Genomic DNA, 564851 nt, shown 5'->3' with positions numbered 1-564851 from the left:
ATATTCACAATTCCTTGACCCACGCGTGTATACTACGTTTACAAATGTTTTACCAGCACTCTGACATGTACTTTGCATCAAGTGTTCATTTCTCTTGCTTTCTTAATTGCACCTGCCCAATCAAGTCCAATCTCACTCAAGTCGTTCATAATGAATGGTTATCTTTAATCAGGAATTCTATTAAGATAATTACTTTATATATAATGGACTTTTAAATCGTATACAATGATGTATAGAACGTAGAAAAAAAAAACACTAAGAAACCTAGACTGTGAATGGGTTATCGTTTCATTTTTATTAATGATTCTTGCTGGAATTATTTAGGGACTTGCTTGATCTTATTTTTCTTCTTGATTCTTGTCTGCTTCTTCGCTGATTTTCATTTAGATGAAAAATGAACAACATCTATGACATTTTATTTGTACTGAGCTGTCAGGCAAAAAATCCGTATAAAATTGGGTAAAATCCATATAAACATCAAAATGATATAATTAGACAATCCTGGAATAGAAACGGTAGCGTGTAAGAAAATGTTTAATGCATTGCCCATTAAACGGGTTTCTAATAAGGATTCTTTTATTTCGATATTATCAGCGATCTATCAAAAGATTCGCTGGCGGTAAAGACACGGTCCCGTGACCGGAAACCGGATGTGGCAGTGCAGAAACGCCCTTCATCCATTTCCCTATGTCGCAGCAGTAACATTCGACGCTGTTCAATGTTTTCATGAACACAGTGGTTACTCCCCCTATTATCAACAATTGGTCACCTGAAAGAAAATGTTACTAATGAATCTTCTGTTTCATGTTTTCATACAAAGATCACCGCGTGCATTTAGAGTAATATCATCGTTGGCATATTTCGAGTACAGTAGAACATCCATCATTCAATTAAAATAACACAAACGTCACCAGCCGAGGTAGACAAATATTGTGCCGATGCATTCTTCTAAAAACTCCACGAGTCCCATACTCGTTTACCCGTTGAACTTAATTTGCAGTAATACACTTCCGTCGTGCCTCAGACAGTCTAACATAAAACTTTTCTCCAACGCTATAAATACTTGCAAGATTCTCAATAAAAATACTCTTTATGCCAGTAGTCGTAAGCTTTTCATGGTAGATTTTTATGATCAAAAGGCGTTGTGATATTCTGAAGGTACACGCCCCGTTCCCGTAAGAGGGCATCTCAGGAATAGAGAGAGCGTTTCACCGTATAATGAAATATCTACTGTACTCAGGAATTATTTCTCTCTGGCCAAATGGTGGTTTTGACGAGAACAAGTTAGGAAAATCGTCCGCGTTTCTGGGTATCTTTTTTTTTAACAGAAAAAACCGACCTATCGAGCCGGTAGAGTGTCCGTGCCTCGCGATCGACATGTTCGCTTGTTCCTTCCAAACGGATTCGTTCCCATCCCAGATGTCGATGCTGTTGGTGCTTTGAGTGCCGTTTTCCGTGGTCGATGCTCCCCCGATCACGTAGAGGCAGTCGGATACGACGTAAAAGGAGGCGAAGCACCTCGGTGACCTCAAAGATACCGCTTTTAGCCATCTGAAAGCGCATCGATAATAGCCGTCGCATCGATAACGGCCGTACGCGACAAATCAGGCATATAATCTAGATAATGCGACGGATCGTAAGGGACGCGACAGAATCGAGCTAACAAATTTTTGATCGGGTCGTAGCACTCGACGTCCCTCGAGAATAGCTCCTTTTTCGATTTTGTCATCCCGCCAGCGACCCAGATAAGATCCCGATATTTCACGCTGGCGGGTCCCACCCTTGCAGTCTGCATCGGCTGCATCTCTCTCCACGTGCATTCGGATGGATCGAAAGCTTCTGTCGTCTTCAAAGCTCTGCAACAGAGGGGACGGGCTTGTCCGTTTTCGTGCCACCGAGTGCTATAAAGCCTCACCCTCTCGCGGTAGCTTTCTTATCGGCCTCGAAGCGGTAATTAAATTTTGAACCATGACGGTGGCGATGACAATCACAAAACGAAAAGCGGCTGTAATTAGCCGCGGTCAGCGTGGAAATAAATAGCGGGGAAAATGAAGGGAAACGCTGGCAGCAGCGCAATTACGCTCTCTTTAACAACTCACATCCCGTTCCTGTCTTGCCCTCCCATAGCGTACATTTTCCCGTGACTGACCACCAATCCGAAGTCCTTTCTGGCTGTCAGCATGCTAGGTTCATTGAACCAAGTCCTGGTAGTCGGGTCGTAGCTCCAAACGCTTCCAACCGCGGTGCTCTTCCTGTGGAGTTTGTCTTCCACCGGATCGGCTCCCCCTGGCAATAGTTTTTTCCCTTTAGAATTTAAAATCTCCGCGGGAGATACATATCTTTCTGTGCAACGAGTCTTCTTTCACGCCGGTATGAAGGAGAGGCCTAATGAAGTTTATTCTTCGCGAGCCTCGCGTCGAGTGTAACGCTGATGAAATATGGACCTCGTGCATACCTCGTGTGTACCGTTCATTCGATATTGATATAAAAAAATGCGACTCAATGCTCGCTCCACCATTGCTCGACTCACCCACTACGTAAATACGGCCTCTCAGGTAAGCGATGGAGTGGTGATGTCGCGCTTGCGGAATTTCTCCCACAAATTCCCAAATGTTCTCGTCAGGCTTAAACCTGTACATATCCTTGCCCGTGTTCCCGGCGCGACCGTACTCTTCGTGAGGATCCACGCCGCCGAATACCAGGACCGCCTCTCGATCGGGGAAGAACAGCGAGTTGTCAAAAAAGTAGCCGTTAATGTTCGAATCCAACATACTGCTGCTGATCCTCTGTGGTCTGTCAATGAATCATTCCAATTACGCCATTCAGTCTCCTGGAAATTCTTTGAAATTATTGAGGGTCGTGGCACTCACAGTGGTCGTTTGTCACCCGATGCTCGAATCTGGACACTCTTGGCGTCTGATTTCACTCGCTGTACATTATCCACGTCCGGATAATTCGTTTCTTTGGTCCATTTCTGGTTCAGCCTCGGCGAGAAAGTATCATCAGTGTCTGTGTTCTCTGACGGGGAACTAGTCCTCTCGTTGTAATTCGAGACAAACATGGTCCTGATAGGGTGTAACACGTCTCGCGGATCCGGCTGATTTTGCAAATTCCTTTGCGCTCTCTGGTCTTCTGTCGCGGGGCGCGGTCGGTTAAACTAAAATTTCAGACGCACGACTTATGAGAATCTGCAATTCGATTAAAGATTAAAGCGCGGTAAATGCTGACGGGTGTTTGCGCTCGGTCCAATTGATCCTCGGTGCATCGTGGATTCTGATTTCGCGGGCCCGGCTGCTCCCTGCTCTTTCTCCTCGGACTCAGCGGCCAGGTTTCCTCCTTTTCCTGCCTGATTTGGTTTGCTGAACTGTTTGCAATTCTGATAGGTTCCAGCGGGGGCTTGCGAACCGATTCCCCCATCGGAATGGCCAAAAGTTCCGCCACCTTCTTCATATTCCGTTTCTCCCCCGATGTTGACTTCCTTATCTGCCGTTTGGAAAAGCCACGTGTACGGAACAAGCTCTGTCTCTTTACCATAAGTGCCTTGAAACACCTTTCCCTTTTTAATTTTGCCAATTCGCTCAGTGTCGCGACAAACACACGTCTGCGGTAATTTAACGCAGCTTTTAATGCACGATACAGAGTAAGAAGAGAATTATTTTCACCGCGACACCGAGATCGTATGAAAATCGATAGTTTCACGGCGCATCCACTAACTTCGTGAAATCTTCTTCGAGCCTTGTATCCTCTGTAGACGGCCTGAATGGTGGTGGCCGCCTCCTCCTCGGATTTGCCGGAGTCTGTTCGCTCTTCCCGCTCTCTCGTACATCTCGCGCGTTGCTTCTTCGCGGAAAATATCAGATTCGACTGCCGGCATCGGCAAACATCCGCCGCGTTCTTCTCCTGCTGACTCTCGTAATCTAATTTCCCCGCGTCCTGGAAAACGAGAACGCTCGCGAGCTACGGAGACGAAAGTCTCCCTTTCCGAGGACGAAATCTTTTTCAGCTCTCGACGAGTCGCATTACCGGCAAATTCACACCACGCTGGCAGCGTTCTGGCTGGTGTTTCTCGATGGTCGATGATTTGTAGGAGGTTTTAGGCGACTCTCCACCCCCAGTAAACCTGGCATCAAAGGTGACTGCGTTTACAGGTGTCCCGTTGGTCGTTGATCGATCGTTCTGCGCGACACAATGATTTTTATTGTACCTCACGTTTGCCAATCGGGATTAAAAAACGCATAGGTGGGGAAAAGCTCGCATTTTGTGTTATGAATTGAATTGAATATAGGAGGCTATCTGTGGTGGACTCGAAGGATCACCGAATTCTTTGAATTCGTAATTCTTGCGCGAGCGGAAAACGGAAAAGGGGGTGGAAGACAATTACGAGTGTTTGATGGAATTTGCACAGAAAGTGTATTGTTAGAGGGTCAGTGTAATCTCAAGGTAAGAGCTTATACGCTGTGTAAGTGCAATTTCAATGAATTGCGCGGTGCATAATAGCGCTCGCCACGGCTTCCCGGGTTTCATTAAGCACGGATTTCGAGCTGCATAAACTCTGACCTTTGACTACAGCTCCGTGACATTTCTTGGGCGAAATTTATTATTTCCACTTACAAGCACGCGGCTTACCTCGAGATTCTCTCTGACGATAACCGCGATAATAGTCCCTGAAAGCAAGGAAACTTCTGAAACGGGAAAATCTGGCCAGCCTTTTCCGTCACGAAATTTCATCTCGCAACGACTCACCGCACGTAATATCCGCCGTTATTTCCATCCTCGTCCGTCGATTTACGCTTTGCATACACGCTTCCCTGAATCGCTTTAAGATAGCAACTGTCTTCGAAATGAGCATACACGTGTGCACGAATATTTTCTGATACGATCCGAGGTTTAATGCGTACATGCGACATACGATCTACGTACTACATACAATGACTAAATTCGTATTTCTAAATGGAAGAGAGAAAAAGAAAGCGATTGGTTCGTCGGTGGAAATTCTAAATAAAAAGAAGAAAAAGTAGAAAACGCCAGAAATATCGGTGTGGCGATTCTGCGTTCGTGTGAGCGTCGATCAATGTGTCCGTCCATTTTGCGGTTTTTGCGTGGCTCTTCGATTCGAGCTCGCCCCGGGGTTACTCACCCCTTTGCTTCTTTCCAGATTGCTCAGGTACTCGTTCATAAATTTCGGGGGCATCGCCATGCCCTCTGGCATCTCCATCGACATATAATTCGGGGGTGGAACATTCGGGCGCCTCGAGTGCGTCGCTGCATCATTCTGCACTGCGCCAGTGTCACCTGGTGGATTCATTTTGGTTAAATTACACCTGGAGCCGGGTGGTTTTACGTGATCGTAATTCTGGATCGAGGTCCAGACGTACCCGCGCTCTGGGCATAATTATTGGGCATCCTAGGAGGAACGAACGAGTAATCGTTGGGGGGTGAATCAGGCGGGGTGGGTTTCGCGCGAGTCTTTCCAGCCTTCAGCTCTGAATATTTCGTCCTTTGGTACTCCTCGAGGTACAGCAGGAATTCTCGATACGTCACGTAGTTCTTGAACAGGCAAACACCATTCGGATTGAGTGTAGGTACGGTGTAAATTGTAGATAAGATTCGAAGTTACCTTGTCTTCTCCAGCCCAGTTTCGATTGGTTGGCTCTGAGAGCCCTAGTAAGTCGATCCAGTGATAGTAATCTTCGGTCTGATTACCGTACCAGTATTTGATAATGACAAACCTGAAGGAAGTCGCGATTTAACGATCGGTTGCTCCATTTTCTCAAGGAATCTATATTCAAAGCAACGCTCACGCTAAACCATCGTCGACCATCTTCTGCACCTCGTGAAAGGACATCAGTTCCATGAATTCAGGATTCTCTGGGTTCCTCTTCACATCCACCAATTGCCATGGCGCGATCAGCCCGAATCTGACGCACTTGAGCACCTCTAGCATACGCTGCTTTCTGGTTTCCCAGTCGTGCATCAGCCACCGAACGGCAGACATTAACACTTCCATTTCGCTAATAGAGAGTTTAAGAAGTGAACAGGGGTACAGTAGACTTTAAACTGACGAAGCCAACGGGGTACCTGTTTACGCATATGTAGTTGGACTTTAGCAAAAGACACAGCTCGTCGACGGACAACTCCAGGAAGTCTTTGGTGCTGACCAGCATCAGGAAGAATTTCATGATTCTTGGCACCATCAGCTCCATGACAGCAGTGTTCCTCATCTTCCTCGCCTCTATGTACAGTAGGAACGCAGTGTCTTCTGTGAACAACTCGTCGTTGTCTATGAAAGCCCAGCACTGTTCTTCTAACTCTAATGGGTATCGAGAGAAGGTGAAGATTTTATGTTCCAAATGACTCCAAAGTACAGTACTAGTTTCATTCCGTTGCACTCATGCTTCACTTCCCCCAGACGTGAACTTTGATAACGTTGCACGGTTTCACGAGGAGGAATCTAAATTTCCTAGTTTCCCGCGCCAAGATACGATACACCTCTTATTTCCTTCGAATCTCATGCGGTTTATCGATGTTTCGAGTTGGACAGTGACGTATTCGATGAAACTCGAACGCGGTGCCATCGAAACTTTACCGGAAGCCTATCGCCCCCGAGGAACTTTTCATTCTTTCCCTAGCCGTGGGATTGAACTTTTAAAGTATGCTAGAAAGCATTGGCTATACATTATGCGAGGCAACGGCGTTTTATAAGATTGATGGAAATGGGAAACTGTGGTGGAGGCGCGCTGCAAATAGGATCATTGTTCGTAAATCCCTTACAGATAAACAGACAAACAGCAACATGGATTTGGAGGCTCTATAATGTCACATTGTACTGTTAATTTACTGACAATTTATTTAATTCTTTGTCATAGAAAATTGATGCAGTACATCGTTCTGCGTAATAGTAATAGTAATTTGGGGCATATATATATACACACTTTCATTGCTTACCTTTAATTCCAAGGTATTGAGCAGCCGTGAATACTTCTAGGATGTTGTCCCTCTGTAAAAGACGACAGCTCTCGTTCTGCGAGCTGATCATCCAGTCGTAGATGATGGAGAACGCCCTCGAGTTCACGTCGCTCTAATTCCCAAATTATAGTTATCGCAAAGCGTTACTTCAAATCGCGAATCTCGTTAAACATTGATCTTTGGCTAAAAGTATCAGCTAAGACGTCCCCGGATAGTCGAATACTGCTTTCGAAGCGTCAGTTTTAATTACTCGTTCCCTTGACACGCGGGTGTGCAGAAGAGCATTGTCGAACGGAGGATAAGAATAGACGGTAAAAGTGACGTAGCCCCTCTCAATCTTTAAAGGGCGACGGGCGGCGCATTATTCGAGAGCCGCTATTCACCCTTAAGTAAAAAGAGAGTCATATATAGTCGTGGCAAGGGAAGGCGAAAAGGAGTTCAAGGTCGCTTGGCTTCGAGCCCACGGAGTCACTATTAGAGGGAATAGGGGAGACAGAAGAACCAGGATGCTGACACAAGGGATTGGGGTCGCTTGCAACCCCTCGGTGATGTCTACTCGGCGATTTGCTAACTTCAATATCCAGAGAACATATTCAATTCCCCTCTCCGCTCCAACTATACTGTCCAGTTCCTAGACACGTGCATTCATTCGACCTTCGTTACTCTATTCGAAAGTTACGAATATTGAAACATCCGATGTCCAGGAAGGTGCCTTCTCTGTAACGTCTCGCCATATCTCCCAGTTTCCATCACCAGTGCTGTGTTCCCCAAAACCTCCCGCCACTCGAACGCCGCGAAAATCATCGACTCCCACATGGACAAGTCGACAGCCACGGTGGCAGTGACACGAAGGGTCAAGGAATTTGATCCTGGATCGAACACAATGCTCGCTGGCCAGGGATCTGATCGAATCGCCACCCACTCTATCAGACAAATGGCTCGGGGAGAAAAAGAAAAGTGGAGCGGAAGAACGCCTAGGAATAAGCGGGCGAGAAGTGGAGAGCCCTATGGATGGACGTCGGCGACAGACGATCAAACGTAGATGGCGATAGATACACGTCCGGGGGGAGGGAGATCGAGGGGCGGAAAATCGGGTCGTGCGAACAAAGGGGGATTCCATTTGGGATTCGGTGGACTGTACGTTCCGTATACCGATGACACCTAACACCGCAATAGTTTCCCCGCGAAACTCTAAAGGACGAGAGCAGCGTTTCTGTATAATAAATTGCTCAGGGTTGCCGGATACGCGCGTGCAACTACAGGTTCAGGAGGTCAGAGTCAGAGATCAAGGGGGTTGAACGATTCCTTGCAGTTGCTTTACAGAACTCACGGTAATTGTACGAGGGCAATATCGTTTTGGAAAATTGAATGTTCAAACAGATAGACACAGTGTTTCTAACGTCCTCGTGCCTCCAATAACTCACCCCAGTCAAGTCGATTTCCTTGCAATTCTTCTCGTCGAAAAAGGCGCTGTAGCTCTGCAGCACCAGCAGGTGGCAATGGAACTCGTCCTGATCGATTCGCACGATACAATCAGCGTTCCTCGAGAGATCGATCGTGAAATTTAGCTGGCTGGTCTGTCGTTCGCCCCCCCCCCCCTTAACTTTCGCCTGATCGATCGTACACAGCTATAAGCTTACTTGTAATTTGTGATACGCCTGGCCAGCTCCTGATACAGGTCGGTCTTCTCCGGGAGTATTATGTTATCCCAATCGATCGGTTGCTCGCTCGTAAATCCAAGTCTGCGGCGAAATCACGGCGATCAAACGTTATTGGGAAACATCGCTGGAAATCACTGCGCTCGTGCCGTTTCTCTGGCTCGACGTGCCTCATTTTTTACGACGAACAAGGAATATAGGTGAATGCAATCTTACGGCGAATCGTTTCGCGATCGCGAATGGCATCGCAACGATCCTCCTATAAAATTCCATCGACCTGGTTTCTGTCATGTCCTGTGCCGTAAGTAGTCGCGGCCAGGAGACGACTCTGTCCCAACTTAACAGATGAGTGAAACTCACGCGGAAAGTGGCACCTCCTGCAGCAGGGGCATTTGGTAAGACGTTGAAGGTGTTGCTTGCTGTTTCTGCCCCATCTCCATCTGCTGAAGCTTCGCTTTGAACGGGTGCATCGCGGGTTTATGCTCGTCCTCGTTGTTTGGCCGGCTTCTCCGAGCCTGCGTGCAAATATTCAATCGTTTCTAAGCCGTCCGCGGATGAAACCATAATTGGTTATCCCCGTAAAGGCCAAGATAACACCAGCAATCGACAATAATGCGCTCTATGTCAAAGAAGATACCGGACAGCACTGTCCCTTGGATTCTCTCGAAAAAGGACCACGAATGCCTCGTTTTCTCTGCTGGCATTCCAACACCCCGAAACGGTGCGATGAAAAAGCCTCGGTATAGCAGTCAATCAAGGGGCATTACGAAAGTGAATGACAGCCGTGACACCGGCGTTACCTGCAATTGATTGACCGCCGAGGACGAGAAGCCTGCTGGAAGATCGATCAGCCTGGGTCGCGTGGACGAGTCGGAAGCGCGTCCACCGGGCTCGTTTCCGGGTCTGTTGAGCTCGGCCTTGACGTTAACCTTCGTGTGCCGCGGATCGGCGACCAGCACGCTGACCTTCTTGGATTCGAACACCACCTAGAATCACTACGCGTCTGCCCTGAGGCCAACATTCCCCAAGATTCGATGAACCGTGTCGGCCCAGAGAATCCGACCCGAACATCTACCTGATTCGGCACGATCTTCAGATTACCGCTCGGGGTCGCCTGGAACGGGAATACTCTCCTAGCGTCGTCTCCGTTGTTCACGCTGATAAATGCACGGTCGTCTCCTCGTTCCCTTGGCCGCGAATGCACCTGCTGCATCAGATAGGCCAGATTCGGGCAGACTTCGCTTCTTCGTTGCTTGGAGTCACCGTCTCTTCCAGGACTGCGGAGCACATTTCCAGTATCGTAATTTCTCTAGCAACGCGCGTTTCTCTTGCACTCTTTTATTTAAGCCTGTGGTTTTATATTCTTGACGCGTTAAGCCTGCGTTCGCGAGGAACAACTGCGTTCAGTCATTCGGATTATACGTGCAGGGTTTCATTGTTTCGCATTGCAATTAGGAGAGCTAGGTGTTGGGTAGGTAATAAGATCGTAGGGTCCAGAGTTAGTTTGCTTGAATCTGTATTGACGAATTTGTGGGCGAATCTAAATATCGAGTATACGGAGTGTAATTAACAACCGGTGGGCGTTATAGTCGGGAGCTATTGAGCGCTATATTCAGGGCTCGTTAAGCGCCGTAGGCAATAATTAATTAATGCTAACGTCGGGAACTATCAAACGCCACGGTTGATGACTATCGGGCGCTATAATTAACGATTATCAAGTACTGTAATCGGGGATCATCTCTAATGGTATGGTCAGTAACTCTGTGACGTGATAATCGCGGCATAACTAAATATTACGCGAAGGGGTTTCTAAAAATCAAGCTGGAGAATCATCGAGAATCGTGATCCACCATTATCGATATCTAACCTTCAGAATTCACAAATGTTAATTTGGATTGTTCGTTATTCGTTAAGTTTCGCGGGTCTTCTTACCTGGAACGAGCCATTAGTTTCGAAATGGAATTATTAGAGGGACGACATCGTTCCCTGAAGATGCTGTGGAGTTGCCAGTGCTTGCTCGATCGTTCGCCTCTTTCACGATCATCCGAATCGTCCTCTCGACGAGTAGCAGATCCCTCGGCCGACCTAATCAAATTTTTCGCAGACTTGGCCGAATATCTCGTCGGATCGGATCCTCGTTCCGCCGGTTGCACCTCTTTAGAAGCGACGCGATGATCCTTGGACAAGGAGGCCGCCTGCCGTACACGGCTCTCCTGATAAACGTGCACGTTGAGTGGCCCTTGCCGCTTCGATAAACGTCGACGTCGTCTCAAAGTAGCTTTCCTTCGGGCAATCGGATATACAGGGGAGCGACCCTCCGTATCCCCCACCAGATCCGCCCTGCGAGAAGGGGGTGAAAAGGGGGGAGACTGAGATCTCTTCGTAAATTCGATCACGGGCCTCTGATACGGAACGAAACTTTCGTGCTTTTTCAATCGACTGTAACTTCCCTGGAATACCCAGTAACTTCGGGAAACTTAATTGGATCGGGGAATATGGATTGCCGAAGGGATGAAAAGGGTGTCAAATGCATTTCACCTTTCGCGTTTCCCGCGGAGGAACTTTCCAATCTGTAAATATTGGATTTCTCCAGCAACGCTGTGAATTCGTAGGGAATTAGTTTCGAGTTCGAACAGGGTGGTTGTTAGGGAGTTTCTCAAGAACGATTGAGCACACGAACACCTTGCACGTGCCATTCATATTCACCGAATACATACGTTCGATCTGCATTGGCTGATCGCTAACAAGCTCTTCGCAGATCTTTATTTTACCTTTCGTGACGCAAGGGTTGGTCAGTTTCTGTCAGCAAACGGCCAGTTCCGCGCGCTACCACCCGCTCCGATTGAGTGGCTCTGAGGGGCGGTTCTGGGGATGTTGCTGGGGGCGGTGTGGCCGATTTCTCGTGATACAGAACGACCACGCTGCTCTTGCTGTTCCGCGGCCGTGGTCGTTCAGACGATTCGGATCGATCCTCGTCTGGTTCAACTATGAACGTCCTGGGATTAAATTGCTGGTCTTCGCGAGGATGTTGGCCGCCCGTGTCCCGGCGGGGTGACCGCTGCTCGAGCTGCCCGCCCTGTTTCCGTTCACTCGCAAATTATGCCTCTCCTTGCCGAGGAACACGTAGGCGAAGAGGAACAGCGCGAAGAGGAATAAGTACATCGAGCCAGGGGCAGCGGCTCGAGAGACGTGACCAAGTTTACGGGGTTTCGGGCCTTGGGGATGACCAGAATCATGGGACCGCTATAAAGAACGGGAAAACCACGCTTGAGACGCTTGGAAGCGAGCCGAAGTCCGTGGGCAAGAAAACTCGAGAGCCGAAGGGGAGGAGGGGGGGGGGCGGGTCGATATTTAGAATGCTTGGGGGAAATTTGATTGATCACCGTAGAGGGACTTGCTAATGCGGTTACTTTCGGTGAATCGATGCAGACTTTCTCAGCTACGCGTGTTCCGGGCTGTAGGCTCAGTAGAAGGGAGGCAATTTTGCCGAGGTTTTACTATATACTTAAAATTGTCGATCATGACACTGTATTGCAGAGTATTTCAAGGGGGTGTCAGCTAAGCAATATTTTCGTATTAATTTTGCATTTCGCAGGGAATTTATTGTAAAGGATTTTTATATCGCCAGTTGGCCCGCGATTTCACAGTCGCCCCCAAAACCCGAGGACCCGGATTAAAGGTTATTTATGGGCGATAGCTTACACTTTCTGCTATTCCGACGAATCGCACGGACTATTCGCGGTGTGCTTTTTCCCCTCCTGTCAAGGGAGTGCATTAGGTGTCGTAATAACGATACGAGTTAGAGGTATGCACGATTTAAGGGCGTGCACGTGACCTGGTGAACTTTTCGGATAATTACCAAAGTTTCGCTAGGGATTTGCTGTTAAGATCCTCGCCACCGCTCGAAGACTTCTCTGTGGCGAAAGTTACCTGGGGCTGAGGGATTAGAAGGCAGAAGATGGATGAAATAAGTGATTTACTCAAGTTTGAAAGGAGAAATGGATAATTCATTGTTTTCAATTAGTATGCAATTATTATGTTAGGTTTTTTTTTGGCAATTAAATTTGTATCTTCTGATATCTTTTAATCCGAAGCATTCATTTCTTCGATCAATACCAAAATAATCGATATCCAACTTAAAAAAAGTTTCTTCTTCTTGCAATCCATTGCTTTCGGTTTGGTTGTTACACTCAGTTTTCGTTTTAAGGTATTATTCCGTTCGTTAACGACTACTGTTTCAAAGATTTTTGTTGCAAAATGCCGTTTGAAGCTCAGAGGCAAAGCTGAAAGCTTTTGACGGACATCGTTGGTCGAAGCATTTCCTGGATTACTGATATTTATGTTGCACAAACAAAACAATGACGTATATTGAAGCTTCTACACAGAGTTACATAGCTATTGAGCTTCACATCGTTACTGTCAGGGTATACTGTTTTTTGCGAAAAATTAAATCTGGCATTTCCTGTCTTTGGCGTTGTAAGCTTCTCACAATTTTCATTTCTACATCTCTATACGCTTAAAAAACTACAATTTTATACGATTTACTGCTTTACGCCTATTCTGACTGTCCGGGGAGGGAATATAATTGCAAATGAATTTCTCGAGTTACCTCATATCTCTTCTGACAACTGTAGCCTGGAAAATGTTGAAGACTCGACGAACCCGTATTCTCTTTTCCTACTTCTTCGGTTACTGAAACCCATATCGAAATCAGGTGTAACCGGTTCCGAAAGTGGTGTACCTACTTCTTTCATAAAGTACATAACGCATGGAAGCTGCGAGGTATTTAAAAAAACCACTTACATCACTTACGTAATTTTGTATCGACGTGGTCGCAACTCGCGAAACAGCGACGACGATGAAAATTTCTCGCAGGCGCCAGAAGATTGGGCAAAGTATTCCCCCGACCCTTCGAAGCACGAAACTGATACCGTGCTTTCGGATAGGATCTCGTAACTCTGGCAACAATAATCAATTAATCAAATGTTCGCTGAGCGTGCCAGCAAAGTCTACTATTTCTATTAGAATAAGTCACGAGGCAGTTAGCAGAAGATAAATACCTTGGATTTAACAGATCGAGGTCCGAGGATGGACAAGACTCGTCGTCAGTGGATGCTGGCGTTAAAGATTCCTCCTGGAAATACGATTAAACTATCTAAACCAAACAGAATTCACGATCTTCATTTACCAATGCCAAACTTGTCGAATCAATATCAGTGTGAAAAATACGAAGCTAAGAGTTATTATTTCTAACATCCCGGATCTGATTTCCAAACGTACTCACGTCATAACGCGTTAAACCTCTTTGCATGGTACGAGTCGCATTCGGTCAGCAAAAAGCCACTCTCGGAACCAGCGTCATAGCAGAACGTCACTGTTTCAGTTTCGACGGGTAAGGTGGATTAAAAACCGCTAAAAATATACGATATAGAAACGGGTGGCTTGACGTTTAAAACGACCGGGACATTTGTAAGGCAAAAAAAAAAGAAGGAATGGGGCGTGCGCGTTTCCAGAAAGCTCATAGAAACCAAACACCAGACAGACGAGCACAGCCGCGGAGCGCGCGATCGGGCGACGTTCTCTCTGCTAAAAGCGAATTAGATCTCGGTCAGATCGATGGGTAATCGGACGTGGCGAATTCATTCGGTTCCTTGATTAGATCTAGCGTTGCAGAAGGAAGCATCGCTCTTAAAGTGGAGCATTATCGCCTAAGAGCGTAGCTTCTCTCCCTCGTAAATTCCACCTTTACGGTCTCGCTGAAATTACGGTCGCAAACGGCAGCTGGATTGCACCTCTGCCGCTCGATTTTATGCAAAATTATGCGTCCAGTTTCAAAAGGCGCGCCAAGTGCCCTGAGTGCTCTATCTTTCGTACAATTCAATCAGCTACCTATGAATTCCTACAGAATACACGAGTCCCAGTAAATACCGCTAGACCCGAGTATTCTGTCACTGATAATTCTTCCAAATATTATCCACAGTGGTAGAAACCGTGCATTCGACCATGGTAGGTTTATGAGTCTCCGTATAAACTCAGTCTATATACTATTGTCGTCGGGAAGGAATGGAGAATTTAAACACGCAGAGGGGTAGAAATTCGATTCTTTCTCAAACTTTCACGTACTCAGCGGGCTGAAGGGGGTGGCGCGTGTTCAGATTCGTAGCGTCCGCGTCGTGATCCAGAAGCGTTGACGCCCCGGGGGAAACAGCTGATCGAGGCCTGAATGTGGAACATCCACGTGTTGAACCTCGCCAGTTTTTAACCTCTCCGGGCTGCTTTTAGTTAAACGCAGCGAGACGTAAATAGAGGTATAATGAGCCCGAGGAACGTGGCCAGGGGAGTGGGAGGTGGCAAGAATCGTAGATAGCGACGGTATTTGGGTTCCACGGGGGAGAAGGTCGCTGAAGATGGGTCGGCGGAGGGAGAAACCGGAGGGTTGAAGCAGGGGTGGTGGTGCCTGGCGGGCTGCATCGATCGCTTCGGTGTCCTGGTGACCTCGACCTAATGCCACCCTCTTCTGCTCTTGAGCACAGCCCTCCTTCACCCGATCCACCTCCGCGCTCCCTGAAAGCCACGGGGTCAGTTAGCACCCGCGTCAAAACACACAAAGCCCCGGGGAACCGGGGTGGATGAGGGAGAGCGAGGGGATGGCAGCACGAGCCTGGTGCTCGGCTCGAATGTGTCGGCCATGCTTCTGGTACATCAAATTAAACCGGTCGTTTGTTCCGGTCAACGGTGCGCCATGCGAATCGAGGCTCTTGTAATCTGACCGTGCGCTGTCGCTTCTGTTCTGTGAACATCAAGGGAAGCGTTCTCGATTATTTTAATTTTCCTCTGTCCCTTCCGTCGAGTTGAATCTTTCAGAGTTTCTAAATCAAGTTATGCAGATGCTCGTGCAGACTCTCTCGCAGGGAAAGTTTATCTAAATGTCACCAGTTTTCTCGTTCAACTCCTATACAAGAGACGGTGCAAGGTAGGTCTCTCTTTGCCTACCGTGGACCCAAGTTCCATCGATCACTCCCAATTTGTGCGCTCAGGTCACATCAGCCATTCGACTATCGTGATTGTCCGCGGCACGAATTCATGGCCAGTGCGTGGTCCGAACCTGTGGTAGATAAATGCACACGCGGCATGCACGCGATCCCCCGCCGTGTCAGCGAAACGAGAGGTACAGTGGAAACGAAACGAGTCCAATATTGCGGGTTGGCTTGCAACGGATGATATTAAGTCCCTCGCAAACGGCTAGAGGCCGACGGCGCAATAAGCCCGCGAAACTGACGACATTATTGCACCCGAGCTCATTTGCCTCGTCATCTTGTAGATAGCACGGGCATCTTTATGCAGATGAGCCTCTACAGGCTTCCGCCTGTAGAACTGACCATCGACGTTGCTTAAAGCTAAAACGCTTGGCCCGTCTTCTTGAGAGCAGTGGATTCACTGTCCAGTCCTGTGTATCGCGTTTTTTTAAGGGGTCATGCTCAGTCAGGAGGACGAAAAAAAGGGTGGTCTTTGGAAATTTTTTACCCAAAAGCTATAACACATTTCTCAAAAAATCTTTTTTCCTTTCAAGGATTGCATCTAGTACCGTGCATCGTAATTTTTTCATTTAAAAATATTTATCAATAACTAAGTTATTGTCCATCACTCGAAGGTTCTCTAAAAAAAGGGCTTCTGCGGTGACCACTGCTGCTGGAAAGTCAATCATCTAAAATAAAAAGTTTAAAAAAATTTACTTATTATATTATATTATCTAGTACTTGAACGAAGGATTTTTCGAAATATTGATTTGGGTAAAAATGGCTGATGTTTAAAGTAAAAGTCTCAATTTTTATCATAAATCGTGCCTGATTTTCGTCAATTACAAGAAAACTAAGTATCGGATAAAAATATCCTTCGTTCAAATACTAGATAATATAATATAATAAGTAAATTCTTTTGAATTTTTTATTTTAGATGATCGACTTTCGAGCAGCAGTGGTCACCGCAGAAGCCTTTATTTTTAGAGAACCTTCGAGTGATGGACAATAACTTAGTTATTGATAAATATTTTTAAATAAAAAAAAATTACGATGCACGGTACTAGATGCAATCCTTAAAAGGAAAAAAGATTTTTTGAGAAATGTGTTATAGCTTTTGAGTATAAAATTTCCAAAGACCACCCTTTTTTCAGCCTCCTGACTGAGCATGACCCCTTCAATACCTGCTCCATTCTTGGATCGATGAAATTCTCACTAATTTAGAAGCGGGAATAGTATCGAGCAGTGTTGGATATGCACGACTGGTTTCCTCATCAATAATTGATAAATCTGGGCGATTGAAATTTCGAATTAATCGTAGCCAAGCTACACAATTTATTCCCGCTCATCGAAATCCTCGAATAATCGATGAATGGGAATGCTTGAAACTCCCAGAATAATAAGTACCTATTTTCCTGCGATTGTGGATAAGCCAGCGCTGCCCCTCGGGAGGCACCCGCGACCAAAGATCGACCGCCCATCTCATTGCATTTTAAATCGTTCCGTCGATCACGAGCGCTGGGGAACAACACCTGACAGCGTTCAATTTTTCCTCTGGCCAGCAGGAAGTAAACGTTTCCTACCGCTCATGAATATGTAGCCCGCGGTAAATATGTAACCGCATCCTTAATCAGCCCCGTGTGACGTGATTGATGCCGTTAATGCGAGCCGCGGCGAAATCGTGCGGGGCGAAATGCACGATTTTCATTGCCGCAGTCATACAACGGGACCGATCGCCGGGTTAAAACGTTTTCTTCCTCTTTCACCCTCTATCCCCCGCCTAAGCCCCGCAGTCAGGCTACCGTTACCGAGGATCGCCATGAATATGAATGCCACGCCGATCCGTCTGTCAATAACGATACCGTGTAATGGTAATAATGGTATCCAGGAACAATGGGGCACCGTAATTTCGCGCGGACGACGGCAATTGGCTTGAACGGGACGCACGAGAACCGGAACGTTCGCGGAATATGGAAGGTGTCTTATACCGCAATAATTCCTGCGTGGGCATCGATTTTCCGCTAACGACCGACGAGGAGGAGCATCGACGAGCACGTGAAATTCGTTTAATGGTTGACCACGGAGGGAAGACAGCGATCTCCGTCGAACGATGACGGTTTCGACACGAGCAACGAGCCGCAACACCGATGTCTCGAGCCACGTGGCACGTCGTATTTGCCGTTAACCCTTGGCATGGGAAGAGCTCTATACCTCCTATCGCTGTTGAAAATTTTAGGTACACCGCGTGCACTTGCTACAGCTGATCCCTGGTCAATTATGAAATAGTAGTCGGTGTCGGCTAAAGCAGAAGAAAGTGGACGTGATAACGAACTAACAAGCACGGATGCAAGGGTAAAAGGGAACGAAACTGCGTAGATCGAAGCGCCATAAGGCGTCCCTGCACCGCAACAGCGACAGCCATGGGCGAGAACGTTAACGCGGCTTAAACGAGATTTACATTTCAACGAGATTAAGAGCGCAGCCGGGTTCCCTACGAATGGTGGACCTTCTCCCACTCCCTATTCTCCACCCCTCTCCTCCACGGAGACCATGGATAAAGACGGTGCTCCCTTATAAATTCATTTCGACCATTCGACACTCCGCAGTTCCCGATGGTGGCAGCTAAAAATGAGGGTCTGAAGGGGAGAGGGCGCGGTATGCAGCGAGAGAAAAAGATAAATGAGGTATGAAGGGATAGTGAGATAGCCGGAGGAATTGTCGGAGCAGTTGTGTGCCGGCGGTGGCGGAGGAAGACAGGGGCTGAAGGCGGTGGAAGGGATGAGAAAGTGGAGGTAGTGCGAAACGAGCGTGCATTCGAACAAGAACACGCTCCACTTTTGCTCCATTTGTAGACGTGGGTGGAGTTGCGTGGAGGAGAAGGACAAGGGTGTGCGCCTCCTTTGTCGATGTGTGCGGCCGGGGGCGAGAGAAGGATGGAGGAGGAATTTGCAGCGGAGTAGGCGAATCGAGGAAGGAGGATGAGATAGGAAACCGAAGTGAGAAACGGCTGGGGGTGACTCGGGAGTGAGAAACGGGAAGGAAGAAAAGGCAGGAGTGAAGTGGTGGGAAGGTTAAGGGAGCATAAAGGACGGAGAGAGGAAGAAGAGAAAGAGGGATGCCGAGAATGGTGAAAAAGGGAGAAGAAGGGGGTGAAAGAGACGGAAAGGGCGTAGAGAGGATGCTGTCGGCCACGAGAAAGGGGGATGCAGAGTTGCCAAGGTTACACCCGCGTCATAACCACCCCACTGCCCCTCCAGCGACCACCCTCCTCCTCTCCTGGACCATTTTCTATCTCTCTCTCGTCACGAACCCCACTAACGTAGCTACGATTTCCACCACCCCATCACCAGACCACCGGTTGGCGCACCCTTATCCACGCGTGTCTACTATATAAGCTTTCTTTAAAAGTTCCACAATAAATCCCTCCTACGGCCGCCATACTGATTTATGGTGGCTCGACCTTGTTAAAAAACTACTCAGCTTCCTGCGTTGTCGATAGAACACCGTTCCGCAGATTTTCTTCTTCTCTTTTTATCGGCGAACGGAGCTGCGATGCCGTCGATAAATTTTCGTCCACAAATGGCATGGGTTTCTCAGTGTATCCACTTTTCTTAAAATAAAGAAACGAGGTACAGAACTCGTCCAGCCATTCAAAGACACGTACCTACATGAACTTTTCTTAGCAATTACGTTGGAGAAAAACATAACCAATACACGTGCGCCTGGCCGGTGAGCTTCTGTAACGATTCCACAGCGAAGAAATAGTAATTTACAGTCAAGGCTACCATTCCATTAGCCAAGAATACTGGAAGCTCTGTTTAATCAAGGTGTAGCATGCAACAGTTTACTTTGACATTTCGATTCTGGAATTTATGCGCACCTGGAAACACTATATTACCAGTAAAGTACAAATTCAATTACTGGATATTCTTAAACATAAGTTCCCCTAAGGAACTCTGCGAGTAGGTACTGTTTACCGTCCCAAAGACAATTAATCTCGCCCCCTAAGGGTGACGGCGCTCTACAAGAGACTCTACCATTTTCCAAAGAAATCCCTTTATAATTAAAGGCATTCTTCTTGCCCCTTCGAAAAAGCCTTTCGCTACGTCAAAGCATTGTCTGCGATTAGCTGGACGATTAATTAAGCAGGGGCTACCGCGGAATTATAAGCGTTCTGTATAAAGTTAAACAGTGTCTACATCGTTGGAGAGCAAGGCAAAGCTTCCGTAGAAGTCAAACACCGACATCGAACGGAACTCCAGTTTGTTCAAGTCATTATTGCATTCAAGGCTCGAGTTCTTTCGAAATAGTGGCTGCACCTTGCCCCTTGCGCAGCGGACAGTTTCGGGAATTTGTTAAATCATTTTCATTAGGCTTTATTCCTAAATTCTCCGCACTTTCAAGAATATTCATTCCGCGAATACGCGTACACTCTTCAGCGACTGAAATTCCGGTTTTCGTTCTAACTTCCTCGTGGAAGACACCACTCCCGTTTGCATAGAAGCACCAAACCTCCCTCCTCCCTGCGCGATTGCGAGTTTAATTGCCAGGGAATGCGTCGACGGGCCTGAATCGGCAATTAATTAAGCGGCTCTTCGACGGACGAAGGGAAAGGACGGTTTAATTAATTGATAATCGGAAGAGATCGGTCTACTCGAGATAGGGTAATCCTGGATTAGCCGTTCGTGTCTCAATGGACCCAGCTCGGCGATAGCGTGTACATACTTCTTGCAAGACTCGAACGCAAATATTTGGTTTAATTGGCAGGATTGCTGTGGGGAGGGGAGAGCGGGTGGACTGGAAACGAATCGCGTTGAAGCGGCGGGGGAAATTAAGGGACGGCCCGTGGCCATTTTCGTTAGCGGGAATTCCGCATGAGTTCCCGCTGGCGGGAAACGGGCGAGTGCAGCAACTCGTGCAAAAATTTAACTTCTCCCCTTTCCGCCGGTGAAATTTAAATTATGCACCCTTTACGCCTGTCGCGTTCAAAGAACTTTTCGGGACGTCCTCGCGGCGACACGTCGCGCGGGAATGACATTTGCTCGTCCGGCGAGAATAAAAGTGTCGCTCGTTTATTAAATCATCGCTCGAGGAAGCTGTCGCGAAAGCGACGCCAACTGCAGAAACGAGCTGAGGCCTCACTTTACTTTACCGAACGGGGGTTAATCGAAGATCCATTTGCGGTCCAGTGGAGGCAGGATTAATCCCCGCCATTCCGTAACGGGGGCGAATTTTCCGAGAGAACGTGCCCCTTAACGCGAGTTTCATGCAAGACGGGGGATTTCTAGAGACGTCGCTCGAAACAGTGGAGCGGGAAAAACAGGATGTTTTTCATCGGGTTTGACGGACGAGTGGCGGGATGCGATGCATTTATCACGTGGCTGCTCGCGGAAACTTGAAGTAAACATTTATCGTTCGCAACTCCGGGAGATCCTCCCACTGAGAGAGGTGAAACCAGGGAAAGGTGGGGCTTCGTGGGACTGTAGGGGGGTGATGCAAGAAACGGAGAAAGGGTGCACACGGGCGCAAGACTAAGGGGGTGGCATCCATATTTTCCCTCAAAGCAAACTACCGCTCTCGTTCTCCATCGGCCTAGCCGCATTGTTCATTGCCGTGGTGTGCCACAAAAGCTAGCGATGCTGGAAAGGGGGAGAAGAACGAGAGCTGAGACGGCCTGGGCGAATTTCGTGTTTTTCTCACTTTCGTGCATTCCAGCTGGAATGAAAGGTCCTGACCTACTTTCCCTTGGAGCTACGAGCGTCGAGTCCTCGTGAGGAAGGAGGCTGGAAGCACCCACTTCGGACCTTCCTTGGCAATTCACCGTGATAAATTACAGACCTTAATGGTTGGGTGAAAAGTGTGACGATACAAACTCGACATGTTAAAGAAGAGAATCGGGATCGAAGCAGTAACGAAGCTTCCGTTGGTTGATCGATGAAAGTGGTTTTAGGGGTTGAATAAGTTTCCGAGATACTCGAAAATCGTCTTCCAATTACACCGTCGTGTTTATTTTCTTCCCGTTCAACCCCCGCAGAAGCACTCTCGACTTCTTTCTGGAGAGTTTGTATCATATTACAGGGTTCTTGAAAGCGTTTCGAGAGGGAACCAATATGGAAGGCAAGGAAAGAGTATCGTGCTGGTCGAATAGAGGAAGGGAGAGCTGGGATCAGGGGGAGAAAGGTCCACTTTCGTAAATGACACAAAAATATCGTGCTCGTCGAGGTTGTAGGCTGAATCGTCCTTTCTATATGGAGAATTTCTCATGGGGGGCTGATGGCATGGGAGGGACAGTGGGGTGACGAATTACGGACGGAAAAAGAGAGCAATATCTCCTAAAGTGGTCCAAGGATGTCACTTAAATGACGTGTTTCGGTCACTCGCGTTTCCACTTCTCGCGCAGGGGTTGTGCGACATTAGTTTCTGGTCATTTCGCCGAGGGTCTTCGATATTCGTCCAATGAAGAACAACGCGAAACGGATGTTCAGATGAAAATTTAGACAGCTCGGAGACGAACCTGGCCAACCAACTTTCATCAGACGTAAAAACCTCTACGCGGTTAAAGTTCCCGCCTAAATTTCATTTTCCTGATCCCGCTGGTGCACGGTCCGCCGCGAGGGAAGTTAGGAAGATGGATGACTCGCTGAGATAACGCATTATAAGATAATACTAACGGAGGAGAAACGCTGTCGCTCGTGCTCCTGTTACGCCCTGCAATCACGACACTCTGAATTTAATAAAAAAATTCTGCGTTTCCTTATCTCGAGACGCCCCATCGCAATTATTTGCTGAGGCGTAACACGATACAAGACAGTGGCCGAGGGGTGGTCGACCCTCTTCACGCAGCCTCGTCACGGCAAACAAAGAAAAACTACTCGCCCATTGTTGGTCGTAAGAAGTCGATTTCCAGAGATTGGACCACCAGCCGAGTGAAAGCACGAAAGCGTTTCGAGTCCCGATTATTTTTATTGCGATACCGCTTCGTGGCTTTAGGAGTCCAGCGACGGAGAGTCGTTAGCCTTGAGTTACATCCGCGAATTCCCTTGATGCGTCGATGGAGGAGGAGAATAATCCAAAAATCTATGGCAAGCAAACGAGCAAGAAGGGCGGCGCGATGTCTCTTGACGGCAGCACGCAATCCCGATATGAGGAGCACCCGTAAAACGAAATGAGGAGAACAAAGTGGGGTGGCTGGCCTCGGAGTTGTCGTTGACATGGCCGTGCAATATTCGAAGAACGTCAGCTTCAAAAGAGGCCCGCTCGTCGGAATAGCGTGAACCAGAAGGGGTGCCAGCCACCCCAGGAAATTGCATATTCCGTCTGATGCAACACCCACGTACAACGCCTCCATTTTGTCGTTTCCCTCTATTCTCGGCGGATTTCATCAGTCGCCTGGGGATTCTTCATCACCTGCTAAACGATAAACGTAATCGACGAAACACCCACCCCTGCTGTCACGAACATACAAACGCACAGGGCGCTTCAGGCTGCGAGTGCAAATTTAACTGCTTCGTAGAACTCGTTGAAAGACATAGAAGTATTCTGTCGTTACAAACCCGAGTCCATAAACCGTTGTCTAAATAATATGAAAGCTTCGTACGAACAGCGTATTACTGTATTGGCAGGGATCTGTGCTGCGCGTGATACAGGGCCGATCGAATATGGAAAACACGGGGGTGACGGGAAATCAAACTGATCTCGCATGCGTGAAAATGTTTGTCCCCGTCCGTTCGGCAAGCGGGCTGCGTCCGTGAATAATATTTGCAAGCACAACAAGAATTGGGTCGATGTTATTAGTCAAACAACCGCGCGCTGGGGAAAGATCATGGGAACTGGCTGTAAGTAGTAAATGTAATACGAAACGTGGAAAGCATGGTTTTCCGGCAGCGCGGGTAAATATTTAATGTCGCCGACGTGTCGCGTGCCCGCCCCTTTGATCTCAAAAAAGCTTTTCCTAGAGGCCCAGAAGACATATTATCACGGGAGAAAAATGGACTTTCATTAACCCCTTGTCAAATATTTAATAACCATCGAGCAGCGTGTAGTGACATTTATTTTCTTAGAACATTACGTAAATTAACGTCATTGCCGTTGCAGCAAATTGACGGAGGTTGCAGCTTTCCAAGAATTATTATGAGCAAACACCAATCATGCTAATTACGCCCACGTGTTCATCAATATACCGTCTACACTCTTGCTGGTGCATTAGCATTTCATTTGGAATATCGCGCAGCTCGATGCAGCGGAAAGTGTCCGCGATGCTTTTAGATACAATGGAACACGGTGGAGAAGATTCGGGACAAAGGAACGTGTGCCACCGAGGGAGCATTTTACACTGCGTAATAAATTAAAAAGAATGTAAAACAGACCCCCGGGATTATTATTTCTCCCCCGAGGCCAAGATTTATACGATACTCCGTTTTTCATTTTCTGCCTTCTTCCCGCCGGCGTAATTGCTACCGCGAGCAATTTTTATCTCGCCCGCCGTCATCGCGAAAATCATTAATAAAAGTGTCTGCAGGCGCGAAAATATTCACCGCACTTGGCTGATGAATCCTTCGTAGGATATTAACGATCATATTCGTTGAAAGCGATTTAAGAAGACTTTCTAACACTTTTCAGCTTGATTTCGAATTTGTTGAATTTCCGCTGGGAAGCAATTGAAAACGTCGCGTCCGAAGTATCTCGCGACGAAGTTTTGCATTCTTATGGAAGGAGGATTTAACAAAAGCTCGAAAAAATTTGGCGTATCGCGGAGATTCTTCGAGAAGCTGTGCCCTCAGTCAGTTTCCAGGGCACGTATTCGACACCCCCTTTTATCACGACCAACACCCTCTGAATTATTAATTCGTCAGCTTAGCAGGTAGTATTGGCCATTTTCATTGGCCGCTCGCAGTTACTTCTCCAACTTCCCGACGAAAAATTCGCCAGGGATATTTGCACGGAGTTGAACAAAAAATGCTCGCGGCCGTTCGTCGGAAATTCTCAGTGGATTTTCGCGGCTGTAAAGTCGACCTTTCGCTTTTAACATTCCGCCGCTGAATATTGCGCGACCTTTTCACCGATGTAAATTAACGTTAGCAGACGGATTTCATATCGCGCATATTTCCAGGCGACGCTCGCGTCTCCCATTTCGGCGACCTACTTCGACGATTCTGATAATATTTCCAGAGAGGCAATGGTTCTGATAATGTTTTTTGCTCGCAAGTGCAATGGACACGGGGCGACTCGCAGTGCTGCACGTTCGGCTTGCTCGTAATTGTGCACGAAATTGCGAACGCAGAGTTTTCGTAGATTTATCGGCGCGAGTTAAACGAGTAATAGGGCGATGTCGTGTGCCTTTATGGAAATTCGTTACATCGATTACAGCTGGAAGGTTTAAGGCCCTGTCTCGACTAATTCGAGTAATTTAATTAATTAAAAAAGAAGGAGCAAGAATAGCGTGGCAGGTTGCGTTCCTATTCGAACATCGATAATTCTCGTGGTCCCCCGTGCATCAAACTTTCACGCGACAATATTTCAATCACAACCTTGTATTCTCAGACGCCCCTACAATTTTTCCATTACCCGCTTCGTTAGCGTAAAATAAATAGAGAGCAGAACGAAGTCGACCGCGAAGTATCTTGAATACCTCCACCTACTGATTTTTCTCCAACTTCAACGACTCCTTTGACGATCTTTCAACCACCCCCCCCCCCCAGCGTGTGGAAGCTGATTCGAAGTTCGTCGAAGAGCAAACAGCTGAAATTAAAAGCGCGAGGCCGTTCAGCCCCATGATAGGTTCAATTCCACCAGCGAGGCCAGTTTGCAAACTCGTCGAATGGGTTTAAAGGCCTGCTGGTAGCAGGCGGCGGGGTCGTGCATCCTATTTACCGGGGGCCAAAATAGAAGAGCGTAACTGGATCAGCTCGTAGCCCATTTTCGACGAGCCGCGCCCTAACCGCGGCTTAACCCGATTTATGCGCCGCAGCTTCCGCGTTCGTGCGCCATTAGCATAGAGCTACCGGCCGGGAATACGTAAAGTCCCGACGCAGAAGTCGATGAATTTAGGTATGAAATTGCGTTTTAAACCGTCCCGACGCGAATGCCCCTTCCCACCGATTGGATTATCATCGATCCCTGGACGGGGGCCCGCGTCGCCGATCGCCGACGACCGGAAACTGCACTGGTGCCGCTCGTGTTCCGCTATGTCATTTTCCGTTTCGCGTGCGACAAATTGGCCGAGAACAACGGTGGCTTGACAGTTTTCTCGTAACTGTCGTTTCTTCATCGACGTATCCGTTCCTTGTTTTTCCCTCAGACAGGGAAGCAGAAAGACGTCTGCTACGGTTGGATAGGTTTCAGTTAGACAGTATTGATTTCTTTCTGATTCGAATTAACATTCGGCCAGAATACTCGGTGATCTTTCTTCAATTCTTGCTGCTTTGCCCGAGGGGAGGAAAAATAGATAAAGGAAAGATCGTGGAATATGATTCCCGGTAGTAATACTCGAATGTGGCTGTAACCCGTGCGGTGATCATAGGTTTTGTGGATTGGTTAGAAAATCAAAGGCCACGTTCGATTTCCATTAGGGAAGTCGTCGACAAGGAAATAACATTCGATGTTCGATACCAGTTAATGGTATCCCCTTCGAACTTTTACCCAGTTGCTGCAGAACAATTTCTCATTAAAAGTTTGCACGGGAGTTAGGTCGGCCTCCCCATTGTCACTTATCGCTTCCTCCCAGTTTTCTTTTAAAAAAATAATGGCCAGCGATACTTTGGCCGGGCGAGATGCCCTAACGAGTCCTTAATTTCAGATTTCTTTTGCGCCCAGACTGGCGGACAATAAGCTGCCTCAATTACCGTAATTAAAATATTCATTACGCCTCGCCTCATTACAGATTTCCCATTGGAGTAGCTCTCGACCCTGGGCGAGAACCTTTTACCTTCTTAATCGTCGCCAGACGAGTTTCGAAAAATTACCACCCACTAATGAACTTTCAAGACATTTACAAAGTCCTCGGATTCTCAGTCTGAGAAACTATTTCTCGGCTTTCGTGTGGAGTGCTAGCGAATCTTTCTACATTGAAGCGATTAATTATGTAAATGTGATAACTGTAGGATAAAGCCACACGTTACTTCAAATAATGTTTCGAGCAACGTTATTTCAAAAGAATCCAGGGCCGACGGTGCAGGATTCGCGCGAGCGATTCGCCATACAGAGGGTGGCATAGCTGGTCGTGTCGACCGATCCGTAACAACGATAGGTCTGTCGACTGATTCAGGTTTTGGGCCGGTTAATTAACGGGACACTAATGAAGATAATTACCATTAGCATAGCTAACTGCCTCGATCGGCCTTGCAGATGGGCTGGAAGGGACGAAAGGTGGGGCCGCGAACAAATCACCCCCAGCCCTCATCCCGTGGCCGCCAATGGCCGAGGGGTGAGACAAACGAATCGGTCCAGAAGTGAAACGCGTCCTCGTCCAATCCAATTTGCGAGCACGAAGGGCTACACAGCGGTGAGCGCGGAAAGGAGTCCACACCCCCGAAAGGGGTGAACCCGGTGAACCGAGCAGGCTGATCGAGGGATCGAAGGGAAGAGGCGGACAGACTGGCAGTGTATAGAAAATTATTGCAGCCACGGATTGCAGACGAATTGGATAATTAAATTTGCAGCCTCCTCGTTTACCAACCCCCTCGATCTTCCTGTGTACTTTCATCGGGGTAGTAGACGGCTCCGCAAATTACACACAGCGGCAACTGTCGCCGTTCCAACCATATCGTGACTTTTTCACTTCAAAGCCTCCGAGACAAGTGACGCGTGGAAGCTCGAATGGATATCCAGAAATTTCCTCGACGCTCACACTCCCAGAGTCCTCCGGAGGATTGAGTCCTTGGGGATGATCTAACGCGTTCCCGTATTGTGCAAATCGCACGCGACGCCCGGCTTGCCGCCGCCGTGAACGTGGAATTCCACGGCAGGGGCTAATCGTTAATTCAGCCGCGAGCTAATTAGTCGCCGTGGCGGCGGTGTGACAACAGTCAACGGCAACGGGACGATCCGTCCGCGCTCACGCAACGAGCGTGCACACGCGCGGCGATTAATTTAGTGCCGGCCATTATCGCAGTTGCACATTCGCCGGGGCGTCGCGACGCTGCTAGTCAACGCGGAAGATGAACGACGCAGCTAGCGCTGTTATTACGCCACATCCATTTCGCTCCTATTTCCGCCTGGACGAGCTCGAACTTCCTGACGAGCTCCTCCTCGCGAGACGCCGGGGATCACTTTCGCCAGACGATCGCGTTCTTCGATGGCAGCTGACAAGTGAGAAGATGCTGGCGCAATGGCTGCTGCACCGGCGTGTGCGTTACCGTTGATCGCCGTCATGATTTACGACATGGCCAGGGGATATTCGCTGTCTTTCGACTGGAGGAGTTTCTGTGTCTGCAATGCGAGCAGTGCGTGGTTTATTATAGGTTGTTTCGAGTTTATGATTCTTCCGCTTCTAGGATCCTATTAGCAGTCAAGTTAGAGCCACTCATTACTCGTCATTTTTTCTTTCCGCAGACGCCACGTATATTTCTGTGACATTGGTTGGCGAGTTGTGCAACGGCACCAAATGTTCTAAATTTTAACGAGCAAAATTGGACTGTATTAATAGGATATCGAGACTCGTTAAAATTATTTTTAGCCACTGAGACCCCGCGACACGCGAGCCACGAGCACAATAAAGTATTTTCGCTACGTGGACCACGTTCGCGGGAAACTACAAATTTAAATTTTAATTGCTAGAATCGAATTTCGTTGACGATGTTCGTTTATCAAACCTAGAATTCCGATAATTCGCCGAAATATTGTGTTTTTATACTGCACGAACTGCTTCCAGTATCGAATTACAAGTTCGTAATGAAACGCGCTCACCATTTTTAAATAAACGCGACACACTTCCGTTTCCAATCGTTGTCATTGAAAAAGCCACGAAAATTCTCTAAACCTCAACCAAACTTTATGGTAAAAAAAGCAGCCTCTTTCGCAACAATCTTTTCTACAGTTACATATAAAACAGTAGTCACAATAAATTTCCCGCCACGCACAAAAAGTCACGTCTCCGCGACCCCGTTGCAAATTCTCCAGCAGCACCGTAAAGAGACTATAAAACCGCAATGAACCACGGTATTTTCGCAAGATTGTAATCAACTGACTTCCACTTAAGGATACGAAACGAGCAATCTTCATCCACTGCACTGACTCCCGATCGGCACTGCGAAATGGGTAATCTTCGTTCGCGTTAGCGCTAACGAAGCCCGCCTGCTTTCAGATTTCTAACTCTGGCCGTGGATTGCTATCAAGCCGCTGGCCAGCTTATATTATTATTGCAACAGTTCGACTCGCGTGGCTATCAGACACACGGGGTCCAGCGGAGTCGCGGGTGAAAGCCTTTCAGAGGGAAATTAACCTACGGGTAAACGGCTAACAAAGAAATTAATGCTCGTATCCCATTCGGCCGCTCGAAGGGAACACACAGACAAAGAGGGGATTGGGAAGGGAGGGTGGAAACTAGTGGTAGCGCGGCGTAACCCAATTAACCCCGGGCTAATTTACCCTACGTGTCCTAGGCAGCGCTCTTTTGTGCGAGGCACGGTCATCTTGATTATCCCGAAGCGCCTCTTTTTCCAAGAGGTGTTTCCGCCGCGAGGGAGCAACCGGGAGGAAAACAGAATGCAGGGGAAGAGAAAGAAACACAGGAATTAAAAAAGTGTCAGAGTCAGGGTTTCGCAATTTGCGCGGCTTATCTCGCGTGTCGGGCGATTCGGGTTATCTGGTGACATCGTTTCCCTGGTAGATTTATGGTTCGGCCGCGCTGGAACACTTTAACGCTGCGTGGTCCCTGTCCCTTCGATTTAATTTCGCCACTCGTCGCGAATGGAATCTTTGGACTTCTCGGACAGTTATTCGTTCCATCGCGGCAAGTTGATTTTTCAAGCTTCTATTCTATAAGTTCGATGGAAGGGAAATTGAATTCGATGCCTACAATTTGAAATAATGTCGACGCGAGTGTCTGTGGTATATTTCAGACGAAGTAAACACTCCGCAAGGTGTTTGGTAGAGAAATATAAGTGAGATGGATGACTCGCGTTTAGAGAGCGAAAAACGCTTGCTTTCCCTTTGTTTTCTCGGAGCATCCTATCCAACAAATTTTGAAAGTTTATTCGAACGCTAGGGTACTACGTTTCCGAGCGTTGGACCTCGTCCAGTTGGCAGCCTAATACTTGCTACTGTTACACGATCACTTCTAAAGTTCCAAAAGGAGTTATCTACTGCCTCGATCGTCTTTTATCGCAATTGATTACGTACATATTAAAGCGAACACTTTTCAGCTAAATCAGTATGAGGCAAGCAAGTGAAGGTTGTTTGCTTTCTTGTTTCGAAATGATGGAGCTTTGAAGGCTGTTCGTGCTTCAGTCTTTTAATGTTTTCGATACACGAAGCCTTCCTAGGCTTAGTAGAGTCTTTTACCCTAATTACATAATGCAATCTTCATGAATACATCATTTACATAGTACGATGTCTGTTCTGAAGTCATCCTTCCAGCCAAGTAGATTAAGCCACTTTCTTGTCAGACCTGCCAGTCGCTTACACAACAGCTACAAATCTCAATTTAAGAACATGGATATCGCCTCCTTTTCTCCAGGCACGTTGTAAATTTCAGAATTTCATAAAATTCAGATGAAATATATAACGAAAGTTTCTCCTCTTCCATTGTTTTAATACATCCGCCGTGCAATATTGGAACGGTTGGATAAAAGTAACGCGAGTACTCGGTGTACACGATGTCGCATTACTTCACCAAAATAAGGATACGCTTCTGCGGGAATAATATCGGTTTAAGCCTCAGATGGTATAAAAATGATATATACGATGTTAGCGCGGATATCATCGCTGGATCGGACGCTTTCATATGCAAATGTAAGTGACCACGGTACCAACGGCCAGCACAATTGAGCGCATTGAATTTACTGGCGTTTACCGTAATTTACTTTCAACCAGAACTACACGACACGATTTAAACGTTCCAACTGGCCCGCGGCCGCATTAAATCGCCATAAAATTGTCGTTGCCTCCACGAGTGCTATCGTTACGTCGTCTAGTACGCAATAACTGTTTTCGGGGATTTAGTGTGTCAGCTGCGACATCGACATGTTGGAATCATTTCGCGATGTCACAAATCATATCGTACGACGTCCATAACAATTAGTTTACATTCACAGAAGAAGACGTGGACCGCAATTTAGTACTAGCTTTTGTACCTGTTATTATGATATTCGTGAACCGAGAGTAACCATAAGGGAAAGTATAGGTATCTTCAAGTTTCTTCGGATTCCAACATTCCTCGCGAAGTATCCCAATTATTGCCAATCGAAGAATGGCCACTCTTCTTCACTACTTTTCTTCAGAGATCTCTGACTACCTTCGGCCCACTGTAGGTATGCATTATCGCGGGAGTAATCGAGCAAACAGTATTTTCAATTAGCCCTCGCCCGACCCGAATAAACTGCTGATAATAAAGGCACACGCGACAAAGAAGTAGCAACGTCTGATTTCACTTGGCAAGGTGACCCATATTCAGCAAGAGAACACCTGAGCAAAGGTGCCCTTTCATTCACACGTTCATAAAAAGAATACCAGCGACACGCTTGGATCATAGTAATTACAGAAAGCAGAGGGTTTCGTGAATGGTAAATTCACTGTTTGTCAACGGGTTAGAAGCATCCTGATAATGAAACATCTCTTCGCGTTGCTCGGTTACGTCGCTCGGACGGGTCGTATGACAGACTTTGAGCGAGTTTTTCAACATCCCGAGGATTTGCCAACTCGAGAATATTAATTACTTATTGTTAGGACACGGGAGTTCTACGGCGAGGATTTCCGTTTATGCACAACGACATGTTTGTGACATTCATCTCGCGGCTCTATATAAATACTTCCAAGCAGAGAAGCAAGGGTACTATCTTATTAAATTTTAATATTCAGACGACTTCTCGGTTTTATGAATGGGGCGTGGTAATCCGCTCCTTGGCCCGTTGGAAATGCAATTTTCTTGACGTGGACAAAGAGCCTTGCAACTTCTTATTTCAAAATTGCTACCACTTCACCGTGACGCGAACAAAAGTCATTTCGCTGGCTGGCCGCGAAAAGCTCGTGAAAATAAAATTCCGCGTGGATCTCGCGCAAATTGTTATTTCGATATTGTGCACTGTGGTTCAGTAGCGATTATTACTCTGACCGCCTCCCAGGTTCTGGGTGTTTCCGGTGGATTTATGGAATCGTGCAGCAAAGAGATCTTGATAAATTGATGCGCAGATGGAAAAATGGTGTGGAGTAGAGGATCAAGTATCTAGGGAGCTTCTATTCGTCCATCTTGGCAGCTCCGTAAGAATTTATGTAACAATAAGTCTTTTACAGGCATCACCTTGACTGAATTTATATGACAGCTACAGGAATTCTTCTCTGCAGCTTTTAATTTTCCAAGTTTCCCGCTTGTAGGACGACAGCTCTGGCTTCCTGCAATGTAATTTGAATACGTAACTAAAGAATAGCAAAGAAAGTCATTCAATTTGCGCGGTTCATTCGTTTCAATCCTCACGCAACGACAAGCAATCTCGTCTTCCCATCCGTTTATCACGTCTCCTTAATCGTTGGGTTAAAACTGATCGATTAGCGCACGTAGGACGCGTCCTAATGATATCGCTGCTCCCCGATAAATTAATCTTCCAGGGGACGGTCGATTATCAGCTGCTCCTTCGGGGATTACCTGCGCCCAGGCATACGTGGGAGGAAGATAAATCCTCCACCATCTTTTGCAGCAGCCGATCTCGCATTCCCTGTCCCCCGGTTTGATTAATTAACGCGCGCGAACGACAATGCAGAGTGCGTGAGGCGTAGCTGACTGATAAACGACAGACCGTGGACGCGTTGATCTCGATCGTCCGTTCGAATCTCGAAACGGACACTCGCCTTGTAGGCTTTCCATCCCTCTTCGACCTGTCGTCCACAACGAGGCGAGCTTTCCCTTTTTTCCCCCCCATTGATTAACGAGCCTTTTAGGGACGCCCGTGTCGCTGAAGTGGCTGAGAGTGTCGATCGGCGAATGATCGATGGGAATTTTAATAACACGATCGATTAGATGATTTTTATTCGTGGATAGTTGAATAGATATATCAAGAGACTTAAGAAGCCAAACACTAATAGTCACGCAAGAGTCCGGGATCCTTTCTACTGTTAAGTTTACACCTACAGCGCCGATACGCCCCACGTACACTCCCTCCGAACGAAAAGCAACCCCTCTCCAACACCCATCCCTCCAACTCCTTCAAAGGCACCCATAGAAAATCAACACAGCTACAACCTGGCGATTTTCTAAGCCCGCGGGGCTGTCTTCCCGTTCAACGAATCTCTCTTCCTCAGCTGCCCTGTTAAAGTGGTCAATGTTACCGTGTGTTTCTCGGGAGGGTTGGTCGCCACTTTCAGTCCCGCACAGTTCCTCCACTTTCCGAAGCGACCTGCCAGCATTTGTCTAACCGGTCCATTCATCCGCCGCGTCGGTCTGTTTCGCGTTGCAAAGGGAGTCGAAAAGAGGGAAAGAGAGGGGCGCGGGATCCGCGGGTGGAAAATGGTGGAGAGACCAACGGCGAGAGGGAGAGGTAGGGTGAAAGAGACAGAGAGAGGGAACCGGGAGCTCTATCGACCGACTTCTCTCATCCAGTGTCCCAGCTACGGAGCCGTAGGTAGTAGTTGCAGCTGAAATTCTCCTCCTCCGCCACCCCTTTCGCCCACCTTTCTTCCTCTCTGGCGTTCCCGATCGCGCCCTCTCTTTCTCACTGCCCGTTCCACCCTCTCCCTCTGCTCTGCGCGCGTTCCCTCTCGCTTTCTCTCCGACCATGGCGAACTCTTGACATTTCACCGTGGTGCTGCGCCAGTTCCGTGTTCCAGCGAAAGCCCAGATGTCCTCCGATGCTTGTTAATGCGCGCTGATTGCCACCGACGTCCTATCACGAGTCGAACAGAGGGGGGAGCGCGCGGGGTGGTAAGGAAAAAAGGAGAAACGCTGGTAACTGGCTGGATGAAAGGGATGCGGCCGGGCGGGAGGGGAGTAAGGAAATCGACGAACGGAGAAGCGAAAGGAGAAAGTGTACAGAGGGGTGAAATTGATAGGGTTGGAAGGGAGGCGGTGGAGCGGAGCATGGAAATGAAGGGAATCGAACGGGAGAAAGGGAGAGAGGGGTGTACCTACCGAGGGATAAAAAGGTGGCGAATTAAGGAGAGTGTGAAGGGGAGGGATATTATTGAAACTAAAATTTATAGTTAATGGCAGGTGCGGAGGATTCTACGATGGTCTATCGTTCTTTCACGGGGTGTGCGGAAAATTCTGCGTCGATGAGTACGTGCACTGGAAGCCTGGCCACAGGAATACGGTAGTTCCAGTTTGCGGTGCAAATATTCAAATTGATACGATTCAATAAGCTGCACAGCACGCCATGTCCTCGTAACCGCACGGACAAGTAAAATGGCCATCCATCACCTTAACTGTACCCTCCGCGACACTCAATCAGTGCACACAATGCCGTAGAAAGCACGCACATGCGTTATCCGGTTTATCGCAGGTAAGCGCGGAAAAAATGGACGAAGGGAATTGATGAGGGGGTGTTTGAAGCAGGGGAGGAGAAGAAAGCAATTGGTGGCAAATGGTAGAGAGGGTGTGAAAGGCTGCACGAGGTGTGGATGGGTCACCTTGCTCGATCCTGATGAGATTCTATGCGGCGTTGATTGCTTCTCTCCTCTCGAATCATTCTGCGAGTTGCGTGATTACCGCTGCTGGAGTTTCGCCGACACGGGGGTGCGAGTTGGCAGAAAAAAATTCGGACCGGGTTCGAATATTCGGCGGCGTACGCCGCACGCACGTGGCAGGCCCTCGTACTTCGGAAATGAAGTGCTTTTGGACTGATGGGGCGCGAACGAACCGGGCACGCGTAAACGGAAGCGAAATTTGAAGTATGACGGGGGTTGCAAAAATCGAAAGGCCGAAATTACTTGATCGTCGACGGGGCTTCCTGGTTTTAATCTTTTTACGCTCGTTTAGTTCGGATTGTACCGCTTGTCGGTGGTAGTGATTGATCGCGTTTTAAATAGCCAGCGAGTAGACCGAAGAAACCCCCCTGGGGGTTACGGGAGCACTTGGGACTGTTGGCGTTGAGACATTCTATGAATTTTTATGCCAATGAGTAATGTAGTCCATGATTTCACTCGTAAGAGAAGGATGTATTTGCCCTAATTTCAATTTTTTATTCTCGGTAACCAGTGATTAATCATTCTCTTATGGAACGTTTAACGGAGGGGTGGCGTGGTGCGTTGAAAAGAATAATTATTGCCTCGGTATTTTCATTCTCAAGCTTCCATTAAATTATGTTCAATCATATTATACTATCAGAAGTCGAGTAAATTAATGCACGCTGCGGGAAAGTAACTTTTTAATTAATCGTTCGGTTTACTTTGCTTACATCAAGTCTCTTAAAGTAACTGTATCCGCTTGAAATGTTCTGAATAAAAGAACCTAAGCGTTGAAACGTTCACTCCTTTACGCGAACAAAATTCTCTCTCCGTCAAGCAAATACGGCCTGGCAACTTTCACGGATCGGGCTGCGAGCAAACGTGATAAATAAAAGAATCTCTGAAGCGACTTTGAATATTTTACTGGTACAGTGTCCCCGACGTACTAGAGTATTATTCGACCACACCTGGCGTCGTTTTAAAAAACTTTACGAACCTCCTCCATTGTCCCCTGCATTTCGTGTTCTATTGCGCCAATAGACAGCACTTATTCCGGGGAAAATCTAGTGATGGAAACATTCAACTGAATTACATTAAACAACAGATGCACAAATGCCCACGGCAGAACAATCGGAACATCCTCCTTGGTGCCCAGAATCCCCCAGCCGCTTGAAAAGTTGCAACTCCCCTCGCCCGCCCCGTCCACCGACGGGACTAACGAAATAAAAAGATGACCCTTTTTACACACGAATCACAGATCCTTTTAAGCGTCCACTCGAAAGTTCAGTTCTGGGCGCGTTAACTCTCGTCGCTTAGGGCTCAGAGAGGCGCATTAGGGGTGAACTGTCCCCGTGGAACCGGAAGCCGGCAGGAGCATCCGCCCGCGGGGAGGCAAGTTAGCGGCGCGCTGATGTTTTCGTAGCCGGAAGTTACATTATTTTATTCATGCGGAGGCCAGGTCGGAGCGTTGAAGCCGCGCGACGAACACGATCAATTTCCATATGCAAAGCGTCCTCTGGGCCGTCGTCGGATCGCGTTTCCGCCTCTGGATCCTCGGACGCTTCCGTCGATCGGACGGCACGCCGTGGAAACTCGCGGAGGCTCGAGATCTTGGCGGGATCCCGACGTCCGGGAAGTTCGTCGTAAGTCGACGAAACGACCGCGCATGTAAATGCAATTATCATCTAAATTGCGGGAAGTTACGAGTTTCCTGCGCCTCGAGGCGCGTTCCCGCGGCTTTAGCCGGCCCGCGCGCTCCAGGTGTTTGTTCCCTGGGAGAACAATTAAGCGGGGACGAACGTATATTTAAATTATTATTGCGTTGACTTGTCGCGCGAAATGTTCGGCCCAGACACGGCGAGTTCCCGGGCAGATATTCGGCCTCCCTCGAGCCCTTGGGAGAAGGGAAGCTCGGGAAGACGATTCGAACGTCTTCGACCAGAGACGAGGCAATTTTCCCACGGAATTCTTTCGCGCGCATAATTTCCGTTGCATATTCATCGGTCCAAAGTCTAAACGGTCTGTCGTGGCCAGCAGCGGCGCAAGTTATTGTAACGGCATCGCGCCGTTGGAACGAAGCGGACGGAGGAAAAAAGAGGGAGTGCTGCTGTGGGGGTGGCGAAAGGGAATCCGAGGGATTAATTTTCTCTCACTTTTCCACCGGCGCCGTGAGATTTTGCGGAACTGGATCAATTATTTCTCGTAATATAACGCGAAATTGTATTCCGTAGTAAGAGCCAGTTAAGTGCTGTAATTGAGTTTCAGATTGCAATCAACGCGGGCCAGTGGATTTAGATCGACGTGCAATTTTTACTCCTATCCCGATGCAGGATTTAAAACGCCCATTTACGAGCCCAAGTAATTCCCCACGAACATCCACTGATAATATAATTTCTAGCTTAATAAACACTGAATTCAAGCTTTCTATCAGGCTGTTAATAAACGTGGAGAGAGTTAAGCTTTTAAATCAGAAACGCAGTGATTTTTAAACGTTATTTTAAATATTAATACACCCTAGTTCGTGCTCTACTGAGACAATATCCCCTGATTTTGCTAATTACAGCAATTTATGGCGAATCACCAGATCAAAAGTTTAATTTCAATTATGCCGTAGGGATTCGCGTTACATTGGCGGACAGGCGTCAACAACACCCGCTCCGGTTTCACGATCGTAACATTGCCGTGGTGCGCTCCGTGTAAATGTCTTCGGGAACGTTGGAAATTGAACGAAACGCGACAACGGAACGGGAATACTCGGTCCAGGTGTAATTCCCAGTTCCAGTTGTACGAATTAATAACGGCGACGCCGGTGAATGGTTCGTCGGCCATCGAAATTCGGAATTCCCGTGCAACGCAGTTCCCCGTCCTCTTCGGCACGCTGTTCGTAGCCTGGAATTGCGAAGGTGCTGCAAGTTTCTTGGGGAAACGGTGTCGATGGCATCTGAAGGGCTGTTTGGCGCGTTCATTGCAGGTATATCGACGTTTACGCTCATTCGCGATACGTGTTACCGTCTATCGTTTAACACAAACATTCAGAGGAATCATTCAGGGACTAGGCTCAAATGCGAATACTTCCTCAACAGCGCGAGGACAATTAACCCTTTTGTTACCGGTGCCGATTATAGTCGACACCCATGCGACGACCTGCGAACAACGAAGATTACCGACGTGCACACTTTGCGACGCGGTGCCCCGTTCAGTGGCGTCAAAGGGTTAAAAAGTGATAACTTATAAATCTCCGGAAAATCGGCACTCAAGATTCTATGAACTAGCAGAACACAGCCTATTCGAAGCAAGGCAGTTTGAAATGCCTGTATCAGTAAGATTCCCACGCGAAAGATCGAATACGCCGTCGCGGAATCTTCCTCTGCAGCAGCCCTTCTAATTTCCCTAATGGTACAGCGGAAACGAGCGTCTCCAAATAACGCAATCAACGCGGAAGCGAGCAGCGCGGCTGGTAACGAGGCTGCACATTTATTCTTCCTCTCCCTTTTCAGTCTTTTTGCTGGCGCTCGTGTCGCGGAAGCCAGGGTAATCCGAAGCCGCAGCCAGCACCGATACCCTTGTTATCGCCGCGAAGGACGCGGCGGATAAAAATACAAGCGAGAAATAAAAGCGGGGACCGCCATAAATCCAGGCTTCTCACACGCTCCAGGCTTTTCCGCGTCTGCTCGCGCATTTTTCATCCCCGCGCGCGAGCTTCCAAGCTTTTTGTCCGCGAGCCGTGACACCGCGGCAAAGACAATGCCGCGGTTTCTGCGAGAGCAACTGCATTTATGGGCTGGAACAGGGGAGGCGCGAGGACCGTCTGGGCAAATTGAAAGAGTTACGTTTCGCGGCGAGCGTCGGGTTCCTCTATCACGGTCGAGTCCTCCCGAATCTTCTGTGGGATGATTTCTGAAAATGGACGAATGCAATTGCGTGGAAACCTCGAGGACACCTGAAGCAAGTGCACACGAGAGAGGGGTTGGTTCCAAAGGGGTTGATTAGACGAGACATCGAGGGTATTTCAAGTTCAGCTTGAAAGATGTATGTGTCACGAACAGATACATGGAACGAGATAATACCTCCTTCTGTCAGTGATGACCCTTTCTTCTCGAAATACTGCACGCTTCTTCACAGACTCGTAGTTCATAGAGTAAAGGGAATTCCCAGAATAGATTAGTAACATTAGCACGCATAGAAGAATATCAACTTCAAACTGTTACCGTCATCTGTTCCCTTCGCATAAAATCCGCTGCTCCGAAAATTGCAACCCGGCGCGATGCATTCTTTTAATTAAATTCGGTGTTTACCCACGCGCAGGGTGTAAAAACGGAGTTCAGGGGCGCCAGGAGATAACAATTTCGCCAGTTCGCTGCGCATCCAGAGGATCATATTTGTTTAAATCCATTTCGACGTTCCTGGAAAGGATTTTGCGCGCTATTGCGAGTAACCGCGTTACCGTGCCGTGTTGCAGCCGATAACACCGGGGACAATAGTGCAATAATGAACCTGGGGGTGGCTGCCGATTCGCTCGCATTTCGAGGACGAACGGCTGGGAACGGCGACGTTCTACCTCCGAAACGAAATAAGCACTAACGACGCGTTTAATTCCGTGAATAATGAAACCCGTGACGGTGGAGCGAGGTTAAAGAACAATTCGACTGTTGCAAATTTTTTTCATTTCGCCAGAACGTGACTGGAAATATCATAACCACCGCGTATTTTATTCCTCTGCAATCCCGTTGAGTTGAAGGAAAACGAAGAAATTCAGCCTTCGATCTCGAGCCAATAATTTCTCTCCCCCTAAAATCTATTTAATTCACATGGAATTTAATTACGAGCTCGATGCACCAATGTGCAACGAACACGAGGAAATCTCTGCAACGACTGCCTGAACTTTATTTCACTTTGGCTTCTGCAAAGCGTTAACAAACCCGTCATAACTTCGTTCTTGCCTGTTCACGGTCGAAGCGTCTCCTCCGTCGCTTTTTCCCGCGTCTGGCGCCGCTCGCATTTAACCATCGCGAGCGTTAATTAACATGCACGCGTCGCAAAAACACCCGGGCCCGATAATAAGATCCGCGATATAATTGGTCGCCGAGGCGAAAACTTTTTCCCCACGTAGACAAACTTTTCATCCGGAAGGATCGGTCCTTTAATTCATCGGCTCCTGGGACACACACAAAGCGTCGAACGCCTTCCGCCGTACCCACGCCCCGTTCCAAGCTCCGCGCCGTGCCGCTCCGTTCTGGCAGAGACAAAAGGGAGCAGAATCGAACTACCTGAGCGGCGAATTTATTCCAGCCCCGCCCCGGTTAAGCATCGCCGAGAATGCTAATGAGTCGCCGTCGCTGGGATTCATTTGGAAAAGCAATGCAACGGGGCTTTATAAATCGCGCCACGCGTACCCGCGAAAATCTAAATATCGCGCGCCTCGTCTCTTGCCCTCGAGAGATCGATGTCGCTCGTTTAAAGGGTGCAAGATTCAGAGCCATTCGATGGACGAGCCTTGGGCAATTCGAGCTGTGCATCATCGTTAGATTATCGTTCGCTCTGGAGCAGTTCCTCCCACAAAAGCAGCAGAGCCAGTTGACGCCACCAATTACTCCCTGTTCCCAGTACAAACAGCGAAATCCGCTTTCCGCCGCGCGTCCGTCGCGTGTACCGCTCCCATTCTTTCACCACGTTCGAGCCAGCAAGCGGCGCGAATGTGTGCCGACGATAATTGAAAACAATTCCATCAGCGTTGCGCGAAATTTTAGGTCCGAACAAAGTGCGCCCTCGACAGAGGGGCTGGCGATGAGGGGGCGCGTGGTTCGCGCGCTCGAAAACTTGCCGCGCCCGTGTAAACTGTAATTGTCGCGTCTCATGATTTCACGCGGCGAACAATAGAACACTCTTCGCTGGGGCGATTCCACGGCTGCATTTCGGAGGGCATTCCGGCCGATTCGCGCCCCGTGATTTAGCATTTTTCTGGGTACGGGCACACTGGTCGCGCTAACGTGCTTTTAATTGCGGCGTTTAGATCCTCTTTAATCGCGAGAACAAATCGGGCCCCTTTATCTCTGGAGGAAACAATGCCAGGGGGCGAGTGGTTCGATCCCTTGGCGCCATTACGTAACGAGGCGACGTTTCGGATATCCGAAGGCCCGTGATCGCGCCCGATCTGAAACGAGCCCTCGCATTTTTCATTCGAGCAAATTAAATTCCTTTGTCCGTGTCGCGAGCACCGGGCGCTGATCGATTAGAGACTCGCTTATTATTGACGAAACGCCGCCGTTTCCACTGCCCCTCTCGCTCTCTCTCTCTCTCTCTCTTTTCCCCGTTGCACCGATTTGCATTACGGATCCCGTGAAATTGCGCGCGAATAAATTGCGAGCTGGTCCGCCTCGGATGCGAATCGATCGCGGATGGTGTCGCCGAACCATTGAACAGTTGTCAATTGCTGGGAGGATCTGGCTATTTTACCGAAGGAATTCAATCATTTTTCTGAGTGCCAAATGAATTTAACGTAACTGTGGATTGAATAGTGGATTGATGACTCGTTATGAAAATTTTCGTATATTCGCATTAAAGGGGAGTTCATTTCAAACCATTTGGAACGGTGAAATTTGTGACGTTACTGCCGGCAGTGCTTTTGTAGTAACTTAATTGCAATTTCCCCAGTATTTGGTGCGTGTAAACAATTTTATAAGCCCTCTGCGCTGGAAAATATTACCTGACATCGTTTTGTAAAATTAGTTAATATAATATCCCAGCCAAATATTGAAGTATCGAAGGGTATCAAAGTGAAACATCGATTCTGCTCGAGAATTTGGAGAAGCGAGCTATTTAGCTTATAGCCACCACCGTAATTCCCTGATACCTCTATTCGAATGGAAAACAATCCCCGGTGGAACTATTTTTAAATCGACAATACCCTCCACTCCAGGTGCATTCGCAGCACCTCCACTGTTATTAATCTTCTCGGTGTTTCCATTGTCGAAAGCTTCGTCCGAAGGCTCGCGCCGCCAGTGCGCATCAACAGGGCCTAATTGTCATTACCATTTATCAATTCTCGTGCTTATTCCCCGACCGGGTTGCAGGGCATTCTCTTTGGAGTGGAGACAGGGGTGGCTGCCAGCGTGAGATAGGGTCAACAAGAACCAGCTAGGGCAGGAGGGTGAAGAGGAAAAACGGGGTGCGGGTGGGTGTGCGAGTACTACGAGAGTAGCATCCCGTTTGGTGGGGATGAAAGCCAGCCGAGCTGTTACCTTCCGGTTCGGAATGGGGACCCAGAGAGCTAGGTCAGGGCAAAACAACGTTAAATCCGTGCTACCAACCCCCAGGCGCAATTTCCGCTTACCAGCTCGGTCTTTCTGCCTCCTCTTCCTCCTCCGCGGCTCGACAACGCTGGTATCCGACGATTTCTTTGAAGTATCTATCTTTGCCCGACCAACTAACGCGAGTTAAATGACATCGAGATTCGTGCAACGAGATTATCGATTTTTCGATCGAACCCGCTGGGGATTCGCGACTGAAACGAACGCGAAAAAGGTTGGCCACTTTGGAGAAGTTATTTTTCAAGGAATTGAACGAGCTGAACGAATTTTTCCACACGCACCACCAGGATGCTTGGAGTCCTTCTAACTTTGTTGATCTAAAGCTTTTAGCGATGACAACGAGCTGGACTCTTGCACGAAGCTGGTCAAAGTGTACATAACTGCGCTCTCACCTTTTGTCACCTGTTCCCACCCACCGTAAATCTACCTTGCAATATCGATCTGCTGGTATTTCATGAAATTGCTCGTCGTTACGCACCGGTCACGCGTCACGTCGCGATTTCATCGTGCGATAGAGATCCAAGCAAATGGCAGATCCGAATGAACGGCAACTAAGCAAACGCGTTGTCAATTACCGAATGCCTCTGTGTGGTCCCTTTGCCTTTGTTCGCGCGTGTCCAGCTAGGATCGTAAAGGGAGACAGGCAAGGTGTTGCACATTTCGGTGGGCAAACTGTTTCTGTTCTTTAATCAATGTTTCGCGCAAGCGACACGCCCGTTTGAGGTTACTTCTCGGAAGCAGAGAAACTGCGTAAAGGGAGAGATACCGAATCTCGGCATTTAAGCGACTTCATAAGCCAAGCGTGTAGGATCGATTGAACATCGCGGAAAACACCTGGACGATTCCGATCCGCGTCACCTAACCGTCTCTGTTCGCAACAATTGCTGACGCGGATTGGTAATTGAGACCATCGGCATAATTGCATTTACCACGGTGCCGTGGCGTCGAGCACGTACCACCAGGGGTGTCCTGTGTCCTGGAATACCAATGAACGTGTCCTCGTTACCGTAGGAATATACGCGAACCAGGCGGCGGGTATGTAAGTAAAGAGAACCGGCTGAACGTATTACGCGACGCAGCACTTTTATCCGACCGCAAATGGCATTACGGAAATCTTCTTCCACGGAGAAGAATAAAAATTCCCTCTCGGCTCGCGACGGCTGAATTTCATTCCGAACGGTATGAATATCTCATCTGCTTTCCACCATGGAATATTAAACCGTAACGTTTATTCTGCCAGCGAGTGCTCGATACTTGTTTTCCCTCCTCTCCATTCGTTCAGTGCGTGTTTTATACGAAACTTTGTAGCTCTCTCGTCGGCATTAAACAACTCTGTTCGGAAAACAGATCAATTTTTCCACTCTCTCGATTGGACGTTGTAGCGCGCCGTGTCCCAAAGGAATCCCATGATTTCCCACGTATTTGAGTTACAGTGACGCAAGCCCTGCGCGCTCAGTTTCTCTAAGAAATCGACCGAAATATGTGCAACGTTGGACACTGTGTCAAAGAGTATGCTCGGGCGTGGGTAGGGGCGAAAGATTCTCAGAGGGGATTCACGAAAGGGGTAAACGCGCGTCGATCGAATCGAAATCATAATATACACGACACCCTCTCACCCTCCGATATGTCTGCGCGTGCTTGCACCCGCGTCTCACATCAGCGTGTCGTGCAAATCGAAATTCTGCACGATGCACGCTGGCATAAAAATGCCGAACACGCGTTCCACGGGGGATGGAACCAGGAATCGATTCACGACCGAGTGTGCGTGCATGCGACTCGCCTGGGGAGCAATTAAAATTCCTTTCGCGCCTCGCCCTCTTCTATCAGGCGACATATTTTTCCACTTTTTGCAATAAACTTCGTTGATTGTTTACAGGTATGGGCCGTGCGCGTTTTGGACCGCCTTTCTGCTTCTGTTGCTAACAGGTAGACGACTCTGTTCTTTGTAGAATTAGTAGGAGCAGAAGTATGTATACCTACTTATCAGATATTCATGGAATTGAGCGAACGGATATTTTTTTCTGAAAATATCGTGCATTCTCATCGCCCACCCCTATAACAATTCCGTCGACGAAATTGTGCTAGTTCCTCCCATTGAAACTTTTTGTCGGGATCCCTTCTCGTGGAGAATGCACCAGCATCATTTCGCGTTGCCCTGTTTGCATCCAATAAACACCGAAACAAGGATGACTCCGCGTCGCCGTTAGATAACAACGGTTACAGTCCCCGAGTACATTTACATTCGCCATTAATCGCACGACGGAGTTCCCAGACGGTCGAGTTTCCGGCTGGAGCAGCTTCTCTGCTCCATCTTGGCGCAAGATGCAGTGCCTTGTCACCAGTGGAATAACAATCGTATCGCCGGGACACGAAATGTTTGATCTACTCCCCGCCTTATTTGACAAATACAAGAAATGGCCGGGAGCGAGTTTAAGACAATCGCCCCCGCCTCCTCGGAGTACTCAATTAAGGTCGTAGGGAATTGAGGGACACCTTCGTCTTCCGTCTTCCTGAGTGGTAGAACGACGATAAAAAGGGGCGATTTACTCCTGACGGGTGAGGAACAATCGATCAGTTGTACCCCAAAGCGACGGAAAGAGTGATTGAGATTAGAGGACAGTAGGGTCTCGTTAAGGGATACTGATAATTATCGGAGCGTCATTAAACCCTGGATAAAGCCAAGCGGAATGCTCGCAGTTAGCAAAGTTCCAAGCGGAAAGAAGTGGCGCTCCTCCTTGTCGAATTTTCTGATTGCCACCTTTCCAATACTTTCAAATGTTAATCACTCTATCAATTGATTGCAAAGCCAAAGGATTCCAACTGGAATCATTCGAATCATATTTTCCCTTTTGAATCGAGAAGCGAAGATATCTGGTGCTTTCGTTTCCGGTGTAAAGAGAAACGTAATAATTCAAACCCGTGCTCCATTGACACTCGGTAATAATGGAAGCGCTCCTGTATAAAGAATCCAATTTCCTGGGGCTTGCATAATTGCTGGAGGAAATGCGCAAGTAGCCGGTAATTAGGTAATTCATGCTAATCCAGTCTTCTCCTTTTTTGGTACGGCGAAATTCTCTCGTTCCGAAACTTCGATAAAACAAACTCTGCTTTCCGGTGAAACGAGGTGACGTCTTTGGGGATTTGCGTGATTTCAGTGGAAAATTTGACATTTTGCACTTGATTAAGAATAAAAAATCGTTTTCTGATACTTTCGCAGAAATCCCTTATCAATACTTATCGCATCAGCGTACAAATAACTTTTAGCTAATAGAAGGAACATGCAAAATTCATTCTTCACGAGCAGTTCAACGTTACGAATAGAGTTCAGCTCGATTGGGATTGCATGGATCGAGTTTCTGACAATGAGTGCAGAATGCATTTCACAATGACACTTTAAAAGTTCAGCCGACCCAGTTTTCTTTTTCTACATTTACGTGCTGCTAATATCTTACCGCCCTGAAGAAACTATAATTGCAGCATGCCGAAGTGTCATTCCGTCCGTCGCCTGCAACAAAGCAGCTAAACGATCGATTTCCACCACATTGTCACCCAGCAGCTCGTAAAACCATCCTGGGGATGGTTTCCCCAAAGGGGTAGCCTCCCCAGGATCGCAAACTCCCCGGAACAATAAGAAACAAGGCGGTATTCAGTTAGCAGTCACGAGACGACCATCACCGGTTCGACGAGGTACGTGAGCCGCATTGCGACAATTCGACACGCTCGATAAACAATCGTCTGCGGCCGCTTAAGCGTCCGTTTGATTCCGCGGCGCTCGTTTTCGCCGCTCGGGCTTTAATTGGGCCTTGGTAATTACCGCTGAAGAGGCCCTCCGCCATCCTCTCGTCTCCTCCTGCCGTCTTGTTACGGCACATCGGTAAACGGCGTGTCGTCTCGCGACGATTAACGAGACAATAGCGGTGGCCCCCTCGGGCCACGTCTTGATCCGCGTCTTCCCGTATCCGTCGCCGCTTGTCCATCCACCTGTGCACGCGCGTCGCCTCCCGATAGTCTAATCGGTTCCTCTCGATATCCTTTGGCGATCCCCGGGAGGGTTGTGATCGATCTTCGACGCGACGTGACTAAATTGAAATGCACCGTTCGCCGAGGATTCCACTGCTTCCCCATTTGCAGAGACCGCGGAAAGACGGCCCCCTGGGTATTCGCCTTGATGACGACTCGTCGATACGCGTGTTCTGTTAAAATTTCTTTGCTTTTGTTATAAGGGGCTCTTCTTACGTCTGGGAAACATTGGGAAGAGGAAATCTGTCAGTGGATTTGGGTTCTTGTTCCTTGTCCAACAATGCTATCGATCAATTCTTCTTCTTCTTATCACTACTCGACTCTTTTATCGTGCGTTCAGGGAAGTTTGTGACAGGATTGATGAATGGGAGGAAGAAGTTAGTAATAGTCTAATGGTTGGAGCGTGGTAGCTACAGGGGCTGTTCCGTTTTTTATTTTGCTCTAGAATTGAAATGTATTATTTCATGGAGACATACGTTACTGGCAAAAAGAAAGAAGTGGGATCTTCCATCGTTCCAATGGACCTTCCCAATTTTCATCGAAATATAATTAGCATTAAAGTCCAACATTGGATACATAGCACGCCCGATGCTGATATCAACGAACATTAACGTGCTCCGGCGGATATATTCCAAATTGTAGTTCCAATACCAGAAATTCAATATTAACATTCCCTCCGCGATTAATTGAATCGCGATATTGTATATTTCATTAAATCACGATTCCCCCGATTCTCTCTATGTACCAGCTGGTGGTTAACCCAGCGATAGACGATCCTCTTGTTTTCGTGTAATCGCGTGGGAATTAATCGTAACGAATCGAGGATTCTAGGAAGTCGGCATATCAGACGTCGATGACTTTATTCACAGCAGACACCGTTGTACCCTATATTGGCTGTCGTCGGTGGTGGTGCCACGATTACTGGGTGTCATCCACACTCCCGCACCGTTGGTACCCCTCCCCCCTGGTAACTAGACCAGTTCACCGATACGAGACACAATAATGATGTAACGAGGCGGCGAGTGGCCGAGTAGCCCAATAATTCGCCGTTCTCAGCCACCCGGAATTGTGTCGTCGACACTTAACCTCGTTGCAAGGGTGACATCGATCGATCCTCCTCAACTGGGATCTAAAGTTCTGCTGCACTCTGCGCCATTCTTACTCGAACGTTCTCGTTTCAGGAAGGGTTCAGTCTTTCCGTAGAGTGAATAATATTTTCATAGGGGTTTCGAGACTTCAATTATTTTATCGCCTTCGCGATCAAGTATGCTGTTCACCGTTGTGTCTACTTAGTGTTTTTTAATAGCACATCGTCGCGTGTAGAATCAGTGGAGACATGCAGCCACCCTTCGATGGTAAGCTCATTTACGCTCGTCTCGAGAGAACCGGTGTTCCTGCAACCAGCGAACAAGGAACCATCGAAAGTTGCTCTTTATTCGATGCTTCTATTAGTTTGTTAAGTCCATCGGCCGGATTGCTTCGTAGCGACGTGCGTTCGAACTCGAAGCAACACGGCCAACTGCAATCGGCAGCTTACCAGCTTCGAGCCGCTAACTTTCTTCGGGAAGTAAACGAAACGCAGTTAACTCTGGAAACGTAGGCACCAGCTAACTGAATTAAGTTAGCCCTTTTCCTTGCTCTCCGCCGCCCCCGTTTACCATCCTTCGATTGCCACGTACTGGGTGATCTGGAAAAGAAATTGCGGAGTTTCAGGAGTGTATAGTACCTCTGAATTCTTCGATATTTTTGGTACCCTATGCGGGACCAGACAATGCCTCTGAGAAAATGTTCAATTATGAATAATATGGAATTTGAGAAGACTTGATCTTCGATGATACGAGAATTCCCGGAAAATTCCTTGCTCTTTTTAAGATTAGAGTTTAGAGTTTTCCATTGAAAACTTTCCCCAAATTTTCCGCATTTTCTCAATTTCAATCGGACCAACTTCGCACGCACGGCATATTAGACTCTGTGGATCAGCAGAAGATTGCATTCACCCAAACTGGAATGATTTATACTTCGTAGTTGGTATTTAACGGCCGTCAAACGCGTCTGCGTCTTAAGCCAAGCAAGAATGCGCGGCAGTTTGAAGGGGAGGCTAATTAAGAAAGCCGACAGAGTTCTTTCTCCTTTTGCCCGGTTCGACGGGAGTTCCTTGAAAGACGGGGCCGAGTTTCGTGGCTTTTCTAGCTTCAGGAGCGAGGGAAAACTAGTCGTAATGAGGGACACGAAGCCCGTGGTCGGCGGTAACGTTGCTGCTAATTACGGATTCGCGATGCGCCGGCAACTTCGAGATCTTCATTAAGGGAGAGGGTCGTGCAAGGGCCGTGAAAACGTACTTCGAATCGTCGTCTCTGAGGGAAAAATGCTTGTGTGGGTGTTGAGTGCGAGGCGCGTGTCGTTTGATGCTGTTTTCACCACTTAAGCATCGTCGAGGCGAGATCTGCGGAATAATGCACGAGCGTTTAAGATTTAAGCAGGAGACAAGCGAAATACTGCTGAATATTTAAATATTCCATGAAAAATGGAGAACATTCTCGGAACGGGATGAAAATAAAGTATGAAAGCATGGACCTGATTAGATTTTATTTCTCCAAGCACAACAAGGACACTAACTTGTAATATTTTCTGAAAATTATTTACCAGTCAACGGACTTTTCATTTATTTCGACAGCGTCGATACGTTGATACTATTACTGGAATTCCTCATACTATCATCAATACGTTTCGCTCCGAAACCGAAAATAAATTTCACCGATTTGTATCCTGCTGACTGGTCCATTTGCGTCCTGGAAACGTAAGGTACTCGTGATTTAGCCAGAATTAGAAATAGATGTACCGTTTGCATCTCAGCCAGCGTACGAAACGTAATTCAGTTAGTGGCAACATCTCACGAATGTAAGGGATATTTCAGTACGAGTATACGCGTTGGAATGCTTTTAGGGGTAATGAAGACAGAGCAGGAGTTCTATTGACCAATTTATTACACGTGCAAGCTAAATATTTCACAACGACCTGGCCACCGTCGTTTAAATCCGAGGATCTCGCTCGAACTGGGAAATAACAATGTGGTTATCAATTAAGGGCTAAACTAGTTGTGATGGGAGAGAAGCAGCTCGATGAAAATGATCAAGGCGGGTCACTTTTACGTATTTTTCTACCGGAGCTTTTAAATTGGCGGGGAGTTTCTTGCCGCACCTACTTTATAATAACGATTTTTCATATTTTAATAAGAACAAGTCTTTATATGTGAATAGTTAACGGTGACCAGCAATTATCATTAAGTAATTAAATTGAATTTAATGAATTCATTAGTTAGATTAATGGCAACTAATTATCCACCGGGGATACGAGTAATTAAAGGCGAAATTATTTGGTCAACAGAATTTATGCTCGTTGCACGATTTTACGAGACCTAGTATCGTTAGGGATGCAGCTTCGCAATCTCTGCGCGGAGTATTCGAGCACAAAGCCGCGGCAAACATTCGTGTTGACAACCCTCATGAATTAGGCCTACAATTACACCCGTAATCCCTCCTTGGTGGTTCCACGATATTGACTCGTCCTTTGAGATTCCGTCTGACGGCGCCCACATTGCAGACCAGCGTAATCGGTGATAAGGATCTCGAAAGCAAGCCAGAAATGAAGATCTCTGCGATAAAAGCCACCACGTTGGCACCAACACAAAATATTGAAATATAACCGTTGAAAAACTACCGCTTCTACTTAACACCTAACACAAGTTGACTTCATAGGCACCTAGTTAAATTGATCTATAATTGTGTCACTTAATGGAAAGACAGAAATAAACGGCCAATAAAAGAGACCGGCTCTAACAGAGATATTTATCTCCCCACACTCGCGACGAAAATGATCCGAAACTCGTTGGTTACAACAATGGCAACGCGCAAACAATCGCTCTGCAATCACCATTGTTCATCCCTTTTGCGACGTCACGAAAGCATCGAGTATCTTCGTTCCAGGGACGTGGAGAAGAACGAGGCGAATCTCGATCGAACATCCTGCACAAAGGGTGTCGCGAAAGAGAGGGGGTTGATATCAGTGCTGTTAAGCCCAACATCCAGTGTATTCCTTGAAATAGCAACAGTCCTAAGAGCAAGATCCTAACGAAAGCACCACGATGATGGACCGGCATCAATAATGCCGAAACGAACGGTGTTTCCAGAGAGGTTTCTCGAAACAGGACCATGATCATCCCTCGATTTCTATCCCGTGACGTCACCACCCGCTCCCTGGGAGTTTCCTCGCAGCGAGGTGGAAGAGCGAGTCGGAGAGCAAGCGGAGGATTAGTCGGACGGGGATGGAGTCGCAAACTGGGCCGCGTGGGAGGAAGGGAGAGAGGAACGGCGATGGGTGTCGGCAGAGGAGGATGGAGCGAGAAAGTAGGGGTAGTTTAGCTCGAACGGCCCGGGCATGCATCTCCACATCCCTTCGCACATGTACACGCGATGACTTCTCAACGGTGTTCGTGCCGGGATTCGCGCCGGCGTTGCCACGCGACCGCGCAGTGACGTCACCGACTGACGTCATATGTGCAGCCCCGCTCCTATCAGTAGCCAATCAAGACGCTGCGTCGGGGGGTGGTATATAAACGGCTGGCTCTTGCGCTCCACGCGCAGTCCACGCATGGACGCGCTTGGGGTTACTTTGTCCCTTAGCGGGGCAGGTCATGTGTTTATCCAACTCCTTTAGAAATGATATGCTTGCTGGGTGTTTCGCGAGCCCAGGTACTCGGGGCTTGCCCAAATTGATGATTGTCCCCTTAATCACGAATAAATAATCAAGTCGTCGAGTAGAATGACCGATAGGTGGGGCTTTTATGAAACATAGGAATTTGTAATTTAAACCATCTATTTGAGATCACTCGATGAATCCACCCCCCATGCACCCAACTTGTGCAAAAAATCGAGGCACACTATGAAGTGTCGTATATTTTCATTGCGAAGCTGGAACAGTTTTATCGTCCTCTACCACATTCATTTATCGCCAGGGGAGATGCATTAAAATGTATACGGCTGCCGTGCGAATCTGTGGTATCAGCGTTATATCGGATTACCCCGGTGGTATGAACAGTGAATAGGCACCCTTGTATTTTTAAACACTTTATATATGCTGCGGGAGAGGCGAATTTAGCGTGGGAGGGTAAGATAGCGCACGACCCCCGACCTTTGTACAAGGGCGGCATCGTTCATGCGCTCTGCTCGGAGCGGAGCGGCATCGATCATTAATTCGTACTCGATTTCGTTCCTTCCGAGCATTGTTGCGGTTGGAAACAATGCCTGTATTGAGCGCGATTCAATAACGGAACGTTTGAAGTCTTTGTATTCCGTGCTTGAAGCTGAAACGGGCCAAGGTTGCACCCTTTTGTTATTATTCTGGTGGTGAAAATAACGGAGCCTTGTTTAATCTTCGATCATGTCAGTTCGAGTGGAACCATTCAAGTTGCTGTAAATATCGAGCATTTGAAGGTTGATCTTCGTCAAAGGTGAATCTAGAATAATTCTTATGCTCCCAAGGGTTGATTTTGGTTTAAGTCATCAATTTTAAATTTCTGGTAATTATTAATACCGGTTTTATGCTCGCTGTCAGAGATGGTCAAATTTTATATTTAAATAAAAATTTCGAATAACGAATAAAAATTAAAAAAAAAATTATTCACCATGCGTCGAATAAAATTAATCCGGGCTAGGTGGAATAAAAAAATTAACTTTATTCGTCGAATAATCTAGAGTTAAAGTAACTTTTAGTCGATCCATTATTTAAATAATCTTTTTATATAATTAGTGCCCAACTCTGCTCGCTGTACCTACATTTTAAGTAATGCAAGTTCCAACCCCTTTCGCAATTCCTTTGTACAAACATTGTCAGGCATCCGCCAAATTTTCGTAATATCCTTAACCCCTCGCGACACGTTTTCAGACGCAGCTTATATTTGATGATGTCGCCCTCGAATAGCATCGTATATACGCTCCTACGACAGGAGTCATAAAGACTCTCATTTCCTAATATTAGGAGTTAGTGCCACTTCCAATTTCTTCGCACAATTCCATCACGAGTACCCGGGACGTTAACGTCGAACCATCCGTCGAAGTACCAGAATTTCCAGGGGAATATCTCAAGTCCATCCTTTAGGTCGGAATCCTAAACCAACCCCCTTTAATCGACAGATCGAGTAATTCAAAATCTTTTGATCGACTCACTTTGGGGGTGAACCGTTTACGAGGCATTCCGTGTGAACGAGTATCGCGGTTAATCCAGCTTTGTGGCGTTGCCTCTCAGGATCCTTCAACCCTCTTCGAAGTATTCGAACCCCTTCGTCGAGGCCTTTTCACAGCCGCGACGTTGGAACGCGGAAAGTTATGTGCTGGCTGCTTCTACAGGCTGCTTCAGAGGAGATCCGCCCTTCTGGAGCAATAAACATTAATAGGCATGTAATTACTTGATAATTCATTTATTCATCTAAGAGGCCGCCTCTTAATTATCTCTACTGTAAAACGTACGAAGCACAAATATACATTTAGAATAAAGGCACAGTAGAATAAAGCTAAAATCAGAAAAAACAAAACACCACACATCTATAATTTTCTTTCCAAACTTATATAAGTATGAGTATTATATTATCATCAGCCGAAAGTATGGATCCCTGCTCCTGCATCAACCTCTATATGTGGGTTATCTCATCAGAGCAATCTGGGTTATTGCTGTTGCAATCGGCGCGACTGTTGCGGCTTGCCAATTATCGGTTCCCTCGTTGTTTCTGTCTCCGTTCCACGGGGCTGCATGCACCCCCCTGCCCAGGAACACGGAGATTTTCTCGTCGCTGTGCCGCTTTGAAAGCGAGCCGCGAAGTTGGCTAGCACGGGCTCGAGCAACGTTCAGGACGAAACCGCGAACCAGGCCACATCCGTTTGCAATTACGAGGCTCTGGTTGTATTTAGTTAACGCCCCCGCGCCTCGCGCGCGACCCCTGCGAGCAGGAAAACGGACACCGTGTAGGCGGAAGTGTCCAAAGCGGAGGCTTCTTGTTTCGCGTCGAATTGGACGGCCGCTGGTCCTCTGCTCGCGATGGAACGGAGGATTCTGTAGGATAACGTCGGCTAATGAGCAGGATTTATTAATAACAGGTGGACTTCTGAAGTCGTGACCAATCCTGCGGATTTCTAACAGATCGAGGGTCTCGTAAATAGATAACATTACAACGAATAAAATTGGAAATCTACTTCGTATTGGAACCGAACGTTGCAGAAGAAGAACAATATGCAATCGCAGCATTCCGCGTAATTGGCCAGCTCGATGGAAATTCGGTGGGGTGCAATGCCATTTATGTGTGCCACACGAGCACGCGGCTATATTTCAACTTACAAATCCAGTTTCCGCGCGAGAGAGAGAGGGAGTCAGGAGTACCGCGGCTACCCCCATCCCATTGTTTAAGTTACACAGTGCTTCTACTGGGATCGTGTAATTGGATCCAGGAGCACCTTACCTGGCGAGACACCTGCCGGCATTAATCTCTGAGATCCCTCTACAGAAGGATCGCGTTAAACTGGTGGGAGAATAATCACTTTAAGAGCTTATAAGTATTTCAGCGTAATTACCGATATTTTTCAGCGACCACCCAGAGAACTTCGAGCTGGAAGCTACAAATTTCAGACGGTAGAAATTGGTATCCTAGATATCTGTCGTGTTACTAACAGCTTGCCAGTAGCCGTAAGCCACGAATTATCAGTCATCGTGAAAGCTGTCGAAAGCGGGAATTGAATAAAAAGATTAATTTACATTAACGACGCGCCGCGGGTGCTGCCTAAGGGAAATAGTGAATATCGACACTGGGGGATATTCACATTCTGCGAGCTAATAATTGTTCGCGCTCGGATCGGTACGTCTGCAGCGTCGGTTATTATTTATGATCCATAAATTGTGAAGTATTCAGACGTCTGGAGGAATGATTGAGCGCGCGGTTAGAATTAACCGCGGCCCGGGTAATTGCTTAAACGGCGATTGCAGCATCGAGGAGAGGCTGCAGCGTAAATTCATCAACGACATGACGCGATAAATAAGGTTCGCGCGCGGGCACGATATAAATCATTTTCTCTTTCCCATCTGGCGGACGTGTCTGCCGCAGATGCAAGACGTACCTGCAACTGAGCGAGCCCGCGTGCAGATCAGGCTTTTGGATCTAATTTGCATGCCCCTAGACGTCAGATAAGGGAAGAGACGCGGACGATGCAGTTTCTACGCCGCTGAAGAAACACTGATACCCTGGATATCTGATTCGCGCACGATCAATGTTTGCGCTCGAGCGTGGAAAGGTGTTCCATCCTCGTGCAGGTAACTCCGATACTCCTCCCTGTCGCGGGCAGTGATTGCAGTTCTTTTAAAAATCAAGATTCAGACGGTGTAAACTGATTGTTACGGCAGAAACTATCTGTGAGAAGATTATAGCTTTGGTAGTGTTACATTTCGAGCGGAGATTTAGATATTCCCATTGATTTACATAGTGGCACTGGTGTCTTACAGAATTGTGGTTTGGAGTATAATTTTACTTCATATTGCTTTCGGGCTTCGGTTTTTAATGATACAAAGTGCGTAAAGATGCTAGTAAGGTGGAGACCTTGACGAGGACGAAATCACTGACTAGTACTATTGAACATATGTCGTACGTTCTAAATTTTTCGTATGGAAGACGGTTTCCTACTCTTTCTCTTTGCTAGAATAAAGTATAGCAAGCGAAATAGTTCGCTCAACGAGTATTTATCAATGGAAGAATGAACGGAGGTAAAAGTGGCGTGAATCCTTGACCTGTTCTACTGAAAACTTTCACACCCTCGGCTCTCAGACAGTTTTACAGTACTCTTCCGGAATTCCACGAGGTCTTCTTTAGAATTATAACGAGCAGGGGGTTTGGGCAATATTTGTCAGTTAAACAATTCTAGAAAGAGGCTGGATAAAATGCAAACGACGTTTAAGTCGCCGAGTCGCTGTTTCGTAGCAACGCTTACCAAACATGTTTGCAGTGCTTCGCACAGTGTGCTTATGCAGACAAGAAGAAACCGTTTCTTCCAGCTAACAAACATCCATTTGCATTGATGCAAGGGTACAACTGTAGCTGAGTGCATCCTTGGATGGCTTGGATTTAATTTGCATATCCTCCGCGACGAGCGGCGAGAAGACGTGGTTCAAGTCACTTTTGTCTGCGCGGCTCGGGAAATGCAGCTACGAATGTTTGTTATGTTAAACATCCTCGGTGAACCTTACTTGCAGAATGTGGATTAAGGTCCTCCGCATCCAGCTGCGTCGCTGGAGCGTCTAGGAACAAGAATCGTTCAAATATATCAGAGCAGCTCTGTCAGAAGCTAATGAAAAAGCAGTGGTGGCATAGAAGCAGCGGCAAAGTGAAATTATTAAAATAACCTCGACAATGTAATGCTGTCAGATGAACAGGCTGATAAAATGACAAACCACTGGCCGTGCCGTGAAAGTGACAGTAACATAATACGACTAATACTGGAATAAATGAATAATTCCTGAATTCAGGAGGAATGATACTATATTTTCATTTATTGGAAACGTTACTATTATTATTGGCTTATAATGTCGGGACACACAATCCCTCCAGAGCTACAAATGCATCCTGACTCAAATCTTTAGCGCATTTCCATTCGCAGCAGAAATGCAGCCTGCTCCGTCTAAGCGTGTTTAATCTAATTTGCATGTTTTAGGTGTCGCGTAGAATGGAAATGCAACCGTCGGGGTATCCGTGCGCGCTTAGAGGAACGTGAACAGACACGTGCTCAAATTATTAATTAAAGTTCAACCAAAACCCGTATGCGCGCTTCAGATACGCAGCACAACATTTTATTGGCTCTGCATATGAAGCTACGGAAGAACTTTCTGTTGTTTATCAGCTGGTAGAACAATTTTCCTCCTGAATAATCCATAGCAAAGTGTCAAAAAAAGAATATTAAACATTACTTCCATAAAAACAAATTTAACTTATAATCCAACGTAAGCTATCCACCCCTCAATGCCACTCTGTCACGGAGGAGCAACAAATTGTATAAAATATCACTCACATATTCTATAATATTATATTTTTTTTCTGTCTCACAAACCGCTTCTCGGTAATTCCCACGTCCAACCGACTATCTTATTAGTTCCATCCCCAAGCACCTACTTACTGTCCATTACAAACGATCTTACTAATAGTTTCGTTCACCGCGAACATAATTAACATGCGTTTTAATATCGTCGTCAAGTCTGAGCCGTGGGGGCGGGTTGAGCGTAAAACGTCGCGGCGTCGGAACGCCACGCGGTGCCCTAAACGAGATTATCGCGCAAAGTGCAGCCACGTGCAGCCCTCCGGTCGTTTATCGGCGCTGCCGCTTCTTTCTTCCCAGCTTTCTATACACCGCACTTTAACCTTTTAACCATAAACTGCCGCGCGCCGTCTATTTTTGCTCGTTATATTTAGGCGGACGCAAAGTGGACGGTAATATTATTTGGTGTGCGCGAGTAATTTGCTTACGCGCTGAGAAGCTGCACTGCGATCTTCGGGGATGTACCAGGGAGTTAATAATTCAGCGAATGACGTTGCGAAATCGATTAGTATCCTGGGAACGGGTGGATCTTGCACAGATCAAGGCAGCATTATAATTGAGTCTTGTAATTGGATTTAAAATTTACTGTTATTAAGTACATCAACGATTGATCATTTTGATGGTGTCTACAGAGCAGGTAGCTCTGGCTTTTTGCTCTTGGGAAGGTTTATGGCTTTGCCAGGACGGGGGCAGGCCTTTCGTGTACGCTACGTGTGCTTTTATGAGCAGTTAGCAGGAGTGAAATGATTGTTTAGAGTGAGACAGTTTGTAGGGGATGTCAGACTTATCGAATGATGTATCGCGACAGTTACATGCTCGCAAGAGCACATGCTCCTCTAGATTCTACCTCGTCGTTAAACGAATCTAACACAGAGATTGACTACTTAGTAGTAGTTTCAACGCTCTTTATTTACATTCGCGGAATCGATTCGATACGGCAGCACGGTGTAAGTGACATATTTCATGAGCATCGGGCGAGGGTTGATGGTTCCGCAATAATGTTTCGAAGGCTGCGAAGAGAAGGACGGTTTCCATGGCCATCAGCCGGAGGTGTTCCCTCTACTTTGGAACTGTCACTCGCAGATGGAACTGCATCATATTAATCCGTGAATGGGGGCCAGGAATGATCGATGAGGACAAATATGAGACCATTCTCCGTCGGAAAGCTTAGTTCATTCAGCGCTCTTTGTTTCATCCAGCCTCTCCACCGTGGACGAACGAAGTTGCCGATTCTTGTTACCGGAACGACATACCGTGTAACTTATCATTCTCTTCTATTCCAAATTCTTCGACGTTCATTCCCATGGGTCGTTGAACCTTCGACGTTTCCATCCGCTTTTTGCAACATTCCTCAATATTTTCACCTCGAACGAATCCATCCAACTCCCTCCGCTTTACCGAACCGCTCCAATATCATCGGCAACCCCCCAGCGATCCTTTCCAATATTTCCACTCGATCTTGGGGAGGGGCCCGCCTCCCAGCCGACTTCCACGTCTCATTCGACATCCATTTTCACCGATCCACCGCCGCCTGTTCCCGCAAAAATTCCGTCATTTACTGGTCAGCCCGAGATGAAGCTGTTCCCCGCTGGGGTGGCACCTCGGCTTTATCGCACCCCTCGATCGTCCCACGGATGGCTCAGCTTTTTTTCTATTTCTCCTGGAAATCTCGTGGAAATGGCCAGGTCATCAAGGGCCGCAGGGAGATCAACGTGGACCCTGCCCCCCCCCCCCGGCTACTCTCGCTTATCGCGCGGCAACGCGTGCGTTCCCCTTATTTCTTTTTATTTGCTGCTCGCCCCTTCTGCGTATCTAAGGACGATTTGATGGGGTAGTTTACGTTCTACGACGCGTATAAATTCAGGCCTGGCTCCGATGGGCGTCCGAGGAACGTGGATAACGTCGTAAACGTGTCACGAACCGCCACGCTGCACTCCCTTAAATAACTATTTATTGCCGCCGGTGGCTCGAGGGTGGTTTTCAACGGTTTGCTACGTGCATGATTCCGGAGCGAAGATTTCTTTACACTACCGTCGATGATAATGAATGCTTTCCAGGGATTCTTTAAATAATCAGGACCAGAATGTCCCTTCGTCCCATACTGTCAACGAATTTTCAATTCAGTTTATTTGTTTCGGGTATGTATCGTTATAAATTGCACAAGGGGAGGCACGCAGAGCCAAGGAGAGTCGAAGGGAGCTGGGAAACACCGTGAATACTTTTCCTCCTCATACGTATCGATCCCGTGTATCCAGGCAAGAAGGTCCAGACTCGAGGACGTCCCCATCGAGGTTTTTTACAGTCGCCGGAAGTAACACGCAGAGACAGATGGCCGACGCGTGCCTTCTGCTAGAACAAGCCAGCTAATATCGAACTCTGGAAACTACGCCGCCTCCCCCATGCTCTGTCACCTGGCTCGTGTTTTTCGATCGTCCGCTGCCGCGTTTATCCCCGAACGCCGATGATTAATTTCGCCATCGATTCGGAAAACACCGAGGATCTCCCTGGGTAGGACGATGATCAGGGGTGAACAACATTCGTCGCGACGACGAGTGGGAGAACAGAAATATTTTTGGCCAGAACTCTGCCGGTGCCCCGCGGTATATTTGCTCGATAACGATTTGTTTTTCAGTGGATATTTCGCTGTGTGAACAAAAATGTTTTTTTTTTTTTGGTATTAATGCGCCGAGGGGAACGTGTCAGCAGAGGCAGCGTGTCGAAATTGAACGGGAATTTACGCAAGATCCGGGGGCATTTCGGTGAAAATCGAATACGGATATTTTAGACACGTCGCTTTTGTTTTTGCACGGGATTTATTGCACCGATTCGTCGGACAGTTGCTCGATATATCGGTTGATAAATTCGCTGGGGATTGATGGCTGTGAAAATTCAATCGACTGGCGCGAGTTTTTCGGCGGTAAACAGAATATAACGGCCTCGGTAATTTGGACGTGGGATCGTACAGTTTCATTAGCGCATTATAGGATTTCTCGTTAGGATGCTGCCTTTCTCTCTGTTTCGCTATCGTTAGCGATACGTGGACTGCTCGGTCTCTTAGTGAAACATCTAGATTGAGTTAGATTGATCTTCTCGTAGATCTTGCCCCGCACTGTAGCTTTGATTTCCTCGCTTCAATCTGAAAGATCGACCTTGAATGGGCATCCAGGACCATTGTCTCCGATCGACACAGAATTTTTTACCTCGTGAATCTGCAAGCGGAACGTGTAGCCGTGGTCGGTGGTGGTTACGTCTCCTGCTGGTTATGCAATAGCGGCGCCGAATCGGGGCCCATCTTGTTACCTATGTATGATGCTCGGAGTTTATGCTCGGTTCAACGTGAATATTTACATTGCTAATGCCGACCCTACGCCGCGGTGATTCGCGGTCGTTGACATCCTCAAAAATCAACGCCACGGTGTTCCTCTTCTACTCGAAACCGTCACCGTAGGCGCTAACGTCGTTTCACTTTCCACGACATAAGACTTTTCGTCGAAGAATTTTAATGCAGATTTAGGAAATAAATAGCAAGTAGTTTTCATAGATAAATAGTAAACACAGAATGTAGGTGACACAAAGCAGGGCAATTGTCTTAATTATTTCTCATACACTTACAATAGACAATTTTGTGAAATCCTAAAGTTCAGACCAAACAATTCGTTTTATTTGCGAGTGCATAGAACTCCACGTCGAAAGTTTTCTGTATACAAGAGGTGAATTCATCCATCCCGAGCGATCAACAGTGACGAGACCCAGATTCACGCGTGCAACCTCGAAATTAGGTGTCAAACTGTGAAATGGGTGGCAGGTGAGTGGAGAACGAAAGAACAAGGGGGTAGAATTCCCGGATCGAATCGAAATCTCGTTTCCTTCCCGGGGAAATTCTGCAGGCAGGTCAAACCGTGAACAAGGAAAACTCCATTGAAGTTTTAAAGCAATGGCGTTAGGGGAGGTCGGGCGAAATTCTAGCGAAACGGCTCTTGCTGCATCGATAACGCGATCGCGTGCTTTGCGTACGCATTGTTCACGAGACTTTCTACAAGGGGCAACGTGCCGTTGCTTAACTATCGTTCTTATGCACATTGTCTCCGATGCAGCTTCGTCCCTCGTGTAAAGAAGTCCGTGAAAACTTCCAAGCACAGTAGAATTTGACATACTAAAAGTTGGTATCTTATATCGATCTTTCCCACTCCTCGGTGGCCACCTATTTTGTATACCGACAATCGAGGCCCCTCATTCTCGAAGCAACACATCTTCATGCATGTACCAATAGTTTCGAAATAAAACTGACGTCAGGGTTGGGAAATCCTCGTGATACGAGGCAAGGTTGCTCTCGCATTATGCGTTCTCGAAATGCTCGTTTAACGTCCTTGACACTTTGGAGAGTGATTCCACATTAAGAGTCAGTACTACGGAATAAAATTTGCAGGACACCATCCACGTTGCTTCCCACGAATCTTTGACCATTCATCTTGAAGAATGTCCGATAACCAGGAAACGCGACGATCGGTGAACGAATTCGTTGCCCAGGCGTCCCCGCAGCTGTGTCTCGCGATTTCTTATGAAAATTAAAGTTGTTATCGAGCTCCACGATGGCGTCGTTACCCCGCTCCGAAACGCCTGGGACTCGCCTGTTCCGTCGGGACATTTCGAAACTTTTAAACGTAAAAATGATTCAATGCCTGCTGGGGAGGCTCGCGGTACAGGCAAGTGAATCCGTTCTTTGCAAAACTTTTCGAGTCCATGCGATTGCAGTCCTCTGAGTGCACAGTTAGTGGCTATTATGCCCCTACATTGTTTGCCATTTCTGCGATTATTAGGCGTGAAGGGAGATTGACTGCGATAACGGTAATTTTGAGAATATAAGTTTCATGCAATAGAAGAATGTTTTTAAATACCGACGAGCTATTGCTGTGTTGCATAGAGTGTGGTCGCAGTTATCCAGCCACGATGCAAGGTATTGTCGCCATTCACACGGTCTGTTCGACTTCAAGATTGCTGTAAAAGAAAATTTGAAGAAAAACAGAAGGAAACAGGGAAATGCGTGGAGGGTTGATAGAAGGAGAAATATAAGGAAGGAAAAATAATGGCCCTCGAACGAGCGGTGCCGTGAAACGTTGTGCACCTCGTCGAAACTCGAGAGACCATTGTTCGTTTCAACCTTCAACTTCTTTGCTTCTCGGGGCGGAGAAAGCGAGAGGGAGGAAAGCGTACGCGTGGCTTTTCTTTTAAAGAACGACCTTGCTCGAAGGCGACGACGATCAACTGGGGTTCTATTTCGGGAGAGAGGAAAGCTATTCCGTTTGTGACTTTGTGAGTGCTGTTAGCTCGTTTGAAAGTCGACGTGGAGTTCCTTCCTGCCGCAAAATTTTGGAATATTAAAAACTGGAACAAATTTTAAACCTCTGCACTGATTATTGATCGTGAGATTCGTTTGCTGGTGGTCCTACTTAGGTTGGATGAAATTGGAAAATGGGGATGGCCTTCCATTGCCAACCATGGAGGTCCTGTGCCTTCCGAGACTGTTTCATTCCTTCAGTTCTCTAGAATTCTAATCTCAATTCAACAGTTTGTTCTCTACAATTATTACGAATTTCTGCACTTTATTCTCTACCATCCAACTGTGGATACATGTTTACTTCCCCGTGGCACTGGTATCAATGAACTCCCCGGATTCCCAAATCGCGTGCCATGTGGATGCACAATTCGAATTGAAACGAACAAGCCTACGCGCATTTAGATCGGCGTACGATGAACGGCTGCACCGGCCGTTATCGCGCGATATTAGCGAGATGATACGAAACAGGATGCCCCGTAATTGACGTATTAGCTTTGCGATGGTTGAAGCTAGCTTCTAAGCGGATTTAGGGAACCGACTGAAACCAGAACAAGGCGCTTGATACTCGGTGTTATCAGCGATGTACACGTGTGTGCATATAATCACCCACGCAAGGAGTGTTGGAGAATGAACGCGTCCGTCCTTCGAGTGGATATCTTCCGATGTAACGGCCGACACGTTCGACGTCCCTTCGTGAACGAAAAATCAAAGGAACCCCTTCGAATTACGTCGAAAATTAGCTATCAATTGGAAGCAATTGAAACGCGAATTTTTCATCCATCGAACTTTCATTCCTCCCCCTGTGTGGACATCCAGAGAATCGTACCCGCCCCCGGTTTTCTTCTCGAGAAAGTCTTCGTCAGCTCGAAACGCAAGCAGAAATACGACCCCGATGAAGCTGCGTCCTGGTATCGCCTCTCGTATCATATCACGCGAACGGGGAAGCACACTTACCTCGGAATTGCCCTCCGCGAAACAACGTCACGGATATATAACAGTCCCTTGGTAAAACGGCTGTATCCTTCGGGGAAACCCCTTCGGCGTTTTATCGGCAGACGAGGCGCACGGAAGCCCGTGGAGATCGTGGACGAAGAATAATTCCCTGTCGATAAGATTGCACGGGCCCGAGGAAGCTTTCGGGGACGACGTCGCGAGACCTGCCCCCTCCGCCGTACATCGTGGAATTTTCCGCGCACGGGGCTTGGAATTCGCCCCGAATGGCCGTGCCTCTCGGCAATTTTATCATCTGCTTCGACTATGCACGAGGAATCCTCCCTCGGCGGAAAAATCCGTGCCAGGAATGAACGTAGGTATAAGGCCACGGAAAGCAAGCGACGTTCGTTAGTGAACTCCAGTGAACTGGGATTGAAATTCCTCGCGTAGGGAAGAGAGCCCGGCGGGAAAGTGAATTCGAAAATGACCCACGGAAATCGTTTGACGCGGATCGTACACGAGCCAGGCTCGTTTCGTCCCCGGGGAGGCGGAGCGGCGAGGCCGGAGAACAGGAGTCCCCTGAACCAGTCTCCCTCTTTATTTTCAGGAACACGTCCCTCGAGGTGATCCACGGCTGACAGAGCCGTCATGCAGGATGTACTCCCCGACGGGTACGTCGAGGAACATCGACCCGCTCGATGCAAACGATCGTGTCGAATTGAATTCACCCTCCGAGTCAACCTCGCTGTCTTACGATCGGTTTTTTCGCGCGCGGAGCTGGCTCCAAGGGTGGCGGAAAGCTCTTTCGCGTTGCGCCGGCGGCGATGGTCCGTCGGGCGCGCACGGAAGAAGAAACGTTCGTCCTGCCGTGTTTCCCCGAGGGCTTGTCTATCGGTGGTCACGGAACTCTTCCTTCTCCCGCGGCACGCCTAATGGTTAATGGATCAACTAGGAATCCCCTTAAGACATCCCGCGGGAAGACGAAATCGGTAGCAGCTTCGATGTGTATCGACGGGGAAAATTGCCCGTGGGTCGATTGTTATCGGGAGGGGACACGTGGTCTATAAATTTATGGGGGTTGCAAGATACGTTGGTATAATCGACGGTTGTTGCACCCTTAGTCCGTTCTGGCTAAGACACCGAGATCTCGCTGGGAGAAACAAATCGGTTCCAGAAAGAGAATAGCCCAACCATCAACGTCTACGGAAAGAATAATTTGTCCTGCGTGCGAAGTAGAATACACAGATCCTCCAGAAGTAATGTCATGTGCGATTACTGTTACCTTGATTAACGCAAAATTAATTTTAAACTGTTAGTCGTTTTGCTATATCACCACAACTATTGCACGTTGGAAAAGAAAACACTTTTGTGGAAATTTCTCGTTCTGTTCTTTTACCCCGTAACATGCGAACTTTTGCCCCACATGTCGGGTAAAAGTTCGCATTTGACACTTTTTGGAAATATTTATTTTATATAAGTTGCGACAGGTAAATTTACACGAAGTCTCTGCCTATCGAATAATAAGGGATAGTAGTCATTTCTCACGAAATGATACGTGCTATCAGTGCAATACCAAGGATTTTAGGGAAGTCTAAACTTTAAGCGCGCACTCTTGCCCCACAATACTCTACTCTTGAAATAACGTTTTTGGAAACTACCAGTGACCATCTTTACCAAAGTCATTCGAATGTCAACTCACTGGAATATTGCTCGCTCCCGAATGCTGTAGATATATCCCCCTGTTCTACCAGAGAACTCTGACGATGAGAGAGGGAACCCCGACGAGCGTTTACGCTCCCCGCGGAGAGTTATGAATCCTATCGCGCTCGACCTTCCACGACCATGCAGTTTAATTATAATTGCGGAACTTGGTAAAGTTTCCGGCCGATGGTGGGGCATTCATCAGCTCCTTTATCTTCCGTGGAACTCGTGCCTGGCTGTTGGACGAAAGAAGAATATTCGAACTTTCGAATGCCCCCTGGCAACTTTCGCTCCACCAACCCCTCTCGCTCTCGCCTCCCTCCCCTTCGATTCTCATTGAAATCGACAAAAAAGGATCCCACAGCCTTCGCGAGGGCATGAAAGGGAGGCGAGATGGGAAGGTGACGGAGGATCTTAAAGGTCGCGAGGTGACTTCGAAAGTGGGTAATAAAAGTTGCAAAAGTCGCTGGAAAAAGCCGTGGAACCGAGCCTCGCGGGTTCGGGGGAGGAATCGGTGTGTAAGGGCGATAAATCATACATGACACGGCCTTGTTTTTCCATTCCCTCTGCGACGCTTCCTGGCTGAAATTTTTCTTGGAGGATTCTCGATATCGACAGGATATCGGACGGGGGCTGGGGCTCGTTCGTCGCGAGTACGTGTTTCCACCGTGCAGAACGGTTTATGGGGACGCGTGACGATGTTAAAAGATTGCTCGTGTAAAAAATATGACTTTGATCGTGGGCGGGAGAAGCAATCGAATGCCTCGTATTTTCTATAATATCGCAAGTTTATGGGGTTCGTATAGCTATAGGCATCCGAGATTGACCGAATACAAGCACTCGACCGGGTCACGCGCCTGTGTGCAGTCGTTCCCGAATAAGGGAAGAAACTAGCAATAACTATCCTGAAACTCCTCTGAATCCATTTCGGTTTTGTCCGAGAAAATATAATATTTCACGTCCATGCAACAAATCATTGAAATAATAGACGAATGGCAGCTCTCGAGGGTCGCTGGCGGCTGATCGTGAAATAGGGAGGGATTAAAAAGAATCCACTCAGGAAAAACGTGCGTGGGATGCGCGAAAGTCCGCACGTGTCGTCGCCACGAGGAAAATAACCTTCCTTTCTCCCCTAGATTAACATCTTCCACCCCCCGTTACTCACTTCCACCGACTGCATTCAAGATACAAACCTGCGACACTCTAATTATTCTCTTCGAACCTGACGCTTCACCTTTCCGACGATCGTGCCACGATTCGCGCGACTGTAGCGGCATTTGGATAGCCCCAGTCATCCCGTTGCTCCCAGCGATCGTGGAAATTTAGCGAAACAGTAACTGAAACGCGAATCCGAATTGCAATCGCGTCGAAGTTGAGCTGGAGCGCGCCGGGATTGCCGTTCGAATCGCGATAGCATCGATGCAGATAGCGCACGGCGCCGATACAAATTTCCTTCCCGCTGCACCAAGTTTTCTCATTCGATCTCGAGGATCTCGTAAGATTATCGCCGAAGAACGCCCGAGATGATTGCACGGCGGTGCAGCTGCATCGATGCCACGAAAATAGGGGTTGCAATCGGAACAGTGGGAAGCTGGGAAGCGCGGCGTCGCCTTGGGAACGTTTACGTAATTCGAGCATCCGCCGCCTTCTCCGAGGGAGGGCGAGACACTCGCCCTCCTCGGAAGAAGGTCGCGGCGCGGCGGTCGCGTTTACGAAGAAGCGCTAAATCCGGGGGCGAATAACTGGCGGCTCTGCGCAGGGCGTTGAGCATTCATTTATGCTCTTTTTATGCACGGCTTACCGGTTTTACGAGGGTCGGGAATGCAAACTACCGCCACGCGATACGACCCTCTGTCCCGTTAGCTCGTGTCTTCCTAACGAAAGTAATGCAATCGCGATGCCCTCTCCGCTGCGTAAACGAACCGCGATAAAAGTGAACACCGCCGCGCTGCCGCGGAATGCAAATCTCCCTGATTTAAATCCACGGCAACGGTCCGCCCTCACTTTCGCCCCTCGAATTCTTTCTCCGCGCTCGTGGGATCAATTAAGTCGGAGTCGGAGTCGAGAATCAACCGGGGTTGCGAGTTGCAGAGGGATGTTGATACGACGCTAGAATGTCTGTGTATTTCCAAGCACAGTGGGTCGTATTGGAATTGCGGAAGCTGAACATCGGTGGAATGTGAATTGCTTTCGTAATTATGACGACACGTTGGTGTGCCAGGCTATACGTCATTCATCCCTCTATCTGTACCCGACAATATTTTAATAGATTCTCTTCGGAGACGCTGTACGACTTGGAGGAACCGAGCTCTTTACGAGTTCTCCCGAGGTACCTGGATTTTCCGCGCGGGACTCGTAAAGCTTCTTTGAAAGGTTCCCTCGATTTGGCATGACGCATGACGAAGGACTGGCTCAAAGTGTGGCCTGGTCCCCGAAGAGCCCTGCACCGAGCACTCGCCATTTATCTCGCTTCCTTACGATTTTTCATGGAAATTACGTTCCAAGGGAGGAATGGGTCACCAGGTGGACGACAAAAGGAATGGAGACCAATTCAAACCATCGGTAACTACAGCGGCGACTACACTTGCTCTAGAACTGGCGAGAAACTACACATCCAAATTTTGTCGATGTGTCCGAGGCGTGCTCTCGTGGCCACCAACAGCATTTACAAGATTCCCCTCGTTAACAACATATCCGAGACACATTTCTCGAACCCTAACATAGCTGTCAGCCCAATTACTCCATTTGTCCCAGAAACTCGTGGAATTAAGCCCCTTCCCTGGAGCGCTCCCCAAAACGCTGACGGTCAAGAGGTTAAAACGACCCTGTGCAAGAGCAGACGAGGCGCGTGCTTCCGGTGTTCTCGAGGATGTTTTTCGCAAACGGGACAGCGAGGGGTGGTGAAAGAGGCAGAGCGTGCAGGGAACAGGGCGGAGTCCCGGTCGATATCAACACGAGCTCTCCCTCGCTCGCTCTCTCTTTCTCTCTCTCTCTCTCCCTCTCCCTCTCTTCCTCTCTCTCTCTCTCTCTCCCTCTCTCTGTCCCTCTATCTGCTCCCACGGGAACGGACACGAAAATTATATCGTCGTCTGCCGCTTATGAAAACAGCCTCGTAAAGCAGCACGACCTCGTGCCGCGGTGTCGGCCGATTCAACGGAACCGTGGCGAAACCTGACGGCACATCCTGTTGGTCGAGTGTTTATCTTGCTCCACGCGCCACTCACCATCCCCCGGTATTCTTCAATCCAATTCCCAGCGGCCCGCAAAAAGTGTATTAACTTCCGAAGTGTCGCTTTCGTTCTCCGAGGGTGTCAAGCCGGTGGTTGCATCACGGGAAGACTTTGAGGGAGAGGCGGGAAGTTGACAGGAGATGGGGGATGATTCGTGGTCTCTTACGATTAACTGAAAGAGGATCTTGTGTTGTTTCCAGCTGTGGAAGCTTCGGCGAGTAACGGTAGTAACGCAACGAAATCGATAGGATCGTGCCTCTCCATCGTTATAAGTTTGTGCTTCCGCTGAATTAATTAATGTTACTTCAATTGTGCTCGCGAGCAGGTTAATAAATCAAGTTTCGTTGCAGGTATGGGGAAGGTATGGGGCAGATGGTGGAAGCTAGTTTAAATTTGAAGAAAAGTGGAACGCGAAAGCGCATCCTTAAGACTGGAATAGCAATTATTAAAGGAAACTCAGCGAGGTTCCGCTGAGAAGCTTAGTTTTACCAACTCAATCACGCTGCCACGGGGTTGGTCCAAGAACAGCGATCTGACAAACAAGGAACATTCTTGCTTTCCCAGAGTTGGGGAAGTTTAACAGGAAGGCCATCGTTGTAACTTGATCTTTCGTGGTAGGGCGGAATGCTCGCCATCAAGGTGCATATTTTTAAATCTCCTAGAGGAGCGCAATTACCAGACACAGCTGCGCGGGTAACCGCTGTCTGAACTAGTGATGGGAGCAAGTTTAATGAGTAGCCATTGCACAAGTGGACGCGGTCGAATAAATGTGTAATTTCTTACGTTCGAAGAAACGAAGTTAAGTCAACACCTGTGAGAACATTGGTAGACAGGGAGGGCTAAGAATGGACAGGATGTCACAGACAGAGGAAAGGGCGACAACGAACAGGAAAGCACAGGAAAAGACAGGAAGCTGTAGGAAAAGGTGACGACAGACAAGAAGGGACTGAAATAGATCGGAAGCAGCAGCAAGATACAGACGAGTAAAATTGTTTCCTTTCATTCTTACTCTCTTCAACTCCTCTTCAAGATTCTCCACGTTAATTCATCAGCCGTGAACGTCTGCGCAATATAATCTGTAGGCAATACTCTTTCACATCTCTGCATCGCTAGTCTGAAAAATTGCAAATTTGTTACTTGCTTTTCCCTTCGAACGTTTTTCCCCGAAGAAAACCAGGGAACAGAATAGATGATACTGATTCGGCTCGAAGTCGATTTAACGCGCACTACGGAAGACAGAAACTCGATCTGTTCTAGGACGAAGGGGACCGAAGCACCGTAAGAAATGCAATTTTTCCACGTAGAGAAAGGATCAACAGGCTTCAACGCCGATCATCCCTTAAATGGCCGCCTCGACGCCCTCGAACAATTCGCTCGCGATTGGAGCAGCCAGAGCGCTAGGCAATGAAAAATTCAATCGGCGAAATTATCTCGGTTCAATTCCTCGGAATAATTCCTGCGGGAATCGAGTCGGTGGATAATTCTCTGCGGTGGTGGTTCCTTCGATCGAAGCGGGCTTTTCAGAATGGAAAGGGAATCTCTGGACTCTTAGGTAACCTTATTTCGATTTCATCCGATCATGTTCGTCTGTTTCCTCTTAAATCACTGAATTTTCTCCCGCTGAACGAACAGGAGGCGCAATTCCGTCGATTTTCCGGTTACTTCGCGTATCGAGGATGGTTTTAGTCCCCAAACGTACTGCTTCCCAGAACAATGCAAACGACACTCGAACAGATTGCAAATAAGTTTCTCCGCTTACCTTCTCTACTAAAGTTCTTAGTGAAACTAGGAGTTCAGATAATATATTACGTTGTTCGACTATTTTACTTTCATACTCCGGTTTAGTTCCCTCGAAATTTATACAATTTCTGCGAAAGTTCGTAACGCTCAGGAATTCTTTGCCCCATTTTCTTCTCCCGACAGAGAAAGAATCGCAAACTCGAGCGTTGCCAGTGAAAAGCGGCTCAGCTAATAAATTGCGTTACCCGGCAATGTTGCTTTAACGTTGCGTTGCTCTTTTGTAACAAATGCGATCATTTTTTAACGGTGGTAGAATTCGTAGCGTCGAACAATCTCCTCCTCTCTTTTCTTTTCCGAACGGGGAAGGAAATGCAGACTCGATGGTTGTCGACGAGCAGGGGAATTTGTAGATATTTTCTAATTTTATCACCGGTCAGGATGTTATCGTTATAGTAGATTGATTTGTCCCGTTATTATTTTCCGATACAGACATTGGGGAAACGCCTCTCGCAGCTGAACGAACTTACTTTACCCCAGAATCCTAACTCCCTCTTCTTACCTCTTTTATCGCGCTCGTAAATTTCACGGCCGGTAATTGTTTACTGCCAGACGAAAAGGGAACTCGCGCTTGCCCTGTTATTATACTTTTATTGGACAGATTCAAAGGCAATAAGTATTGTTTCACGGTCACAGGGATTGCTCCGCATTCAATCATGGAAATCGTCGTAACAGCGTATCGTCTCGCGAATAAGCGAGCTTCTTTTTATTTTTCAAAGAAATCGAATCAGAAACAAGTCTCAATTCAGAACAGCTCGATAAATCTGATTCGATCCTCTTTAAATCGATCATCCTCTTGTAACCAATACAAAACTACCATTGCTACCTAGCAGCGAGAGAACACCTTCAGTCACTTAATACAGAAGCGAGCACACGAAGAACAATACCTCGCGCATCTCGACTCGCCCCCAAAAGGAAGAGGAACCCGTAGAATCCTTCAGATTCAACTTGCTCGAGAAGCTTTCAGGCATGGCGCCACGCGCAGGGAGGATCGCAATAATCGTAAACAACGGCGCAAAAACGGGAGAATGGAAGCCATGATCGCGATACGATCGAGCTCGGAGACTTAACTAGGTTAAATCCCGATTGGGGGTGGGGCGGTCGCGGCGGGTGCAAGGAGCCTGGTTCGCTGGCGCGAGAAAGTAATTTCCCTCTGGTCAAGTGAATCGATACACGGCTCCAAGACGGATAGGAACGGATGGGAACGGTTGGGAAGAGGGAGGGTGCATGGAAATTCCTGCGGACGATCGTGCAGGTCGTAGAACGGGCGAGAAGAAAACGGCTTCCCTTGGGAGAGAGAAGGTGGAGCTGCGTAGGGCGCTGGGTCAAAGGGGTGCAACGGCGGGGGTGGGTGGGCCAGTCGGTGGCAAAGGGTGGGTCGGGATTGAATCGAGAGGGTCTGTGCATGTTGTCGGATGTCCCGCTGATCGATAAGCTAACCTATTAACCCAGTGGAGCAGGGCGCGTGCGTCGCCGCCACGTAGGCGTCACGGCTACTCCCGTGACGTCACGGGACTCGTGGCAATATCGATTGAAAAATCCGGGAAATGTCCCAGGACGCCGCGAGGGACGCGTTGTACTGGGATTCTGGGCCGGCCTGAGCACGCCAGCGGGGATTCAGCCTGAGCTCGCTCGCACCAGCTCGATATTCACCCCTCGCCCACTCTCCTCTCTCTCCTCTCTGCTCTCTAGTCTCTACTCTCTAGTCTCTACTCTCTACTCTTTGCTCTCTACGCTTTCCTTCTATTTTTCTTCTTTCCTCGTCCACGTTGCATGTATAGCCTACCGTGGTACGTACGCTTATCCACGGCGGAATTTGTCGGTCTATTCGCGATTAAAGCGGATGTCACCGGGGAAAGTGACGTGACTCCGTTTGGAGGGGTTGTTCCGTCGGAGAATTCTTATTTCGAGCTTTTAGGGAGCAGGCTGGGCAGAGGCTGATTCCTTATCGCGTGTCAATCTTTGGAGAGCATTTGAATTTTGATTGCACGAAGGGTGGAATAGTTTTCCGCCGTTTCAGCTATCAAAGCCAGCAGCGTCCCTTTCTCCGTCGAGATCCCGGTTTCTCTGCAGTTTCTTTCAGTTCCTCGGCAATTTCCTGCGAATTCCGTTCGCGGAACTCTCGATATCCGTTACGATATTGTTTACCCCCGTTCCCAACACGCCGCGCGGGCACCGTTTCAATTTACGTAACCGAGATGGACGTATCATTTCGCGCAGTTTTATGCATCGCGTGACCCCGCCCGATTGGCTGATTATTCGTCGCATAATCGTACCATGAATTATGGATCGGTCCCCTCCATCTGTCCGCGTTTACACGCACTCGAGCACTGAGAATTTTCCACCTTCTACTTGCCCGCGCATTAACACTTTCATCTCCTCTCATCTTTTATATTCCTTCGCTTGGTTTCCCTTTCATCTCTTTCCATTCTATCGCCATTCTATTCCTTCGACGCATCCTCCACTGTTTTATCTCTCCCCTGCCACTCGCCCCTCGCGCGCTTCCTCCGTTTACGACCCCGCTGTCCCCAACGCAGCGTCCTCCAGGACGCGGCGCGTAATTCAATCAATCCGCGCCCCGTCCACGTCCGCAGCCGAATATCCGCGGGGCTGATTTTATTAGCAGCGAGTGCGTATTTTGCCGCGGCCCCGGCGCGGATCGATTTTCATAGTCCATTAAGTAATTGCGGCCGTGATCGCGGCGCTCGCACAGGATCGCTTCCCGTGGAGGGAATAGCAGCTCTTGGACGTGATTTCCGTCCGTCCGCGACAATGTTTGCCCTCTCGATTAATCGGGGACCCGGCCGGCTAATCGATGTCGAAGCTCGACGAATTAAACAGGTTTCGATAACGTCGCTGGTTACGCGATCGTCTAGCGCCAGACGCTTTTCCGCTGGCGGATCGACCGAGTTCGCGGCGCATCGATTTCGATCTCGCCGAAGAACCGCCGACGGCATATCGACGCCGGGCTGATGGAGCGTTACGTGACTGCCCGATGTTGCGCTCATTTGGGGAGGTAACGAAGCACCGATATGCCGCGAGGGTGGAGAAGTGAGAAAATTTGAAAGAATAATGGAACAGTAACCTACGTCCCCTTGCAATTAATGTTTTCCTCGGTCGTACAGCAAGGAATCGTAAGAAAATATGTAGGTCCCGCGACACACAGAGAATCCCGACGATGTTCTGCCACTTGGTCACCGAGTGACCCTCGACTTTCGTTTCGGTAGCGGCAGTCATTGTTCCGTCATGGTAGGCTCTATCTAGACCAGAATAATGGGGACAAGTTCCTTCGGGCAAGCTCGTCCGTCTAAATTGCCAAACCGTGACGTCATTATTGTCTTTGCCCGCATTATCTTATCACCTGGGAACGAGACTGCTTGCTCGACCCCGATAGCGAACGATGATAACGTAATTGCGCTGATTTTAATGATGCAACGAGCTCACTCATTGGGTAACTGCGAGAAGGAGTCTCGAGGTGATTACCGACAGCCTCCGCCATCGCTCATGCATGCTAAATACTCGCAGTTGGAAAATACTTGATCAATAAAATCGGGCCGATCGAACGGACACCCGATCCCATCGAATATTGCGTTCGCGCGGGGCGAAGCACAATGGCGTCCTATCGTTAGCAATGAAATTCATTGAAACATCTTTCCCCTCGTAATTCCGCTTTATGCCGGAGAGAAACACGGAAAGTGGGAAGAGAAAATGCGGTCCTTGGCAATGCAGGACTGGCCGCGGGCCAGAATTGTTTCGCTGCTCGGGCGTTTGCGTTAACTCGGACGAGGTTGGTAGAATTCCGAGCCCGTCCCCCGCTGTTCCGACCACCGAAAGGATTAATTCGATAATATTACGCGATCGGGTCCCCTGGCTAAGCTCCTTACGATACAGAGGCGCGCTCGCCTACGGCGGATACTGGGAGAGCGATCGACACAATTACCGAAGTCGCTCTATCGATTCGCTTCCGCGGCCAGGCTGCACCGTAGTAAATCGCGCCTTAAGCTCGGGGTAAATACACCGTGTACGGGAAATTACAGCGATTCGACGGTTACGTTTCGCGGGAGCCAATCAATGACACTTCCCTCTATTCCTTGCCTTCGTTGAAACTCAACCCTACAGACGCATCCACTCGTAACGAGCTTCGAAGCACAGAGACTTTGAGGCTTCAAAGGATGGCTTGAAATTCTAGGTGGGATACTTTGCCTGGCAACCAAGGAACGCACCGAGAGTTCTCAAAGAATCGTCGGTACAAAAGTGTCTGAACCGTTCGAGGTTCGGAATGAAGAGAGCAAGTCGCAGTCCGCGAACAGGAAATCCGGTAGCCCGAGTATGATCGCTAGCGAAGACGGAGCACGAAAGGCTCCGCAGTCGAGGCTGGAGAATTAATTGAATTAAACGGTAACGGAGATGCATGCCGTCGACGGGTGACCACGGTGCGGCTGTAGACCGGCAATTTTGCATGCTCGAGCGTGGCCGTGCTACGCCACGAGAATGCACACGCTCGCTAATAATTACTATAACGACGGAGGGAGATCGGGATTGCGCGGAAGAGCGCGCGGTTTCGACGATTCTGCCTGCTTAATGGCGCCTCCTCGCGCCTTGTTCACGGCGTAGTATTTCATCGCGGAGTCCGAGAGTCGGGAATATTCCGCGTCTCCACTACAATTGGCGCGCGGGCGGAAACAATTTCTCGCGTGACGGAACCAGCGACGGGAGAAAGAAACTTTGTCTCTTTCAGAGCGGACATTCTTGGGCGTCAGTGCTTCTAGAATCGACGCTGCTGAGTATTGCAATCTCTGATACCTGCGCACCGCTGTGAGAAGAACGGAAGTAACGATATTTTGGTAAATATCTGAGCATCGAAGAAGGTTTGTCGTTTCCCCGCAACTTCTACCGACTACTCTATAGTTTCCACGATTTTGTATCTTTGTAGAAATTTCATGACTCTTGAATGAAAAGTTTCTGGAAGGTTGGATTTCGCGACGTTCTCTGCTTGCTGGAAGGGGTGATTTTCATTTGCCACTATCGGAAGGAGGGTGATTTCTACTTAAAGCCTGTATTCGATGAATGCCTGCCTCGAGACTGAATAGGCCCTCCTCGCTCGCATTCATCGCGGTACAGTACGCGCGAAAATTGATTCCGAAGGCTCCATTAATTCCGAACGCGTCCATTAACGCGGCAATTAATCATTCCGAATCCCGACAGCATCCCACGCATCGTCTAATCGCGTTCAGCGACGCATTCCTCGAAGATCATCCTTCTGCCCTTCCGGAATCCAAGACGTGCTGCGAAACCTTGACTCTCTGGTAAGGAATATTCTCAGAGCTAGTCGTACGATCGTTACCCACGATTCTAAATAACCATCAATGTGGACCACTTACAAAATGACTTTGGCAACTTCAATTAAACTTCTGACGATGATAATGCTGCATCCAATTCTTCTGCTTCTCAATCCATCATTATATCATGAATTACATGCACAAGAGGGCTGCTTGTTATTTAATAGACGTCTGAAGCGGTTCGCTGTTGATCCTGAATCTGCATAGAAATACCGCAAACACAAATAGGTACGCTCTGTGGCGTAACGAAGCCAACAAAGCTCCACGGTTCACCCGACTCTTTCTGACAGTTTCCCTAATAAGCCCACACAGTGTCACGCGGCGAACAGTCCCAGTGTTCCCAAATTTACCCGCGGCAATAAATAGCCCTGTCCAACGTAGTGCCGCGAGCACACACGTTTCCGCGGCTATTTGCGGGAACGAGAGGCGGAAAGGCAAGGGCGCGCTGCCGAACGGCCTTGCCAAAAACTTGACGACGATCGACTTAAGAGGAATTGTCGCCGCGAGGCTGCCAAAGCGCGTTCGGAAGCTCGGAATCGCGAGCCTCCTCGGGAAGGTATACCGGAACGAGGTCTCGCGATCTCGATAAACGTTTCTTGGCATCGACTATTCAGTCATGATCGGTTTGTTCGCCGATTCTACGCGCAGATTGGGGTAGATCGTCGGCTGTGTCGCGAGGTCTGCTTTCACTTCCCGCTGCCAACTGGGATATGGAATAAAGGAGATGGATGAAGGTCGAAATGTGTGAGAGTGGTTCAGATATTGCTACTATCTGAGGTAGAGTTGTAAAGGGAGGAAAATGGGTAAAGAATACCGTGCCATCCTTAAGGGGGTAGGTTACTCTCAACAGACCAAAATCAGGCCCTTCTTCAAATGCATATTCTGAAGTAATAAATCAACGTAGAGATAATTTTTGTTTTAATTTTTAAGCGTCATTTCGTTGACTTTAATGCGCAAAAAGAAAATTTTAAATATATTTATAGGAAAAAAAGTTAAAAATATAAATGCGAGAGCGTGTAGGCGATGCACCGTTTGATGGTGAACACGATTCCGGACAGGTGAATTACCTAAAACACAAAGTAAAGGCATTTTTATAATCTATAAGACTGTATCCATCTTGTGCAGGAAGCAAAATTCTGTTAAAAAAATTAATACAATTTTTATGTTGATGTTTCTAATTTTTTTCTTTTTTTTGTAGGAAAAATAGTTTTTATCTTTTTTTAAGAATTTATATTGAAAATGTGCTCCCAATACATGGAGCGGAATAGTTTCCTGCAACTCCCTGTAAATTTTCATTCAAATCGTTCGAGCGGTTTTCGCGATTTTATGTTCACCGTTTTGGAAAACGTAGTTTCTGGGAAATCGCGTTTAAAGTTGGACATCGTTGTCCAATCTTATGCGAAGGCTCGTACATATTTTACTGTAATTCCTTCATTTTTTAGAATTTCGGGGCCTGGTTGCGCTTAAAATGCGTAGAAAAGTTTTAGCTAGCGGAATATGCATACATCCTAAAAACCAATTTTCGAAAATTTTTAGGGTAATCTACCCCCTTAATCCGACTCGCGTCTACGAAGGTTCTCTAGAACAATCTGGATCTTGAACGATACCGAAACATCATCCCCCAATTTCTCCGACCGGCGCGATTACCTCGGCGAAATAAATCAAACTCGCGCGTCTGGCGAGCACACCGACGGCCCATTAAAATACAATTTGCGGGCATTATAAGGCAGCGGTTGAGACTGTCAAAGGCAATTCCCGTCCACGGAAATGCCACGAAATGATTACGTCCCTGGGGGTTCGCGCGGCGAGCAGAAATTAAAGGGCCGCGACCAGTACACCTGCACACTTTATTTCTTTCCCCGCGAAGGTTTATTAACTGGCGAACAGGCCGCGTGATAAAGTGGCGAATAAAGCAAGATCACGTCGGATTAGCGGCCGAAGGCTGCGTGTAATGGGTTATTCTTTTTCCACCGGGACCGACCGCCAATCGCCGAGTTACGATTCCGAAGAACAATGCACGAGATTGTATAGCGTTTTATGCAGCCGCCAGACGTTTCGCGCCACGTCGTTCCGAGGACGCGTTAATTTTCTATGCGTCCTGGCCGTAACTCTCGGCCCTTTTTTTGCTCCTCCAGCCACTGTTCTGCGTCGCCAACGAATGTCCGTGATAAACATCTATTTGCCAGCGTGAAAAGTTCAGAGTTACGGGAACTACGGTATTTATGAGATTTTTCGGATATTTCTCGCGCGTTTCGCTGCGGGCAGATATACAGCGTGGGTGGAAAAAGATGGAATGGTACCTGATACTTTTGTCGTCCTACAGGGAACATCGTCGTTGTTTGTAAAACCGTTGCCGGTTTGGAATATCGCGTGTCTGGGATCGGTTGTCGTTGCTGGTACCATTTTCAGCATTGATTATTCTAAATCTGGAAATCTGACGATGTTTCACTGAGTAGTTACAGTTTTGCGAGAAACCCTACTTAATTTTCAAACTCACCTTGCACAGTGGAAAGTCGCAACGGGGCAAAACGGCGCGTTGTAATTAACGTAGGGCGCATCTGCGCGCAATAATGTATCTCTGCTCGTGATGCGGAATATTAATAAGCTAGATGGACAGGTCGAAACCATTCGGCCGTTCGTGCGCGAATTACAATGCGCCGATGCGGGCTGGTGTTTGCACGCGCGTTTCGCCAAGTGAATAAGCAAGTAGTCGACGATGGGGCGCTGATATTGCGAAAACTTCGAGCGACTATTTAACCTCCGAAACGATTTCGACCGGCTCGCGCAACCAGCCCTAGAAAACTCCCACGCGCCAGAGTTCCATCGAGGAATCGTACGCGATTAATTCATCTAATCACACTTTGTGGACATTTCATTTTGTACAACGAAACAATCTTACCGTGATCGTTATCCGATGGCACTACTTAGTATTTAGCGGTGGTTGCCAACTTTTCGCGACGGACAGCGTTGGAAACTAGCGCCCACATTGAGTGGCCTCCATGGGAGCAATAGCATCGGTCAAAAACATGGACAAACAATAGTGGCGTCACATCTGTCGCGAATACGGCCAACAGCGTAACGTTATTTACAGCAACAACGACGGCAAACGACGCTCGCGTATTTGTGGACATAGCGTGACGTTATCGACGGGTGCCCGAGGTTAGCAAACAATGCCGATATTGACGAGGCTTCGGGAGAATATTATTAATTTGCCGCGCGGCTGTTGCTTGGAATCCTCCCTGGAAGATGCCCGTCCTCTTCCGCTAGAGAACCATGAATCCGATTATCGCGGACTGCCAGGTGCTCGCCCGTTAAACGATGAACCATGGAAGAGGCATTCATAAAACTCTGCTCGCGGAGGTTCGTTAAATCTCGATGCTAATGAACGCGCATATTCCGCCGCGGAGCCGTCGAGGATCTGCTTTCGTTGACACGGTTCGGTGTGAACCGTTCGTCGGCGATGTCTGCCCATGCGGTTTTGCGACAGGTCAAATAATTTTACGAGCCACGCGTCGCACGTGGAATATCCCTGCTGGCCGCGGTGCCACGCTCGAGTAATTCGTGGCGATTATGCAAACGGCAGTTTCTTATCCAACGCGGCCTGGAAAAACGTGAAATCGTAAATCCTGATTGCACGGGACGGTAGTAACTTTATCAGGTTGCTCCGCCGGCGCGGGATTGTTGCCTACAAATCACCTTCGAGAGGCGAAATTTTGGGGACTCTGGCGACGTTGGGAACTTTGTTCATGGGTAGTTGATCACTTTCATCAGCGTTGGAAGTGGTGTATGCGAAGTCACGAAGGAAACTGTAAAGTTTCTGTAAGGTTGGGTTGAAAAACAGTCCTGACTGAACCCCGCCTATGCATTTGTCGTGTTTCTCTCTGTTTTCTACCTGCTGTGTCTTGTTTGTTTGCAATAAAGACGTTTAATAATAATAATAATGAAGTTAACGCGCAATGGGAGCGGCGCTCCAAAGTCTTTACAAGCTTCTCTCCAAATATCGAAGGGTTAGAAGAATTCGAAGACCTTCGAGTGCTCGCGACAGCATCTTCCAAATGGAAACACCGAAGGCAGTAATACGTTCGTGTTCTCTGGAGTGCGTTTAAAGAATCCAGCGTAGGAACGAGCATTTATCTTTCGGATTGGACGAATGGGGGGCTGACGGATGAAGAGAGAAAGGGGCTGAAGGATGTCGCGTAACAAACAGCGCGTGGCAAATGGATTTGCCGGGGAAGCTCGACGCGCTACGTGACATTGATAATTTGCCATGAAGACCGACGGAGGAGTGTAAGAGAGCAACGGGATTAGATGGTCGACTGCCCTTCCGGTTGGCCCGCGAAAAGCTTCTGTTAGTGGTCGATCGTGACGCTTGGCAGACGCTAGAACGAATGGCTCTGGAAGATCACTGTTATTAGTTATTAACAATGTCGTCGATCGAGTCGTGGAACGTAAAATCAGTAGCTAGATGGATTCGTGCCTCGAATAAATTATCCGTCGCAATTGACATTGAAGGGGGAGTTCAACAACAAGATAGACAAAGAGCATTCTTTTGTACTTTTCGAAAACAGCCAACAAGCAGACTATCCAAATATTTACGCACGCTTTAATGAAAGCGGAAGGCGAAGCGAAGCATTTCTCCCATGCTAATCAGAATTTTCTCGCGAGACACGCTCGTCCAGTCGTTCCCATGGAACGCGCTGACGAATTAACTCGACGCCATAGAACAGACGTCATTGAAACTGCTCCTAAGCGTGGAAAGATGGATGAGGTTTCACGAGCGGCGAGGTATTGCGACAAAGATCAAGCGAGTCGGTCCAATAGTTTCAGCGGCTTTCGCGGAATCAACGCTCTCGCCCAGCGTTACCACAGCTCTAGCCACATTATCGCCGGCACTGCGAGCAACAATCGTTGCAGTTGTCAACGTTGTCGGCGTCGTCGGGCTTCCTCGTTGCTCCGAGCATCGTCAACGATGTCGTCACTTTGTCACGGGCCCGCGAGTCAGTTTTAACCATTCCGCCTCCGACCTGCTGGTTGTGAAATCCGCGTACCCGCTTGTAATCGCGGGGAAAGTCGGCCTGTGCAATTTGTCGATGCCAAACGACGGCGGATCGGGCTGGAACGCGAAGATACGATCATCTTTACAGTGCGATAAGATAGAACGCAGGATACGAAATGAGAAACGACATCGGAAACTCTGCAACCTTCGTATTACGATTCCTCTTTTAAAATCTCTGTGTTCGAATTAAACATGTAGAAAGGGGAGTGATCTACTACACAAAAGCCTTCCTAAATTGAGGAAAGTTGGAATTCAGAAGACACCTATCGATAAAGAGACACGGGAGACTCGATGCGTCCTGATGTGTCATGCTCGAGCCATCGCAGGTAAATCACGTACGAGACGAGGTCGTGCAAATTGATCGCCGCAACAGGGCATCACGTTCCCGTTGCTTGCGTTCAACCCATAAAACGGAGCACAGAGCCTTGACACCGTGTTGACAGTACTCGTTCGGAGTAGAAATGCCCAGACAGAAAAACCGGCCGGCAGATCCCAGGCCTCTTCGCTCTCTGTACTTTACGCGCGGCCATTTCTCGTCGCCTAAACTCTGCCATTAAAATCGTCCAAAGTATAATAGATTTCGCGCCCACGCGGGCTACTATATCTAATATCCGTTCTCGTTGGAAAATCACAGCAGACAGTTGCACGGTTTCCGAGGGAAACCGTCTCTCCTCGCTGATACTGCTTCCTCGTCCCCGTGGCTTTACTTTTTATTCCCTCGCTCGTATCAGCACGAAGTTACGAGCTCTTTTTTTTACGGGCGCATTATCTTCGTGACGCGATGCAGCGCGTTTAATTACGGTGACGTTTGTGTTTTTTACGATTCGTGCGGCGGAGCCGTGATGAGAACGCTGGCGAAAAACGTGTCGCGCAACTGTGGGAACGGCCGAATTATTGATGTTCACGGGGCGCCGCGCGGCTTCGCCTTGAGGGTTCGCCTTCCGCGTTCTCGCTTTCAATTTCCGGCGTCTAGCTTTGGTTAATTGTCCCCGGGGAAAATCGTTTCGTCGTGGATTAAAAGAGCTCCATTCCCAACCAAAGTAACAAAAAAAAAGAAAAAAAATCCTGTTCACTAGTTCCGAGGGGTCGAAGCTTAAAGGAAACTACGTGATATCTAGGTTTTCCATAACGATTCTTCAGCGACCGATAACGCAGCGATTTACGCAGATTCCTTCTCTTTCGCGGCAGCGAGCAATTTGCATGCCAACGATTCGTCGCATTCTGCGGAACGGTTCCATCCACGCGAATGCAGAACAGATAAGGTATTCTGTTTGCGAATCTGCTCTCGTGGACGATCGTGGGATACGCGGAGAAAAATGGTCCAACTGATTTTGCATTGAGCATCGAACGACCATGGAAATGCATATTTTTTTTAGAGAGCAAACGAAGAAAGGGCTCGCATAGAAATTAACGTTTCAGTTTGCTCCCTCCTTTTACATGAATTGCACGCTTGCCCCTCCATTTGGAAGCATCTTGCACATTTCGGTTTACTTCTGCTATCTTGGCACACTTCCATGCTGCGCAATCTTTCACCAAGGATTACAATTCCAGTTCGATGTTAGGGTTTCCTTTTCAGTGACGTTTTTCCACGCGACATCCGACAAACTATTCCCTTCGACAAATTTTACCAATCAAAAATTGCATATCTTCTTCAACATCGTACCAGTATCCCTCAATTTATGGAAATCCCGTGCCCCCAACGATCCGTCCCTTCGTTTTCACGCAACGCTCCTGGTAGCAACCCCTGTCAGCGCGTTTGGCCGATCAATTTTCAATTTTCCGCAGCTAGTTGCGTCCACGTGAACCGTGGAAGCCCTCGAGCACCTGAAATCACGTTCCATTGTCTCGCCGAGGGTCTAGAACGGCGACGGGCAGCACTGGGAGCAAAAATACGAGACGCGGAGGCAGGAATAGGATCCGTCGAAGGGGGAATACCGCAAAACACCAGGCGTTGCATAATATCCACTCAGGGCCGTGTCTTTTATTTATGCGCGACAGCGACGTAATTCCAGAGAAACATCGCGCGAGATTACTCGCAAGATCTCGGTTATTCCTGGGGTGTACAAGACGACCCTGTCGTTTCCACGTTCCTCCCTCTCCACCTTTCCCTCCCCCCGTCTTCCGCTCTTCCTGCTTTAATAACGAGCCGCGAGAAGAATCGTCTCGACAGTGAGGGCACAAGGGACTTCGATTAATTTCATTAATATCATTAATTCCGCACGCACCAGCGGCGCAAAGTTGCCCAAACAGTGGGGGCTTTATCTCGATTCTGCCTCCATTTTGGTTCTCACTCGAGGCTGATTGTGCAAGGTGTTTATTTACGGCCGTGTTAAAAATTGAACGTTACGAGAGCGGAGCGCGAAGTTGCGACAGTTGAGTCGTAAAATCGAGCTCTTCGCGAAGTCCTCGAAGACGTTTATCGCGAGCTTCGGTGATAATTTCGTCGTTTAACCTGCTGGCAACGGAGACCTGCCACGATTTCGACTTCTTTCGCGGATTTCTACAATCCAGAAACTCGGAGAGGGTGCTCTATGTATTCGTTTTGCAGGTTGTCAGACACTTATTTACAGTCAACTTATTTTACAAGTTGCAAACGTCGCGCAGCAAATTCTAATGACAGGGAAAAGAAAGGAGCTCTAAGTGCTATCAATCGTAGCAGAGTATATGGAGTATGCACACTTACTTAGTATACAGAAAAGCCTAATTCTTTACCATATTTGCTAGCATACAAGGGATTAAGATGTTTTTCTACAAATTTTGCAAGCATTGCTAAGTTACCTTAGATTGCTCGTTCGATGGTACGGTAGAGCTTTTGATGTTGTCGAGGCGGTTCAGGAGGGTTCGCGGAATCGTTTCGTAATTTGCAGCATCTGCGAGCGTGTGTGTAACGCAAATGCCGTAATTAGACCAGCTAGCCTCAATTTTTATTATCGGCCGACTGTTGTCTGGAGTCTGGTGCGCGCATGACTGCGCTACAAATCGGAACAGTAGTGTGTCAAGGTGAGTACACACGTCCTGTCGTCGCGCACACCGCCAGCCGCGACGAGTGTCGTGCATAATATTTGCGCGATCGATATAAAACGTCGATCGGTGAACCCGCAACGAAATGCGCGAAACCTCGCACGCCTCAAGGACCGCTCGGCCAAAATCGGTGAAAATCCATCAAAATTACCCCTGCCTACGTTAATCGCGATACTTGGACATCCACCGAAATTAATCACTCCCCAGCAGACCGCGCGTACGCTCTCGCAGACGCAGAAACGCGCAAAGCCACCATGTTTTCTTCGGGCCGAGATGAAAGAAAAAAAGGGAAATTCAGACCACGCTCCCCAAGGCCTGCTAAATCACCCCCACGAACCGAGGGTTCCTCCGTGCGCAAAACCTTGGCGAAATTAACCCTCTCGCGGCGCGATTTGCCGCTATATAAATCAAAGCAGCGAAACCGAACCCTTGCCCAACCCCCGGGGTCGCGTAAAACCCGCCATGAAACTTGGCGCCACGGTTCAAGAGCCGTTACGAAAGTCGTCGCTCCCCCGCAGGTGCAATTGCAATTAACCAAAGACGTCTGGAAATTGAATTCGCGCGAAAGGTAAAGAAACAAGCGTTTCCTCGGCAGCCGGCCCTCTTTGGCCCCTTCCCCTTCGTTTCACCTCTGCGGGTCTCTTATCCTTCAGGGGCTACTCAGGAAGCGAGGGCGTCCTCGAGGAACCAATCTAGCGAGTGTAATGGAAACCTTGCTGCACAAGAAGGTAACCAGAGGGACGGAAGGGTGGGAAGAGGGAAGAGCGAAGGGAGGAGGGCACAGAAGCGAGGTGCTTTCAGATGGCCGGAAAACGCGATATCAAACGGGTCGCGGGGTACGGCCGAGGGATATTTCTGAGGGGAGGAGGGGAGGAGAACAAAATACGGGGCTCTAGAGGGGCGGAAAGCCACCGAGGGCTCCGTGCCGGCTGAGATTTCAATTCAATTTCTGCCCCAGGAGCGTAAACACGCGAGCGGGTCGCGATCGGAGAATGACTCTCGTTTCTGAAATTTTTATGAGCGGAGGGAGGCTCGCGGACGGGGGGTTTAAGTGGTCGGAATGGCGTGAAAGGGGTGCTCGAGCCTAGGTGAGGCGGGGAATTTGAAACCCCGCGTTTCTCGCTGTTCAAATATTTGTTTGTTCCTCGCGGATCGGGGAAACGAGGATGGAGATATCGAGCCGATGCACGATGGTTCGTTTATTTCCTTCGGCTTTATTTCCTCCCGTGATCATTTTCGAGGGATTGCCAGTTTTGCAGCGCACTCGTTGAATAACACTCAGCGATATCAACCAGGAAAGTTTCCAAATAGTTGCGTTTTTTATGGGCCCCTTAAAACGCGAGCCTCGTCGCCAAGTGAACCGCGAGGAACGGCTACCGATTTCTCCTGGGAGAACGAAGGGTAAGGCGTAACGCGACGCCCGATCAGGGGATGTTAACGAGACGCGCCAACAAAGGGCGCTGGAACCGGTGTTCGTAATAATTCTAGACGCACGCGATTCGCGGTCGTGCAAATAAGAAGGCAAGCAGCGACGAGCAAGATCGTGTTGACACTTTTTCCCCTCTTGTCGCTGGTTCTCGTTACGTAGCGCCACGCATTCGCGAATTAGCACGCGGGTATCAGCTTAATTTTTTCACCGGCGTCGCCGGCGTGCAAATATTTGCAAGAGCAACGGGGCTGGGTCGACCGTTCCGTTTCTCCTCTTCCTTTTTGGCAGTCCCCTCCGCTAGGCTCCTCGTTCTCCATTCTCTTTCTACGCGAATCACCTTTCATCTCTCTTTGGGCGTTTTGCTTTCGGAACTGGGCCCATTGTTGGGGGACCCAAGGAACGACTGATCGAGAGGTTTGAAGATCGATTCGCAGGTGTTGTGGAACCTGATCAAAGATCCCTGTGAACTCTGCTTAGTATTGTGTAGATCGCAGTGTGAAATTGAGATGAGAATGGCAGATGTAATTGGGTGTCCTCAAGATGCGAGTGAATATGAAGCTGCCCTGATTTGATGTTTGGTGTGCGTTGATTGTGGAAAGATAAGTGACTGTTGTAGTTCCTTTTATAGCGCGAGTATGCTGGTTACATACTCGTGTGCTATTCCAAGAATCATTCCCTTATCGTATGGCATTTGTTAAGGTGTCAGATAAGAGCGTTTCAGATTTTAGTGTGCCATTTTAACTCTTGTTTCTGGCAATTTCAGGCGCGAGCAGTTTCGTTCCAAAGCGGTTTGATAGAAGAGCTTGCTCGTGGGCAGGAACACCTTTTCGACCAGGAATTTTGGTAGGTGGAATCGTTATCGCGGCATATTTATGTCTCCACTTCCGTGAAAGCATTATGGCCACCTTCAAACCACACTAACAAGTTTCCACCAGGCGCGATAGTTGCCCACCGTTTCGATGTTGCTGCGTGCTCTGGTTTCTTCAAGTTCTAAATTAACCTGCACAGAGTTTATGATCACAAACATGACCCACGATAATCAGTTAAAGCTGATTATCAATCCCACTAAATCTTTCATAGACGCTTCTTCCTCTTCTCCTATGTTCGCTAAAGAACGCCCCTAAGGATTTATTCATCTGAACCATCCATCGTTCAGCGCTGAAACCGCGATCTTCACGCGCCAGCATTAGGCACGTTCATCCGTCTCTTTTATGTATGAATTTCGAGTGGTAGCGCGCGCAAATCGCCTTAACGAGCGGGTCGAGCAACACTTTGATGTCTCCAGCGTGCTGCGAGCAGACTCGCCGAAAATGAAATCGCCCAGAAAGGACAGAGACCTGGAACGCGAAGCTGCGCGAAGATGGAGGGCGATGTAACGAGAGAGACATCACAGAGAGCCACGGAGCCAGTATCCAGCATATTTACAGCCAACGGGCGTATTTATGGTGGCTACGGTTCTCCGATCGTTTACACGGATAATTATGTTTGGCTTGAATTAATGCGCCATTCCTCCTCTGGCCTGCTCGCCGTCGCTGGCCCCCCTACCCTGCAAAAGAAGCTATGGGCCCCCCCGTGCACGCAAGCAGGTTCTTAACCGACCTCACGAGGCGGAAGGCGGTCGGCCACGGTTCGTTAATCTACGTACACATCGGGATATCCTCGTCGTTCCATTCAGTAATCGAGAGTGAACGCTCTGAAAGGACTGGTGGACCATCTGGTCCGCTCGTTCCACGATCCCGTTTCAGTTGGAGGACGATCGACGGTCTTGGGTCAAGACGTGTAACGTAATCAGTGGCGGAAAACGCTTCTGGTAGCTTGTGACCATGGGTAAATCGAGGGAGGATTAGAAAGAGGGTGGAAGCATCTTGGTAATTGTATTTTACTTTTAGAACCTGTTCCCACCTGTTCGCGTCATCGAGTCACTGGAAAATGTCCCTGAAACTTCCTCAGGACTTGATTGAATTGTCTAAACGTTGTCTGACATTCTACTATTCTACTTGAATGGTGCGACGCGTCTAAGATTATCCGCAGACTTTCACGACGTAGGCAATCGCGCGATTTCACCGGCCCGCGGGGCATTAATTTCTCGGTGGTCCACGGACGGACATTAATTATCGAAGGTAATCAGAGACGTCAGTCCGTGGATCGACACACGAGACTTTCACGCGACAATTGCTGAGCGACAGGATAATTGAAAGGGTGGCGCGCGGAGCTTATTAACGCTCGCGATTAGCGTGTCTACTCGAATGGAAACGGTCGCCTCGAAAATTCCGCTTCTCGTTAACGCCCATTATCGGCCAGCAATTACGTGGCCGTGTGACGCGAGATTTATGTAAGGATACTGCTAGTGACGAATACACCCTGGTTCGAACCTGCGATGCTACTAGTAGCTTCTCGGGAATTTTAAAGGATTTTAAGAGCGCAGGCAGTATCTCTTTAGAATCGTCTTAAAGGTTTGAGTTTCGAATCTAAGCTGATTGATTATTCAGATATTCTAGAATTCTCTTCCACCGTATTTCGGGGATTGACAGTTTCAAAGACGCGATCTCTTTGGTACAGACTGTTAGGGCTAATGGACTGCTCGAAGAAGCGCGAAATGAGAAACGGAAACGATGAACTGTATGAAACGTAATCGCCACTCGAATTTATGAAGATTGCGATGATTGTTATGCAACGTGCCAACAGTGATAATAACTTGCGAAGTTGTTTTTGGCACGCATTCGTGTATATTTCAGGAATGCGTGAATTTATATTGGCCGGATGCAAATCCGAGATTCATTCTGTAAAACCTTTAATGCTGATTTCGCGTTGAATTTGTCGGGGATGCCCGTGCCAAGTGCATCGACATTTAACGATTATTAAACGCTCGTTTGCCATTCGAAGTGGAAATGATACGCCAGTTAATCTATTTTTATCAACGTCGAGGGAGGGAAGAATGAGATTTAAAAGGCACGGTTGATCTGTGAATTAATTTTATTAACACGAGGAGCAGATTCCCTTTCCGCCCCTCGGATTTCACAGATACAAGGGAGATATGCACGAAGGGAGGGCCACGAGCAAAACAGAACATCATCCGTGTTCTAATGAGGGTCGACGGCAGCGGGGGCGGCGTTTGTTACTTTTATCGTCAGCCTTCCGACACGGCCCCGAAATAATTAGCATTTTAATGTATGTATCCGCTTATCTAGGCGACGGCCGGTTACTCCGTGTAGTTTTGCATGTTAATCTCTATGGGAAATTACATGCACCATTGCGCCATCCGGGCGCAGCCCCCGAAACAACTTCGACGACGTCCCCGTTTCGTTCACCTGAATTAACGATCATTTCTTCGAACGCACGAACAATCAGGAGACCGAAAGCTTCTTTATGGCAAGGACGACTGTGATACTTTTGCTTGTTAACTGCGATAAAACTATTATACATTCGAGTGGAATAATATTAAACATAAGGTGAATGTCCTAATTTCTGCTCATTTAACAGGTAACTCGTCATAAAGAAGGTGTAAAAAATTTGTTTGTGATGAAAATTTGCAGAGTAATTGATTAATTCTTTAATAGTAAATCAACCAATTCAAAAACTATTTAAGAAAGATATTTCAAGATTGTTAACTATTAGTAATTTCTAATTAAATATATAAATGTCCGTATTTCTGCTCGTGAAAAATACCGATGTATGTATTGACCTAAGCTCGTGCAACAATCGCGTAAATGTTTAAATAGTTTAGAAGTATTTTGTTGCAACTATAGTACAAACGTAACGCATATAATAATAAGAAAAATACGAAATGAGCAGAAATGGGGACATGAGCAGAAATTGGGACATTCACCTTAGGGTGTCCTTTATGAATCCGTGCCCGGCAGCATCGGTTTGCATCCAATAACTTGCGCGAAGCTCATACTTCGCGAAGGATGGACAAGTAGCAAAGTTTCTAAGAAGCTGTCGCAAGTTGCTGTTGGGGTTAGTTTGCAGCTGGCCTTCAAGGAATCCCGCAATTATTAGTTTTGGGCGATGGCCGTCTAATAACAGCCACAGGATGGTGACGTTGATTACAGACTTGGACGAAGTAACGGGGTAACTAACTTGCCGAGGGGTTGATTAGAGGGCCACCCCGATGTGGAGACGCGATAATAACGCGCGAATACTAATACCGACCATCCCTCTTGTCCTGCAGCAGTCGTTGCAACCCTTTCGATCTCTGAAAACAATGCCCAGAAGATCCGAAACCGAGCAGAGATCGTGCCGTAGATCCTGTCTGGTAAGAAATCTTAATGTGGCGTCCGAAAGTACTTAAACGATCGTTACCACAGTTCGGCATAGAGGAAAGCAAATCTGTTCCGTGATAAAGGTAAGAAGTCGAACATGCACATCGCAAATAACGAACTCGTAGGCAGAAAATGGGTACCACGCCTCCGATTCTGCCACCGCGTGCTCACTGCCTCGGCTCTCCGTAGTTACACGATAAATCAACGACGCCTGGGGATAAATCGTCATATAGAAACCAGGTTACGCAAATGTTATCATGTCCGTCTGTTAAAATGTTGCCCGCGGTGTTTGACTTAGCCGGTTGCACGCGATCGCGGCTAATCAGACCGCGAGGCCAAAGGAGAGAGCTTCGGGGGACTGTATTCTATCCCTCTAGGAAACAGTCGAGGGGATCCGTCGATGCGGTGACAGAGAAAGAAATACTACAGGCATAAATATAGTACACATATATGTACATCGGTAACACAGCGATGAATCAACGTCGAAACGGCTATAGATCCTTCTGTCCCCGCGATTATTGGCCACGGTGTGTCGGCGATATTTCATTGTTGCCCGACAACCACTTACCAACCCCCTGATTCTTCGATTTCTAATCCACGGATGGAGGAGACGAAATTCGGAGGCGCGCGGAGCAATTTTTATGCTCGTTGCGGCGATGACGCGGGGGAAGCGGGATGAATTTATCGTCAATGGGCATGATTAGGGATTGCAAACCGGTAAATCGGTAAATCGGTTTGAAGTTTTTTTTCACTGATAAAGTAATAGATATCGACGGAATTATGCGCTATATATATGCGCTACATTGCTATACATACAATTTTTACCGGTAATTCGCAAAATTTTTACCGGGAATTCGATAAATTATGTATTTCTCGATATTTACCGGTAGGTTGCGACAGATACGTAATTTATCGAATTACCGGTAAAAATTTGGCGAATTACCGGTAAAAATATGTAGCGCATAATTCCGTCGATATCTGCTACGTTATCAGTGAAAAAAGCTTCAAACCGATTTACCGATTTACCGGTTTGCAATCCCTAGGCATGATGTACAATTTAGACAACGAAGGAGCCATGAAAGGCTTTCCTTAGGGGAACAATGGATTCTGCGGGGAAGCCGGAGATAGATCTTTATTCCCCGCACGGGGGAATTTCTCCAGCGCAGGCGTAAAAAGCGTCTATCAATCTTGTCCAGTTAAATTGCACGAAATTTACACGGTTAACGCGAAACGACCTATTTTTCCCCGTGGCATCGTCGTTACTCGCAATTATTCCGACGCGGTAACGCGATCATTCTCGGTTGAATGTTTTCGCACAACGGGCTGACGGCACACCGTGCATTTGCGTCACCAGCCGAACATGGCGCGGCCAGGATTAATGACGGAGTGTTGCTAATTATGTCGAACTACATAATACGACGCCGTATGGAGAGACTTTCGCGATAGACCGGGGATACATCCGAACTCTTGAACCCTGGCTGTTGCATCATCCAGTGTCCCTCATTCAGATATCTGTAACAAGTTGAGAAATTCTCTGCTCTCTTGCGATTGCCCACTGGTATTAGAGTTTCATTGGATATCCGTCAATTAAGGGGTCAGTCCACTGTGAAGTCCTGAGAAGTTGTCATTATTTAGGATTTATTTTTTAGTAAACGGAATGTCCAACGTAAATAATATTTTGTCTACTTATTAATACACTTATTGACAGTTAAAAAAAATCTATTTTACATTTTTAACAGTTTTCTTTTAAATATATATCGCACTGATGTGAGCGCCTTGAGAAAGCGACGTAGCGCTGGTGCAGGTGATTCCGGGAGAACGACGCATTTGAAACAAAAACTTCAAAGTGTGCTGCAATCATTATGAGTGTAGTTATCGCCGGAACCAGGATTATTTTTACTGATAAAAAATTAACAAACTGGCGGAGATTTGAATTTGAAGTGTCTAAATACGGTGAATTTTTCAATCATTCTGTCATGTAAAAAGTATGAAATGTTTAATCAAAAAAGGTTTCCGTGATCCCAGCCATAGCCACTGATGTGCTGAATAACGTATAAAAATTTCAGACTGATTGGTCAAATAGTTTTTTTGCTATCACCTGCACCAGTTGAAAAAATGTTTTTTTTTAGATAATCGCGTTTAAAGTTTTAAAACGAATCAAAAAAATTCTTTTAATTTTTTTTTTGTATAATATAAAAGTAGCTTAATAAATACCAAAAAGATTTATTGCGTTATATGTTCTATCAAAGGAGAAAAAAAATCTTTAAAATTAGCTTAATTTTTCAATCCGGCACAGTGGACTGCCCGCTTAAAACAATTTTCTCCTTCTCAAATCTTCAGCTATGATGCTAAATCCTCTGATTTCTAACTTACTGTTAAAAGCTTGAAACATTCCCACAGTCACGTTGCCTTGCACCGCAGTCTTCAATTCTTAAAATCCATTTCATTGGCCACTTGGTCCCCGTTTCGCGACGTCTCTCAGGATCGCCGATCTTTCGGCCGAGAAAACTCGCAATAGCACGCGCAGCGGCGGTTCGGCCTGTTTGGTCGACTCCGAGGGGTCGATCCACAGCGAAACTGGGTTACGGCTTCAGTTCCGCCGCGTGTACTCGCGCGGATACTCATTATCAAGCGCGAGCAGGCCTGTCGTCGCCTGGCGTTGCACAGCTACACGCGCGACTCCGCGCCCGCACACCGCACACCGGAAATGCCCTGCGACTGACACAATGACAGATTATGCAGCCGGCTGTCTCTCCCACGACCGCCACGACTCTGTAATTTATTTAATCGCGCGCGTGGCCCACCGTCGAATTTCAGCTGATTGGAACGTGCGACGCGTTCGCTCACGGCGATAACGAGTTTTCTATGTGTCCCTGTTCATCGGGCAACCAATTTCCGTGGCGGTAATGGCAATAGAACTTTCTCTGCGCCGCCTGAGCTGAAAACTGGCGTGGAAGCAGATTAGCTACCCCAGTGCCAGGGAGTACGCGTGTCCCAATAATTTTTAAGTCATTATAAGAATTGTCCCTTGCGCCGCAACTATTTTCTGATTCCCCAGTTCGTACTTGAACCTCGTAAGGAACCCTTACGCAACGATCCAAGCTCTAGCAATCAGGGAGACTCGAGTCTTAGAGCAGGAAGAACGCTTCGCCTCTTCATAAAGGGGAAACAAGTGAAGTGAAACAGTAAAATGCAGCCACGGAAGTCATAAAAGCTCAAGGCGCGAATATGTTGAGGAATACTCGCCGGAGTAGAGAGTTCTTCTGGTAATTGGTGTTACGTGGATTCGGTTAGAGCTGCCTCTCCCTCTGCTCGATGTTAATGTATCTTTGGTCCTGAGATTCTTTTTTTGTCTGGTAAATAACTACGATTCCATGCGAGGCTCGCAGGCCCGCCGCCGCGACCGAGCTTCCGCTGTTGGCCCGTTTCCAGCTTCTGGGTCAGCAACTTCGGTTTCCGGGATATCCACCCTCCACCCTGATACCTTCCACCCTCCTGCGGTGGTCGCGAACCCTCGTCATCGAACTGGACACTTCGGGGCGGAATATTCGCTCCCGCAGAACTTTCTTTCGCGTTATTTCGTGCCAGAATGCCACACTTCTCTTAATTATTGATCTGCTCGCGAGCTGCGTTCTTTCGGTGCCTTTAATCCTCCGTTAGAGGTACGAGCGTTAAAAACAAATGCAAGATTATTCTGAAGGGGAAGAGAAGTGTTCGGGCGACACTTCGATCTCGTGACTGGAACTTTAGGAATACTAATTTGCAGAGGTCTTTCAACGCTTGGATTTTTATTATTATTATTATTATTATTATTATTATTATTATTATTATTTCGACGGGAGAACCCTTTAGTATTCAAAGCTTGAACAATTCAGTACAATAAATATATATAAAATAACGTAACATAAACAGAAAAAATAAAATAAAACGAAAAATATAAAATAACGAGAAAAACATAACAATATAAAACGACGACATCGCCAAACAACTGAGCGCAAATTAAGGAGATGGTAGTCTCCTAAGTACCAGAGTCCTAAACGTGGCGAAGGAGGTTAAGAAAATATCTAATTCAGCAGGGCACTGGTTTAGCTCCTCCATAGCACGATTAATGGGATCGTCAGAGTAATAATGATAATTTGGGACTCGGGATACAAAAAGGGGTCTCAGACGCAGTGACCGTTGCGGCGCATGAAAACAAATCCTTGCAACAAGCTCTTGACAGTTAATCTGACCGTGGAAAACTTTGTAGATGAATAGTAGGTTCGAACAAACACGACGGTCGCTAAGAGTATGAAGCCTCGTTTTTAGTAAGGCTGGGCCGTGGTCGTAGTCACTAAACCGCATTTAAAGCGGATTTTCGTGTTAGATACGGCAGGGATTGGGAAAGCATGTGCCAGGTAATCGTGGGCTGGCCAAGAATGTTAGTGATTTCCTGAATCCGAACGGGAGGGACAGGGGGTAGCAGGTGAAAAGTAATTTCGCGGCAGAGAATCGACGGAATTATTACTCGAAGAGTAGAAATAGAAGTGCGCGCAGGAAATTCGAGAGATCCGCGCAATATCGAGTCCGCAGACTGGCTGCGAGCGAATTTTTCTCCCGGGCGTATTCGAAATCTCAAAATCCTATCAAACTGGATCATCTCCCTCGCGGAACGTTCGAATTGCAGCCGACCGTATCAGCCTGCGATAAGCCAACGTTGCACCGGGCTGGTTACCATAATTCCAGAAATACCGGCGTCATTTCGCGGCACGTAATATCACCCCACGCTTACGTGGCTGCATCGAAACGTTTCAAACGCTCGAAACCGACGGTTCCGCGGAAAGTGGCGGTTTTAAACAGCGGGGTACCTCAAATAAAACAGTGAATACCGTAGTTTGAAGTGTGGTGCACTGACGATGCAACATCATTTCCAAGCGAGCTCTATTCGAATATGAGAATATCCTCGGAAGGTGCGTCGAAAAGTCTCCGCAACTTATTGTCAGATGAATTTCTGGTTCATTTCGGAAACCTCTATTTACCAGAGAAACATACACTTCCATTGGATTTATGGGTCACAGTCGAGCTGGTCGGGAAAGGCACGTGGCTGCTGATTAAAGTTTCATCGTCAATTGCAGGCTCCCCGTTTCTGATATCGTCACATCTCAGACGTCGAAAGTCTGATAGACGAGAGATATCTCCGCCAATAGACGGCGAGTGCTTCGCACAGCAATTTAGATTCGCCGAAACTGTATTCGATCTCTCCGTGCAGCTAGTAGCCCCTGCACTCCCGATTAAAATCCGAGGAACGTCAGTGTCGCGGGTCGTTCTTCTCCCAAAATTACTTTCGCCTCGAGCAGACTCGTTTGTTCGCGTTTCCAGCCGTATTATGCAAATGTCTATAGCAGGATACCGTGCGTGTACATATGGAAAGACGTCTGGGCGACCAACGGGTGCGCTGGAAGTAGATGACGATGCAGCTGAAACTGCGAGGTATTCGTTGATCGATGTCGCCGGCATGTGATTCGTACGCCCGAAACGAAGATCAAAGGACTCGTCTATTCAGGCACGGAAGAGTGACTGGTATTCGATCCTTCGGTTTCTAGTTCCTCCAATATACAAACGAAAACGAAGACAGAGGACTTTATACAAATAATAAACACTCCATTGCAATACCAGCTTTATACATCATTACCAATTGAAATCGCAGCAGAAGGATGCACCCTTCACAATAAAATTGACGCACGATCGTCACTCGAGCCACGAGTGCCTATTAGCGTCCATCACCCACGAGCAATTTCCCGCGTGCAATTTTGAAAATCAAAACTGCACCAGATGCTCTCCCAGCTGTCCCATAAAACCATCAAGTACAATTACAAACATTTCCACTGTACAGTGTACACCCACCCACTCCCTCCTCTCAGGAGAAAATACCGTGTCTCCTGTCCGACCGATCAGCGTTGAAACAACAATTCACTTGCACCTTGCTGAAAGTGTGTCACGATGCAAATGCATTCGTCGTACAGATCTACGTGGCGGTGTCGCCTGTCTCTCGCCCCTGATCCGCCTGGATAATGAATCGCGAGCACTTCCGCGAGTCATCGCATGCACCCACCCGGCGGGTGCATCCGCGACGCGGCTCGGTCTATCAGAAATCTCCCCGGCCATTTTCCGTAGGCAGCTCGGCGGCGCCTCCGCTCGCGAGATGGGATCCATTCATCGATACCAGAATAGCATCGACAAGAATGGATATTCCGTCGCGTACCGCGGGCGGCGTATCTTATCTCCGGCAGAAGTGGGGGAGATAGAGACGTGGCGAAATCGCGTTTTGGGGACAGGTCGGCCAGAAGCGGGAACTTCTCCATTGGAGTCGCGTGCAACGTTACGTCACGTCGCTCCGCGACCAAATATAAATCAACCGTCACCGCCACGCCATTATCCGTTTCTCTTTTTTCCCCCGCTGGTTCCTCTGGCCACGACGGAGAAAAACGCGGCACCGTCGTGGAAAAATTCGACTCCGAGCGAAGGTTGCTTCGGAGACGATTCTCGGGGAATTGCGCGCCTATAAAGGGATTCAACGAGACTTTCATTTATAGAATGTTGCGTGCACTGTAGGGTAATTGTGGGACAGTTGCCGCACCTTGTGCAAAATTGTCACCGTGTCTAAATTTTGCTATGAAAATCTGTTCCAAGGATACATATTATTAGTTGAACATCTTGCCCTATTAGTAGCGTTAAAGAAAATAAAAATTTTAATATTTGGCACCCTTAAACAATTGAAGCTAAGAACAACCATTTTTTAGGAGAGACGCCGCACGATCGGGAGTGATGCCGCATTTCGAAAAACCTTTAATTTTAAATTTAAACTTGTTAATTTTAACTTGTTACTTAGAAAAATAGTAAAAGCAAAGTAAAATGAAACATCTTTTTAATTTATACAGTTATAAAATACAATAAAATTGGAAAAATAAATAGGTACAGATATTATCTCTGCTTTTCTAAATTTAATTGTCTTTTCTTCTTCCTTCGACATTCATTACACATAAAATAAAAATAAAATGTGAAGAAAAGAGTAAAAGGCCCACAAGTATGTTTGGATTATCAGATTTGTCATTAAAAAATAAATAATTTACCTTGAGATATCGTGGTAACAACTGAAGCACGTTCTCGCTAATTAATCTAACCTAAACGAACAGCCTAAAGCAAATAAAATCAGTGTTGTGTTTTATTACCGATAACCCTGAAATATCGAAGGAGCGGCGTCTCTCCCAGTGCGGCATCTCTCCCACAATTACCCTGTATCATTTTATTCGTTTCTGCTTCTTGCAATTTTAAAAATCACGGCGTTTATAGATTTATCGTCGACTGGCGGAATAAGTAGAACGGATTAACGAGCGAGGGACTACAGCCGCGCTTTCGTTTCAGTGGCGTTTCTTTCGCGAATCCCGAGACAAACGGGAAACGAATCCGTCCTGTCAATTGGCCGCCGCGGAATGCAATTGTCGTCACTTTCGCCGACCGCTTTGAAACGCGGGGTTCCGTTGCACGCCGCACGAAGGGAAACCGCGGGTTTGAACAATTACAGATCATTGTGTTTCCCTTAGGTAATTGGCATTTTAAATCGTTTCCCCCTTTCAACGAGTTTCGACAGATCACTGTTATTTCTCGCAATTCTGAACAGGTAGCCGTGCGCTCTTTCTCCTCGCTCGATTCGCTAACGAATCGAAAGTTCGCTGGTTAAACGTTCGCTTGAAATAGTTAGTTGTTAGGCGTTCGGAGCAGCAGGAGGGCAGCGATTTTATGAAATTCGAGAGATTGAAAATGGGAAATTCAAGTGAAAGCACCTACGTGCTATTCATTCGAGCATCCACGTTCCCTGCCCCTTGTCTTGCCCCTTTTATTGACGATTTATACCGATGCGCATCCGTCAGGGAAATAACTACGAACGATCGCGTGACTCCACCGCGTTTGCATTAGTGATGCTTGATCCGGGATGAGGAAGGCGAGTGTAGTCGCGTTGTACATTTCCCCCCGAACTTCCGTCGGGAAATTGAAGCCGTATTGGGAATTCTCGCGGTGTCTTGTCGCTTTCTTCGCGCTTTCGTGGATTTCCAGGACACCGATGAAGAATCTGGTGGAAAGCTGTGGCGCAGAATTTTGAGGGATTCCGGGATTCCCGTAGAAGTTGCCCGGAGCCTTCTACGTGTTTCTTATTCTCCTTTCTCCTAACGTATGCAATTTTCTGAGGACATTGAAATCCTCCTAAAGTCGTCTGTCAGGCCGCGGGTGTCGGAAGAAGCATTCCAGGGATTTGAACGTGGGTGGAAGTTATTCCAGTCCCGATCTTTCTTAGATCTAAATTGTCACTGCATCGAATTATGCATAGGACTTGTTATAGGTACAGTCGCTATCGATGTCCATCCTCGGTTAACAGACAACCGAATCAACTAACCACGTACACTAGCTGCGTATTAATTTTGCATGTGCCGCTAACTGGCTTCCAATCCACAACTGCATTATAGATACGCTCGGATCGATCGGTTTCGATCGAGCCGAGTACGTTCCGTGCTCCAGTTTCGATGTTAGTTTCGAAGGGGAGGGACGCAAGACTCCCTGACGAAACTTTAATATACACACCTCTTCTCGCGTCTTTATTTCCTTTCAATAAAATCAACCATATTCTAAAACTATTCTCGCTCCTGTAACAAGGGAATCAGGCGACCGGTTCGTCTTTCGAGAATAACACTGTCAATGTAATAAACTGCTATGCGACTCCGACGAAGTTAAAATTGCAAATCGTTCGGACAATTACGAGCGTCACATTCGCGACTGTGCGTCGCGTTTGACGTCGGCGGTGGCCCGCGACGCTATCGAGAACGAAGATGATAATAATCCCGTGGGGGAGGCGTTAAAAGTCCCCAGCAATTAATTGCATTTCGGGCATTGTTCCTTCCGTGGAAATTGATTACGCTCTGACGACTGCGCCCGAACGCAACGGCGAGCCCCGGTGAACACTCTTTGTGAGTCGCGTTAACGATTTCCGCCACCATGGAACATTAATTGTTCCCTGGCGCACAATGGAACCGCAATTGGAACCGACTGCGCGAGTGACCAGCGGGCTGCGCGCAAAATTCAAAGAATTATAAACTGAGCCGTCCATTTTCACGCGATAATCACAATTATGACCAAATTCTTGCGTCCCTGAATCTATCTACGTTATCGGAGCGTAGGTGAATTGCCGGTCTATGTTTTTTATTCAAGATTGTTAATGGTTGCATCGACTGTCCTGCCCTTTTGCGGAATATCTCCCTCTATGCACCATCCAGAAACTTAAGAGGGAGAACACCCTTTTATTGTTCAAGCACCAAATCTAAGTTTGGTGCTCGCGATCCTGTAAATCGGATCGCCGGCATTGCCAATTCCTACTCAGACCACATCAATTTTTTTGGGGGATCATTGCAAACATTCAAAAGCAATCTGCCCAAAATTGTCATAGATTAAGATAGGGGCAGTACTTAACTTTACTTAGTTTTTTTTTCTTCTTTTTATTTTTTCTAGTTCTTGTACGTATGCCACTGTTTTTCTTTATTGTACAAATTGGGCTTGTCCCGTAACAAATAAATAAATAAATAAATAAAAGAAAGGGAGCACGATGGAAAAATGGGGACGGTGAAATGGGGGTGGATCCTCGTCGTTCGCCTAATTAAGTCAGCCTGGTTGCAGAAGCTACGCCTACTATAACATTTTCTTTTGGGGACTCGAATTCTCTGAACATAGAACAACACGCTAAGATAATGTGAGGGAGAATAAGAATTGCAGGTGATGAGTTTGGTGCCATTCCTTTCGATAGCATGCTAAGGAGTTTGTATAGATGGTTGTAAACCATTGAACGAATCGTTTCCTTTGGGTTTCTGGCTTGCAAGCGTCGAACATGAAATAGAAACATCGGGGAAAAGCGAACCACGCCAACGAACCGAGCTCGACACCGAGGTTTCTTTGCTTTCAGACGAAGAAGAGGAACACGAGGGAGCAGCTGACGTTCGGTTTCTCGTAAAAATACACGTCAGAAAATTTAGCTCCGACCCGATCTGTCGTTCAAGCCGCTTTTTGAGTGACGTTCTTTCAGTCGACTGACAACTGCTTGCGAAACGCTCGCCCGTCGATCTTCCGCGCGGTTTCATTTGAATGTCGGACCCGAAGCGTTCGATAATTAGATACTTCAATGGATTCCGAGTAAAATCTGTGCATCTCTGAATGCTCTTCAGTTCCTTAAGCTGGCGACACCAACTGGAACTTCACCCGTTAAATCAAATTAGAAATCTGATCGTTCGATCAGAATGTAATGTACTTTCCATCTTCCTATTTGTGAAAAGATGGGACGTACAATCTGGCAAATAAAATTGCAACAATCAACCGCAGCCTTCCTTCTTCGCCAACCATAATCCGTCGACTCGACACGTGCAGCTGATCCCAACGACAGCCATCTCACGATCCCGAAGATGAACCTTTGAACACCCATCAGCTGTCTCCGTCGATTTCGCCAGAAGGCTGAAACCTTGCCGTTTAAAAGTCTTCGATATTCTAAGAAAACATGCCAGAAAGATTTGTCAGCCGGGTCCAAGAGCAAAGCAGGAGAGGCGATTAATTATTGTCCGTTGGCGCGTGACGACGATCCGAGCGTCGTTACGTAAAACGATTTTTCCTCCCGAGGATCCCTTTGTGCGGACGATTTATTCTCCCGCGAGTGGATTAGCGACGCTCGAGCGTGCGAGCTGGAAGGCTATCGGTCTGGCGCAAAACAAAAATCCCCGTGAAAGGCACTCGACGCTCTTCTCAGGCACCTCAAAGGATCGATTCTTTCGAGCAAATAAATCCTCGTCGAGGATGAAAGCGTCTTTCTGCGGCGCGAGACGTGCGTTTTGCACCGGTGTCGTTGCATTCACCTGTTGGGGAAGCTGGAGGAACAAAGCTCGGCTGGAATAAAAGCTGCGGGGCGCCCATGCGAGGGAAATTTCGCTGTAATATCGGATCCTTCCAAGACGGGTCATCGGTCAGCTTTCGATTCTTCAAGAGGGAATCAAACGAGTTAAGAAGAAGGTCACCAAAGTCTCAGAGAAGTATATCACATCAACATTTCCTAATAGTTCTTTCAAGATAGCCTCCGATGCATCACTTTCCTTTTCTCTCTGCAAATTGTAATAGATCTGAATTTTCGTTCAGACTCACTCGTCCAGCTTCCTCAAAACAGCTGAAGCTTCCCATTCACCCGCGACCCCCGTTCTTCCCTGGAATATTCTTTTAGCCGTGCCAGCATCGGAGGGTTAAAGCGAAACTCTTTTACCGTTCGCACTGCTCCGCCTTTAGAAGAATGAAAAGCGTCTCGTGCCGCGACTCGTTCGGCGTCGTTTCGCGGCGGATCCTCGCAGATCGCGAACAGCCCCGCAGCGTCTTCGTGTTCCAGGCTCATTAAACCGTCACGAAAGGAAACCAGGCAGGAGGAAATGTGCGCAAAGATGAACCCGCGTACAATAGGCAGCGGTCGTAGTACGTGCGACTCCTTTGTCGGTAGACTGGGTTTCCGCGATTGGTGCTTCGCGGATCGAGGAAAAATTCGTTAACGGTTGAGCAACGATCCAGGAAGCACTCCCGGTCCTCCCGTGTAAGAGCGAACGCATTGTCCTCTGGCCTGGCGCTTTCATCTCATAGAGCATCGAGTGACGCTCAAATTTCTTCGGAATGCATATATTCATGAACCCCATTCAACTATTATTATAATGCGGACTTGAATTCCCTCGACCGAGCTGCAAGCTGCGTCACACTGTCCCAAAGAAAGGGGAAGACACGTCGTGGCATTCCAGATGGACACTTGAATCAGAAGTCGGACACCACTCGGAATATTTCGATAACACCAGCGCGGACTAATGAAATTTCTCTCGACGGGGGTGGAATTCACGTGGAGCCTCGGTCGACGTTCTCTATCGGCGCTGGTCGAACAAAAAAAAACCCATTGACTTCCGGTCCCCGTAAGAGCCACCCCCCTTTCACGAGGGCGAAGGCAGGACGACAGGGCCGTCCGTCGTGCGGGCGAGTAATTTTGCCAATATTCGATCGGCTACGGCAAACATCAATCTGCGCGGAGGGTCTCTCCAGCCTGATGGAGTATCCTAGTAGCAATCTCTGCTGTCGCGGTTCCGAACTCCGTTTTCCCGGATAACTCGCCCCATTCCCGGCCAGCCGACGTTACAGACTTGCACGTTCGAGTATGGCCACCTTAGAGGAAAGCCGTGTACGCTAGCAGACAGTTTCGCCAGCTTCTAACAGTCAATTTGATCGTGGCGCGGGTACTCCCAACTGCGATCCCTCGCCGCGAGCCTGGGCAGAGGACCTTTGTGTAATCAGCGTGAAATTTTCCACGGAAATTGTGGCGAATTCGTCGACCAAGGGGACCCAGAGGCGAGAGCTTTCTTTCGTTGGATTTGCCGAATAGAGAGGCGAGCGTGGATCTTTGCCTGCCCGAACTGCAGATTATCTAATCGCAGAATCCAGTTGGAGCTCTTGCGAAACTAGGAGTAAACCTTCTGCTCTCCAACATACGAATATCTGGGCATTTTATTCCGCAAGATGCGGCCTGAAAGTTACGATCAGAGGCGCAGATAGCGTGCACGGGCTGCGGAGTTAGATAAGTTCGCAGGCAGGTCGTCGATCCCGTTGGATAGTTAGAGCAGGCAGGAGCGTCGGTTGCAGCTGCAGCGGTCGCAGTTGCCACTCGCAGTCGAAGATGCGCCGACGCGCTTCCGTGATCCGATTAGGATTTATTATTCGAGCGAGCGCGTGCACACCTGCGCCTTTCCACCGATTGGCCACGTCAGATAAAACGCTAGTCCCACGCGCTTCGACACGCCACGCTGTCTGCTTTCGTCGATCCTCGATCCCTCTGCGGATCCATTTAAGCTCGACCCTTTCCACGCTCTCCTAACGCCTTCGCGTTCCTTCCTTCCCTTGCTCGGAACTGCAATCCCGAGTCGATTCCTCGCCTCTGTCCCCTTTACTTTCGCTGGATACTTTGTGGGTCTCCTGGGCGACTTTCACCGGGTCCCTTGCTTGCCGACGACGAAACCGCGAGGGGCTGCTCTGAAACACCGTCGGCTTCTTTACGCGAAATGGCACGGCAACTGCCACAGTCCATTGGCAACATCGGAACGCTCGCGAAGACTTCATCGAACAACCCTGTCTGTCAGCGAGCAGCCGAGGCGAACGATACAAGTAACGTGAAAGGTACAAATCGCAGCTCGAGATCAAACGAATTCCCGAGGACGCTGCGCGCCGCTCGTTAAACGAGCGATTCGTCTCACGAGCGGAATCGTCGCGTGACACGCTCAAAAATCTCTCCTCTTCCGCGTGCTTTCGCAATCCTTTGTACGTAATAAGAATCAAACTCGCCTTTGTTCCTCCGCGGGGGTCCGCTTTTCCCCGCGTCTGGCCGCGCCGGTGTCGCGTCACGTTCCTCGTATAAATTCGAGCGAGCGAAAAAATACTAGCCAGCTACACGCAACGCCGCGTCGGCAGGGGAATGAGAAATCAGAAGACAGTCGGGACTAGTCACGTCGGAGCATCTGCCCGAGCCTCCGACCAGGAGAAAAGGGAGCTTCCTGGCGAAGGGGCGAAAGGGGAGAGGCCGAGGAGAGAAACGAACGATGCTATCAGGATGACGAAAGCCACGGCGCGGTTTCAGGATAATTGAAAGTTATTATTGCGGCTCCTGGCGCATCAGGAGACCCCGCAGGACGTTCCGCCTGGTCAGGAGGCGATCCCTTATCAATCCTCTTTACGATCGAGAACGAGAGGTCCGCTGCTAATCTGATGCTAATGGGAGACGGACCCGTTCTGCTCCCGTGGTCAGAGGGTATTCCGTTGGCGATCTCCAAAGTGTCTTGCCAAGCAATCTACTTAGCTGTGTAAATGATGAATCGCGCAACGATTCAGGCTTGCCTTCGATGTCAATTCAGAAGAGCTTCGGAAGGTGTGTAAGAATTGTACTCGTGGAAAATTCTTCTCTCCCGAGGAACACTTCCTTCACTTCTTCGCAACTTCCAAACTCTGTCGCGTCTACGTCACGCGCGAAATCGTTGCCAAGAGATCCCTCAATCACGTCAGACGCTTGAAATTTTCTTTCAATTCTTTCTCTAAGAATACGTCGCGCTCCCTGGCTAACCTTAACCGACGCGGCTGAAGCACGCCAGTCGCGAGCAGAAGTAGGACAGAACGTGGCTGGAAACTGGCGCAATTGCGGTGGAATCATCGAAAGAGCTGTGAATTTTTCTCGGTCCCGCGATTCCGGCGCGGATTACGCCGGTAATCGCGTTAACACGGGACGATATTCAACAACGGGACCGTAAATCGCGAATAATATCGACGCTGTCCGCAGAAAATTTATGATTGCGACCGCGGGGCTTGATTCGCGAGAAGCGTAACTATGTTTGCCAGTGTGGGGGGACAATCGAGGAATAAAACATGCGTTCGCCAATCGGCGACAATCAGACGAAAATGATACGTTTAATCGGCACCGAGCGATGCTGGGAGCCCATTGGCTTCAATGAAACGATAATTTGGTCGAGTAACGAGTGAAATTGTTATTTCGAAGACGCGTAGCCTCGCAGCAGCGCTATGTGGAAGCACACTGATCTCTGGATATCCAACTCCCACAGGCATACTATTTAAATATTTCTCGGAAGCCTGTGTCATTGTCCACCTCAGAATGCCCCATTGTTCTCGCGTTACAAAAAAAACCCACGTCACGTTCCTTGAACGCCACGAATCCGCTGCGCATTCCTGAAGAAAGCCGCAGCGGATCGTTCGATAGTGTCGTCACCGTCTTCGTAAGTGGATTAGCGCGAAAAGCCACGCAGCCTGGTGCCGGAGGCGCGTTAATCCGCCGACGATCGGATGACGTTCTTTCCACGGCGACGGCCTCGTAATTTCGCGGGGTTTTAAGTGACAATGGCGCGACGACAAAGGGGATCTCGTGTTTTTCGGCTCCCCGATGACGTTCGAACGCCCACGCCCTGAGAAAAGCATTCGTGGGGTATTTTCATCGGCGCGAGGTGGATGGTTTGGAAGTCCCTGGTGACGATGGGAAGACTGGTGCAGCTGCTGGATGTAACTTCCGTTCAGTGAGGCTGCAACGCGAACGACGATTATTCGACGATTCTTTCCCGCGACGAGATAAATTCGCTGGTCCTTCAGGGGGTGAAGAGAGTTAGTCACGGTTCCTGTTGTTGCGGAACACGGGGTCGATGGCATCGGAGTTCGTTTTAAACTCGACGAGGAAAATGAACTGATGTCTACTGTGAACTGTAGAAAATTTATTTATTTAAGTATATCAACGGGATAAACCCCGTAAATGTAATTGGGGTAAGTAAATGCAACTAGAATTTGACCGATCTTTTAACGAATATGAAAATTCTTTCACGAATGTTCATCGCACGCTCATTTGCCTCGAATTAATCGGAACAGAAGGTCATTATCGCTCGCCGCTCGGATTCGCGGAAGCGACAAGCCGACGTCCGATTCGATTATTCATCAGCGCGATCATCTAGCGATTTATCAGCGTAGCTCCGGACAGATTCCAAGTTAAACGAAGTCAGGGGACGTCGATGTCAATTTCCACGGTGTTTCCACTGCATATTCGATCGGTGATTTGCCGTCACCGTCGCGATAAAACTCGCCGATAAAACCCCCGCGCGAATAGCTCGTCGAGGTATCGTGTTTTATGGGCGACTCCACGAAAAACCGGCGATAGCCCACTGTTTCGTAGTGACCTCGCTCGATTCTACCTGGATGCTCTTCGCCAGTAAAATCTCACCTTGTTTTTCAATAAAGAACGAACGTATCTTTTAAATGTGCTCGCGAAACAGAGATTCTCAGTAGCGCCACACCCTTGGTGGAAGTAGAAAGGAAAAAAGGGAAGGAGGTGCGGCTGGACCGTTTAATCAGGCTACCGCAGCTTACAGAATCCACTCCGAGCACTTCGTCAACGCCATCCTTGCTGCCGCGACCTGGTCTCCAAGAAACGTTTAATTTTTTCATTTTCAGCGAAGGTGAATAATAAATCTTTATACCTGTCGCGTGTCAGGATGCTGGTGGTAGCTGGGAAAGCTGATTGCCCTCCACGGTGATCCGGCAGACTCGCTGTCAGCCACCTGCAAGCTCGTCTGCCCTCGTCACCTCCACGAGGCACCCTTCTATAGGGGTTAACGAGGTCGCCCGCGAAACAACCCAGTCACCCTCGCCTTCCACCCACGCTCTCCTTTCTCCTGCGCGCCCTTTTTTCTCTCCTCGTTTCTCATGCATATTTAAATTGGCCGCCCGTGGAAATTTGTAGCCAGCTACACCGCCGCCTCGTTACATCGACGGCGCGGCGTGTCCGTCGAATCGCGTTCGCTTCGAACGATAGCGAGGCGGGGGTGAATCGATGGCCGTGGAGCTGATTGAAGGGACGACTTTTGTCGTGGACGATAGTTGGTTGGATTCGCTCGTCGATGGGAGGGGCTGAATACTATGAAATCTGAGAATATGTTCTGAGGAGAAGTAGGGATCTGCGGCTTGAAGAATTCTTAAGTAGAAAAGTTAATTTGCGTATGAATGGAACGCCGATGGTCGATGTTGAGTATTGAATTTAGATTGGGGTTCGACGTCCTACATGAGAAAGTATTTAATTCGAGAAGGATCGTATTTTTCTACATATTAATACAGAAAATTCATGTACCGCAAACGTTGCACCTATTGCTTGCGAAAGGAGGCACTATTATGCTCCAATACGTTGTAGATTGGATATTCATATGACAATGGACAATCAAAGCCTCCTTAATCAACGTTTCGTAAACCCGTTGCTTTTTACGCCAGCTGTTTGTCCGGGAAGATAAATTATTCGTGCACGGTGGAAGAGGAAAATCGTACGTCGAACAAATATAACTAGGGATCGCGTTTTCAGAGCTGGCGAAACGCGGCCCTCTCACAAACGGAATCCTTCATTCTGTTGATCGGAAGTTAGCAGACGAGTCTTTGGAGAAAAGCGAAACCGTCGAACGGAAATAATTAGCCAAACACGTGGTCGCTTTGGCTGCAGCTAGATCCTTTATCGATCACTCCGCCACTTGCATATCCCAAGGAACTCACGTGGCTGTTCAGTTAGCGCGTCTTAATTGGTAAAATATTTATTTTACTTAGCGAGACTCGAATGGAATTAAACGCTCTTATTTAAAGATTGAAGAATGGAGAGGAACGGGATGATCAAATGATTCGTTCAATTTTTTTTGAGGAATCAAGAATCAACCTCGTTTTTACGAATATACCTACAAGGAATAGACGCTTGGATTTAAATCGAACTTTTAAAAGTTCGCTTCTGGCCCCGAAATGCGCGTGACGTTCTGACGCCTCTCGTCCAATCGAGTTTCCACGCTTTTCCTCGAAACTTCTCGATCTGAAGAGGAAAACTCTGCTGGTTGGAGCGTGGCGAAGCGAAAACGCTCGACGAGATCACGAATCTGTCGCGAGGTTCGTGAAAACCGACGGCAGAACGAAAGGCGTTGCGATTAGGAGATTGAACAGCCTCTCTGGTTGAAAAACCTGTTAACTCTAGTTTCTTTCGCAATTTTAATCAACGGCCAGTTTCCTTGCGTAATCCTACCAATCCGACTCTGCTTTTGATTGGTGTGTATCCTGGAAAAATCGTGCTGGTAGTTTAAGCTGAAATATTTCCTTCGATTCATCGACTTACTGTTCGACTGGGTCTCAAATTATGAATAGAGAGGGGCGGAAAGGGTCTTTTCTGTTAGCCTTGGAACTTCCAATAAGAACTTTTGGATAAATTTTCTAATTAAGGGAAACTGTTTTGTACCGACTATATACTATTGCTTGTTTCAGGGCAGCACGAAGACTTTTCTTGGACGTTTACCCTGTGAAAAATGCGGAACATACTAGCGTGGATTGCCACATCAAGGCACAGGGTGAGTTTCAGCAGATTCCAGCAAATTGGAGCAAGTTTGCAAACGCTTAGCAATCTGGGCAGATGTGAACAAAAGTTTGCGACTTCGACAAAAAATTGAGAAAGAATTCCTCAGAAAACGAAGATAAAAACGTCGACGCGCTTTGCGAGGAAACTTGCCTAATAAAACTCGAGAGTCCTCCCCCTGGTTTTTTATCTACTGCTCGCCAAGTGCATCGTGAACGCAATTATTCGCAAGTTTCAGTCCACCGCTTAGCATCAAGCCTGATGTATGCTCGCTACGTTCAACTTTTACGAAATGGAGGGCGAACGTGAGCCGAGCAAACTTTATCACAGCTTCTTCCCTTTGGCGGAAAGAAATCTTGTAACCATACTCTACCACGCCCCAGTGGTTAGCAGAATCTCCATAATCGCGGGGAATCCTGTCCGCCGAAGGGGGTGATTTGCAAATCGTCAGGCCTGTCAATTCGAACCCTTAGAGATTTCCCATAATTATCGACGTGTCCGATGCCGGCGGTGCGAAAGCTCGCGGTCAGATTTTCCATGGAAATTCGGGTTACGTCAGAAAGATGCGAAACGCGCGGCGAGACAGATAATTAACGGCGGAATCGAGGGCGCAAAAAAATGGCCTGTCAGTACAGGGAACGTTTTTAGAAATCACGTTGCCCTGCCTCGAATTTGTTTAAACAAAAACACAGATTCCCGGCCGTCCGCTGTTCCGCTGGAAACGCGGTGATTCCCGCGATTCTGTCCGACTGACGGTTCGAATTAAACTCCTGTCGTATAATAGAGTGGATGACGCAACGGCAAATAGAAACACGCAACGTTTTTCGCTTTCCCAATGAAACAACAGAAAGCTTTCCGAAAAACAAGACGCATTTGCGAGTGGATGATCGCGGCAAGATTTATCGAGGGGAAACGAGCCAAATTTCAGCGGTTCGGGGTTCTTGCGAACAGAATTTCCTCCCAGCGGTCATCGACCCCTCTGTCGCGCGGGGGGGTGTACGATCCTTGCACAATGCTCGCGCCTATAAAATCAAATAGCGGGTAGTTAAACGAATAAGTTTACGCCCGCTCGCCGTCGCGCGAGAGCTCGTACACTCGTCGAGTTAGTGGTGACGTGCAAGGGAAATGAGAAAATTCCTTTCTTCTGCGGCCGCGTTCAGCGATTTACCGTGTGTCAGACCAGCCCACCCCACGCGCGTCTATCCAGCCTCCGTTCTTCGAAATCGAGCTAAACAAGATTCATCCCTGCTGACCTCTAAGCGGGGATTCGTTTCGTTCCCCCTCGATGACGAGGGAAATCACTCGGGTGATAATGGTGATTGTGTTTGACGGTGTAACGCGAGTTTTGGGGAAGACGTAGGGGCGAGAGGAGCACAAAAGAATCCCCCGCCGGGATAATCGTAAGCGTAAAACGAGATGATGTCACGGCAGAGGGGGATGCGCGCAGCGTTTCGCAGAAATCTCGGATTACTCGTATCAGGATCTCTCCTTCGTCGCGTGAAATCGATACTTCCCGCGCAGAGTGTTCCGCTAATTTCGTTATAAACTGTCCCCGGCAAATAGATTTTAGGTATCTCCCTGCAAACTTGGAACTTCTGAAGGCAACCCCCTCGGGAGGGGTTGAACAGCAAGGGATTACGTAACGACGGAACTTTTCAAGTGATCCGTGTCGAATCAGCGAAATATCGAATACAAGGCACCGATTGATCGGCGAGTCATTAAACTAATAAGACCAGACGACGCAGGGGCGCCCACCCTCCTCGATAACCCAAATGCGATTGCCAGTGGGGAGAGCTCTGATCGGTGTAATCATGGTGACGCGGATGAATTTAAAATGGGATTTTTTTCCGTATTCAGGCGCACCCCCGCTGCTACATTTGCCTCTTGATCAACAAAAAAGCCAATATCGCGGATTTTATCCCTGATTTGGCTGCGTCATCGTCGCTGTTGCCTCGGCGACGGCGGGACAAAGGACGTACGAAGACTCGGACCGATATTAAAGTACAGGATAATCTGCGTAACTTTGAATGGTCGCTCGTTTGCTGTGCGCGCCTCGGTTGAATTTGTAATTCAAACAATTTCCCATCGCACCACGCGTTTCGCGGTCCCAGTGATCGTCGTGACGTCTCGTTTAGCTGCAATTAACACAGCATCGGGCTTCGTCTATTTTTAAACCGATAACCGTGTTATCGCCTGCGATTTTGCGGCCAGGCACGCTAGCTGTTTCGAATTTCTCGGAGCGAATGGCTGCCGGCAGACCAGTTGGATCTGGTCGATCCACGTTCCACGTCCATCTATTAATTTTCTGTCGCCTATTCCAGGATCGTTCTCCATTGTCCCGCGGATATTCGAACCACGAAGTATTCGAATTTCTCAGCTCCACCCCCCTCGCAAGTTACAGAGCAAAGTAACCGTACATTTTTTTCCACGAATAGCAGCGTGCGTAGTTAAAACGAAAGTGCGCAGCAATTATTGACTCGAACTACTTGGGCAGCCCGAGAATACCACTCGCGGACGTCACTGCAACGAGTTCGTCGAAGACTCTAGGAAACTTTGTGCTCTAAATCTGACGAAAAGCCACTCGCCGGTGTTGGGAACACTTGCGGATAGTTCGCAGATGAAAATCATCGAACAGGCCCGATCGGAATGCGCGTGGGTTCACGCTGTTCCGGGCGTGCCAAAAATACCGAAGGAGGGAACAACGGCGCGTCGTCGACACGCCGAGCGTACCTGCGCGTGAATACGCGCACGCAAACGCGACCGGCCATTCGCGAGAGCGAATTGCGCAATGAACAACCAGGAAGCTATTTCGAGCGGCTCTTCGCTCAGTGACCACTTCAATGGAGACAAAAATTACGCTCGCCTCGCTTTGTCCCACCGTCCAGCCGGGAGAGAAATATTGCGCGCACGTACTTACACGGCGATCTTCGACTTGGAAACTAGCTGCGCGCAGAGCTTCGGTAGAATCTGCAAATCCGCGCATAGTCTTCCGTCGAAGAATATATCGCGACGAAATCGCGACGGGTTCGCCGGTACCAGCTCGTACATTGAAAATCGCTGGACCGTGCGAGCCGAATTCGCGGATTCCGCTTCGGTGGCCGTGCGTAATTGAACGACGCTACGGCCGACCGAGATGGCACACCGAAACTGCTGTGTTCCCGCTTAGAATTCATATCCTGCGCACGGGTAATCCCTCCATTTCAATAAACACGATTCAGCATCCACCCCTCGGTTCCCTTTCAAACGTTCGATTCCTTATCGTCTATCCGTTTTCTCTTCGTTCGGTAAACGAAATATCGAGGCGGGCTGGCCGTCTTCGTGTCCGACGCGAACGTGGCTCGGGGAAAGTGGACAAACAGAAGGAAGAATATTGGAAAATTCTCTGTGATCGTTTTACAGTACAAAGTATTTATTATTTACCCCGGAGAGGGTAAGTAATTACCGAATGGGCGGTATTAGGATGAGCGCAAATAACACGTCACTGCGAGGCCCGGTGATTCATTGTTTTCGCGAGATGCGCACCTGAAACGGCTAGAAGATAATTGCTAGCGTATCTATTCCTGTCAGTCTCGATCCATCTTCTTTACGAGGCCGTTCGTCACTGGTCATTCATTGGCGATGGCTCGTTCCGGTGCGAGTTTCGGTGCACCGAGGGCCGTGCCATCTTTAAACGGCTGTTGCATAACGCGCGATGAACACACGGGACATCAGAGGCAGGCTATTTCTTTCAGATTATGCCTGGTTGTTTACACTTACGCAACTTCGGGTTTTCAGTGACGTGTCCCCGACACAGATCTCAATGTCCCTTTGCATTAATATCTCGGCAGGTCACTCGGTTCGCCAAACTTTCCGAAGCTTTCATCTGTTATTATTTAGTGCATCTGACAGCGTTACTTCAAAGCACACGAATTAAAATTGCAGTGAAACGATTCTACTAAAAGAATTGCGTTCCAATTATTAAAAAATCAGCGTATAAGACGTTCCTCTGAGAGCGAATTAATTCCAAATTCATCCCCATCGAAACGATCAGCGGGACATCAACGATCCCCAGCTCTGAGGCTACAAAACCTCCCCTCGCCAGCTACGCCTCGTTAAACGCGCAATCTCGTTCCTCTCGAAAATTACAAGCAGTAAGGGAGCATCGTTAACGTCTCCCACGACAGGGACACCCCCGAGTCGCGAGGGCAGAATTTCTCAGCTGCCAAAATTCGCTGCACCACCGACACACGGGGATCGGTGAAAAGGAAGTTGGTCCCGAGGAAGAAAACGTAACCAGCAGGCACAGCGAGGGGGGTGAGCGGCTAATGGACCACCGTTCGGTGGTCAAGAGCCGGGCCCAATCAAACGGCCGTGAAAACGGGACGAGAGGGCGGGGTGGAGCTGGCAGCGCGAAAGTTAATCGTCCGCGAGGTGACATTTGAAGAGGAAAACGGAGTGCAAGTGGAGGGAAATGGATGGCGGGGAGGGCGAGTCGCGTAAAATGGAAGTGCTAGCTCGAGGGACGGGGGACGGGCGAGACGAGGAGAGGAATAGGGGAGAAAGGGAGTAGGGTGTCGCGAAGGGTGATGAGCGAGAACGTTGCCAGCGTGGAAAAGAGAGGCGACGAGAGGGTGGAAGCTGCATTGCAGTATCCAACCCTGGCTAACAGAAGCGCCATCCATTGGTCCGTCTGTGTGATTCTGGTGTCGTTCGGCGAGTAATTGGTTCTCCTTTGGGGGACCAAGGAAACGCTGGGACACCCCTTCCTCGATCCATCGGGCATTGTCGCCGGTGGATCAGGCAAATCAGGGCGGGCGATCGCGGTGGCGTGGTTAGTAGCTTCACTGTCATTAGACGGGGGATCGACGCGACGGTTTCGCAATTGCTGCCAAATTGAAAGGAAACACGAGTACATCAAGTATTTTAGAAGCTGGTAATATGACTTGCAAGTGGAAAGATGACATTTCGCTACGTTAAGGGGGTACACCCGTTTGAATCCTCGGAAAATGTGTACATTTTGTGGATTTTTTTACAAGTCAACGGGTTGACGAAGATTTACCGTTTTTTTACTATCTTTACACAGTATTATGAACTACTTAAAAAAAAAGTTTCAGTTAAAAAACTATTGTCCTTTGGAAGTTATGCATACATATCCGAAAATCTCTCGGTTTTAAACGGCTAAACGGTGGGCCTGGAAACAGCTGTATGTCGTGTCTGAAATCAAAAACAATAACATCTTCTTATAAAGTATGTCAATTGCTATCGTCCAACGGGGCCGGTTTTGAAAATTTTGAAGAATAAAGAAATGCTGAGAGATCAAAGGTAAAGTTACATTTTTCTAAGAGAAAAGGCCACCTTTTTTCTTTATAAATAATAAACGGGGAATCGGAATAAAAAAAGCCCTCGTTGGACGATGTGGAATCTTATTACGATCCTGCATGCAAAATTGGAAGTGAATTGGTTGAACGTAGCGTGAGTTTTTAGGCCCACCGTTTAGCCGTCTAAAATCGAGAGACTTTCGGATATGTATGCATAACTTCCGAGAAACAATAGTTTTTTTAACTGAAACTTTTTTTTAAGTATTTCATAATACTATGTAAAGATAGTAGAAAAATGGGAAATCTTCATCAACCCGTTGACTTGTAAAAAAATCCAGAAAATGTACAGATTTTCCGAGGGTTCAAACGGATATACCCCCTTAAGGGTGGTAAACTTAGATAGAATATTTAATTGAGAAGTTATGGTGCTATAGGATACAAATGAGTCAAGCTTTCTGCTTTTTAATCGTACATTTTATCGATCAACACTTTGGTAATGATACAAATGAGAAGAGGAGGCGCGCCGGTCTCGAGTCGCACGTTCGCAGGGGGCTTCGTTACTTTTTCAAGGAAATTTATTCATTGGCAACGAGGACGGGCACCAGGTAACGTTCTCCAGACGGATGGGAGTGATTCCAATTTTCTGGAAGACGCGCCGGGGGCGCCAAGGCCACCGCGAAAAGATTCTTCCAGCTTGATCTTCGTGGCGGAAGTCGCCCCACGCTTTCAATACGAATCTATGAAATATTTCATTGCGAGAACCGAGAACGGGAGGATCTCGCGGAACTCGACTGCGGGAATAATTTGTATTCCCGGCGTTCTTTTCTTCGTCGAATTAGCTAGATGCTTCCGCCATGAAATATTAAATTCCTCCGGGTGGAGCTGCTCCTTTCTTCACCGTGTTATTTTTCCGCGATTCTCCAGCCCTGCTGCCTCCTTCGACCAGCTTCCCGTTTACCGGCGACACTGTAGATTTCTTTCAAATTTAGGGATCCTTGCAGAATGGAATCCACGGGGAAAGCAAATATCGAGCCCCCTTTTCCCTCCGTTCGACGTGATTGCACAATTAACGGGAACGTTCGAGTCCAGAGCAAATGAAACGCTGTTCCAGCGCTGGTTCCAGGAAAACCTATTAAATTCCCCGACGAGTTTCACCGTCCTTGTAACTACGAAGTACGTGTCCTTTGGAGACCCTGCGAAATCTTTGTAAGTTCGCCTTGGCAACCATTCCCTATTAATCGGAAGAATCCATCGTCCTGTGAAATTACTTGGTTCGACGTTTAATTTATACTGGCGCGCGATATCTTGGGGCGCGATATCATTTCGATTCTTGCATAACGTGGTCGATGAAAAGACTGATTTTTTCCATACTTCCACGATAAGATCTATCTGTAAACAAATGCAACGAACGAAAGCTTGCAAAACATACAAGCAAAAAAAAAATACAGCAGTGATGGAAGTTCAAACAGACGGAACGAATCATTCGAAAACAACGACGCGGGTAAATAAAATGCGAATAAAACGAAGGTAAATAGAATGGAATATGAATGCAGAGAAACGCGGTGGAAAAATTGAATCTTTGCAATAACAACGCAAAGGGGGCAGACCGAATTAAATCCACGTACGCGTGAACATTGCAGTTTTGTGCAGTACACGCAGTTATATTAAAGGATACGTGTCATAGATTATTGCTAAAAAGAAAGAAGAATGAGAAAGGGTGAAGGACGAGAGACGATAAGAGGAGGTGTGAAAACCAAAAGGCGGGAAAAGCGATAGCTACGGGGTGGGAAATACGCCACGGGCTTCGATTTAAATTCGCCAGCCTCTGTTCGATTAAATTGCGTGCTCCATTCAGCAGGGTCTCGCGGTGTATTTCGACGATGGTCGATAGGGTGACGCCGACGAGAGGTTCTGCCGATTAAGCGGAAGCCATGGAGCCGCTCGAACCCGCACGTACGTTTCCGGTGTGCAGAAGTTTTCACGGCAGCGGCCGCCGACGGTGCTCGCAAATTAAATTTACGTCCCCGGAATATTGGGGTCGCCTTTTGTCCGCGAAATTTGAATATAAAACCGTGGACGTAATTCAACCGCGGCTGGCCGACGAGGCCGAGCGGAATATTTGCTGTCTTAATAAAATTGAATCAATTCTTGTGGGCTGGGACTAACCGCGACCACCAAAGAAACATTTCTTCTCTTCCTCTTTATCTTCAATCACCAATCGTTTGCTTATTCAATTATTCCCATTTATCGATTGGCAAGATTGACTTTATCCCTCAGCTCCTTTGCCCTCTCTCTCTCTCTCTTCCTTGATTACTGAATAATAGCGCAGAAACAAATTTAATTAAAATTGTAATATATTTCTCGTTCATCTTCCTGCATTTTCTCGATACTTTTAATTTTCCACGGGTCGAATCCATCGAGACCGCACGTGCACAGCCTCTTCTTTGAAATTCCTCTGCCGGTCGATCGATATTTTTATATTTCCCCCCTCTTCGCCGACGCGTTCCATCCCCCTAAAACCGTCTACCTTTTCAGGCCTCCGCCTCTCGTTCCCTCGTTTCCAGAAGTGGCTGCTCGTTAGAGATTCATCTGAAAGTGCCCTTCTCCTCGGGCTTCTAACCAGAGATGAGACCGGGATTCAATTTATTATTCGCGAGGATCATCCCTGGCGAATAAGGTCGAGGAAACTGAGAGTGGAGATTGAGTGTTTGTACACTGCTACGGTGGCTGTTACGGGGGCTGACGAAGGGGATGAAAATAGGCGCGGATAAAGAGTAATAATTGATGAGTGGCACCGACAATTTCGGAGCGAAACGCCCCGTCGAGTTTGGCGATCTTAGCTGTTTCCCTTTAATTAATTAAAGTGGTATCCGACTATTGTCTTCGTCTAGGTGTCGGCCTCTCTTTAGCCTGTGCCAATTTTGTGTCCTAAGGAACTACCTTCCAGCCGTCCTTAATCTCAACGAAGAAACAGCAGCTACTGGCTCCTCTCCTTTCTGTTTCCTCCTCGCAATTTACCCAGTTGGCCGAAAATTTAAAGCGCGCGTAAACACAGCGCTCCATCGATCTCACCCCCGCACCCCTCCGATTCGGGGCAGGGGCATAATTCAACAGAGGCCGGCAGGGAATCCCAGCGGTGCCGAAACTCCGAAATCCGTGCTAGCAGCTCGCGTGCGAAACGCTGGAGAACGTCGACGTTAATCACCGTTGAAACAAGCACGGATTAACAATATCCAGTGCTGACCCAGATTCTTTGTTTCGCCTGGTGATCCGAATATCTTCGTGGCGGGGTTTACACCCTATCGTGCCTACGAATCCTACGAGTTTGCCACGGGTTTGCGGGAATTCCTCGCGGGCCGAGGGTCCGCGAAATCCTTCGCGCGGCTCCGAATTCCTTTATTCTCGTCCTCCGTTAGTTTGTCACCTCACCGTATTTTCCAATTTCCTCGGAATATAAACAGAGGATAGCTCGTAGAATAGAATTCTTCCTTCATCCCTAAATGCAATATATTCTCAGAAAAGTAGCCCTTCTGTGAACGAAGTACAGAATGAAATTGCATTTTTTTTCAAAGGAGAAGACGTTGCAGCGTTGGATTTTAGATACTCTTTGTCAGAATTTCCTTTCTCGGACTCTAAAATTCACCTCCCACACCCCCGAATATTTCCAGTCTCGAGGCTTGAGCCAAATCCAGAAATAATGCCGCTCAATTCCTCATCGATTATTCCCACCGGGCAATCGCGAATGCCAACCGAAGGTATGCTTCCATTAGAATCCCCAGGATCGTTTCAAGAGCGGCGCCCGATTAATCTCCCAGAATTTATTCTTCGATGCTCGCGTCGGGAATGAAGCCTCGTTAATAAAGTACGATTTAATCTCCCGGCGAGGGTGAAGCCCCCAGCTGAGCCTCCGACTCCGGGCCAGCCAATGATTCTGAAAGTTTTATGCCAGCCGCAGCAGGATCGCGTTAACAACGGTCGACTTCTCGAAAGCGGTCGGTTCCGTCGCGATCGCCTCGTAATTCCACGGCGATATCGACGGCCCCCGTAGACGGTCGGCGACGACGTTCCCGCGGCAAGAACTCGGGAGACCCGACGGTACGTCCGCTGCAACCTTTTAGAAAGTCCCGAACAATGCGGCGCGAGCACGCGATCTCGCTCGTGAACACGGCAGAAGTAGTGGCTGTAACGTGGTTTCCAACCCGGGAACACGTCGAAAGCACTGCCTCGAATAGCTGGCGAAGCGATCGTGCTGCTGGAATTGGGAGCGAGCCTGAACACCGTGGCCAACGCCAGGAAGCTTCGGCTGGCTCGCTGGGGAAGAGTTATCGCGCTCGATGCCAAGGAACAACGGGTCGAGTGGTCGATATTGGACACTGTGTTAGCTGATTCCTCCGCTTCCTCTTCTCTCATGCTTCCTCTGCCAAAGATAATAGCACAGGGAGAACTTGCCCAGAGGGAAAAGTTTCCTTGGACCCTGAAAGTGTCACGGAGGGCGTGACTGGCTTGAGGTGGATGTTGCATCTAGATGTTCGAGACCCGTGCATATCTCGCGCAGTTTTGAGAATCGCATGATACGCGATGGGATTGAAAACGAATTTAAAGCTCGCTGCTCGCTGCTGGGCTGAAGATGAACGTCTCCTCAGATCCACCCAGGACACACCGAGCCTACAGACAGGGGTAATTAATTTTTAGCCGCATCCAAAGCCAATCCCGCCACGGCGAAACAGCTTATGCGGCAGGGAAACCGCTTTCCCGGCTGGCTCGTGGAAATTCATCATCGGCAATGCGGAATAGATTAATGTCGCCTCTCGCGCCTCCGCAGGGGCGAGCCGGGGGAGCTTTCATCCTCGTCAATGCTGGAAACTTCCAAGCTCCGCCACTCAGCAAGTTAGGGGCCCCCGGCCGCTAAATTACTTCGAATCGAGTTGCTCTCAAAGGGATCCCCTTCGCCTCCCCACGCACCTGACCCCAACTATCTCGGCTGTGACGCAATTCCGTGGGGCGAGTTACGAATAGCTGGGAATTACGAGTCACGATATTTCCCGATCGGCCTCGGGCGGATCGTGACACGGCCGAAAATACGGATCCGACCGCCGAGAAATCACTGTTACGCGAGGGCGTTAATTTTTAAGCGACCGAGCGGTTGAGTCCAATTCTCTCACGCAACGCTTAACGAATTTAAAAAAAGTCCCTCTCTCTCTCTCTCTGTCTCACGCGATAGTTTGATTAATTGTCAATGTCTCTAATTTTTAGCGGAATGAGTTTAAAAAAAGGTAACCGGCACGTAACATCCACCGATCGGGGAGGATCCTCTCCGGGTAACCGCGAACCCTCCAAACGTCCCCTTTTTCCCCCGCTCCTCTTTTTTTTCTGGGGCGGATAGCATAGTGACCCAGTGATTCGAGATGGAATTCCCTGGCAGCCGCGGCTACTCTCGTTTGCCCTGGACAAACGAGCCCCAGCGGCGGCGATGGTTTTTATGGGCGAGCTTTGGGACCTCGGTTTTTCGGCTGGAAGCTCGCTGGGATTTAATTAGAGCGAGCCGGAGTGTAGACGGGGATTTTACCTTCCACGGGCTTCTGGCGCGGAAGTGGGTATCGTCCGTCCGCTCGGGATTAAAATAATCGGGATGAATGCGTGACGAGAGCGTAATCGTTCGTTCGAGCAACTCCATCGGATAGCAAGTTCATAGCAGAGTCGCGCACGAATGACACCTTCAAGCAGAGCACGCTTCTTGTACACCAGATTGATTCCCATCTCGACCGAGACATCTGGAGTAGTCCGAAAATGTGGAAGGTCTGAGAAGCCTACGAAATGTAAACAGACCTGTGCAAGCAGCGAGCCGCGTAAGAGCACCCGGTGGTCGAGGCTCGATAATCGATTGGATCGTTACACAGTCGCTTATTACGGTAATCGCGGCTACGCCGCAACGACGTGCTGGGTAGACCAGATCCGGAATCGGGCCTGGTGACGGGCGGAGCGCCGCTTAAATGGGACTTGGCTTAAGTTCTCAGACCAGGGATCCGGCCGATCCCTGCCACTGGATATCGGCGAGAGTTCACCTCGAGGTTTCGCCCGAGGCACGCTTGGCAAACGACTCCCGCGCGGCTTAACGCGCGAGGAGCTCTTAATCCGCCGCCGAGATACTGCCGCCCCCTCTGTCTCGCCCCTTTCCGCAGCGTTCGCCGGGATATAATTAAAAGGACTCTTAAATAATCGACGTGGGCTCGATGGGGAAGGGTGAACGCCGCTTTTCAACCCCTCGACTGATCTAAAGCGTCTTTGCTGGGAGCTTTATTGGGTTAGTAAACCGACCCGGGCTGCGGGAGCCTCGGGTGCGCGGAACATTATTTCGGAGATGGATCCATGCATCGATAGAGTTGTAGATATACCACGGTTTTGGAATCGTCGTAGCAGAGTGAGTTTGTTAAGTGTCTGAGATCTTTCTGTTGGGGTAAATCCAACCTGTCGGAGGTTAAAACCCGTCTCAACATTTATTTCTACTTAAACGTGGCAAATTCTATCTGTACCGAAGCTTCCGCAATAATCTATGCAAGAGAATGTCTGCAGGGGTAAGCCTGATAGTCATGGGTGTTCAGATAGCGTTAACCATCCCCTTTCGACCTGACTTTCGCCCTTTCACGGGCCGTATCTCGCGCGGCACCCTGTGTGACACCTCACGGGAAGATATAACGCGTGGCAATCGATGCGACCCACGAGCGAGGAGCACGCGCGTGACGAGTATGAGTGGCCGTTCCGCGCACCAAACCACTTCGGATTTTATTGCACGGCTGACCTTTTGAAACTGAACATTCGGCTTCTCAGCGAAAAACGACGCGCTGGCCACGGACGGTTATCGCGAGCGAGCGTATCGCCGATGCGACACCCTACTCCACGTCCCACGGCATCCGCTTAAATAGAGCGTAACGCGGTGGATAATTCAACGAAGAGGGTAAATATAGCTCGTGTGAGACGGCTCGTTGGGGGAGAAAAGCGGTGGGCTCGGATTTAAATAACGAGAATGACGATCGCCGCTGTCTCTTTTCGTTTTTTTTTTCAGGAGAACGCGCGAGGGATGCTTGCGATTTGTTTAACTGCTTCGGGATTTCGTGGAAATAGGATCCAGGTTTTTAGAGGCAAGGGAGGGTTTATATTTGCCAGATGACGGAGCGTAGATCACTTTTTTCCTCGGGCTTGGTTAGGGTTGATTAAGTTTCATTTCTGTTCCGGGCATGGGGGTTGATTGTTTCTGCATGATCATTTTTTTTTACTCTTTTGGCGAAAATATTGTGGAGGAGCTAGCTACTCTTAATGGGAAGCTTCAAGTAGCAGTTTTCGATAGATGGAATCGTGTATCGGATGCTTTTTATCGAGAGACACTTGGCACAGCATTTTTTGTTGTGTCCCCAAAGCAAACCACTCAGCATACTATCCATCAGAGCGATTAAATTCCACAGTGAAAATTATTGGGTTTAAAGCGGGAGAATGGTGGATCCCTCGACAAAATATTGCCCCATCAGACTTTACACAGCAAATATTTGTCATAACAGGCAGAGCAACTTGAGGAGGGTGGATCGAGGGGAAACTTTTCGCCATTGTACTCGACTGTCGTCAAGAAAATATTCAGAAATTTATTATAGAAGACCCCTATCTCGCTACTTTGCTCTCTGTGTAACTGGCATTTCACTCTAGAATCCCCCTAAATTTCAATAGCGATGTTACAGATCTTGTGAATCATATCTGAAGTAGAGTTTCGGGCAGATTCGCGATGAATTATGGTTAAACATAAATCTATCTCAGCTCCTAGTTCCAGCTGGACTAGTTCCCTGACCAGATCCAAGGCAGAAGTAACTCAGACTTTGTGTCAGATTCGATTCAGATGCACGTCAGGTCTCCCCTGCATTCGCACCAGGTCCAATTCTGCCCCAAACTAGATCTGCATTCGAGATCCAGCAACTCGAACACACCGCACGATCCAAGCATCGAATAAAATGTTCGCAAGAGAATAAATCGAAACAGATGGTGGCTATATAGGGAGGGTGATCGAAAACAGGGCGGGCAGGAGGCGTGCTAGCAAATACTCGGCTCGACAATCCCTCGATAGCGACTTTTCCGTCTTTCCACCCTTCGTTTCTCGTTTTTCTTCGCGCGTGGAACGGCTGCCTTTTAGCAGAGCGACCGGCTCGCTCCTCTATTTTTCCATTTGCATAGCTTAAGCGATTTGCCCCACCATTTTTCCATTTACATAGCTTAAACGGCCTGTCCTTCTATTTTCCAACCACCCCCTACCTCGTTCGCGAACTTTCTACCACGACTTCTGCGACGAAATACGATTCCCTCTCCTCCGTCGCCGTGGCTTTCCCTCGTGACAAGGCCGATCTATCGGGCCGTAGTCGGAATAAAAATGGCAGGGAACGTGCGGGCGCGAGCCGCCGTCGCGAAGAATGCGGCGGAATGGGCTTCGGCACGGGAAAAAGAGGAACAGAAACACGAAAATCAATACGTCTGTGCACCGTACGGAAACTATTTCTGCGAGCTTCCGTGCTCGACAAATAACTCCACTTTCCAGGGGCCCGGCATTGTGACCGGGATATATTGTAACTCCGTCTGCAACTGGGACGATTCAGCCCCTCCCCACCTCGTGCCACGCCACGTGCATAGGCCACCTCCACCGTGAGCCTGGAACTGTTACGCCAGCCGAATGTATCTTGCGGACTGCAATAGAGGGTGGGATCGCGAGACCCTCGATCGTTGGACGATCTTATACAAAGTATTTGTTAGGCGGGAGAGGCGGCCTGCGGGGGAGAGGCGTTAGGGGTTACTGTGTCGACTGCGGGGGTTGATCCCCTGTGGTGTAGATCTTGGCTGCCTGACAGGAATTTCGTAGTGAAAGGGAGAATGAAACGATTCGGTAGATTATCTGCGTGCCATTTATCAGTCGGGACATTCCATGCGAACTCGGTCAGATTTCAGAGTAAGTATATAAAAAACAGTAAGAGTTTTCCTCCTTCAGTTTTCTTCAAAAACCTGCATTTGTTTAAAATAATAGCACAAAAATGGTTCAATTTTTTTTTCAACTGAAATAATTTTTTCTTAAAACTTCAATGACTTCTCTATAAGCACCGCAAAGCTCATCTCCACCCGTTTGCTACTTCCATAGCTATAATGTATTGAAAAAAAGTTAGCACTTAACTTCAAACAGCTGTAAAATCGTCATTTTTCAAAATTTCGAAAAATCCTTTGAGGTACGTTTAAATATCACTAAAGGCTACACCATATTCAAATTTCAGCAATCTACGAAAACTTACTCCGAAATCTGTCCAAGTTCGCATGGAATGTCCCAGTCCCGAGGCGAGTCTTGGGTTCTGAATGGCTGTCTTCTTGGTAGACTAACAATTATCTCAATTACCTTCTTACATCATCAGACTGATACGTGTACAATTTTCTCGCGAACCACGAACGCGTGGCTGCTACGAAAATTCTTTCAACATTTCACTCCCGAGTCAGACCTAACACAGAATCAAGCCTGAGAACTCAGCCGAAGCTTCCTACGAGGTACCGCCCGTCTAAATGCTGCTGCCCTTCATTGAACAACCGAAACTGCCCGAAACAACCCCTCTGGTGGAAGGAAATCGCATCGTCGACCAAGAAAGCTCGCCGGCGAAAACGCCAAAAGCCAGCGCGCGCCTGTAAATCAATAATTCCAAGACCAAGCGGTAACGAGCCATTAAGGTGACGGTACGCGAAAGGAATGGACGTTAACGACCCGTAAATAAATCCGTCTGACCGGTACCGTGGTCGAAGGGGGATGATGACGCGGAGGCGGGTAGACAAAGGGTCTGGGAAAAGGATTGGTCGGTCGCGTGTATCGGGGTCCGGACTGGCTTCTGGAAGCGTGTCAGTGGTTCCATTGTCGTGGCGCGGGGCTCTGTCGTCGCCGGTCGCGTTCCTTAAGGGCTCGCCGAGCTCGGTTGTTGTCGTCGTCGATGGTGCCGCGTCGACGTAGCGCGCCGTTATTGACGAGGCGCTGTGACCTGTATTCGGTAACTGCGCGCTCCAACGCTCCTCGTGGCCGGCGCGTTCGACTCGTCGACGGCGGTTCAGCGGGGACTACGGGCTACGGTTGGCTGGGTATAGAGTATCGCGGAATCTCGAGCGGCGACTCGATCGAGCGCCCTTGAACGTACACACGGCTCCGCGGAGCAAACGGCTCCGTGCTTTACACGAGCCTCGAGTTGATTCTGCAAGGGGAGGAAAAGAGTAGAACGTTGGGGACATGATCAGTCAAGAGGGAGTTGTAAAACGCTGTAGAACAAGAGCCAAATACTGTAGATGTTGGGAAATGGTACTTGGTTAGAGACGCGAAGGTACTCTCATTGCATGGAATTGACTACGTTTGAGACTACTCTAGCTCGAACTACGAGGAATCGGAGCTGAAATAGCATACAAGGATTCAGAGCAATCCACAGTGGGGAAATTTTGCGATTTTATGGCCAAAATTACAGAAATGAAAATTTTGAATTTTGCAAATTTAATACAAACTTACGTACCACCAGGAATTGAATCCATGCCTTGAAATTATTTTCAGATCTTTGGATAATACAATATAAGTGTTTGAAGCAACTTGAAAATCTGGATTAATTCTTTGCGATTGGTCTAACCATACATGAACATAAACATTTGCGAGTCTATACGAGCTTTGTATTAAAACATTTAAGAGTAAAATTGGTGGCATTTGATACTCATATTAGATCTTCAATTGACATTTGCATTTATTTTGTCGAATTCAAAATTTTTTTTGTGGTTTTGGCCATAAAATCGCGAAATTTCTCCACTGTGCAATCGTACCACTGTGGAATATAGAAAGGGAGGAAGTAAATCCTCCTGGAAGTCCCCAAAACGAAACGATGAATCAGTGCCACTGACATCCTCTTCTTAAATCCCACCCTGCCCTTTCTCCGCTGACCACGGTTCCACGAAGGACCCGCGGTTGCGGGCGATACCCCACGCAACGAGCCACCCTCTCGAGCCTATTCATTCACCCTGCGAAGCCTCGATCGGTGGGCGAGAGTCCGCAAGAAGCAGGCCCCTTTGTCCAAAAATTACATCCCCCGTCCCAGGGGCAGCCCCTGGAGTACATCGCTTTCGCATTAAGGGATGCCAGAGGGGCGGAGGGGTGCATCGAGTGAACGGCGCCGGTGTTTTCCCTCTTATGCAAAGCCGGCCACTTCTTGCCCCTCGTTGTCGATCCGTGCAACGAGGCTGACGCAGCCCGTGGCCGCGAGGGGCGCCGGAAAGGGAATGAAAAAGCGGAGTGGTGGCTGCAGGATCACGTGGGCGTGCACCCAACCCCACGTATCGTCAGCCATCTTGGCAGTTTAAAGGCTTCCCCGGGGCTCCTGGGCAAGGATAACCAGAACTGGCCGCCTCGTTTACGCTGCCATCCACCATCGAGGAAAAAGAGGCGTTCAAGCGAGGCGAACAAGCTAGCTGTTGCGCTGGGCTTTTCGATACCTCCGTTGTACGGTCAGGGAGGGGGGAGGTGAATTTGTGTTCCCGAGACGGGAAGAGTGAGGATCGCGTTGAAAAATGTTGGACTCCGAGGGAGGATGCGGATGGAGGACGTTAAGAGCCCGTCAGGGAATCTGTCTGTGGGATTGGAGGGTTGGAAGGAAAGCGTGGAAATTAAAACGACAGTTTCGTTTAAAGGTGCTACCCTAAATATGAGGAGTGAAGGTATTCATCAGTGATGAAGGACAGGTTCAGAAAGTACTTTCTTTACTGATTTATTGTAGCAGACGATTTTGTACAGAGGAATTATATATGAAGCTATAGAACAGATGAACAATTGAAGGGTCGGATGCAATAAGGGGACTAGCGCTCGAAAATGGGAAAAATTATTGTCCAAACGCTAAGAAAGATTGGAAAATTAACATACATTTTACAGCTTCGCTAGAGTTTTCTGAAGTTATGTTTACAGTTTCATAACGATCCGCTAATATTTACTCAAGTTATCGCAATTTATGTTTAGAGAAATAATGATTTTGGACGATGAAAATTTTTTTGTTTATAATTTGTAGCTCGAATAGTAATGATTGGATAAACAAACTGCAAATAGAAAAAAATGTGTGTCGAGACGAGCTTTACAACACTATATTTTTTAAAATTCAGTTTAAAAAATTTAATTTTCTAATCTTTCTCAGCGTTTGGACAATATTTTTCCCATTTTCGAGCGCTAGATCCCTTATTGCATCCGACCCCTCAATTATGGTGTTCATTCCTGGGATACATTCACCTCGACTGTTCTCGTCTCGCCTCGAAGTTACAACCATTCACGTTTTTTTTTCTCAACAAGTCGCGTGTACAGGAGGAAAGGTGAAGGAACAGCGAAGAAAGCGTATAAGAGAAGTAAAACTGTCGTCTAGGTCGAGGGCGCTAACGCGAACCACCCCCGCGTGCTTTTTCCTTGCACGCGAAACAAACGCGCCCACGGGATGCTCAGCGCTCGCAATATTTTCTTTCCCCCTGTTGTCTCCTCGTGTCTTCCTCTTCTCTCGTCTTGCCAGCGCGGAAACGCCCCCCTCGGGCGAGGGGATCGAGGACGATTCGCTGCAACCCCCGAGCGTTCCCCGTCGCAGTCTCATATTTTACGACTGTTTAAGGTGTTCTGCAACCCATAACTTTGCATTTGTCCCCTCTAACTCACGCTGGCCTCTCTCCTGACGTCTGCGAACTTCTTCCCGCTTCCGGTCCGTGATTTCTTCCGCGGTTCTCTGAACCCGCGCCGGGATTCCCTCACGCGACACATGCTCCCGTTGGACTCTCTACCTCGGAACTGTTTCCACTTTCCTTCGCTACTTTCCTGCCTTTCTCCGATCACTTCTTATAGAAATCCGAGATGCTCGCGCTATTGACGACTCTTACGAAGTAAAATTTTTGCCTCCCTTCTTTTCGCGCGTGTACTACTCCCCTCACTGGAAGTCAGAATGGAAAGAGAAATTCCTTGCTCTAGATTCTCCCAGCGAGGAATATTGCACAACTGTCAATATTGCAAGGAACGCTGTCCACGCGAGTAGCACACTCTCATTTCATCGCTCCCCCTGATACTTCTACCCTTTTCGAGCATCCTCTCGCAGCTCCACCCTCCCGCCCTCTCGACGGACCTTCATCGCCCGACAGATTCGAGGCTCGGTCGTGCAGGAAATAGCTCGACCTTGACCTTTAACCGCCATCTCACGTTCCCGCTCTTAAGGGTGCCCCGAGGTGGCGGAAACAGAGGGACGGGGGGTGCAACCCCCGTTTATCGATTCGTCCGCAACGTCAGGCTGGCCTTTCTCTCCTGGAACCGTGGCCGAGTCAATTTTTAAGCGTATTTTAGGGTACCCCAAGGTCGTCGCCAATTTTCAACACTTTAATCAACCCACCCTCGCTGTCGCGACGCGAGGGAATGAAACGGCGGCCTTGGAGCCTGCACTTTTCTGCAACCCCGAGGATATCTAATCGAATTGGATTCACTCGTCGACGAAGAAGCTTCTATCTGGATATTAATCCATGCTCCGTCACAAAGGGGGTTCCGAACCCATCCCCTTGTGCCCGAGCCATTCCATTCTCCACGCGAAACCAGCATTTTTCCTCAATATTCATTTGCAGTGGTGAGCAACGAGCTTCCAGTAACGACCGCAGAGAAGGCGAGAAGCAACCTTTCCTCCTCGACCGCCATCGATTTCATCCCGCTGCAGCCCGAGCGAAAGGGAATTATTATTATTTTCCCAGCGGGGCATCTAGCCAACGCATAATCGATACGACAACTCGCGCGAAGGAATTCCATTCTCTCCACGGTGTACGGTAAACGAACGTCGAATTTTCCATATTTTATTTGGCCCAGCGACCAGCCCTCGCGCGGCGGTGGCTCGTTGAACAGTCAGCATTTAATTTGCACACAGAGACCGTACCGGTGCATCCGTTTCGCGCATAATCGAGCCGGGCTCTGCGCGGGGCAGAAGTGCTATTCCGGAAGTTTGCCAATTAATCCGCGCGGCTCGCACAAACGCGGCCACGGCACGATCACCGATAACACATTATTCGCGTTACACCCCGTTTTGTCGTTCCCCCGTCTATTTACTTTGCATCGAGCCAGATCGATTCGCCAGAGTATCGTTGTCGATTAATTCGATTGCTCTTTGCCGAGGAATCCTTGCAACCTTATTTGCCTGATACAATTTTTCCGCCAGGTATTTGTCGTTGAATCTTCGTTAATTACTTTTTCCTTTCAATGACGCTTTCTCTGTTGCGCGGCATCGTTATCGCTGTTACGTTGTGGGAATATTTTCTGTTTGTTTCAATGTGAATTGTTCCGAATGTTTGATATCTCGCAATGATCTCGTTACTGAAGATTCAATTTGAGGAAGCGCACGTGATTTAGTCTTCTGTACCGTTCTACGCATTTTCATCGCGAATTCGATGCTATTATTAACATTGGCACGCTTCGCGTTCAACATTGTTATGCAAACCGCGTATTGCTTGAAAGCACATGACGTTAAATAATAATCGGCAGAATATTTTAGCTTGTCGTAACGGGTAATATTAGAAAATTTAATATACGCCTATAATGCGTTATTACGACGTGTAATGGCATTTAATAGGCGTTTCGTATTTATGACGTAATGAAGTGGAATTTAATATTCATACGAGCCCACTTTACAGTGTACTCTCTGTCCTATCAAAGGTTCAAATTAATAAACATAAAGCAATTATTTGCGAGAAAAGTATAGGTACAAATTACGTAAGTAAATCACACATAGGAACTACTTAGGGTTTGTCGGTTTTTAAAAACCAGGTTTACAAACCGGTTGCTTTTTATAAATTATAAAATTTAAATTTAAAAAACTGGTTTTATATACTAGAATTTTAATATGTATAATGAATTAACTATTTAATTACAAACGTTAACATTTTGACTGGAAACCGCCTCGGACAAAAGCATATTGTAGTAGGTAATAGTTTACTGTAAAACTAAGTACTTAATCTTCATAAGTTCATATATTCTGAAGAAAAATACTAAATGAAACAAATATTTATAATTTATATTTCGTACGGATTTTAGTTATTTTGTTTTTCATTAGATTTTGTATGCGGTGTATTTTATTGTGTTATATTTATGTTGATTTATTTTTTTTATTTATTTGGTTTTGTATAAATAGTGTAGGTATATTTTATTTTGTTATATTAAAAATAAATATTTAAAAAACTGTAATTTTTCAAAACAAGTACAAATACTTATTTACTATTTTAATTATATTTTTTGTGCAAATTCGAAAACCGGTTGAACCGTTTTTTTGGGAATAGTGGAATTCGTACTCATATAATTGTATTCCTTTGTTTATCTTTTCACCTAAGAAAATACATAGGTCTTCCCATCGAACAATCGTCCCTCTTTCGATCACTTGCTGCGCTCCACTCTTTCAACCCCTCTAGATTCCATCGAGAGCCACGTCAAAGTGAGACAGGGCTGCTTATGGGCTGAATTACTCGAATGGAGAAACCGTGAGTGTGGTGGCAGTGCGTGTACCCATAAAACCAGACGAATCCCGATGTAATTTTTTGCTAGACAGTCCACGTGTCTGCCTCCTCCCGTTGCAAGGCAACATCACGTCGCAGGATCGAAGGTGAGATCTACAAAGACGTCATTCTGGGGTGGCTTTATCTGCAGCGTATACCAGCTCCTGTCAGGGGGGCGGCACAGGGCCATGAATACTAAAGGCACATTATTAATGCCATCCTGCGAAGTCGCCGCGATATTAGGAGACCCGATTATAGCGGCGTTTTAGCGGGAACGGTTTATTACGGGGATTCGAGGGAAGGAAGCGAGAAAACGCAGAAGAAGAGGGCCTAATGGAGGAACGCCAAGAACGCGAGACGGCCATCGTGGTAATGGAGCCCACCGACCGTCATTATAATAATCGTAAATGCGAAACTACGGCAGCGTGTCGCCCTTAGAAGGGAAAACCGCGGCTGCGAGTTTCTTTATGATAATAAGAAGACTGCCTCCAGATGGCGTCTTCCAGGCTCCCTCCCCTGGACCCATGATCTTCTGATCGAAATGCCTTCGATTTCACTGACTTCTGTTCCTCGATATGGCTTGAAAGGTTGTGTGGATTGAATCGGGATCGGGTTGCTAAGCTTCGGCTGCCCGAGGAATTTAAACAATTAAGCTGAAATAGAATCTTGACATTGCACTTTCCACGACTCGGTTGATCGCTCGGGGACTCTTTGCTTCCTGAGATCAAATATCACAGGTTCGTTTTGTATCGATCGGTTTCAGTAAGATCGAAGATTGGTTGGTTGAAGTACGCTTGGGCATTTCGAAAGGAACATTATGAAAATGGATATCCTTCAGGGAAGTTGGAAGTTACGCCGCCAGTTCAGTCGGAGCTCTTCACTGGCAACCGCAGCGAGCACGAAAAATGCTTTTAGTACACCCTCACCCTCGAGGATGCGTTTTCAACGGAGTGTTCAACTAATTTAACTCCGGCTTGAAAACTGCACCGCTGGGAGTGGCGTGAATTTGGCACTCGAAACGGAAAGGTCGTGCCTGTTAAGGACACGAGGGGGATCTAAATGTCCTGAAACGTATAAAAACGTATTAAAAGCAACCCCCGGGCAGCCGGCGCGCAAATGTAATTCATCTACGATTTCCGGATAACTATTCTCGCTCGTGTACCCCTCGTAACGATATACTTTCCGGAACGACGGCCCTAAGAACCATCCCCCCCATTAACAGGCCCGTCATTAACGTATCCAATGGCAGCTGCAAGTAATACTAAACAACAGAAGAAGCGTCACCCACTCCCATTAGCACGCGTGTCCCCGTCGTTGAGCGCGACCGCGACGGCTAGAACAGCAGCCAACAAGGCGGGTGGAAATAATAAAGCGGGAAAAGAAACAGGGGTGAAAAACAAGTTCTTCCCTTTAACAGAGCACCCTCCCCCTCGTACCTCGCTTGTTTACTACCACCCACTCAGAAGCGACCTGGCAAAAGTCGAGCTCGCGGGACAATCCCGATCGATGTACGCTACCTCGCGGCACCCTCATCCCCTTTTCGTCATTCTCGTACCCTGTCGGTATTTTTCTCCGTTTTACTCCCTCCTCCCCCTCCGGGCCGCTCTGCTGCCGGCTCGTGACCCAATTCGCGATAGTAGGCGGCTGGTGCTATCTACATATCCCCCTGCCAGCCTCCCCCCGTCGACGGCTACCAGGGGTGTGCACACGCTGGATTCACGGCGCACAGTGGGGAAATTTTGCGATTTTATGGCCAAAACCACAAAAATAAATTTTTCAATTCGACAAAATAAATGCAAATGTCAATTGAAGAACTAATATGAGCATCAAATGCCTCCAATTTTACTGTTAAATGTTTTAATACAAAACTCGCGTAGACTCTCAAATATTTATGTTCATCTCAGGTTAGACCGATCGCAAAGAATTAATCTAGATTTTCGAGTCACTTCAAACACTTATATTGTATTATCCATAGTTCCGAAAATAATTTGAAGGCATGGATTCAATTCCTGATGGTGCGTAAGATATCTTTTTGTCCTCAAAATAATTATGAGTGAAAAAAAGCGATTCCGGCTGGGAGTACTAGTTTTAAGGGCATATAATTTCATAGGCTTAAGTGTATAAATGTAAATAATAAAAAAATCTTTATCGTTCGTAATTTTTGTATGTGCTATTTCTCGGATGATTTGATTACTAGTGCCGAATTTTATATATTAAAAATAAGTTTTCCGGTTTTGACTACGAAAATGGATATAGTTCTTCAATTGACATCTGCATTAATTTTGTCAAATTCGAAAATTTCATTTTTGTGGTTTTGGCCATAAAATCGCAAAATTTCCCCACTGTGCGGCGGGGCGTTTTCTCGGGGATCTGAAAAGAAAGGAACGACCCTGACGTCCGGGATCAAGGGAGAAAGGGGAACATCGTATTATAAAGGTAATCCCTGCTGCGAAGGGGTTGAAGGGGCCATCGTGATTATCTCCGCGATGGGTTCGAAATTCGTGCGAGGGTTGGTGGAAATGGTAGACGGTGGATGAAAGTGCTTCTGCGGTACGCGTTGCAGTTTTGACATGTGTCGAAGCAATGAAATATACGTCTTTCACAGGGTAGGGTTTGATTTGTAGTTTGGTTACGGGGGTGCGTAATTTGTGGTGGAGATGGACAAAGGGCCGTTTAGCAACAGTTTTTCGGTTGAGCTTTCGTTTTAGGGAGACATGGCTTCTAAAATTGGTGGACGCAGGTGCAATTGGGGCTGTGCGCGATATTTCTGCATTTGCCGTCGCAGAGAGTAGCCGTACTCCACAATTTCGACTCGTTTTCGATGCCACCAACTGCAAGGAGCTTCTATGTCGTTGCGTCGTGAATCCTAGCAAGATCACGAAGCGTTAAACCTTGCTAAACCATTTCCACTCTCGCGAGCCCCATTTTTCTTCCATCCCCGAGTGAAAAAGCGGCGTAATCCGCGTCCCGGTGGCGTGAATCGCCCGGTACAATGGCAGAGGCGCGCGGTGTAAACGCGAAACTCCTCGTGCCCGCTCGAAAGGGAGAAAAGCTGCAGAGATTAAGCCCTTGTTACCGGGGAGGGAGGACAATTCTTTCTCATACTCGCGAATCTGCCGTGTTTCACCGGGCAGAAAGAGTATCGTTTGTTCGTGAATGCTACCCTCTCTTGTGGAAGGGGACGCCGAGGGTGGTGTGGGTGGATAAGCTGAAACGGTCTGGTGCGACGGCTTTCGCGATAAACAAAGCGCCCCTGTCGCGCACCGACGAAGCTTATGTTTATTTTACAGGCGAGGGATAAGGAGCGGTGTGATATTCATTGAAAATTAATAGTTCCTCGGCTCCGCGCCTCGATTCTCTCGATTCTCTACTCTTTGCAAGTGCTTCCCAACCCACGCCAAACGCTCACGCGAAATCGGGGTTAACACTTTTGCGGTAAATATTTGCCCGGAGAAGGCTGCGCTTCACTTTCTTCTCGGAGCAGTGTACTTCTTAAGGTTCTTACACGGATTTACTCAGAGTTTTTTACTAGGGATGTTTAGTTGAAATACTTTCAAGACAGCGAAGTAGAAGTATAAATAATTGCGCAAAGAGATTCACAGTCGTTTTTTATTGCACGTAAGATTCCATGAAAGTGGCGCGGCGAGTGCCCAAAGCCCGGAGATCTAGGAATTTCTCCAGCTCCAACCCAGTGGCCCGGGCTTTTTATTTTTATTTCCCCTTTATTTGAACGTCAGCTCGAAGGATTCTCGCGGCACGATTACAGGGAGGACAGGATTCCTTTATCCGGCGATTTAATAATAGAAAATGCGAGCCGTGGAGTTGGCGAGATATCCCTGGACTGCGAAGAAAGTCGAGCTGGCCGGGTCGTCCACGCTCCGCCGCCGTTTAAACGTTTCAGGACATTAAATTCTACTTTACTTAACTTCCCCGCGGTTCGTCGATCCGTCCTAATACAACCAACTTCCCAGCGACTTCCAGCGATGCGTTTCCGCCTGGTTCCTCCGTCAATTAACGGTTTCCAGGTAATTAGCAGGAAGAATATTGCCTTCGCTGACGGCTCCGAGCCGATTGCACGGTTCATTTGTCGCGTGGCAAGTTTTATGCGCAATTTTTCGCGCAGGGAGCGCAGGCAACGAGCGCAATTAAAATCAATTGTTCCCTAATTAACGATACTCTACCTTTCAAATTTCTTATGTTGTTTTAGGAACCTCAATTGTCTAAACTAACAGATTATATTTTCTTGAAGATCGACACACCCACCAAACTCTTTGAGCGATCTTCAACCCCTAAAGACACAGTTGCTCTCCAATAGGGCAACAAACTACCAAAGCGTATTGTCATGTTACCTAAAACCGCCTCGTTCGATTGGCAACAGTCTTCCATCGTCGGTCCATCGTCGTTCCATCAAACACTATCGGCTTCCGTCAGGCTACCACGAACCATTCGTCAAAGTTATGACACAGTAACAGCGTGAAATCAGTTATTTGTCTCGCCGCTTACGCTCGGCCTCGCATCGTCGACCCGCGCAAAACGAGTTTCAATTTCGTCGGCACAGAGGAGCGAATTATTTTTCCCCGATGGATTTGCATTTCCATCCATCGACATCCTGGAAATTTTACCCAGGCAATGGGTGCCTCGGAACGTCGGCCTTTCACCCCGCTTTGACCCCGATTATCATGCGTACGAACGAAGGGGGAGAGGAGGAGGGGAGAGGGGTGCAGAGAGGAAAAAAAAGGAACGGGCATCCGTGAATCACGATCGAGCAGGAAACGGTTATCGATTCCAAGCCAGCACGAATAAATCCGATTTTTTATTGCCCCTCCGTATCTCCCGCCTCTTCCCCGGCCGTTCAGCCCGGTTCCAGGGTATCCGTGACGAATTTCTGATGAATGTCAAGTCACGGGGCACGAGTAGGATAGTTTAGCGACTGCATAGCAAAAAATAATCAGGGATTCGAGGGGGTGAGAACACCCGAGAAACCGGGGCGGTGAATAGATTCATGTCGGTGATAACTTGCTGGTTACCATGCTGGTAATTGTCAGTCCTCCAGGAAGAAGCAATCCTTTTGTGATTTGTAATTCACCACTCCCGGCGGCAGCAACCTCCACCTGATAAATTATTAACGGATTGTTTTCGGAGTGGTACAGTCGAGTTTGGTAACCGATCGATGCAACATCGTCTCGCCATTGAGTCGCTGTTCAACCTCCTAAGCCGAGTAGTACCATTCCTTTTGCAAACTTTAATGCATCGATGATTTTACCCGAGAATGGTTCGGAGGCATCAGTGGTAGGTAGTATCCTCGAGAAGTTTTCCTCCAGCGTCTGAAATGTGAGCTGCGAAACGCGGAAAGAATACAATCAAAGTACACGTGAATAACTAAAACGGTGATCGGGAGGGGGGGGGCGGGGAATGCAGGAAGGTCAGCCAGAAGATTTCCACAATCCATAAAACGGCGGAGAGGGAAGGAGCTGGGGGCCGAAGTTGACCAGAAACTCGATAAACGCTTACGCGAGAACGTTTATTTTCCATCTGGCGACCGGGCCCCGCATAATCCCGAATGAATTTTATCGATTTCGATGGGGGGCTCGCGGGGGGATGAGTGGAATGGCTGCATCGTCGAACGCCAATACGATTGCTCTCGAATGCGCGCCCGTCGCCATGACGGGGACGAGTTTCGAAACTCCACGGCTGGAGACCGCTTATCGGAGCCCGTAAAGGAGTCCCGGTGAATCCTAACAACGGAGGAAACAACGAGGTAGGAAATCGAGCCGGGATGAGTCCTGGCTCCGGATGCGACCGACTCTGAAGCGCTCCAGAACGGCTTATATCTTCCTGCGGGGGATCGTGTGCCAGGATGCTCGACTATGTCTACGTAAACGTACAGTATCGTCCATAATTATTCGAACGATACCAAACCTCTACTCCTGCCCTAATTAGGCTTCAAACTTTTCGTTCCACTTACCAACTGTGTTTTCGTACTGCGAGGGGGTTCTTTGGTACTTCTATGCTATACTTCTAAATGCTATTCATTGATCTCTTATCTTATTATTCCAAGAGGATATCGGATATAGAAATTTATGCCTTTTGTCGCCCGATATTTTCTAAGTAACTTTCTAAGCGACAGTGCGCCTTGTTCTACGCTCTTCCACGAATGAAACTGCCTCGACAGAGATTCCCTTTTCGGCGTAGCAGTTCGTGGAGGGGTACGAGGCAGAAAATGGGTCAATACGATCCCGGGAAGGCGGTCTTCTACTGCCGCGGAAGGGGCTTTTTATAAAATCGTACCGAGCGAGCATTTTCCCGCGAGTAATCGTGCTAGGAGACGTCCAGCGTCGGGAATCCGTGTCACCGCATATCGATTAAGTTCCCTGGGCGGAAATTTCGGGGCGAGAATTACCTTGGACCTGTCGGGAGCAACGATTTATGCGTCCTGTATGCCGCAGATGGGAATTAAGTACGCGGCACCGTGATAAGGAGTTTATTTACCGTGGCGATTAATATTCGACGGGAGTGACTACGCCAGTCGAGAGTCAGAGTCGACTCAATATCCCATTACGAAAGGAATCGAATTTGGAAGTTGGGGCGTTAATTCCGAGTGAGGTATCTAAACTTCACTTGAGAGTTCGAGTTGCTCGCCATGGCTTGGGGAAGCTTCTTCTTAATATCATTCATTGTATTACTAATACCAATTTGCGTATGGTGTGGTAGAGTCTGTTCTAGAGGTATCCCTTTATATCGCGGCGTTAAACAATTCATGGTGGCCTGCCAGAAGCGGGAGCTCGGCAAATAGTGAGCAACTGCTGGTTAGCATACGATCAGCAAAGTACATCATGAATTTTCACGGGCGTTAGTCCTCTTATTACTCACGCGAGCCTTCGAGCAGCCCCCTGCACGCACGTTAATCGTATGCATATTAAGCGGAGCGTGTTTCAATTAAATCGCACATTCCAGCGGTTGGGCTCGCGGAGCGTGTCCGTGAACAAGCCTACAACCGTGTCACACAAGTGTCGTACGCACCTGCGACACGCGCGGTTTATAACACGCGTGTTCTAACGGGACGCTGCGGACGAGCCACTCCGAACCGCCTAAGAAACTGCATTCGAGCTGCTTACTGGTGTTCCTGAAGCGTCATCGTTCTAGGGGTTCCATAGTAACAAGTGTCTACTGAATCTTTAAGGATCATTAAACTTTGATGGGGACCACCAATCACCTAGGTGGGAAGAGATTAATGAATTCAATTTCATCTGATATTTATTACCGGTAAAAGTGTAGAAATGAATGATCTGATTCCTATTTGTATCGCGCACTCGTAAATGTATTGAATAATCAATGAACAGCTACGAAACTCGAAGGACGTCGATGGTGGGCGTCTGCTCCGATACGAGCCGTCAAGTAACGGATACACCGAAAAAGAAACGTGGTTGAAGCTGCATTCCCACAGGAATGACAAGTGGACGTCCCAGATTCGCTCTTCGTTCCCTAATTAACGCGTGCCTAATTATAGAATTACGGCCAGCGGCTCGATGCTCCCTGTCGATACGTCGGAAGCCAGGAATCAGCCTGATTCAGCTGCGGGGGTCGCCTTGAACAGCGCGGAGAAAGGCGTCGATGCGAGACGGTGTCGAAGCCTTGACCCAGCCGCGTCGAATCGCTGACGACTCGTGTCCGACAATGGCTGGATGGTTACTTGCTCCGAGACTTGGTCGATGGAAACGACCAACTACCCTGGAAATAATCCCCGAGCGAATCTGCAAGCTGTGACTGCCAGCTCCCTGGCAAACGGCTTCCATACCCCGGCTCGTTCCGTGTAATCCTCGAAATGTCAAAGTTCCCTGCTCGGCTGATCAATATTACTCCGCGGCCCATCCCGTGCCCGCTCCAAGGATGCGATCTCTTCCTGGCAAGATGGCACGCGGGCGACCGTTTGACCTTCGGCGAGGATCTTCCAGGTCCTCGCGATCCTCGATCCTCTGTGCGGCATCTTGCCACGCCCAGCGTGGGCAGACCCAGCCGCAGGATGAAAGGGTAGAGGGCACGCGTGGGTGAGGCTCTTCTTACACTCGCGTGTTGGATCACCTGAGAAGCATCGCGATACTCTAGCATTAGCGTCTAAAAGTGTCGACGGAGTACGATAGGAGTGATTGAAGAAAGGAAGATGTTAGAGACTCGTAGGTCGCCGTGCGAGACGGAAGAAAGAAGTGGGAGTCGATTAGTAATGGGACCGTGATGGGCGCTTTTAACGATCGGAATGGTACCATTTGACCGTACTGAAGCGGATCTTTCCAAAGGTGTGCTCGGTACATTCTCTGCTCCAGAAGTTTCCAAAGGATTACGAGGATGGTACCTGACTAAGTTTCCTCTAAGTTTCCTCGCGACAATTCTGATACGTCCCACCATTCAAGAGACTTCACTCTGTGACACAATTTCCCCATCTCACCCTCAGCGAGCACGCTCAACCTACGACCGAGTATCCAACATCAAAGACCGTTTCACAGGTGTCAGGGCTGAGTCCGGACACCGAGTGGTGGTCCCTTCTCGCGCACGGGCTCGTAAAGTCGCGGAGGCGGCCATGCCACAAAGGTTGAACGAGGCGAGGACCGCGAGAGGGTCAACGCATTCCATCCTCCGGTAGTGTACCGGTTTCAAAGAAACCACGGGGAGCACCGGAGCGAGGGAACGGCCCCGATCTTGGCTGTCTGGCAAGGACGAGGTCGCGAGCGCGGCCTAACCGCTCCACAGTGGGAAAATTTTGCGATTTTATGGCCAAAACCACAAAAATGAAATTTCTGATTTTTACAAAATTAATGCAAATGTCAATTGAAGAACTATATCCATTTTCGTGGTCAAAGCCTCAAAACTTATTTTTAATATATAAAATTTGTCACTCTTACGTTCTGATGTACGAGAAAATAAATTATTCAAAAAACAACACTTACAAAAATTACGAACGATAAAGATTTTTTTTATTATTTACATTTATATACTTAAATTAATAATTAATAATTGCATTTATAGAATCAAAATAGTTCAACGTAAAATAGGAATGAAAATCATTGCATGTAATGAAAATTGATTCTTATATGAAAATATTATTTCTAAAACACTACTTTAAAAATTGTATCAATTGCTTATTAAAAACCGAAACATAATTATTTTGAAGCCAAAAGGATATCTTACGCAACAGGAATTGAATCCATGTTTTCAAATTATTTTCGGAACTATGGATAATACAATATAAATGTTTGAAGTAACTCAAAAATCTAGATTAATTCTTTGCGATCGTTCTAACCTCACATGAACATAAATATTAAAACATTTAACAGTAAAACTGGAGGCATTTGATGCTCATATTAGTTCTTCAATTAACATTTGCATTTATTTTGTCAAATTGAAAAATTTATTTTTGTGGTTTTGGCCATAAAATCGCAAAATTTCCTCACTGTGCGCTCGCTTGCTCGCTCACTTGCCGACGCGCTCGTAGCCCAGCGCCGCGAAAGGGATTGTGTGCAGCTGCAGAGTGCAGGCGCAACCCCGGGCCAGCACGCGTTGTATAGAACGCGCACAGCGAGCGAGAGGGCGGGAGTGAGAGAGGTGAGCGTGCAAGCAGGAGAAGAGAGGAGAAACGGAAGAAAGAGGAGGAACGAGAGGGACAGAGGGAGGGAAAATAGAAAAGTGTGGGTGGTTACTGGTGCCGGGTCGCGAAACGGGCCGCAGAGAGGGTCGGGAGGGTAGCGAGGATTCGCTTCCGTGTCCCAGTAGCACTAATGACCGCCATCCTCCCCTCCTTCCGCTCACTTGGCCCCCACCAGCTCCCGCACCCCACCGCCCTTGCACTCTCCCCTCCGTCCAGGCTAAGACCCCACCATTCAAGCTTCCCCTCCGCGGCTCCTCCCCTCTGTCTCCCTTCCACCATTGTAGCCTGGATGACTCGTGTTACGTCACACTGCCTAGAACCAACCCGCCCGCGCCCCACCGCCGCCGCTCCTCCCACCATTCTACCACGGATCTCCCACCTTTACGCGAGGCTATAACCCCTCCACGCCCGCCACGTTGAATCCTGGAGCGGTGTATACACACGCGACGGCCGTGCTATATATCTTTCCACTATAGCGGGCCAGCAATCGGCCAGATCGTGGGGAACCCGGCAGTCTACGCTGGTACACCGAGCTGCGTGTTACCCGTTCGTTCCCTCTCTTCGCTATCACGTTCTCGCCCCGTAATCAGCGTCGACGCGCGTCGTCCCGATCTGACAGACCGAGTCGCGGCGGCACGTCGTCGTTACACGCGAACGCGCGCACACTGGTGACCCAGCAACCCTACACCCAGCCACTTGTACACATACCAGCGCACACGTGCACGTGTTACATATATACACACACACATATACGCACACGCCCCAACACACACACACAGCCCGTAGACGTACTGGCAGCACACGCGCGGCACAGAGGATCAGACTGACACGGGATAAAGGAAGAGACGCGCGTGTTCCATCGAGCAGTGCGAGGAGATCGGCTACGTGAACGCAGGTCGTGGTCGCGGGCTAGTGCCGAGGGAAGCGTGCAGGGACGAGACCCGCGTGTTCCCGTTCGTCGTCCAGTCCCATCCAGGAGTAACACGTGCAGGTGTGTATCCGAACGCGGAGCACGTGTACGGTGCACGCTCGTCACGCTATGTCGTCCGTGTGTATGTGTGTGCTTCTTGGCTGATTTAGGCGAGCACCGGATCCTCGAGGACCCATCGTCTAGGTGGACGGGCAGGACAGGTAGGGTTAGTCGCGTGGGCAGGGTCCTCGCGATCCTGCTCCAACTTGTTTCGTTCGCGAGTGCGCTTTTGGATCGAGTTCTACCCGTCAACGCGACTGCATCGTGCGCCCCAGCTGTCTGTTCCCGTGGGTGGCAGGATAGAGGAATATAGTGAAGCACAGTGAAGTTCTGAAGGCAGTAGAGAGTGGGGATGGTACAGTGCTTGGGTGGAGGGGCAGGAGGGGTTGAAATTCGGGAGCTCGAAGACGCGTTCTTCTCTTGGGTATTAGCAGATTAAAGGCCTGGACACGTCCAAGTGGACTGGCACTTTCGAGCCACGTAGCCCGGGAATGCAAGGGAGCAGAAGGATATTACTCGACTTCTACCCCAAAAGGGATCAGCTTGCATACTAATTGAACGTCTCTCAAATACCCTATATTCCCTCTGCTCGTAATACTCGAGCACATTCAAATGATACGTACAGCCGTACCCTCCAGGGTACGTCTGACCAAACGTGTTTTGCACTACTGGGCACAAGGATCTACGGGCCCATGACGCCTGTCCACTTGCCTGTACTCAAGCCCACGGTCTGCCAGTGTCCAAAATACGGCACAGAATGCAACCTAGGCTCCCGATTCTCTATACCACAGTGCACTATTGTTTCCTTCCTCCTCGTGCTTTCACGACCTTACTATAGTTCTCTTATCCACAATAGAAGCGCGAACCTTTCCCATATGAACGTGTTTAACTGCTAGGGGAGTACGCGTGCCTCTTTAAAGAAGAGAGCAGCACGCTTTTGCCTGTGTTATGACCCAGTCGACGCGAGCACGCTGAAAGAGGCTCGTTGCGTAAGCGCTGGGGGTGAATGCAGGTGAAGGGTCGGTTGAAATGTTGAGTTTGGACCGTGGGGAATTAAGGGTCGTTCGACGAGAACCCCAGTGGAACGCTACTTGCAGTGATAAATAACCAACGTTCGGGGGAATTTCTTTGTTTGACTTCTGGGGTGGCAAACATCGTCTGACACGTCGAGCCAACGGAGGCCTCTTGTTGACGCGTCCATTTGGAACATTATTCAGACGTCTAAATCAGCACGATGTCTCCGTGTACTTTGTACTAATGTATCACATCTTCGCACGAAACTATTGCAAAAACATAGGTGCGCAGATACTGTTCTGCTCTATTGAAAGGGTCGGAAAGATATCTTCTTGTACGACTCAGTCTAGCCTCGCTGTGCGAGGTAAAATTTTCCACGTGGAACGGTGTTTCGTTGACAGAAGCTTCGTTACACGTGAGAAAGAGATTAGTTGGTCCTGCATCGACTGATAAGGACCTCCTTCCTTATCTTCATCGCACTTGCTTGCGAGCTAGTTTAGATTTCGTACTATTTGTCACGTATTGCTCCGATTCGACGCTCGTGGGACAACGCACGTGGGATTCTCCAAGTGGGAAACTCCAAGGAAGTGACGATAAGGGGACGTGTCCTCTCGAGATGGTGTAAAGCTGGGAGGTACACAGATACTACCTGAAATATTCTCGATAAGATGATTTGTACACGATAACACGCTCTATCGACCAAGTGTCGAGGCGAAGCTGATAAGAGATTGATGTCCTCGTAGTTTCGGAGCAGGATATTCAGACCTGCGCGTGGTCCTACCTTGTATCCTTAAGATTACAGAGTTTACATTGGAATCACTGCTGGAAGCGGTACAAAATTTTTCAAACTGTGAGAAGTAGCTATCACAGGAAATCGGAGTTCAATATCATTGATAATAAGGATAACGATCGTATTCCTGGACTTCCGATGCAGCTGGAACTTAACAACTCACGTCCTCCTCGGTGTATATGCTCATTCCACTTTCTACCACTCAGAAGAACGGTACAAACTCAGAAATTCCATCGTCACTGATATGTCCGCATAAACAGCTCGCTTACTCGACAAGGGTGTAACGCACCGTGCTATTCATAACTTGAGAGGATCATTCAGTTACCGAGCAATTAAAATTCCAAGCAGAGGGTGTCCAACGAGAATTCTCCATCTTTGTGGGCACGCGAGCCGCGTTGCAGTCTGCCCTTTCGCATTAAACGCCTCGTAAATATTGACTTACGACCAAGTAGGCGTGAAGATCGGATCGTCATTTGTGCTTTACGAGTGGCTCCGTTGACAGCTGTAATTTGTGTCGCTCACGGTTTACATTGTTCGCGAGAGAACTGTTCCTCGCCGCCTGAATAACCGCGCGGCTTTAAACCAATGCGCGCCGCGTTATTGATAAAAGGAGCACGTACATACGCGTGTCTTTGTTGCATACTCGTGCACGTACCTGAGTGCAGGCGCACCATACTCTCGAGTCAATTTTTCCAGCACGCTGCGAAAGACGAAATTCTATTCATTCCTTGAATTCTACAGAGTGTGAGAATAATGCGAGAAGAATATCGAGTAACTTTCTGCTATAAAATCAGAATAAAAAATCTCCTGTTTTCCAAGAGTAATTCCCCTAAACTCGATTTCACCCCCAACGATCTTTCCCTCTGCTAACTCTTCGCATCTCCAACTACACAAGAGCTAGGATACGTCTGACTCGTGCGACTCACCCTGCGCATTACCGATTTCAATCGAGGAACATGGGTGCATCTCGAGCTTCGGCGAGTTTCAGGCTCGATATTACGTGTCGCGGGATGATTTACGCGTTTCATTAAATGGGAAACTTCGAGGCCGCTGAGGATGGCCCGCGAGCGTTCGACGCGCGAAACGTCGAGCCATAAATCCGCGTGGATGCGGGGTGAATAATTGACGGGAGAAAGGTGATCGCCTAGCTCGATTTCGCGGCGGATACGCGATCGAATCGACCCTATGCCCGTCCTGGATGGAAGCTTTCGCCGGGCCTCCTCTCCCAGCGCGAATCGTCGAAGCCGCGCAACGCTCCGCGAGAGTGGCGTTTTGCAAAGTTAATTGGCCAGCCAGATCGTCGGTGGATTGCATTGTAGGGCCGCGCGTAAACAAAGATCTCGGCTTTCCTCGCGCGTTTCGTAACGGGCGTGGGGGGCCTCGTTTCGGCTATCGACACTGGCGATCGCGGTGCGATATCGATTCGCAGGGATTCCGCGGTTCCACCGGCTTGCGAAATCGGCGCGCACAGCTGCCGCCGCGCGATATATTTAAGCGAGACGACGGTCTATTGGTAAACGTACCGGAATCTGGGCCAGTTACAACACCTGTCGGTGAATAGGAGCCGACCAGAGCCTTCGACGACGCAGAACCTTTCGTCGAATGCCAAATTTCGCGTCGCGAATGCTCGCACGAGAGGAGCGCGCGGCGATCTGTTTGTAGGCTCGCTTTGAATTTCTCTGAAAGTAGCTTCAAGATCAACACTCTATAGAGGCTGCCTTGTATGAGTGAGCCGTGGTCCTGATGTAATTCGGGGCAGACTAAATTATCACGAGGAGAATTTGGTAATCTCTGTGTTTCTCATTCATTCCAGCCGGGTTCTGATTTAAATCGATATCGACTGATATTTTTCGCTATAGAACTCGCGTTCAAAATTTTCGAGTAAGCTCGTAGCTCCATGTAAAAATTTCAAGAAAACTTACGGCTCCAGCTTTGGCGGATTCGACCTGCAATTAAATAACCAGAAAGGAAACTTGTGCAAGGAAAAAGCGGCAAACTAAATCGTGTCAAATTCAGTCGAGCAAACAAAAAACTGAACGTGCTCGTGTATCACTGTTTGTCGTACGATCAAGGATGACACGCGTTTCATGCCTGGAAGTAATAAGCACTTTTAACGTTGTTATGATTGTGAGCGAGCAGGGTTATGCAATATCGCATCCACTACCGATAAATTATCGTCATTACTGCGTTGTTCGTAATCCTCCGCGGTAGTAAACCGAATACCGCCTGCGTCATCTAATAACGCCGTAACACGTGGCTCCTCTTATTGCAATAATTGTCAGCGAGCGTGATAGCCTGTTAGAAAGTTGTTATTCAAAAAAGCTATTCCACAGTAGTCGGCGACTGCTCGACGTTTTTGCCCCACGCGCTTCCCTCACTTTCGTAATGGTTCATTGCCGCGCTAATTGAGGGGATAATGGGTGTCATTGCTGTCACAAGCAATTATGTATAACGCTTGAGCTTGGTCCGAAAATTCACGCAAATCACGATGAAATTACGAAGAAGATCACCTCGACCTTCGCGATCTAATCCACTCGTACCTCTAACCTCGAAGCATTTTGCTCCGATAATCAGTAACACCAGCTACCTTATCTGTTATCAAGGCGACTGGTAAAAGAAATTATCGGATGCAGGTGGAATGTTAAAAAGGAAAATATGCCTCTTCGATTGCGCGATAATTGTAGGTAATTGGAAACGAAACAGGAAAGAAAATGGGAAAGTACTATGGAAAGTTCGTTGTAGGTATAATTTATCGAGGAAGTGTACGCAGAAAAAGTCATATGAAAATCAAGCTGTCCTAGAACATAGCAATTTAATTCCGCGTAATGATAAATAATCTGAAACACGCATTTGCTGGGAAGAGGGCCCCAAATATAAAATCCGCTGCCCACCGTTCGACCATACCTTAATCTCTGCACATCAGTCGAGAGATGATCCCAGCGCACGGGTATTTAACATACTCCCACACGTGGGTAACACGTTGCAACATAATTTTACCGTGCTCAGAATCACTTATATCCCCGCCGTGACCTCGTGACTCCACAACTTTCGGATGTTTCCACAGAAGGACAACGGAAAGGAACGCAGCGTGTCGACGAGGGGAGGCCGTTTCCTCAATTACGTGACTGTTCTTTTCGCGATCGCGAGGAGAACACCCGGTTACGTAACCGCGTTTCCATCATCATCGTCGCTGGCAAGCGGGCACAAGTTCTGCGTGAAATGGGTCGCGATTAACATGTGCCCGCTTTTGCGCGCGTTTCTGGATATGTTTTTCCCTTACATCCACGAGGATAATAACGTCCATTAGCGGCGCTAATTATCGGCCTTATCGCGAAATTTATCTCTTCAAGGCTGCCCGCGCCGGTGTCCATTACCGTGAGATTACCGCGACCGCCGCTGCACGACGCATTAGCCCCTCGTTTCACTCGTTTATGAATTAGGCTTCCGACCAGCAGCGGGTTTGTTCAGCGTGCGGTTTCACGAAGATGCTGCCGCCCGAGTTGCTGTCGAAGGGTGGCTCGGTTAACTGAGTCCCCTTCGTTCGAGGCTTTCCATTAAACGTCAGAGCGAACCCCGATTCGGCGCTGGTATAATCGTCTGTGTCGCTCGCGAAGAATCGCAAGGAGGATTAGGTTGATTGCAGGTGATTCTCGCGGTGTTAGGGAGCCGAAGGAATCACGAGCGCTATCGAAAGTGGAGCAATAGTCGAGGGTTTCCGGGGCGAGACGAGAGCGCTCCGTGCGACAATCGATCGGCGGTCTAATCGATTCGATACTCCCACGCCCGTTCCAATCAGTGGCCGCACGAGTTACACAAGACCCCAGCGATTGGTCGATGGCTCGGTCGTGCGCTCCGTTTTCGTTTCGGCATCATCTATCGGGTTTTCCGGCGAGCCATAATTTTCGAGCACGTTTAGGGCGACCAACACCCCGTCCCAGCTCGCCGATATTCGCGCGAATTTATTGCACGATACTCTTCGCGTCGGCTGCACGAACCTGCCAGCGACGATGGTCTTCCATGCTTGCTAATTCCGCGGCTGGGAATGAACGAAACGCGTGCGTGCAACTTTTATGGGGCACGGAACCTTGCATCGTACACTCAGGATCGTGTGACGTTCATTTTGATCAGAGCGTGGATTATGATTTATAGAATCTTTGGACCCCGATTGCTAATTACGCAGATGCGTGGAATTGAAAAATGATGGCCATCGAGGGAGGCTGAGAGCCCCGGTGGGCTGAGCGCAGAATCCGAAGCATATCAAATGAAACTCTCGCTTAAAAGTCGTCCATCAATCGAATTTCAATATCCTCCAGGAGGAGACGGTTTGTTTTGACGGCGGGGCATATTTTATTGGCTCCCGTTGCTACGTAACACCTGCGGCGCACCTGATCCCGTCCCCTGCTCACGACCCATATCCTCCGCGGGTCGAGCTCGCAGGGTCCCGTTACAGTATCGACTCGGTCGACAGGATAACTCCTGTCGCCGCGATTCGTCGTGTCGCCGGCGCAATTAATAATCGCGCGCATCGTCGCAACCTCTTATTACGCCAGCTGTGTGCCTATAGCCGAGCGCGTGTCATTGGTACCGTTAACTTCTCCCTGGTATCGGCCATTAGCGCCGTTATTACCGTCGACCCGTCCTATTATCGCGAACTGTTCGCATTCCGTTATCCCCCTGTTGTACGGCACGCTTCCTCGGCGAGCGGAATGACAGAAAAATGACAGACTCGAGCTATCGTTGCTTGGAGAGCATTACGGAGCGCTCGTTCTTGCTCGAGGAAGGTGATATCGCTAACATACTCTGGATACCATCTGGTGTCAGCGCCCAGACGAATGACGCGGGGTATACGGTGCCTGGAGAAGTGTGTAATCTTCTAAGAACACCCCAGGATCAGCTGTCACTGATGGAACCACTGGATTTCTCTTATAAGATTGCGAATGATTAACTGGAACGATTGAATGAACCTACTTTCTCGAATGGGGGCTTATTTTTGAAGAAAGAATAGTATCGTACAGCTTCCACGTGTATCTGCTTGCATAGCCAACGAGAATTGTTTGAGGACTGACCCTCGTGTGGCCCTCTATCGCCTTCGATGACGGTTCAGAATAAGGATCCTGATCAGCGGGTAGTTTTACCACTACGGTGGTCGTTCCAATCGATAAGGGACATTTTGAGCATGCCACGCGTGCCCGGCAAAAGGCTGACAGCGTTAAACCACGAGCGAGAAGTTGCTTTCAACCGCGTCATCGATCCCCAACGTGGCGGCGTGCCGTTATTGAAGCCATACTTCTCCGCAGCGCCTCATGCTAATGAGGTTAGTATATCATAACGTCTAGAGAACGAGTGCAGGCCAGAGATAAGTCCTTTATTTATACAAGGAATTAGCATGGCCTCGGTGGTACGCGCGTACGTAAACCGGCTGTGGAGAGAGAATGCGCTATTATTCAATGCAAGTGCGCGTGTACGGGTCGCAATAAATTCTGCAAGCTAATGCGTGTACTTTGCCGTCAGAAGTAAATCTTCCGAGAACCTACGGGCTCCTCCTTTGGCTTCGTCGAACTCTGCTTTCTCGAAACGCGACGCAGCGACTGTTTAGGGGTGGTTTGTTTCAATAGAGAAATAAGGGTGATATTGAAAGCGTCCCATTTAGGTTGTTAATATTCCTCTGGTACCCTACAGTGGAGTGAAATCTTCCTGAAATCTGGATGGAGTCTAATCTAGAACACGTTGGTTTCGCGGAACAGATTTTGCTCCTCATAATTACGCACATGTCGCGTGGCCCCGTGCGAAACTGAGGCAGTAATGCCCGTTAGAAATGCAATAAGGTCGAGAATAGAGTCTGGGAACCTTTAGTGGGCTCAGTAATAACACTAGAGCTAGAGTATCCCTAGAACAATGAAATATACCACCGAAATTTTCGTTCACTTTTTGGAACGTGATAATCGCTTCGTTTTGGATGACGAAAAACAGCAGTGTGTTGAATTATTCGTCGAGCACTGTTGTTTCAGAGTAAAAGGGCATCGAGGTCGACGTTCGCAAGAGTGATGAGAGAAAGGAGGAATAGGTATCGATACCTAAGTAGTTTCTATTCTGACTTCGTCGAACTTCTTTCCTTCTTCCTCGTGCCCTGCGATATTACGACCCCTTCATGTTTCGCTTCGTTGATACTGAGTTTCGAGGAATCGGTACGTTTCCATTGTGCTCGCATCGCGTGGAGTGCGTATGAATGGACTGGCGCAGAAAGTGTGTCAATGTAGCTCTCATTTCGAACAAGTGAACTTGGTGGTACGCGCTGTCTGGCCGTGGCTGTCGTAATCTACTTAGTTTGTATTATTCCCTGCTCTCCGCGTCTCTTGTTATTCCGTCCATCGCAGATTTTCTCAATGAAGTAACCGATGTCACGTTTGTCAAAGTGTTGCTAATTATTCCCCAGATATCTTTATGCCGGTGCCTTCACGGTTTTTAAAAGCAGAAGAAATAGAGTCTCTAACAATTTAACGATCAATTCCAGCTCTTTCAAACGTTCCAGGTGTCCGAGAGATAGCCATCAACGCGTTCCATTACGGTTAATCAAGGTGACACGCCTCTAATCTGCGCGATCATACATCATTACTGTTTTAATTAAAAGCACAACTGGCTTGTCCAGCGTGCTCGGTGTATCAACGAGCCTTTCGATCTCTTCCTGTGTCGTTTATTCGGCGGACAAATTCCATCTCGGGGCTCTTTCGTATTCATCGTGTCGTACACTTTAACGCTCTAACAGGAATAACGTAGTGGATCTTCTTTGTTTATAAACAAACACGCGGCGGTTCAACCATTTAAAAACAAAGAAAGGGACAAAAGTCACGAATTATGGTACTCTGAGAATGAAATGAATTTCTCTGTTGGGAGTCGACATGTATGATGTGCATCGTGTTTATGAACAAGTAGAATGTAAATTGCCCGAGTAGACGACGGAGAATATGCAGCAGGGGGAAACCTACAGAGTGTCCTCCTAATCTACGGCACGCGGAATTAATGTTAGGTCTACTCTAATAGTAATCCTCCGCGGCTTCCCCCGTGTAACACATACGTTAACGTCACGTACACGCGGAACTTTCGTTGTGTAAATAAGTAGCTGGAACACACTGGCCCATTACGGGATAGGTATATAGACACACGGGTCTATCGTTGCAGGTTCCGCGGTGAACTCTCCCCCTTTCGGTCTATGCACGAAAGGAGGTCACTGTTTTGGGGTGGCCCGAGGAAATTGATTAATTCGAGGGGAAACATCAGCAGATGTCCTGTACACTCACTTTTTATGGCCTGGCTAGCAGTTAGGATGTCTTTCATAACTGTTTCCTTTGTTAATTGCATAACAGATCATTCCTCCTCCTTTCACTAAATGGGTTTTGGATGTATTAAGCGGCGGTTTTACTGTAACTGAACTTCATTCGACGTGTTTATATTCCTTGCTTTCTGCCCGGTTTGGAAATAAATTTTTCATACATTTCGCTATTTTAATTATAGTCAGGACGGATTTTTTTAAAATTAATTTGCTCACTTTGGTAAGCACAGGAATTTAGATGTTAATTAATGAAATGTTCAGTAAAATCATACTAAAAACCAGGACAGGGAGCTTGGATTATATTACTCTCCACTCACGTCACATATACATCAGCTCAGTACGCTTTTAAGTTCCTCGGTATACCCATCCAAAGCTCACGCGAAATTATACCACGTCTGACCAAAGACTTGCCCAATCTACTTGCCACGCAGAGGGCCACTCCGGTCTGATCCTACTCTGCTTGAGTTTCGCTGTATTTGTATGGATCCTTTATATTATACATTTTAATCCTTACGAATCACTGGGAGCCAAAAAAGTGCTGATATATAGCTCCTGAAAAAGGTTGTTAAAGTTACCAATTTAGTTCACATAGGGCAGGGAGGACAGATTTAGAAGTCTAATGACCCAGCTGAAATAATCGAACCCTTTCTTAGCAACACATCCTGACCTCTAGCTTGCGAGAGTCGTTCACCACTTTTTCCCCTAAAATCCAAAACCGTTTCCATCGAGTAGCCGTCCGTGACGCCGTGATCTTGCCGGTGCTTAAGGAAATTTTCCCGAATAAGGAAGATTCCGTAAAACGAATGGGGATTCCTTTCCCGCGGGAATTAAAAGCGTCCCAGGAACTCTGTCTGAAAATTTCGCAAATTGCTGCTGCTGCTGGCTGCGTGCGGAGAGGCCGAGGGGCAAGAAGATAGCCGACGGAATTAAGACGCTTGAAACGTGGCGGATTACGTGCCGGTGAGATGACGAAAATTCCGCCGCCACTTTTCAGGCGGGCGACCGCCCGTCTCTGTGCGGGTGGAGATGGGTTTTGTGCGTCTTCTGAACAAGTCTTTCGGATGGCGCCACCGACCGAGAGCGGCACCTACGGGCGGGTCCACACTAGGTCACGGGTCGATTTTCACGACGTAACGTTCCAATTCGCGCTTGATATTGATCTGAGCTTTTCCGCCCACTTTACAAACCGCCTTTCGGTTTGGCTCGCGTCTTCGCGCGGAAGAGTTTGGGAACAGTCTCGTTCCAGGGACTTCCAGGGAATTCGTAGGAGTTGGGAATCGAAATCTGCCGATTCTTAGGTCACGTTTCTGATGCGTAATGCGTTTCTCGAGTATGCAACTAAGCTCCGAGCAGGTATATAGTCTGGTTGTGTTATTACGTGGACCGTTTTCAAGGCCAGTTATTCTTCGTTTAATTACTCAAAGTTTAGTACATTTGTCTAGAAAGTAAGAGGTCCAGCGAAACGTTTATCTACGGCAGAATTTCCGGTTAGCCCTCACCGAAATGGATACAGAATTTTCACAGAGCCTCGCGATTCCCGTTGCTCGCCTATTAATATTAATGAGAAGCTGTGGATTAACAAGGCCACCGCGAGAGGTGTACTCCGCTCGCGGTGTACTCGCCGAGAAATTATGAATTACCGCGAAAAATAAATAACTCCGCGATATTACATAAAATCCCGGGGAAGAGTTGCCTCCCTGGGGAAACAAGCCTCGGCGAATATGGGGACGAACGAAAACAAGGAATATTAATTTGTCGGGACACGTTGTTCCCGTTTCTGGCCCAGTTAAACTAATAACTCTAACTTGAAAATAGAATATAGACGTCTCGATCATTTACGTATTAAAAGTAATTCATAAACTCCTCGCTAACCATACTACATCGAGGATTCGCTAGTCTTCGCAGTTACTTCGTTCACCCAAACACCCTCCGTCTTCGGTTTCATCGCGAAGCCCGCAAGAAAGCTAGACGTCTCCCCGGATTTCAGCTCGAACACCAGGAATCCACGCGTCACGAGTCATTTTTAATCCCCCTGCCGAGAGCATCCCCCCGATTTCCTATCAGGGGGAGATGCTCGTGTCGTATTTAAACAAGAGCGCGCCGCGAGGGGTTGACTTCTCAAGGACACGTCGGTGACGTAAGCGAAAAGAGGGTGGCGGTGCTATTTTAACGGGGCGACCCTGGATGATCGATCGGCGGGAATTAACGTGTCGCAGCCCCGTACACGGCACAGAAATGTTCCGTGCGCCACGGGGCTACGCTTTCCATCGTCGGTAATTTTGGGATCGCGGCACGCGAGGTCGTCGAACCCGGGGCGTGACTGAGGGTAACTTTAACCACCCGGAGAGCTGGAACTTCTACTTCGCGCGCAATTGATCGACCGACCTGTGGGAGGCCGGGCGGTGGCACCCCTTATAGTATATCTCGGGGATATATCTTCCGCGAGAGTTGAAGGGCGGCGGGAGGAACGGGCGAGGGTGGGAGCTGGGACCTGGTTGAAATTTTCCGCGGCCTCGAGCCCGTTTAAACTTCCCAAGTATTCCGCATCCAGGACGTAATCTACGCGGCCGCGATAACGCCGTTTATTCCCCGGTCCGTTTGCAATTTCCGGGCGAAACAGACGCGAGGCGTCTTATGTTCGGCTGTTCCCTCAGCACTCTTCGCGGAATCGGTGAAATATGTGGGGCTTTCGATCGTGGGTAACAGTGGGAAGTGAGAATACAAGGGATAACATTTCTACTACTCTTTTGACAAGAGGAAAAATAGTAACAGCGAGTTTTATCAGTCTTACAAATTTTGTATCGAAGCAATTCAAATTTTCCTAGTCTCTCCCGTTAAATGAACACAGAGGCCAGCATTTTCTGGGGCCGCGTAAATTGTCACTCTTTACGCGCATTACGAAGATATTCTCAAGCGAAGTGATAACTCAGCTTTCCCGTGTAGCAAGATAACGACCCTGCCCACCCCCTTAACGTAGCATTTACATGCAAAAATCTCGACACCGCCGCTCGCCCGTTTTTCCGTTTCCCTACTCTCGTCCCGACGCGGAAAAAAGTCGGTCGTCGAGAGCGAATGTTTTCGGCCGAGCGATCAATACTACCCTCTCGGTTTCTTCTCACCCCCTGGCGAACGTCGTTCGGCGCGCTCGCTCTTACCCCTTTACAAAGAATCGCTCCGACGAATGGAATCTCGGGCTTCTCTCTCTGCCGAGCCGTAAAAACGGACTTTAATTCGGGCCACTCGAGCAGCCGACGATTTAAAACGCCCCGAATCCCTTCGAATGTGCGACAAGAGCATCGAAACGTTTCCCACCACTCGTCGACACCGGAGGACCTCGAAATCGCTGGAAATCTTTCAGTGACCTGTCTTAATAAATAAAACACGAACGAAGAAAGCACAAAGCTAACTTATATTCCTAGATATTATTGATTTCCACGTTAATTTAATCGCTTAAATGAGTCAGCAATGAGTGGATAATGGCACCCCTTGGGGAACAGTGTCTGACCCCAATCGCGATCTCTACTCACACCCTCGCTACAATTATTCTCAACTAAATAGTGCCATCCCCCTCGCGCATGCTGTTAAGAAAATTCGTTTAGCGTAGATTCGTGCGCACGTTTCTGTATAATTGCGAGGTGACCAGTGCTCAGAGGTGCACGCGCAAGAATGAGAAGAATTTATAAAGCAATCAGACGACGTCTAAAAATAATGCACTTGTTGAGTGCTGGAACAAAAGGTGGCAGAGGAAACGAGGGGGAAAGCACGAGATAGACGTCTCAGCCTGATAAGTGTCTTGGTTCATCAGCTTTTAATTACGAAACGACGAGGCTGTTAAGCGGTCGTTGATGCGTATGGCTAGGTTCACGAGAATCGTCGCGTTATTGTGACGATCGTTTTTTTCTTCCACTCGAGGAAGCCTGTGATTTCTCGTTTCTCGATGGATATTCACTCGGAAGTGATGGCTGGCTCGAGAGGCCATTGTGCGATCTACGTCGTTGCCGTCCGACGTCGATTATGCCGAGTCACATTGATAATGGAAACAAGACGCGGCGACGTCATCAACTTTCTCTGTCCTGCCGTGCCTCAACTCTGACTTCTGTTATGTAAAATAATCATTGTACAGCAAGGCGGTTCGAGGAGTCACTTCCTTCGTCGGTGCCCCGCGATCTTCTCACGTGCGAAACGGAGAGGCAGTTTCCGTTCGAATTTGTCGCACCGAGGCGTCGCGTTTTTAATAGAGCCTCGCTTTAATGGCCGTGCATAGTGCACGGCGGGGAAATTAGATGCTACATGCACGAGCACTTGTTACGCGCAAGATTCATAAACAGTTTAAGTTGCTTTCCGGTTGACGCAGCGCGATGGTCGATGGACTTTGGCAGTGGAAACGGAGAGCAGACAACGCAATGTGCGACGATTCTTTGACTTGGAAAAGAATGCTCTGTCTATCCTATTTACAGAAGTCTTGGAATGCTCACAGTTCGGCGTTACCACGGTCTACTGTTTCGCAGAAATTTACTTCAGAGATACTTCTTTGGTACAGAAAGCGAGGCTCCTCATTGCCACATCAATTCCCATCAGATTCTTTCCGTTATATTCTATCAAGTTCGTCAGACATTCTTAATTCAGGGTAGAAAAATTATCAAGCTCCCCCTCGCCTGGAAGTCCAATTTCCTCAAATTCTCAAGTCCATTCAGCCGCCACCCTTTCCTCAGTAACTTCGTAGAAACCACCCCGAGCACCAGACCACGGATCGCCGTCCCGCGTAACACGATCCAGGCAATTACTGCCAATATTTCGGTCCGCGGCATTGCGATCCCATGCAACTCCGTAATTGGTGACAGCCGACGATGTGTTCGTCTTCCGAGAACTTTTATTACCGCGTCCAGGCTATTTCTGATGCTGGGCGTCGCGATTGCGTCTCGGCGTCGATGCACGCCTGCACTCGCGGCCTGCTTTTTTCCCCGTTTCCCTCCCTGCGCCGTGCCATGCCCGAGCGGAGTCGGTTGATTTAAAAATTGAATCGGGTCGCGCGAGGGTGGTTGACTCACTCGCCTCGCTTTTCGCGAAACTCAGTTAACGATATTTACCGAGGGAAAGGAGATACCGGAGCTTGCAAGTGGATGCCGGTTTATTTAGAAGCGGCGAGGCGCAAGGATCGATCTGCGAAATTGTTCCATGTGAGCGCATGGTGTCGCAGAAGGCGGAGAAGGATTGTGCAGAATTGGGTAATATTTTGCATACAAGTGGCGCGCAGAAATTGGGAGAAACTTGTGAAAGGATCGGGGAATGGTTGTGGTAAAGCGTATAAGTATGGTCGGACGATATTCTTGAAAACGGGCCTTCGTAACGGGGTCAATCGTTCCGCGGCTATCCGACATAAACATTCATGACCGACATACGCGAAACTCACGCGTGTTAGTTCGAACTTTGACCCGTGAACTTCGATAATAACGCGTAGCCGTCGGCTCTGTTAGTTCAGGGTTAACGACGCCGCGTGTTCCCGTCAATTTTTCTTCAATTACCGTGACTCGGTGATGAACCACGCTTGCAATGGTCGAAGGGAGTGACCAGGCAATCGATAAACTCTGATCGATATTAGGATTCTCATTTCATGTTCCAACTACGTAACTGCCGCGATACACGCAGCATCGATTCCCTAGCTCTCGGATAAATTATATCCTCGGCATCCAGTGGACTGAGATTCAGGCTCGAGATTACCAAACTTCCGACCCATTCTCAATCGTTTCAAGCAGAACGAACCTTTTTCTCTCCAAGTGAATCGTTACTCTTGTCTATCGTTGCTCAACTGGCGAAAGTGAAGCAGCCATCGTAAGAAGCTATTGTCGTCTCAGTTGACAGGCTGCGCTAATTATTATTTACCGAACGATCGGTGCAAGCCGATCAATGGTTTCGTTAATGCAAAACAAGGGTCGTCGATCCGTAACAACCGCAGCGAAATTCATTTCTCGCTGCTCCGGTCGTTAAATATTTTGGCATCCAGTGAAAGTGTCGCTCGGCTATACTCATTTTACATTGCTCCTCGGAAGCAAGTCAATGAACCGTGACGAATTCGTAACAGAAATTCAGTCATAAGCAGGTAATATCGCTGGTGTTATTGTAAACAGAGCCGAAGACAGGTTGTTTTAAAATAAATAGCAAACCCTCGCAGAGATCTCTTCTTGCGCTACGAAATGAAGGAACAGCTACCTAACGATTTCCTTTTCCATTCTGCTTCCAGATCGGACCTGCACAACTCCAGGCAGCGGACAACCACGACAAAACCACCACGCAAGGTAACTGTCTGCTTTCACCTTATTCGTTGCGCCGTGGCTGCGATCGCGGACTTTTTATCGCGGGGAATATCGAGAAGCACCGTTTCGTTAGATTGTTTAACGGAGCGTTTCTGAATGCGATAAATTGGCGTCGTTAAAGGAGATTCGTAGCAGAGGGACGGTCAGGAAGAAGGGGAGGGATCTGCGCACAAAAGCCTGAAACATGTTTCGGTCCACCCTGTCCGTTACAACGTAATTGCGTAGCGTAATATCGCCGGCGTAACGCTGACTCACTTCCGTCCGCCTTTAATTTAATATTCCGCTCGCGACGGGCAAGACTTTCGGCCATCCATTCGCGTTCTATCGATTGCCGGCTCGGAAATGTCGGGAAGCAGCGTCAGGCACGAATTCATTAATTTATGGGACGTTTGACGTTAATTGGGAGATTATCATAATTTCCGTGCAATTGCAAGAAGGATTCCCGGATAGAATGCAAAGTTGCACAGGACTTTAGCAATAAGTCACGGGATGATTAATGAATCATGAGTTTTTACGCGTTCTGGCTTGCTCCTAGATTCTTTTTTAATTACAACGAGTACGAGTTAATTACCCGTCCACGCTTTACATCTGCTACGCAAGTGTGATGCCTGATCCTTCGAGTGGATAAATCAATCATTTGTCAGCCTCCGTTTGTGTTTCTTCCGCTGTTAAGTGCGAATGTTGCTCTCTCGTTTAAGTAACTGAGCAATATATTAACTTCTACTAGGGAAGATGCAAAGGTCAGCTGTACCGGTAGTAGCCATGTTGGGTCCCGAGGAAGAAGCCTGGGGTTTTGTAAGAAATTACATTACATTTTTATCGGTTTCATATCAACTTCAAGCTGCAGCACACGGTGCATCGATTTATCTATTATTATGCAATGCTTTATAACTACGTTCTATCCATACACAGCAAGAATTTTAACAGGCGTGATATTATAAACAAAGTATACAAATGACCTTAGATTTTCCCATAATTCAACCAGCCTCCGCTCGAATTAATGTCTCCCAACGTTTTGCAACAAATATGCTCGCGCAATAAATAATCGTAATAAAAGTCGTCGACCATATTCAGCGAACGTCAGCCACGTGTTCCCGTCGAATCAGAAGAGCAGATGTAAAAAATCGGATTCCAGGAGAGCTGTGGAAGATTTCAGAATACTCTGCTTTGAAACACAAGCGTCGAGTGACCCTTCGCATTCGAACATGCAGAAGATGAACGAGAGTCGGGGGTTCGAGGCGTTCCGATTCGATTCCTCGCGACAGGTACCATGATTCTTCCTCCCCCGTTTCCGTGGCCATGATTTCGTTCGTTCGTTCGTTCGTTCGCTGCTACTTCCTCCGCGACACCCTGACAATTTTCCAATTTCTTCGCTCTTGTAATAAAGGAGGAGCAACGCGTGCCAGCGGAGATGCCTGGCAGCGTCTCGCGGCTCGCGAGGCCTGATTTATCGTCGCATCGCGAGGACATTAAGGGTCCGTTCGCGGCGTTGTTAAAATTTAAATCAACAGAACGTGTCGTAACAGCCAGCAACCGGCGGGCATTCACGGTACATCGGGAAGAACGGCCTTGCTACATTATTAGACGCAGCGTTAAACGCGCAACAAAACGGCTCGATCGCGACCGTTCTGCCAGATGCTGCTTTATTTGCGTCCGCGGGATGGATCGATCGGTAGCTGGTCGATTCTTAACCCGTTAACTAGGGAGGACGAGCGATTCGGTGAATCACGTTTGGCGAGACGAGCCCATTCGAGGAGCTTTGAAATCTTCCGTATTTACCTCTTACATCCACCCCTAATTTCGTACTTTCCACGCAGCTCTCTGCGGTCTACTGTGTACACAGGGTGAGGCGTTACCTTGTAGTATAATACTCATAATAAATAGGTGAAGCTACGTCTGGCTCGTCCAATTTTAACCCACTACAAGTCACGATAAAAATGTAGTGGTGGTAAAGGTCAACGGCTAAATCGAGATCCATTTTTACTGAAAGAAGCCCGAAGGATATTCCTGTGTTGCAGGTTCTGTTCGAGTGCAATAGATTGTCAATATCACCAGGGTGGTTTCTGTTCTTCCCCCCCCCCCCGATTCTCGACATATTTGCCACTTTTCGCAACGTTGACGACACTTGAGTCATCCCGATCGCCACCAGTTCGTTGTTGTTGGAGTGGACGCGTGCGTACAGCCACGTTCGAGCCGAGCGCGCATTTTTGTTTCGCGGGCTGTGGATGGAGGTGAAAAATACCGTCTGGAGCCAGGCCAATGAAACTATTCCCAGAGCAAGTGGCATAAATAGCGTTGTGTTGTGGCGGACGGGCCTCTCCGCGAAACAGAAAACCACTTTCCGCGGGAAGAAAAAGCAAGATGACCGGGGCCGCGCGAATTTGCGCGTCACTCTGCCAGGTCTCGGTTAGGCGGCCGTTTTCATGGAAATTTGATACGATTCCGTCGCGGGCACCGGATCTTCTCGAGCTCGATGAAAGAAGTCAAGTCTCAGCCAACACTAATCTCAATTATAATTGAACGACACTCGGTGAAGCGATAAAGCCCACTTCAGTGGAAGCATCATTTGCCATCCAGTTATTGAAAAGTAGAGGTACAGATTCTTCGGTGGCGATCGAAGACAAGGGGATGCTACGTAGAACGCTCAAATGCGAACAGCTCCACGGTACCGTAGTAGCGTTCAAACTTCCAGCAGCGAAGAAACATTTAGGATCACAGTAATCACAGAACCTTACCCGAAGCAACTAAACTCCACTATTGACCACAGTCTGAATTCTCGGCAAAGAGACTTGAGAAACCCCAGAAGACAACCATCGTCCAGAACCAACGTCCCAGGCAACTAAAGTCAAACGAATTGCCAGGTCAACTTTCATTCACATTTGAAGCTTAACAGGGACTAAAAGCAAATAGAGCAGAGCTCGTTGACGGTATCGAGCCACGGGCATCGAGCAACCAACTATCGGCATCGTAAAATCTACCCTTGGAAGGCTTTCAGAGTCCCACCCAGCACTCTGGTTACATACATGAAGCGTTTTACGAGCAGTTGCCCGTCCAGGCGGATCGTTTTCCAAAACGGCAGCCCGGTGGGAACGCTTGAAGGCCCGTTCACACCGTGCACGCCTGGCAGGCGTACACTCGGCCGACCTATGGTATTCCTGGGGTGACACACGACGCGCACCTTTGGGCACGATGGAGATGAGGCCTCTCTATTTATAAATGTGGGTCGACGTGGCTGCGCAGCCGGCTCGTTTCGCCGTTATTACGAGTCCGCGCGCGCGGAAACGGCAGTCCTCGGGTTAGCTGCACCGCGGCGGAGTGACAGATTAATTGAGATCCCTGGATCGGTAATTGGCCCGACGCCTGAAATAGGTCGATCGGAGATTGTTTCGCCCTGCCCACGTCCCTGCCTTCGATTTTGACAGGGGATCCGCATTTCAGGCAATTGGATCAGACTTCTGGTTAGTGGAAACGAAGATTCGGATTACAAAGTTCGAAAAATCCACGTCTCCTGGGATATTAGGGTAGACTTTATAAATTTGTTGAACGATGGTTTCAGTTATGATAGCCCTTTAATAGCCTTTTCGTACGTTCCTTCAGGTTTCTCCAGGTTCCTCTTCTTTAGCCGCGTGTAAACATGGAGTGTTTTGGTTTGCAGAAATTTGGGAATGAAGAGGGCGGTGTTTTTTTTAGTTAGAAGCGATCTTAGATAGGGAATTTTCGGCCAGCCTCCGCTAGGTACGTCGTAGCGATAGAAGGTACGTGGACAGGATTCAAAGAGATTGGCACGGGATTCGCGTGGATCGTGCTCGAGGTCGTGGCGATTTCTCAACCCGCGTTACGTTAGCCCCGTCGAGAGTCATCGGTAACCTATTTCGCAGCTTAAGCCTATAAAAGCTTGTTTGGACCCGTCCTGTGTATCAATCGGCGACTATAGCCTCGAGGCCGCTGCGCGGCCTATTATTTTTAGAAAACCACTAGTACACGTTGTAAACAAGAAACCGATACTCTATTTACCTCCCGCGAACATTGTCCATTTTTATCATTGCCTTCTGAAGACGACGGGCCGAGCCGAATCTAAGCTGACGAACCCTGTGTTCTCAAAACGCAAGGAACGTTCCCCCCCATAGAAGCTATTCCAGAGGTAATCCACTGTCGAACAGTTTACGCTAATTCGAGACAGATTAACCGAGATGTTACCCCACAGAAAAGGAGGAACAAGCGGAGGAGCAGAGTACTCTATTTTAAGTGCGTTCCACCTTTGAGAGATGGCCGAGTGTGTTTGCAAACTGGCTTGCATAAGAGCGGCTCCAAATGCTCGAAAAAGTGAGTCACGAGGCGAGATTCCACGAAGGCGAGGAAAACTGGTGGCGTCTCGCAGGGAAGCCGTGTGTTTTCGATCCGACCGCGGCGAGACGGCGCGGAACGGAATGCGTATTCGTGACATTTGAAGGGGTGTCTTAAATTAAAACGATGGCAGAGAAGCCGAGCTGGCAGGGAGCGAGCGAAAGAACGCGGCGTCGATTGCCACATCGACTTTTTGGCAATGGCCGTTCTGGAACGCTCCCTCGTACGCCCCTGTCGCCCTCGCCCCCCTCCCCCCGATCTTCCGCCTCTACCCTCGCGATATGCACAATTAACCAATCGACGGCTAAGCGCGGATTTTCCTGCCCCCTCGGTATAAACACGTGTATTTTTAGCGGGGCTCCATCACGGCTCGCGATCTCGCCGCGACACGAAACTTATGGTCGTTCGCTCGAATTTTTACGACCACGTAATGCCCCGCTCCAAACGCAAAAACATTTCAGAGCGTTCCCCTTATCTCCGGCTGCGAAATTGGGTCCAAGTGGGCCAAGGATATCCCCAGGAAATGTGCTTAAAAATTCTGACGAAGCTTCCGTTCCGAGGAGATCGGTCATCGGTGGAGGAACAACAAATTCATTACAGTTGCATTGAATTTTCCAAGTTCGTTCAATCTTAACACTTCTCGAATTCCCAGCATTCCGATACTCGTCTGGCGTTCTAGATTCTCGTGGATTAATGGGTACGATCGCAGACTAGATGTGCAAAACTGGTCCAAGTGATCGTACCCTTGCCAATACCATCTTCAACGAGCCCGTGCCGCGACCTGGCTCAATGGAATCCACAAGATTTTACTAAAAATAATGTTCGAACTCTACTACCATTTGCAAGTAATAACATGGAATTAGGAATATCATTACAATTTATCATCAAGATGGACTGAGTATTTCTAGAACAACTTAAAAGTTCTATTAATCACTGAAATTCCTGTCCGAAGCTTTAAATTTTCTGTACAACCGAGCACACATTGGCAAGCTGTTAAAAGACTGTACCTATCAATGCAGAAGTTTTCGAATAAAGAGACCGTTTATTGCCGCAGATAAGTCGCGCTGGAATGATTCCTCCGCGCGTCTGTCTGACTACGAGCGGTACTATTCCACTGCGCCTGGCGCCCGTCACATCGTCTGCCGCTTTATTGCATATCGCCTGGGCCTGGTCGGTAATATTCCAAGCGAAACCGAAAGCCGCGCGACAGGTGACGTGCACTCGTGCAACCGAGTGTGATAACCGTAAGAACCTCTCGGAGGTGTCCTCAGCTGCGTTTGGCAATCCTGTTCCAAGGGCAGCGGCAACTTCACCACACGCGGATCTATGAGGCCACCACCTTTGAGGCACAAACGTGGGCATTCTGTACAGCACCCCGTGCCCCGGGGTTCAATGAACTCGAAGGAATGATCAGTCGAAAGAATTGCGTTTGTCTTGAGCTCTTCGGAAGATGTCAGTGAATTCGAACAGTGAATTTCAATCTCTCTTTCTTTCAGCAGCTATTATCGCCTACTTCTGCTTCATAGAAAAAGACCAAGCGTTCAGAGATTGGAGCGCTGATGTCTGTGAAAAGTCAATTGCTCGAGTGGGGCGGCTGATCGTGATCGCGAATGCTTTTATCGCGCTAAACGACCGCCGCCGGATTAATTAAATTGAAAAGATCGAAGCCTGCCCCGTACGATCGAATTTATTGAACGCTCGAAAGCGAAATTCAAGGACGCGCCGAAGCAATCAAAGAAGGGGGAGCTTATAACGTAACGCTATGAAATATGCTGGCGTTACGTCGTCGACGATTATGCGGTTGCGTTAAATAATCATCAGGCAGACACGTTTCGTTCCAAGGTTGCTGGAACACGAGTCTCTGGAACTTCCTATGACGGGGGTGATCGCCAGACGAAGTAATTACACTGTCACAGGTCATAGCACTATCAAATATTCTGCTTTGCTGCACCAACGATCGATATCGTGGGCGACGTTCGATTATGCTTGCTGACGTTGGAACTGGGATCGTTGAGACTGTTAGTTTCCTCCCACCATCGGATATTTCCGTTGCAGTACTGTTTGGGGATAGCTTCCATTATGCTCATAGCAGGAAATAGAAATTGGAAAATTCGATTATGAATTGCTGAGAGAGTAAAGCACCGTCGCGGTTCAATCTGAGAATAGGGATTTCTAAGTTTAGGAAAGAATTTTAATTATTATACCATTGAATAGATTCGCGCAATTGCCAAACAATTCGAAGCGACACAGACGCGTAAACTCCGGCGCAGACGTATGATTTACATTTTGATACGCTTGAGGAATTTATAAAAAGACACTTCTCCAGCTTGGTGGTCTCTGTTTGCTGCTTAACGAGTGACTGTTCTCATTCGAAAAATCATTAAAATTGCCATGCCCCCCAGCGTGTCTGTTCACATTATGGATAATCCTCCGTCGGGATTCACGAAAGCGAATAAGGAGGAGCGTGTCGCCGACAGGTGCAAGAAGTCACGGGAATTTAATCTCGCTGCCAGGCGAAATAAATGGTTCGATCGCGGTGATAACGGCGAGAGGGGGAGGGCCAGGGTCTCAATAAGAATTCGCTAATCAATTCCCGTGGCCAGGAATCGCTGACGTTCAGGCACCGGCGCGAAAAATCGTATCCAGTTAATTTTCGTCGGCTCGTTCCCGTTCCTCCGTTCTCGTTTATCATTCATCGACAGGCGACTGAGATTGACTGTGGAAGTTTCTGCAAGCTGGATATCCCCTCGATTTTATCGGTTATTGTACTGCATGGCCTTCCATATCTAGATCATATTTAAAAAAAAAAAAGAAACATACTATTCACGCATGAAGCCAGAAGAATCCTCTTGTAATTTCGTCTTCAAAAAGTTTTAGAAGCTCTTCCTAAGGATGTACTGAAATTTGAAGGCACACGTTTGCACTGCTCTTAATATTCCCAGCTTTGTTTCGTCACTAATCAAGTTTCACCACGAGTGAACCAAAAACGGGGCCTCCATCGCGGCAAAAACGAGGCAACGAAACGATTGTTCGCACCTGGTCGAACCGGCCAGAAGAGTGTCGCCGGTGCTAACTGACCCACTAATAACGAGATCTTGGTCTGCCACGAGTATGTTGCGCGCAATACTTCATCGGCCCGAAGGCCGATCGATCGTCGATCGATTATGGCCAGGGTTAGGCCGGCAATCGGTGACCGTCGATGAAGGAAAGAGAGAACGTGAAGCAATCATAGTATCGATGAACGAGACAAACACTCCTAGAGAACACTGGCTGCACTGCCAGGAAGTGCACATAAAAATTTATGGTTTCTCCTTATTATCGGAGGAAACAGGCTGAACGATACTTCTGGCAATCGGGTTCTCTCCGTTGTTTCTTTCGCCTTCGATCGTTTGGCGACGATAATTGCGGCGAAACGGTGCCCCCCCACCCTCGAATTTTCCATCACACCGATATTACAGGGTTGATATAGCTCGTGTTCTCGGAACAATTGCATTTCCCCCGTACGGAGCACGAAACCTCTGAAAGATTCAGCGCCCGATGACGGCGACTCGGAATATTTATGAGATCTCAAGATGTCGAGAGCGAAGATTTCGAGATCTCGGCGGTGTTGGTGCTTTGTCATCGAGGCTGTTCGAAATCTATGAATATGCGTGAATTAAAGTTCATTTCGAAAGTTCCTTCGTATTAATTATAATTCCAGTATTAAGATGAATTTCGCGCACATTCGTGCCACTTGCATCGACGATCTCGGGCCTTGACCACTTAAAAATCTCCACTTTCTTCGCACCGTGGAGTTTTAACGATCGTTAACATTTTAGGCGACTGAATATTTATCAGCTGCAGCGTCGAATGTTGTAAATGAAATATAGGTGTCGAATTCGAAGTGATTAAGACGAAGCCTGATTTTAGTTGTATTTATGACGTCTTGTTCGAGTGCAGGTCCGCAAAGTTCAACCGAAATTTACGCGAATGCTTGAAATCGAGGCTGGAAGACTCCGACGTGGGAAGAGCGGTGAATTATTCAAAATGAACGGCTGACATTACGCAAGGATCGGGTAATGGGTTTCGCTGCGATCGTTGTACGACTGTGAAGTGCGTGGGTCGCCTTTTGATAAGTATGTGACGAATCGATAATCGCGTTCGCGCTCCATTGTTCGATCGCGCGTGCAACTGTTCAATCTGGGCTTTCGTTTCACCAGATCGTACAGTTCGAGCATGGAAATTGTAGAAAAGAAACGGCGAGAAGAATGGGAACCTCGCGGAGCACTTTGGGCTATCAGAATTTATTTAAATGTGAAATAATCTCTTCCTTCGAGTGTTCGCTTCTTGGATAGCTCGGCGTTACATAATTGTTCACTCGAATTACTGGGAACTTCGACTGGTTTTCTCGCATAATTGCGTCACGACGAAGGAACCACCAGAATCGGTGCTAAGGACCTTCGCTCTCTTCCGGGCTGGGCAAATCGTTTCTCTTTCATTGTGAAATCACAAGCATCTGTAAATACACTGCCAGGTTTGTAAACACATACCAAATGTGTTTTTCCACACCACTGTCCTCGGTTGCTTTCCACGCGCTCTTTTCCTCTTCTTCTTTTTATCTGATCTAAGTGGGTCAAAACGTTTTCCGAGGGAGACCGGTCGGAAGATTTTATAATGTCGCTGGCCGGATAACATAACCGTTATCAGTGCCGAATTACAGGCGGCACACTTGTCTGTACAGACTTTCTTTCGCAATTCATTAAAACGATAACTCTGTCTCGTGAATGCAATCGCAGAAGGCCCACGACACTGAGATTAAGCGTACGACTGTGAAATGTCAGAAATACGAATACTTCTTTAACTTACGAGAGAGCAACGCGCCCGTGGCTTGAATTAACCGTTTCCGTCATACAAATAATATTTATCGGTTCCTTGACCGCGATTCCGCGCAGATAGGGAGCACATGCTTGAGGTCAACAAAATCCTTATCAAATACGAAATGTCTCCTGAAGCACCGAGCCGCAGATCCGATGGTCACAATTCTTCGTAAGATCTCCAATCAAGTCCCTCGAGGCTGGATGCAGGAGTTCGACACGAATGCACCGATGGATCGCACGTAACTTCTCCTCGATCTTAATTATCATTCGCCTCTGCCGAGCGTTATTCGCACCGTTCTGGATTATTAGCGTTTTGTTACGTAACGACGGTACGACCGGAAGACGAAGGATTGGATTACGCAACGCGACTCAGGAAAGGGAACATGAACCGTGAGCAAATATACCAACATCCAAGGCTCGGTGTAAACAATTACAAAATGCACTGCATTCACCGTGGCGGGGGAACACTTGTTCACGGTGTCTAAAGTAACTCTGCTTCTTTCCGACGAAAATATTTCAACGCTGTCCATTTCGTTCGATCTTTATTTGACAAAATGATCAGCCCTTAAGGAGGCAGGTGTTTATAAAATTGAAAATTGAAGATCCTATACAAATGGAGTGTGCACTAGAGATCTGACATTTGCTCCGCAAAGGCCAGGTGTGATAAAAAGGGAATGCTTATCCACAGAATAGAGGCTGTATCGTGAATTTATGAATGGCAGGAGCGAATCCAGTTCAGCACGCACGTGCGTACTCGTGTGTACGGCCTCCTGGAGAGCGAGGCTGTTATCGAAGCTACACGCGTCGACGGTGCAACGCCGACATTGCATTCAACATCATGGCATTGCGCTGTACTCTTGGCCAGGCCACGCAATCGTTATATTGTGTAACCGCTAGAGATGGGATCGAGAGCGTCGCGAGTAGTAGCACTAGTTTGTGCAATAGTTTCGAATCTTCCACGAATATTCTGCGAGGTAACAGCAGCAGTAGCAATGTTTCACACTTCACGTTCCAGAAATATCATTCTCTGAGATTTAAGCTTCGTGGCCTCCCGAAGCTGCTCCAATTTTTATGAAAAATTAAAGTTAAGAAATTAAAACTTAAAAGATCTACGTTATTTAGGTACCTGAGACTCATAAGATTGAAACACCCTAGGGTAGGTGTCTTATTTACTGTCAGTGTCCCTATTACTGCCACTTTATTTATTTCACTTTAAAAAAACGTAACGTATAAAGAATAGACGTATAAAGAGTGTACTATAATAATAAGAAAAACAGTCCCAATTTTGTGATAAATTCTTCTTTACACTATTCTTCATACGTTGCGTGTTTATTAAGTAAAATAAATGAAGTGGCAGTAATGGAGACGCTGGCAGTAATTGGGACATTTACCCTACTCGTTGCAATTCATATGTGTCGAATTCGAAACGATTCGAACTACCCTTTGCGAGCCTCGGATTTTTCCAAAGAATCCAGCTTTCGATACCACTATTTTGTGATTAATTTTCCTGGACAAGACTCCACTGCCACCGAAATACGAGGAAGTGAAGAGCCGACTGAGATTCGCGGGTACACGACAAGAACTCGAGCCCATCGCTGGCGATCGTTCGATCGGCTACACAACCGGCAACTTCCCCTCCATGGCCGCGCGAAATTGATTGCAGTAACGTTACGTGCAAAACGGTTCCGTTGTTTCTTCTACCGGCATGGAAATCGCGAAAGAGATTATAACGCTGATCGCAATTGGCAGATATTACTAATCCACGCGACCGTGAGACCATCCACGAGCGAAGGTAAACTGGTGCGAATTTCTGGCGCAGCGAATGCAAGTGATATTTCCAGGGGCCCAAGAACACAGGAGTCGTGCGAAAGAATACCCCTTCGAGCAGGGAGTACTCCAGCGACGTTGCAGTGAAATATTGAACGTTGCTGAGCGTAAATCCATTATGCAAATTACGGTTCGCTAATGAGTGGGACTGGCGGAGACTGCAGGAATTCGAGTTTTGCAACATCTCGCAAGATATGGAAATACTTCTCGAGGCACCTCTGTGCCTTTGGAATACCGTTTGGAATGCATCAGATAACGTTATTATGTCTCTTAATAAAGTACCCAGTGGCGCAAACGAGTCCTCCGCGGAGTCGTCGGTGACCCATGCATAGGGACGCGCTAAATTCCTCTATTCGCTTATCGGTTAAACGGGAGGCCCCTTTATCTTCTCTGCTATCTCTATTTCGCCAAGCTAATTGACTGGACAGCGAGCATTTTTCCCTAGACAAGCCTACCAATTAATGGTCCAACACGGAAACGGTGTGGTGGAGGAGAGCGGGTCGATCGTTGCGCGCCTGTGGAAGCATGGAGTCGCGAGACGGTAGGAAATATTAATGAGCAACGAATACAGTTTTCCGGCTGTAATTAGCAGCATAAAGACGCCAACGCGCGACAGAGGCGGGCGGCGGAAAGAATTGAACGAGAGTTTCATTCCACGCGCGTGCAGCTTTGCTAATGGATGCAGCAGGCTCGTTTGTACCGCGAGATTTTCGCGGAAAATTCGCCAGAGAATTTGCAATTTAAAGAGACCGCCAGCCACATCGACCCGCGAGCACTTGGGCGGTCGCGAATCGCCTCGCGCGAAACAAGCTGCAGAAGGGAGAAACAACGATAGGGAACAATGGACATCAACGTCGCGGAATGTACTGACGCGTGTGTACGTGTGCGTGGGCCGCGTAAGAAGGTCCCGCGATGACCGTGGCCGAGCGAACGAACGCGAGAGCACACGTGGCGCGTGTGTGCACGCATTCGATCGACCTGGAAATTCTATGACAGACGTTACGTCAGAGGATGCGTGGCGGTACGTGCACTGAAACCAGGAGAACGTGGACCTTCGCGGCGGAGGCAGTTCTCGAGGTGCTCGCTTGCGTCAAGCGCGAATTAACCCTTTGTATATCGAGCCCGCCTCGCATCTATTCTCATTTGCCCAGCAGACATTCACCGAATTACCTCGAGACTGAATTAGCGAATTCTCCGCTCGATTCACGAGGCGCGCACTCGAATCATCGCGGCGCAGGGAGGTGGGGAATGGCGATGAAAAGAACGCATCAAGGATCCTCCAGTTGCAGACGCAGCGAATACCTCGGGAATACCGATCGAAGGCCATCTTAGGAAACGAACGAAGGGGGAAGGCCCGTGCGTTCATGCGCATTTTTTCCGGCACTGGAAACTATTCTTTTGTCGCATATCCCGTTCACTATTCGCGTGCCGCTTGGAGGGACGCTCGTTACGAAACGCGCGAGAACAAACGAACGAGCCGGACGGCGTCACGTGGCAGGTTTTTGTTGGCCCGAGCGATTTATGCAAAGGATCCTCGGTGGAAGAAAGTCGCTTGCATAAGGAGCAGAAATGTGTATCGTAGGCGGATAGACTTCTCGCGAATTCCTACGTGTCACCGGTTTCTTGCACCTGTTACTTGGCTCGCTGTGACAGCGCCGCGACGACGCGCTCTCCATGGAGCATTCTTTCGCGCGTTTTTAGCCGGCCGACCGTAGAAAGCGGAGAATAGGAAGTACGCCAGCTGTCGCCTTTCTTGATCGATTTATATAAGGCGTGACAGGCCCCCGCCGCGAGGAAAACAGCGTTAGAGGCACGATTTACGTAACAGCAAAGATATCGATTATATCAGCGCGATGGGTTCGCGACGGCCGTGTCAGAGGTGATCTACTGCGCAGCTGACTGCCGGCAGCGACACGCAGCATGCTCCCAGAGAGTCGGTTCATTGTTCCAGTGCCTTTTCCCGCTGTGAATTCGATGTCAATGGAAAGGTTCGCGTCGTGACTACGGTTCCAGGACGCTTCGGCGCTATTTCGTAGGGATCGAGGGCCGCGGAGTCTGGGATACGGTGGAAAGTTGCGAATTTATGTTCCCTGGCCAGGGCATGAATCTTCCCGAGGTGCACAGCGCTGCCAGCTCGTTTGTCGTTAACATATTAACGCGTTGCAAACCGACAAGGTTTCTGCGCGCTGCGCGAATCTCGCTTGAAATATCGACGTAGCTGACAGATATTCGTGTTATTTAGCGGAGGAGAAGGAAAAACAGAGGCGAGAATGATACTCCGAGCGTCCACGAGGCGATTTTTAAATCGCGAGTGAAGGGAATTGTTTTCAGCCGCTCAGGCGAGCAAGCGGGAACTTGATGCATGGCAGATGACACATGACGATAATGATTCTTCTCTTCTACATCTTGAGGCGTAATACTTCCCATTTGTCAGTCGCTCGCCAATGCGAGCTGGCAGTTGTGAAACGGACGTTAACGGATTAACGTGAACATCGGGTTACGGCAGATTACGCTGCCGCGAGTTTCTTAATTAATCTTCCTCCAGTTGTGACGCAAACAGCCACCGTGCACTCCGCGGAAAACGTCCACTGTTATCCAGAAAATTAGCATAAACACTCGGTGAACATTTGCAACCTAAATACACCCGCGTAATCACCAATCTCATGGTTGAAAGATCGACGCGCAACCCGTCGCACGTGGAACGCTACGCGTCTGACTTTCACGCTTCTCATACTACTTTCCGCTGCGACGGGCAAGTAGAATGGTTGAAGGATGGCGCGGGGGTGGAAAGCTGGTCGGGTCAGCTGGCCGCGAAAATTAGCGCCAGGCGCGTGCAACCCGAGACCTTGAGCGCGTGCACTCGGCGTTGGTACGTCCCTGGGCAGCAAACAGGAACACGGCGATTATCCGGCAAATGAATGAAATCGAGTGAACCGGTTCACTCGGCGGCTGGCGTACGTACGTACGCGGAGTTGCCTCCGCTGTGGATCCGCCTTAAACCAGATCCACTTCTTCGTGAATGGCCGCGGCGAGCGGTGGCAACGCTCGTGCCTCGTACCGAATCATGCGATAGAGGCAGAGAGACAGAGAGGGCCTTAACTGACTGTCGTACGATCATTAATCTGGCTGGTCACATGGCGCCGCGAGATTCCTATTAGCCTGATCTGGCGCGTGGCATCAGGATCTCCAGCTGAAACTTGCCGATTCATCGCTGCTACTTGGGGATTCGGAGGTGGCGCGGGTGGAATTTCAGGGTTCAGATTAGACGGGCAATTGTCTCTGCAACGCTAAGGATGGTACGCGTGGGGTCCAGTGGCTTCCTTCTGTCACCACGAGCGGCGCCGGTGTGTTCACGCGCTGCTACTTTCCGCAAGCAACGTCCGAATGCAACAACGGTGCATTGGCGTGGCTTGGATATTTATTCAATGTCTTTCGGCGAATCTGGTCCTGCGTAGAAACGAGGGGAAGCCCCGACGTTCCCCTTTGACAGCAGGGGAAACGAAACTCGCGATAGCCGTGTCGGGGCCTGCTCACGCGCACGCGCCTGTGCCCGCACGTGACGCGCGATTCCGCTATCGTGCTCGACTTGTGTGCCGCCGATAAGAACGGCGCTATCGTCAGCCACTCGCGCTTATCGCCGCGAAAAAAAAATGCCTCAAACGACGAATGAGTCAATTCTGCATTTTTTCTGCTGCTCCACGGTGCTCCTTTCGCCGCGACGCGGTTCCCGCTGTCTTTCGTTTCAGTCAAGTCATCGTGTTTGCACCAGAAACGCGTCTCTGCCTGGTAAACAGACGGAAAGCGCGATCTTCGACCAGGAAACACCGCCGGAGAGCTGACAGCGGTCTCTAGGCTGGCTTCTAATGGGAGATCTCGGTCAGATTTCGGGATCAACTCGAGCTGATAGCGTGAAGCAAGGTTCTGATAAGATACTCGACTCGATTGAAGCTTCTTGATTAGAGGGGCCGGAATTTCGGGGCTCTTTGTGACGTTCTGACGCGATTCGCCAGTAATATTGCGCGTGGGAATTTCATCTAATAAGAACCGAAGCTCGTGGTCAGGGAAATAATAAGATATTACGTGACAACTCAGAATTGGGAGAGAGTATTGCAAAAATTAGGCTGGAACGATCGCAAAGTTCTATCTTCTTCGTTGAGATCGCCTTCCGCTTTTCTGTCAGCGCGATAGCTCTGTATATTTCTCGAGAACGCGCCGATTCGCGCAATTGCATTCGTTCTATCTCGCGCCGGTTCCCGCGCAAATATTTGCCTTCGCACGATCAAGGTCTACGCTCGCTACTCGTCCCTCCTCTCTCAATTTTGGCGAATGTGTTTTTATTTCGAGCTTGCTAAGAGGCGCGACGCGGCGTCGCGCCGTTTCCACCGGTTCTAGGAAGAGGATCGGAGCAATCGTTCCTTTCAGGCGACGATAAACATTGCGATATCGAGGGAATTGCTGTTCTCGAGAAGGTAATCGGTGCTCGAACGGCAAACCTGATATCTATGGGGAGTAGAGATTCCTTCGGGTACGTCGACGTCTTTGTTGAAACGTGGTGGACTCGGTCACGCAACGAGTCTACTTAAAATTCCCTCGCACAAAATAACTACTCACTGTTTACAAAAGCATCGCATAAGAAATTCATAAGAATTTCTCCTTTCCGTTTCGTCAGCTCACTACCTGCCAAATGACTAACTGGAAATTTGCATTTTGTGTTGCAGGTATGCTTTCCTTTCTCGCCCTCCCTGTCATTTCGTGAGGGCATACGAAGATTCGCTAGGTAAGATAGTAACGCTTCTTCCTTTTTACCGTGTCCCGAACAGCTCGAGGGACTATTGCGCCGTTGTTAATAGACGAAGGAACAAGTAGAACGACTCAGCGGAGTTAACGCAGAACAAGAGGCGATAACACAGTCAGAGTTGGGAAGAGTTGAGGAAATTTCGCGACGCGATCGCGATACGCGCGTGTTCCTCGTCGAATTTTTCCCCGTCCGCGTGGCTCGCGCGAGGTCAGCCGTAAAACGGAGCTGGAAGGAACGTTAGCTTGTTACGCAAAATAACGAGCAGGCGAGCGAGCGAATACTAATAAGCGAATGTTTTCAGCCGGCTGGCCGTGACCACGAAGCTCAGGGAAAATAGAAACTCGCCGCGCGACGACGCCTTCGCCAAAGGACAAACACGATTATCTGCCCACCCCCGACCGCTTATCACTGGCTGTTAATCAAGCCCACGATTTATCGGGTCACGCTAAAACGCGCATAAATTTCGTATGGACGGACACGCGCGCCCACGATCAATAACTTCTCTCGTTTTTAATCGTAATTGCAAAGAAACACGGTCCTTCCCAGGTTCTCATTATTATCCCGCAGGGGTGGATCGATTACAATTAACCCCCTGTCTCTCCAAACAGTTTCCCTCTATATTAATCAGTAATTTGCATAAAAGATTCTCGGATAGAAACGTGCACAGACGACTGAGAGGAAGGTTGCTCCAGGCACTTCCTATTCTCCATTTTCATCTTCTTCGTCCCTCCATCCCCAAAATCAACGCCCATCAATGACCAACTCGTCGAACCCTCTCGCAAGTAAACATTCACTTATAGGGAATAGAGTTTCCCGATTTGTAATATATATATATATATATATATATATATTTAAAGTACTCATGGTAACTAAGAAATCCTGAAAATTATATCTGCAATGGATCTATTTTACTCATGTTATCAGTAACATTAAATATAGCCTCAAGGCGTATGGGAAAAACGGCAAAATGTTTTTTTATGGTGCTGAACCCGAATATGACGTTATTGTTTGTGTAAAAAAATCCTAAAGTAGTTCTCTTAATAAAAAATCTTTTTTTTTGGAGATAATTCAAAAAGGAAAGACCGGAGAATTTTTTAAATATTTTTTTCGCTTAAAAACGCTTAATAATAATAACGATTATCTATAAAATTTATAAAAATAATCGGTACTAGTAATCCGAAAAAAATATTTAAAAAATTCTCCGGCCTCTCCTTTTTTAGTTATCTCCAAAAAAGCGATTTTTTTATTAACAGAACTACCTTAGGAATTTTTTTTACACAAACAATAACGTGATACAGATGCTAGGTTTTAGCCAGTTATTCTTAAATAAGAGGATTTTGCCGTTTTTCGCATACGACTTGAGGCTATATTGAATGTTATTGATAACGCGAGTAAAATAGGTCCATTGCAGATATAATTTTCAGGATTTCTTAGTTACTATGAGTACTTTAAAAACAGATATTCGAAATCGGGAAACTCTATTCCCTACAACTTTATGTTTACTTGTCAGCAAGAATTCCACGCACAGTGTCGCCATTACGCTTACGTAACCACCGTCGAAATTACACCGACTTCTCCGCCCCTCCCAATCGCGCGTCGCTCGGCGGTTAAAACCTAATATTCCCCTGCTGCCTGGCTTCCGGTTCCTCCGCGGCCTCCAGGGCGCGCTTCCTCGGGCTCTCGCTCAGTTTTCCTTTTCTTTGTTGCATCAGTAAACGGGTTAGCCAATTTTTCTGGCGCAGGAAGCAGGAACGTGAGAGAAGCACTGGAATAAGAATGTACTCGGGGCCCACGGGGCGGGGGAGGTGTGTATAAGCGTGCAACTTTTACGTGCACACGTACGCGCGAGCACATAGAGCGGGAGCATGCAGCTTGGCTGCGACGAGTACACGTGTGTACGTGCCGTGCATATTGTTCGAGCAGGTTTTTCGACCGAGATTAAGAGCGAGCACGTACCTCGGCGACTCTGCACACGAGAGTCCGGCTAAGTATGCCAAGGATTACCGGTATGAACTTTTACGTACCGCCTGCGAATGCAATAATCCGATAATACGAGTCGCGAGCAGGAAACGGCGACACCGCGTTTCAGTCGCGAATTAACGAGGATAGTTCGAAAGTCGTCGTTATCGACGGCAGCGTGCCGGAAGCCAGCCCGCGGCGAGGGACACGCCGCTCTAAGCAGGCCGCTTTCTGACGGGCGTGTGACTTCCCGACGCTTCGCGAGTCGTGGAAGATTAGCTGTCCCGGGTTGCCAGTTCGAGTATCGGGGGAAGCTTCCTTCGCCGTCGTAGCGTTTTCGTTGGATCGAGGGGGATGCTCGATTAGAGCTGTTTATTCTGGTATCGGTTTAGCCTGCTGGGTTCTGCCGGGAAGATTATCGAATCAATCGGAATTAGAATCTGAGTGGACACTCGTGCAGGGTAAGCAGGCCAGTAGATGGACGAATCGTTGGTTAATCGTTAATATTGAAAGAACTAGAGTTTTAATCTAGGTATATTATTGTTTGTTTTTTTATTTTGTAGAAAAAACGTTTGTTGTTTTATAAAAGATTAATATATTTATTGAATTTTTTTTTATACGCGAAAATGTATTTATATGTACGGTCTTACGCCGAGAGTCATGCGTGCACTAAGTAGCATTTTCAACAATCATATTCATCGGCGTGTATCGTTGCAACGTGCCCATGAACGTGTGCTTACGGCATCGAAAAAGTCAGCTTCCTATTTTATGCAAGAATTGAAGCCTGTGAAAGGCGGGAGAACAACGTCGCAGTGATTATTATCACCTTGAGCACGTCGAGCAATTAATTCCACACGATCGCGCGGAAACCGATCCAGTAATTAAGAAATGAAATAATTATCGCGATGGCTGAGGATAAACTGGCCGTGAGTCACATCGCGATATTAACGAGCGCGCGCTTGCTTTTTGTTTGCTCCTTTTTTTTTAATGGGCATTTTTGCATCGAGCCAACTGTCGATAGTGTTCGCTAGCGACACAAATCAGCTGCTGCGCTTAAGCGTGCCGTTACTCGCCGCTTTACGCACCGCTTCGTCCACAATAATCGCGTCGGAGCGGCGACCACCCCTCGCAAGTGGCCTACAACTGCGCGTAGAGAAGGGAAGACGCGATACCGTCAAGTGGCCAGAAACGAGAAACGAAAGTTGCGGAGGGGAATGAAACGAAGGAAACGGGAGATAGGGCTCGTAAACACAGTTAAAAGGAAAGTCAACAGCGACCAGGGTGGGCGGCATAAAAAGCGGGTGACGCGCAAACGAGGGCGTAAAGGGATCGCGGCGGAGGCGAAAGGAGCAGTTCGTGGGGCAGGAGGAATTGATAAGAAAGGGCAGCGCGATAAGAGGGTAGAACAAACGGGACACGGGGCGATCGATAGCGTCGAGAAGAAACTAAAACCGAATTCAATGGAGCGCGGTGGAAAGAAAGGGAAGTGGTGGAATGGAAGCGAGTACCGAGCGGGAAGAAGCCGGGCCGATGGTGAGGACGAGGGCTTGCAACGAGGGGGCGGCAAACTCGAGGGTAAGAAACGGGTCTATAAGATGCCAGAGACCGCAGATAACGCCGCGATGGCCAAGGCGAGTCGTTAGAAGCGCCGTGAAGAACGGAGTCGGAGAAGGAGCAGAGTGCAATGTGCTCCGGCCTTTATTTAACGTGCTCGCGCCGCTTTCCGTGCCACCTTTGAGAGGCACGCGCGAAAGGAAGAGCGAGGGGCGAAGGAGGGATAAAGGGCTCGCTGACGTTTCCTTCCTGCTGAACTTTCCACGCGCGCGAGTCCGGCAGCCGCCCCAGAAACGCGCGCTCGTGCGTGCTCTTCCCATCGTTGGCCACCGTACGCGTGACACGTGACAAATACGGGGGATGCTAAAAAGGCACACGCGTGCTCCCGATATAAATAGTCCGCAGAGGAAAACACCGAGTGGGTGCCCGAGGGTTGGAGCGCGTTGACGGGGATGAAAATCCGACTTTACCGCTCGCGGTCGGGGATATCTCTTCCTCGGTGTATTTTTGGGTCGCGAGGTAGTACCGAAATAGGTGGGTAAAGTTTGGAAGCGCACCCTGCTGGATTCGGGGTGGAAGAGGGTCAGAAGGTCACGGATGGGAAACGAGTCCCTTGAGAAATTTCATTTAATGACCCAGCGCGAATGCCTGCAGTTGTCTCCGAAGGAAAGCGAGAGGAACATGGATTCACCCTGTTTCCCTTCGTGGATTGCCGCGGAGTAACTCGATTCGTTTAAGATCTACGATTCCTTCTCGTCCTTTGTTAGCACACGTGCGTTTTACACTCGGTTATGGAAAGAAACATGAATATCTTACCAGAAGCACGGTGGACGGCTTACAATCACGGTTGCATCTCGTCGGTCTTACCTCATCGCGGAAGTCGCGATACGAATCTCCCCTGGCGATTTGTCGCGATCGTCTTTTGATAACGTGCTTCCTGCGCGTTCCAATGCCCCGTTCGAGCTACGCGCAAGTAAATCAAGGTTACTCGATCGAGTCGCGATTAAACGACGCCTAGACACCGCGGTGCTCCGTTTCGTTGTCTGACCAGTGCCGTACGAATCCACTTGAAACTACTCTGGCAATTTGCACCTCTCGTCTTCCACACTTTTAACCCTCAAACTACCATTCCCATCGTCAAATAGGGTGTCACCAGGAATCACTAAAGAAGACGTCCGCAGTCTTCCGCTATAGCTCGATGCACCGGGCAATTTAAGAACGCGGCTCCGAAATGGAGCAACGCGGCCTGGATTCGGTCAATAAATCGAGATTTCACGGGAGACAAGTGGGCCGACGATATCATCCCTTATCAGCGTGACAGCACGGCCGAAAGCACGGCTCGCGAGGGGTGGGGTAAAAGGGGAAGTGGCACGTCTAGGTCTCGCGTCCTTGCCAGTTATCCCCACCGAGCTGGACGGAGTGGGATACTTCCCCACCATTGACTTCCCTTACGCTCCCTCTATGCTGTTCCCCCGCTCCTGCCGCGGTATGTAAGAGGCCGCACATGTTTCCCCGCGCTTCAGTCTCGCAGCGGCACTCGCGAGTGACTGGTGGTGTGTACTCGCGCGAACAGTAATAACCACGTCGGCCGAAAACGCCTCGCACACGGGAGCACGCGTGTGACACATGTGCACACAATAAACGCGCACACGGACGCATACAGATACCTCGGTATACGCGTTACGTGTGTGGCCGTAACGGGTGCGCGCGCGCAAAGGACGAGTTTTCTTTCGTGCGTAGTGCTCCGTTCGAGAATCGACACGACACACCGCGAGCGTCGCCCGACACCGACAGTCGCGGGCACAGCAAGAGGAAGAGTAGCAGCGATCCGAACTGATCCGGCTGCTACCCCGTCGCGTTCCTTTTCTCACCATCCCCCGCTGTATTTCTTTATTCGTTTCTTTTTTTACTTTTATACGTAAACCACGCGAGCGAGTCGCGACGATCAGCGGTGAGAGGATATCCCCTTGCGCGAGTGAAGGCTTGTTCCTACGTTCCCATCCTGACCGGGCGGAGGAGCTTCGATAAGGGGAGATAGAGATAGTGCGACAGGAAATTCTGGTGGCGCATCGGCAGCTCGCGGCAGGATAGAAAACGCGGTGGATGTGACCAGACAAGGATATTCCGAGGGTGTTACGGAGCCAGTGATCTTCCGACTGACGTCACCTCGTGCTTTCGTGCGCGACTGGAGGGACGAGAATAGTGCTCGCTGGCACGGCGCGCACAGAGACACGTGAGTACTGAGCCTCTGGCAGGCTCGAGGTCGGTCTGAATGCTTCTGCCAGCGCTGGTATCTAGCCCGGTTTATGTCGCCTACCATTGTGCGCATCGCTAATTTATGCGACACCGCCACGATACGAATTTCTGCAACGTGTCACGCGGTCGCCGCGTCTGACCAGCCACTGGACTTAGACTACTTGACGTGGTCCGCGGTCGCGGCGCAATAACGGAGCAGTGGGACAGGACAGTTCTGTACGTCGAATCGAAGGGATTCCAGGGCTCGTTAACCGTTCGACGAGGATAGACATGTTTGCGAACAATTTAGGCTAGTCAATGTCACCAATCCTTCTTGGTACCTCGATCTCTGAATCGGAAAGTTCCCTTGAAATCTTTCTCTCGGTGCAGCGCGTGCACAGCAATTGACAATGAAATATTGCTTCTTCTATTTATGTCAAATGCCTTTATACTATATTTACTTATTTATTTATATATGCTCGTTTCGGTGAAGTTTTCGACAGAGAACTGCAGTTTATAATTACGAGGAGATCTATTTCCCGTCGTGGAATGTTTACGGTGCGACACGCTGGCGGAAAACGGAGCATCGCGGTATATTTACACGCGCGATTATCGATCGTGGCCGCCGATACTCGAATCGAGTCGTCGCTGTGGCGAAATGGTGGAGCATCGGTGACCCGTGCGTGCATCGGAATGCCCAGGCCTGTTGGAATCTGTAAACGAACCGCGGTGGGATTAATCACGATCTAGAAATTACGCTCATTCCCGATGCGTGGCGTCTCGTTTTTTCCTCCAAGGTCGCCCCCACGAGAGATCTAGAGCGATCGCGCTGACTCACACTGCTCCCTGTTACATCAAATAAACATGTCTATTACGACAAATTACGTTGAGGTCGCAGCATCGTCTGGGGCGAGCTTTTCCTTCCGCGGAAACGGCGATTTCCATTCGTCACCCGCGCCTCCGCTACGAATTTACAAAAAAATCAATAGGACGGACTATGTAGGGAGGTAGAACAATAGACATTCTATTCTTGGCAAATTCGATGTTAGCTCGCTCGTGCGTCGAGAATTGCTCGATCAGCTCGGCGTGCACAAAATGCAGAATAATTTCGCACTGTTGGGCAGCGCAGTAGCGCTGTGCTCGAATCGTGTCGAGCGAATTTCGAGCGACCGTAGCCTCCAATTAATCCGTACTCTCGGCTGATTAGTCTTCGCGCGTGCTCATTAAAAAACGTAGCTGCGCAATTTATAAATAGCTCGATGTAAATAGTTTTATCAACGGGCGCTCCCGTGTCGTCTCGCGGAAGCGTGAAATTGTCCCCGACGATAAAATATCGTTGCCGGTGAACCTCCTCCCTTGCGCCCGTCTCGATTTTCTCGCGATTCGAGTCACGCGAGTCAAGGAAAACGGAATTCAATAGTCCCATCGGCGATGGCGAGAAGGACAGCGTTCGTTCGTCCTTCTCCTCCATCATTGAGTGGCACGGGGCAAACGAATTATCCAACTCGTGCCGTCCATCGAAATCGGATTATCGTCGATTCCTCTGCAGCCCGCTCCCCCTCCAAACCTCTGCTCTATATCGATTTTCGACGCTGTGTACCAGCAACTTATTCCCCCCGTCCCAACCTGTGTCGTAAACATTTGGCCCTAAGCATTCGTCGCGCGGATTAATCACGGTTTAATTGGAAAATCTGCGTCGGCAAATAAAGCTTCTCGAGGCCCGCGCAAACACGCGACCCACCGTCCAAACCACCCTCGTCTCGTCCACTGATTTCGACGATTCACCTTCGGAGTCGGAATGTTTCGCGAGATAAAAAGTTTCGTAGGGGAGGCTTCGGGAAGAAATTGTTGGGAAGGAAGAAGGATACTTGAACATTTTCAAAGGGGAAGTGTTTTGTGTTGGACGTGGATGTTTAGTTTACTGGTAAATGATAACATTTTACGAATTGACAGAGTTATGCGCTTAACCCTTAACGTTGAATCGAATCGACCCGCGGGGAGGTTCGAAAAATCGTGTAGTAATTAACGAGGCAGTCGTTTCTCCCCCGTCTGGCCGCCATCCTCCACCGAAAATTAATATGCCGCTATTGAAGGCACGGAGAATTCGTTCCAGGGCGATAAATTCCATCCTCGACGTTTCTCAGCGTCGAGGAGGCGAGATTTAACGTAGTCGCCAAAGAAAAAAGGAGCCAGAGAGGGAACGGGGTTGCGGAAGCATGGGAACTCGGTGTGCAGAGGGGCGAGGGGTGTAGTCGAGTATAAAATCAATCGTGCTGGAGCATGCAGCTCGTAATTAGTGTCCTCTGCTAATTATCGCGCGACGATTCGTTTGCACCGCGAACCCTTTCCACGATCGCTCCGGCACAATGCGACGGAAAAGCGATTAATGGGGATTGTGATTCGAGGCGAGGGTGTTTTGCCGCGGAGATTAGCTTTGAAAGGGGTAACCGTGAGCCGAGAAACTTTTGTGCCGAGGCACTCGAAGAGCGAAGACAAGAATTTTCCAGTAAAACTTTTGGTGTGGATGTAGAGATGCTGGGAGGTTTCGCTTTGGAAGATTTTAGAAGGTGTTTGGAGGGTTGAACGAAGGGATATTGAAAGGAAATAGAATTCAAGTGGACACTTGGCAGAGTAGGAATATCAATTTTGTTCCGAAGTATTATATAATACTTGATAATTAGAATTAGAAACTTGAAGATTTACAGATTTGAAATTCTCAAACGCGAGACTTGGAACATTAGGAAGTTAGATGCCCGGGAATTTGAGAATTTAGGAATTTGGTTTGTTGGATACTAGTTTTGAGAGACTGTACGAGCTTAAAGAGGAAATAGCGGTATTGAAAGCGAGTTGGGGAATTTTTCTCGCGAGCAAACAGTGGAGACGCTATTTTTTCCCCCATTATCATAACGTTTATCTTCGTGAAAGGTGGATATAGCAAAAAACGGATTAAAACGCAGAACCGTGAAATAGAGAGAAAGTAATTGCCTCCCGTTATGATAACAGGTTTCCATCCGAGAACAAAGCGATGCGGCAATAGAGAGAGACGAGAAGCTATAGAAATTAAAAATATCGCTCCTCCTATTGCCCAGTGTGTTCCAATTAAATCGAACAGAAGAATTTATTACCCGATTGCACGCTAATCGATCCCATTACTTTGGTAATGGAAAACGACATTATCGAAATTTGCATCGTTGCACCGTGCACCGAAACAGTTGGTTTCGCTAACTTTTTGTCGATCGTGTGCATTAATAATCGACACGACTCCGTTCGACAGCTCGACAGAAAACCATTTCATTAAACGCATTTGTCCTTCGCTCGGTGCTTTTTCTACTCAACGTAGATTTACGACAGCAGATTCGAGAATCACGGTGCTTTGCATAAGATATAACTTTTCTTACGCCAGAATTTATGTACTTTTTACGGTCAAATCGCCTTAGGAGTTTGAATAGTCATTACCAAGGTGCAAATAGATCTGAAGGAGCTCATTTTCATCGTACGCGCACACGTGCAAAGGAAACGGAAGGAACGGCGAAGAAAGCTGAAAACACGAAGGAACATGATGGATTCCCATTGATGCCGCAATTCATTCTCTCCCCGTGGCCGAAATAAATTCTCCTGGCACACTTGGCGTTCACGAGGTCAACGAGGAACGCGTGTAGACATGCAATTCAAGAGAGTGGAAAAAGGGAAGTCGAATTTTCATCGCCTCCAATTCTTCTTCTCCATTCCCCGCGTGGTTTCGTTCCACGCTCGCTTCCGTGCTTCGACAACGAGGCATAATATACGGCCTGTCAAATCTTGAAGAGGGTTTTCCTCGCCTGGAACCTTCAATCGATGCTACGACAAAATCTATTTACAATTCTGCATGCACGAGTGCGAATATTCGTAGTTCCTGGCTGACGCATCGTCGCATTGAAAAGTAGATACTCGAATCACAGAGGTAATACAAGTTAATCCCGGGGGAAAGAATAAAAACAGTGAGCTGGAGTATTCTCTGTAGAACTCTCTACCGCAGACGAGGTATAGAATAGGGTTTGTGGGATGCTGGTCCTTCTCGATAGATGTAACTTGGAATGCCTCACTAAGGAATTGGAACTTGGAATATCTCAGTAAGATGACGGAGCAGATAGAACTCAGAAAATTTTCGAAGTCCCATCTGTTCCAGTACCTTACTGAAATATCTCAAGTTCCACTTATCGTACTACAATAATTGTATTCTGGGTTATGCATACCCGTATTTATACGTATTCAAACATTTCAAGTTACATTTATTCTTACATTCTATCGAAGTATTCCAAGTTCCAAGAATTCTTATATCTAACTAAAATATTTAACAATCGCAGCCATCGGCTCGGTTCTCATCGATTACCAGGTCTCATGAGGAGGTTGCTGATCGATGGAATTTTCATTCCGTCCATCTCCCTTTACATGAAAACCTTAGTCTACTAAACCAAAGAGATAGATGGAAACAAAGTTCCATCGATCTCTTCGGTTTATATATAGAATCTAGGGAACCGCCAAGCAATCACTCGATTAAAAGAAATTCAGGAAAGAATGAAAGACGAGAAGTAAGCATGCAAGGAGTATTCGATGGCGCAGTTCCTACCAGCCTAATGTCCGAGTCGAAAGGGAAAAGCGTTCGGCGCCCGCGAGGCGATTCCTGTTGCTCCGAGCGACCCGTCAGGAGCACGCTAGAACAAATCATGCAAAGATCATCGAAGAAATGCTTGAATTAGAATAAATCGTGTAAAAACCATCAAAGAAATGCTTGTAATAGAACAAATCCTGCAAAAACCATCGAAGAAAAGCTTGAAACAGAACTGACCAAGCAAAAATCACCGATGAAATGATTCCGAATGAAGAACAATGAATTTGAACCCCTGCAGATAAATTTTTTTTTGAATACTTAGCTTGCAACGAACCCCAAATTTTGTTTGGCACCAACCGAATAAGCTACCTCTGATCAGGTGGCCAGGGAGCCAGTTCCGGGTTCCCGGAGGTCCTCCAGTCCCGGAGGACCGACGAAGACTGAGGATCGGTAAGGACTCGGAGCTACAGTGGAGCTACGAATGGTACAAGATTCACGATCAAAACAAAGTCAACGGTTAACTGCAATTGCGAAATCCAGTGAATCATTCGACAGAAATGAATATTTCCGCTAAAATATTAATGGCAGTGGCTATTACTATGAAAAATTATGTTAACATTATTCACGCTAATCGCCAAGAATAAATAATTGCCAACTACAATCGATAAAACTCAGATATAAAGTAATTAGAAACATTGGGGCATGGACTTTGAAATGATTTCCTATGCCAAATGAATTCTGTTTTGTTCTCAATGTTTAAACGTTCGATAAATGTTAATGCCTATGCGTATTGCAAAGTGGTAATTACAATGTATAAATAGTTTTTAGTTGGACTTCGTGTAAATGAAGACTTGCTTTCTATAGACGATGATGTATGGCATTTTAATTAATTCCTCTTGCCAGAAGAAAGAATGTATAAGGTCTAGAAGGGTACGAGTAATTATCATATCCTTATTCGAATGTGTAAAAAACTTCACAGTAACTTTGTGCAAGACTTTAAAGAACTAGATTTCACTGTAAATTTCTGTCTGACAGTAAGCCAATTCTCGAGGCAAATAGGATCCAGAAAATAATAGAGTAATTATTATTACTTTACCAGAGTGTTTAAACAGTGCATTAGAAACTTCGTATAATATTTCTGCAATTAATTTCTTTAACAAGGTAAAGATTCGGACAGTAAAATCTAGTTCTGTAAAGTCTTCCTCAAGCGTGAGACAGAAAAATGCATCGGATGTTCGGTCTGTTCTATACCTCGCCTGTGTTTCTACCCCCCAGATATATTTTCCCCCAGTATCCCCCAAAACCACCCCCCTGAGTTGCACACTGCACAGAGGAAGCTCCTCGAAACCTAATATCGCATAATTTCATTTTCACGTGGCACACACGGTGCCCAAGATTGAAATCCCCCCCGGTAGGGGAGTAAATATCTTGTCGGTGCGATAACGCGCGCCTTTTGTCGCGAGCTTGCGCGCGTGTTAATTAAACCCAGCGAGCGCGCCCGAAAACTCGCTGGATGTTTGTTGAAACCGAACAAAGAGTAACAAACGGTGGCTCGACAAGAAAACAGTGAAACAGAGGGCGGCGTTATCGCGTTCCGGGAAGCTCCGAGCTTTCGTGGCCCGTGGCGCTGTCGCGCTGACCCGACCGCGAGCCTCGCGTTGATTAATTCGCCGAGCCCTTCGCGAATTTATTCCGCGTCGCTCGTTTCCACGGGCACGCGGGGCGCGTCTTGCTCTCTCGATGCAGAACCGATCGGCGGTTGGCCGTGGTTCGTGGACGTGCAGGGATTACTTTGCACGTGACAGCGCGATCCATCAATTTCACAATTGCCCGAGGCTGGGCCAAGAATAACGCTGAAAGTCGAGCCTGAAACTCGCTCTACACACACCAGCATTGTTCGTGCCGATCGTACGATGCGCTCGTTGCAAAGTCACGATACATTTTCAGCGAATTAGCGGTGGTGTGTGTGTGCGGTGTGCTGCAGAAGTCAGTGTGCGTCACAAGGGAGGGGAAGGCGAAATGCAGTGAGTGGGAAATGTGGAAATATGATGTGGTACGTTGTTTTGGGGATAATTGGAGTGTTTTCTGTTTTAAGTTTTACATTTTAGTCGGATAGGTTGAAACTGAGACGGTGTTCTTTCGAAGGGTGGCATCTGATGGCGATCGGCGACCGCAAGTGGATTGGTTGCACATTGGCAATTTCGTGTATTGATTTCTTCATCGAGTTAATATTCGTCGCAGAGCCGGGTTAATGGCGAAACCAGTGACATTTGGCAGCAGTGATCCCCTCTTGGTATTCGTCATCTCTGACCCTCAGGATTGCTTGATACGCTCTCCTTTCATTTGATTCGGAGTCTGCGACTTAAATGCTGTCCACAGTCTGTCGAAGCATTGCGATCTTAGAATTCTTATGTTCCATCCCATTTACACTTAATTTCCTTGCGCAACTAGAGGACATTTAACCTCCGTACAACGAATGCAGGGTCATTTTGATCCAACTCTGACAAAGTCGATCACGATGTTACATTTGTGACGGCAATGGCAAAATATAGTATAAGATGCCTAAATCGCAGTAACGTTATTTGTAAAAATCATACAAGAGATACGCCTATTTTATGTATCAAATGTACGTGAATATTTTTTTTATGCATTCTTTTATTACCTATTTATGTGGGATTAATTAATTTTATATTCAATTTTTTTGCGAAACCCGTTTACCATAGAAATGTTGCTGGGTCAAACTGACCCTGCATTCGTCTTACGCGACTATATCCAACATTCGTCTTCCGAGGGTTAATCCTTACAATCAAATGATCGGCGAAGCTTGTATTGGCAGCCATCAATCAAAGTAGGATTCTCTAGTGACAGCGTCGCTTCAAGTACTTTACTTTCCATACTTTATTAAGTATTTCATCCAACAGTATCATCCCGATCGAATGTACATAAAATGCTCAGAAAGGAGTCTCCAAGACAAAGCGATGGGATCTTCAGTTTCCACGATGAAAAGTCCCATCTGTTCTGCAGCATAAAAACCAGCCACCAGAACCACGGGACAGTGGCGTTTTGTGTGCCGAAGCGTTCAAGCGCGCGTTGCAACCGCGTTGCATTAGGATCGCCGTAGTCGTGACGCAAGCGAGGTTTATTGATTCGCAGAATCCAATATAACGAAGCCAAGCACGGTCGGGAGGGGTATCTGTTGTGTGTGGTTTTATAGGCCGTGTACGTATTGTTGGCAAAAATCACCTGAGCTCATCTTCGCCGATCGATTTCGTGTGTCCCATATTTTACGAGCCTCCCAGTCTCGCCCGCCCGTTCCCGGATTTACGCGCAGAAAATTAATTCCCACGTGTAATCGATCTTAACGGCGCTTCAGCACTTTATGTAATGGCCCATCAAAGGAACACACTTATTATTTAATGCTGCACTTCACTTCTCTCGAGATCACTGTGATCTTTGATTGGTAGAGCAGGCTTCAGCTGATACCACTTGTCATTTTTGTGTAATTAGTCACAGGAGCATTTAACTTAAAAGCTTGAACCTTCGATACTTAATTCCCAATAAGAATTAAGTTAAATGTCTTTGTGAGTTGTGAGCTGATAAATTCTTGATTAACATTAAGTCGAAGCTAGGTTGTCTAGGTAAGGGTTCAAAAGCCTGTAACAGGAAAGTGAAGGAACGAATAGACATATCGCGCGAGTATTCAATGCAAAACGATTACAAGGTTGCTATCTCCTTCTGTCGGCGGCAAAAAACGAACGTAATTGTAATTGTTTTAGACGTATTGTATAACACGATCGCGAGGGAATGAGCGACGGGGCTCCAAGAATGCGCGCCGCTGTTTACCCGTAATAAATTTCCATGAGACGTTATTGCTTGTTCCGAGCTCGTTACCGGGTGTAACAGCTTTTATTTCACCTTGAGCCTCGCGTCCAGAGTCAAGAGGGGTTGCATTTTTCGAGGGTAGCACGATGAAGAGGAAGGCAGAGGGACCGGGGCTCGTTAAGGGCTCTCCAGAAAATGACAGGGTTGCCAAACGAATCTCGAGTTGCCCTGTAGTTGAGCGTAATTTTAACCCTCGCCTGAATAAGCGCGCGTGTGTACGTGCGCGCACGCGTCCACGTGTCGACGAGCAGTGTTTGCTTTGGCAATTTCGCCTTGTTTTATCGCTCCGCTTGGCCGCGTGCTCGCGCCATCGAAATTACGAGACTTTCGCGATGCTTCGTGCGAACACACGGGCCACTATTCTTTTCCACGGTGAAACGTTTCGTTAAGGTTACGCGACACGGCCGCCTTTGTTCCCATTTTCATGTTCGAAGAGCAACCTCGAACGTGAGAGTCAGGGAGCCAGAAATTAACCCTACCGATGGCCATTTTTTTTAATCTAGTTACGTTTCGATTGATACAGACTTCCGTGCACCAAGGCAATCGCGCTAACTCCAACAATTATCTTACTGGCGTTTCGAATATTAATCTGCAATTATAATTATTCCATTGTAACTTCCCAGTTCATGATGTCCATTTCATTTTAATTGACGAGGTAAACAAATGTACAGTGCTTTAAATGTGCCGCCATCAAAGTGTCCCACGATCGATCCGACGTCGCGTAAAAGTAAAAGTGGATCAGCGGATAAAGCGGAGGGAAATTCTCGGTAAAGAATACGCGAGCGTGGTGCCGCGAAACGTGTAACCGTAGCAGCGACTCCAGCGACCTACTACCCTGTTTTCCATACGATTCACACGACCCTCCAAGTTCAAAGTGGTCGAAGCAAGCCGTGCATAAGCATTATCGGCCTATAGCCAGGCCAGGTGCTTCGCTGTCGGGTATAAAACGAAGCCTTTCCCTGCCCCGGCCTCGCCGCGGCCTAAGTCGACACACAAAGAAGGCCGCTGCAAGAGTTTCAGTAATTACAGACCTACGCGCAACGCGGATGTAGCACGATTTCTATCGATGATCGAATTTAATGGCCGAAGATTATTCTAGGAGCTCGTGCTCCGGGGGCTTGTCAAATCTCGCGTTCGATAAAAATCCGCAGATAACTTAAACTCTACCATGATCGTTGACAGGCAAACGCTAGAAACACCCACTAAAAGCTGATTATCAAAACACTTCCCCTCGACGGTAGTTAAATATTCCTGCATCGAAAACCCTGCTAGCTTGCTCTCGGTTTATAACAAAACTCCATGCACGAATTTTGATAAGCGAAAGCAGTGGTCCAGCGCGACCAAAGGAGCCACTGTAAGTGGAACAAGTCAAGGATTACAGCGCTCTCGTCGGGCCTAATCCAGGAATGAAGAAATTTCGCCACTGCAGTGACACGTGGGTGCGAATACCTTAAAATCTACTCGAATTCCATCCGATGGCAGTGACTTTCGTTGGAAAGGTTGGTTCATACGCGACACGTCACGATCATCGATCGTTCCCTTCTCCCCACTTCGCTTGCTCGCCCGATAACCGTCGTTTTCGTCCAGTTGCGCTGGCGATTTCGCAGCTGGCCGAGCGCAGGCGAATTACGGCCGGGCGTCGGGATTAAAAAGCGACCGTAAAAAGCGAAACGCGCGGATATTAACGTGGCGAGCGTTATCGACGGTTCTCAGGAAACACGGCGAGCCAGGCCGCTGATAAATCGATCGGGAGTTTCGTGGGACCCGTTATCGGCTAGAGTGTCGCGGGATCCCACTTGTGCTGGATATTCGTGCAACCGCGCTAACGATGCAAAACTTAATGCCGCTAATAGAACATGTTCGGGCGACCGTTCGCCCCGTGCCGAAATTCTCTGCCTCGGTTCTGCATGCCCCCAGACGAGATGGTAACGTTTCACGCTGTGCCTCGCAAATTTCGTAACCAGCTATTCACATTCCCCTTATCTGGCGGAACTTTTAAGTGCAGAGTAATCACGAAGAATTATCAAGAAGATTACAACGATCTCGCGTGCAGATAAATAACCGTAGACTGATAATGCTCTTAACGAACGACGAGAAGCGCGAAATCGTGTAATTACTTCGATAAACACGGCGTCGCCTTATCAAACTTCCCTCCAACAGCTCCAAACCTTGCAAGCTTGTAGTGTTCAATTTAAAATCCCTGTCCACCTTCTTTGGGACCGAAACACTATGTACGATCTACGTCCGAAGTGTACACAAAGATGATTCGGATAAGTGCACTGTACCGTTTCTGAGAAATCTGCAAAGGGTGTCCGAAAAATTACGAGGTTCGCGGTTTCGTTGGAAAATACCCGTGAAAATCTCCGCGAGCAGAGAAAGAGAGGGCCTGGCGGTGGACGCTTAGGAAATTATCCGTCCGAGCAGAAGTTTATCGCGGCACTTGACGCGCGTGCACGCACCGCGGTTATCGCGATATATAACGGCTCTATCGCGATTAACGTCGTCGAGCGATATTACGCAGCCGCGATCCGCGCCAGACAAGGACAGCCGGATACTGATATCGCCACGAGGAAGAGGGAGGCATGTGGGGGGGGGGTGGGGCGAGCGTGGGGGCGTTGGAACGTTATCAGAGACGGTATCGCGCGCCCACGATCCCAATTTCGTGATAGCATCGATCGTGAACCGCAACCCTTTAACCTGCAGGGGTTATCTCGCGCTGGCGAATGCCCGTCGTCGTGTTTCTCTTTGCTTTCTTCAAACTTCACTCTTTCCCTCGCGCTCCCCCTACATTCCCACCCCCTCTCTCGCGCTTCAAGTCGAAATCGTGATTCTTTCGTTATCCTTATCTGATCGGAATAGCCACGGTAACGCTGCTCCTCGGAGCTTTTTGTGATTTGCGGGAGATTGACTTGGTTATCGGAGTGGGATTAATGGACGTACGAACTGGAGGATGTAGGTGTAGAAATCATTTCAGAAGTTTCCAGTGTTGTTAATCTTTTCAGCTTGAGGTCATTCCTATCTGATCTGAATAGTAGATACAGGGGCTTGTTTCCTGTAGAACGTGGCAGCGACTCCTTTTTAGCACTGCAATTTCCTCGAAGAGGGGTAGCATGATCGTATTACGAAGGAAATTCGACGAACGTTGTATGTTATTAGAGAGAATTAAGTCCGTCAAGTACTATCCGAACATCGCGTTGAATTACGAGCCTGGGTTAGGTCCGGGGGATAAAAACGTTACTTTTAATTGATTCGCGGGTGGGAATTAATTGGAACGTCAAGAGGGGAGGAAGAAGAAACTGGAGAACGGAATAATTGTTGCTCCTGTTAGCGCCGTTATCGGTGGAACCCGCGTCATCGTGGAAATTGACATCTGTCGCGACTTCTTTCATCTCTGTTCATCGCCCGTTATCGCGGGATGCTTGCGAGGTTATAGAGCGCACACTTTTCACGCTAATTTCGTGGAATTCGGGTAATAAGCCTGGATCTTCTTCCCCTATAATGCTTTTCACTGTACAACTGTCAGATAGTACGATTCTCCCACATTTAGTTTCGATGTTACTTTAATTCACCGATACTTTTCCATGACCCGAAGGATGAAATTATCATTGCTTTCATTAGCATCTGCTGAATGCATTACCTGTCGAACCTGTTTTATTCCCGCCGTACTCGTAAACGTCAACTTTTATTTATATCCTTATTTGCTTGAAAACCCACGAAATATGCACCTACGTACTCTTTCTTGACACATGCGTTGCACCGAAGTATTTAGCTGCTGACACCCGTTTAGCTTGAAAACAGTTTTTGGGAGCAGGAAGAATTCCGACAATTTTGCGTTCAGAATTTTTGGAATCGTTCGCTCGGGAGCAAACGGGGCAGCGAATGGCCTCGTCGCTTCAGGGACAGTTCTTTAGAAACTCTGAATGGCAAACGCATGTGGCGAATTGTCTCCGACACGTTACACGGCTGATAATTTGTCGCGAATAATTACATGCAAATTTAAGGCGTAATTATTTCATTGAGATATTTGCATGCGAAAAGGCTCGTGTAATGGGGCCTGTTGCCTTGAAGACATCGGACCATCGGCTATCAATATTCAATGTATTTATTAAAACAGCCCATGTTGTCAGTTGTGAGATGAAATAATAAACTTCTGGGCCAGGGGCTCGGATAGTGAAAGATAGTCTTCGAAAGCTGATATCCTAAAGAATCCTGTCACTTATCGCGCACTATTAGGACCCACAGACTTCAAATAAATTAAATCGAAATAGTACAAAACAGTACTCTGCAAAGCTGTATCTGCTGTAACTTGACTCACAGCTAACTTGGAGTTGCTACACAGCTGCTATCCACTTGGCCAACTTTGGTCCACATCCCAAACTTCCATTTCAACCCGAAACGAAAAGAAGCAACCGAGAGGAATCGCTAAACTCAATCCACAACTCAGCTAAGGCTTCCACGCCAGTCGACCCATCGCTGCATCGACAAACACCTATGAAACACAGAGGAATTCCACATCCAAGGCAAACAATATAAAGCAAACGAGGGCCCAAGAGCCTCCTATCGATAGGCGATCGTTGAACCACCAGCTATCAACGAATATAACATATGCTCCCTTCGCTCAAACATTTCGCCCCCGATGACCCTCAGACGCGATCTCTCTCGCTAAAAAGTCCATCTTCGTGAATCTTTAGAGTCGATCCTTTTCAACGTCGACCAGCGTAACGCAACAGCCTGCCCCCCGGAAAGCAATTATTTTCCCCCTGGACATGTTAATTTACTGCCGACCATAATTCTTATGAAGCATTTTGCGAGCGTGGACGCGAAAGGTCAAGCCTCGTGCATCCTGACGAATCGTTCCAGCGTGCCGTTTGAATCAGCTTAACGACAGCCGCGCAACAGCGGATCGTTAATTAATGGAAACCTGCCGTGAATGCCCATCGAGTCACTTCCACCGTCCTGTTCCTCGTTATCTCGCGTCGCGCTAGATAAAAATCCGTCGCGCGGCGATAACCGACTGGAGAAAGAAGTTCTCCATGGAGAAGCTCGGCCGCTCGAAAGTCTTACCCAACGTTGATAATTTTTTCCAATATTTTTTTGAAGCGCGAACGTTGCGTCACAAGAAAGGAATGACCCGCTATCTGTTTGATATCCTCGTTTATGGGCGTACGTCATTTCTCCACGGAGTTTGAGAAAGCGCGCAGCGAACAAGTGTTTTAAGAAAGTGTTGCGTACGCTTGATACCTGGAGGGGGTTGGTTTACTGTTTAATAGGTAGCAAACGCCATGTAAGCGGCGATAATCGAAAAGATTCCGTTCGGTAGTGTTTGGGTGAAGAGCTGAGTACCAGCCAGAACGAAATCACTGCCAAGTGAATCGTGCCGCAATTACGGGCGAATAAAGGCTCGGGGCTTACGGGATGTCTGGCCAAATTTCGTGTTTCGTCGATATCGCGGCCGCTGCTTAGCTCTGTATTAGGTAAACGTTCTCGAATTCTCTAAACTTAGCCGACCTCGACGAGAATAGATCCTACACCCAGTGTCTGTTAATGTCAGCGTTTCGCTGGGAACCATGCTCAGTTATTGGTTCAATACCTTCTTGTTGAATACATTCCGTCCGGGCACAAATGTAAGTGGAGCGAGTCGACAGTAATTACGAAGTGACTGCAGTGTGCGATGCCGAGAGGTTCTGTCTCGTTAATTGTGAATATTATTGAAGCGGTACTACCTAGTGTGGCTGGGCTAAACTACCTCCGTCTCTCTTTATTCACCATGCATGTCTCACCTTTATTCCATTCTCTATGTTGCAGGTAAGGAACTTTAACAATTACCTTGGAAACTTTTCGAGAACGAAACCTGCAACCCCACGAGATTCCCCCTATGAGTAAGTTCTTACGAATTCAATAGAAATCACTATGTAACAGCATCTCTCGTACAATTTTTTAATTAGTGAAGTGGCTTTATCCAATGCACTCCAATTAAAGCAGTCCCCTGTATTATAGCATTGAGATACGATCCATAAACTCCCAGGAATCACCGAATCCATCCGTCGACGCTTTCAAGTAGCTAACTTAAGTCGGAGTGCGCCTTCTTTTCGACCCCATTCGGCTAAAGTTCGTGGATAATTCTCGATTTTCTGATGCGTCCGCCGAGTGGTTGGCGCGCAAGTGATATAGGTCCGTCACAGCCCCTCCGTCTTCGAAAGTAGACGACTCCGCGTGTAGGGACGCGGAAGAAACGATTTATTACCGCGGTCGTTTGGCGTGCCAGAGAGACGCTATCGCGATTAAGATCCCGACTGATAAATTTTACAGCGTATTGCGTCGCGAAAATGCCTCGCCACCGAGACTAATCGACGTTCAGGAGAATTCGCGCGACGAATCCACCGTTTTATGGCGTCGCGTATGGCGCTTGTTGTTGGGTGTTTGCGCGCTGGATGGCCAAGCAACTTCCCTGCTGACCAATAAACCGGCAACGCAACGGGTTTTCCTATTTCTCGCTCATAAAGTTCCACGCGACAAGGTGTTTCTTTTTAAGTTCGCCGAAGATAATTAACACTATTCCTACCACAACCGGTCAAATGACCGTTTTTAAAATTTCGATTAGAGTTTCCTCTGTGCGTCGTAATTGAATCGCCTTTAAACTTCACGAATTTCCTCAAATATACGTATGTACATGATATACTTCTGAATAAAAGAAATTATATTTTTATATTGTCAAATTGGCTATTATCTTCATTCTATATTAAAAAGTATAAGTTGCGCTAAAGACAGGTCATTTGACCGGTCGCGGTAGGAATAGGTACACGTGAAGTGTCGGTAGGAATAGTGTTAACACTTCGGACGCGTTATGTTAAAGGTTAGGCGCTTTAAATTGTAATTACTTCTGTGGGATAGACAGATTGTACATGGTTATCTGCGTCGACGACTATTTGTCAAGCCACCCTGCAAGAGATTTTGCGGCGCATCGTGGTAATGATAGTTCTTCGTGATTCCCACGTTTTCTTCTGATGTCTGGAGAGTAATTACTGATAACGAAAGGATCGGCAGGTCATCGAAGGTACCTATCCAATTTTATCCCACTTCCAATTCGATGTTTGATTGATTCATTGTCCCGTTAAGGATTTCTCCCGGAACAGAATTATTTATTCTTGTTGCAACACGAATAATTTTGTTCGTTTTCCTTGGAACAGTGCACGCTAGCTAGGTAATCCGATTCCGTAATCCTGCCGCTTCGTTTCGACGTTTGTTGATATTAACTCGTATCCGAACGATGACTAAGGAGGGCCAGCTCATTCGTCATTATTAATGGCTGCATCGAATTCGTGTTTCTGGCTCGAATTTGTCAGCCGACGATTATATATAGCTCGACCGCGAGTATTCTATTTTCATGGGTCGATAAATAATTGCATTCGGGTGCGTAACAACCATTGCACTTTGCCAAACGCCAAACCGAGGCCGAAGCTTGTCAATTAGAGGCGCTGGCTAACGATAACGTTATCGATAAGTTGAATTAATTTATTGTAACTGGACGAACCGACACGAGTGACAGAAAATGTGACGGGAGAAACGACCGATGGTATTGTGGATGCAGAGAACGAATCCTTGATATTTTATTTCAGTCACTCCCATTTAATCGATGCCTGAAATCGTAGCTTATTCCTTCCTCTGTCAACAGAAATCCTTGGAGGGCTCGTTGTCGCGTTTCCCTTCCTACCGGAGCTTCCAAAGCTCTCTTTGCGGGGAGCATTAATCCTCTCACCATCCCCAAACTTTACCCCCGTTCTTTTGTTTCAACGATCCAATTACAAAGGGGAGCTTTAAGCCGAAAACGCGATGGGAAACCATAGGAAACGACGATTCCGCTGTGTTTCGGTGGTTTCCGGCCGGCACAGGACCGTCCCCAACTTCCGCACGAGATTTCGTACGCCCGATGACAAAAGTTTTGCCTATTTTGTGCTCTTGGCTGCGCTTTCAATAGCAAATCATTTCAAATTGAATGGCTGCTGTCGAGTGAATAGCGATACTTTTTAGTTCAAACATCAATGGACATCTATTTCTGCTTCGTCTCGAGCGTGCGAGACTGAATTCTCTGTTTCCCACTTGAACGTACTTATTCAGGCGGGATAATAATTCAGATTTCTGTGACGATGCAAACAGACGAATGTCACTGAATCAGAATTCAAAAGACGATCGTGTTGCGTGAGAGAAATTCTCAACGCGGTTAAAGACCTTCGACTCGGTAGTCAAAGACACAGAATTCCATCGAACGTAGGGTAGAGAACCTTCCCTTGGACGTGGAGCCGAGAAATCTGGACGATACTAGATGTTAGCGCACGAAGCAGCTGAGGTAGCCGAGGAGGAGTCGATTGTTAGAGCTCCACTTGGCAGTGGTGCCGGAGTTTTTGCTCCGAATATAAAATTAGGTCTGTTCGGGATCTCGTAGAGCAGGGGACGTAAATAGATCACCGTTAGAATGCGGCACGTCTTATTCACACTTACGTAAACAGGTCTCGAGAACACGTCCGCTGCTCTCTAGGTGAGCTTATCCTGGTAACGTTCCGGGGGGAGGGCCGCGCAGGCTTCGTCCTAGATATCGAGTGTTCTCCAACGGAGAGATCGATCCCCTAAATCGATAGTTATTATCTAGAAAGGTACATGGCAACGAAGAGGAAGAACTTCGTCAGGTCTAGCTGCAAGACGTTCGTTTATTACGTCAGTTTCTCTCACTAAAACTTCGCCGCGGCGAGTCTCCTCCTCGGGTTGGATGTCTGAAATAGGTTACTCGAGAACGGGGCTGTTATTGACGAAGCAAATCTGACGGAGCACAGCTCGCACTCGAGGGGAAGAATTGGCCACGATCGTCGAGCAAGTGGTACGTGGAATTATTGGACAGACAGCAGACGGAACACTTTGCGAAACACTCGTCGCGCATTATTCTTCCAATTTCAGAGTTCGTCTACCAATTTTTTATTTCTTCACAGTTACTTCCTGCCTTGGACCGAAGCTACTCCTACAATTCGAATTGTTGGATGGGTATAAGTAGAATGATTGGTAGTAATTGGAGAAAGGGACGGCGATCCCTTCCACCGTTAATGGATTCCCTATTCGCTAAACGGTTGAACGTTTTCTTTTTTACGACGCCGGATGTGTCAGTGTACACGGTATCGACGTGGATACGCCGCAGGCACCCGGAAGCTTTTAAGCAGGGACGCGTGGATGGGAAATTTCGATACGGGAGCATCGGTATCGGAAGGAATACGGAAGCGGTCGAAAGTTGGCGTTCATAGAGCCGGCTGCCACCCCTCCTCGATGCAGGGGTGCGTCCCGTTGCATGAGAAGAAGGTATCGATCGGGTCCGTGTCTTGGAAACGTTTTATTTCCCCCCCTCTGCTCCCCACCCGGCGGTGAGCGCAGTCTGGAATTAATTCCGCGAATATTTTTTTATTTCGAATTAAAACCCGGCAACCGTGGCTCCTCCACTTATTTCTCTGGGGTCCAGTTTCGTATAATAATTCTCTTTCTGTTCCTCGAACGCGGCAAGTGCGCGTATACCGCCCTGAATCCGCTTGCCGCAGAGCTGCGCCATGAAAGAGGTAATTTTTTACATGGATTTTAATAGGAATCGCACTGCTGCGGGTAATTCTCAGTCTATATTAATGGCGGAGCTATGCGGGTCCTTGCATTTCAAAGTTCCCGACAAGAATCTTCTCGCCGTCTCCCAGCGCGCCACTGCAGCCAAAGAGAAATCGCATAACCAAGCCTAATCGCAGCAGGCTCCACCGCCATAAGAAAAAAACTAGTATACTCGAAGCAAACTTGGTCTTCCTTTCCACATCAAAGTCCCGACGCCGAGCGGTGTTTGAAGCGTATTCGAGGCACCAACGGGATCCGAAACTTCGCGCGATTTCCCCGAACTTTTCCGCGCAAGGAAACCCGCTTCCACCGGCCGAACATCGGGCGGGGTGGGCCGCGGTACAATGGGAAACGGGCCGCGGAAAAAGGACCATCGAGCGTAATTTCAATTACCGCGTTAAAGGGGGGCCAGCGTCAAGTAGTTGACACGGGCCGCACAAAAGGAGCCCGGGTTTAACGAGCGGCCGCCTGAAAGGCGTTCTAGGCGAAAGGGTTGCGGCAGTTTTCGACGCGGTTCCGCGAAAAACCCCTTTGACGGGTGTATCCAATAAAAGGGTTGGAGGGGAAGGGTGGGGTGGCCCCTTTGGAGAACGACGAGAGCCGGCTGACCGCGATTTCCATCGCGAAAAGCGTAAGGAAAAGGACGTGGGCGGGGATGATCGATCGGAAGCCGCGCCCGCGGGGGCTAGCAGACCTGGGCTCGCCCTCCATCCAAGGAAAAGGGGTTTCCCTTGGCGGTATCCAGCGAGCGCCGCGGCGTTCCCGGGGACGAACTTCTGATAAGGGCGAGAATAGAGGCGAAAAGTAATTTGCAGACGGAAAAGCGACCGGCAGTCTGCGGGGAAGTGGAACGCTCCGGGGCAGTCGGGGTATTTTAAAGCGTCTTCGGGGGATGATCCTTCACGTGGAACGTATCGTCGACGGTGGCAGAGAGCTTTGTTACGCTTTCGGAATCGATACCGCGCCGGGTCACGCTGTAATGGATGGATATTTCATGAATCCCCGTCCCCGCGGATTGTTACAGCCGCATCGATGGGGACGGATTTTTATTTTCGAGTCGCGGGCACGGCGGAACGCGGTGCTCGAAGAGAAATCACCTGGCTGCGATTCTGGGATTGCATTCTGAGGCGTCTGATTCATTTCGGATTGAGGAGATTATTTTTTAAATGAGAAAGAAAGAGCGGAGCAGCGTTTAGGTGGATAGTATTAGTTTGTTTCTGGGATCTTTGGGAAGATGTGATTAGATTCAGGGTTTCGAAGACGATTCACATGCTCGATTGCGAGAAGACAGTTCCTTGGCTTCTTTCTTCTTTAGTAGTAATTCTTATACTCTTCCCTCCCGGCAAAGACTTATCGACAATGGTAGGTAGTCGTTACAGAAAGTAACGAGAAGTAACGAGAGAAGGAGGCGAGTTCCGATGTGCTGGATATCCCAGCGATATCTAGATCCCGAGCTGGTGGATCGAGATTTGTGGCGGGCACGGCGCAATAACTCCGACACCAGACTACTCGACCCCGAACTACCACTGCTGCAAAAATATTTCAGACGGAAGTTTATCGGTGGATCTAAAAAATGTCGAGCTCAAAGCCAAGAAATGCTGAAAAATCTGGGAGTCTACCTCCAGACGCGAGACAGTCTTGAAACTCTTTCGAACAGTTACTCTTACTTCGTCAATCCCTCATCGACTTACAATTTGTTGAGCCTGCCTCTGAATTAATTAACGTAGATAGCTGTCTGTATATTAATCATGCGAGCGATATGTCAGTGTTGGAAGCTAACGATAACGATTCGCGGCGAATATTCAAATAGCAGCTCGTCTTCTTCAGACAGCACAATATATACAAAAAAGGAAGGTACCTAGCTATGAGCTATTCCACGTCAGAACGAATAGATGAAAAATTTAATTTAACCGATTCTCTAAAAATTACAGCATTTGTCGATAACCTTGCAAAAACAAAGTATACTGAATTTCAACGATCTATGTGAAATAGTTTTGGAAATATTTAATGTTAAAGTTTCGAAAATTCAAACAAAATCGGCTGACGCGTCGTCACTTAAACTGTAATATCTCGGTTATTTTTAAAGACAATGCCAAGTTCGTTTATCAATCATTAACAGCTTGGTTAAATCCCCAGCAGCGGGACATTTTCACAGGCGAATAGCGCTGAGATGCCGCGAGGAGTGTTTCGCTTTTCACCGTCTCGCCTGAATGTTCCTTAAAATTATCGGCGAGAGCGTTGAAGCGAGTCCTCGTCGATACCACGGCGGGGCCGTAAATTTTCGCGGGGTTTTCGTGCCTCGCGAAAGGAAAGCGACTCCCCGGCAGAGGGGAACAAAGAAATTCTTCGTTCATCCGTGCGGAAACCGCGCTCGCGGATATCCTATCGGTGTTTGCTCTTCCGTATCGCGGTTTTGGATACGGCCGCGGTTTCTCCGCGATAAGCTCGCCGCCATTCGCGACTTTCCTATGGAATCCAGCCCGTTCGAAAATCTGGAACCATCGGGATATACGAAAATCGAAGTGAAACACTGCGAGCAGCTCAAGCATCAGGAATTCCATAGAAACGTTTGAGATCGTTGGTTAGATTCGACTGAATGTACTGTCAGTCACGAGCGATCTAGTATTCGGTTGGATTCGGTTGTATTCGGCTAGATTCAGTTCAATTTAGTCCAGTCCAGGTGGAACTAGTTGGATTCAGTTCAATGTGAGGTCAGTTAGCGTAGGTTCCACTCGGCTTAATTCAAGTTTAATTCGATTCGGTTTAGAACTCGAATACCACACGACCCGTAAACGAGTTCTACTGAATATTTCCCCACCGACATAGAGTTCTTTATCTCGAGCCTCTGCTTACTGGCTTCTTCGGTAGAAAAAAGTGGAATTTCACCCGTAAGAATCCAAAACGCTGTTTTCGAGTGACAGGTAGGTAAAGTCAGCTGTGGTTCCCGCCACGAGCACCGAATCCGGTTCGTGACTAATTGCAAATTAATAGAGGAGAAACGGTTATTCCGTGGACGATCGGCGGAGATAAGTAAGAATACCGTTGACGCAAGCAACGACCGTATTAGAGGCGGCGGGGGAGCGAGTTGTTTGAATTATTTATCGTTGCTTCCCAAGACTACTCGGCGGTCAGCTTCCCGGAGATCCTTTCCTTCCATGAAAATCAATTGTCTTGCTTTGGCGCCGAGCGTTATCTGGCAATTATCGAGCGAACGGTGCCGTTTCTCAACTGCTTCCTGCGAGCAACTAGCGACACGATAAAGTGAAGTAATTCTCCGCGGGATTTCCCAAGTGTCCTGTCCCCGCGTCGCCGCCGTTCTGTTCCTCATTTCGTGGAGCTGTATCGAAGGACGATAATGCCTCGTCGGCGTAATTGATAATATATTTTATAGCGCCCAGCTTTCGAGGAAACGCTGATAGAAACGGAGCTGATGAAAGCTGTGTCGCGATTAGAAGAAGCTACGAAGGAGGTTGATAGAGAATCGATGAGGCGCGAGGTGCCATTCGTAGTATTCACTTGGAACTTAATCCATTCTGATCTGTACCGAAGCATTGATGGGCGAAAGAAAATTAACAATGGATAGTGCAACTGCACACATTCCTCTCGACGTGTCTGCATCCCATCCACCGGAGCTGCATGAAGTGACTTTCAAAATTGAAAGCCAGTATCTGATGCATCGATCACCGGATCGCAGCGTCCATCTCGAATTCCCCCCACAGCCATAAACACGCCGTAAATATCCCAACGATCTTCGCCTTCGTCGATCCCAGCGGCTACAATATTTACCCTCCGCGGGGAAAACATTTTCATTGCCGCCGATAGATCAGACGGAGAGAAAACAAGTGGCCGCGAAAATCCGCAGGAGCCTGCGCGTCGAATGATTAATACCAGGGCCGACAACTAGCGCACCGATCTCCTAACGTCATCGGTGGCTTATATAGTCGCCGCTCGTTGGCTAGTTGCGAAAGTCACCAAACCCTGGCAGCCATCGGATAAAGTCGAATCCCGGATTGTCCGTAGCTAAGGCTGAAGATGACAACGCACGGTATTTTTCTGGATAATGGCTCTGGCTTTCCTCTCTCCTCCTTTGTCCCTACTCCGCAGCCGACGTCCAACGATACTCTCTTTTTAGCTATTAAGTTCGCGGCCTGGCGATTCAAACGTTCGCCGCAGACGGCGAAATTATCGAGCGGGCTTCGCTTCCGCTTACGCGACGCCCGATGATCTCCCGGGGAGCCGTCTTCCTCCTTTCTGAATAAAAGAACCTTTCGTTTTTTGCCTCGTTTCTTCTGGGCCTCTCGCGGAGACGAGTTCCGCAGCCTTTCAACCCTTCCGCGATCTACCCTTAACGCGGCCGGAGGAAGATTGATATCGTTAACTTTTCACGTTCAGGGAAGTGTGCTCTAGCATTGCTCCGTTTCTTTTGCGATTTTTTTTGTAGTTGAAGTGGCGTGGCAGGCGAGAAGAACGGTCGCCATTGTTCCGTGGATGCGTGGTATCTTGAGGCGATCGATCATTGCAATCGGCCACTTGAAATTTGCTTTATTCTGTCTTTATTTCGTGACTGAACTTTGGACGAAATGTGGATGAATGGATTTGCTGAAAATAGGGGGCATGAGTTATTGTATTTTGGAACATTTTTCGTGTACGAATTATGTATGCGATTGAGTATTTAATTCGTTTCGTATTGGCGCTGAATTGGTCCTGTTCTGTCAGCCAGGTGCCAAGTGATCCACCCTCGATTCACCCTCAGCTGATGGTTAAGAAGAGGAAGTAACAGATCGTAAAGAATTTGCCTTTTGCTCCTGCTATCTTTCACCCCTTGGACCCTGAAGATTCTTGGCGAAAGGTTGTTTAAGAAGCAGAGTTTGTGGAGTGTTTCTGTTTGACGTACCTTCGTCTTCTCCTTCTGTTTCGCCTGGTTTCGTGATCGAGCTGGTTTCCTGTTTAAAGTCGCGGATGCTGGTTGAAAGTCTGTTTAAGTGGAAAAGTTGTCTGTTACAAAATCCAGTGTTTAGTAGACATAACGTGTACAGTATGGCGAAAAAGCTCCTCGACAGCATCCTTGCATCCTCAATTAACTTTTCAAGAGGGGTCTCGATTAAACTAGAGTCCACGTAAACAAAAATAGCTCTCGAATGTGAAATGTTTATTAATCGTGGACAGAAAGAATTGATAAGCACTGAGAAAATCAGAATTAGAGAGAGGTACGTCCAACTCTAAACCATACGTACCGCTGAATCGAAACAGTGGGACAAAGATTTTCAGGAATATTTGGAGTTTGATAAAGAAATGTTAGCTGATGCAAGAGCAAATTGCAGGCTTAGGGTTATCGAGAGTCGTTGATACGAGGCAGTAAAGCCCCAATAAATCAATCAAACATTCTACTCGGAGACAAAGAGAAATTTCACTGAGCCGTGACTCAAATTTACGATGATGAATCGATAATATTTCAGAGGTATGATTTCGGAATAATCAATTACTTAAATTCTGAAATTCATCGGACATACACGAGCGCGCACGTGCGCTGTCTAAGTCGTCCGGCCTTTCCAGAATTGAAGTTCTATTTTTACCGCGAAGGACAGAGACAGGTTATTTTGAAAGTAAAGTCCCGCGGTTGCGAGTTTTCGCGGGCTCAGCGCGAGTCCACCAAAAAATATCAAACGCTCCATCCGAATGCCTTATTTGCAGACAAGCGTCGACGCGCATTTACCATTCCGTCGCTTGCGTCACATCTGACGTAGGTATGAAGCGTAACGCGAAAACAGCAGTAAAACTTGCCTCGAGACACCTACGTACGTTTCCAACGATCCATTCTTCTGAAATGTTCCTTTATCGTTGCGTAACCCAACGATTAAAAACCAAGAATTACTCCCAAACTATCGCAGTTTCGATCCGCGATACACAAGAAGCCATCGGCAGCAGGAAAAAGGCAGAACGGTCCGAAAGAAGCAGGCAGAAAGATTTGCACGTGACCGGGCCAGAGAATTCACAGAGCTTAATCCCAGAGCATCGCTTCCCTCTAATCCGTGGAACGAAATTCAGTCAGCCGGGTGTAATTTCCAGAGGAGCTTAAAGTCGAACGGATTGACCCAGGTCGCGAATCCGTCGGCTGGCTGTTCGTTTCGGCGGCATTTTTCTCTGGCCCCTGCGAAAAGGGGCGTCCCCCCTCCGGATTTAGGGCGCTATTTAAATAGAGGCTTATAGGGCAGGCCCTCCCTCGCTCTCTTTCTCTCTCTCTCTCTCTCTCTCTTTCTCTCTCACCCTCTGGCTACGTTATCTGGAGCAGCGGCGCCCGTGTCTGCGGAGGCTGTGTCGTATTGATCTGTCGGCTCGCTTGCCAGCACGCCGAAGAAAGAGAGAGAAAAGTAGGGAGCCTGTAATTTATCGCCACCCCATAACCGCTGCGATGCTCGACGAATCGGATCGAAGACGCGCCGCGCCGCGACGCCTCCGACACAGGCGTGTTTCCGCTTTGAAATATTAACTCGGTCACACGTGCTGATCGATGGCCCCGAAACACCGTGGTACAATTAATCGGAAGCGTTAATTGGAGGCGCGACTGTCGAGGCTACTTGTCGCGGCAAGGGTCTATCGCGTTGGCACTGTGCGGAAATAAATTGTTCGACATCGGTGGTGAATGTGGGGGATGGTTCGCTGGGTTGATTGATTCGGTTGCAGAGGCTCCCGAGAGGATGTGGTTGCGATGGTTTTCGTAGGATTTTTTAGGGAACTTTGGTGGTATCGAGTGACTGGTTTATTATCCTTCTGAAAATGTAAACGGGTGTATCGAGTATGTGGAGTGACATTGCTGCAAAATTTCAGCATCTTCCTAAACTTCTTATTGGCATGGATAACTTTCATCGAAGACAAGAAAAGTTATGGAGAGATAGATTCAGAGATGCAAAGAGGAGCGGACTCTGCACGGTCCCTTTTCCCTTCGAGCCAAAACTGCAGTTACACTGATTCTATTATCAAGGAATTTCTCTGGGTATGTTTAGCACATTGGGGTAATTGTCTGATTAAATATTTGCAGTATGAAGTGGTATTTCGTACCGTAGATATGTGGAGAGGAACTGTATGCATATTTTAAAGAGATAAATGGGAGTGTAAATTAAAATTTTTTGTGAAATTGTTGCAAGCTTTGTAAATTTTAAGTTCCCCTTGATTGTAGTAGTAGTTATAGAAAGACATAGTCACTTTACATGGCGCGTCTGACCACAGACGAACCCTTTTCCCTTGGCCTCGTGCATTTCGCGTCTTCGTGCAACGTTTATGGAAACTCCTTGCACCTTAGTTGCTGAAGCATTCTGAACAAAGTCATTTATTACACAAATAGAAACGTGACGTTCTTTACGACAAACCAAGCGAAGAGTGCAAAATGCGAGGCTATTTTTTCAGGAAACTTGCCACCACTAACGGTCAGGCTCCATTTAACACAAACCTCGCATTTGAAAAAAATCTCATTTTCACCAGGAACAATCTGCTTTTCAATCGTAACGCGAGCAAAATTCTATCCTCTCCGCTTTCGTACACGGCGAAACGAACTCTTCGTTAGCAGAAATTGTATTCGAACGACCACGCTCGTAGACCGAGATAAATCGGTCCGGGGCACATAATTTTACACGTGTCAGCGACCGATTCAGTCTCGATGATCGATTCGATCCCGAGCGGTTCACTGTCCGCCTCTGTGTGGCGTAAAAATTCAAGGTCGCCTGTGTCGCAATAATTACGCAACCCGATAGAAACGAGAGTGTCGCAAGCGTGCCGACGAATTCGTAAAAGAAACGTCCGGGCGTGCCTTGAGCTCGATTATTCGCGGCTCTCCGAGAATCTCGTTGTGAAATTCAAACGGCACCGGGCACACGAGCCAACGACGCGCTGGAAATCGAGACCGTTCGAGAGGGAATACCCGGAGAAGCAGAAGGAAAAGTAAAACCGAGGAGGAAAGACGAAAGGAAGGAAAGTTTCGAGGCACGGTTGCCGTCTGCGCAAGCGAAACGACGATCACGTGTACGATGGCCGCTGGAGAGCGCGTGCAAAAATTATTAATTACTCGGCGCATTCAGGGCCGATGCGAGTCACAGCGGCTCGTTTTCCGTCGGCTTTGAGGAAACGAGATCGACGTGATGTCACGCGACTCGTCCGGCACGTGTTCGAAACTAATGTCAGGGTCGCGGCCGCTCGCCGAGGCAGGCTTCCGCGGGGATTCCGCGCGCGGCAAAACGGTCCGTCCAGTTTAAACAGAAACGACAAGGCGATAAACACGGAGGGTGCGCGAGGAAGAAGAACCAGCCGTGAAATTTAAGGGACTGAAGGAACCGGTGGATCTAGACCTCCGAGGATTGGGGTCCACCGTGGAAAGCAGCGACGTTCCCTGAAACGGCGGCTTTCGCGGAAACACCGGCGGATCGTTCGAATAGGCGCAGCCGTGGGATTAATTTTTCACGGCGGAAGGAAGCGGCGAGCGACGACCGCGGCCGATCGATCGATCCGTCACGAGATCGAGGCGCTGCAGCGTGGCTCGATGCGCCAAAAGGGAAGACGCGCGGAAGGTCGACGGCGGTGCACGAACTCTCCGGTTAATCGATACAACGTAGCGCTTGTACACGCGTGTATATTTGTTTATGCGGCGACGGGGCGACCTTTAAAGCGTCGCCTCTATGATGGACGGTCCACGCACGTGAACACCGGCGATTTGTTGTATAACCGACGGTTACGTAACACGATTCCACACGGTTTCCTCCCGTCATGGCCATCTATTCATCGTCAGAATAGAGTGATCAGAGAGTTGCCAGTTGCAGGCGAGAGAGAGAGAGAAAGAGAGAGAGAGAGAGAGTCACTCGCTAAACCATCGATAAGTTCGATAGTTCCTGGAACGTGGATCTACGATGAGTCAGAGACGCTTCTCAAGGTCTCCGCTCGAAGGGACATTGAATTCCGTGGAAGAAAGGGTAATTGATTTAGGAATTTCGGAACTGAATATTAGACGAAGTGCTCGAACTGGTTAGATATCGGAGATATTTGAATACTCGGAGCTTCCGACCGGCAAAGGGGGTTAATGCGCGGTATGGGTGTGCTGGTTTCTGGAATTATCGATTAGATCCTATATTATTTTTACTCCGTTCGACTTGTTAGAGTCGTGAGTGATTTTCAGGAAGGCGCCTGGTCTATATTGGACGAGGTAGCGTAACCAGCAAAGTGCTCCGATTTAAACACCTTTCCACCCCAGCGGTGGAAGACAGGGACGACTAGGTCGGGTCGAGCACCCGTGTCTTGACCCTGTTTAGGTCGAGTCGCAATTATATCCACTCCCCGACGCTTCCTGCGTACTCTGTCTTCATTTCACGGATACTTTTCTCGCGGAATCTGCGAGCTCTTCGCATCGCACACGATTCAGTAGTCACCAGGCCGGATTGCTAACGAGTTCATCTCTTCCTCCCTCCTTCTGCACGAGCAGAATTCGCGAGGAAATTAATGATAACGAAGGCACGAGCCGCCCACGCGTACTTTCGCGTTACAATTTTCCCTGGCACTTGTATCAAAGCGAAACGTGTCTTCGCCCGAGCACTTGACGAGCAAGCAGGCTCGCTTAAATCTTTTCCCGGAACATCAGAAGCAAAGGAATCGTCCTCGTTTCTAATTAGAAGCAGCTGAAAATAGTAGAAGACAGGCCGAGAAGGAGAAAATCAGCGTTTCCGTTTTAATCGATCACCGAGGAGGGAGCTCCACGTGGAACGCTCTGCTCTTCCCCTCTATGCACGGATGCGCAATTACGCGTCGTCCGTCGAAACGACGCCATCTCGTCGTCGAGCTCGATCGAAGGGAGCCCCCACTCGATACATCGAGGCAGGGACGACGAGCATAATTATCGTCAGGCCGCTTTGTCCCTTCGATTCGCATTGCGTCGCAACGATTCCCAAACGAGACGCCGGAATGATGTCGCCAGCAACCCCTACGCGAATGTTGAAAACACCCTAAAAGCGACGGAGCTCCGCGGTCCCCTGGACTCCATTCACTGCCGTTCGCTGAAGGACACTTGTCTGGCCCACATTCACCGTCCCTTCTGCCACGTGGTCTCCATTCAGAGCACCGGGAAAGGGTGTGCTCGTGGGTCTTTACGCGCACCTGCAACCAGCCCCCAGTGTTCTCACCTACCCGAGGGTTCAGGGAGAAGAAAGCTGTCCTTTGAATCACCTCACCTTTCTGCACAGGTCCTGGGATCGAATTTGCTACGTTCGGGAGGGTAGAGCTAGAGCTGATCGTGAGTGGAGGGTTGTTGGAGTTGGGGAAGATGGTAATGATTAGTGGGTGTTCCGAATCTGTTCGAAATCTTCTTACAATAAGCTTCGAGTCCACTTTTCACCATCGATATTTCTTAAACTAGAGCCATCTTAATCGTCATATTTTCAATCCTCACGAGTAGATCCCCGCGTGCTCCCCAATTCAGTTATGCACCTTCCTAACACATATGCAAAATCCCCAAGGAAGCAATCTTGAAGAGAAACATTGGCCTCGTCGCTTCTTGCCAAGAACCCTCGACTTCCCTCTATTCACCTGGTTTTTAATCGTCACCCAAAGGGGTAGTTACCATCCCTAGGCTCGCAGTGCCCCTCAATTAACAGCGATGGAGTCGTTTAATAGCGTCTTAGGTCGAGCGGCTTAGAGCACTCGGAGGGATGCACCCCTTTGAATTTCCCCCTGATCGTCAGCTCACGGACCCTCTTCACTGCTAATCCCAGAAAAACCATCACGACGCGCAGAAGTGAGCCGCGAAAACGCGACACGCCGCTCCGTGGTTCCTCGACTCGCAAGGCCGTGTATTTTTAACTTGAGAACCTTCCGGCAACCCTGGCCGGGATCAATACCTCTGGCAACCCCGTCTCGGTGTACTACCGGAGGCAGAAAGGGTGCAGCGCGGGGTTAACCTACATATCCAGAGCCCTGGGGTGGCGGAGAAGCTATCCTCGCGCGAACGAAAACATTTTTCTTTCGGCTGGGGAAACACGGCGGAGGAAAGGGCGGAATGGTATCCGGGAAAAACGAGGGGAAAGTTTCTTTATCCCCGTGCTAGCTAGACCAGGACTTGCACGTCTCGGGGTATCGACAGGCTCTGCGCTGTTGGCTCCCCTACCTAGAACTCTTTGGTTTGCATTGAATTATGGGTAGCTAGCAGAGGGTTAGATACTTTCGCTTGTCTATTTGGATGTTTGAGTGCTATTGGAGATCGCGAGGAGAAACGTGGGTGCTGGATGTGGAGGAATAAATACGGAAGAATCGTATAAGATAGGAGAGAGTGAAGTAGGGTTTTGGAGGAAATCATGCGAGCGACTTCATCTATTTTGATGGATGTAAACTTCTGTAATCCACGACCCGCCGCCCACTATTTTATACAGAAGAGAATTACCCCCATTCCTGCAGGTTTTCGCAATTTCCAGGCACCGCAGCCTCTGTAATTCAGACATCACCGCCTGTTTAGCCCCCCAATGAAGCAGCGTGAGCCCCAAAAATATTCGTTCGCGGCGAAACCGCAGCGACGGGGTGCGAACGAGCCGCAGAACAGCCGCAAGGGTGGAATACACTCGCGTAATTGAAAAATACCCGTGACCGCGTTGTCCGTTGCAATATTCGGCCGAAAAAAAGGGGAACGAACGTGGGGGTGGGTCGAGTAGAGCGAAGAAAGCCGGAGGCGGGGGGAGAGGGCAACGCGAATGTCCTCTCATATCCCGTTACAAAATGGCCGCTGGTCCAGCGAGCTTCTTGGAAGCTTATACACCCTGTTCCGCCCCCTTGGTCTGGCCTTTTCTCGGCGGATCACGGGTGAATAAAGGGGGGAACAGGACCGTGACGGAATTGAGTTCCGAGACGGACATACCCAGGAGCCTTGACGGCCGTCTAGGAATCCTCGAGGAGGTAGGACGGGGAAGGACGGGTGGGAGTTGTCGCAGAAAGAGGGTGACGGATGAAGGGAAGTTGATAGAGGAGGAATATGGAGTCTGAGGTGGAGGGAGATAGAAAAACAGGCGGGAGATGGGTGGATGAAAAACGAAAAAATGAAGGAAATGTCGAGGGATGGTGGTAGGAGAAGAAAGTGGCCTGGTGGCGAGGAATGGGTGGGAGGGACCGGAGAAAAAGTCTTTCCCTCTCGACGTCATTCGGGTTCAGAGAGCAACTTCCGCAATTGCGACGAGATACCTCTGTGGAAGATGGCCACTCAGCGCCGCTAAGGGCAATCCTTTTTATTGCCGTTCGCTTCACGGTAATCGCGTGGGTAGCTGAATATTCGTTGGACCCCGATACGCCGCTGGAGATTCCGGAAGGCGCGTTTTGAATCGAACGATGCTCGGGATCGTTCCGTCTTCGGCGAGGCTTTCGAGAGACTTTCATCCATCCGTTTGAGCGGAAATGAGGATCTTAAGAACGTTGCCAGTCGCCCGGAGTTTAGAGTAGTTCCAGTCGAGCGTTCCTCTTCGATCCAGGCACGTGAGTCCGGTAGACATTTGCATTATAGAGGGGATAAAAGTTGCGTGCCGAGTGTCCCGTCTTCTTGAAAGAAATTGGAGTTGTCAGCGATGGGAACTGGAGGATTATCACAGTAGACATTTTTCTTCTCGAAATCACAGGTCGATCGGAGGGTACTTGGCGTCGGAATGCTTTCAGCGTAGACTTCCTTCGTTCGTTTCACGAATTTGAATTAGAAGGTAATTATTGCAGGAAAATTAGCCTTCAGATAGTGAGAGAATTCATTCTTCCATCCTGCATGATCGTTTTCCAAATTACGAGCGAGATAAAACAGAGAAGTCTAGGGTTCGGATAGCAGGTCTTTGTGGAATCTCGCAAGATGGCATTATGCCACACGAATAAGTCGAAAACGATTGGCTCTCGTTAGGAACCAGAAGACGGCAGCCCGAGTAACCGGAAGCGGCGTTCCGTTTCAATGCGCGATCGTGAAAGGCGCCGATAACACGGTCTCTCCGGGGTAAAAGCAAATGCCTTTCGAAGATACTCACCAGGGAGCCTTTTAATGTGATTTCGTACTCGGCGAAAGCGTCTCGAATAGCGATAGGGGCTTCTTTGTGCGTGACTCGCGAATTTTTATCCGAGGCTTTTTCGTCGGGGTGCCGTTATAAATCAGGGACTTAATACTTATGAGTTTGACGAGCTTAATCATATTTGATCCGTTATCCGTCGTAATCGAATAAGTCCGATGTATAGATATCCCGTACATGAGAAAGATATTTTTCAAAATTTGTTTTATATTCATCGCAGTATGTATACTATAAACTTCTTTCACTGCTAGAGTATTTAGAACCAGTTTCGTTCCATCCACGTATTTTACGTACCGGTAGGAGCCCCTGTTATTAATAAGGGTGCACCATCCACGCGCGATAATTCATGAAATATCATTATCCGTTGCTTTTACAATCGCGATTAGACCTCGCGATGGGGAATGACACCATTTACTATTCCCGAAAGTTCGAGAAGCAGATCGTATCGACCGCCCACTTCCGCGATTTAGTATAGAGTTCATAAAACCGCCAGGTGTGAAAATAGCCGAGATCTAACGAGCAATTTCGAACGTTCGTGTTACAGATCCACGGATTTAGGGGAGACTCCTGGTGTGACTCCTGGTGAAGCAGCGCGAAAAGCTAAGGTAGCTTGGTGCGATCGGCCAGCGGCCTATCCTCGAGAACCAAACGGTGGTTCGCGGCAAGACGGCCGATCGTGCGAACACCCTCGGTAATATTCCGCGGCTGCCACGACCAGCAACAGCCCGAAGATTCTCCCAGCAAAGGCCAAGATGCACATCGAGGTGCAGGTGGCGCTCAACTTCGTGATATCGTACCTCTACAACAAGCTGCCCCGCAGACGGGTGAACATCTTCGGCGAGGAGCTCGAGAAGGCGCTCAAGGACAAGTTCAAGGGCCACTGGTACCCCGAGAAGCCGTTCAAGGGGTCAGCGTTCAGATGCCTGAAGACTGGCGATCCCGTCGACCCGGTGCTGGAACGTGCCGCGAAAGAGAGCGGCGTGCCCATCCAGGACATCCTGGAGAACCTGCCAGCTGAGCTGGCCGTCTGGGTGGACCCCGGCGAGGTGAGCTACCGCATCGGCGAGATGAACGCGGTGAAGATCCTCTACTCCGAGACAGGGGACCCGCACGACGAGAGCTCCGCTGATCGGGAGGTGACGAAAACCTTCAACCCCGAAGCCCAATGCTTCAGGCCCATCGAGGCCGTGGGCACGTCCCTCGGCGGCCTGAGCCTCAGCCCTAAGTCCACGTCGCCGTTCCCGAGCTCGCTGGGCAGCAACGCGAGCAACGGCTCCTCGAACAACCAGCAGAGCGGCCACGGATCCGGTTCCTCGTCGGCGCCGTCGCCGACCCCTATCACCAGCTCGTTTAAGGGCTCGCCCAGCCCCGTTCCGGCTTTCATCCCACGCACCACCGCGCCCCTCACCTTCACCACCGCCACCTTCGCTCAAACCAAGTTCGGCAGCACCAAGCTGAAGACCAGCAGCAAACGAGCCAACAGGTTGGTAACTGATCGTGGCCCTGTTTTCCTTGGCGATTGCGCAAGCTGTTTGGTAGATCTGCTTCGAGGCTAGATCCGGGGGGTATCGGATCACCAGAGTAACGGGTTGCCAGGCGTTGTTGCTAAAAATTTGCGGGTTAGATCGATCTAGACCAGTGGTGAGCAACCGAAGTGGGCCACGAGTGGAAACCTACTACACTACGCGGGCCGCAATATTAAATACATAAATATAGCTAATCCAAGAATTTTAATTTATGGGCTGAATTTGTTATTCCCGACATTGATTTACAATAAAACGTTTTTTTAACCCTTTCGTTATGGCGTACATTTCCGCGAAAGTGCTTCTCTAATTTTTTTTTTAAACTACTGGAAATGCTGATTAAAGTCGACCCTAGGATCGGCAGCTCGTTCTGTGACGCCGACTAAAGTCGGCTCTCGTACACACAGGTCGTCGCATGGGTGCCGATTATAGTCGGCGCTCGCAGCGAAAGGGTTAAATGTGATGTACTGTTTATTAGTAATATATACACAGTAATATATACCTACATATAATATAAACAGGTATATGTATGTATATTTTTCTAATTAAACGAACTTAAATAACCATTGATATTTACTTAATGAGATACTTGATTCTGTTTCTCATTAACGAGCTTGACAATATTGGGTGCGATATTCGAAACTGCTACTCTAATACAATTCTTTAATTGTTCGTCAGCGAGTCGATTACGACGATCACTTTTTAAAATTTTCATTTTCGAGAATAGTTGATCACTAAATAAAGTACCAAATAAACAGTTTTCAAATTTTTTATCATAATTAAGTTAACAGAAATGAAACAAAAATTAAATAAACGTAAAAAATATATAAAAATATACAACATTAGAAAGGGATAATTTTATCCTATTTTTTGGTGCAAAATTCATTCCGATATCTTTTACAATTCAAAAGATATATGCCAGTGTTCAGGCGGGCCGGATGCGGCCCGCGGGCCACGGGTTGCTCATCACTGATCTAGACTACGGTTGCGTCACTGCTGTTTACTCGCTAGAATTGTGGTAACCCTGTTGAGAAATGGACTGCAGTGGACACTTAGTAAAGTTAGGTGAACAGAGAATAGCGAATAGTTGCATCCTGTGGTAAAGAATTTCTTTCACAAATCATCAACTTTTCTCTTCAAATCTCGGCTTCGTCGTTCGACGATAAGTGCCCAATCGACGACGTTGATAAAATCATCAAACTAGCCACTATTCCCACCATAATTCGGATTTTCCCGAAAGCGTCTAACGATAAGTGTCCAGCGGCCCATGGTCTCTAGGTTCCGCACAGATTGTCCCGCTTTAACTCTGACCACCGCGAGCCACCCACTCGAGAGGCAAACTATCGATCAGACGCCTGAACCGCACGTAACCGTCCTGCTTTCAGAATGTCCCCTACCGAGTTCTCGAACTACATCAAGCAGCGCGCCATGCAGCAACAAATCCACCATCACCACCACCATCAGCAGCACCAGCAGCAGCAACAACAACAGCAGCAACAGCAGCAGCAGCAACAGCAGCAGGCGGCCGCTGGCGGGCTACCCGTTTCGCAGAGCTCCCCGCGCAGTCGTAGCCTCTCCCCGGGAAGCATAGTCGCTGGAGCTGGTCAGCAACACACGGACCCCAGCGCGTACTTCTTCCAGCACGGTCCGGCCGCGTACCATCCGCAGTTCCCCCATCGCAACATCTTCGACTCGTCGAGCCACGGCGGCTACCTGTCCGCCGACCTCTACACGGGAGCCAACTTCCCGTCCTCGTACCTGGACCCGACGATCGCCGGCCACCAGTTCTACGGCGGCAGCGTGAACGGCAGCAGCAACGCGGCCGGTAGTAACGGGAACTCGCAGAGCGCGGGCAACCTCGGCCCGGTGGGCTCGGCCGCGGCGACCAGCAACGTGAACGACACCGCTCAGCAGCAGGACAAGACGGCGCTCGACGGCCTCAACAACTTCGGCCTCGGCTCCGTGGCGTCCTATCCGGCCAGCCAGTACCAGCACCTGCTCGTGGCCAACTAATACCCCGCGCCCGTCGAAACCGAGGCCCCAGGCCGGCACGAGCCGCGCCTGACGCTCGGTGCCGCTCTGCCAGAGAGGAAGGAGAGGAGGATCAGAGAGGCGGAAGCGGCTTTCCGATCTCTCCAGCGTCGTGACGTCGTCCAGAGTCTAGGCTCCGTACCTTGACACACCTGACCCGCTTGCACCATCCGATCACCCGGGGGCTTCTCGCGGAGGAGGCCGTCGATTCCTGCTCACCCTAGTTCCCGCTCTGTCTCTCCCCTCAGCTGCGCGATCGCCACGTCGCAGCTCACAGCAGAGCCCCGCGATCGGTGCTGCCTCGCGTCGTCCGCGTCTCTGGCGGCGCGCGGTGCTCTTCGTCGGAGCAGTCCGTCGACACCTGGACTCGCTCGGTCGGTGGTCCGCCCCTCGGAAGAGGATCCCGGGTAGGCTGGTCCAGGGACAAGTGGCAGGCGACGAGGATCGTTGACGGAGGAGGAACGAAGCAGACGAAGGTGATGCACTTTGCAGAGCGGACATCAGCCTTCGGATAACCAGCCGAGAGGAAGGATCGACGCGCGTGGATGAAGATTAAGCTAGCGGTCTCAGCGAGGGAGGGGTGGAGAGAGAGTGAGAGTGAAAGAGCGTGTGTACAAGGATTCTCTGATTCGGTGCGGTTGTGTGCTGAAGAATGCGTGCAAAGACGTTTCTTTCGAGAGGGGAGGCGGAACGAAGAGGAGGAAGTTGGACGTGACGGGGCTCGCGGACGTGAACTTAGGTGGATTCGACTAACGTAGAGCCGCGTGTATTAATGTTCACCATCACCGGACACCAACGGACATGGGCCCGATTGCGATCGGCGCCGGGCCTCCGTTCGACGAATGGTCTGGGTTAGGTGACCCTGGTGGCCATTCTTGTTTCTTCTTCTTCGATCCAAAGAGAATCGAACGACGCGCCTCGCGCCCCCACTACCCACTCCCCACCACACACACACACACACACAACTGGAACGGCGAAGAAGCGGAGAGTAACACACAGACAGGACTACACAGACACAGATCAGATTGTTCACAGCAAGATGACACACACACCCTACCATTTTACCTGGCGACAGACACATCTTCACACACAATACGCACGCCCCCACCCCCAAACCACCCCCCACCTAAGGTCGTCGAGGATCATCGTCGGGGGTGGACACTTTCGCGCACGACTTCACCAACACGTACACAGATATTACCAATAACGTGTAATAATTTATTTTTTCACTGGTATAGTCGGAGAATTGATAATGAATATATCTGTAGAGCCTATGTATTATATTCAAGAATATTGCACTCACTTCGCGGGTTCTCGCGGAACGGTGGGAACCGCTCGCGACGCCCCCGACGAGACCGTCGGCGAATGAACGGACGGGGACGGAGGTCCGTTCCCTCGGGACGTCCATCAGTCAGAGATACATTTAAGCGACTACATTGAGGGAACGCGTTGTTTCTGTAGTCTCCGATCGAAGGGGAGGTTCGAGCATCACGAGGGATCGTTCGTCGATGGCGCGCGACGGACAGGCGAGCGCTCGCGGTTCCGTACCGTTTGGAAAGCTCGTCCTCGGTACGATTTTACATTTTATTTTTATAATAAATGCAGTAGAGTGTAGGGAGAGAAAGAGAGAGAGAGAGAGAGAAGGTGAGAGGGAGAAGGAGAAAGAGACGAAGGGAGAGGAGAGTAAAAGAGAAGAGAGTGGCGGCGTGTTCGTATGAAGAACGGAAATGGTCTCGTGTCGCGACTCTTACGGCTGGCCGGAAGCTAATCTAATCGCAGGATGTTTCCTTTCAACGCGGATCAAACGACGGCGTGGCATCGACGTCGGGACCCTCCGCTGCTCCGCAGCTATCGAGTAACATCCTCAGGGTCGTGAAAGTTCGCGACAGAAGCCGCCCGGAGTTGGCGAACTTCTCCTAATTCCCCGTGCTATCGAGCTCGTGTGGCTCGCCCCGGTTTCTCTGCTGTCCCGTCGATCCCAGGCCGTCCAAACTTTCCGCGTCGATTCTTCCTGGACACTGCAAGGTTCCAAGAACGCAATCGCGGGGATCAAGTACAAAAGATGAGGAACGTCGAAGACGGGGGAGAACGCGACGGCCGGCCGCGGAGCTCGCGACAGGGGACGGTCTGCGTTCCCGAGATTAATTAGGTGACTACGTTATTAAAGACCGCCGTCACTGTCCTCGCCGGGCAGGGTGCGATCGTGCTCGTGGCCCAAAACGCTTGGAAATGTTGCTGGCGGGGACCTCGCTGAGGACGATCAAGGACGAGGTACATATCCGCTCCAAGACGATGATTTTATCAGAAGTCTGGTCTCAGGTTTGTCTGTCAGCCTTCGTTGCTTCTTTTTCCTAGAGCTATTCATTTAAACTCGCTGCATTGTTGCCTGATTTACGAACGAAGAGACGAAGCATTCGGTAAGACAGTTGTTTTCGACTTTGTAAAAATCATTCTGAAAACTCTGAAAATTCATCGCAGAATTCGTTAGAGAGCCATGCATATTCCCCGGAAAAAATGCGCGTAGATTAGTAGATCCTAAAGTCTTCGTCCTGTCGACTTTCCCGCGAGGTCTCGCGCCGCGCAATCGTTGATAAGTCTCGATAAGGCTCGGTTTCCCTTGGTCGTTCGGTTTTTCATACCTCGAGCACCGGTTGACTCTGCCCGCCGAGCGGATGTCGCGCGGCAGCGACGGCGGCGGAAGTGCCGCGAGCCGCGGGCCGGGCACTAGGTGCTAAAAGTATTAAAAAAAAGTGTTTAATCTTGTCGTCGTGGGACAAACGTACGGAATACGCACGGTCGGAGACTGTCGACTGACGCCTCGCGGAGTAATAATTAACGGGACGGCAATGGCGGGGGAGGGTGGTTTCTATTTCGTCGATCGTCACGCTCGGTCCGGCGCGTGTCCTCTCTACTTTAGACTAGTTTCTACCTTAGCGTGAACTTTGTATCGTGTAAGTGTGTAGCATAATTTTAGGTATGACGGTTAATATCGTTCTTTCGTACGAATTTTTATATAGCCCGTTTTGTATGATCGACGCCGCAGCTTCCGTACTGCTAGCCGCGATCCTGGCGTGGATCGCGGCGGTTTTCGCGCGGGCCCAGGCGACGATCGGCGTCTCCGCGCGATCCCGGACCATCGCGTTGCCCAGGACCTCGGTCTGAATTCCTCGCGAAAAGTCTTCCGCGGGAATCATTAACGTACGCGGAAGGAGAACTTCTCAGCCAGTAGGGCAAGATTGACCAAAAATCGGAAAAGGAATTGGGGTGATCGGTGTTCAGTCGACCTAGATCATTGCGTCACTGTGCCCTCGGTCCGACTTCTTCCGAGAGATCTGTTAGTAAACGCTCACCATCCATGGGAGGAGATTCCCGAGTCACGCGCCCGCGATCCATTAGACAAATTATTAGGCATGAAATCGACGCGAATCCGCGGGAAGAAGATTGGATCGAAGGGGGGGGGGGGAGATGTGTGTGCAGCGGCGAGCAAGTCGGCAGTGCGGCTCTCCGGCCGTGTCGGGGGGTGCTAAACAAGTTTTTAACTGCGGAACTCATAAGGGTAGACACGGAGTGAGAAGCGCCGGGAAATAGTGGCGAGAGGGGACAAGGTGGGAGGAAAACAGTACCCTTTAGTAATATCTAAACTTAATTGTAACTATTAACGATACGTACGACTGTGGTAGCTATGCTAGTACCTGCTATTGTTAAAGAGAAAGAGAGAGAGAGAGAGAGAGAGAGAGAGAGAGAACGATAAAGAGAGAAAGAGAGAGAAAGAGAGAGAGAAAAAGAGAGAGAGAAAGGTCTACGAAGGGGTGATAATCGAGGGACGGTAATCGCGACTTCAGAGGAGTGACAGAATCCAAGTCCATCGAGATCGGTCTCGTAACTGTGGCGTGACGATTCAAACGGTCCGTCGCGGTTGAAACGTAGATTGGTTCTCGTAAAGTAAGGAAAGATAACGTGATTTCTGGTAAAGGAGGCTGGTTAGGGACACTCGAAGGGTCGCGAGAGGTTTCGAGATTCCGAGGCCACGCCGCGCCAGAGCACCTCGGTACCGATTATTTTTCTAATCTTTGTAATCGAACAACTCGAACCACCCGCAAGTCCTCGGCTCGATTTCTCGCGCTTTGGTCCCGCGGTCTCGCGTGTCTCGTGGCATTCTCGCCGACCCCCGGGAGTGAGAGGGGTGCAGATAGGGACGACAGGGGAGGCGAGTGGAGCAAGCGTTGCAATAAGTTGCGAATCAAATGGATCTCGGCTCGAGACGAGAAGCTCAGCGTCAGCGAAGAATCAAACACACACACACACATAACATATATACGATGTATACTCTTTTTAGGAACAGAAGAGAAAGATAATATGTGGATAGAGCGACCGGACGCGTAGCGGCGCGAGACTCGAGGGAAGGGTGCTGGCGATGCCGCGAGGGTAGAAACGGAAAATGGGGTTCGAGAGGGACGATGCGATCCGACAGGATATTGATATAGAGCATACATTGAGATACACAAATGAAAAACATATAGTATTATACGATTACAATACGATTGTAATGAACACTTTGTAAGCAAGGAAACAAAAAAAAAAAGAATTACGCATAGTTTTCCATAATCTGTAATGGATGTATTCGTTAAAAACAAAAGATGCGAGGGAGGTTAAGGTTAATCGAGAAACAAAAAGACACGTACACGTGCGGACACACACCTATACGATACAGACACGGCCACACACGACGACACCACACATGTTCGAAGTAACTCGGGTACACGACACAAAGAAGTAAATGAAAAAGAACAAAAAAAAAAGAGTAATAATATGATGAACATGACATGAAGTAACAAACGGTAATCTGTCTCTTTAAAGTATCATTGTGTCTATAAACTATAGCGATCGATATTGTCTTCTTAACCGTAAATGGCGAAACAAGTAACCGTGGTAACGTAATAATGTCATAGCGATTAACCGAACACTGCAATATTAGATATAATATATATTCATACATTTATAGACGAGCAGAGCTTGCGGGATACGAACGAGCGGGAAGCGTCGCGCGGCTCTGACACGCGCAGCGAAGCGATTCACCGCGCTCTGGAAAAGATTTTGGAAAGTCGAAAGAACGTCGGAAGATCGTGGGGAGCAGGGAAAAGGGTGCCGTTCGAGGCGACACGAGCATCGTTTCGCGTCGTTCTTCCCTTTTCCCAGGGTCGAAGGAACCTGCTAACGCGGGAGCAGCTCCGCAGCCGCGTGTCAGAGCGGCAAGGGAAACGCGCGAGCGAAGCGGAGAACCGGGCACCATCTCCAGGTACACGTTTTAAAAGGGAAAGCTGTTTCACGATGAGAAAAGAGAAAAAGATAAGAGAATAGCAAGCAGAGAAGCAAAACTAAGCTGAAAGGGAAAAGAACAATATATGCGTTCTGTGTATCGGACACACTCGAAGCCACACACGCGCGCACACACACACACACGCACACGGACACGTGACACGAAACAGAGAACCACCCCGCGACACTTACACACACACGCACACGACACGGAGGAACACAATGAAAGACCCAAGAAATAAAAACCTATCGATTATTCTACAATACCAAGTAATGAATTAACAAGAGGATGATAATTAGATTTGTAACTAATTACATATATATTTTTCAATACTTTAACTACTTGCTGAATGTAAACTATATACATACAATTATATATTATATATATTATATATATATTATATATACACACACGTGTATCGCGTAGGACTGTACCTCGGTTACACAAGCGACGAGAGGGGGTTGATTCTTTGACTTTCGGCCACCGACGGGGTCGCGGCGAAGTGTTTATCCACGACGAAGCATAACGAACGATGGTAGATCGCGCCTGAACGTCGCTGGAGGCCGGAAGTCGACGGGTCAGGCCTCGATCTGCACGCCCAGGGGGGTGGCGCGGTGTTAATGCGCCACCCTCCGGGACAGGGGAGGGAAAGGTCTACGCGAGAGAAGGAACCTTTTTGTACCCCACCCAAAGTCACACTCTCGGTGTCGAAATGGTAAAAAAAAAAAAAGAAACCAAACCAAGCAACTATGTTACTCGTATAAGATGCATCCTAAGTGTAACTGTTACGAAATGCCCCTTCTCCGAAGCCCCACCCCCAGGCCCCAGTCTTCATCGTTTCGTGCGCGGCGAGAGGGATGAGAGAAGCGGCAGGGAAACGAGAGCGAGAGACTTCTCTGGTCCTTGAGCGACGGCGCGAGAGAATGAGTGTGCGCGGATCGAGCGGGGAAACGAAATTCCCGCGTGAACGAGAGAAACTGAGCCACCCGTTCGATCTGTTTGCCCCGCGAAACGTCAGAGGGGTGGCGGGCCTCCCCGACCACCCTCCGCCCTATTCGCGTTTCCTTCCGCGTTCTGTTGGCCGACGATTTTCACGCGCCTCCGTTTAGTCCATCGCGTGCTGTTTTACATTGTACCGCGTGTACACTTGTCGCGCGGAGCAAAAGAGAGTGCGTGCAAGGGGTGAAAGCTAAGTATGCCTGTCCTCCGTGTGCAAGGGAGAGAATGGGGTAAGAGGCTGCATCGGATGGGTGCGAGCGAGACAAACAGCGAGACACTGTGCGCCTATATATGTATATCTGTATATAGGTCCCTTTTATTTTTCACCCGCTACCGCGTTATTTACTTTGATACTTCTCCTCTTCCTTTTTTTATTATCACTATTATTGATACTATTATTATAATCGAGATGTATTTTCTGTTGGCTTTAGATTTTGTTCCTTTATTTTTGTACGAGAACCGTTTTACCTAGAACGTGTGCACCATACCCTAAGGGCACGTTTTATTTTTTTTTTTTCTTTCCTTTTTCTTACCGTGGATCCTCGGATGGCTCCATGGACGCCGGTCGTCTAGGGCGCAACGGACGCCTGGCGACCAGCGGCCATCGACCATCCCACAGCCCCACAACTTTAGCCTTAAGACGACCTCCTTTAAACATTACTTTCCCCTGCCCATTTCCTTTTTTTCTTTTTTTTTTTTGATAGTTTGTTATTGTTGTTTTTCTTTTTTGTATGATATTTGATTACACCAGCGTGCATCGCGCATCCAGATAATATAATATATACCGCTATATTATATATATATATATATATATACATATACATATACATATATATATTTTTGTTAATAATACAGTGGTTTGATAAACTACAGTGATTTATCCTGTTCTAACGGATTTGTTTCTATCTCTTTAATGGCCCGCGAAAATGCGTAATTACATATGCATATACGTATATATATACATACACACAAAGAGAGGAATAGAACACGTGCGATATAAATATGGATATATGTATAGACACTATACATACTTATATGAATATCTGTTATATATATACATATATATATGTGTATATATATACATATACATACACTGCTACATTATATTTTGTTTAACGAGGAGATTGACGAGAGAAAACGGCGAAGGGAACGAGAGAGAGAGAGGGAGAGATAGAGAGCGATAGAGAGAGAGCAGGAGAGGAGTGTCGTGCTTTTCGGCGTGTGCAATGCTCGGTGACGAGAGTGGAAAGCACGAGAGAAAAGGTACAGAGAAGCGTTTCTTTGAAATTTTTCGAGCGTCCGGGCCGTCCCCTCGACCCGAAAACACAAAACGAAGGAAAGAGAGCGAGAGCGAGAGAGAGAAAGAGAGAAACAATCGATATTATATACTACGACTACGGGGAACGAAGCAAACGAAGGCGAAACAAAAGGAGAAAAAAAAATAACAAAAAAGTGTGACAAAAAAAGTGAAACTCGCGTGTAATATACTTATAATATCATTTTGTAAATTATTTTTTGTATTTTTATATATACATATATATATATATATACATATATATAAATATCGAAGCATTACGAGACAAAGCGGAACAGTGTTTGTGCGTACGAGCCGGAGGCGAGGGAATAGCGGGAAAAAGAGGATAGACCGAGGGGTTAGGATGAGGCGCGCGAGGGAGAGGGTGAAAGAGGGATGTGGAGCGTGAGAGTGAAAGAGAGATCTCGTGTACGCATCGGTAAGATTGACGATACTTAAAAGATCGATCGCCGGTGAAACCGAAGTCGTCCTTTCGTTGATCGAGAGCGGCGCCACGGGACGATGCTGTTCGACGTTAGATAATTTTGTTGAGAGATATCGCGTGCGCGACGCGCCTATGCGCGGGGAAGAAGAGACGGAACGATGTGTACATACACAATATTACACAGAGGACACACGGTCCACTACGCGTGCACACATACACACAGAACAAGACACGGTTGCGTTAATTGGACGGGCGCGACTGTCCCGAAATAATTGCGAACACGATGGATTTTTGTTCCCTAATAATTTGTACCTTTGTATTGTATTCTGCAGCTTGTCAGTGCTTTGTTTACTACTACTGCTATTACTACTACTATTATTAATACCATTATTGCTATGAATTTCAACTATTGTACCGTATCGAACCTTTGTTTTGTACCACTCTGTTTTCTCGTTAGACTTGTAACCGCGCCGGGAGTGAAAACGGGCGCGGCCGCCGTTAGAGGTACATTACGTAGCCTGAATTCGCCTCCAAAGAGAGAAACGGGCTCGGCGAGCCCGAGCCGACTGTGACAACAGTGAGAAACCTCGCAACAACAACCAGTTTAGCCGTTATTTAGACAACTAGCGTTGTTATCGTTTAATTAGTTGCCGGATGACGCGTCATTCGGGGCCGTGGAGAGACGGGTGAGGAAGATCGCGACGCACGCGCTTGGTCACCCGTTCTCGAGGGGGTGAACGGTTCAGGAGGCCGCGAGGTATCCGCGTCTTTTATAATTTTATAGAAAAAGAAAGAACAGCTGATTCTGGGCCAGCTCGGAGCTACAGAGTTCTATTGAAAAAAAATGATATATATGTATATATAGTGTGTATATATATACACATATATGTGACACACGCAACAGAGATAAAGCAGGTTCTTCGTTAAAAGACCACCGTTCGCCTAGCGACGGTTCTCAGACTTTTTCCTATCATCGAAACACGGAACATCGGGGATCGTCGCACCCCCTCCTCGACGACGTGTCAACGGGCGTGCACACGCGTGTCGTGCCCGCTGTCACGAGCAATCGAACGTGCGCCGCGCCGCGCCACGCCACGTCGTTTCCGCGGTAATTTCGCCTCCATCCTTGCGCCGGCACATGGCTTTTCTTAGCTGGCTGCGGAGAGTCCGTCGAGATGTTTCAATGAGAGTTTCGTTTCACGCGCAAAAGAGCCCGAGCGAATGGACGCCGAGAAAATGAGTCTGGGAGAATTTGGGCCGGAGAGAGAGAGAGAGAGGGAAGAGCACCATGTTTCCTGCTTGCTTGCGTGAGTGTGCGTGCGCCGAGGGAAACGGGAACTTATCGTTTCACGTGAGAACGTTCTTTCTTATAGTTTTCTCGTGCAAGTACGGTGGACGAGGGTGGCGCCGATCAATCTCGCCTCCTGGATCGAATCCGCGAGCCGTCCCCGGTCCTCGAGTAATCGATCGATCGCGGGCTCCCTCCGAACATTGGGGCAGAGTCCAACCCTTAAGTGATATTTTTACGCGCGACGGGCGAACCACCCCCGCGGCGATAATTAGGCAATTCAGCGAGCCAAGGGGTAACTCGAGATCCCGGTAGAACTCGACGCGTCGCGAAACCCTGCGCACCGATCGTCGGATTCTCTTTCGGCCACGTCGATCCTCGTTCCTGAAGGTATTGCGAATGGAATCTGCGAAGGAACGGAGTTTCGCCCGTTAGGCGGTGAAGTTTTCGAGATTCTGTATCGCAATCGACTAACGGGAGTCTCCCGTTCGTTAGATAATTAAGAATAAGCCGGGAAGAAATGCTAAGTTTCGTGCAACTACGAGAATCGGAGGGAGGGGATGATCAATGGTGATTTTAGACTCTGCCCGTCGATCGATAGGCAATTCATTAAGCGTGGTTCGAGAGGGCGTGCGACGTTGTGATTGGCGCCTGACACGCGATCGAGATGATCGCCAAGGACGATCGAAGGGAGGAGATCTAGGAGGCCGTCGGTGAGGTCAAGGGGAGGGCGCCTGGTATTAGTACACATTAGTTTTTTCTATAGGAGGCGCCCAATTAGTTGTTGGAATTCTGTAGTCTAGGCGATAATTCTCGATATAGTTCAATGTTGTCGAGTTTTTATTAGTTGAGCGAGCGAACGCCCGCGATCCTCGTCGAGAACCGGAAGTTCCGTAGCCGGGAGGGTGGAATTCGCTGCGCGAGATTGAACGATCGATCGCGAGGAGCTTCGGATCGATTCGACTGGAAATTCGGACTGAATTCTGTTCCCGGATCCTCTTGATACTCCCCGAACGAAGGTGCAGGATGCATGCATGTAAATGGATCTATGATTTTCAAAGCGAACATCGCGCGGAAATTTAGCTTTCGATCTGTGAATGACCGTTCTCCTTTCGTAGATCTTGAACCGAAGTTATCGGTGTCCTGTTTTCAAGGAATCTTCGTTGTAGAGTGCCAAGAATGTGCTGGAACGTTTTCTCCGATACTCGAATGGACAAATTAACTTCTACTTCCCGAACCAAGAATGATCAGACAGAAAATGCGAATCCGTGATGAATCGATCGATGCTCATTGGTGGATCTTGCAATCTCTTTGCATCGGTGTTCGTCACATTTACGTACGTCGACGTAAGGGGGCTCGATTCCCTGTAACAGCCAGTGAAACCGAACGATCTGCTCCAGATATCTGCGGGATTCTTCTAGAGCGAGGCGTAAGGACGAATCGAGTCCCAAGCGATCGAGTTTGGTAATCGAAGGAGTGCACCAAGGCCCGACTTCCGGTTACCCTCGGGATCCGGGCGACTCGACTCCGCGAATCGATGTGTGGTTAGTCGCGACGATATCGAGTCATTAGGTCCGTACGGAGTGTCGAAGCACCGTCGAGAATGAATCTCGATTGTGGCACTTCCGTTGCAGCGCCTCGTTCGGCACGCGACCACCGATCTCACCCCCGTCAATCGAGGAACTCCCGTTTCCACCCCCCGCGAGCTCCGTTCCCCCGATGATGGAACTCCGTCTCACGGTTGGAGAACGGAGAAGGAGAAGGGAGGAAATGAGGGGGAGCGGAGGTGTTCAGGGTGTCCTCGGAGATCTGCCTTCGATGATCGAAACGGCGGTTCAGGGGTTCGAGGGGCTGGTGTCGATCGGGAGGGAATGAGGGAGAGAAAGAGGCGCGTCTCTGTTGCACGGTCGCTATCCACGACGTGTGAACGTTAGATGAAACCTTTATCTATATATTTGCCACGATATTCAATACGTGAATGAGTATATCTATTAAATAATATTGATATAAATACATAGAGACAGAGAGAGCGTGTAAGGGAGAGTATGCGCGCGCGAACGACAGAGAGAGAGAAAGTATGGTAATATCATGAAATTATTATTCTTTGTTACTTCTTTATAATTAAAACAATAAAAAAGCTGCTGAATAAAAAGATGCGCCACGTTTGTTATTTGGGGGATGACGGGGGAAGGTGGAGTACGATATTTCCTCGCTGAACATCGAACTGAATCGAATAGTAAGTTTATCTCTGAATAAGATACCCCGTCAATGCTTTGTGCGGAGAATTTTGTGAGAATCATCTGTTCGGGCAGATATTGTCAGAATCATGGAGCTCCGATCAACTTCTATCGAAAACTATCCAAGATTTGATACAGCAGATCAGGAGATCACCATTTCTAGACTTGAAATCACAGCTTCCGATTCGATTCGGTTGGAGATCGTCGTGCCAGAACTTCGGGATACTTTTCCAAATACGATTTCACTTTTGGGTACAATGTGGTCGGGAAATGGTCACATTTGGAATCCTAAACTGCGAGTTTCTTTCCCTCAACTCCCTCCTCCCGCGTTTCAATCGAAATTGCATTCTTCCAACTTCCCACGGCTTCCATTATCCTCGAATCTGCTCGTATTCGACGCGATTTGCCACTTTTCAGAATACACTGCCAAATTGCGCTTTTAATCGCTGCATAGCGACCAACCCTTTCTATCGCTGAAGCATCCATTCCTGCGGCGTGGAAAAATCGCGGATCGAGATCGGCACGATGGTTATCTGTTTCGAAGCCGAATGAAGCGACAGCGTTTCGATCAGCGGGCGGGAAACGTGTGAGAAATTTATTTGCATCCGCTTGGAACGACGATATCGCGCTTCTGTCGCATTAATTCAGCGGAGATCGCTGATACGTCTGCGAATGATATTTCGTTAAAACACGATCGTTCGGTCGCGATGCGTTCGTTGAAATATTTTCCGCTGAGCGTTTTTATTCGCGACGCGGAGTCACCTGCCCCGTGACAAGTGGATTTTCAAATGGCAGTCGGGGAAATGTATTTCAAAAAATATTCTGTGAAATGGCACGAGTCCTTCTGCCAGTTTCAGTAGTATTGGTAAAGCTTTGATCCCGTTCCTCGTGGCACATATTTATTCTGCGTATATCGTTACGTTATTTTATACATTCCTGGCTACAGTTTTCCCGCAAACTCTTTCCAATTTCCTTAAACTTCCTTAAATGTAAAATACAGAAAGTGTGGGTTCCTAGGCAGGTATAAAATAACACAAAATGAAGCCAGAAACACAAGGTGAAGCCAGTTCGTATTGCTTTAATCGTAAGTGGTAATACATCGTTAAATAACAGTCTACAATATCCTTAGCCCTTCGTTGACACACCTCCTTTTTCGATCAACTTTGACATACCTGGGTGGCTCACACCCAGAACAATTTTTGCGCGACTGCCATTCTCATCTAAAGAATCCAATAGTTATAAAAAAAATCATGGGTCAATTTCAAGGTCTCTAGAATGCATTGCAATAGATTTTTGATTGACATTTTATTACAGTTATGTCGGGAAAACATGAAGAAAATCTTCAAAAAATTGTAGCTTCTAAAAATTTCAATATTAGAAGCTAAAAATCTACAGAGTTGTTGTTGCGATGTAATATTTTGAGAAAACAAATAGTTTGTGAGTCGCCCTTGGAAAAAAGGTATTTATTTTGCACATAGAAGGTACAGGGCGTCAAAATCAGTTTATGGGTGGCTCACACCCAGAGCGTCAACGAAGGGTTAATCGTATCCTTAACGAAAAAGGATGTACCTACCGCATAAAAAGCACCAGTTCCTGCCGGGCCCCCAAATTTAAACTGCATTGAACACGACCATTCCGGATGGATGAACATGCAAACGTTCTCGTGAGCTGTTGGCGTATCCTAGAATCAAAACTCGTCCCAAATGAACGAACGTCCCTGCAATTATTCACAGCAATAAATGCTGATGAACTTCATCCACCCGCAACTTCCTCCCAGCACATCCACACAGATTACCCTGAATATTCTAAAAAAATCCTAATAAACACATTACCGCCTCTCATTCCAACACTTCATCAGACACACCTGACAACAGACTCACGTTTGCCACCCTACTCCTTTCAAACCATTCGTTGAATCTTAGAAACACCTCTTGTGAATTTTCCAATTGCAGATTCTTTCAATAACAAATACAATAACCGATCAAATGCCCAGCCCTGCGCGTGGCACGCGGCTGAAAGTCCCGTGCCGGCGTGCACCCCTCGGAGGTGGCAAAGAGGAGATCGTTGCAGAGCTGCAGCCACGTTCAAGGCGGGATTCTGCGCGTGGAGCTGCACGAGTGGCGTTCCGCGGTGCAGTATCGAAATCGATCACGATAATAATCGGACAATAACGATGATAATCCCCATCCTTCGAGCGCGTCGCGTGGCCGTCCATCCGCTTCCGCTTGGCCGAGGCGCGTAACGACGACCTCGCCTCGCGGGCTCGAATGTCGGCGATTCCCAAGCGGGCCCGTGAATCCATTGAAACGTCGCTGCTCCCCGATATTTCGCTGCGTTCCCCGGCACGGAGACACTTATGCAACGCTTCTGCGCGGCCTTGAAATTGGAGAACTCGCCGGATACAAGCGGTTCGCGGCCGGCAACTCCTCCGCGTCGATCGTCGTTGTCTCTATGGTTTCGCGTATTTACCGCGACGTTACATAAAAGCCGATTCCGTCGCAATCGGATTGCACCGACCGGTTTACAGACGCCCTCGAAGTACGGAATTTTGACGGCACGGTACCACGTTCTTCTCCTTCTTTCCTTCGTAACAATTTCGAAAGTACATGCGCCGGTTTTGTCACCTTTAAACTTCTCTGAACTGCTGGGTGGGAGCAGAGTTCTTGAAACAAGGTAAGTACCCACTGCTCTACCTATCGATCCACCTGCGAATTGGTGCAAGCGTGTCGTTGCGAAAGCAAGATACGAATCCGCCGGATCACCCGAAGGGATACCGTAAAATGATCTCGCATGTTAAGTGTCGACTTACGCACGGCCCCGTCGATCGTTTCCGACCGGTGGGTTAACGATTTCGAAAATCGAACACGAGACATTGCGAGTTTAAATCTGCACCCGATACTTGTGCAAGGTTCATTCGATCCAGATCCACGGTTTCGTTCGCTTCGTGGCTCCTAGACGTGTGAAATTCTGGGCAAACGTTGACCGAAGCGATCGCTCAAAGCTGTTCACGTCAGTGGTCTAAATATTGATTCAAATATGCATTTTGGTAACGCTGAAACTAAGGTAGTAACGAAGGATAGAGTCTTCGAGAAGGTGGTTATCGGTGGCTGCTAAAAATGGAATTTTTATTCAGTTATTCCACGTAAGATTGATCGAAGCTTAGGTAAAACGTACACGCGAATTGAAAGGAATAAATGTGGGGGGAAGTAGTTCGAAGAGAAGATGAAGGGCTGAAGGTGGAAACTGTAACGATCGGCTGCGATAATAGTTGCCAGTAAATCGAGCACGCCACGGCAGGCAAAGGGGAAATGATCATGCAATTACGAGGAGACTGAAGTGCATGTGCATCGCGCGGTGTGATGCATTGAGAACGAGGTCGTTGAAGTGTCGATCGACGGGTATGAAACTGGCGTAACCCGAGGTGTCTCAATACTGAACTACCTTTTTCTTGAAATGAACTGGGTCAGTGCTCTAAAAATTTCTGTCGACTGTCGCCAACTATCGATCAAACGCCGTAGACAAGAAGCACTTTGAAAAAAAATTGTAATTGTAGAACTATGAACAGGAAGTGGGTGGTTCTTGTTAATAAAGGTACCTACTGAATTCTCATTGCCCCAGGTGTTTCGCATTCCTTTAAGAGACAGCACCTTTGCAACATAATCAAATTTATCGATCATCGCCATAGTGAACACGAACCAACCGAATCTTCGAAACCTTCAAGTCGAAGGACTACTCCAACGAGGTCGATGAGTCGCTGCACGCATCGTAGAACTACGTCTTCAGGCATTTATTACAAAAAAACAGTTTCTCCCAAAGAAGGAACGCACTGTAGTCGATTGGAAGGAAATCAAGATCGAGTCGCGGGAACAAACCTCGAGGCTCAATGTCGACGGTGCTTGACAGAAAAAGAAACGGCCACGCGAGAATAGTGCATCGGATTTACAGGCAAGAACGAAGATAATTCGATTAGGAGTCAGCGACCATGACCAAGTTTACGGAGCACGTTATAATTGTCGATCGCATTATCGAGTGTCAGAGGCATGGTCGCGCTGAAAATTCGCAGGTTACGATTCGCTTGCCTCTGCTACGCTAATTCGATTTGCGGGACGAGGCTGAACCTCGACGCAACCCAAGAACAGCAGCTTCGAAGCAGCTTTTATCGTGATGTCAAGATAATTGAGTTTCTTGGTGCGGAAGATTTTCATCTTCCCCTTTCGCTTAAAGGGGCGAAAGGGCGCCTCTTGAAACTCGAAACGGTAACGGTAAGACATTTATTAAAATTTTGAGCAAGCTTAGCTGCTTCTTCTATGAAATCTGTCGGCAATTCTTTTGTTTCCAGGCTAAGTGTAAGACCATGGTTATGTACAAGAAGATAAAGAAGTCTCAAATAGAAATATATACTGTAAAACAGGAAAGAAATATGAAAATGACTTCCCACACTTCCCATAGCATCCTTCTCCTCTGTCGCGATCCAACAAGGACCCTAGGTACACGCAACATCCATAATCAATTAATTAAGGATCGAGCCGGCGTGTCACTGGAAGCCGCCTAATTAATCGAGCAGCTTCGAACAGCCCAGCTACACCTCGCACACGCTCTTAGCAGTTAAAGTGTACCACTGTGGCGCTGGCTACAGTTAACTTCGATTCGACACTTGGCTTATTAGAAACGACCCTCGCAGCTGCTTAATCACGATCGAGAACCGAGTGGATCATCGATCAGAGCCTGTTTCTTTTAAGTTTCGACACTGTGGCGCAATCATATGTCATCGACCGGTCAACGTTGTTCCCATTGAATGTATCAAGGAACGCCTCCAATTTCGATTCTGATCGCCCCTCTGTGATTTGAATGTATGTTACTAATCGGAATAGTATGTTTTGGTGAATGATTGTTCTATCATGGATATTACAGATTTTTTTGGTAAATTGGGGTTCGTTTTCAAGATGCATTCCTTAGATGCAACTATGTTGTTAGAGACTAGAGAGAAAATGATTTGTATAGATGAACGAAAGGGTTAGTAGAGAAGCCTTTTAGCCAACTAGTCATTTGTAACGAATTCCTATAATAAATGTCTTTATAAAACGCTTGAACGATGTCCAACTTTCCACAGCGAGTGTTAAATAATTAGAGGGTAACGATTTGCGAGACAAGCAGCAGGATGGAACAAGTTAGCAAAGCTGTCCGGCCTAATCCCTGTTTCATAAGTGTTACGTACCTAATGTATATCTTACGCTATCGTGAAACCATTAAACGGTGTTGTATATTTAAGCGAGAAACCTGTACGCGATTATGTTGTAAGACTGGAACGGATCGGTCCACGTGGCCTTCCGACCTGTATCGACGTTGACTGTTCATTTTAGAGATCGGTCTAATTTATGTATTATAATCTGCTTCGACATTAAACGAGCTGACCAGATCGAGGAAATTAAGTTGTACAGGTAAACAGAAATTGCTAGAATTATTCAAGAACCTGGGATTCTATTTAAGTAATAGGATTAGACAACTCGAACCCCAAAAGTCAGCGAGGGGTGAAATCGCAACTCTTGGCACCCAAACTCCTCGAATAATCGATACTGCAGCATTTGCCTTAACACCCTTATTTCACTGCACTTTCCTCCACGTAACTACAGCACGGCAACTCGACAATGCGCGATTACATCGGTTGCGTTAAGTAAAACGAAATTTGTACGCGCCAAGTTTTCACTATTTCAAGCACTCGGGAGTCGCAATTAACGAGTTCTCGCCGCCTGTTTCCACGACTACCAAAAGCAAGTGGTCTCCAGGGTCTTGCAACGATTCGAGGAGACTGGCTGTAATGTGTGCACCGAGGGTTGACGGTTTGCACGTGCAGACTCATTCGACAAAGATGTCAGCATTCACAGCCTCATTCGACGAGGATGTCAGCGTTCGCAGCCGCATAAGGTGCACACTCGATCCACGTGGTATGCGATTTAGCAGCTGTTCACGTATCCGTGACATCGTGAACGCCGCGAGGTGCAGGGGATCGAAGAAGCGTGATTTTGCTGTTAGTATCGTTGCTACTGAACGTGAGTCACTGTGTGCACAGCTAATCGCTGCCAGTGTTCTCTGGATTTGCAGGCTCGATTATAGAACACATTTGTATTGACTTGGAAGAATGTTTCTCGTGAAGGAAACAAGTTTCTGAAAATGCAGACATGAGATAAGGGGGAGAAGTATGTATGTACGAAAGTAATTTGTTAGAAATAAAAAATGTTCTTGTACAATTCTTCGAAGGTTCGCATTGGAATATTCTATGCATTCGGTAAAAGAACAGGTGATCGTTATTAGAACATCTTTCACGTTTGAACTCATACCCAGCTACTACTTAGGCTAGATGAGATCTACAGTCGCATCGGAAAGTAAGTTGACACTCTTTAAAATCGCATAACATTTTTAAAATTGGTCCAAACTACTTGAGTTTTTTTTTAAGCTAGCGGAATTAGTTTTCTAGGTGACGTGTTTCGTTGTTTTGAAAAAAAATTGCAATTGGTCGGAATAGCGATGGAAATAGTGAGGGTCGTTGAAAATAATGAGTGAAGGTCGTTTTTTTCAAAGTTTTTTCTGAGCCTGTAATGAAAATTCAAAAAACCCGTTTGTAGATTGAAGTAAGTTGTACACATAATAAAAATTTCATCTAAATCGGTTAACGGTGCTCTAAGCTACACGCGTTTAAAGATCGCAGAATAAGGGCGAAAATCGCTGATTTTGTGAATTTCGCGATTTTCGCCCTTATTCTGCGATCTTTAAACGCGTGTAGCTTAGAGCACCGTTAACCGATTTAGATGAAATTTTTATTATGTGTACAACTTACTTCAATCTACAAACGGGTTTTTTGAATTTTCATTACAGGCTCAGAAAAAACTTTGAAAAAAAAACGAACTTCACTATTTTCATCGCTATTCCGACCAGTTGCAATTTTTGCCAAAACGACGAAACACGTCACCTAGAAAACTAATTCCGCTAGCTTCTAAAAAAAACTCAAGTCGTTTAGATCAACTTTAAAAAAGTTATGCGATTTTAAAGTGTCAATTTACTTTCCGATGCGACTGTAGATTCCCATCTGCGCCGACGTAAAAGTGTCACGATACAAGAAGCGTTTCGTGCACACACATCCTCTATGTTCCTACACTACAGATGCCTAGAAACTTTTGAACTATCGTGGCCGTAGCGCGAAACGATAACTGCGAGCGTAATTATCGTTTCGAACATCTGCTGTAGGAAACTTAACGGTAGACGGAATAGTTCAACGTGCTAGCCCCAGTGCCTTTCCAGCAATTCCTCAAAGCAGCTTTTTAATTTAAGTCGTCCAATTCCCTCAAGATATATTCTATGAATGATTCATGAATTTGAAGTTAGTGCTGAAGCGCACTCATCAGAATAATTAGAAAATCAACTACACTAGTGATCCTACGGATCTCCCAAACAAATCTTTGGGATCTCAAGTTTGCTATGCCAATTTAGAAGCTAAGGGATTAATAAAATTTATGACAATTTAGTTTTTGATGGGTTGGAAAAGCCAGAGTAAAGGATGTCGCAACGAAAGAAAAAAAAGGATAATGCATGCCACTATTCGGGATCAGATCTGCTATGAGAATCCATTACCTCATCTCTACGTTGCTATAGGATCGAACTCGTGGCTGATGCAGTGTCACAAATAAGGAAAAGGCGTAGTCAACGTTTGAGGAAAGTCTGTCGATTCCTCTCTTTTAGCAAGAGTATGTCAGGGTTAGTAAAATCTACATATGTATGCGGACGAAACGATTTTGAAATGAAGAAGGTTCGACAGGAAGTTGTGGCGATAAGAACTGAGCGAGAAATTCAGTTTTCCTGAACTCGAGAGAACTCGACAAGAGAAGATCATGATCCGTGGCTAAAGGATTCCTCTATGGGGCATTTCCATAAAAGGAAGATCAGACATGTACATTTATATTAGTCCTCCCTTTATTTGTTCACTATATGCAAAACCGCTACAGCTTATACATTGCATATACAAGTATACGTTTAATAATAAAATCCAAGATAAAAGAGTTCACACCCCAGTGTCCAGAAAACGGTGTACGATAACGTAAAGTGCAATCACGGCTTTGGAGATGTCCGTACAGCCGTTTGATCCGTCCCTTTTTCTACATTCATTGCTGCTGGAACAATTCTTCCTCGCTCGAACTGTACAAGTTGCGCAGCTTCTTCGAAATTAATGGCATCAATATACTTCACGATTGATCAAAAAAAAAAAAGAAAAAGAAGAACGGAGGAAAGAAAATGCATCGTATAATTGGGTTCCGCAGTAGTCATCGTTCAGAGACCTCGCGCAATAGTCATAATGCAGCGTGCAGATCAACGCGGTTCGAACATCTGGCCAGGATTTCACTTTGTCGTGGACATGTTTCAAGGGTGTTTTCGTCAAACACCATACAACACCCTGGGGGAATGAGGAGACTCGAAGTAAATCGTTCGAACCGCGTCGACAAAATTCAGCTGTTATTACGCAACGTCTTTCGAATCATCGGCATCCGCCGAAAGTACACTTGACAAACAAAGTCAAGAAGTGTCCATAAAATCCGCAGTAACTCTCGTAAAAACAACGAACGAAGAAATATATAGACATTTTATCATTATCACCATCATTATCGTCATCTTCATCGCCTCTCTGCAGTAATTGTGGATTATTTACAGAATTCCTTATTGATCAAGCTACGGTTGCCTGCGCCAAACAGGAAACAGCTCTGTCCTCGTGGCAGATGAACAGGTCGGTCCGTGGGGGGGAGGTATTGAAACGAAACAACGTTAGGGAACACGATAGACTCGTATGAGAATCACCGTCCATTATCGCACGAACAAAAGTAAACGCGACTTCATGACACAGTAGAAAAGGAGTACGAGACAACGTTCATCCGATTCGGAGAGTGGCTCTGCCCCGAGGACCAGTAACTCCGCATTCGATCCGCATCGAATGCGGCGTGCGTATGTGTGCATTGTCCAAGTCCGGAAAGCTCCTCCGAGCTTTACCAGGCGTCTAGTGGCGAACGGATCTATATCTGGCCGGCGTTCTCGTGGAACTTGAAGTAGTGAATCTTCATGGATTTGTTGTTGGGATACTTGATTTTGCACTCGGGGCAGGTAGCGTCCACAGCACCGTGCACCACATACGCGGCCAAGTCCGCCTCCCTGTGGAAGTTTTTGCTCTTCTCCGCGTCGTAGATAGTGTTGTGGGACCTGAGCATGTGATCGGTCATCGCTGATCTGCTGAACATGTGCCGGCCGCACAGGTTGCAATTGCAGATCATGCTTTTATGCGTGATCTCGTGATTCTTCAAAGCCACGGGGGTGGGAAACGTGAGCTTGCAGCCAGTCGCCGGGCAGGTGTACTTGAGCGGGGCGTTCTTGTGTTTCACGGTGAAGTGCTGGCGAAGATTCGAGAGGCCGGGGAACTCCTTGTAGCAGATGTTGCAGCAGACCTTGCCCTCGGTACCAGCCAGCGGGACGCATTCGTTGGTGGCTAACGTCGCCTTCACGATGTTCTTCACCACGCGGGACTTGTTGTGCGTGAGCTGCTTGTGCTTGTACAGCACGCTCATGTTCGGGAAGAACTTTCTGCAGACGTGGCACATCACCGACTTCTTGCCCGTGGACTTCACACTGAACGGTCCCTTCTGGTCCTCCTCCACCTCCAGCTTCACCTTCTTGGCCTTCGGCTCCTCCTGGGACGATCTTCGCGAGCTATTGAGCATTAGCTGCGGACGGTACCGATTGAACATCTCGCTGTGCAGGTTGTACTTGTGACGTTGCAGCGACTGGTTGCTGCTGAACACCTTGTGGCAGATGTTGCACAGACACTGGCTGGGCGAGGGGTTCTTGATCGCAGATTGGGACTTGGCGGCGGCTACGCTCGTGGCTTTGTGAAGCTTCTTGTGTCTCATCAGCACCTTTCTCGAGCTGTACAGTTTCCCGCAAACTTCGCACGGGAAGCTCGGGTTCTTGATGTCGCTGAGGATGGGGTAGGCCTTGTGCCACTGCATGTGCATGGCCAGCGTCTGTTTGTCGGGGAAGACGTTCGTGCAGATCTCGCACTGCAGCTCGTTCACCATGAAACTCCTCTCGGCCTTGTTGCGGGCGCAGTGCACGTCCCACAAGTGTTCCCTCAGCTCTGTCACGTCATTGAACTTGTCGTTGCAAACTTGACACTGGAAGTTACCCTGCGGCTTCGCGGAGGTCGGCGGGTTCGGGAACGATTTCCGCGCTCTGGCCGGCCGATCGGAACTGGTGTTGAACTCCTGCTCCTCTTTCGGCGCGATCGGCGGCTTGATCTGCGACTTCTGATCCTCGCCCACTCTGAACCGTATGCTCAACCGAGAGTTCACTCTGCTGTGCCAACTCCTGTGTATCTTCAGAGACGCTTCCTCGATGAAGGCCTTTCCGCAGATGTCGCATTTGTGACCGCCCTGCGGCTTCTCGCTGTGCGCGGTCTTGAAGTGCAGGTTCAGATTCGCTTGGAACACGAAGCTCTTTGGGCATTGGGGACACTGGAGCGTCGCCTTCTTGTTCTTGTGCTCGGTTATCACGTGCCGGTCGCGTAACTCCTTGGTCTTGAACACGCGCGAACAGTCGGTGCAGCTGATGTGGACAATGCCCGGCTGGTGGATGTTTCTCATGTGTCTCTTGACGTTCGCGAGGTTCGAGAAGACCTTGCCGCACACGTCGCACTCGTTCTTGTTCGTGCCGGGGTCGGAGGTCGCGCTGGCGTTCGCCGTGGCTGAATCACGCGAATCCTCCTCCACGCTGCCATATTCCACGCACGAACTGTTCGCATTTCGCTCGTTTGGATCCTCTATACCGTGATCCTTCATGTGGATCTCCAGGGCACCCGCGCTGCTAAACATGCTGCGACAAATGACGCAGGAATAGATCTTCACCTTGAGGTGGAGATTCCTGTGCTCCGTCAGTTCTGCTCTCGAGGCAAATTCCAGGTTGCACAGGGCGCAACTGTACTGCTTACCGTCCGGTATCTTTCCCGCGTTCACCTCCGCCTCGAACGTGTCCCAGTCTTTGATAGGGGTAGACATGCTCAGCGCGGGTTTCCCCGATTCGCTTTGCGAGTCTAGGGGCTGTTTTTGATTTCGGGCAAAGCGATGCGTCTCGTGGTGGGTCAAGAAGTCGCTGGGCGACCTGAACTTGGCGTTACACTCCGAGCACGCAAAGTCTCTCTTCTTGTGCTCGAAGGTGATATGATTATGGAACTTTTTGAACACTAGGTAGGTCATGCCGCAGTGGACACACTTGTAAGAGGTACGGACCTCTGGTAACAGACGTTGGCACAGATCTCTGTGCTTGAACATGTTGGGCTTGTATCTGTATATCATGCCGCACAGATCGCAGATGTGATTGTGCGCAGGATCGCCGTTTTTGTAAGGACGGGGAATGATCGGAGCATCGGGCAAAGGTTTTTTCACATCTCGTTTAGGAGACGGAAGGGGGGTTATTGGCTTTAACTTAGGGGGGGATCGCGACGGGGAGATTAGTTCCTCGTACTGTTTGTCAGAGTGTTTCGATAGGTGGCTAAGCAATTGCTTTCGGTTTTGCATCGAACGCAGGCACATGTTACATGTAAAGTACTTCTCCTCGCCGTGATTCGGCACGACCAACGCAATTTTCATCGCGCACTCGAAGGACGCCCCGCAATGCAACTTGTACATCGATCGATCCGGGAACTCCGTCAAACACGCGATACACGTGTACGGCCTCAGATCGGGCATATGCTGGCGAATGTGGGAGAGAGTGCTTCTCCGATCGTTGAACGTTTGCTTGCAGGAATGGCAGGAGAACGTTTTCAATTGGCTAATAATATTTTGCTGTACTTGCGTCAGGGGAGCATCCTTCTCCATACTCATCAATTCATCCTCCACATCTTCGACCAGTTCCTCGGTGTCTTCCAGCTCCGCAGATCCAGTATTGCCATTTGGCTTCTCCGTGTGGAATCTCTCCATGTGCTTGGTGTAAGAGTACTTTGAATGCAGATGTATTTGACAGTGCACACACTTCTGCTTGTAGACACGAGCTCCTCGGAAGTGCGTGTGTGGGCCCCGCCTGATCTTCTTCTTATTCGGCGAGCCAGACGTATTAGACTTCTGCGTAGAATCAGCCTCCATGACCCTATCTTCTTTACTCGAGAGGGGATTCGGTACAAGTTCGCTGCCAGTAACAGACTCTATTTCTATGGTACAGTCGGTATCATACTCGTCTTGGGGCTCGGGCTTCAAAGAGACGTCCGTATCTTTCGTCAATACTGGCTGATCTTTCTGTACATCCGTTTCCTCGTCTGTTAGTACATGAGTGTGGGTATCGCTTTCTACATTGTTTACACTGTGATCTAAAGTATTCGACTCCTGGAAACGAAAGATAATACGTCTTTAATACATAGTCAAATCCCTCGCATTCTATTCCGAAGATTACGATACGTACCAAGTCCGATTCAATCGTAGTTTCCGAAATAACCTCAATATTATCTTCACAGAAATCTAGATCCACAGGTTCGTCCTTGATAGTTACAACCTGTAAGAACCAAAACAGCGTAAAGGCTACGATTACCAGTACCGCATACGACGCGCCGACCAATGAAACACCACGTATATTTACCATCGGACTCGATTGCAAATGCTTCTCCAACCACTGCTGCAATTTTTCTTGGGAACGTAAACAAGCTTCCTTATAATTGTGCCACTGATTCACATTCCTAACACACTGTGCACATATCTGTGTCGATAATCTGTCCGTGGATAAAATCTAGAAAGCATACGTACGGGCTAAGAGTCTGGCCACTTAAAAGGCTGAATAGGATGGACCAAGATAATAGAGCGTACAATTTCTTACGACAATAACTAGTGAATCTTTTAATACGATCGATATCCGACAAAGAAACGGAGGCAAGACGCTCGTGATCATCCTGGTCGCTACCGATTGCCTAGACTCGGTCAAGATAGACCTAACCTCAATGGACTCGCACGACGGCCGTAAACAGGAACGCGACGCGTTTAAAAGCACGAAAGTGGGAAGGAACGCTGAGGATGAGGATGCTAGTGACGGTGAGCATTTTCAACGAACCTGGATCGACAGGCAGCCCTGGATCTTAGCCGCCAACGATACCGGGGTGTCCTGCATCGCGAACACCGACGACTTGCCCTCGTCGGTGGAGAGACAGAGCCTGCACGCGTTTTCCATGTTCCGCAACTCCACCACCTCGTCCATCCTGGACGTTCGATCGTGCCGTTGCCCTTCCACGCCGAATATCACGGTGTTCGGACTCTGCCAGGGTAACGCACTTATCAGGAGCAGGTTAGGGACGCAGCGTTTTGTTTGTACGTCGACATTTGAAACTGAAACCGAGCGGTCCGATTCGAGATGTTCCGCGTGGTCAGGAACTTGGTTAGAAGTGGCGCGCGGCCGGTCGCGGAGCACGCTCCCCTCCCGCATTAATTATTTATTAGTGGATTGTTTTATCGCGACTGGCGTGGGTAAAGTGGAGCGAATTCGATTACCTGGCAGACGGGGAGCGGGGCAGGGTGGATTTCGCCGTGGACACGAGCTGCGAGGTATGCTTAACCTCAACAAAGTATCCGCGGGCAACGATGTGACGATTCGTACGGGGAACAAGGCACATTTCGCTTGGTCGAGTGGTCGTTTTTATTTCATATATAACTCTTCAATATACACTTGACATGGAATTGGTTTTTTGCCGTTTGTACACGCCGGTCGGGCAAGCACGTGTTTATTGTACATATATCGTGGGTGAGGTACGCGATGCGTCTTGTTCGAGCTCCTTTCTTCTTTGCTTGATTAGAGCAACGTGCGTGGTAATTGCTGCGCAACGAAATCATACGACCGGTTGAAGTTTTAACGTTCGTAGCAAATGATAGTTGAGGCTTTATAAAAACGATACAATGTATAAAATCGAAAGGGTTGAAATGCAAAGGTGGTTGGTCGAAACTATAGGGTTTATTAGGACGATTACGTTAGAGGACGTTGTAAGTGGTCACTTGATTGCTGGCAACTAGCCGCCATATTGTAGGGGTACACTCGCACGCACACACAGACGCACACATGGTTCGCTAAGAATTTGTATATCCGAAAAGGAGTCGCGAGACTCGAGAAACAGTTACATAATTTCATCGCGGACTGGAGATCTAAATCATTATTACGGCTAGGACGTGTATATGTAATTCTACGTATACGTGTATACTCAATTTCGCCTAGAATTGTGACTGAAACATTTCGACAAGTCGTGGCTAAACTAAGAATTCTTCAACTAAAGATCATTCAGCGTTATTTTCAAACGTGTGGCGCACAAGGCGGCTATGAAATATTTTCTACAAGCTCTTCTACGCGGCATTTTTTGTCTATAATCGTCTATCTATTTGGTACACAATGAGCTTTCGGGCGTTTTGTTGATTTCTCGATACCAGATCGCGTACATTTTTCTGTAACGCTGTAACAGTCGCGTACAGTGTAAATTAGAACCATCGAGACGTTTCCTACGTTTAATCTCTGGGGATTAGCTATTCACATTAATGTACAGTACAGAGCTTAATCGTCGATATATATGTATATATATTTATATATTTTTCTATACACGTATCGTCAACAAGAATTTCGTGCCCATTGCTTTCAAAAATATCGACTTCCTATCTGTTTGTGCCCCGAACATCGATAAAGGTAGATATATATATATGTATACGCTCTCGGCAGAACGAACAGTGCCGCGAATTTCGAAATTTCGTTGATGGTAAATGTAGAAGCTATCTCTGTCCTATTAGTGTGCTCTGTCGCAGACGATGGCGCTGCTTCCTCGCTCCGGTACCCTGTCGAGCGCACAATCCCGCGCGAACATTTCACCTTTGAATTTCCCAAATCTACCTGTTCCAATTAAGCCGTTTCTAATTTCAACAAACTTATGCCTCGAGTTAAATGACCAGGGATCCTTCTAATTTTTTTCCTCGCCTACGCTCGAACGGCTACAATATTTTCGCGCCATCCTCGTGGCCAACGAGTTCCGGTCCGCGTTCCACCATTCGCTTTATCTATCGCAGGGAAACGTGCGCGTTGGGCTGTCGCGCAATTCAGGTCGTCAGGCAATTGGAATTGAAGCAGGAACTCCGTTGCGATTGCTGACGAACATAGTCCTGGACGTTGAATCTCGTGTCGTCGGGGTCGCTGCTCTTCCTGGCCTTCAAGTCCCTGAAAACATGTACGACACTCATTTCCCTGATTTTCATCGGTAAAGAAATCTGATACTTTCGCATTGGGAGCGGCTCTAAGCATTTTTATCGACACCCCTTTGCAAAAGACACTCTTAATGTCTCCCGCAACTTTCTGCAGGCAAATACAAATACTAATTCATTCCCTGTAATTACATTTCCATTCTTCGCAACTAGTGTTTTAGGTTGTCGCACATTTTACTTAAGTATAAACGTCTACTAGGCTCAGTGCATAAATTGATCGTAATTCTGAAAGTTTATCAGCTGCTGCAACGTTTGTCCAAAATACTAGTATCAGTTGAACATTTTTCCAGTACCTTGCAACGGCTAAGAAGGCTAATTCGACGTTGAGGCCGGTTTTAGCAGAGGTTTCCATAAAGGGGACTTTGTACTCTTGCGCCAGTCGCTCACCGTCTTCCCTCTTCACCACTCGTTCCGGTCCGCAGTCCGACTTGTTGCCTGAAAAACATTTGTTTCGATTTGTTACCGATTCCACAACGATCCCACTTCGCTCTTTGAACACTGATAACACCGTTGCTCCATGCAACTTGGATCCCTCCCTCATCTCTTCGTACAAGCCTGCAGGCAGAGTCTCTTTCCCAACCAACACGATCTAATAACAGTGTGAACCAGGTTCCCGCCCAGAAAAGTGGCCTTGAGTAGTCAATTGATTTCGTTCTGGCTCTATAGTCTCCCTAGAAGCGTTCTCCTCGACTTTCTACGAAAGCAAGAAACTACTCGAAACTGCAAGAACCAGTTGCTGTACAGCGACGCGACCCGATCCATCGGCAACTTTCTCGGAAGCGAGGCGACAAAGACAGCCTGGCTGGTTTCTCCCCTATTTCTTCTCTACCATACAAAAATCTGCGGCCAGTTGGTACGGGGGAGACGTAAAGTAAAGAAGACTCACCCAGCAGCATAATAACGACATCCTCGTTCGCGTGCTCGCGGATTTCACTCAGCCAGGCCCTGATGTTGTCGTAGCTCGTCTTGTTCGTCACGTCGTACAGCAATAAAAGAGCTGCAACCAATACTTCGCGTTGCGCAACCATTCCGTGATCCTAGGTAATTGGTAGACGCGGAAACAAAAGCCTTCACGTGACTTTGCCCCGCATCATTACGCGCCCAGTCATTTGCACGCGTCGATGGGTGAAACGATGCTTCCCACGGGTGAACTGATTGTTTTGAAATGGTTCCCTACGAAGCTAGGGACGCGTGAAAATTAGCTGCAGGCTCCCGGTCACTTAGGAATTTGACGCTCTTCCTGATTAGTGGCGCGAGGATCGATCAATTATTACTTCTTCCCCGTGGAAAGGATCGTTTCCCCACGTTCTGCGGGTCAAAGTCGCAGCCGAAGGCTTCGTTGCTCGAGGGTAATAGAAATAGAGACACCATTGTCGAAGTGTCTCCGCCGTGTAATTGTTACCAAGCCCTTTGAAGCGCCTAACTATTGTCGCGGCAGCGTCTCCGCTACAAAGAGGGTTTCTGCGGGTAAACAATGGGCCACCCCCCACGGCGGAAGCTCGCGTTTCCTTCTCCATCTCTTTCGCCGTGAATTCGTTTAAGTGGCTTTCCAAAATTACCGCCACCGCCGTTGTAGAATCGTCTTGCGACCCGCTTTCCGCGGTACCAATTCGCTCGGCAGTGTAACGTCGAGAAGTAAGCAAGATGAGAGAAACTGTCAATTATTTGCGACAATGAAAGCGCGCTGTTTCTAATTTTCAAGTGGTTACACAGGGGGATCCACAGATCTGTTGAGAATTCTCGTTTTTGTTTATTCGTTGAAGTGGCCTTCTTTGGACAGAAAAAGGGAACCGGCTCTGAAATGTTATTGGTACTTTCAGCTATTGATATCCTTTGATTCGTTCCTTCTACGTGCTTCTAAATTAATGCGAGAGATCCTTTGTGAGAAAAAGAGGCATTCGATAGATGGAGAGGATTGGTGTACGGCTGGTATCTATATCGTAATATTGCAAGTAGCACAATTTATGTAACACTAGCCTGTGCGAAGTTCGCGACATTTTTTCCATTGCATTTACCAGTCACGTGAAAAAGTTAATAACGATCGTCGGATGAGTAGACTTCGTCACGCCTATTTCGTTCGTTTCCCACGTCCACTTCTGGTTGGTTTAGCAAGAAGTCGATGCTTAATGACCATTTTTTGTGACCTGATATTAACTGTCGTTATCAGCTGTGAGTCGCAATATGGTGCACGGTGCACGTAAACACACAGGCGACATAAGCCTGCTATTTTAGACTTCTTATTACACATATCTTTCGAATAAATACGCAATAGCTCCAGCAATTTCGATTCCTCCGCGAATCATTACTCGAATACCAAAATAGTACGGATTCTTAATCTGTTCTTCGTTTGGAGCTCGATTAAATGCTCCGTGAGGTCGCGTCAGCAAGTTTCAAAGTACAGTAAAAATACAATTACCATGGGCGTCTCTGTAGTAGGCGTGCGTCACACTTCGAAATCTCTCTTGACCAGCAGTGTCCCATATCTGAAGCTTGATGGACGTGTCATCGACCACGACCACTTTGTTCTGAAAAAAAAAAAACAAAAAGAGAAATCGTCTTTTCCATTCTACGCGCACAAGTTCCCGAGTCGCGTCGACTTCGTAGCTTCGGCTAGTCTTTCTTAGCGAGCTTTCTTTCAATGCGAGCAATGCATTTGCAGATTTACCTCTGTGTTCGAGTTAACAAGTAACGTAAGATCGGTACCCTGGAGAGGGAAATTGAGGACTCTCACCCTAAAATCAATGCCGACGGTGGTTATGTAGTTGCCGGAAAGGAATCGGCCGTCCCTGAATCGAGTTAGGAGGCAGGTTTTCCCAACACCGCTGTCACCCAATAGCATCACCTACGTTTCGTGAGAAATCACTATAAAAACGGTTACGAGAGATTGTCTCTGTCCACGATTGACGCTTGAATAATAATGGGTTGCCCGTTCCACGAACTATAGTCGGGGCAAAGGCTGGAGTAATATTCTTATCGAAATCGCTTTATAACATCATTCGAGTGGGTCTCAGATTTATCAGTACCCCGCTAAATACCATCCCCCTTCAATCTTTCCCTTTCATTCGCTAGAAACACCAAGTACCAGAAGTGACCGCATGATTTAGCGACGGGACAGCATCCGAGTATGTTGAAACGGCCAAAACACTTGGCCCCGACTATAGTGGAGCCCGTGAGAAGCGCCTGGCAAACCGTGAAGCGAGCATTGTATCAGGAGTGAGGGCAGGACCTTGAAAAGGAGCTCGCAGTGCTCGGGTGGGGCCTCTTGGCCTGTCGAGTCGACGCTGTCCCGCGAGGACTGCCGCCTGGTAGGTCCCATCGTCTCCTGGGGCCTGTTGAAAGCGGAGCTGCTGGCCTGAGAACTGGAGGGGGCAGGTTGGGCCGTGCCCCTAGCCCCACTCGGCGATCCGTGCCCGGTCGACCAATCAGAGCCAGCTGGCCCGCTTCCCCTGGAGCCGTGTCCGCTACGCTTCGTCACGCCGCGCGGCTTCTACTCCACGCTGCTCATGGGCCCCTGCTACCAGGAGCACCAATTTGCTCTTCTTCTTCTCGGCCACTCCTCGTCGCGCTCGTCGTCGTCGTCGCCGTCGTTGTCGTCTCACTCCTTCTGCTTCTCCTGCCTCGCCGACGATCCGCCGCGCTTTCTGTCTCTTCCTCGAGGTCAGTCAACCCTGGACCAGAGGAAGAGAGGGACGGAGCAGTCTTTCGCTTCGCGCCTCTTCTGCCTTCTCCTTCGCCCGCTTCTTCGGCCCGAGTCTGACCGATCAACGAACACGGAGTGAAAGTATACAACCCGACTCGATACTCGCTATTCTTGGCCGCGGCACCGAGGACTCTTGCCTCTGTCTGCCACTCCGGTTCGATTCTTTCCTCTTATCGGAACGGTGCTTGTCGCGATTTCCTTGGAGATTCTAGCGGGAGGGCTAGGGAACCGTCCGGATTAGGGGAACCTGTTGATCAGAACAGTGGATTTCTGATATCCGGCTGGCTCGTAGGATAACGAGGGAAGGCTGGCTCGTACGCCCCTATCGAGGAAAACGATCTATCCGCAGATAGGATAGACATGTTAAGAGACACACTCGAGGCTTTCGTGCTACTATCATTGAAAACTGATCATAGCCCTTCTCCATGTTTGGGGCGTATCTCCAATCTCGCAAACCCATTCTTCTACAACATCAAACACACATCCACCGAAAGAAGATTGCCAAGTCTGTGGAATTACGAACTAGAGATCCATTCTTCTCGAATATCTCTCCGCAGACTTAACATTATCCTTTCTCACGCTTCACTCGCGGCAGAATCAATCTAAAGCAGAAAGAAGTAACGACGTCAAAGTGTATAACAGGAGCTTCTCGAATACGAAACAGATCATCGGTCTCCCGCTCGACCGTCCAACGATCGATGAACCCAGGGGAAAGAACGCTCGTTCCATGGACAATGGGTAATGTGTTATCGCGAGCAACGTTTCGCGCGGGAAAACACGATTCGCAGAGGCTTCGAAGCTTCGTGATTGTTCGGCTTGTTACGAGATGGATTGTATCACGGGGCGCCAATGTTGATCGTACCTGCGCGTCACGGCTGATTACATAAACAGCGAGCCTGTTTTAATTAATCCGCGAAATACGCTCGTTCCCATCGATTGCCACGGGATATTACTTCCATACGGTTTAGCCGTTACAAATGTTTGCCCGGTATAAATTCATCGGCGTGCACGCGATTCGGCATTCTGACGAATACGTCGTTCTAGCGTGGGCCAATAGTCAATAATTATAATTACTGGGCTCGATTGTTGGGGGCAGTTGTTGTCACTCGAGGTAGGTACTGCGATCGATCAATCGCGGGCAGATTCTTCACAAATTGCACGCGTCATTATTGCAAAGAAGAACTGCGAATGGTCTTCATAATTCGAGTGTTTCGTCATCGGCGATCGAACTCGTCGTCGATGCACTTTAATCGCGGTGACCGCTCGCGGTTCTGTCCCTGGACGTTGATCCGCACTTTCGTTGCCATTTTCGAACGATATCGGAGTGGAGTCGAATAAAATAACTCCCGTTTAATGAGACAGCCGCTCGTTAAGTGAATCGCCGGTTGTTGGGACGCGGTGGCGGCCGCAAAAGGCGCGTGTTCGTTAGCCGATCGCAAAAATCGACATTTCCGTCCGAGCGAATTAAACCACCGGGCAATTACCAACTTGCCGTGACGCAATTGCCACCGTCAAGGCTGGCCGTGCATGCTAACCAGTTGTCTTGGACGCAGTTCAGAAAATCACGGGGTTAAGATAGCGGGCAGAACGATATCACAGTTTTCCTTTGACTAAAGACGAGGCAAAGCACTTAGGTAACTAACGAATAGGTAAATTCCTAGCCAACGAACGTAAGCAACCGCGACGAGAAATTGAATGAACGCTGAAACGATTAGCTTGCTTAATGTACCACCCCGTTTCGCATCCAATCCGATTCTTAAACGTAGAAACTTTCATAAGTATTAATAATTTTCAGAAGCAAAACTCTGCGTTCCACCCTCCAGCTACTTAGAGTTTCCAAAACTTGCACTTCCCTCGCTTTCATCTAATACCTAAGGTGCCACTTTCAAAGCTGCTAACAGAGAATGAAACAGCTCAACTGCGAACGCCTAAAAAGCGCGTAGTTCACCAGGAAAAACATCATCCTCGTTAGCACAAATCTAAATCGAAACTCCCAGTGTCTAGTTCTCAGAGTACACAGCGAATAATTTCCAAGATCCTCTTAGTAGTCGCTTAAGCACTCGTTTGCTTTTAAGGCCAGCTCCCCGGTGTGCCTTTTCACGGTCCGCGGATAAAATCTCTTGCGAAAACCCGCGAAGTAGAGTTTCGCCCGCGATTATCACAGAGTTAGCCTCGGAGGGGGCTCGGGTTTCCGTCTCGGTGGACGCGTTCTCCGGTGCGGACAAAGCGTAACCGACGCGGATAAAATTCCGAGATTCGGCGGGCGAAATTTCCAGTACAGGCGGAGACGCGAAAGCTCGCGTGTCCGGCTAGTGCCCGAGCAACGGCGACAGCTACTTCCGTCACGGATATCGACGATTTCGGCGAATTACGTGGCCGAAACGCTCGTTCACCCCCTTTTTTTTCGAAAGCGACGTTTATTGGAGCGTCGCGCCGTTGAAACTCGTTCGCACGCTCCGATTGCTTCCCGTTTCATTGAGTGCGAATTGTGCAGGCGAGATTGCATCCTGGCGCGGGTCTTGCCCCGAAATTCCCCGGCTACGAGAAAGGAGCAGCGATTTTTCACGTTCCCAGCAATGTCGCGCAGCCGTGGACCTTGAAATGGTCCTTCAAGTATCTCGTGGTTTCAGTTGGAAAGGAACATGGAACGCAATTCGATTCTGACCCATCCCTCGTGTCCCACCATCGATTCCAATTATAAGTCCGCGTTTCTGAACTGAGGCGAGAGGGGACGGATTAGCGAGTTATATCCAGCTAGAAGCGGATTAATCGAACCAGTTTATGGAGGACACTTAGCTTCCAATTAACTCCTCGTTACACTGGACGGATGCGGGAGAAATGCGCAACGCGTGTGTCGCGGTGAAGATTCTGAAATCTGACGAGTAAGAGGCTAAGTGGAGGGAAGCGAAGCTGCATTAGGAATCGGTGTTTGATGGAGATATTTCCTTGTAAAAACTGCATCGTGATGCGGGGACGAGGCTGGCCGGTCCAGCCTACTGCTTTGGGCCCACCCACACAGTACCTGGCGTGAAAAAAGCCCGAGGGGCCCAAGGAAACTGGTCTTGCTGCTGGTGGACGCTACCCGACTGGTGGCGCCCTTCTTAATGCGTTTCTCGGAGCTGGGGAGACCGAAAATGCGGGGCCTCGGGAAAGATATTCTCTACGGCGTTTCATTTTAAATTCATCATCGTTAGAGAACTGCTTTTCTTCTTTCTCTTTGCTCAATCGAGGTTCGCACACAGAGATTCGTGAGACTTTTAGTCGCTACGTTCACTGGCAAAGTGCAATGGTACGTGTAAGAAGGATTTTCTGCTCTTGAAAGCGCCAATGAAGTAAATCATCTTCCGCGCCACCCTCGCAGCGTACCTAACTCCCGTCTCGCTCGAACCTAAATAGTTAATCTTCTGCATTGTGCAAGCGCCCTTGGCTTTGCACTCGGACGCTGACATTATCTTCTCACGGGTCGCCCGTCCCAGTTGCGTCATCGCGTCACACGCCAGTGATTTTCTTCTTTCGTGTCAGTTACCTCGAGCCACAGCAGAAGCACTTTTTTCCGTGTCAGTGCCACTGTTGTAACCCTCCTCTTATTTCTTGTTAAAAGAAAGCTTCATTTTCGCTTTGTCGCAACACGGATGGCTGGGGCACACGAATCCGTTTAGTACTCAGGGTATCACGGCAACGGGGGCTTCGATCCTTTGTACCTACAATTTCATCCTCGATACCACGAAATGTCTGTATTGTAGATTCGATTCAATCCACCGTACCGTGAAATTTCTAAATTAGGATATCCTACATCGATGATCCGGGGCATCAGCTTCGAAATTGGGTCCTCGAAGACGTGATTTCGCGCGATCAAACACTACCACCATCCGGACATCGCGTAGTGGTATCGTCAACATCCGTGCGCACCCGCGAATTCCATTGCAAATTCGACGAAATGATTAATTGTCGGCTGGTTAACGCGATGACGGTCCCAGTAAGATCCATTGCGCGCGAGTCGGGCAACGAATGCGAGCTCAAACATCGCGCGGAGGCCTCCGCTTTAACCGGATGCGCCGTACGGTGCATCTGCGGTGCATTAATTAATTACTCATACCCGAATTAATGATTGATCGGGCGTACGGGGCGATCAATAATTAATCTCGCGTACAGGTGGGCGTGCTGGTATTCGGTGTCCGTGGTCCGTACAGGTGTGCTGTGATAATCGAATGGACGACGAAGGGGAACGATGGTCCTCTTGGCTCAGGAAGCAGATGACATCGTTTCATCCCTTCGTCTGCTATAAAATGGTAGTTGCTGTTTTGGAGTAGGAAGTAAGAAGGATTGGAGAAGCTGTTGTTAATAAATTCGAATTGATATTGAGGGAAAATATCTTACTCCCGTTTTAAGACTTTAGATTTTAAATTGTAGGCAAAGTTGTGTTCTGGGTGCAACATGGACAGACATATTAGTGCAACGATGTGTTTTGATAACGATTAATCTGCATCGACTCGAATCGCTGTCTCGTTTAATTCAGAAATATTGCAAATGAGCGTTTTTCGCTCGTGCAGCCTGAGGGAGCATTTGTTACGTTGTCGGGGCAGTCGTTATGAATATTAATTATCTTTTCGGTGGCGCGCCATTGGCTATTATTTGCTTATCACCTGTCTGCAACGCGGTGAAAACGGTTGCTTAATGTGCTTTCCTAATAGTTTTGAGGGGGAAGGGAAAGCGACGATGACGGTAGTGTACGCGCAAAGAGGTGTCGGGTGCACATCTGAAGGAAGAGGTCTGAACTGTTCACTAATTAATACAGTAATTAACGCTGGTTGATTGGTGGGCAATCACGGCGTGACCTGTTTCCCGGACTATTATATCGTTTCCTTTCAACTAGGCAACATGAATTTGGCGACTGTAATCCCGAACGTAAACGCTCTTAACTCGCATCATATTTGTTAGAAATATCTAACGATCCACCGAGAATTGCGTATGGATCACTCTAAAATAATGCAAATCGTTTCGTGCTGTACGTAGAAATTAGCTTAATAATTTTTGAGGCGGAAAATTAAATGGTACGTGTATCCTAGTTGCAGCTTGATAATACTCAGATTCATGAACACTTACTGCTCGTTGCATTATAAAAATAACAGCTCTCATTTGTGTGTTAATAGTCGTACATCGTTCAAAGGAATTACTGTTTAAAATAGTTTAAAAAAAAGTATTCACACTCAGCGTAACTATGACTACTAGCGTCAATTTCATTACTGAGACGAGATCCCCACAAAGTGAGGTTCGATCGAACCAGTTCGTAAACGTTACAAGTCATCATCGTGTGAACACTAAAAATTTTTAATGTTTATTCACCCCATTTCCCCACTATAACACAAATTGTTAAAATTATCAATGAACTTGTGCTGGGGCCAGGAAAAATCTAATAATGACTTCCGGGGATTCGAACCCGCGACGTTCCAGTTTGTAACGTCGAGAGTTCTACCACGATAGCGACTTCGCCAACGTAGCAATGAAGAAACTAAAACGAAAATGTGCATATACAGTGTTGAATCAATCTGATATATAATCCTACATATTTCAGTGTTATTCTTAAGTGTTCTACGTTTTAACTTTAAGATATTCAGAATAGAATCAGCATGAATGTATATGTACAGCACAGTGGACTAAGTTTAGTTATGTTGGGCTCTATTAGATGGCACTGCCAGGCATTTACGAAGCAAAGTGTTTTCAGCATGAAGACTCCGGTTGATGATGGCATTAATGGCATTATTTCATTGGTGTATACATGATTCTAACGGTAGATGCGGTATTATCATCAGTATGCTATATTAATATTCACAGTTCTAATACTAGCGGGGGTATAATCGCATTAGTAGTATAGTCTGATAATATTTAGGTAATTCGAGGGCACGTTAAATGGCACTGAATTTAACGTATTCACTAGGATGCCATTAATTAAATATCAGTGAAACGTAGAATATAGGGCTGTATAGATGATCTATTAATATTTAGAATTTTAGATGGAGGGTTCCATTTCTCCCATAAAATATGAAGCACGATTTCATTTAAGATACCTTGCTACAGAAAATTTGTTCCTACATGAGAACTGTGTCACAGAAATTGTTAGGTTTCTGTTCGTTACTGTTGATTGATGAGAAAACACATGTTCCATGATATTTTTTTCCAATTCGCTCGCGTGGCATGATGTCGCTGCATGGAAAGGAATTTTTCATTTCCACGGAAGCTTTGAAAATTCCCTCGAATTGAAAGTCCACGGCAGAATTGATCAAAGGAACCGCCGCCACTACTTCCCTCTGGTTACCTTCATTTCTCTATATCGCTTCCTCCCTGCTGTTCGCTTCTTTTTTTTTTTTAATTTCACCGCGTGTCGGCATCGGGAATCGGTGCTTGATTAAATTTCAACAGCGAAACCTCGTATTGTGCGCATCTCGCCATGCTTCGAGCTGCCATTTAATTCCTTCCTCCCCAGGCCCTTTTCTGCCCCTCGTAATTAAGTAAAGTGTGCCCTCCAGCAGGAGCTGAAGGTAGAGCGGGTAAAAGTGGCGACAAGAAATCGAGAGAGACACGATTTCTCCGAAAGCTCCCACAACTATCATTCGCAGTATGGATCATTAACGGAGACATTGCCTACGCGCTGATTAAAAGTGACATAGCACTGGTGGAAAATGAAATCGAAAGACCGGCATATAAAAATGAGTCTTCGGTAGTATTGTCAAGGAAATAGTGTCTCCAGAGATGCAATGGAATTTTGAACAATGCAGTTAATTTTTAGAAGGATGTTTCGTGAAATAATATTATTGTCGCCCTTACAAGTAGGTAACGTAGAAGTCTGGTTTTATTATTATCATCCTTGTAGGCAGAAATGTGTTTCTATTAATCCTCCATGGTTGCATTTTAATATCACAAGCGTATCTCGACAAATAATGTAATTATTTGGTAAACTCGATTTCGCTGTTGGCTATGAATCAGGCGACGAAGAAACGGAACATTCGAATTACCTCCGTATAATCCAAACGAATTGAAATGAGATCAGGGAAGGTGCCGACTAGTAGGGGGGGGGAGGGGTGGAAAAATACGAGGGTTGCATCGCGAATATTAATCGAGACGCCAGGGATAAATATAGCGGGGAATTGCATTGGCACAGTTTCTCTACTCGCCATAAAACACGCGATTCTGGTTGACAAATTCGCGACTGCCCGGTGCGAGCATGATGTAAATATTCCCCTGGTGCCGATTCGTTATTGCGCGCGGCCGCGCGAAAGTAACTCCCTCGTGGATTCGATCGTGTTAAAGCTGGTATTAATTGATAAACCGAAGTTCGCAAATTGATCAAGATTTCCTAGCTTAACTCGAGGGCAATTCGACAGCTATTTCCATAACAAATTAGTTGAACTACTTTCAGTAGCTTTTTGAGATTAAAAGGCTATTTGAATATCTCTTCTGGATAGGATATAATTAGAAACCAATGTATACACGTGTATCGTTTGCCCACTGCATAGTGCGTATCTACGAACGCAGTAACTATCGCGATTGCTTATCGAGAACAAGTTGCCAGCAGCCTTCGAAAAGAGAAGAACGCTAATTTCCTTCGAATTTTGCGCTTATAACGACCCATAGGTTTCCCCGCGATTCGTTAATTCGATAGTCGATCGAATAGCTTTTAAAATTTTGCGGAATTTCATCGAGTTTCCAATCCGGCGGATTTTTCTGCCGCGATATAATTGGATCGCTCGCTGGCGCATTTTAAAAATATCAATATTTTCACGCGTGGAACCGCTCGATCAACGAACACGGTCTCTGGTGATTTCATGACTTTTAGAAGCCACTTCCAACGCGCTTAAAATTGCATTGAGTTTCAACGGCACGGTGAGTGATAAAATATTCGCAGTTAGCGTTGCAACGTCATTGTTTGGAAGCCAGGCCTCCAGAGGGGTTATTCGCGCGTTTCGCGCCGCAAGACTCGTATATTCTCTCTGTAACTCGTCCACTCATTAATCGCGTCAAACGGCTGCAGCATGAATATTTCATCAGGCACTAATTAGTATAAAATTCCCGGTTGCTCGCAAAAGCGCAGCGTTTTTAATCAACCGACGTTGCGCGCTGGAAGTTGCCTACCCTTTAACCGCATTTCCTTTCATAACTTCATTGAAGGCACGCGTCGGTGGATTTAGTGCGAAATTGCAATTCAGTCGATGCCGATCGATGGGAACGCTTCGTTAATGAAATGAATTAAGACGAGTCAATCCTCTCGCGTGTTTAAGATTATAGATCCATTTGGAAATAATTCTCCACTGGATCTGTCATCGATACTTTGCGCGATTACTTTCACATTTTCTCGATTTTCTCACCAGTTATGTGCTAATAATATATCAGCAGCTAGAGTTTCCCAATAAATTCGCGACTATTCAGATAATTATATCGTGCGGGAGGAATTTTCAGCCTTTGAGAATCAATTCTCCTTTTGAAGTGTCGCTTCGAATTCTCCGTTCTTTGATTTTGTAATTATCGCAATGCCGATTGTAATTTGATCGAACGCTTCGATCTCTATGAATGTTCCTACTGTTCGGTTGGAAGTTTTCACTTTATCATTGAATTCACACTTGAGCATAAATCCCTTTTTCACCCCCAGACGGCTGGGTGAAGTTGTGTCGCAAGTCAGGTGGAGAGTTGCCGGCATATTCCTATCGCGGAATCGGCGTGAGTCGCGTCGCGAAAACCACCCAGCCAGTCGCTGCTCGATGAATATTCAAGGATTCCGTTACATTATGCTAATTCGTCGCGAGGCGAATAGTCGAAGATCCATAAGTAGCTTGTCGAACCGTTGTTCTACTGACACGGGGACACGAAAACACACGGCGAGCCGTGGCTGCGATTCCTAATCGGAACTTTGCTACCCCGTTTAATTTATGCGAATACATTAGACGCACAACTGGGGAACGTCGGCTTCTACGAATTATTCTTCCCGCCTGACTTATGCTTCTAATATCGTACCGTTCCCTGCTAATGGCACGTATAACGAGCAGCCTCGCCGTGGATTTCAGTTGAGCCACCGGCAGATAGCATTAATTACTTGCTTAGAATTTCGATGAGGAATAAGATTGAGCGCTCCTCGCGTATGTACCGTTCCGACGATCAGCCAGCCTCGAGATTATCGGGATCGATAGAATCTCGTCAGGCCTGCGATGTGAACGCACCCGTAACCACGAGGGTGCGAAAGTTCAAGCAGCACGCCTGCTTAGACACCTGCACGCTGTTCGAGCGTAATCGTAATCGTAAATATCGATAGGGTTGTCTCGCGGCATCGTTAACCACGGCAACAGGGGAAAGGTGTCCGTGCAACAGTTGAGCGCAATCCAGGCGCGATTAATCGTAGATCCCTCCCGCGAGAGTGAAAATAATTGGGGGATCTCTGATCCGGGGGACTTGGAAGGAAAGTGCTCTTTATCTATACGGCAAGTCTTCCCTGAAACTCCAATGAAAATTCTGTCGCGACGTCTCTGGAGCACCTCTGAAGTCTCACAGATTTATCAGCTGCAGTTTTAATCTTCCAAACTGCCCTGTTATTAAAACTGCATTCCCCCCCGCGTGAAAATTGCATTCCTTTGCGCCCCGCCGCATTCTCTACGAAATGAATGTAATATATACAGTAAAATGACTGCGCGCGCGTTCTTTTGCTAGAGTGGAACTTAGTTTTCGATTACATCCTCTAGGAGGGGCGCGGTAGGATCTTAATTCTTAATCGTCTCCGTCATAAACTCGTGGATTATATTTCCCAAGGGATGGTGAACGCGTAGCCGCGGCCTCAGTTCCCCAAGACTCTGTGTTTGTTGCTGTAGCTCACAATTAACCATCCAGTCTTATCGAAGCAACCTAACCAGAGTTCGGGTAGCCGAACAAACGAGTTTCTTTGCGGATTAACGCTTTATCTTCCCCCCTCGATTGCCGATTGCGCCATCGCGACCCTAACGCGCAGCCAGGGGGTACACGACCCCGATCTACGGGATCCTACGATTTAACCATAATCGTAAACCGACAGGATGCCCGTAATATGGGTCTATGCTGTATCGATAAGGGGGAGTCGTGGTACGACAACTCGATTCTACGTATTACGAGCAGGGAACGGAGAAGGTAAAAAAGGTAACGAGCACTGGGGGAACGGATTGACAGAGATGCGTGCATTCGTAGAGGGCGAAAGAAATATTGTACATAGAAGAAAGAAAATGGCGAGGAAACGTGCTCTGTAAGGAATACGCAGAGGGTGTCCTTAATAAACAGGACAGATTGAAAGCCAGTGCTCGAGTAGACCCAGCCGTGTTCCTATATAACTACGGTTCCACTGTCAGAATCGTTTAAACAAGCCCGTAATTACGGAACCTCCACTGTTATTCGACACGTGACGACTCGTGAGCTCCCTGGAGCTTTCTGCAATACTCTGTTCCGACCTGTATTTGAGGTTTGGTAGCGTCGACGATTTAGATTCGGTAGCTCAGTCTTCAAGAATTCAGTCAATCCAGAGTTCTTCAATTACCGAGGCTTCTTATCACTAAAAGCTTTTTCACCTCAGGCTATTCCTACCAAGCTTTATCAGAAATCCCCTCACCCTCCATGAAAAGGCCTAGGGACTCCCCGAATCGCTTCTCTCAACCCCCACGCAGACCACGTCACCCATCGTCCCCCGTTTTTTTCGGGATTCTTATCGCGCGGATCCATCGCGCAGCTATTAGAAAGCGCGGCGTGCTCCACTTCCGTTTGAAGCGCGCCGCGGCTAAAGGGTTAATTAACGATCACCCTCGCTGCCTGCCGAGGTTTCTGTGCACCGGAGGCTAGGCGAGCGTTGATCGCGAGCGGCGCGGCGGATTGAACGAACAGAGGAACGTTCGGTGCCATTTCGCCGGTCGAGCGGCGCGGTGAACCGTGAGAAAGGAAGCGGAGTCGTTCGTTGCCCGCTCGCCAGCCAGAATGGGAAAAACTCGTTAAGACCGACGGGGGCCGCGATGCTAAAAGCCTTCGATCGGCGACTGTCAATTAAACGAGAGCCCCCGGCCGGCCTGGCTTCCGTTTGCACGCTCCAGCGGAGAGACGTCGCGTGCGCGCGTCCCTCGAACCGCCCGAAGAATCGCGGCACAAGCTCCTCTCGCCACGCACAATAGCTCGGCCGGGGCGCGCCTCGATTGCGCAACCGGGACGATAACGAAGCCGCGATCTCGCCGCGAAAAAGAGAGAATTAGCGGCGGATCCAGCGGCGCACGAGCGCCGGTCCGCCTCTGCGGCCCAGGATCGCGCGAGCATCGTGGAAAGTAATTGGCTACCTGTTACCCGTGGGACCGTTGCTAAAAAATTGCGCTGGAAAGCGGTTACGCGTGCCCCAGGCCTCCCAGACCAAGATCGAGCAAGTTTTTTCTCGAGGGTTTTAGAGCCGATAGGCGGATGAAGACGGAAAGGTGATGGCTAACAAGGTAACAAACTCGCGCCGGGTGGCGCGCTAGAAAGTAGACGCTCCGACGCGCGGCTCGAGGATTTTGTGCGAGTGAAAAGTATCGGTGTATCCTTTAAAGTTTACCTTTCTTGAGGGAGATGAAGATCCTTTAGAAGAAACGAAACTTGAGAGCTGTGTTTCTGATGAATGCAGCGTAAGATATCGGAGTCTCTGAAGTTGGAAGATGTCTTTTTCTTGGATAAGTCAGGTAGAATGGAAGAATTCTTATTCTCAGAATCTCATTGTAGTAATCCGAGGGGAAACAAATTGATGTCACTTTGTAGTGGTGCGGTTCTACCACCAGGAAGTTATGCCGCTCCACTTTCATGCGTTTATTTGCGTCAGCTCAGATGGAGCGTCGTAAAGAGAACTTTATGTATACTCACAAGCTCGCGCCATGTTCTTATCGACACGGGATTTCTTATACAGCATGAATAAACAGCTCCGGTATAAAGAACCCCCGTAGGCGACTGTTTTTCCAACGTTAAATTTCCCTGGCCGCGACGCTTTTATAGTCGGAGGCACGTTGCGGAGCTTGTCAATTCTCGCGAATAGTAATTCCAAATCCATTCTCTGCCGACAGCTGGATGAAAAATTCATGCCCCGGCGAACGATGAAAGTTGAGGGTTTATTAGACGGTTTCGGAGGAGTTGCGCGAACGCTGGAACACGTTGCGAGAGGCGTAATTGGCCACAAAAGCGCAGGGCAGCGGTGTTCGCGGAATAATATTCGACGGGGAAACAGCTCGTTCGAAACGGCTTGTTCCAGTGATTTCGCGGGAAATACCTACAAGGGAATTGTTGCTGGACTTCCCGTTTCATTATTCTGTTCGCTTTAAACCGTAACTTTCGCATAGAGTTACAAAAGTTGCGCTCGTTTTTACGCCGGATTTGTGTAATAAAGCCCTTTACTTTTCCGAGTGCTAGAATTTCCCGGAATTACTTGACATACAGCGAAACTGTTGTGGCTCAAATAATGTCAGATAAGTAAGTAACATTTTCGTAAAAAAGACTGTTGTTGTAACTGCAATAGTTTTTGCGTAATCGTATTCCAAAGTCAAAGTGTTACTACCGCCCCCGGTCTACCCTACTACTTAGGTACTTCTGATACGATATTCCGATACCGTAGGACGAGCAGAGCAGCAGGAAAGAATTTCAGTAAATTGGAGAACATCGAAGATTTCTTTCCTCTAGCTTCCTCTTCAGATCCCATTGTTTCAGAGATGCGAGCGGGTCAATTGATCTTTATTATCATCGTGCTTTCCTTGTTAAATGGGAACTCTTCTTGATCGAGTCGTAGAGTCATATAGAGCTTCCTATCTCAGGGCCACGTCGACTGTCACCTCGGCAGCTAAACAAATTATTGCTGCAACTGGCTTGCGCAATAACGCGTCCACGTGCTTTTATTATCCTCACACGCGCGTTTGTACAAGTGTTGCATTCCGATGATGCGGCCATTTATATGCCAAGCACCAGGGATCCACGATCGTCGTAAAAAAAAACCATACGATGGTGCCCCATTGGCTTGCGATCGTTTTGTACACTGTCCCCATTGCAAACACGAAGACACATGCATCCGATACGCACGACTGTCTTGGTTAACAGTGCTGCCTTAACTCTTTCGTTTCATATGAAATTTAATTTAAAGATCCGCGAATACACAAAGAAGCTTCGCAATTTTTTCAATCCATATTACGCACTGTACACTTTCCGTATTTTATACCAGGGATCAGGAAATCTGGTGGATGAATTATTCATGAAATAAGCGAAGGCTGAAGAGAAAGATTTTTAAAAATCATTGTGAAACTCTGATGATGCTTTAATATAACGAAATATTCTGAAGTGTGTTAATACGCATCGTCCACATTCGAAGCCTAGTTCCACTAAAATAACCCCGGCCAGGTCCTAACCCTCTATCATTAGGTCAAAGGGGGATGAAGAGGGGAAAGGGTATAGTCGCTGATGGATTGCAGCGCAACTCTCCGCGACGTTAATCGCATTAGCAAACTCGAGATTCAGCATTTCGATACAACAATAATGACTTGGTTGTTTCCCGATTAACTGAATCGAAAATTTGCCCAATTCGAACCGAGTTGCAGATTCTTTTATCACAGGTTCGAGACGCTGTATTTGAAAAGGAACGAGCTATAACGAAGCGCAAATAAATTGAATGGTATAGTTCAATTTATAATTGCAAGTCGTGTAAAATTATTTAATCGCGCACCTTGCCCCCTTTTTCTGCTCTCCAGATAAGCGGCAAGTTTATCTGGGGCGCAGCGAGCCCTACTAAATTCAAGTCGAGTCGCTCTTTATCGTAGACCGATTATCGCGGCTTCCTCCGCTGTAGGTATCGCGGCACGTGTGCGCGGTGAAATTGTGGCGGGAATTAGACGCAAACACCCTTCGACGTGACTATACGTGGGTCGGGCATCGCCTGGATTTCGGGTCAGTGGTCTATTAAGGCCTCGATCTATCGCCATTAATCGTTCCGATGAATCTCGCGCAACGAAGAAAGCCAGACACTAAATCTCCCTTATCTCCGGGACGTTCTTCCTATGTACAGCGAATTCTCCTTAAAACAATTTCACTCGCTGATCGATTCGCGCAGTTCAAAGGGGGAAAGAATTCTGTGGAGTAGTTCAGTGATAAAGGATTCCCGCAGCGCTATGACGGCGTGGGAGAAGCTCTATGTAATTAACGAAGCAAACGATCCTTGAATAAAAGAGAACGGGGATGGACTTCTATTTTGGTTTCGTTTGCAGTCCTTTACTGCCTTTTCCCTCGGCGGAACGCGAAAAGTCACGTACAGGAACCATAAGTGGTTAAAAAGTCGAGAGGGCTTTTAGTTGAAATCTGTTTTTTGTCTGAGAAAGCGTTTGCGAATACCCTCGTTCAGCGTGCTCTATCTTCTGCCACGAACATCCTACACAGTGTAGTACCTACCTACCTGGTACATGAGTGTTATGTAACAATTAGAAGGACGATTAATTATAAATCGTATATTATATCGAAGAACGCCTCTGCGCCGTGCGGTCGGGGCTTGACATTAATGACGCAAACACCCCTCGGTGCAGTTACTTAGGGGTGGGCACCGTTTTGATTCCATTTACGGTACATTAACGCTGGCTCGTTCTGGTCACCGAAGGGTCACGAGACAGGGAAAGGCAGCCCCGACAGCTGATCCTCGGAATCTTTTAATAGAGCCCAAGCGAGTTTGTTATTTACACTTTAATCGTGGAATAAAAGTCACAGTACCTGCTGAGGAGACGAGTTTGTATACCTCGCGCGCATCTTCGATAAAATTAGCTCCACTTCGCGTAAACTTGTTTCACAAATCTGGCGCGATTCGGAGGAAGCGTTGCCATCAATCAGCGCGTCGTCGATCGAAACTTTTCGCGAAGTTGCCGCGCGGCCAGGTCGCCTACACGCGTTACCTGTATCAACGAATTGCTACGTCGCGACTATTTACGACCAGCCGCGGCGCTAAAGGGAACGAGGACGACACCGAGTGCAGCTTGCACACGAGTGCACTTTGCCTGTCCATAAATCATCGCGAAGGAGGAAGAGAGGGAGACAGCGCGGCGGCACGTTGAACCGACGAACTTAGAGTTTCAGATCGGGATTCCTCGTCGAACCGGAACCAAGACGAGGACCAGGGGTGGTGGATCGTTGAAGAATCGGTTGTTAAGTGCTTGGAACTTTCGTGGCACCGAATTCGATTGCGTAATCGTTGAGCACGTAGATCTCGGTCATCTTTCTCACTCGGAGCGTGTACTGTTACGATAAAGGAGGGGCTATGATTTAAAGTCGAAGCCCATCTAATTTCGCGCAGTTCAAATCGCACAAGATATTCCACTTGAATTTTATTCCTACACGGTGGCGAATTTCTCCACCGAATTTTCCGCCCCGAAACGGAGACACGTGCCGACTGCGGTGCCGGTTTGATGATCGCGCGGACACGAGGAGCACGGGGAATCGTTTGTGGCGAGTATTTCCAGAGGCAGCGAGGAAGCAGGGAGCCCTGGGAGAAAGGGAAACCGGCGGGAAGAAGAGGGGTGGCGCATAGGGTGGCGTGCGCGTTTCAAAAAGGGTGGAGGGAAAGCGTATCGGCTTGGAAAATATGTTGGTGGCGGAGCGACGCGTATCCCGACGTGCTCGCTTGTGTTTCCCCCCTTTTTTTCTGCCTGCTTCTTCTTTTCTTCGATTTACGTGCCCCGAGCAGACAATTTGGCGGGCACCCCCTCCGGCTCGATTAAAATTCATACAAGGACAAAGGGCTCCAGAACCCTCGGTGACATTGTTTGGAGAAGCAATGGAGGGATGAAAGTGGCTGATTCGTGGCCTCGGGGGCGCCCTTGCAACGTCAACGAGCGTAATTGAAGTACTCGATTCGCTGAATGGGAGGATAATTCGAAGGTGCAAACGCGTCGCTGTCGCTCAGCTGGTTGGCCGGGATCGATGCAGATACTGACCCTCGAATTTTAAATAACTGCACCCCGAGGCCTCCATAGATGCCTGCCATACACTTCTCTCTTCGTTGAATTTCAGGGGCATTATCGTTTCGCGTGAATTTACCTAGGTTTCACTGATTTTTTATCGCGACTTGCAACGACCTGCGGGGTCAGAGATCCCGGGGTGAGATGCTTCGAGAGCGGAGTAATTTCCCGCGAATATCCCTTGAATTTCTTTCCAGGGAGCGCCCGTCAAAACGGAAACACATCGCGCTCCGTGCTCTGTTCCTGGCTCGCACCGTCCGCACTCGAGTAATCCGTGAAATCGCGATGGGAAACGGAGCAAATAACGCGGAACGTTAAACGTGTTTATACGCCGGCATGGAAACGACCGAGGCCGGTTATAAGCGCTCCTTGAATACACACGATCTCATTGTCGTTGCTTCCCTTGTATTTTCATCTGGCCTGGGCCACAGACGGAGTATCGAACCTTGGGTCTTCTGTTCGCCTCGTCGCGCCGTACTTTACGTTCATTTAGCAGCTTCTTGTTCCTTTCGCGTACACGTCCCAACGATATTTGCTTCGTTATCACTGAAGACATCTTGCTGGAAATTCACACTGCTAGGTGCCGCGGACTTTGGATTGCTAGCTGGGGGATTTTTTCAAGGTATCAGGTTCATTGTGTGTTCAAAAATAGGGGATGAAAGTACTTTCCCGAAAAAAGTTTCCTTGAAAATTCTTTTCCGAAAATATCGTTAAGAAAATGCTTAGCCCCTATTTGGTCCAGAAATTTTAGTAGACAGTTCGGTGACATAATATTCTATGGATTTGGTGTTTTGAATAGTCAGAGCCTTGGTAGCTCTGCGTAGAATTTACTTTGAATCGCATACAGAAACGTGCAAGTGGTCGTAAAGTCTCTCTTCCTATTTCTTTCTTAATACCCAATGCAACAGTTTAGCGACGATTCAGTGGATTTCGCGACGAACGCGCTCAGATTTTCTACTGCGAAGCCAGACGCAAAGGACGAAGTTACAGCGTGTTTCAGCGATTACACGAGACTCGGTTATGTAAAAGGTTGCAGCACTCTACACGCCCGAATTTCACGACTCTCTCTCTCTCTCTCTATCTCTCTCCTCCTGGCCGTATTTTACGCAATACGCGTCGAAATGTTACGCATTCGGCGACGCATACACGGTGACTGAAAATAAAACGTGACATCGAATGGCAAAGTCCGTGGAGAATAATGGAAAACGCGAACTGGAAACGCTCCCAGAATGATCCACGGCTCTTCGAGTGTCCAGCTTCAGTTTTAGAGCCGATGCGATGCTGTTTTTGCTCTGCGGATCAAAAATAACTCCGTGTACTGGCAACCTGTTTTATTACAGAGTGGAGGCAGATCGTTTTCGATGCTGGCACTGAATAGTGCATAAGTGGATCAAAGATTAGCTTTGATATTGGATTTTACACATTAGGTACTCTTCGAGTTTTACAATGATTCATTTATTCTATCGACTGATAGATCCTGCTAGAATGTGACTCTTAAAGACAACTCGAGTAAGGGTTGAAATACCTCAATGGCATCGCAATCATTCTGCCTTTACCTGGTTTATCCATCGTTAACTAGTTTGTACCTTCATATTCGAAAAGTCAATAGAGATCGAAGCTCTTAAAAGTCAGTGTTCTCGTATTTACGAGCAAGCGAGCTACCTTTCACTGCAATAAATATCGATTACCGTAAGAGAGATTTAATTAGGTTGTCTAAGCTAATCACCTTTCATTAGAGTGAAGTAGGAACGAGTAGTACAACCGTGGACGCTTTAGAAAATTCTAATGTTCGGGCCTGAAACATCAAAATAACGCGCGACTGATTTATAATGGAGAACAATAACGCCAAGTGCATAGCCAATATAATAACCAACTCGTATGCAACTGACGACGCGAAGGCTAGTGGCACATGACGATTTAATGGCAGATTTTCACGCCAAAATAGCAGCCAGTTACTATTTTCGGCGCGGGGTATAACTTGATGTTGGGTGACAGGCTGCGTGTGACAGCGAGGAATGTTAATTATATTGTAATCAAGTTCGCGATGGACCTTCGCTAACAGCTTCCACCGGAGGAAATCCCAATTTCAACTAAAATTTCGCATTTAATCTAAACTAAAATTGGGACACTTTTACGTTAGAAATCGGAACGTGTTTTTAATTACAACGGGGAGCTGTGCACTTTGCCCCTCAAATTTCAAGCGTTTAATTTCAACAAATCGTTTCGATACGACCTGCTGGAACAGTGGAAACAGAAGTTGATAGTAGCGCAACACCCAGCGATTCAGGTTTCACTAGAACCGTTTCAGCTTGCAAACGGGCTCCCGCGCGCGATCGAAGAGGACCTTTTTGTCCACAAATTCTGCTAAAAGAAATCTCATTTTCGGTTCGCTAGTTACTCTCCTTTTCAAACAGAATTCCAACGATCCTCTGTTGACCTTTGAACCCTAGTTTCCACACCGGCTAGGATTTACTTAACCTCCCTTATCCGCCAAAATTCAATCAGCCTTCTACGTAATCAAATTCCTTTAAGGTCGAGCTCCTCATCCGACAAGAGTCGTGAAGTAATGAAACGGAGATTAGCCTCGATTGATCGACCAAATGATCGCATTTTAATCCGTCGCTTCGAACGTTTTAAGCAGAAATGGCTTCGTGGCCGCGGGTAAAAATCGAAAGGCCTCGGGACTAAGTCCTTGCCGGCTGCTTTCTCGCAGCCCGGTACATGGCTCGTCGACGAATTAAAATCAGCGGAGCGTAGCTATCGCGCGAGATTCGCGGGGATACGCGATACCAGCCGAGTCGATTTACGCTCGTTTCACTTTCTCCTTGCGTCCCGTGCTCCCCTCGGCAACTGCACCGTGAATTTTAAAACGGCGAGGACAGGAGGAATTCACGGTGACCCCGAGAAAAGACGTCGGCTTAATTTGCTCACCTTCGCGTGGACTGATCCTTGGAGCAGGTGACTTTGCGTTATTTATGGGAGACATGCTGTACGGTCAAAGAGCTGTCGCAAAAACTACTTACTGCAACTTTCCGTGTCTCGAAACCGTGAAGACATATTTGATTGTTGAGATCGCTTATCTTCGGTAAATTTGTTAACGCAAGACTGCCATGCTGATTCGACCACATTATGCCTGTTGGCTTATTTTTAGCAGTGGCTTTCGTAATTAATTATTCTCGTTAATTGATTCGAAGAAACCTGGGAGCCAGTGTACAGCGCTGGAAATATTTATTACACGTGTATCTTTACCAGAGGATGTTTGAGGGACAAGGTACTTCTTCATTTTGGTGGGTTGTTATCCTTGAGAAGGCAGCCTTGGCGGAGAAAGCGATTACATTAAAAAATAGGCTAGATATGGGTAGTTGAAAACTAAACGAAGGACCATGTAATTGCAGTTCATGCATCGGGGCCCCCCAATGTTTAATCCACGACTAGTAGCATAAGTAACAGCTAACAAGTATTCAGGCAGAACGACTCCAAAAGGACCCTGCATCCGCAGGCGACAAGCGAGACGTATCATGCGGGTTTATTTATTGGCCATTTGATTCACGATTCCCTGGGTTTCCACTTTGAAGGGATACTGCGCGATCCTCGATGAAATTGAACGATCGACTGCGTTTTCAGCAGAAGGGTACGAAGGCATCTGTGGAATCAAGGGTTCGTTGCGGTATTAAATCAAACTATCGGACTCTGGCGATGGTAAAAAGGGGGAAAACAAGTTTCTTCCAATTGAATGCGATAAAAAACGGGGTAGATTAAAACAGGAAATAGAGGGTGGATTTCCAGTATCCTGGCTTATAAAGTAACAGGGAAACGAGAGTGTAACTCCGCACCCGGGTGGCCACGCCTCCAGAACGAATTAAATAATTACTTACGTGTACGGTGAGCAATAATTAAATCTGTGTGTCGCGCAGCAGCAGCCGAAAGTTTAAACGGGCAAATTGAATTGGAGACGGCCACCGGCGCGCGTTGGCGCGCGTTAAATAAACGCAAAATGGCCGTGCAGAAGCCACCCGGAGAAACAGGCTTGAGCGATGCCGCGGAAAACGAGATTACCGTCACCGGTGGTTAGCTTTTTTGAGCAGAAATTTTATAAATTTAATCCGTTTGTCTGTGCGCGGGGTTAAGGCGAACGGACAGGTTAATTAGCTGGCCTGGCCTTTTCCACAGGGCGCCCGTACAAAGCGGATAAAAGTCCATTAACATCCGCCTTCTTCGTTATTAAATTCTTCTCAGACATAGCGGAAACTCATTCCAGCGCGCAGTATTTTCGTGCAGAAATTAGCGAATAGCGAATTCGTTTCGTCCTTCCTATCGCAAATGATCGTTCACTTCGAATTCAGATTTAAAGCCATTGTTTCCGCGTCTTCTTATCGAACGATTTCTTCCTTCCCTCCACTTTTATCCCTCCTCGTAAATGGGTGTAGTCAGGTTCCAGTAGGAACGTCGGTCCCGGGAACAGACACGTCGCGTCGTTTGCGTAACGTCAGATACGAAAAGAATCGCGATACGAGCGGTCCTTCCCCCACTCTCCTCGATCAGCACGCGAAGTCGGGACATTCGAGACCCTTGAGTTATGATCTCGCTGCCGTGTGCAGATTCCGAAACCACCCTACGGGACGGAGCATCGCGTCGGGGGGAACGCGAGGCTCCCATCGAAATTTCGGCTCGTCGGTTGTTCGACGAGACACGCGCGACGGCGTCATAATTTAATACCCAGGCCGCGTTTGACGGAGGGAGGAAGTCGTTAATTAATTGCACGCACGTAATCGCGCTGGGGGTGCAACTGCATAATCGGGTCAGCGCGAACTACCTATACCTGTCACCTTCCCTGCAGGATTGAATTTTATGTGCCTTTCTTCATTAGAAAATAATCCTGGATTAGAAAAATGTTCTTTAACCCCTCGGTCGTCGCACTGGGTCAAAGTTGTGACTGTTATTCTATGCCCAGGGCGGAAGTTCCGTGGAAATTGGAATCGAAGCCGCGGGAAGATTTAACAGGCAGTCCCAAGGAGCACGCGACTTAATCGATCCTCCGGAATGAAAAGACTCGGTAAACTCAATCGACTTGACACACAAGGAGGGTAGCTTCGGGTGAAAGGCTTTTATTCGGAGCGTGCAATCTCGCTGAGGTATAGTCATTGTTGTTCCGGTCCCGGAGGACCGTCCAAATTCGGCGGAGAATTTAGGTCGGGGTCTCGGTTTCCACATCTTTGCAACCTAATAACAGCGAGTGCCAGGCGATCGTTTTGGGAGCACCTGGTTAAGAGTTGATTTGAACCGATTGCAAGGTGATCGATGCTGTGCAGGCACCTATTTATCCTGAAAATCAGCAGAGATTCTTGCGGGTCCTCGAAACAAGTACCTATTCTTAGAAGAAAGATTCATCGTGAAAACTTTCGCACTGCCTACCTGCATAGTTACTTATCCAATCAGCAGAAATAGTAGAAGAGCAAACATCTCCGGGCTCCCATCAACAAAAGAAACATTTAGAAGTTCCATGATCTAGCTCAAACTTATGATATGGGATTATGAATGAATCATCGTTCTAAATTCAATATCTGAACACCGAGGTCCATCCGAAGCGAAGACAATCGAAGAATTCTCTGTTCCAACTTCCCCACTCGATCGCATCAATCCTACCCGCCCCAAGTTCCTCCGATTCAGTAGGAAATTTTCTGCTGACATCCAAGGGATCCAGTTTCCTCAAGGATCGCCCCATCGTCCACGACAATCTGCCGAAAACGTTGTCAGCCAGTCGTTCCCTCCTGACCTCTTATCGATTCGCTCCCCCGTGAGAAAGCGCGCTTAGTTTCGGCTACCCACCCCCGAGGGGGCAGAGTCCCCGTTTCTCTGGCGCCTCGGAATTTCGAAGTCGATCCTGACGCGATCAAGCCGGCCACCGCCGCCGCGCCGGTGTGTCTGGCCCTTGCAACCGCTGTCGACCCACAAATCCGAGAAGATTCGTGGTTTGGTCGATGGCAGGGAGCGTTGCCGCGATATTTCACGTGGCGTGCCCTCTATTCTTGGGTCTAGCGACTCGCCGCGGAGAGAAGAGGCGGGTTTTCCAGCGGAGGGTCGGCTGCTCGTTGAAAAATGGACGGTCGTACGCGGCAGCAGCAACCCCACGACCCAGAATATCGCTGTCTAAGGGGGCTGACACGCGATGGACGCGGATAGCAAGGTCAACGAACCCCTGCTCTCACCCCTTGCTCTCACCCTTGGTCGACTGATGCCCGGAAGCGGGATCGAGGCTCTTTCATCTTGAGGAAAAAGCCCGTCCTCGATCCCTGCATCGCTGATCGCGGCGGGGGAGATTAATCGATGATCGATGCGCGCCTAGTGCGGAACCTTTTTTCTATAAACATTCCCGCGGCAGTGGAAGAGCTCTTTCAAGAGTAAGTGTCACTGAGAATCGTTTAAACCAGTGGTTGCTGGTTCTGCAGTTTTAGATGGGAAAGTCGAAAATGAGTTTGGCAATCCCAAAAGTAAAAGTATTACTATCTATACCAGAAGTAGGGGGTTCGGCACGGAATCGTTTAGACTTGATTGCTTATCGGGTCCGGAAGTATCCGTGCCGCGGATGATGAATCCACGTTTATGTTTCCAGTTTACCCTACTTTCCCATGTTAACTGTCCCCTTGATCAAGCATGTTTGTGACAGTTGCATCTCAACTTCGGGGAGCACTAACGGGATTGCTTTCGGGGAAATTCTGTCGGGAGTAATCGGCTGCCTCCGAACGCGGCTGGCGAACGAGGAACATTTAAAATATACCATCGAATCGCGACAGGGGCTTAAACAAATTCAACGACGTGGAGGCAAACATTTGCAGAATCGTTCGCAAATCTGACGAATAATAAAAGAGACACGTTTGGTCGCTGTTATTTTTAAATGTTTCTCCGTGCAAAGTAAATTCCGCCGCGTTCGCCAATATTGTTCACGCACGGAATATTGGAGCTCCCTCGCGATTCGGCGATTAAAGCGCAGTTCTCGCCCGAACAGGCGTATAAAATTAACCGATGCATATTTAGTATATATCGCGAACCTGCGACGATGGGATAGCAGAGCTTCCTAACGAAGCTCCCTGTTTCAGGAGGGAATTTGCGCTTCGATAAACGAGGCGTGCGTACTGAAGTAGTAGGATAGTGGAATTTACAGAAATTCGCGGAAATATTGGCAGATGCTTGGCGCGGAATTAAAATTATTTCCTCCGATCAAGCGAGGAAATTGTGCGCGGTTTGGAGCGAAACTTGTAGAAATTCTGTCCAAGTTCCCGTGGTGCGCAAGCGTTCGCAGCTTGCAGCGCGGTGCATCGAAATTTGTCAACGCGAAACTATGCATCCGTCGGCATAGTTCGTCGAACAATATTCGTGGAAAAGGGTTCACGAATTTTTTACAAAGTACAGTCTGGTACTCCTGTTTAGTACGCACCGTGATGCATCCAGCAGAATGCAATTTGATAGAGGAAAATAATAATAGGACTTAAATCGTGATAAAACGTCACCTTACTCTTAATCTCCAATCGAGGATAGTGTCCCAGAGGAAGACGATATGCTCAGGGTTCTTTCTGCCTGCTTGTCACCAACTTGACATTTCCACTGTGGAAACGTGTCTGCAGAACGATCCTCTGGTTTCTCTCGCGGTACGCCTCGTTTTCTCTCATTCAACGGAGCAGCAAAGAAGGATGAAGATACATCCGCTTGTGTACGGCAGTGTGTCCGTGCGATTTCTCGATTGTGTGCAGGAATGAGGCTTCGTGCACACTAAAATAGAATCCCGAGGTAAACGCTGAACGGATAGAGCCGTGAACTGCACGCGCAAGATACTACAGCGTGCAAGTGATGAAAGGAAAGTTAATTCAGGGCTAAATCGTGGGAATTCTCGAGAAATCTTCGCACCAACTCTCCCCGCGATTCCTCCAAACCCATCTACCTGACAGATCCCCGAAATTTCACAAATAGATCCCGCATCGTTCTCCGCAAACTACTCTGGAACCGAGCGCGGATTCCCTAGGAACCTTCACGCCCCTCAATTTCCCCGAACGATTCTTGAAAGCACGAGAGCTTAACAGTTCTTAAAAATTCAGTCCAGTACGGGAAGTGAATTATCCAACCCCCGAGGTCGACCAAGTTCCCACTTTCGGCGGCAATTCACGCGGTGTGAGCAACACTTTACGTCGGACTGAACCGAGCAGCAGGAAGTCCTTACGATAAGGAGTCCCAAGGCGACTCCTTTTCCGCGTTCCGCTCCGATTTCGTGGCCCGGATACGTCGAGCTAAAAATGCAGGCTGCCGCGCAACGCGCCCTGCACCTTCGCTATCGAGACAGTTAATTAAAGGTCGTTTAAGGGCTACGCCTCGACGTGGCAGGTTAGGAACTGCCTCGCTACGTAAAGGCGCGATTAGCTTTGCATAAATTAAGTCCCGAGCGGAGGTGCCTTAATTAGACGCGTCACGATGGCTGCTGAGAAATTTAAGGACTCGCGAAGCCTGCAGAGGGAACGCGACTACTTGCGGTACTTAACGCGACAATTTCACCGAATCGATTGGAAATCGAGTGGGACTCTAAGGTACCTAGAATAATGTTTTTCTCTTTTTATTTCTTTTAGGGGGGAATTGAAAGTGGTAGCTGCCGAGGTTGATGGAGAAGTTAGAGACCACAGGAATTGCAACTCCCCGACGTGCTTAGAAGCTGAAGCTTCGCGTGGAATGATCGCAATGAAGTGTAGGTAATTGTGAGTTCATTGATTACCGAGGCGCGCTGCTTCGTATAGGAAAGGCTCCATTGAAACAGTAACTTCTAATTATATCTGTCGCCTCGCAGACGGAAGTTGCGTAAATCTAATTAATCCCCTTTTCCATCGAAGCAGCCATTTACAGTGAGATCTCTGTCCCTCGCCTGGCGGCCAACAATTTTAATCGTTTCCGATCGTCGATGCTTCGGCATTGTTCAGGCTACAAGGGAAAAAAAAACTTCTCGCGTAGCGTGTCGAATTTCAATGTTCCGCTCACAGTGGCCAGAAGTAATGGCAGAACGGTACACCTTCCCGATCCATCGACGTTCTCGCGCCAGGATTTTCCGAGCTAACGAATCGAACGATAAACGCGTCGGGGCTACCAATAATTAGGGAGATCCGGGGGCAAAACGACTTTCGAAAACGCCCACGCCCCGCCGCACGGCGATAATTACTTCAGCTAATTACTGTGAAATTAAGCTCGTTACAGGCGTGCGCGTTGCGCCCCGTAGCATAACATTAAACGCGTAACCACGTGGAGACGCGGCGAATATACAACCGTGTACCTGTACATGTACGCTCTCCGCGCTGTAATTCCCTTGTTTCCGCGAAAGTGTCCGATGCGCTTGTCGCCGTAAAGTCCCCGGCCACTTTGCAACCAGCGACACGATTCACTTATTAATCCCCTCGCTGGGGCAATATTTAATTAGTCGACACGCGCGCGCCTCTCGAACCCACTTTCTAATCCTGCACTTACGCTCCTTGAATCCTCATTTACACGGATTCTGATACCGATCAACTGAATTACCACGGCGCGCAGTTGCATACGTGTTATTTAGAATACATTAAATCGATCAGAGAAGAAGGGAAAGGTTGCAGAGGCTGTGTAACGTGCGCTGCGACAGATGGCACTGAATTTATAGGTAGAAATAAAATCGGCACAAGTGTCTCGCAGTTTATTGTCTATTAAATAAATTAAATAAATAAACGAGGTGGCTGGATCTAGCGAGGTTTGACGGAGCGAGGATCGCGTAACCCGCGGGTACCGTCGTCGTGTCGCTGTTGGATCGGCAAATCGGTCTCTAATTAATTAAACTCGGACGATTGACAAAACGAGCATCGACAGGGGCGAGCCATTGAGAACGGCCCCGAGTCGGCCGACTGCACTTTCGAGCAATTACCATTTCATTAGCGACTTAATTAGTTAGGCGGAATGGATGCGGTCCGCGTGACCGGATAGAACTGTAGCTAGGCCTCGGACGAGGAAGGCTGCTTATTGAGAGCCGGTCGAGAGAGCTGGGATTACCGCTTCGGATGTAATTGAGATCGTGTTAGGCGAGAGGTACTTGCCGGGGCTACTGGAAAGTCGAGTTCCAGGCGTTCCTTCGGCTTTTCTATCGGATCTGCGCGATCCGCCTTTCGCGTTTCTATCGGTAACGGTAAAACTCTGGGTCTGTCACCTTGCCGCGTTATGCAATCTATCGGCTTCTATAGTCGAGTTATTTCGGGACCCTTAGCGCAGTCCTGATGACCATGGGTTTGTGGTCACTCGTCGTTTCGCGGTTGCAAATGAAATTATCAGATTGTAGGTAATCAAGTGCTGGGATGTAGCGTCGGTAATCCCAGGAGATATCGATACCCGTAGTTAAAGTTAAGACTCTGACGTGCATTCTTCTTAAAGATAATTATGCCGTACAAGGTCTCAGCAAACGGAGCGACAAAAGTCATGCTTGAAACGTCTGCTTAATTACTAATTTACCAGGGTGCTCTGAGTTATCGGAGCGACTAACCTGACCCTGATGTCGCAGCTATTGGATAATCGATACATTCTGTCTGTGAACTGGAAAGTATTGGATCCAGGCTGCACTCGCGCCCGAAAACAAGCTTGTACACACGAGTTCACGGGGGCTGTTCCGTGTCAACCCCTCTTGTGGTTCCGTGGCGAGGGAAATTCGTGGCCGATTTCACGAAAGGTGGCGGGGTCTCCTTGCTGATTGCGAATCGGTGCCTCCAGAAGAAGATAGAGTTAGCTACGACGGTAGAGAACGGGATTCTTGTAAAAACCGCTCGGAGAAACTCGTAGAACTTTGAGGTATTTCTTCGAAAGTCTGTAATCTCTGTAACGTCAAGCTCGTTGGACACGAGCGGCCCGCGATACAAAGTGTTTGGAGCATGGACGAGATGTTGGCTGTTACTTCGGATCGAGTTAAACTGTTTTCCTCTCGGCAGCGTAATAGGATTTTATTAACCGTCCGTAACTCGAAGAAATCGCTACGGGCGAAATGGAACTATGCTCGCGTTTTATAGAGTCCGCGAATTAATTACTCTGTTTCTGGTTGTTTCGCTTTATTTGCTTCCCAGGCTTGTTCTATCCCAGGTAAATGTTGCGCGGGGATTAATAAAGAATTGTTCCATTTCGCAGCGGTGATTTCACGCGAAAGAAGCAGCAAGAAGAAGGAGCCAGAGTAACGTATAAATCACGCGATACCCAGACCTGGCTAAAAATAATAAAACCTCGACGTTTCGCCCTCTAAAGGGAATTAAATCGTGGAGATAAAAAAAAAACGTTGTTGAATGTAAAATGATACCATCTCGGATATTGTATAAACGGGAGAAAATAACTCGTTTCGCTCCGTCACACGTAGTTAATGAAACGGTGATTACTCGGAACGACCATCTAGCTGGCTCTTCTATCTCGCAATTTATTTAAAGAGCTTCCATCGTTCTTTGTCAAATTTATTTTATGAATCTCCCTCTCGATTGAACAAAGGCCGCCATCTCGGTCACCTTAACATATCAATCGGAAAGCCTTGAAAACGTTATCCCATCCGAACAACGAGCAATCTTGTATTCCACGACAGATCCATAATTCCAACTTTAAATTATTTCTACGTTCGATTAAATAACTAAGATCACGCCAATGACCACTAAGGCTCGAGGGAGGCTTCAATAACTACTTAGTTCAATTAGAAGCACAAGCTACAGATCGGTTTAACGAACCCAACCGCGAGATCCAAAACTCTCGATCGAGGAGACTTAAGCTCTCCTCGACCTAGCGCAACATGGATCATCCCCGATAAATCACGGCGCGCGGTTTCTTGGAGGTGAATTACAGCCGCTGGCCAAAGGAAGCAGCAGTTTACATGACGCACACAGCATGGGGAATCGATAGCCGCCGAGATAAAGATTAATCACGCGGAGGAAGTCGCTTGTTTAGCGTTATCTTCGACGCTTACCGCGTCGCGGAAGGAAACCGGCCGCCGAACTCACGGAGAGCCGTAATTAATCGCGCGAATTACTCCGTTCCAACCCTTGCTCGACTCGAATCGAGAAAATTCAATTCATGATTTTGGAAACCCGATACGCAGGTACCTTTGTAGAAATTTGTAAAGCATCGTGGTGGAGTGAGGCACTTGGATAAGGGTCGTTCGAGTTCGTCGAATATTTTTGGAAAATGTTCCGGTTTCGAGGGAAAATGGCATAGTACTTATTCCGCTTCAAATGGAAATTCTTTGGTTCAAATGGAGAAACGCGAGATACGTGCGTTTCAGCTGCAAGTTATCTAAAACGCGTTTCCCTGCCTCCAGCAGAGTCGAATTTATCGAAGCGATTCGTTTTAATATTCGAGTAGTCCTCAGAATTGGGAATTATTAGCGAAAAGTCGGAGGGCAGAATTACAACGGAAATTGTTCTCGGAATTATCCTCGACTCATTAACGCGACCTGAATCGGCGTAAACGAACGATTCTCTTCCCGATTTGCATTCGCCCCTGTCACAATATTATGCTCGAGTATGCGTCGAATAAATTCACCACGCCGGTAGCTTGGGAGGAGATACGTGCATAGTTTCTCCGCGGATAGTCGTCACCCAGAGAAACGCGGGGTTGTTTTTCTGGTTGCGGCGATAAAGGGGGTGAAACGCGCCACGAGGGGACAGCGGATAAGCGTTTTATGGAACCCCGAAACCATGGTCCATCCCCATGCCAGCCTAAACTTGTGCCTCGATAGAGAATTCTACGTCGGAAGAAAAAGAATCTCGGAGCGGAAATCTTCGATAATGAAGCATCTAAGTTTCCACATTTTTCTTAACCATCTTCCCTCGAGTTTATCGGAGGCTAACCAGCGGCAGACGGTTCTAAAGAAGCTGTTAATTAACTCTGGCCTTGCTGGCACTTCGAGGCACTAAATCATTTGCGTTATATGACAAGAATGAAGATAATAAATACACCCCTTGAAGATTCGTGAAAAAATGGTTTGAGCAGTCGTCGGCAGCGTTAACGTTTATAAGCTCGGCCCGCTTTCGTTCATCTGCCATTTCGCTGTTAAATTATTAGAGAGCTTGCACTGGTCTTTCAGCGCTGCGTTCGCATCGTGATTTCGCGCAGCTATTACGCTGTTCGGGGTGGAATTGTGGGAGATCCCATGTTCGTCGAAGGGCTGCGTAACTAGACCCTCCATCGCGAAGTTGATACGCTCTGCGTTATCGAATAACCATCATTAAAGTTTCGTGCGTCGATTATGAAGCCGTCCAGGAGAAGCAGCCTCTGTTCGCCGCGAAACAATTCAATGGCAGAGGAAATGGCGTTCGAGTTTAAATACGAGCGCCTGGGACTTGGTTTCGACGCGACTTCAGCCGTGTCGATATTTAATTAAAATTGAAATTTGCGAGATGCGAGGCTGTGCATTGGAATTTAAAATTACAGATTCGTGCGGTAGCGCGGCGTTAATTATTTTTCAGTTGGAATTGGAAAGATTTCAATCTGCGTTGAAGGGCGAGTCTAATTTGGAATGAGCGAGCACAATGACGAGCTGCATTCGGCTGGCGTTTTGAAGCATTGAAGTGTTGGTAAAAATTTTGTAAAAATGGGCAGAAGGGTGCAATGCTTAGGTATAGTTTTCAGAGCTCCTCGATCCATGGACTGCGATTGCTGATACTTTATAGGTGTAAGGGGTTTAAGTGCGACACTCAAAGGAATGCGAACTTGTGATGGAAGCTATCTCTTCTGGAACTAACTCTTCTGTTTTCAATTTATACATTTCTTCCCGGGTAAAATGGGAAATTCTCACCTTTGCTTCTTTGTGGAAATACGTGACAATTCACTGAAATCACGTGAAGTAACTGGGAACGCGCGCTCATTGGTCGAGAAGCAGAGAATAGTACAAATCATTGTCGACCATTGTTACGAAACTCTCCTTTCAATGAATTCACTGTATACCGAGTAGAATTTTAATTTAGCACGTTCTGAAAAACTTGAAACGATTGCGAAACACATAAGCAGCTTGTCCCAAAATCCCACCACCGCTAAGCTTATTAATATTGTGATATTTATATTCGTAACGTGGTCGTTTGAAATCCGTCCTCCCACGATTTTGTAAGCTTTAAAACGTCGTTTCAATGAAAAGCTTAACTGCGTCCAAAGCGAAGCAACGTCAAAAGCGATTGTTTCTAAAATTCTCTATCATGGATGTGTTTTATACGCAAATCCCGCGTTTTAAACGTCCAGCAGCTGTGGATCTTTCTCTGTCTAAAATCCAACCGAGAGTCATGCATGAAAATGCCACGAAAAAAGTAAGTGTACGCGTTCGAATTTTCGAAAGATCAAACCACTACATTTTGCACTGGTCGCCAAGATATAATCGATTCGTCTCGAAGCGATCGCGCCAGCGAAATCTTCGCTCACCCATCTCCACCGCTCACAAAATCGAACACCATCCCCTTAAGCTGCTCAAACAACCCATAAACTCCAACCTAATCCCAATGAAAGAAAACTCCTTCAACAACACTCCCGCCCCAAACGAAATCTCCGAATGGAAGAGTTCAAAACAACCCTCCCGCCAACGCGTGCATTCTTAACCATCGCAAGCCATCCACGAATCATCACAAAAACATCCACGAACAATCTCCAACATAGAAGCAACAACAAAAACGCCCCGGAATCTCGATGACTCCCACGGTCGACCAAGCGATTAAAACAACCGATTAAAAAAAAAAGAAAAAATATACAAAAATACCATGGAAAAAAGCACACCATAAAGAACATGAGCGCACACAGTAGAATACATGAATCCTGGGTGAGACTCACGAGGATGACGAGGGTTAACGTGTACTGGAGGAGCAGACGGGTTACGCGCGCGTCGTGCAGAGCGGAGCGGAGCGCGAGATCGGCCCGACTTGGACAGTTCGGGGAAACTGTCGGCACTGTGACGCTGTACGAGGGGTTCTCTACCCCCTAGTGCCGCCACCTGAAGCCGCAGGGGGTCCTTGGGGGTGCAGCTGGCTGTGTGGGTGGACGCGCACACGCTCGCAGGAGCGCGCTCTCCTCTCCGTTAGGCCAGGAGCCCTCGGCGTTTCCATGGCGATTGGTGCGCGCGTGCCGTTCCTCCACGCTGGTGCATGCGCATCCCTCGGCCAGAACGCTCGCAACAGGTTTTGCCAGCGTAGCCCCCGGTGCAAAGCTGCCGCGGGGATTCCCCGGATCTTGGGTGATCGATCTGGATCGCGCACCCACTCCGGGACGCTACAGCGGGGCCTCTAGCGATCGCCCCCCGCGCGGAGGGTCGTTATTAGCAGCGGATTTTCGGCAGCCTGGGCGGCGTGCCGGATGGGTTTGTTGATTCCTGCCTTGTTTTGCGGCCGGTGTTTTTCGTCGCCTCGCGAGCTTTGGCGAGGAAGACGCAAACCTGGCTAAAGCTCAAGGACACGTGGAAGAGCTGAAGCTATAGTTAAGGAAAGTGGAGTAGAATAAAGGTGCAGACGAAGCAGAGGGGCTTGAATGAAAAAGTTTCCAGAGAAATAAAATTATACCTAATCTCTTTAAATGCAAGGTAAAATATTAAGAAAGTCGTAGTGCACTTACACTCTCGCAAACAAAACTGTATCCTAGTATTCCCAGAACTGACAGTGCTCCAAGCCGACCCAAGAAACTCTTTCATCCCTCACAGAACCCCCTATCCCAAGTGATAATCTGTGATCGCCTGAACGCGCAGCAAAACCCAACACCCCTCGACTTCTCACCTCGCCCGGCAGCTCTCCAGCTTACACGGATCCTTCCCCCAGGAAATTTGAAGACACGATACTCCATCATCACGGACGTTCGATGTTCTTCGCGAACGCGAGATAAGTCGCGGGCGAAGATTGATTCGACCGCGTTCCCAAGCGGCGCGTAACCTACGGGGAGGCGATGTAGAACTGAAAGTCGGGCATTCCGTTTCCGTTCTCGCGGGGGCAAGCAAGCGGGGCACGTTGCTCACGAAGAGAAGCCCCCAGGGGCGCGCTCGTGACACCGTGCCTCCGGATAACAACGGTGTCGCGAACCTCGAGCCGATCATCCTTGGAGCGTCGGTTCCGAGAATGCGCTTTTTGACACGGAGGTCGAGGTAGCTCTTCGGCAGTTATCGCGGCACGATCGTCGCGACTTCGACCTCGTTGTCGCGGGTCTCGGGTTCATCTTCATAGACACGCGTCGACCCGTTGATCGTTAAGAATACACGATTACGCAAAGCGGCCGATTATGCCCGCGGAAAGCAGAGCGCGGCGCAGAACGCTCTGAAAGGAGCTCGCGGATAGAATCGTAAGCAGATATTCCACGGCGGTACTCTCAGGGAATAATGCTACGAGATTAGCCGCGTAGCTTGAAGTTTGGCTCGTGATCGAAGCCTGTAGCCCGCGGATGGAGGAGAAATGGAGCGTGAAACTTTTCACTGCTCCTTAACTTCCAGCTGCATTCAATCAGCTGTTCAATGGACTGCGAATCATCTCGCGAATTATCGCCAAAATCTTGGTAAAATTAATTAATACGCCCCGTCTCGAATTTCCTTAAGACTCCATTGTACTTACTTATCATCCAATCGCTCTACGAAACAAGCAAGCACTTTCCCGAGGGGTTTCGGACGAGCACCATCGTCGCGAGGAAGGCGCGCAGCAAGGAAGCGGCACTTGGAATCCTCATAAAAATTAAGCACCTTCGACCGCGGCTGTTTCCGAGGCAAGCTTGCGAACAAGGTGATCGATAACACGGCTGTAAGAACGCTCGAACGAGCGATAACCAAACGAAAGGAGGATCCGATGGATCCGCGCGCGCCTCTGTTCGACGATCCTTCCTCGCAATTTGACAAATTGCCCGATGGAAGCCGTTCGATCGTGTTTCCGCGCTTAAGCGGCGGAAAAAGCCCCGGCTTCCCTCCGTCGAACGATGTATCGACTATTTATACAGTTTCCGAAGTCCGCTCGCGGCCACGACAAAAAGGTCGTGAATTTTCCAGGCGGATTCGCGAGTGGACGGCTCGTGGCGTTCCCCACGGAGGATCCCCGTTTCGATATAACGGGGGACCTCGTGCGGTGGCGGTCGATTTCCCATCGCCGACAACCAGCGACGTTTCGTGAAAAAGTAGTCCGCTGCCGGGGCTACCCACTGAGCAAGCAAATCTTGGAAATACCGCGAGGCATTTGACTTTCATCCCCGTTTCCCGATCATCGCTCTTTTCGCGGGCTACATTTCTCATGGGGAGGCAGAATATCGTGAATTTTTATCGCGGCTGCAGCAGGTTTTAAATTAGCCTCGAATTAAATAGCTTAACCGTTGCACTTGCGAAGCTGCGGATACCCGACGAGATCGTAATTAAAAGATACTGGAAATCAGAGACATGTGAGTGATTATTTCCTAAGTAGCTTCGTGTTCTGTCGAGCCGCCATTAAGTCGTGCGATCAAGACGATCTCTTTCCCCTCGGTATCCCCGTGAAAATTATTGTCGCCTGTGGGAGACATTCTCGACGTTCTCCTTCCTATATTTTCCTCGGCAGCCGCGGAATTAGGGTAAAATAATTCACTGTGTGTTTTGCATGCCGCGTGCCATTTTATGCATCCACCGTGCACGCAACATTAAGCCCCTTTCTCAATTAACACATCCCTCCGTCCATTGACCGCCATTTAGAAACGGACGCGTAGGTACATAGATTTGAAGCTTTCCTCGTCGTTTCGCGTCGTCTTACTTTCTGTGGTTGAAATATGCTCGTCCTGATACCAGTATCTTTATGAAATTGCAAACACCATCGAAATTTTGCATCCCTCTTAAACCAACACTCGTAATCGAATAAAACAGTCGACAAAAAACAAAAACTGTCCCTTCCCGATCAAATCTTATTCACCGTACTCTGGAACGGTTCCGATATTCGGCAACCAAGGAAGCAGATTTGTCTTGCGTTATCGAGGCATTGAAATCTCCGTTTGCACTAAGATTTCCCAAAGCCCGTGCAAGTTTCTCCCTCGGAAGAAACGAAAGGGGAAGTGCCACAAGAATTCTCCGTCAAAGTGGCCGGAGGGATCATCGAACTGATAAAGATTGATCGAACCTGCGGAATAGGCACTTGCTCGTAATTCAGCGAGTGAACGTATCCACTTAAAATTAATTTCACGGGAATCAGAAGGAGGGGGGGATTGAGACGCGGCACGGTCCATTTAATCAAAAAGTTGGAGCCAAAGATGGCAGGCTACATGGCAAGAGACACGGAACAGTGGATTAACTGTCCCCCAGCTTCGAACTTTTATTATTAAAAGTTGCTCGCCCGTGCGGTCCCTTTGGCCAGGACGAAATAAATGAACGTGTACCCAATGGATTTCAATTAAAAAATGTCGGACAATTGGTGGAAGTTGGCAGCGTAGAAAATGCGAAACTGTAAATCTCCCATTCCTGTTTACGGATAATATTTAAGCTGCGCGATTCTCCGCGGGGCTTATGAATATTCCGCGGCGCCTCATCGATATCTCGATTTGATCCAACCGTTTCCTCCATCCATTATTCAGACACATCCGCACGAGACCGAGGGCCGAATAATGCAAGGCGTGCGCGAAACTGACCACACGGCAATTCGGTCGCTTCCAGACCGCGAATGGAAGCTTGGTGGACGAGGAAACAATTGTATCGTCAGGCAAACATGTTCCATCGCTTACAGGGTGTCTCTGAAATAGTGTAACAAAATTCAGAATCGTCTCCAGCGCCTCATGGCCCATATACATCTTGTCTCCGAGATGCAACTGACTTAAGGGGTCATTCCGGGTAGCGCGCCGATAAATTCAATCATTTTCAGAAATTTATTGCGTCGAAAATAATTATAGTAATGGAATACAACTTTTTTTTATTTATTAAACTACATTTCTGCAGTAAATAAAAAATATAAAAGTAATAAAATTATTGCTTTTAAAATGGTTTTGGCAGCGGTCTTGATGACACGTTTAAAAATTCATGCCTCGCTCGTGAAGGCCATTTCAGCTGTTAGACTTACCCGAACCCAAAAATTCAAGCAGATTCTTGATGAGTACGAGTGTCGTTATCACTCGGATTATAATTAGTGATTTATCTTCGAAATTACCAAAATGGCGGGCAAAATGCAAAAATATGTTTTTCGGCTTTTTTCTTTTGCTATTTTCAATTTTAAAAGTAGGTTAGACTCAATGAAAATACTTGGTCGTCGTCCCTGTGTGAGTCATAGGTGTCCGGAATAAGCAGTAAAATTTATAAAGCAATCGGTTCGATAGATTTTGAGATTTTATCTTCACGATGTGAAGAAATGACGTTTCGAGAAAAACGCGTTAAAAGTTTTCATCTATAGAGGCCGAGGCTCTGCGCTCCCTACAAAATGCCGCTGTAGAAGCTAAAATAATCGGAATTTTTCCATGAAAATTTAACGGTACATTCTTGAGGAGATGTACTTTCGGAAAATATTTAAAAAAAAAAATCAATTTTTTCAACCCGTCTAACCGGAATAGTTCCAGGAGGAATTGGGCCCTTCATGCCAGTTATTAATCCTGGACAAAATTTAACCCCTTGGGCAGCACATGCAAATGTCACGGCACTGAGAGCATCGTACTTCTTAAATATTATCGCGTCCCGCTTATCGCCTCGCTTCTCTAGCTTCTCTTTCTTCTTCCTTCCCACCTACTTCAACGGGTCTCTTTCTCTCCCTTCCCCTTACACCATCCCCGTACCTTGGTCCCTCTTCGTCGCTCTCGTTAGTCGCTGGCGTGTGTACGAATTATATCCACACACAGGGAAGACAGAGTGGCCAAAGCCTGCTATCGGGCGTCCCACTGTGAGCGAACCCCGGGGGCCGGAGTTTATTAGCTCAACCCCCGGTCGGCGATGGGTCAAACACTGCGAAGTGTTCGAGTTACAGCAGCAGAACCTTGTACTTTCTCCGCGAAAATTTCAACTCAACTTCTCATCCAGTCGCGCTAACTATCGCGTGCACATCGTCGCCTTCGCTTTCCACTGATCTGACGCTGTTGCAATATTCTCGACTACAACGGGGCATGTATGGAGAATCCGGTGCTCGTTCTCGAAAAATCAACTTCTCCTTTAGAAAGTGAGGGCCTCGCTGGCTCGTTTCGCTCGCCGCTCGAGCCCCTCGCTACCATCTTTCGAACCTCCACCCCGAGGCGCCGCCGTTCCACGCTGCAACACAGACCGCGCGATACAGAAAACGCATAGGGACGCCTTCGGTCCTCTGTTCCTTTGCCATTACGAGGTGGGGCTCGGGGGAGGGTGGACGAGGGGACAGGCAGAAGGAAAGAGGAAGGAGCTTATTTGCACTCGACGCGAGCGGTCAGATGACTCGGTTTCGGGACACCCTCGACCCCGTCAACAGATGTTGGATGCTCCCCTGACACGGGTCCGTCCACGGGCCTCCCACTTGCTTCTGCCCTGCTCGTTTTCAAAATGGCAGAGGTGTTTCAAGGACACCGCGGCTTCCTCCCGAGCCGACGATACCCATCAGGGTGGCGGACGTTGGATACGGCGATGCCCAACCGCAAAACACACCGTGCACGGACACTTAATGCAGTCCTCTGGGAATGGACCGTGGGACGAATTATACGGTAACCACCGTGGTAAGCGAAGGGTTGGGAAAGAGATGAAAGAAGGGAGGGCAGAGGCAGGGAATCGATGCACAGGGGTGGTGCGTCGAGGAATCGTGGAGACTCTTGTAAACGCGAAAGTAATGCAAAATTCTGAATAATTTACTCGAATTAAAGTATTATCTTTTAAAGGTTCTTCAGAGTTCAAGAAAATCTAAATATGGTCCTTCGTAGGACTTGAGAAGATCAGCATGGATCCTTCGTACGCTGACGAATTCCTTACAAGAGATTTCGTACACGCGACACGCGCTCCGTGATATAATACACGGTAACCATATTGCATAACATCCAAGTGTCCGCGGAATTACATAAACTGCAATGAAACGTGGCTGGAAAGCAGAATTCTCTCAAAACAATGCCGCGTTTAGACAGCAGAGATTAGATGCGCGAGCAACTTAACGCTCGTCTGTGTCAATTTACATAGGTACGTTTCCGCGTGTGTGCGGTTCTATTCGCGGCGCTATTCTTCCACGGAAAACTACACAGGCTTGCTCAACCGATCGTCAATCGGCGGGCGATCAGAGTCGAGTAGGTAAGCGTCACGGTGACTTCGACCTTCTTTCGCGTACGCGGGATATTCATGGGAAAAGGGAGGAGTGGAACCGCGATCGAGATAGACCTGGACAAGTTGTCGCACGTGATCGCTCGGTGAGAGGATTAACGTGTCGCGGTTAATGCACTCCGTAGGCACTTCCTCGAATTTCCAATGTAGATCCCGCCGCGGAGGGGTTTACGTAAATTCGCGACGTAAATCCTCGCGAGTTGGCTGTTACATAAATCGAGGCGCTCGGCCTAACGTTTTTGGCGTGGCTCCGTCGCAGCCACTGTTACACAGAAAAATTATGCAACCGTGGAATGAATTTGTGGCCCGTTATCTTGAATTATCCGCCTCTAGACCGGCGTAAAACACCTCCAGTCCATTGTGTCCAATGCGAATTTATCTGAACGCGATACTCTTCCCTCCGAACTCTCCTCTTCGTTACGTTCATTTCGAATTCGCGTTCCAGGCGGAGTTCAGAGAGTTTGCTCATTAGTTACGAACAGTTAGTAAGCGAATAAGAAAATGTTTGGTGTCTTTCAATAATCCACTTGAAACGCGAAGGATGCTACCTCTATTTCGTGTGATACTTTTCTGGGCTGTTGTAGTTTATTGTAATTCATCAGAGGACGTTCCCCCAGTTCTTATCTTACTATAAAAAATAATTGTTTCTTCGTGGTCAAGTGGCTGGGTGGAATTAGCATCGTCTATATTCTACGCGACTCTGCGCCAGCGCTTACATAAATCCATCGTTCGCCACGCTTTCCCGATGCAACTTTGACAAGCTGGTCGAGGATTACGCAAGGGTAAGTGGTATATCACTGAATCTCACAGACGAAGCAGTAAACACCAGTTCGATATCCACCTACGCGAGAACATCGATGGATTTACGTGATTCGATGAATTCATTCTTCCTTTCAAATAATAGAGACGTTATCGATCGCGATTCGCCGCGTAGAGAAGCGCAGAAAATGTAGTACCTGTCGCGTAGGTGGAAATGCTTCGCGAGAAGTTCGTTTGATTTCGAGAAACGAAGCTTTCTACCTACAAAAAAAAACTACTTTGCGCTGCAATCTTCCTTGGTAACTCTGTGTCTTCGCTTTAATTTTCACGACATTTCCTAATAATTATTCCCTCGTTCGGTGGGACGAAACACGAATTTCAGGCAGGGAAGACGCTCCGCCTGCTTGACGAGTAAGCAAAGTCGAAATCTGGCGAGAACAGGGGAACAATAAGAAGCGAAACTTATTCTGTTCCGTGTAATCGTAGTCGCTAACGAGCTCGTAGGAGCTCGTTTAGAATTCCTCGAGCACTTCATCAATGTGAACTTAAACTCGTTATCCGTCTGTCTCATATCGAATCTCCTTCTCTGGGATTACCAACAGCTACCTCTTTCAGAGGAAGCGTTGACAGCGAGAAGGCCTCAAAGGGTTGAACGTATAAACGAGGCGCTTCTTCGTCCTTTGAAACACATAATTGGTCTCGGGGAAAAATGTACCATGTATAACGAAACTCGACTTAGCCTTTCCCTTTTCGTCGGGGGCTAGTTCGACTTTCCATGAATATTCGTTTGAGCACGGTGCTCTGACAAATTCATGTTTGCGTAAACAACTTTATTGGGCAGGATATTTTCCGACGAAACCAATGGAAACGTTAAAAATAATTTCGCAGCACGGTCGAAAGGCTCGTGGCCAAAGCGGACTCTGTTTTTCTCGCAGCAACCTGGTCGAAAAAGCTCGCCCTTGTTATTTGCGAGGTGACGTCGCAGATTCTCCTAAAGCATGAAATACCGGACGAGCGCAAGGGCGAGTTTTTAAACAATATACCGAGCTTCCGGCGACGTCCATTTGCAATCGGAGAGATTTACCATGGAAAACAACAGCGATCCATAAAAATGGGTCAGGTTCGATGTTGTTTTCCCGCCGAGGTGCTTTCCAATTGCGATCTTTGCTCCACCCCCTGGCGTCGGTCTGCTTGCTAGAAAGTCGAGGGAAGTTAAATGGAATGGTGCGATAAGATCAAAGCCGGGGGGTTGGCAGGGTGACGGGTGGGGATTTTTTGTCATGGCTTCGGTGGACACGGTGGTTCGATGAAAGCAAATCGACATAAATATTGATAACCGCCGGGCCCGGGACGACGAAGAAGCAGGACACCGAGGGAGGAAGGAAGAAAAGAAAGAGAAAGGGAGTCCGAGTTCGTGACCAGAATAACGGCTGGGCCTCGTGCTCTGGCGCATGCACGAGCAAAAAGATCTAAAAGCGATTCAAGCAACACTCTGGGACCGTCTCGAATCGGCCGCAGCCTTGCCGCAGAAACCGCACGTAGGCCACGATCGCCGAACATCGTTGAAGGATCGCCGGCCGGGGCTCTGGGCGCTGGCAAGTGGGAACCCCCTGGAATTCACGGGAACTCGCAGAAATTCGCTGGAACCTAGTGGAGTTTGCAGGAATTTTTACGGAGTTCCTAGTAGCCCATTGGAATTCTTAGAAGTTGGCGTGACTTTGTCAGAATTCAGAGGAATTCGTCAGAGTGCAGAGAAATTTGCAGGAACTCGGAAGGGTTCATACTGTTTATTAAAACTAGTAAGCAATTCGTAAGAAATCATTAAAATTCATTAGCATCCAAAAAAATGGTGGAGATTCTCAAGAATTCGCACAAAATCCACGGCGCGATATTCCCGGGGGGTTCAGTCTCGTTGCCCGTCACGAATTAAACACATTTCCCTTTGAGCAGAACATGAATGCTGCACATGTGCGTCTGCAGATGCACTCCGCCGTCTTATTGACCAAAGAAACCAGCCACGGGATGCATCTGTGGTCGTCTCGATAGGCACAAATACGGGCGAAGAATAGTTTAGAGGAGCGGCGCACGGGAGTCGCTGATCTGATTCACCCTTTGTGCATTTTCTACGGGGTAAATATTTGTCGGAGAGGCACGCGCGCTTTACACCCCAGTTCCCTCGGTCGAGACTGCGCAGATCGATGCGGACATTTCGCAAGAAATGCCTCGTGTCTGCGTGGAAGGTGATCGAACCTTATCATTTATGAGTTGCAGGTGCAACTATCGATCACCTGAATCACCTCGGTTAAGAGAGTATCATTTTCGGGCAGCGGGGAAAATAATTCATACGATACTTCACAGCATGGAGGTGGCTTGATAAAACCGTGATGAATTTCGTACATTCAGACCTTGAAAAGTTCTCAGCGTTTCCATTTAGTTGTCTGAAATAAGGTGAACGTCCCAATTTCTGTTCATGTCCTCATTTCTGCTCATTTCGCATTTTTCTTATTATTATATGCGTTACGTTTGTACTATAGTTGCAACAAAATAATTCTAAATTATTTAAAAGCTTGAGTATTTAGAGCATTATATATTTAATTACAAATTCCTAATAGTTAAACATCTTGAAATATCTTTCTTAAATAGTTTTTGAATTGGTTGCTTTATTATTAAAGAATTAAACAATTACTCTGCAAATTTTCATCACAAACAGATTTTTTACACCTTCTTTATGACGAGTTACCTCTTAAATTAGCAGAAATTGGGACATTCACCTTAGTTGAAAAAGGATTTAGGACTTAGTCTTTAGCATTCACTTGAAAATATTGCGCAATTATTCTTGATCCTGCGGGAAACGAGTTGCACTGGCATTCCCGAAATTAGTCCCCCTTTGGACACCGTAAATACAAATTCATCCCATTACCAGGTCCACAGAGAACAGCATCGATGATTCACGCTCCCGATTCATACATTACAATCGACACTTTCTACACAGGTAATTCTAGATCGCGGACATTCATTCGAATCTATGTCGACGATCTCTCACTCGCGGGGGACTTTATTGTCTCGCATTTCTTCCTGCCGTGAACTCGAACGAAATTGATGGCCGAGTAACTGAGTGTCAGTAGTTCCTTCGCGAGATTTATCGTCGTACGTGCCGATCACAAAATATTTATATTAACCGCCCCTCCCTAAAGAAATGTCGCAAATTTCGCCTACCAAAGTTGAATCCTCATTTAGCTGAGCTCGCCGGTGCATCTCGAAAATTAATTCTCGCGCTGCAGGGATTAATGAGCATTAAATTCCCCGTCTGGTCGGCACGCTTAAAATTTTGCCGTGAAATCATGAGAGCCTCGTGGTGGACGGTAATAAACGTTTCGGGGGCCGATATAATTTCGCGCAAACAAATGCGTCCGGTTGAGATGCGATGGCAGCATGGACACGCTCTGGATTTAACGAAGGTGCAATAAAGTTAATTGACTAGCCAGATTGGCCGCGTTCCAATTACGCGTCGCCGCGGTTCCCTTGGTCTCATCTTCTTAAATCGACTCGAAACGGTCTGTCAGAAGAACCTTTCATCACCCACAGACTCACAATAATTGGGCCAATAGCGTATCGCATCTTGGAAAACGAATTCAAGCCATGATGTACCTAACCTAATAAACAGATCCTAGTAGGTACTTCTACCCTTCGGAACCTCTTACTATCTGGGTTTACACACTATGTTGAGGGAGCTGAGTTGGGATTCCCTTTCGACCCAAATTATTAAGGAACTGTTTGCCATCTCGAAGTTACAGTGTGTGGAGGATAGAACGAAGGTATTCGAATCGACCGAGTGGAATTTACCAGGTAAACTGAGATGTTTCGATACCCAAATCCTCTATTCGCCTGCACGCTAGGTCGATTCTAGGAAAATCCGTAACTCCTCTGAAATGCGGTGCACACTGCGAATTATCTAACTCGTCTCGAAATTTCGTTCCAGGGTGAAGTAACTTGAGCGTAGCACTACTGTAGCACCATAATCCTCCGATATCCTAAAGTCCACAGCGTAGACTAGCTTGCTCGCGCGCTGCCTCGAGAAGCTTGCCCTGCATCCCCTTCTTGAATCGATTTATTCGTCGCTTGAAAATTTCAGCGCATATGTAGAATGAGAGAGGTTTAAACGGAGGTGAAATAATTCACAAGGCGGCCCGCATCTTGTCGATCCTCTGAATCCTTCACTCCTGCAATCGGATGAATCCACCTTGAAATTTCGGCACGTGGGAGGAAAGAGAAAGCGCGCGGAGGGAGGCGAATAAAACGGAAACAGGAGGAGAGGCATCGAATCCGCCTCGTCACGCTGCCCAGCCCCACTTGGCACTGTCAAGTCGGCTGATTTATTGCTCCCTGCCCCTTTCTCCATCAACCCCCTCGATAGGCTGGTTACACGTTAAAGCATCATACTCCCTGCCCAGCTCTCGTGGTTTAAACATTACGGCGGAGTGTTTTATTTCCTGGCCAGCGGGAGGAATTCCATTGCCACTGCGATGAGGTTGATAAAGGTGGAAGGAATGAAATTCGGAGAGGTCTGAATACACTTTATCTACCGCGTGGAAGTCTTCCAACGTTTGATAACAGACACGATAATACTTCAGTCTGACTTGCGTCTCGACGATTTCCTCGCGAGCTTCTATAAATTTCACTATTGTTTCTCGCGATCCCTCATCCTCGCACTTCCCGTTCCCCCTGCCAGAAGGTTTCCCTTCTTTCACCCTTTGCACACACTCTCCTCGTTTATTACATTCATCGAGACGATCGCGACCCTTCCCTCCCGGAGATTCTGCGCCCTTCTGCTGTCCATGATTGATAGAGGGCTTCGCTGCCACCTTACGCACTGTCTCGCTAAAAAAAACCAACCATACGAACGTAGGAAATCGCTCTCCAAGCGCCTTCAACTACTCATCTATTCTGCTTTGACAGCCACAGGAATTGACCCATAGTTTTCTGAAATATGCCGAGCTCCACTGCCAAACATTCGTCGAAGTGTCGGCAAGATTTCGTCGGGAATATCGCTAGAAATCTAGCAAGCTTCCACGCGGAAGTGGGTACCCCGTTCGGTTCACGGTTTCTGCGAGTTACGATAGTGCACTTTCCAGTCGCGGCGGACAGACAGCTATCCCAGGCAGCGGCGGTGTATCCTCGAGAAAGTTGAAATTGCTCTATCAAACGGCCTGCTCTCGGGCGCAGATTTCTCCTTGTAACACACGTGTCGGTCTCGTGATGGCCGTGTCTCCTTGCGGCTTTCCCGCGGAACTTTCGTCTCGTTACGAGCGGGTCGCGCGCCTCCGCAACTCCACACACGGCGGATCGCTCGCGAAGACCCGGCTACATAACCGTCGCGATAACGAATCGGCCGCGTTTACTTTCGCAGGCCAATTTATTAATTGCCCGACGAGCTATTCGCGAGCGGTTTTATCGCCGCCTCGCAACGCGATGCGCTCACCGTCCGCGAATTCTATCGCAATCCGCCGCGGAGGAAAGGTCGCGCCTTTTAATTCCGCTTATGTATCTCGAAGCGTTTTGGGAAATCGATGAATATTCTGGCCGCTCGATTGTCGCGAAGTAGTTTGAATTTTATTGCAAGTTAAGCTTGAGACAGATCCCTTGATGTTTTTCATGAATTTTCTACTTTATGCTGGTCTCTTCGCGTATCGTTAGGTCTTCTGGGTTTCCTATTTGAAAATGATGCCAAATTCGGGGGATACAGTTTATACTTTCAAACTACTGAAATAAATTACTGGCAGCCGCGTTTGTTATACCAGAAATGTTAGGCTTACCTTGCCTTTCGTCCGTGATATATCGCATCATTTGATAGTCCCGACGCTTTTGTAGACGCCGACCGGTTATTTGCAATTGCGCTATCAAATATTCGATACTGCATCGTTAATGAGGGCACGGTATCATGAATTACAATTGAACTTTGCTCGCGATCAATATATTCGCCGCTTTGTTCCTCGTGTACACAACGGTGAATAAACAATGAGCCCGTATTATTATAATTATGTACGTATGATATGCATTGCCCGAGCTGGGAATCCCCATTTAATTTTTAATCCACAAATTCGACCTACCGGTGCATTCGACATTCTAATGGGTCGACGCAAAGAAAATGTCTCGTAGCAATCCCTCCAACCGAAGCCTCCGCGTGTGTCGTTGCTCGTCAAAAGCTCCGCGCGTCCTCTTTCCAGCTAAAGATCATTCTTCCAATCGTAAATCAACATTTCCCGCAACAAGATGTTTGTCCGCTTAATTTATTTCCCAAGGGGGCAAGTGTGAAGTCGGGTTCTATCTTTGGAGCGACAACGCAGTATAACATTGAAGGAATCTCGGTACGTGCGTACGCGGCGGAGTTAAATTTCCGTGGAGCGGCGTTTTGACGGAAAACTGACGCGTGTAAATTTCTCGCGCGTGTAAATACCAGTATGGCCGGGTGTAAAAGCGTTGGCCTCATGCATAAATGCATTGCTCACATTGGCAGACGCTGATACCGAGCCTCTCTTGGCCGCCAACGACCTGTTATCGCCGCTGGCGGAGCAGAGAATCGCTATCACCAGACGCAGCCTTTTCCAAATTATTTAAAAATCTTCGTACAAATCGAATCAGTGCCAGGAGATCGACGTATCCATTACCTAATATCGATCTTTGGCTGGAGCGAAAGCCAGTTCCGCGGGTGTTCAGCAAGCCACGGACATAGTAAACAAACGATCGTTTTAAAATCTCTGCGATTCTTTTCGTGAAACAGTACATTCCCATAGAAGAACTACTTGGTTAACAATTCTGTCGATTGGCATTTTACTATGCATTATTCCTCTGATCCCTCAGGCATCCCGGTTTCCCGAAATCTATATTTCAGTCGCAGCGTATTGCCCCGCACGGCTACTGGCTTTCGTCTACACAGAGAGCTGAGTAAGTATCGAACGTTGATTTAATACGCACCGTGAAACCAATACCGACGGTGGCCGCAAAGTTTCCTGGTTGAAATTTCCCCGTGTCGAACTGGACCAACAGGGAAGTCTTGCCAACTCCGCTGTCGCCGAGAAGGATTGTCTGCAAATAAAAAGACACCGTTGGTTCTCGATCTTGTACAAAGGCTATCGAGTTCTTATCGAACGAAAGCCAATCGTGGTCATGCCCCGACTTGGTATCGTTGGCCCAAGCGCCGCGACAGGGCCCCTTAACTACCACCCGTAAGAAGAATATTGCTGAATTTTCGTGAACGACTGGACAGACTTATTGGAGAGGACATTTGGGATCTACGAAATATCTTGAAGTTAGAAAAAAAGGGTTCGGAAGAAAAATACATAAGAATCCCTGTAATTATCACTCGGTTCATAATGAGATCCCACAATTTGTGGTCATTTAAACACACCATCCATCGTATTATTAAAATACCCCAACTGCCGATGCCACAGCTAGGCCTCCAGACATCAACAGTCTTCTCGCAGAGTAATTGCAAAAGTTATTTCCGCTGTCGCTATAATTCATCTTCCCGAAATGGGCAATAATGGCACCAGGACGTCCCTTTTACGCCGCGACGCCTACAATCGCCCATACGACCGGCGCGCACACATTCGCGCGCGAGCGCGTATACCTGTGGCGAGGCAGGTGCCATCCCGTAATGTAATAATCTGCCGCGTGGCCAGGTCAAACGATTATAGCCGGCTACAGGTGTTACTATCGGGAAAGGAGAGCCCGGGCAACAAAGTTGGCTGCCGACCGTAGCCTTTATGGGACCACACAGCGCGATAGTTAACAGGGGAAATCGTAGTGTGGCACCCGAACGAAGATAGTACCTCGGGGAGAACGAGTGCAATATCCACGGCGGTCACTGATAAACGTCTCCTCGCATAGGGTATCGTTTCTGAACTCTAGCACGAAGTCGCACCTAGATCTGGTATCCCTTCGAAGCGTCCTATACGGTTCGTCGGCTCGTTCCGTTCCTTTGAAGGCCCAATCTCCAGAGTCCATCGACTCGGATCGACCCAGGAGCCCGGACACTTTGCAACAATAAAGCGGCCGCCGCGGGACATTGAAAGGCTGCCGAAATTACACGTTCGAAAACGAGACCCAGCTGCGTGCCCGCGCTAGTATCCGGGGCATAATGCAGGTGGAAGCACACAGTGCTCGTGTAATGTAATAAATTGGCCCGTGCCCCGGGTCGAACGGTGAGAGCTCCGTTCCAGTCGCAGCCGATCGTGCCGCTGGGAAACGTACCCTGCTTCACAGGTGTCAGCGCGCGCGCGAGGGCAGGGTGCGAGAGAAGGGCAAGGAGTCGCGGATAATTTCGGGACACCGTTCGCTGATGAATGGTTTATGGGACGGCAGTAAAAGTCCGCGCCGAGTAATTCTCTTAAATTTTACGAGCTGGTGGTTTATGAACTAAAGGGGACTGTAAGTGATAATTCCGTGCCTCGCTTAATTTCATTGTATATAACTTTCTCGAGGTCCACTTTCCACTATTTGGAGAGGCTTGATAGATCGTAATTATCAGCGATCGTAAAGTTGCGGAGCCTTGTCAAACTTGCGCGATGGTGGTTTAGATACGATGGGTAAATGATAACAGTTTTTCATCTGTGAAACTCATACACGACCCTCCACGTTTGTCACAGTGGGACGAAACTCGCGGCTGTGCCGTTTGGCAAGGTCCTCCGTCGTCTTTGCGCCTCGGAACAGTTTGTCCCCCGTTCGCTGGACAAATGGCGATCATTTTTCCTCGGGGGAAAAAGCTAGCGATCAGAAGGAGCGCGAGTAACCATAAAACGGCTTTGTGGCGACGGCAAAGGGCGCGATCGCTCTTCAGCGCGAACCAGGCCACCGAAACTTGGTTCCGGCTGGTCGAGGTCTTTTTTCGTTCATGGAGTATTGGCTCTCCCGCATGAACGGCTCCGTTTGGCATCGATCAAATGCTTCTTGCGTGAAATTTCGGCTCAGCTGGGAATCAAAGGGGCGACTTAGGTGGCTGGATTGATCCTCGACTAGTGACTCTACGCCTTCTCGCCCGACCTCCCGAAGTAACGAGACTTACGAGCGCGACGTCCCTCATCGAACACGTTCCCTGGTTCATTGCCGGGATCAGAACACACCCCCGATTTTTCCGAACCCACGATTTCGGCTGCGAGGAGGCTCTGGATGCTCGAATTTCTATCGCCCAGGTCCCGAGGCGGCGTCCCCTTCACGCAGAATTTCCATTGAAAGATTCGCAGGACCCCCAGGGGGTGGTCGTGACGAGTATCGGCGAATGTGTCGGCCTCAGGGGCGGAGAAACTTAATTCACTGCCCTCCCTTCTCTTCCTCTCCTTCTTCCTCAGTCTCTGTCCTTCGCTGCTCTCGCTCGACCTCCCTTTCTCTCTCTCCCTCTCCCTCGCTCTGCTTCCCTCTTCCTGGGAGCACCTTTGTTCCCGCGGGTTTCACCCTCGCGGCACGATCGTCTGCTCCATGCGACGCCACGAAATTCCATTGTGAGCGCGGCTGCCGGATCGCGCGAAAGGGTGACGAACACTCGACGCCCCTTTTGCCTCTTCTTTCGTCGTCCTCTCCTCCTTACCTCTATTTTCTTCCTCGTCCAGGGCACTTGGCACTTTTAGCCCACTTCGGGTGCCTCGATCTCCACGACGGTCCAACGTTTCCTCATACTGCTCTGCCAATCAATCTTGCGTCGCAGTTAACGGGCGATCCTCGGCGTTCAATCGCACACCGATATCGAGCGGGGACCATAAATCAGACGAAAGTGCGCATCTCCTTTCGGCCGTCATGCAAATTAACGCGAGCGTAACACGCGGCTTGATTTAAAGCCGCGGTGAAAGTGCGGCCAGCTTTCGTGCGTGCGGATTTCATTCGCTCCAAAGAAGCAGCGGCTTATTTATGCGATTTCGCGGGCCATGAATTTATCGGGGGCCCATAACGTCGGCTCCTTATATATATTTTGTGTCCGCGTCGTCGATCATCGGGAATAAGGATATCGCCGGGCGGGAAAGACGGAGAGCTAATTCAATTATCAGTCTCAACACAGTATTCGGAATGCACCTACTTTAACTACTCTGTCGTGATTGACATCGCTGCAGGCAAGCGGACCGTCTTTGCGAGGAATGCTCTCCGCGAACGGAGATCGTTGAATGATCGCGAAACGTGTTCGCGATGAACGCGCCACTGTTCCTCGTCGCCGTTTCATGGCGTCAAGCATGCAACAGCAACGGATGTAGAGGCTGAATATAATCGTCCACGCTATAACAGTATGATCATAAAGTCGGTATACCGTGAAGACGCGCCCGTAAAGATGAACAAACGAGATTCGCAAAAACCGTCCACCGTTTCGTGCAAGCATAAATTCCGGCTAAGCCTTCGACGCTGCTCGAGTGACAGAGAAAAATGGTCGTAAAGAATCCACGTGGATCTAGGATACCGGGCGTTAAATTGGGAATGCGAAGGGTAACTGTCGTGGGACATTTAATAATAGAAGGCACACAGCTTTGACGTTACAGAGCGCGCGATAGTTTGAAAAGAAGCATTCCAAACTGAGATAACTACAACAGAATACTGAGTAGAGTGAGAAGGGACGTGCAAATCGAGAGGAAATACGCATAGAACCACTAGATCTCTGAATCACAGCGTAAAGAAGCAATGGAAATTGTGGAGAATCGCTGGAAGCTGAGAAAAGTCAAGAGGACTCGTCGCAAAACACTCGGCTGTTCAAAGAAAATCAAGGGAACCCAGCCTGGAGCCGAGTGCACACGATCAAAGGCCCAAATTAAAAGATAAGGAGCACAAGGTAAGGATGAACCGTGCAAAAGCCGCTGCTCGAGAGTCGGCGCATCGACGTATGGGACGTGAAGCGGAGAGTCGTCGTAAAATTTACGACCACGGTTCGGAAACCGTGGCCGAGGAGCGCGTATACACGAGGTTCGACGTGACAATGCCGGACGTGCACTTATACGGGCTGCATTATAATTTGCATTGTGCGCGGCGGCCATGTGCGTGCACGCGCGCTCGAAAACGCACGAGATATCGCGTTACACGCGCCTTTACGAGACGATACATCGCTCGTGTGTATACCTGCCTATGCATCGAATTCGGAACATGTGCAACAAGAAGAGGGAAACACGTCCGCGGGGTGGTTGTGCCTCGGGTTCAGTGACTCTCAATACGCACGTCTCTGGACGTAAAAAAAAAAGGCAAACCACTGTCATTGCGACTTCGAATGGCACGAGGTTTCGAAAACTACCCCTTTAAAAACACAACATTATTACTCCGAACAGGATGAGTAATCTGTATCGAGCGATAGGAATCTGTGGATCCATGGGTGCGCCTGAGAATTCAGAATTTCGTCCTCGGCTGGCATGTGTTAGAATTTTCGATCGTGAAGGGGCTGTTTCATCCCTGAGAACTGAGACTGGGCGTGAATAAGAGAAGCGCGAAGTTCCTGGAGCGTTGCGGCTAGCCGATAACGTGTTTCATGGGGAGAAAAATCGCAGCCACTCGGATAATGTTTCTCGTCGGTTGCATCGATGCACTTCCATGTGCAACGACGCTTAGATGCGCCCGTGGCGGCGCGTGCAGTACGGCTCTCCTTGCCTCGCGACGTCCAATGGCGCGGCAAGGTCGTGTGCATTCGTATGCTAATCGGTTTCGGGCGAGAGAACGAGAGGAGAGCCGCGGAGGAGCGAGGAAGAGGGACGGCGAGGAACACTGGGAACGATACTGGAGACCACCGACCGATAAACGCGAATGAGGATAACGAGATTCTGTAAAAACGCTCGCGCTACTCTAAATGTAGCTGGCTAATTGGCTCTAATTGCGGGCGATCGTCACTCGATGACAAGGGCTGCGATTTCGAGCGTGCTGTCGAATTTCGAAACGGGAGTGCAATATCACCGTTCCGTCATTAACGACAGACGATTTGAATCCTCTGGTACGCTCTGCTCGGTGGCATTTAATCTGGCGCGTGTAGGGAATTCATTTCGGTTGAAGAAAACTGAAGGGGAGTTTACGAAATTAATAGCGTAATCGTCGGAGATTGATGCGCGATAGATGCGGTTACAGGGTTTCAGAGAAATCGCGTATTCCTGCCACAGGCGGTCGGCTCTATTCGCGATCCACTGCCCTAACGATTTTTGCCCGATAGCGATGGAATTAATTAAATTTCATTCGCGAATCGAGCGGTCCAGCGGATCCATAATACATAAAGAGCGACTGGCGGATTTGCAATTCCGAGCGGGTCGAATTCGAAGCTTAGTTCGCCCCGGTAATGGCCGAAGAAACGCCACGGCCGATTAATAATTTCGCTCGACTATCGCGGGGGTGCAAAAAGAGAGTCGAGGGAATATCTTATTGGTGGCTCGTAATTGAGTTTTTCAGTAATGTATTCCGAGGACGTTCGATCTCGCTCGGCGACCACCTCCGCGAGTTCTTGCAGCGGTTCGTAGACTTTTAGTACCTAGAGTGGAAAATGGATTCCCCGTAGTTTCTCAAATTCGCGACAAACTCGGCGAGCTTCCTGATTTCCCGTGTTCCATGAATCGCCGGTATGGGACTCGTGCTACGTTATTCCTGCCTCGTCGATTCGCAGATGAACCAAGCACACTTGTAAATTTTCAACCCCTTCGCGTTACTATTTCACGACGATGCGGCCTCGAGAATACGTAGGGACGTACAGCGTAGACCTTGATCCAACGGGAATCGTGGCTGGCACAGTATTTTTCTTGGGAAAACATGTGCACCTTATGACAGATAGGCAGGGCACAGCCTCCGCTTCTTTATCGTGCAGCGCAGCCGAGCGTTTATCAATTTACAATTCCCAGTTCGGGGAGCCGTCGCGCGGAATACCAATCGGTCGCGCACGCGAAAAACGCGGCTTGAATCCTCCATTCGGTCGAGCAAGTCGGTTGTACGGATTCACGGTAAAAGGAGAGGCTGAACCTCTTTGGATCGTGCATCGCCAAGTGAAATGCAGTTGCAAAAAGCAGCGCCCTGACCCGTGGACGTTGCCATTTTTAGGACCGTTATTTCCAATCGCGTCTGGGCGCTCTTTCCCCACCGAATCCAATCATAAATGCGTCGGTCGATACATCGGGGAATGGGGTAAATCGACGGAGGAAATGTCGCGCGTACTGTAGTTCCCGAGCTATAGAAGATTAAAAGAGCTGCTTGAAGCGTTGGCTCTTTACCTTGCAATATGAATCACCCTGTACCTGGCGGGGCTTACACCAGTGAGCGTAACAAATTGACGATTAAATTAAGCGGTGACTCGAGAATCGTACAAATGGCCGAGGATTTAAAGGATGGAAGGTGAGGGATGGGCAATCATTAGGTTCCTCGGTGATAAATGTCCTTTTTGGAGTGCAGGCTTTGGACGAGCGTGGCTCCGGTTAAAGTGGAGGGTTTTCAGCGATACGGGAATAATTCGAATCTACGTGTATTTCTCTAGGTACGGTGTCCGATCTTCTTTGCCCCAGTTGTAAAGAAATCGTAGCTTCTAGGAGCATCGAATTTCATATCCCTCGGGTAGACGAGCTTATTGAGTGCCAACAGCTTTTCTGCTTTTATTGGTAATCAAAACATGACGACATTGAGACAGTGGTTGGCTCAATGGCTCGGTGGAAGGTGTTGGAAGGTGTTTGTTTCGCAGCGCGACGCACGTACGCAGGCATGTTATTCTCGAGATTTCTCGCGTACGATCTCGATCCGCTCCTCTCCTCTCGCGGGAAGGCTTTCATACTTACACGGGCTCGTTCGGCCGCGTTCTCGTCTTCCTCCATTACCACGAGGTCGCTAACTCAATTTGTATGCGACTGCGCGAGCCCGCCAAATGCACGGCCGCTTAAGGTCAGCGCGGTTTCTAGTCGGCTTCCAGACTGGTGCACCTGGGAAAAATGCACTCGATCCATGCACCTCGTCCCCCTGCTTCGTTTCCCCATACCGTGGGCAAATAACGAAGCGCAGCTATCGTGTACCATCTCGTTATTTCGCCACGATTACGCTACCAGCTGATCTTAATGGATTTCAACTCCAAATTTTAGACACCGATATGCTTTTAACGATAACACCCCCTCTAATGCAACGCCAACACCTAGAAACCGGAATTGGAAAAATTCTCGAGGATATATATTATTCAGGATGATCAAAGGAGTAATCAAGTATCAAATATCATGGTTATGTCACGATGAGGAATGGCTCAAGTAATGAGGTGTGAGACGAGGAAGGATTCTCTCGAAACGCAAGGTTCCGCGCAAAATCATTCTGTTTGTCGTTAGCACGCGTCTTGTATGGAGGAACAGCTTAATCATATCCCAATGAAAGCCCCATCCGGGTCACGCATTGTGCTATAGTCAATTGTGCCCTTAATCCGCCCACGCAGTTTGCACGGCTGCAACAGGGAATTCCATGGCTGGATCCCGAATACCGTGAAGCAAGCCCATTGATCTGGACCTAGTGTACCGTGTGCGCTCTGAATAATATATTCTGTCGTAACACGACCGACGAGGATGATGTATCTGAACTCGATACGCGGGGCAGCGCGTTTCGGACACGTGCAAGAATGCTGGAACGTCGACTTTCTCAAGCAAACTCAGTGTTGCTGTGGTAATTAAGAGGTGACTGTTGAAAACCGCGAATTTTCAATGGATCTCATTTCGTGAGAATATAAATCAGGAAGTGTTTCTGATTCGACGACTCGCCTCCTTCTTAGAGTCCATTTTCCGTGCCAGAATTTATGTTTCAGTGAAAACAGTTGTATCACAGAGAAGGCAATCTTATTTGAATCGAAATTAATGAGGAGAATAGTCAGGGGAAAGACATTGCAAAGAATAAATACCGAATTTCACAGAAATGGGTGCTGAACGATAATAGAAAAGATCAAAGAAGCTTAGGGAATATAAAAGGTGACTTTTGATATCAGATTTCTATCGTCGAACATTACCCAGAAAATTCCTTTTCTCTTGGGGGGTACAGGGGGCATATGAAACGCTGTTGGAGAGACAGGATCCATGAAACATTTTCAGAATGTCACGGCAATTAACGAGGGGATCCTTAAGCCGATTCGAGGGAAGGACTGGACTGCTCCACCGATCGGCAGGGCGAAGTAAAACCGGTAGGGGGTCCACGGGCCCCCAAGCCGGTTCTTGCCTCGCGTTTTCTTCGAGCCCGGAGTACTCACTCTCCTATAAGGGATAATTGAAGAGGTTGGTGCTGCGACCGGCTGCACTGTTGCAAATCTTTCGGCAAAGAAGGGAGGCGCGTGCAAGCGACTGGCCCCGGTCCCGAAAGAAATCCCGCGCTTCCACGCGATACCCTTTCCTCACCCTTGACATCAGGCTTTTTCGATCCACCTGTCGCTCGTAGAACCGCCATTTAAATCAACGGTTTTTCTCTCGGCAGCTCGTGAAGCCGAAGGGCTCGAAGTTAAAGTTTTCACTGGTCATCGGGGAACTTGTTGTCTTCGGGGGCACAGCTGCGTTCTGGTTTACTTCGTTAACTGGGAGGACGAAGTCTTTATTCGAAAGTGATGGTAATTGTAGTTTCGTCTTACGTTGTATTATCGATCGAAGCTTAACTTCATTTTTTATCAGCTCTGGTGTATAACTGCATCTTCAAACTTTCCATCCAACTTCGATCTCCATAACAGCGATTAAGTGATAATGGATTTGTAAAAAAAAGTTTCCCACATCTTGGCGACACTATCCCTGTTCGATTAATCTGGGAGCAATTGTCTATTCTTCGCTCGTGGATGGAAGTGCTTGGACAGTAATGGCGAGGGAAATTCAGAAAAGTGTTGAGATTCAATCAGCAACGAGGCGCGCCGTTCAAAACTCGCAGATTAAATCTTCCATCGATAGGAGGATCGAGGGGGCCGCCGTCGATTGAGCCGCGATAAACGCGAGGGTTTCGTTCGAAACGTGAAACCAGTTCGACGCGAAAGCGTGCAAGTATCAGCCGTGGAATGAACCCTGACTAACGATCCTCCAAGAACAATCCGACCGCGAGACGATATCGCGTTAAGACGGGATCCTCGGCGAAGGCAGAGACGGCGGGTAACCGATTTGCTTCGATCATAAAACGGCAGACGTGTTGTGGTTCGAAGGCAAATCAGGGGATCTCTTCCGGTAGATCGTAAAATCCCGTCTCTGCCAATCGGAGACGAAAAACCTAAGCGTAGCAGGTAGACACGAGCGCCGAAGACTCCCATTAAAAACAGAGAACACCGAAGGATGGAACAGAGGAACAACAATGTCCAAGAAGAAAATGAAGGAAGAACCTGCCAATAAACCTCGGGAGCCAAAAAAGGACAGAGGAGGAAAGGAAACTCTTGCCGAGCTACAAATGCAAGAATAAGCCACGTATCTTCTTGAAAACACGAAGAGACAGAACCAGCTAATCGACAGGGAAGCGGGTTGGGAAGGCAAGAGGACGGCGATAGGAACCGAGGAAAAATAACGGACACAAGAGAGAAGATAGGGCGCAGGAAAATAAGGGAAGAGCGTAAGCGTGAAAAGAGGAAAAACACGGTGGAAGGAACGAGACTCGAAGTGGGAGGGGATGGGGCAGATCGGTAAGAAGACGCAGAAGAAAAAGGAAGAGAGCCCGGGAGGGCCCGGCGAGCGTGGAGGAACGAGATGAATCGACGAGTGGAAGAGGAAGAGGGGAGACTCGGGGCCCGGTAAGAAAAGGAAGAAGCCGAAGGAAGGACGTAGGGAATCGTCTTGGGGGCCGTACCACACGGGCATAGTATGGACCTCGACATTCCCGATCATTATTCCGCTGGCTTGCCACGGGGCAGGCTGACCTTGGCACGAAGGCATGACTGACCTTGTCGGTCCTACACATCCGTGGAACACTGTGTCCCATTCATCATGCAAATGAGTCGGTAATGAATATCAAACGACGTTCTTGCGCCGTGTATTTTCACCGGGACGGATGCATGCCGGGAATGCTCGGGATATCTCGTGAAATCTGCCGGAGGATGCGTCGCGAGTCAACGAGGACGCGCGACGAGAAGGAAGGCGAGCTCGCGGAGACTTTGGAATCGGACGGATGTTGATTATCGGGAATCTTGGACGGAGAATGGTTCAGACGTGGTTGGATAGGAATGGACGTGAATCCTGCTGATGAGGTAGAGCCTCCTATTGTGGAGAAGGGTAGTACCGGGTGTATTTGTGGCGGCGGATTAGGTAACAGGTGCACGTCGGAACGTAGCGTTAGCTTTCTGGATATTTCGCTGGTACCTGAACGAGGCAGCTCAATAAGAAAACCGAGGATATTCTTATATCGATCAGGGTCTAGTGTCGTGTAGCTGCATCTGCCCCGCAGCGTCGCTAGGTATTCGGTGCTCCGTGCCGAAAACAGATTTAGAATCTGGACCCCGCAGCCGACATCATCGAGTCCCCAGGCACGTTGCGGGAATCGCAAACCATGTCAGATAAATCCACTTTCCGCGAAACCATTCTCCGCGAGCACAACGTCGCCGCATATTGCGAACGAATCGCGTTTCGTCGGACGCGAACCGGGTCCCATCCTCGAGCATGCATTCTCCCCGACGCGAAGAAGCCCCGCGCTATTCGATTTCGAGAGGAACGGCTCACCTTGTGAGTGAAACCGGCGTCTTCCACGTTGGCCCTCTTCAGGCAGCTCCTGACGCTGCCGTAGTCCTTGGACGTGGTAGAGGAGTAGCCGTAATTTTCGGTGAACACTTCCGCCGGTGGCTTGTAATCTCGATATCCGGTCGGGGACGGGGTTGTGGTCAATGGCTGCTCCGCGGTTCCTGGCGTCAGACCAGCGGACATTGCGTGGGCAGAGGCGTAGTCGTCGACCTCGAAGACGTCGTCGCTCATGCTGTCGTCGCCAGTCATGATCTGTGGACGAACAATTGTTTCGCTTGGTTCACAGCTTCAGGAGCGCGGTGAATTATGGAATCTAAATAGTTAGTGTCTAAATTGAAAGGATCGATTGTGGTGGAGGGTAGAAAGCCTCTGGTCAGAGCACGCGTCGAACTTCTGCTCCACGCTAATGTAGCCTTTAAAGACCTGCTGAAGTCTCAATCATCAAACAGATCTACCGCCTCGTCTTGGAGAGTCCTCGTCTAATAAGCGTATCCTCATCGCATCGCGACACTCGCGGCAAAGAAATATGCAGCGTCGTATCAAGATCGGCGTGTAATCGTAAAACGTCGTTCCAGATGGGACATTAATTCTTATTCCGCTATCAGACCGCATAATCGCCTCGCCAGCGTTACATAAAATTTCGATCGGCCATTTGACCCAAGCGACCGGTCTTGCAATGTTACACGAAACTTCAATTAGTTGATGCAAATGGAGTGCTTCATCCATAAGTAAAATAGAGCGCGCAGGTATTTTTAATGAACGTCTCCCATATCAGGACTTCGCTTCGAAAATACAGTCGTCCTTGAAAATACAGAACGTCTCTAAAATTGAGAGTTAAGCTCAGGAAGCTTATTCTACTCGCATCACTTTACTTACTTAGGCAAATCACCCACTTAACTTCACATTACTGTTCCCATTACGGTTTCATGGGTGATCGGGTGGACCTCTGTAGGTACTTAAAATTCAATCTTAAGTAGTTCAGATTGTCATCACCATTGTCACTGATAGGGGATGGTGCAGAAACTATTCTAACGCTACTTTTCAGGCCCCTCGATACAGATTCCACGTCACTGCTATCTCCATTATAACCGATAAAACATGAATCGTATCGAAAGCAGGAGTAACACCCGCCGAAGAATCGATTCTCGATCGCAGCACAAACTCCCCACGCACGTTCCGTCCAGTCAATATTTTATTACAATCCCAAGGACGTGGCTGGGCCATTGGGTAGGGTGGATCGCGTATACCGAAGAGACGCTTCCGAGGTATATACCCGTCCGCGATAATTCTCTGCAAAACGAGGGCCCGGGCTGTCGTATTATCAAAGCTACCGAGAAAACCAGTTCGCAGAAGCACGCTACTCTCGTCCAGCCGCAAACGCTGAAATAACTGTCCTTCGATCGGCCAGATACATCTCCATCGGTACTGCCGTAACGCCACAGCCTTGCGGCACTTAAAGCCAATTAGTAAGGCCTTTCCGACGGTCTACGACATGCTCCCGACGCGACTCTAATTCCCTGATAAACGACGAATGCTCATCAAACGCGTGCAATAATCGTGCCACGAGATCGCGAGCGATCTGAAGCCTTGGCGACTGTAGGATGATGGCTCGAGGCGCGGTCCATTCGATGACGAACAAGTAATATCGCTTAGGGTGCAGCTCGTAAAATAGTCGAGGGGAGCCTTTGAAACTTTCAACCACTCTGATTATCCTAAGGGCGTCATTAAGGGGCACACTTTAGTGGCTGGTCATTGGTATTTTTATGTTTTTCATCGTGTCGTTTATTCAAGGGAATATATTTTAAGGGCAATATTTCAGCATGCTTCCACTTGATTACGCGGAGATAAGAGGTCAGTGCCCCCTGTCTGTTGTTTCTGCTACCGGCTTACGCGGTTAAACCGAGCCCCGTAGCGAGAGCCGTTATTATTCAGGCCTCGATAGAAAATCGGTGCAGAGCAGGTATTTGTTGTGCTTCGAAGCGACCGTGACCTACGAAACGATATAAAAGACTGGCAGTTCTGCTCGGTCTTTCGTCGCGATAACATCGTCCTGTGGCAAATTATATTCGTCTAGCAAGTAGTTTTTTTTAGCAATTGCGCGAGGTGTTTTATCCTGCTACTTTATTTTATTATTCAGTAACAGTCGTTGCTCATCGTCACCTTTCATCTACATTGTAAGTTGCAATTGATTGTTGCTGCGACCTTTGCACCCTCGAGTTATTGTTTTCTTTAAGAGAAACTCGGAATTCTTTCTCGGTTCACGTTTCAGCCCTCTCGTAGTACCTATACTTGCAGTGATGGCGAACCTTTTTGAGAAGTGGGTCAAATTTTGTTCATTTTTTGTAATACTAGGCCGTGGGTCACTGAGTCAGTGGCGTCACTTGGAAAGGAGGGGGAGGGTGGTGGTAAATTGGTACCAATAATTTGGAAACACCGAAAAATTTGTTAACAGAAAAATTTGTTATACTTTAATTTTTTAATATTTTCGATTGTCTGTTCTCTCTTTTATGACATAAGTAATACGTTTATAAAAATCAATGCATGGGTGATTTAAAAATCCTTCGTGGGTCAGTGTCTGACCTGCGGGTCATAGGTTCGCCACCACTGACCTATACGCTTTATCCCTTTGCTGGTTTAGCTATTACGCGTCCATCTAATGCCTTCCGATCGTCCTAACGTGTAGCCCCAAATTTTGTGTTTGTGATTTTGCAGTGCCCCCTTCGGTAAGTGTCTTCAACGTCTGCTGAAAGTTTTCCGTGTGCCTGTGGACACATAAGACGCCTGCAGCTGTGACCTTGCGAGGTAAGTAAATTTTCTTAAGTCTGCTTCTATTACAAAACAGTTTTCGTTTATTTCTAATTGAAAAACTCGACCACAATTATTACGAGATAGACTTAGGACGCGTCGCATCTACTTTACTTAATCACCAATTAGAATAGAAATATAATTTAAAAATTTCTCTAATCGCCATTGAAGCGCGATGCAATCCACGTGGCTGATGTTACCGTACAAGCCAAATTAATAAGTTCTTCCAACTTCCCAAGTGGCAGTATGACGAGCTAAGAACACCTTACATCTAATTATCATTAATAGGAAAGAAGTAATTAGTTAACCAACGTTTAATAACAGTGATTAGCTAAAAAATCAAAGAGCTTGGCTCGACCTCGGCTCATTCAATTGAAACCACTATCACGTCACAAAAAGCACGCCCCATTTTCCCACCTCCATAAAAAAACAATGGAACAAGGACAAATTCCATCGATGATTCAGCTACCACGTTCGTAGGAACGATTTCATGAAGGCACATCGCGTATATGTATAACACAGTTTCCGTTCGATGAAGCTCGACAAGCACCACGACCGACGAAACAGTCTTGGAAAATTCAATTCCCGCGGCGCAGTTGAAAACGAAACTGTCCCAGATACGGACTCGATACGAATACCATCGAATTCGCCGTACCTATTTAGTATACCGCAGCTCTCGCTAATACCTCCGTCCTGTTTCGCGATCGCAATTTGCTAGGCGTGCAATTTCTAACTAACTTCCATCGTTACCTGCCATCACGAGGTTGTGATTGGTAATTGATAACCCGATAAATTGCTCGCAACGCGATAGTAAAATGACTAATAAGTGGAGGATGCGTGGAATGACTAGTAAACGGAAGATACGTGCAGAGCGACGTGGAATCCTCAAAGTTCAAAATAGAAAATCCGATTTTAGATACCCACTGAGATCCCCTTCGTTCATTAATCAAGATTTCCCCTTCGTTCATGTGTCATCAAGATTTCATTTTTACCCATCGAAAGTTTGTTGATACGCCCCAGAATTTCGTTTCTCCCTGTACGTAAATAAGGAATTCAATCGAAACAGGAACAATTATGAAAAATAATGAACTGCTCGTTTCGACGGAGCGTCACCAGCCGGATCAATCACACCGGAAGCTCGCCGGGGGCGCAATAGTTTAATTAAAGCGACCTCCCTGGAATCGCTGCAGTCCTCTGTCTCGCTTTTCCCTTGTGGACGCTAATCCGTCGCTATACACGACGTAGCTAATTGGTACTTGGCTTCTATCGACGGCACGTCTGATAAATTCGTGGGGTACGAGTGTCGTTCGTCCGGGGTTAGGGGTGGGACTACCCCCTGGTCCCGACACGGGCTAACACGGGGCGGTCTGCAAGGGGAAAGCGAAATGGAGGGCAAACACACGCACCTTTCCCACTCTTTCTTCCAATTCCTCCTTCTGTCGTCCATTCCACCAAATTTTCCAATTATCTTCGTTCGCGATTCGTCACTTCCCTTCTCGCCCTGCCTAGACCCGATCTCGCGAAGATAATCGTTTACACTAAAAAGTTTGCGGAGATCTACGTAGGTAGACTTCCCGATTTTCAAGCAACGAATCATTTCGAATCATTTCTGTCAACCGCGAAATTCCGCCACAAGTAATTTCAGCTAGGAAACTAAGTAAGTAGAAATCACAGTAAAGGGTAACGCTTAAATTGTGCAATATGTACAAGGAAATCCCTCGGAAAATTAAAGATTAATTCCCCTTAGGAAGTTAAAGATATTTTGCCCTCAAGTTTACCTAATCATAAAGATAGCATCGATCTTATTCCTCCCGAGGTGCACAGCAAAATCCCTTCGTACACACACCAGTGCACCTTTTCGCGGAGTTGCCAACAGGGAATATTCAAAGCTCGGGTTCCAATGAGACACGCGCTGGGAGAAGATGCTCGCGAGTCGAGCGGAAAGCAGAGGACGAAAAAGATCGTCCTGTCGATCGTTCTGGCCAGATAAATTCCCCCCCATTGGTATCGTGCGCGGAGGCAGCCCGCGGTAGATCCTTCATCGAATCGATCGAGGGCCCGATCGAAACGATCGATGGTAAAGTGCCGCGACCTACGTACGACTGTCGACTCGTGGAATACTTGCAGCACCGGTTCTCTCTCCGAACGCGTTGCTCAACGACGGCCCGGTTCTCCACCACGATAAACTCGCCTCTGGTAATTGGCTTGCGAAATCAACCCCCCCTCGAAACGCGGCGACACTTGGAAAAATCCCCCCTGGGAGTCGTCGCGCGGTCATCGTCGATCACGCGGTGCTAAAATAGCGGGGGACCATTCTTCTAACGGGCAAAAAGTTTCAGGAGGAATTTTCTGCCCGTTCCTGGGAGCATGCAGTTTGCAGTGGATTGTCGCAGAAATTCATAGGGATTTCTTTGTCAGAGTTTCCTTAATATACTGCTCGACACTATTCTTTGCCGAGTATATGATTATGTATACATTGATTGAAACATAAAGGTCGAAGAAAAGGCATATAAAATTTTCTTAGAAATCGTGTAAGAAGCAAATAGTTTATATACCACTTTAGAAAATTTATAACGCGGGCTAATTTATTGCGACACATTTTTTTGACGCTAAAGTTTGTCGCATTGAATAGTCACTTGTTTAATTCTTCAATTTGAAACAATACGCCATCCTCTTCTAACTAATAATTGATAATTTAAAACAGTGCAATTTATGTATCAGATGATGCACTATTTATTTTACAAGAATTTCGTTTAATTCTTCGCGTGACTGATCGGCCAAAAATATATAATTTCAGGCTTGTTTCATATTCTTCGTTGACGAAAGTGTCTCCGAAGGAAAGGGAATTAGTTTGGGATCTGATAGGAAATGGATTGTTTATAATGTGACAGGGCTATCGATTTTTCTAATCCCGAAAGTTTAGGGCGACACAGGCAACCGTCCTACAAAATAATTATATACGCTTTACATCACAAAGCCCGATAAATCTCTTTATTAATACTCTCGTAACTTTCCAACGCGCATAAAACACGGAACGACACGGACGGGGTGCAATTTCCCCGATAATCCTCGGCGCCGCGAAGCTTTTACGTTCTCCTCTTACAAAACCCGCGGGGATTTCCCAACAACTGCACGGGAATTTTAAAATTGTTACTTCCGCGACATTCCCCGAGCGGAGGGTATTACGTGTCAAACGTACGTCAAAGTGGATCCTCGATACGTCGCGTATCCAATTTGACACAAATCTTTTCCTGAAAATTCCAGGAGGCTTTCAAAGTCCCTGCACGATGGAAAATATTTGTGGGTATTTAAATCGTGCTGCTCGTTGCTATATACATATATTATTTAACTCGTAAGTTATTAGACATACAGATTGTCATACAGTGGACCATATTCCTTGCGTGGATCTTTTAGTCTCTTTCGAATTTATAATAATTATGCGCTTTAAATTCGCAAGCCGTTGAATTAACTCCTGAAGTGCCGTATTCTTTGCACGAGTTCTAAATCCCTGTTAAATTTATTACAATTCTACGTTCCATGTTACCAAGTATTAGAATTGTCGTCGAGAAACCATTGTTCTTCGCGCGGGCTTTTTAATTAGTTCCATGTTTTAATTCAGTGGTGGTTTAAATTAGTATACAGCGAAAGATTTCTTTGTACTACCCTCAGGATTTTTGACCGTCGTTCGCCGCAATTTTATTTCAATTCCAAACTTGTTAAGCAAAGGAATTAGCATGTGGCAGGGGAATTTATGTAGCAGAGGGGATGTTTAACAGATAAAACGTGCATTTTTAGTGCGCATACTTACGCTGAGGGACGCGGAGGCGGGAACGGTGACCATGCCTGGGACGTCATTGCTTCCACCCTTCATTTCGCCCCTTTATACAGCCCACCACCCTGCTCAGCGGCGTCACATCAGATCTGTGACAACAAAGAAAGCAAGGGAGTAAGCTTGCGAGCTTGTAATTTCGTTGGGGGGAATTTGCGTGGCGAAGTTTAGGAAATCTTATCAAGAAAAACTGGTTTCGGAAAATAATGCCCACTCAGAGCTATCAGCAACTGTGGAACCCTCGATCGGTCGAGCATTCATTAACTCGGAGGAAACGCAAGACCAGTTCCTTTTTACCACCGAAATGCCGCCGAACACCATGCTCCACTTTTTCCATGCCAACCATCGGTGTTTTTGTAAGTCGAGGACGCAATTTTTAACGATGTTTGCACAACTGGTCGGCTGCGCACGAAACGAAGCTTTTTCCCTCGCGTTAACGAACTTTTTCCCCGGAAACTTGCGGCGAGCCCCTGGAACCGCGGGATGAACGTTTTTCGAACCAGTTAGCGAGATTGCTATATGCAAAATTGGGGAGTGCCGTTTCGGAGATTGGTCCATGAAACTGATCAAGCTCTTTTGAGTCCATTTGCAGAAACATCTGACATAGGGGGAATAGAATTCTTTTGAATTTTCAGATACATGCTAGAAACTTTCTGCGATCGTTAATTTGAACTCCATTGTCGGCTTCAAAATAAACTTCGAGTTTCCATACTACTTGGCTCGCTGGTACCTCGAAATCGAACACTTCCATACATAGGAGTTCCATACTAATCTAGGTTGGAGCTGGGACTATTCGAATAATTTAATATTCGAATATTTTACAAGTATTCGAATGCTACGAATAAACTTCCAATATTTGAGTATTCAAATGTTATTATTCGAATACTATTCGAATACATAAATATTCGAATAGTATTCGAATACTTAAATATTCGAATACTTGGATATTCGAATTATATTCGCCAAATAATTGAGCAACTGAAGTATTCGAATATTCGAATACCGAAAAATTCGACAAATTGTCCCAGCCCAACTCTAGGCACGCGAGTACGGGCACTCGCGACTGATTACAGTCGCACAGAAACAAACGCGAGACGAAACAATCGTTAATTAGGATACCAGTGAGCGTGGCGCGGTTTAACGAAGTTCCCATTAAGGCCGACGAAATTGTTCAGGCTTCTTTGGGCGGCTGCCGGCGTCGCCATTACCCCGTGGCAATTTGCGTATCCACGCCTCTTGCATTTTATACGCGAAAATTACAGGGCTAATTTTCGTAATTGCGATGCACCGGCGCAATTACCTCGAGGATACCTAATTTCATTTGTATAAATTAGTGGATACCTATTCTCGCTGCTCCGTCAGCGTTTCGGGGCGGCTGCAATTGCATAAGTGTGGCGTAATTTATATGCAATCTGTAAACAATCGTCGAATGCGTTGCATGTTGTGACAGTGGGGCATGTAGTCTATATTTACACGCGCGCTGATGATTGCAGAGTGAATTGTGCGTAATTATAGCACGTGTTTGGGCAGCGTGGAAGTTTGACGAGGGATTGCTACTGCAAGGTGTTGAGATTCGTGTAACCATCTAGGAGCGCATTTATAATTCGTCGAAACACTGTGTTTCTTTGGAGTATATTGGCCCAACACGAAAGGAAATAGAGTGGAAATATATCTCTGTCAGTGATATGAGATTTATTCAAGCCACACGTCCGGGAAGCTAGCACCGGCCTCGAAAACAAGACAAACTTATTCAATAATCCCGCGCGGGGTGCAGTTTAATTTCGTTCGTCCAGCATGCATTTACTGTCCATCGTAAATTCTCTTTAGGGACTAATTTTACCATATTCCTCTGTTATCCCATTCGGAGCACTCTCCAACAAGTAGCCACGCATACGTGCCTCCTCTTTCTCTGTGTACCTTTGTCTCTCTCCCTGCTGGGGCCAATATGCACCCCGACAAGCAAGCAGCCATCTCCTTCCACCTCGAACACTCCACCAAATATACTCTATCCTCTGTGCACCGCATCAAGAGAATTCACGGTGTCCTACTCTTCATCGTCAACTTGCTATCTCTCTGTCCTCGTCTCATACACGCTGCACACGCTGCGCATAGAATTCTTCCTGTCTCTGTCCACCCACCTACGATACCACGCGCTCTATCCTCGTCGTGCACGAGCAGATTCAGTGGTATCATCAGCCGTTCCTCCTCGTCTAACACAGTACTCCCACGATTATCCATCCTCCTCTCCTCCACACCAGGAATATTCTCTTCCTGCTCTGTTCAGTCATTTGGTCTCTCATTCAACCGTTCACTCGCTCCTCCATCCTCCTCGCTCCAACCTGCCTGCCCGCTCCACCCTCTCGCTTCGATCGTTCATCCTCGTCGGACGAATAGACCGCGCTTCCACCAACATGCCTGCGTGCCCAGTTTTTTCTACTCTGTCGCCGTTCCTCGTAGCATCGAGTATCGTTCCCCCTTTCCGCCGCCGTCCTTGTCGATCTTCCTCTCCGTGGTATCGCGTCATCCTCGTCTGTTTCCCTGGAACAGCTCCGTCCCCCAACTCTGTCGGCCCCTCTGTCGTTCCGTAACCCGCGTCACGCGTGTTTTTTTTTGCGGGAATATTGGCCCTTTTCTGCCCCAACTATCCTCGTCCTCTTCTGGCGCTCGAGCAAGCAGCTTGTCCTCCCCGCTTCCTCGGCGCCTGTCCTCGTCGTTCCAACCGCGATTCCTCGCAGTTCGTCCTCGTTACTCCGCTTCCCTCGACCCTGTCCCTCCGCGCAACTCCTCTACACGTCTCCTCCGCTCGTTCCTCGCGCGAGCAGAGGAGAAACGGGTTCCGTTGGCGGTCTCTGTTGCACGCTCCCTGCGTGGCCCACCCACCGCAATAAGTTCCACCCGCCCACGTTACCTCTCACGCACTTCTGCCCGCGCGATCATCCGTTGCGAATTGGAAAGCAGCCGCGTCGCTTATCTCTCCTCTCCATCTCCCTCTCTTTCTCCTCTTGCTCTGTCGCGAGCTCGCGCCCGCTCCTCTCCCGCACTCAGTGTCCACGAAGGCGTGGGAAACTTGGGTGGAAAAAAGTCCACGGACGGACTTTTCGTTCCCCCAACCGGATGAATATTAACTAACGAGGATCGCGATTGAAAAATGGCTGTTAACAAGAGCTGCTGCTGAGGACAGCTTTCCAGAGAAGCCTGCTCCGTTGGTGCGCGGAGAGTGCAATGTGCAATTGAGTTATAGGTTCACAGAAAGTGGTCCGGAATCGAGGTACACGGGATAGTAAAGTTATAGTAAAAAGGAGCTAACACTCTGCTCTATTCTTCGCCTACAAAGGTACCCAGGCTTCGAAGTCCCTTAAACCCATCGCGAGACATTGATTCGGAAGCACCCAGCGGGCCATCGCAGAGTCGCCCCGCAACAGTCTTTACTCTCGCGTCCTCGAGACCAAAGAGACTTCACCAGTAATTACTTCTTTTACAAGATCCTTTACAAGAACGAAGGACGATTTGCAACAGAGGGAATGCAATATCCATTGTCGTCCTTGAACCCGCCGCTCGTGCACTTCGTCGGTCGTTGTTTCCTCGACTTGCAGCGGCCAGTCAAGCGAATCGTACCTCACGGTCGGAAGCTTTATTGTGATCCATCGGTGGACAAAGGCACCTCTCATTGACTGCCGGTGAACCTTGACGAGCGATGACGGTGACGGTCGTCTGGCAACGCTCCAATTAGATTAAGACGAGCTTCTGTCTCGCTTATGGTCGATTTAGCTACGTTTGACCCAACCGGTGGACACAGAAGTCGCAGAGTGTAGAGGATCTTGGGAAAGTGTCCTATCTCCGCTCTTTTCCCGTTGCTTCCTCAGAGCTAGCTTTGGACCACGCTGCGTTTGTTAAATCCTCGTGGAATAGCATACGCCCATCGTCAACGACCAGCCAGCGAGGCTTCCCATCTTTTTGGTCAGCGAAATCATGGCGATGCGGTCCGATAATGCTGGCCGTGGTCCTAATGAGAGGCTCGTCTGGATCTTGTAAAGGCCATCGGGGTCCATGGATCGCCTGGGTCCCGTGGCACGACCGCGTACGCCATAAAAGCGCTCTCTATATTTAGCCAGGCTTCCCCATATGTTCCCCACCTACACCGGCCTCTCGCACGTGTTTTACGACTCCACGGCCGTGATCTCGACATGTTCTCGCGTGCACACACGGCTCCGCTCGCTTTCAACCCTCTCGCCACCCTGCCAATTCATGGTGTCGCTCCGGTTGCTGCTCACGCGCTCGGGGGGGTTGAATGGACGAGGCCACGAACCCCGAGTGCCTCCTAGTCGAATTCTTCGGAAGCTTATTTCAATCCCATTTAATTCGCCGTGCTGTTGTATACCTACTTACAGACTTCGGTTACCCACGCACCCTTAACTCCATTATCAATTGCACGTAATTTAGTCGAAGAAGCTTCATGCACGCGAAATTGACAATAGAGCTAAGTGCACTGTAACTGCATTTATGCGTGCGGAACGGTCCGATAGTCTCCAAGCGAGTGGCACTAGCAGCAAGAGACGCGGGTGGAACAGGTACCCTTAAGAAAGGGAACTGTTGTATCGAGTTATGCGAGATAAAATCGCCGCGAGATATCGTCGAAAATTCCGCCGGTCATTAATCAATCGGCAGCCCAAGGTGCACCCGTTGAACGCGCTGAATACTGTTAAGCTAATGACCGCGCGCACGCCGCCACGGTCCATTAATTGCAACTAAACAAACATCACCGTGGGCGATTTACAATTTGCTCGAGCCGATCGGCGTATAAGTGGGTAATAAAGATCGATGGCATTAGGCGAGCCACGGTGTCACAATTTGCGTCGCGACGGATCCGATTTATCATTAGTCGTACGTCACGAGGGATCGTTTCACTTTCCCCTATCGCCGATTCGCTCCGTTTACTTTCGCGGCGCGGCTCTTTATTATCGGGCACGATCGCGACGCCGCCACGGGATCGACGCGTACATGCAATCATTTGCTCGATTACGAACGGTAGCGACCATCCCGATCGCGATCGATCGTACCAGCGCGAGCAAGGCGACCCGTGGGCGCGGGGATCACGAGCCTCGCGCTCGATCGTCGTTCCAGCGCAGGTACAAATTCGATCGGTTACTCGCTTCTGAACTTGTGGGGAGAAAATCTTCAGTGACTCAGAGAAGGGGGTAGTAGAAACATTGAAATATTTGGAACGCGAAGAAATGAAGAATTTATAATTATTGCGAAGGTAGAGAAATGAAATGTAGGTGCTTACATTATTTTTCGTTGTAAGCGACTTGGAGTTCAGTCGATGCTAGACTCAATGTTTCTCAATGCATGTGTCCTAATAGAGTCAAGCTTGATATCTTATCAACGCATTCTTCGTTAGCTAAAATCGTCCGTGCCTCCACGCTTCCGTGATTAATTCAAATACTAAAAGATTCTTCTTCGATTCTTCGGCTATGTACAACTTTTTGACAAAGTAGAGTAAAGAGTAGAATAAGTTTATATTTTATTTTATTTTATTTATAAGTATAGAAATGGGCGGAAAAGTGGTTAATGTAAAGATAAAGGTAAAGACACATGAAAAGCGGAAAGGCAAATGTGAATGTAGGGGTTAAGAGGTAAGTAAATATTAAATACAATGTAGAACTGTTTGAGCGATAACTCTGGTGGAAATGTTCGGAATGGGCAATGGAATCGCATAGGTATTCAAAAGAAACACTGTTGCGGTTGAAGCGATACGGAGCCTCGATAATGGATGCACGAGGAAGCAGGGTTTCGAAAAATTTGTCGGGCTTTTACTAGCCGCGGGTCGTCACGACGGGGTTTGGCGTTATCGCGATGGACCGATAAAATTAACGACACCGTGGACTCGCGGTGGAACAGCGTCCTCGCCGCGGGGTCTTTTCCGTCGCTAAAACTTTCGCTATTGTTGCCGATCCGCCGTCACGTACACGACCCGAGGTATGCGATCTTCTAGCTTTCTAATCGCTGGATTTCGCGGCTCGGTCCGATTTCCATCGACGCCCAAAGTGGGGGCTGATTTCCATCGTCCGCTAGAGATCCGATCGATCTTCCACAGTAATTTCGGTTTCCATTTAACGGTGCAACTTCTGGCCCAGAAGCTTGACCCAATTTCCATTCGTCGCGCGAAGAAACAGGATTACGTCGTCGAGCGCCGGAGACAAAGCGTCGATCGCACACGCGGGAAACGTTCCCGTCCGTGAAAAGTCTGAACTTGAAGCGTGCATGTGTGCCGGGGAGATAAAAGTGGCTCGTGTCGCGTTTCCACGTTATTATTAGAACCGTCATCCGGATACGTCGTTTCACGGGACAGTGGCGAGAACGATAATATCGTTAACGATAATGACACGCGAGCACGCGATGAAAGTAGCTTGCGTCGAAGCTGAATAGAATTGCTTTTTACGTGCAATTCTCCGCGCAGGTATACAAATTTCATGCAAACGGCGATATTTTAGGGGATGAAAATTTATTTGATGCTTCGCTTCATTCGCCAGGCTTCCCACAGAACTAATTCAAATTATAAATGAAAATTTAATAATTCAAGGAAAGACTCGCGAAATTACTCACAAGGCAACATCCCGAACCCGGAAATTCAAAAAATTCTGAAACTTCGTGAATATGTAGGGAAATTCCCCCTGATTACAACGCAATTATTGTTCGCTGCCCAGATTCACTCTGAGGGGATGTAACTGACCCCTGAAAATCCAGTTATTTTCAGATTTTCTGCTATAACTCGTGAACTGTAAAATAATTTTTTTACCAAATGCTAGATCTAATTAAAAGAATTGACTTTTGTCTTGAAACTTTTTTTCTATCTCTTAGATTTCGCGAGTTATAACACAAAATCGTTAATTTCACCCCCTTCGAGTGAATTTGGGCAGCAAACAAAAATTTCGTTGTAATCAGGAGGAAATCCCCTACGTATTCACAAAGTTTCAGAATTTTTTGAATTTTCGGGTTCGGGATCTTCCCTTGTCAATCCATTAATTAAAATTCCCTGTCTATTGTTTATCCCATAGACCCCCCCTACGATGTTATTATAGAATGTTACTTTGCAACGCGTGCAGCTGACAGTGAGTTCAATTAACAGGCCACCAATAACGTTGCGTTTTTTTCCTTCCGATCGCCGTAATTGCAGAGGGAAACCGGTATTCCTTTCGACGCTATTTTCATGGCTTGTTCGCGCGATTATTGTCGTTTACGTCCCGTTACCGAGAAACTGGGTTAAAAATGCGACAGGATCTCGCGCCGCAGCGAAGTAACGATGCCGCGTAGCACGCACATTGCCAGGCCTGTTACAAGCCACCGTTCCATACGGTTGGGCAATTTCCACGGGGATCATAATTGTATTCGACTGTAACACGATTAATCGATGATGGGACGTGGCTGCGCGGGGATTCCGTGCAGGTAGCGTAATTGTCATCGGTGTTAAAGGTTTCAGCAGTCGTTGCAGGCAGGAATACACGAGCCACGACTTTGAAACCGCGGCTCGATATCGATTAAATGCCATGCTGAAAGGTTAACACGACCTCCAGCTTGAAATTCCCCGTGTGTCTTGGCTCTAGCGTCAAGGTCGCCCGTTAATGGATCGTCTATTTAAAAAAGTTCTGGATTATAAGTGAATTTCTGCTGAATATGAATGTTCCCCTGCATTTTTTACTTAATCGGAGCTGCTCTAGTTCGGTGACACTTGGAATTGGTACCGCGCGAGGGGTTTCATTCCACACGAGTATAATTTCGAATTAATCAACGAGTTTCCTTCTCCAATAGGAATCATTTGACAAAAATTGGATGCAGCGTACCGACCTGGAGAATATTAATTAAGTATTATACTTGCGGTGTTTGTACAAATAAAATTTGAAAAGAATCTTGTATTGTACCAATTAAATGCCTTTTTATTAACATTGTTAATCATTTAGACTTAAAAATCTACTAATGTAATAGTTGGTCGATACTGGACGACAATTTTTCGATTCCCTAGAAATGACAACTTTTTTACATTTGCGAAATACCAATTATTATTATTAAATTTCATAAAAATAATTTCCCTCCTCTTATTAAGCTCCATCTATGTATACTACAAACACGTTTTTGAATTTCTGATTTTTATCGACTCTACCCCAAGATGTAACAAAAAAACTTAGAGCGGTCGGTACTGCACGACTCTCCCCTATAGATACATACATATACTCGAGCTGCTAACACTCCTCGATTCGTGTCAACATAATTCTTCCGACACAGGTTAAAATCCTCGCGCAAGCCAGTGCCAGAACACCACCCCTTTCGCATACTCTATAATTCCTTATCTGCATTTCAACGCGCAGCATCCCCTCAGCCGAACCACTAAAAAAACACTCCCTACTTGAGAATATTCCACCTCGGGCCAAACCACGCACTTTCCATTCAAAGTCTCCAAGAAACCCTCCCTGCGCGAACCCTCGGCCCTTCACCCCCGACGGGCGAAAGGGTAGGAAGCACGGCGCCAGCGTCAACGACCACTGACCCACATTCTCCAACGCTCTCTCTCTCTCTCTCTCTCTCTCTCTCTCTCTCTCGAAAAACATCAACATTCCATCATCCGCGTTGCACGAAACACCGCCAACAATTTCAATCCCACCCAGCATATTCGCCAACCCTCCTTGCCCCCCTGAAACACCAGCACCACACCCCCTCCACTGTCGTCAAGCAGCACACCACGGAGAGCCGGTGCATGCACGTACACGCGCGTCTCGAGGTGGACGGAGCCACCGAGCATCCCCGAATCGCGGCGAGCCAGAGGCAATGCACCCCCATGCGCGAGCTTTCAACACCCCGTGGTACAGGTGAAGGTTCGTTCACCGGGCGAAGGGTGGACGGCGCGCGGTCGCGTGTCCTGGGAACGAGAGGCTCACCTTCGGCCAACGCCACGGAGTCGGCAGTTTGCACCAGGAACGACGAGGCCTTGCTATCGATCACTCCACCCTCGAAAAGCAGCGTCGCGTCGCGCGGAGGCAGCTGGTGGCGAAAATCCGGCTCGCCGAAGGAAGGCACGTCCCCGACCACTGTGCACCGGTGTTTCGCGATAGGTCGCGGCCACCAGCGTCACGTGACACACGGGGGCGGCTGGAGCACCCTGCGGACCCTAGGCCAGGGCGTCGGGGCGCCTAGCGCCGGCTGGGATACGCGAGTCGAACGTCTCGAAAAGCCGCGGTTCCACGCGAAACTCCGCTCTCGTGTGCTGCTTTTCCGAGAGGGGCCACGACCACGGGGAGAGACGAGGAGAGAGCGCGAGAAAGAGAGAGAGAGAGAGAAAGAGAGAGAGAGACAGAGAGAGAGAGAGTGAGAGCTCGTGGAAACGAGGACGCACGCAAGCGCAACCGGCCGTCGTCCTAACCTCCACTCGATAACGCCGTGTCCTCGAGCCTGCCGTCGACGACGACGACGTTCGTCGGGGTTACGTCACCGTACGTGTTGCGTCAGAGAGACGCGTGCGCGCACGTGGGGCTCGCGTTTTAAGGTGCAGCAGGCACACGGTGCGTCCGGTGCGGACGACGGGGTGAGAACTGTGAACAATGGGGGATGAAAGGGAAAGGGAAGGCTGGTAGTGATGGAAGTTAGTCAGACGAGATGTTTACGCGGCAGGGTGGGTTGCTTTGACAGGAGTGTTTATGGGGAGGTTTCTTTCAACTTTGAAGATCGAAGATCGAAGAGTCTTGAGTGGAGTGTGTCGGGGATTATGGGTACTTGGAGGCTTGCTTCTTTTTCGATCACTGTGACTGGTGACCCGGAAGTGATTCATTGTTCCTTGGGTATTGGTCATTGGTTGGCTTGTTCCGTTTGGGTTCTATGACTTACGGCATGATTTGGATTTTAATTGGCTAACAGTAACTGCCGGTGTATGGTAATAGGATTTAGGTTGCAGGGATTAACGCTGAGGGGACAATTGGGGACAATTGCCGGAGTTTTACGAGGGGTGGTTTATTTTTATGGAGGTAATCGCCTTTACCTTTCTCTTCCATTATACCTTTATTAGAGCCTCCTTTTCTTTGGGCGCTATTTGAGTTTCGATTGTTTAACGGTGGCTATTGTTGTGCATGATTTATGGTGATTTATTGACGGTGAAACGTAAATATTGTCAGCATCGAATATGAAACACTTCCGTCAACTTATTTGCGATGCAGTGGAGTAGGACGGTTTCTTAAAAGTATTAAAAACATCGCGATGTTCCCTTGGAATAACAGGAGCTCGTCTCTGAGTACCCGCGTCGTGGATCCTTCGTTTATTTCGGGACATTCCATGCGAACTCGGACAGATTTCGGAGTAGGTTTTCGTAGATTGCTGAAATTTCAATATGTTGTAGTCTTTAGTGATATTTAAACGTACCTCAAAGGATTTTTCGAAATTTTGAAAAATAACGATTTTACAGCTGTTTCAAGTTAAGTGCTAACTTTTTTCAATGCATTATAGCTATGGAAGTAGTAAACGGATGGAGATGAGCTTTACGGTGCTTATAGAGAAGACATTGACGTTTTAAGAAAAAATTATTTCAGTTTAAAAAAAAATTTGAACAATTTTTGTGCAATTATATTAAACAAAGAAATCACTTAACTTCAAACAGCTGTAAAATCGTTATTTTTCAAAACTTTGACAAATCCTTTGAGGTACGTTTGAATGTCACTAAAGACTACAACATATTCAAATTTCAGCAATCTACAAAAACTTACTCCGAAATCAGTCCGAGTTCGCATGGAAGGTCCCATTCGTAAAACACGAGGAACGATCGAAGGAACGGGAAGGAACCTAAATATATATCGGGGGCAAACCACCCTCGGTTGAGGAAGAGTCAGTCTCCTGTATATCGGTCGAACTTGCGCAGAGTGTTTGTAGAATTTCATGAATGAAAGCGCGCGCTAACGATCGGCCCAAAAGCAACGACTGTTTGTGCGTTCACTGTAATTCCCTTACCCACGTTACTAAGTAATTATGGAGTACCATATTACTCGAGGAACTTAAGAAAACATTAGAACGAGGAAGCGCATTCATCGAAGGTTAATATATCTTCCTTAAGTCATCGAACCACGCAGCGTTGATCATTCTGCGAAAGTTACCGTGGCGAACACGCCTGAAACGCAAGAAACGGAAGTCGCCGTCGTCGGCGCACCGTGATCGGCCGATAAATCGGTGAAAACGATGGGAACACCGTGGCGGATTCGTGGGGCCTGAGAATACCTGGTGGCTGAAATGTCACGCGAACTGTATTGGAACGGCTATTAGATCGGGATACGGATTGCGTGACTTTTCGACCACCCTGTGTGAAATGCATCCTGGAGACGGGACACTGGGAAACAGAGACTATAATTCCCCTTCTATATTGTTTAATACGCTGCGATATTGTACGGTGCGATTTATGCGTGTGCGAAACGATCTAGGATATCAACATATTAATATTATCCATCTTCATTCTTACACAATTTACATTCGCCGGAATGCACAGTCGAATAAAGTTACACTAGAACTTCGATCGATCCAGAAATCACCTCCAATCTGTTCTCCAAGATTCTCAGTCTTCCCATTGGGGAAGATGACGCAAAGCTCGGCGTAGGGGGCGCCACAAGCGCATGTACCGTGGTTTTGCATGGGTGCGCATGTACGAATGATTTGCGCGCGAATTTTTCATTTGTGGAATGTACGAAGTGGGTAGTTGCATAATGTTTTATTACACGTGTGCTGGTGGCGTCACGAGCGGGAGAAAGTCGCAGCCATCTTCCCCAATTAATCGTCCACTCTGAAACACCGGCAACAAGCGAGACTCTGAAACCACCCCAATTTTCCGTCGCACGTGCAGTGCCCCCACGATTCGCGAGATTTCCCGGAAACCAGTGGCGATGCCCGCCGCCAGCCGATAAAATCGCAACCCCGTGGTTGGAATTACCAACCCTCAGCCAGCGGAAGAGGGGAGGAAAGAGCCTGGTGCAGCGAAAACGGCGCGGAGGATCCGCGCGCGTAGAGGTGGCCGTAGCCGTGAAGATGGGGCGAATTGGGGCTGCGTGGAAGGGCTGCGTGTTGGTGGAAAGCTGGCTGGGGAGCTTCGAAAGCTCGCCACAGGATGGCGACGCTTCTCGAGGAAACGGGAGCCGCGCGACCCCTGCGAGAGACCAAGGGCGAATCGTCCAATCGGGGAAGGAGCGAGGCCCGTGTAGTTTCTGCAATTCGGCGAGTAGACCGCCATTTTCGGCCCGGCCCTCCTCGATCGCCGACTCCACCGCCGATGATTAATGACCCAGGGGGCCCCCTTCGACCCTCCTCGTCCGGGGACCCCGCATGGATCGCGAAAGAGGGTTGAATGGAGAGGAGGGTGATTCGTCCTGGTTTTCCACGGTTTTTATCGTGGTGGACGCTTCAGGACTGGGTGCAGTGTAATTAAAGTTTGAGAATTTGAACTCTGCTGACCTGCAGCTTGAGTACTCGAGTTGCAGGGTTCCTTATGCGTACCATTACTCCTCTTCTAGCACTTGCCAATCATCTTCCGCAATCCATCATCCTTCAGATTCCACCATCTCCTCCACAATATCGCTAACCAGGAAGTGCTGTCTCCTTTCACATCCTTTAATACTGCGTATTTAAAATTCAAATCCTAAAAGGGTCCCCACGAAAAATACCCTCCCTTAAATTTGCATCCCGGAGACCTCCCCTCAGAATTCAGCTCGCCCGATTCTCAGTATCCTGCCAGCTCGCGCCGCTTTTCGTCGAACGTCGACGGCTACACCTTTCATCAGGAAATGAAATTACGCCGGAATTACCGGTATTATAACACCGTCCACTGTAAAGACTTTAACAGCACCGCCGTAAAACTTGTCCAAACACTCGCGATCCTCCTCCGGCTTCACCGCGGCTGGATAACACGTCGCTCGAGCCTCGCTCGCCTTAATTATCCGCTGAAAGTATCACACAAGCCCGGCGCAACTCTGGAACACGCTAATTATCGGCCGTGTCAGTTGCAAATTGTAAGCCGCGCCGCTCGCCTTGTTTCCGGGGCAGATTTCACCGCGAACATCTGCCAACGTGTCGCAGTCGTCGATATCTGTCGTCGAGGCACACCGGGGACCATCGCCGGCGATGGAATCGTCGATGCTTATCAACCGATTGAATTTCATTGCCAAGTCCGAGCAGTACGTGGACGCTGCAACTGTCGCGGTCTTTCGCTTTTGAAGAAAGCAGGGAAACGTCTCTGCGGCACTATGGGAAAGATCCTCCATTATTTGCGACTGGGGGGAAGACCGGATCTTCCTTCGAGGTACGATAGTCGCTCGTGTAATCGTACTGTCATCCAGAAACTATCAACTACTCCGCGGTTTAAGGATCTACTCTTAAGTCCGCAGCGCCTCGAGTCCAAGCGAGACACGTTTAAGCAAAGGATGTTAGCGAACGAATCGATACTCGGCCGTAAATCGTGCAAGTATTACTGATCATCGTCGGGGCCTGCGGAATAAGCGAAGACCGACGCACGCTGGAAATGACGCGAGCGCCGAGCTCCGCCGTTCCAATTATGCAAATCGCGTCTCGCGGCCGACGAAGTCGCGTCGCGAGAGACGGTCGTTTGCATACCCGCGATATTCATGCGTACTTGAGAAATGTATACGCCACGGCGAAAACAGCGACCGCGAGCCAGCCTGAAACCATGGATTCGCGAGCCGGCTCGCGGAGGATGGAACAAAGGGGACGTTTGTTTAACCGCGGGTCGAGGAGGCGAAGAGAGCAAACGGCGGGGCACTGGGGGAAGGAAACGGGAAATTCGCGAGGGCCATTAAAGGCTGAAAAATCGCCAATTAAAGCGTTTAAAGCGCGACGATGGATTTCTCGGCGAGCGGAACGAGGACGAAATTCGTGCTTGGGAAATTCGCCCTTAAGTGGCGGTAATTGCAAGGCTGGGTCGATTGGATCCTACTGTTCAGCAGGAACCTAGACGAGCCTATGCGAATTCAAAGTTTATTTATATTCGTGACATTTATTACGAAGATGGACCTGGTGCGATGAACGTTTGACGTTTAATAAGGGAAGGAGTAGAGGAGCTGCGATATGACTGAATAAAAGTTACAGAGGATGAAACCAGATATCGCGCGCAATAGTGTCTACACGTTTTTGCATATGCAGGTGAATTTGCATATGCTGCAGCCCGACGATCGTCACCTGAATCGCTAGCGAATGAGCGTCGCAGTTGCGTTAATCCGTTGGAGTAATCACGAGACGATTCAACCGCGGCGAAACAATCAGCGGTATCAGCGCTGCGTCGTCATTATCATCAGTGGCTGGCATTCAGAGCGCACGTTGTACGTCCGTTGGGTATTTTTAGCGTTACTCGACGCTGGGTACGAGCGACGGTTTACCAAGCAGTCAGCCAATCGTGCTGTCTGTACAGGAGAAATCAGAAGGGCAGGCGTAGTGTTGGAAAACAAAATCAGCGGAGGAAGTGGGAAGTGTAAGTGTACGAGCGATCATCGGAAGCTGAGTGGCCGAGGTTCGTAGGAATCAGAAATAAATTTCCTGTTCCTGTTTCTCTTATTCCTATGACTTCAGCGTCTATTTCTGAAGAGTTATCCGAGCGAATACTCCTTCGCGCGTGCTTCACTCTTCGAGCGCAAGATACGTAGTGCTCCAATTTCTCCTCGGAATGCGCGTATCAGACGTACGTGACCAGTTCCGCGGTAAATGATGTCAGAGACAGAGTCGAGCGCACGGTGAACCGATCTCTACGACTACGCGACCTCGAAAATAGCAACGCGTACGCTGCAAGACCAACCAACTGTACAGACAAATTTTATCAAACTTGTTCTCTCTCCTCTACCACGGTCCCCGCCGATCCAAGCATCGCGGAAGTCTTGGAGACACGACAGCCGCCCCCCGCGGCCTCGAGTCTCCGCACACGCGTGCCGCATGCGATCCTGCTTCCACGTCGGCTGCCATCGACGACAGCGTCTGCGTGGCGACAGCTGGGCGTGCCATCTTGCACGTCTGCGTCCGGCTGCCCGTGGTACCGGGCCCGCATGAGCCGGCAGGAGGTCAGGCGACCCCGCGGCAGTCGAGTCGAGGAAACGGGACGGCGAGCGACATGGGAACGGGAACGACACGAAGAGGGTGAGCTCCCCGCGACTCTGTCTGACCTGGAGGCGAACGAGGAACGCTAGACGAGGAAGGAGGTGGTCGAGGAAGCGGGAGGATGCTTACGCGGGCTTTGACGCAGACGGGGCGCAACGGGCCGAGGGACGAAGGGGTAGAAACGGCGCGTTCGAGGGGTAGCAGTGGCTGGCTCGAGGAGAGCTTCGCTGGGACCAAACTGGTGCTGCCGCGGCGAGGAGAGAGGCGCACGCTCTCTCTGCCGTGCGTGGAAGAAACGAGGAGAGGGTCGCGATTCTAACAAGGCGACAGAAACGCCAGGAAGTGGACGAGGATCGTGCGAGCTGCTGGGGCCTCTGGGGGCTCCTTCCTAGTTGGGTCGCTGCTTGGGAGACTTGGGGATTGGGCACCGGGGGAGGAAGTACCTTTTCGGTTCGGGGGGGGGGCTGAGCTATCGGTGTGGAGAATTTTCGGTGTTCCGGAACGAGTTTCGGTAGTTGGGAATTAAATTGACTTGGTATTTGGAGAGTTATTGTTGCTATCAGACTTGTGACCTAGGAGTGGGATACTTTCGTTGATTGGTTCGCAGATGAGAGGAACGGGAAATTGTAGGCTTGATATATTCGGGTTACTCGATTTTCGTGGGTGAAGAGAAAGAGGAGTGATGGAGTTTTAACTTCGTTATTTAGAATCTCCATTAATATTACTCGTGGAGTTGAAATACGTAGGATTGGAGAATAAAGAGTCGTTTAGTTTCTTCTCCACGAAGGAACAGAGGATTGGGCTTAACTTCATGGTAATTTAGCGTCTTGTGTCTGAAGACTTGCTTCTTTGATGTACGTGGCCCAGAGTTACGGTCAATCGTTTCGCGAAAGTCGCATTTCCGATCGGGCCAGTCTTCCCAATGGACACGTCTTCGGGTGTCCCACTCTGGTTGAAGAACGCGCGAGGTCGGTTTTTAGCGCAGCCGCGAGGAAAAAAGTGATAGGACGCGGGTCGATGCTACGTTATGAAAGCGACTATGTAACGTTGTTTGCTGTTTCAGGAAGGGGTTTTATGAAATTGCGCTGACCCAGTTTCCGTTGCCTTTCCTGCACGCTATTGGATTCGACGCTACCTCGTAGATTGATTCTAGCTTAATTGAGACCGCCACTGTCCGATGGAAGCTATGAATGATTGGAATTGGAGTCCCAAAGGCAGTGCTTTCGAGCGTTTTATTGAGAACGACAATGGAACACCTTTTCAAGAAACCACTCGTTGATCCTTGACGCATGAATTATGTATCAACAAACAATCGCGAGTCCAATACCGCGGGGCAAGAATTCTCATAATTCCATCACTTGCAAGTGGAGATCTGGTTAAACCGAGCGTAATCAGAATGCATTCGAAATTTATCCGAGAAAAAGACAGGAAGACATTCATCTTCCAAGTATCCTCCGTTAACCTTTATGATCTCATTTAAGAAAGTTCGATGCTTTCGAACGTTACAGCTTCTCCTCTTTCGATCAGAGAACCCTGCGCTAAAATTCTGTATCCACTCAAGCCAGCACAGCAATTTAATGTTTGTCATTAATTATCCTTGCAATCTCACTTAGCTGAGATGAATAATTCTGGTATCCAGCTCCTCGCCTTTCACTCGGACCTCCTCGAGTACAAGTTCTCCATTACCATGCGAAACGAAAGAAGCTTATCTTCCAAATAGCACCTACCAATTTCCTCAAAAATCGGTAACTCTGGACTACCCCAAACAATTCCTCGTCTTTCAATCGAAAGCTCTTCCTCCTGGCCCCCAAAATAAAAGCACGACCTATAGCCCTTGGAAAATCACCCACTTTTCGATCGTATCTGCCTTTCCTTTGATCCTGCTTCGATGCAATCGATCAGGATCCATCGTGCAGCGGAAAATCTGGGCAGGGACGTAACAGGGAGCGCGGGGCTCGCCGTTTCATCAGACAACGACACGACGGGGGTGTCAGTGACCCTGCGGTCGAGGCTGCTGCCGCAGCAGCAGCAGGAAAACGTTGGAACCGCTGCGCGCGAGTAGATATCGATTTGTCTGTGTTCGCTAGGAAAAAAAGTTGGCCGGCCTTCTGACGTTCGCCGCCGATATTGCCCGCAGTCCACGCTGACGTGCCATTTACTCGCTTCGACGACCTGTTCCCGGGTCGTTCCTTCCACCTCCTGCCGTTCCACGCACGCACCGATCGGGCTCCGCTCGTTCCAACGACTCGCGTTCCTTCCTGAACGGCTCTCAGGATCTGACGTCCGATAATTCTCGGGCGAAAGGGGATACACGGTTGCAGCGGTCATCGGTATGATCGGCGCCGTGAAATTAACATATTTCCATTCCACCCATCACTGGCTCCTCGTTTTGGAGCCGCCGCTCTTGGGAAATCACCAGCAGAGCGATGGAAAACATTGTTCATCCAACTTCGCACTCGATTATGTCGCTAAACTTTAGGCAATACCATCCGCGAGTTTAACGCGCGCTAATCGCGCGCAGATTAATTGAAGTTCGAAGGCCAGTTCGGTGATCGAGTCTCGAGCCCTTCGCAGAGCTACGAGGACCTATCAGAGCCACGAAATCGTGAGATGCGCGTACTTAATATTGAAATCGATGCAGAGCTTTAATTGCGCGTTCGAAGGTATCGTACCCCAAGTCCTTGGTGCCCTGTCACTGGCTTCTAGACGCGATCGGGATCGTGGCGCGCGCGGGATGCGCCCTGGACGGAGCGTAGCAGCGTCGATAGGGCTAGGATGAATGAGAGATGGACGAGAGCGGGCGGCGCGGCGCAAAAGAACGATGGAAAAATAGAGAAGACCCTCGGTGGTAGCCGGTCCAGCGAGTTTTTGACCGTCTGGCGCTAACTGTTGGCCCCCGTACCACCTTGCCCAGGTACCACGGTGCCGTCCCACACCAACCACGGGGCCCTTCCGACAGAGAACCCTTCCTCCCGAGCGCACCGGACGCCCACAACTCGCAACCTCGGCCCTCGTGATTTATGGGGACGCGCGGCTTTCACAACCGGGCGAGAACAAGTCGAGGAACTGTCCGATCTCGCATGGAAAAATGGCAACGTATACCTATATCCTAGCCTCGCAAAAAGACCACACGCGGATGGAGCGGCTGTGGGTGTTAATTAGCTTTGAACAGATGCGGAAGGAGATTTACTTCTTAGGGGCAGATGGACTAGGTGGACAGTTGAAGCAAATTTACTTGTCGCGAATATATCAGCGTCAGGCGTTGTGCAATGCACGTGTGCATGGCAATTGCATCTGTCTTAAGCACTGCGTTAGGGAAATGTCCATTGCACGTGATTGTCCTGAGTACAGTATGTGTTTCATGGCGAGGCAGTGACGCGCGTGGGTAGTCGAGGGGTGTTGAAAGCTGGACGTTTCTACTTTGGATGTTTCTCTACGTAATTTCTAAGTGCGCCGAGCAATGGCGCGGAGGGTCGTAGAGGAAGTCCATAGAAGGTGTTTTAGTTGCTACAGAATTCGTAGTATGTACCGTTTCTTCTGTGATTCGTGGTAGAGACCTCACTGCTGCTCGGTGCGAGCCTCCTTGGGCGACCTTGGGTCCCGCTGTCCTCTCTTCCTCGATCCGCGAGCAAAAGGAGGCGAGAGGAGGAAGCTGGGACGCGAAGGGTGCCGCGAGGAGGCCTAAGCGACAGGAAGAGAGGCAGGCGAACCCCAGCTTTCCTCCCATGATTCCCTCGAATTTGCATGCGAGCCGCCTTGGACCGGTCGCGATATCGATTCGCAGGTGGCTACCCGAGGGGATTGCTTACAATACGATTTATTACGGGGGGCCACCTGCTCGCAGAAATCTCAATCGTGCCGACGCGATGCCGCCATAGACGGGAATGATGGAGGCGCTTCCGCCGCGCTTCCCACGGATCTTCATTAGGATCTCTCTCAGGCGGTTGTTCGGGCATCAAACTCGCCCCTGCTCCCCCTGCCTCGTTGTCGATTGTCGGGCTTTTCAGCCGAAGCAGGTCCTGGGGATGCGCGGGCCGCGACGGCCACGTTTAGACACCGAGAGTCTCGTTTTGGGGAGGATCCTCGAGTGGCTGGTATTTGTTGCAATTAAGTTTCAGGTGTGGAATGTGGGGTACAGTGGCTTTGGAGGCTAAAGAACTTTTTTAACCCCTAACTGGTATCTTGGGGTCGCTCATGACACCAAGCACGCAAAGATCGCTGCAAAATTTTTGGGTGTCTGAGTTTGTAAACTGAATTTCTAATTAATTTTTTAATAATAGCTTAACTTCCTACGTTTCTATTATTTTATACATTACCTAAGAACAAAATATTCGTAGAGGTTGATCTAGTGTCGACTTTACAAATTTCTGTACCCTGTGTTATTTGGGCTCTGCCACGACCCCAGTATACCATTTACGTTTGCCAAAAACAGTATACCAGTTGACCTGGCGGGAGGCGCACCCCATATTGTAACACAGGTTGTCGCTACCGGGTCAAAAATACCCAAAATTGAAACGTAAAAAACCACGGTTTCAGAATATTTTTTTAAACTTTGGAATTTTTATGTTAAAATACAGTGATTCAAAGAAAGAATCAAACAAAATTTATGAAATATCTTAAAATCTTTATAAAAGTTCTTTTAAAAATTGTAACAAAAACTCAAACAGTCTTCATATTTTCGCAACTAACGCCTCTGTGGTAAATTTTACCCAGTAGCGCCTCCCGCCGAGTTAAGGATTAAGACTGCCAAATTTTTGTCAGTTCAATTCATCTATCTAGGCTTTCTCTACTTGCAATTTTTCATTCGTTTAAACCCGATGAAAACGTCACTCTTCGTGGCGTTCTCGTTATCCATCAGATCGATCTATTAGCAGAGATAGTAAAAGGCGCGAGGGTAGATTCAATAGTTGCCTCTGTATAGATGGAAATTAAAGGTAGGGTAAACCAACCAGTGAATGACCGAATTGTTGAATTTGTGGACCTTTGAGATTAATACTTGAATACATTTATGTATTACAACAAACCAACTGTTGAAATTGCTTTTAAATTTATTTTTCTTGAAATTTCAATAAAGATAATTACTTATTCTTATCGTAATTTTTAAAAAATCAATTATAAAATGCAAAACGTGTAGAAGCCCAGTAAATGACCGCATACACCCATTAAATGACCGGGTATGAGCTAGTGAATGACCGATCAGCTGAAATAATAAATTAGGAATCAAATATAATGCAATAATTACAGAAATATTTTTAAATTAACATTAAAGGTAATTATTAACTGCAACATTTTTTTTTAAAACTTGGCTAAAGTTTTTATTTTATTTCAAGAAAATATTTTTATTTGAACTTCCAAATCATACAATTGAAGTCTCGAAATTAAGCAGCAGGAGTACCTATAGTATTTATTATATTTATTGCACATATAGTATTTATTATATTTATTGCACATATAGTATTTATTATATTTATTGCACATTAGTTTAATATTATTCGGATATGTAGTATACATGTCTCGAAGTAAACAAATTGCTTTTAAAGGAAGACCACGTATTTGAAAACATTTAGTGTGTATTGTTATAAACTTAAATTATTAAATTTAACTTTAATTACACGTATATCACATTACTTTTACACAAACTATTAATACTTAGTTTAAACTTTTATAATCTCAAATATTATAAATAATAATAAGTTTTCAGTCTTTATAAACGATAATGAAAATAAAATTTAATGACTAGAAAGACATTGAAAACTGTTATTGTTCAATATCATTTCTTTCACTTAGGTGATAATACTGGGGTTGTAATAATACTGGAGTTTGAAATATTTTTTAATACTCTTCTTCTTTTGGTATGAGCAATATTAGCAGCATTATTTTGTAAATTCAGAGGATCAGTCTTCCTCTTTTGAAGCAATTCTCTTTTACCCTTTTTCTCTTGTTTATAATTTGTATTCCTGTTTGCTTCTTTAATTTTAATTCTTTTTAACTTCTCGTTCTTTTTTCTTAATTTCCTGTTCTTCTTGCTTGACTTTTCTCTTAGTTTCTCTTTCCAATTTTCGTAGCTCTTTTTGATTTTGTTGCTCTTCTTCTTCCATCAGTTTTTCTTCATGCTGCTTTTTCCATTCTTCAGATGTAATCGCGTAAACTATAGGCTTTATATTTCTATCTTTTTTTTTTTAAGTTTCTATACGAGGGAAGCATAACTTTTTTAGAATTGGTCCTAACGACATGAGTTTTTTTGAGAAGCTAGAAGGATTAGTTTTCTAAGTAACGTGTTTCGTAGTTTTGAAAAAGAAAATGGAATTGTTCGGAGTAGCAATTCACTGGTATGCGGTCAATTACTGTTTGGTTTACCCTACGTTGAGTAATAGCCTTCGCACATCCCTCTCGATTCGATTCGATCCTGCCTGGCGTCGTTCCACTTGTTGATATTAGGCACCGTGCACATTCGAGTCCGATTTGCAGCCATCTGTCATATTGAATCTGATTCTCGTCGAACAGTAAGCTCAACTTACCCTTTTCTACCAGGAATAATCTTCATCAAACACCATTGCATGAAATCGCTTCGTCTATTTAAGTTCCGTGACAAAATCACCAAGAAATCCTCGCGCATTACTCTACGATGAGAAATCACCGATCACCTGCAGCTCCCACTGTTCCCCCAGTTCCAATAAACACGCATAATGACGACACCCCTGCGACCACCAGCTCGGTGACACCGTTTCCCAAAACTGAGACATCGTATCGAGCGTATTAATAGCCGCTACTTAATCGGGCGTACGCGGCGCTCTCCAATTACCGTCGCCCCGACAGAGACGAAACGAGGCGCGTCTCGTATTAAGTCGTAATTTCTATACAATTAATCGCCGATTAAGTATCAATCGAGCTCCCACGAGACGGCGCGCTCGCCTACGCGGCCGGCCGCGCAATTAATTGCCAATAAACGCGTCAGTGCGCGTGCATAATAACGGCCGGTTGATTACACCTGCCAGAGGAAATTGATTCCTACCGGCGGGGCATAAGTTCTGCCGCGACAAATTGATCGCTCAGCCCCGCAGAGATGCGCCGGTGAATCGAGGCTGAGGAATCTCGGGCTGACGCAATGGCCGGCGTCCCGCGTTATTTTCACCTTTAAAGCGCGTGGCGGGCTGCGTTAAAAGTCAGACTCGTCGGGTGAATTATTATCGCGCAGATAGCCGCGGGGGGACTCGCGACCGGGGCTATTAACGGTGCGCCGGCGATAGAACCGCGAACTTAAAAATAACCTGTGACCTGTTGTGCGTGAAGCTATTTTAATCCGTCCTCCTCCCCCGCGCACGCCCCCTTCTGGTAGTGGTCCTAGAGGCTTTCATCGAATTCGTGGGAGGTGCGATCAATGAAACGGGCTCTGTGAACGTTAGGCCACGTTCCCACGTGGGCAGTTACGGGGGCGTTGGGCATCGATCGAAGGAACCGAAGGGGGTTGATTTCTTCAGGTCTTAAGGGATTAGCTACCGTCAGGAGTTAGAAAAAGAATCGATTCTTTGAGAATTTATTTCAGAAATTACGTGCATATATTTATGCGATGGTTTTTGTATTCAGATGAGAGACACTTTAACAGGTTATTCTATTATGTTTTGGTATAAAAATATGTAGTTATTGCAAAATTACAACTGATTTCCCGCAAGCTGTTTCTACACCGGTGACCACGATTTCTCCAAAACCGCTTCACCAATCTTTCTGAAATTTTGTAGGTTTCTTCTGGACATTCAAATCTAGTCTTTAATCGAAGCATTTGTTTTTCCAATTCATAGTTTTTATTTTATGGATGAAAACACTTATTTTTAGCTAAAAATACTCATTTTTCATCCATAAAATAAAAACTATGGGGATGTTGCTTTGGGTTGAGCGATCACTTCATTGACTGCCGAGTGATTAGAACACTATCTTAAATGATTCTGTAGGAATTTATATTCAGAGTCACAAGTTGAAATTCGTAATGATCGATTTCCAAATCATCCCCCGGTAAGATAGAGGGGGTACGTTATATCCGCGTTATACAATATTAATCTGAAACACGAGAAACAGTACCCAGGACACGCGCCAGCCCTGTTATTGGAGGAGTGACCTCGCATTTTCGCGCTACGCCGCTTGCAAAACTACTTAGATAAAGTTTTCAATGGGGCACGACGGCCAGAATCGATGAATCGATTTTCGCCAGTGTGAGCCATCGACGTGGCCGCGGCGCGGCATGCGAGGCGGCTCAATAATTCATTATTTGAGCAGGAGACGGAGTTTCGAAAGCCACGATGGAAACGGCGACGGATCAATTATTTGCCGTCCAGTTCCCGAAAGATACCGCTGACCCCCGAGCCACTTTCTCCGACTAATTATTCGGCGTGTTAATATCGAGAGGGGAGGGGGCCAGCCCCAGTCTCGCGATAATATCGGCGAGAAATCAGCCGCGGTCGCCGGAGCCCATAGAAATATTCATTTCCACTCTCCATACGCGACAACACAATGCGCATTCACCGCTGGCTAGCCTCCCCGTCTGCTTATTACGATCGTTTTCCTTGCGCTCCCGTGAAATTATGCGCTCGATCACAGAATTATGGGGCTCCGCGCGGCGATAAATCAGCCCCATATGCGGCACGCACGTGGGCAACGCGAAACCAACGGTTACTCGCCCTGTTAGAACGGAGGACTCGCAGGTTCTCTCGATCAGTTCCCATCAGTTCCCTCCTGTTTCTTGGAAACGCCACTAACCGTGCATCGTGTAGGTACGACAAAGGTTCTGAAATTTTAGAGATATTAAGGGATGAATTTTGCAGCTACCTTTGGTCTCTGCGCGATCCTGCTCCATCTTGTTTTATTCACCTGATGTGGAGAATTATTTTACTACAGATTTGTAAAGAAATTCCTCTCGATCTATAGGCTCGTTTCGAGAGAGACAAACCTGAAGGAGAGATGCACCATTTCCTGCTCCAACGATTAATCAATTAATAGCATTAATTCAAGCGTTGATACTCGTCGATTGTGAGCGTATGGAGAGATGAACATGCTCGATGTTTGTTAGAAAGCTTTTTGCAATATTAAAATATCGTTTTTTATACATTTAACGTTATATTCGGTAAAAGAGATTGAAGTAAATAATCAAACTACATTTAACTATTTTTCAGTTATATTTATTTAATACTTTATAAGCAACAGATAAAATGTGGTGCGCCTTTCCCGAAATGACCCCTTAAAATATCTAGAACCCCCTAAAGTGACTCATATCCTATTCAATAGGTGGCTAGCTTTACTACTCGGCTTAGCTCCAAATTTTGATTCTGATTTTATAAAACAAAAATTGTTTATTTCTTTCTTTGGTGAAAATAGTCACGTTCATCTGGATTAGTTAGGCATAATGAGCTGGAACACATTTCGTGACCCCGGAGTTTGTCATTCAATAGTTTTTAGGCGACAGACAAACACACAAACACTTTTTGCTTTATATATTAAGATTAGTCACTGATCAATCATTGAACCTGAAGGCTAGATGCAGGGAAATATTCTCGCCACCTTACTGTTCCTAGCTGTATTTCCATTGGGCTCGTTAGGCTCGATAATCAATGATCCCCGTTGAATCCCGCCCGCGCGACGACGGTGACGCGTGAACGCCGTTAAGTCGTCCGCGCGAGCGCCGCTTAACAGGATTTAGCGGACCCTCGCGAAATAAATCTCGGTTATTTCGGTGCTGCATCGGCCCCGTCCACTCTCTGCTTAGGGAAACTCGCATAAATTCCCTCGTTAGCTCCAACATCGCGCCGTTCCCTCGCCTGGTTCCAACCGCCGTTCGGCATCCTTTCGTACCACCCTCACTAGCCAAAATATAATCATTTGTAATCGCGCTATCGAACCCTATCCAAAAGGAAAACTCCAACCCCCATCGATTTCGTTGCGAAAATTCTACCATGAATTTTCCACGAACAATTTGAAGAATCTTAACACACTCTTAGGCACCCAACTCGTGCATAGAACAAGGCACTATCGTTCTCGAATAAAACATAAAACTGTCCACAGCGGGGGGTGTGTTTAAGCATGTCGTATCCGTGTTTCACCCACAGACAGGCTCATTAATAATTTCCGACGGCTTCGTGCGCGCAAGACAGCCGCGCCGCTAGATTAGGGAACGAAAACGAGTGGAAGCGCGGGGCGATCTCTACGAAAGCAGGACGGGAACGCGAGGGCCTGCACGACAGCGGGGACGATTCAGGTGGAAGAAGCTAAGGCCAATTCTGCACGTATGCCTGGCAGTACGGCAGGCCAAATTGCTCGGTTTACTGGCGGGCATGCTTTGAATCTCGAATGAGAAGCTCCCGAGCCGTCGAAATGCAAAGCGGCGACGTTTCTCTGGTCGTTAGCATGCCGTATCGTTAACGTCGCCTGGCCAGCCTCTCCAGTCGAATTCGACGCTTTCCTGGGCACTCCGGCTGGCTGTTGACACTCGCCGAGCGCGGCGACTCGAGCACCTCGGGTGGAGAACAATTGTTGCTCTCGATGGTTACTTGGGACGTTAGGCGAGCTGGAAATGGATCGGCTTGGAAGTTTACGGAGAGTCTCGTTACGTAAGAAGCCTCGGTCACTGTCGGAGTACTTTATAAACATCATTCGGGCTTGTGTTCTTCTTATCATAGAATTAGATTTTCAGTGGTCAGCATTGTGGTGTTTTTTAGGTTTATTTGTTTATTTATTTTACGGCAAGATCCCACTGCTTACAAGAAGAAATAATCGCAAAACAACGTTAGGTACTGTTCACGAGAAATCACACCAGTTTAAAATACTTTATAAACCTTTATGATCCTTCTAATGCTCGTGAATATTGTCAATATCATCGGTATCGTCTCTCGTGGTAATATTTGCCAGCAATCTGTATTAACGGCATTACACCAGCCCCACAGCAGGGGGGTCGCAAATATGGCTGCGTCAATTCGAAGGGGGTAGGTACCGTCCGTTCGTTCCTCATCGTTGATTAGGTTACGCCATTCAATATCCGCGCCAAATTAAATTCAACCCGCGTATCGTGGTCCAGTTTTGTTCCAAGCTCTGTGATCCGTGAAGATCTTCCGATTTAAAACTCACAAACCTACTCGCTCTTCCATTGTAATCTCCCGATCGACTGGCTACCGATTAATGACTGATCACACGATCTCTGACGAGTAACGCCGCAGCGAGTGCACCTTCATCAGCAGTCAGTATTCCCTGATTGTGCCAATTGCAGATTACACTCGGAGATCTCGAGGCGCGAAAAGCACGCGACGCGGAATTCCATCGCGAAAACAAGATGGCAGGCCGCAAAGGTGCCAAGAATCATCGACGTCCCGCCCTCCCGTCCCGATAATTAAGGATTTCCCCGAAAATTAAGGCTAACGAGCTGCTAACGAGCTACCACTCGTCGTCGCGATCGTAATGGATGCCCCTGTTCGAAAACGATCGCTCGAAATCGATTCTTCCGCCCATTACGATCACAGTCGGGGGTTGAAGGAAGCGCAAATTGTCCGGAATACCCCTGTGCGTTAATGGCTGAAGAAAGCGTCGCGAGAGCCCGCGTTGCTTTTCAACGATTAGCCGGAGTCCAGCTATTCAGAGGCGTCCCACTCTTTCCTCCTCTTCTTTCAGCTTCGCTGCCGTTCTATCCCTGCTCCGCTACCGGAGATCTTCCTTAGACTATCGACTACACCCTTCACCTTGTCTCGCGACTTTTTTCTCCCCTTTTTCCCCGGGAAAAGCCTCGGCGTACTCGATGACGCGCGGTTTTAATGAGTCTCCTCGGAACTCGCTCTTCAGACAGTGGCGTAACACTTCCAGCGACCGTGACTTTTCTGTCTTTCGGTCCCTACCGTCCTCTTAGACGTTTCTGTGGTCTGCGACCTCGGCTCTCACGCTGGGAATCGACTTCTTCGGTGATAGACCACGAGTGGTTTCTATTTGAAACCACATATGTTCTCTTCCTCGGGGGATCGTTCCTTTCGTGTAGGTAGTCAGTGAAATTGACCGCGGTCATGAGTAAAAAAGAAGTGGAAGCTTCGAAATCTTTAGAGTTCCAAGTCGGAGGGCCGAACCTAGCGATTGCGAAGTACTGAGAACACTCTGCTTGTCACTCGAGCAAAAGCAAGGTACAGAGCACCCAGTATAAATGTCAAGTGTTCTCCTTTAACGCATCCACTGCTACGAGTATCAGTCTGAATGACCAGAAATTAATTAATCACCTTCCCGAGATCACCGTTGCAGAAAGCGCGGAGTGTTTTATGAAACATTCCGCTATTTACGCTACTGTCGCTGTTTTCGACAATACAGAAACCCCGTTCAGACCGTCAGTTGCTCCCGGATCCGCTCCGCTGCCATCCGCCCGCGCCACCCAGCCAGCTTCCAATATTTACGTGCCTGCCCGTTGGACGCCCGTGTCCCGGAGAAAGGCCACGTCGCGCAAGAACAAAGTGGCTTCGTTAGATGCAAATCACTTCTGGAAGCGATCCAAGGAGGCGCATAAAGGGAGGACGAGCGCGGGAACAAAAGGCGCCGTCCGCGCTGGTAGGTATTTCTGCTTGACAAATTCGAGCCGCGGCTCGCGAGCGCAATCTACGGATGCCAGGGACGGCTGTTCGATCTGTCCCGTGGATCTTCATCCCTCCAAGCATCCTGGGAGCTTGCATTTCCAAATCCACTTGTCGGTCCGATGGATACTTGGATTCAGGCGGTCAGAAACTTGTAAGCTTGTCTTTTGGCCATGAGTGATCTTGCTGTTTGGACAGTTCCCGTTTGAATTGCGAGTTTTACTCGTTGCTTTTTCGAGAATGTTATTGCAATTGAAGGGAAGTGTCTTTTAATGGTACGATAGCTTGGTAGTCTTCTTTGGGAATGGCAGGAACGATGGAATTTTTATCGCCACTGTGTAATGGCGCTTACTTCGTGGGCATAATGTGATGGCGTTGTTATACTGTTCTGTGAAAAGAATGTGATCATCCAGTGATGTTCCTAGAAGGGTTTCATAGAAAGATGAGAAGACTAGGATGACCAGTTTTGTCAGTGGTTACGTGGTACCACAGATTGCTGAAGAAGAATATGGAAGATGGGTGGATGGAGACTAGCGAAACACAGGAAGACTCAAGATTAATCAGACAGGCTAAGACTACTCGTTATTTGAACGCGTCTGTAGTCATTAGCGCCGCGAGTTCGTGGCTGCGAGTGTATCCTACTTATTAGCGTCGGTGCTGGTTTGGTTTCTTTGCTCAGAATGTTTGAAGAGAGAGCAAGTCGAGGTTCATTTCACTCTCCTGTGATTTCTGAATCCCCTTCTGGCTTGGAGTCGATAACTCCAAGTGGACGCTGTACCCTCAGGAACACTTTATTGCCACACAGTGTCGTTTAACAACTGCGCAAATTGTGCAACCAAAGTATCCTAAACACGTACTCAATCTCCGCCAAGAAGTCCTCGAGATCTCGACCCAATTTCCACCGAAACACCCAACGTTCACTAGGTACATCAGCATCTTCCCCTGTCCACATGCTTGCGATCAACAAAATCCTCCTTTACCCTCGTTAATCAGCATCCCCCGGAAGAAGCGATCACTCGACGACGACGAGGATGTCGAAAAGTTAAGCCCGCGGTGGCTAGTTAATACGTGGTTTCCTTTTCCAAGGAATTCCTGGCCGTGCAACCCCCCACAGTCGGCCTAGCATGTCACCCCTGCCGCGTTTTATGTCATTGGGCTACAGGGGGGTTTCACGGTGGCCGAGAGGGTGGTCCGACGATCCGTCGGGGTGTTTATCGACTGACTCGTTTGGCGCCGGCGCTTATTCCACCCCCGCTGCTTGCGCTTTTTTCCCTGCACCCCTTCCCTCCCCTCGTGCTCTGCCTTTCACGCTGCACAGTCGAGTAATTGCGACGCGAACGCGTCACAGAATTCCTTCGACCGCCGGACGCTTCGTGGAATCGTACCACAACTTGAAATCGCCATTACCTAGGATTTCCTGAATGAGACGATCAAAGTTCTTGGATATCCCCTACAAAACTCAATGAAATTCCCAGCCACTTTAAGAAGCGTTCGACGAGAAAGCTGGACACTTGCCACGGGCCGAGATGCGATCCTTCAGAGTCCTCGAGGGCGAAGAACCCTCGTGACAGTCGCAGGCGACGTCCGCGTAGAATCCACCTCCTAGCTAGGCAAAGGCAAATCTCGATTAAGTGATATTAAGAATCCTTCGCGTCGTAATGTCGATCCACCGGCCAGTGCATCCTCCTGCAGGATAATTCTCCTCCGTCCCCGTGCTTGATCCGGGGGAGCATCATCCTGTCCTCGACCTTGCGACCGGTGCTGTCTGGCAGCTCGTGTCTTAGGTTGTCGGAGCGCGAGCCAATATTTACCAGGAGACCACGAGCCGCGGGGACCTCGCGCTGCAGGAGGCGAAGCGGAGGTCCTTGCTCGGCGAGAGGATCGCGCGTCGCCGTACGCGGAGGCGTAAGATCGAAGGGGGAGGGGAGAGGACGCGAGGGTTTTCGGGACGAACGCGTGGGAGTTGGAGGAGCGTCAAGGACAATAGAAGGCTCGTGAAAGGATCAGAGGAGCAGGACGAGGACGCTGGTCCGCCGCACGGTGATTTCGTGCGCGGCTCTGATTGGTCAGCCAGCGGGTGGATCTTCGATTTACGATGCTGCTGTGCGTCGAATGACACGCGGCTTCCGAGGCCAGCAGCGAATTCAATTAATTGCTCCTTCCTCTGCCGCGGTTTCCTTTCCCTTTTAAGTTTCGACCGTGGCGTCGGGAGCCTCGTCGTTTCGTAGTTTCGACTCGATTGCGGTTTTACGGTGTTACACCTGGTTTTCAACGGTTGATAGTTGATGGCGACGGAGGAGGCTCTATCTGGGAGCGGCTTTGTCTTTTTGGGTGGATTTGAATTTTGGTTTTTGGGTTTCTTCTGTGGGGAATGGAAGATTAAAGATCTCTCGCGTAGGAAGTTAAATACATAACTGGATTATATTCCTTAGGGATCGATACAAGGGTATAGACGCTTGGAGCATCCTTTACTTGAATCTTTAACATGAAAAATGAAAAACGCTGATCTTTCCTTCCGTAAAAACTTGATTCAACTAATGTTGATTGGATGAAAAGTATTATAATTAAGAATATTATGTTCTTGGCTTGAGATAATTGGTTACAGCCAAGTAAATCGATTACACGATGCCAGAGTTGCTCCTCCCCTTCTAACTATAAAGGATGTACCGCCATAATTTTTATTTTTATACCACAGAAGGTATGCACTTTCAACGCGAAGCCACTCTAGAAGCTGCATGGATTATTCAAGGAAAAGTAGGCCGAATGTAATAATAATCGCTGTAATGGTCAGGCCAACGCGCCGCCCCAACTGCTCTCGGTGAACGGTAATCACCAAGTTTCCGTGGTGTAGTGGTTATCACATCCGCCTAACACGCGGAAGGTCCCCGGTTCGATCCCGGGCGGAAACATTATTTTTTGATTTCATCTCTTTTGCATTCACGTACACGGAGATGAAGTTGAAACGCGAGCATCGGATGCAACGTTGCATTTACTTATATCCTGGGCTATCGATTTGGGCCTTTTCCCACGAGACATTTCGGAAACTCACCACTGGTATCTGACATCTATTCACGCATTTTCTATATTTTTTATTTTCTTTTAGCAACACTGTCTCCATTACTTGCTTCTGAGCGTTCACTTTCAAAGTTGAGACACAATTCATTCATAAGTTCGTTATTAGCAAAGGCAAAAATGATTTTTGTCGCCCGTTATATTGAATTACAAATAATTATTATAAAATACCATTTTTGACAGTGAATTAAAGTTTTTGTAGGTATTTGTTGAATAACAACAGCCCCTTGTTGTACACGAAATTTAATATTGATAAAAAAACAGTAACAAAACGAAATAAAATATACAAGTATGAGCTAGATAACTATTTTTTAAATCTTCTAGAAAAGCATAACTCTTATACAAAAAAAATAACGTAAACACAAAATCGCAAAATACATTAGAAAATTTTTAAAAACATTTTCAACTTTAAAAACTTTCATGAGTGATTTATGAAGAATTTAATCGTTTGAAACTAAATTCAAACACGCGTTACCTACTTCTTTACTGCTTTTTCAAAAAGTTTCACTTTTTTATTGGTGTTTATTGATTTTAACTTTCTCTTTCTAGTGGACAAATTATTAAGGTTATGTTGCAAAACAGTGTCACTATCGAACCTCGCGTTTGCGCTATTTTATTTCTTTCTCTTTATTCCTTATTTTAGTATATTTATGTAATAAACACGTTTTCTAATAATAACGTTGCAAACCGTATCATTTATCGCATCAGCGCATGAATACACAAGTTACATTAAATACACAGTACAGTAATTAAATGATAGTACATTGATTACTGCATGGAAAGACCTCCCAATCACTAAGTTTCCGTGGTGTAGTGGTTATCACATCCGCCTAACACGCGGAAGGTCCCCGGTTCGATCCCGGGCGGAAACATTATTTTTTCCTGCGCAAATATTTTTGCAATATATTCCACGCAATACAAAGACAACTACTATTAACAAAGAATTAAAAGAAAAAAGTGCGAGGAACAAGTAACTAAATAAAAGAAACTTGAAAGGAACAACTTAAGCATTTCCACGCTACACTTATTCTCCGCCATCGTTAGATAATTCTGCGATGCAATATTTTGATTAGATCGTGGATCGACAATGCCAGGGAGAATTCCCATTAATTTGACAAGAACCCGCGAGAATGATGGAACCGTGTCACTGACTCCGAATCAACGATGACGCGATACATTCGGGCGAACAGTAAATTTCGCATGGTATTTTCGTGGCCGAGGCTGCAGGAGGTGCAAGTGGGTTAATTACCGCGCCGTTTCGCTTCAGCCCGTTGTCTCCCCGCAATCTTTCCTCCTTTTTGGTTACGGTTAATCATCGTGCGCTCCGTATCGTCGGCAGCGACGCGAAAGAGGTCTCGAAATAACGCGCGATGACCCCGATATGCCAGCTAGCCGTGGCCGCTGATACGCTCGTTGGCTCGCGGCCCGATTTTTCCTCCCGATATCTTTCCGCTGCACCCTCGAAAGCCACCCCCTCGCTGGGCGATGCAAGCGAAGCTAGGACTGCATATCCTAGACAACGTCGACCCACAAACTCCGGTTCACTAGCATCCCGAGGAGACCGTGACCTCGCCTGGCAGCCGAGAGGGCCTCTTGATACAGTAATCATGGTATTAACTTGTAACCGCACAAGGATCCTCAGCAGCTATTAACGAAATATAAAAGTCCCATCAACAACTGTAAATAACCTGCTCTCGACGCAAACGCAGCTGCCCCTTCATTTACATAAAGGATAAACGAAGATCTAGAAGACTCGACGCGAAGATTACCTAGATACCCGGCTACTTAGGAGACACTTCGGGTATTCCAATTACCTGGCTCACACTCGTGACATGTTTCGTCCCCGGGACGAGAGTATGCACCTACTCGTGGCGCAAAACGATCGCACCGGAGAGAAACGGTACCTGTTCCTCGCCACTTGTCATCGCTGATAGCTCGCGCGTTATCCATTCGTTACGGGGGGTTGAAAAGTGCGGCGAAGAAGGCGAGAAACGGTGCAGGGGGCCGCGATCGATATGCCCCCAACGACGTATCCTGGCCCACGCGTGAAATCAATGCCTGTTGGCGCCGCGGAGGGTCGCTCACCATATTGCGGCCGGTCGACGCGAGCCTGAGGAACCGCTGGTAATAAAAGCGGCCCGGTAGGTGCGGCTGTTGCGACGGGTAGCCCGACGTGCGTCGTAAGATTAGCCCACCTTTCGACCAGTTCATCTGCCCGCGATTTCCAGCCGTGCGTCCAGCAGCCTCCGTGCATCCGGTGGCCTGATCTCGGAGGGTTAGGCTGCGAAGAGGATTGCCAATCGTGGAGTTCCACTCCCGCTACCATTTCTCAGATCGATTTCAAGGGGGATTAACGCTGGCAAGGTTGCAGGGGGTGGAGGGAGCTGTCGGGCTTTATTTTTGCTGTCTTAATTGGAGGGTATTAAAGTGATCAGCGAAGGATAGGTGTTACGTAACGGCGAGATTGTGAAGCAATGCTTTTTTAATAGAGAGCTTATTTTCGTTACGTGTCCTCGAGAACTTGGTCGCGGATGATTAGGTGGTGCGACTGTTGTTTTAGGAATGAGGAGACAGTAGTGGGCAGGTTGATGGATGATAGGTTGGAAATTTCGTGATCGCGAAGCATCGGGGATCGCCGATGGATTTCCAAGAATCTGTAGCTGGGACGAGAAAATGGATGGCAGTGGAATCGCACTCGGAATCTCGCGATCCCAATGGATATGCATATAGTTGCGGAGTTGCATGCCGAGGCAGAAACGCCAGCCAGGCGTAGACCGATTTCCTTGGGCGGTTGCCAGAGGATAATGTATTCCTTCTTTTGATGTTGGCGGACTCCTTTCCGCTCTCCGTATAACGGCTGGACGAGGGGTAGGAAAAATTTCGCGAACGAGGAACGTAAACACGCGTTGGAGGGCAAAGTAGCTCTTCTCGCAGCTGGTTATTAGAAAAGCGAAGCAGCAGCGTAAGGCACCGTTTGCTCGGACTCTGGTACACTTTCTCTGCTCGGGCTGTAACGATGAAACTAAGTAGCCAGTAATCAAGGTCTCTGTGCGTGTATTCGACCTTGTAAGGTTCTAACAAGGGAAGACCCCGAACCCGAAAGTTCAAAAAATTCTGAAACTTTGTGAATATGTAGGGAATGTCCTCCTGATTACAACGCGATTTTTGTTTGCTGCCCAAATTTACCTCAAGGGGGTGGAATTTACCCCTGAAAATTCGGTTATTCTCCGATTTTGTGTTATAACTCGCGAACTGTAACAGATAGAAAACAAGTTTCAAGACAAAAGTTACTTCTTTTAATTAGATCTAACATTTGGTAAAAAAAATTATTTTGCAGTTCACGAGTTATAACACAAAATCGGAAAATATCCGGATTTTCAGGGGTCGAATATACCCCCTTAGAGTGAATTTGGGCAGAAAACAAAAATGGAGTTGTAATCAGGAGGAAATTCCCAACATATTCACAAAGTTTCAGAATTTTTTGAATTTCCGGGTTCGGGATCTTCCCCTGTAAGTAGAATAAACTTGCTTAAATCGTACCCCTTAAGAAGAAATGCTTAATAGGTGAAAAATAACAGGGAAACTGAAACAAAATTAGTGGCAATCAACTCTTTATTAATGGAATAAAAAGTTTTATAAACTCAAACAACAAAAAATAATCAACTTATATTTATAAAAAAGATTTGTCTTTAAGCTCGAAGAAGTACGATTTAGGATTAATGTTCCTAAATCGTATCATACTTATCCTAATTCATACACTGAACTTTAATTACTACAATCATCACAGTCATCAAATTACCGGTAAAAATTTGTCGATTTACCGGTAAAAATTGGATGTATAGCAATGTAGCGCATATATATAGCGCATAATTCCGTCGACATCTACTACGTTATCAGTGAAAAAAAAAACTTCAAACCGATTTACCGATTTGCAATCCCTAACTCTGGGGTAGTGGACCTAACGTGTGAGACATATATTGGTCTACTACACCTACGCTACGACATATATGAGATTCATCAAAATCCGTGTCCCAGATGTCGCGACCTCCTCTTGTTAGATCGAAAGAAACAGCGGGGGGTACTTAGGTAAATTTCCAAGTAGCAGCTACTCAGCTTTCAGACCTGCTCCTTCTCGACTTAGCGACAAGCCTCGATATCTGAATTTAAGCGAGCATCCAAAGAACAGGAACGGTAACATTCCAACTGCTCCATTTAAAGATCAAGCATCGCGCAGTGGTGTCTCGACGTACAGAAGCCGACAATGTAATTTCCCCGTCGCAACGACCGGTGCTGAAACTGTTCAACCCGAGGGGCGCAGAGAATCCTTAATCTCTCTGAATGCCAAGCGATGATTCCGAGTGAATGGGCCAACGAAATCGAGTGACGGAGGTCCGCTCGGCCCTCGTTCCACGGTCGCCATGTTGACGGAATGCGGCCGGGATTCCTGCATAAATTTCTGAACACCCTTCGAAGACCATCAACGATTCATCGTCACGCTGACGCGGTCAGGCACCGTGGACGTCTCCTTTACGCCGCGCACGCGAGGCTTCGCCGTGACGTAAAAGGGGAATTAAACCTTTAACGACAGCCTCTTTATCTCCTGCGGTCCCTCTGGCGCCGCAGAAGAGATCGGTACGCAGTTTAACAACTCGTCAGCGTCTGAAAGGTGTAATTGTTCTCGCGAGCATTTTCGACGCATTCCATCGGCAATCGCCGGTGACACAATTGGCTCGATTTCCGCGGCCGATGCTTCCGTTCCCCGAGGCGCGAGGATAAGAAAGCGGGCAGAGGAGGACGAAGGTGCACAGGCAGAAATGAGGGAAGCGTTCGGAGCGCGAGGGACGGCGACGGGACGCGTATCTCGAATCGCCGATATTTTTCACCGTCCTGCTTGGACGCCGGAGCCCCTGGAACCGGTTCTTTTTATCCGCTCCGAAGGCGCGCAGAGAACGGCCGCGGACGCTGAAAATCCTCTGGAGTAATGGCGAACGCGAGTCGCGTGACAGAAAGATACGCCCGCCCGCGCGCGCGGAATCACGTCCCGCGCAAGGACGCCGCGCGTAATCGCGATTACGTAAACGCCGCGCCGGGGCGTCGAGGCGGAGGCGCGGAATCGCGACCAGATAGCGACCGATTCGTGCCCGTATTAAGTCGCGCTCCCACGGGAAGCATTCGTGGCGAGCCGACAGCCCCTTCGCGCTTCGGATGCATTTAGCAGGGATGTAAAGGGTTGAATTAATGGCAGATTTGGTCGCTTGCGTTCTAGCGAAAGAAAGAAGCCGAAAAAAACATTTTTCCTGCATTTTGCCCGGCATTTTGATAATTTTTAAGACGAATCACTTAATACAGTCCGAGCGATAGCGACAGACATATTGATCAAAGATCTGTTTGCATTTTTGGGTTCAGATAAGTCTGATAGCTGAAATCGCCTTCACGAGCGGGACATGCATTTTTAAACATGTCGTCAAGATCGCTTTCAAAATCATTTGAAAAGCAATAATTTGATTACTTTTATATTTTTTGTGCACTGTAGAAATATAGTTTATACAAGTGATCCTTGCATACCGCCGAGTGTATACATATGTGTATATAATATATATTTGCTTACTTATTTATAATAATTTTTAAACAATTTGGTTACACAGAGTAATCTATAGTTGTAATATGTTGTGATTTCATTTACTGTCAAATTCTGTACAATCGTTACAAGAATCTTAGAACTTATATAGAACTTAAAAGATAAAAGTTATAGAACCTAAAAAATAAAAGTTATAGAACCTAAAAAATAAAAGTTATAGAACCTAAAAAATAAAAGTTATAGAACCTAAAAAATAAAAGTTATAGAACCTAAAAAATAAAAGTTATAGAGCTATATAGGAACCGTAACTTATACTTATATAGTCTGATATTTAGGTTCTTTATAACGGTTATTCCGAATAAAGGTTCCGAATAACTGTTTCAGTCAGAACCTTTATAATATAACAGTTTGAAACAGTTATTTTCGAAACCTATCGAAGCCCTGCCTTGCACACGCGAGAGTAGGTACCCACTCGGGTACATTCGGTCGCAGTTGGAAATTGGGGGCTGAGAATTGAAAACAGGGCTGCGTCTTCCGTTGCCCAGTGTGAGAAATTCATCTGCCAAGCGTGTGCACGTTGCAAGATGACGTCGGTGGCAAGGTATTCACCTAGTTGACGTGGAATTCCATCGCAATTGGGGACAGCTGAATAAATTCCGCGAGGATGCAGCCGGTCGCACGCCCACTCGAGTGGTCGATTATCTTCTCGTAGCCGATAACAGTATCGACATGAGAACAGGGATCTACCGGGTGACCCACGGCCGCCGTGTGACGCCGGGGAGCAAACGGCACGCGATGACGGAGCCGAGCGAAATAATGGCCCTCGTGGCGCTCCCGCGATCTTCATCAAGGCTTCGCGATCCCTCGAGCCTCTCGTTGGCATGCAAAGCATAGAAGCGCTCATCACCTACGCGGTTTTATTCAATCGAACGTGTGGGAGCCACGCTAACAGCTCGTTCTGCTCAGTTACAGAGCACGAGGTGGGTTTCTTCAGCTTCGCTTCTGAGTCAGTTTCAGTTGGAGATTCAGCTCCCTTTTTCACTTCCTTTTAAATAATTTAGGCAATTCTGCGGGCTGGATGTTTAAGAGGGGCCGTTTCCTTGGCAGGAAGCTCCAGTCGGTCTGTTAACAAGAATAACTTCCGTTTCACTGAGATAGGTCGGTTTCTTTAGTGGCCCCTTTGCTAGTTACCCTGTTTCGCTTGTGTTTATTTGTCGCCATCGAGGGTTCCAAAGGGCTGCCGCGATTTATGACGCCACTTGGTAAGATATTCCCGCTTCGCCCCTGTAATAGGCTCCTCGTTCTCGTATTTCTTTGGCAAAGCCAACAGAGGGTTGCGTTATAAATGCCACTCGAAGAAGGTGCACCGCGATTCGATCCGATCGTAATTACGATCTCATTATCGCCTTAAGCAACTCTTCGAGACGAATATCCCGGGGTTAGACAGTAAGGAAACTGCAAGCATTTATTTCGTATTGTTACACAGCAAAGTAATAATCAATCAGTCATTTTTATCACAGAAACTTACCACAAACCTCGATTGCTGGATGGAACAATCTCCACGGTGAGTCCCAGAATTTTTACCTTTTTCTTAAATCGCTTCGTAAAGACACTTTAGTGGAAGCTTCGCAAAGCAGAGGTCGTAAAAAGAAGGTAGAAACTTAAAGACAATATTTAAGGATTAGCAACTTATATCCATCGACCGGTAAATGACATTTGTTTAAACTAGTAAACTTTGCCACGAAACGCGTTCTAAACGACACGCGCGCGAAGCTCGAAGGCGGCTCGACTCCCCCATCTCGAAATCACGTCGATCAGCATTCGAATAGCAGTCATTGTAACACGGCAGTGGCACGGACCCTCGGAACACCCTCGACCCCGACAAATAAATAGAAACGGTGGAGAGTGCCCGCCCTCGTTCCTACCATTATTCGACGCTGCTGCTGCAACAAGACCGCGAGATCGTAAACGGGAATTTAGGACGTGGAACGTTGCCTCCATTGATCCCATTCACTCCTCCCGATTGATCGTCATCGCTCGAATCTGTATCAAGCTCTTGCTCTAAAAAATGCTCCAGCAGCGCGTGATTAGGAATCGTTGCAATTTGAACGTTGAACGCTCGAGTATCTCTTGTATCGATTGCAATTTGCAACAGTTACTCGAAGAAGTACTCGACTAATCGACCAGTGAAGGAGGTACTTCTTCGAGTTCGATAAAACGAGTCCCAGGACTGTCTCTATTCGAGTATTGGGACATTTCGAGTGGCCAGGCAGCCACCCTACGGCTTCTTCTCGTGAGAAACCGAGCTGGCAATTCAGACGCGAGAGTTCGCCCTCTCCCTTGGTCCTTTTTGTCTTTGGAAACCCGTGGCCGGATGATTCGCCAGATTCGAGTGTGACTGACATGTGTCAGAAGGTGTGTCGAACCCCTTATTTAGAGGCACGTGAAAAGTTAGCTGGCTTCCAGTGCCGCACACAAGCGCGCTCACCGACTGTGTAAGAAATAGCAGACACCCCTCTTCATTGTACAGCCTTCTAATACGGGAGCGCGTCGCGATCGAGTTCCTTTTTTCCTGCTGCCTCCGTTCTTCTTTCCTCTGTCTTTTTCCCTTCGTCGCGCCGAGAACGGGAACGGAGAGGACTCCTTAGGCACAATGCGACGTAATTGGAAGTCACCGGATGCTGAGAATTGGCCGTTTCCCATGATTCGTGGATTTGTAGGGCGAGCGGTGTTGGTCGGCGACTCTGCTTGCAATTCACGATCGATTCGCGAGCAGCGATTCCTTTCGACTGCTTATCGTTCTCAATTAAAACGAGACCTATCGCTGACTGTCTCTGTTATTATTCTGAAGTAGACTTTACTGGGGAAACGCTACTCAGCAGGCTTCTGTAGATTTAGAAAAATATCAGCGCCATATTGGTGCCCCTTGATCCGACCTAGGGGAGACCTAGGTGTCACATTTTTCCTTTTTTTATTTTATTTTTTGCATTGCATATTCAGTACTATGAATGACTCTCGCTTAAAGTACGTAGTTTCCTCTGCCGATGACCGCTATCACGTGTAATTAAACGAAAACCATGACTTTGAAAAAAAAACATTTTGGAGTTCGAGACATGCCCCGAGCAGGGGAGACCGCGGCCAGTTGATACGTTTTCCCAGCCCCGATCTGACCTAATATTTTCGACGAGAAATAATAATACGTCGAGAAGAAATAGCGAGGTTTGCAGAGGAGATCAAGCCTCGATGGTGGTTGAAGGCAGTGTCTTTTAAAAGTCTTCAACTATCAACCACCCGACCCAGTTACACCCCAATACCAAACTACCGCAGATCACCATCGTACACCTGGAATCCAAAACCCCCGCAGAGTTCCCCAGAATGCAGTGGGCTGTACGCGAATCCACGCTCTGGAGGCTGACGCCACTACTCGGTACACCTGTGTCCACGAGTTGCCTCCAGGTCGTTGACGATCGCGAGGAGTCATCGCGCGGGTGATTCAACGGGGCTCGGGCGGCGAACAATGAGGCGGCCACGTCGAAAACGCGGTTATTTAATACAGATATTTTTCATAAGTCGCATTGTGTGCAAATAAGGGAGCGGAGTGACGGGCGGACGCTCGCGCGTCCAGCGAACGGGATGTCCGTAATTCGCAGCGCGTGTACAGGCCCGCGTGTTAATAAATCTCGAAGCGGGACGCTGCAGGAGGAAGAAAAAGAAGCGAGGAGGAAGGAGCGCGGAGGAGAGAGGCTTGGCCGTCGCTCGCCGCACACGAAGGCCTCCTGCTCGATCGGTTCATTAATGTCCGGGGTAATTTTAATGGTACGAGCTGCTTGACGCGAGCGGGGAAACCTTCGCGGCTCTCTGCGGCCGAGGTGGTTCTTTGGATTGTAGGCAATTTTTAGGAGCGACGGGGTTGGACATTGATAATTTGGGGATGGTGCATGGGCGTCCGCAGGGGAGGGGGGCAAAAGGAGCAGTTGCCCCTCCCCCTGGCTTTTGAGAAAAAATCGCTTATTTTTCAAAACTGATCTTTATTAAGTTTGTACTAAAAAACTTTAAATTTTTCTTTACCATCATCCCAAAGTTGCCCCCCCCCCTCCCCGCTCCCTGGAAAAAAGTCTCCGGACGCCCCTGGGATGGTGGAAGGATTGCTGGAAGGTGAAAAGTGGAAAAGAGATGCTAGAGTTTGAGTCGCGGTGAGTAGAAAGTGCATGGAACGTAAGTGGTCCAAATGTTTGAATATTTTAGCGCTCTTTGAGGGAGTTTATAGGATAGTACAATGGAGAAAATGTTCTGCGACGTTAAAGATAGAATTAGGAAGGATCAACGTGTTTGACGTGGTGAAATTAAAGGGGTAGGTTACCCTCGACAGCCCAAAATCCGGCCCTTCTTCAAGCGCATATTCTGAAGTAATAAATGAATATAGAGATAATTTTTGTTTTAATTTTTAAGCGTCATTTCGTTGACTTTAATGCGCGAAAAGGAAATTTTAAATATATTTATAGGAAAAAAGTTGTAAACATAAATGTGAGAGCGTGTATGCGATGCACCCGTTTTTTCACCGACAGGTGAATTACCTAAAACACAAAGTAAAAGCATTTTTATAATCTGTAAGACAGTCTCCATCTTGTGCACGAAGCGAAATTTTGATAAACAAATTAATACAATTTTTAGAAATATTTTTCTCTTTTTTTAAGAATTTATATTGAAAATGTGCTCCCAATACTTGGAAGGGAATAGTTTCCAGCAGCGTTCTGTAAATTTCCATTCAAATCGTTCGAGCGGTTTTCAAGATTTTATGTTCACCGTTTTGGAAAACGTTTAAAGTTGGATATCGTTATCCGATCTCATGCGCAGGCTCGTACATTTTTTACCGTAATTCCATCAGTTTTTGGAATTTCGGGGCCTGGTTGCGCTTAAAATTCGCAGAAAAGATGTAGCTATCGGAATATGCTAACATCCTAAAAACCACTCTTCGAAAACTTTGAAGGTAACCTACCCCCTAAAACCTGTCTTGCAGCGCTTCTCGACGGTCGATCTGCCAATCTAAATCCATGCTTCCCCGTCGCATGCATTGACAGCACTTTCTAAACAGACGATCATCTTCCCTAACCCCTAAAGAGAAGTCCCCCACGCTGCGGCCGGGGTATTGTCGTGCAATTACAAATTCCCACAGTGAACGGGGCAGGGTTCTCCCCTCTGTCCCTTCCTCGATCCTTTCTCGACTTTCTTCAATGAAAAACTGTTCTCCTTCCCCTCAGAGTAGCTTCTGTTCACGGACGGATAGTGCGTTGATAAAGAGAGAAAGAGAATCTGTGTGGGATCGACTTCGTTGGCTGTGAGATGCGCTATCAATAACAAAACTAACTGCAACGTAACTGCACCAGACCCTAACAGCCTCCTGTTTCAATCACTGCCCTGATCGCTACCAATTTTTCACCCAGTAACTCTAATTTCTCACAAGAGCTTCACCATATTACGCCACTTGGACCTAGTTACGCAGAAAGCTACCAACCCTCAAAATGACAAAGAATTATTTAAACGCAGTCTGAATCCCATACTTTTGTGATCTTCATTTTGCAAAAAATTACCAACCCATGGAGCACCTCTTACATTATACAATCGTCAAAACCACCAAGCCATAGTTCCATTGCAGGCTTAAAAAGCAAAAGCTGCCGAAAATTTAAAGCATTATTAAGTATAAAGCATAACTCATATCATATTCGTTATTCCATCCACGAAGCTCGTACCCACGACACAACTGCAATCGCGAGCAAAGGGGCCATTTCCGAGGTCGCTGCCACGATTTTTGCTCGCCTCGCGACGCCCGTACGGAGCAAGGCGAGCGCAACAGGCGATAGAGGAACGTGTCGGCTGTGTATTTAGCGCGGTGAAACCTCCGACAGCGAACACCGTTAACGTTCATCTTCGTCCAGTGAACGCAAGCGGTTCCGTTAGCTTCTTTTGTGATAGGCTGCTCTTTTTCATCTTTTTGTGAGCCAGCAGAGGATTACGGGATTTTTCTGGGCGTACGGGCATACGCCGGTCAGTTCGAGCTCCCAAGGGCTCGTAGGGACGAGACGCTCCAACGTAGCGTTTATCATTGGGCCTTGTGCGAAGCACCAAGGACGAGGAGCATCTCGAGTTAATGAAAGGGTACTGGGCAACACGGACACCTCGCGTCCGTCGATAAAACCCCTTTTAATTCGGCAAGCCGCTTTTAATTGAGGCGCCTTCGTTTTAATTCGACCTAAAAGCAGCCGTTCCATTCGACTTTTCTGCGCCCCGCTGGAAGTCCACGGCTGCACGCGATCTCGCCCCTTTTACGACCCTTGGTCTTGATTTGCTCGATAAATTCGCCGGTGTCCAGCTCGTCGTCCCTGTAAAAGAGGATGGGAAGAGGGAGGCACGCGAATTGGAGCCACGCTCAGCTACGTCGTGCTGTTTTTCTACGACTTATGCTCAAGGCACGATCTACTTAGGGGGTCGAAAGCAAGGCAACTGACCAGAGCGGCAAATTTCATAGAAAGAGAAAATTGAAATCGATAACAACCCCAAAGCAAAAGAGGAACTTTTTGGTAAAGCGGTAAAAAGTAAGTAGGGTAGATGCGCCATTTGCGGCCACCTTAAGGGGACTAGGCAGTTGAAAAATCGATTTTTTATTGCATTTTCCGAAAGTACTATCTTTTCTGAATAAAATGCCGCTTGGTTTACAGTAAAATTCGCTAAATTATAAGCAGCTAAAAACGTCAAGCGGCGACCTATAGCGTATTGTACCAGTGTTGGCCACTTCTTCAAAATGTAATATATTTTCGTGTAAGCAATAAATATAACCTTATACTTCTGGCGGTATACTAAACAAAATATTTATGATGCGAAATTCTCCACGTAATAATGATCTGCAAACAGTTTAAAACTAAGATAATTATGCACATGGCCAAAAACGGTGTAATGGCCGCAAACGGTACACCTACCCTAAAGCTTTTGTTACTCAACAAACGCCTAGAAAAAATTTCGCTCACTGTCAAGAATTATAATCTAAAAAAAATTATTTATGATACGATATTAATTTTTTCCCAGATTTTGGATGTTAGGGAAAGGGTAATAAAAAACGCAGTTGATGTTGTTATTACGTACGCTTTATTACTACGGTAAGGTGATTAGATAAACGTAGATAGGTTCTTCGGAGGTGTCCCCTTAGAGATCAATTTCGATTTGATCCGAGCGACGTTAAAGTTCATTCCCAAGTCCCCGGAATCTAGACCACTGTGTTCGACGAATGATCCTCGAAAGGAGCTCCTCGAACACAGAATGATATATACGCTATTATCCCCGTCGACTGTAATTTATTACTGGCAAAAGCTAATTAAACCTGAGAGACGGTGCAAGCAGCGGCTCGTCGCGAGGCATATCTGAAAATATTTGTACGTACCGCGGCGCGCGAACTTCGCCGCCGAACGATCGTAAATTCAGAATTAATGCGGGAAAGTGGAGCACCGGCGAAAAAGTACGGCGGAGTGAAGTAGAACGCTTTGGGAGAAAAAATTCGCTTCCACCGGTGGCGAGCGCGATCGCTCGAGCAGGATTTTGTAACGCGGAAACGCCTGGAGGCGCGCCGAACGATAGTCGGGAGAATTGCTCGCGGGAAAAGAGACCAGGGACGTTTCGAAGGCGCGCAGGCTGCGCAGAGTGAAACCAAAAACGTGATTTCCAGAGGACGTAATAAGAGTCTCGAGTAAGCGAAGCTTATCCCGCTACTTAGAAGTTCGTCGTGTACCAGCAACAAGTTTTTGACTTCGGAGCTCGTTTCAATTGTGATTCGTAGATTGAAATTCTACTTGCGCTATCTACGACCCGCTGTGCATCGAAATTCCGATCGTCGGCTCGCCTTCGTCGGGCAAACGTTGCCATCTCCGCGCCACTTGGTGAGAAAATGTCAATTTGATTCGCTGGAACAGATCCAGAGGAAGTGAAATTCGGGAGGCGGTGAGGGGGTCGGAATAATGAGAAGGGAAATGGAGGAGGGCGTAGAAAAATGCCAGGGGGCAGGAAGAGAGCAGAAAGACGGAGAAGAAGAGACAGAACAGTAGGGGAGAAAGGGAGGATGAAGGAGGAAGTAATACGACAGGAAAAGCTAGTCACGGGGAGAGAGACGGGGGCTGGGGAGGGAGCGAGAGAGGGAAACACAGGGAAAAGGGAAAAGATAGGGAAGGGATGCCATGGTGAGAGGAAAGGAGAGAGAATGGGAGAGAAATCACGGTCTCTCCCACTTCAACGCGTGGTTCTTATGAATCGAGGGGAGGGCGTAACCCAGATTACTGCTCACCGGACTATAATATTACGCGAACAGATCAGCCTGGGTACGTAACGGGTGAGCCTCGCGAATTCGTACAGGTTCGCGTCCTCTGTAGCCGTTCCCATAGGTTCTCAACTGGGCATCTCGTTCGGAGGGTCTGAAACAGAATTGGGGAATATCAATTACAGTAAAACCTCGTTTAACGCTGTTTCGTTTAGCGCTGGAACTTATCGGAACGTGTACCCCGCGTCGAGTCGGGTCTTACTGTAGTAACTTCGTCGTGTAGGGTAGTACCTATAGTCTTTCGTAACGTAGGTATTAATGTGCATCCCCTTCGAACTTTCTTTCTCTAAAATCCCCTAAATTACCCCTGAATTGAGAAACTATCAACCACAGATTAACTCATTCTGCCGGCAGCACAAGGTAACCCTAGACTTTCCCCCGCGCAAGTCTCGCTCGTCTTTCGAAACGCGGCTTTATTTCCAAACGTCCAGCTAACAACGCGTCCAGCAACTAATCAACTACCAACGGGGAGCCAGAGAACAAGCTCCATCGAGAACCACGGGGGCGAATTCCCTTAGGCTCACCCGGTAGGTATTCCCGAAGGATACCTCGGAACGAACCGAGACGTAGTGCCCCTCTCGTTTTCTCCCTCCCAACCTCCCACCGCCCCTCTCCCCCTCTCTCTCTCGCGCGCACGAGCACACGATCCCTGTTGCCTGTTACACGGCGGCTGTGTGCGTGCAGGTAGTGTCAGAATTCTGGTGCAATACGAAGGGGTGGGAACCCTTGGTAGTCCGAATTCCCAACCCCGAGACACGACCTTGCGCTTGCACATGCCTACGCACACGCGCGCACAGGCAGATCCTGCTTCTGCCCGCTCGTTCGCCCGTCTCTCTAAGCCTGTGGCAAGGGCGCGCGCGTGTGCGAGCGCGTCGGTGTGTTGCGGAACGTATGCACCGCTAAGTATGCACCGCTGCTACGCGGGGCATTCCAGCGTGCACTTATGCGCACGTTCGTGCCGGATACTGCCATAGTCTCTCTGTTCTCCGTCTGTTCGTTGGCTGGAACTCTACGCACGATCGCCGTCCCGCGACCCCGGGCGTCGTCGCCGCGGATTTCCAAGGCCCCTTCGGGGTGCCTCTGTGCCCACGGGGCGCTGATGGGACAGATACGAGCCAATTAGACACGAAATTGGGACTACGGAGGATTGAGAAAGCTGTAGAGAGTCGGGGTTGATCAAGCTGGCGCTTCGGAAGATCGCGTAACGAAGTGGGGTAGTGTATACCTGAGATACTGCAGGGATATGTGCCAGCATATGTGCTTTTCAATGGCCAGTGGGTGCTGCGCACTCAAAATGACTGTGCGCCTTGGTCCACCCCCGGTTTTAATGCAACAGTGTCCCAAAAATTCTGCAGAATGCATCCATGTGGGGTAAATTGAGGACAGTCGGCTCACCTAATATAAAACAGCTGTTAAAACTAATACTGATATTATTTATTTTATCAGAATAAACCTGATTTGTTTAGAATTCTATGCTGGTTCGGACAAATCTGGTCGATATTGGTTTTAAGGGCTCTTTACACTGTGACGTCCTGATAAAGTACCGCTGTTTAGAACTTTGCTTGTCACAAGAAGAATGTGTTTACGAAATTCAAGGTTTTTTTCAATTTATTAATATGTGTTTTGGGACTGCAACCAATTTTTTCCAATTTTTTAATGCTTGCCTGCTCCACAATAAGGGAGTGTAATTTGCGGTTTGAAAAAAAAGACGCCTCGACTGCGTGGTCGATTTTGGAGGAACCATGTGTATCTGGGGCGATGGTATCAAGGATGTTTGTAATCGGCATGACTGTCGCTATGGCCCGAACTAGAATCACACATTTTCGTTGTTTTTTTCCTCTTTTACGTCGCAGAATGATTAAAAAATTTAGCTAATTTCCATAGTTCAACTTTGGACGCCAATTTCTTAATTCTCCATTACGAAACTAGAAAGTTATTGTGACGCATAATGTAACCATATACATCGCCGAGCTTTACATTTAAAATCAGGAAACGAATTTAAACCTCGAATATCAGGTGGGAGGGAATTATAGTAATGAGCCGAAATATAAGCAAAGGATGATTCAAATTTAGATGTCGAGTAGAAAAAGAATTAGGCCCATGGTAAGAAAGATTATTGCGAAGAATATTATAGAGATAAGGCGGGACATGAGACGAGAGTATTTTGCGAACGATACAACATAAATGGAAAATCCAGCGCTGAGGCATACGTAACCAAGATCGACCATCCCGTTGAATTTTATCTCGCGACACGTGCCGCACAGTGGAACGATCGATCGGCGCCTCGCGATCGCCGTCTCGCGTGACGATTTCGCCGCCCCGGTGGGATTTCGCGCGGCGCCCATCGATAACGCAGGGGGATTGATAAACGCGGCGAAATCTAGAGCAGCTCTTCCAATCGCGTTTCGCTTCGTACGGCGACGACGGCGACGCTCAGCGTCTATCTGGGTCAGCCGTGCGACCTAACTCATGCAACCCGTGTGTACGTTCCCACTTACACGGCGGCGAATAACACGGGAACGTGAGCGTGCATGCCCGCGTTTCGATCGGACCTGCACTAGGCCAGTCAGGTGTGTAAACGATCGCGAGGATCGACCGCGAGACACCGTCTGGACGTTGGCAGGAATCGTCGAATGAAATGGCGACTGCATGCGAGCAGGCGAGCCGAGGACCTTGCGCACGCTTGGTGCCACGAATGTACGATCTCAGGTGTACTCGGTTGGCATAGATAGCGCTATCATAACCACGGCCAGCGTAAAGTGTCGCTTGCAGAGGATCCTGAACTTTCGATGCAGAAGTAAGACGCAGAGTAATTGTGGGTGTAGAACGTTTTTTGGGAATTTATCAAAGAGATCCATTCTAAATGTCCATCGTGACTGACGTTTGTGAGTCGACGCGCATGGCTCGTTACGTCGCGTACAAAAATGTCGCGAACGTCAGGCGAGGAGGGTCGTTTCGTCCAGTGGACAAGCGCGGACCGCCGAAGGTCGATTAAAAAATCGAGGAGGACCCCGGACGAGGCTGAAGTCGAACGGAGGACAAAATTGATTTAGCGGAGGCAGGAGCGTACAGGGAGGGTGGACTACACGAGCCAGAGACAAAACAGATCGAAACACCATCGAGTCTCGGGGTGGGTTTCTATTTGAGCGCCCCTCCGGCACGCTTGAGTGCCTTACTAATTCGATTAAACGTCCGGGTCCCGGCCTTCGCTGCCTGCGACACGTGACAGTCTAATTAGCGTGCGATTATTCCTGTACTGTAGACGCGGACGCGTGTATCAGTGCCTAAGCTTTCGAATAATATCTGACGCGAACGTATCGACGATGGAATTTCGGCTCCTCCCTCGGAGACACGCGTGGACACCGTGAGATGGAAAATCCGCGGGTTGGAAAGTAGTTTGGCGTACGCTCGATTAAACGGGGATGGTGTGCGTGGATGTTAGAAGTAGTATCGTTGGAATCGTCGAGCGGGAAGTTTCCTGGAATTGGCCAGGAAGGGTCGGAAAAGGAGAGCTGAATGGAAGAGTATAGATTCTAAGGGACACGATGGTATCGCGCGGTCGAGCTTGGCAGAAACGTTGCCATCAAACGCGGAAAAAGTTAGCGCGCACGATGTGCCCATACGTCATATGCACCGCGCCAAGGCCGGTGTGCATGACGCACTAGCGCATTATAACCACTTTACCAGTTAACCCTGCATAACCCGGTGTAACTTTCAGGTAACGCTTTACATGTTCGTGTTGGTTCATTATTCAACGTTACGTTTCGCTGTCGCGTTCCCCTTGAGTCTAAACTATACGGGTTGTTGATCCTGCACCCTCCTCTGTATAAGTGCGTGCAGTTCTTTTGGAGCAGAGGAGCTGCATTGCAGTGGCCAACGGAATTGAACAAGCCTGATTCGAATTAGCTGTTAGTTGTAGCTCTGTAGATGTTAACTGTGATACTTTTGCTTGCTCTAAGCTCCCAGTACAAAATGGGAGGGAACTGTCAAGGTTAGTTTCTCGAGAGGGGTGGTCTATAGATCAGTGGATTCTTAGATCACTATACCCTCAGGTTAGTAAGTCCCCAGATCGCTAAATAGTTTCTTAAGGTACGTGTCCACTCGAGTGGGCACGTACCTCCTTCATTCCTCGAGCCACTAGTCCTTCCGACCCTGAGCTCCACAGACCACTAGGTCCTCAGAGCTCAGGTGCCTTCCTTCGCGATTCGACCCGTAAGAAGATTCAAAGCGCCTGTCGACATTACGTAACACTCTCGCGCTATTGATCGCGCAAATTGTGAATCACGACCGCAACCAACGATTCTCCAGCGACTATTCCTGCAGCTTCATCCCCCGAGGCCAGTTCGTTTCTTTCCTCATTTTCCCGCAACGCTCGGCCGCGTAATAACTTAATAATCGCGGACGCATCGCGCATAATTAACCACGCGTGTAAACACCGCATGCAAATAGGGATAACGCGGTTAATCGTCGACGCGTGTTTCCGTGCGCCGGGATGGATCGCGCTAACGTGGTCCCGTTCGAAGCTGTTGCGCAACGGAACCGCGTCTGTTCCCAACAGACGTTCGTCTGTTCTATCCGCGACTGGTTTCTTCATTCCCCCTTCGTTCCAACATCCGACGAGCGTGCAACTTCTACTGATTTTATCTGTAAAAGCGTGTCATATTTAGCTGGATAAATTCAGTCTTCGCTCAAGGATCAATGAATTGTCTTTTATAAATACAGTAAGAAGCCGAGAAGATGTTATCCGATCACCAACGACTGCGCATCGAGACGAAAGGAATCCAAGGGAACGAGCGACCAAATCCATCTTAATCCCAAACAATCAAATCTCCACTGAATTGACGTTAACAAACTCGATTATCTAACCCAAATCTATCGTCAGAAACCGCTCCGGATCCAAATGACGCATTCATTCAGAGAGTTAAATCTGGACGGCGCCGGGCGAGCCAATATTCATCAAGAATGAGTCCCCAAAGAAATTTTCCCAGCCACTTTCAATTTCCGCGGATAAACAACTCGGTATTTTAAGCTTCCCAGAAGGAACCCGCAACCTTTCAGCCATCTATTCCGGAAGCACCCTGTAGAAACTACTACGCCACTATGCCGTTTATGAGTTCGCCACGTACAAATGGCCGCCACGATGAGCGAGCACGCCATTTCGCCCAGTAATGATTATTTACTCGGCGATGGTGTTCACTTGTTTGTTACACGCGGCCACGTGAAATTTGCAGCGTCGTTAATTCAGGGGCGAATGGTTCGCGATAATTCACACGGAGAAGCGATAAACTGCCATTACGAAAGTTAATGCCCCCCGAAACTTGTTGCGCATCAGTCCTGGCCGCGATTCTTCGCGGACTACCAACCCCAAAATCCAGCTAGAAACCACTGTTCCCTCCGCTTTCAATCCCCCTTCCTCAGCAATCACGCGAAACACGAGATTCTCCCTTCGAGGCGGACGATTCTGGATCTGAAGCCGCCGCGCGAGCAGGCAAGGGGATCCGATCGAAAGGTACACTGTTGCCTGAATTTTTAATCCCCCATCCCGCGACCGCGCTGCCAAATAAATTATCCAAGCAAAACCGACACCCCCTGTTATCCTTTTGCCAGCTCTCGGCCGATCCCATCAAGAGGATTCTGATCGAGGGAACTTAATGATACCCCGAATTTAACGACAGCCTTAAATGACGGCAATTACAGGGATTGCCATTGCCGCGATAAATAATAGCGATTACACGGATTACTATAATTAAGTCGCGACTCCCGAGCCGCGCCTGGCTACCGACGCGCGAGCTTTCAATTTCCTTGGAGCGCGAAATCGAATCGGGCCGGCAGTCGACGCTCGCGTCTCCGTGATTCATGCGAGCACTCTGTTTATTAACACGAGACGCTATCCTGGCTTCCGTTTACCGTTCGAGGTCTCAGCTTCGCCTCGGACCGCGAATGAAATTCGAATCGCGCCACGGGCTCGGCGCACCGACCTCGCGCCCCGTTCGGGATTTTCGGCTGCGCGACCCGGCCGCAGCGCCGTTGGAAAAGGGTCCAGGCAGCGATTTAGAGTAGCGAGGCGATCTTTATTACCGCGCGCAGCGGGAAACTACACGATGACGATGCGAACGGTGGCTGGCTCGACGCCAGGCGAGAGATCTCGCTCAGGGCTCAGCCTCTTCATCCTCTTCCGCGTCGTCCGTTGTATTCACCACCGAACCCCTCCGTTCTCCCTGGCCCGATTTCCCTATTCTTCCGTCGACTATTCTTCGGCGAGTCGATATCGAGGAGTGCAAGCCCGCTGTGACCCCCGACGTCCCCATTCCGGGCCAGAGTTTTCGGGAATTTTCATTAACGTCCGCGAGGCTCGGTGGACGCGGTGCACCGAGCGGGATGCACAGGGTCTGAGGTGTGACATCGGTGCTGAAGAATGTCGTTCTTTGATTGGCTTCGAATAGAATCTTCGATGATAGAGAAGAGCGTCAATGTACTTGGGACCGGGGTGGTTCGGAATAATTCCGGGAGATTCCCTTCTGGAGGCGACGGGGTGCCTTTTGAAGATGTCTCCGCGTTAAAAATAACTTCATAAATTTTTTTTATAAATTATTTTGTTTACAAATTTTCTTTTTTAACTTGGAGAAATCTTCAAAAGGCACCCCGACTCCATCAGAGGGGAATCCCCCGGGGGCGCCAGGGCAGTGTGGGATTTACCCATTAAAACCCCGCGGCCACTATAAATTATTTAATAACTTCCATGTAAATATCTCTATTATTAAAGTCCATTGGCAGAAACGCTCGGACACCTATTTACTTATTTTCGACATAGATCCATCGTGCCAAGGCTCATAAAACTCGGTGTCTACCACATGGTGTCCTCCCCTTGTCAGTTTATGGCTATAGGAATTACCTAATACCGCTGTAATTTGAAATGTAACGTATGTTACGCAAACTGTATGTGCAAAATACACAGTTATTATACGCTTCCAAGAAATGGTGGGGTTAGCGATGATGCAACACTGGTTGGGATAATCGAGGTTCGGATAATTAACGCTCTACTGTAATTGTGGTGACTGAAGGTGAGAAAATTTCATTTGAAAATTCTATATTCGCTGGTAAGGATCTGAGTAATCCTTGGTGGCTTTCACAGTTATTACCGATTGTGAGATATACAGTCGAAGGTCGATAACTCGAATCTCAAGGGAAGGGAAAAAATCTTCGAATTATAAAAGTTTCGGCTTATCGGGTTTTCGAGTAAGGGAGGTTCAACGAACGAAAATTCGACTTATAGAGGCTTTGTGCGACTGTTAATTTTTCGACTTGCGAAGCTGTAGAGCAGGACAAATTCAAGTTTTAAAGGTCAATTGTTTATTGTATACCTATAATCAAATTTCGAAATCTTTCCACGAAATTTCGTAATACATCGTATGTAGAAGTAAGCTTCGACTTTTAGAGGCCGGGGTTCTTCTAAACTCGAGTTCTAGAGGTGGAATACATAATTTAACGTGCAAAATATAGTTCGAGTTAAAGAAGTTTTATTTCGAGTTGTAGAGGTGTTTACAGCGGAGCGGACGGGAATGAAGAAACATTTCGTCTTATAGCGGTTTTCGAGGTTCGACTGTGTATGGTCTTCTAGAAGCGATCAGCAAAACCGGACTAACTTCACGTTCATGCGAAACTGAGTTAGCAGCAATAATGTATTCCAATAAGCTGTACCTACTAAAAATAGGAGAACTTAATTTTTTTTCAATGTGGGTTAGTCCGCTTTTGCTCTCAATGCCTCAATTGCAATTGCTGATCAAAGATCCTAGACACCTTCTTCTCGAGTGATTTCCCCACCCCAAATCCGCATCCATTTTCCGCGCAGCTGATTTCCCCGAACACCTCGGACATCTCACATCCACCAAATCTATCAGACTACCTGAACTGCGATGTTTCTATCGATACAGCCACGCGCGGCTGGGGACGAGCCCCGTAGCGTCGTTTATCTCGGGAGACTCCAGTTAGCCGCAGAGCTCGCTGGCTGGCTAAACAGCCTGGCAGCTCCACGCTGCAACGGATACACGCGGCGTGCATTAAATGGGTCGCCTGCGTTTCGCTCGTGTGCACCTCGGCGTTCGCTGGAACGCTGATTCGCGTCGCATGCGCACAGATATTCGCGTGCGGATGCAACGCGCGACAGCCAACAATCTGGCCCAACATTCACGGACATCCGCATCACCGTGCAGCCTGTCGTTCGTCGCGAGTATCATGCTGGATGACACTTTAACCCCCTCGCACACCCAGCCACTCACTCGTTCGCTCGTCCATCGGTCAGGGGATCCTTCGATCAGTGCCGCGCTTATCGAACGTAGAACTTCGGAACAGCTCGTTCCGCGAACCATTTTCAGCCACTTTATTTGACACAGTGTGCTTCTAATTAGATAGAAAATGAAACGTAATAGGAGGGGGCTAGTTAGCGTGCACTGGGAGATTCAGGGTGGACAGATAGTGTCGGTTTATACAAGGTCCAACTGACGCGCTGCGCCTCAGAGTTTCCTCTATAGCAGCACTGAAACCAAGCAAGATGGAGTGAGCATTAAATCTCTCTCTAGGAGACCACCGTGCAAGGCCACAGGGTGGACGGAAAGCAGAGTGAGGTCTGAAAGACCACGTCTTAACTCGATGGGATCACCGTAAGGAATTTTTGCTATTGGGCAAGGTCATAACGGTCACGAATTATAAACGTTCGCAACCGGGGAAACCTACCCCTGTAAGGTTGCCAGCAGCAAGCAACGCACCAGAAGAAAAACGGTCACCCATCTTTCCCCGATACGCGCCCCACGATGCTTGACTTCGGTGATCGAACGAGAACCGGTGTTTCCACGCGGCCACTGCCGCTGGCATTCAGGGTGGACAGGAAAAGGAATTTGAAGTACCTACTTTTTCCAAGTTTCCGTGAACCTCGCGTAACGCTGGGGATCCACGGGAAGCTAAGCTAAGCTACGCTATGTTATGTTATGCTATGCTATGCTATGTCTGGCTATAACATAAAATATAAAAGAAACGTAGCACAGCTTAGCTTAGCTTTCGGTGGAAACGCTACCATAACAATGCGTCGAAGCTAATTTTTTAAAACTCAGCATAGCGCAGCATAGCTCAGCTTAGCTTCCATGTGGATTCTCGGCTTAAGTCCCGCGTGGGATACATTTGTGAGCCAGAGGAGGGGGCAGGAAATTTGTGAATTCACGAGACACTGTTATAAGAAGTGTCTTGAGAGTGTCCGCTTACGATGAAGCGAGCCTCGGTCACGTTCCTCGCGGGTGATACGAAATGCATGGACAGCGATGACGTAGCAATAATAAGTCGCACGGCGAAGCTGAAACGGTGCGACAGAGGGGCAGATACGCGGAGACGGTAGTGGGCTGGAATTTGGATACGAAGTAAGGTGTGAAAGCCGAGTAAGCGAGGAACGATAGGACACCAGAACAGATTTCCCTGGCGAGTTTCCCTCCGTTTTCGCGTGCGTATCACGGCCGCGTCGGGATCGCCGAGCGCAGAGGAATTGTACGAGTCCAGCCGGACGAAGGAGAGAGGAAGAGAGCGGTCCAAGAGAGAATTATACTTGCATGAGCCAGCCCTCCACTCTGGCCCTCCGGCTTGAATGGTAATTAAAGCGTGCGAGACTTTCTTACGTGGAAAGAAAGGCTCTCGATTCCCAGGACGCGGCGGGAAAAGCTTGACGATCCGTCCGCCAAGCTACTCAGAAGCCCCTCTCTCAAAAAGGAAAACGATCTATCAGCAATGTGGCAACACAGACCTGCCAAAAGTGCCATTCTGCGCAATTTGTCGCTCGCAACGCTTAACCCTTTGATGCAAGACTTCAACTCCACTTTCTCCGTTTCAACTGACACCTGAAACCCTTCTAACCCGACGGGGCTGAAATTTATCAAGCGAGACCTCAACATCGGTAATAAGATTGACGTGGGATGTGTTAGGATCGCTCGGTGACCAAGTGGCACTGTAAAATAATCCAGCAAAAAGGTATGAACATCGTTGTTACACGAAGCGCACCCCCGCTGTTGCTTACCACTCGACATTCATCTGCTGGCGACTGCCTTATCTCGATCATGGCTGAGCATCGTTTTTGTCACGCTTCTTGGACGATCCCCGACCATTCTGCGGCCATCGCGGAGGATAATCGTAACGGAGGCGCATTTGCATGATACAGCTCCAATTAGTACGTTGAATCGTCTGTCAGAAGGGAAGAGGGATAGGGCGAGTTGGATGGCAGGACCGGTCCTCGGTCCTGCAGCCGGAAACGTCGAATTTGTTTTTGTTTCCGGCGTGCCGCGGACTCGTACCGCCGCGATCAACAGGTGACCAGTTGAATATCGGGCGAAACGACGTTTCGGGGCGAGCTCGGGGGAAACAATAACGCGAAAATGAAACCTGCGCGTCTTCATCGGCCGGACTTCCTGGGGAGGCGGTCGAGCGACGTTGACGAAGGTAGTTCAAGCTGGATGTTGACCAGTGTCCCCCGAGTTCCACTTATTCAGGGCATTGGAGGTGAAGCGAGATATTACAGATGGTGTGGTAAAGGCGTCTTCGTTAATCCTCGCGATTATTCTTCAAAATCAATTGTTCGTGTCTCTGTACTCTTTTGTTCTTAATGCTAATGCATTTACTCCTATTTTTCTTACTAAATCGGTCTTACCTTACACCTCCCGTCACACATTCTTGTTATCAGAAATTGTTCACATGGGGTTCACTGCACCTCAACGTCATTTTTCAGTTACCATTTTCGTATTTTTGATTCTTTTCACTTTTCAGTGATAATTGTGCATTCGTAATACTTAGATATATAATCGTGCTCTAAGACAGTAGTGAGCAACCTTTTGTTCGAAGTGGGCCACAAGTGGAAACCTACTACATAAATACATAAATATAACTAATCCAAGAGTTTTAATTTCTGAGCTGAATTTTTTATTTCTGACATTGATTTAAAATAAAACTTTTTTTTTTAATTGGATGTACTGTTTATTAGTGATATATACACTTATTATAATATAAATAGGTATATGTATGAAAATTTAAAAAAAAATGATCGTCGTAATCGACTCGATGACGAACGATTAAACTATTGTATTAGAAACCACTTAAAAGGGCATTAAATAAACTACCAAATAAACAGTTGTTCAATTTTTTTATCATAATTAAGTAAACAGAAATGAAAAAAATAAACGTAAAAAATATAAAATTATACAACTTAGAAAGGGATAATTTTATCCTATTTTTTGGCGCAAAATTCATTCCGATACCTTTTACAGTTCAAAAGATATATGCCAATGTTCAGGCGGGCCGCGGGTTACTCGTCACTGCTCTAAAAGTTTTTTTCTAGAAATATAAATTTTGATACGTTGAAATTTGTGTTTGAAAAAAATAGTTGCGAATAAAAGCGACTTTTTCGTTAAAATTCGCCTAGTTTTTAAATTTCATTATTAAAGTCTGAGAATTTACAGAAATGTTGGCGAAGACATATCCCGAGGTGCGATACACCCCGTGTGGCCACGAAGGGTTAAATAAATAAAACTCGAGGCTCTGCTTTGCTAAAGAATTTACTAAAAAAGCCGATTCGATGGACATAGATTTTGTGTTCCCTTGTGGTTCGTAGAACGTTCCTTCCTTCCCTCGGAGGACATGTTTCTTTCATTCGTGGAAGACTTGCAAGGGCCACGGGCCATCGGTAAGCCCACCCTCGTCGAACATACGCTGCAACCACCCCATCGTCGAATGCCAGCAGGGCAGTGATCACGTGTAAAGGGGAAGGCCACGAAATTGGGGCACGCGAAGACGTCCGTCGATGCTACGTCTAGCTGAAGGAGGATCCTCCCGCTCCGTGGACGTATTCCAGTCGATCCACGTCCCTTCGTCGAGAAGGAGCCGACAGGGTCCGACTCGCGCCACCAGAAATTCCGAGGGGCCGCTCGGCGAAGCCTCCGAGCCGTCGACGAGATAAATCATGACCGCCGCGAGAGGCTATACCTCCCTTTTTAGCTCTCTTTCAGCTCGTTCCTGTCCACGTGTCCCGCGCGTGCGTCCGTGTGTGACTCCATCGCCGACACGGCTATCCGTGTGATCCACCGATACGCGAGTGCAACAGACTGTGAACACCCATACGCGCCATGTAGGTACTTGTTGATTTATTGGCAGCTACACCCTCGCCGCGCAAATAACGGGATTCACCTTGTTGCGATACTCCTTTCCACGGAGCTCGGGAAGCTCGTAGGGTCCGGGGGGTTGCGACTGGTTTCTCGCGGAAAGAACAACTGGGAATGATTAGCTGGTGGAACATAAGTATCCACGGATCCAAGCACAATCTCCACCCCCGTGTTCCAAAGTCGCAGAAGAACAGGCAGCCAGCAAATGCGCCTCGATGAGGAAGCAAGCCCTACGGTTACATAACCCCCCTTACCCCACAGATATATCGGACATTCCTCGCAGCCCGCTCTAATTGATTGAAATTCATCGTGCCTCTAATTAGATGCGGCTGGCCCAGCGCCTAACAAGAAGGGAAATGGCCGAAAGCGGAGCGGGTGGGGAGGCGGAATCGTGCGAGAGAAGAGCCGTGCAGCACGAATGCACGCGAACCCGAGGCGTCGTGTTCCGAGTTCCCGTCGCGGTTCCCTCGATCGCGGCTGTCGGTGCGCGCGAGCGGCCCCTCGATCCTAGGATCCGATAAAACCGGCCACCCCGTGCCCCTCCGCAGGGCCCCTCCCAGGCAGGGGAATCCTTCACGCGTTCGTCGTGCCTCCTCCACGATCGCACACCCATAAAACGCTCAGGACTCCTCTACGTATCTATTAGGTTGTTGCAAATCAAATGGCCGTTTTCTACAATTTAAACTTCTCGGCTTTGTAGCTTAGCTCTTTTCCGGGCAGATCGGGTTGTATTTGTATCATTTGAAAAGTACACGTCTCACGCGTGATTTGGCTTGTATAATTTCTGTTATATCGTGCAGTATACGTAATTAAAAACTGTTTTAACTGATCACGGAAAAGAAGGAAATTCGAATAATTTATTTGTACGAGTTGAAACTTGGTCACAGTGCGGCTGAGGCAACGCAAAGTGTAAATACTGCGTTCAGCAATGGTACTGCAAGCGATCAGGCCACTAGGGGTTGGTTCGAAAAATTTCGTTCTGGTGATACAGACCAAGAAAACATGCCTCGCGGCCATAAGCCAACAGTTATCGAAAACACTATTTTGAAAGACACGGTTGAAGAGGATTCACGCCTAACTGTTCGGGAAATCGCAGTGAGAACGAATATTCGCTATTCAACTGTTTCCCGACATCTACAGGCCATGTAAAGTAAAAAAAGCTAAAACGCTTAATTCATTGCCTCTCGTCCTCTGGATTTCTTTCAGAAAGCCATTGGTGCACTTATTTCGCGTTGGGCGAAGTGTATCGAAGTCGATGGTGACTATTTCGATCGATGTAATGCGTATTAGGTTTGTCAAGTAAAAGTTTAAATAAAAAAATCAGAAACGGCCATTTCATTTCCAACAACCCAATACATCCTCCTCTTTCCCTCGCACCTGTGCCGCCACCTTCGCCTCGCGGCTCCCTTCGCGCCTGTCTCTCCTCTCTGTCCCTCCTTCGCGGCGTCTACTCGTCCCTGGCACCCCTCCGGCCCCCGCGGTGCCACGACACCCTCGCAGACCTTTCCTCTGCCTTTCCCTCCGCGCCCTTCCGCCCGAGGGTCGTGCCGTGCACCTCCACTCGCGTCCTCACCCGGTTCCCTCCTTCGAGACACTCGAGCACCTCCTGTCCTCCTTCTGTCACAGGCGCTTCCTCGTCCACGTTCCTCCTTCCGTCCCCGAGGCTCGCGTAACTGCAACGGCAGGGTCGCTCCTTTTCTTCGCGAACGCGACCTTGCTGTCCCCTTTTATTCCTCGCGTTGGCAATTTTTCTAGCGGAGACGGACTCGTCAATGGCGAACAAGGGGGACAGTGCCTTCCTCGCGTAACGCGTAGCGAAGATGTGTAGTTTAACACGGTTTAACCGTCGACACCGTGAACCGCTCTGCCGTGATAGTTCCGGACGGCTTATCTGGTGAAATGATGGTTCTGACAAGGGAACATCCCGAACCTGGAAATTCAAAAAATTCTGAAACTTTGTGAATATGTCGGGAATTTCCTCCTGATATACCGCAATTTTTGTTTGCTGCCCAAATTCACTCTAAGGGGGTGTAATTCACCCCCGAAGATCCGGTTATTTTCCGATTTTCTGTTATAACTCGTGAACTGTAAAATAATTTATTTACCAAATGATAGATCTAATTAAAGGAAGTAACTTTTGACTTGAAACTTTTATTCTATCTCTTACAGTTCGCGAGTTATAAGACAAAATCGGGAAATAGCCGAATTTTCAGGGGCTAATTTCACCCCCTTCCAGTGAATTTGGGCGGCAAACCAAAATTTCATTGCAATCAGGAGGAAATCCCCTACTTATTCACAAAGTTTCAGAATTTTTTGAATTTTCGGGTTCGGGATTTTTCTTCGGGGAGGTAAGTGACTTTAGCATTCTGTGTTATGCCATCGGTATTTTATATAAATCGGATTAGGTTAAATAGTAAGTCTGGATAGAAAGGTATCTAAATGTTTGTGATAAACCCGTAAAATTCTTACTAATATATAAACGTGACACGTTGTCTGATTGTTTGTCCTTTCACGCCTAAACGGATTTCAAAGAAATTTTCAATATACATCACATACGTCCTGGATTAGATTTATTTATTTAGCTATTTATTTTTTTAGGCTTTCTTTTTATTTTAGAAACATCATAAATAACTCCCGGGTGAAACCGGGTAACGGGTCAACTAGTATTTCATAAATTCCAAAGGCGACTTTGGTAGAAACTCGAAAAATCAGGCATCTATTTCACATATGTACCTACGCCCGAAATAAAAGCTGTTATATCTTCAGAATAGATAAACTATTTATGTGCTACCTGGCAGCAATAATTCAATTGTAGCGAAACTCGCACATGCCCCCTGGAGTCGGTGCCTGGTCCGATTAGACAAATAGTAGGTAACTACCCTACGTAGTTTGAACGAGTTTCTTTTTGTTGCAGGAATTCTTAGTACTCCTGTGTTATTATTTAGGTAATATTACGCTTTGGTCGAGAATGACCCAGCTGCAGTTAACAGAAGATTAACCCCTTCGCAGCGATGCAGGAGAGAGGTGCCGTTTTATTGCACACTGCGGAGGGGTGAATGGAAAAGGACAGCTACAGTCCACTACCCATTGGCACACTTGCTGGACGCGGATATACGGAAGTCGTAAAGACAGCCAGGCGATGAAGTAAACACGTTTCCAGCGTCACGATAAGCGCGTGGGGAAACTGCGGGGAGGGGACCACTATCCGCCTCGGGCAGCGATACCACGACACCCATTCAGTCACCATTTAACCTTGCAAGATGCGTGCTACAAGCTCGTTGGATTTCTGACCACGTGCATCCGATTAGTGGACTTGGCATAGTTGGCCCTTCTTTCCAGGAAAAGGATTCCGATCAAATTCGAGCATTCACAAAATGCGCAGTTCCGGCGTGAACCTAAATCTAAGTTCATAGAAACTTTTATCCTTCATGAAAAGAAACTAAAGCCGCATTTTTATCTAACGAAAGACGAACTTTTATTTTAAATTGCCATTTCGTAGCTGTCATTATCATAATTTCGCTACCCTTATAAGTTCGCTGCAGAACCAGAGGTACTCTGAAGTCAAATTTACAAGCAAAATGATCCATTTGTAGCGTCATCTGTAATACTCATTTTGGGGGAATTAAACGTGCTTCTTTAATGCTTACCATTTTAAATTTTGTTAGTATATTAGATTATCTAGTCGTTAATCGTGTTATTTTCATTTCCGTCGCGTGGTTTTTATTTTACAGATGAAAAATTATGAAGAATGAGAGCGACTCTGTGGCGAGAATCGATACCTTTGCTGTGGGAAGCCTCCATTTTGCAGCAAATTAATTTTTCGGGATAATGAGCGATTCTGGACTAGATAATACAATACGCTAACTAAATTCCCGCGAATTTTGTATTTCAGACGAACCAGGTCAAAATTAGAGCGGTCACCGCAAACTACTGTAAAAAAAATCGCTGCCGGGAGATCGCTGATATTTCTTTTATATACATATATATTTTTCATCGCAAAATTTACTACAAGTAGCTTAACATCTACACTTTCAAATATATAAAGGTTTGATTAAAAAAGCCTTCTAGTTTTTCCCCCAAAATTCCCGAATATACACATTTTTTTTCAGACCTCACAGGTAGGCATAATTCCTTAAGCGAAGTGTCAGTGGAAGTGTGACTAGAAGACAGTAAGTCTTCTGTGACGCGTTGTTTGGCGAGACGCCCGACTCCACAGCGCATCGCTGATTATCTGATTCGCGGCTCGCGGATCGATCGAAGTAGGTACCGTTTCTAGAGCCATCGTATCTCGGCTGCCCGTGGATCGTGATTTATCGTCAACGAACTGCTGCTCGGCGTGGTGTCGCGAGGCTCTGCGGAACGATTTCCGTGATCTCTGATTGGTTCGACGGATTCTTATTAAGCCGCGTATTCACCTGCGCATTCGCCCCGAATGTGCATTCGGCGCGCACCGATTTTTTGCCCGTTCGGAGCTCAGCGCGCGTTCGGCGTGCATTCGGCGCGCATTCGGCGCGCGTTCGGGGTTGAGTGAAATTTGCGGCGTCCATTTCATGGTATTGTTCGGACCCGAATGCGCGCTTTGATGGACCGCCAACAAGCGGATCGGCCCGAATGCGCGCCGCGCCCCGAACACGCGCCGAACACCGGACGAGCAAAAAATCGGTGCGCGCCGAATGCACATTCGGGGCGAATGCGCAGGTGAATACGCAGCTTTAGAGGTTTCCTGGCAACGTACGCTTCGCGAGAGCGTTTGGGAGTTAGCGCAAACGGTCTCGGAGCGAGGCATCTCGTTCGCTGGAAGATCGATGATAAGGAGCTAAACAGCTCGCGCGCGAATCTCCTCGTTTCCACGCGCACTCATGCGAATCAGCCAGATAGTGTCATCTGGCCGATTCCTCGCCGGTTGAACAAGGGACAGGCATGCGTCTTGGGGAAGGTTCCCGGGGAATTCTTCGAGCCCGGGTGGGACGAGGGACGAGGGCTTCTCGTTGACAAGAGGAACGAGCTGCTAATCGCGTGGTTTGCATCGCTCCTTCGAAGTCTTAGCCTTGGAGATTCACTCTGAAGAATTTTTCATCGTCGCTCAATATTGCGTCACATTCGAAGTAGGTTCACGTACTACCTAACCGACAGGGTTGCCATATGTACTGGATAAACGACGGTGTGCTGGCCCATATGACGTCGTACGGTGTTGCAGAAAGGAAACGCTAAGCCAATCCAAGCCAAATGACGTCATATATGCCAGTACGCGTACTGGATTGCCTGGCAACCCTGCTGACTGATCAATGCGGATTAGCTTCACTCTACTTTGGTTTAGTTAAGGCGAATGTCCCAATTTCTGCTCATTTCAGAGGTTACTCGTCGGAAAGGAGGTGTAAAAAATTTGTTTGTTATAAAAACTTGCAGAGTAATTGATTAATTCTTTAATGATAAATCAACCAGTCGAAAACTATTTATGAAAGCTATTTCAAGATGTTTAACTACTAGTAATTTGTAATTAAATATAATGCTTTAAATGTCCGTATTTCTGCTCACATAATATGTTGTCTTTTCAGGTTAAAATAAGTTACATCTGTTATGGAGATGTTTCGTAAGACAACAGTAAAGCATAAAATAATGATAACCCTAAACCTAATCACCTGCTTTCTACTTAAAATAATCAAGAATAGTACAAAATCTACATCCAGAGCACAATACGGTATCTGTTTCTCTTATTAAATAAGAACTTTTACTGCAAAAACTATTTTCTGCCCAATTATCGAGTACCAATAGTTTAATTTTAAAAGTTTTCCGCTGCTTATGCTGCACTTTGATTAGATGTTGCTGCACTAGATGTTCAAATAGTTTAGAATTATTTTGTTGTAACTACAGTACACACGTGACGCTTATAATAATATGAAAAATGCGAAATGAGCAAAAATGGGGACACGAGCAGAGATTAGGACATTCGCCTTGCCTGGAACTGCGGTAAATCGAACTCGGTCCAGAAAACAAAGATCCTTCCATTTATAAAACTCGAAAACTCTATACTCGGAAGACGATCAAACAAGCCCCCCTTCGTGCCACCTTCCCTCCAACCCCTTCAGCAACTAGCCGAACTCAAAGTCTCCGCAAGAAGCGACAAAACCCGACGCAGGATCACTGCTTGAGCCACCAGACAAAGAGGAAGAGACGCGCGTGAAAAGCCGTGACGGTGGAAGGAGTCACAAAGGCCGCGCTCGTGGGGGTTGAGATTAGGCGAAATGGACGCGAGCCGGCGGAGAAGGTCCGGAGAGTGTCCCCCGGTGCGGACGGACGGGCGGGCGAGACAGAGAGGTGGCGAGGATCGGCAGGCGCCTCGTTTCGCTTCATAACGACCTTCGGCGTTGTCGGTGTTGCTTTTCCCGACCCTCCGCGGCGGAAGAGAGTCGTCGACTACTTGTCCTACAATGAGGACCGCCGCCACGCCAGGAGGTGGTCCCTGACCGGAATAACGAGCCGAGAAAGACGGAGCGCGCCGTGTCCTTCGGCCTCCGCTTCTGCCGCGTCTCGCTGCACCCGCAGACTCCAGAGCGGGGGGAGACGTAACGACCCTTGAAATCGTTTGCACCCCCGGCGACGGGAGGGACGGAGAGGGCGACGGTGGCTCTTTTAATTCGTTGCTAGCCGCAACCACCTACGTCCGCTTCGAGGCAGACGCTACGTGGGTGGGTCGCGACACCTTTTTCGATCCGAGCCAGCCAGATACAGGCTATTGTTGGACGTATCGGGACGCAGGGGAACCGGGCGATCCTGAATCATGCTGATCGCTGCATGGAGGAAAGCGGAACTGATTGTTGGCTATGGTGCGGCTGGAAGTGAATGCTGATTTGGGTGATGGCGAGGGAATCGGGCTTTTCGGGAGACGAGGGTGTTTTTGGTACTTTTAGTGGAGCTTGTGGGAGGGAAGAACGAGGGTGAGCTGGATGGACGGTGGAATTCGATTCTGAAATGTTTAAGGATTAATGGAAGTAATTTGTTTCTAGGTGTTTTACAAGAATAGTCTAATAGAAATCCGCGTGGGTGGAAGTTTATGTATTTTGCAATAGCTTTCAATTATTACTTGATTTATTGCACAGATTGAACTTTAAATATGCATCTACTACAGTTTAAGGGGTCGTTCCGGTTAGACGAGTTGAAAAAATCGATTTTTTTAAATATTTTTCCAAAGTACATATCCTGAAGAATGTATTGTTAAATTTTCGTGGAAAAATTCCGATTATTTTAGCTTCTACAGAGGCATTTTGTAGGGAGCGCAGAGGCTCGGCCTCTCCACATTGATGAAAATTTTGAACGCGTTTTTCTCGAAACCTCATTTCTCCACATCGTGAAGATAAATCTCAAAATCTATCGAACCGATTGCTTCATAAATTTTCACTATCCAGAAGGCCGCCTAGGGCTCCATCTTCCAAAAGAAAATTACGATTTTATCCAAACACTATATTTTTTTCTGTATTATTACACTTAACCTGTTTTGAGTAAACTATCTCTTGATTTTCCCAAAAGGGGAATTTTCCGACCACCTGGGCCTTTTTCCTTAAATCCGCCACTGCGAGTAAATTAGTGTATTCGGTAAAAGGGTTAAGAATTGAAATTCGAAGCAGAAGCACTTAGGAGTTTGTTCGGATTGTTTTGCGGGAACTTTTGCTACGTTTGTTAGTTTCGGTAATGGTCCCACCGAACCTTTTCCCATACGTCTGCGAGCGAATGTTATCGCCGGTTGCAAAGTTACAGAAACTCATTATCTGATCCGCGGAATGCAACATCAAAGGTCTGCCAGGCTGCGCGGTAAGTTATTAGGAGTAATAGCGAGGGAACTTGGACGGGGAAGAAACGTAGATGGAAAACAGAGGCAGGGAGGTAACAAACCAGCGAGTATCGATTTCCCGCGATTTCCAATTACGGGGGAGAAAAAGCGAGGCGAGAAATTTTCCGAGCGACCCAATTGCACTCGCGCCTCCATTCAGCATCGGGACCCTCCGACTCCAATTATATTTAAACTGTGTAACTTTAATTGCAAACTTTCGTTATCTGTGAAAATAACATTTTTCATTGGCGGCACTCCGTTGTTGCATTCCCAGAGATGAATCGATCGCCAACCATATCCAATTCAATCGCGATCGTATCGATTCCACAGAGGACTCAGCTTTAACATACATCAGTCTTAAGCTCTGCAATAAATAATCCGTCTACTCGAAGACCAGTCCCCCAATTCGAAACGAATAAAACTGAAGCAAGAAAATTTATAAACATTAAACTCAGAAGATCCATCGCCGCTTGAAATTAAAAAATCCATAAGATTTCACTTAGAATTTCCATCGCACAGGTCCCCGTTCAGTTGCCGGGACGTTTAATTCAGCTTTCCCATCCCTGAAATTGCCATTCGCGCGGAAGGCAGAGGAAACGGGCACGATCCACGGCACCGTATGAAAACGGGAGTCAAAGAGCCCGTTTTCCAGAATAACGGTCGCCTAGGAGCGAACGTTGCGCCGTCCAGCCCGTAAATTCGTGCGGCTCTGCGTCAGAATTTTGCAGGGACGTTAATCGTCGTTGCCGCCTGGACGTTGAAATATCGTTAGTCGCTTAACGAGGACGCGAGCGTGTGCGCGGTGCGCGTACACAGCGCGGGGTTACCCAGCGTGGATCAGCCGCGATCCAACAGGCAGAAAACGTACGATCCAGCGGCTATCGATCCTCGGGACTCGCGTAATCGCCACGGTGGCTACGTAACGCCTGCCGGTGTTGCTTTCCTGCTCGAGCGAGAACATCGTCGTTTCTGAGAAGCCTCTCGCGGCGCAAACTGTGTTGTTAACAAACTGTGAAAGACACTGGTGGAGCGGGAGGGAATTGGGCATACCGCGTGGAATTTAATTGCCGAAGAGATTAGCTTAATTGGCAGAGAATCGGGAGGATCTCCCAAACTGAAGTTCTATGATGATCCGATGCGGTGGCTTTTGAAGAAACATCCAGGGGTAATTGGCGCGGATTGAAGTGGGGGCAGGGTGGCCCGCGGGAGAAGAAAGGGGGCATAAATACGGTGGAAAAGAGCTTTGATGCTATAAATCCGTAGTCCTCCTGACCTTGTTAAACCCGTATCTCGGGAAGATCTTCAGCACGTACGGCAGGTTTCAAGAGCATACTTGCCACCTGGCGGCGAAGTATCTTCGCCTCCTCTCCCCTTGTCCTTCCCTCGCTGCCCACGGTTCCTGTCTTCCTTTCGCAGTTGCGCGACAAAAACTAGTCGCATGCTTAGCTAAATGCTCTCCAGTTCCTTGTCCTTGGCCCTCGTCCTTTCAGAAAAGAAGCCGAAGCCATCGGCGTCTCTCTCGCCGCGGTGCCCGCGCGTTCCATCGAGATCGACGGCCGATGAAGCCGAGGAATGGCACGGGACAGTGGGAAAAAGGCTTCTTCCCCGTCCGTGGACCGGCGTGGTTGCTGAATTTCGGGCAACGGCACAGATTCGAAGTGTTTGGTACCAGAGAGAAAAGGCGGGACATCGATTTCTGACCACTGTGGCCTTGGAAGAAAAGGGAATAGAGATCCCATTTGTTGGGAGATGCAATATCCTTGAAATGGGGGACACCTAGTGTCACTGACCTGGAGAAAGCTTGTAAGGGATCTCCTTAGTTCCTAACGAAGAATTGAGGACCTTGCGGCAAGAGGGGCGCAGCTACATCTTTACCGACTTCCTGCAGATTAGAAGAAACCGTTTAGAAAATTAGTGCTCTGATTTAATATTAAAATGAGACCACTGATTGAAAAATATATATTTTCAATGCGATAAGTTCTCGAGCAGTAGTTTTCTGGTTTTGGTGATAAAATATTCTGTAATAAAAATATGGATATTTCTGTTTTTATTTATTTGCAATAGTTCGCTGATTTGTTGTCAGATTTGCACCAAACGATGCAGTTTGTTTTGTTGTCAAAAGTGAAGCTACAATATAGCTCCTAACACCTTTCCCTCTTCTTTCATTCTCCAACAATTCCACGAGAAGAGCCAACGCAAAGTAGGGGAGACTAGATGTTACAGGAGCAGGTTGTTACAAAGCAGTTTAAATTTTTTTCGCTCGGACTATCGCTTCGACGATGAAGTGGCTGACGTGTTTCAACCATACACAGTCGTGTATGTTGTTTGTTTGCAGTCGGTTCACGCGTTGTCACTTTATTAATGTTTTTTTGTGTTTTCGGTACTAATAGTAACTTTTCTCTTTCTACTTCAATCTTTCCTACCGAACAGACGGATAAATGTATGTAAATTAATATTACCACGTTTGAATCAGTGCTCCTTTAGCTACAGATTCGTACCAAGAACATAAGAATACACCAAACTGGTACGAACTTACAGCTTTTCATACACAATGGTGTCAGCCGGGACAAGTTGTTACACAAGACAAGGAGCATGTTGTTAGATTGTATTTAGTAGTTAATTTATTAATTTAATCCTTTCAACTGTTAAAAGAAAAAACAAGCATAGATATACTATCCTCGATTAAATGAGGCCAGAAGCAAAGAATCCATTGCCCTCCTCGAGAACGAATTTTCATCGTCCACTATCGAGTTCGTATAACCATCCAGAGCAGCCAGTGCGAAAGCACCGCCGTCGGTAGACAGTCGGCGTGAATTTCGACCGGGACAATGGGAAAGAGGAAGCAACGACTGGAGGATCGACCGAGGAAACTGGAACAGCGAACCGTTATCCTCCATCTGGCCAGGCGCGATCCACGATGCACGCAGATCTTGTATACACCACGGTTACAGTCGCGACTAGGATTATGACGTCATTCCGTCACGCGCTATCAAGCAGCACAGTCGTTGATTGCACTTCCTTCTTCGTCGGTGTTCGTGCACCAAGGCGCGACGAACGAGTGCCATTTACGTCGCACGTCGATGTGGAAGCAACGGTGCAGGCAGAAAATGTTTGCTGCGCAAAGTTGCTAGGAGGCTTCGCCCCAGAATGACGCTGGACCTCCCCAATGCGTTTTTCCACCCCTCCGGCGTGGGAAGGGAGGGGCAAGAGTGGTGGCAACGGGAAAATCAAAGGAGTATTAAGAAAACGCTATGACGTTAAGGGCCTTCGCACCTTCAGAGTGCTTTTCTGCGGAAAAGGAAAGTCGAGGACCTTGCAGCAAGAAGGGGGCAGCTTCATTTCTTACAGCTTTTGAGTTGTCACGTGTAGTATATGTAAAAAGGAAAACAAAGCAGCGATTTATTTCAAATAAATAAAAAGAGAAATATTAATATTGGTAATATTATATTACTTATATTGTAATATTATATTAATATTAATATCTTTATTATAGAGTATTTTTTCGCCAGAAATAGAATTAAAAACTTATCAACTCAATAACTACTATCTGCCAATCGTGCGAGAATGTATATTTTTCAATTAGAGTTCTTTTTAATATCAAGGGGATAGGTTACCCTCAAAACTTTCAGAAATTGTTTTTTTTTAGGATGTTTGCATATTCCGCTAGCTACATCTTTTCTGCGAATTTTAAGCGCAACCAGGCCACGAAATTCCAAAAATTGATGAAATTACGGTAAAAAATGTACGAGCCTGCGCATGAGATCGGATAACGATATTCAACTTTAAACGCGATTTCCCAGAAACTACGTTTTCCAAAGCGGGGAACATAAATCTCGAAAACCGCTCCAACGATTCGAATGAAAATTTAAAGGCAGCTGCAGGTAACTATTCCCCTCCATGTATCGGGGGCACATTTTCAATATACATTCTTAAAAAAAAGATAAAAAATATTTTTCCTACAAAAAAGGGTAAAATCAGAAACATCAACATAAAAATTGTATTAATTTGTTTATCAAAATTTTGCTTCCTGCACAAGATGGAGACTGTCTTACAGATTATAAAAATGCCTTTACATTTTGTTTTAAGTAATTCACCTGTCCGGAATCGTGTTCACCATCGAACGGTGCATCGCGTACACGCCCTCACATTTATATTTATAACTTCTTTCCCCATAAATATATTTAAACTTTTCTTTTTGCGCATTAAAGCCAACGAAATGGCGCTTAAAAATTAAAACAAAAATTATCTCTACATACATTGATTACTGCAGAATATGAGTTTGAAGAAGGGCCTGATTTTGGGCTGTTGAGGGTAACCTACCCCCTTAAGTCAAAGCAATAATTTTAGGTCCTCGATTCCTTCTTGCATCCTTCGACGCTTACGCTTCACGTTCGCGCAAAGTTTCATTGAAATTAGAATTTTCGGATCGGGGGCGTTTCCTTGGTGGACGTCGCAAGTTCACCAGAGATCGCTAAGTAGATGTATCGAGAATCGGTCTGCGTGCCTTTTTCGGGAGACGAGCGTGGGGACTGCGGTGAGTGGCGCGCAGCTGTCGTAATCGATGCGGTATCGCGGGAGCCGCAAATGACTGGCTTGAGGAGCGTGATAACGATAATAAGAGAGGGATTACGAGACGGGTAATGACGATAATGAGAATGAAGTGACATTAACGATATCGAGCCTGTAATTCGCGCCCGATGAGGCCCCCTCGAATCGTTGTCTCGTTAGGCAAGCCGGAAAAACGCCGCGCTTGGTGAATGTAATTGCAGCTTTTGGCCGAGCGTTTTGCATAATACGGGGAATACAGCGGCTCGCAATTTCGTGACGCTGCCGTTGAGAAAATGAACCGTTCTCATCCTATCGTACCATCCGAACTGTGAGCTCCATTCGAAATTTTATCACTTGCTTATCCACTTTCAGAAATTCAGTTCTCGGTAATCCGGATGCTTGAGTTGCAATATGCAATATTCTGTTGTTTTCTTTGCTATTCGTGTACTTTAATCTTTGTCCCTAATGCTGCTTTATTTGTCCGTCTTCTACTCATATCGTTTCATGTCATTATAATGTGCCAAAGAGTTGTCACCCGTAATAAATAAGTGCATAGCTAAATGAAAAACAAATAATATTAATCCCACTTTTGTAGATACCTACACCTAGAAAAGTGATCAGCAAAATTCTATTACACTTTGTTCATCCCCCACTAATATTTGCTACGAAAGCCAAGGGATCCTCTAATTACATTCCAAGATCGTTTCCAATTTTAAGAAGCCAGTTCTCCCGGCAAATGTTCATTCACTCGTCGAATGTAATAGAATCAGCGCACGCATCCTTGCCAGTAGATCAGTTACCACACGATGATGCAACGCAAGGATTCGTTTCGCGCACGAGTGTGCGCGTGTAATAGGGTCGACGTACTCGAGGCTCGCTCTATAATTTGTCCATTTCGGGCCATTATACGCGATATATCCGGGCTGGCTCGTGTAGCCACCCTCCCGGGGGACCGTTTTCCCTCCTTTTCCCTTTCACAATGGACAGAAGAGCTCGGCAGCTGGCTGTTGCCGCGACACGCGCCGATCCCGTGCGCGCACCGGCGCGGCGAACAGCTTGCGCGTGCTGCGCTCTCTTCTCACGCGAAATCGGGATTTCTCCGGCAGCTTCGTTCCATCAAAATCTGGGATACACAGGGTCGGGCTCCTTGTGCGCTTCGTGCTCCAGCACGTGCGCGTTATTTTGACAGCGGTCGGGGATATAGTTTGGATTCCACACAAAGGAGAGCGACGCTCGGGCGATCCAAGGAACGGAAACTTCCTTCGGACTGACTTTCGAAAGGATGCACACGGATCTTAGGCATTCTTTTGTTGTACTAGGAGCTTGCTTTTTTAATGTAGCTGAGAGGTGGATGGGTGTAGCTTCGGGGAATCTGGCGCGAACGAAGTTTGAGTGGTTGCGGTTTGGGGGTAACTTTGAATAGTTTCTTTTGGGGGCGATTTTTGAAAGGGAATCGAATGGATTTCCTTCGGCAAATCGATGGTAATTAAAGGCGGTGTTGGAGCTCTTATTTTGCAGCTACCTAGTGCCGAATTATGGAAACGAAGTCCCTACGTAATCGTCTGTGAAACGCTGCTTCAGTTTCCTTACACGTGGGAAGGTTTCACGCATAATCGAGGAAGCAACTTCTCGGATCAGACTAAAACGGCGATTGGACATTTAGCAGGACTTGCGCGCCGTACAAATTTAGAACCAAGAAAGAGTCCGATTTCTAAGTACCCTCGTAAAAATGGCTGCCCGTGTTAAAGCCAATAATAGACGGCTGGATTTAAAAATAGCGCCAAGTTTGCGCTTCAACGGGAATACCGCGAAATCTTCGTTTAAAAAAGAGAAGACACAGGACGACTGTTTTAAAATCGAGAAAAGAGACCTTTTCTTTTTCTATCTCGTATAGGTACCTATTCAATTGCATAGAACGCATTTTCCTCTTAAAGGAAGGTTCCGGTCTAAAAATCGATTTTTTTATTCTATTTTTCGAATGTTCAACCTCTTAGGAATATGCGTTTAAAAAGATTTTTTGAAATTCGTAATTCCCGAAGTCATAGGCATTTGCGTAGCGGCAAATGCAGGCCTAACACCCGGCCACTCGGCCCTCGCGTAAAAGTTTTGAACGCGTTTTTCTCGAAACAGTGTTCTTAAAATCGGTGGAACCAATATCTCGAAAAATTGATATCCATAAAACTTTTTTTACTTTAAAGAATATAGGTACTTCTGACTCGTGGATAGACCAGTCAAATTTAAAAAAGAAATGAAAATTTATATTTTTTAAAGGCGTTGAAAGGACGAAAAATATAGGGAAAAGTGATTTCAAACTTCAAGTGTCGTTATTTACTAAAAAAATGTCATTTTTTTACTTTTTTCTGGTCTAGTCCACGAGCGAGCTTCATGCCCTTTAATAATCTGGCTTGTTTTTTACTTCGAACAAATGGTTCAGGTGCTACAGGTTCCACCGATTTGGATGAATTTTTTGACGCCTCGATTTTAACGACTCCCCAGTTCCGTCTGCAATGATTAGTTATAAAACAAAAAAATTATTTCTATAGTTTAAGACATCCTTAATTCAATGCAAAAAGTCACATTAAATTATACGTAGTAGTTTTCCTTTAATTAATTCCCAAAGAAAATCTATTTTTATGGTCTCTAGACCAGAACAGCCCCTTAAACCTAAAGCCCAAAACTTACTCACTCATTGCTCGCTGACGTCAACAAAGATCAAGTCTCTAATAATTGCTAATAATTACCAACACTAAATTACCAAGTCTCCTAAATACAATCCAGTGCCCAGACACTGCTACCACTCACAATTGAAGCATTGACAGCAAAAACGGACAAACGCACATAAAAAAGAGCTTAATTTTTCCTATTTCACATGACTAGTGCTGGTGATTATGAATACATTATTGCTACTAACTCAATATCGCCAAAAATGTGGGTAAGCCCGTGTTTGCCGAATGCCTCAATTAGCTGACAAAGCAAAGATGCCTCGCAGACTCGCAAAGCACCCCAGGTGATTAGCAACGTGGTTGGCTCCGCCCGCGAGCCTCGCTATTGCCCGATACCCCCTAATTCCTTGCGCCCGTCCGCGCCGCCGAAAAACGAAACAGAGTCGTAACAATGATCGTGTCATAAACAACGGCGAAGCTGGGGATACGCGATCGGGCAGCGAGATAGCGGACGGTAAATCCGTCGACCGGTTATCAGCGTGGCACGCAACCAGGAAAGAAGAGCGGTGGAGAGACGGGGCCCGAAAAAAGAGGGCAGCTAAAGCCGATCCTCCGCCAGTGGAGGATCTCGACGGGGATTTCGTGGGGCCCGTGTCCTTCGTGGACGCCTTAAAAATCCATCGACTCCGCTCGCCGGGCGGAAAGGGGCCCCCGCGATAGCATCGCGACACGCGCGTTACACGCATACACACGCGCGCAATTATCGCGTTCCTCTTCACCGAAGGCGGCTGCGGAGCGTGCTCGAGCAAACGGGCATTATCCGAGGGGAAGATGAAGAGAATGGAAAGCAGAGAGATGGAGGAGAGGAGACGGTAGGGGGAGGGGGAGAAAAGGCATTTCAATGAAGACTCAACGGACGCTCGGGCGCGAGAGGATCCGATCTCGAGATCCACCCGTCGAATCAATGACCGGCTGAGAGCCTTGTCTCGGGAGGAGGGCCCCCGTTCAAAAGCGGGGGGACAGAGGGGTCAACTGAAGCGACGAGTTGCGCAAAAACCGACCGAATGAATCCTCGGGACGTTCTACGTTTCTACAGAGTCTGCGGCCGGTGTAAGGTGAGCGGAGGAAGAGACGCTCGGCCTGCTGATGCTTGGCTGTCGTGAATAAGCGTTCCGGTGGAACGTTTGGAACATGGAAGGCGGAACGGTCGATGTCGTTCCGCGGTAGTAGGTAACGATGGGAGGACGCCTGTGATCATTCGGGAGCAAGTGGAACGTAGCGCCAGTCGCAACGAATTCTTCGTCCCGGTTCCGTTTCTTTTTGCCGTCGATGCCTCGCTTAGTTTCGTGGGTAGCTTGGCAGAGAGCGAGCGCGGGGAAACGTCGCTGAAGGCAGAATTAATATATTACGAGGAACAGCCCGGCCGTCTCTCGCGCTACCGGTCGGGCGACATTATGCTGGCTAGATGTGTCCGAGGATAGGATTACTCAGCGACACCGGAGACTCGTGAAAACCGAGCATAAGGCCTTTAAATCCGGTATCAAGAAGAACCGTGACGATTGCGTGTCTCGGGGACTCGCTGAATTGCGCCGCGCCACGCCGCAGTGAACAGTTGCTTCGGCCTGGACGTTCTCGCAAATCCCGGCGGGCTCGTTGGCAATCTTTCTGCATTTCTGGGCGACGGGGAGCCGTTGCCAGAAACGTTGCGGAGGAGGTACCGTTGCGTCGACCAATCTCGCGAATCGATCGGGTATCCAGAGTACCTATTCTTCCTATTACGAACTTTATCTTCGTGGAAACGAGGAGTGTCGAATTTCATTGATTGGGGGTGACATTAATCCGCAAATCAGCGTCGTCTTCGAACCCTCCAGAAGCTCCCGCTCCATCAGAACACCGAGAGACGGCGCGTAGTCGGTTCGGACGGTGAATCGAAGCTCGTGCGACGCAGCTGGAGACGAATTAACCCCGCGGAGGGCATTCCACGTCGCAGAGGATCCTCGCGGTTGCTGGAAGCGTGTTCGGAACCGCCGCGTGACCTCGCTTACGTGTCCCGTGGACCCCACTTAACCAATCGCTCGATAATTCTTTCCCTCTCGTTCCCTCTTGTTCGCCGCGCGACGGGGACGCGCGTCCTTCCTCTTCTTCTATCGCGTTTTTCCGCCTCGGCCTCCTGCATTCCGTGGCGACGGAGCACCGGGCACCGTAAGAGACCGCGTCTATTTAGTAAGCTGTAAATCAACGCGAACTCGTCTCTTTGACTAACGGCCCTGCTCGTCGCGCGCTTCCCTCTATTTTCTCTCCTCTCTCGCTGCCCTTTCTGTCCAGCTTCGCGTTTCCTCTTCTTCTTCCTTCGACCGCTCCGCTTCCTCGTGTTCTGGCCACGTCGCGGAGCAACCCTGAAGGAATTCCAGTCGACGCGCTGATGTCTGCTGGATTCGTGCGAATGCAACGGGCGGTTGCGGTGCAGCTTAAGTAGGTTGGATGGTTTCAGAGAGATGGAGGGATAGGATTCTGGGTGAACCTTGGAAAAAGTTTACAGGAATTTTGGGAGACACTTTGGTTGGAGCAGTAGGGACAGGGGACCGTGGAAAAACGTAGGAGAACTTTACAAGAACGTTAGAACTTGAAATTCTTCAGAAAGAACCCTCCGTTACAAGAAGTCTGAAAAATTAGCCATCTCCACGGAAGCCGTACCATTCTTTCAACTCGGAGATGCAACAGGATCCTTCTACTCTATATTCCAGACATACTTGATACATCTCATACGTCGAATTACCCCGTCATCCACACGGTTAATATCCCACTAAACACCAAGTGGTCTCAGGAGAATCAACGACACTGACTGCTCACGAAACCCACCTCCTTCAAGCTTCCCTTCAAACTGCACGACGAACAATGCTTCTTCACTTGCAATCACTAATTCAAGTTTAATCCAACCAGCGCGTAAATGCGCCATCCGAGGTTGTCACGGTTGAAACATGGAGGGAGCAGGATCCGCGCAATTAGAATACGCGCAGAAAGTCAAACCCGGAGGAAGAGGCACGTGCCATGGACAATCTCTCTCTCTCTCGTTTCCTTTTATTCTGTCCCTCTCCCAGCCGGGTTCCCCCGGTCCGCTCTCCTTCTTCCTCTCTCTCTCTGCCCGTCCCTCCATGAGATTCGAGTATAATACACTCGAGCAAGGCCGCGCCACAGATACGATCGATCGCCCCTGGACCCACGAGCACGGCAATTTGGGCTAAGGTGCTCGCTATAGTTCGTAATGGTTTCCTGGAAAACTGCGTCTACGTTCCGTGGCGGTCGAGGCTACGCGGCCGTTCGACAGCCACGGAATAACACGAAGGATTACGACGGTGACGTAACAGCAGGATTGCGACATCCTTGGTTCATGGAGTCGCCCGGCCGAGTCCGCTGGGCCCTTCCTTCGAAACCACCGACTTACGATCTAGTTCTAAACGCCTCTCTTCATCTTTACAGCTGGAAAATTGCATTCTACTGATGGCACGGTACTGGAGAGTTGCGAACGAAGATAGTAGTGTGAGTTACGAATAGTCTGAAAAGAGAAGACTGTTTTAAAATCGAGAAAAAAGACCTTTCTTTTTTTCTGTCTCATATAGATACCTATTCAATTGCATAGAACGCATTTTCCTCTTAAAGGGAGGTTCCGGTCCAAAAATCGATTTATTTTATTTTATTTTTCGAATGTTCAACCTTTTAGGAATATGTGTTTTAAAAGATTTGTTGAAATTCGTAATTCCCGAAGTTATAGGCATTTGCTATGCCTAACACCCGGCCACTCGGCCCTCGCGTAAAACTCTTGAACGCGTTTTACTCGAGTGTTCTTAAAATCGGTGGAACCAATGTCTCGAAAAATTGATATCCATTAACCTTTTTTTACTTTAAAGAATATAGGTACTTCTGACTCGTGGATAGACCAGTCAAATTTATAAAAAAAATGAAAATTTGTATCGTCTGAACTGTTTAACTTATTCCCACCTACATGCCCACAGGCGATGATCAATTACTGCGAGCTAAAACTCGGATCACCGTCCCCCTAGACTCAGGAACTTGAAAGAGTCAACGGTGCCTATTACTTTCCGCCTAGTCCCAAGCTTCTCCACTGTGGGAACAAGTAGTGGATTGTCGTAGGACGCTCGGTAACGAGTATCTATCCGACCGGCCGAGTATGCTCGTCGCTGGCGATAAGCGGAGCGCTAGGAAAAGGGAACGACGGCTTTCGAATGGCGCGTAGAACGAGCTGGGGGCCGAAGGTCGAGCTCACCACCTGTTGCACAATCGACCAAAAGTCACGCATGAAAGGAGATTAAGGGGGGCTCCCTTTTTCCGTGCTGCTCCCGTGCAGGGATCCGCGGTGTAATTGTTTCGTTCGCGACCGAATCGGCCGGTCCCCGTCGGCCCGTGACTATCGCGCGCGAGATAGTCCGCATGTTAATGGACTCGGTGTGGCAACCACGCCGGTTAATTGGTCGCTGGTTGCGCTCCTACGTAGAGACTTGAAACGTGGTCTTGTCGGTCGTGACGATTTGCCCCGAGATCGATCTATCGAATGCAACCGCTGCGCCCGAGCCAATCGGGTACGGTTTGCGCATTGGGTGCATCCAGTGCATCTGGTTGCGCTCAACGCACCGAGGTGCGTGCTGCGCATTCGATGCATCCAGCGCAGAGAGTTCAACGGGTTCGTTGAGTGCATCCGGGGCAACTAGACTGCATCGAGCAGATCTGGTGCATCCGATGCATCTGATGCACCTACTGCTGCAGTGCGACCAGCCGATAGCTGGTCCGTGCAGTGCGACGAGTGCCGCCGAGTATCTTCACCATGGTGTTGGGTGCAGCGGATGCACTCGATGCACCGAGTGCGTGCAGTACGTTCGGTGCATCCAGTGCAGAGAGTTCAACGAGTTCATCGAATGCATCTAGCGCAGCTGGACTGCGTCGAGCAGATCTGGTGCATCTGATGCATCTAATGCATCTGATGCATCTACTGCACCTAGGGCGCCGAGATCGAGTAGAATGCATCCAATGAAACGGGCACGTCGAATGCATATTATGATAGCGATCCATCGAGTGCCGTCGAGTATGGTCAGCAAGCTTCTCGGTGCAGCGAGTGCATCGAGTGCATAGACCTAGAGCACCTACGTCGCCTAGCGTGCCGAATGCATTGAGCGGATTCAAAGTAGCGAGGGAATTATTCGCCTTCTCCGCGTCTCCCTGAAACGGAGGAAATCGAGCATGACAAATAGCAGAGAACTGAGAGAACGTCCTTCGCTGTTATTTACCTACTTCGAGGCTTCGCAATCGTTGCTACGCTGTCTCCCAAGGCAGACGGTGTAGTGCGTGCCGATCGAAAATAAGCCTGCTTTCCATAAAAATTAATTAGCGAACGTAATTAAAGAAAGAAGTGGGTCCTGCGCGCGTTACTTCTATCGGCCGTTTTAGGGAACTACGAGGCGATTGGAAAGCGTCAGTGGTGCATTTCGAGCCTCGCTTCATCTCCAATACCTTATGGCCCCGATCAATCGCTAAATGAACGCTCCCATGCGCACGCTATGCAATCCCATTCTCCGCGTGTCGTGGCGGACTGACTTTTCGCTACTCGAGGTGGCCACTTCTCCATTAATGGAAATTCTCCTCCCAGGAGCGAGAGAATCGAAAAGGACACGCTTCTCATTTACAAATCACCGGATTCGCTGATTTCACTTCCATCTACAGCCCCGACTAAAGAGACTACGTATCAGGAAATTCATCGCGACATCCATCATTTTTGTTTGTCCCGATGGTGCACGTGATTCACCGATAAAGAAGTCCAAAGGTACCCCGTCAGCCACTCCGTTATCATAGAGGCTTATTGGTCGATCGAAATAGGTCACAATATCTCCATAATTGCTTACAAGTCTGTAATCCAAGTCCCTATCAACTTTCGTTGTCGCTGTCCACAAGTCTCCCCCAATTATCTAAAACAATTACCGCTACTCCAGAAGGAACTCTCTGCTATCTAAACGCATTCCACTAGATACTGTCCTTCCATCAATTTCATCGTATCCCTCTGTAGCTTCACCATTCCCAACAAAGCTGTGCCACTAATCATTCGAAACGGAAAGCTGAAGGGATGCAAGCGGTCCGCTGCAGAAAATCCTCCAACAAATCGTTAGCTCCGACTTTTCATCCTCCCTGTCCAGCGTCTCGCTCAATTTGTACGACGCGCTCCTTTCTCCCCCCGCACCCTCGCATCCTTCCCTTTCACTTTCTACCTGCTCCTATTGCAGGCGCCGTCCCGCTTTTCTCGCTGCGAGCCGCGATAAGGCGCGCACCGGTCGCGGGATAACAGAAAATTGCTGGTAACTTATGGCGCCCTTCCACAGCCACGGCCGCTCGGCCGCGGGAGAAAATTGTCGGTAACTTATGACATCCTTTCAGGACACCACTCCTGCGCAGAGGATACGCTGCAGCGCGCGTCTTGCAGCTGCAGCTCGCCGCGGAGTTACGACCAATGCATGCCTTTTCCCCCTGGGAGCTGTGACTTGTTGCTTTCTTCCTTGCGCTTTGCGCTTTCTTTTTAAAATCGGCCGCAAACTTTGGTGCGCGACCAGTCGCCACGTCTGGGACAACCCGCAACACTGTGAATAATATTATTTAGGTATCGCGTGTCGAAGGTATTGGTGTTTCGCGTGGGGAAGTTTGAATATATATTTTTCACCTTTTAAATATTCCTTTTATTCTCTCTTTTCATATGCACCAACCCCATACGAAGTGGTAACAGTTTTGCGAGGAAGAACCGAGGGGCTGGTTAATTGCAAAATGGAGGTTCGCTAGTTCTGTAGAGTAAAGGTAGGTAAAAGTTCGCAGCGGGTAAAAGTTCGCACTATGCGAATTTCATTGTTTGAGTTCTGGCAGTGGCCAATGGTGATTGACAATCAATTGTCAATCAAGGTAGAGTCACCAGTGTCGAATTGCGTAGCTGTGCTTCGTTTTGTTATCGTACTATGCGGTAAGTACCGAATTCGTTAGTTCTGATGTAACATTCTCATTTTTAGGAATCAGTATTATTCGTATAAATTGATCAGTAAATATTTTAATTCATATGTCGTCTGAAAGAGCCTGAAATTCTTCTATTCGAAAGTGCTAATAGAAGTTTTCAATTCTCCTGATAGATAACAGGATTGATTAAACAATGGAAAAGTAGCTGTGGGGTGTCGAATGCGAACTTTTGCCCCAAAATAATATGACGGGTGTTATAAATTCGTTAAACTTATTTTATTTCTAATGTTTGCTAAAGTAATAACGACAACTGATTAAACTGACTATAAAAAATAAATTTGAAATTAATTATCAATCACAACTTGGAAATAAATTTTGAGTTTATGATAGTTGAGCCACGCTGATATCAGCTTTTCATTTTTTTAAATTAACTTTTATTCCACAATATTTTTCCAAAATCCTTCTTAATTAACTTTTTGATTAAAAAATCAGCTTGAAGTAAAAAATAGGGGCGCCAAATCTCCAAATCCGTTCCTGGAAATAGTCATACATCGATGCAATGAGAAACTAGAAGTCGTTTTAGCGAGCTGTTTTGCTAAGTGGAGAAAAATGACAAGAATGATTTAAAGGTGTCAGAGGAGGTTTAAGAATAATCGACGTAGAATACCGACCACCTACTATTCTCGAAGGCTGTTTGCTCTTCGAGGACACCATGGTTGCGCGAGGCTGTAACCAGCGCAGCGCGCGCTCTTATCTGCGGTAAAATACAAGCCGATGGTGACACGAGCCCGCAGATAAGGTGCATGCCTTTCAAAATGGACGACTGGCCGGGTCATGCCCCGAGCGAGCGGATCTCTGGTACCAGCCAGCCGATAAGTATCGCGAGATATCGTATCGATTCCCCTCTCCTTCGATTCTACACCGTGGCCCACCTGCGGTCGCTTATCGTCCACTTTTCTTCGCGACTCCACTGGCCGCCTGCGTGGAAAATGAAAGGCGAGACGGAAAATTAGTCAGAGGGACATTTTCGGGTGTACCACTGAATTATTAGGCAGCACAGTTCGTAGCAAGCGCTTGGAGCTCCGTGGAATCTTTAACCAGTTAGTACAGAGATAGCAGGTACCTATCAAGCCTGTGCCATTTCACTATCGTCGCGTTACGCGCGCCTTATTCTTCTCCGTCGAATCGCGTCCTCCACCCGCGCAGCGCGGCCGAGGTATGCGCTTCGCATAATTACAACCGCGAGCCGGTGAAACTAAATTGGACCGCAAAGAGGACAACTCTCTTTCGCAGCGTAATTACGAATTCGCCGGTTTAATGAATCGGGCGCTAAGCAAGCCGCGGCGCGGCCCCGCGGATGGCGTAATTACACGCTCTGTCGCCGGCGAAATTCATTAAGCCGGAGGAGGCAAGGGAAATGGGAAAAAAGAAAGGCGATTAAGCGAGGAAGGCAGCCGCGGACCCGATCATATCTGGGACTTAAAGGCACGGCCGCCTTAAAAATTCTGTCGCCTCGCGCCGCTCGTAAATAGAGTTTCAGATCCGATCATGGCAGCTGCTGCGCGAAAATTGATAATACGCACGACTAACCTGTCGCTCCGGGAACATCCCATCGTTCTTGCGCAGCCTTTCATCCGCCGACACGTGCTTCCCTTCTGCTCCTTCCCTATCTCCAATCGTGGCGATCACCATCTTAACATGGCTTCTTAGAAACCCTCCCCATGCTCGATCGCCATCCACCACCGTCAATCATTAGCCCCGAGTACCGGGCAATCCACCGTTGTTGGGTAGAGAACTCATCGAAGCTGGATCACTGGTCAACGAAGTTATTTGTTCCCGAAAGACTGTTGTCATTTGGTCATTCGACAACGCAGCTAATGCCTGTGGTCTGGTATTTCCTATTAAAATAATAGATCAACTGATGAGGATCTAGACACCAACAAGCGAGAGCCAGGTAGTGCTGCCGCGATTAGTTCTTCTTCCTAATCTTCCGATCCTCGTGAAGCAGCACAGCGCGTCTCCAGCCTAAGCCTAAGAAGCGCAGCCTTCGACGAAGCCACCCTCGACCACGAAAGCGGTGATCGCGCCTTAGCCACGCTCCCTTCTTTCCAGCGTGATCCAGTGGGCTCCGTGGGTCTTGGAGAGACGGGACCATCGCAGCTGCCACGTGGATATATAGGACCATCTGGTCGTTCTTCGCAGCATTGCCAACCTAGCGGGGCCCTCCTTGGCCAGCCAGGGAGTCCTCGCGCGCGCCGGAGAGAGGAAGGAAGCGGGCAGAGGGCGAGGAAGAAGGACGGAAAGAAGGGAACGGACGAAGGAGAGAGGAAAACGGTGGCCTCTCGAGTGGGCTGTTCTCCAAATAGCTCCACCTGCCCTCGCGATGCCAACGCTCTGCTCATCCCAGCCACTTTTTGACCCCGTGCCTCCGCGAGCGACGATCGCGACGATCGGCGAGGCCCGCTCGAGGATCCACAGGGGCCTGCACCTGGCCCCGGAAGCGACCATCGTGGAAACAGCCACCTCGGAGGGAGACGAAGGAAGGGTTGCTCTTAAAGGAAGTTCGCTGAGAATCGGGGGGGGGGCGATATCTTTGAAATTTTCCTGAATATTAATACTCTGTTCGAGATCCAGGATGAAGGATTACTGCTTCCACAGTAGAAATTGGAATCGAGTCTGATGGAGTTCGATAGTGTTTGCTGAGGTTTTATCACGTTTGAATAGAGTTCCCTTATTTTTTACCGAGTTCTTATTGCCATCCAGGGAGCAGAGTATGCGCATGTCTCGCTGTGGCTATTAAGATGATTAAAATAGATGCTGTTGGCGGTTCTTTCACTAGAAAGGTGCAACCAGGTCAGAGCCGCGCGAGAGAAGGATCGTGAGATAATCACGGGGCAGTAGCGGAATTTGCGAAAAGATACCTCCCTCGTACGTGTATAGAACCTCTTACTCCACTTCTGTCCCGGTGTCTACTTATCCCTGGTACCAAGGTACACCCCACCTCTGCGACGTGGCTTTTCTCCCCACAAAGCGACGGAAGGCAAAACGAACTCTGTGCGCAGGTACACCCACACTCGCAAGCCCCTTGAAATGGAAATCTCTGTTTCCGTGTCGAGGAAAAGGACTCGCGAGATCATTCATCGCTGGATTTCGAGCTCCTTATCGATCGATAGCGCGACCCGCATCCAGAATCTAGAATAAAAAAAAACCCAGTGCGCACGATCGACGACCCAATTTTCGAAAATTTCCACGAGGACACGCGTTCCGGTGAGCTCCTCGTCCCGAGGGGCCATTCTTCGTCCCTGCCTTCCCTCTCGTGTCACCCGTCCTACTCAACCCTCCCCCTTCTCTATTTGCAAGCTCTATTAAAGCGTTATATCCCGCCATCCAGCAGCGATGGAGGATAGTTGCGGTGTATCGGCATGCTGAAATACGGGGCGCGTTCGAAGCGCCGGCAGCCGTCAGGGTATTGATTTACAATGCTTACTCCACTCCACAGAGCAACTCCCATAACTACAGACCCTTTCACCCTCTCCGTCTCGCCTTTGCCCGCTCCGTGTCTCGCTCGCTACGTACACTTTCTACCCCGATCGTCGTTGATCTTCACCCGTGCACCAGCCGACTGCCTGTGTACCCTCTTCGCCACATTTCGCCAGGCTAGGAGACAATTTCTGGATCGATGCGTGGGTGGGAAGATTGACCTGCTTGTGGTCAGAGTGGCGGGTAGGAATTTTTTTACAAAACCTGACATGTTCGGGTAACTCGTGCTAGAATCTCTGCGCGGGGGGTTGTTGATACAGAGGCTGTTCGTAAGGGCACGTCTCGTGGGGTGGGCTGATGAATTTGGGAGATGATTGACTCTTGGTCACGATACTGAGCGATCTTCGGATAATGCAGGGTATGAAATCTTGGGGCAAATTGGCAGCGGGACTTTGCTTTCCATCGGGTTTATCAGATTGGTGATACCATGGAGCAATGTGTAGCTAAGTAGTTTTCATTAGGCGAAGCAGTAGGGGAGGCCGGGGCAAGTTCATACGTTATTCTGTTTTCAATTTTTTTCAGTTTTATTTGAATTAATTACTTAATAACAAATATGCCAAAATACACTTTGGTCCGTCCTCTTTAATATATAGTAAGCGAGAACTTGGGAAAATACATACGAAATGAATGAAAAAATGTTATTTGGACGATCAATTTGGATGTATCAAAACTATTTCCTTTTTCTCTACATAAACGAAAGCAGTTAAAAAAAATTGTTAACGTCAAGATGCACAAACGTACGCTGGCGCAGGATCGTAGTAAAGAATTGAACAACAAACTTCACGTATCTCGCTGAAATGGAGCTACGGTACGGTGTCGAGATAATTCGTCTGTTGATACTAGCTCCGGTCTCCCCTACAGTGTAATAATGTGGTTGCTCGCAAAAGTCTGTGACCTAACTCGTACCAAATACTCTTATCAATGGCAGATATATTAAGAAGATGAAGTATCCCCAATTTTGACCCACGGATATAGACGTTCCGTAGATTAGAATCGCCACAGAGCTGGTCCAGTTTAAGCACGCGTGACTTTGACGCGAAACTGGACCACCCCGTCGACTGGGATACTATTTTCAAACGGATGTTTGTCGATTGTACCTACGCGGGGCTTTCATCGATGCCCCCGGATATTGGGCGGATTTGCGTAATCGTGGCTCCGGTGGATCGGCGACATCAGGGAACGTCTGACACAGATGGAACGATCGGGGAGCGTATTCCCATGCACGGACGCGATATGAATATTTAAGAGGGATTCCGCATCTGTTTTTCAGCGGCCCGTCTGCGCGCGATACCTCTGCAACCTGTATCGGCGTCCTACTTCGCGTATCCGTTTCCGTTAGGGCGCGATCTGGAAGTCGCTGAAAGCCACAGAACGGAAAAGACAGAAACCTGACGCCAAGTGTATTTGTCAGATTAGAAAGTTGCTAATTAGAAATTTACTCCAACGTGCGAATCCTGGGAAGGTGGAGCACTATCTCCGTAAATTCATTCAGCCCTGAGGATGCTCAGGGCTGCTCTCCCCTTTATGAGACTCCCGGATTACTTTCTCCCTTGCATCGGCGAGAAAAGGTTGCAGCGGCGATTCTCGCACTCGCGTGCTCGAAAAATTGCACACGCCTATCTGGGCCACGGTTTCATCGCCGATTCACCTTGGAATACACCCTATCTCAGCCTGAACCCGAGGAACTAATAACTTGGCTGGAGCGGGGCGATTCGAGGGCTCCATTGTGTGCAAGGGAAACGGGGACGAAGAGGGTTCCGGAGATCGCTCTATCCCCGCGTTTAGAAGCGCTCTTTCACTACTCTGCCCGGCCTGCGTCATCGGTGCAGGTACCTGGGCCGCAGGATGATAATGGGCGCGCAAATAACGTCCACCGCGTCCGATGACTAAGACGGGAAGTCGTGGTAAACTTGTTTACCACTTCTGTCTTGCTGCATTGGGATAGTATCGTTCTTTCATGTTTCTAACAATTCGTAGCTTCTCCAATTTAATTCGATGTGCCAAGGATCTTTAACGATCAGATGCTGAAAGATTCTGGTCAGTAGTTCTACTTGTTGCGGGGTTTATCGAGGTGTAAATAAAATTCATTTGCCAAAGATTGATCTGGGGAGAATTGCCAATATGGTCGTCTAAATCGTACATTATCAATTTTTCAGTAATTAATGAATGTAAGCGACATCTGATGGTAAAAGTATCAAGCAAATGCGAAATGAGAATTATGTAGAAACAAATCCTTTCGAGCTTACACCCTATTTTGTGCGTGCCATAAACATTTAAAAAAGTCAGGTACGAGTGATGTAACTTTGTGCCAGAAAAACAAATTAATTTCTTCCGAACGCTTTTTAATATTTAATATATAATATATATACGGGATAAAGCCCCATTGGTGTACAACAGAACACAGAGAAAATACGAAAATAACAATACAAAGCGTATAACAAAAAAGCATACAATAATACAAGTCGGTAAACGGTTCAAACACCATGAACTCATACACAGCGAGGTTACATAAGTTTATCAACGGCCTTGTTAAAGGAATAGGTTGATCCCGTAAAAAAATCAAGCCAAAATGTCCAATAGTCACTTGCGTTCAAATTAGTAGATACTAAATATGAAATATAACGTAAAATATCTTAACGATATCGGCAAGCCTCCCCTACGCATATAATTCTCCCTTAAACATACATATTCCGTAATCTGTATTTCCCAAAAAGACACTGGAAAAGTCAGAACTGGATTTTATTGTTCAAATAAATGTTTATGATCGCCTAATGATTTTTATTAAATTTTATTTCCATTACAAATATTTGTATCCCTTCAACTTCCCCCGAGATTAAATCCCGAGTGTGCCACTGGGATGAACTTCTTCCCACATTACCGAATCGGCGACACTGTTTCCCTCGAGTCTCGCCACGGTTGAGCTCTCGTCGCAAGAGACCATCAATGGGCAAAGAGGAACAAAAGCTAGGTCGAAACGCGATACGTAAACAATTATAAAAAGCATGGGGGTGAGAGAATTCACCGGGGGCCCCTAGCATTGACGAGAAGGTTCCCTCCAGGGGACGGTCATAAATTATTGTCGCGACTCCTTCGAGCCTGACTGCTCGAGCTGTCGCGCAAACAGTCCCTCGGCGGCAGCGGAAGGAAAAGAATCATCCTCCCTCGCCGATCCGAGGAGGAAGGATTTTCGGTGGCCGAGACACGCTGACCCTCTTCGTACCTGCTCGAGCTAGCGGGCAGAGCGGCGGTCGTAATAAATATATTTACACCGACGTCGTCGCCGTATTACCGCAACTCCGGTCGACCCACGTGGCCGCCCACGCCGGGGGGGCCCGACCGGAAGTTTATTGCCCGATTATCCGGCCTGTAACTCATTTTACGCGCTGCCATAAAACCTTGGCCGCGGGCGAGTCGCTCGGGTCCCAGGAATCCTTCTGCTGCATTGTGTCGGATAAGACTGTCGCGGATCGAAGCTGTCGCGGATCGAGACGTCGAGATGCCACGCGACAGTACCATTCGTTGCATTCGAGGAAGTATCTTATCCAAAATAATAGAAGCACTGTGCCTGCATACCTGTGCGTAAGTAAGCGCTTACTTACCTAAGTGCCAAAATTGAAAAAGGAAATTTATAGGAAAATGTGCTATGTCCCAAAAAAAATAAAGCAGCCGGCACTAGGATAACTAGGATGGATACTCTTTGGAAGTCGATAGTTCGTCGAGTGAAACGCTGGTATCGCTCCAATTCTCTCTGAATAATTGTTAAATATCCATTAACCACACGAGACGCGCAATGACGCGATACTCCGCGGAGGAAAAGTGACCGCTGGAAAAGATGATCCAGACAGGGGCGTAAATTGTGCCTGGTAGCAGCTACCTGCGCCACCGGGCTGGCCGGAAGCAATCGATACAAGACGGCTTAAATTACAGGGTAAGGATTGTCGTTGACTTAAGGAACAGCGGAGCAAGTGCTAATAACCCAGATGCAAATTAATAGTGCTCATTATCATCGTAAGAAGAGAAGCTTGTAAAGCCTCGCGGCGGGTGCGCGAAAGGGGGCTGCGAGATTTATTTCGCTCGTTTAAATTCCCCTGCTCTGCCACGCGACGAAAAGTCCCCGGGTGGAAAGTGTCGTCGGGTGTTCGCGGCCGGATATTCGAGTCTTTTGGTGGAGGAGAAAAGGCAGCCCGTAGACGGTCAATATTGTTTATTGACCAATATTATTAGATACATATTAGGAGCACCTACATAGGGAGACGTAAAAATCATTTACCAAGGGAACAGAGCTGTCATTAGTTAGAAATGGGACGTTGAATTTACGGTTTTCGTCGAAGCCATCGCGGTCAGCGTTTCGTTCCGTTAACCTGAGGCTCGACAGATATCATTTTGCATACATTCGTGGGAAAAGCGTGGAAATTCTATGGAATCTAGCTAAAGAGCTGCGTCTGGACGCTGCGCGTCACCTGTTGAATTCAGCCACCTCGCGAAACACGCTCTTCCCGCACTTCCCTGGAAATTACACGTTGTCACGACGAACACGGCAAATAGGGCCGAGGGGAGCTCTCTTCGCCGCGAATCACCCTGCAGCCTGAATATAAAGAGCGCGGCGAAGTTCCCTGCAAATATGTCCATTTTCAATTCTACACAACAACACGATTCCGTAGATACCTACCGCTTCCAACTCTTTATAAAATCGTCTCTACACCCCTCACAACCCCTACCTCCATTCCGTGTAACTGATAAATTTCAAACAACTCCCACTCACTACCACAAGCTTAACTCACCCCGTCAAAACCAGGGGCTGAAACGGTTCCGAAAAAAATTGTTTCGAACTGTTATATATCGGTTCTGACTGGCACAGTTATGGAGAACCGATATTCCGAATAACTGTTATATAAGGAACCGAAATTTCTGACTATGTCGATTTCGGTTATAGTTCCACAGAACCGATATTATATCAATTTTGTACGAAAAATATATGCATCAGGTACGCATCGGGTACGCATCGCACGTTTCAAAATATTTACGAACAGTGTGACATTTTTTTAATGGAAAATCTACTTGTTCCTTTTTTATCGCTGAGCCTCTATCAGGAGTCTCTTTTTTCAAAACTTCATTCAATGCAGAAGAACCGTAATGAAAGGCAGCATTTGTAAATTAAGTACTGAAAAGGGAGACTCCAGATAAAGAGGCTCAGCGATGAAGATCTTATAAATTAACGCGACGATCGGTTCTTTGGGTCGTGGGTTTAAGACCAATGGGCCAGAGTCACTTGTATTCCTGAGCCAGTGGCGAGCATTTCGAATTTACTACAAAAAGAATTATATCCCACAACAATTGACATTTTCATCCACGAGACATGTGCTCTGTTAAAAAACAAAACATAGTTAATAATCTTCATAATTAATAATATATTAGTAGTAAGTTTGTACATATTAGGAAAGTTATTGCTGTTAGTGTTAGCGATACTTTAACCTCAGCGTTAAATTAATATTAGTCGTAGTGCCTCAGCCCATACCCAGAATTTACTCTTTACTGTATAACTAATACATAACCGTTATGAAACCGATGTAATAGCGGTTCTGTAAAACCAGAACCGAAAACCGATACAGGCCAGAACCTTTTTCACTCGCAACTGTTTCAAGATTATTTCTGTTTTTCTTAACTGTTTCGAGAACCCTGTGCATTCCTCCCACCATCGCTGTCAGGAAAGAAACATCCACTTTTCGCCCTCGCATCGCACCCGACGGACAGCCGAAGGAGGAAGGAAGGCGTCCAGATCGGTCGCGTCCGGATGAGGAAACAATCGCGCGCCAAAACAGCGACGCGCGACATGGCCAGAGGGGCGAGAGAGGAGGGTGTAAGCGTGCACGCGCGTGTCCCGGACATGCATACGCACCGTGAGGCACGCACGGTCGCGCGTATCCTCGCTCTCGCTACGTCACGCTACGCTTCCTCCCCTCCCTGCCCCCCTCCTACCCCCCACCTCTCGCAAACTCGCCGATACCCCCTCCCGCGGTGTGTCGCTAGCGACGTCGCCCTCGCTCCCGCTGCCTCTCGCTCCCACCCCCGCCGACGCTAGCGTCGCCTGCCTCCCACCGCGCCACCGGCCCCCCTCTTATCTCCGCCCCCTCCGCGCTCACCCACGCTACGTGCTCGCTCCGAGCCCGTCCGGCGTTCGCCGTCCCGAGCGCAGCGACGACGGACAATTTATGCCCAATTACACCCTAATTACGGTAATGGCACAGCTACGGTACAGATGGTGCACGGAGTTAAGTAACTGTCACGGGCCACGGCGGCGCGGCCACGTTTCCACGTTCGATCCGCGGCGCGGGATCGTTACGGATTCCGATGCGGCCTGTTATCTCTGCCGTGTTATCGGGACGCGGCCACGCGACGTTGGAAACCATCCCCGCGATGCACAAACGCGATACGCGCGCACCGACCGGAGTCGGGGATATTGTTAATTCCTGTGTACCTCTGAGTATAGGTGTATATAAGTAGGCAATTAATGAGAGGGCTTCCGGGAGTGGTGAATTTTGGAAGGGGTGAAGTTGGAGGCTTTGCAGGGCCAAAAGGTTTTGAGGTCAGTCGCAAGTGGTGTATGAATGATGATGGTTGAAAGGGGAAGGGTTTTTTGGTGTAAAGTGGGGTGAGTGGAGTTGCTTTTGATTATTCGGTTGATTTGTTGTTCTAAATACGTGGGAATGTAGCGTTAATGCTTCCATTCGAATATCTAGCTTTCTTTCAAGCCGAGATGGGCGAAGATTTTATTTAAATACAAATTTCAGATAGCGGGTAAAAGTTTAAAATTAAAAGTTAAAAATTAACTTTACTCGTCAAATAATCTATAGTCAAAGTCACTTTTATCCGATCCGTTATTTAAATCATCTCTTAAAAACATCGTAACTCGTGACTAAGAACACTTTTATTAAAATTCGATGCGCGTTTTAAAAGTAGAATATGTATTCTTCAGCCACCTACCGAAAAGTACTGTAACAAAGATTTGGTTTCTTCGTAATAAAATAAAAACGAAAGTCATTCAAATACGCAGATATAAAGAATGGGTTCCTAATATGAGACCCAGTTTTTTTCCCGAGACTTACTTTTTCTTTCTTTTATTATAAATCCTATTTCTTCGCTACTTACCGCAGCCTTTGTGAGCCCACCACGCCCATCGTAACACTTTATACGTACACTTAACCCATTGTTCACCTAGCACACCTGAAGAATAAAGACCTGTGCGAAACAAGCATTCTGTATCATAACTTTCTTTCTTAATCGCTTTCATCGTTCAGAACAATTTCTACTTCACTCTCAGCGGTTGAACTTTCACGGGTCTCATATTCGGAAACAATAAAGCAGCTTTGAGAAGTTAAGTCTTCGTCATTTAATGATATACAACTAGCAAGCCTTAAACTCCACAGCGAGCACTATACAACAGTATTTGTGAAAATCATTATACACTTGCCATCTCAGAGGCATTTGTTATTTAATCGAACCACTTCAAAAACTTTCAGCAACGTATTTAAAAAATAAGGTGAATGTCCCAATTTCTGCTCATGTCCCTATTTCTGATCATTTCGTATTTTTCTTATTATTATACGCGTCACGTTTGTACTATAGTTGCAACAAAATAGTTCTAAACTATTTAAACATTTACGCGAGTGTTGCACGAGCTTGGGGCAGAAATACGGACTTTTATATATTTAATTATAAATTACTAATAGTTAACAATCTTGAAATATCTTTCTTAAATAGTTTTTGAATCGGTTGATTTACTATTAAAGAATTAATCAATTACTCTGCAAATTTTCATCACAAACAAATTTTTTACACCTTCTTTATGACGAGATAACTCATAAATCAGCAGAATGCTCAAGACGCTAAATCGATTACAATGCCACTGTGCGGACAAAACAACGAACACACTGTTAGTTAGTAAAGAAATAGTATCGCTATAAAATTCAAGAGTTCCGGAGATAAGCTGGGGTCTCGTATTAGGAGAGAAGTCGTCAGATTCGGCTGCTTTACCCTAATGCCCAGCTCTACTTTCAAGCTTCTTCGGGTAGCTACCGACCAGTGTTTCTGAAACGAGCGCTACCTACGTATTTTCGGCAGGAAATGAACGAAATTATGCGCCGGCTCTCGTTACGAGGCATGATCGATATTATCTACGAAGCTCCAACAATAGACAGGCGTGGGACGCCTCTATTTTCATCCGCAGACGCTTCGTCCTGCGAGCGCGGAGGCTCGCTCTCGGTTTCCTCGAATTAGCGGCCGATCGCGTCGCACTTCCACCAAGCTGAGCGGCAGAATTAACGGGTGGGGGATTCGTCCTGGTACAAATTGCCGGACAACTTCCCGGCTCTATCCGCTCGCCAGCGAAGAGACAGAGAGAGATAAGGGTCGTTCGCTCCTGGTGGCCATTATCCGGACGGTTGTTCGCCTGCTCGGGAAGCGTCTCGTCCTCGCGGCGAGGCGCGTTAATAAATGGTTCTATTTCGAGGAAAACAGTCGCCTCTAATCGACGGAAAAGCTGGCGAGGGGCCGGCGCGGCATGTGGGGAGCACGTGCTACGAGCCAGGCTCACCTTCCGATTCGAACCTGGGGCCCTCCTCGGTCCCTGGGCCTGTCATTTCAGATCGGAAACGCCTTGGCGCTCGGTGAAACGCACGTCCAAGGACGTTTACCAGACGTGGAAAGCGTGACGCTTTTGTCATTCAGAATTGGAAAGGGAAGAGAGAACCGTTCGCTCGGTAAAACGAAGAACTTTGGAGCAACGGGGTGCGGAAGGAAGTGGGGGAGGTGCAGGTACGGAAGGAACGAGGGATTTCTTGCGGGAGAATTAGTGTTTGAGAAATCGACTTGGGAAGTGAGGTGCAGCGGGTCTTTTTGTAATTGATATTACGAGGATAGTTGAGTAATTACGTCGAGTTCCTGTAGCCTGCGAGTTAGAGTAATCGCGCAAGCGAAAATATTATCGAATTCCCTGAAAATCAGTGCCAGAGAGGGGTTGGAACGTCGGCAAGTGGCATCGACCCCTAGACACTCTCCCTTCGACACTCGTCGATATTTAATGAGACAATCAAGAAACAGGGGAAAAGTGTAGCGAACCAGTGGGAAATTCAGTTTGCTGCTGCTTACTTTGGCGGTGATTTCTCTCTGTGCATTGTTTAACAGGCTGTTGCCCCGGGAATCTTATTTTTTGGGTGTGAAGCTGCTTTGGTACAAATTGATCGAGGGAATTATCGTAATGGTAGAGTAGGCTGTATTTGTACTGGTGTCTTTTTAGGCACGAGTAGGAATTATGAGAGATGAGGGTACTCTAGATTCTGATTCATCCAATACTTTATACTTTGCTAATGCAGCTAAATTTCTTTCTGTTTCAGGTGCTGCAATCAATTATAAACAATTGATGCCTTTAACAAGTCTAGGCGAAAAATAAACAGCAGAGAAGTAGGTATAAATTTTATTCAGCAACGAGCATCATCCTTGAATTCAAGTAACTATCATTTTTCCTACCATTAGGCAACTACTACATTTGCAATATTTCTTTCGTTGATCGAAGCTAAACCATTATTCGAGATCGTCCTAATGTTCAACCCATAGTTCGGTGGATCCTCCACCAAACACTATTTTCAACCCTGCTGCCCGCAGAAGCTTGACAGATTCCCTCGTCGATCTCATCAGCGCCCATCACTGGCAACTTATTCGCGGTGATAAAGCTCGAATCAACCATCAGTGCCTAATCTAAATCCACGGACAATGGACAATCGCCTCCTGTCACCAACCAAAGAATTCACCTGGATCTCGAGGTCACACCTATTAGCCAGAAATTCTTCACAGCGAAAGGGTTGATGGCAACGTCCCTCTAGCGTCACGATCCCATGCCCACGCAGTATCAACATTCAGATGGGAGTACGGGCATCCAAGGATGCTTGAAAAAAGTGGCGAATGAGGGAATCGCCCGCTGGGTCTGAGGAAGGAAACGCGGAACAGTGAAAACGAGTCCCATGGGGGAGCAGTTGGCAGTCGTTATCGAGCCGCGTTATACGCCGAATTAAAGGGGTATGGTGAAATACCATGGGGTCGGGGTCGAAGCCACGCCTCGTTCCCTGCTGCTCCTCTCTCTCTCTCTCTTCGTCTTTCTCCCCCTCGGGTCGAACGAAAAACACGAGAACACCAGACGATTTGTATTTATCGTCGAATTAATGCGACACGATTCGCCCCTTGACCACCTTTCGAAGTAGCTCCTTTACCTGGCTGCTTATGGTGCGCGCGGGTCGAGGGTGCAGGATCGCCGTGGATCCTAGATCTGCGAAGAGGAACTTCTTCTGGGTGCAAGGGAATGGAGTTGAAGATTGCTGGAAGTGGATGGAGGGATGATTGATAGACTCGAGTGAGAAGTGAAGTTGAATGTTTGAAGGGTGGATCTTTCCGAGGAGGAAGTCTAAAGGCGAGACAGGGTGACTTCACCTGTTTGGAGCTTGGGGCTAGTGATGGGATCCGAAGCGCTTCGAAGCGCTTCGAATCTGTCTTGTATATCAGGCCACTAATTTGAAGCACTTCGAACAGGATTCGAAGCTTAAAATTCTTGAAAGTCTTGAAACTCTTGCCTCAGAGCTTTGGTGGGTTTCGGACCCGTATGTACGTCCACCGCCTGCTCGCGGGACAACACAGTCATAAACCGCGACGCTGGCGAGACCCTCTGGCCGATCAACCTGGCTAGTTTTTGGCAAGCAGATGTTCATTTTCAAGACTTTCAACAGTTTTAAGCTTCGAACCATATTCGAAGCGCTTCGAAGTGCCTCGGATCCCATCACTACTTGGAACGTCTACCTACTTTTCAACTCTGCGGGTAGATACCAAAGAATCTTCGTGACCTATTTAGCTATCATTCACCATTGTTATCAGAAACAGGCTACATTCCCAGCTGGAATCACGATTGGGATACGAAAGATCACCCTGAACCTTCCGGAGCTTCTAGGTTCAAGTTCCTAGCCCGATGCATAGATCCAAAGCGATCACTGCAAGGAGAAAGATCCATCTATCCAAGAATGATCTGTCTCACCCGTTTGGTGCTTCTTCCACGCTTTCAAGCCTGCAACCCCACGCATCGAGTCCTTAAAATCCCTGTCGATCAGATATCTCTGCGCGGAGCAGCCCGCGAATTCCACCACCGTCTACCCGCAATCGAATCGCGAGGAATGGATCAATCCGCAGCTCCTTATCACCAGCAACCACCAGATATCCTTCTGAGAATCGACGTGTGATCGATAATCGCCGATCAAGCCGCCGATTACACACGATGGAGCCGACATTAAGATGATTGAGATATAACTGCCCCCCGGTCCGGGGCCCTCCATTAAACGACGCGGGGCACACTCGCCGAACATCGGTAAACCGTGCGAGAAAAAAAGGTTTCGCCGGTCTTAGTAATCAGACCCTGTCGGCGGTGGCTAAGATCGGTAATTACATAATTACGCGCCGCGATGCGAGATAATGGCACGCTGACGGAGCACGTCCTGCCCCCCTCGTTATTCCTTCGATATCCAAGATGTGGCTCGCGCCAAAAAACGAGGAGCGGTCGGATTGTTAGCTCCGTTTCGTCGCCGTATCAGCGATTCGCTGGCTCCCGATAGAACATGGCCCGAAATTTTTCGGCGCTGTCGCGGGCTGGAGGCTCGCCAGAAATATTCGGTCGGCGCATACGAATTTGCCGATCGTAGGCACCGTGGAAGTTCCTTTGTCTATGCCGGGGGACGCAACAACAATAAAATTGCTGACTCGAGAGGCGTCGCAGAAAGTCAGAAATAAATGAAACAGTCGAAGAGCGAGAAATAGTTTCATTGAAACTCCTCGACGCGAAACGGCAGTTTCATTGCGTTTGATTGCTGTTTGATTAAGAGAAGAAAAGTATGCGGTGGATAGGGAGGATCTGGAACCCCACGTTAATTCTTCGCGCATTCGATGCGATTAAGAGTTCGAGATTCAGGTTGCACGTTTTTTCAGAGGCGATGCTACTAGATTTTGTACAATTTTGCTTTTCCCCTTAAAGCAGTCTCTGTTTTCTGAAAACCGATTTCTTTTCTTGCGTATATGTATCTATAGTAGTGTTTGAAGAATACTCAGTAAAAGTGTTGTTCTACAACGATAAGAAGCAAAGCTAAAAACGCGTCCATCTCGAAACATGATTTGTACGAACGGTAGACAGCGTAACAAAAGAAATTATGAGCCGATTTCGAAAATGTCGGTGGCATTTTCCGTGCAATTAAATTCGCTTCGATCACAAGTTTTACAGGTGACAGTTTTTGGTTATTAACATTTTTAACCGTAAAATTACCCCGTGTTCGCATGCTTCTGGTGAAACGTGCACCAAACATCGCTATTTTTCTTTATTTGCCTTCTTAAAGGCTGATGCGACAGCAATAGTTACAACACAAGAATATCTTCGGTTTTTTATTTCTTTCTTACTGTCTACCGTCCACGCCTCTTTTCTTGCAGCAGCCATTGCAGGAAACTGTGAAAAAAATGTTTTCATATCCTTGAAGAACGAATAAATAAAGACCGCGAAGTTTTTTCACCGCAAGTTGTATAGTATCTTTAAAAAAAAAACTTAACACTATTCCTACCGACACTTCACGAATACCTGTTCCTACCGCGACCGATCAAATGACCGGTCTTTAGCGCAACATATATTTTTTAATATAGAAGGAAGCTAATAGCCAATTTGACAGTATAAAAATATAATGTCTTTGATTGAAAAGTATATCATGTACATACGTATATTTGAGGAAAATTCGTGAAGTTTAAAATCGATTCAATTAGGTTGTATATAGAAAATTCTAATCGAAATTTTAAAAACGATCATTTGACCGGTCGTGGCAGGGATAGTGTTAATGCAAAACACTGGCTAGCGTGATCTACCTTCCTCTGTTCCCGAAGGAAAGCCGCGGCTTCCATTGAGCATGCTAGATCATCGGCGATCGATACAATGATCCAATCTACTCTCCCATCGATCATCGCCTATAACGTCCAATTAGCAAGTCAGATGAATGTTCGCCGCGTTAACTGGCGATCCGATCAATTCGCTTTTATCCCGTGGCATTTTCAGCCCCAAGTACTCGCTGCCCGGCTCGACACGATTAAACCCGACGACCTTATTCTTTTCCTGCTGTTTTTCTCGCTCCTTTTTTTTTGTAATTCCCCGCGGTTATATTAATTGGACAGCGCGGTTAAACGGCCGGCCAAGCGAGCAGTGGCACGCTCACTTAGGTCCCGTGGCCCAATGGCTAATGGATAAAAGCAGACGAGTTATGCTAATAAGCGTGCAAACGCTGGCCGGAACGCATGCGCCGGGGCTCATGAATATTCATCGCGCTATCTGATTACGTCACTGATTGCCGGTATTCGAAAGTGTTTGCTCGCCAAAGTCCAGCCGAGCTGTATCGTGCCGGACGATCAGTCCACCGCCGAGCCTCTCCTTTGTCTCCGGGGACACGGTGGAAAATTTCGTGACCCGGGAAATCTGCGTACCGTGCGATCTACCCGCGAGAATTACAGAGTTGCGGTACGCAGCGAGCGATCAGAACTAATCCGATAACAAGCTGATTCACTTCGGAGAGCCTCCACCGCGGGAATCAACTCCTCCTCCAGCACCGTAAGCCTCGGCATTCTTAAACCGAGAAACTAGGAAAGGTGGTTCCCCGAAAGGTGCAAAATCGGTAAGATCGCCGAGGAGGTGGTAGGGAGCCCGGCGCTACTTAGTGGAATCCCGCGCGGCAACGGCAACTCTGACGGATAAATGATCGTCTCGGCGGGGTGCGAAAATAGAAAATCCGATTGGCCGGCGCGAAAGAGAGCGGAACAAAAGCATCATGCAGAATTCAGTGTCGGCCGCTCCTCTATAATCGGAGCGAGGTATCGATCGGTTGCCGCCAGATACACCTGCCCGTGTGCGATGCTTTCCCTGTCGCTCGTTGCTCTCTCTCTCTCGCTCTCACTTCCTCTGCCCCTTTGCCTATCTCTCCTCCTCTTCCTCTCTCTATCTCCCTCTGCCTCTCTCACTGTCCCTTGCCCTTCCCCGACTCTCTCCGTCGCCGTCCGTCTCGTTCGCCCCTGCAGGAATTTCGCCCAGGGCTACCTTGTTAATCTCGCCCACCGACATCGCCATCTTTACGGCGGGCAGCCAGGCGAGATCGTGGTCGATAGCAGGAAACCGGCGACAATGCGCGATCGCGGAGGGACCGCGTCGCGGATAATTGGGGAACAGGAGCGTTTAGAAGGTCGACGGATTCTTGGATACGTGGCGATAAGGACGGCCTAGGCCGGGGCACGTTAAGGGCGGCAAGCGAGTCCGGTGACCGTTCACATTGAAATCTGGACCGGTGGAAACGAAGATGTCGAACAGAATTGAAGGCAAAGCGGCAGAAAATAAATCGAATGTGTAGATTTGTTTGAAGTTAAGCTGTACTGTAACCGATCCACATCGCGGCCCCACTGAGCGCAGAGAGGGTACAACGTGACGCTTACCGATTTCTATGTGCCCACGGCCATTAGGTGCACCAAGAGGTGGCGAGGTTTCCCGGAGGTTTCGGGTCAATTCAGACGAGCGACGCGGCGTCGTTACGATTTCGCACCGGTAGATGTATGTACAGTGGCTCACACCCATAATCGTACATTCTTTAAAATCGCATAACATTTTTACAATTGGTCCGAACGACTTGAGTTTGTCTGAGAAGGATTAGTTTGCTAAGGGACGTGTTTAGTCGGTTTGAAAAAATTGCAATACTTAGGTCGGAATAGCAAAAAAAAAATAGTAAAGGTCGTTTTTTTCAACTTTTCTTTCCGAGCCTGTAATGAAAATTAAAAAAAAAACTGATTGTAGATCTAAGTAAGTTGCATACGTGCTGAAAATTTCATCAAAATCGGTTGACGCTGCTTGAGCTACAAACGCTTAAAGATCGCAGAACAAGGTCGAGAATCGCTGATTTCGGGAATTTCGCGATTTTCCACTTTATTGTAATTATACGAGAAATAAGAAAATCCTTGGTTCTCTTATTTCAGGGAAGAATCGGGGCCTCCAACGTCATTGCAAATTTGCAAGTTCGGCGCGCGAGTCTCTACGAACGTGTTCGTATATCTCCGTTCCTACCGAACACTGTGCAACGAAAAAATTATTTTATATTGTTTCAATGTGAACTAAAACACCCTGAAAATTTGGAAAAGATCCGCAGGACAGTTTCTGAGAAAAAAATTCCCAAGAATCACCTTCTTCCTAGCGCCCTGAATAGGGCTCGCCCCTTAAGGGGTTACCTACCGTCAGGGGTGAGAAGAAGAGTCGATTCTTTGGGAATTTATTTGAGAAAGTAGATGCATGTTTTTGTATTCAGATGGGGGACACTTTAACACGTTATTATATTATGTTTTGGTACAAAAATATTTAGTTATTGCACAATTACAACAGATTTCCCGGAAGCTTTTTTTAGAAACACGTTTTGCGGTGACCAACATTATTCGGAACTGGGTTATCTGAAATAAAAAGAACGAGGAAGATTTAGTCAGTACAATAGTTTATCTAGTCTTTAATCGTTCCGTTTCATAAAATATTAATCTGGGACAAAATGGCAGATGTTTAAAGTGAAATGATCGACTTTCGTAGAAAGAAACACTCATTTTTCCTCCATAAAATAAAAACTATGCATTGTATAAACAAATGCTTCGATTAAACACTAGATTTGAATGTCTAGAAGAAACCTACGAAGTTTCAGAAAGATCGGTAACGCGGTTTTGAAGAAATCGTGGTCACCGGTCTGAAAGCAGCTTCCGGGAAATCAGTTGTAATTTTGCAACAACTAAATATTTTTATACCAAAACATAATATAATAACCTGTTAAAGTGTCCCTCATCCGAGTACAAAAACCAGGGCATAAAAATATGCATGTACTTTCTCAAATAAATTCCCAAAGAATCGATTCTTTTTCTACCTCCTGACGGTAGGTAACCCCTTAAGTTCCAGAACCGAGCTACGTCCACCGTCGAATTCGATCCGGGTATCGAGTTACCTATCCTCAGATACCGGTCGCCCCCGTTCGGCCATCCGAGCTTGGTCCTCGAGCAGCCGTCACCTTCAATGGCGCGCACCTAGAAGGTACTCAGTCCGCAGGGTCCAGATAAGCTTGAAATCGCTGTCCAGAGGAAAAAAGCAGCCCGCGATCGGCATGACGCTCGCGTACGAGAATACTTTATTATTCTCGGAGGCGGTGCGTGCACGGAACGTGGCGTTCCCGAATTAGACGCCGTTTTTTTATCCGCCTCGTCTGCGGGACCACGGTGCCGCTCCGCACCTGGAGACGTTCCAAAAGTCATCCGTTTTCGCGCGCCCGAAATCGCCCTCGCGCTGTCACCGCCGTGGCGAAATGAAAGAAGCGCAGACGTCGCGGCTCTTTCCTCCCCTTTGCCCGTGACGTCGCTGACGAACGTGCGGAACGTGGACGAAACCGCGGCTAGGAATCTCGGACCTTCTCTTTTTTCCGAGGGCGTCTTTCCCCGCCGATTCGATCATTCGAAATGCGTCGGTGACGGTGCTGGGTTGCGTGAAAAGTTTCACCGTGTTTCGCATAAAAGTTCCCTTACCTGACGGCTGTGTTACAAAACGCCCCACGTAAGGTTCAGGAAGATTATTATTCGCGGTTATTCCCTGTTGTTTTCTTCGCGATTCAAAAAAAAATTTAAAGAATTATTAAAAAGTACTGGTTTTATAGATCTTTTTTAAAAAGTGTGGCGTATTGTTTTACCCTAAATTTATACCAGTTTGGTGTATTCTTATGTTCGTGGTACGAATGTGTAGCTAAAGGAGCACTGATTCAAACGCGGTAATATTAATTCACATACATTTATCCGACTGTTCGGTAGAAAAGGTTGAAGTGGAGAGAGGACAGTTACTATTAGTACAGAAAACACAAAAACCTGTAATAAAAACGCGTGAACCGACTACAAAAAAAACACCATCGACGACCGTGTATGGTTGAAACCAGAGTTGGGCAAAATGTAATCTAATTACAACTTACAAATTGCGATTAAAATGTAATTGTGTAGTTGATTACACATTATTTTCCGTAATCGTTAATTTAGGTAGTTGACCATTTGGTTTCGTCAACTACCTAAATGAACGATTACAGAAAATATTGTGTAATCAACTACACAATTACATTTCAATCCTAATTTGGAAGTTGTAATTAGATTACATTTTGCCCAACTCTGGTTGAAACGCATCAGTCAAAAATTTTAACAGCTTTCTAACAACCTGCCCCTGTCGCATCTAGCCCCGGTCTCCCCTGCCGCGCATTTATACGAGGGTGTTTTAGCTGAACGCTTCGCGAAATTCATCCACGTGCCATGTAATAGTTGGATAGGTACGTAAATTGATACGAACTTTCCAGACAACACTGCAGAGGGTGTAGTTACCGCGCGGTAATGATTGGGTGTCGGTTCGCGAGTGGATTCTAAAGGCAGGGGTAGCAAAGGCAGCGGCCAATCGGAGTTTTTACTGTCAGTGGCATTTTGAAGTTTGGCGAAGCTCGTGTCCTCGATAACGGAGGAAAGTAGAGTCGCAAACGATGCGTAAAGTTTGCGCTCAGGCGGCGCACAGTAGGTGCATAGTTTGTTGCGAAGCATCTGTTACGATCTACTTGTTACGGAGTCATTAGCAAGTGCAAATAGTGGAATACATTAGGCGGCACGTTTTGCACTGTTTAAACCGAATTACCGCAAACTATGCACCGACGGAAGGAAAATTTAATTAATCGTCTGTAATCTGCCTTAATGGCCCGTTCGCTAACCCCGTGTTTACAGCTAATTTACGACTACTTTAATTACCCGTTTGCCGCGCACCTAGTCGTTAAGGATTCAGGGGCATTTAATACTTGAGCGGCGGTCAGTAATTTAATTTAACAGGAGCCCGCGGTGACCAGCGCGAGCGAGGTGAGAACGGCACACCACCACTGGTTCCGCGGCCAGCGTCACCGGGACGCTTTGTCTTGCTTCTAGGAAGAGCGGAACGGCGAGCAGGCGGGTCCGATCGGATTAGAAGCGTATCGAACAAAGAGGACGATAAATTACAGGTGTATGGGCGGTTTCCACGGAACGGTGTGCCGAGATCGCGATGATCTCGAGTCACCGTGACAATGCGCGATTGGCACGCGCGCACTGTGGAAGAAACACCGATGACTTCACCGCAATACCATTCCGCGACAGTTTCTGACTCGATCGAGGTGGAATCGAGCAAGGTGTGCCACGAGCATTCAGCGTGCGCAATTTTTTTATAGCAGACATTCATTTTCACGTTCGAATCTTGATGAATTGAGAGTATAAATAAAATCACTCAGAATTTCGACCGTAAAGAATTTTTAAAACTTAAAAGTAAATGTTATCGGCGCACCGGTTCGGTCTATTTTTACGCGTCGATATTAAGACAATTTGGAAAAGAAACCTTGAGGAACCTCAAGGACCTTTCGAACAATAGATTGAATCTAGTTAAGATAAGTAACCGAAAATTGTTTTAATTACAGTGCAGAACTTATAATGTCATCCCCCCAAAAAATAGACCGAACCGGTGCGCCGATAACATTTACTTTTAAGTATTAAGAATTGAGAGTATGGCTGATATTGTACCCAGTGGCGGATTTAACGGGCGGCCGACGAGCAACTGCTGCCTGGGACCCTGCCCAGAAGGCCCCCCAGGGCCCCATCCTAAAAAAATTATGATATAATCGAAACTATATTTTTTTCTGTACTACTACAGTTAGCTCGTTTTTAGTAAACTACCGCTTCATTTCCCCGAAAAACTGGGCCCCTGGAACGTTTGCTACCTGGGCCACTTTCCTTAAGTCCGCCACTGATTTTCTACCGCAATGCGGGACCTACTTTAATATTCAGTGTTGTAGGGAATTTTAACTTCTACTCGGCTTCTTCCATTTTGTGATTGTACTTTCTCATTGACTTTATTTCGCGACAGTGTTCGCCGCGGAGGCTCCAAGCATTAATGGGTAATTGCAATTACTGGGGAAGTGTAAGAAAGGGGGGACAAAGTTAATTAAAGAGAGCCGTAGGTCGTATTTACGCGCAGGCTTCGCCGACGAGATTAGTAATTAACACTAACGTATTCAGCATCGAGTACGTACCTATATCGACGCTTTTATTCAGACGTAATAAAAATAGGCGCCTCCGATCAAACGGTGTCAGATCGTCGCGTATTTTCGTGCCCAGTGATTTATTTATGCTCGAACGAGCATCGGCACCGATTGCATTAATATTGCGCCGGCCCATTAGCTATACCTATGTAAGAAAAGTGGCATTAGGGTAATTCCGGATGAGATGGCCTTTCGCATAGACTGCAATTTTATTTTATTTTTTTTAAATGTATAATTATTCTTTTAATTCGATTTTATATTAGTTATCTAAACGTATTTCCCCTTGCAAATATACTTTTGTCCTTTATAAAACTACTGAATTCACGGTGTACTGATTGTTTTAAGAAAAGTGGGCCATCTCTCCCCGACTTACCCTATTCTATTCCAATCTCCCTAAGAAATTCATGCTACCACCGATACACGTGTTTGCTCAGTTGCTCAGAGAACCTCTTCCAGTGCAGTCGCCAATTCAGTAGACCTCGCATTACGCCTCGCTTCCCTTCCTCAAAATACCTACTCTCGAGGAAGAATCTACGGCTCGGAGTCGCGTCGAGGCTAGGGCTGGAACTATTTGTCGAATTTTTCGGTATTCGAGTACTCGAATACTTCAGTTGCTCAATTATTTGGCGAATATAATTCGAATATCCGAGTATTCGAATATTTAAGTATTCGAATAGTATGGTGTGAATTATAAATCAAGTTCTTTAGGTTCATTTGTCAGGGTGAAATCTTATAAGCTAATTTTTACCCACTTCGCACCATACTATTCGAATACATTGTTGTATTCGAATGTTATCATTCGAATACTCAAATATTCGAAGTTTATTCGTAGCATTCGAATACTTGTAAAATATTCGAATATCAAATTATTCGAAGTTTATTCGTAGCATTCGAATACTTGTAAAATATTCGAATATCAAATTATTCGAATAGTCCCAGCCCTAGCCGAGTAGAGGCGAGGCGTACTGAGAGCCTACCTTAACACACGTCAAGTAACTGCCAATGTTCCCCCAGTTTACGGTACCATTAATTCGTTCCTGCTTAGCGTAACTCCGCCACCTCCTAATACAATCATAAAACGATGGCATGTGCCAGTTTCCCCCCGGGCCCCTGAATTCCAGAAGCCCGTAACAAGTCTACAAGCTCGTCGTCAGAATCATTCAACCATCTGCATTTCCGGATGGAAGTGCCCAACATTCCCAACCATCCTCGCAGTCCTCCGGCAAGCACCACCTCCTTTATTCCTCGTGCAACGACTGAAACCGAAGCAAATGCTCGAGCAAGTCGCCGCGAGGCGTACTCTCCACTAAACAAAGCACGAGGACGCTGCCCTCTCCACTATCATTACAGCAGGGACCATTGGGACCGACCGTCGAAGCGCGACATATGATACCGCTCGCGAATTCGTGAACAACTACTGGCCGAGAGGGGACGTTGCATTGGCCCCTTTTGTTCCGCGAAAGTCGCCATCCGGTGGAGTAGCCGTGTAATTTCCATTCCCGTGTCCTCTGACTGTCTCCTTTCGGGTGTCCTGGCCGCGGGAGGACAGCAACTGGCGGCGATCCACGGTTCGGAGGGGGATCCCGGCGTTAGGAACGAAGCGACGCGGCTCGGGCGGGCAAGAGCGCGAGAGCGGAAGCGGAGAATGTGGGGCGGTGATGGGCCGCTTCCGGTGATCCCGATACACGGGCCCGGCAAGCAAACTCAGTCAGACTGTGACCGTCTCTCTGTCTGTCGGCGAGAAACCGCAGACAGACCGTCTGTCTCATCATCCCATTAAACGGACACCAGGCTCGGTGGCACGCTCGGTAAGGGGGGCTCTACCGATCCTGTCCGAGCCTCGTTGAACGCTCCGAACTGTCGCTGATCGGCGTCCCGGACTTCGATGGGGAATACCAGGCAGCACGCGGTACTGTTTTCAAAACCATTCGGACTAACTGGACGAGGTGAAGTGCTATCCTCGAAGATAAAGAGCCGGTGCCTCGTAAACCCAAGGCGTCTGTACACCTTGGCGCGTCGAGAGCCCCAAAGTATACCCGTGCTTCACTATGAGACATTCCATGCGAACTCGGACAGATTGGGGGTAGGTTTTCGTAGATTGCTGAAATTTCAATATGTTGTAGTCTTTAGTGATATTTAAACGTACCTCAAAGGATTTTTCGATATTTTGAAAAATTACGATTTTACAGCTGTTTCAAGTTAAGTGCTAACTTTTTTTCAATGCATTATAGCTGTGGAAGTAGTACACGGATGGAGATGAGCTTTACGGTGCTTATAGAGAAGACATTGAAGTTTTAAGAAAAAATTATTTCAGTTTAAAAAAATAAAAATTGAACCATTTTTGTGCAATTATTTTAAACAAATGCAGGTTTTTAACATCGGGCGCGATTTTAAAAATCTAAAACAGGAGAATATAGTTCTGTCCTTTCCCTTGATGGAAAATTTTTCAAAAATATGGACATTTTAAAATTGACCCTGTAAAAATTGTCGAAAGTTGACGCTGCGTCGCCCAGCACCGCGGTCAAGCGGCTATGCCTGATATTCTTATACAGGATTCCCGAAATTGGTAAGTATTTGAAAAAAACTGAAGGAGGAAAACTATTACTGTTTTTTATATCCAACATAATACGGTATCTCAATTTTTGGTATTCGCAATATTTTCCTTGAAACGGGGGTGACTTTTAGTTTTTTAAATGGAATGCGATATATTTGATTACCAAATGTGAAAGCGACTGTCAAGACAAATTCAACCATTCTTCTTTTTTAGATTTTTAAAATCGCGCCCGATGTTAAAAACCTGCATTTGTTTAAAATAATTGCACAAAAATTATTCAATTTTTTTTTTTAAACTGAAATAATTTTTTCTTAAAACTGCAATGTCTTCTCTATAAGCACCGTAAAGCTCATCCGTTTGCTACTTCCAGAGCTATAATGTATTGAAAAAAAGTTAGCACTTAACTTGAAACAGCTGTAAAATCGACATTTTTCTAAATTTCGAAAAATCCTTCGAGGTACGTTTAAATACCACTAAAGCCTACAACATATTGAAATTTCAGCAATCTACGAAAACTCACTCCGAAATCTGTCCGAGTTCGCATGGAATGTCCCCTGCGGGACATCCAGCCTCGGAAAATGTTGAAACAGGCGCCCCTGTGCGGGAGGACGTGACGCGAGCCTTGGGTCACTTAACTCTCTTTCACGCGTGAATCTTGCGCGGGGGTGGGAGAGGGAATTGGTTGTAAATGGGCAGAAGAAAGGAGTTCGATGGAGCCGAGGTGAGAGCGAGGGAGAAGAGGAACGACGAAGTCGACGAAAGACAAAGGGGATATGTTAATGGGGGAGGGTGTTTGTTAAGCGTAAAAGGAAGGGGATCTACCGAAGGCGGGGGAAAGGGAGAGAGAAAGGTGAAGGTGAGAGAGAAAGAGAGGGGAGGCAAGGTGAGAGAATACGGAGTGAAAGAAACGACCTCACGACGCTGACACGAAAGGGTAATTATAATCGTCCCTCTTCCTTCTCCGTTCCTCCCCTGGCACTCCTTGTTCCCCTTGGCTGTTCCTCACGCTCGCTCGCTTTCTCTCTCTCTCTCCTCGCTCCAGCGGCGGGTTGATGGGGGCGCCACGGGCGGAAGAGAGAGATAGCGAGTACCACTCATAGGAGCGTAACAATGGCTTTCCATGCCGGCTCAACCAACCAGACGACCGACTGACGATCATGACGAATCGTTCCCCGTGGGATTAGCGGGATCCAGCCATCGGGGGTTGCTCTCGATCATTCTCCAAGGCCTATGCCTATCGCGGCGCGCTCGCAACAGATTCGAGGACCACTCCAGGAAGCTGTTAAGGTGAAGGTAGGTGTCGATAGTAAACGCAGTTCCTTCGACTTGGAACTCGAGTGACGGACCGTCATTGGTGATAGAATCGTAGGAACACCGGAGGTATCGTCATCAGCGCGTTCTCAGTCTATTGCGCGGGGGCGTGGGCTTTGTTATTTATTCGGTAATCAGGGGTGAAAAAATGGCATCTACCAGATCCGTAAATATGAAACTGGAATTTGCCAATACCTGGCGCTAGCTGTCAATGTAGTTACCGTCGAACCGCGTCATTCGCGCCACTTTCTTGCTTTGACAACTGATAAAGATTTTCAACTCACAACCATACAAGTTTCATAAAGCAGCATAGTTTTTAATAGCGTTGAACGCGCCGAATTTTGTGCCTGGAAACTACGATTTGCGGAGAGCATTGATTTTCTGTTACCATTTGAAGAAAACTGCTGCGGAATCGCGTCGAATGCTTGTCGAAGCTTACGGTGAGCATGCTCTTGGTAAATCGCAGTGCGTTGAGTGGTTTAAAAAATTCAAAAGCGGCGATTTTGACGCGAGAAACGAAGAACGTGGAAGACCAGCGAAAAAATTTCCAGACAGCGAATTGCAAGCACTGTTGGACGAGGATGACGCTCAAACGCAACAGCAACTCGCGGAGCAATTAAACGTGACACGAGAAGCCGTCCCCATACGTTTGAAAGCCATGGGGAAGATCCGGAAGATAGGAAAATGGGTTCCACGTGAACTGAACGAAAGACAGCAGGAAAACCGAAAACCACTTGCGAAGTGCTGCTCGCCAGGCACAAAAGACAGTCATTTCTCCATCGAACTGTGACTGGCGATGGGAAGTGGATATATTTCGCGAATCCCAGGCGTAAAAGATCATGGGTAACTCCAGGCGAACCATCGACATCGACTGCGAGGCCAAATCGCTATGGACGGAAGACAATGCTCTGCGTTTGGTGGGATCAGAAGGGTGTGATCTATTACGAGCTGCTAAAACCAGGCGAAGCCGTTAATTCTGAACGCTACCGATAACAAATGATCAATTTGAATCAAGCTTTGCGTGAAAAACAACCGGAATATCAAAAAAGGCAACACAAAGTGATTTTGCTTCATGATAATGCACCATCGCACAGAGCAAAAATGGTCAGGAAATGATTGAGGCGTTTAGTTGGGAAATACTTTCGCACGCGGCTTACTCGCCAGACTTGGCTCCATTAGATTATTACTTATTTGCATCGATGGGGCACGCACTTGCTGAGCAGCGCTTCACATCTTACGAAAGTGTACGAAAATGGCTCGATGACTGGTTTGCCTCAAAAGAGGAACAGTTTTTTTGGCGTGGCATCCAGAAATTGTCAGAGAGATGGGCAGAATGTACAGCTACCCATAGGCAATACTTCGAATACAATATTTTGTATCATTTTCATACAGTGAACGTGTATTTTCTGTAGAAAAATTCCGGTTTCGTACCCACACACCTGGTACAGAGTTGGATCCTGTCACTATGAATAATTTATAGTTTAACCTAGGAACGTGAAAATTGGAAGGTCATTGCTTTCATGACGTAGGCGTCCACCGAGGAAGGACTTTTGGAAATTCCATCCTCAAGGGGGTGAAAAGGGGTAAAATGTATTTTCTCGGACTCCTTAATATCTCTCAGCCTCGATTAAATATCAACGTGGTTTTTACTTCGAAAGGTTACCCACACAAATGCCTAAAAGCCAATTTCAGGATTTCTCCCTAACCAACCCCTAAGGGTGTGAAAAGAGGTGAAATGTATTTTCACGGATTGCTCAAAATCTCTTAGACCCGATTAGATATCAACTTGGTTTTTACTTCGAAAGGTTACCCACACAAATGCCTAAAAACCAACTTCAGCATTTCTCCCTAACCAACTCCTAAGGGGGTGAAATGTATTTTCACGAATTGCTCAAAATCTCGTAGACCCGATTAGATATCAACGTGATTTTTACTTCGAAAGGTTACCCACACAAATGCCTAAAAGCCAGTTTCAGGATTTCTCCCTAACCAACCCCTAAGGGTGTGAAAAGAGGTGAAATGTATTTTCACGGATTGCTCAAAATCTCTTAGACCCGATTAGATATCAACTTGCTTTTCACTTCGAAAGGTTACCCACACAAATGCCTAAAAACCAACTTCAGCATTTCACCCTAACCAACTCCTAACGGGGTGAAATGTATTTTCACGGATTACTCAAAATCTCTTAGACCCGATTAGATATCAACTTGGTTTTCACTTCGAAAGGTTGCCCACACAAATTCCTAAAAATCAATTCCACGATTTTGCCCTAATCAGCCCCTAAGGGGGTGGTGTAAAGGGGCGAAATGTGTTCTCATGGAGGGCTTAATACCTCTTTGACCCAAAGCGAAGCGCGGGGTAATTTTGCTAAGTTTTACGTTGAAAATAAAACGTGCTAAATCTCGAGGACGGCGAATCTTACCTACTCTCTTCCGTTTCCCTTCTTTTTAAATGCAAAGCCGTAATTAACGGTAACACTCCATTGGAAAGAGGACGGGGAAGGCACCGGGGATAACATTGAGAGAGCGAAGCGGCGCCGAGGTCGTCGAGGTCCCACGAGTCGCGGATCAGAATGATCGCGATCCGCGACGTGGAAAACGACGCTCGCGCTACAATCGGTTAATAAAAAACGCGGATGGACGTGTTACCAGCGGCGCGTCGCCGTTAAGCAGCCGTAACGCCGAGCGTTTATCGCGCAGCGACGAGGAGTGCCGGCCGAAAAGAGCGATAGGCGGCACAAAGGGAAAGAAGCGAAGAAAATTGTGGCGGCAGAAGCCTTGGAAGATACTTATCGCGACAGAAGCCACCTCGAACCGCGTAGGAAGCCATATTTTATGGCGATAATAACGGCTGGTAATGCGCAAATGTAATAAACCCGGGTGCCTGATAAATGGTAACCGCGCTCGGTAAGCCATGGGCGAGCACAATTGTCGAGAGACGATGCGCTACGTATCAGCGAGAGCACCGGGAACTTTTCACGTGGCCGGAGAACGACGAGGCAGTCGATCGCCGAATATAATTAACGGGTCCCAAACGCTGCGGCGAGATTAGGCACTCGGCGTTGCTTATGATAAAGGCAACGCGGAACTCCCGTCGGTAATTAAAACCGCAGACTTCGCGCAGGCTTTCGGTGCTTCAGGATGTTGCTGCGATACTCCGACGGGTTTGGAGCAGAAGCCTCCCAGGATCGGGGCACCGCGGGCGAATTTATTAAGATGCATTAGATGTAAAGCGATTCACTCGCCGGTCGTTCCAGCCGTGATACATTCCCCGGGCAGCTCGATTTTCTTATCTCTAATTCCTTTAAATATGCAACGACCGAGGAGAGAACGGCTAGTGATGGGATCCGAAGCAATTCGAAGCGCTCCGAATCTGTGTAGAGGAGGTGCAGCGTATTTGGATACCGTAGGTAATTTGGAATACCGAAGGTGAAGGTAATTTGGAATATTCCAAAACCTAGCGATGCTTTTCTTTCGCGCGTAACGGCTACCGCCGCGCCGGTTTCGGCCAGCGCTGTCCATTTATATTTACCTAAGATTCTTCCTATATTCTGATTTTTCAGCCCGATTAGATCACAGCAGAAAATAATTTTATCATCTACATGTTTTCTTTAAGTTTAGAAAGCGAAGGTAAATTGGAATACCGGCATTCCAAATTACCTGCACCTTAACGAAGTGGATACTTGCTGTTATTTTTCATTTTGACCAAAGTTTCAGTTACGTTTTGTTTCTTATTATTACTGAGAGTTTGAAATATAAAAGTTTATTAGCTTCCCTGTGATATTATATGGCTTTCAAGACTTTCAAGACTTTCAAGACTTTCAAGACTTTCAAGACTTTCAAGACTTTCTAGACTTTTAAGACGCATCAAGACTCATTGCTTATCAAGACTTTCAAGAATTTTAAGCTTCGAATCCTGCTCGAAGTGCTTCGAATTAGTGGCCTGATATACAAGACAGATTCGAAGCGCTTCGAAGTGCTTCGCATCCCGTCACTAAGAACGGCTCGTCTCGGCGAGCGGTGAAAACCGCTAGGCCCGGATACCGTTCGATATTTCTGCGTTTTCAATGGACAACGAGCTGTTTACGTTGAAGCGTGTGGTGCCGAGGATGGACAAACATGTGGAGACAATCAGACGCGGGATTCTTGTGGGAATGGAGGCTGAAGATCCTACGAGGACGCTCGGCTTGAGGATTCTCCATTTCCTACTTACGTTCAAAGAGGAAAGCATATGTTCTCTGTTTTCTCTACTTTATCACGGCGGTCTATATAAAGTCGTGAGAAACACACACGGCGGTCCATTTCGTTTAAACGCTCGCTGCAACTTATGGGTTAAGCTGGGATTTAGCGAGCGCGCGTACCTATCACTCAAGCATGTCCTGACTTCGCGGTGCCTCTTCCTACATCGGGCTGCCGAAAACGGGTGATTTTATTATACATTCCACTCGCCATCAAAACTCGATCTTCAGCGTTGGATGTCTCCCAAACCATGAATCGTCCTCGTAAGAGAGTTCCCTTAACGCCAGGCGGCACCTAATACCGGACATTAGCTACAAGGTAATTGGGGGGAAGATGCCTAAATTTCTTTATTAAATGTATCTATATCTATACTATTATATAAACAGAGAGCCGATTTTTATGTTCGCGCAAAACTCAATACCTATTGCACTGATCTTCCTCAAATTTTAACACGTTATTCCAGGATACTCTAGAACGGACATAGGCTATGTAGCATGTGTCAAAAACGCGTTATTAACACGGAGCGAAGAAACGCCTGGTATGTGTTCCGCTGGAGGGAAAATAAATCTCCCAACTTTGGAGAGAATGTTACCTTTTTCGAAATATTATTAAGAAATTTTTTTTAAAATACTTAATTTCCTTAAAAGATATTAATTCTAATAAGCATGAATCAATCACGCTAATATCTCGGGCGAAGCCGAGCCGGGGACGCTAGTAAAATATATAATACATATATTTCTGTGAAATCAACAGACTTTGTTGAAAGTAACTGGTTAACCCAATAAAAACAACAATCTTTCTGATACACAATTTGCCATCTTCCACCTAATTAGGTACCTTATCTGTGATATTTGCAGCGCTACCGTGCCGTGATACGCGCAAACCGCAGAGCGGATAGAAGAAACAACAATTACGTTTCGACGCGTTCCAATCGCGTGTGCACAGCTAAGTTTTCTGTCTTCTCCTTACCTGAGATAAAATTGATTTAATATTATTTCTGAAAAATCCTTAAGCGTCCAGCACTTGGGGAACTCCCCCATCTATAATATCAAGCACAGATCAAACGTTCTCCCATCCACCAGCCACTCGCAAAAGTCAGTGTCTCGAAGCCTTATCAAACACGTCTGTGACTTGCGACTGGCCCACCGGACACCTTTGCTTCACAAAATTAGCGACGGTTAAGACCGAAAAAAATATAGAAAATTGTGAAAAACGATCCAAGTGCCCAATGGCGATCCACGGAATCGTCTGGTGTGAAAGGGCCCTTAGCGCGTCTCGCGCGGATCACTCGATTGACTGGTACGCAGGCGCCGTAGATCTCGCAGCAGAAACGGGGCTGATCGCGCGCGCCGTCTTCTCGCTCGCTTTCACCTCCCGTTGGGCAGAGCGAGACGGAGGCAGGCGTCTACTTTATCGGGGCTCGAGAGTGCGAGACGAGGACTGCCTTACGCAAGAAGCCGCGGCGCGACAGAGAAAGGAGGCGCGTAACGAACGAGCCAAAGAACCGCGCGTGCTATGCTGAAGCCGACAGAGCGCGGCAGAGGGAGAGGAGAGGTTATCAAAGTGAGACAGAGAGCGCGGCGCGAGAGAGAGGGCTGGCGTAAGAACCGAAGGTCTCAGCGATCGCCTCGTCGTTTCACGAGCTCCTAGCGATACTCCGCGAGATCTAAGCGCGGGGGTAGGTGCAGTGCTGTCTCCGCAAGTGACCGAGTCTTTTGTCCCTGAGAGTGAGCATCCGCCATCCCAGCTACTTCTTTCGAAGTTACCGCGGCGAGAGGGCACCGTAATTTATGGCTTATCGCGGCCCTCTCGCTGATTATCAGTAACTCTTCACTCACCCCTCGCTGTTCAGAATACGCTACCCGTCTCCAAAATTCATCGCGGTCGGCTCGATCGCTCGCGGAACCGTAGTTAAAAGCTGCGAGAAATTCTACGCCGCCTTATCGAATGACAGTAATCCGATAATCGGGCACATTCGTCACCGGTGGCTCTCCACTCTGTGCCCAGAAACGTAATCGCGTTGATAGGAAGCTTGAATAGCACCGAGGCTCTGTTGGGGAAGCACTTGGCCGCGAGTGATTACAGCTCTTTCATCGGTGTCACCTTTCCAAGGGGCTACGCGCGGCGCGATAAGCCTGTCGCCCGCGGACGGGCAATCTGCACGTGCTAGCGTGTCGCGGCACGACGACCTATCCGCGGCAGCGTCTCTTCGCCACGGCCAGAGAAGGCCAGACGCGCTCGCCTCGGCGCACCGCGGTGTAGGCCCTGGTTTAGAGCCGACTTCTCCAGGGAAAACACAGTACAACTGCTCTATCGCTGAAAAGATAGGGAACGCGAACTAAGTGCAATTTAACGTATATTAAAAATTAAGTACCTATAGTTTGTTTAAGTACGAGCGCTCGTTAGAGACTGATACCTAGAATATATTGTTATTGAAACGAGGTGCCAATTCGGCTGTGTTTATACCTAGTAGGCATTTAGAAAAAACTGTTACGTATTCTTTATGGCAAAATAAACGCATTTAAAAAAAAAAAGCACCGCGGTGTAGGGTAGACCGAGGGCGATAGTAACAGGGGGCGAATGTAACACGCTAAATATCTCGAAACATATGATAGATATTAAGACCAATTTTGGATGTATGATGAACAATGACATTTGGAATATATACATCCATGGCCTAAGAGTACAGATACGCAGTAGACATGCACGGTGAAGAAAATAACTTTTCGATACCCTAAAGTAAGTTTTCCTTACTGATTTAAAATTGGAATATAAATACTCCCTTTGCAAGTACGTGTTTTCTCTATTTTTTAATATTTAATCTGGTCATTTTTAAAGTAATACTGATCGTTACTTATCACTTTTAAGCGTCTCGTTAATAAAAATTTATAATTTAAGTTGAAAAACCTGGTCGGGGGCGATTGTAACACTTTACCCGCTTCTCATTTTTTATTAATAACTTGGATATTACTTGACATATAGCGAAACTGCTGTGACTCAATGATGTCAGATAAGTAAGTAACATTTCCATATAAGAGTTTTTGTTGTAGATGTAACAGCTCCTGCGTAATCGTATCCCAAAGTCAAGGTCTTACTACCGCCCCCGGTCTACCCTGTCTACTGTTTCCTAAACTCTGCAGCGGGCCCTCGGTACAGCGCGGCCGAGCACAGCCGACTGGATAAACCGGCCGACGCCGGTCTACGTGGACCGCCTCCCACAGACGTCCAGCGTTGCTTGGATCTGGATTTACAGCTGGATCGCGTCGAATCGATATCGAGCTGGCTCCTCGATGAGTTTACCTGGATCCAGATACGGAGGGATCGTTGCAAGACTGACGGAGAGAGAATATGTCAGCAGAGTTGAACCGGAGACGCTGGTAGCGAGCGATCGCACGGCACCGAAGATCGAAGAACCAGCCCGCTGCTCGCGCGAAGATTGAAAGCGGAGCAGGAAGAGAGTACCCAGTCGGAAGGAGCACCGGTTGGGAACGCTGGCGGGGGTTAGATCTCGTTACGCGGACCACCGCGTAGCTTTCCACCTACACCCCAGTGGTAAACGACGTTGCTCTCGAGGGCACCTAATTCACCGCTTCAACCGTTCCCAGCTCGTCGGTACACTTGTCCAAGAATTTCTGCCGATTCCCTAGGGAAAACGAGTCACCCCGCAGCCAAAGCCATTCGAAGACAGCGTGGAATCTCGCGTTTCCGCGCCAGCCAGTTCGAGCCGGCGCTGCGTAACTTTCCGAGCAGCCAGCGCGCAGCCACGTTGCTCTCCGAAATCCCTGTTCAACCCTTCCTACCCTACGTCCCGTCCAAGGATGCACCGAACCCTAGAAGACGCCACCTTGCCGAGCGAAAGCGCGGACTGGGCAGACGTCGGCAGGGGGAGGACGCAGCCTAGACCGTCGGGGACGAACTCTAAAAATACCCCGGTGGCTCCGGTCGGCTCGATCGATGGAGCCGAAAAGGCGGCTCGCGGGAGAGATCGAACTGGCGGTGATCTCGCCGCGAGAAGGATCGACGGCCGCGTGGCGAGACGTCGCGAGTCTCGGGGCCGAGATCCAATAACGCCGCGATTCCTGATAGCAGGCAGGGGCGGTTGCCGGAAGGGTAGAGCGGCTCTCGTTCACGCACGGTATGGGATGACGGGGTGGAGGGTGGTGGAAGGGCGGAGGGGGCAGAGAGAAGGGAGGCGAGAGAGCGAGCGAGAGAAAGCGGACGATCCTGTTGGGACATTCCATGCGAACTCGAACAGATTTCGGAGTAGGTTTTCGCAGGTTGCTGAAATTTTAATATGTTTTAGTCTTTAGTGATATTTAAACGTACCTCGAAGGATTTTTCGAAATTTTGAAAAATGACGATTTTACAGCTGTTTCAAGTTAAGTGCTAACTTTTTTTCAATACATTATAGCTGTGGAAGTAGTACACGGATGGAGATGAGCTTTACGGTGCTTATAGAGAAGACATTGAAGTTTTAAGAAAAAATTATTTCAGTTTAAAAAAAAAAAATTTGAACCATTTTAGTGCAATTATTTTAAATAAATGCAGGTTTTTAACATCGGGCGCGATTTTAAAAATCTAAAAAAATAGGAGAATGTAGTTTTATCCTTTCCCTTGATGGACAAATTTTCAAAAATATGGACATTTTAAAATTGGCCCTGTAAAAATTACCGAAAATTGACGCTGCGTCGCCCAGCACCGCGGTCAAGCGGCTATACCTAATATTCTTATACAGGATTCTCGAAAATGGTAAGTATTTGCAAAAAACTGAAGGAGGAAAACTCTTACTGTTTTTTATATTCAACGTAATACGGTATCTCAATTTTTGGTGTTTGCAATATTTTCCTTAAAACGAGGGTGACTTTTAGTTTTTTAAATGGAATGCTATATATTTGATTACCAAATATGAAAGCGACTGTCAAGACAAATTCAACCATATGGTATACTATGACCTTCAAGGCCACACAAAGTTAGGAATAAAAGAACGAAACTCAATCTACTAGATAAGTAGTGCAATATATTTACTTCATTCCTAACCTTGTGTGGCCTTGAAGGTCATAGTGTACCATATGGTTGAATTTGTCTTGACAGTCGCTTTCATATTGGGTAATCAAACATATAGCATTCCATTTAAAAAACTGAAATTCACCCTCGTTTCAAGGAAAATATTACAAACACCAAAAATCGAGATACCGTATTATGTTGGATATAAAAAACAGTAATAGTTTTCCTCCTTCAGTTTTTGTCAAATACTTACTGTTTTCTAGATTCCTGTATAAGAATATCAGGTACAGCCGCTTGGCCGCTGCGAGTACCGCGGTGCTGGGCGACGCAGCGTCAACTTTCGGCAATTTTTACAGGGTCAATTTTAAAATATCCATATTTTTGAAAATTTGTCCATCAAGGGAAAGGATAGAACTACATTCTCCTTTTTTTTTAGATTTTTAAAATCGCGCCCGATGTTAAAAACCTGCATTTATTTAAAATAATTGCACAAAAATGGTTCAAATTTTTATTTTTTTAAACTGAAATAATTTTTTCTTAAAACTTCAATGTCTTCTCTATAAGCACCGTAAAGCTCACCTCCATCCGCGTACTACTTCCACAGCTATAATGCATTGAAAAAAAGTTAGCACTTAACTTGAAACAGCTGTAAAATCGTTATTTTTCAAAATTTCGAAAAATCCTTCGAGGTACGTTTAAATATCACTAAAGCCTACAACATATTGAAATTTCAGCAATCTACGAAAACCTACTCCGAAGTCTGTCCGAGTTCGCATGGAATGTCCCTGTTGTCAGTAACACTCCCCGTAGAATACGTAGGACCTCGAACTCGTCCGCGGATCGATACCGAGTTCCTGGTGGACTCGCGAAACGGGGGGCTTCAGGAGGGGGCTTCGGCGCGGGGAGGGTCGGCTGCTGGTGTTCGTGGGGTGCGGGGGAGGGTGGTGGACTGACACAGGGACGCCTCGGGGGTGTTTCCATGGTGACGGGGAATTATCGGGGTGGGTGTAGGGTCCGCGACCCTCTCTCTCCCTCCTCTCTGTCGCGCTCCGCTCCTCTCCCTCGCCCGCGGGTCGTCGACGGTGCCCTTCCTCCCTTTCTTACAGCCCAACGTCTGATCCCGCGACCGCGCCAGGAAGGGTTGCCCGCTGAACCGCGGATGGGCGAACCTATCGCCGCTTTTTTTTTCCCCGAGGAATTCCAGGCGCCCGGGGGTGCCCGCGGCGCGAGCATCGACGGACGGGGACGTCGAAGGGGTTTCTGGAATCGGTGCGCAGCCGATTCGGCGGGCAGCAGTAACGAAACAGGTTCTCCTGCGCGCAAAGAAACGAGCACGACGGAATCATCGAGCGCGAAACGTAGGAAGGAGAGGAGCGAAGGGCTACGTCTGGCCGCGCAACGTGCACGAGCTCTTCGTGGGGGGAAATTTGTCCTTGTACGGGGGAAGTTCTCCGATTTCTCGCAGTTTCCTTCAATACTTTCGTTCGCCACGAAACAATACAGACGCGGATTAGCGGGCACAATCGGTTGACTCGAGGTTGCATTAATTGGGGGAGGGAATCAGCGAGTTTTCTCGCAGCTAGCGGACACGCCAGCTTAGTCAGCTTCGGGACCTATCGTCGCTTCTCACGTTTCGTGGGAGCTGCTCCGTGGCGAAGGTGCTCGAGAAGAGGAGCGTCGTTGGGAAAGCGAGATCATCGCCTCGATTCCTCTGGAGCAGTCGATTAAACGACCCTGCCGATGGAAAGTCCGCGGGAAATTCGCGGGAAAGCGGGTGTTCCCGTGAAACGATCGAAACCCGATGATCTCACCTCGAGATATCGATACTGACGTCGAGGTCGTCGGGTCTCGTGCCGTGGAAAGTTCCACTTGGCTCGAGAGAGGCAGGCAACATGCGCAGACGGTGCACGCGATTCCGTTGCTCCGCGCGCAGACCGAATACCGCTCATCTGTATCTCCGCTATTAAACAACATATCCGGACGATTCCTTTTGCCGCCGATTCCGCACCATTTCGCCGCTCTACGGTTCGAGTTTCGTCGCGATCGCCGGAAAACTGCGGACGCTAGGGCGAATTTCTGGAAAGCCGTCCCGCGGACCAGGCTCGCGCGAATTAGCCACTTTCCTTGGAAACTATCCACGCGATCGTTATCGGGATCGTTCCTCGATGATCGGCAAAGGGATCCATTGGAGATATTCGCAGGAATAAGGTCACGGCGACGAGAAATCGTCGGCGCGATCACCGACGCGTTTCAACGACCGTCGACCGCGGCGATGCTCGGTTTCTTGGACGGCGAGCGAGATCTGGGATGCCTTTATGTGTTATTCGAACGATTAATCGCGTTTCATAGGGGCCCGTTTGTGCTTTAAGGAGGATGTAAATCAGCGGGGCACCGCGCGCTCTGCCCGAGGAAACAAAGGGAGGGTGTGGCGGTTTTACGCGGGGTTTACGCTTCGAAATCTAAAATAGAATGGCACGTAAAGACCGCCATCGACGCTGGGACACGTGGAATTTAAGAGGAGGGAACTATTTGCAAAGTATTGTCCACTGCGGACGATTAGGTACGCGCAGCGCTGCATTTACCATGAAGCACAGTAGGCTGGGCATCGCTCTTTATGGAGACACATTTTATATCATTTCATTTTACATCAGCGGGTCAAGCCCCTTCTCTATAAAGCGCTGACTAAAAGTAAAGTAGGTAAAGCAACGCGGAGAGAGGAGAAAGCAGAGTATTACATTCTACCTATCGCTAGGTTAACCGCACGTTTGAACGGGTATAAAGAATTATCGAAGAAGTCGAGTGTGTCGCAGAAACGGTTCGCGATCGGACAGAGACGGTTCAAGCAATTATTGTGGCCATAGAGAGTGCGATGCGCTGCAAGCGCAAAAAGAGCAACCTTACCTACTCCTCGCAGACAGCAGTATAAAAAAACAGCCTACTTAGTTACAGTCGCAAAATAAAATACTTCTTTTTAAATATTAAATTCATAACATAGAAACTAGAGCCAGCTGAAAAACCTCCGGGACTTTGTAGGAAATTGATGGAATGGACGAAGAAGAAAAGGAGGAAGAAAATCGGTGCAGAAAATGGAGGGTGGAGGACGAAACGAGGAAAAGCAGCTCCAGCTCGGAGCCTGCCAGCGTTCGTGCTGGGTCGAGTGTCGAGGGAAGGCCCCAGGAGCCTACCAAGCTAACAAAATGGTAGGGCCCACCAGACTGGGCTCCAAAATCGAGCAACAAGTTGCAGGCCGCCTCTGGCTTCTCTACAGGGTGTCCGTAAAATAAAACAACGCGTCCATAGATTCCGCGAAGGAAGCAGGAGGAACTTAATAAGCCGCGTGTGGGTGTACGGTACCTTTGCACCCGTCAGGTGCAGGATGCTTCGATGAAACTTGTTCCAAAATGGGCCCACGAAATAGAGAAAGTATAGGGGGTGGTATTAAGAAGTAGGACACAGCTCGGAGTATCTCGCAGAATCTTAACTACTTCGCCTAAAATAATGGCAACGAAGCAGAAATATGTGCAGTGCTGCGTGAGGATTCCACGACGGAGATCTCGAGGTAGGTACTATTTACTTACAAAGGGAGAACACCATGTGGTGGTAGACACCGATTTTGACGAGCCTTGGCACGATGGATCTGTGTGGAAAATAAGTAAACAGGTGTCCGAGCGTATCAGCCAGTAGGCCTTAATAATAGAGATATTTACACGTAAATTATTAAAAATTTAGGGTTTCAGTGGGTAAAAATCCCACACTACCCTGGTGCTCGCGGGAGATTACCTTCTGGAGACGTCGGGGTGCCTTTTGAAAGATGTCTCGACGTTAAAAAAAACTTTATAAATTTTTTTTTCAACTTGGGGAAATCTTCAAAAGCCACCCCGACTCCTTCAGAGGGGAATCCCCCGGGGGCGCTAGGGTAGTGTGGGATTTTTACCTCTCTAGAATATCTCTATTATTAAGACCGATTCGCAGAAACGCTCGGACACCTATTTACTTATTTTCGACATAGATCCATCGTGCCAAGGCTCATCAAAATCGGTGTCTACCACATGGTGTCCTCTCCTTGTTAGTACAGTTTAAACAATACATGTCAGAGGAAGAAGAATCAGCACCGAAAATTTTAGTAATATCCCCTGGAAGACTGCGTTATTCCTATTTTCTCCACTGCGACTCAAACTCACCTCAAACGTTCCCTACTTTTATTCTCTATCAAAGAATATACCCATCGCAACGCAACGTGTAGCGTTTCATTTTCCACGATAAATATCCTACGCTCGTCCTTTCTCCGCGCAATTGCACCATCTTCTTCTACTTTCCCCTCAGTTTCTTCGCTTGCCGTGGTAACGCTAAACAGTTTCCCCGGTCCGCCGCGGAAATTCGGCGGAGCACACGCTACGTAGGTCCCAATCTACGAGCCCCCACCCATCGGCAGGAGAAAGCTCGCTCGAAAATCGAACGGGCGCCGACAGTTGGACGATGATACGGTCGAACGGTATTTATCGCTTGTCGCCGCGCATTGTCTCCGTTTTATCGTGCACGCGGTCACGTATGCGTGGCGCGCGCGCGCGCGCGTTTAACGCGACATTCTTTGTGACGAAAAGGAACGTCCTCGGCTACTTCCCACGCGTTATCGCGCGCGAGGCTAGCTGCCAGCCAGCAGCCGTTCCCGACGTTCGTAAATTTCGGTCGCCGCCCGTTTGCCAAACAGAATGCCTCTGGCTCGTTAAAAAACGGAAGTGGCTGCGCATTAACCGAATGCACGGAGTTTAAGCCGCTCTTGACAAACTTTCTTCCAGTGTGCAGTGAATCTAGAATACGATCGAGATCTCTGGGAGGAGGTTGCGTTTCATCGGGCCCTCGAAGAAAGTGGAAAGGGAATGGAGGTGTTCGCCGTCCGCGATGGAAGTGCGAAACACGAGCACTTAAAGCTGTTCATTTCTTAGGTCCTGCAGCGTGATAAATAATGCGAGCTAAGTAGTCCAGTTTCCTCTTTTCAGCCGCGATCCGCTTTTATAATATTCGAATAACATGCGAGCCCCTCGCCTCGTGGAAGGTAAGGTAAACTTAACGAGCTAAAACACAGTAAGAATAAATATTTCAGAATATAATTCTAAATTAATAATATTATGCAAAAGAATCTAAAACGGTGGCGACGCACCAGAATACACTTCGGGAATCACTGCACTAACAAGGGAAGATCCCGAACCAGAAAATTCAAAAAATTCTGAAACTTTGTGAATATGTAGAGGACTTCCTCCTGGTTGCAACGCAATTTTTGTTTGCAGCGCAAATTCACTCGAGGGGGGTGAAATTAACCCCCGAAAATTCGGCTATTTTCCGATTTTCTGTTATAACTCGCGAAATGTAAGAGACAGAAGAACAATTTGCAGACAAAAGTTACTTATTTTAATTAGATCTAGCATTTGGTGAAAAAATTATTTTACAGTTCACGAGTTATAACAGAAAATCGGAAAATAACCGGATTTTCAGGGGTCAATTACACCCCATTAGAGTGAACTTGGGCAGCAAATAAAAAATTGCGTTGTAATCAGGGGAAAATTCCCTACGTATTCACGAAGTTTCAGAATTTTTTGAATTTCCGGGTTCGGGATGTTCCCTTGTAAGTAGTCAACCCCCAAGCAATTTCCCAGTACCTATTCCATATTATTATTTATTCCACGGGTAAAGACCCTTTAGTTCACAATACACAACTAATAAAGCGAACATAGAAACGGCGCGAAGGAAAAGAGAAGCCAGTACAAAACTAAAGTCATCTTCAATCGCATCCACAGAGGCTCCATTGGAATCAACTTAATCTTTGAGTTGCACTCCCCTCGCAAAGCATAAAATCGACTTATTTCTACCGGGATCCCCGACTGTTTGAAGGGATAGTCGGTGGGTCCCAGCTGCGAACGCGAAACCGATCCCGTTCGTTCCCGAATAGACGAGCGCAGCGACGTATCCGTTCGTCGCGGGCTAACCAGGCCAGCCTGCCGCGTGTTCGAGAGGTTTTTCAATCACGCTCGCGCGCGCACTCACGGCGTACGTGGGAGTCGCGTAGCGCACTTAAGCGCCGCGAGAGGAGTTCGCGCGATAACACCGGCCCGATAACGCGGCGACGTATGTACAGCCGTCGGCTCGATTGTAACTTGTCGCGGCGCTCGCGCGCGCCGCACACGATCGAGGACGGCCGTGCGTGCTGGCGCACAGTACAGCGAGCCCGCGGTGCGTCGCTCCGTATAAAGAGCGGTGCATTGCGCCAAGCCTCTGCGCCGCCGAAGCGCTCCCGCCGCTGAATTAATAATCGAACTTACGTGGGTAGGTGTCCGTCTACCGGGTGTCTGCACGCGTACCCCACGAAAACCACGGCCGAGGAGCTGCACACCACCGTCCCGCGACGCGCTCACCATCGCGGGAGCAGCCTGGAACCATAGGGGAGCCTTGATTCTCAATATTCTGTGCAAATGTGGGAATCTCTGATAATTTATTTATCGAAATCGGCAGCATAAAGCTGTCAGATTTTTATCTTTCTGCCGAGCTCGGTGGAGGATTTTCTGAGCTAAGGGGGGGCTGGCTCTGAGGTTGCGGGGAAGTTGGAGTTATTTTGGAGGAAGTTGGTGAGAATCAAGGTGGAGGATGGATTTTTAAATATTTTGTGCAGGGAGGTACCGTAAGCTGGGGAGACATTGGTAGGTAATTAACATGTATGTGCATGCATTCATGTGTTAAAGAAGGAAGAGGATACAAATTTTGACACTTGTAGCAGGTAGGGTAGACCCCCGGGCGGTAGTAACAGGGGGACGAATGTTACACGCTTAAATATCTTAAAATATATGATAGATATTAAGACCAATTTTGGGTATACGATGAACAATGACATTTGGAATATATACATCCATGGCCTAGGAGTACAGATACGCAGAAGACATGCATAGTGAAGAAAATAACTTTTCGATACCCTAAAGTAACTTTTCCTTACTGGCTTAAAATTGTAATAGAAGCTTTGCAATTGTAATATATGCTTTGCTTTGCCCCCTTTGCAAGTATGTGCTTCTTCAATATTTTAATCTGTAATTCGACCTTTTTTAAACTAGTATTGATCGTTACTTAGCAATTTTAAGCGTCTCGTTAGTCCAAATTTATAATTTAAGTTCAAAAGCATGGTCGGGGTCGGTTGTACCGCGACAGAACCGAATAATAATAAAGAACATTAATAATATTGTCTTGATCGCATGGAATCGTATAGCACAGCACAAGCAAACCAAATGAAAAATGGGTGCAATGTACTGAACGTAAGGATTGACCACATTAAGAATGCATCAGCCAAAAGGTTGTTTTTATTTCTGCCACAATTGCGGTACCACATAATTGGTTATAGATTTTACTTTTTTCATTTCTTATTATAATTTAAATCAATAAATATTTTAATTTTGTAAAGTTAATTTTGCGCTACTATCGACTCCATGCAGTGTTACAACCGACCCGGGGTCAGGGACGGTTGTAACACTTTACCCGCTTCTCATTTTTTATTAATAACTTGGATATTACTTGACACATAGCGAAACTGCTGTGACTCAATGATGTCAGATAAGTAAGTAACATTTCCATATAAGAGTTTTTGTTGTAAATGTAACAGTTGCTGCGTAATCGTATTCCAAAGTCAAAGTGTTACTACCGCCCCCGGTCTACCCTACATTCACGAAAAATGCAATGCTAGGACAGGATACTTAAAGAAAGTATAAAAATCTTAATTTTTATATTATAGAGAAAGTGCAGCATATTTGGTTTCAGCTACTTTTTGTTTTTCATTATTACTGAGAGTTTGAACTATAAAAGTTTATTAGTTTCCCTATGCTATTATGCAGTTTCGTTTGTTCCCATCCTCTGCCCTAATTTTGTATTCGTCTTAAACAAGCTGGTATTCCAACTATACCGCACTTCCTCTACTAGCCTAAAGTACCCGGCGTTGCCCGAGTAAAACCTCGATCGTCGCGGAATGTCAAGAGGGTGAAATAAGGGGGAAGGGGTGGGATGTCCAGATTTCATGGCAGCCTATATTTTCCGCAGGGTTCTAGAGAGTAACTGTGCAAAATTTGGTGCAGACCGGTTGAAAAAATCGGGATGAAAAGTACCCCATATGTTATTCCTGATCCTAGACTACGTGCATTCAAAATTTCAGAGAGATCCGTTGCGTGGTTGCGACGCGACTGCGTAGCAAACATCCAAACATTCAAACACACTTTCGCATTCATTATATTAGTAGGATAGGATAGCAAGATGTTCCAGAAACATGCCAATGTTCCCCCAGTTTACGGTAGCAGTCTTTCCGTTTCTGAAGCGCGGAGACTATGTAAGTAACAAGTCGCGGAATTGTTAGGCATGCAATATCTGCGAAAGTAGAAGGCGGACTCGTTTGTTTCATAGTTTTCATGTTACGGTGTACGCAGGAACAATATCGCGGTACCGGGGATGGTTCAGTGCCCCCATCGGATGGTACTGAAACGTTTTAATAGACTGCGACGGGATATGGGGAGGAAGGCGAAAAAAATGAAGTACGCTTTGTACGGCGCAGTGGAAAGAGATTTAATGAGGTTCCCTTTGACTGCGAAATGCACGCGCGTGTGTATCGCTCCGATAGGAGTGCAGCGAGAACTCGATTATGCGACTGTATCGGGATCGAGGCGGGTCGGTTAAATCGAGATCCGCCGGATAAACGAGACCCGAAGAGTAATTGGTACGAAATTGTTGCTCTGTGTACGCGCGCCTGGTGTGCTTGTTGTAGATCGGAGGGCTTCGTTATACACCGCAGAGGAATCGTTTCAGATGCGATTTTCTTTCTCTTGTTTCTAAGTGAACGGTATGCATCAGAGTAGGGTGGATGTACCAGTAAATGAACACGTACCAGTGAATGGACATTTTTTATTAAAATGAGTAAAATAAGTTATTAAAAGAAGCAACTAATTAATTAGAGACTTCTTGTAATTTCTTGCTTCAGATCCAAACAATTTTTGCAGCACGTGGAGTCAATCGCGCTGCAAACATAATTTTATAATAGTGTTCATTCATTAGCCTTAAGTGTTCATTTATTGGTGCGTTTACCCTACCTACCTATTCAGAGGGATATTTGGAATTGAAAGTCTGTCGGAAATATAGGAAAAATTTTCAATTATCCACGATTCAGAACATTTGTTCCGCAAATGGATTCACAGATACTTGCCGAGCACCAAGCGCGAGAATAGAGGCCACAAATAAGAAATGCGAAAAGCACATTACGCCAGCGGTTGCATACCGATTTTGGGAAGCTCGAAAACGGAGCATATCGATTATCGTTCGTCCCGGCGCATAATTGACGCGCGTTTAATCTTTCAGCCGACTGACTTGTAAAATGCGCACCGCCCTGAAGAGAACCGCTGGCGTAATTTCACGCGAGATAAAAACCTTAATTGGAGCAGCGAACGATGTCGAGGAATGAGTTAGTCAAAGATTTCAATTTCTCCTCAGCCTTTGATTAATAAAGGTAAAAGGCGCATGAAGACTGCTACATAATAGAGGTGCAGATATGACGAAATTTAAATCAATAGCGTTCGACAGCCCCGTAGGATTATTCGGGACACCGCGGTGTTCAAACCCGCTCAGACCACGAATCGCCATTTTCGCGCAACTCAGGCTGAAGATACTACTATTCGATGACGCAGGGATAAGTAATTACGAAGAAATCGCCGACCCTACGTTCCGAACGCGTTCGGCGACGTCTCCACAGGCCTAACCTAAAATGTCCAGTTTCCTGAAAACTATTCGACGATCGGCGACGGGATCTATAAAAATAAGCATGAAAGCCGTTAGAGAATAATGTATGGAAAGACTCATCTCGATATCGTCTTCCCGTACCGAGATACAATATGGCCACTTTTTCCAACCTAACTCCGGCCCTCAGTTTCTCTCGGCGCTGCATTGAAACCGCTCGAGTGATCGCTTTGCCAGAGTTCCTCGAACGTTCGAATCGCTAAAAATTACGAACCATAAACGCACTACCTGTCTACGTACCTAATTCTTCAACCAGCGAATTAGACAGCTATAAATTGCTGCCTATAAATACGTACCTATATCCCTTAACGGAAACGTCGCGATCCAAACGGCGCGACCGTTTAATGGCGTACGTTTAGGCTCCACTGAATTGATCCGTCGATCACTCCTCGAGCGCGTCGTTACGCAAGAGAAGAAACGAGATGCAGTGCGCAACAGACGAAAAATCGATGTGTTGAACGTATCGATTTCTGTGCTCCTCGATTATTGGCACCGAAAGGTTTGCAACCCTGTTTGGTTAGCCTCGACGCGCATAGCACTGCTAAAAAGTGCATTGAACTGGTGAAAAGAATCCTCGTGAATATCAGGCATACTTCGACCAAGCGCGACAAGAAATCGTGAACCTGTTCGTGTTTCTCGCTAACTTTTTACTGCCCACTGTTATTCGCGCGACTCGCGGATTCTAACCTATTCGCGACACTTCTTTCTAACCTCGTCGCGCATCTCAGACGTGACGTGCCACGTGTGTTCGAGCCGAAGATGGAAAATGCGCGAACATGCCTGCGATACCATCTGCCGTTAGAGCGGCTGGTCTGAAATAGGCCTAAATACGACGGACGCGAGTGCACCGAGTGGAATTAGTTCATAGACCCAGCGCACCATAGACGCGGCGGCATCGTAGCGGTTCACGTGAGAATGCCATGCATCGCGGGGCCTTGTTACGATGCTCGATACGAGGTTTTTTCTCGGATGGACGGACGGCGTAGCATTCGATTTAGATCCACGAAGAGCCCGGCGCCACGCCCTGCTTTCGACGTTGCCGTGTCCGCGATGGACGGCCCGCATAATGAGAAACGCGAATCAGTGGCCTCATCGTACTCTCCCGTATCTTTGGTCGCGTGCGCTGCGGCTACGTGCGCGCTCGCCCTTGCTTATCGCGTTCTTGCGCAGCTTTAATTAGCTCGCCGCCATCTCTCGGTAACTACGCCGCTTCTAGCCACTCTCTCGCTCTCCGTATTTATTTTACACAACCGCATTACCGCACTCGAGCCATAGAAACGGTCTCCTTCGGAGGCTCCCGACCAGCGCTGCGCTCGCGTGCGCCACGGAACACGCGTCCCAAGATAGACACGCGAGATTCAACGATCCAGGCGATTGCTGCATCCGACATATCGATTCGGTGTATCGAGTGATTGACACCTAGCCCGTTTATCGATACGTGGCTGGTTTTCATTAATTCGAAAGCAGGAGATCGGGCGCCTGCAGTTACGCAGCACTTTTGTTCCGTAATCGGCTTTGTATCCTGAAATTGCGACGGTGTTCGTTGCCGGCTCGTTACATTGGCGTCGAAAAGTAACATGATGCGGCGGGTCAAGCGATTCCGCAAGATGGTCACGGGCATCAAAGTTTCGTACGCCTCGAGATCACTTTCGACGCGGATGGGAGCCCTAGAAACACATGCGATACTAATCGTAAGAAAATGAACGACGTTGCTTTAAACGCGATAACCACGGGATCGCCGATGACAGCCAAAGAACAAAGGAGAGCATCGTTTCTGCGGGGGGAGAGAAGGAGAAGCCGCGTACCCGTGGCACGTCATCTACGTTGCCTTTGTATATTCCATGGTTGCGCAATGACGCGCGCGCGACACGCGTGCACGCTCGTAATTTTGTTTTTGCGCGTCGGTAGCGGGGTTGCGCGCCGGCACTTGTACGTTACCATTGATTGTGTTTGAAAGAGGGAGGCCAGACTCGAATCGGGATGACACACAGTGGGGAAATTTCGCGATTTTATGGCCAAAACCACAAAAATGTCATTTTAAGAACTAATATGAGTATCAAATGCCACCAATTTTACTGTTAAATGTTTTAATACAGAGCTCGTATAGACTCGCAAATGTTTATGTTCATGTGAGGTTAGACCGATCGCAAAGAATTAATCCAGATTTTCCAGCTGCTTCAAACACTTATATCGTGTTATCCAAAGATCTGAAAATAATTTCTAGGCATGGATTCAATTCCTGGTGGTGCGTAAGATATCTTTTTGTCCTCAACATAATTATGTTTCGGTTTTTAATACGTAATTTATTCAATTTTTAAAGCAGTGTTTTAGAAATAACCATTTCATATAAGAATCAATTTTCAATACATAAAATAGTTATTAATCCCATAATATCCTGCAATGATTTTCATTCTTATTTTACGTTGGACTATTTTAATTCTATAAATGCAATTATTAATTGCTAATTTGCATTTTTTTTAAACACGATCCAGTGTGTCTTGTCTAACATACGACATAACTGTAACCGAGACTGGTTCACATGTTATACATTACAAACATTTTATTATTTTTTAAACGATTTTATTCAGCTTCTATTCTCTGTTTGATTGTTTGTATTGCGTATGTTTGTTTGTCGTCAGAAGCGATAACCCTTCTGCCATGTCCTGCTGGACTGTAGCAGAGGCATGCTCTAACAAAGAAAAAAGTGTATAAATGTAAATAATAAAAAAATCTTTATCGTTCGTAATTTTTGTAAGTGCTGTTTCTCGGATAATTTAGTTTCTCATATATTAGAACGTAAAAGTGCCGAATTTTATATATTAAAAATAAGTTTCGAGGTTTTGACCACAAAACTGGATATAGTTTTTCAATTGACATTTGTATTAAATTTGTAAAATTAAAAATTTTTATTTTTGTAGGTTTGGCTATACAATCGCAAAATTTCCCCGCTGTGTGACAGAGCAAGAGGTGGAGAAACGAACTCGTCGCGAAGAGGGTACGCGACTCCCCATCCCGCGGCTACGGAGCCGTCCTAGCAAGGGCACATCGGGAAAGAGAGATGGATTACGTGAGCATCGCGGGCGCGCAGGGGGAAGAGCGGAAGGACGTGGACAAAGAGGCGAAGAAAGGGGAAAGGTGCATACCAGGAGAGGGTGGGGGAGAGAAAGAGGAGAGGAAGATCGGGTCTCTCGGTGCGGAGAGCGTAGTGGTTCTAAAGAGAAGCGGCATCGCCGCACGGCTACTTGCCTCTCCAGGGCCAGGATATTTCAATACCGACGGTGGTCGGCCACCGCCGACGCGGCCACGGAGAGGGGAAACGCTTGTGACGATGTACGGTTCGTGTACACATGTAAATGTACATATATACTTTCCTCTTGTCCCCCCTCGTCCATGTGCCCGCCCCACGCTTGCATACACGCGGTATATACGACTTTACACACCCGTGGGCGTTAAAGTGAGCGAGAGAGAGCGAGAGAGAGAGACCGACGGCAGCGGTACGGTAGCGCTCGCTATTCGGGTTTCCTGCGCGAGGGGAACAGCGACGGGGAGGGGGGAGAGACACAGTCTGTCTCTGTTTTACAATACAGAGGGGGAAAGTTGCGGCAAAACGGAAAGGCTGACATGTCGACGGGGAATGCAGGGACGTGCGCGGGGGCACGGCGATGGGGACCTCGGAAGAGAACTGAACCGTCGGCCGGTGATCCCGCCTTCTCGGCGAGTCGAGGGGAACCGACGTGGGCCGTGCTACGCGGTTATTGGCCGAGCCGCGGCGCGGGGTTCGTTGCGTCGGTGGCGCCTTGGGGATCCCGCCAATAGCGGATCGCCGTCGTGGCTTTTTTATCCTGCTATTTACGCCGAAGGACGGAGAAGAGCAGGGCTCCCCCATCTGGCTCTCTCTCTCCTTCTCCTATCCCTCTCCTTGTCCGTCTCTCGGCCGCTCTCCCTGTGTGTTCGTCGGCACGGGAGAGGACACTCTCGTTTCGGGATCCGTTGAGGTTGCACACGTTTTCACGGGAGGAGCACCGCCCGTTTACTGCGACGCGCTACCATTCTACGTAGCTCTCGTTCGATACCGTGCGCTATCGCGATTCCGTGCTCGCGATTTCGTCGAATAAGCCCGATCCGACCGTCTGTTTACTGTAAATGCGAATCGTGTATGCGGCGACCGATGTCGTGCGGTAGTGTGTGACAGTACGTCGCAAGAGGATACAGTGTTGCCGCATCGTGGGCGCGAACGCACGGCAGAAGCGGCACACCGATCCGCGAGACGTCGCGATCGAATGGTGGCTGCGCCAGCCAATGGATACGACGACACGCTCGTTACGGGTGTGACGAGAAATAGTGAGCGTAACGACAGCATTGGTAGGACTCTCGAGTTTATCGAGTGGTACGGCTGTGACATTTGGTGCGGTGCTATCGACGGAATAGACTTGGCAACGTCGCATCGACTGCTCTCTCATACACAGGCACACGCATATACACGTACCTAGAAGGGAACTTGGGGTGGCTGGCTAGCAAGCAGGCGGCAGGCAGGCAAGCAGGCAGGCAGGCAGCTTTCTTGTTCCGAGGACGGCGCTCCTGGTCGCGCTGTCTCTCTTCCCTACCTCCATTGCGCTTGCTCTCCTCTCCCTCTTCACCCTGCCCCTCCTCACCGTCGGTCGGTCACACTCAATCACGCTCTCCTTCTTCTGCTTTCCCCATCTTTCTCTCTCTGCTCGCCGTGTGTGTGTCGGCGCACGTACCGTTGAGAGCTCCCCCCTCCCCCGTTCGGTGCTCTTTCTCTACCGTTACCCCCTCCCCGTCTAACCTCGAGCGGGTCGGGCGAGTCCACTAAGCCAGCGAGGGGAGTTCGGCAGACCTCGGCTCTAGTCGGCCTCGATCCGCAGAATGTGCTAGACGCTGCGAGTCGATCGCTCCAATTTTCCTATAATCGCACATAGGAAGCCTGTCCGGTGTTCACGCCAATTGGAAACGCGTTTCCGCGGTTCGCACGCGGATTCTGGAGCCGCCAGTGCCTGTACCAACATTAGTTTTCATCGTCAGCTTGGGACGCACTCGACCAGCGTATATCCGTACGACGGCCATGTTTGGTGTTTACGAGGTGAGGGGGAATCGCTGACGTCACGAGAGAGCTCCGATCTCGCACGAAGGGAGCAGCAGCAGCAGCAGAAGCAGAAAACGTGTTGCCGGCCAGCACACATACACACAGAAACCACCCAAGTCCTTTCTGTACACAACCACGGGCGACACCGAGGGATAAGAGCGACGAAACGCAGCCGTGTGGGCCGTGGTGCTCGACGAAATATCGTACCCGGGATATTCGTCCGGTGAACAAGCGAAGAAGAAACTCGCGGCGCGCAAACCGTGCCGCCTGAAATCCCCTTCCCGATGGGACGTGCTTGTACGCCGACTTCGCTCGTGTTCGCCGGTCTTGCCGCGACTACTGGCCATTCAAAAAACATCGGCCGCATTGCCACCTCGCCGCTGAAATAGCAGCCACTCTAATCACCGGTCGGTCGGTCGGTCGGGCCTGCGATCTGTGCGGAAAACATCGAGCGATGCCGAGCGTTCTCGTATCCGAGACAACACGTGCCGCGTCTCACTTCACATGATTCCCGTTGAAGATGCTCAACACGTCGAGGATGCGATCGGATTGATCGGCCTTCACCAAACACGTGGCCGTCCTGTACTTTCATGCTGTGAGAACGTCGCGCGCGCTAAACTGCTGCACGAGCGTTCAGTGAGATTAACGCCACATTCCGTACGGTGAGGGACGACCATCGTCTATCGTTTTATCGTGTGTTTACGCGTGTGTCATCCCGATCGAATACAAGCATCCGAACCAGTGCCGGTACATATGGTGTTACGTTGCTCGGCGTGCTTCAATAGTGACAGCAATCGCTTCCCCATTGGATATATTAACAACCTCGATACTCGTACAGAGAACAAGGATTAAAACATCATGGATCTGGGTGACAGAGTTTACGCCGCGGAACGGATTACGAAGAAGAGGGAAAAGCGGGTAAGTGATAAGAATTCCGACCGTCGCCGTTCGATGGCGCCACAATACGGATTCTGTTTGTCTAAGCGCCGTTGCCATTTCCTTCTCTTCTTCGCAAACTCTTTCTCTCTCCTGCTACACATCCCAATGATTCTGCCCCTCCCCGTGGCATACAATTTCTATAATGCACAATGCTTCCTAATATCTCTCTCTCCTACTCAACGCTATTACACTCATTATTAATAATATACACCCCATACTCTAATAGAGAATCAAATCCTTTAATTCACCCCCCGATCGAATGCCTTAGAAGTTCATATACCTAGAATTGTGAGGTTAGTGCCAATTCCTCGAGAGCTCATTTCTACTGCCATACGTCTCCAAGTTAGATAACAAATTCCACCGGGAATTATGTTTGCGCGCGTACAAAAGCTCAGCTTGCCCCATTGTCATGCATGAACTTCCGTGTGGGTTGCCAAAAAATAGCTCCCGTCGTGCCGGCGATATCGAGGCACGGATAACGACGCTTCGAGGCTGGCAACATTGTAAATCGACATAAAACACGCGTGAGAGGGAGACATCTCAGCTGCCAGTGGCTCATGCGCGATACAAACCGACGTGTGTCTATACCCCTGCACAGTTATGTCATTGTTTTCCAACTGTCATACTGGCTGCGCACCACGACCGGTCCGGCACGCTCTCGTTCGTTGGCCGATGGCCAATAGGTGAGACGTGCCATCGGCTCTCGTGGAAGTCAACGCCGTCCGTTTTATCGACCCTATGCCATCGAGATAGATTCGAAGATCCGCTCTTCGACGCAGACGCGCGAAACGGATCTTTGCGATCGGCTCGATTCCGCACGTTACAACATGCCCGGCGACTGGCGCCGAGGGTTCATAGGTTATGTTCCTATAGGAATGTCAATTGCCATGTAGATGTGGCTGCCTTTTATTCCGATAGCTATGCTACACATTCTCCTTGCTGGAGCCGCGGAATCTCCAGGTTCGGAGTACCGCGAGCAGAGGTTAGGAGGCTGACTTGTTTGTTATTGGATATATCGTTGCATACCGGAAGGTTAGATATCGATAGTAATTCATTCGGTAGATTACTCACAGATGGAGTAATCCTCGTGCTAATCGAGATATGTTTCATTGAGAATCAGGCTCTAGGATTTGTAAAACGGAAAATTTAAATTGAGCACTGTTGAGAATTAAAGATCTCCCATTTTTGGTCGAAGAATGTCTCATGTTGTTATAGGGTAGTGGCTATATTGTGGTGTTCTAACTTTACGGTAGAGCATGATTCATTTCGCTGCAGAAACATTAGACTTGAACGTTCAGTTTACGAGTATCGATTTAAATCCCTTGCGATCCCTCCATTGTCACAATAAATCCTTTGTCATTCTTGATTTATTGTAGAGATTAAGCAGAATGGAGTAAACAGTTCTCAACGTAACTCTTTTCAAAGCACGAATACTTTTTTAATTAACACCCGAAGGCGATCTTTGTCCTGTTATCGTTTATATATTTAAACACGACGGGGATTACGTTCGTGCACAGAGGAGGGAAACTTTTAAAAAACGGAGCGCTCAATGCTATCATGCGAGCTCCCTTATAATCTATGTCACTTTGTGTTCATGAAAAATCAATTAATACACACACACGGTACAGATTGTCATATATATTCCTTTATCCATTTTACATGTTGCTTTCCTATAAATGTATAACAAGCATGAATGTGTCAGTATATATAAAATTAAACTTCCGTAAAAATGATCTTCATAATCACTCACAGACGTAGCAAGATCAATATTAACATGTAAATTATTGATCTGATTACAGGGTAAAGTGGAGTATTTCGTGAAATGGAAAGGATGGAGTAAAAAGTAAGTCGAAGACAATAGAATCGTTAATTCTGTTTAAAGAAACCCGCGAATAAACACTTTCTTCCGTATTTCAGATACAACACGTGGGAACCGGAAGAGAACATTTTAGACGTCAGATTAATCGAATTGTACGAGGAAAGTCAAAAAGGCGCGGATGTTGTAGTAAATACGAGAAGACCCAGGCGGAGGGACACCAGATACAGTGTAAGCAGATTATTCAGAAATAAACAGCGGCACTTTTACTTCTAAATTCATTTAACTGCGCATAATTGTACATTTGTACCATTTAATACGACGAAGGTTCGGACGCCGTCTGATTGACTCGCGTAGTAGAAGGACGATATTTGTAATTATCACTAGCATTTTTCATATCGACTCGTGGAATTAGGGATAAACAGCAGAGTTTAATTATTCCTCAATTTCTCCACGTAAAGGAGCAAGTTTTGGCCAACATGGTAGTCGAGCCAGAACCTGGCGGAGACGAGCGGGTCGGGGAGGACAGTCAGGACGAGTCGACTACCGGAAGTACGTCGGTTCCTCGCTTGAATCCCGTAGCGCCTGACGAAGACACGCTTCCGAGTTCTCTCGATGGACACGAATCGCCTACCGCCCCGGAGCTATCGGCGTCCGCGTTCAGTGTTGATTCGGACAGTTCCAACAGCAGCGTGGACAGCCCCCTGTTACCTAGGAGAGAGCCAACGGGCACAAAGAGGAAAGCCGAGGTTCTCAGCAAAGAGTCGGGGAAAATCGGAGTCACCATTACCACCAGCAGCCCCAGCAGCGGTAGCGGAAGTCCACCGCCGAATAAGATTCCTCGGTTGTTGCCTCTGAAGAGTAACCCTACGTCTCCTTCTTACCACGTTAGTACCAGCCTATTTTCTCATCAGCAAATCAGAACCTGAACGAGTGTTCTTTGCGCGGAGTTGATTACCTTAGCTTTAATATACTGATGCCAGAGTCAGATTCGTAAATTGAGAGGGTAGCGTTTCTATGCGGGGTTCGTTATTATTTAGTCTTCCTCATTACAAATCAGAAGTAGCGAATAATATCAGTATTCTGTACTAAAGCTAAGAACTTTAGGGGGTTGATGTTTATAAGCTCCGCTTTAACCTCAATTCCATCTAAAAAGCGCTTGTTCGGGTTGCGATTGCGTCCTGTAAATATTTAAGAGCAGTCGTATGTGAAAGCATCCGGCGGATAATGCCAAGTTTGCGTATCTTCGCATTCTAGTCGTAGTACAAGAAAGAGTTTTCGTATGAATTCGCGGTGAATAAATGATTCGAGATGATAGTCGAGCCCTTTACGTCCATCGACATTCGCTGCGTGTCGTATTGAAACACTAAGCATCGTTTAGCTGAAAAAGAAATGAATAGAAGAAGCGGGGAATACAATTTGTTGAGGAATTTTTGCATACGAGCTGCCCTTGAGTAAATTACAACGCTAGTTCCTAGAACCACGAAGGTTAGCTGAACGTCGTTTCAGAGTCACAAGGTTAACGGCAGGAGGCCGTCCTCCTCCAGCGTGAAGTCGACGCCAGAGGAACCACTTCCGGCGGTGCCGACGACACCAGCGCCAGCGGTGCAGGACAAAAAGCGCCCCGAGGCTGACGTGCCGCACGGCCCACCGCCCTCGCTGCCGCGTGCACCGCCGGCGCCTCTATCCCCCCAGATAGACACGCCATTGGAGCAGCCCACCAAGAAGAGGCACCTGCTGGAGCAAAAACAGGAGAAGTCGAACGGGACCGTGACGGTGGACGCGAACGGTCACAAGTCGCCCACCCCCACGGACTCTTACACGAACAACAACAGGTTACCCACTGTTGTGAACGGGCATCATAGTCATAATAATAACAACAATAACAGTAACCATAATAATAACAATAATAACAATAACACGTCAAGTATGAAGCAAACGGAGATCACGAAAACAGCAGACGTGTACGTCCCTCTCTCCAGCCCCGGCACGGATTACTGGCACGCGAGGAATCCGGTCGCCGATCAGGTGTTCATCACGGACGTCACGGTGAATCTGAAGACCGTTACCATCAGGGAGTGTAAGACTGAAAAGGGATTCTTCCGGGAGAGGGATCCTAAGAGCGATATCTATTAACGTTCTTCTAGCACGGGGGACGTTTCACTGTGAAATTATAATGGAACCATTGTAAATATAAATTATTTTCGCACGTCGAGTGTTAAGCCAAAGGTATACAGGGCATTTCAGAGCTTCGGGCGCGGACTTAAGCGGGTTAATGGGATTTATGGGAAGGAGACAGAAGGGTTTTAGTATACATGTAGATTTCGAAATGAAATCGTTCCTGGGGATATTCAGTTTCTGTGGAAGCTAGTGTAACTAGCGTTTGTGCCGTTGGTATAATTGGTAGCCCTCAGCTTGGGTGGTTGGAATTCACTCAGCTTGCTAAAAGAACTGAATTGCCCGGGAACGATTAATTTACGAACCTAGGTTTACGAAGATCTTTCTATGAACTCTGTTACTCGGTTAACTTCGCGCCTACGGTTCTTAAATTCCCTGTATATCGACTGTAGCGATTAAAACTTTTCTAAGAGACGGACTTCTCGTGGTCACAAAGGGCGGGTAAAGAGGAACTTCCGAAAAGCTTGCTACTCGCTTTCCCGGTACGTACGTTCCAAATCAAGTTCTCGGAACTTCCGGCAGAAGTGTGAGCCTGAAATTTGATTAATCTTCTTTGAACCGGAAATTGAATGCTTGGCTTCAGTTTTGTGGAGAAGTGCGCGCGAGATAGGCGATAGGGGCGAAACTATCGACGATCTTGCAGGAGTGAAATAATACGTCACGGGTTTTTGTCATGTCGTGATACAATACTTGTACATTTTAAAAACGCTTGATAGACCTTTAACTGTGTACTAAAGAGATCTGAAAACGTTAGAGGATAACACGATTTCCCGATCGATTGCATTTCCGCTTCAATATAGAGATTCAGCCGAGGAGACTGCGTGTAAACCAGATAATTTTGAATTTTACTATTGATAAAATAGTACAGATCTGGAAAGAGAATATTTTTCTAATTCGTTTTTAGAATATCGAAGCTGCTTCGTAGAAGCGAATTTGAAACGGAAGGATAAAAAGGAAGTGAAATTTTCGAGTATAGAGAAAAAAAAAAGAGAGCTAACGTTATTAATCTTGACGACGTATTTCTCAGCGTATTATGATATTATATAATTGTATTTACCACTAAACATCTCTGTTTCTTTATATAATTTTTTCTTCTTTTCTCTTAGCGAGTAAACACCGCTACGGAAAAGAGAGGTGGTATATACCATTCGTTCGTAGACCTTAAAGATTCGATGGAAACGCGTTGAAAAGGAAAGATTGATTTCATTGGATCGTTATCGCAATCACACGTCCGATTCATAGAAAGAAGAGAAGGCGAAGAAAATAATACACGTTTGTCAACGACATTTCGCGCGATCACTTTGTGACACCATGAAACGTGTTCTATCAGTTTCCAGTTTTTGTTATGAATCGATTTCGTGTTATTTAATGTTAGCTGTTGCATTTTTTTTATACCTTCGAATGTTTTTCATTTGTATGTTTATAAGGACTGACTGCGCGTAAAGTGTCTGAGACGAGAGCGAGAGAGAGAGAGAGAGAGAGAGAGAGAGAGAGAGAGAGAGAGAGAGAGAGAGAAAGTTCGTTGCGCGTAATTCGATTCCAACGATATTTAGTGATCGTTTAAACGCATATCCGCGGAAGCGCAATTTTATTTCCTGGATAGGTTGTCGAGATTGCTGCGTGTCACCAAATAGATGTTCCTACCTCGAACGGTCATCTTGAACGGAAGAAATCGAGTACAACAACCAAATTCTAATCTTGTCGAACTTTACAACTAATGCTACCGCTCGAGAGCATCGGTTTAATTTTTAAACAACTTTAGCACCGTAACCCAGTTTCGCGCGTGCACCATTCAGAACCAGTAAAAAGATCCGTGATATATAGTTAAAAGTAATATAATAAGTGTAAAACTTAAAACATATACGTTGCTTATTTATTGTAACTAATATAAAAATTTTTAGGTTTTTACATTCTTAGTATAGTATTATTAGACTGTGTATGCAATGCGCCCCGTTAAAGAAAAAAAAAAGAGACAAAGAGGAAAACAAAATCAAACGATGCAACTGTTTTTTTCTGTACCTGGTAATGCAAGGAGCTTTCTTATAATTTAAAAGCATTGGTAATTCCGGAACCGATTGAGTTTCCTTTCGACACTTACAATCGATTTCCGACAGATCCAGCGAGAAATAGCGATTTATCTTCTTTTTTTTTTGAGAAAAAGAATGGGGCAATTTGTGTACAATTAGGTCACAATTCGCTTGCAACGCGAGTTGCAACGGGATTCAAGTACACGTTTAAATTGTTGTAAAATGTAATGCTGTATATTGAATCAGAGAAAAAGAGAGCGGGAGAGAGAGGTATCCTGTAAAAATTGTAAATAGTCAGAACTTACACTCTATACGATAACGGAACGAAAGAGAGGGAGAGAGAGAGAGAAAGAGTGCGTAGCTTTAGACCATTTTCGGTTATTAATTTTGTAAATAGACGAAGCGAGACCCACTCCCCCCCTAAGTTGTAAATGTAAAGTCGTGAGAACTACTGCAGGTCTAGAAGATGATCCTTTTTTAGCTTTAGAACTTTCGAGAATAGACTGTGCCCGTACCTTCGATATATTGTTTCTGTACTTATAGAATATTCAGACTACTTATAACGATACACACGGAGAGATAACAAGAAAAATGATAATCCAGCGATTACGCAGGCATATACGATATGTGAACCCCGGTAGTACCAAATTCAACGGTAATTTTAGTTCTGTCTGGTACAGATTCCTTATATTTCAATAAAATCTTTACTTGAATTCCGTCGGCGTGCACCGCTTGCTCTCCATCCAACTTCAAGTTGCGTGCTTTATATTTATTACACACTCAAAGTATTGACTTCTTTCTTTTAAGTTTTAATTCATGTTTATTGCCTAATATGTACAGTTAAGGAGGAATAAAATAACGGTTGATCTAAAACTGTTCTGCAAACAACGTACGTTACGATTGGCATTAATATATTCGGTTCGGTATAATTCTATGCGTACTTATAATCGTACATCAGTAAGGGCTTCGATACTGATGGCCAAGTTGGGCTATTTGATGATCAATCAAGATGCTATGTTGTGCGAATTACGAGTACTTAATTCGAATCAACGAAATACATCTGTTCACTTTTTAATTTGAATCTCTCGTGGCGATAAGTTAGGTATGAATTAGATGGGGTGATCAGCTATCGACAAAGAAGGTCCTTGACTTTTTGAAATTCTTATTAACGACAGAAGGTACTCCGAAGAAGTATATGTAAGTATTTTTATCGCAGGCGGATACCTCGTCTGTGTTTGTTGTCACTGATTCCAAGTAGCAGTGGGTAATGCAGATAGTTATTTAATGAAATTTATATGTTGTCGTACTTTATTATATTGCATATAAAATATAGCTTTTACCAATAAGCATTATATCACAGACGAGGTATAGAATAGACCTATGACAATAGACAATGTCATCTTGCAATTTATAGCTTGCACGGGCTTTGAAGAAATACCATTTCTGAACGCCATAGTGTCTTGATCCACGAAATGGATTTTCGGAGAGAAATCCGCGTGAGTCGTTGACCAACCGAGCCAAAGCATACCATAACCACAGACGAGGTATAGAATAGACCTATCACCTTATGGGACTTCGTGTCGCCACCCAATCTGTGTTACCGACCCATAATTTCAGGACTGAATTTAGCGACCTCTGTTCATGAACAGCGTCCAACTCAGCAACTACTCTGAAATGTGTTGAAATGCTGAAAGGTGTGTGCGCACTTGTATACGTGTGACTTGGTTAGAGAGAGAGTTTGACATAAGAGGGTAGGCTTTTGTTACGGTATGCTTTGGCTCGGTTGGTCAACGACTCAGGCGGATTTCTCTCCGAAAATCCATTTCGTGGATCAAGACACTATGGCGTTCAGAAATGGCATTTCTTCAAAGCCCGTGCAAGCTATAAATTGCAAGATGACATTGTTTATTAGCACTTTGCGTACCCTTGCGAACCCTTTCACGTATCGCGCGCCGAAAAAAGTATTAAAAATTCACGCTGTTACTGATATTCCCACAAGTTTCTAATGCACTGTTTAATCATTCCAGTGAAGTAATAATAATTGGATTCCGTTTGCCCCTAATATTAGTTTACCGCCAACACTGAAATTTACAGTAAAATCTAATTTTAAAAGTCTCGCAGAAAGTTGCATGATGCATGAGTGTCTTAAAAGTTTGTCTAGCCCTGAGAAATTCATCGGTTCAGTCAAGTGTGTGCATGGCATATTATCTCGTGATTTCTCAATTTCATCGATTACTGGACCATGTGGGAGGCCTTTTAATTTAACAGGATTCCATTCAGATATACCCGTTACTTAGAAGACTTTTTCAGAAACTGAAGGATGTTTAAAAACAGAAAATGATTTTGTAATCGTGTGCAACGCGATTGTAGAGTCAGTACCTGTGCCTGCCAAAAAGTGTTTCATAGAGTACCGTGCCTCTACGAATTCCCATAAGGTGATAGGTCTATCGTTTTAGCCTATACTTCGCCGATGTTAGTAACTAAGGGGGAGAAACAAGTATCCCACTCATATTTCTCCAAATATTCCTGCAACTATTCACTTACACTAAGTTCAACTAAAACGTATTTATACATTATAAATAATACTACGTGATATGTATAAGCATTAACATTAATGTATCGAACGATTAAATATTGAGAATAAAAGAGAATTCAGTCGGCGCAGAAAATCATTTGCAAATCCAAGGCCAAATGTTACAAATTGCTTGATATCTCGAGTTCTATCGATTATAGTTAATAATAATTTATACTGGGCGGTTAGTGTAAATGTTGTTAACATTATTTGTCACAGCAATAGCCACTGGAATGGATATTTTAGCCGAAAATCCATTTTTGCCGAAGAATTCGCTGGATTTCGCAATTGTAACTAACCGTCGACCTTGTTTTCATCGGGGGACATCATTCCTCGAAGTCTACATAAGGAGCTCACAGATCTTCATGTACTCAGTCGTCGTCGTCGGTCCTCCGGACTTGAAGGACCTCCGGGAACCCTGGAGCTGCCGAGCCACCTGGATCCACTGGACTTCCTGGGGACCTGGTTCTTCCTCCCCCTCCTCCCGGAGCTGCCGAGCCACCTGGATCCACTGGACTTCCTGGGGACCTGGTTCTTCCTCCCCCTCCCCCCGGAGCTGCCGAGCCACCTGGACCATTCGGAACTGCTGGACATCCTGGGGACCTGGTCAGCCCCTCACCCCTCTGGCCTGGGTTCGTTTATTCGCTTGGTGCTGATGAAATTTTGGGGTTCGGTAAGTCATTTAAAATTTTATTGTTTTGCGAATGTCAAATCTGATTTCTTCGGTCGTTTTCCATCATCTGTCCTATTTCCATACATACTTTCGAGAATTTTGCGCGAGTCGTTCTATTTTGTGTATTTCTTCGATGGGTTTAAATGATTTATTTCATTTTCGTGAATTTCTTCGATGGTTTTCTCTGATTCATTTCATCTCGTCGATGTCTTCGATGGTTTTCCCTGATTCATTTCATGTCTTCGATGGTTTTTCCTGATTTATTTCATCTCGTCGATGTCTTCGATGGTTTTCTCTGATTCATTTCATCTCGTCGATGTCTTCGATGGTTTTTCCTGATTTATTTCATCTCGTCGATGTCTTCGATGGTTTTCTCTGATTCATTTCATCTCGTCGATGTCTTCGATGGTTTTCTCTGATTCATTTCATCTCGTCGATGTCTTCGATGGTTTTCCCTGATTCATTTCATCTCGTCTATGTCTTCGATGGTTTTTTGTGACTTCTGTCACTCTTTCCTTCAAGTACTTATCTCTGCGGTGGTTTTGCATGCTCGTGCGTGCTCTGCTGTTGGTCGAAATTATCTCAATCGTCTCCAACTCAATAAGCTTTTCCTTAATTTCTTTCCAGGCCGACCACACCGTTACTAACATATAGTAGTTGATTGTTTCAGCTTTTCAGGTTCACCGTTACTCGGGGAATGGAGTTAATAACACGATATATTTAAAAAGAAACTAGTGAAAAGTGATAGTGAAAAGTGATCGTGCAAAGTGACAGTGAAAGAAGACATCTAAGGTAGGCTAGGCTAATTTATTATAGTATGAAGTATTTAAGGTCCCATGTAAAATTGCCAAGCAGTCACTAAATCATTAACTTTGTTGTTCGTTTATTGGCTCCTCATCTGTGATGAGGAGGTTACCGCTGCTTCCGTTTGCGGAAGCAAGTGACTGAGCATGGAATCGGTATGGGTGGATCAGTTTCATCCCTTGGTGTTCTTGTCCAAAGGGAAAAGTTTCGGGCGTAGGGGGTGCACCTTTTGGTACACTGCCTGCGTAAGTCACCCGGTTCGATTACCCAATCTCCGTGTTGGACGGCTTGAGTCAGGTCAAGTGTTTGCTCCTGACGAGTCGCATCGGAGCAACAGGAATCTTCTGGGAGGCGCCGAGCGCTTTTCCCTTTCGACTTGGACAGCAGGGTGGTAGGAACTGCGCCGTCCAATACTTGTTTCATGCTTACCCTTCGCCTTTCCTTCTTTCCTGAATTTCTTTTAATCGAGTGATAGCTTGGCAGTTCCCTAGATTCTATATCTAAACCGAAGAGATCGATGGAACTTTGTTTCCATCCATCTCTTTGGTTTAGTAGGCTTCATGTACAGGGAGATCGATGGAACTTTGATTCCATCTATCTCTCTACGGGTCTCCAAGCGCAGCAACCTCCTCGCGGTGAGACCTGGTAATCGGTGAGAACCGAGCCGATGGCTGCGATTGTCAAATATTCTAGTCGTATATAAGAATTTCTTTAACTTGCAATACTATGTAACTTAAAATGTTGTTCGATTGTTCTTACCGAACCCCAGAACACGAATATATTGTTAAGATGGAAGAATAAGTGCAAGTTGGAATATTTCAGCGAGACACTGGAACTGTTGAGTTTTTCACAATTTTTAAAGTCCTCTCTGCTTCAGCATTTTATTGAAATATACAAAGTTACAATTCCTTTGCGAGGTATTCCACGTTACATCGTGAAAGCATGTCTTCCACAAATAATGTTGTTGTTTATATAAATTTGTATGTTAAATAAATTTGTTTTGCGTTAAATAAACCGGAATAGGACAGCAAGGTTAAAAGACGAATGTGATATCGTTTTATTTTCTTCCTCCGTTCTCTTCCGTTGAACGGAATATGTTCATAAGACGATTTTTAAATTGTTACTCTAACAGAAACATTTGTAAATCGCGGGCATTGACTCACAAAACATAAACTAGTTTTACTCGTGCTTAATTCTAGTTCCTACCACGCGTAGCGTTACAATCTGTTTTGAGACTTCACCGGTAACGTTGCATGCGACACTAAAATGGCAAGGGGGTCCTAGGACCCCCTAAACCGGCGACACAAAAATACATTGCTTGATAGGTCTATTCTATACCTCGTCTGTGCCGTAACAAAAGCCTACCCTCTTATGTCAAACTCTCTCTCTAAACAAGTCACACGTATACAAGTACGCACACACCTTTCAGCATTTCAACACATTTCAGAGTAGTTGCTGAGTTGGACGCTGTTCATGAACAGAAGTCGCTAAATTCAGTCCTGAAATTATGGGTCGGTAACACAGATTGGGTGGCGACACGAAGTCCCATAAGGTGATAGGTCTATTCTATACCTCGTCTGTGATTATATATACTCAGAACATTACATGCGTGACAATAATCATTGTCAGAAGGTAAAGTAGAAACATGTCTCAATAAATTACCGACTCGCATGAAGTTGCATCATTGCAGGTGTTTTATTCGCTCAATGTTGCAGGATTGTCGAATGAAGTAGGTTTCACGTGTTTAGATACAGGAATGAACCATGCGGTCGACGTTTGGTTTGGTTATTCGTAGTGATTCGAAGTGTAGCACGTGTAATTGTCGGAATAGAATTTTTTACGGTGAATTTGTGCTCTAGAGTGTCATTAATGTATGGAGTGTGCAATAAGGGGCGTAATTATCGAAAACGTTAGTCCATCGCCAGTCAAGAGACAAAATGCAGATGAAGTTAAGGGCAAGGCGGCAGTCTGCGAATATTGATGTAATCGATGTGGACGATTTAGTTTTAACGAGAAAAGGTGGAGGTAGTATAATCGATCAACGGCCAGTCTTTTCTCACGACGGAGAGTAAGTTTTAATATAACGACTACAGAGACCTTAATGCTTCTTCCTTGTAATATTTGTTACGTAGCGCACAAATCGAAAGATTGAATAATGAATACATTACACTCGTAAAATTCAATCACCGGTACTGCTCTTATATCCACTAAAGTACATGCTTTTAACTTCTCTCCACTAATTCATTTCCATCTCTGCAGGACATTGTACATAGTATGGAAATACGTCATAAGAGCTTATAGTACTCAAACGGGAGACTTCGTTAAAGAATTAGAACCAGCGAACCATCGGATAGCGGGACTTATAGTGCACCCGGAAAATCCTAATGCCGTCATCGCCTGTACGGAGCACGGGGAACTGAATTTCTGGAGCTGTCAAAGTGGCATTATCACTAAGAAATTAGTACGAACTTTAAACATATCTTGTAGAATAAAGTGACCAGATATTTTCTGTTCCATTGCGGGACAAGCAAGCGAGCAAGCAAAAAAAAAAGGATCAACAGATCCGTGAGGAGATCTTTTTCGTAGTTTATTAAAGCATTTACAATATATTTAAAAATACATACTTGTGATTATAAAGTGATACATTGAAACGTAATGAAAAATATTTCTTTTTTCACAACAAGAAAAGTAGAGGAAACAGTAACTTTATGCCACTGCGAAAATGTCAAAGGTTACATGTCCAATCCGGGACGCTTTGCGGGACACTTTTCAATGCGGGACAACGGGCTCAAATGCGGGACGTCTGGTCACTTTATTGTAGAAGCAAAAGGTTCGGATTAGCGCAACAGCTTCTAGAATGTTTTTAATCACTTCGTTGTTATTTCTGTTCTTCCTATAGAAACTGATATTCCAGGAAGAACCAAAAATAAGAACCTTTCACATTGTTAACTATAAAACTTACAAAGGAAACGAGCTGCGCCAAGTGCTCGTAACCTACATTTCCAAGTGTAACGCAAAGATTTATATAGCTTTATTCGACTTGGACAACGGAGTCTGTACAAAGTCCACATGTATACCGTAAGTGAAAGTTTCTAAAGCCCTCCGATGGGAAGGCGGTAATTCATTTCTTTATTTGCAGAACCGATTCCCATGAATATTATGTTGATATAATTGGAAATCATGGGGAGAATCTAATAGCTGTGCTTCACGATGTAGATCTGCACATATTAAATCCGTCGAGGAACCTTGTCGATAAACTGTATGTAGGATCAACTAATAAATCCTATCTATCATTGAAGAAATAATGGAATAGCGTTGAAATATTGTATCGCTCAATCGCAGGCACAAGACAGGTAAAACAGGCAGGATACCCACGTGTCTCGCTGGACATCCAGAAGAAGAGTGCGTCGCCACGGGAGACTCGACGGGTCGCGTAGTAGTGTGGAAGAGTTTGTTTCAAGCGAGACCTTACACAGCGGTTTACCACTGGCATACTTTACCTGTGACGGAAATAGCATTCAGTAAATCAGGTAATATACAGGCGTTTCTACATTTCTTTTAATTTCGATGTAATAACGACTGTACACCATTAAACATAATTGTAGTGATTTTATAAAAATTACAGGTGGTCACATGTACACTGGAGGAGGAGAATGCGTGCTTGTGAAATGGGTTATAGCGAATTCGCATCAAAAATCTTTTCTCCCTCGATTGCCAGCACCCATTAAACATCTTACTATTGCCCCGGACAATTTATACGTTGCTGTTTCTACTTTAGATAATGGTGCTGGGATCTTTCAATACTTATCGCTACTAGAGCGATTTCAAGTTCTTCTTTAAGCTAACAATATTTTACGCTCGTTAAAAATTACAGGTATCGTGGTCGTAAATCCACAAAGGAAATTGACCTCTGTAATACAGAACTTTACGTGGGGTGTGGCTCTTTCTTCCCAAGACTTATTCCCTGCTGGCCTCGTTGTCGATCCGCGTACGAACTCTCTTGTTCTAAATAGTCGCACCGGGCATGTTCAATTTTATAACACTCGTACGAAAAGCTTACTGTACAATGTAAGTAGCGATCCAAGATATAATATCTTACAGAGGATATGTGTTAAAATAAATACGATATATATATATAAATATCGATGTATTTTAGATAAATATTACAGCACAAAACTTTTTAACCCAAGAGCGTAGCGTAATTATTGTGAACACCGAAGTCACGAAAATAGCTTTAAATTACGATGGCACGTGGATGGCGACTGTCGAAGAACGAAACGATAAAGTGTCGTGTATAGAAGTAAGGCTCAAGTTTTGGCTGTTTGACACTAAACAGCAATTGTAAGTATAGAACGTGACTCCCTCGTATTCAATTGAAGAGTCCTCGTAGAGAACACTGTAAGTGTTGAAATTAATAAAAGAAGTCATCGGAAATAGTATAGAATTTGATTTTTGGCACTTACAGTGTTTTCTACAAGGAATCTTCAAGTGTCATGAAAATTTTTATGAATCTCGTAGGTTCGCATTGAACACATCGATCGAGCTTCCTCACGAGGGAGGCGTGAACGCTTTACGTTTCCAACCAAGTACTCCGTTCGACGACGATGGAACCCTAGCGGTCACAACTGGCAGGGACAAGAAGTTTAAACTGTGGAACCTGGTTGAATCTTCATCTACGTACAGTGCGTAAACATCACACGTTTTATTAATGCACGCGCGATAGCCGCCACTAATTGTAACGCTTACGATTGTCCCAGAAAAATCGAAACACTGGCTCTGCCACAGTATAGGGGATTATAGAAATCTGCCTGTAACGGATGCCGCATTCTCGGTAGATGGTTCGTTAGTGGGCATCGGTTTCGGTTGCAGTGTAACGATGTGGACACCCGATACCTGCACATTTAAGTGCAGCTTAACGCACAGTCAATATCAGCATCAAGTAATGTAAGTTCCATAGCAGCGATAGCGATGTTAGTCAAAGAATAACATTAGCGTTGTTACTCACACATGACCAGGCGAATCGAATTCGGGAGGCAAGATGCCTGCCACCTCGTAGTAGCAGCTTCCACGGAACACATCGCGGTATGGAACATCTTATCTCTTACGCTAATATGGAGCGTGCCTTTGCAAGTCGCCACGCTTGCAGCAGATACTAAATCCGCATACATGGCTGTATTTACGACCGATAATTCACGTAAGCTTAAACGCTCTCCCGGAATGTGAATTAAGTTTTCATTCTCTTTCACGTATTAAGCTACCCATCTGTTTCAGTGTTCGTATTCATGCCGCACAGATCGAAACCCGTTTACACGAGAAGCACTGTCATCGAGAACTACAGTTCTATCTTAGGCGCTACTTTTGTGCCGCGCCTGCAGCAGAAACCAAATGCCTCTGACAGGCAGTGGCAACGGAAGTCGCAGCTTTTCTTTTTAGATTCTAATCAAGTACGTAATAGAATGCGCGAACACGATATCGATTGTGCACCGTGTACGAGCATTTATCTACCCTCTTCGTTCGCAGGAATTGTTAACGCTAGAACCGGAATCCGAAGTGGCCATTTCGCTGGAAAGTTTGTCTACGAATTCCGTGCCCGCCACTGCTTTCGCTAACACGATCGCGGCCAAGACTGTCACCGATAAGGAGACAGCGTCGTACACGCACGAGCAACTAGGAATACGGGGGAAGGGGATGGTGGAAGAAGTAAGTGGTCTGAATACATTTTGCAACTGCTCTTTTTATATTAAGGTAAAGCACGTCAACAGGTGAATAATCCATTTTGAAGAATACATTTGCAATAAAAAACATAATTTTATTCTACAACACATTCTCATCCTACAATGAGATCGAAGCGCATTTATACAGTTCCCCATATAATGCGGTATAAATAATTAACGTAGAATTACGAGTGACATTAATAACTTAGTGAAACGCAGGCAAGCTTTATTATTCGTCTTTTGTCATAGGGAAGGCTTAAGTTACTAGTTGTCGGGGAGATTCAGTGTAAAGTTCCTTCCATTGCTATTTGCTCCGTTTGGGTCTATGCGACGAAGGCATAGAGCTCGAGTGAAGTCTTAAAATTACAGTCTTGAAGTAAACGATGTGCCACGAAGAGTTAAGTTACAATCTATGGTAAATGACGGTTGCTTCTGTTTATCAGCCGGTTATGTAGCTTACGTTGTCTCAGATGAACTTAAACATGTGTAGTAGAACGTTCAGAAGAGCTGATCGATGTAACTTGAAGTAAAGGGACTTGTTGGTAGCCATAAATCCTGGATGTCGGGGCTTTTGTATTCGTCAGTGTTTCCTTCCTAGACGGTAGTTCCGGCAGCGACGTACCAGGTCGAATTTCCTGTAGCGCAGGCAATGCCATTGCGGTATTTGTCGCATGTTCTCGATCGCCTGCATGTTGTACATCTTGAAAAGAAATGATTGGCAACGTTGAATAAATCTCAGAAGACCTTCGGGTAGCGCAGCGTATAAATAAACCGGACAATCGTTCCGTGGGTATTTATAGCCGAATTGTCTCGAAAAGTGTTTCTGGAAAACGTGAACTCTGTTACTGTTTACAGTATTGTGAACCACCTATAGTTCAGCCTGATTAGATATACCAATACAATCAAGTGGCGAAAGGAGATGGATTTAACAAGGAACGCTTGTGATCAACGTCCACTTAAGTTTGCAACGTTATCGTGTGCGGCCCACGTGCCCCTGTACAAGGAAAATACGAATCTTATTTGCAGCTACTGATTCGGTGGACGCGCTTAGGTCCCTCACCGTTCGCATGGTATCTTGCCACTGATAAACGAGTCACAACAGTATTTATTAATCTCAGGCGTTGCTGGGAGGCTCTTCTGCACACAAGCTTTTGTTCCTTGGTAATGGGGATACGAACGACCGAATTATGTCATCTCGAACAAAATACTACTATCGGTAAGCGCGTGCGGTACGTGTATCTATTTGCTCCATTTGGTCAACGCCGGCTCGTGCGACCCGACGATAACACTCTGCGATTGTTAGGAGGGCGCGATTTATTTGAATTACCATCTTTAGCGAGAATGAAACGAAACGGATTGACTTCAAGAAACTTTGCTTCTCTTTTAGGAGCACGCCTCGGTTACCAGTTCTCCTGGTAGTTGGCTTGCGAAGCAATAGATCGGCACGCTCACTCACGTCTACATCTTTCTAGGCTTGCCTAGCGCTCTTCCTAACGCTGCGCACGTTTAATTTGCGGCGAGGAGCAAGAGTTTACGAATCAAGGCCCCCAAGCTACTGGTAGTCTACTCGTTAAACTCAGCGTAGGGCTGAATTTGATGGAAGTGACTCGGGAAGAAAGATATGCATCGAGAAAGGAAATCGGAGAACATGGACGTGCCGAGACACTGAGGGAACATCAATGCAGCATCTCCCATAAAATACTCGAGAGAAATGTAAAGTTGCAGGTGGTTCCGAACTACCTGAATTGGCCCTGAATCTTGCATTAATTAATGCGAACCTCGCTGAGAGAACAGAGCACAAGGAAAAGTACTCACTATTTCCGGGTTGCTGGCAGGGTATGCAGACGTAGTAGCTGCCAGGAACAAGATAGCCACCAGGACGCACGACACTAAACTCCACGCCGTTAACTTCATGCCCGGAGATTGTTGTACAGAAAGCAGAGAAGCTTCTGGTCGTTGCACACTTGGAGAACAGATAGTCGGCCTCTTCTTCAAATACTCCTTCAATAGAAAAGCCGCGAATATGCCAGAGTTATTTGAGAAGAATTCCAAGGGCGAATTTTCAAAGGGTTCCAATTATTCGATTTACTTTTTCTTGCGATACTGAACAGTATGCACTACTGAGATAACATTCACTAGTACTTCTTCAGATGTGAACGAGAATCGAGAGATCTTCGGGGGAGAAGTGTTTCTCGCGTGCTCGAGCGCTCGACGTATGACTGACTTTGGGAAGTGGCCTCGCCATGATTTAATATAGGAGCTGCTACTCCACACTCCCACCCTCTCACGGCGTTCCAGTTGTCCCTCTGACCTAGGGCATTGTCTTGGACGGAGAACCTGCACGCGTCGTTTCGAGGAATTATTTTCATCTTCGTGGAAGCTGGCTGAGATCGACCATAGATCACCTCCGAATGATTCATCGAAAATTCCCACCATCACCCCCCGGAAAGTGGACGAAACAGTTGAAACTACGAGGCGATCTGTCGCTCGTTGAACGGTGAACTAAAGGAATCCGAGGAAGGAGAGTTGCCTCTGTTCCCGAATGATAATGGGTTCGTGATCATTCATACAGTTAAATGCAGTAGAAGCTGGATTCAAAAATAGAATGTCTAGCTCCTCATGAATACATGAGAGAGATTGCGATATCGCGGCGGTCGCACGAGGTACCCTCGAGAACAATAAAGTCAGCCTACGTGTGCATCATCGCTGCTCGATGCAGAATCAATACCAGGGCAAGTTTCTCCCTCGAGTTGTTATCGCTGGAGGACGCGCAACAAGTGCAGGCTCGTCGAAACTTCACGGGCATTGTCGCCGATGGAATCCGTGCGATAACATCAGCCTTCTCTGAAAGTTAAATCTTGCCCCATTTGGAGGCTGCGTTAGTCTGGAGGCTAAGCAAATTAAGGATCATCACTGCCCGGCAGCGGTCCTTAAGGCCGTATGATCTCTAATGATGGCGTTGCGAAGAACGTGGACGCTGTCTCTAATTAATATTAAACAAGCTCTCCAGATAGCTCTGGATATTTTTCAATTGTCTGGCATTCCTCGGCGCAGATATTAGAGAAGTGCCGGCTCGCTTACCAGAAGCTGTACACTCTTAAATACTCTCTCTTTTCTTAAGCGCGGCAAGACGCATCTTCCTCGTTAGCCGAGGTGTCCCGGTGACGTGATAAAGCGGACCGTAAAACGTCGTAGCGCGTAATTAATTAGGCACGTCGCTACTTACAGCGGACGGATATCCGCCAGCCCGCCACTTTCGTTCTTACTGTACAAATTGCGTCAGTTCCATGGAATCACCGAGCCTTAATTGTTTACCAGCTACCTCCGTTTCTACTGCGTTTCGTATTCTCCTGAAGCGTCATCGTAGGGACTGGCATCTTCCATTGACGCACTAGCAAGTTCTTCCTCATTGATCACTCGACGTATAGCGAGGAAGGATCCTTATTTCTCCCTTGACTATCCAGCAGTCTTTCAGCTCGTGTTTCCTTCAAGATACTCTGCTATGTTAATCCAGTATCGAGTTTCTCCGTTGCTGTAAATATAGTAGATTGCGTGCCGAGCGCGGTAGCGTTTCTTGGTTTAATTAAGTTTTCGATACTTCAACCGAGATTAACGAGCGACGTCGAAGTTACGGCGCACGAAGAATCAAACTTTCCACCACGCCGTTCCTTTATTCATTCGCGTTACAAAGGGGGAGCATGGTTTTCAACGTAGCTCCGGAATTACTCGCAAATGTTCTGTTAAAACCAGGTCAGGACGAACCTGTTGGCGAGCCAGGAACTCTTATCTCCCGCGGGAACTGTCCTGATTGTTTCGTTACCTATTAATAAAATGGTACACGCTGGGGGCGGACTTTCCGAATCGCTAATCTCGTTAAACTGTTTTAAACTGGTCGCCTCGCTTCGCATAAATTGCACGGAATAATTCTTCTACGTAAAAACAATTCCATAGGAATGCTTGGAGGATCGTTTTTGGTATATGATAAAGAGGTACGCTAGCGGGGATTGTTTGAATAGAAAGTAACGGTATAGGAAAGAGCTTCGGACTGTGCTTGGTAATTTTTCTCAGTTATTTTCTTGTCATAGGCCTGTTTGATGGTACACGCGTATTTCTCGCGACTCTCTGGCGAAAACTGGTGTATACCGAGACGAAGATTCGTGTAGGTCGTAAAAGACGCGTCAACCTAGATCTGAAGTAGAAGATTACAGGAATTGCAGAAATTTTGCGTTCGGGGGTGTGCCTGCGTCAGCCTTAAAACTAATTAACTAATCGGATCTGGCGAGCGTCACGAGTCTGACTAACGTGTAGACGCATTTCCAATTCCACGTAATTCTTTCGGTCAGAGTATTGTTTTCGCTTAGTTACAATTTTGTCTTTATCAGTCGAAGAAGAGAAACGTCCCCCTTCGTCACCGCAATGCGCTGCCGGATACACGTGTCTTCTACTTTCAGCTTTTTAGAACGTGATAATGGGGGAGCAATTAAAAGTATTTAGCCCCTGGAATGCCGTGAATTAATACCAGCAACGTGTTTCAGCTCCTCAGCGTCTCGGCCCACACTTTGCCGCCTATGAAGATGCTCTGTGCATCTTTCATTACTTCTCTATTGATGTCATCGACGTCGAAAGCTCAATCAACGGATGACAGGTAATTTAACGACTCGTGAAAGAGCTATTCTGGCCACGTTATCATTTATTAAACTTTCATTCTTCTAACGTCACCATTTTTTAGGGACGACAAAATGCACGTCGACGAGGAGTCAGCGGGCGAGAGCGAGGAGGAATCCCCGCGTCCAACTAAACGCGAATCTTCTCCTGTCGTTGAGAACGACGACACGGACGAGGCGAAAGTGCAACTCCGTGACCACAATTGGTCCTTCTTGTCCACCATACTTCCGGGCGAAGAAAACACTGAGCAGTGATGAGGAAACAGATAGGCACCAATATTCCATCCCAATTAGATCCCCGTAAATGAGGGTGGTGTGAGTTGATGATTAAAATATAGTATTCGATACACGAAAGTAACTGAATCTCTAGAAATCTTTTACTTACATCACTTTCGTTCTTGGGGGCTCTGTTATATAGGAAATAAATCAACGAGTATTCAAATTCTTTCGTGAAATATGTAAATCAACACAGGTATAAAAAGATGCAGCCTTTAGTTCATGTATACTATTTATTACATACTGTCGGAGAAATATAGTGTTTACATTTGTATACATAAATATTTGTATATAATATTTTAATATTATTTATATACAATATTTTAACGTGTCATTGTGTTCTTCTAATGTGCGTAATCGTTCTTTGGTCGTAAGAATTTTTAGTTTCACGTGGGTTTAGGTAGCTGGTCAAGTCGAAAGCTAAGCTCGACCAATTCAGTAACAGCGCCCATTATTCTCCTACCGTATTCTGGATCATTCTTCATGTTCCGCAGCACAATCTCATCTCTGCCCTGGAATACGTATTCGCTGTACTTGTCAGGATCATTCATGATCTCCGCGCTCAGATTCTCATTCAGTAATACAGTCTGATAATACGTAGCCGCTGTGATCAGAGCAGCTAAGCGTTGTTCCTCCATTCCTTGACTCAACTCTGACCAAGGTGGAACGTCCACGGTCGTGGACTTCGCTGAACTCAGGGTCTCGCGAAGTACGTTGTAATAATGCTCCAGCATAGCCCCCTCCCAAGTTTCTCTAAATTCGCGGTCGGTGCAGAGATAGAGGAACTGCGCAACGTCGTGCCCCAAGGGTGAGTACCTCAGCAATTGAAAGTCTATTAACAAACACTTTGGAGGTACGTCGTCACTGAACATGAAATTATTCCCCCATAGATCTCCGTGACTGACCACGTTCCTTTTTGTAGGTGACATATCCATGGCCGCGTACACTTCGTTGCAGGCCTTTGGTATCAAGCTTGCATCGAGGCCAAGCTGCTTCGCCACAGCGACGATGACATTAACACCCACGTCGAACCAGGCACGAGTCTTGCCAGTCAGGCAGAAAGCATTCTCCACAAAGGCGTCCGGGTACATCTTCTTCAGAGACACTCCAAGCCGTGCTTCTGCCAAAAGGGAGCACGCGTGCAGTCGTGCGATACTAGTCAGACCAGAGACGACGAGCTCCTTCGTGAACAGCTTGTTCCTCATCGAGTATCCCTTGGCGCCCAGGTCTTCGAAGACCAGCAGGTTCTCCTTGACCAAGTGGCACGCCGATGTCCATCGTTCGCCGTTGTACTCGCTATAGAGTTGGGGGATTATGCGACGGTGGAACAATCTTTCTTTAACGAAGACACATTTGTCGGCCACGTACTCGGCCTGAGCGGGCACGTCATAAGGAATCACTTTGACAAAGAAAGACAGGGTCTCTTTACCATTCTTAGTTCGAGCTTCAACGGAGAGCCGTTGGTGAGATCCCAGAAATCCGAGCTTCCCGTCAGAGTACGGCGCCAAAGAGAACTTGCGCACCTTTACTTCACTACCTAGTGAGCGTTCAACTACGCGCTGAACTTCTTGGAAGCTCAGCAAATTGTGGTATACACTAGTCTCGGGGTGCACTTTGGTGCTCACGTGCACGGCTGCTAGCTGTACCTGCAGCTCCGGCGTTGCCATGATTGAGGAAGTAAATGTCGCGGGCTCCTTATATTCCTGGCGCGTGTGTTTAACAGCAAACACATTCAAGATAAAGCAGAAGGGGAAAAATTGTACACCTTCCGAATGCAAATGATGGATCAAACATGGCTTTTATTAGTAGTACTTTTCCTTCTTTCATTTTCGACGGTATAATAGTTGGTGCATCATGGAAAAGTGCAAAACAGGCACGTGGCAGTAAATCAATCATTAATTTTAATACCCAGGCCTGAAGCATTTGCTCTATGTTATCTTGTCCCGGCGAATAAATAACCAGTACGGTATCTCGAAGATGCTTAAAATACTGACACCCATAAAGAGGCCTAGAGCACTTCCAACTGAAACTAAGAATAATAACTGCGGTTTCTGACATTATCCAAAAATTTGATTATCTAAAATACGTAGAGAAGAGTAGCCACTAGACATTCACCTACGACATCCAAGAGGTCGTTCACTACGTATCGACGATACCTCATGGTCGGATGCGATAGTAACGCGAATTGAAGACGCGAGTAGGAACTGCCTGGTGAGTCGTACTCGTAAGGTTCCATTCGATTTCTACAACCCAATATATCACGGTATACCAAAGTCGTACATATTAACACAGCATACATACTTCAGAAAATGCATTCTACTAAAAGAACTGAGGAAGATAACGAAGATAAAGTAAGCAACTTTGGGATGGTCCGTTGAAGTATTCGCGAGAGACACTTTCTTCCCGCGACTCGACTCTCCCAAAGTATATACATTCATAGATTCAAATCGATCACCCTACAGGGTTGAAAAATTCTAATTCTTATATGTTTCTTACAGGACGATGGCTGTTCCCTCGCAATCCGGCAGGCATCGTTCATCCTTCACCGACTGGGACGTGATATTCGCCTTGTTGGCGATTATACAGACCATCTCGGTTCCGTTGCAGACCCGTGCCTCATTCGGTACGAAGTAGTAAAAGTTCACGCAGCCGCAAAACTTTATCATCCGCTCTATGATCAGCTGTCGGGACCACTATGTTTTAATACCACCAGGGCTACAGATTCGACAGATTAAATTGAACATGGACATACTTCGATGTAACACGAATCGCTGCTATATATATTGAACATATTATTGGGCAGCGTTTCGTGCGGGAAGCGGCAGCTTCTGTGTCTAACCGCCACTGTCTTCACGCCGTCCTCGTTGAACGTGTCGTCCATCGTGAACCCGATATGCGTAGTCTTCCCACCTTTTATATGTATCTCGTCCATTTCGACATTGGTGAGCATCGGTAGCTGCAGATTGTTGAGAACGTGCACCTGAGTTGTAGGACCAAAATGGTACGTATGTAATTAGTGGGATGAAATACTGTTAGGCTAGTACTTTCTCAACGAGTAATCTGTCAGAGCTATAGCATTCCTCTCGAATGGTATCTAGGAATACTATGCGTTCTGCTATTACGGATGCAACTGTGCAACTCTTATAATTCATTTACATCTCTGCTTTTCAGTGGTATGGATTTAAAACGAAATGGACAGATACGAACAGAGAACGCCGTGAGAAAGTGCTTCTTCGTTTTCGAATTCACGTGAACGTCGACGATGAGATCCCCGTATTTCACAGTTCGATTGACGAACAATTCGACGCCTGATTTGCGGTTCTTGCTCAGATGGAACGTGTTAGTAGCGATGCAGTAACCGATACCAGTTCTCCTTAATTCTTGGAACTCGCTGCAGCAGTTGAATCTCGCGTTATTCCATGCACAATCGGCCAACATTTCTGTGCAAGGCACTCTGATCTGCGGCAAATAATTGAACCAGCAAAATATTTAACGTTCGCCCGCGCCTTTGGTCGCTAAATTTGTTTAGACGGGGAGGAGGAATTTTTTCATTATCTTGTCTGTTGTGATTGTGAAATGAACGGGTGACAAATGGGTGACGCCGCACAAATAATCCACAAGTTACACAGGGAAATAATGTGCGAAAAGAAAAGATATCTTCTGACCTCCTCGTAAGCAGATAATAGTTCTTCCGCTGTTGCCTGGAGCAGGAGAGGATTGGTGTAATTCGTGAACATGCCGGGGTTCCTTAAAAACAGACTTAGTTCAGCTTCAAAGTATCTCCGATAAATGAAAATTCTTTTCCATAGAATAGAGTATAAATATTACTTTGAGAAAACGTAGCTAACTTCGATCTACCCTCGATACCCGTACTCGCTAATTTTTCTCCAAAGAGTTCTAATCACTTCCCTCCATCATTCTCACTTGCTTCACTGCGACTGACATGTGTTACACACCTTTTAAAATACTTGGTCTTGATCGCTCTAGTAGTAGAAATGCAGAAAGCAATTGCTGGAAACGGCGTCTCCCAATCGACGAACAAAGTCTCGGTAGTCACAGCGACAGGGTAGTTAATGTAATTTCTCAGTACATCTCTGATCATTTTTGCGCACCCGTACCAACATAGCGCGCAGGAGAGCAGCCAGAAGAATCTGCGAGTAGATCGCTGTTGTCAAAACGTTTGATACAAGCTTTTCTTAAAGTACGGTATGGTTAACGAAAGTTACAAGTACATATTCTTTTTCCGTTTAACTCTTTGATGAAGAATTTTTACCTTTCAGGATAGGAGAGTCGATCGTCCACCAGATATCTGACGCCATGAATGTTGCAGTTACTTAAATATTGCTTGATGATTTTCCACCACCGAATTGGTTGCTTCCACATTGCTTGTTTGTGCAGACACGGTATTGTTGGACAACTATTTTGTGCAGAATAATAGGATCACGTAGACTATGTGACTATTCTAAGCGAATATAAATCGATCTACGAGAGTGCACGTTACTTTATCAATTATACAAAGATCGATGTAATCTCTCGTCATTTGAACCGCTTGCACAACGCGACTATTTTATCGCGTAAAGTATCAGAATAGAGATGTAATAAATTATACGGATGCGAAGGTAATGGTTTAGCATAGAATTTTTATTCGGTACGAAAGGGTGAGATTGCGCGGAAAGTGTTCGATTAATTATATTTTTATGGTCAGTTATTATATTAGTTCTTTAAAGAAACAATGTATAGAAAAGTGCTATGAGGTCTTTATTACAAGATGCAACTGCAAAAGGGCATCAATTATTTATAGAGAATTCATAATTCATTGCGAAACACGAGCATTGGGTAATAGCGAAGTCACGCTCGTCATTGTGTCCAAGAACTGTTAATAATTGATTAATTAGAGGTAGAATAATCGTAAATATATAGAAATGTAGTCGAGGGTCTGTATTTTAAGATTCAACTGCAAAAGTGCATGAATTATTTCTAAAAGATCTATAATTAATTAAGAGAGGCGAGTATGTAAGTACTGCGTTTCGATTCTTCTAATTAAGTCGGATAACTGTTCAAAATAACAACAGATATGATACAGGGAGGTAATTAAAGGTGCAATTTCATGGAAATTCATTTTATTCATTTTCCGTGGTATATATTAAAATATCAAACTTCAGGCCCAACTTATACGTACTTACCGCCACTAAATTACATGTCGGTAGCATTAATTTAAATCGTTTGCATATATTTAGCTGTGCGCATGCACGTGGGGGGACATGGCGGTTCGCTGTGTTTTAGTCGCAGCAAGTGTGAAAAATTCGTTTCGAGGTTATCTCTTTAAAAGTAGATTTTAATCTGAACTCAGGCAAGACAAATTGCACGCTATTCTAAAACCTTGACAGTGGTTCACTATTTATATACTCTACTAGTCAAAAGAAGAATGGGAAGATACTTTCTAAAATTTTCCTATCTCGGTACGCGCTACAGGTACAACAAACTTGCTTTCAACAATTCTGTAAATTTACTTGTTTACGTTTTACACTACAAACGCCAATATTTGCTGCGGATAATCTAAAAACACTATTTGGATCTGAAACGTGAAATTGTTTAAAACAAGTAAAACGCGCGAACGCCAGCTGTAATTTCTAACACAAATTTATTGGCTCCATTTCAATTTAGAGGACTGCAGAAAAATGTGGTCCGGTTTAACGAAGCGATACGTGACCCTGATACCGTTCAAGGAGCTATAGAAGACGCTCTCGCAACTTTAATACCAAAGTGTTCAGAGTGGCCAAAGATAACACTCTCCAGCAGGTGAATCACGTTACACGAATTTCTTCAACACTTTACGCAGTCAGGTAGTAAAACAATTACATCCTTTTTTAATAATTGTAGGATGTAAATATGTGATTTATAGGACAGACGTTGGTGTGCATGCTTTGTGCAATACGGCCCACGTCGACCTACACAACAAGCACGACTGTCTGTATAATCCCAATCTCGCATTGATACATATGAATCGCTATTTCTTTAGATGTAAACACGATATCAGGTAATTAACGTTTCTATGCTATAATAAGGGTAATCTTGGCGAATTCTTATCCCCTCCCGCCCCTAGTATAAGAATTCGTAAGATTTGGTATTCCAACCCCATCCTTGTGTAATATTTGTTACATTTAATTTTTTCAGTGATCAAAATTCTTTTAAAGGTTTATATACAGTGGTGGACGAAAGAGAGTTTACACCCTTTAAAATGGCATAACTTTTTTAGAATTGGCCCAAATGACTTGAGCTTTTTTTAAACAAACACCTTTAAAGGGTGTAAACTTTCTTTCGTCCACCGCTGTAATTCATTTAACTTGGTTTCGGAAAACTTAAACTAAAACTACTTTTCTGGATCATTAATCGCCTTCGAAGGGCAACCGCAGGTGGTTGCGAGCGAAGGCAGGAGCAAAAATTGGACGGGTCTGCCTTACAGTATTTTTGACGAATTGATTTGCTGCCTTTTTTCAGGCTCTTGGAGTTTATTCCAGTGACGAAGGACTTTCATTCAAGACATTTTGCAAAATCTAGAACATATGTCTATAGGTTTATGAGAGCTAAGGTCCAGAGTGAGCACAGAATACCTATATCGGAAACGTCGCATGCTTATCATTTGAGGTATTACTTAAGTTTATACAAGAAATGTGTTTATCTTTATGTAAGCGATGTCATTCGTTATTTTATCATCACACTGCGCGCGTATACTTGTAGATCAGAAACGTTTGACATAGAAAGATTGGAGCGTGCGACGCAACTTTTTATGGGAATAAAAGACTTTAAGACATTCAGCGCAGAGACGATAACAACAAAGCCTATCCAGTATGTAAGAGAATTGCATGCAATCACTGTAGAAAAAGGTCAACCGCTTATGCCGTTCGATCCTCTGTGCCAAAACTTTGACTTTTGGAATATTACCTGTAAAGCAAGGTCCTTCTTGTATAAACAGGTATACGATAAAGACTAAACGATTATTTTATTATTATTATTTCGCCCTAATCAATGTTTCTGCAGGTCAGGCGCATGGTAGCTGCTTTAATCAATGTTGGTACGGAAAAAATAACAGAAAGAGATATAAATATTATGTTGCAAGTCCCGAATCACCGGAATTGGGATCCTAGGATACAGCTTGTCCCGGCGCATGGTTTATATCTCGCGAACATAGAGTACTCTCAAGAAGAAGTAGATGAATGCATCATAGAATTTAAAGAATCTCCAGACCCTAATTACCCTAATACGATTGTACCAATATATGCGAACGAAGCACAATAAACATTTAAAGGTATAGCCAAATTATAATCAAACTAATTTCTGAATCAACTTAATTTTCTTCCACTCTCTCTAAATATCACTATTCATCTATTAAGAATGGATCTAAAGAGTCTCATAGAGAATAAGAAGTCACGTTTGAAATCTTGTAAGACCGTTGTGACAACTGCGCTTGGTCATAGATACGAGGAAGTTAATGGGGAGAAAAGAGAATTACCAGCTGCGACGCCCTTCGTGGTTGACGATACACCTGACTTGCAGATTGCGTGCGTGACGCCAGGCTTGTTTCTAAGTTCGCAGGACCCAGTTGCGAATATAGAAATTCTACAGGAACACGAGATCTTGCGTATCTTAAGTATCGGCGTTGAAGCGACAGTCAAGTTTGACGGGATCAAGTACTATTATTGTGATTTGTTAGATCTACCAGAGTCTGATATATCACTGGCGATAGAGAAGTGTGGTAAGATTATAAACGAAAATCGTGGGGAAAATATCCTTGTGCATTGCAACGCTGGCGTGTCTCGTTCGCCAGCGATCGTAATTTCTTATCTGATGACTGCGGAAAAGTTATCTTACAGTGAGGCTCACGATAAAGTAAAGAAAGTGAGAAACTGCATCAGACCAAATGAAGGATTTGTAAAACAGTTGCGAGCTGTTCCGGATGTATCATGAGCGCGCATAAAACGGATAGTATGGGGAATAAAAATAACACTGTTTTAACAATAGATTAAGTATGTATATATTGTTACAATAGAATTCATGTATTATGCCATTATGTGTACAGAGAATATTATTTTGTAATTACAATAATTCGTATCTATAATTCATTAGAAAAAGGTACATTCATGCACAGCGTCTATCAAATTCTTAGCCAAAACTAAACTTATTAAAATTGCTAATTCTGGCGTTTTTCTTATTATTTTTTTTTGTCTTTTTCTTTGTATAAACCATGCATTGGAGATGACACATAGGTCCTCGTACCCAAGTAGTTTTATATAAAAATTACTGTAAATCTAAAAAATATAAGTGAATTTCTGTATACATGATCTATCATTTTATTTTTCTGTGATAGTAGTATATTATTGTACGTGGAGTACAATATCTATCATATTGATCATTATATATATGTATAGTAATATAATTATTATCAATATTTTTTATATATACGTGTATACATACATATATTTATATATATACATATACAGATATACATATATATATATATAGATATATATATAATTGTATTTATATATAATCTAATATTCACATTCCTCCAACAATTGAAATGAGCTGTCTCGAAGAAAATAGACAAGGCACTTGAACCGAATATCTTTTTTTCTTAGCTAGTTGGCCTCATAAATAGTAGAATGCAAAGACTTGCACATCGTACAGCAAACAGTAAAATAGAAGTAGAATAAATAAGAAACGGCTGTTCAAAGAATATTACGTATCACGTTTAAATTACAAAATATTTCATGATTCCTTCTCTTTCAGCAACGACGCCAATGATCCTGTGTCTCGTCTTTGATGTTCAACTGCATTAGAGCAGTACAAAAATATCAAGGCCTTTTCTAAAGATTATGTTCCCCCGACGCGTATATCCGTCGTTACCTAAACACCTCTCTCTCTGCATGTTAAAGCCCAGCATTTGGGCAATGTACAACGACCACTTGATTTGCTGGCAGATTTCTCGGGGGCCGCTTTGTGACCCGCCGCGAGTCCGACGGTATAAAGCGACCTCCCCCTTATTTAAACTAGCTACTTAAAAAGAAACGCAAGAAAATCGTATCTAGGAACGTTTTCCTTAGAAAGACCTTAAAGCATTTACGTTTCGCGAAAAGTTTCATACAAGACTCTAATACCGTGATTAAGGTTCGAAATCGATTCCACTTAAGTGCAACGCAACAAAAAAAAAATGCAATTTATGTACAAAAAAAGTATAAATAAGTTAACAAGAAACATACGCCCGGTTAAACGGCGCGAGGGGCATTCGACCGGGCAATCTACACGGATATAGAGACGATCTGAGAAAATATATATAATACACGACGAAAAGAATTCATCCCTACGAAGCCACAGTCTTTAAGTACAAAATATCTGTACCTGAAAGGCATATCTCAGCGGAAATAAAAGATTACACGAAATTAGATGCACTCGTACGCATCCTGCGTCTGACTTCACGTGTTTCCTGTGTGCGTGAGTGTGTGTATGTGTACGTGTGTTGTATACGTTCCTAACATGGCGAGAAACTTAATTAAAATATCATGCGTTACAGTTACAGATCGATAGGATATCGGTATACGAATTGCAAATATAAACACCATCATCAAACGTTATGTAGTAAACCAGTGTCAGAGTCCAATTGAGTGGCCAGGTCGTATGCAGCAACATCAGTAATGGAACAGGGAACCACCTAGCACTAATCTCTTGTGTGTATGTGTGTACCCTTTTGTAATTGTTTGTCAGAGGAAAGTTATCGTACCTTGTTACCTTATACGTTTCATTGATTTTTTTTTTGTTTAACTTGATTAAAACTTCTTTTCTCTTCTCCTTTTAACGCTTAACGCCCCATGGGCCGTCGGGATTGGCCACGGGGACATGCGAGTAACCAGCGAATTGTGGGAACTCCTCGACGCTGGCGGTGTTCGGGGCGCTCTGCGGTTGCTGTTCCCAAGGGCCACCTTTCACCACGAAACCAGAATTTCCCAAGCTCCTCTCCTCCCGTGGAACCGTACGTAAATTTTCCCGGTACACGTTCTCGCAAATGTCTTGGAACTGCAATTCAACGAGCACCGTGTAATTAAAGTATTATAGTGAATTCGGTACCTCGCACTGACTCTACACTAGTGTCAGAAAATGATTTGGATTGGTTGTTTCTGATAGAAACGAAGAATCAACCAATCAAAGTCATCTTCAGGCACCTGTGCAGAGCCAGTGCGAGGTACCCAATTCGCTGTTGTATAGACCGTGCACATTTACGCTCTAGTGATGGTGAATTGTCGATGATACTAACGATAATTATCGATGATCACCACTGTCGAAAATTATCGATAGTTTATTTCCACGGTCAGTTTTCGGTATCGAAAATCGTGGGATGTTTATTTGGAAAGGGCAAATATGTCGAAGGATTCTGATGTTTTTAATTTGTGGAAAGTAACTGATAAAGAAACCGAGAAACAAATGTTTTAAGTCGATTAGTATGTATGCATGTGTGTATTCCTTACAATTACAAATGTATTTCATTTCGAACACAGAATGATAGGGTGTAATATACAAAATGTATTACGCACCATCGCTATCGATAATTATCGATGGTCGATGGGCCAACTTTCGGAATTTCTTGATAGTGACGACTATCGTTATTATATCGTTACTTACATATTCTTTCGCCAGATTCAGCAAACGATCCTTCGCGTCGGCTACATTCTCCTCTGTCCCCACGATCGTTACGATATTGGGGTCGGGATCGGTTTTTCTCGGGAATTTAATGTCCACTTTAAATTCATCCATTATTTTGCGAATATTTCTACCCTTCGAACCAATCAAACGCGAGTGCACGGGGGCGTCTATATTAACCTCTTCTTTTGTTAAGCCGTTCTAGATTATATGAAAGGAATCGTTGATCAATAGTAATCGTTGTGTAGGATTGGAGATTTGACAAATACACTTACCAATTCGTTAACAATTTTCATGATATCGCCACGCGCGCTGTAAGCATTGTCTTTATAACCGATGATTGTAATGGTGTGCTCCTCGGGATCGCCTTTACGCGGAAAATTGATTTGGACGTCATGATCGTTACGTATTTTATTAATCACGGCTCCCTTTCGTCCAATTATTTTTGGATGATACTCTGGATCAACTTCGATCTAAAATAAAATGAATAGAGCGGTTAATTTTTTTATATTCTTAAGCGACGTGATTAATAAAGATAAATCATGTTACCTTCAATTCGAACGATTTTAGAGCTCTGTCTTGCCGATCGGCTTCCAAGGCCGTGCATTTATTGAGAATAGCTACTTTCGCGTTCTCGACGCACGAAGGTGTTCCGCAAATCTAGCGAGTAGAATTACAATGTTACCATCTGGTATGGGGTAATTAGCTTTTAGTGTAACTATAGTGTATATACCGTGATGTAATCAAGTTTCTCTTCTGCGGGAGATAACGTGATATGAACGTCATACGTGTTCATCAGTTCGCGCACGTCACGACCCTTTTGCCCTATTATGGAACGATGAAGATCGAACGGCACTTCTACCTGAAATCGGGATTTTTTATGCGATATTTAAGCATCGAATTATTCAATATTCCCTGTTGCTCAATATTATTAGTCGGAAAGCTCACTTCTATTGTAATCGGTACAAGATCGAGCAGCGCTTGCTTCGCAGCTGCAACATTTTCTGGTTGCCCCGTGATTCGTATAATATCACAGGCCGGGACAGTTTCCGCAACTTCTCCGTTCTCGCCGTTCATTTGTTCTGACACGCGGTGTTCATCTAAAACGCGGACACGTCAGTGAATGAATCTGATCTTTCTCAAAATATTGTGCCGATAGAATGGAGCTAGATGTACTGACCATACGTTTCACGATCGGGGAATTTAATTTGCACGTCATACTCGGACGTGATCATCTGCACCTTGCGGCCCTTTGCTCCCATAACTGTGCGATGATGTTTCTGAGGTATTATGCATTCTTCTGTTACCATTGATTCCTGAAAGACGAAGTGGATGTTTAGAGCCTGATATCGATCGCGAACATTTATTTATCAACTCACCAATTCTTGTACAATTTCTCGCATTCTTTGCTTCGCCGCCTCTATGCACTCGTGCGAACCTTTTAAGATGACGCGGTCGCTATCGACACCAGCTCTTGGAAATGAGATCTGCACTCCTCCGCAATCGTCCGCGATACGATGCAACACCCCACCCCTGCGTGCTACAAAGTGTCTGTGATGCTTCGGATCGATACGGATTTCGCCCTCGGTAATATTATCCTGCGAAGCAAGTGTGTTTTAAAAAGTTACTCGATTCGCTTGACTATTAACTAGTGAAGCTTAATCAATTAAATAGAACGAATACTCTTACAATTTCTTTGATTGTAGCTTCTAGCTCAGCCTTAGCTTTCTCTATAGCCTCTTTCTTTCCCATGATAGTAATCACTTCTTTATTTTGGTCGTCGTCCGTTGGGAATATGATACGCGCTCCAGTTGATTCTCTTATCTAAGAAGCATAAGATACGAAGAGGGTTAACTTGTGATTATATAGAGTAACGAACGAATAAGTGGCTTGCACACGGACCTTCTTAATATTGGCACCATTTTTTCCAATGAGGAATTTGTGATGTTGCACTTTGGCACGGACTTCAGTCGAATAACTAGACAATTGCTTTTCGTTCGTCAGCTCAAGCAGTTGCTGCTTTGCCTTCTCAACATCCTCTTTTGGCCCCCTAATAACCACCTGAATATAACATAATCACAAGAAGATTAATCTCGTCGTTTGGACATTAAGAATATTTTCTCGTTCTGTTAATAGATGAAGAACCATTTACCTTGTCGCTTCGGCTTTCCGCGGTGGGAAACTTAATCGCAACGCCGCCGCAATCTTCCATAATAGAATGAATCAATTTCCCACCGGTGCCAATAAGAGAGTTGTAGAACTTCGGTGGAATTACTATTTCATCCGTAACAATGTTGGCCTAATACGAACAGGAAATATGTCATGTAAAAACTGATTAGCAATCTTATTTCTATAGATACGAAAACAATTAAGATACCAGCTCATTTTGTATCTTCTGGATCATTTCCTTAGCTTTCTCCACATTCTCTTTCTTTCCGGTGATAGTTATGACATCGCTTTTCTCGCCTTCGGCAGGTAAATCAATCTTCGTTTGAGTCTCTTCCCTGATCTAAATGGCAAACATAAAAGGAACAATTAAGATTCGACTAATACTTTCCCAATGCCGAATACTAACCTTGCGAATATTCACTCCACCCTTTCCAATAATGAATTTGTGGAATTGCTTAAAGATGGGCACTTCTAGCATGTAATTATTCTCATTCAATTCCTTCACCAACTTCATTAAATACTTATGGCACTTATCTACATCTTCTTTAGGTCCTCTAATTTTCACTACGTCTCCTTTCTCGCCTACCAAAAAATGTTTTTTTTTTCAAATACTTTTACGTAAAACAAGTCGGATCTTGAATATATTCTTTTTTTTTTATATAACAATGCAAAATGAGAGATGCGACCTGCACTCTAAAAATGCACACCGAGCTCTCATTGGCTAAGTGCCAGCGACGGCCGAGGTCTTTCAGATGTTTGTACCTGGCATAAATCCGAGTTCTAGTTATTGCATATATCACGCTACATACCTGGACCAGGAATAGTAATCTGTACTTGATTAAACTTATCCCGGATTTCTTTAATATTATCCCCTTTATTCCCGATGATACTAGGATAGTAACGGTGATCTATTATCACATCTTTCTCCTTCTCGTTCTCCAATTTCTTCACCATTTCTACCAACTCCTGCAGTAATTTGAAAGAAAAAAGAAAGCGTAAAAATTAGATTAAGCGCTACATTGTACTAAGTAGATATCTCGAACCGTTTGAGCTTTCAGTACACCAGCAAGATTCCCTTCTATACGAATGACGTTACTGCCGTCATTCTCAGAAATATTAATGACAACACCGGTTCCTTCTTTCACGCGGTTCACTGTAAAAGAAATTACCACATGTACGACGAACATGCAACGTATTTAATCACACGATTTTTAATTGTTCTAATGTAAACTCCAACTCACCGTTGCATCCATTCTTCCCAATAATGTATTTATAGAATCGGGGATCAACGTTTAATTCTGTAAAAGTGAGCTTAGATATAAGATCACTAGCCATTAATTCGAGTTCATTTTGTGCTTTCTCTACTTCCTCGGGGGGGCCCTCGATTTTAATCTTATCCTCCTTTCCGGTGAACTCCACGTTCACTTTTGGCATTTCTTGGGTAATACGTTTAATATTCACACCCTTTCGTCCTATTATGTATTTGTGAATCCAAACGGGTGCTTTCACTACGGCCGTGCGCACGCTGTTTGCCTTCTCGTACACTTTATTCAGTGCTATAGCAGCGGATGAATATATGATTATCATTGGCAAATGTCTAGATATTTAATCATCTGCAAATTGGTGATTACCTTGGCCAAGCTTCTCCTGAGGACCTCGTAGGGTAATAGTTCCCGTAGGTGAATCGGACGCGGGCATCTCTACGCTGACACCGGTCACTTGCAGTATCTCTGCTATTGTACTACCACGAGGTCCAATTACGTATTTATGCTGAGATTTTGGAACTTCCACCGATACTGTGGTACACCTTTTTTCCTAAATTATAAATGTAACTTTAATTTCAAAACGCGTGAAAAAGGATTCAATTCCCATGGTAAAAAATTTCTACCATGTCTCTGTAGATAGCTTCAATCTTTTGCTTTGCAGCCAAGACACCCTCTTTCTCGCCAGCGATGGTAATTTCGTCCTCTTGTACAGAGGCAGGAGGAATATTAATTCTAGCCCCAGTTTCTCCCATCATAGCATTCAGATTTTCGTTGTGCGCACCATGGATAAAAGGATGATATATCTTTGGCACGGATATTCTTTCGAACGCTTTTCTCGACTACAGCAGAATCCAGCGTGCGCATTATTTATTTGGTAGCGGAATAACTTCATCGAGAAGAAGCATACCCACTCACCTGCTCGTCCGAAATTACTCTAATCTCGTGCTCAGCCTTCTCTATACCCTCTTTCGTTCCTGTGATCGTTATCGTGTCTGATTGATCCTGCACAGGTGGGACATTTATCTTTGTCGCAGTCGTCTTCTCTAGATCTTTAAGTCGCTGCCCCAGCTTTCCAAGTATCCAACGGTGATGGTCCTTAGGAATGCTAATTTGTTTACTCGCCTACAAGAAAACAAAAGTCTCAAAATCTTTGCCAAACATGATTACCCGTTAATAGAGCCATTGTTTATGAGGCTTTAGCTTAAGATCAAAATATAATGCTCGACCTGGGTCTGAAATGTTGTTAAAATTCGACGCTTGGCTTCCAACACCTGATTCTGTTTACCAGTTATTAGGAATGTAAGAGATTGATCCTTCGAAGATGCTATTTCAATGATCGTGTTCGTCTCTTTCATTATGGTTTTACACGTACGTATAGATTCGCGCTCTCCAAATTTGTCACTATGATCAAACTTGCGCTCTTCCCCGGGTACACGGAACATCTAAACGGAATGGTAGAATGGGCATAGAATGATAAGACTGAAAGTTAACGCGCGCGTCGCGGCCGAACAGTTTATACCTGTGTGATAGTTACGCGTCCAAGCTGTAAGTTATTATTTACGGAGAAAATATTCAATTTCCCTGAGCCTGAATTGGCCTCAGGAAGAACTGGGAATGTCTCATCGTAGGTAGGTAGCTCGTAGGCCGTTCCCTCTTCCATTACTGACTGCTGCTGCATGATGGGGTTGTCCTGTTTCGTGCCAAGTCCTTACAGTAGCACTGAGGTATGAAAATTACAGAAAAACCCTTCAATAACCACGGGCATGTTTCTCTCCAGCAACTTTACGTAACGGTCAATGCCCACTAATAGTCACTCCGACTTCGAAATACAAGACATACAAGTTACAACGATATAAATCTACAAAGGAGTTGAAAGGTACAATTCATTTTATTACAATTTTCGGAAAAATCCGAAACGTATTTTATTTTTATATCGTTATCTCGTTGAACGGAATTTATCGATAACAGAAGAGAAAGAATTAAAGTGCAATCGTAGCTGGCGCGAAAATTCGAGGAAAGAAAAAGGGGGGAGTGGGGGAAGGGGATACAAAAAATCTTAATGGGAATCAATAGTCATGCTATATCTATGCTGCAAAATTTCTTTTAATGGCATACGTCTTTTTACGCGAGCGTACTACCGAAGGCTCCGTGGGTCAAGCTGCGCACGTTAATGCATCGTTTGGCAGCAAGGATTCGCGGACAATTATTCTAAACGGGAAATAGGAAAGCAGACTCGAGTTAAATGCCAGCATGTCAATGACCAGCGAGCTGGTAATCGAGCACCGACCACCATATGGAATGGAGTATTCACTTGACACGTCACAAGATCGCTAACCTATGCCGAAGACGAATGCCGTGCACGTTGCACGGGGCGAAAAATAGCGCTCGTGAATTTCCGTATGATCGAAATACGAGGCCCCTCGTAATGGCAAGGCTAGCGCCGTTATGTTCAGAGAGAGAGAGAAAGAGAGAAAGAGAGAGGTGGACAGAGCGAACGGGAGAGAAAGAGAGAGAGAGAGACAGAGAGAGAGAGAGAGAGGGTCAGTGCATGGACAGTCACGACATATATTTGAAGAAGCGATACTCACTCTACCGTAGTAAAGAAATCCGGCCAAGTAATATACGCGTATTACGAAGCCAGTTTAACAGTGATTTGCCTGAAACATTAGAAAATCCACGCGTATTAGGCACACTGGTGAGAGCACTTAATCTAATTCAATTATCTCAACGGGCAAATAATTGTCCACTACCGCCGAGAACGAACGTCTTTCCTTACCGGTAACGCAAAGTGAAATGAGATAAATACTGCCCGACCACAAAATGTTACTATGCCATAGGGATATCGGAGTGCATCCCCGTTGCAAACCTCGCGCTGCAAAAGAATACTAGCGACGTTGCACCCGAGGACATCGTTTACCAATACGTTTTTCTTTTCTTTCCCTTTATTTTCTTTCTCCTCGCGATATGCACAAATATTAGGTTTCAAGGGAATTGTATGCGCAATAGATGAAAACCGAGATACATACTTTTACGATAGTGAAAGAGCGTTACCTTGGCGAATATGTTTTGCAATGTAGGTCCCGACTTACAATTCTGTGAAAGGGAAGATTGTCAAGATTGTCTCACCGTTGCTTTTATTGGGATGATAGAATCGGCATCAATCGGAGTCATTTAATGTACTCGTAATGACGTATGCCTCGTTTACGTTACAGCGAGAGAAAAAAAAAGAGAAACAAACAAGCCACGTGGTCGTCGTATCGAACGCCTGTTTTCAAACATGACCTGGCGAGATAGGTTGTCAAATGATGATGAGAAAAAAACCCTCGCAGCTGATTCTTTACTATGTTTACTATTGTTCGTGAGCCGTCACGTTGTAGGGTGTTATTTAATGGAAGATAGAATTGGGACGTAGTCCATGAAAGGATGTATTATGAAAGGAAGAACGTGAAAAAAAGTATGCCGTGATTTCGTGCCCGATACGCGCTCTTATCACCGATCGGGTATTATATTTAATGTGCGTCATTATATAACAAGCTAGGACGAAGGTTAAGCATAGGTCATCTTTCAAATAAGTTTAAATACTTTTCCAAACCCGACGTTTCGGGTGACAAAAAGTATGCCGCAGAACATCAATCGTTCAGGGCCATTTATTGGCGCGATCGACGAAGGGACGAGCAGCGCTAGATTCCTAGTAAGTCCACGTATTTCTTCCCTTTGTATTTAAATCGCAGCTGAATGAAAATAGCGAGCGACTAAGTAAAACAGATACCAAAGTGGAACTTGAACTTCGAATAGATGATGGCCATGCAGTTATACGATCATGTTTACTTTATGATAATATGTATCACAGTGCAAACCAAACGTCACTTTCATACTTTATGAGAATATCTCTGTCGCTATAGAATCTTAACTCATTCCAAGCTTAATGATTGCTCGCTCCATTTATAAAATTAGCAAATCTGAAAGATAATACAATCAAAACAGTTTGAATTCATTTGAATCTCGATCGGCAACGTATCTGTAGAAAGCGTTGATAAAAATGAAGATGTACAAATATGGCTGATTGTATATTCCGGTTTAGGTATTCGACGTGTTACGCAGAAAAGTGGTAGCTTCGCATCAAATCGAAATCAAACAGAAGTATCCGCAAGAAGGATGGGTGGAACAGGATCCAAAGGAAATTTTGCAGGCTGTTATAGACTGCATAAAAAAGACAGTAGAGAAATTGAAAGATATTGGTCTGAGTGCTTCGGATATCAAGGCAGTTGGTATCACCAATCAGCGGGAGACAACCTTGCTATGGGATAAAGATACTGGAGAGCCGTTACACAATGCGATTGGTAATATATGTGGGCCAATGTTTAAATGTGATTATATTAATAGGAATATCAACATTTATGCCTTACTTTTTATACCGATCGTGCAGTATGGCTCGATATGAGGACAACTACAACTTTGGAGGACATACTAGACAGTATACCCAACAAGACGAGAAACAAGAATTATTTAAAGCCACTTTGTGGGCTTCCAATGTCGCCGTACTTCAGTGCCCTTAAAATACGCTGGCTTATTGATAATATACCACGTGTCAAGCAAGCAGTAGACGCTGAGAAATGTGCTTTCGGGACAGTTGATACGTGGCTAATTTGGGTATACCAATTAAGAGATCATTCTGGTAATCACGCCGCAAAATTCGGCAACATTCAGGGTTTTTTTTTCTCAGTGAATACAATGAATAACAATGTCAAACTTTTTTTTTTCATTTATTAAGCTACTTGTAATGTATACGGAACAATTTTTTAAATACACTTTTAATTGTGTTTTTTCAATGTTATCTGGAGTTCAAAATCGTGCCTTCAAAAAGACGGCGAGAGTGATTTCAACTTACAGACTCATCTGAAACAAAAAAAAACAAGCTGATTCTTAATCATTATGACTACCGCTATCGCAGGTGCCAGAATTAGCCACGTAAGTCAAAATTTAACAAAATTGCGCGCATTCAAACTTCAAGTTTCGAAATTTTCCATTTTTACTTGAAGTTTGAATGCGCGTAATTTTGTTAAATTTTGACTTACGTGGCTAATTCTGGCACCTGCGATAGCGGTAGTCATAATGATTAAGAATCAGCTTGTTTTTTTTTGTTTCAGATGAGTCTGTAAGTTGAAATCACTCTCGCCGTCTTTTTGAAGGCACGATTTTGAACTCCAGATAACATTGAAAAAACACAATTAAAAGTGTATTTAAAAAATTGTTCCGTATACATTACAAGTAGCTTAATAAATGAAGAAAAAGTTTGACATTGTTATTCATTGTATTCACTAAAAAAAAAAGCCTGAATGTTGCCAAATTTTGCGGCGCGGTTACCAGAATGACCCATTAATCCATTTTTATTACCATATTTGTTGTACAATTACTGTGACCGTAGCTTATTACTCATTATACTGTCCTCGTATAGAATCTTACGAAGGGACAGTTACATATAACAGATGTTTCGAATGCATCCCGTACAATGTTAATGAACATCGAATCGCTGAAATGGGATCCTCTGTTATGCCGTTTCTTTGGAATTCCGCAACATATCCTTCCCGAAATACGATCCAGTGCTGAAGTATATGCAACAATCTCGAACCCCGAAGTTCTCGCTGGTGTACCTATCGCAGGGGTGAGCTATTAAAACGACGGCTAGACTTGGATGTTGATTTTTAGTTAAATTAATCTCTTTCTTTTTTACTCGTTCGCATAGTGCGTAGGTGACCAACAAGGAGCTCTCCTTGGCCAGCTGTGCTTGAAACCTGGACAAGCGAAAGCTACTTACGGGACTGGGTGTTTCTTGCTTTATAATACTGGAAATGTTGTAGGTGCTCGCTTCTCGCTATTGTGCCCGTGATAGTACTGTAGACTAAACGATAAAAATTTCATTCTATGGTGTGTTGATTTCAGAAAGTAGATTCAACTCAAGGCCTCATAACGACTATTGCGTACAAAATGGGTAAATCACCGGCGATTTATGCGCTAGAGGGTTCCGTCGCTGTGGCTGGAGCAGCCTTGTCGTGGTTGCGTGATAATATGCAACTCTTTAGTAATATCGGGGAGTCGCAAGAAATGGCGGAATCCGTAAGGTGTTCCGGGGATGTGTACTTTGTGCCGGCATTCTCTGGATTATACGCGCCGTACTGGCAACAGGACGCGCGAGGGTAAATGCAATTTCGATAATAACATTTAAAAGACTTGCTATTACTGTTTCTTAATATTCTAATGAGCAAAACAAAATGTATCATTTCTCAGGGTGATCTGTGGTATCACTGAAGATACGCAGCAGTACCATATTATTCGGGCAGCTTTGGAAGCTGTCTGCTTTCAGACAAGGGATATCTTAGAAGCGATGGTCAAAGATTCTGGCACGAAACTAACAAAGCTGCAGGTTGACGGTGGAATGACGGTGAACAATCTACTTATGCAGCTACAAGCAGATCTCACCGGAATAAGTGTTGGTATGTAGAAGTTCGTACCGAAGTTTAGTACAAGAGTGTACTTATATTTGAATATTTAAAAATGTTTCTACAGTGAGGCCGAATATGGTGGAAACGACGGCATTAGGCGCAGCTATATTAGCTGGTATCGGAGCAGGCGTCGTCGATATCAGTGATGTGGATGCGTCGCAGGTTACAAAATTCATGCCTTCTATAGGGGAAGATGGTAATATCTTTTTCTTGAACGATATGATAGCGAACGAGTTAGATTGTAAATAAGTAGCTTCATATATTCATGTTGCAGAGCGAGACTTGAGGTACTCTAAATGGAAAATGGCTGTAGAAAGGTCAATGAAGTGGGATTGCGCCTCCAGTTTAATGACTGATTGAAATCAAGTCAGCATGTAAGGTATGAATAATAAGAATGGCTCTTGATTAGACTTCAATTAAAGTAGCAACCGAAATAAATACAATCTTGCACTTTCGAAATGGAATATAAGTGTATACAATCATTTATATAATATACCATGGTACATATATAAAGCAACAATCAACCTGAGAAATAGTTGTAGAGGGCCCAACGCTATATATCTACTCCATAAAATGATGTTCCATGTATACAGTATACGCGACACGTAAGAAACGTGTAACACCTTGTAAAGTTACATGTGTTTTATTATCGAATATGTTAATTATACATTGTTACAGATGTTTCTTATTTGTTATTAAAGAAAGTTTGGAAAAAATAGAAAATTGATACAGAATAAATTGAATATTTATTATTATGTGTATGATTTTATTTTTTAAACATTTTTTGCGGAGTTCCATATTGTCGTACCATAGCACCGCGTGTTTTAAAGATTTTCCTCTTCTGTGGTATATCATTGGAGTTCTATTCGTACAAAATAGTATTTAAAGTATGCAATTAGGCGAATAATATATAAAAGCGTCTTTAAACAATAATACCTCTTTTTTCTGCTCTTGCTTCGGTGTTGATCCTACAGATTTTGCTACTTCTTTGTCTTTATCGGGAGAAGAATTTTCCGCGTAATCGTGAACCTGTAAAAATAGGATCATTTGATTCTATTCATTGCATGGTGAAAAGGGGCAGATGAATAATACTAATGCAAGTTATTATTAAGCAATATCACCTTAGGCGAAGAACGCAAATCGATTGTAATCCGTTTTTCTGGCCTTACTTCTAATAACATCTGCAAATGAAATGACGTACGTAATTACATGGTACAACATTTTTTACGATCACGCACATTACAATTTACCTTCGGTAATTTGTGATTAGTTTCTGATTTTTTGAAATCATATATATCTAGCGTTTCTTGATTCGACATTTCTTCTTTATCTTTAGGCGTACTCTTTGGGGTGGCCTTTGAGGTGGATTCTTGCCCTCTTCTTTCACGGATTTGACTTAATCTTTGCTGACTTCCCGTTTCGTACGCCCTGATCGCTTCTGTGAACTTAGGTTCTATAAACAATTGTGATTTCTCCTTTAAATTATCCTGATCTCCTTTTGCACTGTACTGGTTTACTAGTCTGTCCTCATTCTCTTCGGTCATTTTATTTATAGTTTCATTTAACTTGGTAAAAGCAGAATTTTGCGTGACTATTGTCTTCTTCATTTCAGATAGTTTTGTATCAAAGTCTTTCTTCAAAGCTGACACTTCTAATTCATGTTTCTCTTGGAAAGATTTCTGCAAGTTCTCTACTTCCTGTTTAAGAGAAATCAATGAAATTAAGTAGCTTCAGTATTTACGTTCTTAATTTTTATTTGTAAATATACCTGAATTTTTGCCTGTTTCTCTAAAAGTATCGTTTCCTTTTCTTTGGTCAAGATTTGAATCCTTTTATTTAATTCCGCCAATGACTTTTCTTTATTATATTTTATATCTTTTATGGACTTCTCGAGTTCTACATTGCGAGTTTGCGTCTCCTTTAATTTATTTTCCACATTCAGAAACTCGGTTTGTATGGTTCTGTACTTAATCTCAATCATATCGAGATCCTGAGCCAAACTAGATTCTATTTCCTGCCTCGTGTCTAAATTATCTCGAAGTCTGTCGACCTATTACAAAAATAATATCAACTTTTGCATATATTGAAATATCGAAGCATAGGAAAAAAGGTATTATGCTAAGTTATTATTACTTCTTGCACTTTTGACTCCAGTTGCTTCGACAGTTCCCCTTTTATGTCAACTAATTTCTCATACTTTGCACCTAATTCTGCATTTTCACATAACAGTTCCTCGTTCTTATTCCTGTTAGAACATAACTCGTACGTTAGTTTTTACATATTTAAACCGTTCATTTGCGGACTCACTTGCGCATAGAAATTTCTTCTTCTAAATTTGCGATTTCTTTGTCCTTCTGCTCGAATAATTTCTCCAAATTTAGCTTCTCTTCCGCGACGCTCTTCAGTTGCAGTAGCAATTCTTCGTTCACCGACGTGAGTTTCTCTTGTTTCTGAAATCGCGCATGTATGATAACAACGCGCAGTAACAACATAGATAAAATATTATGTTTTCACTCGAAAGAATAGATAATACACGTTTTCCCAGTTACGAAAGATTGTTCGTCTATTACGTAGCATGTAGATTACAGAAATGTCTAAAACAGACATCGAATTTCGAACCTTTATTAATTCCACTCTTTCTTCCGCATGAGCGTTATTTAAACGATCCTTCTCCGAAACTGCACTGCTTCTGATGTTCTCCAACTGTTTCTTCAATTCGGCTTCCATGATCATTATTTCCTGTATTCTAATAGCAGCAAACGTGAGATTACTAAATAGGTAAGAAGCAGCTGAGCTCTTTACTAAACAATTCTTCCAAATACCTTTTCTCTTGATTTATTACTTTATTTTCAGCTGCAGCAACAATGCTTCTTTGTTCTTCATCTATATAAGAGTATCAAAAACTATTAACTATATTAAAAACGAATACACATATTCTTCATTTCAACATTAAATCTTGTTACAACCTTTCAGTTTCATGTTACTCAATTCCTCCTGCACTTTCTTCATCGCCGACCGCTGCCTGAGAATAACGTTGTTGTACAACGCGGACAGATTATCTTTGTGCTGTTGAAATCCTTTCAGACTCTCGGATATCTCGTAGTAATACTTGGTAATCGATTCCCAGTCAGTGTTCAACCTGAAAGATCGTATCAAGAACATCTTAGCTTATTATTAATCAGTCCTTCTAATCTGTTTCAATTAGATCACGAGGAACGATATGTAGCTGTCTCAATATCTCCTCCTTGGCCCTGAGTTCGGTCTCGCGGGAAGCAGAGAGCGAGGATATGGTCTCCTCCGCAGCCTGCAGCTTCTTCTGCAGTAGCTGAATCTTCCGCTCTTCCGTCGCGTACACTCGCCGCATTTCCTCCACCATCGAATTTTCCTGCACCTGTGTGTTTGCGCTATTTATTAATAGGGAAGTAGCTTTCAAAAGGGGAGTGAAGTTGCGTGATTATCATACTCCAGACGGTTGCGACAAAGGTGTCGGCAGACCCGTATACTTCGACCATTGCCCGATCAACGTGTTAACAAATTTACCACTCGGACAGACTTTCGAGATTTTCTCCAGACTTTCGCCGTGAGACGGTGGGCCCTTCCGCTTGTTGCTCTCTGACATCGATTTCGCTTCCTTTCGGTAGGATCCTGTGACAAGGTTTTGTAGATATTAAAAATATATAAGGTGATCTAGTATCTTAATACACTCCTCACATTAATTAAAGGATCACCTCTAGGAAGCCGAAAAATAGGGGAAAGTTCACATGGTCATAACTCCGGCAAAAATAGTCGTATGGATATTTTGAAAATATGGTTTGAAAGCTTGGAATCCCTGCTTTTAGCTGCTTTTTCAGACTTTAGCTGAATTGTTTTTCGACAAAGTTATAACGATATAAAGAGCACCTGGTCAATTTTACAAAAATTTCTTCAACTTGCGAAAGTTCCACAGGGAGTATGAAATTTTTTACACAAATTCCACTTACACCAGTCGAAAGCTGCTACTTTCCTGTGTAAAAAGAGAGCAATAAATTTCTAGTGCGATTTTTTTTGGCCGAGATATTCAACTTTGAAGCAAAAACCTTTTTTTTTAACTTAGTTGCTTCTAGCAGGCGAAGGAATTATCGTAGAGCGTTCATGAAAAAAGCAATAGAAAGATCAGTCTTTCCTCTTTAAGACGCATCTGTGACTTTTTCGATTCGGTTAAAATTTCAGTCTATGATGCCCTTTCGAAAATACGCTGAAAAATTGTACAAATTCCATTTTTTCTTCAACTCGCTGTATCTCTGCGAAGGATGACCGGAACATCAATGTCTTAAGCTCGTTTAAAGCGGAGAGTCTCCCCATTCTTTTGAGTTCCATCGGAACGCGTTGCGATAATTTTTACCTGTGGCCTTTAAGTTTGAATTTACCGTTTCGAAAAAAGTTCCGCGGTGGCTTCAGCGGCCGTAACTGCCGTACCGCCGTAGCGTCGGCTTAACTCGGCTCGCTTTCGGCTGCTATCGTCACTTATATCGGCGGGTGGGGATACGAACAAGAGTGCTCGCTTTCGCAGGAACGACCGACAGTGCGACACATTTTGTAGCCTTATTTTTCCGAAACGGGAGCTTCGAACTTAATCTTTAGACGGCCGGGCTGGCCACTATAGTGGTCACCTAATAATTTAGATACTTTGCCGGCCATTTTGGTGGTGCACATGCATAAATTTTAAGTAAATAAAATTTACAATTTCAATGAAAAAACCCCGGCTCTCTAAAGGTTAAAGGCCACAGGTAAAAAATTATCGCAACGCGTTCCGATGGAACTCAAAAGAATGGGGAGACTCTCCGCTTTAAACGAGCTTAAGACATTGATGTTGCGGACATTTCTCGCGGAGATACAGCGAGTTGAAGAAAAAATGGAATTTGTACAATTTTTCAGCGTATTTTCGAAAGGACATCGTAGACTGAAATTTTAACCGAATCGAAAAAGTCACAGGTGCGTCTTAAAGAGGAAAGACTGATCTTTCTATCGCTTCTTTCATGAACGCTCTACGATAATTCCTTCGCCTGCTAAAAACAACTAAATTAAAAAAAAAGGTTTTTGCTTCAAAGTTGAATATCTCGGCCAAAAAAAATCGCACTAGAAATTGATTACTCTCTTTTTACACAGGAAAGTAGCAGCTTTCGACTGGTGTAAATGGAATTTGTGTATAAAATTTCATACTCCCTGTGGAACTTTCGCAAGTTGAAGAAATTTTTGTAAAATTGACCAGGTGCTCTTTATATCGTTATAACTTTGTCGAAAAACAATTCAGCTAAAGTCTGAAAAAAGCAGCAAAAAGCAGGGATTCCAAGCTTTCAAACCATATTTTCAAAATATCCATACGACTATTTTTGCCGGAGTTATAACCATGTGAACTTACCCCTAGTTTCGGCTTCCTAGAGGTGATCCTTTAATTAATGTGAGGAGTGTATATAAAGCAGAAAGCTTCTATATGGTTGTGTGTTTATCTGTCGCCTAAAAACTTTCGAACGATAAACTCTGCTCTCGCGAAATGTGCCTCAGCTCATGCCTGACTAATCCAGATGAATTTGACCATTTTCACAAAAAAACTAAAAAAAATTTTTTAATAAAATCAGAATTCAAATTTTGGGCGAAACAGAATAGTAAAACTAGTGTTTGTGAGGACATTAAAAAATCAAGGAGAAATGTTAATAGGTGGGGGTGTCAGACATTTCAAGGTCATCTTCCCTAATTCCCGATTTTTCACGAATTCAACTTCTTTCGTAGAATATTTCATTACAGATTAAAGTGCGACATCTGGATATTAAAACATGATGTATACTTATCGGCGTACCGCTACTCTGAGGCGTCTTTTGATACTTATCCGGACTATTCTGGGGAGTATAATGAAGTTTACGTTTAACCTCCTCCGAATGAGTTTTCGCGTCCCTTCTGCTAAATCCTACGTAAACATCACAAGGTCGTTTATATTTTTATGTCAGTTGCGAATCGACGACTGTGCACAACTTACCGCATTCTTGTGGCGGCCTATGCATTTTTTCTGGAGTCACGTTGTAGGGTCTTGAATCAGCCTTACGATTATCTTCTTCCATTTCTGTGCCTATTCTGGCTACTATTGGGCGAAAATATAAACAGAATAATGCAAACGTTTGGCAAGCGTTGTGCAGAAATTGCTCGCGAGCAATTTCTCATTCGACGTATCGTTTCCCTGACAATTACGTGTAAATATACTTTTCCTGTACTTACATAAATCTGTATTAAATAAAATAATCACTTGAAACAGCTTTAACCGTTCGATTCAAATGGATTTACGAGGGATTGCCGGGCTACGAAATCGGACTCACAGACGGGCTGACCAATTTCGAACTATACTACGCGAGTAAAGGCAGCTTTCGCAGTGACACTCTGGCGCGTTAATCTTTGACTCGTACTACGCGAGACGCCAGCGTTCGATATAAACGTACTTACTATTCACGTAGTTACTATTGACTTAGCAAATTTACTAGATATTTACTATTGTTTAAACTCGATCATAATCCTCCATAGAATATTTTCAAAGGTGATCGTCGTCACGGATTCAACTACAAAGCATCGTTTAATTCTAAGAAGAACATTTTCAATTATTACACTCGTAATCCAATAATTACAATCGACTGGTGATCAGTAAACGACTTTTCGTAGATCCGGATAGACATCGATATTCGATACTACTAGAGTATTGAGGAAAGTGACGCCTAAAGGCGCAACCACACGCTCAGCGAGCGACAACATGTAAGTGAATATTTGCTATTCGCGCGAGCTTTTGCACGGATGCTTGTAGTTTCCGATCCCGAGTCGAAACGACGAAATCCTATAGATACTTTGGCGAGCAGTTTGCCGAATGGAAATGTGTGGTTCCGCCTTTAGAATCGTTGGCGAAACGTTTTAAGCCGACGCGCGAAGTCGACTGCGCATCGCCATTGCGCAGGTGAGGCCCTCAGTCAGGAGGCTGCAGCCTTGGTTTACAGGTATTTACCGATCATTTTCAGTTAAGTAACTATGCAGTTATAATCCACGCGATTTCAATGGGCTAATCAGGGGAGTCATAAAATATATTGTCGTAAAAACAGAGCGATTGTGACGGACTGAATTATCGAACGAAACAGAGATTTACGATGCGCGAAAGCGATCGCCGAAACGTAGTCGCGGGCGCGGTAAAGCGTCTGCGCACCTCTATCGCGCATGTGTCACTCGCTCGCCAGGGTACCTTCGCCGATCGCGCAGCCACCCCCCTCCTTGTCCTCCTCGTGGGGAGGCTCGCGAAGGAAAACCGTGGCAGTGTGGGAACAGAGCGCTGACAGTTGAGACAGGGCGGGTTTTGAAGCCGAGAGAATACGACAGGTCGACATGAAGGAGCACGAGACGACAGGAGCCAGCCAGAAGAAACCAACGAAACTGAGGAACCTCATCCAGAAGACCGAGGCCTTCGATTCTCTGCACGCCAGGCATGCCGAGGTATGCGACTTGCCCTTTAAAAATATATTCCCATTCCCGTTTCGCTATCTTTCTGTTAGTTAAGTCATCGTGCCTTTAAAATTTCCAACTTCCGGATAACTGGTCGCCGATACGCCGGAGAATTGGTGCGCGCGAGAGAACGACGTGGGATTTCGAAGGAATTGCGAGTGGGCGAATTTCTAACGGAGCGAGTCAATACTATCGAAGAGCGAGTATGAGTTTGGCCCACTAGTTGCGCGGATAGGAGTGTACGAAATGGTCCGTTTAAAATCATTGGATAATTGGGAAGACAAGGAAGTGAATATTCGGGTATCAGAAAAGATCGTTTGCATTTAATATAGAAATGCTTTTGTGAAATGTTTAATTTGCGTGGTTCATCGAGGATTTAGAGTATAGGGTACCGTAACATTTGATTAGGCGCTGGATTTAAATATTGCGGCGAATATAAGTTCGTTAATTTCCAATTTACGAGACTCGAAAATATTGTCTCTCTCTTTTTTTTAAATTATTCTTCCTAGGATGACTGCTTCGTTGTTTAAATTTTTTAAAAGCGTTAGCGATAAAATAACGGAGTATTCTTTCTTTTTTACTAATAAATTTGCAATCTGTCTTTTCAGAGAACACTGTGCTCCAAGCAAGTGTGCCTTGGTAGCGTTATGCAGCTGCCGACTCATGGACCAGAACCTCGTTCGAAACAAGAAATCCTGCTGCAAGCAAAAGATTTCCTTGAGCAGTACTTTTCTTCCATCAGAAGGTATGAAAGTCTCAGTTCTAAAATATTGAAATACCGGGTTTGACCAGAAGACCAATTATCTTCGCCTAAAACCCAAATTTCTTGTTCAAACATAGGTTGAACAGCGAGGCTCATCGTTCGCGTTGGGAATACGTGCAAAGGGAGGTTCTAGCCACGAGTACCTATCAGCTGACCGAAACGGAGTTGGTTTTCGGAGCGAAATTGGCCTGGCGTAATGCTGCCAGATGTATCGGTCGTATTCAATGGTCCAAACTTCAAGTACGTGGTCGCGCGGGTGCTGTAGGATTTCCAAATCTAATAATTTTCGAATATACTTGCAGGTATTTGACTGTCGCTATGTCACCACGACCGGCGGCATGTTCGAAGCTCTGTGCAACCACATCAAGTACAGCACTAACAAAGGGAACATTAGGTAATAAAGATCTCGTAGACTTGGTGTAGCGCGAAATTCTTATCGCTTACTCGGCGTTAAATCTCCAGGTCAGCTATAACAATATTCCCGCAACGCACCGACGGGAAGCACGACTACAGAGTGTGGAATCAGCAACTGATTGGCTACGCCGGTTATAAAAATCCAGATGGTAGCATAGTTGGCGATCCAGCTAATGTTGAATTCACAGAGGTAAGAAATTGTGATTTCTAATTAAGATTGCTCTGCATTGTTAACTGCATTCAGTCCCGTAGTTGGTTTTTACTAAAGTATGCATACATAATGATATCGTTCGCACAGCTATGCATAAAACTAGGCTGGAAAGGTGCACGTACGCGTTTCGACATACTGCCGTTGGTACTATCAGCAAACGGTCACGATCCTGATTACTTCGACATTCCCAGCGAGCTCGTTCTCGAAGTGCCCCTCAGTCATCCCACGTAGGTATCGCTGCTAATTATCCGCAGGATCCGATTGTTAATCGACTTGCAAAGTTAATCGTTCGTTTGTAACAGATACGATTGGTTCGAGAAGCTGGAGTTGAAGTGGTTTGGTGTCCCCGCTGTGTCGGGAATGGTGTTCGATTGTGGAGGATTGGAGTTCACAGCTGCGCCATTTAATGGGTGGTACATGAGCACTGAGATCGGAGCAAGAGACCTGTGCGATGTTCAGCGGTACAATTTGCTAGAGGTATGTCTACGCGCTAGTTTGTAATCTTTTATTTAGTCCATAGAACAAAGAATTATTAGAAGCTGGTGTAAAGTATCATATTGAGAAGCAAATAAAAATGAAATATTGTTTATAGACGATAGCAACGCATATGGGACTCGACACGAGAACGTCCACTTCTTTATGGAAGGATAAAGCCATGATAGAAGCTAACCTTGCTGTGCTGCACAGTTTCCAAGTATATACATTACTCTCCGTTCAGCATTCATCGCGAACAGTAATAATAAATTGATATCCTCTTTCAGATGAAAAATGTGACGATTGTAGATCATCATACTGCCTCGGAATCTTTCATGAAACATTATGAAAACGAGATGCGATTGAGGAACGGTTGCCCAGCGGATTGGCTGTGGATCGTGCCGCCGATATCGGGATCGGCTACGCCTGTGTTCCATCAGGAGATGGCTCTTTATCATCTGAAACCGTCGTATGATGCCCAGGTCTTTATTGAACGATGAATTTATCCTTCGGGCGTATTACGTAGCCGTGGTACATACTTTATTGCACGACTCTAGGACCCTGCTTGGAAGACACACGTGTGGAAGAAGGGTCGGGATAAGAAATCAACCTCCAAGAAACCGAGAAGAAAGTTTCATTTCAAGCAAATTGCAAGGTAAACCACGGCAGCAGTGTAAAGTATGACGACTAAATTCGTAAATGAATTGCGAATAATTCCAGAGCCGTGAAATTTACATCGAAGCTGTTCGGAAGAGCCTTGTCAAGGAGGATAAAAGCTACAGTGTTGTTCGCCACGGAAACTGGCACGTCGCAGATGTACGCTGAGAAGCTCGGCGAATTACTGGGACATGCTTTCCATTCCCAGGTATTTGTTACTTTAGTAGACTTCTTTGCGAGGAAATAGTGTCTGAAAAATACTTGAAGCTATCGATTCTAGGTACTCTCCATGGCAGACTACGACATCAGCAATATCGAGCATGAAGCTTTACTGTTGGTCATAACGTCCACTTTCGGGAACGGCGATCCTCCGGAAAATGGCGAGGTAAACATCTCGCCTATAAATTAACTCCGAACTTCAACTATGATTCCACGCGCGCCTTCTGATTTCCAGGCTTTCGCTCAGAACTTGTACGCAATGAAGATGAACGAGACATACATTAATAGTGGCAATAAGATAAGGTGACAGTACATCCGTATCAGGTTTTTATATCGCGATGCAATTTGCCTTCTAATCATTCGTATTCTGGTTACAGCTTGGCATCTTCGAAATCCTTCATTAAAGCAAATAGCCAGTCGGAAGTAAGTCATTCTAAGAAATTGGACAGACTGGATTCGCTTCGTGGGTCCACCACAGAATCCCAAGCGGAAGACACTTTTGGGCCCTTGAGTAACGTTAGGTACGCAGTACTTAAAATCATCCGGTAAGCATAAGATCGAAATCTACAATAATTTCTGTTCAGATTCGCTGTCTGTGCACTGGGATCGTCAGCCTATCCAAATTTCTGTGCATTCGGTCGCTACGTGGATAACTTGCTAGGCGAATTAGGCGGAGAACGATTGTTGCGATTGGCGCAAGGAGATGAGATGTGTGGCCAGGAACAAGCTTTCCGGAAATGGGCAGCTGATACCTTCGCTGTTCGTATCTCCTTATCACAGTTCGCGCAATATGTTCTTACCAGCTCGTATTCTTCACAAACTTTGCTCTAGGTTGCCTGCGAGACCTTTTGCCTGGACGACGACGACACTTTGCTCGAAGTCGCTTTGTCATTAGGATCAGAGGCACTGACAGCGGCGACTGTTCGTTTCGTCGAAGCTGACCCTCAACCAATTGGAAAAGGTACGCTTGCTTATTCGACATTTAGTTACTCATCGAATTGTAACCAACATTATTTCAGCACTGAGCAAGTGCCACAATAGGAATGTAACTACTTGTAACATGTTTCGAAAGACGAACTTGAGTGGTGACCCGATGAGGTGATTATACACGATCGATCGATAATTTTATAACTCTGTAATAAATTTTGAATCCGTACTTCCCGTTTCACAGCGGGACCACTTTACTTCTGGAGTTGGACGATATAGCGAGCATAGAGATATCGTACAAGCCTGGCGATCATCTGGGGGTTTTCGCGTGCAACAGGCCAGAACTCGTAGAAGGAATTCTGAAACGACTGGAGACTCCTTTTGACCCAGACATACCGATCGAACTGCAAATGCAGAAGCAGTCTCATACGCCTAATGGTTTGCACGAATAGCATTAGAAATACCAAATTGCTATTCCTTGGTGATTCTGATTGTTTTAAATTGTTAAATAGGTATTTTAAAGACGTGGGTGGCTCATGATAGGTATTTGCCTAATTCCGTGAGAATGCTACTAACCAGATTCTTAGATATCACAACACCGCCGACACCGAACCTTCTCAGATACTTCGCTGCAGTAGCTACCAATTCAAAGGAGCAGACACAACTTAATCTTCTAGCTTCTGTAAATGTCCTGCTACTACTCAGTAAGCGAATAGATCTTCAAGGTTGTAAAAAATATTAAGCAACTTGGTTTCTAATATAGGATCCGGCAGCCTATGAAGACTGGAGACATTGGAAGTTTCCCAACCTGGTGGAAGTACTAGATGAGTTCCCATCTGTGAAGCCTTTTGCGCCGTTGCTACTGCTTCATTTGACCCCTTTGCAACCGAGATTCTACAGTATCTCTTCGTCCCCCGACGTACACCAGGGACAAATACATCTCACTGTCGCGGTTGTACAATACAAAACGCAAGGTACTCGGTTTCAACACTTCTCTGTAGTACAGTTTGATCAGGGACCAAGTTATTTGCGAACAAAATGTGTCAGGTGGTTCTGGACCAGTTCACTATGGAGTTTGCTCTAATTATCTGCGCGAGATATCGGACGGAGAACCTCTCTACGTGTTTGTACGCAGGCAAGTCCACGCGTACCATCTATTTGTATTGTTTCGTGTTGCATTGTACGCGAGATATATTGTCCTTTTCTATATCCAGTGCGCCTAATTTTTATATGCCGCCTGAACCAGAAGCCCCTATGATACTTGTTGGGCCAGGTACAGGAATAGCCCCCTTCCGCGGCTTCTGGCACCATCGACTTGCGGAAATGAAGTCTCATCCAGGTACCATACGTTTCATTTAACGCTATAGTCTTAATAAAGAAAAATACGGAATTGAAATTTTATAGAGCTCGAGTACGGGAAGGTCTGGCAGTTCTTTGGTTGCCGTCAAAGGAACTTGGATCTCTACAGGCAAGAGAAAGAAGAAATGGTAAAAGCCGGAGTCTTAGACAAGGTCTTCCTGGCCCTTTCTCGAGAACCCGGATTAAAAAAGGTTTCGCATTTAGAATGCAATTGATTCGCTTATAAAAATTTGCGTTCATCAAACATTTGAGGAACAATCTTTACGAACTTGCTTGCTTAATTATCTTTACTTCGCAGACGTACGTACAAGATTTAATTCAAGCAGAAGCTCCACAAATTTACAACATGCTGGTGTACGAAGGAGGTCATTTTTACGTTTGCGGTGATTGCACGATGGCAGAAAATGTTTATCAGACTTTGAAACAGATTATACAGACTCACGGCGAACTGGCGGATAAGCAAGTCGAGGCGTATATGTTGTCGCTGCGGGTAAGTCACGTACAAGTCTGTGATGAAATAATTTATTGGAATCGTGTATGCGACTTGTTTCTTTGCAGGACGAAAATCGTTATCACGAAGATATATTCGGTATAACGCTGCGAACGGCGGAGGTGCACAATCGGTCGAGGGAAACGGCAAGAAGTAGAATGGCCGCGGAGCCCTAGATCCCGTTGTGCTACACGTAATCTTTAAAAGTTTTAAACAATACGTAGATAGTGTTCGATTATGCATATCATGCAACCTTTGCAATCTACGCGCAATAATTGTAGTATTCAAAGTATTACTACTTGTTCTCTGACATATCTAACGCACGAATCTCTAGTAATATTATATAATACGATCGTATATTTTTGATGATCTTGGATATCAATTCCATTTGGTAAATATCAGAGAAAGTAGCGTATATTTGTTTCCAGTATAAAAGAAAGACAAAGATACATATCCGAAATACAATTTTGCTCATTGGAGAATTATTAAATCTTTCGACAATTTCATATCAGTAATAATACATTATCGTAAAGGTATAAAGTATTTCGTATAAGATATTGAATATATCACGTTGCATTTATTAATCGAGGTTTAGCATATTACGTTCCACTTTCGTGTATGAATGTACATAACATAAATTGTTCCAATATAAATACAACTACACGCCTATAACCAAGGTATTGAGACTTATTTACAGTGAAAGACGTTATAAATAATTGAAATATATATAATTTATTTCATAAAAAACGTTCTTTGGTTTCAGCCAACATGCTGTTTCACCAAATACTATTAGTGGGTCGGTTACGCATTTTTATTCGCCAAAACGTACATATACATACGTAACCGCGTTGAAGCAAAAAATACACATGGTTGACTAACTTCTTTTTCTACTTACTTATGCAGTAGCGCCAAGACCGGGTTTCTGTTTCTCACTAATGTTAGCTAACAGTTTCTTTATTTCTGCGATTGCCTTCCCAGGATTCAGACCCTATTTAGAGGGAGATATTTAGTTTCAAGTCGATACGGTGAATACCTTATTATTCCGAGACTTACCTTTGGACAAGTGCGTGTGCAATTCATAATAGTGTGGCAACGAAACACTGAATACGGGTCTCTCAATTTCTCGAGACGCTCCGCTGCTTTGTTGTCCCGTGAATCAATGATCCATCTGTAAGCCTGCATAAGCACAGCAGGCCCTAAGTACTTATCGCCGTTCCACCAATACGACGGGCAGGAGGTACTGCAGCAAGCGCACAAGATGCATTCATAGAGACCATCCTACGTCGAGACCAAATTATAAGCTACAGTTAGCAAAGTTGAGAATCGTTACATTTCGTTATAGCAGGGCTCTCGAAGGTAGCTTACGCGTAAGCTCGGGGTTCTCCCACTCTCGTCCGCGTTGTCACGCGGATACCGCGCGACGCTAACCGCGAAGAAGCTAGCCCATCATGGCAACCTTCGTAGCGTCGCGCGGTCTCCTTGACAACAGAAGGCAGGCTGCGCGAAAGAAAGATTGGAAGGGGAAGCAAGCGCGTGAGGGGCCCCTACGCTGGAGAGCCCTGCGTTATAGCAACAGCGTATGTATCGCAAGTTACCAATTTCTTTCGGTCTTCAACGCTTTGTAAGTACTGCTGAGATCCAGCTTTTTTACCATCGCCGCGCTGCAGCCACGGTTGTATGCTCTTATATTGGTTGTAAAAATTAGTCAAATCCGGGACCAAGTCCTTCACTATATACATATGCGGTAAAGGATAGATCTTGCTGGACGAACTTAAATTGGTATCAATTTTGCTGAAACAATCGTAGATACAGTTTAAGTTTTAGATCTAATATACCTTAGACACAGGAAACATTTAGTAAGGATGCTTATTAAATACCTGATGCAAGCTAAGGTGTTCGTACCACCGATGTTCATAGCACAGGAACCACAAATGCCTTCACGGCAAGACCGACGGAAAGTCAAAGTTGGGTCCACCTCATTCTTAATTTTAATCAGCGCGTCCAAGACCATAGGGCCACAGCTGAAATCCCATTTGTTCCAAATTCCAGAGACGTGAAAGGAAATAGAGAATTTCTTAGCTAAACTTACGTGTTCAAATCTACTTTGTATTCTTGCATGTACGGCTTCTCATCGGGCTTGTCTGGGTTCCATCGGTACACCGAGAATGTCTTTAGCCTGGCCTCAGCATTTTGGCTAGCGGAGGTGCGCAGACCTCTAACCTACATTTACAATTATACAGATAGAGGTTTCTTTAAAAAGGATCAATTGGCACGTGCTAACCATTCGCGAAAAGAAATTGATTTTAAAACACTAAAGTAGGTCGGACATGTAGCACGATACAACCATGTAACTAACTCAATCGGTGTATAAAAGCTATTGTAATACTGCTAAAATTATTAACAGTAAAAGAAATATATAGTATCGCGCCGAATGAAAGATATTCTTTCGTTAAATCCCTGCCAAGTAAAGTAACTCAACTTATATAATTATAATCGCTTACTTTCAGTGGACTTACGTTGTTGCGTGGGCCAACAAATAACTATTCTACACGAAAACAATAATTAACGCTGGTAGTCAATTGGAGCTTATCAAAGTACATTTTAGCAGTCCGAACGAAGAAAACAATGGATCTGACATTAGGAACGGGGCGCATTGAAGTTAGGTTTGGTTATCAACTTTTGCACAACGCATTGCAACAATGGTAAGAACATATGACGGCGAAGGGATTGCTCTATCGTCGAACGATAACGTGCCCCGAGTACTCACTTGTCGAAACACATTTCTACAAGTCTGCGGTGCGATGCCAGCCATTTTTGAAAAAAATGAATCGAATCGGTGAGACGTTTGCGGTGCCTGTGTTATGTAACCCTTGCGCGCGAGGGTGTACCAACCTTGCCGGCTGGCTCACTGACGTAGAATTACGTGGACGCGAGACAATTTGTCAAATTTCGCTTGAACGTCGATAATTCTATTCTCTGTGATTCTCTCCGACGGGATTGCGCATATGTAAATGCGAATCTTACTGTTTCTTCTTTTTAAATCGAGTACAAAATTCTGTCGTCTAATAAAAATGTAATCGAATGGAGAATGACAAAGTTATATAATTTATTAGTTAATAAAAACGAACAGAACCTTTGTTTCAGTGCGCGAAACCAATGTCTCGGGCAGGCCCGTTGCAGATCACTGTTCGATATGTAATTATAAGAATGTCGTATTATTTTTAAATCCACTTGCAGCCCGTGCAGCTCGCACGTGCTTATATCATATATATACATAGGGTACATATGTATCCGCATAGTTTTATCTTCGATGCAGTTCCGCGTGTATTTATACATGCTCGGGTAAAAATATTATAAAGTCCATTCTGAGTGAGAAAAATGCTCAGTAGTGCGGAAACGCGAAAACAATGAAGTGCAGGTCTGAAAGTAGATAGCGTTTGAAGGCCATGCATTTGTATTTGGAGTTATAGTTTATACGCGTGTAAATTTTATTAATATTGAATAGTTTAAAACGTAACCAGTTTATATGCCATCATGTATAGGTAATGTTTTTAATATTATCAGGATCTGTAATCATCTGCTGTTCGTTGAGTGCTCTATATATGTGCATATAGGTTATGTTTCTAGTCTTTTCGTGGTTTCACATCACTTTACAGAATGTGTTATTCATTTAGCTTGGGAGTTTCTTAACGAGGAAGCATGTAGGTTAGATTAAATGCATATCAATCATAATGACAACAAATTAGGGGCGCGAAAACTACGAGGGAAAATGTGTATAACCTAGCTTGCACGAATTTTTAGTTTTTTAACCACGTAAATGCCTCTACGCCTTTCTACATCGAGTAAAGAAAAGAGTAATGATTTCAGTCCTTTATATTTTTTGTTGCTCATTTTATCATAACTCTTGAATCTTACGAACAAATGCCGTTACCTCTTACCCCATTATATTCATTGGAATAAGAGTTTGCAAATTCACTGAAACATAAAGGTGCGTTTCCGACTAAACATTCGTAATTTCTTATTATAGTCATTTAGTTATAGTGAATTGAAAAATTGTTTGACTGGACTTTAGATCGAAAGAAATAATGATATTTTCAGGCGTTTTTTATTACTCGAAAGTGTTATACTTCAGAAAGAGAGTAATCGTAAAAAGCAATGTATCGAACGAATGTACACGGCGGAAACTTCGAAAACGAAAGAATACGAGGGTCGTAAGTTAATAGGGTGAGTTCTACAAAGTTGACGATTGGTTCTCTTATTATAAAGACACGAAGAGATTGTTGGAAATTCTTCTTATACACAGGTTTTCGATGGACCAGATATACGATGTTGTAGCGGACGTGCAAAATTATAAACATTTCGTGCCATTTTGTAAAACGTCCCATGTTTTTTCCAAAACCGACGACACCCAGAAAGCCAATTTAGTAATAGGATTTCCGCCTATAAATGAAAGTTACACCTCGAAAGTAACTACGATAAAACCACGTTTAGTAAAGGCCGAGTGCACAGATGGTAAATTGTTTAATCATTTGAACACGTTGTGGCTTTTCAGTCCAGGGTTAAAAAATAACGCGCGAACGTGTGTTATCGATTTTTCATTATCATTTGAATTCAAATCAGTAATCCACTCACATTTATCGAATTTATTTTTTAACGAAATTGTCAGACAAATGGAAAATGCTTTTCTCCAAGAGGCCAAACGCAGATATGGCAGACCTTGTATAAAAACAGTACGATTAGAAAGATGACAAATTTTATCGACTGCACGAATAATTAGAAATTGTAAACAATAATTTGTAAATAAAACAGAACTCCAACAAAAATTCCCGCGTTATTACTACATTTTTATTTGAAAAGTCTACATACTTATTATTATTATATAGTTTGCCAATTCCACTTACGCCCAAAACGCAAAGTGGAATTCAAACGCGATCCTACTAGTGGTTACAATTTTACCGACTTCGGTGATCGCGTTGTCTTAGTTCCCGGAGATATCGTTCTTAAATGTAGGGTGCGCGTTATAACCATTTGATTTCTCACGAAGTCGGTATGTACTTCAGTTCGTGTGACACGAACTCCCATAAGATGTACATAATGTCTGTCCTGTCCTATGCCTCGTCTGTGATATGAGGAAACGATGTAGCAACAATGCGGGCTTGGCATAAAGATGATATAGGAACAGTGTGGTAAATCAACTAGCCACAAATTGACAGTAACTTATATTTCAATAAATAATTGTTGAATAGCAATGACTAGGTTATTAATAACCTTATTTTCACCTTAGCCAAAATAATTATTTTCACCTTAGCCAAAATAATTATTTTCACCTTAGCCAATACTTTCCCATCAGATTTCCAAATTAAAGAAACCATGCGGAGCACGATGCTCGGCTACTGTAAAGGGAATGTGTAGCTGGTGAACAACAGGTGCTCGAAAGAGGAGTAGGATAATCGTCGCAAGAATGGAGTGACAAATGCGCAGGCGTTGGTTTACGAACACGACGTAGATCGACATTACTTCAAAAATGAAAAAGAGGGAAAAAAGAAGAAAGCTTTATAAATCAGGCCTGGGATCAGTGTCCTTAAGCTGTTCGAGATAAGGTATGGAATAATATCTACCTACTGATAGTGGGGCGTCACGAGAGGAGCTCTGGGTGTCTCTATTATAGTAGATTGTAGTATTATTTCTTTCCCTACCCGCTTCTTTCCCATTTCCCCCTAGCGATGGGATCGATCCCATGCTTGTGAATTTCGATAGGGCGAACTCCCGCGTTCAAACAATGCCACGCATTAAAATAGCACGAATCCTATGACCGTGAAAACTATAGTCCCTACGCGGAATTTTCCATTCTGTCCGCCAAAAAGTCTTCCCACTGATCATATTAGTACAGAACTATACATTATAGCCAGTGTATTTTCGTACCACACGCGCGTATTTATTTGTAATCCCAGAACGTTTGCCACCAGTGCCTTTTTCCTTGAATCCCCCACTCCTTATGTCGCATATTATTACTACACAACTGTACTGTCTTACTTATCAATGTAGTATCGCCACTCATTACCATTGAGGGCTTCACCCAAAATTTAAATTTTGATTTAATAAAAAAAAAATTTTTTTTGTGAAAATGGTCACATTCATCTGGATTAGTCAGGCACAATGAGCTGAGGCACATTTCGTAATCTCAGAGTTTATCGTTGGAAAGTTTTTAGGCGACAGACAAACACACAAACATATAGAAGCTTTTTGCTTTATATATTAAGATGCTATACCACGCTCTGCTACATTACCATATCCAATTTTTTCCAGCATACTATACTATCTCTACAGTAGACCTACCAGTACACAGAACTACATACAACTACATCCTGATTTCCTATCACCCCTGGAAGGCCACTCAGCTGCAGCCAGATCGTCATTTTCGCGTGGCGATTTACAGTTCAGAGCCTGTCCCGGGGAAGCGACGTTTTCAAGGTCTCGGTATCACGAGGGTATTGGTCCCATCGCTATTCGCATCCTCGGTCGCCTGGCACCCGGCATGTGCGCGGTGCAATCGATTCCAGAGCCAACGCATGCCCTCCTCAGTGTTCCCCGATGGAAGACTACTCAGTCGGTGGCCCTTCTGCAGCCGAACAGGACGTGTACGGAGGGAAATGGTCTAAGGTGCCGTCCCTTCCAACGACAACGATCATCGTTACCTACCAGCGGATCTAGAGACACTCGGGGCCCGAGCGATCGAGAGCAGGATGTACTGAGGGATCGCAGAGTATCAAGACGCGTCACGCCCAGGTAAGCAAGAACGGCACTTCCGTCAGTTCCGTCTCTCTGAGCCGCCGTCGCCGCCACGAAGCGCCACGCAGGGTTCCCGGGGGTGGGGGAAGAGGGAGAACGTGACTACAACCTGATGCTTCGAATCTCCATTGTGCGAGTGGACGTGGTCGGTCGTTTCTCAATCGAACAGTTACCGTGCAAAAGGGGAACTAACGTCCCCCACGATTGCATTGCAGTGGGAAACGCGTAGGTATTATACGTAATTGGGTGTTACTCTGTTTTTCTGTTTACAATTTTTAATTTCCACTGATGGGCACGCTAGTAATGAAATTATCGGAAATCAGGGGTGCTCGAAGGGTAAGAGTGTAGTTTTATTGGGGTTTCTAAGCAATTGCAGTAATTAGTGGAAGCTGCGAGCGTATTGCAATGGTTGGGATTAGGTAGCAGACTGTCGGGCTTCGATAAGCAGCTTTCAGATGCAGGGGTGGTAACTTGTTTCGCTGTTGCGTGTCAGCCGGCTGGACGTACGCGTACGAACGGTTGCGTGAGCCCAGGGGCTTGCGGCGTTACGCAAAGATGCCCTGTACCGCGCCCTTTAAAGGGATCCCGTGTCCGTCGCACCATCCAGAGGGGTGATTGAATAACCGTGCGAGTTATTTTCGAGAGGATGTCGCGTAAAATTAGCGTTTAGCTTGCTGGAAACAGCAGACGCACCACCGAATTACTGTGACGAGTCATTTAATGCAAAGGATCTCTTAAACAGCTTGTTCCTAATCGCCACGAATTCGAATTTTAGAGACAGACACCCCCGCGATTGTATTTTAAAATACATTTAGATGAGAATATGCTTCAGCTATTGCTGCGTATGTTTATGAATTCGCGTCACAAATACGTCACGATATCTTACAATAACGAAGCGAGTCGCTGCGAGTAATTGCGTCTCGGCGCAATTCAGTGGAACGAGCCAATTAGCGAGCACGAAAGGTACACTACAGGGTGATTACATAAGAATATTATCGCAGTAAACATTCAACCGCATACATACATCCCACTTGGGCAGATGATCCTCGAATGACAGCAGGCACTAGCTTGCTCAAATTAATTACACTTAAAAGTACATAAATACCAGAGGGTAACATCATTTCCTTCGTTCAAAGACAATCCTTTGAAGTCTCTCACCCCTCTCCCTTGCCTCTATCTTCCTCGCGAGCCCGTAAAGAACAAACTTCTGCGATAATTGAAAATACCCCGGGGGGTTGACAATAAACTTTGCGTTACAAATCAGAGTTTACTAAGTAGAAACAATAATTCCTATCATACGATACAACTTTTCATGGACGCCCGTGGACTTTTCGCTCGCGTCTCCCCAAGCCGCTCTAGTTTCCTTTCTTCCGCGCGAAGGCGGGTGATTGCGATCGGGTCGAAAGGAAATGGGCTTTATCGGTAAGAGACGTAAATTAGATACGCAATTGCAGGAACATCTATGGGCCGTAAACGGTGGTGGCGCGGAGGCTCGGAGCTGCTGGTGCTCTTCCTCCTCCATCACGTTATTCTGGGCGACGGTGATGTCGGTGAGTACGATCATTCCGCCGCAGACACAAAAGGAGCTCCTTTATGGATCCTCCGATACCCTTGGAACCTAGAATAAGAAGCCTTTTTTTTAATAAAACTGAAACGTTGCAAGAACAACGTCGGGCATTTTCTATGGAGGAAAACCTGAGGTACACCTTCGAATGAAATTATATCAGATGAGTACACCGGGCACGTAATTCTTCCATTCGTCCGTGTCGTCGACTGCTCGATATTACAGCGCAGCGCCAGCCTGCGTGGAAGTGAAAACGCGGAGCTGAGAAATTAAATTCCTCGCTGATTTCATATCTCTCGGACCCGTCGCGAGCGATTAAAGACGATTTCGTTCCCTCTCGGCTTACACCCCCCGCGAGGACTCCGTTCCTTCCGGTCAGCACGTTTTTCATCCAGTCACGCTCACTGAAATCCTCCCCGGCGAGGATTTAAAAGGGAAGATCGGCTACCATTGTGCAGACGGATTGATCTCCCGGGCGTTAAAACGCAGAATACCTCTCGCCAGAAATATCGCTTAAATTTATTTCATTTTCATTCACGCTAGTAGTTATTATTTAGATGCTCTCTCTTTTACGAATAAATTATATCGAGAATCTCGAGTCAAGCTGGGTATATTTCTTTGTCACTCTTTGCTCCGAAGAAAGTAAATTCGTGACCGTTCTTGTTTCGCATGCAAATTTCCCTTGCAGACTATTCACGCTTCCACCAGCTGTCTCGCCTTACTTTGCACGCGCGTGCAAAGCGCAATTATCGATTAACGCGTTCACGGAATAAGTAAAAGTAAATTCGCCGAGCGCCTAGTAAAAGGTGGCGCAAAAGTCATCATCCGAGTTTCTTAGTCTGTAATTTTCGTTTTAAATTAAACGACGTGGCGTTTAAATTTTGTGACATCAAGCTCCAAAGATAATATCCAACAAATGACAATTTTTTCCATGATATTGTGAAGAATTTGTGGGGCTGGATTTTCGATTTCGAATTGTTGTAAAGTCTGCGTGTTACTCGCGTAAACCAATCCCTTCAAATGGCTCCAAAGAAAGAAGTCTTTAAACTCTAAACATTCGTCTAAATTTACGTTGCGTCGCGACGATTATTCTCCATTCGTGAAGGATAGGTGTCCACACAATTTCGCGAGTCTCTTTCACTGAAATGCCAAAACATCGGCCGACAAAGCATCACCTGTTGCCAGGCAAATATCGTAAAATCGTTGCACAATCGCGTGCCAATAATCCTCAAGAAAAATGCGCACCATGGTTACCCAGTGGCAGATAATCTAAAAGCGTTCGATCTGCCCCCCAATCGCCCCATAAAGGGGAAACGACGGGGAAGCTCTATATAAATTTCCATTCGTTCAACTTTCATTCGCGTGGGAAGTAACAGCTGGTAGAACAACGCCGATTACTCCATTTGCCGTTGAAGTTTCGCTTAATCAACCGAGTGGCAGGGGCGGAGAAGTAGGCTACGCAAACTGTATATCGCGAATATTAGCAACGAAAGTTTGAAGAGGTTTCCTTGCTCGTTCTTTATTGAGGCGACAGCACGCTCCAGACAATCTTGCTGCCGCTAGTGGATGGGGAAGATGAGAGGAGACGTCGCGGCGATTTCCCGTAGAGCGGCAATCGTTCCTCCGATATCGCTTTTCCCCATACGTCCATTGAAAATTCAAAGTCAGCCATCGATTTCCTATCAGCCTTCCCCCGATGCCATCGGTCTGCCCCTAGAATGAGACGTCCCACCTCGTTACTCGGATTTCACCCTCGCCCCTGCGACCCATGCACCCCGGCACACCGCCAGGCCTTACGGTCCAGATTAAACTCGCCCATTATTGCGCGGCGACCTTCGAAATTCGACGTTTCTTCGGGGAACGGAGAGACAGAGGCGGCGTGGAACTCTGCGTGCTCGATATTCACCCGTTACCCACTCGACGATTATCGAGCCGTACATCCCACGCGGCCACCGCCTTTGCAAAACTCGCCTCCACTCTCCCTGCCCTGGATCCGCTCCCACCTACCACCCTGACCCATTCAGGTGTCTCTTCAGCTCTTCCTTCCTCGGCTGTAGGACACTTGGTACCTTCTTCTCGCGAAGCCTCGTCTTTCTTCGTTAATCCGTGCCCCTTCGCTCCTCTCCTTCCGCTTCTTTCTCGGGTCACGAATTCGTGGGAACAGAAAATCTCGCGGCCCGTAGCTCGCGCGGCGACAGTTTCAGGGATGCTCGACTGGCAGACGAAGGTCTAAGGAAATGAAACACCGTCTGCTGTCACTGTAATTCGATTTTATCAGAAGAGGAAATTTAAACTCCAGCCGCTACCTCGGCGAGGTATTCCAAAATTATTTCTACGGCAGGGTGCTCAAGTCTCGCACCACTCGTTATAATTTTGGAACGCCCACTACTTCCCTCTGCACATACCTACCGGTCGTTGATATTGGTAATTGGCGGGTTACGGCAAAGATTATTTTCCACTGCGTTCCCTGCTCAAACGAGCGGACGGGGTGAGTTTTACCAGAGATTTTCATCTGTTCCCCAGGGGATGATCGGATATTTATGAGCGGTGTACACGTGGCACCTACATCCGCAAACGAAGCCCTCCGTCTGGTTGCTCGATCTTCCAACCCTTATTAAGGATTAAGCGACGCTCGCGTCTGGGAAATGGGAGTAGGAAAGCGGCCGCTATTTCTAATTAGCGAACGTATTGCGATCTCGGCGAGGCAACCATGGGAAACGTGCTCGCGAGAATCGGGCCGTGAAAATCATGACGCAGACACGCTCTGCGTCAATCCGTCGCGAACAAAACGAACGACCAGAGCCGGGCGTTCTGTACTCAACATTACGTAAATTCAATTTCCGATCCGAGCGGGGGCGTCTCGAAAATTAGCACGCAGGTCGCATTTGCTAATTGGAAAGAGGCTCCCAGATTTTGTGGGATCGTCCGGCGACCGTGAAAGCTTTGGTTCTATCGGGAAGGAGTATTTCAGTCACACCTGCGTCTAATTTACTTTTCATTAGGAAGTGAATTTACCATGGCTGAGATTACAGAGAATATTTCAAGGGGCCTTTCTAGTGCGAGGCTTGAAAAGAAACTTAATTTTTTTGGGAATTGAAAAAAGCAACAAGTATTGCTAATTAATTCTCACGAACAATTCCCTATGGGTGATTTTTAAATATATTTTACGTTTACACTCTTAGGGTGCCTCTTCAGCAAAAGCCTCTGCAACCCTCGGACAGAAACTTGCTACAATGGTAACGCCTAACGTCTCTTTCTCAATTAAAATGTCTCGGAGCGAGCAAAGTGGATGAAATGAAAATCTCTTTCTATCGTTTTAGACCTGGCATTCGGCAGATGTTTACCACTTTACATCGACCTGAACGACGAAGATTACTATCAGTGAGTATCCGCGAATGTCCATTCGCAAAGTGTGTACCAATTATTAAGAAGAAAAGTGGTCTCACCTGAATGAATATTTTTCTAAATATTTCCTCCTGCTGTTTGCCACTAAATCAGCTCCCTGCAGAGTTATTGGCACGTGCATCGAGGCAAATAGACGCGCTCACCTTCCCCCGAGGCTGCTGTTGCACTTTCCCTGGTTTCAGCCAGTGGAATGCTCGACGCTTAATTGTACGGCGTTAGCAAGTAGTAACGCCCTTATATGATCAGACGCTAACGACTGGCGGCACCGTTTCACAATTTACTACTGTCTATTAATAGTTACGAACGTAAGGGAATCCTGTTGTGACTCCAAGTTGAATATTTCGATAAAATTATCCAAGATCGAAATATTGTTATTGCTATTACTAGTAACAGTAGCTCGATTTGTACGTTTCGCAATTAACTTACAAATAATTACACTTTGTACGCTCCACTGTCGCGCGTATAAGTATGCCCTAAAAATGATAAGTACTCGCAACCGATGCCACTCTTCACGGCGAGCAGTTTCTCCGTTTTATTGCCTGATCGTAAAGCGGGCCGTACTACTTCCTCATTCATCGAGAGCGTAAAGTTATTTTACTCCCCGAAGCACAACAGTTCCCGTTAAATTTAAGCTTCCCAGTGAAGGCTACTTGCGCGCGGACAGGCTGTAATTGACTTTCCATGTATCGGTACAGTTAATTCTCGACTTTCAACTCCGTTCCCTTTACGCACGATGAGGTATTAATTTCTGAAAGGGGGTTTACAATATTCCTCTTACTCCGATAGGTACAACTTCGACGTGGACGAGTTGGAACTGCTGAGACTGCAACTGGAGAGGCTACAAGCAGATGGCTACAAATGGACCCATCCCTACACCCAATGCATCATGCAAACGTCTTTACACAATTTGCGCCACGGGTACGACGACATCGTAGTCCGATCTTCTAGAGGGATATCTTTTCACGAATAATCTGATTTATCTGTTTGATTCAGGGAGAATTACGACCTCAAGCTCTGCCAGCATCTGAGGCAACGGGTGCGTTTAGAGAGCGACAATGAAATTGAGCAGACCAGGGTAAGCGTCCCAGAGCTTAGAACTGATGATAACCGCAGTAACCCATAAGCTACTGCCTATTGACCGATGTCCCTCCTATCCAAAGGTGCCCGCTATAGCCATAGTGAAATTCACACCCAACAATGGCAATTCTGGCGGCCAGTTCGCCAATGAATTGTTCTACCCACCCGGAACCCCTAGCCAATACCTCCGCGGCACGTTTTACGAGGACGAGCCCTCAAGGTCACCTTACAAGGAGCAACCCAGAGGCCCCGCCTCTACATTCTACAGGTCGAGGTACGCTCCCAGCTCTTACAACGAATACGACTCTTTGGCCAGCGAGGAGAACTACGATGACACCGAAGGCGAGCCGCGGAACGAGCCCCTGGCCATCGACGGGATCGACGAGAGGCTGTACCGGACCAGGCGACAGCCCTACAACCGCAGGGATTACAATGACGACGCCATCGCGTCGTTAAAGAATGCTCTGGACCAGCAGAAGCTGTCGGAAAAGTTCGCCGAAGGCGGAGATCCGAACGCCATGGACAGCCTGCCTGTCGAGGAGTTGGAGTTTTTAGTGAATGACAAACCTTCGGATCGTTACTCCCAGCAGGAGCAGAGGGGAGACGACTTGGACGTGGAGTACGAGAAGGCGTTCTCTAGGAAGTACAAGCACCCAAGGAAATTGTCGGAGCTCTCGAGCACGGACGAATTTCTATTGGAGAACGTGAAACGTAATTCCAAGAACGATGACTATGAAAACGAGGACTACGAGGACGTTAATGACGACGGCGAGTTGCCTCGGAAGGATACTCCGTCGGTGGAGAACGCCATGTACACTGAAGGTGGTCTCGTGCAGGCTGCCGATGACAAATCTAACGGAGATACGGACGGTAATATATTAGGTAACTGATAGTAACTTGTTCGTGAGTATTGAGGATGTAAAGCTGAATCTGATTAGTAGAAAACCTGTACGACTCTCTGTTGGACGATGACTTGAATGAACTTCTGTGGAGGCGAGAAGTGGCGGGTTTTAAGAGGAGGGAACGTTTGGACGTGAAGAAACCAGGCCCCCCTTTTTCGACGAATAATTACGCGTTTAAAACTCCATTAGCGTCTAGTAAGTGTCTGTAGCAGTGATGAGCAGTGGGCCGAAAGTGGAAACCTAATACTCTACGCGGGCCGCAATATTAAATACTTAAATATACTAATCAAAGAATTTTAATTTATGGGGTGAAATTTGATTCGAGTTTGAAACAATTGCGGGCCGCAGATTAGTAGCTGGAAGACCAAATGCGGGCCGTGGGTCAATAGTACTCGAAAGAATTTTCAATCGTTACTTGATGTATTCCTCTAAATAAAATGATTGCGAATTTCGACCGTAAAGAATTTTTAAAACTTAAAAGAATTATTAATCTTAAAATTTGCACACAGTTGCTTTTATTTAATCTCTTAAAAATAGACCGAACCGGTGCGCCGATAACATTTGTATTCCTCTAAATACGAACAAATATCTTTACAGCTCTGGAGGATGAAAATGAATCGGACTCGATCAAGCCTGAGCGAGATGTGAGTAAGAATGGTAGAAAGTGAAATAAATGATTGGATAATGTGATCGCTTGAATGCTACCTTGTAGAACGAGGTGTTACTAGCACCGTTAGTGAAGAAGGAAGTGGCGACTGGACACGAACCGGAGGATCCAAAGTCGTATAACAATGTGGACTTGGATCACGTGTACGTGGAGTTCCAGCAGGCCTTCCATACGTGGTCCGAGGGCGAGCACGTTGTCAAAGAGGTACAGTAAAACTCTCCTTCGAAGCACCTACACAGAGGCGCAGATAAAAGCAGCTCGTTGAATCTACAGGTGGGAAAATTGCTGGGGCTAACACCGGGATCGTTGACAGACATCCGAGTCGGCAGAGCGGAAGTGACTTTCAAAGTAGTCAGAAATAATAAGAATTACAATGCTACCGACGTCGTTGACAAAATAGGTGTGTGCGAGCGCTCTGCGTACATATGGACGATAATCATTAATTTGTCGATTATATTTCGGTCTTAGATGATATACGAGGCAAGTTACAGGAAACCCTGGGCGCAGAGGTGGTCCGTGCAGGCATAGGTGACAAGGTTCATCTTAAAACCATACTTAAAGCATGAAACTACAAAGACATTTAAGTTGCAACATACACTGCCCAAAACAATTAGAGGATCGTCTACTTAGCTAATATCATGACTCGATAAGGTACCCTACGCTTTGGAAGCTCTACACTCTACATAAGCTAGGCACTCAGTAGAAATACCATTAAGCGAACGTAGTATTCTATCCAACCCTATACAAGAATTGCTTTGAGCAGTGTATTTAAAGTATCTGTTCAGACTGCTCCACCGAATAGAGATTAACCGCGCTATCTTGTTCGAAGGCTAAATTACCTGCCACGCTGGAGGTTGCCAGGGAGCCGGAGATGAGTTCAAGCCTGTTTGGTGCAGTGGTGGCCGCGGGGGGTGCAGCTGCTGGCGCAGCAGCAGCAGTGACGTTGCTGATCGCTCGACGTCACGCTAAGTCTAGAGCTAAGCTGGCAGGGCTGGCCACGCCTGATCCAGAAGCTTCCAAGGACTACCAAGATCTGTGCAGAGCGAGAATGCAGGCGAAACAGCCAACGGACAAGCCAGAGTCACCCCGCATCACTAGCTTGAGCCGGGAAAGCGAATCTAGTAATCTGCCATCGAATCGCTCCAGCACGTCGTCGTGGGGAGACGAGTCAGCTCTAGTGAACATGGACATATCAACGGGGCAGATGGTTCTCGTACGTTGATACACTATTCTTATGAACGATCTCTGTTGCATACGGATATTATTTAGGGCAAATATTCTAGAGCTACATGGAGGATCATATAAAAAACAAGGACCGATTAGATCAAGAATGGACGGTGTTGTGCGCGTACAAAGCGGATCCTTGCTCCACCGAAGCCGCCGAAAGCGAGGCGAATGCTAACTGCAATCGCCCCGGCATGGCGATTCCCTACGATCATTCCAGGGTGATTCTGAACGACCTCGCTAACGCCAAGAACTCCGACTATATTAACGCCTCCACTATTGTAAGTAACTATCTGAATACTAGTAATTACTTCCGAACACACTAATGCCGACTACAATAATATGTATACCTCGTTTTCACTGTAAATTCATTGAAACGGAACTGAAAATAGAAGTCGGTAAGTCACGCGACGAGCATGTAGAACTTGTACCATTTGCATTTACGAGCACCCTCGAACAGTTTGACAATGCGGCAATGCTTCCTTTTGATAACGCTTTCGGTAGACATTCTTCCGTTATTGCGAATCGAAGCATGACAATTGAGGCACACGCAGAGAGGATATTATGGAATGCGGGTGTAACTTGGCAAATAGATTCGACGCAGAGAAATATAATATAAATATTGCCTCGTGTAAGGCGAGCCAGTACGCTGAGCTTTATTCTACGATCTCTGCGTAACGAATTCGCCCCGGAAGTTACGCCCACATTTTAGAACACGCAATATGCAAATTGGCAGTCTAAAGTATCGCGCCTAGTGTGCACTGGTGTACGCAATAGCTCTGATCGTGCGAAATGGCTTCGATTGCAAGACCTGGTAGAAACAGGTTTCTAATTCTTTTGCAAGTGTTCAAGAATCATAGAGGAACTCACAAATTAGCAAATGCGCTTTCTGTGCACCTTGACAAGCCGCGTGGCTTGCTTTTAAAGGAACAAAGAATGACGATGAGGCGACAGTGTCCAATGGTTCTTTTCTTCCTTAGACGGATCACGATCCTCGGAATCCAGCTTATATCGCCACCCAAGGGCCCCTACCACATACAACAGCGGATTTCTGGCAACTCGTTTGGGAGCAGGGCAGTGTCGTGATTGTGATGTTAACTAGACTCACCGAGGAGGGTGTAGCCATGTGCCATCGCTACTGGCCGGAAGAGGGCTCCGAAACGTACCACACGTACGAGGTGCACCTTGTGTCCGAGCACTTCTGGTGCGACGACTACTTGGTGCGCTCATTCTACCTCAAGAATCTTCGTACCGGCGAAACTCGAACCGTCACGCAATTCCATTTCTTATCCTGGCCGGAAAACGGTGTACCCTACTCTACCAAGTCTCTCCTGGAATTCCGCAGGTACGCATCCTTTGATTTAAACATTTCGTATCCGCTCTTACGCCTTAAACCGCAAGCTTGATGTTGAAAGCTCGTTACTTATCGTTTCAGAAAAATCAACAAGTCGTACAAAGGCAGATCGTGCCCCATAGTCGTTCACTGCAGGTAAGTAAGCTTTCTATTTAAATCATCACCTTTTGTGCCAGGTAGAAGTCAACCGTAATGAAATGTAATAACTTGTTTGCAGCGATGGTGCCGGTCGTACTGGTACATACTGTTTAATCGACATGGTCTTGAACCGTATGATGAAAGGAGCCAAGGAAATCGATATCGCCTCTACTCTAGAACACATAAGAGATCAAAGGCCCGACATGGTAGCGACAAAGCAACAATTTAAGTTCGTCCTGATGGCCGTCGCGGAAGAAGTACACGCTATCGTCAAGGCTTTACCCGCACCCTCTGCCGAGAAATCTCCTCCCACGGGACCCACCACTTCGACGAAGGAAGGCCAGTAAAATCAAGACTCCAGATTGCAGTGGGCGGCGAGCTAAGGCAAAGTATTAATTACAATCTATTGAAAGAAGAAACATGGCCAAATATTTCTAGTCGATTATAATCATATCTACGAAATCTAGAATGAATTTTCACCTTTCGTTCCCTATAAGTTTCCACTACAAAATACTTTCGACGTGTTGTGAAACCGCGCAAACGGATTACAAAGCTTTGCTTCAACTGCGCTTTACTCGAGAGCGTTGAATTCTCGCGTGTATAAGTTTCATTCTGGAATTCTACTAACACACTCGTCCTACGCGATGATACACAAATGATACGTATAAATTACATTGCTGGACAGTTATTCTAGGGTGCAGGAGCAATCTGTAATATTTATTACGTATCTCATTTTACTACGGCCTACTTGAATGATCGGGTACAAGCACATGGATTCGAAAGACTGAGCTATGCAGCTGTTGGGATTCTAAACGCTGGCTGATAATAGGTTCATTTGTACTATGTATTCTTATAGAATCGCCTTTTAAAGCGATCTTTGTAGTAATCGATGTTATCAAGTTCCAAAGTTATTTTGCTACCAGGATCAGCGCCTACCACCGATTATGTAGCTCAGTCTTTATGTAGCTTCTTCCTTCCTTCACTTCACGAAGCTAGCGTTTAAGTGAAATTGAAATTACGTTGCTTCCTCTCATGAATGACCTCACGAACGTGCTTTACGACAGCTTTAAACAGAATATTAAAATATATTGCAAAGTAATTAACATAGTCCTATCTACTCAGTCAATTCTATTAAGCGTGCGGAACGCCGATGTTCAAACGGGATTAATTGAGAATCTTTTGAATTATGTATTCCATTAGACTGTTATGTCCGCTTGTTTCTCACCGATTTCTTACTCCTTTGCGAAACGAACCACTCGATAGATAAAACGGGAAAGAAGCTTTTATTTTTGAAAGACAAGTTTCGAAATCATAGTTTTAGAAATTGAAATCAGAATTTTTATACTACTGTTAAATATTCTAAAGAATACGGCTTTCGAGGAACGACTGTTACTTCCACAGAATGAAATTTTATTCGGTGTTAAATGTAAAAATCGTACGTGAAAGGCCGCGGGAACTATGTATTTGTCAGTCTTTTTTCTACGCGTACGAGAAAGGATGATCGAGCTGCACAATAGTTACGGGCGTTTATAATTAAGTATCGTCATTGTCGAAAATTATAAGAGTAATGTTTTATCGGTGTGAAAATATGAATTATAGTATGACCACGTAACATAAACTTAATGTTCTAATATCAAATGGAAGTGTCAATGAACAGTCCCCGAATGAAATGTTCAATTCATCATATCGTGATAATGATGTTAAGCGGTATGTAAAAAATACATGTTTAGACAAAGTATCATCGATATGACAAATGATAAATAGAAATGCTGTCGTTACGTTAAAGTTGCAGCGCTGTTGATCCTGTAGATCCAGCCTCCCACAGGATCAGTAGGCTGCGTTAAAGGTTTATTTCCTCTCGTTGTGCAGTACGATTACAGTTGAATAATATTTTCTTCTTCGTGACTTGCATTTTTGCCCCTCGTTTCTATCTAAATTAGGAATCAAACTTTCATTCTGGACGGGAAACCATAAATCGAATTAGACGAGTGAATCAGTTGTGGTAAACGAATTAGAACACAATACCAAGAAGTTTATTTCCAATATTACTTCCGTTCTGGAAAGTTCTGTAATTGGCACATCTAAATACAGAGAAGTTATGGATATTAGTTGATAATTTACAATTTCTATATTACAATTCGCCAGCGTGTTATAAATTAAATACAAACGACATACTGTGAACAGAACGTGAAAGTTTGCTTGACCAAAAGATAAGTTTCATTAGCCTTTGTTAGCACACATTCATATAACAGATTCTATATTTTTATGCAAAGGAATGCGTCTATATAAGATGAAATAATATAGTTATATAAATCTATACTATGTTACTCAAAATGTAATACTATATGTGTTATAATATAATAAATCACTCTATGTTCAAATCAACAATGCGCAGCATGTGTTTTGTGCCTTAGTATTTATTTCCTCTTTACTCTATTGTAAATCTTACGCATCTATAGGAGCATTTTGGACATTATGCAAAATTATTATGCAATGTTACAATGCAGCAATATAAAGATATCATACATACTTAGCAATCAATACTTATACGATTCGAATACTTATACACGGAATGCATGTTAACATGCTTCGGATCAGTCGCCTTGGAAAGTGGATGTAAATGTATCAGGGAACAATGGATCCCAGAATCCTGAAAAAATGGTAAGGCTTGTAAGCAACGAACAGATATCACTTTGCATTTCAACTAGCAAACTATATCGATGAAACTACCGTCTGGTGTGTCTTTCCTTTCACTGTGCACAGTTCTATGGCGGGAACACTGATTCTGCCTTGCTTTTATTTCATCCTCGGAAAGTCCAAGGCTAGCGTAGTACTAAAAGTAAGGTCTTTTATAGGAAATTGTTCGAGCTGTGTTACATACAAACATCGTTGTAGATGCATGACATAAAAGAATGTTATGATAGCAGTGACTTACAATCCAATGCCTTTGTGCAGCAACAACAGAAAGAGAATTGTATTTTAATATCGTTTGGACTAACCGCTCATATTAAGGGGTAATGCCACTGTAGAGCCCAGAAAGGCAGCCTGATTTTGAGAATTTTTTATGCGAGTATAGTGAATAGAATACAAAATCTGTTTGAAGGCCTTTGTTGTACATACCTTGAAGTATGATCACAATTTTAAAAAAAAAATTAAATATAAAATGCAACGCTGCCACGCAGCGTTACAAAAAACAGTATTTTTTAATTCCCTCGTGTACTTCCCCAGATAATCTTATACAGAATTAAAAAATTATTGGTTCATTCTTCTGGATCAAAAATTGAAGGACAAATCTTTCCGGCCGCGGAACACTGTTTTTCAGAAGAAGCTTCGTTTGTTGCTGTGGCGCCGCTATTTTATATTTAAATTTTTTTTAAAAAATTGTGATCATACTTCAAGGCATGTACAATAAAGGCCTTCAAACAGATTTTGTATTCCATTCACTATTCTCGCATAAATAAATCTCAAAATCAGGCTGCTCTTCCGAGCTCTACAGTGGCATTACCCCTTAATCGTTTTATGGTGAAAATAATAATTCCATATTACCTGTTTACATTCCCAACAAGAAACGCCATTCATATTTGCCTTTTCAGATTTATTCTTTGATGATCTATAGATATGGGCATTTTTTTTCTCAGGTGGTCTGCAACAGAGGATGTATATATATTGTGGCTTAAATAAATCTTTTATACCTTTTTGTATTTACATCAGCAGTGCTTACATATCATAGCTATCGAAAAGAGTCTTCTTTAAAAGCGGAAATTGCAATATTTTTCTGTGGGGTAATTTTTCTTCTAATGCATCTACGTTACGAGTAGGATTTTGTCTAAGGTTTTCCTCTAAGATAAAGAACGTCGCATCGTCGCATGTAGAGGAATCATAGTTCTGCAATTGGCTGGTCGATTCAGGAAATTTTCTTTTCTGTGCTTGATTGTCACTCTCTGGATTTTCTACATTTTTAGTTTCTTTCACTGAAATCGACAAGTCGGTATCAAAGTCGGAATCCTCAAAATATACATCTCCACAGGTAACAAGCGACCGAGAGAATGGAGAACTTGTAGTATCCACAGTGTTTACGATACTTTCAGGATGCAAAGGAGCAAAGGTTTTTGATCTTTTAATTAAATGCAACTCATCATTTTGTGTATCTACAGGCAAGCACTGACTAACACTGGCCTGCTGGATCTCGATTAAAGGCAGCTTTGTTCTACTAGTTTTATTGTCAATAATTTTATCAAATATAGAATGTTTCTGAATATGTTTCGCAGGACTCTTTTGCTTCAGTCTTAGACTCTTTATCTTTAAATTTGTCTTCACAACTTTAGTGGGACTGCTTTCTATTATTTCTTCGTCTGTCGATTTAATTCTATTCTTTGAATTCCCTTTCACATTTCTCGCAGGCGTAGGCGACACATGCGGTCTCGGTGCATTCTCTTTGCACACTTTATAAGCTGCATTAGCAGTGGTTTCCTCTGGTGGAAGAAACACAAGCTTCGATTGTTTTAACTTCTTACCATTTTGCAGCAACGTGGTATCAACATTATACAATTTACTAAAGCCCAATGTTCTGGGCATCTTAGATATAGGCGTGCACTCTATTTGGTCATTATTATTCTCAGTAAACGAACACTCCATTTCTTTGGAGACATCTTCCTGGCTGCTACTTATCAAAATGGAAATATTTTCTTTCATTGATACACACATATTACTGTCTTCGGAACTTTCTAAAATAGAACGACCGTGCATAACGCTGCTCTTTCTAGATTTAGATCGTCTTCTCGCAAGTATTGGACTTGTTAATAGCTCATCATTTATCATTTGGTTCAGAACAGATTTATCATTGTTTAAGGCAGTATCGTCACAATCCAAAGTGATGTTAGAACTGTACATATTTGAAACGCTCTCATACAAGGATGTAGACGCTTTTGTATTTTCAGATGATGCTTGACTCGCGTGCCCTTCGCATTGTCTTGCGGAATGCTGAGAAGTTTCCGGCATTCTGCTATTAAAATGCACACACACACGCACAGTGAATAAAAGAGAACACCACGTATGGTCACCGATAACAATAACAACAGAGACTTACGCAACTTCATTTTGACAACTTTCTGATTCACGTACTACGAACGGAATCTTAACATCGACATCTTTGCAACGCTTTTGCAATTTTAAATATTCATTCCATAATTCTGCAACCATAAGAGTCATTGATAGTTTCGAAAAAATGTGTTAACCCTTAAGTAGGCACCTGCTTAAGGGTTAATTACAAACTATTGTTTACCACTAAAACTTATATAAAACTTATATTGTTGTTACATTAACACAGAACATTTAATTAAATGAAAGCAAATAATAGAAAAGGAATATCAATATAACACTAATTAATACGCAAAGAAAGTTTAAAAAGCAATGAAAGTACATAGATCGAAAACGTACTTCGTTGCGGAGAAACAGCAGACATATACTTACTTTTGTATTGCTCGAATGCTTCTCCGAGTATTCCAGCGAAACCCTTGATAGCATTTCGCGCGCATTCATTTTCTACGTAATAATGAAATTGTAGAACGTCCGCCGTAGCCATCGATAAAGTAGACGAGGTTAGGTGTATTTTTTTTTTCAAACAATTCAATACTCAATCCTTTTTTTTTTCACTTGCCATTAAATTACTTCGCTGCGTTTTTTATTGCACATATAGTAGTATCACAGCGCGAACATTGAAACGAACAGGTTGAATAGAAGGGAAAGATTTATTATTCATGTCCCACTGCGTTGTACCGTTCATCACTTCACCGAACGATCACTTGCGTTGCCTGGGCCTGTTTTCGAATTGCAGCGCAACTCGCCATAACACCGTCACGGATCGCATGCAGGTCGCCGGTACAGAAGCACACATCCTAACCTCACTTTCACAGTACGTGCTCTCTCGTAACCACTTCAATCTGAAACGTTCGTGAAAGTTTGCGTTAATTCGATTCTCTGCCCTACTCTCTGATCTGCTGGGGAGAAATTCTGCCGTCTCAAATGATTATCTCACTTCATCATCGACATATAAAATGCATCCCTTAGCTTATGTAATTTTGTAAGTACCTAACCAAAAATATATGTATTTTACAGCGTTAAGAGTTTTAAATTGCGAACGATCATTTCTAGCGAAACTATCGCGCGTCTCTCGTCCCGACCTGAAAGAATCCTCCTACATTTCTGTACTTTTGTCTCTTTATTATATCTTGATAATGCGTTATGTACATTACATCCTGTAGTTACTTGCATAATAAATAAGCGTAAATATCTTATATAAAAAAATCTTATGCAATAAATAAACGTTCAGAATGCATCCAATATAAGCTTTTTTTTCCAAGTACCTTCGTCTCTTTTTCTTTTCTCCTTTTCTTTTCTCTTTCCGCTAATGAACTCGTTCGTTGTAACAGAACATATCACTTAACATAAAACTGTACGCGTAACGCTGAATACTTTGAAAGGAAACCATGCTTTTTTTAAAAGAAAAAAAATAAAGAAAAATAAAAGTGTCTGTCTAGAAAGAACATTTCGTTTTAACTTCTTCCAAGTGTACATACATTTTACATCCGTTTCCGTGTATGTACATAAATATATTAGACATTTCTAATGTCGGAAATAAATCTACAACTAACGAGAATTAAAAGGGAAAACTTTAAGACTTTAAAGCTCTTAAGTTGTACGTCGCATAAATGTGCACTATAAAGAGCATGTCGTTATTATTAAAGATACAAGTACCATATTAAGTAACTGGTCAGATATTAATGATATATCAATTATATACAAGTATACACCGAATGTGCACTTACAGTTTATGAACAGATAGTAGTGTCTATAAACAACTTGGATGCAGTTGTACTTCCATGCCTAGTTAATTTAAAAAATAGCAATTTAGACCTTTTCCAACTTTATACAAAACATGGCTTAGAACGCTGTAAAGAGTTATTATATACAAATCATTATGAGCTGAATGCTGACTGAGAGGAAGTCGAGGGCAGGAAAAGGTTCTGCGTCAGGCTGGAGGCTGGTTTACCTGGGGGTCGGGTGATAGCAGGGGAAGGATTGTAAGTTTCCAAACCATAGCGCGACATGAGCGCCAATAATGCACTGCGAACACCAGCTGTGGCCAGCTGCGACCATCTTCCAGAGCTCATCGCATCGTCACCAGCATAAACCGCGTGTGCATCAAAGTTTCCCGATTGAGATGTGTTCATATCTGGAAGGCGCGACATTCGAAACGTCAATACAGTATCGAGGGTGCAAATGGAGAACGAAGAGATGTAACTCACCTAAAGATGGTGGATTCAACACAGGAAGATGAGACTCTAGTTGCCCGCTTGGTCTTGAGTTCGCAGCAAGCCGGAGTTCAGCATGCAGCTCTCCTAACAACTGTACTACTTTTGGATCACTCTGTAATCATGAATGACGGGTAACATTGCTGCTACACAGCCGGAGATAGTTAGAACGAAAATCGTAAAGTGTTTACCTCGTTATCTGATCGGAGCGACATGAGATCATCGACGCGAATCGGTTTTCCCTGATTTAAGGCATTTGTAAGAATACTTAATTTTCGAGCAAGGCTATCTTCCGTGCATAGTTCTGTCATATGAGTGCTAGCGTCTCCCTTGGGTCGTGGTTTAACAGGTGGAGGACTAGCATAATAATACGACGAAGGTGAGACCATAAACGGTCCACTTTGATTAAACAAATTGTCTCCCCCGTAATGGGATTCCGCACCAAGTCGATTTTGATGGGAATTGTAGCCTGCTTCCATTTTTAAACGTTTGGAAGACCTGAAATCAAGCGGAAATGTATATTAGGGAGATTATAAAGAGGTAACTAGGTATCTTAGCAAATGCGATTGTTTATAAAAGTATCATATTGAATGAAATTTATTAAATGCATTTATATGGAAGACGCAAGTAGTTAGTATATTTAATAAGACGTATTATAAATACGAATATGTTACGATAAAGTTTATAACTTGCAGAGAGAATTCTTTGATCGCTAATGAAACTCTGTAACTGATTTATACTATGTTAAAGTGAAGCTAATATTGTTAAAAGAAACCATGCTATTCCAAACAATAAAATATTGAACTATATAATACTAAATAAAACTTCGCAATTAGTTGAATGTTATATAGACACTATCGATACAAGTGGTAACACACGAATACCCAAGAATAACACTTATTTAATACTGAACGAAAGTCATGCAAAAAGATGATGTAACTTATAAATGTGCATATCGAAGAAGCAAGACTAATAAACCATTAGTTCGTATGGATATACATGCAATTTAATAGGCACAGCATATCAAACTTTATTCATATTCTGTAAATTTTATTTTTCACAATTTTATTGCATACTTATTGTTTATATCTTTACGAGTGAAGTAACATGACAGAGCTATTCGATAAAGGATCACGAATATAGAGGTCTTAATATAATGATCATTGAATTCATTGCATCCCCAATCTTTTCTGCACAAAACGATCAAGCATTTTATTTTAATCGTAAAGCCCAAGCACATGGATTTTGTTATATGATACACAAAACCAAGTCTGATGTGAATTATTAAACTGGACACCCTGGGTATAAACATATAATCGTACAGATTTAGAGCATTCATTACCTATTTATATTCTTATAAGTGCTATAAAATTTTCCCTCTATCATTCAGCCACAATAACATTATTTCCTGAAACATAATGTTTTTCTGATTAGATAATTTGCCAATTTCCATCTGCTTATAATTACTATTGTTTTGTATTTGAAGTGCATGTTGCTTTCTACAAACTCCACAGTAATTGTTTATCATGGACGATAGAATAATGTAAATATAATTCTCCATGTATTGTCTATTATATACAACATTATTATTACTATATGCATTAATGAAGTTAATATATACATAACCAAATGCATGCATTCTACATATTAGTTATATGTATATAATAACTAAAGTAAATGGTTATGTATCAGTACACCTTTTATGCTCGAAATTTACAATTTATTTTGTGTACAGCTAATAGAGTCAGCTTGCGCGTGTATTTTCTAAATACATGGTACAAAAATAGTTAACATTCAGAAACTCGAATTTGCCACGAACATGATCATACAAATGAAATAAATTAACAACGAATTTTTTAATATGTGCTACTAGAATAACAATATTTAAAGATACTTTATTAACGCGCCGAAAAATTGCGCTACTTTTACAAACTGTTTGTTTTTCATTCTGCTGTACCTGCATGACTTTTTTTATATTAATTATAATTATAATTATAGTAAAATACTAATAATTATATCAATGTAGATAGATAATTGTTGAAAGGTATTCGAAATATTTTTTAAATTATTATCTAACATAGAAAATATAATTTTATTTATGCTTATCGAGTGCAAAAAAGTTCTGTTAAATTGCTACCATATTATGCGCAATAATTCTTTACATTTATTTCAATGATTCATTAAGTATTCATGTTTAACGAGTTGAATATATCAAAACTACTTTAAAGCAGCACAAATCATTAGTTACACATATTCATAATCTCCCCTTAAATTCCTGTGTCTTGAAATTCGCTGTTACGTAAAGAGGCATGAATTTTGTAAAAACGGTACACGAGATGACGAAACTCATGGAATTCATAATGGGACATTTATTTCGCAACGAATTGCATGAATTTTTCAATCATCCATTTGCTATCGTTTAATGTCATATAGTTTCATTTATGAAGAAAATTGAAACACTCCTAATCTTATCTCGTCGTATGTGTGGAATAGAGTGTCATTGTAACATCAACGTGCTATTTATTTTCACACGCTCTACATAAGTGTAACAAATATATATAAAAGATCTTTTTCGAACTCATTGTGGAATAAGTAGAAAAGTAACATGTACTTTGTAGCACATTTTGGAGGAGTATTGTCATTGTGTACAACATCATAGTGTATACAGGTTTTTAAATTCATTCCCAAGGTCCCAGTGTTGTCAGATATGATACTTTTTTTCTTTTTCTCTCTCTCTCTCTCTCTTTTTAAAAGGATTATGGTTACTTAACAGTTCGTAAATTAAAATATAGACGCAATGGCAGGGGCTAAACAAATTAAACGATAAAATATTTTAATAACATTGGAAATTCATTGTCCAAAAAAAATGTTAGGCGAGACGCCTTTGGACATTCAGTAAATATTTTTTATATTACAGTAATTCAGTATTATTTTACATTACGACGATGATACATTAGGTTTGTCTAAATTCCGAAATTCATTATAAGAATGGCATCACAATACAGAACGCATGCAAATAAACATGAATATATTTAACAGAGATATCAAAAACCTTGCCATTCGTATATTGAAACTTACGATAACTATCTACATAATACAGAGTAACGAACTATAACACAGTTGCGGAATTGTGACCTATTAAAATATACCTAATCCATAAATGTGAATGTTTAAATAAACTGAATTAACGTAAATAAAATGAATTATCGATGGTGCTGGTCGTGTGACGTTAATATTTCCGTAAATACATTCACATTCTTTTTTTTTTTTAGTCTTGGCTCGTCGTATTCCATATCTTCAATCTTCCGACTGCCTCTTCTTTGTATCCGTTTGACCTATTTACACTCCAAGACTTTTAAATATTACAAAGATCACCTATTCGTTCACATCCTCATTCGCTTCATATTACTATCTCATACGCTTGTAGATATCTCAATCTGGTAGTTTAATATGAAAATTTAACAATATGAAACTCCAGCAACTCGGATTCCGTTTTATTTACAATCATACAACCTACTACTGTTTTTACCTTTTTCCTTGATTTTCTATCTTTTTTTTGTTCAATAGTTCATCGTCCAAAGGTGAATATTTCACAGATATATCTGTATATCGTTGATACAATTGTGGTCACTGACGACAGTATGCATATACATGCAAGTCATGTAAATGCATCTATGGATTTCAGAATAAAATTGTACATATGTGCATTCTCTTTCTTTACATACACAAACATGTAGTAATATGCGTATGTATGTTGACGTATCTATGGATTGGCAAATATGTACATATTTATCTATTTCTGGTCAGGATATTATCAGACGCGAAAAGTGTGTCAATTCTCAAGCTCGTACGATCACTTTCTAAAGCAATTGATTAAATTGGATCACAAACGGATCGAAATAGGAATTACTCGTTGGTTTCTTTTACATAAATACCTATAACACCCTACGAACCGAATAAAATATCACTTAAAAGAAGAATACTAATATAGTGTTGTGACGACCGGTATTATAATTTCTCTGAATCATCGATGCACGTGTTACTCTAATATCCGAAGATGCCAGCCACGCAAACGGTTAAACTGCTATCAACATATTCTGCCATGACCAACGTGTCGCCGTGAATTTTTGTATGCACTCGGAAGTGTTTTGTGTGCTTAAGAAACAAAGTATTTGGCGGAAACATAATCCCTGTGCATGGAAACCCCCGCGAAAAGGGGCCACGATGGTGTACATTTTCGTATCTTATAATTCCATTGTCTCCGCGCTATAGAGCCACCCGTCGTGTTTGAACGACTGTGAATCAAACTAAAATTAACTTATTCCTTTTATCCAACTATCGAGAGTAGCATGCAAACGGACGACGAGAAGTAAGATACTACAACAGTTACGTCTTCGTTCATTAAATAATAATATTTCTATGACAACGCACTTTTTGCTAGGAAAGAAAAAAAAAATAAATGCCAAGCACAACTGCGGTACACAGCCATCTACGTGTGTAAGCGATTAGTATCTGTGGTCAGTACTGGATCGCATCCCAGTTTGTGCGAATATGTCTCTCTACGGCTACTCACCCCCCGACATCGGATAGATCTTCAATAGCCTTATGGGGACCTCCTTTATTTGGTAGAGGGAGCAGAGGTATCTTTCCCGCAGAGCTCTCTTGCTGTTCCCGTAGCTGGCGTCTTCGTTTTTTGCTCCAGAGCTCGTGACAGTCTTGCCAAGTGGGAAGCTGGGGCGCTGGCATCCTAATTTGTCACGCAAGATGTGTAAATTTCATGAGCAACAGACACCATTACAATAAACGACATCAAAAACACTACAAAGAAACTAAACCTTATAATCCTAAAGAGTTTCATTCTATTATATTCCAATATGAATGCAAAAAAACAGGTATAACTCTAACTCTGTAACGTATCTTACAACCGAATCGATGAAATAATATTCCCTTTATAAGCATATTGGAATACAGAAAGAACACATACTGCTCGGGTTGAACATTTTTCAGCCAAGCACTCTTAAGCGCGTCAGCGGCCGTTATTCGCTTTTCAGGATCTAGCTCCAGCATTTTGTCTAGGAGATCCAATGCCGGCGCAGGCATGAACGAGAAGTCTTCTCGTAAGCGTCTCCTGTGCGACTTTTTTGGCTTTAGTGTGTGCCACAACGGCAGTTTTATCACAGAGGGCCAAACGCCGGGAGTCGGCGTGCCACAGACTCTGGAGATCATCTCTAATTGCATCATTTCTACATTGGCCTGATAAGAGAAATCGGAATGTCGTAACAAGAATGTCTTTCGAAAATAGAATGTATAATTTGCCATCGGCTTCCTTACTTGGAACAGCGGCTTTTTAGAAAATAATTCTCCTAGAATACAACCACAGCTCCACACATCTATAGCAGGCCCATAACGCTCCTCGCCCAACAATAATTCGGGCGGCCTGTACCACAAAGTGATCACTTTGTTCGTGTACGGACGCTGCCTGTCTTCGGCGTTATAAAGCCTCGCCAGTCCGAAGTCGGCTAGCTTCACTTCCCCTCTACAATTACACAATCAGATTGTAGAATTCGAAAACAAATGCCCCGTCGCGGTATGGTTTACGTACTTGTTGTTCATTAGAATGTTCGAGCACTTGATGTCTCTGTGTAAAAAGTTTTTACTGTGGCAGTAATTCAATCCGTCTAACAATTGCTTCATAATGCTCGCATTATTCATTTCGTTGAAGTCGACCATACCGGATTCTAAAAGGCCCATCAAGTCGTGATCCATGTACTCGAACACAAGATAAAACGAGCCTTTGTCCTACAGAAGCAAAAATGATGGAACGTTATTTGCGTTTCGATGACCGACACCTGTACGCGCGCATATATGACAGCGTTGCAGCACCTTTCTAAAGTCTAAGGCATCCTGTTTATCCGTGACGATTTCCCTCAGATTGACAATATTCTTGTGATTAAGCTGCCGCAAAATTTTGATTTCGCGCACCGCCGTGATGGGGAATCCCTCTTTCTCGTTCTCCAATCGAACTTTCTTCAACGCAACGAGTACACCAGCTCGTTTGTCCTGGGCCTTGTAGACTTGCCCGTAAGTACCCTCCCCTATCTGCGCTATAACTTCGAACACATCGACGCAGCGCTCGCCCCAGTCTTTGCCACCCGAGGCGGACATAGGCGTGTGGTTGTTCCGCGAGCCTCTGCGCTTCAAGATCTTTGGTCTCTTTAACTTCGGCTTCGGTGGGACACGCTCAACTTTCGTGCGCGGCGGTGTCGCATTCGGATCGTCCTCTCCGCTCAAATCTTCCGATCCAGGGACAACTAGGAATAAAAATAGTATTACTTGGATCGTTTCCAAGTTATTCCGCGACGGCTGGAAACGACGGTGCTAGAAAGAAGAGGGTGGTTTACCTGGTGGCATAGGTAAATCTTTAATACTCTTCTTCTGCGGTGGTTTCGGCGCGGACGCTGGGAACTTCGTTTCCACCTTGTTGGGTGGACTTGGCGAGCGACTCGGCGGCGAGTCTATGCTCTCTAGATCGTTTTGATTGATTCCAGGTGGTAGCGGTAGTCTCGACAAGCTTTTCGTCTTGAATGCTACGATAGGAGGCTTAGGGGGGTCTACGGACTTAAGAGGAACTAAATTGTTAGGTGGATTGAACTTGGACATGGCCGTGTTGGGCGCTGGGACTGGGATCGGTATAGGTGGCGGTGGGACAGACAAGTTTGGGAGAACAGGTACTGGTACAGGAATAGGCACTGGCATGGATGCTTGTGGTAAACCTGCTGCGTTAGCAGGCTCAGAGTGTGGCAATGGAGGTACTTGTACATTTGTAACCGATGGAAAGCCCGGACTATTCGTGATAGTCATCGGGCAATTACTAATCACAGTTGTCGGTGACGTATATACAATTGTCAGAGGTGGTTGGTTACCTCCGGGCATTAAGTTTGTCGCACCGACAGACTGCATCGTTGGCAATGGAGGCGTTTTCCCTGAAAGCCCATCGTCTACCACTGGGACAGGGATATCCACCACATCGACAGACTTCATGCTTTCATTTGTCTTCGACTGTTCTTTATGATTTACGTATTTGTCTTTATTGTCTGTGGAAGCTTTATTCTCAGAGGACGCATTACTAGCATCTTTATCGTCCGTACCTTCTATGATCTGAACCTCATCCTGATTGACAGCCTTCTCTTTGGCCGCTTGCAATTTCTTGTACGCTAATTCCCTCATATTCCTGTCTTTCACGAGCTCGGCGAATAAACTAGTCTCACTAATCTTTGCTTGCACTCTAAGGTTCCTCGCTGTGATGCTCGATGGACTTCTCGCCCTCGACCTGTGGGGGGAAGGGGAGGGTATTCTCGAGGGGCGAGGACTCTTCGATTTGTGTTTCCTGGCCGATTTATGGGACTTGCTGGGCGAGCGTGATTTTTTTGGCGTGCGACTTCGTCTCCGCGAACGCGACCTTGAGCGCGACTGCATCTTTCGCCCCCATCTTCCAGGGCTCCGAGATCGTGAACGGGAAAGTGGCAAATGCAACCTGGACAACAATTTTATCTTTTGTACGACAAAGAGGTAACGGAACCTTGATTGCTGTAACTTAATTCGTGCGACCATTTATTGTAACAGATTTATAATAGATAAGATATAATACCTGCTTCCGGTGGGACTCCTAGTTGACCTCGACTTTCTCTTGTCCCTTCGATCCTTCTCGTGGTGCCTATGCCGTCGATCGGAGTCGTCTCGTCTTCTACGTTTATTCGAAGGTGGAGAACTAACGGGATCTCTACGCCGATGTCCCACAGGGCTTGGACTAAATTCCCGCCGCCTGGAGGATGGACTAGGACTGTGCCTGAGTCTATGCACCATTGGACTCGGACTGAAGTCTCTTCTTCTTGTTGGGCTATGGTCCCTTCGCCTTGACGGTGGGCTTGGGCTGTGAGGCCTCCTACGACTTGAACTAACAGTCGGCCCCGGACTAACGCTGCTACGTCGAGTATGAATACTAGGACTGTGCTTCTGCCTCTCAGGAGTATGCTTCATCGTAGATAGACTCGCTTTATTACTCTCCGGCGTTGTTGTCCTCGGCGGTAATAGAGGGGTGTGCGGAGATTCTGGCGGCCTCGGAGGTAGCGGTGGTGGAGTTACGTTCCGGGCCTGCCTTGTCATTTCGATTTCTACGTCGCTCAAGCATCTCTGCTCCTGGGGCGTCGCGGGCGATATCGGTGACGTACTATCTTTCAACGGTAAAGGCGGTGACTCTGACCAATTTCCAACCGGCTTCTCGTGGTCAGGGCTTACAATAATTTCATCGGCCATGCGGTGCGGGCTCATACTATGAGAATGCCTCTTCGACTTTCGTTTCTTCTTCTTGCCAGAACTAGACGAGGGGCTGAGGCTTCTCTTTTTCTTCTTCTCCCGTTTGTGCTTCTTCTCTTTTCTTCTTGCGTACCGTCTAGATTCCTCTTCGTACTCGGGTGTCGCACCGTGCATAGCCGACGGCTGCTGTTCGTTCGGTGAATAATGCCTGCCAGAATGCCTGTGCTGAACTGGCGGAGATGGTGAAAGGCTAATAGGTGATGCTCCGAGAGCACGCACTGGACTTCCGCCATAGTAACGTCTCTGTAAAACTGGCTCAGGTACCTCTCCGTCCGTGTAGCTATTACCCCTACTATCTTCGGATTGAATCTCCCCAGCTTCCGGTTCGGACAAATCTTCGCTACTCACGTCTGAGTATTCAACCAAAGGTTTAATGATAGAAGAAGCTACAGTCGGGACATTCTCTATGGACTTATCTCTCGACCTCTTTTTCTTCTTTTTTCCAGAACTCTTCCCTTTCCCATGCCTCCTATGCTTCTTATCGGACCCTTCGAAACTGTGTCGATTTATATCGCTTCCTGTACTGCCTCGCCTGCGCGTTCGAAATCTTCCATTACGTTCAGCTCGCTCAATATCACGACTGCTAGGCATGTCACCTACTAAAATACACAAATGTTAGTAATATACAGAGTTATTAAGGCACTGTTATCATTCTACTATTCTATTAGCTTACATAATTATCAAAATAACTATCCATATACTTTACACGTTTATGTGGCTCTTCGCATATTCTTTTTCAAGTTTAATTATACAAATATAATCACACGATATATATACATATATATGTAATACCTCACTTATGAGAGTAACACAGAAAGACTTACTAAAGGAACAATGAAACCTGATTAAACTGTGTCTGTTTTGCAATCAGTGAGTATGTAAATACAGTATCGTAGGGGAAATTGCCATTTAATCAACTTCAAAGTAAAATGCAATTTAATTTATAAATGTTCACATTATTTTACCACTTACCTTAACATAAATCGGTATAGAAAGTTTTAAAGTATTATAATTATTTCTGTTCTCCTCAATACTTTGATACTGATCGTCATGGATATAACACACATACATAACGGTACGCACATGTAAGAAGGAAGGCACACGAACACGCACATGTACAGTTTAGTCGACGTAACAATATTTCCGAGCAGCGCGATTCCTCGGCAAATGTAAGGAAAAACGGTAAATTTCGGTGAGCCGCGATGTTCCCTGGAGAAAACCGAGGATCTAGCCGACGCGAGCCTATGACTCGTCGGTTTAAAGAATATTTTCTAGAAAAGAATTTTTCGGTCGACCTAGCGCAGCCGCCATTGTTAACGACTGGGTGGCAAGGGAGTTGCCCAGTTTTCGCGAAAGAAAGTCCTTTACCGTTTTTTTTTGAACGATTCGCGAGCCAATGACGTATATCACTACTCACGTGCAATGTAAATCCTGTGATATCACGCCGATCGTTGGGTTCCTTTGCATCGGGCTGGTCCAACGTAGCGATGAGTGCGAATGGTTACGTTCGTTGCTCGGTAAACAGTTTCAGCACATATTTCGTAGGCCACGAGTGAAGTTCGATAGATATTAATAGCTATCGTGACAATTAAATGTTCAGGCAATCATAATTTTATAATTTTAGTAGCCGATGCATCATATCTCATGAATTTTCTTTGGATTGTATTTGGCTTTCTCATAAAGGTAGCTCAGTAAGTGGAAGCCATTAACCATTAGCACGTCATTATTGTCTGACGTAACAAGCGACAAGTGCTGCGCCCTGCCGACTAAATACGGAATAACCGAAATTGCAGAGTAATCTTGTATAATATTATGCTCGATGCAATTGGTCCAATTGAATTTACTTAATCCCTGTGTTTGTAAATAGAAATATACCTGCAATTAAACAGCCATTAATTAATACAAATAGGAATGGAATTGAACATCAATATATCACATATTACTTCTCTGTTATATCATTAAATCGACTTCGAAACAAATATTTAATTCAGATAGTTTCCTCTAAACATTCTTTATCAACGTAGATTCCAATATCACTTTAACAACATAGTATTCCAACTTTTGTAAGCTAGCAGTAGTTATAATTACAAATACACGAAATAAACTAGATATATTTTAATACCTGCGCAGGCAAAAGGTTTCTTTAATTCTCTCCTAATAAGTGCCATTATAATTATAGATGTTCGCGATTTTACTAGATTAAAATTTTTCTAAACGATACCATTTCTATTCCTCCATTCTGGATACATGAAAATACTGCATTACGCAGCTGACTAAAACGCCCTCTACTCTGTCTACCTGGAACGTTCAAGCTACAACGCAAATATTTGTCGCATGATAAACTTAAACCGCAAGAAATTGAGCCAAGTATCAATAAGCCATTTAAGTGATTGAACAGTAGCATTCTTTATCGTGCTTTTGTGCCTGTCGGACAATCGAGAATAGCGAAGTATGGGGGAACGTTATAACATCCACAGTCAGTTGGAGCATTTGCAATCGAAGTACATCGGTACAGGCCACGCCGACACAACCAAGTTCGAATGGCTCGTGAATCAGCATCGTGATTCCTGCAGCTCTTACATGGGACATTACGACCTCCTCAACTTCTTCGCTATTGCTGAGAACGAGGCAAAGGCACGCGTTCGATTCAATCTTATGGAGAAGATGCTGCAACCTTGTGGCCCACCTCCAGAGAAACCAGAGGATTAAATTTCCTTCGAAACGCGTTACCTTCGAACTGCCAACGACAGTGATTAAAAATATCTTATAAGTACTTTAAATTAAACCTGATTCTCCTTATCTTTCTTACGTCGCCCAAATTGAATTGCGTGAAAGTGAATTCGGCGTAACTAGGATTCGAAGTGATTTCTACGCGCGCGGGAAAATAGATTGTTTTCAAATAAGAACTTCATTATAACCTGCATACAAACCATCACGTGTCGATCACGTTTAACGTAGACTATATAATTTAATTGCTTTGACAAAGAAGAATACAGATATTCTGAGAAAACAAAAGAGTTATTTTCGAAGTACAAGCGATTGTAATAGACATTTTATCGTGACATCTGTGGCATAGGTAAAGCAAGTAGAATATAGTGAAATTATCTAATCAAAATGCCAATTCCATGTTCAACGAATTGTGGAAAAGATGCTATCCTGAAAGTAAGTTAAATAATTTCGACTCCGATTTTACAAACTTTCCGAGTTAAATGCAGGTGCGAGAAGAACAAGTGCGCTCTTTGTTGCAGAGACCTAAAACTGGGCACGCCCTGTGCAAAGCATGTTTCTTCGCAGCTTTTGAAAGCGAGATTCATAATACTATAGCAAAGGGCCAATTATTTAAACCTGGAGAGAAGGTTGCTATTGGAGCGTCAGGAGGGAAGGATTCTACGGTACTTGCGTATGTTTTAAAAACCTTGAACGAGCGCTACCAATACGGGATTGATCTGTTTCTTCTATCGATCGACGAAGGAATTACTGGTACCTAGTTGGAAAGATTATTAGAAAGATCAAAAGCTCGAGAGACTGGTTCTGAAGACGTTTATATTGTTGCAGGATACAGGGACGATAGTTTGAAAACTGTTCAACAAAATAAAGATGATTACGGATTACCATTGAAGATACTATCTTACAAAGAATTGTATGGATGGACTATGGATGAAATTGTGGCAGAAGTATGAATGTATATCATAATCTTCTGTTAGAATTATTCACGTCGGATATCTACCACTTATATTCTTTCAGATTGGTAGAAAAAGTAATTGCACGTTCTGCGGTGTCTTTCGGAGACAAGCATTAGACAGGGGTGCGGCTCTCCTGGACGTAGATTGCATTGCAACAGGTCACAATGCGGACGACATAGCGGAAACGGTTCTTATGAATATCCTACGAGGTGATATCGCGAGACTACAAAGGTGCACTTCAGTTGTAACAGTAAGTCTTCACAGAAAAAAAGTGGGATAAAACTTGTGTACCGAGCGGAATAATAATGAACACTTTGTTTTCGTCAAAGTCAGGAGCGGATTGCATAAGGCGATGTAAACCTCTTAAATATGCTTACGAGAAGGAGATAGTAATGTACGCGTATTTCAAGCGTTTGGTATATTTCTCAACGGAATGCGTGTTTGCGCCAAATGCATATCGCGGACACGCAAGGACCTTTCTAAAAGATTTAGAAAAAGTTAGACCTTCGTCCATATTGGATATAATTCATTCCGGTAAATAAAGTTGTAACATAATTGCGTTATCGGAGCTGTTATTAATGTCTGATATATAATCAATGTGCTCTGTTATAGGAGAAACGTTACAAGTGAAAGATACTGTTAAAATGCCTGAGAGGAGAACTTGCTCGCGATGTGGATTCGTTTCGAGTCAAGAAATATGTAAAGCTTGCATCATGCTGGAAGGTTTAAATAGGGGGCTACCGAAGCTTGGTATTGGAAAGAGTAACAAAGTCAAACGAATGATGAATTCAATTAAGAATGTTTCGAACGGAAACGACGAAGACAAAGACAATGACAGGAAGAGAACGCAAAGTATAGAATTTTGACGTTTCGCGTACTACTGCAAGCTACTGATATACGCAATTCAATAAAAATATATCTTATATTCTCTAAATTTTGTTTACATTAATGACCTTTAACTAAAAAGTCATCAAAATCAGTGGTAAGCTTATTACAGATACTTTCGCATTTCAAGAATTTCAATTGAAACAACCTGGCTCGAGTTCAACCGCTTCCAACAATTAGTTTATTCCTTAGAAGTACATGTTCGAAATTTCCGATTATCTTTCAATTTTTCAGACACGCCGTAATTGTTCACCGTCAGATTTTTGGGAATATTAATCGGAGATAAATATTCTTTTTTACCAAGTAACAAGAAACTATCGTGAACTGTACCTTAAGAGCATCACGTACATCCTGATCTTAGATGATATACGCGGCAGCTTTTTGCTCGATAGGTGCTCTACACACAGGGCAATAATCGTTAATATCATCGGAGCAGTCTTCGCACAAGCAGACATGCCCACACGGAAGAAGAATAATCTCACGGGGATTCGTGCGACAGACAACGCACAACTGATCTTCTCTAAGATCTGTGTCCCTCACTCTCTGCCTTCTTTCTTTCCGAGAAGCAGCAAGAGACTGCCTCAATTCGTCTGATAATCTTTGTTCCGTTCTATCTTTCCAATAACGTCGAAGCACTACTCCACCGATTAGCAATCCAATCGTGCCAAACATGAAGCACAGCAATCTAAATCGTGCCACGACGGCGTGAGAAAACGTTACGCCTTTGTACGCGTATCATGGGAGCTACATATTTCACTCACCTATACGTCTTTTTACGGTCGTCTAATTTTCGAAGTAAAGAACTAATCGACATGCTTGTTAAATAAAACGGAGTGCCGTTTAATGGACGCTGCAACGTGAGCGTCTTAGATTTCGATCTTGCTAATTCGCCTATACCCGTCATAACTGCGCCTTCGCGAAGTAGTTCTTCCGTGGATTGTAAACCACGTTGGCGAATACCTACGACCAGTAACGAATTAATCGCCCGTGTTCGATAGAGAATTAATTATCCGTGTTCTCTACCTGTAAAGAAGCCCCATAAATGATCCGCAAATGATGGCACACTTGGTTCAAAGGTATTCGACACTACATCCAAGTCTAAAATGTCTGCCGACAATGGTTCTATTACTTCTACAGATTGGGTGCCGTGTTGTAAGACAAATGGCACTGTGTTATATACTTTATGAACTGTGCGCTCCTGGTCTGTCCTAAACGTTGAAGGGTATATCTATGAGTTTTAATTTCAGGGATGTAGGGTAAAAGTACCAGTAGTTGACCATGTATCAGTAGTTGACAACTTTTCAGAAAAACGTGAAAAATAAGGTTTTTAGAAGTGGCGAACTATAGGTATTAGGAGCTGTGGCGCACTGTTAAAAAGAGATAGTTGCACTTCTAAAAACCTTATTTTTCACGTTTTTCAGAACTACTGATACATGGTCAACTACTGGTACCTTTACCCTATGTGTTCCGGAAAATAATAAGAAAGTTCAGCTGTACCAGAAGCCGGTAGAGCTTCTAGCTACGACATGTTCCTTAATTTTAAGCTTTTGTACAACGCCAGTTATTTTCCTATCATGAATGCTGTTCAACGGCTTTCCTAAGGGTTTTACAATTCCGCTGATAGCTATGTAGCTTATCTTCTCATCGGCGCTCTGGTCGATAAGCTCTCCCAAATGCGGGCCAACTTGGTGGAACTCTGCATCCTGTAGAGAAACTGAACGTTTTGAAGTATTTTTAAGCATTACGCACAGCATTATACTGACAAATTACACGCATTATAAATTGAGAACGTTATAAGGTTAGATGTCAGAGGAATAAACTTAGTCATGATTTAACGAACAATCCTACCGGTAATTAATCTATTTACCTTGACTGATACAATTGCACCTTTGCAATGGAAGTACTGTTTCAAGCAGATACCAAAGATTACACTGTCAATTCCAAGGGCTATTATCTCGCCTAAATAATCCATGATCAGGTTATATGTTTACAAAGTATTGCTGTAATATTGTCCATTTTTGATACTCCTACTGGCGCTTGTGCAGCCACATCGGTCCCATTCTAATTCAGTATACCGAACGTTACAACGCGTGATTTTCGATGTGAGTTAAAGCCAAGTAAAACAAAAAAATCGCACCCCCGACCGGTTGAAAATAACGTAAGAGGCAATCGCTAGCGTAACGTTGTCAGAACTGTTAAGATCATGTGACACGCATAATTGAATTCATTTCTCTAAGTTGGCGTGTCCGAATGCGCGGGTTAAGGCCACGTTGTGCGGGGTTAGAATATTTGCAGATTTAAAACGAACTACAGGAAGTTACTGAGTGAATCAATTAAGTATCACATATTTAATGACACTAGTTTCAGGGTTGTCGTCTTTCCTTAAATTAATTAAAAGGAAACTCGTGTTTCCTATCAATTACCAACCGAAGTTCGTAAAATAGTCTAAAAAAACGAAGAATTAACAAAATTGTACTACATATCATCAAAAATCAGAATCCTCCATGCAACCCTTCTTAAATTCGACGCTTTCGCATTCTCCAGGGGTTGTGGCTCTCCTTTGCTTGATTTTACTCTATTTTTTGCTTCTTTAATACTTCGTAGCGGTACCTCCGACTCCGTCACAAGAGGGCGTCTCGATCGATCTCGCTCTCTCGCAAGTTCTCGCTCCCTAAAACCGGAAGTAGAAAACCATAGAAAACTACAATTAAATTTATAGGAAATAGAACTTCCGTTGTGCAAAAGATGAATAGTTGAAAAGGCTATCATATAAACGATGAAAGACTACGCGACGTTTCAAGGGAGAACATAACCATACAATTGTATGCCTCAAGAAGCTTCGTGCGTAAAGAAATTTTATTGATAACGTAGGGACATTCGAACACGTATAAACAGTACGTATAAAAGTATAAAAAATAAATAGCGACGGCGTTGCGACTCTGCAAGTCTCAATGAGAGCGAATTCATCGTAATGCGTTCCCATCGTCATCGGGGAACACGGCTACGAGTCCAATGATAATAAAATCACTAGAGACAATGACGATAATAATTAGAATAATTAGAATAATAATAACAATAATAATAATTGACGTTGTACTTAATCTTACGATAAATCTCTCTTCGCCACGCAACACATATCATACCTCGCGCGCAGGGGCGCGCACGCGCATTCGTTTCTCTTCCTCATTCGAACGTCGGCCGTTTTTTCAAACTTAAATATGACGGAGATCAATGCGATAACATTCAAAGTAAAGTAAATTCCCCGCGTTTTCGAGTATTCATCCACGGACACCATTCATCGCTCGATTATCCAATATGTTATTTAAAGAATATTAAACGCCTAATAAATACCCTCCTTACATCCTGCTCGTTTTGCAACGAAATTATCGTCCTGCAATTTAAATAAAACTAACAGGAAGCGCTCTTTCCCTACGAACGAGACAACGTTTCTTTTTCTCTTCACATTCAACCATAAATACCGCGTGCCTGTTAATTCTCAGCACAAATGCGATCGAGATGATTCTGCATCTAATAAGTCGAGAATAGAGAATAAAACTTTCCCGCGCGAATTTTTCTCTAAAGAAAAAGACGAACGAAGTCCCCGCGCAAGGAAATTTTATTTTACCCTTTCGACTTATTTCTCAGCATCGCAGAATTATCTGCGAATGCAACGTATTTAGAAAGCGCGCGGCACTTGTTAAAACGATTTTGCTGCGCGTTCGTATAAATTAAATTTAAAACAATCGTGATGCAGTACTTCGAACAAGCGGCCATTATCGCCTCGAGTGAAACAAGTTTACGACGAAAGCTGCGAAGCTACCTTTGCGAGGAAACACTTGGCTTCTCGCTTCCCGCGCGGTGTTACTCGAATCTACAAATTCGTCCCGTTAGCCTTTCGATTACAATGAACGGGTTCTGGGAGCACCGTGGACAAACGAGCCTGGCGAAATTTAAGATTCCCGCGCACGATGCCCGCCGAACGTCCCAGACCACCGTACTCGAAGGCTTAATGCCGTTCCGGATAATGTTCTCGCGATGCCCCTCGGTTAAAATTCTCTCGCGGCAAGTCGCTTACAAATTTCTGGACTTGGTGCGCTCGCGATTGAGGTGAATCGCGCGCGGCGGCGACCAATATTGCTGATTGTTCGGGCACATCGCGCACGTGCTCGCGCTTGATGAATCCTTCGGGTCGTATAAACGAATTACACTGTCATTACGCAATGGCTGCATGCACCGGGATCGGCAGCAATCAACGCAGAACACGTATGCCTGAATAGCGAATACACTCGTGACATTGTTTCACGAGTGAGCGAATTATTCGAAGGTTTCTACGGTGGAAGCACGTTCGTACAATAGCGCGCTGTCGATGCCATTTACACTGCTCCAAGTAATTATAATCGGAGGAGAATCAATTGACTGTAGGAAGCTGCTACTCTGTTCTCCTAAACATTTGCAACGGAGCTGAATTAGCTTCTCGGCTCCCTCCACGGTCTATTTAATTCTCTTCCATTACAGCAGACAATGTTTTTAAAGCATCAAATGAAATTGTTCTCCGATTTCTACGTTTGTGCTACGATATATAATTATTTCAAGCAGAGTATCAAGTATCCAGTACTCAATTAAGATGGCGAGTTCGATGGCCTGGACCTTTCGTCTTTCACCGCGCACGCAGATTTTTCTACCGATGTTTCGAACGTATAAAAGTATCCAAAGGCGCTTTGTGCGTTGCCGCGTTGGGATCTGGTGCGCGTCGCTTGAACGATAACGGCACAACGCAGGAGAGTATGGCAGTACGACGAAACTGAACGCAACCAGGCATGGCGCGAAGAAGCTGGTAAGACGGAGTGGCGTAATTTCGACACGATTCACGTGCCAAGGCAGTGATCGCATAAACAATTCCTTCGAAATAAAATCCACGACTCCTATACAGCACCGCGGCTGGCCCTAGAATCCTCGATGCTTCGCTACAGCGTAGAAAATCGCGCGGCTAACCCGTGAACTCTTATCGTCCACATGTCTCATCGTGCTTCGTAATCTATCTAAAAGTTCCTCGCTTGATATCTGTACAACAGATTCGCGTTAGAAGCGCTCGCGCGCCAATCATTTAATTGCGCGGCCGTTTCAGCTCGTTCCACGAGCGACATCATCGCCACTGTCGTTCGCGTCCAATCGTTTAAAGTACAATGAGATTTGATTGCTGTTCCCGTTGCCGGCTCCATCGTTCCCACTAGGCTACCTCTAGAAGCATTCCCGTTGCTAGTCACTCTGTCTTATCTACACTCGCTTAAAAACCGATTACTCAATTCCCCCGTCTATCAAGCTCGGTGCCCTCGACCCCCACCGCTCAGCAGTCGAGTCTTTAATCGTCCCTGGTTCCACGAGGACTCCGTCCGCCCCGAGCATCAAGCGTGCCTAACTCTTTAATCGTATCCACTAGTATCCTTCCATCGAAAAGGGTCCCTGGCTTCGTCCCGCGGTCATCGAGAACCTCCGTTATTCTCTCGTTAAAGCATTGGAATTCCGCAGAGCTCGGTGCTCGAGTGTCTCGCGTGCTCGTCTTCTGGGTGCTCCCCGGACCGTGCGCCGTTCCTCTGCCGAGCAGCGGCGAGACGGGTCAGCAGACGAATGTCAAATGGTTGCGCGTCGATGCTTCGCTGGAACCACCCTCGCGTCTCCCCTGCAGGAGAAGCTTCTTCGGGAAGGGATCCATTGCGCCCCGAAGGCTGTCGGTGTCGTTCGGTGTCGATTCCTCCTGAGTCCTCGTCCCGAGGACGCGACCGCGGGGCGCCTAGGCTGGGACCTGCACCACCGGCCTACCGATCGGCACCGATATCACGTAGATGTCCACCTTCTCCCCGGTAGTCTTGTCCACGATCTCCCCGTAGTTGACAGAGTCGTACGGCGGAGGCGCGAACAAGTGGTACGGCGGCGGAGGTGTCTCCGTGACCACCTGCCCGCCGTGCACCTCTGCCCGCTGGGAGCACGCCACCGACAGCGGCCTCCCGCCGCGGCGACAACACCACTCCGAGCAGCTGACTATCAGGAAGAAGGCCACCAGGCCGCCGAACGAGCCGATGTACCAGACGATCGACCACGGGTCCAGGGGGTTCTGGCCGTCCCCGTCCACTGAAACAAACAGAAACCCACCTATGAAGGAAGAGAAGACGTTAATAGTAGAGACCACGGTATGGTACGTGTAGTAAAAAGACACGGGTACACGTGTATTACATATATCCGTACCTCGATCCGTGTAGCTTTTAGTACACGGGTACCCGTGCACTATTTCACGTGTATTTAAATACACGCGTATCAACGTATTTGTGTGTTTTCATCAGAATTGGGCATTAACTACGGGAGAATGGGCGATGGCGGTCACTTAAGCAATAAGTGTAATAAAACCGAGCGATGTTTCTCAATTTTAAGGATTATCGTTGCGTCTAAAAAGAAGCTCGCTTATTACCAGTAATGCCTTAATTTTTCGTATCGAAATAGGTAATCGATTAAATAAATCTTGTTAATTTTATAACTGTGTTATTAGTTGCAATCTGAAAATTTGTAAAACCATACTTTCCGCATATTATTCTAGTAAATAAATTTAAATACATTAATTCTTTTATGAATTTCGCAATCCCCCAGAGTTCTGGGATATCTATAGATATTAAAAATCAGACGAATCAAAATACGGATACGTTAATATACGTGTATTTATAAATACACGAGTATCTAAATTCACGTGTATTTAAATACGCGTGAAATAGTGCACGGGTACCCGTGTACTAAAAGATACACGGATTCAGGGACAGATACGTTTAATACACGTGTACACGTGTATTTAAATACACGTGAAATAGGGATCTCTAGTTAATAGGCACGTCCAGAAGTGAAGCATCTCGGCGATGTCTCGCGGCAGAAGTCTCGCAAAGATCTACAACCATCGACGTGTATTTCGTCGCGGTATAGTGCCTCCCCGAGATATAGCGATTAAGAGCAATGGCGCATTCAGGGTTAATCTTGGGGGTTGCCGAGTTCGAGGGATAAAAATATTTTCGATGCAGATTCAGTGAAGTTCATTAGGTGATTGTAGAAATTTATTTACAGAATGAAATCCAGTTTTCTTTTCTGAGTACAAAGCTCTTTCTTTCGGGGGTGCCAGAGGGGAAGATCGGTTACCCGAACATACCGCCTTCTTTGCAACCGTGCAGGTTTGAGGAGGATCTCGATAGAAGGATCAGGCTATTTTTTGTTCGCGCCCATTTTCGGTTCTTCGGGGTGAAAACATCCCTTAAAGCTTAATGTGTGATTTCATACTTTCCTGAATACCTTTTTATTACTATTATTTATTTAAACGGGATAGATTAGGCAAATCTAGCATTTCAGTAAAATTACAATTTCGACCACCCCTACCTTAGAGTTACTCGACACAATTTAAGTAAATTTTCAAATCTTGAAAGCTATAGTAGATATAAGAAAAATTAAAAACGAAGAGTTAACGGATTTTACTCTCTATACAGCTATGCAATCGAGTTGCTTCAATGAGGGACGATTTTTATCGAAACCACGAATTTTAAACAGCCTTTGATTCGCCACCAAAACACTCGCTAGAGGTATCTCGGGGAGGCACTGTACTATCCGAAGGATCGCAGCCATGGATACCGCTGGATTTAGCTCAATTACCATCGCGTGTAAAGTCTCATGTAAATTACGTCTTTCGATACGGGCGATCGGCGAATGGGTGCCGGGCTAATGAGCTCAACGAGAGTTAACTAGCCGCTACGTAAGACTATAAATAAGCAGCAATGAGAAACCGGCAAGTGGAAACGCCTACCGATACTCGGCTGAAATGTCACGCTGTCGGGCATGGGAACAGCGGAAGGCGAATTGAATGATTGATAAGCTGGCGGCGAGCAATCCCGACGAGACCAGGTACCGGATGTCGACTAGAGCTGTACGAGTACTTGAATATTCGGGTAGTTTGAAATCCGAACCAATCCGGGACTCGGTTTCCAAGCCGAGCCAGGTACCCGAAAGAACCGAGCGACTCGGATAGAACAAAGTACTTGAATGTTTTTCAAGCGGCCCGAAAGAAACCGGGCGGATTGGATAGAACGAAGAGGATTGAATTTTTCCAAGCGGCCCGAAAGATACCGGGTGGCTTGGAAAGAAACGAGCGGTCCGCTCGACCTTCATTCAGACCGTTCGTTTCTTTCCAAGCCACCCGGTTTCTTAGGGCCCGCCCGCTTGCTTGGAAAAATTCAATCCGCTTGGTTCCATCCAATCCGCCCGGTTTCTTTCGGGCCGCTTGAAAAAAATTCAAGTACTTGGTTCTATCCGAGCCGCTCGGTTCTTTCGGGTACCCGGCTCGGCTCGGTTTTTCAAGCCGAGCCAGGCTCGGCTTGCTTTTTCCGGGTGCTTGATCAGCTCTAATGTCGACTCGCGGCTGCACCGATTTCGCGGGCACGCGACGCACGTTCGCGCCGGGACGCTCCGAACGTGCTCCCTGGACGAGCATGGCATAAATATCGCGTGGAAAGTTTCCCGAGCATCGGCCGCCGCGCCGTCGTCCGCGCGACATTAGCGATTCTGATAGCGGGATGATCGGTATTGGGAAATACTGTGAGAGCGCCGTCTACTAAAGTGAGCTCCGTAATCGGGTGAATCGCGTTACCGGGCTGGTGTCGTACAAGTATCGAAACAGTGCAATAATGTTTTTGTCGTTAAATAGTCTGTTAAATTTTACAAAATCGATCATCAAACAGTGGAAATTCCCAATACTGCCAATTACACGTGACAGCTAACCCGATTAGACTGCTTTAATTTTTGCCACCACCTTGAACAAGATGTCGATGAAGGATAATGTATGAAATCGAGATCGGAATGCATATGGGCGACTGACGCGTCGCGGGGTTAATATTAGGGGAGACCGGGGTAAAGTGAACCTCGGGGTAAAATGAGCTTTCTTAATTTATTCTTTAGCAATAGAATATATTTACAAATTTTGGTGACGTAATAAATATATGTTATATAACAATGATAATTATGCACATTCAGATATCGAAAAATTAAAAATTAAGTTTTAGAGACTTTCGATTGGTTTTCTTTTCAATTTAGCTTTTTGGATGAATAAGTCATAAATGTGTTATTTTAACTCCAATTTTTTTTTTGCGTGTTTTAAACAAGCTTACATCATTATTTTTATGCGAAACAAGCTGACATCATTATTTTCATGCGAAACAAGCTAACATCATTATTTTTATGTGAAACCTGTCTTCCAAAAATTATCGACGCCGATTTGAAAAAAAATTGTGATAAAAATTTAAAATGTTTTTATTAATAATTAGTATGTATTTTATTAATAATTGTGCATGTATTTGTTTTAGTAATAATATGCCAGACTCTTCGTGTAAACAAAGCTCATTTAAAACCTCATTTTCAGAAGAAAATGTGATATATGGGGTAAAGTGTTCGTTTTCGCTTTTTCTTTTCAAGTCAAATTTTAATATACTCGTTTATTTAAGCGTTGCCATTCGTCACTTATCAATAGTAACGTTTAAATTATATTATAAATCTATTGCCACACATTTCTATTGAAAGGGAAAAATTTTATTCGACTTCAAACTTTTTTCGGCTCACTTTACCCCGGTCTCCCCTGACGATTTACGGCGAATGGGAATGATTCTTCTATCGAAACTGAATCGAAACGGTGGAATACTTGTCTCCGATAGGAAGCTGCGTTCTCGAGAAAATCGGTCTCGCAAGCGGCCTTCGCAGGCGCATCCAGGCGATCTTCGAAACTGTTTTCCCCGGAAGCTGTGATTCTTACGAGGAGATTGTATTCCACCTTTTCGATTTCTTTCGTCGAGTCGGAGGGGTTTGGACGGTCACCGGAGTGCTCACCATTCGACGCGTCATCCCCTTTGGTCTGCAGGCTTTCTTCCTTCTCGTTCGACTCCGACTTGAACTCGATCACGTAGACCGCCTCCCGGCGATCGTCATCGGTTGTCGAATGGTCTGGGTACTGGTGGCTGTTGATAGCCTTATGAATCACCTCGTTGCTCTCCAATGGCCCCTGAGCACCGGTGACATCGTAACTCGACACTCCATGAACTGCAATAAGACAAAGATACGCGCGTGAGCGACGTGCATGCGCTTGGAATGGCGGAGGTTGAGAAAGCGAGCATTAAAAGCCAGGTCCCGACGTCCCGACTGCCCGCCTAGCTGTTTAATGCGACACTGCCGGGCGAAGCAAACAGGGATGCAGTGATTTCGCTCGCACGCGTAACGCGTATTTCTGTCGGGGCTTTTGAAAGATTCAAGCTTTCACCTTCTACGTGTAGCGGAGTAAACCTCTTACTTAAGGAATTAACAATCACTTTATTTTATGCGAAAATAATACACAGAGTTTGCATTTGCTAGAGACCGTTTAAAACGGTCGACTGCCTTCCTCGACAGTTACGTTCCGAGTCTGCCAAGCGCTCTTTTCCGTTGGCCACCAAATTTCCCCTGGCACGTCCTTTTCCTCGGCTTAGGGCAATAAACAGCCCACTCAAGTGGCCTTGAACTCTCCTGCAGGCCAGGATGGGTTTTGTGCTTACATACGGAATTTTATATAAAGAAAGGCGAGAAGAAGGATGCGTGAGCTGAATCTACACCTTGCCACCAGGACTTAAGAATCCAAGGGTCACCTCATTCGATTGCAATGCACTGACCCTTTACTTATCCGACTAACTCTGCAAACATCAATCAGAGTAACTACTTTTGAGCTACTGCTGCGTAAATATAAACACTGCGTCGTCCCTGCGACCCATTGTCACGTTAGCTAATGCGTCACCTACCCCAAAAATCCCGCATTTCTGCCCTATCCCGTCATCCCCTCCCTTACATTCCTAAACCTTTAAAACCCCACTGCATTCCCTTATTCAGGAACATTACTATTTCAAAAGCCACCAGTCTCGGTCACGGAGTCCAGTTCCAAACAGTTGAATCCCCAATATCTTTAATTTAGTCGAATAAATATCGTTGTAAATATTATTCATGAAAGGTAGTTGAATTATCCTTGCGTCCATTACACGGTATTCCCTTTTTAATCGATAGGTCCCGCAAGATATCTCTCAATTGCGTTGCACAGGATAGATTAATGTGTGGATTAAATTGCACAATGCCACGAGTCCGAGGATCGATGTACTTTAGATAAAGAAGATCTCCAGCGTGGATGGCGGGATCAACGGATTAGGATCGACATTAGGGGCCAATATATCTATCGTAATGGATGTCACATCGGCGCCAGGTTTGCCCCAATTCGCCGACGAGCGGGATTCTTTTATCTCGTCGCCTGCAAACACCGCGAGCACTATGATCCACCATGATTTACATAGGGTTGCCAACGGTGCCATTTTCGCTTCGAGGCTCCACGTTCGCTGACACTTCTCCAGTCTACGGTTTCGCTGGCAATTTCTTCAGGGATTTCATAAATATTACCCTTTAATCTTAAAAAGCAGCTATTTGTTCTGCTTCCATTTTTCGCACGCAGAACGCTGAATGGATTAGAAAGTTAAGCTGGCAACGCATTGGAAATTCGACGCGAAAGTTCATATTTTTATTTAGCTAAAACCGAACAGAAAATAATTATTCGACACAGCAAAGACGTATGGAAAATAGAATTTTAGAAAATAAGCATTTTATTTTGTGATAAATATGCTATGTTATATATACATACTTTTTTTATATACATAATCCTAATTGTGAACTTCCGAAGTTGCGAGAAAACTGAATTTATTCCGTTTCTCTTTATGTTTCGTTGAATAAAAGAATTTGCGTTTCCTTGGAATTTCTTTCATTTATTTTCGCTAATCCTCCAGGCGAGTGCTGCGCAAATGCTGGCAACCCTATTACGCATCGAGGATAATTCAGATCTCGTAAGCTCTACTAGTTTCCACCGCTCTTTCGCGAAACAAAACACGCGTCAGCATCGCGAGCTTCTCCTCCGAAGCGCGATTTTGCCGCGTCTCGCGTAATTACCGCCAGGCCAGTGCCACTGATAACCCTTATCGCGAGACATCTGCTGCGGCTGGATAGAAATGTCAAGCACCGTGGGCGCGATCGAACGCCCCCTTCGGTGCGCGCTGTTTCTTTCTATGTCGGAGTTCACTCGTTCAGACTTTTCCTTCAGATAACACGAAGCCAGAGAAGTGGATGGAATCTACACTATTATACAAAGAGGGAGCCGAGTTTTATGTTCGCGCAAAAGTCAAGACCTATTGAACCGATCTTCCTAAAATTTTAACTCGTCATTCCTAGATACTGAGGTGGTATGAGGTGAAATAAAATCAACTCCGACTTACCAAGCACTCAATTTATTTTTTAATCAAAGAAAAGCGACAATATTACTGGATGATTCGCGTACAGCCGTCGGGGTGTTCACGCAGGAACTGCCTAGATCCAACTGGCTCTCTTCCGTACCCTTGACCAGGGGTAGAAAAGGTGGAGGAAGGAAATAGAAAAAGAGAAAGACAGAAAACTGAAGAAAAACTGAGATGAAGATAGAAGAGAAAGCTACTCGAGAAACGACTTCGCTCGGCTCGCGCGGGCCTGGTCGCCACATGTTCTCAACGAACACCAGGCCCAGACGAAAGCCTCGGGAAACGAATTGAACAAAGAATAGGAAGGAAGTTGTAAATAGCAAGGGAATTTAGAAGAGTAAAAGTTAGAAACGTAGGGAAAGAAAAGTACCGAAGAGAAAGAACGTGGTCACCGAAACGTAACTGCTACAATACACTAGGACGGACATAGGCTACGTAGCATGTCTAAAAAACGCGTTATCAACCTTTAGAGGGCCGGGATTTTTTCATTGAAATTGCAAATTTTATTTTCTTAAAATTTATGCATAGATGCCACCAATATGGCCGGCAAAGTACCCAAATTTTTAGGTGGCCACTGTAGTGGCCAACACGACCCTCTGGGGGTTAACATGGAACGAAGAAAAAAAATGGATCTTCCAAATTTTCCGAAATAATATGAAGAAATGAAGCTTCCTTTTCAAAATACTTAGTTTCCTTAAAAAATATTAATTCTTATAAATCCGTCATGCTAATATCTCGGGCGAAGCCGAGACGGTGGACGCTAGTTGTAAATATTCTAGCTCGAGGCGTTTCGCTTTAATCCAGCGTGTGTGGTTTACAACATAATCGCGGCCGATTATTTAGCGAGATTATCGGCTGCTCGGCCCTCGAATTACGACGAGGCGTCGTCTATCGTTCCTTTAAAATTGAAACCGATCGCAATCTTTATTGACAGACTACTCGGGAGACGGGAAATGCTGTTAAGTGTGAAGTCATACTTTCAAGAGTCCACTCGTACTGAATGACGGAGCGTTCAAGGCGGAGGTTCTGAAACACTGTTCTCCTAAATGTTTGTTACGCTTTCAGCGGTCGTTGCGCAATTGAAGCCCACTGAAAATGATACACATCCTCGAAAGCTCTTCGATCCATGCGATTGTACGTTTGGTCGCGATTAAAGCGGCGAGATAGAGAGAAAGGACGTCGTTCGTGTTTCAGTTCGCACAGAAATTCGAGTCCACCCTGACACGATTACATGCTACTAATTGCTAGGCGGATACCTCGTTGTTTCGCTAGATCCTGCCGTTTCACGGTGGACTGGCCATTAGATGATTCAATCTGACATATATTTATGTAACTTTTGATTATTAGCGTCATCATTTTTCTGCACCGTTTCTCGCGTCCAATTTTTGGAAATACACTAAACCAGCTTAAGACCTGCCATAAAATCTCTGAAGGCAAGACAGCATGGGGTCGTCCGCCCTCGGCCGCCCCCGTAAATTTGGTGACGCTAACAGGCATTTCCGATAGTTTGGCTAAGAAGTGTTTCGAACAAAAGTTAGATTTTGAAGTTCAGAAAATTTCTATGGAGAAATTCCCTCCTTTCCATTGATGCCTTAAGCACCTGCTTATTTTGCTTATTGCTGAATCCAGGGCTGACCAGCTCTACCACCAGTAGTTGCACAGAGACGACCAATCCCAAATGAGGATCACAGAAGGAAGCAGACGAGTGCCTCGCGCTCTGATACTTTGTGAATATGTAGGGTATTTCCTCCTTATTACAACGCAATTTTTGTTTTCTGCCCAAATTCACTCGAAGGGGGTGCAATTAACCCCTGAAAATTCGGCTGTTTTTCGATTTTGTGTTATAACTCGGGAGCTGCAAGAGATAAAGAAAAAGTTTCAAGGCAAAAGTTACTTCTTTTAATTAGATCTATCATTTGGTAAAAAAATTATTTTACAGTTCACGAGTTATAACACAAAATCTGAAAATAACCGGATTTTCAGGGGTCAATTACACCCCCTTAGAGTGAATTTGGGCAGCAAACAAAAATTCCGTTGTAATCAGGAGGGAATTCCCTACATATTTACAAAGTTTCAGAATCTTTTGAATTTTCGGGACGTTCCCTTGCGAGGCGCAGATCTTCAATTTGCCTCGGAGAAATTGCACGGGACACGAGTCCTCGCCAATTTCCCGCTCGCCCGTCTCCGCCGATCGTGTTTCCGAAGGTCACTCGCAATTAAGGCACCTTGCGCGGAATCATCGTTAACAGTTTCGCGCTAAGTACAAAGTTCTCGGCGGACCGTGCGATGCCGCGTAAACTGCGCGCGTTTCAGGAATCCACGTAAGCGCGTCGTCCCGCTCAAGGAGGGAACGATGACGACAGGAGGGCCTCCGATTTCGAGCAGGGGCAGCCTGAAAAATTATCTGCGTATCGACGTTGGCGCGATGGAAGTTACATAAGCCGCAGCTTTCTCCGTAACGAAAAATCGAACGGGCTCTATTTTCGGTGGCCCTGCCGAGCCTGCTTCGTGAACAGGCTGACCCAGAACCCAACGACCAAACTTGGGGAGAATTACAACCGCTAAATATACCGGGTGTTCCTCTACCTATTAATCAATACTCCAGGGGGTGATCATTGCAGACAAAAATAACACGAAAATCAAGATTAACGAAATTGCGGTAGGGGCTTCGTTTTTCGAGAAAATTCACAAATACACATTAAAAAAAAATTAAGTTTTCCTATTTTATATGATTAGTACAGCCTGTTGGAATACATTGTTGGTACTATCTCAATTTCGCATAAAAATAAATGTGGGTTAGTCCGTTTTGCTCTCAACGCCTCGTATTATGCCAACTTTTCGCTTTGCTGCTCTTTTTCCTCGCACAATGAAATATTAAGCTGACTAATCCGATCGCGAATCGAGCATTCCGCAAACGTTCTGTAGCCAGACCTTGACGAGGGAAATAGTGACGAAAAAGTCTGCGATAGCGGCTCGCGAATACAGCGCGCGCAATTCACATGATTCACCCCTGCCGCGTCCATCTCCACCAGGTAATTGCAAACACAACACTCCATTCTGCGCCTCGTTATTATCGTATTAGCCCTAAACGACTTTTAAACTACCCAATCAAAGGGGGTGTAGCAGATACTGGCGAGAATATCGAAAATCGACGCCTCACGAAGTAAACAGGATGTCCTTAGAGGCCACGAACTTTGGTACAGCAATTCAACGCGCAAACGAACCTGCCAGTGACGACATTTGACAATGCAATGTACCATCGAAGATGCAACCATACGATACCACTCGCATAGTTGCTCGCGGTGGTCCTTGATTTGTCTTGCGAGTCGCAAGTTGCGACGTTTACAACGATCGTTGCAGCGAGGAGAGACTAACGAGCAATTTGTCCCACTGGACAAGCTAATTCCCCGCGAATCTACGCATGTCGCAGTGGAGAAGCTTTCGTGCAAGAACTCCATTATTGTCCCGCGAAATAATGTCCCCGGTATAGCTACTTCCATAGCATAATACTTTGGCAAGGATAAGGCTGTGAAGGAGAATTCGTGACGACTCGCAATCAGTGCCGTCAGTGTCAGTGTCGGTAACTGAGACGGACAAGTGTGGGCCGCTCCGTTCCAAATCAGGCAAGCGATACTTTTTGTTGTTGTTTGTTTGTTTGTTTTTATTGTTTTCCTGTGTTTTTCCAGCTTATTTTTGCTTATATTGTCCAACGAACTATAGTCCCACTTTTTTTGTTCCCTCCTCTCTCCTTCGGGTCCCAGCAGCAGCAGCGCACCGGGAGAAAGGTGGTCACCCATCTTTCCCCAGTACATCGCCCCGTGATGTTTAACTTCGGTGATCTAACGAGAACCGGTGTTTCCATCACGGCTACGGCCGCTGGTAGCGAAACTTTTTTGTATTTGTGTTTTTGTTTTTCCTGTGTTTTTACACAGGATGGCGTTTCAAGCATTTTGCTTATATTGCCCAATGAACATTAGTCATTCATTAATCCCCCTCTTCTTTCCTTCGGTTCCCAGCAGCAGCAGCGCACCGGGAGAAAGGTGGTGGTCTCCCATCTTTCCCCAGTACACCGCCCCGTGATGCTTAACTTCGGTGATGTAACGAGAACCGGCGTTTTCCATCACGGCTACGGCCGCTGGTAGCGAAACTTTTTTGTATTTGTATTTTTGTTTTTCCTGTGTTTTTACACAGGATGGCGTTTCAAGCATTTTGCTTATATTGCCCAATGAACATTAGTCGTTCATTAATCCCTCTTCTTTCCTTCGGTTCCCAGCAGCAGCAGCGCACCGGGAGAAAGGTGGTGGTCTCCCATCTTTCCCCGGTACACCGCCCCGTGATGCTTAACTTCGGTGATGTAACGAGAACCGGCGTTTTCCATCACGGCTACGGCCGCTGGTAGCGATACTTTTTACCACTGACACGTATGAATCCGCCTTAAGGATCTCGTCTCTGTAGGAGGACGTCTCTCAGCATTATTCTTGCACGCTCGTAACAATGCCGCATTCCTATCACTTTAAAAGGAACGACCTACTTCGTAATCCGTTTGACTGCTTCGCATTCGTTGAGAAACACACCAGCGGTGCTTGATAAACTTTGCGTCCAAAGTTCCTAACTTCCCTGGACGGAAACGCGCTTTAAAGTCATCTCGTTTCAGCGTGCTCGCGAAATGGTTACTCCTGCTAGTACAGTCTGCTGTTTCCACAAAAGTTTGCCCTCCCTGGGCCCCCGCGCCGAGAAATATTAAAATACGTCGCGTAGTTCGCGAGGAGATCGAGGTATTCTCAAAAATGCAGCTCAGCGCGAAACTGGGTGGTAATTATAAATATGTGGAACGAGGCAGGGGCGGTTTTGAGTACAGGCTAAGTAGGATGCAACCTAAAATATGGAGGAGGGGTGAATTTTTGGGAGCGATAGATTTTGGGGAATAATAAATTTGGGGGAATAACAGATTCTGGGAAGCATAAAATTTTTTGGAAACCACAAATTTTGGGAAGCGGTAAATTTTTGGGAGCGATAGATTTTGGGGAATAATAAATTTTGGGGAATAACAGATTTTGGGAAGCATCAAATTTTTTGGAAACCACAAATTTTGGGGAGCATTAAATTTTGGAGGGCGGCAAATTTCGAGGAGCATTAGATTTTGGAAAGTGGTAAAATTTTAGAGAACAGATTTGGGGTAGTATCCAATTTTTGAGAGCGGCAAATTTTGGAGGGTCACAAATTTTGAGGGATAGAAATTGGAAAAAGTTTAAACACAGAAGCGTCGGACAACTTTAAAAACAATTCTCTTTCTTTCACGCAGCGAATTAGCAATGACTCAGCCGTGAGTTGCCGTGTTGATTACTATTATTATTATTATTATTATTATTATTATTATTATTATTATTATTATTATTATTATAATATAAACAGGACAAAAAAAATCCCAATAGTTACAAAAATACATAAACGACGGCGCTAACAATGACTAGCACTTATTCAACTAAATTTTAACCATAGATTTCATCCGACCGATTATATAACAAAGACCGGAACGAACTTCTAGAGAGACAAAAAGGGTCCTTGCCGTTAAAATATTCATTACCACACTCGTGGCGCGATTTATGGGGTCAACCGAGTAGTGACGATATTGAGGTAGTCTCGGAAATCTTCCTACCACTAGGGCTTTGTCCCTAGCATCTTGGTTCTCGATAAATCTGCTCGGCAGTGTCTCGCACCGGCCTCGCTCGTAGCCCGCTCGCATTACACAGAACGTTCTATGGTTCTAGCAACCATTCATTACGTAAACATCAGGGATACGAACAGTCGATGCAGCGAGCATTTCGACGCCTTTTTCAGACGTCTCGGCCTATTCTATTAATCGCCCTCTACGAACACCGGTGCATCGAGCATCCTCGGATCGCCCCGTCGATCCCCCTCCCCCCCCCCAGCTTCTCCCAGCGCGGATGAATCTTCCACGTCTCGTTCCAGCGAGCATTGCGCAACCGTTGTTGCATTGACTAATAATCTACAAAGTCCTCGAGCCTGACACTCTCGTAAAACTGTTTTCCATTGTACACTATTCCTGGACGCGTGCGTCTGCTGTTAATCATCCTGGCTTCGCCTTTACTACGCGTGATAAAGTCTAATTCACCGCGCAACGAACAATGGCCGCGCGCAGAAAGCTGGCCACGTTAATTGCTTGTTATTCCAGCTCGTTTTTCGTCGTCTTCTATCCCGCCGCTTATTAAATTAGTGTTTTCCGTTCAACCCCACCTCCCCTGGTAGACAGATGGTCGATTAGGAGAACGTGAAGTGTAGAGCGAGGTGCAGAGGAGGAATATCTGAAAACGCCAGTTTCGATATAACCCGTCAGATATTTCAACAGATATTAAAGCTAACACTTTGAGATTGTGTAGAGGTGAAATTGCACAGCTTTCATTCCCTGGATCAATTCACGGACCGCGTAAAAGGTTCAGGAACGTTACAGTAATTTTATACGAATTTCTGGGATCGTTGAATGTCGGAGAAAGCCTATCGTCGCACCTTACACTTTGTACCCCCGCGTATCAGTTACTTTATTTTGGAAAATGTGATGCGATTCAGCTCGATCTCAGATAGTCCATGAACGTGACGACCACTTGCACGATAATCTTTCTAACAGTCATTAAAATACTCAGCGTCAGGTCTGTGTTTAGTGTGCGCTGGATGCAAAGTGGTCAGCTACCACTTTTCATTGAAACAGTGTGGGACTCCCAAGAGGAAAAGAAGAATATCCAATGCAATCCTGTTAACCACGAAATTAACGAACGAGGGGATCTCGACGATCCACTCGGAGGTCGTGTATTTCGAATCGATGCGCACCTGTGTAGGAAATGTAAATATCACAATTGTTTCTGAATTAACATAGAAATATAATACCACATGACCACAATAGTCACGAAACCCAACGCTCGAAAAGAACAGGAAAACCATAATGATACTAGATGGCGTTCTACATTGAAAGAAACATCGCGACCCGGACACCGCCATCTATCGACTAAATAAGAGAAACAATCATAAAAGCAATCTCCACAATCTCTCCTTCTATTTAGTTTCGTGGATCGAGGAAGCTCTGGATCAGCGTCGATATTTTCAGATCCACTCGAGTCGCTCGATAAAGCGAGTCTTTTCGAAACGACGTGGGCATTGAGACGAAATCGTGGAGACGATAGTGGTGTACCAGGGTCGAGATGCTATCGAGCAGTCGATTTATCAGGTTTCAATTAAAAACAATATGTTTTTCGGCGCGATAACTGCAGGAATAAAGGACCGATCGATCGGGAGCCCGAGATCTCCGATCAGATTTCGTTCTGTCTGTCCCCCTCCCGGCGGGATATGTCGTTCTAGAGGGCGATACATCGCGGGATTCACTCCGCTGGCCTTTCTTACGTAAACATAAGCATTCTATAACAAAACTTTCGGCAGCTGGCCAACGACGGCCGTGAACGGCGGCTGAAGAACGCCAGGATTCGATTAAATCTGTCGGTCGAATCGTGAACGATAGCGCCTGCGTTCGTGGATAGGCAAACAAGCGTGCAATTAAGACAATCGCGTACGATGATGCTCTGGCGTTGCATCGGATAAAAGAAGCACCGTCACTGATTGCACGTTACGTAATCGCGCGCACGTGTGCTCGGCGATGCACTGTACAGTGGATTTCCAAGGAGTACACATAAAGTGCCCTCCCCCCTCGCTAAGTAGCATCCATCCTTTCCAAAGATAATAAAGTAGAAACAAGTAGGTTGGCGTATTCCTACGAAACACAGACACGCTGAGAAACCACTAAACGTAAATGACGTAAACCATCGGCTTAGCTAACCTCGAACTTCTGAAATTTATTACAGCTTTGTTCTAGCGTTCTACTTTACCGATCAGCGAAAGAAGAAGAGTGAAGGCTCGTGAACCGCGCGCGAAGTCCCAAGAAGTCATTTGGCTAGATCTATCCGTGAATATTAATGGAGGATTTTTAATGTGTGCCTATGCAGAGGAGCGAAGGTCAGGTGCAGCATTATAAATATCAACGGTCGTTAATAGATACGTTTCTCGGGCCTGGATTGCCCCGAGTGGGCAGCTCGAGAGTCGTCCTCCAGGGCCGAAAAGGATGTAACAATTATCTCGGATCTCTGCCCGTGGACGAAGACCTTCGAGCCAGCTCCTTTGTTTTCGGCCGAGTTCAGGCTGACAAGAAGAAACTTGGCTGGCGCCCAGCCTCTCGCGATCGCCGTGTATTATTATCGGAAGTATTGTTACCTGGCTCCAAGTGGCCCCGCCATTGTCCACGGCGAGCGCGATCGACGAGAGTCCCCCCCCCCCCCCGAGAGCTCCACCGGCCCTTCAAGCTTCCGTTCCAGAGCCGAGGCATGCCGATGACTCTACGCGGGATCGAGATAGCGCATACGGCAACCGAACCGCCAAATATCAGGCCGTACTTTCTGCCACCGCGAGAATTCGGCACGAAGCCGAGACGGCAAAACGTGTCGCGGTTTTAAATAACCAAGTTCGTTCCAGCTCCTCTAGCATAGGCCTTGATCTTTCGCCTACTGGTTCCCATTTCATTAAGCATCTGAATTATTCAGCTGGCAGGTAAATTATTCCCAGACGAAGGATCTATGAAATCGACACTTGGAGCGTGATTGGTGCACGGGGCATTCGAATCCCGGGAAATGGTAATGTGATAAGAATTTCGAAGGAGCCTTTCTGCCTTTCTTTAACCCTCACGATTTTTAGTAACTAACTGTACCTACTTCTAGAATCATGCCAGCCAGACAGCAGTCGAAGGTACACCGCTGGCTTCGAGTTAAACGACCTTATCCTTCGTCTCCACCATCTGCGCGCCCAGATTCGCGAGTATGTCGAGAAGAAACGGTTGTTCGCTCGGCAGACGGGCAGCTTGATATTCACGCGGCAAATTGCAGAAACCGGCGACAGACTACAGCCACGTGTGCGTAACGGTTTCCCGAAGCTCTTGCGCGATACATAGTGAATATAAACGCTAATACGTCCGTGGACGTCCGCCATGGGGAAACTGGAGGCCGGGTTGCCGGGCCTGTGGCGTAGAAATTTAACAAAACGGATTAGAATAATGCGCGCTTGTCTCGAACTGGGTCACCGATTAAATCTCGTGATTTAAAGGTGGACAACGGGGGTGGCAGGTTTCGAGGGTAATCCCTTTGAATAATCGCTGGTACAGTAAACGTAGTCGCATGGAGAGTACATTGTTGCTCGCACCTAGCATTTAACTACTTGGCTGCTGACAATTCAAACGCCATGTGCGGGATGCCTCTACTCTTATCTCTTAGCCATTCTCGCTAAACGCCCGTGGGGCGGTCTCCGCACGGGCTGGGTTCACATAAAGAGTCAGTAGTTTATGCTACCTTGTGCAAATTGAACGTCTAAGAGACTCCAAGTAGAACGAAGAGGAATGATGCAAATAGGACCGATTAACAGCGAATCGAACGACGCATTGTGCCATCGAAGGGCCTTCATTACCGCTGTTGTTCCTTCTAGCCGAAAATTCAGACTTTCAGGCCCTCCGGGCTGCTCATTACGGAGTAATCGCCGCGTTTTCCCTCCGGGTAGTCGGTTGCAGGCCTTGCAGAGGCGATTTTCCCTAAAACGCGCCTTCGGGAGCTATTACCGCGAGTGACTACGTCGACGCTGAATGGCATTTTTCGTTTATCCAGCTGTCACTGATTCACCGACAACCACGAGACTCGTAATTCCTTATATTCCGCGTCACCGCGTGCCTCGGGACGGCGAGATCGCGGGGAACAAAGGAAAACGACCAGTAAAAATTGCGCGCCTTTAAAAAGTCCTTATACTTTTATACGGACAAACCGGTCGCGTGGACGTGAATTATCGAACCTGTCGATTACTTCGAACCCAGTCCCAACAAACACCAGCCGCAGCTGCAGGATTGAATGAAGAGCGCGGGGCACGCGTATGCGACACTTGGGCCAAGTTATGCAGAAATTGACTAAACTTAGTTTGTAGATTTTCATTGCTGAAGAAAAGTAGCTTCATTTCTATTGGGTATATTCCATTTGCCGTTATTGTTTTACAGTTCTTTGATGGATCATTTAATAGCGAGTAGTACAATATTAATATTATTATAAATTCTCTGTAGTTTTCGTTTTTAAGCCTAAAATGGAATTATGGCTTGGCAGTTTCAATAATTGTATAGGTTGGTAATTTTTTACAAAATGAAGATCGCAAAATGATAGAATCCGTTCTGTGTTTGACTAATTTTTTGCCACTTTGAGGGTTGGTAAGTTTCCGTATAAGGGGAAGGATTTCTTACCCCCTCCCCCAGTATAAGAATTCGTAAGATTTGATATTCCAACCCCCTCCTCGCGTAATATCATTTTGCACTGAATTTGTTCAGTTATTAAAACTCTTTCGAAGGTTTATATAATTCATTTAACTCGGTATCGGGAAATTTGAACTAAAACTAATTTTCTGGAACATTAATGATAGAATTTGTATTTACTGAAAATTAGTTTAAAAAATAAGACGCTACCTGACTCCCCCTCTCCCTTGTAAGAAAACGTAAGAAATTTGCGACCCCCTCCCCGCCAGAAAAGCCTTGCGTAATTTAAAGACGACCCCTAACTTGGCCCACTTGATCCACGATGATCGATCGATAAGCCTCGGATTGGCGTTATCAGTGGGCCGATCGATGTGGATCGTTCGACTCACCATTAGATCCTACTCACGTGGGACGTTCCGGCACGTGACTATTTGTCGAGCATCTCTCCTTCCGCGCTTTTAGGAGTTTTACTTATATCGTCCATCGGGACGAAGTGTTACTCGATGGTTTGCCGCGCAGCTTCGACATTTAGTGCCCCCCGAGTGTACACCCTGCTGGAACAGCCAGTTAGAACCGCGTTGAATTTTGAACTGGATCTATCTGGTTGAATGCGGTACTACCTGGATTTTCAAGCAGTGATTTGTGCCAGTTCAAAAACGAATCCGGTTCATTGCGGATATCCAGATCGATGGATGAAACAGGATTTGCATGTGCGAAATTTATCAATTTCTATCAGGAATTGCCATTTGTATAAACCCGGAAGTTTCGTATATCTGAAATTGCGGATGAAAAATCTTACGGATTCAATCTGGAAATGCCACAAGCTCTTTCGAGTCCGTCGCGATCCGGATTGGCAGAGCAAATAATTCACGGGATGCATACCGTCAAGATTTTTACATGCATATCCGGTTTGAAACCGATAGAAAATATTTCATCGGGGTTCAATCTGGAATTTACGGGAAGAAAACCGCATCAATCTGGATTGAAAATTTTTTAATGCGGTTCTAACTGGCAGCTCCAGCAGGGCATGCACCGTGCTAGATGGCCCTGTCTTAGGGATGCACACGCAAGCGCCGGTTTTCTGCAGCTGCAGCAGTCCACTACAATATCCAATCGACGAGGACTAGGCCGGTTTTAAAAGGGCCACTGGCAGGCCGCCAATAGGGCTGACAGAAAGCGACAGGCTCGTTAACGGATAGCCGACGACAATTAAGGTAAACGAATCGATCGGTGAAGCCGGGGCATTTAACTTCGGGCACGAGCCGAGCCTGGTGCGCCCGCGTAATTAACGCGCTAAATCAAATTCATCCGCGTCTCGTTCCACCCTTTCTTCTTCAGGAGCAACCGAGTGTGTCGTTCTTTCGGTACGGCGACGGCATCTCTACACGGGACGACGGAAAAGTCGATTTTCCCATTCGCGAATATTGCTAACAGCGATCTCCGCAGAGTTTATGCAATCTCTGCAATGTGCTCTTACAAGGGAAGATCTCGAACCTGGAAATTCAAAAAATTCTGAAACTTTGTGAATACGTAGGGAATGTCCTCCTGATTACAACGCAATTTTTGTTTCCTGCCCGAATTCACTCGAAGGGGGTGAAATGAACCCCTGAAAATTCGGTTGTTTTCCGATTTTGTGTTATAACTCGCAAACTGTAAGAGATAGAAAACAACTTTCAAGACAAAAGTTACTTCTTTTAATTGGATCTAACATTTGGTAAAAAAAATTATTTTGCAGTTCACGAGTTATAACACAAAATTGGAAAATAGCCAATTTCCAGGGGTTAATTTCACCCCCTTCAAGTGAATTTGGGCAGAAAACAAAAATTGCGTTGTAATCAGGAGGAAATTCTCTACATATTCACAAAGTTTCAAGATTTTTTGAATTTCCGGGTTCGGGATCTTCCCTTGTTAGTGGAATTTCAATGAATTAATGCTCGTTACGGTCTGACTGAAATGGTAAAATATTCATTGGACAGTTCCTTATAAAATCTGTTTTTTAAAGAACGATCTCATCACCCTCCAACTTTACGAATCCACTTTGGATAGTTTTGCATGGAACATTCTTGTGTTTTGGTCTGAACTGCTTGGGGTTCCTCAGGAAAGAATATGATAATTTCTTGTGAACTTTACTTGTTCAATTTTTAATGTTCGTACATTGCTTTTAGCAGTTAAATTTCATTTTGTTTTTGGTGTGTTTGCGGTTTATAATCTCGTGTCCCGTAAAGTATTTCGTTCGTCGTATTGTAAACAATGGGGTCTACCCGTGAAAGGAAATAAATAAATAAATATTAGGAATAATGATAAATAAGGATAAAGTGTAACTTATAAATTCTATTTTCCTTTCAGTACTGTAAGAAGCACCTACTCCCTTCTTCGAGGCCCACACTTTGTAAAGAAGAGTCTTTTCCAAAAACAATGGTCGAGAGAGAAATGGCCAAAGTCCTGAAGAAATCAACCCAGGCCGTTTGCGTTCGAAAGTTCATCGATCAAAAATGCTCCGAAGGAACTGAGATCGCCGATCGAGGCCCCAAACGACAATACATACTCCGCGATATTGGAAAAACACTCGTAGCCGATCGTAATCGCCCGACAGAACGTATCCGAATTATGCAAAGACTGGCTAATTGACGGGAAGCCTCCCGATTAGCCATCGGTAGGGATTAAAGTGTATTTTTCTCAGTGGTGCCATTGAGGGAGTATGCTCGAATCGCAGACCGGTAATCGGGGCCAATAACGATCTCGACATAACATCGCGTATCGAAAATACGCGAGCTTATTGGCAAAATACGAGCGCGCAATCACGATCGGTGCTCTTGGAGTGACGTGGTCGAAAATTTTTGTCGAGGTAGATTCGGGCGATCGAACGTAGGCGCCATTCTTTTTTAACGGGACCCTCTGGCTTTCGGCTAGGAATACCGTTTCTTCGTAAATCGCAAGCGAAACGGTTCCTCCGTCACGTAGGAGCGGAAGCTTTATCGCGATGGCGATTAGTTTTTTTTTTAATTAGAGAGAGATATAGTGGTGACATAATGAAACGAATCTGGGTGAAATTTTAGCTCCCCAAATGTATTCGAGTGTTAAAAACACGGACATGGGATAGGTTGAGGAAATAGGGAGTTCCTTTTGTGCCATTATTTCGGAGTGGGGTCCCCATCGAATCACTGCCATGTACACTTGCTCTTATTTCACGAGAATCGTAGCTGTTGCGTTTAAGTAAAGAACACTGATCAATAGAGTCGGCTAGAAGCTTCCTCACAAGTGTATACCAACTACAAAGATTCTACTTTCCTATCGCAGAGAAATTCCCGCTAGAAGCAAAAGATTTAACCATTTACTCTAAAAACTGTCTAACCATCTCAACACAGAGAATCTCCAACACCAGAATCGATATTATTAATTTCTCAGATGTATTGAAAGAAATACCTATCACTCGTTTACTTAACGCACTTCCAATCACCTAAAAACTCCAAAGAAACTTGTTCACCATAAGCAACTGGAGCGGGACAGAAGAGAGGATTCCCTTCTGTCGCCAATTACACGTTGAATCTCGCTGGAGCAAAGTTCATTGAACGGGCTGCGAGCTGATACGGAGGATCCGCCGCCAAAAGTGGCGTCCAGCTTGGAGCGAACTTTGGAGCGCTAATTCGACGCCTATCTGACACAGACGGTTTATCGATCGGCGCGAATAAGTCGTCTCTGTGATTTCGGGCTTTCGTTAATTACCCCTCGACTTATAAATAGCCGGGCATAAATAGAAGGAAGCTTTCGAGATAGAATTGGATAAAATCTGCCCGTCCGCGGATTTATTGTCGACGAGGGGAGCGCGAATCTAATCTGCCCGCGCGTTATTTAGTTCCCTTTTTAATCCCTCGCAGATAAAACGCATCGGTACACGCACGCGCGGAACACCGGGTGTATCTCGCTGTTTCAATCGCGCCGTTAATTAAGTCCCCGGGCCAACGCACCTAACGTACTTCCCCCGAATGTAGGGACACCAAGCGTAGACGCGAGAACGCCCAGCGTGGCAACGACTCAACGCTGATCGCTCACCCAGGCACCGTCCACTGCTGGCAATCCGCGACGCCCGAGGTTTACATCTGTCCCTTCGACGTGCAGCGGCATTTTAGAAAGAAACGCGCTGTTGTTGATCGTCTCGACTCTCTCGCGCGCGGCTATTTTTAACCGGGCCTTTCGCGAGAGAGAACTTACATGAGGCTCAACCCGCTCGCATTCGATTTTCATTCATCGAACCGGGCGCGGAGAGGTTCGTCGATTGCGAGTCGCACACAAGGAGGAATGAAAGGGACGCTGGATAAAATTTTCAGTAAACCGCTCGGCGATCGAAGTGGAGGATCGCTTGGTCAAGACACTTTCTCCTCGGGAAGGGGTCCGGTACTGTGGCCGCTTGAATGCACAGTTGCAAGATGCTTGATAGAAACTTTAAGCGTATGGATTGTGGGATTAATGCATACGTAGAGATTTCGGAAGGTTTACTGTTCTACCGTATTTCATCGGAAATGGCCCCAATAGTAGTGGTCGGGAGGAACTTTAAACCTGGAATGGGTAACAAAAATAAGAAATTGAAATGGAACCAATATAATAGTTAAAGCCTTAAATTAACCTTTCTTCCGACCACCGCTTACTTAACAGTACCACATCGCAGAAGAATACTTTAAATACCTTTAATACCTACATCTAGAGAGTTTCTCGCCCTTGCCGAGGAACAAGCAGGTCCTCCAATTATTTCAAATAATCAAAATTTCCCCAGTCTAACCGCTTGTTACCCATTTCTGTTCGTTTCTGAATCCCCCATTCACAGGCACGAGCGTTTTCGCGAAACCGAGGCGACCCAACTCGGAACAACAAGAAAAAAAAACCCCGACGCGTTCTCTGTTTACACTCGCCCGTGTTATCGGGCCCGCGGCAGTCACAGAACCTTGCCAGAAGCTTCGACCGAGGTAGACACGAAGAGCAAAATAATGCGCCGCGCGCGAGCGCTGAATAACGATTCTGTGGCTAGTGATCCTCTGGGTAGTGATCGGAAAATGTGTTCCGCGTTTTCTATTGGTCGACGCAAATGGGGTCTAAACCGGAAGTAGAGAGAGCACGAAGCTGTAAAAAAGAAAGAGATAGAAACACTGACAGAAAGAAAGATAGAGAGAAATGCTTGTAGAAAGAGATAGATAAACGTTTAGGTTATGTTATTTCCGGTTTTCCTCCGAAATGGCTGCGGTTATACCGATCACTCCCTAGAGGATCACTAATTCCGTGGCTGACGTCCGGCGCCACGTGAGGCCAGATACCGAAGCCGTCGAGTCTTCGATCTATGCCTGTCCTCGTGATCGACGTGACGTTTCGCCGATGTCACGAGAAATACAGCGCCCAAAGTCCTCGACCTTTCCAACACGGTCGATGCCGAATTCTCGCGACATTTTCACCGCAAACGGGCAGAACGTAACGGTCCCCCCGTTCCAGCGAGCTGGATTCGCATGACTCACAGATTCCTCCGCGAAAGTTCTGCCCACGTAAGTACAGTTATTCGAATCGCTCGGTTACGAGAGCCAGGAACGGGGCTATAGAACGGGCCGTGGCTAGCGAAGTAGGCTAGAGCTTACGTGCGATATTATTAGACAACAGAAATTGCCATTACCTGATAGAGGAGCGGCGAGGAAGGCCTGGATGGTGGCGGCCAGCAGCGAGACCATGACGAACAGGGACCACGCGAGGACGATCATCCTGGATCGAAGTGATCACTGAGAAGTACCGATACCGACTCGATCAGCTTGCCAAACTCGGCGCCGCCCCGAGCTTCCACTACGGCCGCGGTTTCGCGCACCTGACCGGTATACAGGCGTGTATATATCCGTGCTCGTGGTGTCGCGGGCAGCGGGCAGGCGGGCAGGACAGCGGGGCCGCTATACCGTGCACGCGTGTGCGCGCGTTTCCGTGCCTGCGGTAGCACGTGTGCCGTCCGGGCTGTTAATTCGGCGCGCCGTCGCTCGCTCTCGAACACGTTTCTCTGGGTGAACCGGGCCGGCGGGCTGAGACTCGGCTTCGCCGACTTCTCCGACCAGTTAGCCAGCAGTGAACTGCCCGCGCTCCTGCCTTGGGCATCGTAATATACATAAAGTCGCCAGATAAGCCGCCAGCGGACACCCCACCATCGAGGCGTCCCCTCTTTCACGCGGTGCGGCACGGGGCCGTTCCCGCGCGCGCTCGCTCGCTCACCTGGCGAACTGGCGACGGAGCAGAGCTTCGAATCCTCTTCCCCTAGCGGCCAGCCTGTGCGCGCTATACACCTGTCTTCCCGCCGATCGCCAACCCCAAGCGGGAGCCCCTCGACCCCTGGACACCCCGTGTCGCCCGCCACTTTACAGAGACTTCGACGATGCTCAGTTGGAAGAACTGGTGCTGGCGTTGTTGGATGCGATCGGGTCCGAGGAATTTAAATGGTTGAGGGATGCTCCTGGGGAATTCAGAGGGTTGAGAATAGTTTTTCAGGGATTGAGAGTAGTCGCAGAGAAATTAGCAGAGCTTGGAAGCGTTATTTCTTACCGGATTAATGGGTGGTATAAAAATGCAACTAAATTTGTAAATTCACGCATTCATCTGCAAAAGTTTAAATCTAAGGATTATGTTGGTACAATAGAGGTAGGGGAAATGTGTCTGAAATGATCCCTCGGGGTAAAATGAGTCCTGGCTGTTCCGCGCCTATTACCCTAGTAGCATTTACTGTTGGCATTTTGATGGCCAACTAAGTCCCAACTTGGGGATACTGTGGGCCAACCAGAAATGCTACTAGGGTAGTGCTGCTATTTCTTAATATCGATGTACAACAGTTCAGCCCGTGCGTCGTCGAGGGTCGCACGAAGTGCCACATAAATATCAGGGCTGTGTTATAAACAAGAAGAAAATAAAAATTACTGCCTTTTATCTGAGGTAAGGTGAATTTCAGTGTCGCGTAACTTTTGTCACAAACGGCTTAGTGTGACTGCTGCTTTTTTTTTCGAGAATTTAATGACAATTCAAGAATAATTTAATGTGTGTTTCGTTACCGAATGTAATAATTTCACGTTATATGCAACCACTGAATGTGAGTTGGATGTTTGGGGTCATACGATCCCTTTCTAGTAGGGTAAAATGATCCCGGAAATCCTAGGGGTTGCGCGAAAAAAAATTGAGTCTGCGAAGCTGATCTCATTTTCGAATGTTTGTTAGTTGTTTTGAAATATTTCTATTCATTGGTTATGTACCAAAATATATCTAAGATTTGATTTCTTTTAAAAATTGTTTTAATTTATTATGTTCGCATATTTTCTGATTGAGTTTAATTTCTGTTTTTATTGAAATAAATCAATGCTTTTTAGTGTTCGTCTTATTTACTATGAGTGGGTATAAAATGATCCTAGGGGGCGTTTTTCTAGGGAACCCTCGTTAGTATACCTTCACCAAAATTGCGAAAATAAAATATAATCAGGTAGTTAAATTTCATCTAAGCCAATAATAAGATAGACAAACTAACTTACAAAAACTACTTTACTTATATTTAAATAACGTGCATTTCTATTTTTTATATGAATTACGCCTTAACTGGATCGTTTTAGACACATTTCCCCTACGCGTAAGTCGTGAAGGGTTGATTCGCCTTCAGTGAGATTTGAATGCGCAGTATCGATATTTCTTTATGAGCAACACTAATACACGAAATGCCATTTCCGTAGGTGTCTGTAAGCCGAGAAGCAGCGATAAGAATTTCTCTCCCCATCAACCCTACCCGCCACTATCGCATTAAGCAGCGCCGTTCAATCACCCTTTATCGAAGCATTTAGAGAAACCATTTACATCCACAAGAACTGTGAAAACAACGCTACTAACAATAAGATAGACATTATTCGCGTGACGAAACTGACTTGGGAGATAATAAAAATCTTCACGGACCACAGCGCTAAATCCCGCGGCACGTAATTCCAACAAACTGGAAGCCAATAACCAAGCACAGTCTGCTGAGCGTTTTCTATTCCCGAGCGATGATTTATCTCGAATTAGAAAAGTACACGAAAGTGTCCGACGGTGTTCGGCCCCCGGAAAATGGCCACGCGTGTTACAGCGCGACCTGTAACGGCACCCTCTCAGTGGCACTAACGTCCAAAGCTCACGAGGCGACACAGATTATCTCCGTTGTAACGTTATCGTGTCGCGCGGTACGCGTGGGGGCGAGACGATCCAACATACAACGCGGATCCTTTATGGAAAAAGTCACCTGACGCGACGAGTAATTGAATAAGTCATCCCGCGAGTAATTGAGTACTATGCAGCACTGATTACACACCTCGCCTCCGTATCGGCGAACCAGCGGGCTTCTCGGAAACGTGAAGTTAATCAGGTAAATAACGTGGCAGCCCGGGGAATGGAAATAGACGTGTCAGGGAGCAGGCGCGAAAAGGCAGCCGAGTGTCGACTGTTCGAGTTCGAGGAACTGAATGATGGAGTTGGACGTTCGGAAACGAAATTTCGCTAAGGAAACTGCGCGCGCTGCGAGCGCGGGGAGGCTCGTTAAGCGTCTATCGCAAACAATTCCATTATCTGGCAATTACAAGCCGGCAGAACCGCGGGGATAATAAATCTAATTCCAAACGGTTCTGGAATGTGCGCGTCGCAATATTCGCGGGGAAACCGAGAGCCATTCCTCTCCCTGACAACTTCGATATCGCGGTTGGGTATAATTTTTCATTCGCCGATATATATATATATATATGTACATGTATCCGTCAAGGAAAATTAACATTGTCATTCGCAATTCGGTGTTACGTAAACGGTCGAGCCCGAGGCAATCGGGATCGTTGAATCAACCGTGTCGCGCGAGTCTGCGAGAAAATTTGCGAGCGTGAAAGCATCGCCGAGTGGGGGCGTTTAATGGCACTCAGATAAGAGGCAGACGTGGAAAATAATGTTTCCAGCGCGCATACAGCATGCCCTGAATATGTGGGAGAAATATGGAACGGAGGAAAGCGCGGTGTGCCAAAAGGATTGCACAAGAGAATGGTCGAGGACCATGTGCAGCCGCTGCTATGTATCGAGCTTTACCATTTACAGTGGTGCCCGGATTATAGAGAAAGATTCGGGACCGGGGAATTCTCCATAAACCGGGGCAGGGGAAGTAGTTTGCGCCTAATAAACTGACCCTTGTCAGGTCCCTCGCTCGAACCGTCTGACGAGGAGACTAAACGACGTGAACCGAGAGTGAGTGAAATAGCGCACCAGCGGCAGACCCTCGGTCGACGGCGAATTGAGATTCAGTATTGAATATGAAAATTTTCATATTTCTGATTACACTTCGATGGGAGTATTACCGATGGATTGGTGAGTTTATGATGAGGCTGCACTTAAGCAATCTTCAGCAAACACTTTACAATTTGGTGAAGTCGGTGATACTCTCCATTTAAATTCTCTTCTGCATTATTACATAGTGCGTAATAATTTTAAAAAGGAGACACTTTCCAGTGTGTGAGTTACAGCATTTAGTCAACGTACTGACGTTCACTAAAAATGGACCGAATCTCTCCATATTTGAACTCCTTTTCATTGGGAAATCCTAAAAAAATCCATTAGTATTACATTCATCAACATTTATCAAAAACATGAACATTTTATTTTTCTCTACTGGGTATTTTACCTGACCCAACGGTTCCATTGCTCTCGGCAGTCAACGGGCGCTCTACCCGGGACCGAAGGCCCTCGCTCGCACCGAGGAAGCAAAACTGTGGGGTGGGTAGGACTTTCCTGATGATCCGGGGAAAAAAGCATGTCAATAATCCGGGGACCACTGTACAGTCTTCTTTTGTTACAATTCTTTTCAAGCTTACTTCCTCTTATTTTCTTATCATTTCGTAATTGCTCGGGACGGACAGCTGTCGGCAGATCGGGAAACAAGCAAAGGAGTGTCCAGGCCGCGATGCATCGACGTCGCAAGTTCACTGCCAGAGATTACTGCCAAAGCTTCTCCCGTGCCAAGTTCGCTGGTAGCTTGAATTTCGAGGCCGCAAGCGTTTCCTTTCCCTTTTCTGCCGCGGCTTTTGCACCTCCAACGGGGCCGGCTCTAAATGCCACCGCACGTCACCGTTGAGAACGAGTCGTATTATCATAATCTGGTCGTAGGCGCAGCTTACGCTCGCGTATCCTGTTAATTCCACTTTAAATATTTTCGCTGGGGACTCGGTCTTCCGGGGGACTTAATCTCTCCTCGTGCGCTTTGTTACCTTTAATTACCTGTTTCGCTCGATGATTTCAAGCCCATTATCACATCGATTACACGATCGCGGGCTGGTGTGTCGAGATCGAGCCGCGGAACGTGCTGGACATCTCGTATCGCGGCGGACGAATGAGGGAATAGCGTGTTTATATTAACGCACTATCTGCTTGCCCGATAAACTGATAACGTTTATTTAGCGGGGCCATAGATCGGTGCACGAGGAACACCCGCGGCCATTGTTTCTTTATCGTCTCCACTGTAGTACCTGAGCATGGACTTTAAGACGGGTGCATCCACTTGAGGAACTTAAGGATGTATCGGACTTGTCTTCAAAATGCTACCAAGTTGATGGAAATTCGTGAGATTGTTCGTTTTAATCTTCCTGATGTGCTCCAAAAATTTTAAACGAATTCAATAAACGGTTACTCTTGCGGAAAGAGACCATCTCGACGGATAAAACAGCTGGAAAAATGTTGAAGAAATTATACCAATGTATTCAATTTTTTTGTACATGTAGTATATGGATAGATGGAAATATCTGCCGAGTTTCAATTGTTTTCACTACACCGTTTTAAAGAAATAAATTGTAACTTGAAATTGTGAGTCCAGGGCATTTTCACTGCCAAAAGTTTAGCAAATAATGCTTGAAAAAGCATATGTAAAGTGAAAAATACCTTTCTAGGAGTAAAAATAAGGCTCCAACCGTCGTTCGAGTTCCTTGCATCTAGATTTACTATGCGTAAGACGTAGATATTCAAGTATTTCTTTCATATACTTTTGTCTAATTTTGTGCGTCCGATACATCCTTAAAAGAAATCAATTACAATAATCAACTGAAAACAATGGCACTACGATCTATATAGATCCTACTAGTAAGGTGTATCCGTATTATTGACAAATGGGCAGAGCCACAAATTTTTAGAATTGAAGAGTCCTTGTAGAAAACGCTGTAAAAGTGCCACTTTGCCAAAGTCGCATTTACAGTGTTTTTACAAGGACTCTTCAATTGAAACATGAAGACTTGAGAACATACTCCAGAAATCTTGAAATCTGCATAATTAACAAAAGTATAGTATTTCAAATTCCCCCTTCTTCGATGTTGTACAAGCTTTCTGCGAAAGTATTCGACTAGAAATCAAATGTGATTGATAAAAGTCACCACTCGATTAGAAGAAGATTCCCCCCTAACCCTCGCAGGTGCACGCAACCCCTCAAGCTCGATCTGGACCACTCTCCTTCTTGCCTGAATCGACGAGCTTCTTTCATAATTCTCCTTTTACCAAGCGTTACACGAGTGTCACGCGTTGGGGCTAACTTATGTGATACTTGACACACTGCTAGCAGCGATAACGAGCCACCTGGACCGAGACTAACGAGCATCTCACATTTCCTATGATGCATTCTGCCGCTATACAGTGACATGTAGTACGGGGCGATAGCTCGCGGTTGGGGATGAGTCACCACATCCTCGCCCCGGCATTGTCTGCGCGAGCGCGTGCTCGAGCCCCGGGGGATCTTCGTTTTCACGCGATTAAGGAATCATCGTCGGTCCCCCAATCATTTGCGCTCTGACTCAATCTCAATTAGCCGGCTGACGCCACCTTTCGCGCTAACAGGTAAAAAGGGTTGCGTCAGAAGGCGCACGCGACCATAGTCTATGAGTTAACAATAAGTTGGGATGGAGAAGTATTGTCATCTAGGGATACCCGGAGATGCGCGAGGAAGTTTGTTAACCGAAAGGGAAGAATAAGCTAACTGCCCCCACCTTCCTATCGATTTTCTGATAAATTAAGGTGCCAGCTTGAGAGGCTCGTCCAGTTTAATGAGGACCTCGTAATTCTTCGGTTATCGGGACGACAGCGTCGCGAGTCTCAAGGGGGGTTCCAACAGAGGAACCCTTGATCGTCCAACATTTACTAGAGCCCATATCGACGGCTCCACATCCTGCGTATCAACCACCCACCCGCGCCCCATTCTGTCCCTATAATTCTTCCATTGGGTTTCGCAGCACGTGCTGCTGCATCACGCGCGCGAAATGAAAATAGACGCGTCGTCTCTCTGTTACAACGCGGCCTTCGGTGCATATTTGCTTACAAGGTGCGTCTTAAAAGCACTGTAAACATTTAGCGATCTATGCGCGAGCTGATTGCACATCTCGCTCTGCTGCGCGCCAAGCATCGAATCCACGCTGACCATTTCGCGAAAAATCATTCCATCCGCATCCGCCACGTGACGTTGGATTTAGTGTCGGCCAAAAGAACGTTTAAAACTCATACTTTTGCAAGCCTCCATTGTAAATTTCTTATATCAAGCGTTCTGCTGGTATCAGTGGCCCGCTTTACAAATCCTGCAATTTGTGGAACTTAAATTTTCAAATACAATTGCAAATACAAATGCAGTAAAATATAATACCAACTTTCTTTCCACCACTAACGACTCAATCCCAGCGAAAATCGACGCCCTGGTTTTTGAAAAGCTCCCGCGAAATGCTGTCCAGCAAATGAACCAACCATGGCCCCTTAATATTTGGAGGTTTAATGGTTATTCCGTCGATCCGTTCTAAAACGAGACACAAAGAGACGCTGAACGTGTTCGGGCGCCATTATCGGTACGTGGCTGCGTGGAATACTTGATAGACGCAGATGAATTAATTCAGCGACGTTGAAACGCCGCTCAGCAAAAGTCTGCGTTTCAATGGGGCTATATTTAGTCGTCGCGCGATTGTTTTAAATAATGTGAAGAGGCGGCGAGAAGCGGTGGATGATGCCGACGGGTACGGTAAATTTCATGCAACGCCGGGAACTCGTTTGTAAATTAATGGGACGGGACGACACGCGTATCGCAACGTCCCGATGGCCATCCTCCTCGTGGATACGTTCTAAACAATTGAGTAACTGGCACCTTTGAGCGTTGATGCAACGTCATAAGCAGCTTCTTCGATGCTCTTAGCCGCGGGATAGTGCTTCCAAGGAGGACCCTGAAAATCATAGAAGCTGAGGTTACTTTTCTCACAAGGGAACATCCCGAACCCAGAAATTTGATGAATTCTGAAATTATGGGAATATGTAGGGAATATCCTCCTGATTACAACGCAATTTTTTATTGCTGCACACGTTCACTCTAAGGGGGTGTAATTGACCCCTGAAAATCCGGTTATTTTCAGATTTTGTGTTATAACTCGTGAACTGTAAAATAATTTTTTTTACCAAATGACAGATCTCATTAAAAGAAGTAACTTTTGTCTTGAAACTTTTTATCTATCTCTTATAGTTCGCGAGTTATAACACAAAATTGGAAAATAGCCAAATTCCAGGGGTTAATTTCACCCCCTTCAAGTGAATTTGGGCAGAAAACAAAAATTGCATTGTAATGAGGAGGAAATACCCTACATGTTCACAAAGTTTCAGAATTTTTTGAAATTTCGGGTTCGGGATCTTCCCTTATGAAGATGGTGTAATAAAGTTTCCTTCGGAGGTGCTGAACATCGAAGTTGCGGAGAGCCTTGTATCCTTGGTACGTCTTGTAACCATTGGTATGGAGCTTAGCCTGTAAGATGGGAAGATCTGATTGGCCGGGTCGATTGCACGGTACTATTTATTTAATTATTGGCATTTCTGTTACGAGTGACCCGAATGCGCACACGTTCCAGGTACTCTATCAGATTCTAAAAATAACCGACGGCTGAAAGTGAATCTCCCGATCCATCAAAATGTGACACGCACGTGATCTCGAATTCGGACTAATTTATCACATGGATGGTGTTAAAATCCCGATATCGTGCGGTTTACATGCCTCGCTACAATGATTCTATATGCACGCCTCGGGGTCGATATGAAAACGATCGAGATATCGACGCACCTCCTCGTTGGCGATAAATTTACACCATGATTTCGTAAATCGGGGCCCTCGGCGATACGGACAGTAATAAAGATACCGCTTTATCGAACTGTATTATTGAAAGTGTGCAATCTCGAAGTGATTTGAAAAAGGAATCGTCGCCTGCGCGCTTCGTTGCAGAAAGTTGTTTATCCTTCGAGTTATTTATTACAATTATTATCCTCCGGGAAATTAAAATCGATCGTATGGACTTAACGGCTGCTTACTTACAAGCGCGATAATTTTTAATCGCGTCGCGCCCGGTTGCTTCGCAAATGTATACGATATATGAATTATAAATTATATCGAATGTCGCACGGCTTCCCTCGATTTATTAAAAAGCCAGCCTTGCAGCTGTCCATCATTATTGAGTACTTACTTCCCGAGTGAATTCGCACTTTATCAGAAATTCTCGGTATTTGGTAAGAATAGGTATGTACTTACATACCAGTTTTTTTACGATGCAGAAGCTCGTCTCTTTCCAGCAACCGGCTCCCTATTATTAAACTCCCCGATAACATTGTAGTATCATAAACAGGAACTGATTAAACGGGAAAGTCGGAGAAGGTCTGATCGCAATCTGCGATATCAATAATTGACGGTCGGATTAGAGGATGATGTATGGCAGTCCTGTATCTCCTGCAGACTTTCTTCCTTCGTCCATTTAATCACATAATAAACACGCGATTTTAGTAAATATGTACCATATGTTCCTGATCGAAGAGGATACTACTAAAAGGGTTATGTCGTCAGGTGGCAATGGCACTCGGAAACATAGCTTTGGCGAAAGAAGTTAATATCGATCGCAGATTCTACAATATCGATCAATGATATCGCTACGAGTTCGCGAGATGCTTTATCAGTGTCTATTATTAGCCGTTGTTGTGCTTAAAAAACGATACGATCTCTTAATCCTCAGTCACCTTTCGTTTTCACGTGTTTTTGTTAATCGTGCCGATAAACTTGCTCGCTAAACGTCGATCTACGATTGTTTTATTACACGCATGGCGGCGCAGCGTACGCCCGGTTTCACACGGCGATACTTTTATCGTTGATGGTATGATGGAACCTTCGTCGATCGTTATGGAATCGTTCACACGACGATACTCGAAAAAAAAAAACAATGAAAATCGGTATCGATCATACGCGTACCGCATAGATGTATCGCCGTGTGAAACCGGGCTAACGGTTGATAACAGTTCATACGACCTCTGTATTTGCCTGCCAATATCTGCCGATGATCTCCGACTTCGATATGACATATAATATCACGGCACGTACTGAGGTCATCCGCCGTATGTGTGTTACGACAAACCGTGCCTTCTATTTTTAACCCTATCCAATAGGTCTACTGATAAGCCGCTCCCACGGAAGTGGACAGTCGATAACGGCTCACCGTTAATGCTTCTCTCCCATTCTCTCCTCTGCCTGCATGGCGAACGTAAAACGCGTAAGTGCCGCCCCCTCGTTTTAATGATCCACGGGGATCTCTCGACGGAGTCGGAAAGGGTCGGAAAGTGCCATGTCGGTATCAATGCGGCTCGTATACAAGGTGCATTTTTCGTGGACTACTGGGACGACGTGTTTCGCGTGAATAAGTCTACGAATTCGTCAAACAAGTCCGAGAATTCGTTAAACACTTCGAGGAACTGTTATGAGGAAGATACGAGCAATATAGAAGCCCCCCACGGCATGAAGTATTTTAGGTTATAGCAAATTTATGAGCGTCATTTGCTGAGAAATATCAGCTCGTGAAGTGGCAGGACATCCCGAAAATTTCGATACGATACTATTTATAAAGATGTTTAATCGCTTCTGACGTCAGAGCATCGAAGTTGTGTACGCTTAACATTATCGGGCCCAGTGACTCATTAGTATTACAATTATTTTGCAATGTAACTATTAGGCAGACAAAAGAACGCGCTGTAATGTCGCGTGGCGTATTACGTGAATGTGAATGAAGAATGAAAGATAATTTTAGTACCACTGGCAAGCAGCTCTCGAGGTGCTGATTGTAATAAAAATGAGCTAACGATGTAACTGCATCATTGTACAGTGAATGAAACATCGGTTGAATGTTAAATCTGTGTACTTCTATCGTCGCGTCGATCGATTGTTGATGATCTCGGACCCCGCCAGTTACCCGCTGCATGATTTTTACTAAATAATTCGCGCTCGACCTCGAGTCACGTAACAGATACTTGTTACAAAGTTAATTATGCAACCTGGCGTTCATCCTGCGCATAATTGGTATCGGGGCTACGGTAAAATATTTTGATCGGCCCGCGATAAAGAGTCGAGCCTCCGCCATGAACGAGAAGAAGACTTACGAGCTTTATTGTTTCCCGCGGATTGTTATCGTCTCGTCGATCTCGTCGCTGCGTATGTATACGCTGTAATTGTATACGAATTGCTGAACGAGTGACAAAAGAAACGCGGTTATCGATTGGTAAGCGAGTTTTATCAGAGTTTCAAAATCATTAGCGACACGCCACCTCTTACATGATTACACACACCACACCTGCGGCAAGGATCAAAGTTCCCTTCCCCGATGGGATCTGAACTTAAGAAAATTACATACTCGTTACCGCTGAACCAGTGATTATCTAATCTTTATCTAAAGAACAGATGATGACATCTGGTTAATATACGTATCTCACGGAAATTCAAAAAATTCTGAAACTTTGTGAATATGTAGGGAATTTCCTCCTGATTACAACGCAATTTTTGTTCGGTGTCCAAATAAGGGGGTGTAATTAAGCCCTGAAAATCCAGTTATTCCCCGATTTTGTGTTATAGCTCGTGAACTGTAAGATAATTTTTTTACCAAATGATAGATCTAATTAAAAGAAGTAACTTTTGTCTTGAAATTTTTTCTATTTCTTACAGTTCGCGAGTTATAGAACAAAATCGGAAAATAGCCGAATTTTCAGGGGTTAATTTCACCCCCCCCCCCCCCCCGAGTGAATTTGAGCAGAAAACAAAAATTGCGTTGTAATCAGGAGGAAATCCTTTGCATGTTCACAAAGTTTCAGAATTTTTTGAATTTCCAAATTCGGGATCTTCCCCCTGTCAGTGAAATTAAGTAAGCACATATTCGTGATAGGAAACGTTCTGTGGAATCGGAGGAAAGGAATCCCCGCACGAACGGAGATGGAGGAACGAACGAGGAACAAACAAACGATAACCCTGAGCATGGACGTTCGAGACAATAATCACTGTGATTACCAAGCTTCTTAATGATCAGCGTCTGCTCGCTGCTACGTTAAAACTTTCACGTAGGCCCCTCGTGCTTGGAACGCTGTATATCCGAGAAGTTACGAAACGAAGTAAAAAGTGAACGTTTCTAAGAATGCATTTGACGAGAAGAGAGAGAGTAAGACATACATACTTGCAATTGGTAAAGTGCTCGATCGTGACTAACTATTGGGAAGGTTTAATTAAATTTCAGAAGTTTATGCAATAAAAATGAACCGTAAAGAATATCCCGAACAACTAAACGCACCTAGATTCGGTAAATTATGAGATGTAATTATAATAGAAATAAATGAGATGTTAAAGATCATTAGCTCGGGTAAATGTAACGTGCTGGTCAACTTACGCAATTTCCTAACGCGTACACTTCTGTTTCGCGGGTAGTAGTTAAATAATAAATTTTTCTTTATCAGTAAACATTTGCCCGCACGAGCGTCTGACATTTGTTTACTCTTTATTATCTTCCCCTGTTATAAATCTACTCTATCTGAAACGTTTGTATCGTTCTAGTACTGTTTTGCAAA

General features: G+C 46.5%; 23 protein-coding genes, 2 long non-coding RNA genes and 2 other non-coding genes across 61 annotated transcripts; 15 read left to right on the top strand and 12 right to left on the bottom strand.

Moving 5' to 3' along the window:
• Window positions 1–267: 267 nt before the first annotated feature.
• On the bottom strand, window positions 268–13935 carry LOC143372435 (uncharacterized). The gene is made up of 30 exons (XM_076818579.1): window positions 13909–13935; window positions 13685–13758; window positions 13386–13399; window positions 13234–13316; window positions 12484–12554; window positions 12327–12382; window positions 11396–11609; window positions 10557–10964; window positions 9700–9901; window positions 9425–9610; window positions 8985–9139; window positions 8607–8708; window positions 8391–8508; window positions 6946–7078; window positions 6079–6310; window positions 5802–6011; window positions 5618–5729; window positions 5372–5547; window positions 5138–5321; window positions 4744–4870; window positions 4627–4664; window positions 4024–4176; window positions 3715–3933; window positions 3172–3483; window positions 2871–3130; window positions 2531–2793; window positions 2100–2286; window positions 1665–1856; window positions 1340–1551; window positions 268–769 (listed from the first exon to the last, which is right to left on the bottom strand). The coding sequence occupies exons 1-30, from the start codon at window positions 13933–13935 to the stop codon at window positions 591–593; spliced, it is 4899 nt and encodes a 1632-aa protein (XP_076674694.1). The 3' UTR covers window positions 268–590.
• Window positions 13936–103788: 89853 nt separating this feature from the next.
• On the bottom strand, window positions 103789–234217 carry LOC143372311 (uncharacterized). Of its 3 annotated transcripts, XR_013086275.1 has the most exons (5): window positions 233858–234214; window positions 233393–233539; window positions 233219–233308; window positions 228972–233142; window positions 103789–103800 (listed from the first exon to the last, which is right to left on the bottom strand). XR_013086275.1 is itself a non-coding variant. In XM_076818359.1 (4 exons), the coding sequence occupies exons 1-4, from the start codon at window positions 233999–234001 to the stop codon at window positions 229792–229794; spliced, it is 3729 nt and encodes a 1242-aa protein (XP_076674474.1). In that variant the 5' UTR covers window positions 234002–234217; the 3' UTR covers window positions 228682–229791. The 3 variants fall into 3 exon arrangements, 2 of the variants coding, with proteins under 2 accessions (XP_076674474.1, XP_076674473.1); XM_076818359.1 differs by lacking the exon at window positions 103789–103800 and having other exon boundaries at window positions 228682–233139; window positions 233858–234217; XM_076818358.1 differs by lacking the exon at window positions 103789–103800 and having other exon boundaries at window positions 228682–233142.
• On the top strand, window positions 136982–217622 carry LOC143372312 (uncharacterized). 7 transcript variants are annotated; one of them, XM_076818365.1, is made up of 5 exons: window positions 136982–137464; window positions 152813–152867; window positions 206152–206177; window positions 206250–207090; window positions 208516–217622. In XM_076818365.1, exons 4-5 carry the CDS (start codon window positions 206360–206362, stop codon window positions 209141–209143), a joined length of 1359 nt encoding a protein of 452 aa, XP_076674480.1. In that variant the 5' UTR covers window positions 136982–137464; window positions 152813–152867; window positions 206152–206177; window positions 206250–206359; the 3' UTR covers window positions 209144–217622. The 7 variants fall into 7 exon arrangements, with proteins under 7 accessions (XP_076674480.1, XP_076674479.1, XP_076674478.1 ...); XM_076818364.1 differs by adding an exon at window positions 188734–188807 and having other exon boundaries at window positions 206152–207090; XM_076818366.1 differs by lacking the exons at window positions 136982–137464; window positions 152813–152867 and adding exons at window positions 173728–174456; window positions 188734–188807.
• Window positions 234218–234418: 201 nt separating the features above from the next.
• Window positions 234419–427541, bottom strand: LOC143372315 (ras-related protein Rab-37). 3 transcript variants are annotated; one of them, XM_076818369.1, is made up of 10 exons: window positions 426780–427541; window positions 422994–423101; window positions 345440–346722; window positions 301916–302028; window positions 295285–295554; window positions 284651–284761; window positions 238448–238556; window positions 236918–237028; window positions 236325–236466; window positions 234419–235987 (listed from the first exon to the last, which is right to left on the bottom strand). In XM_076818369.1, exons 4-10 carry the CDS (start codon window positions 301976–301978, stop codon window positions 235870–235872), a joined length of 924 nt encoding a protein of 307 aa, XP_076674484.1. In that variant the 5' UTR covers window positions 301979–302028; window positions 345440–346722; window positions 422994–423101; window positions 426780–427541; the 3' UTR covers window positions 234419–235869. The 3 variants fall into 3 exon arrangements, with proteins under 3 accessions (XP_076674484.1, XP_076674486.1, XP_076674487.1); XM_076818371.1 differs by lacking the exons at window positions 345440–346722; window positions 422994–423101; window positions 426780–427541 and adding an exon at window positions 310864–311189; XM_076818372.1 differs by lacking the exons at window positions 301916–302028; window positions 345440–346722; window positions 422994–423101; window positions 426780–427541 and adding an exon at window positions 296179–296658.
• On the top strand, window positions 332459–332531 carry Trnav-aac (transfer RNA valine (anticodon AAC)). Its single transcript has one exon. It is a non-coding gene; the product is annotated as a tRNA-Val (tRNA).
• On the top strand, window positions 333494–333566 carry Trnav-aac (transfer RNA valine (anticodon AAC)). The gene has a single exon. It is a non-coding gene; the product is annotated as a tRNA-Val (tRNA).
• Window positions 427542–432358: 4817 nt separating the features above from the next.
• On the top strand, window positions 432359–439260 carry LOC143372314 (polycomb group protein Pc). Its single transcript, XM_076818368.1, has 5 exons — window positions 432359–432505; window positions 434326–434369; window positions 434444–434573; window positions 434804–435229; window positions 435852–439260. The coding sequence occupies exons 1-5, from the start codon at window positions 432446–432448 to the stop codon at window positions 436476–436478; spliced, it is 1287 nt and encodes a 428-aa protein (XP_076674483.1). The 5' UTR covers window positions 432359–432445; the 3' UTR covers window positions 436479–439260.
• Window positions 439261–444336: 5076 nt separating this feature from the next.
• L(2)05287 (WD repeat-containing protein l(2)05287) lies at window positions 444337–453584 on the top strand. Its single transcript, XM_076818809.1, has 15 exons — window positions 444337–444664; window positions 444856–445057; window positions 445496–445674; window positions 445736–445855; window positions 445939–446126; window positions 446222–446380; window positions 446471–446664; window positions 446753–446937; window positions 447115–447278; window positions 447354–447540; window positions 447612–447790; window positions 447868–448040; window positions 448117–448296; window positions 452846–452955; window positions 453040–453584. Exons 1-15 carry the CDS (start codon window positions 444534–444536, stop codon window positions 453227–453229), a joined length of 2541 nt encoding a protein of 846 aa, XP_076674924.1. The 5' UTR covers window positions 444337–444533; the 3' UTR covers window positions 453230–453584.
• On the bottom strand, window positions 448307–451636 carry LOC143372563 (uncharacterized). Of its 2 annotated transcripts, XM_076818866.1 has the most exons (3): window positions 450400–451636; window positions 450126–450311; window positions 448307–449010 (listed from the first exon to the last, which is right to left on the bottom strand). In XM_076818866.1, the coding sequence occupies exons 2-3, from the start codon at window positions 450222–450224 to the stop codon at window positions 448891–448893; spliced, it is 219 nt and encodes a 72-aa protein (XP_076674981.1). In that variant the 5' UTR covers window positions 450225–450311; window positions 450400–451636; the 3' UTR covers window positions 448307–448890. The 2 variants fall into 2 exon arrangements, with proteins under 2 accessions (XP_076674981.1, XP_076674979.1); XM_076818864.1 differs by having other exon boundaries at window positions 450126–451636.
• On the bottom strand, window positions 453450–454950 carry LOC143372547 (uncharacterized). The gene has a single exon (XM_076818831.1). The coding sequence runs from the start codon at window positions 454915–454917 to the stop codon at window positions 453637–453639; it is 1281 nt and encodes a 426-aa protein (XP_076674946.1). The 5' UTR covers window positions 454918–454950; the 3' UTR covers window positions 453450–453636.
• Ppk13 (pickpocket 13) lies at window positions 454914–457657 on the bottom strand. 4 transcript variants are annotated; one of them, XM_076818827.1, is made up of 8 exons: window positions 457524–457657; window positions 457207–457401; window positions 456916–456997; window positions 456458–456709; window positions 456003–456230; window positions 455747–455931; window positions 455366–455493; window positions 454914–455292 (listed from the first exon to the last, which is right to left on the bottom strand). In XM_076818827.1, exons 1-8 carry the CDS (start codon window positions 457631–457633, stop codon window positions 454967–454969), a joined length of 1506 nt encoding a protein of 501 aa, XP_076674942.1. In that variant the 5' UTR covers window positions 457634–457657; the 3' UTR covers window positions 454914–454966. The 4 variants fall into 4 exon arrangements, with proteins under 4 accessions (XP_076674942.1, XP_076674945.1, XP_076674943.1 ...); XM_076818828.1 differs by having other exon boundaries at window positions 455146–455279; XM_076818829.1 differs by having other exon boundaries at window positions 455158–455273.
• Window positions 455487–456543, top strand: LOC143372564 (uncharacterized). The gene is made up of 3 exons (XR_013086305.1): window positions 455487–455674; window positions 455749–456340; window positions 456422–456543. It is a non-coding gene; the product is annotated as an uncharacterized LOC143372564 (long non-coding RNA).
• Window positions 457658–458481: 824 nt separating the features above from the next.
• LOC143372555 (tRNA pseudouridine synthase-like 1) lies at window positions 458482–460779 on the top strand. Of its 2 annotated transcripts, XM_076818852.1 has the most exons (7): window positions 458488–458722; window positions 458915–459049; window positions 459153–459287; window positions 459749–459895; window positions 459989–460223; window positions 460289–460556; window positions 460642–460779. In XM_076818852.1, exons 1-6 carry the CDS (start codon window positions 458676–458678, stop codon window positions 460544–460546), a joined length of 957 nt encoding a protein of 318 aa, XP_076674967.1. In that variant the 5' UTR covers window positions 458488–458675; the 3' UTR covers window positions 460547–460556; window positions 460642–460779. The 2 variants fall into 2 exon arrangements, with proteins under 2 accessions (XP_076674966.1, XP_076674967.1); XM_076818851.1 differs by lacking the exon at window positions 460642–460779 and having other exon boundaries at window positions 458482–458722; window positions 460289–460578.
• Window positions 460643–461719, top strand: LOC143372561 (dual specificity protein phosphatase 19). Its single transcript, XM_076818862.1, has one exon. It carries the CDS (start codon window positions 460643–460645, stop codon window positions 461213–461215), a length of 573 nt encoding a protein of 190 aa, XP_076674977.1. The 3' UTR covers window positions 461216–461719.
• Dp1 (satellite-binding protein 1 Dp1) lies at window positions 461451–470036 on the bottom strand. Of its 2 annotated transcripts, none has more exons than XM_076818796.1 (22): window positions 469962–470036; window positions 468893–469092; window positions 468600–468815; window positions 468289–468495; window positions 467997–468212; window positions 467740–467923; window positions 467350–467664; window positions 467152–467261; window positions 466918–467074; window positions 466515–466690; window positions 466317–466448; window positions 466092–466238; window positions 465842–466000; window positions 465629–465763; window positions 465319–465537; window positions 465120–465255; window positions 464888–465039; window positions 464673–464801; window positions 464489–464599; window positions 464215–464412; window positions 463922–464140; window positions 461451–463318 (listed from the first exon to the last, which is right to left on the bottom strand). In XM_076818796.1, the coding sequence occupies exons 2-22, from the start codon at window positions 469049–469051 to the stop codon at window positions 463097–463099; spliced, it is 3699 nt and encodes a 1232-aa protein (XP_076674911.1). In that variant the 5' UTR covers window positions 469052–469092; window positions 469962–470036; the 3' UTR covers window positions 461451–463096. The 2 variants fall into 2 exon arrangements, with proteins under 2 accessions (XP_076674911.1, XP_076674912.1); XM_076818797.1 differs by lacking the exon at window positions 469962–470036 and adding an exon at window positions 469709–469826.
• A 641-nt stretch (window positions 470037–470677) lies between these two features.
• Window positions 470678–477216, top strand: Gk1 (Glycerol kinase 1). 3 transcript variants are annotated; one of them, XM_076818826.1, is made up of 10 exons: window positions 470678–471064; window positions 471455–471713; window positions 471800–472023; window positions 472829–473035; window positions 473117–473227; window positions 473314–473567; window positions 473659–473864; window positions 473938–474069; window positions 474148–474247; window positions 476847–476973. In XM_076818826.1, the coding sequence occupies exons 1-9, from the start codon at window positions 470990–470992 to the stop codon at window positions 474231–474233; spliced, it is 1554 nt and encodes a 517-aa protein (XP_076674941.1). In that variant the 5' UTR covers window positions 470678–470989; the 3' UTR covers window positions 474234–474247; window positions 476847–476973. The 3 variants fall into 3 exon arrangements, with proteins under 3 accessions (XP_076674941.1, XP_076674940.1, XP_076674938.1); XM_076818825.1 differs by lacking the exon at window positions 476847–476973 and adding an exon at window positions 477079–477216 and having other exon boundaries at window positions 470679–471064; XM_076818823.1 differs by lacking the exon at window positions 476847–476973 and having other exon boundaries at window positions 470679–471064; window positions 474148–474628.
• LOC143372541 (uncharacterized) lies at window positions 474598–480601 on the bottom strand. Of its 2 annotated transcripts, XM_076818817.1 has the most exons (15): window positions 480120–480601; window positions 479884–479985; window positions 479707–479814; window positions 477337–477518; window positions 477101–477264; window positions 476840–477012; window positions 476696–476756; window positions 476493–476619; window positions 476181–476323; window positions 476007–476118; window positions 475642–475923; window positions 475124–475570; window positions 474995–475054; window positions 474810–474902; window positions 474598–474735 (listed from the first exon to the last, which is right to left on the bottom strand). In XM_076818817.1, the coding sequence occupies exons 2-15, from the start codon at window positions 479963–479965 to the stop codon at window positions 474640–474642; spliced, it is 2130 nt and encodes a 709-aa protein (XP_076674932.1). In that variant the 5' UTR covers window positions 479966–479985; window positions 480120–480601; the 3' UTR covers window positions 474598–474639. The 2 variants fall into 2 exon arrangements, with proteins under 2 accessions (XP_076674932.1, XP_076674931.1); XM_076818816.1 differs by lacking the exon at window positions 480120–480601 and having other exon boundaries at window positions 479884–480048.
• A 213-nt stretch (window positions 480602–480814) lies between these two features.
• On the top strand, window positions 480815–487474 carry Nos (Nitric oxide synthase). Its single transcript, XM_076818798.1, has 25 exons — window positions 480815–481367; window positions 481985–482121; window positions 482217–482379; window positions 482442–482533; window positions 482602–482743; window positions 482852–482991; window positions 483067–483241; window positions 483357–483458; window positions 483526–483720; window positions 483796–483893; window positions 483959–484103; window positions 484176–484280; window positions 484350–484417; window positions 484492–484635; window positions 484699–484873; window positions 484946–485075; window positions 485134–485212; window positions 485286–485479; window positions 485554–485723; window positions 485805–486015; window positions 486089–486176; window positions 486256–486380; window positions 486446–486591; window positions 486699–486890; window positions 486959–487474. The coding sequence occupies exons 1-25, from the start codon at window positions 481260–481262 to the stop codon at window positions 487064–487066; spliced, it is 3432 nt and encodes a 1143-aa protein (XP_076674913.1). The 5' UTR covers window positions 480815–481259; the 3' UTR covers window positions 487067–487474.
• Window positions 487448–493321, bottom strand: Sdhb (Succinate dehydrogenase, subunit B (iron-sulfur)). Of its 3 annotated transcripts, none has more exons than XM_076818853.1 (6): window positions 493247–493321; window positions 488980–489110; window positions 488768–488911; window positions 488486–488681; window positions 487944–488168; window positions 487448–487878 (listed from the first exon to the last, which is right to left on the bottom strand). In XM_076818853.1, the coding sequence occupies exons 1-6, from the start codon at window positions 493304–493306 to the stop codon at window positions 487786–487788; spliced, it is 849 nt and encodes a 282-aa protein (XP_076674968.1). In that variant the 5' UTR covers window positions 493307–493321; the 3' UTR covers window positions 487448–487785. The 3 variants fall into 3 exon arrangements, with proteins under 3 accessions (XP_076674968.1, XP_076674970.1, XP_076674969.1); XM_076818855.1 differs by lacking the exon at window positions 493247–493321 and adding an exon at window positions 489407–489555; XM_076818854.1 differs by lacking the exon at window positions 493247–493321 and adding an exon at window positions 489392–489550.
• On the top strand, window positions 490119–491711 carry LOC143372560 (coenzyme Q-binding protein COQ10 homolog B, mitochondrial). 2 transcript variants are annotated; one of them, XM_076818860.1, is made up of 3 exons: window positions 490119–490432; window positions 490989–491114; window positions 491194–491711. In XM_076818860.1, the coding sequence occupies exons 1-3, from the start codon at window positions 490425–490427 to the stop codon at window positions 491636–491638; spliced, it is 579 nt and encodes a 192-aa protein (XP_076674975.1). In that variant the 5' UTR covers window positions 490119–490424; the 3' UTR covers window positions 491639–491711. The 2 variants fall into 2 exon arrangements, with proteins under 2 accessions (XP_076674975.1, XP_076674976.1); XM_076818861.1 differs by lacking the exon at window positions 490119–490432 and adding an exon at window positions 490565–490878.
• Ia-2 (tyrosine phosphatase IA-2) lies at window positions 493268–506398 on the top strand. 3 transcript variants are annotated; one of them, XM_076818807.1, is made up of 17 exons: window positions 493268–493676; window positions 495120–495229; window positions 498426–498479; window positions 498564–498624; window positions 499435–499566; window positions 499642–499723; window positions 499809–500595; window positions 500664–500822; window positions 501225–501271; window positions 501340–501498; window positions 501568–501694; window positions 501763–501830; window positions 502124–502507; window positions 502578–502807; window positions 503501–503863; window positions 503954–504007; window positions 504090–506398. In XM_076818807.1, the coding sequence occupies exons 1-17, from the start codon at window positions 493426–493428 to the stop codon at window positions 504355–504357; spliced, it is 3336 nt and encodes a 1111-aa protein (XP_076674922.1). In that variant the 5' UTR covers window positions 493268–493425; the 3' UTR covers window positions 504358–506398. The 3 variants fall into 3 exon arrangements, with proteins under 3 accessions (XP_076674922.1, XP_076674923.1, XP_076674921.1); XM_076818808.1 differs by having other exon boundaries at window positions 493269–493676; window positions 500667–500822; XM_076818806.1 differs by having other exon boundaries at window positions 493269–493676; window positions 499809–500607; window positions 502578–502799; window positions 503499–503863.
• Window positions 506399–509586: 3188 nt separating this feature from the next.
• On the bottom strand, window positions 509587–521644 carry Cdk12 (Cyclin-dependent kinase 12). Of its 9 annotated transcripts, XR_013086303.1 has the most exons (13): window positions 521111–521642; window positions 518969–520292; window positions 517722–518854; window positions 517204–517631; window positions 516923–517119; window positions 516652–516856; window positions 516305–516573; window positions 515894–516067; window positions 511512–511818; window positions 511315–511435; window positions 511059–511241; window positions 510835–510957; window positions 509587–509949 (listed from the first exon to the last, which is right to left on the bottom strand). XR_013086303.1 is itself a non-coding variant. In XM_076818795.1 (12 exons), exons 2-12 carry the CDS (start codon window positions 520282–520284, stop codon window positions 509945–509947), a joined length of 4338 nt encoding a protein of 1445 aa, XP_076674910.1. In that variant the 5' UTR covers window positions 520285–520292; window positions 521111–521640; the 3' UTR covers window positions 509587–509944. The 9 variants fall into 9 exon arrangements, 6 of the variants coding, with proteins under 6 accessions (XP_076674910.1, XP_076674908.1, XP_076674906.1 ...); XR_013086302.1 differs by having other exon boundaries at window positions 510835–511241; window positions 521111–521643; XM_076818795.1 differs by lacking the exon at window positions 510835–510957 and having other exon boundaries at window positions 521111–521640.
• Window positions 509946–510313, top strand: LOC143372565 (uncharacterized). Its single transcript, XR_013086306.1, has 2 exons — window positions 509946–510089; window positions 510161–510313. It is a non-coding gene; the product is annotated as an uncharacterized LOC143372565 (long non-coding RNA).
• Window positions 521645–521973: 329 nt separating the features above from the next.
• Sf3b5 (splicing factor 3B subunit 5) lies at window positions 521974–522402 on the top strand. The gene has a single exon (XM_076818863.1). The coding sequence runs from the start codon at window positions 522145–522147 to the stop codon at window positions 522400–522402; it is 258 nt and encodes an 85-aa protein (XP_076674978.1). The 5' UTR covers window positions 521974–522144.
• Window positions 522403–522697: 295 nt separating this feature from the next.
• Window positions 522698–524310, top strand: Ctu1 (Cytosolic thiouridylase subunit 1). Its single transcript, XM_076818847.1, has 6 exons — window positions 522698–522855; window positions 522942–523173; window positions 523249–523367; window positions 523438–523626; window positions 523706–523910; window positions 523989–524310. The coding sequence occupies exons 1-6, from the start codon at window positions 522808–522810 to the stop codon at window positions 524240–524242; spliced, it is 1047 nt and encodes a 348-aa protein (XP_076674962.1). The 5' UTR covers window positions 522698–522807; the 3' UTR covers window positions 524243–524310.
• A 104-nt stretch (window positions 524311–524414) lies between these two features.
• Window positions 524415–526464, bottom strand: Mul1 (mitochondrial E3 ubiquitin protein ligase 1). Its single transcript, XM_076818850.1, has 5 exons — window positions 526129–526464; window positions 525759–525964; window positions 525285–525469; window positions 525023–525221; window positions 524415–524946 (listed from the first exon to the last, which is right to left on the bottom strand). The coding sequence occupies exons 1-5, from the start codon at window positions 526231–526233 to the stop codon at window positions 524619–524621; spliced, it is 1023 nt and encodes a 340-aa protein (XP_076674965.1). The 5' UTR covers window positions 526234–526464; the 3' UTR covers window positions 524415–524618.
• A 635-nt stretch (window positions 526465–527099) lies between these two features.
• LOC143372559 (uncharacterized) lies at window positions 527100–553330 on the bottom strand. 3 transcript variants are annotated; one of them, XM_076818857.1, is made up of 4 exons: window positions 553176–553330; window positions 552598–553048; window positions 534156–534365; window positions 527100–530408 (listed from the first exon to the last, which is right to left on the bottom strand). In XM_076818857.1, the coding sequence occupies exons 2-4, from the start codon at window positions 552680–552682 to the stop codon at window positions 530050–530052; spliced, it is 654 nt and encodes a 217-aa protein (XP_076674972.1). In that variant the 5' UTR covers window positions 552683–553048; window positions 553176–553330; the 3' UTR covers window positions 527100–530049. The 3 variants fall into 3 exon arrangements, with proteins under 3 accessions (XP_076674972.1, XP_076674973.1, XP_076674974.1); XM_076818858.1 differs by having other exon boundaries at window positions 552598–553045; window positions 553176–553191; XM_076818859.1 differs by having other exon boundaries at window positions 527100–530387; window positions 552598–553280.
• Between the last annotated feature and the right edge of the window lie 11521 nt (window positions 553331–564851).

This window comes from Andrena cerasifolii, chromosome 8 (assembly GCF_050908995.1).
Source record: "Andrena cerasifolii isolate SP2316 chromosome 8, iyAndCera1_principal, whole genome shotgun sequence".
In the NCBI taxonomy this organism is placed as follows: domain Eukaryota; kingdom Metazoa; phylum Arthropoda; class Insecta; order Hymenoptera; family Andrenidae; genus Andrena; species Andrena cerasifolii.
This window is presented reverse-complemented; position numbering and strand designations above follow the sequence as displayed.

Bases quoted from the DNA above. Each gene is read 5' to 3' on its own strand.
- LOC143372560 (XM_076818860.1), top strand. The intron at 491,115-491,193 runs GTGAGTTCTACA...TCTTATACACAG, and splicing joins GAGGGTCGTAAGTTAATAGG to GTTTTCGATGGACCAGATAT.
- Ctu1 (XM_076818847.1), top strand. From the start codon at position 522,808: ATGCCAATTCCATGTTCAACGAATTGTGGAAAAGATGCTATCCTGAAA. The intron at 523,174-523,248 runs GTACCTAGTTGG...ATATTGTTGCAG, and splicing joins GATCGACGAAGGAATTACTG to GATACAGGGACGATAGTTTG. The intron at 523,911-523,988 runs GTAAATAAAGTT...GCTCTGTTATAG, and splicing joins ATTGGATATAATTCATTCCG to GAGAAACGTTACAAGTGAAA.
- Ia-2 (XM_076818806.1), top strand. From the start codon at position 493,426: ATGTGCGCGGTGCAATCGATTCCAGAGCCAACGCATGCCCTCCTCAGT. The intron at 495,230-498,425 runs GTGAGTACGATC...TTACACTCTTAG, and splicing joins TCTGGGCGACGGTGATGTCG to GGTGCCTCTTCAGCAAAAGC. The intron at 502,800-503,498 runs GTAAGTAACTAT...TTTCTTCCTTAG, and splicing joins ATATTAACGCCTCCACTATT to ACGGATCACGATCCTCGGAA.
- Gk1 (XM_076818825.1), top strand. From the start codon at position 470,990: ATGCCGCAGAACATCAATCGTTCAGGGCCATTTATTGGCGCGATCGAC. The intron at 471,065-471,454 runs GTAAGTCCACGT...ATTCCGGTTTAG, and splicing joins CGAGCAGCGCTAGATTCCTA to GTATTCGACGTGTTACGCAG. The intron at 471,714-471,799 runs GTAATATATGTG...CCGATCGTGCAG, and splicing joins GCCGTTACACAATGCGATTG to TATGGCTCGATATGAGGACA.
- Sdhb (XM_076818853.1), bottom strand. From the start codon at position 493,306: ATGACGATCTGGCTGCAGCTGAGTGGCCTTCCAGGGGTGATAGGAAAT. The intron at 488,682-488,767 runs GTATTTAATAAG...CGATTGTTTCAG, and splicing joins AACACCTTAGCTTGCATCAG to CAAAATTGATACCAATTTAA. The intron at 488,169-488,485 runs GTAACTTGCGAT...GTCTCGACGTAG, and splicing joins TTGAAGACCGAAAGAAATTG to GATGGTCTCTATGAATGCAT.
- Dp1 (XM_076818796.1), bottom strand. From the start codon at position 469,051: ATGCAGCAGCAGTCAGTAATGGAAGAGGGAACGGCCTACGAGCTACCT. The intron at 468,816-468,892 runs GTATAAACTGTT...CATTCCGTTTAG, and splicing joins GACGCGTAACTATCACACAG to ATGTTCCGTGTACCCGGGGA. The intron at 467,075-467,151 runs GTTCGAGATATC...AAATTACTGCAG, and splicing joins GTGTACTGAAAGCTCAAACG to GAGTTGGTAGAAATGGTGAA.
- Cdk12 (XM_076818791.1), bottom strand. From the start codon at position 520,284: ATGCCTAGCAGTCGTGATATTGAGCGAGCTGAACGTAATGGAAGATTT. The intron at 517,120-517,203 runs GTGCTGCAACGC...TTGCTTCTGTAG, and splicing joins ATGCCTTAGACTTTAGAAAG to GACAAAGGCTCGTTTTATCT. The intron at 511,436-511,511 runs GTAAACACTTTA...TCATGATTACAG, and splicing joins CGCTCCGATCAGATAACGAG to AGTGATCCAAAAGTAGTACA.
- LOC143372541 (XM_076818817.1), bottom strand. From the start codon at position 479,965: ATGGAAGAAGATAATCGTAAGGCTGATTCAAGACCCTACAACGTGACT. The intron at 476,119-476,180 runs GTGAGTCCGCAA...ATGTTCTAACAG, and splicing joins GAAGAAATTTCTATGCGCAA to GAATAAGAACGAGGAACTGT. The intron at 474,736-474,809 runs GTATTATTGTTT...TTGTACGAATAG, and splicing joins AGCAAGAGCAGAAAAAAGAG to AACTCCAATGATATACCACA.
- Mul1 (XM_076818850.1), bottom strand. From the start codon at position 526,233: ATGGATTATTTAGGCGAGATAATAGCCCTTGGAATTGACAGTGTAATC. The intron at 525,222-525,284 runs GTAGAGAACACG...TACTGGTCGTAG, and splicing joins TTTATGGGGCTTCTTTACAG to GTATTCGCCAACGTGGTTTA. The intron at 524,947-525,022 runs GTGAGTGAAATA...GGCACGATTTAG, and splicing joins GACCGTAAAAAGACGTATAG to ATTGCTGTGCTTCATGTTTG.
- Sf3b5 (XM_076818863.1), top strand. From the start codon at position 522,145: ATGGGGGAACGTTATAACATCCACAGTCAGTTGGAGCATTTGCAATCG.
- LOC143372312 (XM_076818365.1), top strand. From the start codon at position 206,360: ATGCACATCGAGGTGCAGGTGGCGCTCAACTTCGTGATATCGTACCTC. The intron at 207,091-208,515 runs GTTGGTAACTGA...TCCTGCTTTCAG, and splicing joins AGCAGCAAACGAGCCAACAG to AATGTCCCCTACCGAGTTCT.
- LOC143372555 (XM_076818852.1), top strand. From the start codon at position 458,676: ATGGGAAGATACTTTCTAAAATTTTCCTATCTCGGTACGCGCTACAG. The intron at 458,723-458,914 runs GTACAACAAACT...ATTTCAATTTAG, and splicing joins TATCTCGGTACGCGCTACAG to AGGACTGCAGAAAAATGTGG. The intron at 459,288-459,748 runs GTAATTAACGTT...GCCTTTTTTCAG, and splicing joins AGATGTAAACACGATATCAG to GCTCTTGGAGTTTATTCCAG.
- Nos (XM_076818798.1), top strand. From the start codon at position 481,260: ATGAAGGAGCACGAGACGACAGGAGCCAGCCAGAAGAAACCAACGAAA. The intron at 483,721-483,795 runs GTCTTTATTGAA...GCACGACTCTAG, and splicing joins AACCGTCGTATGATGCCCAG to GACCCTGCTTGGAAGACACA. The intron at 484,418-484,491 runs GTGACAGTACAT...TTCTGGTTACAG, and splicing joins AATAGTGGCAATAAGATAAG to CTTGGCATCTTCGAAATCCT.
- LOC143372435 (XM_076818579.1), bottom strand. From the start codon at position 13,935: ATGCAAAGAGGTTTAACGCGTTATGAC. The intron at 11,610-12,326 runs GTAAGCTATCGC...GGACGTTCATAG, and splicing joins TCGTCGGAATAGCAGAAAGT to TTGAACCAGACGAGGATCGA. The intron at 5,322-5,371 runs GTCTGGACCTCG...ACCCGGCTCCAG, and splicing joins TATGCCCAGAGCGCGGGTAC to GTGTAATTTAACCAAAATGA.
- LOC143372311 (XM_076818358.1), bottom strand. From the start codon at position 234,001: ATGGACGAGGTGGTGGAGTTGCGGAACATGGAAAACGCGTGCAGGCTC. The intron at 233,540-233,857 runs GTTCGTTGAAAA...TATGCTTTCTAG, and splicing joins AGGGCTGCCTGTCGATCCAG to ATTTTATCCACGGACAGATT. The intron at 233,309-233,392 runs GTAAATATACGT...TGGTTCTTACAG, and splicing joins ATTTGCAATCGAGTCCGATG to GTTGTAACTATCAAGGACGA.
- LOC143372314 (XM_076818368.1), top strand. From the start codon at position 432,446: ATGGATCTGGGTGACAGAGTTTACGCCGCGGAACGGATTACGAAGAAG. The intron at 434,370-434,443 runs GTAAGTCGAAGA...TCCGTATTTCAG, and splicing joins TGGAAAGGATGGAGTAAAAA to ATACAACACGTGGGAACCGG. The intron at 435,230-435,851 runs GTTAGTACCAGC...ACGTCGTTTCAG, and splicing joins CTACGTCTCCTTCTTACCAC to AGTCACAAGGTTAACGGCAG.
- LOC143372547 (XM_076818831.1), bottom strand. From the start codon at position 454,917: ATGGCAACGCCGGAGCTGCAGGTACAGCTAGCAGCCGTGCACGTGAGC.
- LOC143372559 (XM_076818857.1), bottom strand. From the start codon at position 552,682: ATGATCGTCCTCGCGTGGTCCCTGTTCGTCATGGTCTCGCTGCTGGCC. The intron at 534,366-552,597 runs GTAATGGCAATT...GTCTTATTGCAG, and splicing joins CCTCGCCGCTCCTCTATCAG to TTCATGGAGTGTCGAGTTAC. The intron at 530,409-534,155 runs GTGAGCACTCCG...CTTCCTTCATAG, and splicing joins AGGGGATGACGCGTCGAATG to GTGGGTTTCTGTTTGTTTCA.
- Ppk13 (XM_076818827.1), bottom strand. From the start codon at position 457,633: ATGTGGAAGCAACCAATTCGGTGGTGGAAAATCATCAAGCAATATTTA. The intron at 456,710-456,915 runs GTCAGAAGATAT...TATTTGCCGCAG, and splicing joins TATTATCTGCTTACGAGGAG to ATCAGAGTGCCTTGCACAGA. The intron at 456,231-456,457 runs GTTCGTATCTGT...CCTACAACTCAG, and splicing joins ACTTTCTCACGGCGTTCTCT to GTGCACGTTCTCAACAATCT.
- LOC143372315 (XM_076818369.1), bottom strand. From the start codon at position 301,978: ATGAAGGGTGGAAGCAATGACGTCCCAGGCATGGTCACCGTTCCCGCC. The intron at 236,467-236,917 runs GTGAGTCTTCTT...AATGTTTTTCAG, and splicing joins TGTCGTTATTATGCTGCTGG to GCAACAAGTCGGACTGCGGA. The intron at 235,988-236,324 runs GTACTGGAAAAA...ACATGTTTTCAG, and splicing joins GCCTTCTTAGCCGTTGCAAG to GGACTTGAAGGCCAGGAAGA.
- LOC143372563 (XM_076818864.1), bottom strand. From the start codon at position 450,224: ATGAAGTTAACGGCGTGGAGTTTAGTGTCGTGCGTCCTGGTGGCTATC. The intron at 449,011-450,125 runs GTGAGTACTTTT...TTTCTTTTCAAG, and splicing joins CTGCCAGCAACCCGGAAATA to ATGTACAACATGCAGGCGAT.
- LOC143372561 (XM_076818862.1), top strand. From the start codon at position 460,643: ATGGATCTAAAGAGTCTCATAGAGAATAAGAAGTCACGTTTGAAATCT.